The sequence below is a fragment of the Amblyraja radiata genome, chromosome 8 (assembly GCF_010909765.2).
Source record: "Amblyraja radiata isolate CabotCenter1 chromosome 8, sAmbRad1.1.pri, whole genome shotgun sequence".
NCBI classification, from domain to species: Eukaryota; Metazoa; Chordata; class Chondrichthyes; order Rajiformes; family Rajidae; genus Amblyraja; species Amblyraja radiata.
Window position 1 is genome coordinate 49,659,376 of NC_045963.1, and position 529,124 is coordinate 50,188,499.

At 42.7% G+C, this 529,124-nt stretch overlaps 3 protein-coding genes and 2 long non-coding RNA genes across 12 annotated transcripts in view; 3 read left to right on the top strand and 2 right to left on the bottom strand.

Annotated features, from left to right (window-relative positions):
• sdccag8 (SHH signaling and ciliogenesis regulator SDCCAG8) overlaps positions 1-90,681 on the top strand; it is a 331,517-nt gene extending 240,836 nt beyond the window's left edge. Inside the window, exons 16-18 of one of the 2 annotated variants that reach the window (XM_033025849.1) lie at positions 14,817-14,948; positions 72,896-73,040; positions 89,842-90,681. In XM_033025849.1, coding sequence (XP_032881740.1) covers positions 14,817-14,948; positions 72,896-73,040 — 277 coding nt within the window. In that variant the 3' untranslated portion in view covers positions 89,842-90,681. The remainder of the gene's footprint in view (positions 1-14,816; positions 14,949-72,895; positions 73,041-89,841) is intronic. The other variant, XM_033025848.1, reaches the window with a different exon arrangement.
• Positions 90,682-111,450: 20,769 nt separating this feature from the next.
• On the bottom strand, positions 111,451-452,077 carry akt3 (AKT serine/threonine kinase 3). Of its 4 annotated transcripts, none has more exons than XM_033025851.1 (14): positions 451,815-452,077; positions 450,294-450,446; positions 300,337-300,462; positions 243,662-243,773; positions 213,505-213,652; positions 197,097-197,228; positions 185,530-185,595; positions 183,649-183,717; positions 164,129-164,251; positions 161,725-161,853; positions 135,430-135,644; positions 127,696-127,783; positions 116,831-116,933; positions 111,451-113,442 (listed from the first exon to the last, which is right to left on the bottom strand). In XM_033025851.1, the coding sequence occupies exons 2-14, from the start codon at positions 450,337-450,339 to the stop codon at positions 113,357-113,359; spliced, it is 1,443 nt and encodes a 480-aa protein (XP_032881742.1). In that variant the 5' UTR covers positions 450,340-450,446; positions 451,815-452,077; the 3' UTR covers positions 111,451-113,356. The 4 variants fall into 4 exon arrangements, with proteins under 4 accessions (XP_032881742.1, XP_032881744.1, XP_032881743.1 ...); XM_033025853.1 differs by lacking the exon at positions 451,815-452,077 and adding an exon at positions 367,623-367,626 and having other exon boundaries at positions 450,294-450,369; XM_033025852.1 differs by lacking the exon at positions 197,097-197,228.
• LOC116976190 lies at positions 293,925-312,831 on the top strand. The gene is made up of 3 exons (XR_004412889.1): positions 293,925-294,066; positions 298,768-298,772; positions 312,811-312,831. It is a non-coding gene; the product is annotated as an uncharacterized LOC116976190 (long non-coding RNA).
• A 36,242-nt stretch (positions 452,078-488,319) lies between the features above and the next one.
• LOC116976192 lies at positions 488,320-498,053 on the bottom strand. Its single transcript, XR_004412891.1, has 3 exons — positions 497,957-498,053; positions 491,217-491,349; positions 488,320-490,563 (listed from the first exon to the last, which is right to left on the bottom strand). It is a non-coding gene; the product is annotated as an uncharacterized LOC116976192 (long non-coding RNA).
• zbtb18 (zinc finger and BTB domain containing 18) lies at positions 497,994-503,151 on the top strand. Of its 4 annotated transcripts, none has more exons than XM_033025855.1 (2): positions 497,994-498,111; positions 499,719-503,151. In XM_033025855.1, exon 2 carries the CDS (start codon positions 499,733-499,735, stop codon positions 501,308-501,310), a length of 1,578 nt encoding a protein of 525 aa, XP_032881746.1. In that variant the 5' UTR covers positions 497,994-498,111; positions 499,719-499,732; the 3' UTR covers positions 501,311-503,151. The 4 variants fall into 4 exon arrangements, with proteins under 4 accessions (XP_032881746.1, XP_032881748.1, XP_032881749.1 ...); XM_033025857.1 differs by lacking the exon at positions 497,994-498,111 and adding an exon at positions 498,189-498,297; XM_033025858.1 differs by lacking the exon at positions 497,994-498,111 and adding an exon at positions 498,319-498,629.
• Positions 503,152-529,124: the final 25,973 nt, after the last annotated feature.

Here is a 529,124-nt window from a genome sequence, read left to right on the forward strand (position 1 = left end):
CAGTATAATGTGGATAAATGTGAGGTTATCCACTTTGGTGGCAAAAACAGGAAAGTAGACTATTATCTGAATGGTGACCAATTAGGAAAAGGGGAGATGCAACGAGACCTGGGTGTCATGGTACACCAGTCATTGAAAGTAGGCAAGCAGGTGCAGCAGGCAGTGAAGAAAGTGAATGGTATGTTAGCATTCATAGCAAAAGGATTTGAGTATAGGAGCAGGGAGGTTCTACTGCAGTTGTACAGGTTCTTGGTGAGACCACACCTGGAGTATTGCGTACAGTTTTGGTCTCCTAATCTGAGGAAAGACATTCTTGCCATAGAGGGAGTACAGAGAAGGTTCACCAGACTGATTCCTGGGATGTCAGGACTTTCATATGAAGAAAGACTGGATAGACTCGGCTTGTACTCGCTAGAATTTAGAAGATTGAGGGGGGATCTTATAGAGACTTACACAATTCTTAAGGGGTTGGACAGGCTAGATGCAGGAAGATTGTTCCCGATGTTGGGGAAGTCCAGAACAAGGGGTCACAGTTTAAGGATAAGGGGGAAATCTTTTAGGTCCGAGATGAGAAAAACATTATTCACACAGAGAGTGGTGAATCTCTGGAATTCTCTGCCACAGAAGGTAGTTGAGGCCAGTTCATTGGCTATATTTAAGAGGGAGTTAGATGTAGCCCTTGTGGCTAAAGGGATCAGGGGGTATGGAGAGAAGGCAGGTACGGGATACTGAGTTGGATGATCAGCCATGATCATATTGAATGGCGGTGCAGGCTCGAAGGGCCGAATGGCCTACTCCTGCACCTATTTTCTATGTTTCTATGTTTCTGTCCCTCCGGACAGTTCCCACTCTTCCCCCCACCCGTGTCAGCGCTGTCTGGCCATGGCCGCCCTCCGCATCGCCACCCCCATGCGGCCGTACTGTGACGGGCTGTGGGTCAGCAGCGCACACACACATGGGACAGAGTTGGGGACAGTCTGCTCCCTCCGCCCACCCAGCGTCACTGACCACGATGCACCGCCACCGGACCCCGACCCCCATACCAGGGTGATTCACCCCCCGACCCCGACCCACACCGGGTGATTCACCCCCCAGCCGCGTGGATAGATGGCTTGGGGCGCATTAGAAGATCATCTGAGCATCTTGAAATTAATCTTATGTGCACGAGTGAAAAATAGCCGAGCGACGCGATATCGATCAGCCCACATCGCACAGAGTGGAAAAGAATGAAATGGAAATTGCAAATTATTCAACTGCAACTTTCCCCCTTCCCCGACATAAAGGCAGCAATAAAATATTTGCCACATGTTTAATCTTGTTCCCGAATATGCATAAAGGAGGCAGTATATATATATATATATAACCTCCCCTTTCTTCTGACTATGTCTTATGCAATATTCAGCAAGCCAACCTGGACAATTAGTTTGGTGTGACAGTTGTGTAGAAAGGAACTACAGACGCTGGTTTTAACCGAAGATGGACACAAAAAGCTGGAATAACTCAGCAGAACAGGCAGCATCTCTGGAGAGAAGGAATGGGTGACGTTTCAGGTCGAGACCATTCTTTAGACCTGAAGACTGAGTCTGAAGGCAAATATGTGGCAAATATGTTATTGCTGCCTGTATGTCGGGAAAGGGGGAAAGTTGCAGTTGAATAATTTGCAATTTCCATTTCATTCTTTTCCACTCTGTGCGATGTGGGCTTTTCGATACCGCGTCGCTCGGCTATCTTTCACTTGTGCTCATGAGATTGATTTCAAGATGGTCTTCTAATGTGGTCATTGTTCCGAGCGCCAAATCCCTTCATCTGTACCTGCAACTGAAGGTATGGGTGGATTAGCAGACCTTGAAGAGGCATTGACACTTTGTTTTTATGTAGAGGGGTAATAGAGGGAAGGTATGTGATTTGAGAGTAATGTATCGTCTGTGGGGAGAAAAAAAGTATGATTTATTCACAGTTTTAACATTGGCAGCTTAGAGAAAAAAGTCCTGATATAGTAAATATGAGCTATATTTCTCTAAAGGCCCACACTACTTGGTGGCTGCATTTGTGATATAATATGCTTAATTGTAAGTGTTCAATTGTGACACCAAGATAGAGTAAATGCCTTGATCTTCATGATTTTGGGCAACAGCAAAGCTGAAAGACCAAACTCGGAGAAATAAATCACAAAGTAGCAAGTGGGTCATTATAAAATGTTATTTTAGAAAGCCTGGAATTTGAAGAGGAAGGGAAAGAATGAAAGACGCAATAAATTTAACAGATCTGAGTTCCTGTGTGAAAGAATAAGTTAGAATAGGAGTCGGTGCAATGACAGCATTGCCAACACTTGCAGTGTTTAAGGGAAGTCCTGTCTCAACAAGCTAAAGCAGTAAAGTTCCATTTCCTCCATTTCCTCCAGACTTCTGGCTGCATCTAGAATCTTTTTCAAAATCATAAATGTTGCTGACACTGGATGTTTTGATTTCAACATATTGGCAATAGCAGATGGCGAATTTGTAACTTTTCAGGAACCTGAAAAGAAATTTTAGAAAAGTACTCAATACTAATAATGAAATGAAAATAACAGTTATCATCAGATGATGGATGAATTACCCATCAGAATGCAAGCTTGGCCTAGTCTACTTTTCAGGGAATTAAGAGAGTGAATGATAGATTCATCCCACGATTGCAGCTAATATGTGGGCTTGGGATTCAGAGATTTTTCGCTTCGAAGGGAAAATATGTTTGACATAAAAGAAGAAATAGAGTGTCCTAGAGAAATCTTTAATATTGGATTATATATGGGAGATCTATAAAAAATGTCATGACATAATGTGACCAAAAATATCAATGGATGAAGAAAAATAAGATTTAACATTATTGTTGATGGTAATTTTTGTTGGATTTGCACATGATAACAATAGAAAATTGAAGGAAACAATAATTTGTTTTAATGAAGAAATGAAGAAAATCACACATAACTGTAATGGAAGTTTGGACTGATCATGTACAATCTAATGCAAATTGATGAATGTAGTGTAGAATTATCAAGAAGGGGATAAAATTGGAATCTTAGAGGAGATGACTATTATTGTGAGAAACATGTGGAAGGGAGGAACCATTCTGGGTTAATGGAAATGAATCAGAGAAGGAACAAATTAAACAATATGAGATGAATATAACTTTGAGAGGTTATATGATGGCATTCTCTATAAAAATGCAAACAACAAACCAGTCCAGAGACTTGGAGATGTTGGTAGCAGTAATAAATGAAATATGTTTTCATTAGTGTCCAAAAACATCAGAGTAATCATTAATGAAATTGCAGCCAATTGTGTGAACATTAAGATAAGGCTACAGTGACATGGATTTGATGAGGACAGGGTGTTTACCTTGATGAATGATATAAAGGTTAATTAAAAACTGAGCAGGAATGTTCTCAGATTTACTCGTTGATGCATTAACCAATCTCAGCTGTTATACAAGTTTACATTTTAAATTGGCCTTAAAATTTATTGGAAAGAAAGTAAATTGTCCAAGGTTCCCATTTCTGGTCATTATTTAATAATTCTTGTTCTAATATTCATGTCTAATATTAGACCTGATGAAAGCTCGATGAATAGTGATCATCAGAGAACAACCACACTCAGACATCACACCTTCCCATGTCCTTGATGTGCCCTATCAGCCTTCAAGAGTGGAACAATTGAAACAAAATTAGTTTAAAAAAGTAGACTGATATTTTTTTCTTTGGTTGGAATTAGTTTCAGCTGATGTTGTTTATTTGAATATCATGTAATGTTAATCATATAAGGTTTCATGCAAAAGAGACTAAGGTGCAGTAGAAGTCTAGTTACTAAGATAAATATATGTTGTAAATAAATAAAATAACGCAGTATGTAAATTGCTTGGTAACTATTTTTATCCAAATTGAATGCAGAATTTTTCTGTGGAGAATTTGAGATTTGTTTTCTTTCTATTATAAAGTACTTCACTGACCATACTTTTTCCCCTTTTTGTTCCACATCAAATTATTTGGCCCTTTTTTTCTTTATTCTCCATTCTTCACTGTACTCTTGTGTATTCTTCACTGTATAGTTCCAACAAAATGTTAGTTGAGCAATATTATTAAATTAAAATGTTTATAAATATTAAGAGGAAAGATCCCATTTGGTCTCCCAAATACCCGACTAGACAGATGCAGAGGGGGGTGGTTCTGGGACACCAGAATGCACCACTGAGCCTACTGGAGATGTCGTGGGTTCAATCAGCGAAATGTCGATTAAAGTAGGTGCCCACTTGATAACCCCAATGACGTGTCTGCCTAGCCTTTCTCAACATCAGAGGAGCATAGGTGAGTGCAGAAGGCTCCCATCACCATCGGGAGTAAGTTGATATTTGGCACTTTGGACTTTTAACATCTGTCCTGTGTATTTGTAAACAATTAAATACTGCTGAAGCAAGAAATCTAAAATAAAATCTCAAAATACTCAACATGTGTGGGATGACAAACGCAGTTAATGTTTTAGATCGGAGATCCCTAGTCAGAACTGAGAACAAGAGAAACAAAGCTTGTTAAGCTAGAGGGAGGATGGCAAAGGGAGGATATTTCTGATAGGATAACAATTGGGGTGAATATGGGGATAAACAAGGTTATCTGGTGAAATGAGTACATAGAATATAGAACGTAGAACAATACAGCACAAGAACAGGCTCTTCAACTCACAATGTCTTCGCCAAACGTGATGCCAGGACAAACCGGTCTCATCTGCCTGCACATTATCCATATCCCTCCATTCCTAACATATTAAAATGCCTGTCTCAAAGCCTCTCAAACACCATCATCGTATTTGCCTTTATCACTACCCCTGTCAATACGTTCCAGGCACACAGCATCCTGTGTACAAAAAACTTGCCCCACGCATCTCATTTAAACCTTGCCTCTCCTACCTTAAAACTAGTCTTAGACATTACCACCCTGGGGGAAAGCTTCTGACTACCCTATCTATTTCCTCTCATCATTTAATATAATTCCATCTGGTCTCTCTTCATCCATATGCCTTCTTTATCACGCTATCTACTTGTGTTGTCACCGTTAGGGACCTATGGACTTCGACACAGCCTAACAAAATTGAATCTACTTTGGAAAAACAGCACATATTAGTCTTTCTGGATTTGAGAGTTATTTTCAGTCTCCATTGTTTAATATTTCTAGGAAAGTAAGTTTCTTCACTTATAAGTGAATGAAAACAATTTTCTGAGTAGATTTTAATGTGAGTATGTGTTTTGGATGGTTTTCTTGGAATTGGTATCCTCTTTAAATGTTGTAGCCAGATATGGGTACTCTGTAGCCAAGGCATCTGTTAACTAAATAGCAGCAGGAGTCAGTCCTGAGTTAAATAATTCTGAATTGATTACAGGACAGTTTCTCTTAATGTTATTGCCCATACAACAGTTGTGCAGATGTCTGCACATGTGGTATTGCAAATGATATGTAGCCTATTGCATACAAGCCTACCATAATTTGTTTCATCATGAGTGTTGCCAGCTGTCTTCAGGACATGAAAGAAATAGATTTTTCTTCATGGAAGAATTAATATTGTTACACTTCGACCATATTATGTTCATAGAACGACAATATTTGCTATCTTAACTTTGTTATAATATTTTTTGTGCTATTCTTTTTCTTAAATATAACTATTTAACTCTTCTATTAAAGTGCTGTCCATTATGTCTCCCACTTCAAACCATGGCAAAGAGATTATGGACTTTGAATTGATTGATTGAAAGATACAGCTTAGAAACAGGCCCTTCAGCTCACCGAATCCACGCCGACCATCGATCACCCATTCACACTATTTCTGTATTATACACTTTCGATCCACTCCCTAAGTACACTAAGGGGAATCTACAGAGCCCAATTAAACCACAAACCCACACCAATGTGAGAAGCAACTGGAGCACCTGGAGGAATTCTACACACAGTCAGAAGGAAAGTGTGCAAACTCCACACAGACAGCACCCAAGGTCAAAATCGTACCCGGCTGTCTGGTGCTGTAAGGCAGCAGCTCTGCCAGTTATCAAAAAACTGCAGACAGTGCTGCATACCCTCCTCTCTTTCTTCTCACTAAATGAAACTGTCCCTTAGGTATTCCCATCCTAACTTCTTTTTCCCAACTCTCCCTTCATGTGTTCAGTAAACTCGACTCTATGAGATGCGTCAACTCTCTTAGGCCTATGACCAAACCCTTAATCACCATCTACCTTAATTACATGTTATCACTGACTCTTTTAACCACTCCATGCCTTCTGTTGGTCTGACTTCTGCTCCTGGTTGAACCGCAATTTCTTCTATTTAAATATTGGGCTAACACTGCATTTCCATTCAAGTTGCATTCCCTCATTACCCTCTCACATTGTTTTTGGTCTTTCCTGCATTTTGGCTGAATCAGCTTTTTTGCAGCATTTCTATCCAAGCATTTCATTCCAAACATAAACCTATGTTTATCTCTGTAATAACCAATTGTAAAGTATTAACTGTTTGGCTGCAGTGAGAGTCAAAGTGATCATACAATTTTTGAGCAACAACTAATGTAAAACATTTAGGATCCCCATTTATGGCAGTTCAAAGCGGTTAAAATCATTGTTCTTATTGGCTTGACTTCCAGATGCTGGCATTTAGGGCTTTCAACAGAAGCAGTGAGTGGTAGTTTCTGCTGCAATTTCCTCAGAGGAGTCCTATAATACACATCTGCTCATAAACTTTAAAGGAATCAGTCTTAAAAATTGCAGTTATCACAATTTAGCAGAGCAATAAGCAGGAAATGAGTCTCATGAGAGCCATAAGAAACAAATCAATTGCCAATTTAAAAGATTTTCATTTATGCAATTCTAACTGCTAAATCAACTCATTTGGTCTCACCTGATCAGAGTTTTTTTGTCTACTGAAAAATAACTTTTTTCCCTTCATATGGCTGATCATCCAGAATCAGTACCCCATTCCTGCTTTCTCCCCATATCCCTTGATTCCGTTAGCCCCAAGATCTACAGTAAATATTTCTCTATCTTGAATACATCCAGTGAATTGGCCTCCACTGCCTTCTGTGGATCTCAGATGTGAAATTTTAATTCTGTTTCTCCTTCCACAGATGCTGCCTGACCTGCTAATTCTTTTCAGAACTTTTTGTTTTTATCCATGGTTTCCAGCATCTAGGTTTTTTTTAATTGTTAAAAGGTACAGAATTTGTAGAGATATCTAGGTATCCAAATACATGAAACACAAGTGTTTAAGAAAGAACTGCAGATGCTGGTTTAAATCGAAGGTAGACACAAATGCTGGAGTAACTCAGCGGGTGAGGCAGCATCTCTGGAGAAAAGGAGTGGACGACGTTTCGGGTCGAGGCCCTTCTTCAGACTGATGTCAGGGGAGGGGGCAGGACAAAGATAGAATGTAGGCGGAGACATTAAGTTGCTGAACTCTCGTCGGAGAGAGGAGAACTTCTTCAAAGTAGACATACCTTGAGCAGATTTCACCGTGGAGTGGACAAAATGTGTAAGAAATTACTGTAGATGCTGGTTTAAATCAAAGGTAGACACAAAATGCTGGAGTAGCAAATTGGAGGAACAGCACCTCATATTTTGTTTGGGTAGTTTACACCCCAGTGGTATGAACATTGACTTCTCTAACTTCTGATAGGCCTTGCTTTCTCTCTCCATCCCCTTCCGCTTCCCAGTTCTCCCACTAGTCTTACTGTCTCCGCCTACATTCTATCTTTGTCCTACCCCCTCCCCTGACATCAGTGAAGAAGGGTCTCGATCCGAAACGTCGCCCATTCCTTTTCTCCAGAGATGCTGCCTCACCTGCTGAGTTACTCCAGCATTTTGTGTTTACATGAAACACAAGACTACCCAAAGTAATAAGAAAGGCAGATGGAATGATGGTGTTTATTGAGTGAAGGGCTAAGCACAAATATAAGGAATGCCTGCTACAACGGTGCACTTTGGAGAATTTATGTTGAGGATTTCATTTATGGGATGCATTCGTTTAGTTTAGTTTAAAGATACAGCGCGGAAACAGGCCCTTTGGCCCACCAAGTCCGTGCTAACCAACTAACCCCGCACACTAGGGACAAATTACAATTATACCAAACCTTGCACCCGCTGAGTTTCTCCAGCAATTTTGTCTACCTTCGATTTTCCAGCATCTGTAGTTCCTTCTTAAACATACACCAAACCTTACATCTTTGGAGTGTAGGAGGAAACCGGAGCTCCCAGAGAAAACTGAAGCAGGTTAAGGGGAGAACTTACAAACTCCGTATAGACAGCACCCGTAGTCAGGTTCGAGTCAGTCTCTGGCACTGTAAGGCAGCAACTCTACCGCTACGCCACTAAGGATGCCTTAGCGTTCCCTCCATTCTCTCTGGCCATGAAAAGGAGAATCCTCTCCTTCAGCATGCATCAGAAAGGAGCCCTCTTCCCATTTAAGTGGCCTCTCTCCTAGTCCTAACAATTTTTAACACAGTATGTAGTTAAAGTCAGTAACTTCATTAAGTACATCTTTAATATATTGTAGACGCATTTGTGCGGATAACTGGTAGAAGTAGCGGTGAGAATTGAAGAGGAAGTGGGAGGCGCATGTGTTTGTGTGTGCATATTTATTGATAGGTTTGAAAACAACTGTAGATCATCCATTTAAAAAGAGAGCCGAGCCTGATCCGGGGATACCACAGTACAATGGAATCACTTAGCTTAGGCAAGCTTATGTCAGTATCTGATTATTTCAACAAAGATGTGACGGTCTAACTCATTGCTCACATGTTAGCACTAGACATCGACTAATTATGTTGCCATTCACATTATTTTGGGATTCTTAATTTAAGAGTTTTTATTTAAAATGTGAATAATAATATTAAAAGCTTTAATTTATTATCAGTCAGGATGAAAGGCCCTCACCTTCACCATATGGAAAGGGAATGTTCTTGAAACAAGGGAAACATAAAGGTCCGCATTGTTTGTGTGGGGTCAATCTCAAAGTGTTTATCTACATTGGCCAAGAAGGCAGGGGAAACAAATAAATTACACTGAAAATTGGAGGGAGAGAAAAGAATGGAACTCTACTGAGTTGTTAATCTTGTGTTGATAAATGGCTTGTGTTGCTAAATCTAAATGATTCACAAAGTGGGACTGAACCAACATTAATAATGAGTTAATAGAAACGAAAGCCATTGCAAGAGGTAGGCTGGATGATCAACGGTGTGGGCATACCTTTTGGAGAATCAAGTTAGCATCTACTCAGAAAGGAAATACATTTAAAAAAAATATCTTAACTTCTTTGGACCACAAATCAACACTTTGTCCAGTTTATTCAAACTTTTTGACACAGTTGCCACATGACAGATGTATAAAAGTAAAAGCTTAAAAGTCCTGAAAATGCGAGCTAATAAACATAGTATGGAGTAAAAATATGAAATAGGAAATAGAATGTACTTGTGAAAGGTGTTGAGTCAGACAGTAGGTGGATAGATTTAAATGTGCTGGAAGTTACAGTGTAATACATATTTTTCTTTAAATGTACAGAAGATCAGGATGCAGAAACCACAGAAGCTCGTTAATGAAACAATTATTTTAAAAAGTGGAGACTGCAGTTAACAATTTCCAAAATAATGTACATTATTCATACAATTAAACAAATGTAGCAGAATAAATATAACATTAAAACTATATAGAGTATATTAGTCAAAAGGATACCATGTATGAAATTATACAGATAAAATCGAGGAAGATAGGTGATAGGTTTGCTCTTGGCATAGAGAAGCAACAAAAAACGAATTATTGGCTATAGTCAGAATATTGGTCTTAAAAATCTGACCAATGTAAACTGTGCAGTGCAACATAGCAAGTCTGATGTAAAAGAATAATATATAAGCAATAATAGGAAAAACTTAGTCTGCAGAGTCCAGAAAGAAATTGCCAATGGAACCAAAGATGTAAGCAAATTGATATGCACAGCCACTGGTCTATTGGATGTTTAGCTCAAGCAACCAAGGATAAAATCCTAACACAATGTTTTCTAAAATTTGTTCATGGAAAGGTATTATGTTAGATAGCTAAAATGATATTAGTGTGTAAATGGCCAATCTCCAATAGAAACAAACAAATTAACTATACCAGGGTAGGTGGAACAGCTGGCAGTAAACTTAAATGTTCATCAATCTTTATCACGGTTGGCAGCATTTAATCATTAATATTCAGTAAATGCATCATTAATAGTCAGGATTAACTATTTAAATAAATGTTACAAAAGTAACCCTATTTTCACAATAATTTAGCAAGACAGAAATTCTGAATACAAATTTATAGTTGAGATAATGTCTAATTGATTTAAATTGATAACATCCATTTAGAATTGCCTTCCTCACAGAGTTGACAAATTAATACCATTAGATACCCAACATATTGAACAAATGAAAGTCTGTTTGCTTATATTAACTTTTCCAGATCTAATATGTAATCTCACATGCTGCACAGATGAATAGGTTCCCTTGTCTCTCTGGAAAGATGGTGTTAGCCTTCTGAGACATTGAAGTGATGAACCGCCATCTGTAGAGGTGCTATGCATTCCTCCCAGATCTTTTGCTCCTGGGAAAATTCACTTCTCTACTCGTTGTAACTGGACTATGTGCTCTAATTCTCACCTTCCTTAATCTGATGGAAGTTTATGTTTCTGTGCAGAAGTTACATCCCTGCATCATTGCAGAATTTGAAATATATATAACTATATAATTGCTGAAGTTTAAATATATGTGACTATCTTCTTTGCCTCACCCTTTCCTGCTCAAGCTTTATTGGCATCACGATGAGGCCACATGATCCTTAAGATGGTTTAGTTGAGAAGTTCATGCAAAGCAGTTCCTTTCCAAAGATGATCAATTATAAGTACACACGTGTCTGATTGAGAGCATTTTGAGTTGAATGGACAATTATACAACTTTCTTCCTGTTCAAATTGCTTACTGTTTTATCACCTGCCACTCTCAAAACCTTTTACTACATTTATGGATTTTAAAATTGGCCTGGGGCATTTGAGGATTTTAAATTCATTCTATCTGAAACTAAAAGTGTTAACTAGCCAGATTCATATTTGGTTGACAAGAATATAAATTAACACCACCATAAAAAGGTAATTATAATTTAGAGTTTCAAATGGAAAACATATAATGTTTTTCTTACTCAGAGAATTGGTATGGTCTATAATTATATGTATCATTACTGCACTTACTCACATTTCTCGATGTTCAATAAATTCGTGCAGCCTAAAACATTGCCCAGAGTTTGCCATAATTTATTGAAGATACAAGAACTAGACTATGAAGGCACGAGATACAGTGCCCTCTATAATGTTTGAGACAAAGACCTGTCATTTATTTATTTGCCTCTGTACTCCACAATTTGAGATTTGTATCAGAAAAAATCACGTGATTAAAGTGCACATTGTCAGATTTTATTAAAGGCCATTTTTATACATTTTGGTTTCACCGTGGAGAAATTACAGCTGTGTTTATACATAGTTCCCCCATTTTAGGGCACCATAATGTTTGGGACACATGAGTTTACAGGCATTTGTAATTGCTCAGGTGTGTTTAATTGCCTCCATAATGCAGGTACTCAGCACCCAGTCTTTCCATCACCTTTGGACACTTTTATTACTGTTTATCAACATGAGGACCAAAGTTGTGCCAATGAAAAGGAAAGAAGCCATTATGAGACTGAGAAACAAGAATAAAACTGTTAGAGGCATCAGCCAAACCTTAGGCTTAAAATCAACTGTTTGGAACATCATTAAGAAGAAAGAGAGCACTGGTGAGCTTACTCATCGCAAAGGGACTGGCAGGCCAAGGAAGACCTCCACAGAATTATCTCTATAATAAAGAAAAAACCCCAAGACAGTTCGGAATCACTCTTCAGGAGTCAGGTGTGGATTTGTCAATGACCACTGTCCGCAGAAGACTTCATGAACAGAGATACTGAGGCTACACTGCAAGATGCAAACCATTGGTTAGCAGCAAAAATAGGATGGTCGGGTTACAGTTTGCCAAGAAGTACTTAAGAGAGCAAGCACAGTTCTGGTAAAAAGGTCATGTGGACAGATGAGATGAAGATTAACATATATCAGAGTGATGGCTAGAGCAAAATATGGATCAGAGAAGGAACTGCCCAAGAACCAAAGCATACCACCTCATCTATGAAACTTGGTGGTGGGAGTGTTCTGGCCTGGGCATGTATGGCTGCTGAAGGTACTGGCTCACTTATCTTCATTGATGATCAACTGCTGATGGTAGTAGCATTATGAATTCTGAAGTGAATAGACACATCCTATCTGCTCGTTTAAACAAATGCCTCAAAACTCATTGGCCGGTGGTTCATTCTACAGCAAGACAATGATCCCAAACATACTGCTAAAGCAACAAAGGAGTTTTTAAAAGCTAAAAAATTGTCAATTCTTGAGTGGCCAAGTCAATCACCTGATCTGAACCCAATTGAGCATGCCTTTTATATGCTGAAGAGAAAACTGAAGGGGACTATCCCCCAAAACAAGCTAAAGATGGCAGCAATACAGGCCTGGCAGAGTATCACCAGAGAAGACACCCAGCATTTGTGATGTCCATGAATTTCAGACTTCAAGCAGTCATTGCATGCAAAGGATATGCAACAAAATATTAAACATGACTACTTTCATTTACATGTCATTGCTGTGTCCCAAACATTATGGTGTCCTGAAATGGGGTGACTATGTATAAACACTGCTGTAATTTCTACATGGTGAAACTAAAATGTATAAAAATGGCCTTTATTAAAATCTGACAATGTGCACTTTAACCACATATGATTTTTTTTATTACGGATCTCAAATTGTGGAGTACAGAGGCAAATAAATACATTATGGGTCTTTGTCCCTAACATTATGGAGGGCACTATACAACTGTCATCTAAATCAATCTAAAGTCAATCTGTTGTCTTTAGTGTGCCACAAAACTTACCAATATCAGAGAAGATCAGGTCACCTTGAAGAAAAATGTAGGGAACAAGAATTTTATATCGAGAAATAATCTTAAAGAGGAAATTAATATATCTAGTTTGATAATAATAAAAATAACTTGAAATGAAACAGAGTAATGTCCTCAGAGTAAGGTTATCTATTTGTTCAGTGGCCAAAGCTGGAGATAATGCCTTTCTTGCCCAGTTTAACTTGTGTTTGGAAGGTAATGGGAGGCCTTCTTCTTAAATGCTACTGCCTCAAAACTGGTTGTCAGGAAGAGTTGGGGATATTGAGATGTTTTGGAAGTGGTGGTGAATTCCAGCATTGGTGATAGTGCTGTTGGTGGTGGAAAGTGGTGGAGAGCTGGTGTAACATAAATAAACTTGACACCAGACTATCAAGATACGGCAGTGGAGTGCATTCCTTGAAGATATTGTTCTCAAAATGGCATGTATTGGAATTTGGCTCAGTTACAATGAAGGGTGATATAAGACATGTTGATGAACTTTCGTGTGATGGTGTTTACCTCCTGCTCTTCTCAGTGCTAGGCATTACAATTTTCAAAGTAGATTGTGCAACTAGATCCACGAAATATTACTGGTCTTCAGTAGTGTATAGCACCTCTTCGGTAGAGAGTATAAATATTGAGTTCATGGGCATACTGCCTACTATTTTTATGCTACAAGCATTGCACTCGTACTTGTATGATAGTGCTTATGTACAGTATTATTTTACTGGATGGTGTGCAAAACAAATATTTTCACTGCACCTAAGTATATGTGACAATATATTATTACTCTATTGAAGATTACTGATCAGTTGTCCTTCCATATCCTGGATATTGTTGAGGTTCCTGAATCTTCAAAAAATGTTTTGTTAGCTTTTATTAGTAATGGAGGGAGGTTGAGAGATTGAAATGTAAGCCACTTGACACAGAGTCTGTACCCTGATTTTGCAGTCACAACATTGATATTGTTGGTCCTTCTATGGTTGGTGGGAAGAGTACCAAGGTGAATGTGATGTTGTGAGATGCAGCTAGTTTTCACTTAGAGGGAATCATCACCGACTGACATTTTGGTGGCCAAATGTGCCATATATTATCCGCCCTTAATCTGAATACTATTTATTTCTTGCTGCAGGTGGGATTGTCTGATCCTCTAGGTAGGAGTTTTTAAAATAACTGGTCACTGTAGAAACATCAAAAAATAGGCTCACTTGTAATTTTAGAATGGGGGAAAAGCCAAAAATGTAGCACCTGAACATGACTAGACCAATGGTACTCCCCTTAAGAAGTTTTCAAACAATGGTCTGGGACTCTGATTATTGGCCTCCTCAGCCCCAATCACTTACACAGATACTCCAGACAACACAGGAATTTCTTCAGTACTACTGTTGATTGTACTCTGCAAGTCATCTTTAATTTTATGCTTGGTCAAATGCTGGCTTGATGATGAATGAAAATACTGCTGTTCTCCCATTTACTACTTTCTGTAAACTTGAACATTCAAAGGCCACTGTCTCCTTATATGTTTCATTGTAAAGTATGTTTGATAGTACTCCTTCCTCTTTAAAGTTGTTGTGGAAATGACACATTATTGTTATTGTCGATGTTGCATCTTGTAAGTGTGGTCAAATAATTCAGTGAGACTCTCTCTAATTAATTAATATTTAACCTTCCCATTCCTCTATGCACCTTTCATGATAATGATTAATGCAGAAATATGAAGTATTGTTGTCCTCTCTTGGTCTTTCCTCATTTATCTTTTCTCCATTTTCATCTGCTAAATTATATATTCTAGATCGGAGGTTGGCCAACTTTGCCAAGAGAAAGAATATTTACAGGAAAGACTGGAGAAACTACAAGACAGAAATGATGAAATGGAAAATCAGTGTATCCAGCATGGAACAGTGCATGAAAAAATGAAACAGAGGTATTTAGCATTCCCACACTACATGTTGAGAGATCTTAATCTCAATTTCTTTCACTGCATTTTCTCTGTTTTGACCTGGATGGGAAAAAAAGCCATGATAAAGTAAAAGTCTTCAATAAAATGGAGTGCCTTGTTGGTCAGAAATAATGTGAAACATATTTAACTCAACCCTTTTTCATAAACAGAATGATCAGTGCCTGTACTTCAGAAAGTAAACCTGTCATTTGTAACCCCTGGGATTAACAGGCACCCCTCTGTAATGATTGCTTGGGTGACAGAAATTCTCCCTTACAGTATTCACAAATGATGACACAAAAATTTGAGATATTGAATAAAATTAACTTTCACTGAATTGATATGAAAAAAATGAATAAATAAATGTGAAATATATAATTTTCAACTCACTTTTTGTGACACGTGCAGATGGGATGGCACTGTGTTACAGAAAATCGAGGTTATTTCTAAGAATGCATAACCCAAACCCGCCGCCCACAACCCCCCCAATAGTGGGTGAAACCTGTTTAGTGGACAGTGAAGAAGGTTTTGTAAGGTTACAAGACGATCTGATTCATCTGGGAAAGTTGGCAAGGGAATGGCTGATGGAATTTAACTCAGACAAGTGTATAATGAGCAAGTTGTCTGTGTTTCTCCATCTTGCTTTGCGATCTGCTTTGGTTCAATATTTTTAATCAGTGATCACTGACATACAATAATGTATGTCAATCTCCAGCTGGCAAATCTGATTTTCCAAATTGTTTGTTATCTGCTCCATTGTGTATTGCCATTCACACAGATTTAACACTCCGTTTCTATTTTATAATCTTTTTGTTTAATGATAAAATGGCATTTAATGGTAAAAGTACCTTCTTTTCAACTTTGCGTAGTATATGGTGAGTAGTTTCAAGTATTATGAGCTGGTTGTTTATCGTGTAAACAATCTTTAAGAACCTTTGTACATATTCTACCCCCTCCCTCACTCTCTACCCCCCTCCCCCTCCCTCTCTACCCCCTCCTTCTCTACTGCCCCCTCTCTACGTCCCCTCCCTCTCTACCACCCCTCCCTCTCTACCCCCCTCCCTTTCTAGGGATTGAAGAGGGAGGGTGAAGAGGAAGAGGGAGTGCTGGGGATGAGGAGAAATGAGCCGTGTCTGCGCAGTTGGAGGCTATGCGTGGGTGGTGGAATATTGATTTGGGGGAACGGGTTGCGTTGTGGGAACGGGTGAGTGGTGGAATATTGCATTGGGGGAGCAGACCCAATGGGTCTGCACTTGGCCTAGTAATTAAAGCATCCCATCAAAACTATGAAAAATCATTGGAAATTCAGACAACCTTTGATGGAGGGCTAGACATAAAGAACACACTCCTGCTTCTGTGTTTTTTTTATGAGATCTCAATAGACCTGGTGAAAGAGGATGAATATCCTCTTCCTGCACTAAATTATGAATTATTTCACTTTCTCTGTACTTCTTCTTTAACTCAATGTGCAGATAAAAAAGAATAGAGAGGATTAATCCTTTGGATTGTTCCACAGGAATAAGTCATTCACCTCAACTAGTCTGTGCCAGCATTTATGTTCCACTCAAGTCTTTTCCCATCCTTTCCCGAATGTAACCCTCTGTTCTCAATTTTGTAAGCTAGTCCAATTTCCCTTGTATCTATGCCAGGGGTGGGGAACCTGCGGCCTTCTAGGCCATTAGGTGCGGCCTTTTGAATGAATTCAAATTTTGTAGAACAAATCCTTTTATTTTTATTAATATGTTTTTGTTCGTCTTTATTATTTGTATTTTAACCGTAAAATGAACGTATTTAAAATACCAAAGAGTAAAAGAAGATTCAACAAAATTAGCATTTTTTAGCATTCAAATTAGCATTTCAACCTCACCTAGTTAATGTCTCCAAGGCTCCTAAAGAACTACAGATGGAATTGATTGAGCTCTCAGAAGATGACATTTTAAAGTCCTTATTTGACACTAAGAAAGATCCGATTGAAATATGGAAAAATGCAATAGAATACCCATGTCTTCGGCAACATGCACGAAAAATGCTTTCTTGCTTTTCAACCACTTATTGCTGCGAATCTACGTTCTCCTACCTAACCCAAATCAAGACGCCCTTAAGGTCACAAATGATGGATATCCATCTGAAACTGCATACCTCCATGTTGCAACCAAAGATTCAAATGTTTTCTCACAAAAAGCAGTCACAACAAAGTAATTCAAAGGTTAGTTAACTTTAGAATTAACAATTGTTTTTCATTTTCTTGAAGTTAGTACATAGTAGTTGGATTTTGACAAAATAATGTACATTTTGAAGTATATCCAATTGAAGTTTCTTGGATGCGGCCTTATTAGATTACAACTAACTTAATGCGGCATTGCAACATGAAAAGGTTCCCCACCCCTGATCTATACTGTCCACTTTAATCAGTCCCTGTGAAGCAAGTTCCACATTTCCACCGAAGATAGACACAAAATGCTGGAGTAACTCAATAGGACAGGCAGCATCTCTGGAGAGGAATGGGTGAAGTTTCGGGTCGAGACCCTTCTTCAGACTGAAGTCTCGAGTCTGAAGAAGGGTTTCGACCTGAAACGCCACCCATTCCTTCTCTCCAGAGATGCTGCCCGTCCCGCTGAGTTACTCCAGCATTTTCCGATTCAGATTCAGATTCAATCTTTATTGTCATTGTGCAGTGTACAGTACAGAGACAACGAAATGCAGTTAGCATCTCCCCAGAAGAGCGAACATAGAATAATGAGCAATAAATATATATACATACATACAGTTATAGTAGTGCAATTTTTCTGGGGGAAGAAGTGTCTGGGGGGGGGGGGGGGTGACTGGCAATTACCGAGGTGCAGAGTTAAGTAATGTAACAGCCGCAGGGAAGAAGCTGTTCCTGGACCTGCTGGTCCGGCAACGGAGAGACCTGTAGCGCCTCCCGGATGGGAGGAGGGTAATCAGACTGGCTGGGGTGAGAGCAGTCCTTGACGATGCTGCGCGCCCTTCGCAGACATCGCTTGCTTTGGACAGACTCAATGGAGGGGAGTGAGGAACCGGTGATGCGTTGGGCAGTTTTCACCACCCTCTGCAGTGCTTTCCGGGCCTCTGCAGTGTCTATCTTCGGTTTAAACCAGCCTTTACAGTACTGTGTACAGTTTTGGTCTCCTACTTTGAGGAAGGACATCCTTGTGATTGAGGCAGTGCAGCGTAGGTTCACGAGATTGATCCCTGGGATGGCGGGACTGTCATATGAGGAAAGATTGAAAAGACTAGGCTTGTATTCACTGGAGTTTAGAAGGATGAGGGGTGTTCTTATAGAAACATATAAAATTATAAAAGGACTGGACAAGCTAGATGCAGGAAAAATGTTCCCAATGTTGGGTGAGTCCAGAACCAGTGGCCACAGTCTTAGAATAAAGGGGAGGTCATTTAAGACTGAGGTGAGAAAAAACGTTTTCACCCAGAGAGTTGTGAATTTATGGAATTCCCTGCCACAGAGGGCAGTGGGGGCCAAGTCACTGGATGGATTTAAGAGAGAGTTAGATAGAGCTCTAGGGGCTATAGGGAGAAGGCAGGCTTGGGTTATTGATAGGGGATGATCAGCCATGATCACAATGAATGGCGGTGCTGGCTCGAAGGGCCGAGTAGCCTCCTCCTGCACCTATTTTCTATGTTTCTATGTTTCTAATAAGTGGGAAGGATAAGGATGGCAAGCTAAGGGAACCTTGAATGAACCTTGAAATGTCAAAGACTAGAAGACATAGCTTTACTGGGAGGAGCACATTTTTAAGGAGACGTGCAGGACAGGTTTTTTTACACGGAGTGATGAGTGCCTGAACGTGCTGCCAAGGGAAGCAGATGCGATAGTGGCATTTAAGAGGCTTTTAATTAGGCATATGGGTCACATGCAGGCAGAGATTAGTTTAATTTAGCATCACGTGCAGTACGGACATTGTGGGCTGAAGAGCCTGCTCCTGTACTGTTCCATGTTTATATGTTTTCGTGCAAGTGTATCGCATTTGATACAGATTCCAGCTTGTGTACACCACATCAATGAAATGCATGGAGAGGATTCATCAGATCAGATTGGAATTATCTCACTTTTTTTTGGAGCAGGAGTAACACATGACAGAAAAATAACGTTAATTCTGGCCATGGCTTGATTAAGAAATCTGAATGAATATACAGGCTCAGTCATTCATTTTGGCTCGCGCAAATCCTCAATTACATGGCCATTTTCATTGTAACCATTTTCATTGTATCCATTTTCATTGGCCATTTTTCATTGTTTTAATTTTTTAACTACGATCAGTTGGTGGTCTTTTGGCATTTCTATTAAGACCTAGACAAATCCAATCTGGAGAACAATTGTTACATTTGTGTGCACTCTTTGAATTTACATTGAAGTGACAAAATCTACTCAATATTCATTGTTTTTTTACAAGCTGGAAAGTAGGTCACCCAATTACTAAACAATGGCTCTGCAAATGAATGACAGAGTGTGTATCACTTCATGACTCAGTAACTAATAAGGCATGTCTTTTGGGAGTTGACTGTTTCTGTTCTAAATTCCTTTCAAAAGTACTCTTCAGAACAATATTAGTTACTTACATTTATGCTTTCTCCATATTGTCATAAGATCATGTGATAGGAGCAGAATTAGGCCATTCGCCCATCGTGTACTCCGTCATTCAATCATGGCTGATCTATCTCTCCCTCCTGACCCCATTCTCCTGCCTTCTCCCCATAACCTCTGACACCCATATTATACATGGATATACTGCAACTGTCGCTATCATCAAATTGTAGTCCTTCATTGTAAAACTTTTAGAATTAATATAAATCTAAAGGAAATAAACCAGGAACACGCTGGTCCTAATATATACAGTAAATCAGGAAGTAGTTTGGCAGTATAGTAATCGTTCGGAATATGAGATATCCCATCACTCGGAAGTCCAGGTTGTTCAGCATCTGATTCACCAGGGTCTTCTTAAAAGCATGCTCCTCTTAAAAAATGCCTGTGCCTTGTTCCCACACTATTTAAACTCACCAGGACCCCATTCCCACACTCCCTTTAAACTCACTCAGACACTGTTCCCATAATCACACTTGAAGCTCAGCAGCCTCCATCCCCATCTCTTCCTGTGCCCCACGTGGACTTCCCCTCCCTCCTCCTCCTGTTCCCTCTCCCTATATGAGGATAAAGGATGGGTGAGTTGGGACCCTTCTTCAGACTGAAAGTAGGGAGGGGGGGGGGGGGGGGGGGTGGTGAAGAGTTGGGGATGAGAAAAGACCAGGAACAACCAGGTCCAGCCACAAATGACATCAACAGGGTAGTGCCCTGGTGGGCCCATTTCTGGCTAGGGAAGATGTGAACTCAAGAGGGATACATTGTGGAGAGCTGAGGAACTAGTTAAATGACTAAGGGAGGGGGAACGGGGATGGGGAGTGTAGGGAAAAGCTACTTAAAGTCAGAGAATTCAACAGTTCATACCGCTACCCAAGCTAATTATGAGGTGCTGTCCTTCCAATTTATGTGTGGGCACAATGGAGGAGGCCCCGGACAGAAAGGTCAGTATGGGAATGGGAAGGGTTGAAATGGTTGATAACCGTGATATCCCATAGGCCTCGGCGGACCGAGCCTACGTGTTCAGTGAAATGGTCGCTGAGTCTATGCTTGGTCTCGCCAATGTACAGGAGACCACATCGGGAACAGCGGATGAATGATGAGATTAGAGGAGGTACATGTGACCCTCTGTCTCAACTGTAAGGACTGTCCGTGTCCTAACACAGGGTAAACAAAACTGAACAAAAATTCCAAGCTGTCTATTTATATGTTTGCATTTGGCCCATATCCCTCCTAACTTTTTCTACTCGGGTGCCTATCCACATGTCTTTTAAACTTTATAATTGTAACACCTTTTAAAGCTTCTTCTGGATGTTTAATTTGGCACAGGCACGGAAATCGATATCAAAACGGGGGGGGGGACCGGGGGGACACAATTTCTTGGCGGCCGCGCACGTATGCGCACACTCACACACACAGGGGAGGCTTCGGAGGCTTCAGCCGTGGGCCCTGTGGATGGTAATTAGTGACGGGTGCTGTCAGTCGCCGAAAAAAAAATTGCGTAAGTAGGACAGACCCTTTAATTTCCCATCGAGTCTTCAGCTCCCACTAGTCGAGATGCTGGTGCTTTGTGATAAAAGTGATGAACGACTCGAAGTTCTGCAGAACACTACTCATTAAACCTAACACAATACCTTACAAAGCTTGTAATGGGGGGGGGGGGGTGGGGGGAACTGTCCCCCACCTTTGAAAACATGGAGGGTACACGGCCCCCCCGGGATTTCCGCCCCTGATTTGGCAGCATGTTCATCACAGACATCAAGAGCAGAAGGGCCTGTTCCTGTGCTGTACGTCTTTATGTTCAATGTTCATTCCTTTGCCCACAACCATATGTTTGAAAAAGTTGCACCTCGGGTCTCTTTTAAATCTTTCCCCTCTTACGTTAAATCTATCTCCTCTATTTTTAGACTTCCCTTCCCTAGGGAAAAAGTTATGATCATCAATCTTATCTATGCCTCATGATTTTGCAACAGTTGCACCATTAAGTCCCAATTCCTGTACTTGCCTTCTTCACCACCCTGTCTACTTGTGTGGCCATTTTTAGGGAACTATTTTAGGTACCCATACTCCTAGATCTCTCTGCTCTACAACAGTATCATGGGCCTTGCTATTTACTGAGCAAGTCTTGCCCTGGTATAACCGACCAAAACGCCACACCTCGCACCTAGTTAAATTATATCTGCCATTGCTTGGCCCATTTCCCCATTTCTATTGTAATCTTGGTCAACTTTCTTCACTATCCACTACACCACCAATTTTGGTATAATCTGCAAATTTACAAACCATGTTAACAAAAATGTCATCTAAATCGTTAATATATATGGCACATAACAATGGAACCAGCACTGATCCCTGTGGAATACTGTGGAACACTACTGTTCACAGCCTCCAATCTGACTTAAACCTCTATCATCATCCTCTGACACCTTCCACCAAGGCAATTTTGTATCCAATTGACTTGCTAACCCTAGATCCCATATAATCTGACCTTCCGGGCTAGTCTATCATGCGGAACCTTGTCAAAGGCCTTGCTAAAGGCCATATAGACAATGTCTACCGCCCTGTCCTCGGCAATCATCTTCGTTATCTCTTCAAACAAAATCAAATTTGTGAGGCATTATTTCCCACATAAAAGCCATACTGACTTGCTGTACCTTTGCAAATGCTGGTGGATCCTGTCTCTCAGAATCCCTTTAGAAACATAAAAATTCCTTCCCTATGTGTTCACCAAGTGCAGAATGTTTCATGTGCTTCAATGACAAATAAGCCCAGATGCAAGAGATCGGAACAGTAGAAATATTGACGTAGAAACATAGAAAATAGGTGCAGGAGTAAGCCATTCAGCCCTGTGAGCCAGCATCACCATTCAATATGATTAGAGCCAAGATGTTTAGGCACTAAAAAACTCTGAAATAGGCAGGCAAAAAGGCATATTAAAAATAACAAAAAAGGCATGAAAAAGGCATTTATTGACAAAAAAGGCATAAAAGTGCATGTATTTCCACCACCAAAATATGGTTAAAAATGATAATATAAAAGTATACTACATTAAATGACCAAAGTTGCCTGGTTGCACATAATTACTAACATTTTTTTCAAATTATCAAAATGGTCTATATCTGTTAAACGATGACGTCTTTCAGACCGAATATGCTTCAGTTGTGAAAAACTTATTTCTACCTCAGCTGAGGTCACTGGTGCATACCCGAAACAAGCTACAGCCTCTATATTCATGTTGATATCTTGTGCATTACAACTACCTTTGAGAACTTTAGCTATGTTTTGTATTTCTTCAAGATCTTTGTTAGCTAAAATCACTCTCTCACATTTTCCTTGTATGTCTTTACCTACATCGCCAGGAACTTTACGAATATCGTCAGTTACTTTGTTGAAAACCTGCAAGTTATTCACTAATGTTTTGCCTTGTTTCTCAAGGGAAGTGATGATAGCTTGTGGGAAGTTTTCAAAATTGGAAGCAATAAATAGATTTTGGAGAAGACTGAACCAGTGGGCAGCGGCACGAATGAATGAACGACCGACGGTGGCATCCCCGGTTTCACCCCAGTAGTGGAAATTTTCTTGTAATTTATACTATGTTAACGCGTTAATAATAACATTAATATTACCGTGTTAACATAGAGAACGTCATTGTAATCACGGTACAACTAGGATAGCACGACCCTTTTAGCAAAACGGCAAAAAAAGGCTGATTTAGGCACTCAATCATGAAAAAGGCATTATCTTGGTGAAATCATCAAAAAAGGCATGAAAAGGCATGAAAAGGCACTTACGGCATTTATGGCAAAATCCTGGCTCTAAATATGATCATGGATGATCATCTAAATTACTGCTTTTCTGCTTTTCCCGTTCCTGCTTTTCTAAGAGCTAAATCTAACTCCCTCTTGAAAACATCCAGTGAATTGATCAGGCTTCAGGGATGTATTCATATGTCTTTATATATCACAGAGAAAGAATAAGCAGATTTACTTTGAGCAGGCTCTCACTTCTTTTCCGATAAGAGTGATTTTCCCAGTAAATTATTATATGTTCATCCATTAATGTCACCACTGGGACTTTTAATCAAATATTATTTGAATACTTATAAAAAGCACACATTTGCTAATAACATGAATTGTCAAATTGAATCTCTGCAAGGCGAGTCCCATGATACTACCTATAATGAGGATATTCATGTGTCCGAGTTGTTCAGCTGGGAGCAATGGTTTCACACAAGCCTCCAAGCTACTGCAAAACCCAGAAAACCATGTTATTTCCTGTGCTAAACTGTGGATTACTAGGTAAGGTTTTAAACTTCATTATACTGGGGAAACAAGGTCATTCCCGTTTGATGAGGGCAGTTATGCTGGGATTGGGTTGAGTGGCTGAATTGATTGCTGTACCATTTTTATTTCTGATTTATGCAAAGTTACCAGCTAACATGGCAATACCACAAGACTCCTGAAATTGACAGTTACTACAGCTTTTAGTGTACATCTTTGGTGTAAACCAACATACCGTTCCTTCCTACACATTCTACTCTGAGTGTCCTATCATGGCAATAGATTTACCAGGAGGACTGAGAAAATGCTCCAGGGATGTTTTCTTGCTACCTTACAAAAATGTAATATCCTCTCTGATGCTTGGCCCAAAATGGATTACGACCTTCCAAGTTGGCACTGAGAACCTCCAGGCTCTTCCAGAAATCATGTTCATAAGTTCTAGGAGCAGAATTAGGCCACTTGGCCCCTCAAGTCTACTCCGCCATTCAATTATGACTGATCTATCTTTCCCTCTTAACACCATTCTCCTGCCTTCTCCCCATATCCCCAACACCCATACTAGGCAAGAATCCATCAACTCTGCCTTAACAAATATCCACTGACTTGGCCTCCACAGCCTTCTGTGGCAATTAATTCCACAGATTTACTACCCTCTGACTAAATACATTCCTCCTTATTTCGTTTCTAAAGGTATGTCCTTTTAGTTTGAGGCTATGGCCTCTGGTGCTAGACTCTCCCAATAGTAGAAACATCCACTACCCAGCTATTCTATCTAGACCTTTTCACTATTCGGCACGTTTCAATGATGTCCCCTTCATCCTTCTAAACTCCAGCGAGTACAGGCCCAGTACTGTCAAACACTCAGAATATGTTATTAACCCAATCGTCCCAGAGATTATTCTCGTAAATCTCCTCTGGACCCTCCGGGGACATGGGAATGTGATGAGAGAAAGGTCAGGAGTGGTACTGGAATTCAAGAACTTTTTAAATTTGTGATCTTTAGCGTCTGACGAGAAAGGGGAAAAAAAGCCATCTGTTACAGCATTAAATGTGGCAAAATATAAAGTGGGCCACAACAATTTTTAAGATAGAGTGAATTAATACTCTCTCAAAGAGTGGTCAAAGCATTTAAGTGCAGGTGGCATTATGTGTGTATCTCAGAATGCAGTGCCTCAAGAAACACTGGATAATATAAATATCCCTGGGATCCTGTTTGGATACGAATTGTGAAGGATAGAATTTCAATTGGAATCCACAAGGGAGCTGGAGTTTGCAACTTATCGAAATGAATTGAATTCAAATGAATACTTTAATGTCACAGTGAAATTCTTTGCTTGCATACCCAAGGTATGCAATAATCATAGAAACATGATCATAATCACATAATCACAAAAATATGATAAAGTTACAAAATACACGCATCAGTTCCACCCTTGTTCTCCCCTCCCCTCCTCCCCATCACGGCGGTTCCCCCTTGCTGGGTCTTCCTTTGTTCCCGGCTGCGCGTCCTCCGGCTCCCGTCCTCGACTGGCAGCACCCTCAACGATCCAGCACTGACCTCCTCCACGATCACCACCGGGTCCTTCCTGATGCCTCTGCCTTATCCGATTTATCCCGGGCTGGCCCTACCCTATCAGGCAATTTCCTGTTATCCTCCACTTTGCTTCCCCCATCATCTCAGCTACTTAAAATAAAAAAAAATATTTCTCTCTTTCCCAATCTGTTGCAGAATCTTCAAATATAAACACCCAATATTATTTTTGTTGCTTGACCTGTTGTGTGTTTCCAGTTTTCTGCTTTTATTTTAGATTTCCATCAATTGCAGTTTTTTTTTAAATTTTCATTTAGCTTTAATATTTCTTGTACCTGACTGTGCCGTTTTGGAGCTCCAAGAGTGTCCTAACTAATTAGCACAGTTTATATATTATATATGATAAAATTAAATAATTCGGGAATATTTTGTAAAATGAGCCTGCAAATTAGACCTGTTAGCTGTGTGCAAATAAAAGGAAAATGTACATTTTTTCACTGCTGTAAATGTTGGTGCATATAAATATGCTGCTTGTGTAATATACATTGTTCAAAATTGATATAATTACATAATTTGTATTCCAAATTTTGGCAAATTTCTACTAATAAATCAGTAATGCGAAAGCAAAAGATACTATAAAACAAAAGTTATTCCCAAACCATGCCAACAACAGCAGTGTATATTTCCCAACTGCTCCAATGAGATGTAAATCTGCCAAGGTTTTTCAGGATAGCTCTTTAGATTTGAATTGCTGTTGAAATTTGTCTCCTCAAAGTGAATGAACCTGTAAAGGATTTGTGACATTTAAGCCACCTCAAACTACTTACTCAAACGCTGAGATAAACTATTTGTGGAATTGCCTTTGTACAGTGATAGTGGAACCTCAACAGCAGCTGGAATAACCATTTTACACTATACATCTGATGGAGTGGATTTAGGCTCAGCTAGTCAATTCACAAATGCACACAGAATTATTGCAGTTGGGCAGGAGGCATTTGAGCAGGTTGAGCGATCCAATTAGTCCTACTTCACAGTCCTCTCCCCTTACTCCTACATTTTGCTACATCCAGATCCCTTTTCAATACTACGATTGAATCTGCTTCCATTCCAATCCATGAAATGTATTCACTGAGTAAAAAATATTTTTCCTCATGGCACTTTTGGCCTGTTTTCCAATCACCATTTTATGTCCCCTTGTTCTTGAGAATAATTTCTCCCTTTCAAGATTTTAAGTACCTCTATCAGATCTCCTCAATCTCATCTGTTCCAAATCCACTCGGTCTTTGGGGTTACATTTCCCCACTATGAAAACCACTAGTGCCCCAAGCTTTCAAGATCGCTGTGCTCTCCAATTCTGGCCACTAGTTCAATCCATATTCTACGGCGACAAAAATAGTAGCCATATCCTTAGTTCTCCCTGCCTCATGTTCTGGAATTCCATCTCAAAGCCTCACCTGTCTCTTTTTTTAACACTCCTTGAATAATCTTTATCAAACCTTTGACCATCTGTACCAATATCTCATCTGCGGCTGGGTGTAAAATTTTGTTTGCTGCTGTGCTGGCTCGAAGGGCCGAATGGCCTACTCCTGCACCTATTGTATATTGTTTAATAATACTCCAGTGCAGTCTTCTGGGATGTTTTATTGAGTTCAGTGTGTATGCAAGTTACCAATCTCCACATCTATACTTTTTTATTTTAGCTCAGAGATTAATCTTGATTGGAATTAGCAGTCGACGTGTCAATGGCATTTTGTTTTGATTACATTTTACAGTGAAATATTTTTTGAAGTCATACCCACCCCCCAAAAGAGCCTTTATTCCTTGCAAGGTAGCTGATTTGAAAAGAATAACTAGCAGCATCCAAAGAAAGCGGTTTATTTTCATGTGATAATTTGATTTAGCAAGGTGTGAAGATATTGCTGATGGTTGCTGCGTAGGAGATATGCCATATGGTCTTGTGACCAGTCAGTCCATCTATTTCTTTCAATACATTAATACCATTTATGTCAATAGCTTATTAGTAGAGGCATTCTAATTACTTTGATAAAGAAAGCTGATAATGTGAAGAACAAAGGCAAGTCATACTTTATACACAAACAACCTGGGTACTGGGTAAGCTAAAAAATATAAATATTTTTGATGTATAGAAGGTACTAATTTAAACAATCTTAGTGTTTTACATCAGTCCAGATTTATTAGGAAGATTATGGAATGGAATGTACAATTAAGGTATGAAAAGCTTTTTTTATTGTCTTTTTAATTTTGGTTTATCATGGTATGGCACGAACCAAAGTACAGATTGTGATTCTATTTACTTTAAATCTATTTAAATTCATTTAATACAAAAGGAAAAAATTGATAAGGGCAGACAACTAAATCTTTACGTAGAAAATAAACAGGAAATGCTGGAAATACACAGTTGGTCCGGTAGCATTTGAGGAGTGAGAGAAAGGCAGTTAATGTTTCAGGCTCATCTTAATCGGAGTCAACTTTTCATCAGAACATTGGCCTAAAATGTCAAGTATGTTTTGCCTTCCATAGGTTGGTCATTGACCATTTCCACCATTTTCTGTTTTGTTTTTCAGTTTTCAGCACCCCCAGAATTTAAATTTGTTAAATTTTAAGTGAATGCATTAGTATATATATCCTCATAGTCATGGAGAGATATAGCATGGAAACATAGAAAATAGGTGCAGGGGTAGGCTATTTGGACCTTCGAGCCAGCACCGCCATTCGATATGATCATGGCTGATCATCCAAAATCAGTACCCCGTACCTGCTTTTTCCCCATATCACTTGATTTCATGTGCCCTAAGAGCTAAATCTAACTCTTGAAACATTGAAACATTATTCTCCCCACACAACCATCAATTTTCACTCTCCCTCAGATTCTACAACTCATGTACACACACAAGGGCAATTTACAGTAATTAATCGACTAATTTACCAATTAATCGACTGACCTGCACATGTCAGAGATGTGGGCGGAAACGAGAGCATCTAGAAGAAACCCAAGCCAAGTTTCTCAACCACTTGTCATCGCTTCCACTTGTGCCTCTCCTGATTCACTCATTGATTGAGGCAGAATGTTACTCAAGCATCGGGCCGTCATATCCCCACCCTAACACAGCCCCAGTAATCCCACAGTGTCCAGGGTGGAAGAGTGTTGGGTCACAGGATTCTTACATATGTGTGGATGTGTTACAATGGAATCCATTTCTGAAATAAAGCTGTTTCTACATTGGCCACCGTTATGTGCATGTAATAATGACAAAGTATACGGATAAGTTCCTATTTATTCACCTATTCACATTCATACCCTCAGAAGAAAAGCAAGGTAGTGACGTTGTGGCAATGTGTGGAGGTTGCTTAGAGACCAGTTGGTTCAAAACAATATGTCTGATGATGCAGAATTTAATGAATTTTTCATACCACAAATGTAAAATATGAGATAAAAGCTTGGAAAGGCACATTCTAACTCAAGAGAGAAATAACCAGTGTTTCAGGTCAATGACCCTTTGGAAAAGCATAAGTACCATGAGTGCAGTCACTGGCCCACATATCTACTGTAAGTTACATTGGATCAGTATTGTTCATGGACAGTGGCTACAACAGTTGTCCACACTCTTGTCTACCATTGCCATGTAACAACATGGTGATATCAATTGGATCAAAATGCATTATGCTCCTTCTAAGAGAATTGCATACATACATATTGAAATAGCATTTGCAAGCAACTAAAAAGACTGGATGATGAAACTTTGCACTTTCTTTATATTTCTGCTCAGAATGTAGTGCAAGAGCAGCCAACTGGTATTCTCCAGTTACATTACGTGAAATTGGGCGTGATTGCACTGCACCTCACAGTTGCTGTGGTTGCACTTATCTTCTGCACTCCCACCATCCTGACAACCTCATATTACAGCTGATCTGTGGGCCAGAGTGGAAGACTAGGCCATACAGCCTGCTCTCACTGACTTCAGATAGCTTAAGCTGTCAAGAGTACTTTTTCACTATTTCTAATGTCTCTGATGATCAAAAGCAGTTGGAGTACTAGAGAGGCATGATCGAGTCATACAGCATTGGAGCACCTTCAGTCCAACTCATTTATGATGACCAAGATGGGTCCATTTGCACTTCCCTGGCCTATGTCGCTCTAAACCTTTCCTATCTGTGCCTGTCCAAATATCTTTTAAATGTTGTTATTGTACCTATCTCAACTACCCCCTCTGGCAGCTCTTTCCATACACCTACCACCCTTTGTTTGATTAAGTCACCCATTAGGTTCCTATTACATCTTTTCCATCTCACCTTAAACCTATGCAATCTAACTTTTGATTCCCCCTACCCTGGAAAAAAATACTCTTTACATTCACCCCTATTCCCCTCATGATTATATACATCTCTTTCAGATCACCTCTCATTCTCCTGTGCTCCAAGGAATAAAGTCCTAACCTGCCCGACGTCTCCGCATGTCCAAACCCTCAAGTCCTTGCAGCATCTTCATAAATCTTCTCTACAGTTTTTCCAAATTAATGCTTTCTTTCCTATAGCTGAGAGAGCAAAATACTCCTAGTGCGGCCTCACTAACATCTTGTACAATTGTAACATAATATCCCAGTTGAAAAATATTTATATTAAAAATTTAATAAACAGAAAATTACATTTAAGAAACAGAAAATTACATTCAACACTTAAATTAATTCAATAATAATATTCCACAACATACAGTAAAAAATAAGAAACCATTTACTTTACAAACCTTTTTTACTGTACAAGCCCTCATTGGATTTGCTAATCATGACTGTGTAAAGCTGTGGGCTCAGACTGAATGTATCCAGCCCCTTAGCTTAGTATATTGTGGAACCACGCTGGGTTCAGTGCTGAATTCTGCAGTGTGACAAGAGCTTAGAAGCGCTGCCATCTGACCTACAACATATTCTGTATTTCTGCACTGTCTGGAACTTGCTGACATGTGCGCTACAACTAACTGGGGCTTTAGCACACAAGCTATCGGTTCACTCCAGTTGTATACGTAACCCCATCCAGTGAGAGCTGGCAGCAGCCATGAACCGTCAGCTCTCAGCAATTCTGTTTAAGATACCCCTGGCAGCAATGCTTGTGAATCAGCACGAGCTGAACATGTACAAGACTGAATTTAGTGTCTCTCATGCAGACAGCAAGCGTTCTCATTTAGTACAACACTTAACTGTTGGTTACATCATTAACGAGAAGGCACATGGAATTAAAAAAAAACCAAATGTAATATTAAACACGTGCAACACATTACTGAAAAATATGTAGCATTTTCTTTTACTTGATGATTATTTGAAATATACATAAAAGTGGCAATATGTGAGGATTAACAGTTTTTAAAAGCCGTGTTTGGAAAAAAGCCATTTAACTTTGTTCTGGAAAGATAACTGTTCTCCATATTTGGACAATTACGGATATACTTCAAAATAATATAAGATCTCATTTTCATGCAAAAATAGCATTTTAATGAATTATCGAAGACTAAGACCTAACGAGATTCAGAACATTCTGACAATCTGTGCTTTCACTTCCGGAAATGACATTAAATCTATCATGTTCTGAAAGTCTCCTATTTAACTAGCAGGGAGGGCTCAGTAGAGTCACAGCACCATGTCGCCTGTTGCATACACCCATTTTATCAACAATAATGTTACCATTCATTTTATCCTATATATTCTGCGATGCCCTAGAATAAACTGAATTTATGATATAACCCAGTGAGGAAAATAAAATCCCTGAATACAATGGATTTAGCCAAAGGGTCACGGCAATAATGAGTCATATAATTAATTTCTAGTTGTGTTAATCAGTTGTGTGAATCACATTTTTGGAAGGAATTACAATAATGGTTCTGCAATTTAATAAACAATTGAATATCTATTTTGTCAAATGGCGTTCCTCTCAATTCTTTTCTATTTTACTACTAAAAGCAGGAACCCATTTTGGTTTAGCTACAAAATGAGGCCCTGTCTAACTGTGTGCAGCATTTTGCAGTGGAATTATTTAGATGACCGCAGATTTACTTCTATTACTATTGCCAAGTTTAATTAAGTTCTGTCATTGAATTGCTTTTGGTGGTCCAAAAGGACATCTTGGGTGCCTCCATTCCCCTTACCCAAAAAGCAGGAAGGTCTGACAGACTCCTCAGTACAGTTTGGGTATTTTACTGTGAGTCCGTATTATTTGTGCATGTGCAATTTTCACATATGATCTCTGGCTTAGTATTGGAAATTGAATTCATACATACTCAACTGTCATCAAGTGTCTTCTGTGATCAGCTAATTCAGCAGAGTCAGTAACCAATGCTTACCAATGTATGACTTTGTACTATCATCATTCAGCATTAATCCTGCTGAGTTAATCTTGTGAGGAGAAAATTAGTCTTTTGTCCGTTTTCCTTTTGGAAAGACTATTGGGATGCCAGTTTATGTTTAAAACTGAGCCCACTTTGTGCTTCGTAGTATGCTTGACAAAGGAGAAGATGAAATCTTCTTAAAAGAGGCTAAAGATTGTAAGAGGATCAACAAAACAAAACATGCATGCAATCAAGCATTGTATATCAGACTTGCAGTTGGCTTGTAGACCATTAATGATTAATACTTTTTATCACCTCTTGTGTTTTCATCCCAGGTTGTGGATCTTTATTTAAAGCACATAGGGAATAAATAATGCTTATGCTGAAAACCTTGGAATGTAAGACTAAACATTACATTCTAAATCAAAGCTCTAAAATTAAATTATTTAATATGAAATAAAATATGTCTGTGGCCACTAGTATCTGATATAGCAGATAAAGAAAATCAGTTAAAATATATTTTCTTCAATCTTCTTCAACAACTGCTGTTTGTTTCAAGCCATGCACCTGCCAACTCTTAACATGGTTGTGATCTCCTCTCCCTCCGATATACCTGTAAAACCACCAAATGCTAAAGTTTAAATGAAAGGACTTAACATTTTCAGCCTATTTTGTGCAGCGATTGTTATGTAAGAAATTAAAAAATGTATAAATATCACTCATGGGTATTTTTCCAAAAGCGGGGAGATAGGATTAATGAATAGAGGATTAATTAATGCATTTTAAATTTAAACTAAGTCATAACTCCAATTTATTTCTGATTATTTTATAACTTAAATGTTAGTTTTTTACATCAGTGAATTTAATCCCTGTACAATAAATGGAGACAGCAATAGTATAGTAAATTAGCAAAAGTTGAATGGAAAGTGGTCTGTTAAAATTGGTTTCCAATAGGGTGTTATTTTTCATATTAATTTTTCATGTTATTGCAATGACTTTAAAAAATCTATCTTTGGAATGTGGGAGGAAACTGAGGCACCCGGAGAAAATCCACACGGTCACAGGGAGAATGTACAAACTCCGTACAGACAGCACCCATAGTCAGAATCGAACCCGGGTCTCGGGCACTGCGAGGTAGCAACTATTCCGCTGCACCACTGTGCCGGCCTCAAAGAGGGGAGAGAAAAACATCTTTTTCATAAATGTCACAGAAAACTTTGCACACAGCAAAACAATCTGGAAGGATATTGGTTTAATGTTATGTCAAGGAACAGCATCTTTGGCAATGTAACATAATATTGGTAAACTAAGTATGGGAAAGATTACAGAGTTGGGCCTTGAATTTATAGTCCACGTGCAGAGGTGGAATCCCTTTTGACAATGGAGGGGGGGGGGGGGGGGGGAATGATCTCCAGAATTGTTGTGCGGTAATTATAAATTTCTTATTATATTGCATAAATTATGCATGCATTACTAATATTTATCAATTACATTTCCAAATTTAAACACTACTGCTTAAATTTTTCATGACAGTATTTTCTGAAAGAGTATTTAAAACATTTAACAAATTGAGTGTCGTCTTATTAAAGTTCTTACACAGTTAATTTTAGATGCACTTGTTAAAATATTCAGTCACTATTCCAGATTTTAGCAATATTTCTGTAATTATCAACTAATTTTTTTAACATTCTTGAAATATTAGTTGTATTAATAAATCATTAGTTCAATTAATCTGAGTAAAACTCAAATAAAAATGTTAACGTAGTTCTGATCCCATTTAATTTATATCCTGCAAACAAGAAAATTACGAAGTATGAAATTATTTAAATTTAATGTAAACAATTACGAATATTTCCACACAAAATCTTAATTGATCTGCAGTTTGCTGACATTTGATATTTTATCAAGAGTCTATGAAATACAATAATAAACACATCCAAGTTACAAAAAATAAGTTTATTTTGCATCAGACTACAAATGCTGAACATGCTGATCACTAAGGTAATAAATTACTGTTTCCTTTGAAAAGAAGGTGCAGGAATGTCAGGCAAGCTTACTTACTTTAAAACTGCAGTTCGAGGTTGTGAATGTGTGTGGCATATTGTGCATGAGGTGAAATTCCGCGAACAAATTAAGTTAATTCTTTTCAGAACGGAAGCCTGTTACCAGGTGCCATTACTAATTCCAAGCTCGTACAAACTTATTTACATAACACAATTTATCCCCATGTCGTTTTATCTTTTACAAGTTGTGAGCCAGATTATTGTTGTGCAATGAAACTGAACAGAACTAATCAGCCTCTTAGATTTATGTTATCATTATTTTTTAATCTACTGCAAAATAATTTCTTCGTTTAATATATACTCTTGCATTGAGGTTTCTTCTGCATTTTTCTGTCAAAATATTTTCAGTAACACTGCCTCATCTTCATTGTTCACACATTTCTAAAAAAAAGCTGAGGACCTTTAAGGAAAAAAAAGTATTCTACAAGCAGATGTGCTGCTAAATCTACAGGCTTCTGCCAACCATATGGCAACTTAAAGAAAGATGGTTAGAGCGTCTGGATTAGCAAAGAGTCAGAATGGAGAGCCATGTGTCGTTTTGGTACAGGCAGTTGTTTTAGCTCTACTGAAAAGGCTTCAGGAGATTGTGTAATGGAACAAATGGCATTCGCAGCTCTAACAGCCTTACCTGCTGCTAGAGAGGCAACCAGCCTGAGGCGGGTACTGCTTCATCTGGTTCTGTTTTTTTGCCTAGAAGAAAGCGGCAAGAAAACTTTGAAATGTTCAGGAAATTGGTACTCAAACTTTTGCGTGCTGATCTGAAAGCTGACAATCAAAAGCACTGCAGTGAAGGGAATATTCATGCATAAAGAAAATTTGTAGTCACAGTGAGTGCTCAGCTGGATTCAGTAGTATGAAAAAAAATCATTGTGTGCTTTACTGTTGAAGAGCTTTAATAGTTTAGTTATTATGGCGGTCTAATAAAATAATCTTTTGTTTGTCTCTGTTTTACATTTTTGCTCTGCATTTTAGTGTCCTGTAATCTTGACATCCAGGTCATGGATTCATTTATTGGATTTTATTTGCCTCCCAATTACAGGACAACAAATACAACAAGATATTCAGTAGTTTTTATGTATTTCATTAACAATATGTAGAAACCAAGCTGTAAGATTACCATGATTTCAAAATATCATAATTGAAGAACATTGCAAGGTATGTTTCCCAACCTCATCCCATGTTTCATTAACCCCCTTCCCTCAACAGATGCAGTTCGTCCAGAAAAGATAGAAGCCAGTTAAACCTGTTCGAAACTCAGTGCATAATGTTATTTAAAATTAGATTACATTTGGTCTATTTTGACACATCAATGCAGTGTTTTCTGAACAAATAGCTCAATAGCTATTTGTACAGAAAACAATAGCTCTCCCTATTTGACTCTTCTCACTCCTCATAATTCAGTCGCCCAGCAACCCACATTGTTCCCCATCTGTCCTCTGCTGATCCTCTGAACATTTTCCCACCCAACCTCGCTTGATTGGACAAATTTGATTGCCTTGCATCTCTCTAACTCCTCCTGAGATTTCTATCCCCCGCACACCAAGTCCATATTGGGGAAGGAGGTACTAAAAAAATGTATGTTGTTTAGATTACAAATATATGGATGTTCTTGATTGAGTCTGTATGACCCAATGTTTTGACCAGATTTTTCGAAGCATTTCTGGGCTATATTTGCATCACATGAAACGGCCTGTGGATTATTTTCTTCCAACTAAGACACAGAGCAGAATATTTGTGAAACAATACTTAAACTAGTTTGGTTGAATAATTTCCTTTCTTTTGAAGTCCGATTTTTCTCCCAACTATCAAGCTTTTGTAAAGTTAATTCCATACACAACATTTTTAAATGAGGATTTTTGTATTTGTTTCTTAAGCTTCGGCGTTAACTCTCACAAGAAAACCATTAAAACTGAATGTTTCCTCGCTAATCTATCAGTGGTTAAATCCTAGGTATGGATTTGAGCCAAACAGCCTGGAAAATCCCAGGTTCAATCCCTGATATGAACTGAGTTTGCCAATTTTAGCTGGGGAGCCCTTCATTTGGCTTTGGATCTGTTTAGCTATGGAAGGGAGAATCTGGCTGAGGATCCTACTCCTGATCCTAGTCCAACCAACTCAGCTGGACACTGGTTGAGAACAGGATGGGTCTCGGCTGTGTCGACCCTCCTACAGTTCAACAGGCTGCCGACATTCACTGATGGAAAATGGCCGCACAGACAGCTCACCAGTACCTGTGGCGTTCTAACCAGCATCAATCACTGCCTTCTGAAAACAATGCGGGGAAATGTAAAACAAATCAAGAGATGGTTTTCATAATGAGCAATTCAATCTATTCCATTATTTATTGATCGGGCTAGGATTTTTGTTAACACTTGTTCCGCTGATTCCAATTAACTCAATATTGTCTTCTTGTCCAGATTTATAGTTACTTTCTGCATACAGGGCTAAATATCACACAAAAACAGAAGTCTTTCTGCAAAACAAATAACAAAGGAAACCAGGAAAGCTTATATTTGTCATTATTTTACAGTTTGAGGTAGCTATAACCTGGCATGTGGAATTTTCTAACTGCTTTTTATCTTTCTGATAATGGTTTGTTTGCATTCAACAACGTAGCAGATATTAAACCCGCTGTGCCATGGTGTTAATTTACCAGAATACTCTGCCTGGAGTGATGGCTCACAAGTTTTTGGCTGTGATTTCCCCACACAGCAAGTTCCTGACCCCAGTTTAACTGTGATGTCAGAGGCCAGGTGCTTTGTTGTGACAAGGGAGAAGGCAAAGGGAGCAAGTCAACTTGAGCTGTTCCCACAGAACTACTGGCAGCTGGAATAATCACAGTGGTGGAGTCCATCTGAGCATTCCCATGCTTTTCTACTCCCAAGTCCCAGCATTTACCAGTCGGGGGGTGGAGCATCAAGAGGACACCCCAGTGAGACAAGATATAACTTGCATATGAAGAGTAAAACAATCTCATTATTTATAGCAGCATAGATGAGAAGAAACTACAAATACTGGAAAGATGTACTATAAACAGAAAATGCTGACTTATCTCAACTGTGATCACTGTATCAGAAAAGAGAAGGCAACATTTCAGGATATGCCTTTACTCTTTTCAGATACTGACAACCCTGCTATTTTGGACATTGTCAGTTTGTGCGTAATCATGTAACTCTATACGTTCAAGCTGCAGGTACAGAAATTATTTTAACATTGAGTGATCTCAAATTGCATTGGGGGCACCAGTGAACAGACATTTGTTTTTTCTCGAGTCTGTCTCATTATTAATTTTCCTTGGAATAAATAGTTAAATTAGTAGAGGAGCAGAATTTATACAAACCAGTACTGATGTTAAATGAATAATACAGTGATGCAGCAGTTGTTGCTCCTGCCTCACAGCTTCAGAGACTCGGGTCTAATCCTGACTTCAGATGCAGGGTTTACATATTCTTTCTGTAACTGTTTGGGTTTCCTCTCGACAAGACATGCTCTAAGGTTGATTGGTTGATTTAGGTTAATGGCAAAAAAAATCAAAATGGGAGGTGATGGGGTCATAGAGTCATACAGCATGGAAACAGGCCCTTTGGCCCAACCTACCCATGACGACCACCATGCCCCATCTACACTAGTCTCACCTGCCTGTGTTTGGTCAATATCCTTCTAAATTTATCCGATCCATGGACCTGTCCAAATATATTTTTTTAATGTTCTGATAGTACCTGACTCAACTACCTCCTCTGGCAGTTCGTTCCATACATCTACCCCGCATTGTGTAAAAAGGTTGCCCCTCAGGTTCCTATTAAAACTTTCTCTCTTCACCGTAAACCTATCTCATCTGGTTCTTGATTCCGCATTTGAGAGAGAATAAGTTGCAGAATTATAGGGAAATAAGGAGAAAATGATTGGGGCTAATGGAATAACCACCTTACTATCTGGCATGGCCTAATGGGTTGAATACGTCAATCTAAGTATAAGATGAGAGGCTGACATTTTGACTATTAGTTTCAATCTTTACTCTTTTTTAATAATGGCATGTGGGAAGTTATTGTGAGGAATTTTGATATAAATTACTTAGTTGGATTTAGTGAACCTTATTATGGATGCTGTTGAAAACTCAGATAAAAATACAGAGCTCCATCTGTTCCAGGAGGTTTTTATAATTGCATGCAGCACGATCAAAACAGCATTTTCAACAGATACAAGTCAGAATGCAGTAAGTCAGTCATCTGTGATAATCCACCCCAATCTCTGTCATTGAGCTGCAGAATGCAGACCATGTTTGCGTCTATGTAGAAATGAACTACAGATGCTGGTTTAAATCAAAGACAGACAGAAAAAGCTGGAATAACTCAGCGGGTCAGACAGCATCTCTGCAGAAAAGGAATAGGTGACGATTTGAGTTGAGAAGGGTCGCCTGAAGGGTCTCTACCTGAAACGTCACCTATTCCTTTTCTTCAGAGATGCTGCCTGATCCGCTGGATTACTCCAGCTTTTTCTGTATACCTCCAATGCGGTGCTGGCAGGTTCAGTGTTTGGAGCTCCAGGTCATTGTTGACTTCCACTGAAGCATAGGACAAAAAGCACCTTACACTTATCCACATCTGCCCCCACAGTGAAACTCTGCCCACTGACAACAAAAGTCAATGTTGAGACAGTGGAAAAAGTGAACTGCTTCACTAATGTCAAGATTCACCTTTCGGTGAAAGAAGATGTTGTGATGAAATTCACCATCACCTTCAGTGCAGCAGCAAAATCTTTGGCTACCTGAGGGAGAGGGTACTTCACAATCACAACCTTAAAAATGTTTCTGGTTTACTGGGCAGCAGTCATCTCTGCCTTATTATACACTTCCGATTCATTGACTATCTTCAGCAGATATGCCAAAGCACTGAAAAGTACCACCAATGCTGCTTCTGCAAAATCCTGCAAATCCACTGCTAGGATAAGAGAAATAATATCTCTTATGCTCTCTCTAGTGTTCTTTCCCTGGTCTAACAGACCACAATATCAATCAGCCTGCCACCACACTCCCAAAGACAGACACACAATTCTAAACTCTGGCATGGCAAGGGATTATCAGGATCTCGCAAGATCGGGGAAACGGTTGACATTTTCTAAGATTTTGTCATTGATTTTATTGTCTGAATTCAATGTTGAACCAGGACCAAGTTGGTAAATGGCCTTTATATCATGGATAAGTGTAAGGTATATTCTCTCAAATGCCTCATTGATCAAACTGACAACATCCTGGATTTATTGAAGGTTACCTGGTATAGCAATGGGAAGACATTACTCTACTAATCATGCCTTGTACATTCTCATCCTAATCATTGATATACATGTCAAACAGTAATGGGCCCAGCACCGAACCCTGAGGCACACCACTAGTCACAGGCCTCCAGTCCAAAAAACAACCTTCCACCATCAACCTCTGCTTCCTTCCACTAAGCCAATTTTCTATCCAGTCGGCTATCTCTCCTTGGATCCCATGCGATCTAACCTTCCAGAACAGCCTACCATGCACAACCTTGTCAAATGCCTTGCTGAAATCCACATATACAACGCCTACCCCTCTGCTCTCATCAACTATTTGTGTCACATCTTCAAATAATTTATCTGATTCGTGAGACATGATTCTCCCACAATCAAAACCATAATGACATTCCCTAATCAGCCCCTGTCCATCTAATGCATGTATATCATACCCCTCAGAATATTCTCTAATAACTTTAGGGGCAGCACAGTGGTGCAGCAGTAGTTGCTGCCTTACGGCGTCAGAGACCCTGGTTCGATCCTGTGGGTGCTGTCTGTATAGAGATTGTACATTCGCCACGTGACCTGCATAGATTTTCTCCAGGAGCAACGGTTTCCTCCCATACTCCAAAGATGTACAGGTTTGTAGGTTAATTGGCTTGGTAAATTTGTAAATTGTCCCTAGTGTTGGTAGGATAGTGTTAGTGTGTGGGGATCGCTGATCGGTGCGGACTCGGTGGGCCGAAGAGCCTGTTACCATGCTAAACTAGTCTAAACTAAACTATCTGACCACAGATGTTAGACTCACTGGCCTGTAGTTCCCAGGCATTTCCCTCCAGCTCTTCTTAAATGGAGGCACAACATTTGCCACCCTTCAGTCTTCCAGCATTTCACCCGTATTAAAGATGACTCATAAATCTCGGCCTGGGCATGTACAATCTCCTCTCTAGCTCTCCTTAGTGTCCTCTGATACATCTGATCAGCCCCAGGAGATTTGTGTACCTTCATAAAATAAGGAGTTGGTAGTTTAAGTTTTTTCTCTCAGAGAGCAATGAATTTCTGGAATTCTCTGCCCCAAGCATGGTGGAGGCTAGATCATATGATATATTTAAGGTGGTTAAATAAATATTTGAAAGATTGAGGATTATGGGAAACTGGCACTGAAAAGACCAGCATAGATCAGCCATGATCATGTCGAATGAAGGGGTAGACTTGAGGGGCCTACTGGCCTTCTCCTTGTCTTTATCACTGATTCCTTCAACATTCTTGTTTCTGCAACACATCCTGAGCACAAAGTGAGGCTCCAGTGTATCATACTCTGTTCAATCTGTTCCCCCATTAAGCCTTTATCTGAAGATTTTATTATTAAAAATCCTTTTTAGAGATCTGCCAGAGTAACAAGTCATAAACATTTTTTATGCAGTTTAACACTGGAGATCAAGACTCACCTGTCCAATTCATGAGCCTTGACACAACTCTTAAGTGGAAGATTTCAAAATAATTACAATGTAAAGCTCAGTTTGGATGTTGATTCATAGGACCTGTGTTTGTGGTATAATTGTATGATTCGTTAAAATATTTATGGAGACCACTGGTTCAAATAGAGAAATTTCTGATTACATTAGACATAGTCACTTTGCAGAATTGTTCAAGAGTTCTAATTTTCTTTAAAAGATCCAGCTCACACAATTGGCATAATAAATTAGAAGAGCAGCATATGATGGAAATGCTGAGATACAGGTCCCCTATATTGTGATTTTCCAAAATGACTCGTGCCTCCAAAGATTTTAGTGAAAGCAAGATCACTCATAGTCGCCCTATGATGTATATTTGTGTCCCAAGAAGTGGCTACTTGCAAAACTATGGCTTGCCTTCTCACCCAGTGTTTGGTGCATGGATCTTGTTGGGAGCTTATTAGAAGAACCTTTTAAAATGAGAAATGGCCTGAAAGTATTAGCCCGTGAAAAGCAAAAATGTTTCCCTTCTTTTAGAGAAACGTTTGAACTAGATCATTGATAAATACATAACAAGGCATTTCCATTGTAATAGAAAGTATATGAAAAAATATTACAACTTATTACCGGCTCATTAAATCTCTGAGGCTTTAAACATATTAGAGGTGCATGGAGGAATACTGGTTTCAATGGGTGTGTATGTGTTCTATTCTGTCTGTGTGGACAATGACGATGACTTCCATAATCACGTAGCTCAGATGTGAGTAATTTCCACTTGGGGGTAAAAGGGTTAAATAGAATTAAAGAGGGAGTCCGTCTCTCAGCCTAGGCAAAGTGGGAAATTAGATAACCAAACAAAAATGGTATGAATTGTCAGATTTTTGGAATCGTAATTTGAAACATACATTACTCCCAAAAAAGATAAAACGCTACAAATGAGACATAAACTGCAGAATTAAATCAGTTCCAGGACTCAATACCTGATACATGAACTTAATATGAATGCATCATTACACAGGAACACAAGTGAAGGTACATATTTTTCAGTATTAATTCCCCCTTCACCAGATGTTTGTAGTTTTAGGGTCCAGAATCATTCGTTATATCAAAAGAAAGAGAACCGGGAAAGAAACTATTAAACTAAAACAAAAACTGCTGCAGGAACTTAGCAGGTCAAGCAGCATCTGCGGAGGAAAAGGGATGATCAATGTTTTGGGTCGAGACCCTGCAGGCCTGATGTAGGTACTCAGCCATTTTACTCTAACTTCCTCTAGGTGCCAAAAGTTATGTGATATTTAACAAGAATTATCTGGTGGAAGTAATTTCAACTTTAAAGTACTTTAGGACTGTTCCATAAACACATCATAATTCGATAATTTTTCCCACTTGGAAAGAACGACATCAGCTCTTGTGACGACAGATCTACTGCACATGTGTAGTGCATTTACCATCTGTTCTCTCAGTTATGTCAAATGGTGTCACAAATCTACCACTCTTAGATGACAACCAAAATTAAACTTTTAAACTGTTAGCAGCAGAGGTCTAAAATTAAATTTCTCCTCTTGGATAAGAAATTTTAGATTTATTTTCTGCAGGAGATGGTTCAATGTGGCCTCATCTTTTAGATATTCTGATGTCACAGATGCCCATTTGTGCATCAGAAAACTTTCCTTTTGTCTTGCACTGGTAAATATATTATTGCTATCATTGACTGGCAGTATTCTTCAGAGATTTTAGAATTTCTGGAGAATACATTTCGGAAAGATGTATTAGAATATATATCAGAATTCTGTATGCTATGTTTGAGGAATAAAGTGATAGGACATTTGTTATGCCTGTATTTTTTGCATTGTTCTTCTTTTCTGGTACAGTATAATCTTTCCAAAAATAAACATGGTGATTAGCCAGATATGTTGGCTTCTGACCCTGAATACTCCCATGTAAACCCACACAGGCCGATTATTTCACAGCAGGGCAGTGTCCAGAAAATGAATTGCAGGCAGAAGATACTTTTTGTTTACAAAATTACTAATTTAAATGCCACTCTTCTCCTTTTTAGGATATTAAATATAAAACTGGTACGGGAGCACGTTCCAGGGCAGTGGGTTCCACACTCATTTGGCACTGGTATTGTTTAATTGGAAAATTGATGTGATCCAAATCATTCTGTGGAAATGAGGCTTGAGGAAGGTTTCCACCTGGATATCTTGTCAATAAATGCTCATCGTTCATTCAGATGGTAGCTGATTATCATTTCCAGAACTACTATTCAATATCACCTATAAAGGAAGTTACGCACTCCTACATCCCTTTTGATAGGCTTTGTTAACATGCCAGAGTTATAGCTACTGTAGCCGATCATTAGTCCACAATCCGTCCCTATGCACACAGCTCGCCTGAAATTACCCATGATAAGTGGGAAACCTAATCTGACCAGTTAATCTGAAGAAGGGTCTCGACCCTAAACGTCACCTATTCCTTTTCTCCAGAGATGCTATCTGACCTGCTGAGTTACTCCAGCTTTTTGTGTCTATAGTTTAAACCGGCATCTGCAGTTACCCCCTGCACACTGGTCAGTTAATTGTTTTGTTTCCTCTTAAAACAAATTAAATCCATTATCTATGTACTTCTTCGAACTGAAACATTAATACTGATTCTCTTTTGACAAATGTTGCGCAACCTGCTGATCATTTTAGCATTTTTCAAATTTTAATTTTCTGCATCTGGAGGTTAGCTTTTAAATATATCATTGTTCAAACTACTACATTTCATTTGAGTTGGATCAAGCAAGAACAGGAGTACGGAGGATGCCATCTCAACGGCACTTCACTCCGCCCTCTCCCACCTCGACAACAGAGACACTTACGTAAGAATGCTGTTCATCGATTACAGCTCAGCATTCAACACCATTATACCATCAAAACTGATCACCAAACTCGGTAACCTGGGCATCGACCCCTCCCTCTGCAACTGGATACTGGACTTTCTAACCAACAGACCCCAGTCTGTTAGGTTAGACAAGCACACCTCTTCAACCCTCACCCTGAACACCGGCGTTCCACAGGGCTGTGTGCTGAGCCCCCTCCTCTACTCCCTCTTCACCTATGACTGCACACCTGTACATGGTACTAACACCATCATCAAGTATGCAGATGATACAACGGTGATTGGCCTCATCAGCAACAACGATGAGTCGGCCTACAGGGAGGAGGTCCAGCACTTAGCAGCATGGTGCGCTGACAACAACCTGGCCCTTAACTCCAAGAAGACCAAGGAGCTCATTGTAGACTTCAGGAAGTCCAGGGGCGGCACGCACACCCCCATCCACATTAACGGGACGGAGGTGGAACGTGTTTCTAGCTTCAGGTTCCTGGGAGTCAACATCTCCGATGACCTCTCTTGGACCCACAATACCTCAACTCTGATCAAGAAGGCTCACCAGCGTCTCTTCTTCCTGAGGAGACTGAAGAAGGTCCATCTGTCTCCTCAGATCCTGGTGAACTTCTACCGCTGCACCATCGAGAGCATCCTTACCAACTGCATCACAGTATGGTATGGCAACTGCTCTGTCTCCGACCGGAAGGCATTGCAGAGGGTGGTGAAAATTGCCCAACGCATCACCGGTTCCTCGCTCCCCTCCATTGAGTCTGTCCAAAGCAAGCGTTATCTGCGGAGGGCGCTCAGCATCGCCAAGGACTGCTCTCACCCCAACCATGGACTGTTTACCCTCCTACCATCCGGGAGGCGCTACAGGTCTCTCCGTTGCCGAACCAGCATGTCCAGGAACAGCTTCTTCCCGGCGGCTGTCACTCTACTCAACAACGTACCTCGGTGACTGCCAATCACCCCCCCCCCCCCCGGACACTTATTATCACTTATTATTATTTATTTAAATCATTTGCTATGTCGCTCTTCCAGGGAGATGCTAAATGCATTTCGTTGTCTCTGTACTGTACACTGACAATGACAATTAAAATTGAATCTGAATCTGAATCTGAAGTTGGAAAATATATTGGTTGAGTAACTCAACCTTAGGTGCTGGTTATGTGAAGAAGTTTTCATTGAAGGAGAGATAGGAGTATTTGCTGGCATTTTGGCAGCAACTTGTCACATCATTAAATTTCTCAATCTATTTAATATAAATAATTATTCATTTAAAACAGAGAATCAATGATTATTATTATAGAGGCAAATTCAGCAGCGATTCTGAACTAGCAATGTTACATGAACCATAGAGCCATACAGCATGGAAAAAGGCACTTCGGCCCAACTCATCCATGCTAATAAAGATGCTCCATCGATGATAATACCATTCGCTTGTCTTTGGCCCACTTTCCTATCCATGTACCTGTCCAAAAGTCTTTTAAATGTTGTTATAATTTGTACCTCCTCAGTTCTATATACTCTCTGTGTGAAAAAAATTCCCCTCACCTTTCCACATTCACCTTAAACCTATGCCTTCTCGTTGTGAATTCCCCTTCTCTGGGTAAAATACGGTGCATTCACCCTATCTATTCTCCTCATGATGTTATACACATCTATAAGATCACCATTCAGCCTCCTGTTCTCCAAGATATAAAATCCTAGCCTGCCCAATAGCTCAGGCCTTCGAGTCCTGGCAACATCCTCATCCATCTTCTCTGCACTTTTACCAACCAGTATAATCTACATTCTTGCAGCAGTTGTGAGGAAGGAGGAATGGCCCATAGGAATTTCAATCCCATCTAGGCCTGAATCTATTGTTGTGAAGAAAAAATTGCTTTGCAGGTTTCAGAGGTAAAACGTTGCTAGAATCGATTAAAAATTAAGAGAGTTTGTAACTCAAATACAGCACCATTTCTACCTGCCTCTAGTAAATCTCATTGTTGCATTTGCGAATGAATGACTTTATTTTTCTTAGTGGGGTTTCTTATTAGTAACCTAATTTCTGATTTCCCGTGACAGGCTTTATTACCTATTTTATTCTAGAATTTAAAAATGCCTTGTTTGTCAGCATTTTTGTTTTTCTATTCTACATGGCACTGGACTTATAGCCTACAGTGAGCATGGGAACCACCAGATGGGGTCCTTTGACAAGGGTCAGCAGGGAAGCTAACACTGCTACATACAGAGGGTGTAACTCAGGGCTGTGCATTCAGGAATAACAACACTGTTTTGTTTGGCCAAGGGTAGTTATAAGCTTTTCTGCATTAAAACCTAATTAAGATGTGTGCCAGTAAAAGGAGGGCAGTTATTGTATTTGTTAGTTTAGCTGTTGGACTTTGATATAATTTAATCAGCCTCCTACAGTGAACTCTGCCTTGTAGCATCTAAGCATGGTTTTCTTCAGAAATAAAGACTGAATAAATTATAGCTTTAACCTGTAACATTTGTGACAGTGACTGACAGCCACCGGATGTTGAAGAGCAAAACTAACCCCATGAGTGCTCTGCCAATATGTTGCTCTATCTTCACAAAATGTGGAGGATATTGTGGTCCAGAAATTGTGTTTTTTTTAAAAAGCGAGAATACTGCTATTTTCTGGAGGTGATACTGAGAAATTTCTCAAATCACTGAAAAGTAGACAAAAGCATTCAAGGGCCTGTCCCACTTAGGCGACTTACTGTCATAGTCTTGTTAAATCGTCAAAAAGTGAATGTGTAGGAGGCATCCTACGACTATGTAGAAGACAAGATACGACTATCTACAACTTAATCGCCGATGCAGTCGTGACAATTGGCGACCCAGTAGTGGGGACTGAAGACGACCACCTTCTACTCACAGACCTCTACACCCACGATCACAGAAAGCAAGCTACGACAAGCTACGAATGGCTACGACTCTATAGTCGTAAGATCACCTAAAAAAATGACGTTAGATTTTTCAAACATGTTCTATTAAATTCAGTGTATTGCTTGTTTTAGTGTTAGATTTATCGAGATGTATAAAAATAAAATCCTTCTAAATGCAGTGTATTTGAAGTGTTTGTGTCTGTTTTCTTCATCATAATAAATGTGAAAAGTCAAACTTTAAATACAGTACATTCCTTCCTTGCGTTTGTGTGTGTTTCAATGATCTAAATATATGAGAAATGAAATATGAGATATATGTGAGGGACTACTATGAAAAAGAATGATATTCATACATCAATTTGAGATTAAAAAGTCAAAGATTTCCTTTATTGGTCATGAAACATACAAAAGTCTTATAAAGAAACAAATGTTGATAACAGCCTTGTGGGTGGTGTTGCCCTGCCCCTGCCCCTGCCCCTGCACTGAAGCCTTCTCCTCGGAGCCATGTCTCACACCGTCTGATCCACTGAAAGCAAAATTGCGCAATGACCGCGCACTGGAATGACAGCGCATCACGTGCTGCTGTTTACATACCTTTTTTTTCGCAATGAGCCAATGAAAATGACCGGTCAGCAAAGGCGATGAACTAAGACCACCGACGACTACCTAAGACTACCTACGAATACCTACGACCCCACTACGACTAGACCTACGACTACAAAAGTATCGATTTTCTCCATGGCGACTAATTTCAACATGTTGAAAATGTTTCACCGACCATACTGAGGCTGCGGCTAGTGCCCAGAATGCAGGAACTCCTCCCGACCATGAAGGACCATGTGGCAACCATGTAGCGATCTTGTGGCGAGCGCAGAGTCTCCTGCACTCGCTAAAGAGATCGTCTAAGTGGGACAGGCCCTTAAAGAATTCAATTGTTGTCTTTGAAACAAAGTTTATTGGAAACAACCTTCATTTTTATTCTGACATTGACAGTGCTATTGGTCTTCATTGTTACTAAATCAGTAAGAAGCAAATTACTAAGCTCTGTTTTGCTTTCAAAGGTCTAAAACAGTTTGGCTCAGTGGTAGCTTCTTGAGTCAAAATATTGTAATTTCAATCTACACCTCAGGGCTAGAGTGCATAATTGTGACTAACACTATTGTGTACAGGAGAGCAAATGTTGTTTTAATGAACTGCTGTCATAGAATCATTGATATTAATACTGCAGTCAAAGATTTTTTGACCCACTGTATCCATGCTGGCTAAGAAAAGACTCCAAAGATGTACAGGTTTGGAGGTTAATTGGCTTTGGTAAAGATTGTAAATTGTCCCTAGTGTGTAGGATAGTGTTAGTGTTCGGGGATCGTCGGTCGGCGTGGACTCAGTGGTCCAAAGGGCCTGTTTCTGCGCGGCATCTCTAAACTAAATAAACTAAAAATAGTTAAGTTACCTTGTAGCTTAAAATGAGGTAAAATGAGAAAAGTCTTTTTTTTTAAATTCTGGGAATTGTTCATTAAAGTATAAATGGCAAACAACAGGGATGCATAGCCCACCATCTCAAGTCTATCAAGAGATTTATGGTTCTTTTCCAGATTTTTAAAATATAATTATTTTTATAGTTGTTCACACGAGATATATGATGGGCAGACCTACTTCTGCCCCAGCCCATTGATGGCTGCACCCTACACCGTGCTGTTTTGTCCAGTGCAAGTGGCTCCATCAACAAGCGTTACCACCTTACATTACCCAGTATCCACCCACACCACCAATTGCCTTTGATCTTCACAAACCTTGCTTACCATGTGTCAACATTTAAAGTAACTTTTTAAAATATTTTTTTAACAGAAACACAAAAATTAAATGTAGTCCTGCTTAAATAAATCAAATAAAAGCTCTCCGTCCCTTCCACCCTGGAGCCCATTTCTCCCACTTGTTGGGACTACGTTAACCTGAGAGTTGAAAAGTCTACATGAGTTAATGCTGTTCTTTTGGAGACAGCACACATTTCCTAAGGCCAGCATTCTGCTGTACAACAGCAACGTATCCAAAGGCAGGCCTGCCAGGGATCTCAGCAGGAGATATGCCCCATTGTCGTCTGACTTTATTATTTTGTATCATCGTGGCCTGAAAGGAGATGTTAGAGGAGGTGATCAACAGCTGGGTCAATGGGATTATTTTGAAGAGAAATAGATTAGTATAGGAAGAAAATTGTAGAGGATGGATCGAGGCAGTTCATGGCAAGCACAGAATAAGAATGGGGTAGATGCAAAAAAAAGGCAAAATTGGAAGAATGCTGAATTTAGGTAGAAGACAGTTTCAAAGACCAGGAGAGGTAAGGCCACGCATGAATTTAAGCACAAGTTGTTTGTTGTTGATCTAACAGCATTTTCCTGGGCATATTCCAGCAGGTTGCAGACTGATTCACAGTCATTCACAGTCATACTCGTAGTGACATGGAGCAACAGAGGGTGCAGCCAAGTCTTGCCACTCCTGCTGGGTTAATCTATCCTTTTGCAAAGGACTGACTCAAGCAAGGCACTGCACAGCAAACCTTTGACAGCAGGTGGGGGTGTTCGCAGGAAGTACGCTGTTCATGTAGCAAATAGTATCTGACAGAAAATGTGTTGGGAGGTCTGTGTGGAATTATATATTTATGAATAAGGCTCGCAGACGGGCTGACAGGACATCTTGACTTCTTCCGTACAGAGAGTGTGCTTGTGATATATTTCAGCTTGAAAGGAATGTTACTTTGTGTTTTAATTTGCATAACATTCATGTTTGAAGGGAGGTAGAGGAAAGGAACTTCAACATGTTTCCTCTCTACGACCTACAAGTATATTGTTCAATACAATGTATCTCATGATGTTCTCTATCCCATAGATTGAGGGGAATTTCAGGTTTTTGATTGCTGAACTTTTCCTATTTTTCAGTCATAATGATGTTAGTTTTTTAATAAAGTAAATGTAAATTATTTTATTTTCCTCTTCATTTTCTGAACTTTTCAAGTGAATCTTTCATAATTCAGGTTTAACAGTGATCATTGGAGTAGTGCACAATGGATTCACAATCTCTAAATCGCTATGCCTAAATCGTCAATTTACGCTCTTTTTGCCCTCACAAAAGTGGGTATCAATATTGTATATTTGTATGGTTGGGGAAATATGTTGAGTGAAGCATGAATCAGTGTTGTCACATTGATACATAAGAGTCAAGTCAAATCAAGAGAGATTATTGTCATGTGTCCCAGATAGGACAATTAAATTCTTGCTTGCTGCTGCACAACGCCAGAAAGAGGAATCCAGGCAAAACATCTTACAATATACTTGGTGCCACCCTTGAAGAATCCAAACAAACCAAGTATCTTAGCATCAAATTGCAGAATGATCTGCGTTGGAATGGTCAGACTCATCATGCAACGGTGAAAGCAACAGGTGTCCTAAACTTTCTGAGGTGCAACTTCCATCATTGTTCAACTTCTGTCAAGGAGAAGCTATACTTCACCCTCGTTAGACCTCATTTGGACTACGCAGTTGCAGCATGGGACCCATACACAAATACAAACATTTCTTCCATCGAACGTGTCCAAAGAAAGGCAGCTCGATTTGTTACTAACACCTATGAGAGAGAAGCAAGTGTCACCAAACTTCTGAATTCTCTGGGGTGGAACCCTCTCCAAGATAGACGTGAAGCTCACCATTTGCCCTGTTTTTACAACATGTTAAATGGTCAGCTCGACATAGACTACAAGACCTACACCAAACCCAAACCAATTAGGAGCAGACGAGGGCATTCGATCCAATTTGTGATCCCAACTACAAAGACAGATGTATACAGCAATTCGTTCTTCCCCCGCACGATTAAAGCATGGAATAATCTCCACCCTGCTATAGTTACCCAACCAGATGCAACTAAATTTAAAGTAGCTCTTTCTTCCCAATAACCCTTTCTGGCTTAAGCCCTCCCTTCACCACCTCCAGTTTAAATTCCATTTGGAATATTTTGGAGGACCAAGAAACCAAGAACCAAGAACAGAGTATTGTAGGCATAAATACAGATAAAGTGCAATAGGCTGTTATAGTTCAGAGTTTGTTTGAAGTTGTGTTTAATAGTCTGATAGCTGTGGGGAAGTAGCTATTCGTGAACCTGGATGTTGCAGATTTCAGGCTCCTGTACCTTCTACCTGATGGCAGCGGAGAGATGAGTGTGTGGCCAGGATGGTGTGGGTCCTTGATGATGCTGGCAGCCTTTTTGAGGCAGCGACTGCGATGGATCCCCTCGATGGTAGGGAGGTCAGAGCCGGTGATGGACTGGCAGTGTTTACAACTTTTTGCTCCTGGACCCTCAGGTTGCCGAACCAAGCCACGATGCAACCGGTCAGCATGCTCTCTACTGTGCACCTGTAGATGTTCAAGAGAGTACTCCTTGACAAACCGACTCTCCTTAATCTTCTCAGGAAGTAGAGGCGCTGATGTGCTTTATGATTGCATCAGTGTTCTGGGACCAGGAGAGATCTTTGGAAATATGCATGCCCAGGAATTTGAAGTTATTGACCCTTCCCACCATCGACCCGTTGATATAAACGGGACTATGAGTCCCCATCCTACCCCTTCCGAAGTCCACAATCAGTTCCTTGGTTTTGCTGGTGTTGAGAGCCAGGTTATTGTGCTTGCACCGTTTGGTCAATCGGTCGATCTCACTTCTGTGCTCTGACTCGTTCCCATCAGTGATACATCCCACAACAGTGCTGTCGTTGGCGAACTTGATGGTGGAGTTTGCACTATGTCTGGCTACGCAGTCATGAGTATAGAGTGAGTACAGCAGGGGGCTGAGCACGTAGCCTTGTGGTGCTCCTGTGCTGATTTTTAACGAGGATGACACATTTCCACCAATACGGACAGACTGGTCTGTGAATGAGGAAGTCGAGGATCCAATTGCAGAGGGATGCGCAGAGACCCAGATCTGAGAGCTTGGTAACCAGCTTGGAGGGGATCATGGTACTAAATGCCGAGCTGTAGTCAATGAATAACAGCCTGACATATGAGTTTTTGTTGTCCAAGCGGTCCAGAGCGGAGTGGAGAGCCAGTGAGATCGCATCCACCGTTTTGATCTGTTGTAGCGGTAAGTGAACTGCAGTGGGTCCAGGTTTTTGTCGAGGTAGGAGTTGATTTGCGCCATGATCAGCCTGTCAAAGCACTTCATCACCACAGACGTTAGTGCCACTGGTCGATAGTCATTGAGGCACGTCACCTTGCCCTTCGTGGGCACCGGTATTATCGATGCCCTTTTAAAGCAGCTGGGAACCTCAGACTTCAGAAGTGAGAGGTTGCAAATGTCCGTAAAAACTCCAGCCAGTTGGTCCACACAGGTTTTTAAAACACGCCCGGGTAAACCATCAGGTCCAGGCACTTTCTGAGGGTTCACCCCTCTGAAGGATCTTCTGACTTTGGCCTCTGTGACTGTGACTGCGAATGGGGGCTCGGGAAGGCACATCAGTGTTCTCCCTATCAAAGCGTGTGTAAAATGCATTGAGCCTGTCAGGGAGTGATGCTTCGCTGACATTTAAGCTGCCTCCTGATTTCGCCTTGTAGGAGGTGATCGCATTCAAGCCCCGCCACAGTTGCCGAACCGAATAACCCAAACCTGCGACAAGCCTATCGTCAATCTCTTCCTTCTCTGTTCAAGTTGCTTGCTGAAAATCACCAGATGTTCAAATGATCCATGACTCAGACATATGATGGTAGTTTATATTGTAGAATAGCTTCCAGTGGCAGAGTAAGGTGGCAACTGGTGTTCGCCATTTACTCTATTTACATGGATAAGCAAATTTAACATACAGGTTGCACCATGCCCATGTCCATGCAAAATTACTTATTTACAATTGAATTTGCAACCTTTGTATTTGGATTCTTCCGATTCCAACACTGCTGGTGCTTGCCACTGGAAATTTCTCTCTGAGCCCTACAGGACACTAACTGGGCTTCATTTAAATTATAAGCTGGATTTCAGCAAAGCAACAGCACCTATTGTTTATCTTGAGGGAAGTGTCTACAAAGACATAGTAATCTTTGCAATGTGGTTTCCCTTCCTGATGTTGGGCATTGTCAGATATAGATAGTGATAGATTGCAGCCGGATGTATACAGACTGGTGGAATGAGCAGATGCTTGGCAGATGTTTAATGCAGAAAAATGGGAAGTGATTGAGAGGAAAGGCAATATAAAATAATGTTCTAAAAGGTGTGCAAGAGCAGAGGGATTTGGGGGGATGTATACACAAATTACTAAAAGTGGCAGAACAGAGTGAAAAAATATTAGTTACATATACACAATTTAAGTCTTTATCAGTAGACAAATAGAATATAAAAGCAGGGAAGTCATGCTGAACCTTTATTAAATGCTGGTCTGACTTCATCTGGAGTTTGGTTTTCAATTCTAGTCACTATATCGTAGGCAGGATACGAGGCCATTAGAGAGACTCCAGTAAAGATTTATGAGTGGTTTCTGGGTTGAGGGATGACTCTTTGGAGAAGAAAAGGGTGAGGGGAGATTTGAATGAAGTATATAAAATGATGAGGGGCCCTGACAGAGTGTTCTCTTTGGTGGAGAGATCAAGGACTTGAGATCACAGAAATAAAATCAAGAGAAAGAGACTTACACAGTGTAACAATGTTCTTACACAGCATGAGGTTTGAATCGAGAATGCATTGCCTGCATGTGTACCGGAGATGGATTCCATTGGATACTGGATAAGTAGATGGTGGGGAAACAAATTGTGAGGCTACAGTGAAAGGCCAATGACTCGAACCACAGAATTGCCCTGGTAGAGAGGGGACATGGGCATGATGGGCTGAATGGCTCTTTCTGTGCTGTAACCATTTTATGATTCTGTTAGCTCTGCCATCCATGAACAGTGATATGTTCAAGAAGGCTAAACAGCCATTCACATTGAAGTGAAAACAACAAAGACGTAATTCGTTCTCAACTTGAATAACTTTCTAAATACTCCATTGAATATTTTGAGAGCCTTTTTTCAAATTTCCAATTTTTGGTATTTTCTGTTTGGATATAGATAAGATTAACACTTTGCAGAACACTTCAATTCAGTAAACAAGCTTTCAGTGAAAAATGTGCCCCTCAGGTTCCTATTAAATCTTTCCCTTCTCACCTTAAACCTGTGCGCTCCAGTTCTTGATTGTCCTATGGTGGTGAAAATACATTGTCCATTCACCCTATCTATTGCCCTCATATTTTTATACATCCTCAGAATTGAATTGAATTGAATTGAATAAATGTTATTAGCCAAGTATGTATACATACAAGGAATTTGCCTTGCTCATAAGTAACAACACGATATACAGTAAACAATTAAGAATAAAACATAATAATTTAAACATGTGAATAATTAAATAAAATACCAGAGCAAAAGGAGACAACAGACTTTTGGTTGTTGAGTAAACCTACTGCTCATACTGTTTTTATGTCTGGCTGTGGCGGTTTTGACAGTCCGGAGTCGCCTTCCAGAGGGAAGTGCTACAAAGGGTTTGTGGCCAGGGTGAGAGGGATTATGGGGCTTTCTCACGGGGCGACTTGACACAAGAGGTAACCAGAGTTGAACATCGTGGGAACCTCGTACGATAACCGTACGGCATTCGTGGACCACGGTGGCGCTAACGGCAGGTACTCGTGTAACTTGTTGACTCGGGAGAAAATTCAAGCAAGCTTGAATTTCTCCAAGAGTGACTTGTACACTTGTGGTTGAACATTGAAACATTATATGGACGTAGTGGCCAGTGCGATATCCGTAATAACTCTTGCGTTTACCGTGGGAACTCCTGCGAACGGTGAACCCGGAAGCTGGACAGAGGGGACAGAAGGTGAGTAAAAAAGGTGGTCTCAATATCGTCAATGGAACATGTGTCCATCGAGGACGTCCCACCTCATTGTCATTGTTGGAGAATCTTTTTCACTGGAACACTTGCAGAGATGGCTCCCTGAAAAGCTCAAAGAAAGGGGGTAAAGCATGTCAGAAAGGTTTTTGCCATGAAGGAGAATGAGGAGGAGACGCAGCAAGAGAGACAGGTGGAGAGGCAACAGGAGATGCCACAGATAACACTGCCTGTGGGCTCCTTGGAGCAGGGAGAGGGTGAGCAAGGTGGATTTCAGATTGCCTCCCCAGTAGCCGTTGTAGGAATAGCCTCAACAGACGCGTATATAAAGGGAAGATGGCAGAAGGTAAGGCCATATAACTTCACCAGGGAACAAGAGGGGGAACTTGTAGAATGGTACCAATTCAACGAAATTCTTTGCGATAAATCCAGAGAGGATTACAGAAACAGGGAGAAAAAACGGAACCTGCTGGAGACGAAGGCTGCGGAGTATCCCGGGTGCTCATGTGAGTATATATAACGATATATTAGTACATCAACAGGAAAACCATTTAATGTTATCCATGATTTAAAAATATACATTGCTATTGATGTAAAAGTGCTGTTTTTGCAGTTAACTTAAACTTCTCTTATAAGTGTGTCTGTGCCCTGCAGCTGCAAAGTAAAAAAGTCGCAGACAGCTTTTACACGCTCTGTGTTTGAAGTTGGAATCATGTCTCCAAGAGCCATAAAATAAATTATGCATGAGGGCAGGCAATTTTCACTTGTAATGCTTGTCTTAAAAAATGGTATCTGTATTTACAAACTTGTGCTCAGGTATCCAAGAAGCACAAGAAATACCACATTAAATGCGGAGGGCAGGCTCTTAAACAGGCCTCTATTTACTGTCCAGAACTTTTAATATAACGGAAGACATCGTTGAAAGATGGGCTTCACCCAGTGAGACTTCCTCTTAATTCTCTTTTTAATTAATCTCACCCTTCTGCCTTCACGCAAGCGTCCTCGATTCACATAGAGGGCTGCTGCATACAGCGCAGTCAATGAAAAACACCACCATCCTGTACTCGAAACTACTTAGTACAGGCATGTCTCCAAATGAGCCAATTCAACCAAGGGAGGATATTTATGGTGTGTGAAAAAAAAAGTGACATCATTTGTGCCACGTGATGATTTAACAACACTTCATAGTTCACAATATTCATTCAAGATTTAACGGGAAAGCTCGGGAGACGGACAAGTCACTCGCACAAATAACAGAAATGCCGAGTACCCGTGGGAACTCTTTATCTACCCCCCGTTATATCGTGTGATATCGTGCTAGACCACGACCACTTCACTCTGGTTACATCCTGCGTCAAGTCGCCCCGTGAGAAAGCCCCATTAGAGATGATCTTACACGCTCGCTTCCTGGCCCTTGTAGTGTACAGTTCGTCAATGGGGGGAAGGTTGCAGCCAACAACCTTCTCTCCTTCCACATTACAAAGACGTGAAGGTCTGTAGGTTAATTTGGCTTCTGTAAATTGTCCCCAGCGTAAGGGTGACCCTGGTCATTGCAGACTTGTTGGACCGAAGGGCCTGTTTCCACGCTGTATTTCTAGACTAAACAGTAAACCTGAGAAAGGTTCTCTATAGGTAGACAAAAATGCTGGAGAAACTCAGTGGGTGAGGCAGCATCTATGGAGCGAAGGAAATAGGCAACGTTTCGGGTCGAACTTCAGTCTGAAGAAGGGTTTCGACTCGAAACGTTGCCTATTTCCTTCGCTCCATAGATGCTGCCTCACCCGCTGAGTTTCTACAGCATTTTAGTCTACCTTTGATTTCCCAGCATCTGCAGTTCCTTCTTAAACAAAGGTTCTCTATATTCTAGTCAGGTGACTTTTATCGATCAAATAAAGATTATGTACAATGATTGATGCTGGTTTTGGCACTTTTGTGGGATTTGCAGCTTGGTGAAGATTATATACATTCTGCCTTTGGGTATAAGATTTGACTGCAATTTGGGGAGCAGCTCTTCAACCACTGCAAAGGAATGGTTAAAGGAATGGTAGAATGGTACTCTATTTGCAAACAAAATAGAGACATTTCAGTAGTTATTACAATTGGATCCATCTCTTTTCTTGAATATGGTCACAATTGTGGCATCAGCAAAGTCCTCTGACAGATTCCCTTCACAGACGTGGAAGATGAGTGTGCCTTTCTGCCAACATCATTAGGGATGGCGTAATGATCATGCACTCTTTTTTTCGGTATATCTATGAACTTTTCAATAAATTGGCCCAGAGTGGCAGAATGCCGAAATGGAACAGTGTGCTCTGAGATTGAGTTAAGAAGAGTCTTCGTTTTTACGGCAGATGTAGACAGCCACTGCTCCTTGTGATGAGCTCCCCAACAATCTTAGTTCATGGGTGTTTGGGCTGTAGATTGTCGTGACAACATCAAATAATACATTTACATTGCATTATCAGTTAGTGGTTGGATCACCTGCAACCTTTCTATTCAACATCTGCTCCTTAGGTCTTGAGGCCAAAGAAAATATGCCCACAGGGCATAAGGAGATTGCACACTGTCAACCTCAGGCAGCTGCAGCCTCCCTGGAGCTTTGAGAGTAAGTCCAACTGGAATCCCTCCCACACTTAGAATTTAGTCAACATCATGACTTGGGAAAAGATGCCCAGCCACCTCAAAACATCGATCAGGTAACTAAAACCTGGCAACGTTTCAACCAACTCAAGCAGCACCAAATGGCCAACAGCATTACATCAGAGAAGGCTGCAGTAATTGACTCTAGAAAATTAGAGAATCGTTGGCAGCAACCTCTGGATTTTCACTTTTAATTATACTTGTGTGGACTTCAGAGGTTGATGTCAGACTTCTTGCGATATAACTGTGAGCACTGACAAAGGGAATGCTGCGATAGAATTTTCCAAATTGTCAGTTCAACCCTTTCATTATATTAATGCACAATCAATTCCTGCAACATATTAATGGATGTAATAGAATGTAAAAAGCAGCAGTAACATGTATTGTTTAAGATAGAACTGCAGATACTGGAAAAATCGAAGGTAGACAAAAATGCTGGAGAAACTCAGCGGGTGAGGCAGCATCTATGGAGAGAAGGAATAGGCGACGTTTTGGGTCGAGACCCTTCTTCAGACTCAAAGTACCACTGGTTTTAACATGTATTAGTGTTCTCATGGACAGAATTTGAATGGTAATACATAGAACTGATTACCTATATTGGATACGCTTGCAATAAGGATATATAAAGGAGTAAAGAATCTAGTGCATCTATCCCATTATGAACATTTGCAGGCTAAGGAATAGGCTACTAAGGCTGACTAAGAGATTATATTTGCTTCTTTAAAAATACTCACTACATGGACCAACAGGTTTCCAGCTTCGTCCTCTAATTTTTTGATAAATGTTAATCATAAACTAAGAGCAATTCTGTCCTCCAATCTGGCAAGCACTTTCCAGCAGGGGTCACTGGATAGCTATCAGAAGTAGGAAGTACAGCTGGTTATATTTTGCTGTTATCAAGTGGAATGTAGCAGCTCAATGGCTGCTTCACCAGAATCATCCGAAATAGTGTTAGTTACCCATTGGACAGTTAAATATACCTAGATGATGATATGTAATTCAGGGTGACTTTAAAATGTAACACAAAACCAAAAGTGGAATTTTTAATGACAGATTCCTGCTGGTTAAAAAAAAATACAGTATACAGGAAAGATGTTGTCAAGCTGGAAAGGTGACAGAGAAGATTGACGAGATTGCCAGGGCTAGAGGTTCTGAGCTATAGGGAGAGGTTGAATAGGCTGGGACTCTATTCCTTGGAGCGCAAGAGAATAAGGTGATGATCTTATTGAGGTGTATAAAATCATGAGAGGAATCGATCGGGTAGATGCAAAGAGTCTCTTGCCCAGAGTAGGTGAATCAAGGACCAGAGGACATAGGTTTAAGGTGAAGGGGAAAAGATTTAATAAGAAACTGAGGGGTCACTTTTTCACACAAAGGGTGGTTGGTGTATGGAACAAGCTGCCAGAGGAGGCAGTTGAGGCAAGGACTATCCTGACATTTAAGAAACAGTTAGACAGGTATATGGATAGGACAGGTTTGGAGGGATATGGACCAAACGCGGGCAGGTGTGACTTGTGTAGTAGCTGGGGCATGTTGGCAGGTGTGGACAAGTTAGGCCGAAGAGCCTGTTTCTACACTGTATCACTCTATGATTCTATGACATGACCTTTTTCCACTGCCTCCACAGTGTGAACAGTGTTGATTTTAGCATTAACAGTAATTTACTAGAGCACGGCATCAAAAGCTTGTCCATTTTTCCCTTATCCAGAAATAATATTACTTGATTGTGCATGTCTCTGGCTTTTGGTTCAAAAGAAGATTGAAGTATCAAAAGCTTTCTTTAATCCTCTTCCTTCTATGATTGCTACATGCAATTTAACAGTAGAGTGAAATGTAATTAATTTAAACAAGTTTAATTAGTCAACCTCGTTGCACCTGTGTTGATAATCTTTAACATACCTAAGTTAAGTTTATTTGTCATATACACAAGTATGGTGAGGTAGAGGTATAATATAAGTTCCCAAAAACAGTGAAGTACAGGTACAATGATATTTTGCTATGGCTCAAGATTTTAACTATATTTAGATAGAAATAACAGACATTTCTTCGCTTGTTTTGCAAACAAATTAATTTCATACTTAATTTGAATGCTGGTACTTTGAGTTTTTTTGAGCTGCTAGTTTGGTTTAGTTTCCCATTGAATTGACAATAATAGGTGGATAAAATTAGTTGAGTTGAAATAAATTGCATGACATATTTTCAAAAAAATATGAAAACTTATGCATGAAATGTCAAATTCATCATTTATAGTCTATCAATACAATTAGTCAGTTTCCTTGTTCGATTATATCCTTTTCTATGACAGCAGAGGGGTGAGGAGAGTACAGATGAATAGTTCCCTGCAATGTCTCAGTAACCTCAGTAATGAGTCTAGAGAAGAGTCTGACCCTAACGTCGCATGTCCATTTCACTCCATAGATGCTGCCTGACTCACTCAGTTCCTCCAGCAGTCTGTTTTTTGCACATGATTTCAGCATCTGCAGTCTCTTGTGTCTCTAGGGTAATTATTATTCTTTGCTGAATCTGCAGCATGTGCCAGCCAGCTGATTATCCATCCACATGAGGCGCCATGATAAGGGCTCCGATGCTTTCTCAGTGTTTATAAGCTGAATTGCTGAGCTTCCAATGTTGATACCTCTCTGTTAATTTAGCTGAATTCATTACAGTGGTGCAGAAGCCATAAAAATGATTTAAAGGAAGGGGAATTGGCCAAGGTTACCACTCATGCAACTATTCCACTGAATAAACAATAGACAGGATGTTGATCAAATATTTTTCCTGGATGAAATTCTACACTCAGCTTCCACATCTGTATTAGAATTGTGTCCAAATGGAAGTGGTTTGAAATCACTGACATTAAAACAACAACTCCTTAGCGTGGATCACATTGGAAAATATCTTGAGGTGTTTCACAGGAGCAATCAAATGAGGCTGAATACAGAGCAAATGCAAGAGATGTTGGGAAGGGGGGGGGGCAAAGACCTTTTAAGAGGGTTTCAATGAGGAGAATTGTAGTAGTTAGTGGATCAAAAAAGGCAGTAAGCTCACATACAAGATGGAAGCTGTGTGTGAACAAGAAGTGTGAACCTGAGAAACTAGTAGCTTCAAAGCTTGGGTTTTCAAATTCAGTGGGGAATTTTAGCTTGGTAATCGAAGGGAACGGAGTTAATTTCAGTCACCAGGATGATCCTGAAGTATGACATGAGATTGGGGCCATGGATTGAGCCAAGACACGACAAAACTTTGGAGTGAAAATGGTCTCAGACCAGTGATGAGTGAGGAAGAGAATTAATCTTTTGGGAGAAAATTACGATGAGGAAGTGGTTAAGTAAAAAACATTGCTTGGCAATGGAGGGTCAAAGTTTGAGGAATTGAGATATAGAATATACAGAAAAAAAGTAGAGCTGGAAGGAGACAGAAGGATACCACCATATCATTTGTCAGAGCCTGGAGATCAAAATTGGTACTGTCCAGGTCCCAGAATGATAGAGTCATATAGCACAGAAACAGACCCTTTGACACAACCCGTCCATGCAGCCCATATTCCGCTAAAGCTTTCATATCCATATAAGGAAGATAGACACAAGGTGCTGGAGTAACTCAGCAGGTCAGGCAGTATCTGGTTAAAAAGGGTGATTGACATTTCAGGTCTGAACCCTTCTTCAGACTCGAGAAGGGTTCCAACGTGAAAAGTCACCCATCCTTTTTCTCCAGAGATGCTGCCTGATCCACTGAGTTAATCCATCATTTTGTGTCTATCTTCGGTATAAACCAGCTTCTGCAGTTCCTTTCTTCACTATCCATGCAAGGTCTGTGTATATAGCACTTTCTGCAATGGCCTGAATATTTCTACTGATTGCATTTTTAAATTAGATTTGAATATGTATCAGTGATTTGTATTTTGCCAGCATGATTGTGTTAGTTGCTTTGGCAAGCAACCTTGAGGCACTGAGGCTAGGTGTTCAAGAGCATCGGCGAAGTGGTTTACTGTTTCCAGTAAACCTGAAATATGATAAAGGTGATTTGAGAATAGTTGCACACTTAACCCCCTGTGACTATTCCACTGAATAAATAATAGGCTTGTGAGGGAACGTTGTGTTTTTGTAATAGTTGAAAAGAGACACACACAGATAGCAGAACTCAACCAGCTGAGTCCTGATAAATGTGTAAGTAATTTGCCAAGAAATGTAATGCTTTAATTAGGATTTCTTACAGGTTGCTTGTGCAAAATAACCAATTTGTGCTGAAATCCATCTAATGATTCCTTCTGCAACTGAAGCTAAATTAAACAACACAAACACCAGTTTTCTAACATATTCCTGACTTGATGTGAAACTGAAAAATGGATTGGTAATAATTAAGGGTGTTGAACATTGATAGCTTGAATGAGGAAGCAAAACATTCGTCATTGGTGAAATTTCACTTCTTGCTGTTACATCTGGATTAGACTTTTATCTGAAGGAGTGAAAGGGAAGTGATTTTAGTAAATTGGAATTGCAAGTTCTGGCAAGCACTTATTTAGTAGGCGCAGCCGAGGTAGTAATGAAAATTAAGGTCTTATCCACACAGACTAAGGACTGAATGGAGAGTTCACAGTATTCATTGGGGATATGATTGTCTTTTTTAACATCTTGAATGTTTTTGATATCACAACCTTGCCATATGTTGATCTTGTCAGTCAGAGGACTAAGCTGGTCAGTGAACATATCTGGAAATCTTCAGATCTGAGGCAGGGACTCTGGCGATTTACAAATACATATGAGGACACAGGTTAACTTTGGGTCCAAGGACCATGTTGTTTCCTTCAATTCTCATCCATCACAGAGGCTCCAAATGATTGTTCTTATTTGATGAGTGATGGCTCAGGCATCGCAACAGCTCTAATGTCACCAAACATGTGAAAAATGGGAGTTTAAATTCTTCAGTGCCCTGTTCCCAAGTATATGATTTAAAGTTACACCTATACCAGGCTAATAACAGTCACACAAAAGACTAATCAGTCACACAAAAGACTGATTAAAGCTCATTGCAGGACTGTAATCCCAAGATTGGACTGGATCCCTGCAAATTTACAAATGGGTGGTTGGTGATGAGTGGGGAAATAATTAGTCTTTAGTTGTCAAGTCTAACAACATGCTGAAATATTAATTCTGTTCAATTCCACTGTACAGTAGTGAGTTGAAAAAGAGTTGCTAAATTAAGATCGAGAAGAGGAAAAATTACTGTTCATTGGACGTTGCCAATCTTTGGAAATGTACCCCAGAATAAGCAATAGATCTCATGCCATAAGCCTATTTAACAGGAATTGATTTCAGGACTACAGAGAAATCATGGGGATTTGAAAGGAAAATGCTGAAGCCAAATATTAGATCAATGATCTTATTGAATAGCGGAGCAGGCTCAAAGGGACCTATGACCGAACCCTGTTTCTACTACAATATGCATTTCCACAGGTTGCTTGTCATTTTAACTCCCCTTCCCATATTGACCTTTCTGTCCTTGGCTCTGTCATTGCCAGAGTGAGGCCACACGCAAACTGGAATAGCACTCCATATTCTGCTTGAGTAGCTTACTATAGAACAGTATGAACATTGAATTCTCCCAATTTCAATACACCCACCTATTACCCTCTTTTTCCAGACCCCCCCCCCCTCCCTTCACCCTGTTGTCCAAATATTTCACCCACCATCTCTCTCCCCCCCCCCCCCCCCCCCACCACCCATTACCCTGCTTCTTTCTCTTCCCTTATGCACTCACCTCCCATCCCCGAGTCTCCCATTTCTCTTTCATATCTTATCCTTCACTTTTCCCCCATCACTTTGCACCCATATCTCTCCCTCCAGGTTTATATTAACACTTCCTCTTCTCTCCTTATCTGACACCTATTTGTCTCCTTTTCATCTCTATCTTTTGTCACTTAGGTCGGTTGGGGGCGCCGTGAGTCGGCTGCCCTGCCAGCAGTGTGTTCGTTATTTTGACTTTTTTGGGGTTTTTTAAGTGTGTCCAAATGTTTGTTTTAGTGTCTGTCGGTATGTCTTATGTGGGGGTGGTGGAAGGGGGAAACCGTTATTTCAGTCACTTCCTCGACGGAGAGGCGATTTTTCATAGAAACATAGAAACATAGAATATAGGTGCAGGAGTAGGCCATTCGGCCCTTCGAGCCTGCACCGCCATTCAATATGATCATGGCTGATCATCCAACTCAGTATCCTATACCTGCTTTCTCTCCATACCCTCTGATCCCTGATTTCCCCTCTATCCTTAAGCTGTGACCCCTTGTCCTGGACTTCCCCAACATCGGGAACAATCTTCCTGCATCTAGCCTGTCCAACCCCTTAAGAATTTTGTAAGTTTCTATAAGATCCCCCCTCAGTCTCCTAAATTCTAGCGAGTACAAGCCGAGTCTATCCAGTCTTTCCTCATATGAAAGTCCTGACATCCCAGGAATCATTCTGGTGAACCTTCTCTGCACTCCCTCTATGGCAATAATGTGCTTCCTCAGATTTGAAGACCAAAACTGTACGCAATACTCCAGGTGTGGTCTCACCAAGACCCTGTACAACTGCAGTAGAACCTCCCTGCTCCTATACTCAAATGTAATTTCTCCGTCTCCCTCGCGGGCCTAACAGCTTGGATTGGAGCGGCCTCTCCCGGAGTCGGGCCCTTCCATCGCGGAGCGGGGCGGGCCCTTGCGGGGGGTCGCCAGAAAGGAGTACTCCAATCGCTGGCCTGGTGACTTTGGCATCATGGGGCTGTGGTCTGTGGAGCTTTTAGCCATGGGCGTGGCGTGGAGTTTGGGATCCCTTGCCGGTGATCGGTGAAGAAGAGCTCCGACCACTGGCCTGCGGCCTATAAAATCCTGAAGCCGTGGTCTCCGGTAGGAAAGTGGCCAATTCGGGTGCTCCAAGCCGCGAAGTGTGTTCGACCGTCCCGACGTCGGAGTTTTGATCATCCCTACGAGACGGCCTGTATATTGGAACGACCGGCGTTAGTTCAGGTCCTTCTTGGACGACCTGGAAAAGAGCGCCAAGACCAAGAGCAGCGTCATTCCTGTTGAGGGTAGAGGGACCAGCAGAGCGTCCCTTGTAGCCAGGGTCTGGAGGGCAAGGAGCACCGCCACTCCACCTGGGTCCGCTAGGGGAGGAGTGGCTCTGCTGTCAGTGACCGAAAGACTGGTGACGGGATCTAGGAAGTGGACAGGGCTGAAGATGTCCTGGCTGGGTTGCTCCTATCCACGTGTCACCGTGCCAGGCGGAACAGGGCTTTGCCCAAGCCAGATGCTTGCCCCTTTACCGAGGTTGTATAGTAGTTATTAGAATATTTGTAGCATAGTTGTTTGATGATTTTGTAACATGGTGGTGGGTACGTCACCATGGTTTTGGTTTTTGTATCGTGTTGAAATTAAATAAATTATTTTTTGATACAAAACAAAAAGAGGGTCTTTACATCGGCCGTCTGTAGTGGCGACTATGGCCCCGACCACGGATGAACGGGGGAGGAGGACTGACTGAAACTTGTTGCCTTCCACCACAGTGAGGAATGTTGTGGTGGATGTTTTGTTGAATTCTATTGTGTATTGTGTGTCTTTTATTAAGTGTATCGCTGCTGGCAAATTCATTTCACTGCACCTTCGTTGGTACATGTGACGAATAAATTTGATTTTGACTTTGACTTATTCCACCCATCTGCCAATCAAACTCCCCTCACCTAGGTCCTCCTATCACTTGCAAGTTTTGTCCCACCCTCACCTTACCCTCGCTTAGGATTCAAGGAGAGAGCTAAATGGATAGAAAACTGGCTCCATGGAAGGAAGCAGAGGGTGATGGAAGGTTGCTCTGGGACTGGAGGCCTGTGACCAGTGGTATGCCTCAGGGTTCAGTGCTGGGCCCGTTACTGTTTGTCATCTATATCAATGATTTGGATGAGAACGTACATGGAAAGATTATCAAGTTTGCAGATGATACAAAAGTAGGTGGTATTGCAGATAGTGAAGAAGGTTGTCAAAAATTGCAGCATGATCTTGATCAGTAAGGGGGTGGGCTGAGGAATGGCTGATGGAATTTAATACAGAGAAATGTGAGGTGTTGCATTTTGAAAAGTCTAACATGGGCAGGACCTACACAATGAATGGTAGGGCTCTAAGGAATGTTGTAGAACAGAGGGAATTAGGAGTGCAGGTACATAGTTCCTTGAAGGTGGCATCACCAGTAGATAGGGTGGTCAAAAAGGCTTTTGGGACATTGGCCTTCATCAGTCAGAGTATTGTGTATAGAAGTTGGGAGGTCATGTTACTGTTATATAAGACGTTGGTGAGGCCGCATTTAGAGTAAGGTGTTCAGTTCTGGGCACCATGTTATAGGAAAGATTCTGTCAAGTTGGAAAGGGTACAGAGAAGATTTACAAGGATGTTGCCAGGACTCGAAAGTCTGAGCTACAGGGAGAGGTTGAGCAGGCTGGGACTCTATTACTTGGAGTGCAGGAGGATGAGGGGTGATCTTAAAGAGGTGAATTGAGAACCAGAGGATATAAGTTTAAGCAGAAGGGGATTAGATTTAATAGGAATCTAAGGGGTAACCTTTTCACACAAAGTGTGGTCGGTGTATGGAACAAGCTGCCAGAGACAGGGACTATCGCAACGTTTAAGAAACAATTAGACAGGTACATGGATAGGACAGGTTTAGAAGAAAATGGGTCAAACACAGGCAGGTGGGTCCAGTATAGATGGGTCATGTTAGTTGGTGTGGGCAAGTTGGGTCAAAGAGCCAGTTTCCATGGTGTATTACTCACCTCTCTTTTCAAACTTTCTGCCTACTGTAATCAGCTCTGAAGAAGAGTCCCAACCTGAAAAGTCATCTGTCCATTTTGTCCACTGGTACTGCCTAACCTGCTGAGTTCCTTCAGCTCGTTGAGTTCTGCTCAAGATTCCAACATCTGCTGTTTCTTGTGTCTCCAAAGAGCATTTGATGGTGACACTAAGTTAAATGGAGTTGATATTTATCTTTTGCTTGGAAAGTCATGTAACCAAATGGAGTATGACCAACCTGAACACTAATTAGTCACAGTCATATGGTACAGAAACAGAACCTTCAGTACATTATGTCCATGCAAGTAGCCACTCTATACCAATCCCTGCATTTGGGTTGGGGTCTGCTAAATTGGCACTTCAAGCATAGCAATACTCGGGACACCCCTGTAGTTCACAGTATCTGCTGGGAAAATCGTCAGGAAATTATTATCTCTTTTAAGATCTTTAATGTTCTTGATATAATGGGACAGTTTTGCTTATTTTCTACACAGTATCTGGTGTAATCTCCATACATCTAATAGCAAGAATCATCACCAACAAAACATAATCTCGACATAGCTAACAGCAGAATATATTGTAGAACTGCTGTAGGTTTGGGAGCAACAGCAGCAGGAGATTAGCAAGAGATACGACAGATTGGCTCTAGCCCAAGTGGGAGGAGAGAAGTGAGTCAGTGCTGGGAAAACAGTTGAAAACTGAGGAATTTGGTTTGTAAATTGGTAAATCAGGCAATTTATCAGTTAATTTAAGCAAGACTGCTCTTAGCGAACGGCAGTGAGTGAAGTGCCCTGTGAGAAAAGTGTGAGTCTTTGGCGAGGAGGCTGAGGAGAGGAGACCACGCAATACGCTTGAGAGGTAGAGACGAAAGAAGGAGATGTCAGGCAAGCTGATTCAGTGCGATGCTTGCAGTATGTGGGAGGTCAAGGACACCGCTAGTGCCTCTGGCTGCTACAAATGCGAGAAGTGCATCCAGGTGGAGCTCCTGAAGGGCCGTGTTGGGGAACTGGAGAAGCAAGTGGATGGCCTCCGGTTCGTCCGAGAAACGGAGTCGTTCCTCGACAAGTCCTACAGTACGATTGTTACACCTAAGGTACTGGAAAAGAGAAGGTGGGAGACAGTGAGAACGGGAGGGAAGCATGGAATGCCAACGTCCCCGGGTGTTGTACCTCTTGTGAACAGGTTCACCCACTTAGAAGCTGTCGGGACAGAAGAGGTGTTTACACTGGGCGACGGACTGGCTTGTGATGCGAATAGGGCTGTTGAGCCAAAACCAAAAAGGCCTAAGGCAGGCAACGCCATTGTAGTGGGAGACTCCATTGTGAGAGGTACCGACAGGGGTTTCTGCGGCAACAGACGGGATGCGAGGATGGTGTGCTGCCTTCCTGGTGCCAGGATCCAGGATGTCACGGACAGAGTGCAGAAAATCCTCAAGGGCGATGGTGAACATCCGGAAGTGGTAGTGCATGTCGGCACAAACGATGTCGGAAAGAAGGGGATGAATATTCTGCAGCGTGACTTTAGAGAGCTCGGAAAAATGCTGAAAAGCAGGACCTCCAGGGTTGTTATCTCCGGTTTGCTTCCAGTTCCTCGTGCTGGCGAGAGCAGGAACAGAGAGATACGGGACCTGAACGTGTGGCTGAGGAACTGGTGCACGGGGCAGGGATTTAGATTCTTAGATCACTGGGATCTGTTTTGGGGTAAGGGGGAACTGTACAAAAGGGACGGATTGCATCTTAACAGGTGGGGGACCAGCATTCTGGCAGGCAGGTTTGCCACTGCTACACGGGTGGTTTTAAACTGAATAAGGGGGGTGGGGCGTCAAATGGGATAGTGGAGGATGGAGTTAAAGGGAAAGGGTTTCTTAAATGTGTGAGCGTAGAGACAGAGGGGTGTAAAATGAGGGTAGAAGCAATAGGTAGCAAGGTGAAAAGTAAAAGTGGCAGGCAGACAAAACCAGGGCAAAAATCAGAAAGGGCCACTTTTCAACATAATTGTATAAGGGGTAAGAGTGTTGTAAAAACAAGCCTGAAGGCTTTGTGTCTCAATGCAAGGAGCATTTGTAATAAGGTGGATGAGTTGAATGTGCAGATAGCTATTAATGACTATGATATAGTTGGGATCACGGAGACATGGCTCCAGGGTGACCAAGGCTGGGAGCTGAACATCCAGGGATATTCAATATTCAGGAAGGATAGAGAGAAAGGAAAAGGAGGTGGGGTAGCGTTGCTGATTAGAGAGGAGATTAACGCAATGGAAAGGAAGGACATTAGTTTGGAGGATGTGGAATCGGTATGGGTAGAGCTGCGAAACACTAAGGGGCAGAAAACGCTGGTGGGTGTTGTGTACAGGCCACCTAACAGTAGTAGTGAAGTTGGAGATGGTATCAAACAGGAAATTAGAAATGCGTGCGACAAAGGCAAAATAGTTATAATGGGTGACTTCAATCTACATATAGATTGGGTGAATCAAATTGGCAGGGGTGCTGAGGAAGAGGATTTCTTGGAATGTATGCGGGATAGTTATCTAAATCAACATGTAGAGGAACCAACGAGAGAGCAGGCTATTTTAGACTGGGTATTGAGTAATGAGGAAGGGTTAGTTAGCAGTCTTGTTGTACGTGCCCCCTTGGGCAAGAGTGACCATAATATGGTTGAGTTCTTCATTAGGATGGAGAGTGACATTGTTAATTCAGAAACAATGGTTCTGAACTTAAAGAAAGGTAACTTTGAGGGTATGAGACATGAATTGGCCAAGATTGACTGGCAATTAATTCTAAAAGGGTTGACGGTGGATATGCAATGGAAGACATTTAAAGACTGCATGGATGAACTACAAAAATTGTTCATCCCAGTTTGGCAAAAGAATAAATCAGGGAAGGTAGTGCATCCGTGGATAACAAGGGAAATCAGGGATAGTATCAAAGCGAAGGATGATGCGTACAAATTAGCCAGAAAAAGCAGCATACCGGAGGACTGGGAGAAATTCAGAGACCAGCAGAGGAGGACAAAGGGCTTAATTAGGAAAGGAAAAATAGATTATGAAAGAAAACTGGCAGGGAACATAAAAACTGACTGCAAAAGTTTTTATAGATATGTGAAAAGAAAGAGATTAGTTAAAACAAATGTAGGTCCCTTGCAGTCAGAAACAGGTGAGTTGATCATGGGGAACAAGGATATGGCGGACCAATTGAATAACTACTTTGGTTCCGTCTTCACTAAGGAAGACATAAATAATCTGCCGGAAATAGCAGGGGACCGCGGGTCAAAGGAGTTGGAGGAATTGAGTGAAATCCAGGTTAGCCGGGAAGTGGTGTTGGGTAAATTGAATGGATTAAAGGCCGATAAATCCCCAGGGCCAGATAGGCTGCATCCCAGAGTACTTAAGGAAATAGCTCCAGAAATAGTGGATGCATTAGTAATAATCTTTCAAAACTCTTTAGATTCTGGAGTAGTTCCTGAGGATTGGCGGGTAGCAAACGTAACCCCACTTTTTAAGAAGGGAGGGAGAGAGAAAACGGGGAATTACAGACCAGTTAATCTAACATCGGTAGTGGGGAAACTGCTAGAGTCAGTTATTAAAGATGGGATAGCAGCACATTTGGAAAGTGGTGAAATCATTGGACAAAGTCAGCATGGATTTACAAAAGGTAAATCATGTCTGACGAATCTTATAGAATTTTTCGAGGATGTAACTAGTAGCGTGGATAGGGGAGAACCAGTGGATGTGGTGTATCTGGACTTCCAGAAGGCTTTCGACAAGGTCCCACATAAGAGATTAGTTTACAAACTTAAAGCACACGGCATTGGGGGTTCAGCATTGATGTGGATAGAGAACTGGCTGGCAAACAGGAAGCAAAGTGTAGGAGTAAACGGGTCCTTTTCACAATGGCAGGCAGTGACTAGTGGGGTACCGCAAGGCTCAGTGCTGGGACCCCAGCTATTTACAATATATATTAATGATCTGGATGAGGGAATTGAAGGCAATATCTCCAAGTTTGCGGATGACACTAAGCTGGGGGGCAGTGTTAGCTGTGAGGAGGATGCTAGGAGACTGCAAGGTGACTTGGATAGGCTGGGTGAGTGGGCAAATGTTTGGCAGATGCAGTATAATGTGGATAAATGTGAGGTTATCCATTTTGGTGGCAAAAACAGGAAAGCAGACTATTATCTAAATGGTGGCCGACTAGGAAAAGGGGAGATGCAGCGAGACCTGGGTGTCATGGTACACCAGTCATTGAAAGTGGGCATGCAGGTGCAGCAGGCAGTGAAGAAAGCGAATGGTATGTTAGCTTTCATAGCAAAAGGATTTGAGTATAGGAGCAGGGAGGTTCTACTGCAGTTGTACAGGGTCTTGGTGAGACCACACCTGGAGTATTGCGTACAGTTTTGGTCTCCAAATCTGAGGAAGGACATTATTGCCATAGAGGGAGTGCAGAGAAGGTTCACCAGACTGATTCCTGGGATGTCAGGACTGTCTTATGAAGAAAGACTGGATAGACTTGGTTTATACTCTCTAGAATTTAGGAGATTGAGAGGGGATCTTATAGAAACTTACAAAATTCTTAAGGGGTTGGACAGGCTAGATGCAGGAAGATTGCTCACGATGTTGGGGAAGTCCAGGACAAGGGGTCACAGCTTAAGGATAAGGGGGAAATCCTTTAAAACCGAGATGAGAAGAACTTTTTTCACACAGAGAGTGGTGAATCTCTGGAACTCTCTGCCACAGAGGGTAGTCGAGGCCAGTTCATTGGCTATATTTAAGAGGGAGTTAGATGTGGCCCTTGTGGCTAAGGGGATCAGAGGGTATGGAGAGAAGGCAGGTACAGGGTACGGAGTTGGATGATCAGCCATGATCATATTGAATGGCGGTGCAGGCTCGAAGGGCCGAATGGCCTACTCCTGCACCTAATTTCTATGTTTCTATGTCTATGTTTCTATCTTCCTCTGTAGACCATAAAGGTCCTGTCCCACTTACGTGTCCTTGGCACGCAAATTACGCGGCCTCGTGGTCGCGTTGAGGTGCACGGGCATCGTATGGCCGCGCGGGGCCGCTGGTATGTAGTTGTGCGCGACATCGCGCGGGGCTCCTAAATTTTTGTAGTGAACTAAATCTTCGCGTGCCAACGGCCTGTCGCGGAACTGACGGCCAAAGTGGGACAGGTCCAAGACCCTGACGCAACGTCTCACCTTCAACAGCAGCAGAAGCAGGCAAACGATCGCCAAGCTCGGCCTGGGGCTCACGGCCATTGCGGTCCGGATCCGCCCCCACTTCTACTCTCAGAGCAGGAGTAAAGGGCCTGTCCCACCACCATGCGATTGCATGCATCTAGCGCGAGCAAACGTGGTCACTTGAGGCATACGGCCTCGCAGGGCCGGTCCCACTTCCAAGCGTGGAGGCGTATGGAGTTGTGCGGGGCTGGTCCCGACATCGCGTGGGGCTCCGAAAATCCCGCACTGTCCGAAATCTTCACGCGGCAACGGTCTGTCGGCCTGCAGGCTCATTGAGGGCGTACGCAGCGTCGCGACGGGCGTACGCTGCGTCTTGATGTCGTAGGCAGCGTCTTGACGGCGTGCGCCTTGCGCGTGGCATTGCACGATGACGTCACCGCCCGGCGTGCCGTTGCGTGATGACGTCACCGCCCGACACCGTGCGACATCCAAATTCAGTCGGCCCGTCTCCTGCCCAGCTGATTGGTGAGTATGATGTCGGGACCAGCGCCGCACAACTCCATACGCCTCCGCGCTTGGAAGTGGGACCGGCCCCGCGAGGCTGTACGCCTCAAGCGACCACGTTTGGTCACGCAGAACGCATGCAATCGCATGCTGGTGGGACAGGCCCTTAACTCAGTGGGACTGGCAGGATCTCTGGAGAGAAACAATGGGTGACGTTTCGGGTCAAGACCCTTCTTTTCAGACTGAAGAAGAGTCTCAACACGAAACGTCACCGATTGCTTCTCTCCAGAGGTGCTGCCGGTCCTGCTGAGTTACTCCAGCTTTGTGTCCATCTTCAAATGACATCACGCGCTCCAGACGACTGTGTGTACGCATGGAATCGCGCCCGATTTTCGCGGGACCGTCTCGGCTCAACGCGACCGCGAGGTCGCGTAATTTGCGTGCCAAGGACACGTAGGTGGGACAGGCCCTTAATTTACAATGACAACTGTGAGTTGCACTCCTCCTGAGAGTAAGTTTCAATCTGTATCTATCAGATTTGGAAAGATGGACATTAATTAATTTAGCAGGACCAAAACAGTAACAAATTATACATTAATTAGCTGTCTAATCCAATGGCCTGAAACAAAGCCAAGATCAGATGAGATTTAAATGAATGCACAAAGGAGAGCTGGCCAATTTAAATTGATATTGAACTCATTTAAATTATAAATTTGTATTAGCACCACTTACTTGTGACAGTAGCTGGGCTGCTTTGTCCTTCGCTCTGCACGGTTCAAATATTTGGCAATGGTTTGATCAGTAATAGTTGGAGCTGGTCATGATTATTGAACAGTTAGAATCCAACCAGCTTGTTTTATAAATATGTCTACCTTAGATAAATGAAAAAAAATCAGAATGGTGCATTCTTGGATGAAAACCCTTTGGCTAATTGGAGTTAGGTGCACAAACATATAAATTGAAATAGATACAAAGAACTGTTTATGGTCTTTTGTGCAGTTACTGGCCAAATATCTGCTTATAAATGAGTTCAAGCAAAAGTGAAATATTCTCAGAATAAACTGGAACACTTACTATTCTGTAGCACTGTTAACTGAATAGGTATATCCAGATCAATGCTACATTCTTTCTATGGATATTTACATCCAATCCCAATTTTCATCAGTTCTGCACTTGCTTATGACACTCATGGTAGCCATTCTGAAATGTTGCAATCTATAGCTCTTTCTCTCCTTGTATTTATAGGTTAGTGCCACATGTATTGCTTAGTTAATAGATTGCAGCTCAAGCAGGAGAGCAAAATCTGGTGAGCCAGTTGCTCCTAATAGTTGCAATGGTGAAATGGAAGTTGAGTTAATAGAAAAATAATTTAATGCCACAACACAGAAGTGTAACAGCAGGAAGAGGATTGCAGAGAAACCACAACGTTTAGATACCCTTCAGCATGAAATCAAGGGTTACACTCCTTGGGACACAACAACGTTTTGGTTATGGCTATTGAATATATTTCATCTGCAAATCAAAAGGATTCCAAATAGAAACCATGTTTAATGGCAGTTCAGGTGATAACTGACATAACAGGGAATATTCTGAATGCATTCTGAAGGTACATCTTTGGTTGTTTTCTCTTTGCAGACTCCAACAGTTGGACCAGCACAGTCAGGCCAGTGCACAGCAAGTGGTGGAACTACTGCAGAAGCAAAATGAGCTGATGAAGGAAAGACAGACCCTACTGGAAAAGTTGCAGTGTCTCCAGTCATCAGAAAATGTCTCAGACTAAGTAGCATTCTTCTGTTATCTATTTCACATTAACCTAAGGTCACTGTAGTAGATGTATGGCACCAGCCACCATATTCCAATTAAGGTGCATGTCAGTGATCTCTTGTTCTTTCCTTCGTAAAGTAAGTTTATTCATATGGAGGAAAGTCAAGTGGAAATGGCAGTTTTTTTTCAAAGTACTTCAATATTTTGTGCTTACAACAAATCTGCAATGCAATCAGTGGTTTATATGGACTGGAGAGGAAATATAGTTCAACAAACTGAAATGTTAATGCCTACTCTATCAGGCACACCAGAAATTCCGGCATACCTGATAAAGTAAGGATCAACTTTGGATGCTGACCTCAAACAATATCATTTATTAAAAATAATAATAATATTATTATAAGGCCAGGCTTGGAAGAATGTCAGGCACAGGCACAGGCTACTGGGAGCACAAGGAGGTGACAGAACGTTCTGAGGGAGGTGCAGAAGGGCCAACTGACTGTAAGGATAAGGAATCTAGCAGTGTGTTGGCAGAGGGAAATGAGCCAATACAATACAATACAATACAATTCAATTTATTGTCATTTGGACCCCTTGAGGTCCAAACGAAATGTCGTTTCTGCAGCCATACATTACAAACAAATAGACCCAAGACACAACATAATTTACATAAACATCCATCACATTGCTGTGATGGAAGGCCAAAAAAACTTATCTCTCCAAGCAGCGTATAGTGGGATTTAGGGGTTAGGGGCTTGAGATCAGGGGACTTTAAGTTTTGTTTAAGAAAGAACTGCAGATGCAGGAAAAATCAAAGGTAGACAAAAATGCTGGAGAAACTCAGCGGGTGAGGCAGCATCTATGGAGAGAAGGAATAGGCGACGTTTCGGGTCAAGACCCTTCTTCAGACTGATGTCGGGGGAGGGGGCGAAAGGACGAGGCGGAGACAGTAGGCTTGTGGAAGAGCTGGGAAAAAGTTCCACCAAACTTATTTCCACATACCTCGACTCCATCCTATCCCCCCTGATCAAATCCCTCCCCACCTATGTCCAAGACACTTCACATGCTCTTCATCTCCTTCATGACTTCCATTTTCCAGGCCCCCACTCCCTCATCTTCACTAAGGAGGTCCAGTCACTCTACACCTCCATCCCCCACCTGGAGGGTCTTAAAGCCCTCCGTTTCTTCCTCGACCGCAGAACCAACCAATCTCCGTCTGCTAATACTCTCCTCCGCCTAGCGGAGCTGGTCCTTATCCTCAACAACTTTTCCTTTGACTCCTCCCATTTCCTCCAAATCCAAGGCGTAGTTATGGGCATGCGCATGGGCCCCAGCTATGCCAGCCTCTTTGTAGGGTACATCGAACAATCCCTGTTCGAGGCATACAATGGCCTTATCCCCAAACTCTACCTCCACTATATTGATGACTGCATTGGTGCTACCTCCTGTGCCCATGCAGAACTCACTGACTTCATCCATTTCACCACTAATTTCCATCCAACACTCAAATTCACCTGGACCATTTCCGACATCTCCCTACCGTTTCTAGATCTCTCCATCTCCGTCGCAGGCAACAGACTACTGACCGACATCTACTACAAACCCACAGATTCCCATGGCTATCTGGACTACACTTCTTCCCACTCTGCTTCCTGTAAGGACTCTATCCCCTACTCCCAATTCCTCCGTCTACGCCGCATCTGCACCCAAGATGTGTTCCACACCAGGACATCGGAGATGTCCTCGTTCTTTAGGTAACGGGGGTTCCCCTCTTCTATTCTAGATGAGGCTCTCACCAGGGTCTCCTCTATATCCCGCAGCTCTGCTCTCACTCCCCATCCCCCTATTCAAAACAAGGACAGAGTCCCCCTTGTCCTCACCTTCCGCCCCATTACCCGTCGCATACAACATATAATTCTCTGACATTTTCGCCACCTCCAACGGGATCCCACCACTGGCCACATCTTCCCATCTCCTCCCCTTTCTGCTTTTCACAGAGACTGTTCCCTCTGTAACTTCCTGGTCAACTCGTCCCTTCCCACCTAAACCACCCCCTCCCCGGGTACTTTCCCTTGCAACCGCAGGAAATGCTGCACTTGTCGCTTTACCTCCCCCCTCGACTCCATCCAAGGACCCAAGCAGTCTTTCCAGGTGCGGCAGAGATTCACCTGCACCTCCTCCAACCTCATGTACTGCAACCGCTGTTCCAGGTGTCAACTTCTCTACATCGGCGAGACCAAGCGCAGGCTTGGTGATCGCTTCACCCAACACCTCCGCTCAGTTCGCGCTAACCAACCTGATCTCCCGGTGGCTCAGCACTTCAACTCTCCATCCTATTCCGAATCTGACCTTTCTGTCCTGAGCCTCCTCCATTGCCACAGCGCAAATTGGAGGAACAGCACCTCATATTTCGCTGGGTTAGTTTACACCCCAGCGGTATGAACATTGACTACTCCAATTTCAGATAGTCCTTGCTTTCTCCCTTCTTCCCCTCCCCCTTCCCAGCTCTTGCACAAGCCTACTGCCTCTGCTTCTTCCTTTCTTCCCCCCCCCCCCCCCCTCTACATCAGTCTGAAGGGTCTCGACCCGAAACGTCGCCTATTACTTCTCTCCATAGATGCTGCCTCACCCGCTGAGTTTCTGCAGCATTTTTGTCTACCAGGGGACTTGGTGAGATGTTGCAGTGTTTGGCTAAAGCAACACCAATAAATGTAAGTTCAAAGAATTGAATTCCTCAAAATCTGCATTTTCTGGAAGCATGAAATAAATACACAAAGTTATCTGATGAGGCAAATTCTGTGGAAAGAGAAATAGACTTTAATGCTTCAAGCTGAAGTTCCTTTGTCAGTAAGTAATTTACCTACCGTGGCATTGCAAGAGTGATTTGTAGCAGGAAATGCCCAGCTGAATTTTTAAAGTGACACACAATGATCCAGAAGTTGACATTATTGTACTACACTCTGGAAAAAAAATCAATTTTCAATTGCATAATGCCAAAGGAAACAGCTTGATGCAATTACATTTCTAGGCAACAGTCAGCATATTATTTTACAACAGGTCCCTACTCTCAACCTACTCCAGAGATTTAATAGTGGCATACTGGATTTGCTTGTTCTCTTCACCTGCTCTCCGTACACTTTTTTCTCCCTTGCCCTAGTTTCTTTCTCTTGCTTTGTTTCATTTCAAAGGGTCTGTTACATCTTTCCTTCATTCCCTCCACCTCCTCACAGACTTGATTCGACCTGTCTTGATCCCAATTGCAATTATTGTACATCAAATGAGCCCCGACTCCCCTGTGGGTACAGAGCAGCATCTTGCACAGTTGTTCAGGTTTTTGGATGTGATACTGGGGGAAGACAGTGGAAGGGGGGCAATGTCTCCTCTCAAACAGGCATGGATGTCACCATCATGTGATCTTTGTCCCTCTCCCTGACACTAGCTGGTCCTTGCTTGCCTGTTCTCCTTGCGTTCCTTACCCAGACTAAATGTAATCCCAAGCACCCTTTCTACTTGTGAGTGTGGGTATTGTGATGTTGGGGGTTCGGCAGTGGCCACACCGACACTTGCAGTAGGGTGAACGCACATAATTTATTGTATTTACAGAGGACCACCCGGGAGCGCTGTGCTTCACCATCAGAGCACATGTCGATGACGCTGGCGAACTCGGGGTTGTCCCGGCAGCACAATCCTGATCTCTAAAGGAGCAGGCATGGCAATTTCAGGCATCTTCCTGCAGTTCACCCTTGCCTCGAGAGGAGGTGCTGATGGTGCAGGTTTCTACCCAGCAGCTCAGCTTTGAACTTGATCTGGTAGCACTGGCAGTCTCTGGATTATCCTGGCAGACTGTCTTTGCTTCTGTGTGTGTGTGGGCACAATCCCTCGAGTTTGTAGGGAGGAAAAGGTTCTGGTATCTTAGGCTTGCCCCAGCAACTCAGTCTTAGCCTCGGATAGAGCCTCTGGCTGCCTAGGGCTGCTTTCCCGGCAGACCAGTCATGACCACACAGTGGTGGTTTTGGGTCTCTCCCAGTGGCTCAATATTCCTTAAATCTCTCAGTCTGAAGAAGGGTCTCAATCTGAAATGCACCTTTCCCTTTTCTCCAGTGATGCTGTCTGACCCACTGAGTTACTCCAGCTTTCTTGGCCACTATCTTCAGCAATGCCTTGCGCACACCCAATCAGCTGGTTGTAATTGGAAGTGGATGTTGGAAGTGGATGTTTACTAGAATGTTGCCTGGGTTTCAGCAACTAAGTTACAGAGAAAGGTTGATCAAGTTAGGGCTTTATTCTTTGGAGCGCAGAAGGTTAAGGGGGGACTTGATAGAGGTTTTTAAAATGATGAGAGGGATAGACAGAGTTGACGTGGAAAAGCTTTTCCCACTGAGAGTAGGGAAGATTCAAACAAGGGGACATGACTTGAGAATTAAGGGACTGAAGTTTAGGGGTAACATGAGGGGGAACTTCTTTACTCAGAGAGTGGTAGCTGTGTGGAATGAGCTTCCAGTGAAGGTGGTGGAGGCAGGTTCGTTTTTATCATTTAAAAATAAATTGGATAGTTATATGGATGGGAAAGGAATGGAGGGTTATGGTCTGAGCGCAGGTATATGGGACTAGGGGAGATTATGTGTTCGGCACGGACTAGAAGGGTCGAGATGGCCTGTTTCCGTGCTGTAATTGTTATATGGTTATATGTTAAATCAAGCACCAGAGTGCCATGTAACCAATGATAACGGTTCGCAGGCATTTTAAATGGCAATAACTTGATTTGTGACCCGCTGGATAGCCATTCCTGGAGGGAGCTCTACAGACAATAGATGCAGGAGTAGGCCATTCGGCCCTTTGAGCCAGCGATCATCACTGTGATCATGGCTGATCATCCACACTCAGTACCCCGTTCCTGCCTTTTCCCCATATCCCCTGTCTCCGCAATCTTTAAGAGCTCTCTTGAAAGCATACAGAGAATTGGCCTCCACTGCCATCTGAGGCAGACACTTCCACAGATTCGCAACCCTCTGTGTGAAAAAGAGTTTCCTCATTTCAGTTCTAAATGGCTTACCCATTATACTTAAACTGTGGCCCCTGGTTCTGGACTCCCCCAACATCAGGAACATGTTTCCTGCATCTAGCGTGTACAAACCCTTAATAATCTTATATACTTCAATAAGATCCCATTTCATCTTTCTAAATTCCAAAGTATACAAGCCCAGCCGCTCTATTCTATCAACATATGACAGTCCCGCCATCCCGGGAATTAACCTCGTGAACCTACGCTGAACCTACTCCCTCAATAGCAAGAATGTCCTTCCTCAAATTTGGAGACCTTAACTGCACACAAGTAACCCTGCTCACCTAAGACATCGGGGACTGCTTCGAGGCAAATGAGAAGGCAGGAGCTGTTCTTATAGATCTGACAGCTGCCTATGACACCGTGTGGCACCGGGGACTAACTGCAAAGCTACTTCGCGTGCTGCCAGACAGGCGCATGGCACGCTACTTTATGGAGCTGATATCAAACCGCAGCTTTGTGCTTAAGACCAGTGATGGACAGCAGAGTAGGCTACGTAGACTGAAGAATGGCGTCCCACAGGGATCCGTCTTGGCTCCGCTGCTTTTCAACGTGTACATCCATGACCTCCCAGAGACCATCGCTGGAAAATATAGGTATGCCAACGATCTAGCCATCCTGATGAGACACAAAGAGTGGAAGACAATCGAAAGCTCCTTGAGTCAAGACATGGGAACTTTGGCAGGGAGATTGTTTGTGTCATTCTCAGTGAAGACGGATCCAAAGTACTTGTTCAACTCGTCCGCCATTTCCTTGTTCCCCATAATAAATTAATCTGTTTCAGTCTTCAAAGGTCCAACTTTGGTCTTAACCAATTTTTTCCTCTTCACATACGTATCCTCCTTTATATTCTTGGCTAGCTTGCCTTCGTACCTCATCTTTTCTCCCTGTATTGCCTTTTTAGTTATCTTCTGTTGCTCTTTAAAAGTTTCTCAATCCTCTGGCTTGCTGCTCATCTTTGGTATGTTATTCTTCTCTTTCATTTTTATACTCTCCTTAATGTCCCTTGTCAGCCACAGTCGCCCCTTACTCCCCTTGGAATCTTTCTTCCTCTTTGGAATGAACTGATCCTGCACCTTCTGTATTATTCCCAGAAATACCTGCTATTGTTGTTCCACTGTCATCCCTGCTCGGATATCTTTCCAGTCAACTTTGGCCAGCTCCTCCCTCATGGCCCCATAGTCCCCTTTGTTCAACTGTAATACTGATACTTCTGATTTTCCCATCTCCCTCTCAAATTGTGGATTAAAACGTATCATATTATGGTCACTACCTCCTAATGCTCCTTTACCTCGAGTTCCCTTATCAAATCCGATTCATTACACAACACTAAATCCAGAATTGCCTTCTCCCTGGTAGGCTCCAGTACAAGCTGCTCTAAGAATCCATCACGGACGCACTCCACAAACTCCCTTTCTTGGGGTCCAGTACCAACCTGATTTTCCCAGTCCACATGCATGTTGACATCTCCAATAACAACCATAGCATTACTTTTACGACATGCCAATTTTAACTCTTGATTTAACTTGCACCCTATATCCAAGCTACTATTTTGGGGCCTGTAGATAACTCCCATTAGGGTCTTTTTACCCTTACAATTTCTCAGTTCTATCCATACTGACTCTACATCTCCTGATTCTATGTCACCCCTTGCAAGGGACTGAATTTCATTCCTCACCAACAGAGCTACCCCACCCCCTCTGCCCACCTGTCTGTCTTTTCGATAGGACGTATACCCTTGAATATTCAGTTCCCAGCCCTGGCCCTCTTGCAGCCATGTCTCTGTAATTCCCACAATATCATACTTGCCAATTTCTAACCGAGCCTCAAGCTCAACCACTTTATTTCTTATACTTCGCGTATTCATATACAACATTTTAACTTCGGTATTCACCTCCCCTCTCGCACCGGTCATTATTGGCCCTGACCTTACTCTCTTATCCCTTCTCGAACTATTTTTCTCATTAATTCGGGATTATTTTGTAACTTTTCCTGTACTCACTTCCCCTTTAACTCCATCTTTATACTCCCAATTTGTAAATCCCTTCCCCCCACCATTTAGTTTAAACGCACACGTGTAGCCCTAGCAAACCTGCCTGCCAGAGCGTTGGTCCCCCTCCAGTTATGGTGTAACCCATCCCTTTTGTACAGGTTACCCCTACCCCAGAATAGATCCCAGTGGTCTATAAAGTTAAATCCTTGCTCCCTGCACCAACCCCCCCAGCCACACATTCAGATCCCATATCTCCCTGTTCCTGCCCTCACTAGCACGAGGTACTGGAAGCAATCCAGAGATAACCACCCTAGAAGTCCAGATTTTCTGTCTTCTTCCTAATGCCCCTGTCCCACTTAGGAAACCTGAACGGAATCCTCTGGAGACTTTGCGCCCCACCCAAGGTTTCCGTGCGGTTCTCGGAGGTTTTTGTCAGACTCCCTAATGGTCGAAAGTGGTTTCCGCTTCTTCTATGTTCTATACCACCCCCCACACAAGACACACAAAGAAACATCAAAACCATACATTAAAACATACTAAAAAATCTAAAAAAGTAGAAAAAAACGGACACGCTGCTGACAGGGCTGCCGGCTTGCAGCGCCCCCACCAGCCGACCAACAAGCTGCCAGAGGAAGTAGTTGCGGCAGTTCTAATAGCAACATTTAGAAGACATTTGGACAGGTCCATGGATAGGAAAGATTTAGAGGAATACGAGCAAATTCAGGCAGATAGGGCTAGCATAGATTGGCAACTTGGTCAGCGTAGGCGAATTGCACTGAAAGCCCTGTTTCCGTACTGCATGACTTTATGACTCCCTGATAAATAAACTGATTATCAAGAGATACACCCAGGGTAAAGAAGATCAAAAAGTGTACTCTTCACAATCAAACCTGCCACTCAAAGTGACAGTTAAAGCCACACAACACTGATTTCCTGATCCAGTTTTTAACATCTATAGAACAACACTGCCTCTGTGGGTCATTTCCATCTTTGGAATGACAATATAGTTGAATCTTGACATTTTTAATACTTACTAAACCAAGTGGGACCCTTTGGGTCCCTGTCACATGGGAGGCCTAGTCCCCCAACGCAACCCGTTTCCGCAAAGCAATATTCCACCACTCACCCGTTCCCCAAAAGCAACCTGTTCCACCAACGCAATATTCCACCACTCACCCATAGCACCCAACTGCGCAGGGGCGGCTCATTTCCCATCATCCCCCAGCACTACCTCCCCCTCCTCCTCACCCTCCCCCTTTTTAAACAAAAAAAATAAATTCCACTTTCCCTCACTCTCCCAGAACTCTCTCCCACTCCTCTTCAGCCTCCCTATTTTTAAACTTAAAATTGCACTTGCTGTCAGGAAAAAAATCCAATTGCACTTGCTGCCAGAAATCAGTGTCCTGGGTTTTGCAACATTGTAACGGGCAATTGGATTTGGATTTTTTGCAGAGAAGTTCAGAGAAAAGTTAAATTTTTGAAGTTTTAAATGTGAATAACTTGTAAAATATATCATCAATCTGAACGGAACTTGATACAACACACCACAGGACAATGGTGAGTAAGGTGGTCCCAAAATTGTAGCGCTATCATGTACCGTTTTGGCATAGTTCAGGTCATGAAAAGCTGGCAAATAAACACGCAAACTCACAGACAAGATGAGAGTTTTTTGTAATATATATATATATATAGATATAGATTAAATATTCCACATAAACATGCTTCCTTTCAAGTCTGTGAATTTATTCTCTCTCGCCAATCAAGCTTGCCCTCAGCTACCTCAAAACTAATTGATACAGATTTCCATCAAACGAAAGAAGGTACAGAATCCTAAGCACTGAAATGGGATGAACCCTTGATCGGATGCAACTGCTTTTGGGGGAATCCTCTGCATGACAGCAGAGGATGGAACAGAGACTCTAGTCCTCTATTCTGTGACACAGCTGCATACAGACATTGCAGTACCAGGCTGTATGCCAGCACAGAGTCTTGCCTCCAGCCCTCAGTTTAGTTCCATATTTCATACATTTATGATTGGAAAAATAACATAACATCATCCTGGTTTCATATTTTTTAAATCCAGATTCACACCGAAAGCGCTCTGTGAAACTAAACATATAGTCTCTTAACATAAGTTGTTTCTTTTTCATTTTAATTATTGACTCCAGCATTATCTTTATTTTAAAATGACTTTTAGGTACATGTTTGCACATAAGAAATATGAGCAGTAGTACCTGATCCTTCGCGCTGGCCTTCCCCACTCCCCTTCTCATGTTATTTTATCATGGTGCACCTTCTGCCTCAGCACCACTCTCCTGCAGTGTCCACTCTTCCTTTAGTTCCCTTAATATTCAAAAATGTATCAATAACTGCTTTTGGAATGAACAGTGACTGAGCCTCCACAAGGATATTCCACCTAGTGGAAGAATTTAGAGCAAGAAAGCATGGTTTTGGGGTAAAAGAACAGTTATTTATGATTGAAATAGAGATAAAGAGTGGAAACCTGGAAACAGGCCCTTCGGCCTAACTTGCACACACTGGCCAACATGTCCCAGCTACACTAGTCCCACCTGCCAGCATTTGCCACACAACACCCATACTAGCGCTCCAGAAAGCCCCCCCCCCCCCCCCAACTGGCCACCAATGTTAGAATTGGTGGAGAGGTGGAATATTGCGTTGGATGACCAGCCCTCCTGTGTGATGCTGGGACCCAACGGGTCCCACTTAGTCTAGTATTATATAAATCTAAATGCCCTTTATCCTTAAAAATCTTAATCATGCAGACAAGAAATTATAATTTTCTTATAGATCTTATAGAAACATATAAAATTCTTAAGGGATTGGACAGGCTAGATTCAGGTATGTTCCCCAAGTTGGGGGAGTCCAGAACCAGGGGTCACAGTTTAAGAATAAGGGGTAGGCCAATTAGGACTGAGATGAGGAAAAACTTTTTCACTAAGAGAGTGGTGAATCTATGGAATTCTCTGCCACAGTAGAGGCCGCGAAGAGGAGGCCAATTCACTGGACGTTTTCGAGAATTAGATTTAACTCTTAGGGCTAACGGAATCAAGGAATATGGGGAAAAAGCAGGAACAGGGCACTGATTTTGGATGATCAACCATGATCATATTGAATGGCGGTGCTGGCTCAGAGGGCTGAATGGCCTACTCCTGCACCTATTTTCTCTGTTTCTATTTTATCCAAATCATCCTTATTATGGCAGCAGTCATAACAAGATCCCTGCCCCATTTTACAAATAGGTTTTTATCACAAATGTTTTGATGTTTTAATGGGGTTGGTGCTAATGTGAACCACAACTTCATGATCCTGTCTGTTTCCCTCAGATTTTTCTGCAATCTCTCCATCATGTATTTTAGCCCTGATACCAGGAGTCAATGTTTAATGAAAAATTCGCATTCACAGAGAAATACTTGTCGTCTCTTCTGAATGGTGAATCTTCTGAGATTACTACATACTTATGATTTCTGTTTTCTCAGAGCAGTCCCTTGCTCTGGACTACACCACCTTCGGTGTTGTCATCACCCTAACTTCTCTGATGATAAATACGGGTTTGAGTGATGAACCCTCTGAAGATTCTTGGAGATGGCCACTCATTTACTGTGCTGAATACTCTCTGGTTATAAGGCGTCCTTCTCTGTCGGTATACAATTCAGTAAACCCTTATATTTCCTTCTGCTGTGATTGCAGATCAAGCTCACAACTCTAGGCTTTGAATTGGTGGCCTTTCAAACATGTTGTCCTTAACATGACTATAATGTTTAACATCGCCAGGTCTTTCTCATTACTGTATTATATTTGAAGAGGTTACCACATTCCTTAACATGCTCCAGAAAACTCAGTTGTCCAAAACACTCCAACAATGTCTTGTTTTGGTCAATCATCAATGAAAGGAAGCCAAAGATTAGACCATTCCTTGATCTACATGATACTGACTAAAGGACCTATTCTTGCTCCTGCTTATATATTCTTAATATATGTCCTCATGGATTAATATTGACACTGAAATATAGCATTAAAGTTATAATACAATACAGCATCAGTCCCCTCAATGTCACCAGCTCCAGTACCTCTAACCTAATTCTGCCTCACATGCAGTTTCTGATTCTGTTTCTCTACAATACACCTTGGTTTAGAAAAAGGCACAATGCACAAGTGAGAAATTCAAGTGTAACGGTGAGGAGTAGCACAAACCTGATGCTTGCTTGGACACGCAGTATAGTGTTAGGAAGTGCAGATGCACAAAGACATTGGTGCTGCTGGCTTTTGTTCAATGATAAGTTTGGGAGGCAACCCCCTGGAAAGAGACAAAGGCAGAAAAGTTGAAGGCAGTGGAAATTCTTTTTAGTTTTTAGCCCTATAGTTGGCACTATGTTCCCTTGCAGCAGATGGTACAGTTCTGCAAGAGACAGCCTGCTGATTCAGAACCTGCTCAGACAATTATCCTCAGTCATTGCCAGGTGTAAGCTAGGACCTGCAGAAGTAATTGGTAGCATAACGGTGAATGTGGACAGTCTGCCACATCTTCCTGGCACAGTTTTTTTCAACTTGTACCCCTTCAACTCTAAATCTAGAATTAATGATTAGTTTTGAAATAAGTTAATTTGCTTATTGACATAGGGCAGCTGGTTATTAGATTCCTTATCAATCCAATGGGTATCTATAGTGACCTCTTTAATCTTATGTTGTGCTTCAACTCATTTGTTTGTAACCCAGACTTTTATTGTTTCGACCCAAACATCATCTGTTTCTGTGGTTTGCATGTAAAACATTAAAACCACAAATTATTTAAAAAATAGAATCGTAGATATTAGAAGAGAGATAATAATGTGTGGCCCGACAGTTGCCCAGACTAATACATAGCATGATCCAAAGATGTGCTTAATTAATAACATTTAATTGATTATACCATTTAAATTAACATGTACATTTTCTGTTCGGGCTTTATTTAACCTGATCAGAGATTGAAAGCTTTCTAAATGAGCTGATGATCCCGCACACATGGGATTTCCCCTACTGATTTTTATTTACTGGCCTCCAGGGACCAAGCCAACAGATTGTAAATATACCCTATCCCATTAACAGCCTATTAAAGAGGGCTACTGATCTTCAATAGACAAAGATAAGATGTACCATAGTTGGCTTGAGAATTTTTGTCAGCATTCTAGACATTGTCATCATGTTTTCTTATAGATCAGACTAAATTACTAAAATGATGAGATAAATATGTTAAGAGTTTGCAGTCTTTCTATAGAGGTAATTTGTGGCTGGGTGAAGTCAAACACAGCAGTCCACTGAATTGGATGATCAGCCATGATCATATTGAATGGCGGTGCAGGGCCGAATGGCCTACTCTTGCACCTATTTTCTATGTTTCTACTTGACTAAGTGGGACCCGTTGGGTCCCAGCATCACACAGGAGGGCTGGTCATCGAACGCAATATTCCACCTCTCCACCAATTCTAATATTGGTGGCCAGTTGGGGGGGGGGGTTTCTGGAGCGCTAGTATGGGTGTTGTGGGCTGAAGGGACTGGTTTCCAGAGGGCTAGTATGCAAATTGTGCGCCAAATGGATTCTTGGGCTGGCGTCTCAGTCAATCAAGCCTATTGTGCTGGCAACTCACTCACTCACGGCTGGTGGGCTGGTAGTTGACTCACGGCTAATCCTTGAAATTCTATTTCAAGCAGGGTATAAGGCCACCAAATTCAAGTGCAGTTTCTTACCACTTCTAGCAGGGTGCAAGGCCACCAAATTCAAGTGCAGTTCATACCATTTGAAGTAGGGTGCAAAGCCACTAAAGACAGCGAGTCGTGACCTCTCCCTCCTCCATCTTGCCTTTCAACTTCAAGCCAAAGCACCCAAGCCGCCACTTGCAGTAAGTAATGCATTTTAACTTCAAGCCATTGCACCCAAGCCACCATTTGCAGTAAGTAGTGCCTTTCAACTTCATGCCACCATTTGCAGTATGTGGTGTCTTTCAACTTCAAGCCACACCCAAGCCACCATTTGCAGTAAGTAGTGCCTTTCAACTTCAAGCCAAAGGAGGGGGGGGGGGGAGAAAGGGGGAGGAGAGCTTTCTGGAGCGCTAGTATGAACCATTTTAGAACCAATAGACATTTTATTTGCAAGCTTTAGAACCAATAGTCATTTTTTTGCAAGCTTTAGAACCAATAGACATGTTTTGCAAGCTTTAGAACCAATAGACATTTTTTGCAAGATTTAGAACCAATAGACATATTTTTGCAAGCTTAGAACCAATAGAGACATTTTTTTGCAAGCTTTAGAACCAATAGACATTTTTTGCAAGCTTTAGAACCAATAGAGACACTTTTGGCAAGCTTTAGAACCAATAGACACTTTTTTTGCAAGCTTTAGAACCAACAGACACTTTTTTTGCAAGCTTTAGAACCAACAGACACATTCTGCAAGCATTTTAGAACCACTAAGGGCACTTACATTTGAGTCGACATGTGTTCAGTGTTATTCACAGCTCAGAGAAACATGACCCTCTGCCTTCCTCCATCTTGAAGAGTGAGTGAGGCACACCACTTCCTGGTTTTATAGTCCCTCCCCCCCCCTGCGGCCAGCGGGGGCAGCAGAGAGAATGGGGAATTTTGTAAAAACATTAATATCTCTGTCATTTTTAATCGACGGGAAAAATCCTCGGCTCACATGTGGCGGAGCGGGGCTCTGAGCAAGGTGGCCAAAAATGACGGCCGTAGGTGGCGGCGTTCTTTTGGAAATTGCAGCACTGATGGCCAAAACCGGTCAAGAACAGACTTTTAGTAATATAGATGTCTATGTGTCTTGAACATTATTGACTGAATTTCCAAATAGTACAGACATTTCTCATGTTAATTTCCCAGACAATTCTCAGTAAAAAATCTTTGATTTAAATTGTGGGTCACAATTTGGCTTTTAGAGTGGCATTTTATTAAGAGGTAGGCATGATGTGTCAGAGGACATCCGTTTTATATTAAATCATTAAGCTGGCTCATACATTCCTGTCATCTATGCAATTATTTTGACAATTATGAGTTTACGAAGCACTGCAGTGCTTCAATCATAGAACATAAATAATTATGAAAGTGCCAATATTAAAGTAATGTATGTACAGTATGTGACTACATTGCATGGGAGAATTCAAGCTAAATTGTAACATTAATTTAGGATAGTATGTTTTTACTAACTGCATATACAGGTGACGATTTAGGAGTACATGGTTTTAGTTTCAGCAGCTTAAAGTGACTAACGTGGTCACAATTTCAATGTTGATTAATGAAAATAAATCATCATTATATTTTATAATATTTATGGGTTTTACTAGCATTTCAGTACAAAGAACAATGACTGCTCAGCATAAAATACTGTTGCATTGTCAACCAGTCCCAGTGTGCACCTTTTAAAGACTGTCTTTGTAGGATGTATGTTGTGCTAAAACTAATATTCTAAGATTTAAGGTTCGTATATAAGTATTAGTTTAAAACCAAAAATGTCCATTAGAATTGACAGTCTGGCCAAGGGAATTCCTGTTTATACTTGTAAATTCCAACTGGGTTGTGGGGCAATTACCTGATGCGCGGAGTTTCAGACTTACTGGCCATGACAAAGTGATGAGATTAAATGCATCACGCGCGCAAGGATGGAACATGAAAGGAAAGTATAGGCCAGTTAGTTTGACTTCTGTGGTTGGTAAAATTTTAGAGTCCATTATTTAGGATGAGGTTTCATGGAAGCACATGATAAAATAGACTGAAGTCAGCATTGGTTTGTTAAGGGGAGCTGTTACTTGACAAATCTGTTGGAGTTTTTTGAGGCATTAACAAGCAGGATAGACAAAGGAGAGTCACTGGATGTTGATTACTTGGATTTTCAAACTAAGGTGCCAATGTGAGGCTGCTAAAAAAGATAGGAGCCCATGGCATTAGAGGCAAAGTACAAGTATGGAGGGATAATTGGCTGACTGGCAGAAGGCAACGTGGGAATAAAGGGGGCCTTTTCTTAGTTTAGTTTAATTTAGAGATACAGTGCGAAAACTTTACTGCTGCTCCACCATGCCATCCCTGATTGGCTGCTGGTGACCAGTGGTGTTCCACAGGTGTTAGTGTTGAGTTCACTATTTTTCACGTTATATGTTAATGATCTGGATGATGGAATTGATGGATTTGTGGCCATGTTTGCAAATAGGTGGAGGGGCAGGTAGTGTTGAGTAGCAGGGAGACTGCAGAAGGATTTGAATAGGTTAGGAGAGTGGGCAAAGAAGTGACAAATGGAATACAGCATAGCAAAGAGTATAGTCATGCACTTTGATGGTGTATAAAGGAGTAGACTATTTTCTAAATGAGGAGAGGATTCTGAAATCGGAGGTGCAAAGGGACTTAGGAGTGCTTGTGCAGGATTCTCAAAAGGTTTATTTGCAGGTTGAGTCGACAGTATGGAAGGCAAATGCAATGCTAGCATCATTTAGAGGGAATTAGAATATAAAATAAATGTTGTAATGCCAAGGGTTTATGGGGCACTGGTGAGGCCGCATTTGGAATGTTTTGAGCAGCATTGGACTCCAAAATCTGAGAAAAATATGCTGGTTTTGGAGAGAGACCAGAGGAGGTTTACGAGAATGATCCCAGGGATGATAGATTTAACATATGAGGAGCATTTGATGACCTTGCATCTGTACTTGCTGGAATTTAGAAGGGTGAAGATCGAACGCATTGAAACCTACCGGATAATGAAAGGGCTAGATAGAGTGGATGCAGAAAGGATGTTTCCAGTAATGGCAAAGTCTAGAAACAGAGTTCACAGCCTCAGAATAAAAAGACATACCTTAAAATTTCCTTTAGCTAGAGAGGTGAATCTGTGGAATTTATTGCCACAGACGACTGTGGAGGCCAAGACATTGGATATTTTTAAGACGGAGATTGCTAGGTTCTTGATTAGGAAGGATGTCAAGTGCTATGGAAAGAAGGCAGGAGAATGGGATTGAGAGATAAAGGTAGATCAGCCATGATTGAATGGTGGAGTAGACTCGATGGACTGAATGGCCTAATTCTGCTCCTATGTCTTATGGTCTTATAGCACCTGCTAAGCCTTAAGACCACTCGTTGCATAAATAAACATCTCAGAGCCTGTAAAGACAACACCCAGCTTCATCTCCTCAGGCATGTGAGAATTTTTATTTAACATTTCCTGTCAAACCAATTTAAAAGACAATTCTTCCAGTTAAAAATAATTTGAGTTTTACCTTAAAAACAAACCAGCATAAGTTAATTTAATATGATGGCAATTCCTTGTTAAAAACAGCCCAGTAAGCTGTGTGCACCTCCTGTTTTGTACAGCTGCACAGACTGATGCAAACCAAACTGGTCACAGTAAATAAAACTGCTGCTAGACATGTTTCTTTCCGAGAAACAGGAAATTCTACAAAATGTACCTGAAAGGAACTTTTGATTTCACTGCTCCAAACAACGTAATCAATTAAACATTTCCATTTTTAACAGTTACATGCACACCACCTATTTACAGAAGCAGAGGTGAAAATCAGCAGCATGACAATCTGTTTTAAGAGAGGAAGTTTGTGTGGGACTAAACTGTAAGGCTTTCATTAAGTAGTTGTTTATTGGAGCAGCAACTGTAACCACTGGTGAAATTTGAAGAAACCTGCAGATGAGGGAAGGGGTGCAGTAAATAGAGGACTGTTTGCTAAAAATTTGACTTAAATTATTCCTTTCCTCTCTCCCTTTTAGCCTCCTTTTCTGTCATAACGACAGAGAACCAACGAATATTCAACTGGATGTCATTCTGCATCAATATAAGAAGTTTTACATTTTTTAAAGTTTTGTACATATTTTTGATATTAAATGTTTAAGTATAAAGTATATACTACAGTTTATGGCCATATATTTCAACTGTAATCTCACCTTGCAGTGAGGGGGAATAATTTACTATTTAACATTACTACAACTAATACTGTATTGATTCTTGTGTACAAATAGATGCCCAACTGTTTTCAGCTACAGATTAGCAGATATGCTCTCATTTAGGCGAGACTCACCTGATTCATGTTGCTTGCCAAAGTGATGTGTGTGATTTTGTACAAAGTCTTGATGCCTCCCTGTCTCATTTCAGATGACAACGGTAATTTTTAAAGTTTTGCCGAGTGCATAGCAACATTCTATTGTAAAGATGATGGCAGAGTTGTGCTGACAATATATGCATAATATCTTTACCATTAATGAAAGGCTGCTTCAGTATTCCGATTCTGTTTTGGGGATATTTGTTTAAAACCATTCTTCTGTAAATTATTTCATTTATCGTAATTTATTTCATATCTAATTGAAGCAGTTAATGTGAACCTTTGGATGCTGTCAATTCAAACTGTGCACAAAGTGATAACTATTTTGATGTTTACATTAAAATTTATTTTCCTACAAGCAGAAGGAATGTGTTACATTCTAGTGTGGTGCCTGATGCAAAATGTGTACTGATTAGAATATTTTAACACTTGTAGTTTTGTGTTTCTAGTGGGAATATGTCTTGTGAAAGAGAGCTTTATTGAATGATTAAAGAAGTTTGTTTTTATTCAATTTCCTTATTTTATGTACATATGTCCCAATTTATTTTACTGTATCTGGGTTACATGAAGGCTATTTAAATGGGGGAAGTTTCAAATTGCTTGTGTATTGTCTCAGCTGGATGTAAAATAGGGATCAGTGATACTCCATTTTCCATGCACTATCATAGTTTTTAGCATTTAGTCAAGTCACCATTCACCCTATCAGTGACATGATTATTTGTTTCCTTTGCACTTTAGGCCAAACTATTTATCTTTAACTTCTCAATGTTCTGATGAAGGCAACAACCCTAGACTTTAATTGTTTCTCGCTCCACTTGTGCTTCTTGACCTGTTGAGAATGTTGCAAGTTCATGTATCTGATGTGCTTTACTCTTCAAAGGTATCAAAGGTATCAAAGGTATTTTATTAGTCACATTCACATACACCCAGGTGTAGTGAAGTGAAATGCTTTTTGCCATTTTGCAGCACACAAAAAAAGAATACAGACATAACACCAATGAGAGTCTTAAACACATAGAACATCCCCCCACAATGGCTCCCACCATGAGGGAAGGCACAAAGTCCAGTCCCCAACCCCAGTTCACCCATAGTCGGGCCCATTGAGGCCTCCACAGTTGCCTCTACGGAGGCCCGATGTTCCAGGCCGTTCTCGCCGGGTGATGTTGCTCCGGCGTCGGGAGAGTCCTCCCAGCGGCCTGGGAACCCTGGAACGGCCGCTTCCGCACTGGAGGCCGCGGCTTCAGAAGCCAACAAGGCCGCGCCGGTTGGAGCTCCACAACTGGCGATCTCATCTAGAGATCCCAGGCTCCCGATGTTAAGTTCAGCGTCGCCGCCCGCAGCTGGTCGCTCCACAGTCCCGCATCTCCGCGATGTTTTACCCGGCGGTCTCAGCTCACCGGAGCTCCAGCGCGGCGACCCAGGCAAGGCATCGCTCGCTCCACGATAGCGCTCCAGCGCTGTGCCACCGCCAAAGCCGAGTGTCTGGGCGGTCCCCGACAGGAAACGCCGCTCCAGGCCCGCTGGTAGGCCGCGAGGACGGGTCGAAGCTGCAGCCCAGAGAAAAGCTGCCTCTCCGACCAGGTAGGGACCCTGAAAGGTAGTTTCCCCCTTCCCCCCCCCACCCCCCACATAAAAAAAGTCTAGGCCTCCAAACAAAACACTTAACTAACTAAAATAAAAAATAAAAGATGAAGAGACAGACAGCTGCTGGCTGGGCAGCCGTGCAGAGGACAGCGCCCCTTCATAGTCATGATTTAATTTGTTTCTAACATCTCCTTATGATTTTTCTATTACAAATCTCAAATTGTGGAGTAAAGAGGCAAATACATAAATTATGGGTACTTTGTCCCAAACATTATGGAGGGCACTGTTGTTTTTAATTTTTTTAAAGCCTGCACCCCTAAATTTTCTTTCTTCCAGCAGCCTTTTGAGGGAGTATATTCCAGATTTCCATATGTCTTTGTGTGGAAAGTGGAATCATGAATAACGTTTTCCATCCCTTTTCATTGGATCCATTTATTGTGTGCCAGCTCTAGCCCCACCTCCTTTTCTTTCCCCCACACGTTTTCCCCACTCCATTCTTTACCAGAGGAAGGGGCTCGGCTTAAAACATTGATTGTCCCTTTTGCTTCACAGATGTTGCCTGGCCCACTGATTTCCTTCAGCGATGATTTTTCTAATAGTACTGCTAAAGCAACAAAGGAGTTTTTCAAAGCTAAAAAAATGGTAAATTCTTTAGAGGCCAAGTCAATCACCCGATCTGAACCCAACTGAGCAAGTCTTTTATATACTGAAGAGAAAACTGAAGGGGACTAGCCCCCAAAACAAGCATTAGCTAAAGATGTCATTTTGTGAATGGCATACACTGCTGTCTTGATGGTAAAGGGTTTGAATGTACTGTGGAAAGCAGGTGTATATGGTTCCATTCAAGTGGGCTCCTTTGTGCTGGTTAGCATCAAATCAATCAATCAATCAACCTTTATTGTCATCTTGCAAGCAACAGTTGTACAGTGCAAAATGAAAAGACGTTTCCCAGGGAATACCGGAGCATCGCACATGAAATTTAAAACATTTCACACATAATAACACTAAAAACAATCCAGTCCCTGATGGAACAGTATAAATAGTTAAAAGCAGGTAAAACAACAACGTTAAAATACAGTAAAACCAATCATAAAAATGTCCGGGGCAGCTGATTTGAGTGGCCAGTGCCAGTTATTAAAGTGGCCAGTGCCAGTTATTAAAGTGTCCATGCCAGCCTCAGAATCAGGTGACTGTGAGTACAGAGTGACTGTTTAGCAGCCTCACAGCCTGTGGCAGGAAGCTGTTTAGCAGTCTTGTAGTCCGGGCTTTGATGCTACGGTATCTCTTGCCTGATGGCAGGAGATCCAGGCGTATGTGGAGGGGGTGCAGTTTGTCCTTAGCAATTCTCTGAGCTTTTTTCAGACAGCGGCTCTGGAACAGTTCTTGTACCGAGGGTAGGGAGATGCCAATGATCCTCTCTGCTCCCCTCACTACCCTCTGCAGAGCCTTCCTGTCCGAGCAGTTGCAGGTGGAGTACCACGTATTTATGCAGTACGTGAGTACAGACTCCACCGTACCCCTGTAGAAAGTCCTGAGGATGTTGGTGGGGAGTGAGGCCTGTTTTAGTTTCCTCAGGAAGTGCAGTCGCTGATGGGCCCGTTTGACGGTCCCAGTGGTGTTCCTGGACCAGGTGAGGCTGTCTGTAATTTGCACACCGAGGAACTTTATGCTCTCCACTCTCTCCACTGTGGTGCCACTGATGTTGAGGGGTGTATGCTTTGGCTGCGCCCTCCTGAAGTCGACAACCATCTCCTTTGTTTTGTCGACATTTAATTCTAGATTATTTTTGCCGCACCAGTCCACTAGTTGTTTTACTTCCTCCCTGTACATTGATTCGTCATCTCCGCTGATGAGTCCCACCACTGTTGTGTCATCTGCGAATTTTATGATCTTATTGTCCCTGAATCTGGCAGCACAGTCATGGTTAGCATCAAACAAAGTAAGCATAAATTAGTTTTTACGCGTTAACAAGATGCCCCACGGGATGTGCCCAGAGATTGGTGTTAAGTTCTCAATTATTTGGAATTTGTATGACTGACTTGCATGAAAGCACCAGAGCTCTGATTGCTAAAATGGCTCTAAGATGAATAGAAACATAGATTGTGACTTGGGCAAGATGAGATTACAGAGGGACTTGGGTTGTATGAATGGGCACAAAATTACTAACTGGTATAATAAGGGAACACTTGCAATTGTCTATTTTGGCAAGATAAAAATAGATAGATACATAATTGCTTAAGTGTTGAGAGATTGTAGAGTTCTTGGTGCAGGGAGATCTGGGTGTCATAGAACATGATTTGCAAAAGACCAATATATGAGTATGTCAGGTAATTATGAAAGATGTTATTGTTTATTGGTAGAGGAATCAAATATAAAAATAGGGATTTTATGCTTCGGTTATATTTGGTGCTGGGGAGACCACACAGGAGTGCTGTGTGCTATCTGCTTCTGCCTATTTAAGGAACAATATAAATATGTTGAAAGTAGTTCAGAGCAGATTTACTGGACTTGTTCCTGGAAATATTGCAAGACCTAGACAGACTATGCAATTTAGAAGAATTAGAAGGAATTTGATTGAAAAGTATAAATCACTGACTACAAGCCCCCCCCCCCCCCCCCCCCCCAACTGCGGATATGCCAAAATGGCCCCTCTCTACCTGACGAACTAAACTAGTTTTATGCACGTTTTGAGGCTAAAAATACCACTCAGACACAAGCACTCCTGCCATCACCCAGCGACCAGTCACTCAGGCTGTCCACATTTGGAGTTAAAAAGACCTTCGCCAGCGTCAATCCACGCAAAGCTGCAGGCCCGGACAACATCCCTGGACGCTTTTTAAAGGACTGCGTAGAGCAACTGAAAGATGTTTTTGCAGACATTTTTAACATCTCACTCAGCCAGGCAGTAGTGCCCAACTGCCTCAAAAGTGCCATCATTGTTCCCGTCCCGAAGAAGCCCAACCCAACCTGTCTCAATGACTTTTGTCCAATGACTCTCACACCCATATTAATGAAGTGTTTTGAGGGGCTGGTCATGCAGCACATCAAAAACTGTCTCCCTGCCGACCTGGACCCACTACAGTTCGCTCACAGAGGACGCAGTCTCTACAACACTCAACCTCACATCTCGACCAGAAGAACACCTATGCCAGGATCCTCTTCATAGACTTCAGCTCAGCTTTTAATACAATCATCCCACAGCAGCCGGTGGAAAAGCTGAAGCTGTTGAAGGTGGACACTGGCACCTGCAATTGGGTCCTTAACTTTTTGATGCAGCGGCAGCAGACAGTCAGGGTGGGCAGCCATACATCAAGAACCATCGCAGTGAGCACTGGCTCACCGCAAGGTTGTGTCCTGAGCCCCCTGCTGTTCAGTCTGCTTACTCATGACTGCACTGCCAGACTCAGCAATAATTATATCAATAAGTTCGCTGATAACACAACAGTGGTCTTATCAGTGACAACAATGAGTCGGTTTACAGGATGGAGGTGGAGCTGCTTACAGAGTGGTGCAGATCTCACAATCTCAACCTCAATGTGGAAAAGACAAAGGAGATGGTGATTGACTTCAGGAGGGCTGGCAAACACCATCATACACCGCTGCATATTGATGGTGCTGCTGTGGAGAGGGTTAGCAGTGTGAAGTTCCTGGGACTTCACCTGGCAGACGACCTGACCTGCACGACCAACACCACAGCAGTCATCAAAAGAGCACAGCAGCGGCTCCACCCCCTCCGGAGACTCAGAAAAGCAGGTCTCACCACTGTTCACCTAACGACCTTCTACAGGGGCACCATCGAGAGCATACTGACCTACGGCATCACTTCCTGGTTTGGGAGCTGCAAGGCATATGAACAAAGACAGCTAAACAGGGTAGTGAAGACAGCCAGTATGAGCATTGGTGCTCCACTCCCTTTCCTGTTGGAGATCTATCAGAAGCGCAGCATCCGCAGAGCCATCTCCATCATTAAGGACCCTTATCACCCATCACACCACATCTTCTCCATTCTGCCATCTGGGAAGAGGTACAGGAGCATCAGCTGCAGAACCAGCAGGATGCTACACAGCTTCTTCCCACAGGCAATAAAAATGGTTAACGGACTGTGTCCCCTCCCCATACATCATACACCCACACATCTAACCTCGCCCATACTTTGACAGCTAGACACCTGTCAAGGTAAAGTCACTGTTCGGTCTGAATGTCTGTTTTTAGTTCAATTTTAGGTCTATTTTAGATATGTTAATTTTAAAGTTGTATGTATTTATTCTGTTTTTTGTTAATTGCAGTGACAGGAACTGAAGAGAAACAATTTTTCATTTCTTCTGTGTATGTAAGTACTCAGTGAAATGACAATAAAGTAAATACTGAATACTGAATAAAATCCTGAGGGGGCTCAACAGGGGAACATGGAGAGGATATCTCCTCTTAGAAACAGAGGTTTACTTCCCTCTCCAGAGGACCTATCCAGACCTTTCCAAATTGTTGTAATTGTTATTGAGATACATAGATACATAGATACATAGAAAATAGGTGCAGGAGTAGGCCATTCGGCCCTTCGAGCCTGCACCGCCATTCAATATGATCATGGCTGATCAGCCAACTCAGTATCCCGTACCTGCCTTCTCTCCATACCCCCTGATCCCTTTAGCCACAAGGGCCACATCTAACTCCCTCTTAAATATAGCCAATGAACTGGCCTCAACTACCCTCTGTGGCAGAGAGTTCCAGAGATTCACCACTCTCTGTGTGAAAAAGCTTCTTCTCATCTCGGTCCTAAAGGATTTCCCCCTTATCCTTAAGCTGTGACCCCTTGTCCTGGACTTCCCCAACATCGGGAACAATCTTCCTGCATCTAGCCTGTCCAACCCCATAAGAATTTTGTACGTTTCTATAAGATCCCCTCTCAATCTCCTAAATTCTAGCGAGTATAAGCCAAGTCTATCCAGTCTTTCTTCATATGAAAGTCCTGACATCCCAGGAATCAGTCTGGTGAACCTTCTCTGCACTCCCTCTATGGCTATAATGTCCTTCCTCAGATTTGGAGACCAAAACTGTACGCAATACTCCAGGTGTGGTCTCACCAAGGCCCTGTACAACTGCAGTAGAACCTCCCTGCTCCTATACTCAAATCCTTTTGCTATGAAAGCTAACATACCATTCGCTTTCTTCACTGCCTGCTGCACCTGCATGCCTACTTTCAATGACTGGTGTACCATGACACCCAGGTCTCGCTGCATCTCCCCTTTTCCTAATCGGCCACCATTTAGATAATAGTCTGCTTTCCTGTTTTTGCCACCAAAGTGGATAACCTCACATTTATCCACATTATACTGCATCTGCCAAACATTTGCCCACTCACCCAGCCTATCCAAGTCGCCTTGCAGTCTCCTAGCATCCTCCTCACAGCTAACACTGCCCCCCAGCTTAGTGTCATCCGCAAACTTGGAGATGTTGCCTTCAATTCCCTCATCCAGATCATTAATATAAATTGTAAATAGCTGGGGTCCCAGCACTGAGCCTTGCAGTACCCCACTAGTCACTGCCTGCCATTGTGAAAAGGACCCGTTTACTCCTACTCTTTGATTCCTGTTTGCCAGCCAGTTCTCTATCCACATCAATACTGAACCCCCAATACCGTGTGCTTTAAGTTTGTATACTAATCTCTTATGTGGGACCTTGTCGAAAGATGTTCAGGGAAAGACTGCCAGTACATCATATTATCAGTCGCCAAATATTCCTTGAATTGTAACTAAGTGGAAGCTTGAGCTGAATTTGTCAGCATGTCGATCATGCCTGCAAAATAGATTATTAGAACGCATTGTTAATGCATGTGTGATAACGTACCTGCCATACAGCAGTTAGTCTTTTGTGTTGCTTCTGTGCCTAGCCTGACATTTATCTCAAATAACTAATGTGGCACAGTGGTGCAGCGATAGAGTTGCTGCTTTACATCAGCAGAGACCCTTGATCGATCCTGACCACGGGTGCTGTCTGTTCAGAGTTTTTACGTTCGCCCTGTGACCGCATGGATTTTCTCCAGGTGCTCTGGTTGCCTCCCACATTCCAAAGATGTGTAGCTTTGTAGCCTGATTGGCTTCTGGAAATTGTCCATAATGTGTAGGATAGAACTAGTGTACGGGTGATCGCTGGTCGGCATGGATCGGTCAGCTGAAGGGCCTGTTTTCACTCTGTATCTCTAAACTAAACTGGGACTGTTTTGATACGCCAATTAGAAGCACATGCTGGTTCAGCAAAAAAGGACCCATTTCTGGAATGGGTGAGAAGGGTGGGAATGATGTTAGAGTACTTTTTCAAACAAGAATGCTAAAGTTGCCTCGCTAATTGAAAAGTTGGTTTGAGAATGCTAAATTTGCCTTGCCTAATTGAAAAGTTGGTTTGAGAATGGTAAAGTTGCCTTGCCGTCTATATAATTAAAAGTCTAATCTTGACCACTTCCTGCTGGCGCTGTATATTGATTTTAGGAAAAACACTACCATGTATTGCTGTGATTTTTGGCCATCTTACTCAGTCCCCCTCCGCTCATCAGGTGCCGAGGATTTTTCCCATCGATGAAAAATAAAAGAGTTATTAGTGTTTAAAAAATGTTGAGATTCTCTCTCCTGTCAATCATGCCATGATGGCCACGCCCCTTCTGGTGGGAGGGGGAGGGACTATAGAACCCAGACGTGTGGGCATGGCTCAGTCTCTGCAAGATGGAGGAGGGAGAGATCACGACTCGCTGTCTTTAGTGGCCTTCCACCCTGCTTGAAATGGTAAGAAACTGCACTTGAATTTGGTGGCCTTGCACCCTGCTTAAAATTGAATTTCAAGGAATAGCCATGAGTCTACTGCCAGCCCACCAGTGAGTGAGTGAGCTGCCAGCACAACAGGTTTAAGTGACAGAACCGCCAGCCCAATAATCCATTCGGCCCACAATATCCATACTAGCCCTCTGGAAACCGGTCCCTTCAGCCCACAACACCCATTCTGGAATATTGCCTTGGGGGCCCAGCCATGTCCCACTTAGTCTAGTATTCTAATATAACCAACCAAGGTATCTAAAAGTGCTTTAGAGTAACATTTATATAGGGAATCTGTTAAAACTACTTTAGAAGCAGTAAAGTTACAGCCAGCTAGCTTTAAAATGGAATAGGAATGCACTTTTTGACAAACTTAATTCAATAAAAAAAAGAAGAGACTTGCTGGTGAAACTCAGCTGGTCAGGCATCTGTGGAGTGAAATGGACAGTCGACCATTCAAGTTGGGACCTTTCAGGTGTTCTAGGGAAGATGCAGAAGAAAATGTACCTGCTTAACTTTTCCCTAAACTTCTGTACCAAGTAAAATGATTCTAGCTAACTGGAGAGTGGCAGATACGATATCCATCTGAGGCAACAGGGATTATCTATAAAATGAAAGGCAGTTATTTTAACTTGATTGCATGCATCTGGAGTAATAGAAGTTATTCAGAGTCTAAAAGGCAGGTTGTACTCCCTGTGACTGATGGGATAATGTTTTTGGTCAGGACCCTTCTCCATATGGACAATACCCGCAGTCAGGATCAAACCAGGGTCTCTGGTGCTGTAACCAGAGTTCTACTACAACGCATTGTGCAGACCCAATCCAATCTCAAACAAAAATTATTGAAAGGTAACATGCAGGTACAACAAGCAATTAGGAAGGCGGATGGTGTGTTGGCCTTTATGGCAAGATTTAAGTACAAGTGTAAAGACATTCTTCTGTGATTGCATACGACCATGTAGATTGCATCGAGGAATATCACGTCTAAGTCTGGCCTCTCTATCCAAGGAATGATGTCCCTGCAATAGTCTCATCAGATCGATTCCTGGGAATGGGGTATTTATTGTATGAGCAGAGATTAACAGACTGGGCAATAGTGTAGAGTTTGGAAGATTGAAAGGAGAGTTACTTGAAATTTACAAAATTCTCACAGGATGATATTTGTCTTTGCCAGGGTATCTAGAATCAGGGTTGTATGTAGTCAACTGTTTGCTTCAGGTAGAAATGTCTTCACTCCGGGATCATGAAGGCTCTCAAATCCTATGTGCAAGCTGGCTGTGGAGGTTTAGTGATTGAGTAAATTCAAGGCAAAGATTGCTGGATTTATGGATCCTAACGGAATTAAAGAAAAGTGACTAGTTGCGACTAGTGCAAGAAGATGGTGTTGAGGTCTAAACACTGCCATGATCTTACTAAAATAATGGAGTAGGGGCAAGGTCTTGAATAACAGCCTCCTGAGTCCTCTTCTATTTCTGGAGAAAGTGTAAATAGATTAGCAATGTAACTGTAATTGTTGAATTTTGTGCCTAGAAAGAAGTCACCCAATGATAAGGTGCCCACCTCAAACTTACTGTCAACAGCATTGGACCATAGTGGAAGGTCAAGACAGGAAGGTCAGATTGGAAGTGTAACAGAGAAGTCATAGGGGACTGGAATCTTAGGGTCACACTTACAGACTGAATGGGGGTGTTTTGCAAAGTGGATTACTCAATTCAGAGAAAGTTAAGTTTAATTTAGTTTAGAGATGGCGCGTAAGAAGGCCCTTTAGCCCACTGGGTCCGCGCCAAACAGAGATACCCACACAGTAACACTATCCTACGCACTAAGGACAATTTACAATTATATCAAAGCCAATTAACCTGCAAACCTGCACGTCTTTGGAATGTGGGAGGAAACGGGAGATCCTGGAGAAAACCCACGCAGGTCATGGGGAGAATGCACAAACTCCATGCAGACAGCACCCATAGTCAGGATCAAACCCGGCTCACTGGCGCTATCAACAGCAACTACCACTGCGCCAACATGCCGCCATAAGTGATTGAAGTAAGTACAACGACAACATTAAAAAAAACATTTGGACAAGTACATGGATAGGAAAGGTTTAGAAGGATATGGGTCAAGCATGGGCAAATGGGACTAACTTGGATAGGACATTTTGCCCAGCATGGATGAGTTGGGCTGAAGGACCTGTTGCCTTATTGTGTGACTCTAGGACGAGGAACAGACCCTCGGCCCACAATAACAGTGTTAAATATGATCCTTATCCGTCTGCACATAATCCATATCCCTCCATCCCTGCATAGCCATTCGCTTATCCAAAAGTCTCTTAAAGACTATCATGTCTGTCTCCACCGTTACTCTCGGCAGGGCAATCCAGGCACGCACCACCCTCCGTGTAAAAACTTGCCCTGCATATCTCCTTTAAACTTTACCCCTCTCACCTTAAAGCTATGCCCTCTAGTCTTTGACATTTCCATCCTATACCGCTCACCCTATACTTCTCATAATTTTATATATTTTAAAAATCGGTTCTCCTGGCAACCTCCAGTATTCCAAAGAAAAGGTACATTCCCTACTTAATGTTACAAGCAAGGGAGGGGGATACCAAAATGTATTTGCTGATCACATCAGCTTCAACCCACATTGTCAGAAAAGTTTAATATAGGGGGAAGGAGTAGTGGTCAGGTGCAAGGCCAGAACCAAAATGTCTTCAGAAATTCGAGTCCCAGAGCTATACAGCATATAAATAGCCCCTTCGTCCCTACCTGTACATGCCGACCAAGTTTGCATTCTGGGTATTTCCCATTAGTCTGCATTTGACCTGTATCCCTCTAAACTCTTCCTATCCAAATATCTGACCAAATGTCTTCTGAAGGTCTGGCAGTTTGTTCCTGATATGAACAACCCTCTGAGTGATAAGGTTATCTCTGAGGTTCCTCTTAACTTTCTCCCCATTCACCTTAAACATCTGCTCACTCATTTTAGAATTGTCAACTCTGGGGGTGGGGAAGCAGACAAACCTGACAGTTATCTCCCAATTAACCCCCTCCTCACCAATATCCATCTATTGCTTGGTTGCTTTTGCTGCAATCCTCCCTCTCAGTTGTGTCATATGAACATATAAATTTGCAGGATTTGGCCATTTTGCCCTACATCCTGTTTTTCAGTCTGAATCTGGCTATATAATTGTTACAATATAATTGTTACCTCAACTCTATATTCCTTCCTTCCTTTGGTAATTTAGTCCCCTCGTTGTTAATCAAGAATCTATCACTGTTACAAATCTTCACACACACTGCTTTCACGGAGTCAGAGTTATATAGCACAGAAACAAGCCCTTCAGTTCATCTCATCCACGCCCAAAAATTGCCTAAGCAAGTTAGTTGGACTCCAAACCTTTCCAATTCATGTACATGTCTAAGTGTCTTTTAAATGTCGTAATTCCCCAGGTCCTTACCATTTACTGTTTTAAATCCTATGCTGGTTTGTTTTACCAAATGCAACATCTCACATTTCAGTGAATTAAACTCGACCATTCCTCAGACCATTGGCCCAGTTGAACAAGATGCTATTGTAATCTTAAATAACCTTCTTTGCTGTCCACTATACCACCAATTCTTGTCATCAATAAAATTAGTGAATATGGCACCTACTTTCACATCCAAATAGTGAGTATAAATAATAGACCCAGAATTAAACCCTGTTGCACATCAGGGTTGTTACAAGATTCCAATCGGAAAGACAACCCTTTACCATCACCCTCTGTCTCCCGCCTTAAAGCCAATTTTATCTCAATTGGCTGGCCCACACCAGATGTCATGTGATCTAACCTTTCAGACCAGCCTGCTAAGCGGTACTTTGTCAAAGGCCTCAATAAGGCCATACAGACAGTGTCGACGGTACAACTCTCCATCAATCTTCTTGTTACCTCCTCAAAAAACTCAACCTAATTGGTGGCACACAATTTCCTATGCCCAAACCATGCTGACTATCCCTAATCAGTCCTTGTCTTTCCAAATGCTTGTAGATCCTTTCTCAGAATCCCCTCCAATAACATACCCATCACTGATGTAGGCTCACTGTCTGTATTCCCAGTCTTCTCCCTGTCACCTTTCTTAAATAAAGGCACAGCATTTCCTCACTTCCCACAATGTCGCTTTACCTTCCCCCCTTGACTCCATTCAAGGACCCAAGCTGTCTTTCCAGGTGTGGCACAGCTTTCCACCTGCACCTCCTCCAACCTCATCTATTGCATCCGCTGCTCTAGATGACAGCTGCTCTACATCGGTGAGACCAAGCGTAGGCTTGGCGATCGATTTGCTGAACACCTCCGCTCGGTTCGCAATAACCAACCGGATCTCCCGGTGGCTCAGCACTTTAAGTCCCCCTCCCATTCCGAATCCGACCTTTCTATCCTGGGCCTCCTCCATGGCCAGAGTGCACCCCAGCGGTATGAACATTGACTTCTCTAATTTCAGGTAGTCCCTACTTTCTCCTCCCCTTCTCAGCTCTTCCTCAGCCCACTGGCTCCACCTCTTCCTTTGTGTCTTAAATGTCATTATCGTATCTGCTTCTACCACCTCCCCTGGAAGTACGTTCCACGCACTCTCCTTGTAATAAAAACCTGCCATGCACATCTTCTTTAACCTCTCCAAGTTTTCCAAACCTCGCCTTAACAAATTCTGCCCCATCTAAGCCGCTGGCACAAAAAAGAACATACATAGTTTTCCAAAAGAGATGACACAGGCAGGCAGGGTGAAAACTTTTTCTGTAAGGTAAGGAACAGCATTAAAGCAGTATGATGGTAAAACAATCACAGTAGCATCCAATACTTTAAATTCTGAAGCTGATGCCATCTTCAACAACATAACAAAGGAAATTTATATGATCAAGGCTTATTTTGCTCATTTAAAACTAGGTGTAGCATGCATGGTTTAACAGCACAGAAACAAGACCTTCAGCCCAATTTGTCAACGCCAACCAAATTACCTACCCGAGCTAGTCCGATTTGCCTACATTTGGTGCATATCACTCTAAACCTTTCCTATCTATTTATCTGTCCAAATGCACTTTTAAACACTTCCTCTCACAGTTCATTCCAAATACCCACCATCTCAACTGTGAAACAATTGTCCTTCGGGTCCCCTCTCACTTTAAATCCATGTCCTCTACATTTAGACTCCACAGCACTGGGAAAAAGGCTGTGACCATCCACCTTCTCTACAATTTTATATACCTCTCTAAGGTCACTCTTGCGCTCCAGGGAGAAAAAGGCCCAACTGATTCAGTCTCATCTAATTACGAGAGCCCTTTGTTTCAGGTAACACCTTTATAAATCTTTTCTGCACCCTTTCCATCTTAATTACATCCTTACGATGGCTTGGTGACCAGAACACACAACGCTCCAAAATATGGTCTCACTGACATCTTGTCCAGTTGTAAGATGATGGCACAACTCTAGTATTCAATGTCCTGACTGATGAAGACCAAATGTCTTCTTCATCCTGTCTACCTATGTCATCTCTTTTAGAAAGCTATGTATGCACCCAGGTATCTCTGTTCAACACCACTCTCCTGGATCCTGTAATTCATGTCCTCTACATTTTAAATCATGTCCTGGTTTAATTTACTAAAATTTCACCTCTGCACTTGTCCAAGATAAATTCCATCTGCCCACTTCCCTAGTTATATAACCTGCTAAATAATATTCTTTACTGTCCACAATACCCCCAATTTTGGTGTAATTCACAAACTTACTAAACATGCAAATTATATTATTCAAATAATTAATATGGATAGCAAGCAACAGAAGACCCAGCACGGGTCACATGCCTCTGAAGTGAAAAGCCTCCATTATCACCCTTTGATTCCTACCTTCAAGTTTAGAAGGATGAGGGGAACGCACATTGAAACCTACTGAATAGTGAAAGGCCTGGATAGAGTGAATGTGGAGAGTTTCGACCAGTGGGAGTCTCAGACCAGAGGCCAAACCCTCAGAATAAAAGGATGTATCTTTGGAAAGGAGATGAAAAGGAATTTCTTTAGTCAGAGGGTGGTGAATCTGTGGAATTCATTGCACCGACGGCTGTGGAGGCCGTCAATGATATTTTTAAGGTGGAGATTGACAGATGCATGATTAGTAAGGGTGTCAGCGGTTATGGGGCAAAGGCAGGTAAATGGGGTTGAGAGGAAAAGATAGATCAGCCATGATTGAATGGCGAAGTAGACTTGATGGGCCGAATGGCCTAATTCTCCTCTAGAACTGGTGTACTATCACAAAAACAATTTTGTATCCAGTTGGCTAGCTCATCCTGGATCCCATGTAATCTAACCTTCTAGACTAGCCTACCACGCAGGACCTCAACAAAGGCCTTGTTGAAGTTCATGTAGGTAATGTTTACCTCCCAACCTTCGTTAATCCTCTTGCTCACCATTCAAAATACTCTATCAAATTTGAGAGACATAATTTCACTTGCACAAGGTCATGCTGATCATCTCTAATTAGTTCTTACCTTTCCAAATGCAGGCAGATCCTCTCTGGTAACTTTCACACCACTGATGTTAGGGTCAATAGACAATAGGTGCAGGAGGAGGCCATTCGGCCCTTCAAGCCAGCACCGCCATTCAATGTTATCATGGCTGATCATCCACAATCAGTACTCCGTTCCTGCCTTCTCCCCATATCCCCTGACTCCGCTATCTTCAAGAGCCCTATCTAGCTCTCTCTTGAAAGTACCCAGAGAACAGGCCTCCACTGCCCTTTGAGGCAGAGAATTCCACAGACTCACAACTCTCTGTGTGAAAAGGTGTTTCCTCATCTCCATTCTAAATGGCTTACCCCTTATTCTTAAACTGTGGCCCCTGGTTCTGGACTCCCCCAACATCGGGAACATGTTTCCTGCCTCTAGCGTGTCCAAACCCTAATTAATCGTATATGTTTCAATAAGATGCCCTCTCATCCTTCTAAATTCCAAAGTATACAAGCCCAGCCGCTCTATTCTATCAACATATGCCACGCTTCTGCCCACTCACCCAACCTGTCCAAGTCACCCTGCATTCTCATAGCATCCTCCTCACAATTCACACTGCCATCCAGCTTTATTCATCTGCAAATTTGCTAATGTTACTTGTAATCCCTTCATCTAAATCATTAATATATATTGTAAGTAGCTGCAGTCCCAGCACCGAGCTTTGAGGTACCCCGCTAGTCACTGCCTGCCATTCTGAAAGGGACCCGTTAATCCCTGTGTTCAAGAAGGAACTGCAGATGCTGGAAGATCGAAGGTACACAAAAATGCTGGAGAAACTCAGCGGGTGCAGCAGCATCTATGGAGCGAAGGAAATAGGCGACGTTTCGGGCCGAAACCCTTCTTCAGACTGATAATTAACAGACCGTTAATCCCTACTTTGTTTCCTATCTGCCAACCAATTTTCAATCCATGTCAGCACTCTACCCCCAATACCAATGGATAATGGTGAGAAATGTTTGTGTAACATCTCTTCGATATCCTGTGGCTCCATACATAGACAATCACATTGTTCCTTATTGGGTGCCATTGTCTCCATAGTTACTTTACCTTTCTGCCAAAACTACCTGATTTCTTCTTTTTGCCCCCTGATTTATCTCAAGTATACTCCTAGATCTCATATACACATCACATAATTCACTTGATCCCAACTGCCTAAACCTGATATATGCCTCCCTTTTCCAGATGAGAAACTCGATATCACCCCTGAACCAGTGTTCTCTATTCCTGAAAGCCTTGATCTTTCCTCTAAACTTGCTGGCCCTGTACTTTCCACATCTCAGTATTAAAAGCCTCCCAAATGCCAGAAGACCCTTTACTTGCAAACAGCATTTCCCAATAAACAATTGCAAGTCCCTGTCTAATGCCATCAAAATTAGGCCAGTCCTATTTTTTCCATTACTATTTTTAACACTTATAGAATGAGTGTGGCTCCGAAAGAGCTCCTCCTTCAGATTCAATCTTGAGAATACAGTGCCCTCCATAATGTTTGGGACAAAGACCCATCATTTATTTATTTGCTCTGTACTCCACAATTTGAGAATTGTAATATAAAAAAAATCACATGTGGTTAAAGTGCACATTGTCAGATTTTAATAAAGGCCATTTTTATACATTTTGGTTTCACCATGTAGAATTACAGCAGTGTTTATACATAGTCCCCCCCATTTCAGGGCACCTTAATGTTTGGGACACAACAATGTCATGTAAATGAAAGTAGTCGTGTTTAGTATTTTGTTGCATATCCTTTGCATGCAATGACTGCTTGAAGTCTGCGATTCATGGACATCACCAGTTGCTGGGTGTCTTCTCTGGTGATGCTCTGCCAGGCCTGTATTTTACCATCTTTAGCTTATGCTTGTTTTGGGGGCTACTCCCCTTCAGTTTTCTCTTCAGCATATAAAAGGCATGCTCAATTAGGTTCAGATCGAGAGATTGACTTGGCCACTCAAGAATTGACCTTTTTTTAAGCTTTAAAAAACTCCTTTGTTGCTTTAGCAGTATGTTTGGGATCATTGCCTTGTTGTAGAATGAACCGCCGGCCAATGAGTTTTGTGGCATTTGTTTGAACGAGCAGATACGATGTGTCTATACACTTCAGAATTCAACTACCATCAGCAGTTGTATCATCAATGAAGATAAGTGAGCCAGTACCTTCAGCAGCCATACATGCCCAGGCCATAACACCCCCACCACCGTGTTTCACAGATGAGGTGGTATGCTTTGGATCTTGGGCAAGACCTTTTTCCGGAATTGTGGTTGCTCTTTTAAGTACTTCTTGGCAAACTGTAACCCGGCCATCCTATTTCTTGCGGCTAACCAGTGGTTTGCAACTTGCAGTGTAGCCTCTGTATCTCTATCCATGAAGTCTTCTGTGGACAGTGGTCATTGACCTGGGAAGAGACAAGGACTTTAAGAGTTTTGCCTTCCATCACAGTGAGGAGGTGCCTGGTGAACTCACGGTGGTGGATGTTAAATTTGTGTTTATTGTGTGTTTTTGTCATTTTTATTATATGTATGACTGCAAGGCAATAAAATTTCGTTCAGACCGAAAGGTCTGAATGACAATAAAGGCTACTTTGACTTTGACAAATCCACACCTGACTTCTGAAGAGTGTTTCTGATCTGTCGGACAGGTGTTTAGGGATTTTTCTTTATTATAGAGATAATTCTTCTGTCATCAGCTTTGGAGGTCTTCCTTGGCCTGCCAGTCCCTTTGCAATTAGTAAGCTCACCAGTGCTCTCTTTCTTCTTAATGATGTTCCAAACAGTTGATTTTGGTAAGCCTAAGGTTTGGCTGATGTCTCGAACTGTTTTATTCTTGTTTCTCAATCTCATAATGGCTTATTTGACTTTCATTGGCACAACTTTGGTCCTCATGTTGATAAACAGCAATAAAAGTTTCCAAAGGTGATGGAAAGACTAGAGGAAAGAGTATGTACTGAGAACTCTCTTATACCTGCATTAAGGAGGCAATTAAACACACCTGAGCAATTACAAACACCTGTGAAGCCATGTGTCCCAAACATTATGGTGCCCTGAAATGGGGGAACTAGGTATGAACACAGCTGTAATTTCTTCATGGTGAAACCAAAATGTATAAAAATGGCCTTTAATAAAATCCGACAATGTGCACTTTAACCACAGGTCCTGTGATCACAATACCATTAGTTTCAATATAATTATGGAGAGGGACAAAACTGGACCTAGGGTTGAGATTTTTGATTGGAGAAAGGCTAACTTTGAGGAGATGCGAAAGGATTTAAAAGGAGTAAATTGGAACAGTTTGTTTTATGGGAAAGATGTGGAAGAGAAATGGAGTACATTTAAAGGTGAAATTTTAAGAGTACAGAATCTTTATGTCCCTGTTCGGTTGAAAGGAAATCGTAAAAATTGTAAAGAGCCATGGTTTTCAAGGGAAATTGGACACTTGGTTCGGAAAAAGAGGGAGACCTACAATAGTTATAGGCAGCATGGAGTAAATGAGGTGCTTGAGGAGTATAAAGAATGTAAAAAGAATCTTAAGAAAGAAATTAGAAAAGCTAAAAGAAGATATGAGGTTGCTTTGGCAAGTAAGGTAAAAGTAAATCCGAAGGGTTTCTACCGCTATATTAATAGCAAAAGGATAACGAGGGATAAAATTGGTCCATTAGAGAGTCAGAGTGGCCAACTATCTGCAGAGCCAAAAGAGATGGGGGAGATATTGAACAGTTTCTTTTCTTCGGTATTCACCAAGGAGAAGGATATTGAATTATGTGAGGTAAGGGAAACAAGTAGAGTAGCTATGGAAACTATGAGGATCAAAGAAGAGGAAGTACTGACACTTTTGAGAAATATAAAAGTGGATAAGTCTCCAGGTCCGGACAGGATATTCCCTAGGACATTGAGGGAAGTTAGTGTAGAAATAGCAGGGGCTATGGCAGAAATATTTCAAATGTCATTAGAAACGGGAATAGTGCCGGAGGATTGGCGTACTGCGCATGTTGTTCCATTGTTTAAAAAGGGGTCTAAGAGTAAACCTAGCAATTATAGACCTGTTAGTTTGACGTCAGTGGTGGGCAAATTAATGGAAAGAATACTTAGAGATAATATATATAAGCATCTGGATAAACAGGGTCTGATTAGGAACAGTCAACATGGATTTGTGCCTGGAAGGTCATGTTTAACTAATCTTCTTGAATTTTTTGAAGATGTTACTCGGGAAATTGATGAGGGTAAAGCAGTGGATGTTGTGTATATGGACTTCAGTAAGGCCTTTGACAAGGTTCCTCATGGAAGGTTGGTTAAGAAGGTTCAATGGTTGGGTATTAATGGTGGAGTAGCAAGATGGATTCAACAGTGGCTGAATGGGAGATGCCAGAGAGTAATGGTGGATGGTTGTTTGTCAGGTTGGAGGCCAGTGACGAGTGGGGTGCCACAGGGATCTGTGTTGGGTCCACTGTTGTTTGTCATGTACATCAATGATCTGGACGATGGCGTGGTAAATTGGATTAGTAAGTATGCAGATGATACTAAGATAGGTGGGGTTGCGGGTAATGAAGTAGAGTTTCAAAGTCTACAGAGAGATTTATGCCAGTTGGAAGAGTGGGCTGAAAGATGGCAGATGGAGTTTAATGCTGATAAGTGTGAGGTGCTACATCTTGGCAGGACAAATCAAAATAGGACGTACATGGTAAATGGTAGGGAATTGAAGAATGTAGGTGAACAGAGGGATCTGGGAATAACTGTGCACAGTTCCCTGAAAGTGGAATCTCATGTAGATAGGGTGGTAAAGAAAGCTTTTGGTGTGCTGGCCTTTATAAATCAGAGCATTGAGTATAGAAGTTGGGATGTAATGTTAAAATTGTACAAGGCATTGGTGAGGCCAATTCTGGAGTATGGTGTACAATTTTGGTCGCCTAATTATAGGAAGGATGTCAACAAAATAGAGAGAGTACAGAGGAGATTTACTAGAATGTTGCCTGGGTTTCAGCAACTAAGTTACAGAGAAAGGTTGAACAAGTTAGGGCTTTATTCTTTGGAGCGCAGAAGGTTAAGGGGGGACTTGATAGAGGTTTTTAAAATGATGAGAGGGATAGACAGAGTTGACGTGGAAAAGCTTTTCCCACTGAGAGTAGGGAAGATTCAAACAAGGGGACATGACTTGAGAATTAAGGGACTGAAGTTTAGGGGTAACATGAGGGGGAACATCTTTACTCAGAGAGTGGTAGCTGTGTGGAATGAGCTTCCAGTGAAGGTGGTGGAGGCAGGTTCGTTTTTATCATTTAAAAATAAATTGGATAGTTATATGGATGGGAAAGGAATGGAGGGTTATGGTCTGAGCGCAGGTATATGGGACTAGGGGAGATTATGTGTTCGGCACGGACTAGAAGGGTTGAGATGGCCTGTTTCCGTGCTGTAATTGTTATATGGTTATTATATGGTTATGTGGTTTTTTTCTATTATAAATCTCAAGTTGTGGAGTACAGAGGCAAATAAATAAATGTATTTATTTATGTCTTTGTCCCAAACATTATGGAGGGCACTGTATATCTGAATGTAGTCCTTTCAGTGAAGGTTTGACAATACCCACAGAATCACATCCTGGTTATAAAAATGCCTCCAGCAAAGGAACATAAAAATAACATAGTGAAAATTACATTACGGTAAAATAATTATCCATTAAAAATGAACAAAGTTTTGCAAGATCAATGATCATCGTTATGAAAATCACAGTTATCATTTTGATCTATTCAGTAGGGTTTAAATTGAAGTCCAGCAAATGGGGAAATTTCCAGTCCAACAAATCTTGCATATTGAAAATGAAAACTTACAGGTTAGCACAGCAAACAAAACTAAGTACTTGGACATGTTTACTAGTGATCCTTCTGCATTCATATAGGACTGTTTTGTATATAATGTTAATTCAGTCTCACTCAGCTATTTACAAATAGTGCAGTGTCAGCCGTGCAATTTATTCTTTGAGCGGTATTATGAGTAATGAAAGATATACATAATTGTCCAGTTTAATTCAACAGTATATTAATTGTAGCAGTCGAAAGCTCAATTTAAAACTTTGATTAAAAAAAACAGAAGCATAGCTGAAACTGTGAACCACATCTCATTTTTCGTTATCTTGACAAAATGATAAATCAATGAATATAAATCTAATTTTAAATGTAAAAGTAGTGCCATTTTACATATAAAAATGTTACATTTAGAATCATAAAACCTGTATTTAATTATCTAAAAAAACAGCAGCTGAAATATCATTAATAGTACTTTACAAACAGTTGTTCAATCCATAACTTTACAAAGCTTTATCCAACTGACCAGAGCAGGATTTCAGATCCGAATGCCAAAGCAACAGACGCAGGCAAACAACCAAAATTAGTAAGTAGTTGGACTACATAACCCAAGAGTGGATTGATGCAGTACTTTATTTAAGCAGTCTGTAAGAAGGAAAATAATGTGCATCCCTATCATATACATTTATGTGTAAAAATACTAAGGATGTACAGTGTACAAAAACATTTCATTGCAGTTTTTCACATCCTTGTGGGTCATATACTTCAGGAAATAAACAGTTAAGTTTTACAGACAGTAATACAGTTCACTAAGGTTCTTAGTCCCTTCTGCTTACAATCCTTAACCATATGACTAGATCTTTATGAATTTAATGATAGAACTAGCAAGGTCAAGAACTTTCACAAACCTACACTACACAGAGGCAAAATTAATGACAAGTTTAAGGATTTAAAATAAATACTTTACATTTTTTTCATGCTCATCTGTAATACACTAGATAGCAGATACAGGAAGTTCTGTTTTAGACAGTACAAATAGTAGCAGCAAAGTGTGTACATTGAGGTGTAGTATATAGACCCTGCAATTATTAATGGACCCCACCTTGTCACCTTGCCTATATACTGTAGTAGTAATGCATGGCTTCAACAAGAAGTGGTAAACCTCGCGATGCTGCAAATTCGGTGAATACATATGTTATAGTCATAAAAGCATTTAGATTCAAAATGCCACAGGAATGTGACAGTAAATGGATTAGTGTTAAAGCAAAGCTATGGAATTTTCACAATCAAACAGGAATAGCCTGTTGTCCAAAGATGGCTGCAGTACAAGAGGGCATACTCAATCTGGAAAGATTGTTACAAACTGAATTCTTGATGATCTAGACTTTGCAAAGTAAACATTTGAAAACCTGTACACTCAGCAAAGTATACACCTTCTTACCGATAGAGTTTGTAAAAAAATAGTACAAAAAATCCAAAACAGGCTAGCACTGTTAAGTTGGTCGACCACCATCATATTTAAACTTCCAGTAATAACTGTTTACTGATGATGATGCAACTTATTTGACACAAACAAACAATTACTACTAAAAATAAATACTACGTGTATATTCAATGTGTATAATTCAAAATTAACACGGGAAAAAAAACTGCTAGTCCACAAAAAGTCTATAGGCAAATATTGCAGTTTGCCAACTGAGGCTGGGAGAAACTAATCTATCTAATAAATTTGGTGAAAAGCATAAATCTGAACATTATGCCTATCTACATTCTTCAGCCACCATAAAACATGTACAGGCAGAGGTGCAAAGTATCCATCCATCAATGTTGTAAAAAAACAAAATCAGTGATTGCACTTGATATATCTAGAACAAGTCTGTTGGATTGACTACGTCAAGCTATGTTACAATGGGTTGGTACAAACATTAACAACATTGACAGGGATTGTGTCCTGGCAACTGAGAAAACCCTCACAAATTCCCACTATTAGCCAGTTATAAATGATACCAACTTCTTTTGTCAGTGATATGTCTAACAAAAACCTTGCATACTTGCCATATGTCACAAACAAATGCTTGTTATGAACAACAGAAATTAATACAACATAAGGTACATAAATAGCATCAAATGCTTGAATTTAATTTTTCCATAATTGTGAACTTTTGCCTAACGTCTTCTTCAGCCCCATTAAAACTGTTCCATTTGGAGTCTGAAATGCATTAATACTGCATCATGTACAATACATCCTATTAGGACTTCATTTGTTTAAAAATACTCTTTGCAGGACAATTATGTCAAAATAGTAGGAGGTAACAGCTTGAATCTTCAGACTGACATTTAGATTCATGCAGAAAACATTCAACTTGAAATGATTCCTGAAGATGCCCTGACTCTGAAATCAAGTATAGCTCAAACTCTTAAATTGTTCAGGAATGATTTCCAGTGGTACACCATGACAACAGCTGAGCAGCAGAAAAACAAATATGGTCCTATTCTCTTCCACTGGCAGAATATGAGAACTGGGGGAAATGTGGTCGCCTTTCATTGTCCATGCAGTCCATACCATCCTCATCATCTATAAAAACAATTAAAAGGCATTTACTTTAAATACGCCATGATGCTTAAATTACCTTACAAACTTCACATCCCATAGCCTTAAAAAAACGATTGAAATTAAATTATTTAGGAAAATTCTGCTCTCTTTATCCACAGGGAATAAATATTATGCGAACAAGCTTCAATTAACAAATATATTTACTAGGTTATATTATAATGATCAATACCAATTATGTTGGGTTGAGGACATACTTACTGAACTATAATACCAGAAATATAAGGAATCAAGCTTTCATTAATGAAAAGTTTTTATTATGTTTGCCAATTTACATCCAATTTGCCAAGGCAGAAAATAGAACATTGTGTGGATTATTACCGCTAATATGAAACCTGGCCCATAATTGCAATGTAGAGACATTTTTTAAGGTTCTAATAACTGTAACAAAAATAAAACAGAAGTTGATATATGCAGATTTTTAATTGAGACATTTTAAACCAACTTTCATTTTGCAACATCCGAAATTTAGCATGTTTTCATTTATATCATTCACAATATTCACAATATTCACAAATTGTAATAAGAAATCAACATGCATTAATCGAGGTAGTCTGCATTTTGCATTCAAAGAAAGCTGAGGTAATGGTAATGATAAAACCTCTCCTGTTGCAAACTCAACATTATTACTGTATTCAATGCTTGCTATCAAAAGTTTGAATGTTATCAGTGAAATTACTCTTACAAAGTTATTGTACGAGTTGCATAGTGCTCTTTAAAATGGGAGGGATTACCTGTAAATAAAGCACACGACAATATCTGAAGGTAATCTCTCTACTTGTAATGACAAATTCACATTCAGTCGAGTTTTATCTTTTTCTAAATTCCATTCACTGCAGAAGGGGGACAATATATTCTGTAACCCTTTTGAAGTCCTTGGGATTACTTCAACCTCATGCAAAGAACCGATAATTGTAATAAAAATGGACCTGCTTCTAATGTTGAATTTGAGTAATAGCGGTTATCTTGTCATCGTTGCACATATGTTTTCATTCAGCTGTTGCCTGATGCATAATTTTATTGTGCTGAGTCAGCAGGAGGTATAGTTCCTTATGGTACAGGAATAGGCTTGCAGGAAATGAAATCCAGTGTTTGGAGATGCTGCATCAATTTGAAATTTCCTTTCCTCTTTTTTTAAACTGCTTCTTCAGACATTTTTTAGGAACTAAACAATCAACATCAATACTACAACAAAATAAATTGTCTGAATATTGCCCGACCAAAAATAACAGGAGATGAACGCACAATGTAGAATCATTAGCATAACACAGATTTATCTTGCTGAGATGAGATGAAATAAATTATATCAGCAGAATTGAAGCAAAAGACTGTCCTGACAAGTAATGGTTTAAAATAAAAATGTCTCCTACAGTACATATTAGATATCGTTTCCTCCTTAGCAGTATCTCCTAAACTATCACTCCTAGGTCCTGTCTCACAATATGAAAATCCTCCTTTCCCCACTCTAGGTCCAAAACTGAGGACCAACTTAATTATTTTTTACGGTCACCATTCTCAAATGGTTCCTCCACAGATACTTCAATCACCTCTCCTCCTCATTCCCTAGGATTAGGTTAAGCATAGTCACCTACCCAGTAGGACTTTCTCCACACTGCTTTAGAAAACCCTCTAATGTATTTTATGTATTTCTCCCTATATAAGCCCCTTGCATTATAGCAATCCCAATTAATATTAGGAACGTTAAAATCCCCTACTACTTCAACCCTATTGCTTTTATATCCTATCTCTTCTGCTAAATCCTTCTGACTATTGGGGCCTAGAACACAAAGGGACCTCTCCTATCTTATCCTCAAGTTCTACTTATTTACCCTCATTGACCAATACCTCTATGATACTCTCCCTAAGTACTGCCATTGCTCTCTCCCCGATCAGCAGTGCAATGCACTCTCTTTTGCACCCTGTCCTGCCTGAACCTTCCATTCCCTAGATCATCGAGTCCTACCCTTTCATCATCCAAGTTTTTGTGATTGCAACAATATCATAATCCTATGTGCTAATCCACTCATTCGTCTTAAGTATGAGGGTCTGCATTTAATAAAAATGCAGTTAACTAATAGGCCTTCTCATGCGTCGTTTCCTGATTATTTCCTACTCTTCGACTGGACTTGCAAGTCCTTTTTCAACAAGTGAATCAGCCTCTCTTCCTGCTGCACTGTAATTCTAGGTCCCAACCCCTTGCCTCACTAGTTTAAACCCTCCTGAGAAGCACTAATAAGCCTACTCTCATGGATATTGCTCCCCCCCCCCCCCCCCATGTTTTAGCTGCAACCTGCCCTTCTTGTATAAGTCACACCATAAGTTACAGAAGAAATCTCAATAATCTAAAAACCAGAAGCCCTCCACCAGCTCATTAGCCACATCTGTGTCATCTTCTTATTTTCATGCTCACTAGCAAGTGGCACAGAGAGTAATCCTGAGAAAACAACCCTGGAGTTCCTGGTTTTCAATTTTCTACCTAAACTCCTAAATTTCCTTTACAGACCCCATTGCACTTCTTACCCATGCCATTAATACCAATGCAGACCTCGGCCCCTGTCTGCTAATGACATCCTTCCAATGTTCTGATGTATCTCACATAGATAGTCCACGACTCAGAAGCATCTGGGTAACAAGGATCTCAGCCCAGTAGGTCATGAATATTATACCAGGTCTGAGGGTCTGATATTTAAATATCCTTTTCCCCTATCTAGTCTTTATTTTACTGACTGGTGAGTGCCCGGAATGCATTGCTAGGGTGGTGGTGGTGGAGGCAGATATGATAGTGGCTTTTAAAAGACTTTTGGATAGGCACATGGATATGCAGGGAATGGAAGGATATGGATTACGTGCAGACAGATAAGGATTCTTGGCATCATATTCAACTGATATTGTGGACCGAGGGCCTGTTTCTGTGCTGTACAGTTCCATGTTTTATATTCTAAATGCAGAGTCATGAGTCACACAGTACGACAACAGGCCCTTCAGCTCAACTCGTTCGTGTGGGCAAAATGTCCTATCCAAGTTAGTCTCATTTGCCCATGCTTGACCCATATCCTTCTAAACCTTTCATATCCATGTACTTGTTCATGGAGGTTAATGGATTATGTACAGGCAAATAAGAGTTGGTCTTGGCATCATATTCAGCAGACAATGAGGGCTGTATAGGCTGCTTCTGTGCTGTACTGTTTTATATTTTATTAAAACAAAGATCTAATAACTTCCAGCTTAAAGCCTAAAGCTAAAAGAGGAATACGAGAACTACTTGGCAACCTAATACCAATATTGCCCATTGAAACGTACTGCTACACACATATAGGAACCTAGCACTACCTTACTATGGATTTCTACTTACATTTTTCAGGAGGAGTTATTGTAATAGTCTGAGCAGTGAACTCTTCATCAAAATATCTTGTATCTGTCTCAGATGAAACTTGAGGCTTGAAAGGAGGTAAAAGCTGTAAAAAAGCAAATAATATTCTTTAAAACCAGCAAATACGAATAGCAATTGACTGAGCTAAAAGCTATGATATGTAGATAGGTTTAGGTTTATTATTGCCACAGGTATAGTAAATAGTTTTGGTTTGAATGCTATTCAAACAGATCAGATATATCATACATAGATACAATCAGTTCAAACTCAAGTACAATAGATAGAACAAAGGGGAAGATACAAATACAGAATATAGTTCTCAGCATTGTCGCACATTAGTTCCAAAGACAAAGTGCAATATCCTGAATGGGATAGAGGTGAATTGAATAGCGCCCGAGCTCTATTCGGAAACCTGGTAACAGAAGGGAAGAGGCTGTTAATGAGTGGTGGTAGACGGTTTCAAGCTTCTGTACCTTCTGCCGCACGGGAGCAGGAGGAATGACCGGAGTGGGACATCTTTGCTTTTCTGAGGCAGTGTGAACGCAATATCTAGGAAGACTGGTCTGTGTGATGGACTCGGCTATATCCACAACTTTCTGTAATTTCTTGCGGTCTTGGGCAGAGCTATTCCCAAACCAAGCTGTGATTGCTTCCTATTGTGCATCTGTAGAAGTTTATGTTGCTGGAGATATGCCAAATGTCCTCATTTCCCTCAGGAAGTAGAGGCGTTGGTGTGCCTTCTTGGCTGCCACATCAACATGGTTGGTCCACGACAGATCGTTGGTAATATTAGTGCCAATGAACATGAAGCTCTCAAACATTTCCACATCCGCACCATCGATGCTAATTGGAGCATGTACTTCATCATGCTTCCTGATGTCAATAACAAGCTCCTTTGTCTCGCTGACATTGAGGAAGAAGTTGTTGTCCTGACACCATGTCACTAAGTTTTCTATCTCTTTCCTGTATTTCGCCTCATCGTTATTTGAGATTCGGACCACCACAGTGATGTCATCTGGAAACATGTAGATGGAATTAGAGCTGAGTTTGGTCAAACTGTCATGAGTGTAAAGGGAGCATAGTAGTGTTTACACAATTATACATATATGGAATGGAATGGAATGCTATTTATTGTCATTTAAACCTAGGTTTGAACGAAATTACATTTACTACAGTTTTTTACATTACAAAAAAACCCAAGACCCACACTTAACACAGTTTACATAAACATCCATCACTGTGATAACCATATAACCATATAACAATTACAGCACGGAAACAGGCCATCTCGACCCTTCTAGTCCGAGCCGAACACGTATTCTCCCCTAGTCCCATATACCTGCGCTCAGACCATAACCCTCCATTCCTTTCCCGTCCATATAACTATCCAATTTATTTTTAAATGATAAAAACGAACCTGCCTCCACCACCTTCACTGGAAGCTCATTCCACACAGCCACCACTCTCTGAGTAAAGAAGTTCCCCCTCATGTTACCCCTAAACTTCTGCCCTTAATTCTCAAGTCATGTCCCCTTGTTTGAATCTTCCCTACTCTCAGTGGGAAAAGCTTATCCACGTCAACTCTGTCTATCCCTCTCATCATTTTAAAGACCTCTATCAAGTCCCCCCTTAACCTTCTGCGCTCCAAAGAATAAAGCCCTAACTTGTTCAACCTTTCTCTGTAACTTAGTTGCTGAAACCCAGGCAACATTCTAGTAAATCTCCTCTGTACTCTCTCTATTTTGTTGACATCCTTCCTATAATTAGGCGACCAAAATTGTACACCATACTCCAGAATTGGCCTCACCAATGCCTTGTACAATTTTAACATTACATCCCAACTTCTATACTCAATCTGAGTGTGAAGAAGGGTTTCGGCCCGAAACGTCGCCTATTTCCTTCGCTCCATAGATGCTGCTGCACCCGCTGAGTTCCTCCAGCAATTTTGTGTACCTTCTATACTCAATGCTCTGATTTATAAAGGCCAGCACACCAAAAGCTTTCTTTACCACCCTATCTACATGAGATTCCACTTTCAGGGAACTGTGCACAGTTATTCCCAGATCCCTCTGTTCACCTGCATTCTTCAATTCCCTACTATTTACCATGTACGTCCTATTTTGATTTGTCCTGCCAAGATGTAGCACCTCACACTTATCAGCATTAAACTCCATCTGCCATCTTTCAGCCCACTCTTCCAACTGGCATAAATCTCTCTGTAGACTTTGAAAAACTACTTCATTATCCACAACCCCACCTATCTTAGTATCATCTGCATACTTACTAATCCAATTTACCACACCATCATCCAGATCATTGATGTACATGACAAACAACAGTGGACCCAACACAGATCCCTGTGGCACCCCACTAGTCACTGGCCTCCAACCTGACAAACAACCATCCACCATTACTCTCTGGCATCTCCCATTCAGCCACTGTTGAATCCATCTTGCTACTCCACCATTAATACCCAACAATTGAACCTTCTTAACCAACCTTCCGTGAGGAACCTTGTCAAAGGCCTTACTGAAGTCCATATATACAACATCCACTGCTTTACCCTCATCAATTTCCTGAGTAACCTCTTCAAAATATTCAAGAAGATTAGTCAAACATGACCTTCCAGGCACAAATCCATGTTGACTGTTCCTAATCAGACCCTGTTTATCCAGATGCTTATATATATTATCTCTATGTATCCTTTCCATTAATTTGCCCACCACTGACGTCAAACTAACAGGTCTATAATTGCTAGGTTTACTCTTAGACCCCTTTTTGGTGATGGAAGGCAAAGTCTTATCTCTTCCCTTTATTCTTCACCAACTGCAGCGTCGAGGCGAACTGGGGCTCCGATGTTAAAGCCCCCCGCTTGGTAGGATGGTAAGTCCTGTGGCCATTTAGCCACGTTGGGTGATGTTAGGCCCCAGCTCCGTGTCCTTTAAACCCCGCGGATCAAGCAGACCAACCAGCGGTCCAGCAGTCCAACTGCAGCGTCTAGGCGAACTGGGGATCCGATGTTAGAGCCCCCGGTGACGATGGGAAGTCCCCGTGGCCACTAACCCGCACCGGGCGATGTTAGGCCACACTCCGTGTCCTTTCAACCCCGCGATTCCAGCGGGAGAAGTTGCCGTTGCGGGAGCTCCGAAAAGCGGTCTCCCCCCAGGGACCTGGAGCTCCCGATGTTCCTGTCCACAGGGCCTGCAGCCGGAGCTTCCGAAGCTCCAAAGTCGGGTCGCAGTCACACGCCACCACAGCTCTCCCCGCTCTGAAGTCAGCCAGCTTTGCGTTGTCAGGTCCGCAGGCTCCGCGACTGAAGCCCTCAGGTTGGTCCCGGCCGGAGGCCGCTGCCGGCTCCTCGATGTTAGGCCCAACGACACCGGAGACCCGACAGGGAAAAAGTCAGGTCCCCGTACAGGGAAGAGATTAAACGGTTTCCCCCACATCCCCCCCTCCACCCCCCACATCTACACAGCTAAAAAATAATAAAAACTAAGCTCAAAACATACATTTAACAAGACAAAAATATAAAAAAGACGGACGACTGTAGTCGAGCCGCTGCCGTTAGGCGCCGCAACCAACCAGTGTATCAAAGTGTATAACAAAGTATTTCACATTAATCTCTGAATATCACTGCACTCACCAAAGAAGATTTCAAACTCCTGAATAAATGTACAAGATTAATGTGATTATGTAGATAAAATTAGAATAGCATTGGTTAGGATTTTACGAAGATTACGAAGCAGGATAATTTGACACAGTTTAAATGTAGATTCAGATAAGTTTATTGTCACATACTCCAGGGTACAATGAAATTCCTTGTTCTCATGAAGCTCAAAGCATAAGCACCATGCATTGCAATGATAAATACAACAATAAGTACAATGAGTGCAAAAATGAAAAATTGAACAAAGAATGCAGTGCAAACTGATGTATGGTTTATGGTTTATGGTTATTATTGTCACATGGACCGAGATACAGTGTAAAACTTTGTTTTGCATGCTATCCAGGGAAGTTACACAATACTTTGCCTCCCCCAGGAGATCACGAGGTTCTTGGGGTGGAGAGGGGTGATAGCGGTATAAAGGGGAGGGTAGTGTCTTGTGTTCTGTGTCTTGTGTCTACTGTTTGTGGGTAAGTGTGTCTGTTTAGTGTTCAGCCATGAGCGAATGGCGGTGCGGGCTCGACGGACCTGGTGGTCTACTCTCGCACCTACTTTCTATGTTTCTATGTTTCTATCAGGTAGTGCAAAAGAGAAAATAAACAGAGTACAGAACATAGTGGTAGAACGAGAAAGTGCAGATTTAAAAATAAATTAAATGGCTGCAACAAGGTAGTTTGAAAGATCGGGATTCATCCAAAAGTCTGATAACAATAGGGAATAAGCTGTTCTTGGATCTCTTAAAATGTGCTTTCAAGCTTTTTTATCTTTATGTCATCTTTCCTGAGGCAGTGTGAGGTATAGATGGAGTCTGCAGGGGTGGGGGAGAAAGGCTGGTTTGTGTGTTGGACTGGGCTTTCACAAGTCTGTAGTTTCATGCGGTTTAGAAACATAGAAAATAGGTGCAGGAGTAGGCCATTCGGCCCTTCGAGCCTGCACCGCCATTCAATATGATCATGGCTGATCATCCAACTCAGTATCCCGTACCTGCCTTCTCTCCATACCCCCTGATCCCTTTAGCCACAAGGGCCACATCTACCTCCCTCTTAAATATAGCCAATGAACTGGCCTCAACTACCTTCTGTGGCAAAGAGTTCCAGAGATTCACCACTCTCTGCGTGAAAAATGTTCTTCTCATCTCGGTTCTAAAGGATTTCCCCTCTATCCTTAAGCTGTGACCCCTTGTCCTGGACTTCCCTAACATCGGGAACAATCTTCCTGCATATAGCCTGTCCAATCCCTTGGGCAGAACAGCTGCTGAATGCATCCAGATTGAATGCTTTCTATAGCATATCTATAGAAATTGATGAGTCATTAGAGATATATCAAATTTCCTTAGACTTTTGAGGAAGTAGTGGGCTAGTGTACTTTTCTTAGCTGTAGCACCTATGTGGTTTGACCAAGGCAGTTAAGTGTCGGTTAGATTTGTACCTAGAAACGTGAAGCTCTCTACCATCCCCACGCCAGCACCAGACACAGACTGGGGCTTCTACTCCACCGCGCTTCTTGGATTTGATGATCAGCATTTTCGTCAAAGGTGTAGTGGTGCAAAAAAAAACTAAATTGCAATGTTAAGAGCAAGAGTACAGGGCAGCACCTCCAGAAAGGAGATATAAAAACAGTGAATGGTTCAGAAGTCTGACTGAAATAGTTGCCTGCACAAAACAAAAACAGATGGGGGTGGGGCAAAGGCTAGCAAGTGATAGGTGAATTTTTTGTCACTTACATTAGAAGATTAGTGGAGTAGTGACAAAGGCTAGAAGTGAAAAGAAGACAAAACTGTGTCAAATATGGAGAGAAGGTAGGGCTCTGGGGAGTGATGTTGAGCAGAGGGATCCAGGAGTGCAGGTACATAGCTCGTTAAAAGTGGCACCACAGGTAGAAAGGGTAGAGGGATATGGGACAGATGAACCTACGCTTGCAGGTACAAAGATCAGGGGAGGAGACAGGTTAGGTGGGAAAGGAAGAGCATCTCCATAGAGACCACTTCTTCCGCAACTCCCTGGCTCACTCATCCCTTTCCACCAAAAATAGAGCAGGTTGGATCTGAAACGTACTGCCTATAGGGATGGAAGAAACAGAATCAATCAAGGATTTCAAAAAAAGAAATGGATAGGCACACGAGAAAATAATTTGCAGGGATATGGGATATAAAAATAAATTGACAGAATTGTTCTAGTAGGACACTGCCTATAGTCAAGTGATCTCTTCCTGCATTGTAACATTTTTTTGAGTTTACTAGAATTTGATAAACACTGACGATGGAGAGAAATTGATAATGTGACAGATTTTAGACTACGGTGGTGAAGGACTAGCACATTTTCTGGACTATAGGATGTTATTCTAATAATAGTCTAAATTTACATTAGAAAAGATCATAGTATTATAATAACTTTCCCAGTGAATCCACTAATTTTAAAGAGAGCATGGGAACCATGGTCCTGTTGAGTTGTACAGAAGAGTTAGAAATAAGGGAAAGAGGGTAACTAGAGAGAGAATAGGAGTCCTCAGAAACCAAAGTGGTGACCTCTGTGTGCAGCCACAGGAGAGGGACAATGTCCTGAATGAATATTTCTCCTCTGTTTTTACAGTGGTGAAGGAATTGAACACTGGGGAACTTGGGACAGTTGATGGAGAGGTCTTGAGAATAGTCCTTATTACAGTCGAGGAGGCGCTGGACATAAGGCATATGAAGGTAGATAAATCTCTCTGACCTAGACAGATATATAGCAATACAATAGATTTTACAATAGACAATAGGTGCATTCGGCCCTTCGAGCCAGCGCCGCCATTCACTGAGATCATGCTGATCATCCACAATCAGTACCCCGTTCCTGCCTTCTCCCCATATCCCCTGACACAGCTATCTTTAAGAGCTCTTTCTGTCTCTTGAAAACATCCAGAGAATTGGCCTCCACTGCCTTCTGAGGCAGAGAATTCCACAGATTCACAACCCTCTGTGTGAAAAAGTTTTTCCTCATCTCCGTTCTAAATGGCTTACCCATTATATTTAAACTGTGGCCCCTGGTTCTGGACACCCCAACATCGGGAACATGTTTCCTGCCTCTAGCCTGTCCAAACCCTTAATAATCAATTTCAATAAGATACCCTCTCATTCTTCTAAATTCCAGAGTATACAAGCCCAGCTGCTCCATTCTATCAATATATGACAGTCCCGCCATCCCGGGAATTAACCTCGCGAACCTACGCTGCACTCCCTCAATAGCAAGAATGTCCTTCCTCAAATTTGGAGACCAAAACTGCACACAATACTCCAGGTGTGGTCTCACTAGGGCCCTGTACAACTGCAGAAGGACCTATTTGCTCCTATACTCAACTCCTCTTGTTATGAAGGCCAACACGACATTCGCTTTCTTCACTGCCTGCTGTACCTGCATGCTTACTTTGTGACTGATGAACAAGGATCCCCCAGATCTCGTTGTACCTCCCCTTTTCTCAACTTGACACTATTCAGATAATAATCTGCCTTTATGTTTTTGCCACCAAAGTGGATAACATCACATTTATCCACATTAAACTGCATCTGCCATGCATTTGCCCACTCACCCAACTTGTCCAAGTCACCCTGCATCCTCCTCACAGTTCACACTGCCACCCAGCTTTGTGTCATCTGCAAATTTGTTATTGGGCACGTTCATACCTTGACATGTGGGAGTCGTTTAAAGATCAGTTGATCATAAAGTTCAGGACCGGCATGTCTCCTACATTAATGACCAATTTGTTAAGCAATATAATGAACACTACCATTCCCAGTAATACATCACTGGTCATAGGCTTCCAATCACAAAACAATCCATTGCCGTCACTCTCCATCTCCTATTAACAATCCAATTTTGGATTAATTTGCCTTGAATCCCATGACCAACCTTTTGGACCAGCCTTCCGTGTGGGATTTTGTCAATGCCTTACCGAAGGTCATGTAAATCACATCAACTGCACTGGCCTGCACTGCATTCAGAAAGTATTCAGACCCCTTCACTTTTTCCACATTTTGTTACGTTACAGCCTTATTTAAAATGGATTAAATTCATTTTTTTTTATCATCAATCTACACGCAATACCCCAGAATGAAGAAGCGAAAACAGGTGTTTAGAAATTTTTGCAAACTAATTAATAATAAATAACTGAAATATCACATAGGTATTCAGACCCTTTGCTATCCCACTCAAAATTGAGTTTAGGTTCATCCTGTTTCCATTGATTATCCTTGAGATGTTTCTACAACTTGATTAGAGTCCACCAGTGGTAAATTGATTGGACATGATTTGGAAAGGCACACACCTGTCTATATAAGGTCCCACAGTTGACAGTACATGTCAGAGCAAAAACCAAGCCATGAAGACGAAGTCCGTAGATCTCCGAGACAGGATTGTGTCGAGACACAGATCTGGGGAAGGGTATAAAACAATTTCTGCAGCATTGCAGGTCCCTAAGAGCACAGTGGACTCCGTCATTCTGGCCTGAATGGTAAGCATCACGTCTGGAGGAAACCAGGCACCGCTCATCACCTGGCCAATACCATACTTACGGTGAAGCATGCTGAGGGGATGTTTTTCAGCGGCAGGAACTGGGAGACTAGTCAGGATCGAGGGAAAGATGAACAGAGCAAAGTACCTAGAGATCCTTGATGAAAACCTGCTCCAGAGAGTTCTGGACCTCAGACCAGGGTGGAGGTTCACCTTCTAACAGGACAACTAATCACACAGCCAAGACAACGCAGGAGTGGCTTCGTGACAAGTCTGTGAATGCGCTTGAGTGGCCCAGCCAGAGCCCGGACTTGAACCCGATTGAACATCTCTGGAGTGACCTGAAAATAGCTGTGCATTGACGCTCCCCTTCCAACCTGAGAGCTTAAGAGGATTTGCAGAGAAGACTGGTAGAAATTACCCAAGTACAGGTGTGCCAAACTTGTAGCGTCATACCCAAGAAGACTTGAGGATGTAATCGCTGCCAAAGGTGCCTCAACAAGTACTGAGTAAAGGGTCTGAATACTTATGTAAATTTGATATTTCAGTTATTTATTTTTAATTACTTTGCAAACATTTCTAAACATCGGTTTTCACTTTTTTATTATGGGGTATTGTGTGTAAATTGATGATTTAAAAAAAATGAATGTAATCCATTTTAGAATAAGGAGTTGAAATGGTTTGCACTGAGAGATTCAGCAGCCCTTGGCAGACAGAGAACAAGTGCTTGGCGAAACAGTCTACACTTGGTCTTGCCAATGTGAAGGCCACATCATGAGCATGATGGTAATGGATGAGGTTGGAAGAGGTGTACATGAACCTCTAGCTCATTTGGAAAGAAGTGTGAGAGGAGGTGAGAGGATAGGTGTTACATCACCTACGGTTGCAGGGAAAATGCCTGGGAAGGGGTGGGTTGGGTGGGAAGGGATCAAACTAAGCTGATGCAGAGAGAGTGGTGTTTACATAATGCAGTGGGGTTGGAAGGATGTGACTGGTGATGATATCACGTTGAAGGTGGTAGAAATGGCAGCGGATGATGTGTTGGATATGGAGGCTGATGGGGTGAAAGGTGAGTACCAGGAGAACTATCTTTGTTCTGTCTGGGAGGAGGGGGAATGAGAGTAGATCTATGTGACACAGAAGAAACAGGAGTGAGGGCTCCATTCACAAAAGCAGGGGAGAAGCTACGTTTACTGAAGGCTGAGTACATCCTGAGTAGAAAGCCACCAGGATGTACTAGAGTGGATAGCCTCTTCTAGCCGTGGACTTGGAGAAATTGAGAATAGGGGATGATGTTCTCTCAAGAGAGAGAATGGCAGGAGGTGTAGTCAAAGTAGCTGTAGGAAGTGGAGGGTCCACAGTAGATGGTTGGTTTGTCACCTGTGATGGAGACAGAGAGATTGAGAAAGGGTTAGAGATGTCAGAGATAATCCAAGTGAATTTGAGGGCTGGGTGGAAGTTCGGACTAAAGTTGATGAAATCAACGAGTTCTGCACAGGCCACTCAATGCAGTCATTGGTATAGCAGAAAAAGAGTTGCCGAATGTTGCCAAAGTAAGTTTTGAACAAGTAGTGTTCAACATAACCAACAAAAAGACAGGTTTAGATGGGTCCCTCGAGTGCTCACGGCAAAACTTTGACTTGAAGAAAGTGAGAGGAGTCAAAAGCGAAGTTGTTAAGGGTGACGGCATGCTTTGCCAGGTAGAGGAGGGTGTTGGTTGAGGATGTGCTGATTGGGTTTCTGTGCAAGGAAGTACCGGAGGTCTCTGAGGTCTTCCTGATAAGAACTGGAGGTTTAAAGGGACTGGACATCCATGGTAAAGATGCGGAAATGGGGTCTAAGAATTGGAAGTTGTTGAAGTGGTGAAGAGCAGTTGGGGTGTCATAGATGTAGGTCGAAGGAACTGGATAAGTGGGGAAAGATATAATTGAGCTGTTTGGAGGGGCGTGAGCAGGAAGAAACAATTGGTCTTCCAGGACAGTTTTGCTTGTAGATTTTGGGAAAGATGGAGGAGAGATCGTTGGGGACGATAATATTAGTTATGGTTTGGGAGATGGTAGCCTGGTGTTCGTTAGTGATGTCATGGTCAAGGGGTAGGTGTGAGGAGGTGTCCTCATATCTGCTTAGATTTGCTGCCTAAACTAAGGCTAATATATTTTTGGCATTTAAAGTTTGGTTTAATGTGTATCGACTACCTGGACCAGTTGTGAACCTTCAAAGAATTTCAGTAGTAAACCCTACAATCAAAATCTATGTTGAATTTGATTCATATTCTTCTCAATTGACAATATCCATTAAAAAAAAATTCTAAATGAAAATGCCAGCAATTAGAATCAACCTGAATTAGAGAAATACCACCCTAAAATGCAAATCAGATAATTATGAAATCACTGTGCATTTAAGTCGATTAGCATTATGTACACATTAGGAAAATGCAATTTTCTGGTATGCAGCTGAAAGGTTTCAAGTTCAACCTAATGTTACCTTTGCCAGAACCAGTGGAGTAATTCACTAAATGCAGAAGGAGGAACATAAATTAACAGTCACAATTTTTCCTGATAAACAACATTTAAAATTTTAAATTCACAAATATTACAGCTAGAGATTTTGATTCTTCCCCCAACATTGATTAGTATAACCACTATCTGTTTGACCATGAAGAACTATAATAAAAACAAACATGAATGAAGTACACAAACCTTCTTGTCATAAACATCTTGCCAGTTGACTCCACTGAAAAAACTGTGCTGCATGATGTCTTTTGCATCATCTGGACCTCCACCAAGCCTGATGGTAAAAAGAAAATTCAACAGTGCCTATGCAGCACAAATCAATTCTCCTTGACTTCGAACTACAGTGCCCTCCATAATGTTTGGGACAAAGACCCTTCATTTATTTATTTGCCTCTGTACTCCTCAATTTGAGACTTGTAATAGAACAAAATCACATGTGGTTAAAATGCACATTGTCAGATTTTAATAAAGGCCATTTTTATACATTTTGGTTTCACCATGTAGAAATTACAGCAGTGTTTATACACCGTGCCCCCCCCCCCCCCCCCCATTTAATGTTTGGGACACAACAATGTCATGTAAATGAAAGTAGTCATGTTTAGTATTTTGTTGCATATCCTTTGCATGCAATGATTGCTTGAAGTCTGTGATTCATGGACATCACCAGTTGCTGGGTGTCTTCTCTGGTGATGCTCTGTCAGGCCTGTATTGCAACAATCTTTAGCTTATGCTTGTTTTGAGGGCTAGTCCCCTTCAGTTTTCTCTTCAGCATATAAAAGGCATGTTCAATTAGGTTCTAATCAAGTGATTGACTTGGCCACTCAAAAATTAACAATTTTTTAGCTTTGAAAAACTCATTTGTTGCTTTAGCAGTATGTTTGTGACCATTGTCTTGCTGTAGAATGAACTGCCGGCCAATGAGTTTTGAGGCATTTGTTTGAACTAGCAGATTATACACTTAACACTAACTATACACTTCAGAATTCAAATACCATCAGCAGTTGTGCAGTTGTATCATCAATGAAGATAAGTGAGCCAGTATCTTTAGCAGCCATACATCCCCAGGCCATAACACCCCCACCACCGTGTTTCACAGATGAGGTGGTATGCTTTGGATCTTGGGCAGTTCCTTCTCTCCTGCATACTTTGCTCTTGCCATCACTCTGATATAAGTTAATCTTCGTCTCAACAGTCCACAAGAACTTTTTCCAGAACTGTGGTTGCTCTTTGTACTTCTTGGCAAACTGTAACCTGGCCATCCTATTTTTGCAGCGAACCAGTGGTTTGCATCTTGCAGTGTAGCCTCTGTATTTCTGTTCATGAAGTCTTCTGAGGACAGTGGTCATTGACAAATCCACACCTGACTCCTGAAGAGTGTTTCTGATCTGTCAGACAGGTGTTTGGGGGTTTTCTTTATCATAGAGAGAATTCTTCTGTCATCAGCTGTGGAGGTCTTCCTTGGCCTGTCAGTCCCTTTGCGATTAGTAAGCTCATCGGTGCTCTCTTTCTTCTTAATGATGTTCCAAACAGTTGATTTTGGTAAGCCTAAGGTTTGGCTGATGGCTCTAACAGTTTTATTCTTGTTTCTCAGTCTCATAATGGCTTATTTGACTTTCATTGGCACAACTTTGCTCCTCATGTTGATAAACAGCAATAAAAGTTTCCAGAGGTGATGAAAAGACTGAAGGAAAGACTAGGTGCTGAGAGCTCTCTTACAACTGCATAAAGGAGGCAATTAAACACACCTGAGCAATTACAAACGCCTGTGAAGCCATGTGTCCCAAACATTATGGTGCCCTGAAGTGGGGAGACTATGTATAAACACAGCTGTAATTTCTACATGGTGAAACCAAAATGTATAAAATGGCTTTTAATAAAATCTGACAATGTGCACTTTAACCACATGTGATTTTTTTCTATTACAAATCTCAAATTGTGAAGTACAGAGGCAAATAAATAAATGACGTGTCTTTGTCCCAAACATTATGGAGGGCACTGTAGCTCTATTGTAAGAAATTAAGTATTTGTTGTCACAATAACAATTCCAGGGATGAGTGGGTCAGCATATGATGTGCGTTTGACAGCACTGGGCCTGTGCTCGCTGGAGTTTAGAAGTTTGAGGGGGGACCTCATTGAAACTTACAGAATAATGAACGGCATAGAGTGGATGTGGAAAGGATGTTTCCACTGGTGGGAGAGTCTCGGACCAGAGGTCATAGCCTCAAAATTAAAGGGCGCTCTTTTAGAAAGGAGGTGAGGAGGAACTTCTTTAGTCAGAGGGTAGTTAAAGGACATTCTTTTAGGAAGGAGATGAGGAGAAACTTCTTTATTCAGAGGGTGGTGAATCTGTGGAATTCTTTGCCACAGAAGGTTGCGGAGGCCAAGTCAGTAGATATTTTAAGGCAGAGATAGATTCTTGATTAGTATTTAATTGTCAGAGATTATGGGGAGAAGGCAAGCGAATGGGGTTAGGAGGAAAAGATAGATCAGCCATGATTGAATGGCGGAGTAGACTTGACGGGCCGAATGGCTTAATTCTACTCCTATTCCTTATGTCTTTATGACCTTAATCTGGGGAACTCATTGCCACAGAGGGCTGTGGAGGCCAAGTCAGTGGATATTTTTAAGGCAGAGATACACAAATTCTTGATTAGAACGGGTGTCAAGGGTTATGGGGAGGGCAGGAAAATGTGATTAGGAGGCAGAGATCAGCCATGATTGATTGGCGGAGTAAACAAGATGGGCCAAATGGCCTAATTCTACTTGTGTGAACTTGTGTATGTGAATATAACTGGAATCTATTGAATATAAATAATTCATATTACCTAACAAGACTAAAATTTCAAACTGAACTACAATTTTGTACAAATATCATTTGTCCACTACACTGCAGGGCTGCTAATGGAGAGTGAACAATGTCTCACATGTTTTCTATGAATTGCCTCCATGGCCTGCACAATGTTGAGAATAAAGAGAAAATAGCTATTCTCCAACTCCAACTCATCACCAGAAGTTCCTCTTCCTTGTTAAATTCCTAAACTGTCTTGTACAGACCTCACCCGAAATAGTACAGAGTGATTATCAGATTGGGATGGACGGAAAGAGGCGAAAGCTTATTACAAGAGTGACAATTTTACGTATGGTTCTTTTACAACGATCGTAATTGTTCCAAGCCTAGCAGGTATGCATTCTATTTTTTATGTTAATTGTCAGGCTCAGAAACAGTAAATATAGCAATAAATCACTACAAGGGCAAAATATGAGGATACATGGGGCAAGATTTTTTAAACAGAAGTGGTATGTTCCTGGAATGCACTGGTGGTGTAAGCAAATACATAGCGGTGTTTAAGAGTCTCTTAAATAGGCACATGAATATGCAGGGAATGGAGGGATATTGTCAGGTGCAAAGTAATTAGTTTAATTTGGCATCATGTTCAGCACAGATATTATATGTCTAATGACCTGTTCCTAAGATGTACTGTTCTATGTGTAGAAAGGAACATTATTTTAAATTTTAAACTGCAGATGCTGGTTTATGCCGAAGATGAACACAAAGTGCTGGAGTAACTCAGCAGGTCAGGCGGCATCTCTGGACGAAAAGGACATTTCAGGTCAGAACTCTTCTTTAGACTGAAAGTAGAGAGAAAGGAACTGGAGGTAGAAAGAGGCCAGATTAATCAGGGTCGGCAACAGATGACCTGTTGGCTGGGGAAGAGGTGATAACGAAGGGATACAAGGATGCGAGCAGTGGAACAAGTAGGAGGACGAATGTGCGGGGGGAAGCGAGGGAATGCAGAAACCCAGGGTTGCAGATGCATAGTTTAATGAAAATACCAACACTGTTCACAAGGACGTTACTGGGTCTGGAAGGTTTGAGCTGTTGGCTTATCTTTTTTCCCTGGAGCATAGCAGTGACCTTGGAGATTTACAAAATCATTAGAGGCATAGATACGGTCTTTTCGCCAGGGTAAAGAAGTCTAATATCGGAGGGCAGAGGTTTAGGGTGAGGAGAGAATTTAAAAGCAACCTGAGGGGTGACTTCTTCCACACAAAAGGGTGGTGCATATATGGAATGAGCTTCCATAAGAATTGGTAATGATAGGTACAATTACAACATTAAATGACACTTGGAGAGGTACATGGATAAGAAAGATTTGGTGGGATATGGGCCAGGTGCAGTCAAGTGGGATCAGCTCAGTTAGGCATGGGCAGATGGGGCTGAAGGTCCTGCTTCCTTGCTCTTTCTGTGTGTAGCTCAATGACACTACAGGTCCCACCTATCTTGGAAGAGATCCCAATGATCCTCCTACAACAGTTCCTTACAGTGAGAAGTGTATTTAGATTTTCCAGAAAATTAATTGAGTGTATTTTAGACCAAATTTCAAATAAATATACCTAGCAGGAATTTGATGGTTTCAGGTCAGCCATTCACTTTACATCTCACTTGATTTTATGGTCAACAAGGTAAGTATTCAACTGTGCTATCTTCCTATTTCTGGTCTCACTTGCACATACCATCGGGAGTAATAGTACATCTATTCATTCCAATTATAATGAGAGGTGTGGGTATAGTACATAGGGGTTGGGGTAAGTCAAGGAGTTTTCAGCTCTTGGGCATTACATTTGGATGAATTAATGTTGGGTTAAACAAAAAGATAGGCCATTTAGTACTTAAAATGTTAATGTAATTATTAATCCAGATCATGAAATATATTTTGTTATTTCCATGATGTTATACATTAAAAACTGGATATTCCATTGAATATGGGCCAAATGCAGGAAAGTGGTAGTGCAGATGGGGCATCTTGGTTGGCATAGGAAAGTTGGGCCAAAGGGCCTGTATCCATGCTGTATGACTCTATGAATCCATATAGAGGACTTAATGATAAAAATGTATGGGAATGTTTAAACTATAAACTCAAATTATAATTATATTTTATGAGGAGCAATAGCAAGTGGGCGTGATTGAGTTGATATGGCTAAGGTTGTGTCATTGTATTTTAGAATTGAGAAGGAAAGAGACACAAGGTAAAAATCAAAATCTAACCAAGTTCCGGTTAGAAAACAAAATAATATTAAAAATACTTTTGCATTGAAGTTTCCACAACACATCTAATTATTAACACAAAATCAACGACACAACATCTGCAACTGTATTGTACTTAAAATCAATAGTATTTTGCATCCTTTTCTAATCTAAACTGAATGCCACAAACAAATGAATGCTTTAATTATTGTATATATTTTCTAAATTGTTGATGCAGAAATTTCAAATATGAAATGGGAGATAACTACTAAAGAAATTAAGGGCAACTGACACTCTAAAGCACAGTAAAGCATGCTTCACTAGTTATAATGTGTACTAATGTAAGGAAAGGTATTAAACTAAGGTAAAGATATTATAGGCAGTTTGTCTGACTTCTGTGGTTGGTAAAATTTGAAAGCTTGTTTTTAAGGATAATGTTTTGGCGTACTAGGAAGCACATAAAATAGGCCTAAGTCAGCATGGTTTTGTTAAGGAGGTAATAAGCAGGAAAGATACAGGAGTCAGTGGATGTTGTTTGCTTGGATTTTCAGGATGCCTTTGATAAGGTGCCACACGCGATGCTGCTAAATAAGTTAGGTGCCCGTGGTATTAGAGGCAAGGTACTACCATGGATAGAGAATTGACTGACTGGCAGAAAGCAAAGGGTGGGAATAAAGGTGGCCTTTTCCGGTTGGCAGCCGGTGACAAGTGGCATTCTGCAGAGGTCGGTGTTGGCTCCACTACTTTTCACATTATATGTTAATGATCCGGATGAGGGAATTGATGGCTTTGGGGCCATGTTTGCGGACGATATGAAGATAGGTGGGTGGGGGGAGGCAGGTGGTGTTGAGGAATCAGGGAGTCTGCAGAATTACTTGAATGGTTGGGAGAGTAATGAAGTGGCAAAGAAGTGGCAAATGCGATGCAGCATAGCAAAGTGTATAATCGTGCATATTGTTGGAAGGAATAAAGGCATAGACTATACTTTCTAAATGGGGCGAGGATTCAGAAATCGGAGTTGCAAATGGGAATTGGCAGATCTGATGCAGGATTCCCAAAAGGTTAATTTGCAGGTTGAGTCAGTGATAAGTAAGGCAAAGGCAATGCTTGCATTCATTTTGAGGGGACTGGAATATAAAAGCAAGGATGTAACGTTGAGGCATTGGTGAAGACACATTTGGAATAATGTGAGCCATTTTAGGCCCTATATCTGAAGAAAGATGGGCTAGTTTTGGAGATGGTCTCGAGGAGGTTTACGAGATCTATCCTGGGGATGATTGGGTTAACGTACGAGGAGCATTTCAAGGCCTGGGCCTGTAATTGCTGGGGTTTAGAAAGATAAGGGGGGTGGGGTATATTGGGATAATGAAAGATTTAGATATAGTGGGCACAGAAAGTATGTTTGCAGTAATCGGAGAGTCTAGAACCAGAGGGCATAGACTCAGAATTGTTATCACAGACAGCTGTGGAGGCAAAGACATTGGGTATTTTTAAGGTGGAGATTGATTAGGAAGGGCATCAAAGGTTACAGGGAGAAGGCAGGCATATGGGGCTGCGAGGTAAAAATAGATCAGTCATGACTGAATGACAGAGTAGACTCAATGGGCTGAATGGCCTAATTCTGCTCCTATGACTTATGAACTTATGGTCTAAGATATGTGAATATATTATTTGGTTGGTACATCCAAGTTAGGTCCAAATTCAAGTTAGATGGTGTCTAAATGCGTTCAGCTGATCAAGCTAAATACAAGTCAAAGCAACTTTCCTTTTAACTTTTTTGTTGCTTTCAATACCAAATTGAATGGGTAGAGACAAATTTTTAAATTTTATTATTCCTACTGACCGATTCACTTGAACCTGTGATTATGTTTGTTTTAAAGACAGATACCAACCATAGCAATGGAATGACAAGGTGCATTTCATGGAATAATATTCCTGCCTTTTCAAACATAGCATATTAACTAACTTACCACATTTAATATTGACATGCAATATTAAAACCAGCATGCATGTTTGCATGGACATTTTATTACAGATGTGAAATTTCCTGTTAGCTTCTCAGCTGTAACTTGTAATTGAAAGCTGTTAGTTCCATGGATTTTGATCAACATCAGACTTTAACATTTAGTTTAATACTTTAAATGAAGATTATTAACAGAATAAACACGTATTAAGGGACGTCAACTGTTTTTATAGAACATTTCAGGAGATCATTTTCAAATATGTAAATGTGAAGTATTGTCTCCTGCTCCTTAACTTCAATACTCAGGACCACACACCAAAATGTTAATGTACAAAACAATTGTACGTAAAAATCCAAAGATATATTTTTCAGAACCTGAATTTATTCATCATATACTGCGCTCAAAATGGCCTCACCAATTACAATTACCAAGACACACATGAGGATTACTTAAGCAGTGGTTTCCAAAGATCATGCTAGATTATCATGCTTAACACCACTTGAGAAATCCTGCAGGAATCTGCTGATTGGTTATTAATTTGAAGTTGTCAGTGAGATGTGTATTTAGACTTTGAGAAATTAATTGCAAGCACTCCTGACCCAACTTCAACTAAATATGCCTAGCAAAAATATGAAAGTTTCAGGTCAACCATTCATTTCACGGTTCTGATAAACGTTGACTTGCTCCTTTTGCATCCACAGATGCTGCTGTACCCACTGATTTCTTCCAGCTCCGGATTTTTATGCTCCAGATTCCGGCATCCGCAGTCTCTTTTGTCTTGTCTCCTGAACTGTTATGTTTTCAACCAATCTGGACATGATCTTCTTCCAAAGTTTAGCCAAAAATCAGCATATGTAGCAGTAGGGAAACAGACCATAATATGAAATAAACATAATTCTTATAAATGTGTTTTTGAAGTATTATATTTACCTTTTATTTGGATCTTTTATAAGTAATCCCGACAGCAATGATTTTGCATCAGATGATAGGGTTCTTGGAAATTTAATGTCCTCCATTAAAATCAATTCAAAAAGCTTCTCATGGTCCTGGTTGTAAAAGGGTAGTCGGCCACACATCATTTCATACATAACAACACCCAGTCCCCACCAGTCAACAGCACGGCCATAGTCATTGTCTTCTAAAACCTATGCAAGGAAAATAAACAAAGAACATGTTTGCCAAAGATTGCATCTCAATTAGGCTTAAATTTATTCAAAACATTAACAAACCTTCAGGCAAATTGGAGTTAAAATGTCAAAATCATATGGTCATAAAATTATGTTATGTTTTATGTGCAAATTAAATTTTAGCCTTTATTTTTTAAGTTATCTTTACAGAAGTTTAATTATGTTCTATATATAAATCAGAACATTTATCATATAACATTTTGACACTTTCCTGTTCATGAGCTCAGCAAGTGCCCAGCAGTTTTCTCATCAAGTATTTATAATTAAACATTTCTCATACATTTTTCTCTGAAAAGTACATTTAAACTAGTGTTTGAAGCTGAACCACTCTGCATATGCTCCAACTGAAGGAAGTATTAGATAGTGCCAAAATATAGACTGATAAATACGCAGCATTTTAGACAGTGAGAGATATCACAGGAACAATGAAAGCTTTGCAGAGTACAGAGTTGCCAGTAGTCACTTTGCCAGCAACATGTCTAGACAATTGATGCTGATTGGCAGAGAATCTCAGATTTGATACTTTATTTTAAAACAATCATTTTAATAGTTTTGCCACATTTGTAATCACTCTTTCACAAAACCAGAACTCCAAATGATATTTCACCTCAGGAAATGTTTCACATTTCTTCAATTTAAATTGTTTTTATGTTTAAACTATATCTATGTTGGAGTGAAAAGATTCTGCATCCAATTGTGGCACACATAGTATCTATTTCCTCTTCTGCAACATCTTCTCCACCATCATTTTAAGATGGGTAGAAAGTAATTGTGGCTTTGATCCATACTGCATGTTTGACGTATGAGTGAGAACATTTGCCATCAAGAAAAGAACATCATTTTTTTAACTATATATTATCTATAGTTTTCTTGAATTGTTGAAAACCAATTACATTTCAAAAAAAAAATTATATGTTTAACCTAGAAGAAGCTAACATATAAATTTCCCCCAACTCTAATGCATCAACCAATTGACTTCATAACACAGAGCAAACTGTAAAATCAATCTTGCATCAGTATGGGGTTTTCCCTCCAGCAGCATAAGCAGTACATTCTGCGTTATGCTAGGAATGTTGATCAAAGACAGTGGTTTAAATAGTTACTCTATAAATACAATTACAATTTTTCTCATAGCAGGTCTCCAAAGCATCAGTTGGTGTGATAAACATTTATTATCACTTGAAAACAGCATGCAGTGGGATCTCAATGAAATATGATATACAAATGTAGAGTTAAAAAATTATATTTAAATCATTTGAAAAGGTCAGATTCTTGTCTGGAGATTTATTTTCCTCCTAGATGATAATCTACTGCTGGAACTGAAATATATATTCAATATAAAATATATTCAACAGGCTTTCTGTTTGAAATGTCAATCAAATCATTCTCAGATGCAGATTAGACTCAAATAGACTCCAATGTTACCACATATTTCTATGGCTACCTCCTTTTCTCAATCCAACTTGATCCTAGCCCATGATTTATATTAAGGAAATTAGACAATAGACAATAGATGCAGGAGTAGGCCATTCGGCCCTTCGAGCCAGCACCGTCATTCACTGTGATCATGGTTGATCATCCACAATCAGTACCCCGTTCCTGCCTTCTCCCCATATTCCTTGACTCCAATATCTTTAAGAGCTCTATCTTAATACTGCAATACCTCATTAAATGGAATGGATATGAATCTCCATTTTGTTCCAATCAATAGACTGATTTTGGAAAATTTTAGAGTTGGGAATAGAGCAAGCCCACTATTGGAGAGTGAGTGATTTAATAAACTATATAACTAAAATACTGTATGTCCTTATAAAGTATTTGCTATTGCCATGCCATCTCAGAAAATGCTCCCAATATGGAAGTATGGTACCTGCAATATGGAAATCTGAAATAAAATACTGGAAGATGGTGGAAAACCCTTGGGCAGGCAACATCTGCGGAAAGAGAAACAGTTAATGCTGAAGGTCTGGAACCCTTCATCAGAACTGAGAAAGAGAAAAACATGTTAATCTGAGAAATATGAATTGGGAAGCAGCGAAGACCCCTTGACAGGCAAGCTAGTGACAGTTGGGGGATTTGGCGGCAGGGAGTTGGGGAAGCTGTGATATCTTGAGCTCAGACACAGAATAACAAGTTAACTCACCGCTGACCGGAACTTCACTGCACAGCTGCACTGTTATTTATTCAATCATTTACAATCCTCCAACCACAGGTGGCGCTATTACAACCCCTCCCACCTTAATGAAAAAGTTATCGCCTTGTTGACATTTTTGACTATAATACAAACGGTATGAATTCATTACAATCTTGTCTGATAGTTTACTTTTATATAATCTGAATAAAATGAAGGCATCAGGCATATATGTTGCATATGCAAAATAAACTTCACAAATTAAACCTAACCACTGGGGTTCTCCTTCTTTCTGGATATCTTCCCTGACCAAAAGTTTCTGACTGTTTAGAACCACTTCGACTCATTTTTGATCGAGTCAAGTCTTCCTTTTGACCTACATTTAAAGATTCCAGTCCATCAGTCAATTTTGTTGGACTGTCAACCTCACTTGAACCTCCATTTTCAGGCTGGTTCAAACTCTCACCATCTTGTGTGCCTTCTTGTACCATTTCTGGTTCATCCATTTGTACCTGTACTTGAGTGGTAACCAAATTATCTGACTTGTCTAATTGATCTGGTTGCAACCCTGTCTGTGCTTACATAGGCATGACATGGTCAATGTCATGACATGCTTTTGACATATCACCTTTCCACTTCCAAACATCTTGACCAAGTATGTCCGTGGTCAGCACTTTCTCATTACTCTTCCAGGTAACCACTTCACTTACTTGTGATGATGGTTTTTCACCTTTACCTTCTGATTCAACTCAACACTCCTTTCCTTTACTCTACTTCTGTCATGATATGCTTTTGTTTCTCCTGTTTCTCTTCTACTGTTTGAGCCAAGTTTGGTTTCAACAGTGAAAACCTTGTTCTGGGATTTCTCTTCAAGAACAGTTCAGCTGGTGTTTGACCAGTAGTGGTGTGAGGTGTGTTTCGATAGGTAATCAAAAAGTTAGCCAGTTTGTGAAACAGAGACAACTGTCTTTTCTTTGGATTTGGATCCAGACTAAATTACGCTTCACAATTTGCACTGTACGTTCTGCTGATCCATTTGAAGCGGGATGATATGGAGCGACTCTAGTGTGTTTTACCCCATTGTGCAAACTCTTGTGAACAGAATTGTGGTCCGTTATCAGACACAATTTCCTCTGGAAATCCATAGGATGCAAACAATCCTCACAAAATGTCTATCTTTTTGCTGGATGTCGTTTTGTTCATCGGAAACACCTCAACGCACTTGGAGTGACTATCAATCACAATGAACAATTGTTGTCCATCTAACTCTGCAAAGTCAACGTGTAATCTTTGCCACACTAGCCGACCATTTCCATGGCTGTAGCGGTACTGTTGGTGGATTCTTTCCAACTGCTTGACATGTGCTACACTCTTTCACCGTTTGTTTTATGTCCTTATCTAGACCAGGCCACCATAGATAGCTTCTAACTAGACTCGTTGTTTGACACATTCCCAAATGCTGATCATGAAGATCTCCTAGCAATTTTACTGCGTATCTTTCAGGGATTACAACTCCCGCTCCCCACATGACACAACCTTGGTCTACTGAGAGTTCATTCCTACGTACAAAGAATGATTTCAGTTCTGACTCTGAATCTGGCTATTTGTTTGGCCATCCATTTGTAACATATTCCTGAACTCTTGACAAAAGTTTGTCAGTACAAGTAGCCTTCCGAATGTCCCCTGAAGTGATAGGTAACTCATCTACATGAGAGAAATAATCAAGTCCTCTCTGTTTGGGGTAACCTCCGATTCCAAAGGTAATCTAGACATAGCATCAGCATTGCTGTGCTCTGCTGCCTTACGATACTGAATATCATACTGGTATGCAGACAATATCAATGCCCATCTTTGCATTCTGGCTGCTGCCAGAGTTGGTATGTGTGCTTTTGGATTTAGGATCACAGTCAACGGCTGGTGATCTGTCTCGATTACAAACCTTCTACCTTATAAGTATTTGTGAAACGCCAAAAATCAATGCAAGAGCCTCTCGCTCTATTTGCGCATAATTTCTCTCACTGGCATTGAGTGTTCTAGACGCAAATGTTATTGGCAAAAAATAGGAAAGGAAGTCAAGATACCAACATTTAAAGATATTCCTGAATAAGAACTTTGAGGAGAAATTAGGCTAGTCAGAAGACAACTAAGCATAAAACTTTATTTAATTACATTTACCTCAATATCTAAAAATGATACTTACATCTATAGTGAAATAAATTACTATAACAATCAAATTTGTCACTAAACATCTCGTTAAATGCTTAACTATTTTCAAAGAATGAAAACACAAATTTAGCACATTAAATACAGGTTCTAAATGAAGACAACACATATTATGTGTCTCTTGTTACATTGGAGTATACATTAGTCATGATGACCATTTCAGAAATAATGACAATTTTATTTGTTTAATACCTTGGACAATACATTGCAAATACATTGGTTTTAATCTGATCTTCACCTTGTACTATTTAATCTGATCTTCATCTTGTTCTATTGTGCTTAATTAAAACTTATCAAATTAGCAAAAATAATTGGTTTGATGTTGCTTTGCAAATCAGACTGTCATCTTAATTAACAATTAATGTCAACAATTAATTACCACTTTATTGTCTGCAATATCATAAACATACATTGTGTATTTATATGTTAAGGGTGGCAGGTTGCACTTTACTTCTAGTTCTGTTGTAGGATCATTAACATATATAATCGTACATTTAGAAAGTAAACTAGACTAAGTGAGACCCGTTGGGTCCCAGTCACACTGGAGGCCTGGTCCCCCAATGCAACACATTCCTGTTGAGCTTCTGCTGTGGGAATAACTTAAGTCATGCACAGTGATTAAGATCCAAAGACTTTATTAACGTTACAGCATAGGTAACTTCATCTTAGCACGTAACTCTAAAAGTGAGGGAGAAGGGCAGAGAAGCTTTCTGTTAAACTAGTGGGCGTAGCTACAAAGTATGACTCATAACATGAGTGACACTGATCTACAATTCCCCACCGCAATATTCCACCACTCACCCGTTCCCCCAACGCAACCCGTTCCACCAATGCAATATTCCACCACTCACCCATAGCCCCTAACTGTGCAGGTGCGGCTCATTTCCCCTCATCCCCCAGCACTTCCTCCCCCTCCTCTTCATCCTCCCTCTTCGGAGCTTTAGTTATGTATCGATGACAAGGAATTCCTTTAATCAGAGGTTGGTGAATCTGTGGAATTCATTGCCACAGACAGCTTTGAAGGGATAGAAACTGCAAATCCATCTTCAGTCAGAAGCCCTAACCAAGATGCCAGAGTATTGGGCGTTCTATTATACTAGATATTTAGTTCCAGTGTTATGTAGAATTAGGTATTTTGAAGGTAGAGATTGACAGATTCTCGATTAGTAAGGGTTTCAAGGGTTATGGGGAGAAGGCAGGAGAATGGAGTTGAGAGGGAAAGGTAGACCAGTCATAGAAACATAGAAAATAAATGCAGGAGTGGGCCATTCGGCCGTTCGAGCCAGCACTGCCATTGAAAATGATCATGGCTGATCATCCAAAATCAGTAGGCCGTTCCTGCTTTTTCTCCATATCCCTTGATTCCGTTAGCCCTAAGAGCTAAATCTAATAGCCCTGTCCCACGGTACGAGTTCATTCCAAGAGCTCTCCCGAGTTTAAAAAAAATCAAACTCGTGGTAAGCACGGAGAATGAATGTAGCGGGTACGTCGGAGTTCGGGGACGTCTCTTAGCGGCTTGTAACGCTAACGGCAGGTACTCGGGAAGACACGCTAACGGCAGGTAAGCACGGGAAGACTCGTGAAGATTTTTCAACATGTTGAAAAATGTCCACGAGAGCCCCGAGTACCGACGAGTGGCCATTACCGTAAATCTCCGAGCGAATCAGGGCAAACTCGGGAGAGCTCTTGGAATGAACTCGTACCGTGGGACAGGTCTTTAACTCCCTCTTGAAAACATCCAGTGAATTGGCCTCTACTGCCTTCTGTGGTGGAGAATTCCACAGATCCACAACTCTCGAGGTGAAAAACTTTTTCCTCATCTCAGTCCTAAATGGCCTATCCCTTATTCTTAAACTGGTTCTGGACTCCCCCAACATCGGGAACGTGATTGAATGGCAGAGTAAATTCATTGGGCTAAATGACTTAATTCTGCTCTCATAACTTATGAAGTAAATGTCATTCAATCACGTTGTAGATCATCGTTTTGTAACATCATACGCCGTAAATACCAAACATACTATGTACAAATATCGCTACATATCATCTTTGGAATTTGCATGGTTCTTTACATTTCAAATGTGTTTTGCCATTGTTACCAATTACCCTCTCCCCTTAGATCTAATTCCTCTAGTTTCAGAGTCCCCTACCCTGGGAAAAGACCTTATCCATACTCCTCGTGATTGTATATACCTCAAAGGTTACTCCTCAGTCTCCTACACTCCAGGAAAATAATGAGGCCCAGACTAACCACTTTTCTGAAACTCAACCCCTCAGTAATGCATCCTTTTAAGCTTAATTACATCCTTCCTATAGCTGAGTGACCAGAATTGTACATAATGCTCCAAATGTGATCTCAGCAATTTATTTTACAGTTGTTACTTGAACCTCCTGACTTGTACTTCGTGCCCTGACTGACAAAGCCTCCTTCAGCACTCTATGTTGTCAGTAAAACCAAGGAGCTGATTGTCAACTTTAGAAATGTTGACAAGCCGAGGATTGTTTTATGCTCAAGGCAGAACAAACCTGCCTTCATCGATGGGTCAGTGGTGGAGAGAGTCAACAACTTCCAGTTCCTGAGCATGCATATCTTTGAAGGTCTGTCTTGCACCCAGTACTTTCATGCAATCATAAAGAAAGCCCATCAATGCCTCTACTTCCTTAGAAGATTGAGGAGATTCAGCACGTCAATTAATATTTTCTTGAAATTCTACAGGTGCATGGTAGAGAACATATTGACTGGTTGCATCACGGCCTGGTACGGCAACTCAAACACCCAGGATCGAAGGAGATTACAAAGTGGTGAACACTGCCCAGTATATCATGGGTACTGACCTCCCCACCAACGAAGTGATCAATACGAGGCGCTGCCTCAAATTTGCAGACATGCTCTCATTTCACTCCTGCCATCGGGAAGAGGTATAGCAGTCTTTAAACAATAATCTCCAAATTCAGGAACAGCTTCTTCTCAACAACCATCAGGCTATTGAACATTACAAAACACTACCAAAAGTTCAAACTGCGAACTGTCTTAGTTGCACTAAGGACTTTCAACTTTTGTTTTGTTTTGTTTTGCAATATATTGGGGATATTTATTAATTGAACTTTTTTTTGTTTGTTTATTATGTTATCTATTGAGTACTGCATTTATAAACCTGTTGTGCTGCTGCAAGTAAAAATTGCATTGTTCCGTTTCAGTACATATGACAATTAAACACTTTTGACTCTCTCGACACTTCATACTTGTATGAGTTAATTTCCATCTGTCATTCTTTGGCCCACTTTCCCAGTTGTAATCTTTGATAATCTTTTGTAATTTTTGATAACCTGGATACATGGTCAGACCCTGGGGATTTAATGAAATATAAAACAGTACAGCACTGGAGCAGGCCATGTGGCCCACAATGCCTGTAACAAACATGATGTCAAGTTAAACTAATCTCCTCTGCCTGCATGTGATCCATACCATTCCATTTCCTGCATATCGATGTATCTCTCTTAAATGCCACCATCATATCTGCCTCCACCACCACTCATGGCAGGGTGCTCCTAGCACCCACCACCCTTTGTAAAAAACATGCCCCGCACATCATCTTTAAACTTTGCTCACTTCACCTTCAAGCTATGCCCTCTAGTCTTTGACTTTTCCACCCCGGGAAAAAATTCTGACTGTCTATTCTATCTATGCCTCTCATAATTTTATATACTTCTATCAGGTCATTCCTCAACCTCAGAGATGCCAGAGAAAACAATCCAAAATTGCCAACCTCTCCTTATAGTGAATACCCTCTATCCAAGGCAGAATTCTGGTAAACCTTGTCCACACCCTCTCCAAAGTCTCCACATTCTCTTTGTAATGGGGCAACCAGAACCGCACACAATACTCATAATGTCCAAGTCCCATAAAGTTGCAAGACTTCATAATTCTTATGCTTTATACCCTGACAGATGAGAGCAAGCATACTATATGCCTTCTGTACTACTCTATTTACTTGTGTTGTCACTTTCAGGGAGCTATGGACTTGGACCCCATATTAATGTTGTTAGGTTTTGCTATTAACTGTATATTTTCCCCTTGCATTTGACCTTCCAATGTGCAACATTTCACACTTGCCTGGATTAAACTCTATCTGCCGTTTCTCCACCCATTTTAGTAGCAAATTTATATCCTGCTGTATACTTTGACAGCCTTCCTCACTGTCCGGAAATCTGCCAATTTTGTTGTAATCTGCAAATTTGGAAACTTACTAACCAACCTATCCACGTTTATGTCCAAGTCATCTACATATATCACAAAAAACAGAGGTCCCAGCACACATTCTGCGGAACTCCATGGGTCACAGACCTACAGCCAGAATTACACCCTTCTATGAGTGAGCCAGTTTTGAATCAAAACGACCAGGTCATGTGGATCCCATGCAGTCTTATTTTCTTGATCAGTCTACCATGAAGGACTTTATCAAATGCCTTATTAAAATCCATGCAGACAACATGATCCTCAAGGATCACGTTCATTATGTCCTCAAAAAACTCAATCAAGTTCATAAGACATAATCTGCTATGGATAAAGCCATGCTATCTGTCCATAAATAGCCCCTCTTCCAAATGCGAGTAAGCTGGGATAACATTGTAGTGTAAAACTGTAGCAAATGTACTACATTGTCAGGAAAAACAGCTTGATCAAATAGATTTCATGGGCTGTAATGTTTATAGGACTGTTGTGGCGCCATCTGGTGGTCGGCCCGCTGGTTAATCGAACCCTCGTTCATCATGTGGTAAGAGGCACTTGCCTGAGGGGTGGGGGTTAGAAAGGAAGTCGGGGGTGTGCCCTGCTGCAGCGACACGCAGTTACTCTGGGCTCAGCAATACTGCTCTTGTTTTGGATTTATTTTTTGTTTAATAAAGCTTGTCCTTGAGTTCACAACGCCTGACTCATTTTATCGTGCTTTATTGGTGACCTTGACGTTTTCTAAACAGTGGTTTTGGATCGCACAATGGAAGCAGCTAACAGCCCGCCCAATGCAGTCGCCGGCCCTCCGTCTCAGCAGAACGCCATTGCGGTTAAATTGCCTGTGTTTTGGACGTCGCAGCCGCATGTATGGTTGAGCAGGCCGAGGCTCAATTTCATATTCGGCACGTTACTGCTGATGACACTAAATATTATTATGTGGTCGGGGCCTTGGATCAGGACACGGCTGGTCGTCTCGTTAATTTTCTTCGCCAGCCGCTGGCTGCCGGCAAGTATGACGGGCTGAAGGCTTTCGGGCTCAGCAAGTGCGAGCGGGCTGCGAGGATTCCGAACATGGGTGGTCTCGGTGACCGCAAGCCGTCGGATCTGATGAGTGAAATGCTCACCTTGATGGACGGTCATCAGCCCTGTTTCCTTTTTGAGCACGTGTTTCTGGAGCAGATGCGCGAGGACATCCGCCTGCTCCTTGCGGGTGAGGATTTTGCTGACCCCCTGCGGCTGGCTGAACGTGACGACGAGCTGTGGCACGCCAAACAGCAGGGTGCCTTTTCTATCGGTTGGGTGTCGGCGAGGCCGCAATGAAGCCTGCAGCCATTTTCAGTTTCAGTTGAGGGTTCCACCGGAAGGCCGGATTCGAGTGACGTGGGTAGAGGTAGGTGGTGCTACTTGGTGACCAACGCTGGGGTCCAGCAGCCCACCAATGCCATCCACCCTGCTCGTATCCGGGAAACGCTGTGGCCCAACAAAGTCGCCGGCCCTGGTCGTATCCGGGAAATGCTGTTGCTGGCCGTCAATAGTGGCTGCTACAGTCGGCCAGGGAAACGCCTCTACGCCTGGGACCATCATGTGGGACGGCGGTTTCTGGTTGACACGAGTGCGGAGGTCAGCGTTTTGCCCCCAGCGGGAGTCGACATTTGATCCGGTAAGCGGGGGCCCGCTCTTACTGCCTTTAACGGGAGCTCCATCCGTACGTACGGTTTTCGCACGGTCCCGCTTATTTTCGGCTCCTGCCATTTTACATGGACTTATACTGTGGCCGACATGTCCCAGCCGTTGCTGGGCGGCGATTTTTACAGGCACAATCCCTGTTGGTTGATGTGTGGGGGCAGCGTCTCGTGCATGCTGGCACTTTTGAGTTGATTTCTCTTCGTCCCGCACCAGTTCCTTAGGCCCATCAGTTCTTGCCTATTTTTCCCTCTCAACCACTTTCTCCTGCATTCTCCCCGTAACCCCTGACACCCGTAAAAATCAAGACTATCAATTTCCACCTTAAAATATCAATTGACCTGGCCTCCACAGCCTTCTGTGGCAATGAATTCCACAAATGCACCACCCTCTCACTAAAGAAATTCCTCCTCATCTTTCGAAAGGTATAACCTTTTATTCTGAGACTATGGCCTCTGGTCCTAGACTCTCCCACTAGTGGAAATATCCTAACCAGATCCACTCCATCCAGGTCTTTCACTATTCGGTAAGTTTCAATGAGGTCCCCCCTTAAACTCCAGCAAGTACAGACCCAGTGCTATCAAACACTCATCATATGTTAACCCAATCATTCCTGGGATCATTCTTGTAAACCTCCTCTGGACCCTCTACAATGCCAGCACATCCTTCCTCAGATATGGGGCCCAAAATTGCTCACAGTACTCCAAATGCGGTCTGACCAGTGCCTTATAAAGCTTCAGCAATACATCCTTGTTTTTATATTCTAATCCTCTCAAAAAAAATGCTAACCTTGCATTTCCCTTCCTTACTACCAATCCGACTTGCAATTTAACATTTTTGGGAACCCAGTACCCCCAGGTCCGTTTGGACCTCCGATTTCTGAATTCTCTCCCAATTTAGAAAATGGTTTAAACCTTTATTCCTACTACAAAATGCATGGTTCCACACATTGCTACACTGTATTCCATCTGCCACCACCCCGCCCATTCTCCCAACCTGACCAAGTCCTTAGAGTCATAGAGTGATACAGTGTGGAACAGGCCCTTCGGCCCAACTCGCGCACACCGGCAAACAATGTCCCAGCTACACCAGTCCCACGCCTGCGTTTGGTCCATGTCCCTCCAAACCTGTCTTATCCATGTAACTGTTTTTTAAACGATGGGATAGTCCCAACCTCAACTACCTCCTCTGGCAGCTTGTTCCATACATGTGAAAAAGTTACTCCTCGGATTCCTAATAAATCTTTTCCCCTTCTCCTTGAACCGATGTCCTCTGGTCCTCGATTCCCCTACTCTGGGCAAAAGACTCTGTGCATCTACCCGATCTATTCCTCTCATGATTTTGTATATCTCATATCATTTGCAAACTTGGCCACAATTCCCTAATCCAAATCATTGATACACAACGTGAAGAGCAGCGGCCCCAGCACTGACGCCTGCGGAATACCACTAGTCACTGGCGGCCAACCAGAAAAAGTCCCCTTTATTGCCACTTTATCTTCTGCCATCCAGCCATACTAGTATCTTCCCTCTGATACCATGGGCTCTCATCTTCTTTAGCAGCCTCACATGCGGCACCTTTTACAAGGCCTTCTGAAAATCCAGGTAAACAACATCCACTGACTCTCCTTTGTCTATTCTGCTATTTATATCCCCAAAGAATTCCAACAAGATTTTCAGACAAGAATTCCCTTTCATAAAACCATGCTGGCGTCAGCCTAATTTGTCATGAGCCTTTAAGTACTCAGAAATCTCATCCTTTATGGTGGACTCTAAAATCTTACCAACCACTGAGGTCAGGCCAACCGGCCTATAGTTTACTCTCTTCTGCTTCACTCCCTTCTTGAACAGTGGAGTAACATTTGCAATTTTCCAATAGCCTGAAACCACTCCTGACTCTAGTGATTCTTGAAAGATCACTACTAATGCCTCCACAATCTCTAAAGCCACCTTGCTCAGAACCATGGGGTGCAGTCCATTCGGACCAGGTGACTTATTCACTTTCAGACCTTTCAGCATCCCAAGCACCTTCTCCTTAGTAATAGCCACTCCACTAACTTCCCTCCCCTGACTCTCTAGAATTTCAGGCACGTTGCTAGTGTCATCCACTGTGAAGGCTGATGCAAAAAACATGTTCAAATCCTCTGCCATTTCTTTATTCCTCATTATCAGTTCTCCAGCATAATTTTCCAGTGGTCCAACGTCCACTTGTGCCCCTTTCTTACTCTTTATATACCTGAAGAAACTTTTACTATCCCCTTTTATATTATTGGCTAGCTTACTTCAATATTTCATCTTTTCTCCCCGTATTGCATTTTTAGTTATTTTCTGTTGTATTTTAAAAGCTTCCCAATCGTCTTTGCAATGCCTTCTCTTAGTTTTATACGGTCTTTGACTTTGCTTGTCATCCACAGTCGACTCATTCTCCCCCTAGAATCTTTCTTCCTCTATGGAATGAAAAAATCCTGCATCTTCCGAATTATTCCCCAAAATTCCTGCGATTGCTGTTCCACCGTCATTCCTGCTGGGTCCTTTTCAAATCAACTTTAGCCAGCTCCTCCCTCATGCCAATGTCATCACCTTTGCTCAACTGTAATACCCACACATCCAATATCATCCTCTCCCTCTCAAATTGCAGGTTGAATTTTATCATTATGGTCACTACCTCCTAGTGGTTCCTTCACCTTAAGCTCCCTAATCATATCTGGTTCATTGCACACCACCAAATCCAGAATTGCTTTTTCCCTGGACGACTCAACTACAAGCTGCTCGAAGAACCCATCTCGTACGCACTCTACTCTCTCTTGGGATCCAGTACCAACCTGTTTTTCCCAGTCTATCTGCAAATTGAATTCCCCCATGACCTCCGTAACATTGCCTTTCTTACACGCCGATTGTATCTCCTGATGTAATGTGTACCCTATATCCTGGCTACTGTTCTGGGGCCTGTAAATAACTCCCATCAGAGTATTTTTACCCTTGCAGTTTCTTAGCTCTACCCACAAGGATTCTATGTCTTCTGATCCTCGGTCACATCTTGCTGAGAACTGAATTTCATTCCATACCAGCAGAGCTACCTCACCTCCTCTGCCACCTGTCAGTCTTTTCAATAGGACATGTAACCTTGGATAATCAGCTCCCAGCTCCGACCCTCTTACAGCCATGTCTCCGTAATGCCCACAATGTTGAACCTACTGATTTCTAACCGTGCTACAAGCTCATCTACTTCATTCCGTACACTACGTGCATTCAAATATAACGCCTTTAGTTTGATATTCACCACCCCTCCCCTCACATTTGTCCTGATTTCATCTGACCTTATCTCTTATCCCTTCTTAAACTTTACATCCCATTACTTCTGGAGACATCCGTAACCTCTTCTGCACTTTCCTTCCCTTTCACCTCATCCATACATTTCCAATGTGAAACCCCACCAACTATTTAGTTTAAAGCCCTGGTCCTGGTTACTATGCCCCTGGTTACGTGGTTTACCAAGATCCTGTTTCCAGCCGGGTTCAAATGGAGTCTGTCTTGGCAGAACAGCTCCCTCCTTCCCCAATACTGGTGCTGATGTCCCACAACTTCAAATCCACTTCTTCAACACCAACTTTGAGCCACGCGTTCAACTCTTTAATCTTCTCAACCTTATGCCAATTTGCATGTGGCTCAGGTAGCAATCCAGATATTATTGCCTTTTTGGTTCTGCTTTTTAATTTAGTGCATACCTGCTAAAATTCTCTTACCAGAACCTCTTTCATTGTTCTACTTACGTCGTTGGTACCCATATGGACTACGACGCTTGGATCTTTCCTCTCAAGGCTTTGTAGAGCAATTGCCCTACAAAACCTCTGCAGCCAACCTCGATGGGCATACACCTTGCCTTCCAGCCCTGCTTGCGGCAGTCTATGACCAGCTCTTCATACTTGGCCATCTTCCTCTCGTGGGCCTCCTCCAGACGGTCCTCCCACGGCACTGTCAGTTCCAACAAGACGATGTTTTTGGTCGCCTCTGAGACCAGGAGGATATCTGGCCTCAGGGTGGTCGTGGCAATGTGCCGTGGGAACTTCAGCTGTTTCACCAGGTCTACGGAAACCTGGCTACGGCAGGACTGGTAGCTTAATGTTCCCGGGTACAGATGTTACAGGTGGCAGTAAAAGAGGACAGGAAGTTGTTATATCGATTAAGAAGAACATTGCAGCAATAGTCTGAGATGACATTACTGATGATTCATCCAGTGAGGAGATATAGGTGGAGGTAGAAATTAAAAGGGAATGATCACCATGTTGGGAGTGTATTATAGGCCCCCAAATAGTCAACAGGAATTGGAAGAACAAATATGCAAGACTAATAGGGTTATCACAATTGAGGATTTTAACTTTTTCAAAATAGACTGGGACTGCTATTGTACCAAAAGTATAGATGGGATGGAATTTGCCAAATGTGCTCACAAAAGTTTCCTTAACCAATATGTCGTGCGCCCTATAATGGAGAGAATAAAGCTTTACCTACTCTTAGGAAATTGTGAAGGGCAAATTACTGAAGTGTAGGTGGGCAAGACTTTTAGAATCAGTGACCACAGTTCTTTTGGCTTTAAATAGTTATGAATAAGGACCTGGCATGTCCACAAATTAAAGCTCTGAGTTAGGGCAAGGGCAACATTGAGGGTTTTAGATAGGAATTTGCTAAAGATCATTGGAGTAGATTGTTTGCGGGCAAAGAGAAGCTTTTAAAAGTGTGATGGTGAGAGTTCAAGGCATACATGTTCCTGTTAGAGTGAAAGGCAAGGCAAGTGAGAGTAAGGAAGCCCGGATGACAAATGAAATTGAGGTGCTGGTCAGGAAAATAAAGGCACGGGACAGGTATAGGCAGCTGGGATTAAGTGTAAGGAAATCAGGAAAGCAAAAAGGGGGCACGAGATTGCTCTGGCAGATACGATTAAGGCGAATCCAAAGAGATTTTAGAAGTACATTAAGGATAATAGGGTAACTAGAGAGCGAATAGGGCCACTCAGATTACCAAAGAGGTCATCATCTATATGTCGAGCTGCAGAAAATGAGGAAGGTCCACAATGAGTATTTTTCCTCCATTTTTACCATAGATAAAGACATGAAAATTAGGGAACTTGGTTCAAATAATGGAGATGTCTTGAGGACAGTCCGTATTACAGTTGAGGAGCTGTTGGACATCCTAAGGCATATGAAAATCTCATGGGCCCGATCACATATATCCATGGACACTGTGGGAAGCTAAATAGGAAATTGCAGGAGCCATGGTTAGACAGGGGTGAGGTGCTAGATAATGTTTTTTAATAAGGATGGCAATGGAAAATCTTGAACCATAGACCAGTGTGCCTAACATTTGTGGTGGGTGAGTTATTAGAGAGGATTCTGAGGGATAAGAAATGTATGTATTTGGATAGACAGGGGCCGATTAGGGAGACTAAGCATAATTTTATATGTGGGAGATTGTGCCTCATGAATTTGATAAGAGCTTTTAGAAGTAGCCAAGAAGGTTGATGATGGCAAGGTCGTAGATGTTGTCCATATGGACTTTAGCTGGGCCTTTGATAAGGTATCGCATGGTAGGCTGCTCTGGAGGGTAGATAACATGGGATCTAGGGAAAGCTAGCTGACTGGATACATAACTGGCTTCATGGAAGAAAGCAGAGGGTGATGTTGGAAGGTTGTTTTTCAGACTGGAAGCTTGTAACGAGTGGTGTGTCTCAGGGATTGTTGCTGGGCCCATTGCTCCTTGTGGTTTATACTGTATCAATGATTTGGATGAGAATGTACAAGGTGTGGTTAGTAAGTTTGCAGATGACACTAAACCACTGACCAGTAATTTAACTGACTGTAAAGGTATTGTGGCCACAAGAGCAGATCAGAAGCTGGGAATTCTGCATCAAATAACATATTTCTGTACTCCCGATATTTGTAACTTAGACAATATACAAATCTGGAATGGGATGGAATACTCTTCATGTGCAAACCTGAGTGCACCCCAAAATATTCAAGTAATTCAACAGTAGGACAAATCGACATCCGATCCTTCACCGTACATTTCTTTCATCACCAGCACACTGTGGCTCTCATGTGTACCATCTAGTCCTTTGACTACTTGAAAACACATTTTTTCAACAGTATCTAATACACCAACATCTTGATCACCAAGGAGGGTATGGACAGCAAATGTATGGTAATGTCACAACCTGCAAGTTCTTAAGTCAAGTCAAGTCAAGTCAAGTTTATTCGTCACATACACATGTGCAGTGAAATGAAAAGTGGCAATGCTCGCGGACTTTGTGCAACAAACAAACAAACAAATAAACTACAAACAGAATCACATATTCTTTTACATATTAAATATTGTGGGCGGAAGGAAAAGGGGAAAAAAAACCAGCAATATTTTTTTTAAACTGTAAAATGGTACAGTAAAGTTAGTCCCTGGTGAGATAGGAGTTTACTGGGAATGGCCTCTGGGAAGAAACTCCTTCTCAACCTCTCCGTTCTCACAACATGGCAACGGAGGCGTTTGCCTGACCGTAGCTGCTGGAACAGTCCATTGCAGGGGTGGAAGGGGTCTCCCATGATCTTATTGGCTCTGGAGTTGCACCTTCTTATGTATAGTTCCTGCAGAGGGGCGAGTGAGGTTCCCATAGTGCGTTCGGCCGAACGCACTACTCTCTGCAGAGCCTTCTTGTCCTGGGCAGAGCAATTCCCAAACCAGATTGTGATATTTCCGGACAAGATGTTTTCCACAGCCGCTGAGTAGAAGCACTGGAGGATCCTCGGAGACACTCTGAATTTCCTCAATTGCCTGAGGTGGTAAAGGCACTGCCTTGCCTTACTCACGAGTGCTGCAGCGTGTGATGTCCATGTCATATCCTCAGAGATGTGGACTCCCAGGTATTTAAAACAGCTCACCCTATCCACAGTATCCCCATTTATCCTCAATGGAGTGTACGTCCTCGGATGATGTGCCCTCCTAAAGTCCACGATCAGCTCCTTAGTTTTTTTGATGTTCAAGAGGAGGTTGTTGCCCTGACACCAGAGTGCTAGATCAGCCACCTCCTCCCGGTAGGCCTTCTCATCGTTGTCTGAGATCAGGCCCACCACCACAGTGTCATCAGCAAACTTGATTATCGAGTTGGAGCTGAACCTAGCCACACAGTCATGTGTGTACAGGGAGTACAATAGGAGGCTGAGGCCGCAACCCTGGGGGGATCCTGTGCTCAGGGTGAGGGACTTTGATGTATTCCCTCCCATCTTGACTACCTGGGGCCTGGCGGTGAGAAAGTCCAGGCCCAGGCACACAGGGGGGTGTTGAGCCCTAATTCCAGTAGCTTCTCGACCAGTCTGGTGGGGACTATCGTGTTGAAGGCTGAACTGAAATCTATGAACAGCATCCTCACGTAGCCCCCCTTCTGGCTGTCAAGATGAGAGAGAGCGGTGTGCAAAACCTGGGAGACCGCATCGTCCATGGATCTGTTCGGACGGTATGCGAATTGTAACGGGTCCATGTTGCGAGGGAGGCGCAGATGTGTTTCTTCACCAGCCTCTCAAAGCATTTCATGACTACCGAGGTGAGGGCCACCGGACGGTAGTCATTCAGACAGGCCGGGGAGGCATTTTTTGGTACCGGTACAATTATGGATTATTTGAAGCAGGCAGGGACCACGGGCTTGTCCAGGAAGGGGCTGAATATTGTAGTGAGCACTGGAGCTAGCTGCGTAGCACAGGACTTAAGTACTCACCCCGAGATGCCATCGGGGCCTGCAGCTTTCCTCGTGTTCACCCGTGTCAGAGCCTTCCTCACATCGTGCTCGGACAACGAGAATGTGTGCACATTCCTCCCTTCAGCTTCGTTAGCCAGCCCGCTGGCGGTATTGTCGTTAGTCGGCAGACCTGGAGTGGTGTTGCCCGTCTCGAAACGAGCGTAAAAGGAGTTCAGGTCATCAGCTAGGGAGGTTCCGGCACCTGCAGATGAGGGTAGGGTGCTCCGGTAGTTGGTTAGAGTCTGTAGCCCCTGCCACAGGCGTCTGGTGTCCTGCTGCTCCATCTGTGACTCCATCTTGTCCCTGTACCTCCTTTTTGTGTCCTTTACCGCCCTTCGCAGTCGGTAGGACTCTACCTTGTAGACGTCCATGTTTCCGGATGCCAGGCCCGAGTTGTAGGCAGCGGTGCGAGCATTCAAGGCAGCACGAACAGACCTGTCTACCCAGGATGTTGTCAGTTATTGTTGCGATGAAGTCCGTGACTGCTTCCGCGAACTCACTGACGTCACTGGAACTTGTTTGGAACATATTCCAGTCGACATCGCTCAGTGCATCTTGCAGCATGGCCTCCGGCTGGTCGGATCACCGCTTTACGTCCCTCGTCACTGCCGCTTCCCCAACTATCCTCTGTTTATACTCCGGCAGCAGGAAAATGGCAGCATGGTCAGATTTTCCGAGGGGAGGGAGTGAAACGGCCTTGTAGCCCTTCCGGAACGGCGTATAACAGTGGTCCAATGTTCTTTCCCCCCTGCTGGCACACGTGATATGTTGGTAGAAGTTCGGCGTGAACTTCTTGAGATTTGATTTATTAAAATCTCCAGCCACCACCATAGCCGCATCCAGGTACTTGTTTTGATGTAGACATAGCACATCGTGTAGGGCCGATAGTGCCACGTCGGTGTCCGCATGCGGTGGAATGTAGACGGCTGTGACGATCATTGAGCCGAACTCCCGGGGAAGGTAGAATGGACGGCATGAGATCGTCAGGTGCTCCAGATCCGGCGAGCAGGAACGGGAAAGCATCTTGATATTTCCAGGGTTGCACCAGTTGTTATTGGTCATGAAGCAGACTCCTCCACCCTTGGATTTCCCAGATGCTTCTGTTCTGTCAACACGATGGACATTGAAGGATTCGGTTGGGCAGATTACCTGATCCAGAATCAGTGAGGTCAGCCATGTTTCGGTCAGCCAGAGGATGTTGCAGTCCCTTATGTCCCGCTGGAATCTGACCCTCGCCCTGAGGTCATCCAGCTTGTCTTCCAGGGACTGGACGTTCGCCAGAAGAATGCTGGGCAGAGGAGGACGAAAGGCTTGGGCTCTCAGCCTATCCCGAATCCCCCCCCACCGCTTACCTCGAAGTTTTCTCCGGGTTTTCCTTGTAGCCGTGCTCCCATTGTTGTTGCAGCAGCCTCTATTGATCTCTGATGGCCATGCTGGATCGGTAAGTACAGCGTTTAAAAAGTCTCCGTTTGTGCTAGAGTTTAGATTTAAGAGGATTTCCCTGCCATATTTCGTTAGTACTAGGGAGTTAGAACTTAGAAATGTTAAAAAGGAACATGAGAGTTAAAAATACACAGTTTTCGTGGAGCTGCCACAACGGCGACTGGACAGGGCCGCGCCATTTTTATTATTATTTTTTTTTAAGTAATACATTCCAATATGGAAATACTGTATATTGCGGTTCCTTCATAGGCACTGTCCTAAATACGTATTCAACAACAATTTGCAAATCTCATCACATCTTGGATTACTGCAGCATATGACAGTGTTTTACCAGTGCTTCAAGTGTGATTAGAGATGGCCATATAGTGGTTTTGCCAACACCCCTCACATTACATTAATGCTTTAGACAATTTTTTTTGCTATCTCTTTTCTAGCCTGTGAAAACTTAAAGGATTGGATTGTACTTTAACTTACATAAATCAAAGGAAGAGTGTGATACATAAATTTTAACATTTCCTCCAACTATTAATATTTTAATCTCATTCACGGGAAATTGTTGGAAATAATGAAAGTAGTATTTCATTGGTTGGCTCATCATCTGAGCATTCTATACAAAGACCCATGGGTAACACACTTTAAAAATGTCTCAATCAAAAAAGAATATTTGCTTGCAACAAGAGAAATTTTACTCTTTTACAACAGTTCTACAAAGCATTTTTGACTAAATTTCACAAGTACCTGTACTACCTCTGCCATCTGTTACCATCTGCCATTATTTAGAATCCATTTTTTTTTGTTGCAAGAACACATGATACAAATATCACCCAGCACTGAAGTTATTTATTGGCACTACTGAGTGTTAGGCTTCTAAAAATTATTTTCACTTGCGAAGTATTTTTTGGGGGTGAAGGAAGAAACACAAAATAAATTTTCTATCTTGGATTATCAAACTGCAGTTTTTGTTGCATTTAAGTGGCTTGGATCTAGAATATAAAATTGTTCAGCCCTGTTTACATTGTAAAAAAAATGTTGCAAATCCTTTAAATGATATTCGTCACCAATTATTATTTGTGAACCCCTGACAACAGGCCAATGATATGTCTGCTGCATTCCACATAGCATATTCATTTACCATTGATATTTAATAGGACTGTCACAAAACTAACAGACCTGAGCAAAATAACTGTCAATAGCAGCTCAAGAGTCAAGAAAGTCAAGTGTATAATTATTATACGTACCAGGAATGGAACATTGAAATACTTGTTTGATACAGTTTTACAGTCCCATTAATGCAATAACACCACAAATAAATATACAATAATCAATAGTACAATAAATTAATAATCAGTCATACTAGGTAACGAGGTCATAATATTGCAAAACCGGTAGGCAGTGCAACCAAAACAAAATTTGTTGAAGGTTGTTGTTGAGGTAGAGTTGGACAGTGTAGTTTAGGAGCCTGATGGTAGCTGTTCTTGAACCTGGACGTGGTTCTCAGGCCTTTGTACCGTTTTGATGGCAGCAGCAAGATGAAAGTGTGGCATGGGAGTTGTGGATCTTTGATGATATTCATAAGTTCATGTAAATGGACCAGATTTAGGCCATTCGGCCCATCAAGACCACTCCGCCATTCAAATCTTGCTGATCTACCTTTCCCTCTTAACCCCATTCTCCTGCCATCACCGCATATCCCCTGGCACACATAATAATCAAGAATCTATCTATCTATCTCTGCCTTAAAAATATCCATTGACTTGGCCACAACCTTCTGTGGCAATGAATTCCGCAGATTCACCATTCCCTAAAGAAATTCCTCCTCATCTCCTTCCTAAAGGAAGGTCCTTTAATTCTGAAACCATGACCTCGGGTCCTAGTCAATCCCACTGGTGGAAACACCCTCTTCACATTTACTCTATTCAGGCCTTTCACTATTTGGTAAGTTTCAATGAAGTCCACCCTCATCCTTCTAAACTCCAGGGAGTACAGGCCCAGTGCAGTCAAACGTTCATCATATGTTAACCCATTCATTCCTGGGATCATTCTCGTAAACCTCCTCTGGACCCTCTCCACGGCCAGCAGATCCTTCCTCATATATGGGGCCCAAAATAGCTCACAATACTCCAAATGCGGTCTGACCAGCACCTTATATCGCCTCAGCATTACATCCCTGTTTTTGTAGTCTTGTCCTCTCAAAATAAATGCTAGCATTTTGTTTGCCTTCCTTACCACTGATTCGACTAGCAAATTAACTTTTTGGGAATCCTGCACCAGCACTCCTCAAGTCCCTTTGCACCCCCGATTTCTGTATTCTCACCCCATTTAGAAAATAGTCTATGCCAAGTCAAGTCAACTTTATTTGTCACATACACATGCAAGATGTACAGTGAAATGAAAGTGGCAATGCTTGCGACAGAACAGAACCAGTATTTACATTAAAAAAAGAAGACGCAACAGTATTTACGCCCTGGTGAGATCAGAGTTTGCAGTGGGAAGAAACTCTGTCTCAGCCTCTCTGTTTTGGCTGCATGACAGTGGGGGAGCTTGACTGACCGCAGCAGCTGGAACATTCCGTTGCTGGGGTGGTAGGGATCCTTCATGATCCTACAGGCTCTGGAACTGCACCTCCTGGTGTATAGGTCCTGCAGGGGGGGGGGAGTGCAGTTCCCCTGGTGCGTTCTGCCGAACGCACTACTCTCTGCAGAGCCTTCCTGCCCTGGGCAGAGCTGTTGCCAAACCAGATAGAGATGTTTCTGGTCAGGATGCTTTCTACAGCACCACAGTAGAAGGATTGAAGGATCCTCAGAGAGACTCTGAATTTCCTCAGCTGCCTGAGGTGGTAAAGGCGCTATCTTGCCTTTCTCACCAGTGTGGCAGTGTGTGTTGTCCATGTCAGATCCTCTGTGATGTGGACTCCCAGGTATTTAAAGCTGCTCACCCTATCCACAGGGTCCCATTAATCCCCAGTGGCGTGTGCGTCCTTGGAAGTTGTGCCCTTCTAAAGTCCACAATCAGCTCCTTAGTTTTTGTGACATTCAAGAGGAGGCTGTTATCCTGACACCAGAGTGCCAGGCCAGCCACCTCCTCCAGGTAGGCCTTCTCATGCCTTTATTCCTACTATCAATTTACTGCACAATTTACTCGCTGCCTTTCATCTGCCACTTCTCTGCCCACTCTTCCAACCTGTCCAAGTCCTTCTACAGAGCCCCTGCTTTCTCTACACTACCTGCACCTACTATCTTCATAGAATTCTCTCCAATAGTTTCCCTGCCACTGACCCGAGGCTCACCGATCTATAGTTGCTTGGATTCTCTCTACTTACTTTCTTAAACAAAGGAACAACATTGGCCACTCTCCAGACCTCCACCTGTGGCTAGAGAAAAAAGAAAGATCCTCGTCAAGGCCCCCCGCAATCTCCTCTCTTGCCTCCTTGAATTACCTGGGATAGATCCCATCAGCCCCTGAGGACTTATCCACCTTGATGTTCCTCAAGAGCCTCAGTACCACCTCCTTCTCAATCTCAAACTGCCTCAACATATTTGTATTCTCCACACTGACCTTGCTGTCATCCAAGTTAGGGTGGTAGGGTAGCGCAGCAGTCGAGTTGCTGCCTTACAGCGCCAGAGACCGGGTTCGATCCTGACCTCGGGTGCTGTCTGTACGTTCTCCCTGTGACCACATGGATTTTCCCCAGGTGCTCCGGTTTCCTCCCACAATCCAAAGATGTACAGGTTTGTAGGTTTTGACTTTGGTAAAACTTGTAAATTGTCTCTTGTGTGTAGGATAGTGCTAGTGTACGAGGTGATCGCTGGTCGGCGCGGGCTCAGTAGGCCGAAGGGCCTGCTTTCGTGCTGTATCTCTGAACTGAACTGACGTCCTTCTCCTCGGTGAATACAGATGCGAAGTACTCGTTCAATATCTCACCGACATCCTCCAACATCAAGCATCAATTCCCTCCTTTATCTTAAAGCAGTCCTACTTTCTCCATGGTCACTATTATTTTTACCGTACGTATGAAACGTTTTGGTATTTTTCTTAATCCGACTCGTCAATGATACAGTATTTCATGGCCCCTTCTGGCCCTTCGAATAGCCCACCTAAGTTCTTTCCTACTTGCTTTATATTATTTTTAAGTTCCGTCTGATGCCATCTTCCTAAACCTGACTTACACTTTCTTTTTCTTCCTGACCAAGGTTACAACCTCCTTGGTCTTCCACGGTTCCCCTACCTTGCCATCCTTATCCATCTTCCTTACTGGAACATGCTCATCCCGCACTTTGATCAACTAGCCCTTAAACAACTCCCACATGTCCTCTGTGGATTTACCCAATAAACAACAGGTCCTAATCTATTCAGATTCAGATAAGATTCAATTTTAATTGTCATTGTCAGTGTACAGTACAGAGACAACGAAATGCATTTAGCATCTCCCTGGAAGAGCGACATAGCAAATGATTTAAATAAATAATAATAAGTGATAATAAGTGTCCGGGGGGTGGGGGGGTGATTGGCAGTCACCGAGGTACGTTGTTGAGTAGAGTGACAGCCGCCGGGAAGAAGCTGTTCCTGGACCTGCTGGTTCGGCAACGGAGAGACCTGTAGCGCCTCCCGGATGGTAGGAGGGTAAACAGTCCATGGTTGGGGTGAGAGCAGTCCTTGGCGATGCTGAGCGCCCTCCGCAGATAACGCTTGCTTTGGACAGACTCAATGGAGGGGAGCGAGGAACCGGTGATGCGTTGGGCAATTTTCACCACCCTCTGCAATGCCTTCCGGTCAGAGACAGAGCAGTTGCCATACCATACTGTGATGCAGTTGGTAAGGATGCTCTCGATGGTGCAGCGGTAGAAGTTCACCAGGATCTGAGGAGACAGATGGACCTTCTTCAGTCTCCTCAGGAAGAAGAGACGCTGGTGAGCCTTCTTGATCAGAGTTGAGGTATTGTGGGTCCAAGAGAGGTCATCGGAGATGTTGACTCCCAGGAACCTGAAGCTAGAAACACGTTCCACCTCCGTCCCGTTAATGTGGATGGGGGTGTGCGTGCCGCCCCTGGACTTCCTGAAGTCTACAATGAGCTCCTTGGTCTTCTTGGAGTTAAGGGCCAGGTTGTTGTCAGCGCACCATGCTGCTAAGTGCTGGACCTCCTCCCTGTAGGCCGACTCATCGTTGTTGCTGATGAGGCCAATCACCGTTGTATCATCTGCATACTTGATGATGGTGTTAGTACCATGTACAGGTGTGCAGTCATAGGTGAAGAGGGAGTAGAGGAGGGGGCTCAGCACACAGCCCTGTGGAACGCCGGTGTTCAGTGTGAGGGTTGAAGAGGTGTGCTTGTCTAACCTCCTTAGCTCCTACCCAATGACATTGTAATCTGCTTTGTCCCCATTAAGCACCTTCCCCCAACAACCAGACATGTCCCTATTCAAGACAATATTTAGGTATGTGACAGCAGACATAAATACAGTGGCCTAGGGGGCCAGACTTCATGCTATTTGACACGATAGGTTTCTCATTTTCTTTTGTTTTGGTCTTGTACAATAGATATGCATCATTTACTGACTATCAGAGCATCTTAGTTCCAATCTTCTACCAATGTAATTTGCACTCACCATTAATAAATATGGAAAAATTGAATCAACTAGTCTTCCAAGAAGCCCCTTACTTCCATCAATACTTATGTCTATCTTGTGTTTGGGAACTTTAGAACCTGCATCTTATTTCTCTTTAGCAATAGTACAATTACCATAAATTATATATTTTAATCTTTTATTTTTCCCAACAACAATTTAACACATTAAATCTGAACACAAAAAACTATAATAAAATCAAAAATGCAACAACAGCAGTTTTGGATATTACAACTTATTGGAAATATTGAGTAAATCGAATCAAATCTGCGCACATTAAAAAAAAAAATAGATATAAAAGACAGAAATTGGCAAAATCGTCGCCCCACATTCCCAGAAGAAAACACTTTAGATTCAAAAAGTGTTAAAAAAACAAACTCAAAAAAATTAGTGCCATTTTAACCCTCTACTCGAGTGTTAAAGTAAACAATACTAAATGCTGGACTAACTATTATTTAATGTTCTTGAAAGTTAATTGGAGATGATTTGATAAAACATTTTAAAGAACAAGATGTCAGAAGCAGCTGAATTATTAATTTAATTCCTAAAGGGTCATTCGGGGTTTATCAAGGATTTATTTCTGCTGCCAATTTAATACGAAAACCATACTTTCACAATTAATAGAACAAATTGTTTTCAGTAATTCTGCATCCTGCTTAGAGTTTCTGTAACTACATTGTTATAAAGGACTTTGGACAATTTTCCTCATGATAATATCATATGTTGTTATTACAAAACACAATAAGATTTCTCATCATGCAATATATGGTTGACAAAAATGATATCAAAGTAATCACTTTCATTAAGTTGTTATACTTTTAAAATGTACCCTTAAAACTACAGTAATATTCCTTCAGCGTTTTAAATGAAAATGCAATGTAGAAGGGAATAACTCAGAATAGGAAGATTTGGTCACTTTAATTATAATCACCCTACCTCTGGTGCCAAGTATTCTGGAGTACCACAAAATGTTTTCATGGTAGCAGCATCTGTAATTCCTTCTTTGCAAAGTCCAAAATCTGTGATTTTAATGTGCCCATCCTTGTCTAACATCAAATTTTCCAACTACAAAAAAAAATCAATTTGTACAATGTTATGCAGAAACCTATTACATTGAACACAAGGGAAGGATATCAATGATGGATCAATTATGAGTTAATTTCATTTAAAATACCCATTTTATTAAACAGAATAATAAATACAGACAATCTTGATTATTTTTAATCACTTATCTTACTGGAGTCCCATTCTCCACATTTCCATTGTGATCACAGGAGTAAAATTCAATTTTAAACCGCAGGTCATAGAAAATATACAAAAGACAATAGGTGCAGGAGTAGGCCATTCGGCCCTGCGAGCCTGCACCGCCATTCACTGTGATCATGGCTGATCATCCACAATCAGCACCTATAGCTTAAAACTAGCCTGTTGCAATCAACCCTATCCCACCAAAAATAACCTCATGGAAAGGAACACAAGTTGTACAAGCTCAAATCTGGCCTCTTGCCATTATATACAGCAGAAGTTATGCCCCCCACACAGGGTTATTCTCTGTCAATGATATCACTGAACCAGGATAATAAAGGAGTCATGAGAACTCCTATTGCAGCAGGCAAAATATTTTCTTTGTGCTACTTTGAACAAAAAGCACTCTGATAAAAAACTAATTGTGGTGGTGTCATTGTCTTCCCCTTATGACCAATAGCAAATTATATTTTAGCAAACAGAAGGGCATATTTTATTTGATAAATTTTCATCAATGGTCTCCCATGGCAATTACAACAATGGGTTAAACGGTAACCTTGTCCGAGGCAATTCCATCAGTCTATAGAAAAACTATATTATTTTCAGAATGGGCAAGGACTTTATTTTTTAGTGAAGTGCTTATAGAAAATAATTCATCCATTTGATACACATTTCTTTCTGAAAGCAAATTATGTAACAGTTCAGACTGAAGTCATAAAATCAATTTTTGAAACACATTTTTCAACACAATTTACAAATTAAAATTATGTCACATATAATGAATGATGGTTAGGATTTTTTTTCCTGACAACCATTAAAATGTATTCAACCCACACAATTAGAAAATACATTGTCTGCCATAAAACAGCATTTCTTCTAATATGATAGAACAAATAAAAATAAGTACTCATTCCTGCGTTTTGATTATTTGGAAAGAATTATCTTAAATTTGCTAAATCTTTTTTCTGCTTTCTATACACCAATTTTATTTCTAAAACGGCACCATTCCTTTTCCCATAAACATTGCAAACTAGTCAGACACCGTTTCTTCTCCAGCCAATGGGAGCTACACATGAACTGTAAAGATTTGGAGCTACATAACTATTTAACACATTTCTGCATCATTTGAACAATCATCGTTTTGAAATCAAGTGCTTATCCTTGCCTGAGAGTCTGCATTTTACTCTGTCTTCATAATTATTTCATTTCCTTTAAATTTTAATTGAAGCATTACACACAGTAACAATAACAGGATATATTTAGAAATTATTTGGAACACTTCTTATCACAAACAATTTTACATTGCTGGCCACAGTTTATTGACCTCTGTTGTATTTCCTGTACCCCACAACCATGTGCTATACATCCTTCGCTAAGACCCTCCATCTCTTCAGTTGCTTACTCCTACAGTAACTAACATGAAACAGTATTAACTAGAGTTTTCACCAACACTAATATTTTCCAGAGCTAAGCACTCATTTTTAATGTCATCCTTTTGCAGTGCTTTTGGGACGTTTTCAACACATTAAATAAGCACAATAAACATTCAAGTTGTATTAGTTGAACTGCATCTGTCACAATATTAAATATTTTATTCAAATGAAGAAATTACTATAGTATGGATTACAATATAAAGTTATAACACAATCTTAATTGTTTGGTGTACTGCATTCAAGCTTGCATTTAAGCTTTGTCACTTTAAATTATCGTCTGAGGAATTAATGTGATCGGCTAGACAACTTCAGAAGTTAAAAACAGAAGATGAAAGGTAACAATAACTTTTGATCACCGTGTTCTTCTGGTATTTTATGAAGTTTTTAGGATAATGGAAGATAGCCAATGTCTATTACCATCGTTAAGGTGAATTATAAGAAACAAAATAAAATTAGGGGAATTAAATATTAAAACGCAGGGATAAAGGTTTATAGGTATTAAAAGTTCGAAGAGATTCTAAAGTAATTTAGTGAAGCGCATTACTATAATCAATGGTGGAAACAGCAGGTTCAGCTGTTGCAAGTAGGTTATGAATAATTTCAAATGTGTTCCTAGTGTTGAAAAAAAGAGAAAAAAGAAGAAATTCTGATTACATTGTTACCTTGAGATCTCGGTACACAATCTTCTCGGAATGCAAATAATCTAGAGCTGAGACAATTTCTGCACCATAGAATCGTGTGCGGTCCTCTGAGAACACTCTTTCTCTCGACAAATGGAAAAACAGCTGCAAGGTAAACAGCAGGGACAGTATTGTAATAATTACTGATTTAGTGGGGAAAATTAACACAAACATAAAACACCTCTCATCACCATATTGTGATGATAGATAGTGCACCCTTGGTAGATACTGATGGCTCCTAGACAGCAGCTGGCTTATCTTTCAAAGTTTCCAAGGGGAAATGTGAGCTGCTAAATCAGCTTTTTAATCAATATACCAATCTTGTTCAAGACATTCTGCACATTGCCTATTTAACCTCCTACTTACTCCTGAAAAAAAAGTGCAGCAGAGTGATCTAATTATCCTTTTCATATTGTCAGATGTTGAGCTGCATTGTCAAATACCTGTATGTTCACACTGTCATAGGCATTCATACAAATTACCACTGTTACCTTCAAACAGTCCCGTATTAATTGACCTGCCATTAAAATTTGCATAAAACCTGAATGTGTCAAATAGGGATTAGTCATTTTAAATAAGCTACTGCTGTAACTACCACATTTCATATATTGGAACTAAAGGGTCCACTGAGTCAACCAAATCTTTCTTGAGATTTATTAACAAGATTTTTTGAACGTTTGCAAAAGAGAAATGCTGCATTATGCAATTTTCTGAATAGTTGAAGTAAATGCATCAAAATGGATGACACTTTAACTATTTTAATATTTCATACATTTTTTTTAATTAAAAAGAATCTGAAGTTATTTTAAAATTGTGACCACTTTATTTAAGAAGCTGAACAAGCAGAAAGGTGATGGGAAAAGACTGTTTTTTTGTCAAGTGAAAAAACAATTATTAATCCCTGATGTGCTGAGATTTAAATTATGTTAAATTCTTATAGCTATATCAAAATGCTAATCCTTTAGAATATTATAATGTACAAACTTACAACTTGCAAATGAATTTAAATATTGATGATTTTTAAAAATATTAGAATATGACAAATATTACCATTAATTTTTTCTGCAGCAATATATGAAAACAATAATTTTATTCAGCCTACTTCAATATCAATTGTAGTGTACTTATTAGATAAAGTTGACTTATTTGACTCCGCGTGATTTCAACATCTTATTGGTATGTAACTTTTCACCAATCTGGTCATTTTGTTAAATTACATTTAATCTTTATTGGTACTTATTGTTAAATATAGTAATTATTAATGGTAGGCAATTTGGCATATTTGCATGTTTGGCATATCAGCCAAACAGTTACAAAAAAACAACAGTAAAGGGCCTGTCCCACTTGGGCATCATTTGCCCGTCACGCAGGTGGCGCGCGAAGATTTTGTGAATCCCAAAATCCTGGGGCGCCGCGCGTGTCCGCGCATCACTGCCTAAGTCACCACGCACCATGCATGGCATGTGCACGTCACGATCCGAGCGTCGTGACGCGTAAATGATGTCGCGTAAATGACGCACAAGTGGGACAGGTTATAGTGCACATTGTCAGATTTTAATAAAGGCCATTTTTGTACATTTTGGTTTCACCATGTAGAAATTACAGCAGCGTTTATACATAGTCTCCCCATTTCAGAGCACCATAATGTTTGGGACACAGCAATGTTATGTAAATGGAAGTAGTCATGTTTAGTATTTAGTTGCATATCCTTTGCATGCAATGACTGCTTGAAGTCTGCACTTCATGGACATCACCAGTTGCTGGGTATCTTCTCTGGTGATGCTCTGCCAGGCCTGTATTGCAGCCATCTTTAGCTTATGCTTGTTTTGGGGCTAGTCCCCTTCAATTTTCTCTTCAGCATATACAATCTGTGCTTCCACAGCTCAAAAAAAATTGTCCTTAAATAGAAGCACAAATTTCCTGGGATTTTACGGTATTTTCTGAAATTTTCAAAAATGCTTCCTGCATGCTATTTGTTGTTGGTTTTTTTTTTTGCGGGCACACATTCACAACATAAAGAAGAACAAGGCAAAATCTATATTACTGAAAGTCTGATCTTGACCACTTCCTGTTCTATATATTGATTTTAGAAAAAACGCTGCTATTTTTGGCCATCTTACTCAGAGTCCCCCTCCGCTGTGCAGGACAAGAGGATTTTTCCCATAGATAGAAACATAGAAAATAGGTGCAGGAGGAGGCCATTCGGCCCTTCAAGCCAGCACCGCCATTCTTTGTGATCATGGCTGATCATCCCCTATGAATAACCCGTGCCTGCCTTCTCCCCATATCCCTTGACTCCACTAGCCCCTAGAACTCTATCTAACTCTCTCTTAAATCCATCCAGTGACTTGGCCTCCACTGCCCTCTGTGGCAGGAAATTCCATAAATTCACAACTCTCTGGGTGAAAACGTTTTTTCTCACCTCAGTCTTAAATGACCTCCCCTTTATTCTAAAACTGTGGCCCCTGATTCTGGACTCACCCAACATTGGGAACATTTTTCCTGCATCTAGCTTGTCCAGTCCTTTTATAATTTTATATGTTTCTATAAGATCGCCCCTCATCCTTCTAAACTCCAGTGAATACAAGCCTAGTCTTTTCAATCTTTCCTTGTATGACAGTCCCACCATCCTAGGGATCAATCTCGTGAACCTACGCTGCACTGCTTCAATCACAAGGATGTCCTTCCTCAAATTAGAAGACCAAAACTGTACACAATACTCCAGATGTGGTCTCAACAGAGCCTTATACACCTGCAGAAGAACCTCTTTACTCCTATACTGAAATCCTCTTGTTATGAAGGCCAACATTCCATTAGCTTTCTTCACTGCCTGCTGTACCTGCACGCCAACTTTCAGTGACCGGTGTACAAGGACACCCAGGTCGCGCTGTACCTCCCACTTACCTAACCCAACCCCATTGAGATAATAATCTACCCCCTTGTTTTAGCCGCCAAAGTGGATAACTTCACATTTATCTATATTATACTGCATCTGCCACGCATCTCCCCACTCACTCAACCTGTCCAGGTCACCCTGCAACCTCCTAACATCCTCTTCACAGTTCACACTGCCACCCAGCTTTGTGTCATCCGCAAACTTGCTAGTGTTGCTCCTAATTCCCTCTTCCAAATCATTAATATATATGGTAAATAGTTGCGGCCCCTAAATGCCTTGCGGCACTCCACTCGCCACTGCCTGCCATTCTGAAAAGGACCCGTTCACTCTTTGCTTCCGGTCTGCCAACCAATTTTCTACCCATGTCAACACCCTACCCCCAATACCATGTGCTCTAATTTTAGTCACCAGTCTCCCGTGCGGGACATAGAAACATAGAAAATAGGTGCAGGAGTAGGCCATTCGGCCCTTCGAGCCTGCACCGCCATTCAATATGATCATGGCTGATCATCCAACTCAGTATCCTGTACTTGCGTTCTCTCCATACCCCCTGATCCCTTTAGCCATAAGGGCCACATCTAACTCCCTCTTAAATATAGCCAATGAACTGGCCTCAACTACCTTCTGTGGCAGAGAATTCCAGAGATTCACCACTCTCTGTGTGAAAAAAAATATTCTCATCTCGGTCCTAAATGATTTCCCCCTTATCCTTAAACTGTGACCCCTTGTTCTGGACTTCCCCAACATCGGGAGCAATCTTCCTGCATCTAGCCTGTCCAACCCCTTAAGAATTCTGTAAATTTCTATAAGATACCCCCTCAATCTTCTAAATTCTAGCGAGTACAAGCCGAGTCTATCCAGTCTTTCTTCATATGAAAGTCCTGACAGCCCAGGAATCAGTCGGGTGAACCTTCTCTGTACTCCCTCTATGGCAAGAATGTCTTTCCTCAGATTAGGAGACCAAAACTGTATGCAATACTCCAGGTGTGGTCTCACCAAGACCCTGTACAACTGCAGTAGAACCTCCTTGCTCCTATACTCAAATCCTTTTGCTATGAATGCTAACATACCATTCGCTTTCTTCACTGCCTGCTGCACCTGCATGCCTACTTTCAATGATTGATGTACCATGACACCCAGGTCTCGTTGCATCTCCCCTTTTCCTAATCGACCACCATTTAGATAATAGTCTACTTTCCTGTTTTTGCCACCAAAGTGGATAACCTCACATTTATCCACATTATACTGTATCTGCCATTCATTTGCCCACTCACCCAGCCTATCCAAGTCACCTTGCAGCCTCCTAGCATCCTCCTCACAGCTAACACTGCCCCCCAGCTTCATGTCATCCGCAAACTTGGAGATGTTGCATTCAATTCCCCCGTCCAAATCATTAATATATATTGTAAATAGCTGGGGTCCCAGCACTGAGCCTTGCGGTACCCCACTAGTCACTGCCTGCCATTCTGAAAAGGACCTGTTTACTTAGGGGTCCTATATAAGGGTATAAGGGACTATATAAGACTATAAGGGACCTTATCAAAGGCTTTCTGAAAGTCTAGATACACTACATCCACTGGCACCCCTTCATCCATTTTACTTATCACATCCTCAAAAAATTCCAGAAGATTAGTCAAGCATGATTTCCCTTTCATAAATCCATGTTGACTTGGACTAATCATTTTACTGCTATCCAAATGTCCCATTATTACCTCTTTAATAATTGACTCCAGCATCTTTCCCACCACCGAAGTCAGGCTAACTGGTCTGTAATTCCCCGTTTTCTCTCTCGCTCCTTTCTTGAACAGTGGGATAACATTAGTTATCCTCCAATCCACATGAACTGATCCTGAATCTATTGAACATTGGAAAATGATCACCATGCGTCCACTATTTCTAGAGCCACCTCCCTGAGGACCCTGGGATGCAGACCATCAGGTCCAGGGGATTTTTCATCCTTCAGTCCCATTAGCCTACCCAATACTATTTCTCGCCTAATGAAAATTTCTTTCAGTTCCTCTACCCCCTTAGATCCTCTGTCCTCCAGTACATCTGGGAGATTGTTTGTGTCTTCCTTAGTGAAGACAGATCTGAAGTACCTATTCAACTCTGTGTTGCCTTTGGTTTGGAAATGCTAAAGCTGTGTTGCCTTTGGTTTGGAAAATGCTAAAGCTGTGTTGCCTTTGGTTTGGAAAATGCTAAAGCTGTGTTGCCTTTGGTTTGGAAATGCTAAAGCTGCGTTGCCTAATTAAAGTTGCCTTGCCTAATTAAAGTTGTCTTGCCTAATTAAAGTTGCCTTGCCTTCTATATAATTATCTTGACCAATTCCTGTTTGCGCTTTATATTGATTTTAGAAAAAACACTACCACGTACGGCTGTGATTTTTGGCCATCTTACTCAGTCCCCCTCCGCTCATCAGGTGCCGAGGATTTTTCCCATGGATGAAAAATAAAAGAGTTATTAGTGTTTAAAAAATGTTGAGATTCTCTCTCCTGTCAATCATGCCATGACGGCCACGCCCCTCTGGTGGGAGGGGGAGGGACTATAAAACCCAGAAGTGTGAGCACAGCTCAGTCTCTGCAAGATGGAGGAGGGAGAGGTCATGATTCGCTCTCTTTAGTGGCCTTGCACCCTGCTTGAAATGGAATATCAAGGAATAGCCGTGAGTCAACTGCCAGCCCACCAGCTGTGAGTGAGTGAGCTGCCAGCACAACAGGCTTGAGTGACTGAGCCGCCAGCCCAAGAATCCATTCGGCCCCCAATGTCCATATTAGCCCTCTGGAAATGAGTCCCTTCAGCACACAACACCCATACTAGCGCTCCAGAAACCCCCCCCATCCCCCCACTGGCCACCAGTCTTGGAATTATTGGAGAGGTGGAATATTGCGTTGGGGGACCAGTCCTCCCGTGTGATGCTGGGACCCAACGGGTCCCACTTAGTCTAGTAGATCTATGTAACTACACCGTATCTGCCTGCTTCTGTTACTCACTTGTACAGTGATATGCAAGGCAGCTTTCGTTGCCTCCAACAGCTTTCGTGGTCTTTGTTTTTTCAACCTGCTCTCATGTGTCTGTCTCTGCTCTCTCTCCCACCCTCCCCTTTCCCTCCGTCTGCCTCTCTCTCTCCCTCCCTCCCCCTTTCCCTCCCTCCCTCTTTTTGTCCCTCCTTCCCTCTCTGCCTTGCTCCCTCTCCCTCCTTCCCTCCCTCTTTCCTACTCACTCTCCCTCCCTCTTTCTCCCCCTCTCTCCCCTTCCCTCCCTCCTCTCCCTTCCCCTCTCCCTCCTTCTCTCTCCCCCTCGCGCTCTCCCTCCCTCTCCCTCCCTCCCTCTCTTATTCCCTCCCTCCCTCTCTCGCTCCCCTCCCTCCTTCTCCCTCTCACCCTGTGGCCATAGCACTATGTTTAAAGCCCATAACGCTGCAGCCCGCTGTATTTAGAACCTATGGCGCTGCAGCCGACAGCTCTTTGTTTAAATTCCCACGCGTTAAACTGACAGCGCTCTGTTGATCGCCAAGCCGGCAGTGCCGTGTGTATTACCTTTACACTCCTTTGCGGGCCGGATGTGGAAATTTCCCGAAATTATTCCATGTCCCTAAAATTACCCGAAGACAACCAGTGCTGATCTGTCGGACAGGTGTTTGGGGATTTTTCTTTATTATAGAGAGAATTCTTCTGTGATCAGCTGTGGAAGTCTTCCTTGGCCTGCCAGTCCCTTTGTGATTAGTAAGCTCACCAGTGCTCACTTTCTTCTTCCTACCAAGGCCCCTCCTTTCAACATCTCCACTGACCTCCTTACCCCTCCTCCACACTGCTTCCTCTCCCAGTTTGACCTGGTCACCCCTATTGAAATCTCCAAACTCATCAGCTCTTCCAAACCCACTACCTGCTCCCTCGACCCTCTCCCCACTCCCCTGTTGAAGTCCTGCCTCCCCGTTCTCTGCCCCTACCTCACTAATCTCTTCAACTCCTCATTGTCCCAAGGAATTGTCCCCTCCGCTTTCAAAACTGCTGCCGTTACACCAATCTTAAAGAAACCTGGTCTTGATCCCTCCTCTCTCATTAACTACCGCCCAATCTCAAACCTCCCCTTTCTTTCAAAAACCCTGGAGCGTATCGTTGCGTCGCAACTTCATTCCCACCTCCTTGCGTATAACCTACTTGAACCCCTCCAATCTGGCTTTCGCCCCCTCCATAGCACAGAAACTGCTCTCCTCAAAGTCCTCAACGACCTCCTCACCTCTGCTGACACTGGTTCCCTCAACATCCTCATCCTCCTCGACCTGAGCGCAGCCTTCGTTACAGTGAACCATAACATCCTGCTCACCAGACTCAAAGACCTCGGCATTGAAGGCTCTGCACTCAGCTGGCTCCGTTCCTACCTTTCCAACAGATCCCACTTCATCTCTCTCCACAACCACACCTCTGCTACAGCCGCAGTCACTCAAGGCGTTCCCCAAGGCTCCGTACTCGGCCCCCTCCTCTTCACCATCTACATCCTCCCCCTTGGTCAGATACTCCGCCACTTCAATCTGGACTTCCACTGTTACGCTGATGACACCCAGATTTACCTTGGCACCAAATCCCCCCACAACCCCCCCCCTCTCCCATATCAACTCCTGTTTGTCAGCTATAAAAACCTGGATGCAACATAATTTCCTCAAACTCAACAGCGATAAGACAGAATTCCTCCTCATAGGCTCCAAAGCCACACTCAGCAAAATCAATAACCCCACTCTCACCATCGACGGCACCACTGTCTCCACATCTCCCCAGGCCCGCAACCTTGGCGTGATCTTTGATTCCACCCTCTCCCTTGAGCCTCACATCCGCCATGTCATTAAAACCTCCTTCTTTCATCTCCGCAACATCGCCAAACTCAGACCCTCTCTCACACCGCCTGCTGCTGAAAGACTCATCCATGCCTTCATCTCCTCCCGACTGGACTATTGCAACTCACTTCTCCTTGGCATCAGCTCCACCTACATCAACCGACTCCAACTGGTCCAGAACGCAGCCGCCCGACTCATCACCCACACCAAATCCTGGCATCACATCACTCCAGTCCTCAAAAAACTTCACTGGCTTCCCATCTCCCACCGGATCACCTACAAAATCCTGGTCCTCACCTACAAAGCCCTCCACCATCTGGCCCCCCAATATCTCACTGACCTCCTCTCCCCCTACCAACCCTCACGGTCCCTCAGATCCACATCAGCCGGTCTCCTCTCCATCCACAAGTCCAACCTCCGCAGTTTTGGGGACAGAGCCTTCTCCAGGGCAGCTTCCAGGCTCTGGAACTCCCTCCCCCAACTGATTCGCAATTCCGTGTCCCTCACCATCTTCCAGTCCCGCCTCAAGACCCATCTCTTCACCTCTGCCTATCCTTAGCCCCACGTCCCCGTCCCTTTTCATCTGTGCATTAATTGCCTCATACTGTGTTTTGTATTGAATTCTGTCTTTACTTTGTGTACTAGTCATGTCTCTACTATTTATTTCATTCCCCTTACATGTTTTTCCTCTACATGCTCAATTTTTGTAAGGTGTCCTTGAGACTCTTGAAAGGCGCCCATAAATAAAATTTATTATTATTATTATTATGATGTTCCAAACAATTGATTTTGGTAAGCCTAAGGTTTGGCTGATGTCTCTTAACAGTTTTATTCGTGTTTCTCATAGTGACTTATTTGAGTTTCATTGGCAGAACTTTGGTCCTCATGTTAATAAACAGCAATAAACGTTTCCAAAGTTGATGGAAAGACTGGAGGAAAGACTAGGTGCTGAGAGCTCTCTTATACCTGCATTAAGGAGGCAATTAAACACACCTGAGCAATTACAAATGCCTGTGAAGCCATGTGTCCCAAACATTATGGTGCCCTGAAATGGGGGGACTATGTATAAACACAGCTGTAAATTCTACATGGTGAAACCAAAATGTATAAAAATGGCCTTTAATAAAATCTGACAATGTGCACTTTAACCGCATGTGATTTTTCTCTATTAGAAATCTCAAATTGTGGACAACAGAGGCAAATAAATAAATGATGGGTCTTTGTCCCAAACATTATGGAGGGCACTGTATTCTAGATACAAGGGATAATTTACAGAAGCCAATTAACCTACAAACCTGCACATCTTTGAAACTTTGGAACAATAACGATGCCTCCATTTAAGAAGAGCTGCAAGGAAAAGCCTGGGAACTGTAGACCAATGAGCCTAGCATTTGTGGTAGGCAAGTTACTGGAGAGTATTCTGAGGGATTATATATATATATATATATATATATATATATATTAAAATTTGGATAGACAGGAGTCGATCAGGGAGAGTCAGCAAGGTTTTCTACTTGGGAGATATCACAAATCAGATCGCGTTCTTTAAAGGTGGAACTAAAAAGGTTGATGAAGGCAGAGCCGTAGACTTTGTCAGTATGGATTGTAGCAATGCACTTGATAAAGTTCCGCATGGTAAGCTGCTCTGGAAGGTTAGCTCCAGGGAGCTAGCCAAATAGATAGAAAATTGGCTTCATGGAAGGAAGCTCAGGGTGATGGTGGAAGGTTGTTTTTCAAACTGGGGACCTCAGGGATCGGTGCTGGTCCCATTGCTGTTTGAGGTTTCTCTCAACAATTTGGATAATAAGGTACAAAGCATGATTAGTAAGTTTGCAGATGACACTAAAGTAGATGGTATTGTAGCTAGCGAAGATGCTTATCAAAAATTACAGCAAGATCTTCTTCCAGGATGTTCTCCTGAGTTGGTGTCTGACCCACTGAGTCACTCCAGCACTTTGTCTCTTCTTTTGTATGGAGTTGCACATATTTCTCTGCTCCCACCTACATTCCTACCTCCAGCTTCACAATTTGCAACACTTCAATCCTTTTGTCTCACACCTTGTTTTTTCCTTTGTCCAACCATCTGCCTATTAAAATACCCTCCTCACCTGTGTTCACCTATTACCTGCCATGCTTTGCCCTGCCCTTTTTCTCCTCCAACTTTCTATCCCCCCCCCCCCCCCCCCACCCTACAATCAGTCTAAAAAAGGGCCCTGACCCGAAACATCTCCTATCCATGTTCTTCTGTGATGCTGCTTGACATACTGAGTTACTCTAGCATTTTGGGTCTTTTTTTAAAAACAGGTCTGTGATGCTAGCTTACATTTTTCCCACTCTGAGTTCGTTGACTATGAGCTGCTGTTTGCATTGCCTGGTAAGTTCTTTGTCACCCTTAAATTATTTCATTAATAACTCTTCCCCACAGCCATCCAGGTCCCAACCTTCCACAAATATTATCTTTGTCTTATCTCCTACTGCTCCCCTTCTTCCATCTTAGCTGCAACATAGATCTAATATTTTTCCCTCCAACTACGGGTCTAAGAATTTATTAATACATTTTTTGCTATCTGGCCTGCTGGATGCTTCTAGCATTCTATTTTAGTTTAGAGATACAGCGTGGAAATAGGCCCTTTGGCCCACCGAGTCCATGCCAACCATCAATCACTTGATCACGCTAGTACTGATTGTGGATGATCAGCCATGATCACAGTGAATGATGGTGCTGGCTCGAAGGGCTGAATGGCCTACCCCTGCACCTATTGTCTATTGATCTCCCATTTTCACATCACCTCCCTACACACTTGGGACAATTTACAGAAGCCAATTAACCTATAAACCTGTTTGTCTTTGGAATGTGGGAGGAAACCCAAGAACTCAGAGAAAACCCACATGGTCACAGGGAGAACGTACAAACTTCACACAGGCAGCACCCGAGGTCAGGATCAAACCCGGGTCTCTGGAACAGTGAGGCAGCAGCTATATCGTTGCACCACTATGCTGCCTTGTTTCCCGGTTTGTTTCAGATTTCCAGCATCTGCAGTTTTTATTTTCATTTACAGATGGATATAACATTGGATGAAGGGACAAGCAATGTGAGAAGTGCATTTAAAATAGACAGAGGGTATATACTAACCAAACCTAAAGCTGATGAAACCTATTGTAATGGATTGGATCCTTGCATTTAAAATAATCCATTAGAAACAGATGCAGTGCAAAATATTGTTTTTTAAAATTCTACCATAATATCGTTTTTTTTTAATCTAGACAGAATGTTTAGGAATTATATGCCAACCATGTTAACATTAGAGGTAGAGTAAATAATGGAGTCCTGATTAAATGAGCAAACTGAAAAAAATGAAAAGTGTAATATTGAATAGTCAGCTGGATCTCCAAAAACAAATTCACATAAGTGAAGAAAGCTAATGGAATGTTGGCCTTCATAACAAGAGGATTTCAGTATAGGAGTAAAGAGGTTCTTCTGCAGTTGTATAGGGCTCTGGTGAGACCACATCTGGAGTATTGTGTACAGTTTTGGTCACCTAATTTGAGGAAGGACATCCTTGTGATTGAGGCAGTGCAGCGTAGGTTCACGAGATTGATCCCTGGGATGGCGGGACTGTCATATGAGGAAAGATTGAAAAGACTAGGCTTGTATTCACTGGAGTTTAGAAGGATGAGGGGGATCTTATAGAAACATATAAAATTATAAAAGGACTGGACAAGCTGGATGCAGGAAAAATGTTCCCAATGTTGGGCAAGTCCAGAACCAGGGGCTGCAGTCTTAGAATAAAGGGGAGGTCATTTAAGACTGAGATGAGAAAAACCATTTTCACCCAGAGAGTTGTGAATTTATGGAATTCCCTGCCACAGAGGGCAGTGGAGGCCAAATCACTGGATGGATTTAAGAGAGAGTTAGAGCTTTAGGGCCTAGTGGAGTCAAGGGATATGGGGAGAAGGCAGGCCCGGGTTATTGATAGGGGACGATCAGCCATGATCACAATCAATGGCGGTGCTGGCTCGAAGGGCCGAATGGCCTCCTCCTGCACCTATTTTCTATGTTTCTATGTTTCTATGAGAGAAGGGAATAGAGAGTTAACATTGACAGATACTCCAGTTCAGATGAAGGGCCTTGACCTGAAATGTTGAATATCCATTTCCCTCCATAAACGCTGCCTGGCCTGCTGAGTTCATCCAGCAGTTTGTCTTTTACCCAATCTAACTATATGCCATTTTCAGCGAACAATGAAACTGAACCCTAAGGTCCGACTGTACCTCAACATTCCATAGGGCCCCATAATTTACTATATATGTCCTATCCCTATTTGACTTCCTGAAATGCACCATCTTGCATTTCTTGGGATTAATTTCCTTCTGCCAACGATCTGCCCAATTTTCCATCTCATCTGTATCCTGCTGTGACAACCTTCATTGCTGTCTACAACAGCACCAATTTACATCTGATCAGCAAACTTACTAATCAAATCTGGTAATTCACATCCAACATCTGAAGTATATCACAAACAACAAGGGTTCCAGCACTATCTCTGTGGTGCACTACTAGTCACAAACTTCCAATCACTGAAGCTTCCTTTCACCACTACCCTTTACCATATAACCATATAACCATATAACAATTACAGCACGGAAACAGGCCATCTCGACCCCTCTAGTCCGTGCCGAACACATAATCTCCCCTAGTCCCATATACCTGCGCTCAGACCATAACCCTCCATTCCTTTCCCATCCATATAACTATCCAATTTATTTTTAAATGATAAAAACGAACCTGCCTCCACCACCTTCACTGGAAGCTCATTCCACACAGCTACCACTCTCTGAGTAAAGAAGTTCCCCCTCATGTTACCCCTAAACTTCAGTCCCTTAATTCTCAAGTCATGTCCCCTTGTTTGAATCTTCCCTACTCTCAGTGGGAAAAGCTTTTCCACGTCAACTCTGTCTATCCCTCTCATCATTTTAAAAACCTCTATCAAGTCCCCCCTTAACCTTCTGCGCTCCAAAGAATAAAGCCCTAACTTGTTCAACCTTTCTCTGTAACTTAGTTGCTGAAACCCAGGCAACATTCTAGTAAATCTCCTCTGTACTCTCTCTATTTTGTTGACATCCTTCCTATAATTAGGCGACCAAAATTGTACACCATACTCCAGAATTGGCCTCACCAATGCCTTGTACAATTTTAACATTACATCCCAACTTCTATACTCAATGCTCTGATTTATAAAGGCCAGCACACCAAAAGCTTTCTTTACCACCCTATCTACATGAGATTCCACTTTCATGGAACTGTGCACAGTTATTCCCAGATCCCTCTGTTCACCTACATTCTTCAATTCCCTACAATTTACAATTTACAGAGGCCAATTAACCTACAAACCTGACTTTACTGTCAATCACCACGATAATGTTGGATCCGATTAGCCAGCTCGCCTTGGATTCATGTATCTTGATCCAGCCTACTATGCAGGACCTGATCAAATGCCTTACTAACATCTATGTAGATAACATCTACTGACCTATCTTCAACAGTTTAACTATGCCTTGGGGAAAAAAAAAAAATTAATGTAAAGAGATAGGATTTTCCCCACACAAAGCCTGCTGACCATTCCTGCCTTCCTAAATATACATAAATCCTATCCCAACAATTTTCTGCAACAAATTTGCTGCCACTAATGCAAAGCTCACTGTCCTGCACTTTATATTTTAGAGATACAGCAAGGAAACGGGCCCTTCGGCCCACCGAGTCCGCGCCGACCAGGGATCACCCCCTTAACTAACACTATCCAACAGACAAGGGCAAATTTTTACAATTTACAGAGGCCAATTAACCTACAAACCTGTGTGTCTTTGGGGTGTGGGATAAAACCAGAGCACCTGGAGAAAACCCACGCTGTTACAGGGAGAACGTACAAACTCTGTACAGACGGCACCCGTATTCAGGATCGAACCCGAGTCTCTGGTGCTGCAAGGCAGCAACTCTATAAAATTATGAGAGGAAGTGTATAAAATCATGAGAGGAATAGATCAGGTAGATGCACAGAGTCTCTTGCCAGAATAGGTGAATCCAGGACCAGAGGACATACGTTTAAGATGAAGGGGAAAAGATTTAATAGAAATCTGAGGGGTAACTTTTTCAAATAAAGGGTGGCGGGTGTATGGAACAAGCTGCCAGAGGAGGTAGTTGAGGGAGGGACTATCACAACATTTAAGAAATAGACAAGTACATGGATAGGACAGGTTTGGAGGTCTATGGATCAAACGCGGGCAGGTGGAACTAGTGTAGCTGGGACATGTTGGCCGGTGTGGGCAAGTTGGGCCGAAGGGCCTGTTTCCACACTGTATCAATCTATGACTCTATGACTCTATTTCCATTTTAGTTTTGATGTTGTGGGTTCAGTCTATATAAACTAAATATGTTGACCAAAATTATTGAAGTAACTAGCTAGGGTTATGGTTATGTTTCTAGAGTAGTAATCCAATTACTAATATTATTAAAGTTGACTAAACAGGCCTTTCTCTACACTGTATCACTCTATGACTCTACCACAGCGCCACTGTGTTCCACTACTGACTTGGCTTATCCCTGCTGTTGTTCTTTATCTATCCTCCAATCTTCTGGTAGCTTACGAGCTTGCTGGTAGAATAAACCTAAGGCTCAATTCAATCCAATCAAGTGTATGTCAGATGATTGTGACATGGCCTGAATACGATTACGGGCAACACGCCAAAATCTGGGGCGATCTCTGGCAAAAGTGCATTTCTGCCAGATTAGCTCAATGTCTTACATAGCCATTTTGAACAGGCAAACTGTCTTAAGAAGGGTCCTGAACCAAAAATACATCTGACGTTCCCCCCCCACAACCTCTTCCCCCTCACCCAAAGATGCTGGCTGGCCTGCTGAGTTCCTCCAGCATTTTGGTTTTTGCTTGAGCTGCTATAGAAATAGTCTAAAGCTTCATGGATCCCTATCACCCAGTAATCTAATCTAGTTCTTTCACACTGATGCAATGATCAAGAAAACACATCAGCATATGTACTTTCTTAGGAGTCTGAGAAGACTCGACATGTCCACAAGGATTCTCTTGAACCTCTGCAGATGCACTGTAGAAAGTGGTACCCGGACATGGCGCCGACGGACGAGAAGCCGAAGCAAAGAAGTGGAAGCCAAATAACCGAATGGAAATGAGGCCGAAACGCCAAATAACCGAAAGCGTACAAATCCGAAACGCCAAATAACCGAAAGCGTACAAATCCGAAACGCCAAATAACCGAAAGCGTACAAATCCGAAACGCCAACTAACCGAAAGCATACGAAGCCGAAACGCCAACTAACCAAAAGGGTGGGACACCCAAACTAACCGAAAGGGGGCTGTCCCGTGGTCTCCACTGGCGGGAGGGTGGGGGTCATTTTCCCACACAAGCCATAGGTGACTGGGCAATCTGAACCCAAGCACCAGGTTGTATGTGGCCAAATGTGCGCATCCCTCGGGACAGCCCCCACTCTCCTACAGCCACCCTCCGCCTCGTCTCCCCCGTGCGGCCGCACTGTGACGGGTTGTGGGTCGGATGGAGTGGAGGTGTGGTACAATGTTCATCCCTCCACAGTGATGTGATGGACGCGGGGGTCTGGACAAATCGCTGACAAGTCCCGCATCCCGGCAACATCACGTCCATTATTTGACTTTTCTGTTGAGCGGCATTCGGTTCGTTCGCTTGTAGGCGATGCCGCTTTTTGGGTAGGTGGAGTTTCGGCAGAGCGGCCATTTGGTAATTTTGCTTTTAGGCGATGCAGCCTTTCGGTTAGTTGGCTTTTAGGCGTCCCGCCCTTTCGGTTAGTTTGCATTTAGGCGTCCCACCCTTTCGGTTAGTTGGCATTTCGGCTTCGTACGCTTTCGGTTATTTGCCGTTTCGGCTTCGTTTCCATTCGGTTATTTGGCTTCCACTTCTTTCCTTCGGCTTCTCGTCCGTCGGCGCCACGTCCGCACACAGTAGAAAGTATTCTTATGGGATGCAACTCACGCTGGGATGGCAACTGCTCTACTCTTGACCACCTGAACCTGCAGAGAGTGGTGAACTCAGTCCATCACAAACTTGTCACTTACTTCCATCCAGTCCATCTTCACCATGCGTTGCATCAGGAAGGCCTGAAGTATCGTCAAGGATGCCTGCCCCCCTGGCCATTCCCTTTTCTCTCTTCTACCTTTTAGAAGAAGATACAGGAGTTTGAAAGCCCAGATGTCAAGACTTAAGATCAGCTTCTTCCCCAGCTATCACTCTCCTGAACCAATCACTTCTTTATCAATCCCTTCCCAAAGATGCTGCCATATGTTCACACTCTTAATGCTAGCTCTTTCAGTTATTCAGTTATTGCACTTTAATTTATATTTGCATTACTTCAGATTGCACAACAATCGTTTCACCATTCTGCTGTCTAGCAATCACTGTATTTATTATTTATCTATCATTATCATGTAAACTGTGTGCTTCATGAGCTTCATCTCAACATGTGCCAATAAAGTAATCTGAATCTCACCTGTGACTAAAAGATATAAAAATCTTTCTCGGGGCCCCATCTACTCCTAACCTGCTTACGAAAACATCCGTGGACAATTTCATCCATGTTAATGCAATTCCAAGATATCTAATACCTCTACCTTCTTAATACTGCATTGCTCCAGATTTCAATGTACCACTCCCTGAATTATTTTCTTCCATATAGACACAAGAAACTGCAAATGCTGATTTACAAAAAAAGATACAAATTGTTGCAGTAACTCAGTGGACAAGCAGTATCTCTGGAGAAAGTAGATAAGTGACGTTTCAGGTTGGGGCCCTTCTTCAGACTACTTGTAGTGAGGGGGAGAAAGCTGGAAGAGAGGTGGGGGCAGGACAAAGCCAGCCCAGTGATAGGTGGATATAGATGAGGGGAGTTTTTGCTTGGCTGATTGATGGACTAAGGCCACAAGACAAAAGGCTGTGAGAAAAGGAGAGAAGAGGCACAAAATGTGGTCAGAGGAAGGAATGTAGGTGGTGGATGGTAGGATGAATGGACCAGGGGAACTTTATCCTTGTTCTGTATAGGGGAAGGGGGCGAGGGGGGAGAGAGCACAACTATAGGACATAGGGGAGATGCGGGTGAGGGATCTATCTATGACAGCAGGGGGAAAGCTATGTATACTAAAAAAAGAAGACAGCTCGGATGTCCTGGGGGGAAATCCTCATCTTGGGAGCAGATGCAGCAAAAATTGAGAAATTGAGAGAAGGGCATTGTGTCATTACACGAGGCAGGGTGGGAGCAGGTGTAGTTCAGATATCTGTGGGTATCAATGGGTTTTATAGTATACATCAGTCAAGAGTTTGTCCCCTGATATGGAGACATAGATAGCAAGAAAGGGGAGAGAGGTGTCAGAGATAGTCCAAGTGAATTTGGGGGCAGGGTGGAAGTTACTGGTAAAGTTAATGAAATCAACGAGTTCTGCATGGGTGCAGAAGGCAGTCTTGATGCATTACACAATGTGGTGGAGAAAGAATTGAGGAATGGTGCCAGTGTATGTTCGGAACAAGGACTGTTCAATGTAACCAACAAAAAGACAAGGAGACGGGGACCCATGCCAGTGACTGTGGCTACACATTTAACTTGAAGAAAGTGAGAGAAGTCAAAAGAGAAGTTGTTGATGGTGAGTTCCACCAGTCAGAGAAGAGTGTTAGTAGAGGGGAACTGATTGGGTCTCTGTTCAAGGAAGATCTAGAAGGCCTTGAGATCTTCCTGGTGGGGAATGGAGGTGTATAGGGACTGGTCGTCCATGGTCAAAATGAGGCAATGGAGTCCTTGATATTGAAAGCTATTGAAGTGTTGAAGAGCGTGTGAGATGTCTCGGATTTAGGTTGGAAATCTGGACAACGGGTCCAAGATGGAATTGAGGTATTTGGAGATGAGTTCAGTGGGGCAGGAGCAGGCAAAACAATGAATCTGCCAGGACTCATTTTCATCCATGTTCGGCTCCTTGGTGACTACAGATGAGACATTCCCTGACTCCACACATCAAGTACCCCTTTGGTCCCTCTTTCTCTGGCTACCCTCTCAGTCCTAACATGCTCACAGAATCATCTTTGGATTCTCCTTAATCTTATCAACCAAGGTTAGTTCATGGGCCGTTCCTGCACCCCTAATTAATTTCTGTAGTTCTCTCCTATACCCTCTATATTCCTCAATAGACTCAGTTAATTCCAGTTGTCTATACCTGCCATAAGCCTCCTTTTTTCCCTTGATCAAATGTTTAAAATTCTTTGTCATCCAAGGTCCTTAATCTTGCCATCATTATTTGTCACCCTTACCCTTGCTGGCCCTGAATTTCTACTAATTTGCTTTTGAAAGTCTACCATTCGTCTGATGTTTACCTGTAAGTAACTGTGCTCGATCTACTTTTGGCAACAACTCTCTTTCGCTATTAAAATCAGAGTAGCCCCAAATGCAAGACTTTATTTTGTAGACCAACCTCATCCCTTTCCACATTTGAAACTTATAGAATTGTGAGCACTATTCCCAAAATGTATGCTCACCAACACTTCCACTACATTCTAGTTTCATTTCCAAAGAAAAGGCCGAGTAGAGCATATCTTCATATAAGATATCTTCATATCACACTCTTGGATGTAGTTAACAAATTCTGCCAGTTAAAATCCCAATTACTATAACCGTATTGCTCTTACACTTCTCTGCACTTAGCTTATCTATCTGTTCCTCTAATTCTTGGTGATTATTGGGTGGATTTCCCTTCGCTTATTCCTAAAGACTATCAATATACCATCATTGGATCATTCCTCCAAGATATCTCCTTGTACTGCCGTGATATTTACCCTAACTAATAGTGTGACACCTCCCTCTGTCCAGATGTCTAGGTGCTCATTTTCAAGAAAGACAGCAACAAAAATCCTGGTAATTGTAGACTTTTGAGTCTAACATCAATATTAGGGAAATAGATTCTGAGCGACAGGATAAATATTCACTGAAAAGGCAGTGAATAATCAGTATGGGATTTATCAAGGGTAGAGCCTGTCTGACCCACTCCACTGAATTTTCTGAAAAAATAAAAGTCTATTGATGTGGGCAGTAAGGCCTTTGTCAAGTTCCACGTGGGATAATGGTCCAAAAGGAAATAGGTGAGGCAGGTACTATAACAACATTTTAAAGACATTTGGACAGGTACATAAATAGGACCGGTTTAGAGGCATTTATGCCAAATGTAGGAAAATGGGGGTGGGGCATCTTGGTTGGCATGGATGTTGAGTCAAAGAGCTTGTTTCTGTGCCATATGATGCTGTATGACTCAACTTAGTTGTCCACAACTTAGGCAAATATTTCAAAGTTCATTTGCAATTTTCATGGTGCCTTAGTCACACAGGTTAAGAAAATCTTTTATCATTTTATTCCAATAGCCATGCGAATATAAAGCTGTACTTGTATGCAGAAATGCAATGTTACTTGTTGAATTAAGTAGGGGCAATATTAAAGACTTAATTTAATGTTATCTTTGATATCAAAACTACTTAAAAGATTTTAACAAGGTGATAAGTGCAAAATTAATTTTCTATTTATTCTCAACAATATTACTGTGATAATCAAATTGCTCCATATATAAACTGATTCGTGCTTAAATGAGAAAAAAATTAACGAGAATTTTTTTTTTAATTAGCAAAGTTAATAACACAAAATGAACACAAAGTATTGACTTGCTTTCCACAGGTCGCTTAAAAAAAACTTACCTCCCCTCCATTCACATATTCCATGACAAAACATAAACGGTCTTTAGTTTGGAAAGAATACTTCAAAGACTGTAATAAAAAGAATCATAGGTGAAGAAAGAATTTGCACAATATTTGATTGCATTTATACAGCAATGAGATAACTAATAGTGTGCTGTTTTCCCCGCTTGGTATCAATAGTTTTAATATTAAAAGGCTGATTAGGTGCTCTTTCAAAGTAGCTTCAGTAACACTGTGAAGCATTAAAGCACCAAGTGTTTTTATGGTACCGTTGTTAGGATAAATTTTCATTTACTTCAGCAAGATTTAATTTACAAACATTTAATTGACAAAAGTAGTTTCACAAAGATGGTCTTCTGTTACCAGATACAATCTTACATTTTACAATGTAGGGAATTTCCAAAGAAATTTTGAAATTGTTACAACTGAAAAAAAATGTTAGAATATATCTGATTGGCAACATCTTTAAAATCAGAAATAGATTAACGATTTGTTGGTGTGTGCAAAGCCAGACAGAGCAAAGTACCACTTTTAACAACGTGATAATTCCTGGTAACTTGGAATGTGGTATGTGCTTGCAGAGAGCTGTTAATCTAATTTCATTAAATTTGAACTTTAACTAACCACCTAACTATTTTCAATTGAATGAAGTGCAACTTTTTAGATCAGCTGCAGAAAAGGGCGGAAAATGGCAGATGGAGTTTAATCTGAGGAAGTGCGAGTTCACCAGTTCACACTAGTCCTGTGTTTTCCACTTTCTCATTCACTCCCTACACACCAAGGGAAAATTACAGGGGCCAATTAACCTACAAATCCACGCATCGTTATGATGTAGGAGGAAACCGGAGCACTCGGAGGAAGTCCATGAGGTCACAGGGAGAACTTGCAAACTCAACTGGAGGTTGGGATCAAACCCTGGCACTGTGAGGCAATAGCTCTACCAACTGTGCTACCCTAATGTTCTTGGACACAAAGATTTGTGTCATGGCAACAGCAACCCCCCCCCTTTCTTGTGTCTCTCAACCTGGGGTAGATCCCATCAGACTATAGTTATTTACTAACTTTAATGAACTTCAAGAGACCTAACAGAACCACCTTCTTGATATTAGTTTGCTCTGAAATATCAACATATCATTCGCTATTCACCCTGCTCTGTTTTCTGGTGATCACCGAAGATAAATATTCATTGTGTACGTTGTCCATTTCATCTGGCTCCGGGTATAAATTCCCCTTGCCTTTGAATGGTCCAATGCTTTTCCTGGCTACCCTTTTATAATGTATATACTGAGATTTTGCTACTCACCAAGAACATTTCATGGCCCTTTTAGTCCTCCCAATTCTCTGGTTAAGTTCTTGGCTGTCTCCTTTATTTCCCTCAAGAGCCTTGACCAATTTCAGAGAGATTGAAATGAAAACAGAAAATGCTAGAAATACTCAATAGGTCAGCAGTAGCCACGGGGAATGAAATGGACATCATATTTTGCTTCAATGAACTGTGATGAGAAATGTTAACTGTGTTTCCAAAGACGCAGCTTAACCTACAAGGTATTCCCTCCTGTTTTTATTTAAATTTTCCAGCATCTGCACTTTTTTTTTTTGCTATTTTGCTTTTTTTATGCATTTCAGTACTGCCTTCCCAAAAACAGGATTGCATCTGCAGTGTTCATTTCAATATTTTAATTTCAATACAAAGCAGATGTAAGATATAAATTGCATTGGAAGGATACAATTGTACCAATCATTGTTTATATCAATTATTGTTTGTTGATCTGATTTGGCCTGAATTGAGATATATTTAATAGAAAATAAAGTGCAACATTTAGATCATATAACCATTAGTGCCTGGAGAACCAAAATATTACTGTGGTCTTTAGTACTTACCGTTAAAAATGGATGTCTAGTGTTTTTCAATACTCTGCTTTCTGTAAGTGTGTGTGCTACTTCATCCTAATAAAAGAGAAAATATATTTTAAGTGCAATCTTGAATAAGTAAACTTCAGAATATACTTCAAATAAACATTTCCATTTTAGTTTTGATGTTGTGGGTTCAGCCTACATAAACTAAATATGTTGACCAAAATTATTGAAGTAACTAGTTAGGGATATGGTTATGTTTCTAGATTAATAATCCAATTATTAAAATTACTAAAGTAAATGGAAAATGATTAGTTAATTGCACTTCATTGCACATTCAAACGATAAGGGAATAGCTCAGAAGATCAGCATTGTGTGCGGTTCTTGTATCCAGGAATGAGTAGGTAAACCTACAGTGCCCTCCATCATTTATTTATTTGCCTCTGTACTTCACAATTTGAGATTTGTAATAGAAAAAATCACATGTGGTTAAAGTGCACATTGTCAGATTCTATTAAAGGCCATTTTTTATACATTATGGTTTCATCATGTAGAAATTACAGCTGCATTTTTACATAGTTCCTCCCATTTCAGGGCACCATAATGTTTGGGACACATGGATTCACAGGTGTTTGTAATTGCTCAGGTGTGTTTAATTGCCTTTAATTGCATTAAGCAGGTATAAGAGAGCTCTCGGCACCTAGTCTTTTATTCAGTCTTTCCATCACATTTGGAGGGTGCAGAAGAGGTTCACCAGGATTTTGCCTGGATTAGAAAATATATGCTATAAAGGACAGGCAAACAAACTTGGACAGTTCTCTCTGTAGCATCAGAGGCTTAAGGGAGACCTGATAGTGGTATACAAATTTATAAGATACATAGACAGAGTAGATGGAAATTTTTTCTCAGGATGTGAATGTCAACCAGAAGCCATAGATTTAAGGTGAGGTGCAAATTTAAAAAAAAAATAGAGAGTGGTAGGTGCTGGGGATGCATTGCTAAGGAAAGAGGTGAAAGTAGATACCATAGCCATACGTAAGAGGCAGATAGGCAGACATATGAACAAGCAGAGAATTGAGGGATAAAGATCAAATTGGGATCATGGTTGGTACAGATATCATGGGCCAAAGGACCTGTTCCAGCACTGTTTTGTTCTATATTCTTAATTATTGCCATCCTTAACTTCCTTTCAATTAAATGGCTCGGTAAGCCATTGAAAGCATAATTGCTTAGTCAGACATATTTCTGAGAGTTTGGAATCACCTGGCAAATCTGGTTAAGGATGGCAGATTTTGTTCCCAAAGGACATCATTGAACAAGATGGAGTATTATTGAAATCTTTAAAATTCATGCATATCATAATTTTTAAATGATAACTGTTTTACTACAGATTTAATTACATTTAAATTCCTTCAACATGAATGTATTATTTGATGTCCAATTAATTAGCCCAGGCCTCTGGATTACTAGCCCATAATGTAACCATTCTGATACCATTCCCATTCTAATGAAATATTAACAGTTACGGATCAAAAATATAAAAGCGATATACTTAATTTTGTTTTAGCATGCATTGTCTGGAGTGCTTCATTTCCATTAATTTAAATAACCAATTCAATTTGAACACAGCATTCTTAAATGCCTACAAGAATACACATACCAAAAAGGGAATTCCTAGGATTCAAAAGAAGAATAAGAATAGTAAAAATCATTATGGAACCCCATATTTTGGTTATTGTAAATTATATTTGTTATTCTTTGATTCTCCGCATTCTTTTTAGCCACAGACGATGTCCCAAAGGAATGGCGAATAGCCAATATTATTCCCCTGTCCTCTGAAGGTCCCTCGTGACAAACCAGGAAATTATTGGCTGGTGAGCCATATAACAGTGGTTGGGAAATTACTGAAGAAGATTCTTAGGGATAGGATCTACTTGTATGTAGAAAAGTGTACACCTATTAGGGATAGTTATTGAACTAAGTGGATAGCAGACATTAATTCAAATGAGAATCAGTTTACATAAAATCAGTACAGTCTACGGTCTATTTTAACTGAAAGTAGTAATCAGTTTTGATATTAAAAGTACAGTGGCATGAATACATATCCATTTCTGAGGATAGTTGACCACAAGCTCAAAGCAGGAGGCCTCTCAAGAGATGTGTTCAAGAAGGAACTGCAGATGCTGGAAAATCGAAGGTACACAAAAATGCTGGAGAAACTCAGCGGGTGCAGCAGCATCTATGGAGCGAAGGAAATAGGTAACGTTTCAGGCCTCTCAAGAGATATGGTTTTGCAAACTAACTTGACCACGAGACGTTAGTGTATGCCACAGCCAAATATAAGACAAAGGGGGTATGTTAATTGGCCTTAATCAAGCTCCTTCAGCAAAATAATTTTGCATCATTATGAAGAGATCAAGAAAGCTTCCAGATCAGACTTATTTTGCCATTTAACACATTAAACATGGTTATGAGGATATTTGCTTTGTCTATCAATAATTGGTGTGCGCAGAGAGTCAGCCCTCACCGCACTAATTTTAGGCATCTGGGTTCTCTGTGCTCAGATGCTTTTAGAACATCTATATGAATTGATCTGACCCAGTAAAGATGTTGTAATATTCAGAGCTATCTTGTCAGTTATTGTGTGTTCCTATTATAAATATGAAATACAATAAAACTATTTGCCAGGCATAAGTTATTGAAAAAAAGGATATAATTGTAGCTATTGAAATTGTAGTGAATCACCTGCTGTTATATACAGGTACACAACCTTTTATCCGAAAGCCTTGGAACCAGACACTTCTCGGATTTCGGAATTTTTCGGATTTCAGAATGGAAGATTTTTAGCGTAGATTAGGTAGGTAGCGCGGGCGGCTTGAAAAGTCTGGAGCGGCTGCCTCCTCCCCAGAGACCGGGGAATCATTGTAAATCATTGCTTAAATGTTAGTCAGTTAGTTTGGAGGGATTTTATGTGGTGGGGGGGGAAACTTTAATTCTTAGTCCCCTACCTGGTCGGAGAGGCGGGGAGCGAGCAATGCCTTACCGGGTCGCCGTGCAGTAAGTTCCGGAGCGCTGTGGCCGCCGACTCCCAACATCGCGGAGCTGGGGCTGCGGGCGTCCGGCCGCGGGCGGCGCCGGTTGTAGCTCCGACCCCGGCGAACTCTACCCCTGGCTGTGCGGCGCTCCAAATCCAGCGCGGCCCGCGGCCGGACGCCCGCAGCCCCAGCTCCGCGATGTTGGGAGTCGGCGGCCACAGCGCTCCGGAGCTTACTGCACGGCGACCCGGTAAGGCATTGCCCGCTCCCCGCCTCTCCGAACAGGTAGGGGACTAAGAATTAAAGTTTCCCCCTTCACCCCCCCCCCCCCCCCCTTCACATAAAAGCCCTCCAAACTAACTGACTAACATTTAAGCATTGATTTACAGATGTTTAAGTGTCTCCCCGGTCTCTGGGGAGGAGGTAGCCGCTACAGTAGAACAGACCTGGGTTGACCGTGGGTCGTTTGGGTCAAATTTGGCACCAAACGCGAGCTTTGGTGTGCAGACGACATCCTGGAAAAAATGTCCGGTTTTCGGAGCTTTTCGGTTTCCGGAACTCCGGATAAAAGGTTGTGCACCTGTAGCATAAAATCTTGATGTATTTTATTCTTGGGGAGATTCCATTAAGAGGATATCCAAGATAATGAATAACAACCTTTATATCTATTAGCTTCAGTGTCTTTGGTGACTCACAGTCACAATAGTAAGGTTGATCCAGAAGATTAAGGAACAAGGGATCCAGACCAACTTGGCCAACTGGATTCAAAATTGGCTTGGCCATAGAAGGCAGAGTGTAGTAGTGAAGGGGTTGTATTCTGACTGGAGGTTTGTGACCAGTAGTGTTCTACAATGTTCAGGGTTCAGATCGGTTTGAGATATATAAATGATTTAGATGAGAATGTAGACATTTCATTCCTTTTTTATCCCGCACCCTCTTATCTCCATTTTACCTCTCGCCTTTGTTGTTGTCTCCACTCATCTGCCCATAATCCCATCCCACCTGAAACCATCTATCACTTACCAGTTTTGTCCCATGCCTACCTCTCTTTACCAGCTTTCTTCTCTCTACTCCATCAGTCTGAAGAAGGGTCCCGACCCAAAATGTCTATGCCCATTTCCCATCACGGATGCTGCCTGACCCACTGAGTTCCGCCAGCACTTTGATTTTTTGCTTTTGAATGAAAATGTAGGTGGGCTGATTAGTAAGTGTGCAGAGGGCACAAAAATGGTGGAGTTGTGAGTAGTGAAGAAGGTTGTGAAAGAATTCAACAGGATATAGAACAGTTATAAATGTGGGCAGAGAAATGACAGCTGGAATTTAATCCAGACTAATGTAAGGTGTTGCACTTTGGTAAGTCAAATATACAAAGCATACAGTAAAATGTTGGAACTTTTAGGATTATTAATGTATAGAGGGATCTTGGGGTACAGGTACATAACTCCGTATAAGTGGCAACACAAATAGATAAGGTGACAAAAAAGGCACACAGCACACATGCCTTCATCAGTCGGGGTGTTAAGTGTAAAAAGGTAAAAGTCGAGAAGTCATGTTGACATCTATATAAAACTTTGGTTTGGCCACATTTGGAGTATTGTGTGCAATTCCGCTTGCTGCATTACAGGAAGGTAGTAGATGATATAGAGGAGTTCCACCAGGATGATGGTTGAATTAGAGTCTATTAGTTATTAGGTGAGGTTAGACAAACTTGTTTTTTTTTTTCTGGAGTGTTGGATGGTGAGGAGGACTTAAGTATATAATATGAGGCATATACAGTGTGGATCAGGGGTCGGCAGCCTTGTTCTGCATAGGGGCCAGAACCCATGTCTGTGAGCGGATGGCAGGCCACATCTATTGCCATAGTTAATAAATGGTGGTAATAATAATAATACATACCAACTAAATTAGTAATTAGTAATAATACATACTAATAATGCATAAATTAGTAATGATACATACTAATAATATACTAACTAGTGTGACACTTGGTGTTTTTCGCATTAGTTTTCACGTGTTTTTCACATCTCAGATCCGTCTCCGGGACTGGCTGTAGCACCCAGGTAGCCTACGAGCCCCGGGACTGGCTGCACTTCCCAGGTCGCCTGCGAGCCCCGGGACTGGCTGTATCGCCCAGGTCGCCTGCCCCGGGACCTGCTGCAGTTCCCCGGTCGCGAAAACTAATTGGGGAAAAAAAAGCCTGCGGGCCTGATGATTTCGGGTTACGGGCAGGATCCGGCCCGTGGGCCGGAGGTTGCCGAACCCTGGTGTAGATAGTCAATCTTTTTCTCAAGGTTGAAATGTCAAATAATGGAGGCCATAGCTAGAAGGTGAGGGGTGAAAGTTTAAAGGAGATCTAGATTGCAAGTTTATTTTTCAGATTGGTATGTACCTAGAATGCACCACAAGGGGAGGTGATGGAAGCAAATCTGCTAACATTTAATAGGTATTTTGACAGGCACATGCACAAGCAGAGAATTGAGGGTGACAGGCAAATGTGCATTTTAAATTGACATCATGATCGGTACATAAGTTGCGACCCAAACAAACTGTCCTACATTTTATGTTAGAAATGGGAAACTTTATAGACTTAAGAGACTTTAATAAGTCTAATATTTATAAAAATAAAAGTATAACAATGCAAACCTAAAATATTATCAATGTCCAATGAGCAAAATGAAGCAAAATGATGTGGATTTTGGACATCTGAAATAAAAATAAGATACCCGGAACAGTCAACAGATCAGGTAGAAACTCTAGAGAAAGCTCTAAAGATATATTTCAGCTCTGATCATTTATCAGAACCGTGACAAAGTTATAGAGATTAACAGGATTTAACAGAAGCGAAAGGCTCAGAGAATGAGAGAACAAGAGAGAAGTTTTCGAAAGGATGAATGATCAGAGCGAGATGAGGATGTGATGATAGTGCAAACTGAAAGAGGGTCATTAGGGAACAAAAGACCAATCTGGAGAAAATATAAATGGGGGCAGCAACAAGATTAAGCAATTATCATAGCAAAATACAGTTGACGCCAAAATCCAAAATAGATGATTCTCAATGGTCAGTCTAGAATCTGTAATTAGTCCCCAGTGAGACAATTAGGTAATTTTCCTCAATATTTCTCGTTAAGTTGTCAAATTGGGAATGTTATGCAGAATTAATGTATTACACAACAGGAAGTTCCATGTTATACTAAGTTGATATTTCCCTTGTCCTCATCTACAATGGCCTCACAGTCAATCGACAATCTCCATAATTTTTAATAATTCCCAATAAATAACCCAACCCCTCCAAGATTCTCTAATTCAACTTCCATCACCACCAACATGCACTTCCCTACCCACAACACTTTCTGCATATTGCCGAACGAACTATCCCATTCCAGGAATTCCCCTGGTGCTTAATTTCCTATATCCCTCTCTCATGCATCCCATTAATTACTCTGATTTATTTGGCACTTTCCCACACTAAAGGACAACTTATCGTCAATAATGAACCTACCAACAAGTCCTTGATATTTGGGAGGAAACCCGAGCATTGGGAAATTGTGCCATGTATGTGGAGTTTGCACAGAGCTTAAGATCTAAATCAGCTCATTGGAGCTTTGAGGCAGTAGGACCTCTCCTGTACTACCATGCCATCCTCATATTTGGTCGCCTCTACATTGGCCAGACTACGTATGATCTTCCTTGTTCTCACCTTCAATGGATACTGAGCTTCCAAGCACCTCACTTTGATTCTCCATCAGACTGTCTTCTCTGACCTCTTTGTCCTTTGCCTTCTACTCAATTTAAACTTGAGGAGTAGCACCTCACCTTCCAACCAGGCACAGTGCAGGTTACTGGGATCAATAATACCATTTTGTAAGTTTAAACATTTCAGATAATCATCATTTTAAGCATTTGTTTCAGATTCCCAAAACTTACAGTATTTGCCTTTGAATTTTAGCTAAGGGCAGCACAGTGGTCCAGCTGGTAGAGTCGCTGCCTCACGGTGCCAGAGACCTCTGGGGCTGTCTGTGTTGAGTTTGCACATTCTCCCCGTGACCACGTGGATTTCCTCTGGGTACTCACATTTCCTCCCATATCCCGAAGGTGCACATTTGTAGGTTAATTGATTTCTGTAAATTGCCCTTAGTGTGCAGGGAATGGATGTGAAAGTAACTTAACACGGAACTAGTGAAATCAGGTGATCCAATGGTTTGTGTGGACATGGTGGGCCGAAGGGCCTGTTTCCATGCTGTTTCTCTAAACTCTATCCTGTTTTACCCATTCTACACATTCATCCCTTTTTCTCTCCTACTCTTCCCCCGTCACTCCATCTTAAAATCTTTCTCTTACTTAACCCATTTCTGATGAATGGACTTAATTCTGAAGCATTAATTTGGTTTATCTAAGCTGCTGCCTGACCTGCTGAGTAGTTTCAGAATTTTGGTTTATGCCATTGATCTTTGTCATATATTCATCCATGGCAATGTTGAGAGTCAGTTGGATTTTAGTGGATGATAAAGTATTAGTTTATTTAAGTGCAGCATGAATTATTTTAAGAACAAATCAGACCACCAAATATTCAAAATAGCAGACCACAAATATCCATCACTGTTTTAAACTTGCAAAAGGCAGGAATGGTGATATTCAGTTTGTCAATTGCTTTGCTAATCTGAACATTGACATTTGGGTGAGAGCAAAGTACTGCAGACCAGAACAACAATCAAAAATGTCCATACATAAACTCATCAGCAATTATAATTAACATGTTGAGTGTTCCTCGGCATTCTCACACTACCTCCCTACCACCTTTCCCTCCCACCCTAATTTAGTAAATCAGAAGTATATAGTGGGGCCTGCAAAATGTTTACACACTGCAGTAATAATAAAACAATATTTTGAAAAACTTGAATATTTCAATCCACTAGGTTTGTGGAATTGTATTTCATTATGATTACAGGGATGTTATATTTTCATTGGTTCCTGGTGGAAACCCCACTTTTAGTTCTGTGCATTGGCCTGTAGGTTCATGCATTGATCAAATGTTTACAGAAATGAAAATATTTATGAGGCTAATACAAAACAAATATTGATACCTCCCATGATTCTCTTAAATGACAATTTTAACGTGTATTGTACCATTGCATATGGAATCAAATTTAAGATAAAGCTTATGGGAAATTGTTCTTAGCTGTCATTTTAAAGTTTCCACAAAAGTGCAACTGGACATCATGGAAGATCAGCAAGAAATATCTACAGTATATAAGAGTCAATAGTCATGAATATTGGTCATCATATATTTTATCAGTCTAATAAAGACAAGCTTTGGTTAGGCCTTGTTTGGAGTATTGCATGCAGTTCTGGTCACCCCATTGAAGGAAGGATGTGGGGACTTTGGAAAGGGTGCAGAAGCGGTTTACCAGAATGCTGCCTGGATTAGGGTGCATTCATTATACGGAGAGGTTGGACAGACTTGGATTGTTTTCTCTGGAACGCCGGAGGTTAAGGGGAGGCCTGATAGAAGTATGGAAAAATAATGAAGCATTACTAGGGTAGAGAGTCAGAATCTGTTTCCCAGGAAGGGAATATCAAACACTAGAGAGCACAGCTTTAAGTTGAGAGGGGCAAAGTTTAAAGGAGATGTGCGGGCAAGTTTTTTTTACACAGAGCATGGTGAGTACCTGGAATGTGGTGGAGGCAGAAACGATAGTGGTATTTAAAAGACTTCTCGATCGGCACATGGATGTGCAGAGGGTTAAGCGATATGGATTATGTACAGGCAGGTAAAAGTTGGTCTTAGCATCGTGTTCAGCATAGACATTGTGGGCCAAAGGACATGCTCCTGTGTTGCACGTTTCTATTTTCTTGGACTTTATAGGATAAATAGAAATGGTTTTTGATTGCATTTCCGAACAAGGTGGATAATTTTAGCTAATTAAGGTGTTGGAATTATAATTCCGCTGCAGAACTATTTTCTCAAAAAATTATTTCATTCTATCATTCCATGAGTTTTGGCAAGGTTCTAAATGTTATACACATATTGCATCATACTGTCAATTTTAGTTTTAAATCAAATATATTTTAGTGCGAACTAACAAGCGTAATATAATTTAACATTGGCTATTATGAACGTTGAAGGAGATACAATGCCCTCCATAATGTTTGGGACAAAGACCCATCATTTATTTATTTGCCTCTGTACTCCACAATTTGAGATTTGTAACATGTGGTTAAAGTGCACATTATCAGATTTTAATAAAGACCATTTTTATACATTTTGGTTTCACCATGTAGAAATTACAGCAGTGTTTATACATAGACCCCCCATTTCAGGGCACCATAATGTTTGGGACACAGCAATGTCATGTAAATGAAAGTAGTCATGTTTGGTATTTTGTTGCATATCCTTTGCTTGCAATGACTGCTTGAAGTCTGCAATTCATGGATATCACCAGTTGCTGGGTGTTTTCTCTGGTGATGCTCTGCTGGCCTGTATTGCAGACATCTTTAGCTTATGCTTGTTTTGGGGGCTAGTCCCCTTCATTTCTATCTTTAGCATATAAAAAACATGCTCAATTGGGTTCAGATCGGGTGATTGACTTGGCCACTCAAGAATTTACCATTTTTTAGCTTTGAAAAACTCCTTTGTTGCTTTAGCAGTATGTTTGGGATCATTGTCTTGCTGTAGAATGAACCGCCGGCCAATGCGTTTTGAGGCATTTGTTTGAACTTGAGTAGATAGGATGTTGCTACTACCATCAGCAATTGTATCATCAATGAAGGTAAATGAGCCAGTACCTTCAGCAGCCATACATGCCCAGGCCATAACACCCCCACCACCGTGTTTCACAGATGACATGGTATGCTTTGGATCTTGGGCAGTTCCTTTTCTCCTCCATACTTAGCTCTTGCCATCACTCAAATATAAGTTAATCTGCGTCTCATCTGTCCACAAGACCTTTTTCCAGAACTGTGGTTGCTCTTTCAAGTACTTCTTGACAAACTGTAACCCGGCCATCCTATTTTTGCGGCTAACCAGTGGTTTGCATCCTGCAGTGTAGCCTCTGTATTTCTGTTCATGAAGTCTTCAGCGGACAGTGGTCATTGACAAATTCAGACCTGACTCCTGAAGAATGTTTCTGATCTGTCGGACAGGTGTTTGGGGGTTTTTCTTTATTATAGAGAGAATTCTTCTGTCGTCAGCTGTGGAGGTCTTCCTTGGCCTGCCAGTCCCTTTGCGATTAGTAAGCACACCAGTACTCTCTTTCTTCTTAATGATGTTCCAAACAGTTGATTTTGGCAAGCCTAAGGTTTGTCTGATGTCTCTAACAGTTTTATTCTTGTTTCTCAGTCTGATAATGGCTTCTTTGACTTTCATTGGCAAATCTTTGGTCCTCATGTTGATAAACAGCAATAGAAGTTTCCAAAGGTAATGGAACGACTTGAGGAAGGACTAGGTGCTAAGAGCTCTCTTATACCTGCATTAAGGAGGCAATTAAACACACCTGCGCAATTACAAACACCTGTGAAACCATGTGTCCCAAACATTATGGTGCCCTGAAATGGAGGGGACTATGTATAAACACAGCTGTAATTTCTACTTGGTGAAACCAAAATGTATAAAAATGGCCTTTATTAAAATCTGACAATATGCACTTTAACCACATGTGATTTATTTTATTTTATTACAAATCTAAAATTATGGAGTACAGAGGCAAATAAATAAATGATGGATCTTTGTCCCAAACATTATGGAGGGCACTGTAGATTCAAGTTGTATAGCTTTCTATTAAAAACTACAATCTGTTTTCCACTTTTTTCGGTGTATTGTTCAAGAGCTCAAATAGGAGCTGTAATGATGTTAATGATCCTGCATAGCTAGTTTAATTGTATGACAGAATTGATTCCTTTGCTGCCTTTGTGTGATACTATACTTTGATGAAATGATAATAATGTAATCCTGGCTATGGAAGTTCTCTGATTTTGATAGAAGTGATTTGTTTTTTCATGTCAAGTAGTTGCTCCCTTGTTGTCTCTTGTAGAGAGAACATACAGTTAAGTTGCCCTCCTAATCAATGCTTCTGTTCTCCTCCACAACACAAGACAAGATCACGAGTAAGAGAGAAAATATCAATCGGAATTGGATTTCGCAAATGGTAACGCAGTTTATTTCCCCACATAAGCCACTGCATATGTCTTTAAAGCTTATTAGTTTTCATAGTTTGCATTGTTCGCTACTGATACATAAGCTTCATGATTGGTTAAATTTTATCTAAAGTTCTATTACATAAACTATGACGTATATTAATTACAGAATAGAGTCTTCTTGCATTTAAGAACTTAGAAGGGAATTAAATAAATAAAAATTATGATTTATAATTTACTGTTTATAACACAGGACATCCCTGTAACATGAATTGATTTATGTCAATAAAGCATCAGAAATAAAGCAACTCAAAGCACTTAAGGTATTAATTGTCCGTATTGTTTTTTTCTTGAAAACAGTCACTACTTTACAATTTAACTGCAAGAATATTAATATTTTCAATTTTTCAGTAAACCATTTGTGCCTACCTTTGCAATAATAATTTCTTTCTTTAGAATCTTCATTGCATAATATTTCCCAGTTGCCTTTTCCTTGACTAAAATCACTTTGCCAAAAGTGCCCTTTCCCAGTAGTTTTAAATAATCAAAGTCATTCATAGTCTGTAAAAAATAAAGTGAGGTGGGGTAAAAAGTCAACAAAATAGAAAAGGTATTTGGAACTCAATAGGAAGCACCATTTGTCACAGAGGAAAAGCTTGTCTGAATTGCATTCTAATCAATATGAAGTGTGCAAATTAATCTTTAGAATATCACCAAGGGCAGAAAAATTACTATTCAGGGCCAACAGGTGTATTAAAAGTAGATGTATTTGGAAAAATACCCTAAGCCATTAATGTAAACATTCCTCGATATTAAAAAATACATATTAAATATGAATATTTTGCTTCTTTCTTGTTCCATCTCGATTTAATTCATTCCCAGCCATTAAATTTACTGAATCTCCCATCCAGAGGCCCAATGGATCTTATAATCTTAACCAATTTCTGGTACACTTACTTCAAGTAAGTAGTACTTACTTACAAGTAAGTGTGTACTATGTAAGTATTTATACATAGGATGGATGTGTAAATATGGATATTGTAATATATATGTATTACTATATACACATAATACATACATATTATGTACATATTATACAATAATACATATTGTATTATATAAGTATACAATATATGTCCCTGCACAATCTGCCAAGAGTTTATGATTTCTCATCGGAACATTGTTTCATTTATATTCAAGGCCCTTGCCATTCATGGTATTATTTTGGACATGGATATCCTTGCTTTTTCTGAAATAGAGCTCAAAGGTGACAATACCTTGCTTTCATTAAAACTTTCCAGGCTGCACATACAGTTTGTCACATGTTGCTCGCCAACCCACTCAGGTGACCAACTAGTCCTCATTGCAGAAAAACAAATCACAGCCTGAACTAGCTACGAGGCTAAGTTCTCTGCATAACACTACTCATCTCACAGGGTCCTAACCCAAAACGTCACCTATCCATGTTCTCCAGAGATGCTGCGTGACTTGTTGAGTTACTCCGGCACTTTGTGTTCTGTGCAAGATTCCAGCAACTGCAGTTCCATGTGTCCACATGTCTCACAATTGCCCAAAATATTTCCATATCCAGGTCACAGGTCAAGAACATGATGGAATATTCCCCCATTAACCAATGAAAGTAGCTCCAACAACACTGCTGAAAATCAACAGGGTCTATAATAAAGTGGCCTGCACTTAATTCCCAAAGTTAAACCTTCAATCCCATCACCATCCGAAAGAGGCAAATCCGCCACTTTAAGGCCTTTTCCATGCCTTCAGCATTTCCCATCTAGAAGGACAAGGGCAGCAGGCACATTGGAGCAAGTTTCTCTCCAAGTCATAAGCCATCCTGACATGGAAACTAATTGCCATTTTTTCTTGATCAAAACCAAGCTTCTTACTACAGAAGGTCAAGGAGGTTCCGCACAATCATCTCAAGAAATATGAGGTCAACGTGTGCTGCCATTGTCTGCAAAGTACCTTCTAATGCAAGAAATAATTTAATTTCTTTGTGTTGCTGTGGAAAAGTATTACATGGGCAGTTTACAGCAGGCAATTACCTAAGCTTTGACTCGCCATTCACTGCAATATTTCTGTAGCTGTACATAGGACACATTCCCTCATCTGTTTTTATTTCCAGCATTTGTGTTTTTTAACATTTTCTTCTACTTGTCTCATCAAGAATTCAATAGGGATATTCAGCACGGTTTTGTGAGTGGGAGATCGTGTTTCATGAATTTGAATTTTTTGAGGAAGTAACCAAGAAGGTTGATGAGGGCAGGGTGGTATGCACAATCTGTATAGACTTCAGCAAGGCTGTTGATAAGGTTCTGCCTGGTGGGCTGCTCTTGAAGGTTATATTGCATGGGATCCAGGGAAAGCTAGCTAATTACAGAATTGGCTTGATGGTAGGATGCAGAGGGTGATCATGGAAGGTTGCTTTTCAGACTGGATGCCTGTGACTGGTGGTGTGCTGGGCTCAATGTTTTTTGTCATCTTCATCAACAATTTGGATGAGAGTGTACAATGCAGACTCAATGTAAGTACGCAGATTGCACTGCAATAGATGGTATTGTGGACAATGAAGATGATTATCAAAAATTGCAGCAGGATCTCGATCATCTAAGTAGGGCGAGGAATGGCAAATGGAGTTTAGTTTAATTAAATGCGAAATGTTGAACTGTGGGAGGTCAAACCAGTGTAAAGGGCCTGTCCCACTTGGTGATTTTTTTCGGCGACTGCCAGCGTCATATCACTGTCGCCAAAATATTTTGAACATTTCAAAATCCAGCGGCGACAAAAAAAATGTCATCACGCCACATCACGCTGCAAATTTTTCGGTGACCTGATACGTCAATCAATGATGCCGGCAGTCGCCAAAAAAATTGCCAAGTGGGACAGGCCCTTAAGACTTTTACAGTGAATGGTAGGGCCCTAGAGAGTATTGTAGAACAGAGTGACCATGGAGAACAGGTACTCACTTAAAGTTACTTCACAGGTGGACAGGGTGGTGGACAGGGTGGTGGGCAGCTTTTGACATGCTGGCCTTCATCAGTAAGAGCATCAGATATAGAAGTTGGGGTGTCATGTTGCAGTTGTGCAAGACATTGGTGAGGCCGCACTTAAAGTATTGTCATCCGTTTTGGTTACCCTGTTGTAAGAAAGATGCCACTAATCTGTAAAATGTGCAGAAAAGATTTACAAGGATGCCGCCTGGATTCAAAAAAAAAAGTCATAGGAAGAGATTGGGCAGGCCACGGCGTTATTCCGTGGTGATCTTTTAGAGGTGTATAAACTAATGAAATATAACAATAGGGTGAATGCACACAGCCTACTTCTCGGAATCAAGAACTAGTGGATATAGGTTTACGGTGAGAGGAGAAAGATTTAATCCTGGTGGGGTGGGGACATTTCCACACAGAGGGTTTTTATGTACATGGAACAAGCTGCCAAACAAAAAGGTTGAGACAGGTACATTAACAACATTTAAAAAACATTTGGGCAGGTACTTAGATGGGAAGTTGTAGATGGAAATGGATCAAATGCAATGGTGATCAGCTGCCTTCTTGGTGTCATGTAAAAAGCATTTTATAGCTCTCAATGCCTATTAGGGAGACTCCGTTGCTGTCAAGTGTGAAACACTAAGATTTTGAAAGCCTAAGATTTTAAAAGTAATTTTAAATATGGAATATAAAAAATGACAAAGAGTAAGGTTGGAAAATTGACTGCCTGTTCAATATATAAACCACAACTTTGACGATCATCGGTCTGACATGGCTGAACACGGTTAAAAAGACATGGGCCTGGGTTTCAAAGTAGGATGAACTGTCAATGTTTGGCATCATTACGCAGAAACTGACCTCCATGTAAATAGAAATCTTTCTGAAATCACTGAATTGGTGAGAATATCCTCTATGGTGAGAATTTCTCTAAAACAATTAAATATATAAAGTGAAATTAAAGCTTTTTAGCATGCTGATTTTCTGTTTTCATGTCTTCAATATGAGTGGTTGCTCAGTAAATTTGATGACATCTTTACTTCTCAATGACATAGATCACCTATAACTATGCCCAACACCAGTTGAAATGTTTGTTCAAGGTCAGTAGTGAGCATTGCTACATAACTGTTGATTATAAAATCTGGGTCAAAGTTATATCTCCCTTCCACTCCGATTAAATCTTCATCGATTACAGAAAGGGTAGTGAATTAATTGATTAAGTCCATGTGAAATTGTTAGTACAAATAAACAAAGTAAACATAATGATCAGCCATGATCATATTGAATGGCGGTGCAGGCTCGAAGGGCCGAATGGCCTACTCCTACACCTATTTTCTATGTTTCTATGTTTCTATGAAACCAAATTATTATTTTTTTAAATCAAATTCAAATTTGGAATGGAACTTTGGTAGGAGAGATGCCTTGAATGGCAGGATATATAACCCCAATTTTAAAGATCAGCTAATTACTGGGCAACCTGTAGATAGAAACCATCCAGATTTTGAAAAGCAGAATACTTATAATTTGGTTAGCAGCTTTGTGAATTTTAAAGGCCAAATTAGTTTTTATCATTCAACTATTTCTTTGATTCTGGTAATCTGCAGCTTGACATTTCACAAAAGAAAATTTGTAAGACTTTCATGAATTTAATAACAAATACTATGACAGCAACTAACCAACTTAAAAGAAAGAACATTCAGAAGCAAAAGAATCATTCAATTTAGCTGATGATAATTTTATTCAATTCTGAATATAATATGGCAATGCAAATTTGGATGGACTTAATAATTACATTGTCTATCAATCCAGGAACAATGCTGTCTAACCTTTTAATTCTCTATCACAAATTACATTGTACCATGTAGAAAATAATAAAGTGTATAATTTTAACCAAATAAATTCAAATTGCCATTGTCTTTGTATTGATATTAACTTTGTACTGTATTTTTTTAAATTAATCATTTAAAATAGCTCCATGTTCAAAATACTGACTAATTAAGCCATTAACTTCTTAAAGCCTCTGGTCAAGTCACATGATAAGGGTAAATGTAGCAATAGTGCTAATAGCTATGTCAGGAAAGCTGAATTGTTTGCTTCACTTAACAGCTGACAGTAGGTCCAAACCAAATCAGTGCCAAAACAATTTGCAGTGGAGACTAGGTACTGGACAATGTTGTGCCAAAGCAATTTAAAACACACTATTTTTTGTCACTTCAGATGTCAAAGCAATGACAAAGCTTCCCCAGATAACACACAAGGTAGCTTAACAGCTGCCTGAAGCTACCTGCAAACCATTTAGAGTAGGCAACTAATTATACCCAACAGATTGCATCATCATTCTTAATCGGAGTTGATCAATAGAATAAAAGAAAAACATGTCACCAGAGAGACAAATGAGTTGTGTCAACGGTAAAAGATTCAAGGAAAATTCTTTAGCAATCAGGCTTGATGCATCTTTATCTTGCATCATTAAATTATGAGTTGCACGCTAAGCCTCTAATAATTTAGCACTGATTTTACATTTCAACAGCTCAGTCATCATTCTTCAAAGTCTTCAACATCTTTCGATGAAGAAATTTATACTACTTGAATGTTAATGAGGAGGCCTTGAAAAAGTTAGTTTAGAGTGGTAAAAAAGACATATGCGTGCAGAGTGGCAAATAATTCATATGGTATCTTTGCTTTTATAGGTTGGGGCATTGAGTATAAGAATCAGAAAGTCATGATGCAGCATTATAGTACTTTGATTAGGCCCCATTTAAAATATTTTGTGCGGTTCTGGCCGCCCCGAGGCAGAAAGAATGTGGGGGGGTTTGAAAAGGGTGCAGAGGATGTTTACCAGAATGATGTCTGGATTAGGGGGCATTAGTTACAGGGAGAGGTGGACAGACGGACTGTTTTCACTGGACACTGGAGGTTGTGGGGAGACCTGATAGAGGTATACAAAATTATGAGATGTATAGATAAGGTAGACAGTCAAAATATTTTTCCCAGGAAACATAGACCATAGAAACATAGAAAATAGGTGCATGAGAAGGCCATTCGACCCTTCGAGCCAGCACCGCCATTCATTGTGATCATGGCTGATTGTCCCCAATCAATAACCCGTGCCTGCCTTCTCCCCATATCCCTTGATTCCACTAGCCCCTAGAGCTCTATCTAACTCTCTCTTAAATCCATCCAGTGATTTGGCCTCCACTGCCCTCTGTGGCAGGGAATTCCACAAGTTCACAACTCTCTGGGTGAAAATGTTTTTTCTCACCTCAGTCTTAAATGGCCGCCCCTTTATTCTAAGACTGTGGCCCCTGGTTCTGGACTTGTCCAACATTGGGAACATTTTTATATCATCTAGCTTGTCCAGTCCTTTTATAATTTTATATGTTTTTATAAGATCCCCCTCATCCTTTTAAACTCCAGTGAATACAAGCCTAGTCTTTTCAATCTTTCCTCATATGACAGTCCCGCCATCCCAGGCATCAATCTCGGAAACCTACGCTGCACTGCCTCAATCACGAGGATGTCCTTCCTCAAATTAGGAGACCAAAACTGTACACAATACTCTAGATGTGGTCTCACCAGAGCCCTATACAACTGAACTGAACAGAACTGAACTTTATTTATAGAGCACTTTAAAAACAACCACTGTCGCAACAAAGTGCTGTACATGACTAATCATAAACATAAAACAAAACAATAAAAACATTAAAAGACAGTAAAAACAATAAAAAACAATAATAGAAACACTAAAACAAGAGCAAAGTCTCATGCAGGGGAGAAAACCAAGGAATAGAAAAGGGTTTTAAGACTAGTTTTGAAAATGGACAGTGAAGGGGCCTGTCTAATGTGCAAAGGTAGAGTGTTCCATAATGTCGGAGCAGCAACAGAAAAGGTTCTATCCCCTCTGAGCTTCCACTTAGACCTAGGTACCTCCAGGAGCAGCTGATCAGCTGACCTGAGGCACCGAGCAGGAGCGTAGGGATGAATCAGCTCAGAGAGGTAAGGCAGGGCGAGACCATTTAAAGATTTAAAAACAAATAAAAGAATCTTAAAATGTACTCTAAAATACACAGGCAGCCAGTGGAGGAAGGCCAGAATAGGCGTTATGTGCTCCCTCTTACGTGTTCCAGTTAAAAGGCGAGCAGCAGCATTCTGAACCAACTGGAGACGTGCAAGGGAAGATTGGCTAACTCCAAAATAAAGTGCGGAAGAACCTCTTTACTCCTATACTGCAATCCTCTTGTTATGAAGGCCAACATTCCATTAGCTTTCCTCACTGCCTGCTGTACCTGTAAGCCAACTTTCAGTGACTGGTGCACAAGGACACCCAGGTCTCGCTGTACCTCCCCTTTACCTAACCTAACCCCATTGAGATAATAATCTGTCCCCTTGTTTTTGCCACCAAAGTGGATAACCTCACATGTATCTATATTATACTGCATCTGCCATGCATCTGCCCACTCACTCAACCTGCCCAGGTCACCCTGCAACCTTCTAACATCCTCTTCACAGTTCACACTGCCACCCAGCTTTGTGTCATCCGCAAACTTGCTAGTGTTGCTCCTAATTCCCTCTTCCAAATCATTAATATATATGGTAAACAGTTGCGGCCCCAACACCGAGCCTTGCGGCACTCCACTCACTACTGCCTGCCATTCTGTAAAGGACCCGTTCATTCCTACTCTTTGCTTCCTGTCTGCCAAACAATATTCTATCCATGTCAACACCCTACCCCCAATACCATGTGCTCTAATTTTAGTCACCAGTCTCCCGTGTGGGACCTTATCAAAGGTTTTCTGCAAGTCTAGATGCACCACATCGACTGGCTCCCCTTCATCCATTTTACTTGTCACATCCTCAAAAAATTCCAGAAGATTAGTCAAGCATGATTTTCCTTTCATAAATCCATGCTGACTTGGACTAATCCTTTTACTGCTATCCAAATGCCCCAATGCCTCTTTAATAATTGACTCCAGCATCTTTCCCACTACCGGTCAGGCTAACTGGTCTATAATTCCCGGTTTTCTCTCTCGCTCCTTTCTTGAAAAGTGGGATAACATTAGCTATCCTCCAGTCCACAGGAACTCATCCTGAATCTATTGAACATTGGAAAATGATCACCAATGCGTCCACTATTTCTAGAGCCACCTCCCTGAGGACCCTGGGATGCAAACCATCAGGTCCAGGGGATTTATCATCCTTCAGTCCCATTAGCCTACCCAATACTATTTCTCGCCTAATGAAAATTCATTTCAGCTCCTCTACCCCCTTAGATACTCTGTCCTCCTGTACTTCTGGGAGACTGTTTGTGTCTTCCTTTGTGAAGACAGATCCAAAGTACCTGTTCAACTCTTCTGCCATTTCCTTGTTCCCCATAATAATTCCGCCCGTGTCTGCCTTCAAGGGGCCCACATTTGACTTTGCTCTTCTTTTTCCCTTAACATATCTAAAGAAGCTTTTACTGTCCTTCTTTACATTCCTGGCCAGCTTCCCCTTGTACTTCATCTTTTCAGCCTGTATTGCCCGGTTTGTTTCCTTCTGTTGTCCTATGAAAGTTTCCCAATCCTCTGGCTTCCGGCTACTCTTTGCTGTGTTATACATCTTTTCTTTTAGTTTTATTCTATCCCTAACTTCTCTTGTCAGCCACGGTTGCCTCCTACTCCCCTTAGAATCTTTCTTCCTTTTTGGAATGAAATGATCCTGCGTCTTCCGGATTGTGCCCAGAAATTCCTGCCATTGCTGTTCCACTGTCATTCCTGCTAAGATCCCTTTCCAGTCTACCCTGGCCAGCTCCTCTCTCATGCCTTCATAGTCCCCTTTGTTCAACTGCATCACTGACACTTCCGCTTTAACCTTCTCCTTCTCAAATTGCAGATTAAAACTAATCATATTATGATCACTACCTCAAGTTCTCTTATCAAATCTGGTTCATTGGACAACACTAAATCCAGAATTGCCTTTTCTCTGGTCGGCTCCATTACAAGCTGCTCTAAGAATCCATCTCAGAAGCACTCTTCAAACTCTCTTTCTTGGGGTCCTGAACCAACCTGATTTTCCCAGTCTACCTGCATATTGAAATCCCCCATCACCACATGCCTCCTACTTAACCATCCCTTTACTCCTTTTCCCTTTAACTCCGTCCTTGACTATACCATTTGACCCCCCCCCCCCCCCCCCCCCCCCCGTTATTTAGTTTAAAACCACCTGTGTCGCAGTGGCAAACCTGCCTGCCAGAATGCTGGTCCCCCACCTGTTAATGTGCAATCCGTCCCTTTTGTACAGTTCCCCCTTACTCCAAAACAGATCCCAGTGGTCTAAGAATCTAAATCCCTGCCCCCAACTACAATCACTACTGTTTTAAATAGGCAATACTTGATTTTATGCATAGAGTAAAATTTCTGTAAACTACAAAAACAATATTAAACTTAGAAGTTGAGCACCAGCGAGGATGATACCAAAATGCATACCAGTTCCTCAGCCACACATTCAGGTCCTGTATCTCCCTGTTCCTGCTCTCGCCAGCACGAGGAACTGGAAGCAAACCAGAGATAACCACCCTGGAGGTCCTGCTTTTCAGCACTTTTCCGAGCTCTCTATAAAGTCACGCTTCAGAATATTCATCCCCTTCTTTCCGACATCGTTTGTGCGGATGGAGAAATTTAATACTAGAGGGCATAGCTTTTTGGTGAGAGAGGCAAAGTTTAAAGGAGATGTGCTGGGCAAGTTTTGTTTTGCACAGACAGTGATGAGTTCCTGGAACGCGATGCTGGGGTGTGGTTGAAACAGATATTTTTGTGACATTCAAATGATTTTTGGATAGGCATATGGATATACAGGGAATGGAGGGATATGGGTTATCTGCAGATAGTTATTAATCTTGGCATAATATTCGGCACATTGTGGACTGAAGGGCCTGTTCGTAACCTGCACTGTTCTATGTGCAACACAGACATTTTTAGGAGAGTGAAAAATAAAAGATATCCAATGCAAGAACTACATGAATAAATGAAAATAAAAGCAGATTGAAATGCATCTGAAAGATTTTATAGATTGCATTCTTAAATCTGTGACAAATTAAAGAAATGCAATATTTGATTGAGCCATTAAAAGATATTTGGCAAATGACCCAAAATATTTAGGTGTCGGCTTTGGAAGTTGAATGTCATCATAGGTAGATCAATTGCATTTGCGTTTGAAATGCTGGAAACATTCATCAGATCTGGCAACGTGTGGTAGGACGATAAACAATGTTAAGCTAAATGGGGATGGTCAAGGATGCCATGCCATGCATCTGGTATAGATTTGGGAAAGAAACCATTGTTGGCTGCTCTGGCTGCTGCTGGATAGATAAGAATGGAATCAAGTGACGTTGTATCCAGCTGGGCAATAATTGAGGAAATTGATATGATCAACCAGGCAGCAACAAGATTGGAAGAACAAGCAGAGATTATTATTTTTGTCATAATTACTTAGGGTTCAGCAAATTGAGATGAATTAGAGATGGTTTGGTCACTTGTAGAAATGGCTAGTAATACAGAAGTTGATGAATACTTCAGTTTTGACACTCACTACAGCTTATATTTAATATCAAAATTAAAACTGGGTTCAAATACAAGTTAACGAAATTGGAAAAGAGTAATCTATGGATGAGAGCGATTGCTGTGACCAAACGAGAATCAAGCTTGCATGCAAAATTGAAGCCGAGGGAATAAAAGTGGGAGTAGCAACATGGATACTACAAAGGATAACAGACAGAAATGTATTATAAATGATGAGCTGGAAGTACACAGAGGTCCAACTACAATCACTACTGTTTTACATAGACAATACTTGATTTTATGCATAGATTAAATTTCTGTAAACTATAAAAACAATATTAAACTTAGAAGTTGAGCACCAGCGAGGATGATACCAAAATGCATACACAGGTTCATGGACTGGGCAGACATATTATAAAGGAAACAATGCAGAAAAATGCACAGTGGTAAATTTTGGAAAAAACTTTACTTTAGACTTTGGAAATGCAGCATGGAAACAGACCCTTCGGCCTGTCATCGTCATCGTCGACCTGCAATCACCGTGCACTATCCTACACATGAGGGACAATTTACGGATGCCAATTAACCTACAAACCTGTACGTTGTTGGAGTGTGGGAGGAAACCAGAGCACCCAGAGACAACCCACGCAGTCACAGGGAGCACCTACAAACTCCATACAGTCATAATTCATAGATGGGGTTCTTAAACTGAGGTTCCAGAAACTGAAAATGCTAAAGAGATTTGATGTTAGATATTAAAAATCATACAGTTTAAAACATCTCCAGTTATTATCTGACAGATAATAAATAGAAGGTGGATTATGGAAAAATGTAAAGATGTTCATCATGAAAAGTGAATTAAATTTGCAGCCTGCGAATGGAACTCCGTCTCTACCATCTCAAAATCTGCAGTGTAACTCTACACGAGTATGGATAGGTTATTTCAAAAATGAAACATTTCTAATAAACTCTCAGAATTTTAACCAAACATGTGCCTGTTTATATGTATATGTGCACATATGTTTATTTTAAGTATCTTAAAGTATCCGATTATTTCCAAACTGATGGGAATCATTCCGTTGAGAAATGATCAGCACATGATACTCCACTATTTGTCATCAATTAGTAATCATTGTGCTTTAACGAGGACATTTTAATAGGAGCAGCTGATTTGATATGTACATTGAGGCTATTTGAGTGGCCTAATATAATGAGCATTGAAAAGAAGTAGTTTCTAGGGAAGGAATTGTTTTGGGTTATGTTGTTGCTACTAAAATATAGCACATAAAAGAAGAAAGCTGATGGGTGATTGTGTGAGCTCAGGAACCAACTGGTAATAATAATTTCCATTATTAAGTCATGGAAATATCCAGCATGTAAACAGGCCTATCATCCCAACTATCCATGCTGACCAAGTTATCTAATCAAGCTAGTCCCACTTGCCTGTACCTGTACCTGGCCCAGAGTCAAAAGTGTCTTTTAAATGTTGTCATTGTACCTATCTCTACTACTTCCCCTGGCAGCGCTTTCCACATACCACCCACCCTTTGTGTGAATTACTCCTCAGGTCCCTTTTAAACCTTTCCCCACTTGTTTTAGGCTCCCCTACCCTCAGATAAAGACAGTGATCATTCACCTTATTTATGCCTCTCTTGATTTTGAACATCTCTAAGGTCACCATTCAGCTCCCAAGCCTCTAGAGGGAAAAAAACAGGGTATCCAGTCTGTCCCCATAATGCAAGCCCTCCAGTCCCGAGAACATCCTTGTGAATCTTTTCTACGCCTATCCAGCTTAATGATAACCATCCGAGAGCAAGGTGACCAGAACTGCAGACAAAACTCCAAATGTCCTGTAGAGTTGTAACATGATGTTCCTACTTTCATACTCAATGCCCTGATCCATAAAGACAGGTGTGCCAAAGACCTTCTTTCCCATTCTGTATACCTGTGACACCACTTTCAGGACATGATGTACTTGTACCCCAAGGTCTCTCTATCCTGCCCTCATCAACTCTCCTGGTCACCTCTTCAAAAATTCAATCAAATTCATGAGACGTGATTTCCCATGCACAAAGCCATTCTGACTACCCCTAATCAGTTCTTGCCTTTCCAAATGCAGGTGGATCCTTTCTCTCAGAATCTCCTGCAGTAGCTTTCCCACCACTGGTGTTATGCTCACTGGCCTGTAGCTTCTGGGTTGTTCTTGCAGCCCTTCTTAAATAAAAACACATTCCCACCATCCAGTATTTTGGAATCTCACAATGATACAATTATCTCTGCCAAGGCACCAGCATTTTCATCCCTGGCTTCCCACAATGTCCTAGGGTTCTCTTCGTCAAGCCCCCAGGGATTTATCCACCTTTATGCACTTTAAGACTGTCAGCACTACCTCTTTTGAAATGTGGATACGTTTCAAGATATCACTGTTCTCTTGCCTGAATTCTCCAGCTTCAGCTTCTATGACCATCTTCCATGGTTCAATATTCATTTGATACCTTTCCCCATCTCCTGATAGCCGTATTGATCCTTAAGGAGGTCTATTCACTCCCTTTTTACACTTTAGATCATAATGTACTTGTAGAATCTCTTGGGACACTCCTTTATTTTATATGCCAAAGCTATTTCATATACCCTTTTTTACCCTCTTGATCTCCCTCTTAAAAGTTTACAATTTAAGAAGAAAATATTTTCATTCAAAAAGAGCTAGTGATCGAGAACTCAGTATGTGCCTGAAAAGATGAAGGTAGAAACTCTCAAAATACTGATAATACTCCAATACCATGTGCTCTAATTTTGCCCACAAATCTCCTATGTGGGACCTTATCAAACGCTTTCTGAAAGGTACACTACATCTACTGGTTCTCCCTTGTCCATTTTCCTAGTTACACCCTAAAATAATTCCAGAAGATTAGTCAAGCATGATTTCCCCTTGGTAAATCCATGCTGACTCGGACCGATCCTGTTACTGCTATCCAAATGTGCCGCTATTTCATCTTTTATAATTGACTCCAGCATCTTCCCCACCACCAATGTCAGGCTAACTGGTCTATAATTCCTTGTTTTCTCTCTCCCGCCTTTCTTAAAAAGTGGGATAACACTAGCTACCTTCCAATCCACAGGAACTGATCCTGAATCTATAGAACATTGGAAAATTATCACCAATGCATCCACAATTTCTTGGGCCACTTCCTTAAGTACCCTGGGATGCAGACCATCAGGCTCTGGGGATTTATCAGCATTCAGTCCCATCCTGCCTAATGTGAATTTCCATCAGTTCCTCCGTCACCCATGATTCTCTGACCACTAGTACATCAGTAAGATTGTTTGTGTCCTCCTTAGTGAAGACAGATCCAAAGTACCTGTTCAACTCGTCTGCCATTTCCTTGTTCCCCATAATAAATTAACCTGTTTCAGTCTTCAAGGGTCCAACTTTGGTCTTAACTAATTTTTCCTCTTCACGTACCTAAAGAAGTTTCTCAATCCTCTGGCTTGCCACTCATCTTTGCTAGGTTATACTTCTCTTTTATTTTTATACTGTCCTTGACTTCCCTTTGTCAGCCACGGTCGCCCCTTACTCCCCTTGGAATCTTTCTTCCTCTTTGGAATGAACTGATCCTGCATCTTCTGTATTATTCCCAGAAATACCTGCCATTGTTGTTCCACTGTCATCCCTGCTAGTGTATCTTTCCAGTCAACTTTGGCCAGCTCCTCCCTCATGGCTCCATAGTCCTCTTTGTTCAACTGTAATACTAACACTTCCGATTTCCCTTCTCCCTCTCAAATTGTAGATTAAAACTTATCTCCTACCTATGTCACTTATGTCACAACCTCCTAATGGCTCCTTTACCTCGAGTCCCCTTATCAAATCCGGTTCATTACACAACACTAAATCCAGAATTACCTTCTCCCTGGTAGGCTCCAGTGCAAGCTGCTCTAAGAATCCATCACGGAGGCACTCCACAAACTCCCTTTCTTGGGTTCCAGCACCAACCTAATTTTCCCAGTCTACCTGCATGTTGAAATCCCCCATGACAACCGTAGCATTATCTTTGCGACATGCCAATTTTAACTCTTGATTCATCTTGCACCCTATATCCAGGCTACTGTTTGGGGGTCTGTAGATAACTCCCATTAGGGTCTTTTAACCTTGCAATTCCTCATTTCTACCCATTCTGACTCTACATCTCCTGATTCTATGTCACCCCTCGCAAGGGACTGAATTTCATTCCTCACCAACAGAGCTACCCCACCCCCTCTGCCAACCTCTCTGTCTTTTCGATAGGACGTATACCCTTGAATATTCAGTTCCCAGCCCTGGTCCTCTTGCAGCCATGTCTCTGTAATTCCCACAACATCATACTTGCCTATTTCTAACTGAGCGTCAAGCTCATCCACTTTATTTCTTATACTTCACGCATTCATACATATTACTTTTAATCCATTACTCAGCGCACCTTTCACATCTATTCTTATTTCACTTGGTCATGCTCTCCTATCTCTTCCTGAGCTTTCTGCCCCGTTAATTCTGGTGTCTTTCTTAACTTTTCTTATACTCTCCTTTCTCTTTAACTCCATCCTTATACAGTATCTCCAGTTGGTTTTGGTTCCATTGATTAGATGCTGGTGTTGTGGCACCACTCAATCAGGTATTGTATCTACCACTTTCTTCTAGGCTGACTCATTACCAGCCGCGATATGGCACTGGAGCTATGCTTAGCCACACAGGCATGGGCAAAGAGAGTACAGCAAGGGGGGCAGCATGCAGCCTTGAGTGCACCTATGTTGACGATCAGTAAGTATGTTACCGATCCGCATTGCTGATGTTGAATTCAAGGATCTAGTTGCAAAGGGAGGTTCAGAGACTCAGATCTTGGAGCTTGGTGAAAAGCTTGAAGGAGACGATAGTGCTCAACAGTAACCTGTAATCTATGAACAGCAGCTTAATGTATGTGTTCCCGTTATCCAGATGGTCTAGAGCAGTGTGGAGAGCCCAATTAAATAGTATCTGCTGTTGACCCTGTACTCTCTACCCTGACCGATGAATGCAAAAATGCCAGCCTTCTTTACCACCACGACTTCCTACGCCACCACTTTCAGCAACTATGTACCTTCACCCTTAGATTTAACCACAGGTTTCTCTGTTCTACAACATTCCCCAGATCCTATCATTTAAACACTAAGTTTTCAAGACACAACATGGAAACAGGTCCTTTAGCCCACAGAGTTCACACTGACCATCGATAACCAGTTCAAATAGTTCTATGTAGAAAAAAGGAACTGCAGATGCTGGTTTACAAGGAAAGAGACAAATTGCTGGAGTAACTCAGCATCCCTGGAGAACGTTTTGTCCTGACTCAAAATGTCACCTATCCATGTTCTCCAGAAATGCTGCCTGACCCGCAAAGTTACTCCAGCATTTTGTGTCTTTCCACACTAGTTCTATGTTATCTCCACTTTCTCATCCACTCTCTACACATTAGGGTCCATTTACAAAAGCCAATTAACGTACAAACCTGCACTTCTTTGAAAGGAGCCGGAAACCAGAGCACCCAGAGGAAACCCATGCGGTCACTAGGAGAACATGCAAACTGTACACAGACAGCACCCGAGGTCAGGGTCGAACCTGGGTCTCTGGTGCTATGAGGCAGCTCTTCACCACTACGCCACCCTTCCTGTATAAATCCTACCCTGGTTTGTCTTACCAAAATGCAACACATCGCATTTATATGAATAAAACTCCAGCTGCCATTCCTCTGCCCACTGGCCCAGCTGATAAAGATCCTGCTATTATGTTAGATAACTTCCTTCATTGTTCACGATGCCACCAACTTTAGTATCATCTGTAAACCTACTAACCATCCACCTACCTTCATGTGCAAATCGTTAATATAAATAATGAACAACAGTGGACCCTGCATAATTCCACACTATTCGTTACACGCTTGCAGATTGAAAAACTACTCTCTGCCTCCCTCCCTTCAAGCTTATTTTGTATAATTGAGCAGCTCGCTCTGGTTCCCATTGATCAAATCTTCCAGACCAGCCTACGATGTGGTACCTCGTCAAAGGCCTCACTAAAGTCCAGGTAGACAACAGCACTGCCCTCATCAATGTTCTTGGTTACCTTCAACATACTCAATCAAATTTTTAAGACACAACTTCCCACGCATAAAAGGTACTGGTTATGTTTTTCATTTTGCATGTGATGAATGCTAAGGAAATACTAGTTGAATGTAGGACTTTTTGAAGGATTAATGGCTGTTTGAGGCACTTTATTTCATACACAGCAGTAATTGCTCTTACCACTCTGCGTTTGGGATGACTGAGGGAGGTGTCCATTTCGTCATCCTCTGTAATATCTAGATTGGGACTGGAGCTACAATTCATTCGATCTTCCTCTTGCTTTTGAAGTTTATCTGCAACTGCTTGGATAGCTTCTGTCCATTCTTCCCTGTGTGCATAAAACAAAAAGTCTTTGGGATTAATGCAAATTCTTTGAAGGCTTGTGCAGGTTTAAGATCTCTGTTGCTTAGGGCTTTTTTGAACAGATAGCATAAATAATGGACCAAAGTTCAGAATTATTACTCAGGAGTAAATGGTTTTCCAAATAGTAATTGCTTCCAAATTCCTTACAAGATCAGGTTTTCAATACTACACAATTTACCTAATTTGTAATTGGAATGATTTAAACAGATTTGACATCCAGAAATTCTACTAATTGAGGCAATTAACTCATCATGGTACAATTTTGAACCAACTTGAGTAAAATTCTGATCAAGAAAACATTTTTGATCACTCGCAATGATATTAAGCCTCTCAATCACTGATACTTATTGTGATTAAAGTATTTATTTGGCTGTAAAAAATTGCCCAGTCACCTCAGCCTTTAGTACAACATGTATTTCAATATTGCTTGCATTTATGGCCATTGCATTCTTTTGAATTTAAGAAATAAATGTAGCTGGAGATAGTGTGGACGTGGCAATTTCAGAGTTGTTGAGCAGAACACAAGTTCTTCTCAGTCAATCTTAAGCCCAAGGAGATCCACAATGGCCCTTCATCCTATATCACAATCAGTCGATATAAGTGCCACCAAATCAAACTTTTCACAAAATATTTTCAATCACAAGGCTTCTTAACTATACTTAAATTAATGAACATCAGTAATGTACATTTATCTATGTTTTATGTGCAGGAGTAAAGCATTTTTACAACAGATGTGCAAATATTTATAAACTCACATGCAACTATTAATGATCATAGCAGTTTTTTTTTCTTCTAGTTATTTTAAATGTGAGAAATGTCAGTTAATGTCTCACATATCAGGCTATCTCATCGTCTGAATGTCTCAGATTATCACAACAATGGATTTAAATGGAGTACACTAGTTTGATCAGAGTTGCAATTCTATTAATTGAATTTGAACGACATTCAAATACTGCAATTTCCCAAGAGGCCTCAATTATTTAGCCAGCTGAACCACTGGGATATTGGTTCAGATTTTAAAGTGCATAAAGGCTAAACAACTGTCTTCTTATCACCCACTGTATAGTCAGGCTCGGCCTTCTGATCTTTCTATCAACTCTCTAAAGCCCAACTGCATGGATCATCCCTCTTTGTAAAGATATCAGTGTAGCACCCTGGGTGCTATTTTTGTAGAGTTTTAACATTCACCCTGTAACCTTATGGTTTCCACCAGGAGCTCCTGGTCCCCTCCATATCCAAAATATATGTGTTACCGTAAATTACCTCCTTGTCATATAGAAGTGATATAGGAACCAAAGAGGAGTTGATAGGTATGTGAGCAAGAATAATTTGAAGGGTTACAAGGGAAGATGTGGAACTGATGGGATTGCTCTACTGGTCATTGACAAGAGGCCCATTAGGCTGAATGGCCTCCTCAGTCATAATGTTCTTTAATGTTAACAACCATATTCAATATATTTAGATGTATTTTATAATCTGGAGTAGGAATATCTAATAATTAAGTTTGTCAGCTCAAATCACATACATAAAGAACATAAGAGAACTCTCATCTTTTACTTTCACCATTTTCCACATCTGGCAAGTGTAATAAACCAACCACGAGATTGTCACCCTCATTCTAGAACAAATCCTCATTTTTATCTGACTGACAAAGCAGCAAAGCCACATACATTGGCATCACAACGTGGCTTTCAATCATGTCCCAATAGTTCCATAATCATAGAAAGGTTGGGATATATGCATAGTGGGGGCTGTGCCACCTTAAAACAATCATATTCCCCTCCAGGCACCAGAATCGACTTCATCAGAAGACTAGACGCACACTAAACAAGAAATATGCAAGAGACTAATACAATATGTTAAGCGATCTCACAATTCATGCCTCAGATCACATCTTTACAGCATTGTTAAATTTAGGCCTGGATGGTGGTGGATAATAAGATAGTTAATGAGAGGCAGCTGCTCCAAGATTATCCCCATTCTTGACAATGACAGGGCCCAGGACGTCTGTACTCAAAGCTGAAGTAATTGCAGCCATGTTTCTTCAGCATGGATGAACACCCCCTCCCCAGGTACCTTCCCCTGCAACTGCAGGAGATACAACACCTGTCCCTATACCTCCTTCCTCAACTCTGCCCAGGGACCCCGACAGTCCTTTCAGGTTAGGCAGAGGTTCACTTGCACCTCCAACCTCATCTACTGTATTCGTTGTTCAAGATGTGGGCTCTTATACAACGGCAAGCCAAAACGTAAACTGGGCGATAGTTTCGCTGAACACTTCACTCAGTCTGCTTGGATCTACCTGATCTCCCGGTTGCCAAACACTTTAATACTCCTTCCCATTCTCACACTGACCTTTCTGGCCCAGGCCTCCTCCATTGCCAGAGTGAGGCTAAATGAAAATTGGAGGAACAGCATCTCATATTTCATTTGGGCAGCTTACAACCCAGTGGTATGAATATTGATTTAACCCTTACATTTCCTCTCTCTCCATTCCTCCCCCTCCCAAGTCACACCCGCTTTTTCATTCTCACCTAGCAAACAGCTAACAATGGCTTGTTTCCTTTATCATCGCTACTTTTTTGCATATCTTTCATTCATTTGTTCTATATCTCTCTACATACCGTCTATATCTCTTGTTTCCCTTTCCCTTAACTCTAGTCTGAAGAAGGGTCTTGACCTGAAACGTCACCCATTCCTTCTCTCCAGAGATGCTGCCTGTCCCGTTGAGTTACTCTAGCCTTACTTTAGCCAGCAGCTGCAGTTCCTTCCTACACAATGGACAATCTATGTCAGTTTACTCCTGAGATCCCAGGGTAATTTGATTCCCTCACATTTTACCAAATAATTGTTTAGAGATCTGGGTAAAAAAGAGATCCAATATTGCGCAATCTGAAGACCTGTACCAGAGGTAGCTGCTCCTCTTGCCCAGCCTTTCCAGTAGTTACAAAACTGGCATTCAACAATAGAAAATTCCCCCAGGACACAATTTTAAAAAATCACATATCGATTCCCACTACTTACTCACTGTCAGTCTGACTCAATCAAAGTGATAGAAATCGTCATCAACAGAGTTATTAAGTGTTACTCACTTACTGATGTCCAGTTATGATTTCAATGGCATCACTCAACTGCCAATCTCAAATGCTTGACACAAAGCTGAATTTGAAAGGTAAGGTAAAAGTGAATGACACCAAGGCAACATATGACAGTGGGGCATCAAAGAACCCTGGTAAAACAAGTCAATGGGCAGCCAAGGTAAAATATTCCAGTGTTTAAGAAGGAACTGCAGATGCTGGAAAATCGAAGGTACACAAAAATGCTGGAGAAACTCAGCGGGTGCAGCAGCATCTATGGAGCGAAGGAAATGGGCAACGTTTCAGGCCGAAACCCTTCTTCAGACCCTCTAAAATATTCCAGTGGCTGGAGTCATCCCCTGCACAAAAGAAAATTGTTCTGCTTGTCAGCTTTTAATCACTTTAGTGCCAGGACATCACTGTAGAGCTCCACTAGAGCACGCCTGGGCGTAACTATCATCAGCTGTTTCATCAAAGACCGACCTTCCTTCATTGTTTCATACGTGGGGATGTTCACTGACAACTTTAAAATATTCAACACCAATCACAATCTCAGCAATCTTCGACAAAAGCCGAATAATTGGATAACCTTCAGACAAAGTGGCAAGTAACATGTCCCTAAAATACCAGGCAATGATCATCGCCAACAAACAAAATCTACCCATCTACCCTTGTCATTCAACAGCATTACCAATACTGAATACTCCAACATCAATATCCTAAGGGAGGGGGAAGTCACCAGTGTCCTGAAACTTGACTGGCACACACCACCACTTCCAAGCTGTGCATTATTCTAACTTGAGAACATATTGATGGTTCCTCATTGTCACAGACTCTAAATCCTGTAACCATCTGTCTAACAGCATAGTGGAAATACTTTCACCAGGAGTACTCCATTGAGGCAAGAAAGCAACTTCCTGCTCTAGGACATTTAGGCATGGGCAATAAATGATGGCCTCACCACCAATGCCTACACTGCAAATTAGTACAATATAAAATGAAGGAAATTGAATTCACCAAGGGAATTCAATAGAGTTAAATTCAGGAATTCTACCAGTATAATAAAGAGAAAATGCTGAAATGAACTTTGCCAGGTGAAAACAATCTCATTTAGGAGGTGGTGAGCTTGATCTCAGTCTGAGTGACTGAGCAAAATGATCCTGTTAAAAAGTCATTAAAAAGTCCTCTATCCGAACCTCAAGTTTAGAAATTCAATTTAAACAGAAATCACCGTATGACCAAACAATTTAATTTAGTATTGGCTGAGGTATTGCAAGACCATGCTAAATTTATTGCCTCAAATTCTTCATGGAAGATAGCAAAAATATTGGGATATTTTATGCTTAATGACGATTTCAATCACTCAGTCTTTGGAAGCAGCACAAATGCTCATGGATAGCAATTTAGAAATCAAAGCAAAGTTGACTGACAACCACTGCTTCAGAACTGGTGAATTAGTCAAACAGAACAGACAGGGGTCAGCAGGGCTAAAAATAGATTTCAGGGCCTACCCGACGGATGATCGTCTCTGTATAGTAACTCACTTACTATTATATATAAAATATACAAGGATCATCAGAGGCAAAGAAATGGCACTTTTAATCAGCTACAAACAGCCACACAAAAAAGTGACAGTCCAGACCATCTCAAGATGGCTAAAACAGGTCCTAATAAAGGCTGGAGTAGACACTAACATTTTTAAATCTCACTCCACCAGGGCTGCAGCTACATCAGCAGCAATGCAATTGGATGTTCCAATGGACCAAATCCTCAAGACAGCAGGATGGTCAACGGAGAGAACTTTCCAACGATTTTATAATAAATCAGTCATTGAACCTGGAACATTTGCAGAAACACTTTTAAGTTCTGTAATATGATTTTACCCCATAAATAGGGGCTATGATTTGGTGTTAATAAATTTTTCGTTGTTTCAATATCGTATTGATATCTAATGATGTTAACACTATTCTCCCCATAATCAAGGCAGATGTGATGCATGGACTCGTTTCCACGGCATGAAATCACAGAGCTTTAAAATCTTCATGTAGTCACTCACGCGACTCCGAAGTAAAATAGTAAGATTAAACGAGAACTTACCAGTTTGAAGTTTGATCGTTATTTTATGAGGAGTAACGTTGAGGGAATACGTGCCCTCCGCTCCCACCCTTGATCATATACTCAACTGGTATCTCTTCTCTAATCTTACTATGTTTAGTCATTACAGTTATCAGTGATTTCACTCCGCTGCTTTGAAGAATGACACGCATGCGTCCTGGCGGGGTTCTTCACGTATTCCCTCAACGTTACTCCTCATAAAATAACGATCAAACTTCAAACTGGTAATTTCTCGTTTAATCTTACTATTCTACATTACCTAAAACAAGTAAACCAGATTCCTCTCAGACATGTAATTTATTTTGTTGAGAAGCTACCAGATTGGGAATTCAAACAAATGTTTTTAATTGAATTCAGTTTAGTTGCAGAGTGTGAATTATAATGAGAGCGAGAAATAAACCAGCATCAGATATACTCAATATTTTCATTCCTTTTATGATTGGAGAGATTTAGAGAGCCTTCAAGCATGGGAAGGTTCTGGTGAAATTTCATAGAATTCTAAAATTGCTGATTTATTAGTTATGGGAGAAACTGTTTTATTATCAAAAGCATCAAGAATCAAAGTTCATAGATTTAAAGTAATTGGCAGAAAATTCAAGGATGTTGCAACTAGTAGTTTTGATCCATGATGCAAGACCTGAAAATATAATGGACGTAGATTAAATTGTGGATTTCAAGAGGAAATTGTATAAAAATCCAGTAAAGGATATGCAGGTCCGTGGCGAGTGAACAGGGGCGATGGATTAACTTAGTGGCTCTCCAAAGAACCAATAGATATACAATTAGTCAAATTGCTTCCAGTTGCATTGCAACAATCTTATGATTCAATGATTAATGGTCTGCTTTGAAAATATGCAGAATCAGTGCTGGAGTTAGCATTGTTTGGAATGGATTGAAACAATTTAGACGAAGGAATTAAATGTAACATCTCCAAGTTTACAGATGACACAAAGCTGGGTGGCAGTATGAGCTGTGAGGAGGACTATGAGGTTGCAGGGTGACTTGGATAGGTTGGGTGAGTGGGCAGATGCATGGCAGATGCAGTATATTGTGGATAAATGTGAGGTTATCCACTTTGGTGGCAAGAACAAGAAGGCAGATTATTATCTGAATGGTGTCAGATTAGAAAAAGGGGAGGTGCAACGAGCCCTGGGTGTCCTTGTACATCAGTCACTGAAAGTAAGCACACAAGCTACAGCAGGTAGTGAAGAAAGCAAACGGCATGTTGGCCTTCATAGCGAGAGGATTTGAGAATAGGAGCAAGGAGGTCCTATTGCAGTTGTACAGGGCCCTGGTGAGACCGGACCAGGAGTATTTTGTGCAGTTTTGGTCTCCTAGTTTGAGGAAGGACATTCTTGCTATTGAGGGAGTTCAGCGTAGGTTCATCAGGTTAATTCCCGGGCTGGCAGGACTGACATGTGATGAAAACATGGGTCGACTGGGCTTATATGCACTGGAATTTAGAAAGATGAGAGGGTATCTTATAGAAATATATAAAATTATTAAGGGCATGGATAGGCTAGATGCAGGAAAAATGTTCTCGATGTTGGGGGAGTCAAGAACCAGGGGTCACAGTTTAAGAATAAGGGGTAGGCCATTTAGGATTAAGATGAGGAAAAACTTTTTCACCCGGAGAGTTGTGAATCTGTGGAATTCTCTGCCACTGAAAGCAGTGGAGGCCAATTCACTGGACTATTCAAGAGAGAGTTGGATGTGGCTCTTAGGGTTAACGGAATCAAGGGATATGGGGAGAAAGCAGGAACTAGGTACTGATTCTGAATGATCAGCCATGATCATATTGAATGGCAGTGCTGGATCAAGGGGCCAAATGGCCTACTCCTGCACCTATTTTCTATGTTTCAATGACACAGAAGGGTGATTTTAACAACAAAAAGCTATGGTTCTATTAACAAAGCATATGATTCAGAGTTATTGAGTCCTTTAGGGAAGAAATAGAGCCTTTAACCCATAGAGTCTATGTTAACAATCGTGCAATCTATTTGCACTAACTACTTATATTCTCCCACATTCCCATTAGCTCCTCACAGATTCTACCACCGGCTTATACACAAGGGAAAGTTGAGCAGCCAAATGACCGACCGACCCAAATATCTTTGGAATGCAAAAGGAAAGACAAGCACTCGAGGAAACCCTGAAGTTACACAGAGAACATGCAAACTTGCACACCAGCTCCAAAATGTCAGGATTGAATGCAAACTGTTTGAATGATGCTCTACTAGTTGCCCCACCACTGTAGTGCCTCCAGTCATTTCAACCAGTCATTGTTTTCTTAAAATATATGCCCCCAGAATACATACCAAAATCTTCCACAATACTAAAAAGATTAATCCAGTCTGCAGGCTTCATATAAAAACTGCTTGCAAACTGCATACATTTAATGCAATTATATTTCTCCATTAATCTACAAATATGGCTTGTGTCCACATTTCTTTATTGACCTTACTTTTTATTTTAAATATAAGTTGTTTTATGTTTAAAATATCCTTAATTATACCAAGATAGAATGCAATAGGGAAAAAATAATACTTGCAACTTTGTGGTTTGCTTTTCAAGAAATTTAATCATCACATTAAGACTTGCTTGATAATTTTTCAATTCCATTATTCAGAACCAGGAGGTAAGTGATTATCAGGCCAGCACTGGAAAGTTTTGAATTAAATTAAATTATCTGATATCAGAGGCGATTTTCAAAACTTAAATAAAGGCCCTTCTAATCATCAAATTCTGAAAACTTCATCTCATCCAAAGCTGCAAGTTTCTTTTCCACTATAGCGAGCTCTTATCTGAATTCATCTTTTGTGTCAATTTTAAAATACTCACCTGCGTTTAAATTTCTTATTGGCCACTCCCTTAACTCTCATTCAACCCCATAATCACATGTACACATCTTTAGTTGCCAAAGTTTTACACTTTGTAATTCTCTGCCTAAACCTTTTGGTTTAACTCACGGTGAAACCAAAAGGTGATCCCAGAAGAAGCACAATCTGCCACAGGCAATTATGGTCCAATTCTATACGGCCATCGTAGAGTCTGTCCTCATCTTCTCCATCAATACAATACAATAGAATAGAATAGAATAGAATAGTTTCTTTATTGTCATTGTAACATGAACCATGTACAACGAAATTGTACAACAATACAATACGGTTTATTTGTCACATTGCACATAAGTGCAAGTGAAATGAATATGTCAGCAGCGGTACAATTATAAAGAACACACACAAAAACACAATAAAAATTTAACATAAACATCCACCACAGCATTCATCACTGTGGTGGAAGGCACACAATTTGGCCAGTCCTCCTCCATTTTCCCCCGTGGTCGGGACCTCAACCCTCTGCAGCCGTTGCTGCGGGCGTCCAGATGGTAAAAGGACAAGGTACAAGTGCAGGTAAGTCCAGAGTCGGCTCTTCCCCACCGGAGACCGCGACTTTAAGTTGGTGTAGGCCGCAGGCCGGCGGTCGAAGATTTAAAGTTTAAAGTTCCCGCCGCGCCGCAGCCAGAAGCACTGCAGACCGCAGGGCCGGCGGTCGAAGCTCCCCTCCAGGGGTGATGGTAAGTCGCCACCGCGCCCGCGGTAGAAGTTGGCCGCGGGCTGACAGTGATGGCTTCTTCTTCCCCCGGGTCCACCATGAGGGATCCCGGGCTGTAGACGCCGCGCCAGCTGGAGCTGTGCAGACCACGGCTTCAGGCTGCCGGCTGCCCCGGGCCAGCGAAACGGAGCGCTCCCCTCCAGCGAGGGCTCGCCCGCTCCACGCCGAGAGTCCTCGCTGCGCCCGCCGCTGAAGCCCCGGGCGCGTCTCCGGGAAAGGCCGCGCCGATCCTCGCTGTTAGGCCACGGGGAGGCGACCTGGAAAAAGTCGCCTCTCCATGGAGGAGGCGGCCGAAACGGTTTCCCCCTCACCCCCCCACACCACCCCCCACACAAAACACACAAAGAAACATTAAAAACATACTTTAAAACATACTCAAAAAATTAAAAAAGATGAAAAAACTAACGCGCTGCTGACAGGGCTGCCGCCATTGCAGCGCCCCCACCGGCCAATCATGGTCTGGTTTGGCTTAGCCACCAAGCACGACATCCGGAGACTGCAGCGAATCGTCCGATCAGCTGAGAAGTTTATTGGCTGCAACCTTCCCTCCATTGATGAACTGTACACTGCAAGGGCAGGAAGCGAGCGGGTAAGATCATCTCTGACCCCTCTCACCCTGGCCACAAACTCTTTGAATCACTTCCCTCTGGCGGCGACTCCGGACTGTCAAAGCTGCCACAGCCAGACATAAAAACAGCTTTCCTCTACGAGTAGTAGCTCTACTCAACAAACCAAAACTCTGTAGCCTCCTTTTGCTCTGGTATTTAATTTAATTCACATGTTTAATCAATAATGTTTTATTATTTATTAATGTTTTATCGTGGGGCATATCACTGATGGGGATGAGTCAGAATATAGAAGAGAGATCGAGCAACTGTCCATATGGTGCCAGCGCAATAACCTGGCCCTCAACACCAGCAAAACCAAGGAACTGATTGTGGACTTTGGAAGGAGTAGGAGGGGGACCCACAGCCCCATTTATATCAACGGGTCGATGGTTGAAAGGGTCAAGAGCTTCAAATTCCTGGGCGTGCACATCTCTGAAGATCTTTCCTGGTCCGACGTCGAGAGCATGCTGACCGGTTGCATCGTGGCTTGGTTCGGCAATTTGAGCACCCTGGAGAGGAAAAGACTACAAAAAGTAGTAAACACTGCCCAGTCCATCATCGGCTCTGACCTTCCTTCCATCGAGGGGATTTATCGCAGTCGCTGCCTCAAAAAGGCTGGCAGTATCATCAAAGACCCACACCACCCTGGCCACACACTCATCTCCCTGTTACCTTCAGGAAGAAGGTACAGGAGCCTGAAGACTGCAACAACCAGGTTCAGGAATAGCTACTTCCCCATAGCCATCAGGCTATTAAACCTGGCTCGGACAAAACTCTGATTATTAACAACCACTTTCTGTTATTTGCACTTTATTTGCAGTTTATTTATTCATGTGTGTATATATTTATATCATGGTATATGGACACATTTATCTGTACTGTAGTAAGTGCCTTACTATTTTTCTGTGTGCTTAAGCAAAGCAAGAATTTCATTGTCCTATACAGGGACACATGACAATAAATTCACTTGAACTTGAACTATTAATGTTTAGTGTTTTATATGTCATTCCTAACTGTCACTGTATGGCGTTGTCACTTGCGTGCGGAGCACCAAGGCAAATTCCTTGTATGTGAATACTTGGCCAATAAACTTATTCACTTATTCACTCTGGGGATTTATCTGCCTTCAGTCCCAACAGTTTACCTAACACCATTTCCTGACTAATGTGGATTCCCTTCAGCTCCTCCCTCCCACTAGATCCTCGGTCCCCTGGTATTTCTGGGAGATTGTTTGTGTCTTCCTCAGTGAAGACAGAACCAAAGTAATAGTTTAACTGTTCTGCCATGTCCTTGTTTCCCATTATAAATTCGCCTGTCTCTGATTGTAAAGGGCCTACATTTGTCCTCACTAATCTTTTCCTTTTTACATATCTAAAGAAGCTTTTAGAGTCAGTTTTTATATTCCCGTAAGCTTTATTTCCTGTTTTTTTTTCACTCTCTTAATTAACCCCTTTGTTGAGTTCTAAATTTCTCCTAGTCCTCCGGTTTGCTGCTTCCTCTGGCCAATTTATAAGCCTTTTCCTTGGATTTAACACTATCCTTGATTTCCCTCATTAGCCACAGTTGAGCCGCCTTCCCCGTTTTATTTTTCCGCCAGACAGGGATGAACAAATTTTGGAGTTCATCCATGCGGTCTTTAAATCTTTGCCGTTGCATCTCCACCGTCAACCCTTTAAGTATAATTTGCCAGTCTCTAATAGCCAATTCCCGTCTCATACCTTCAAAGTCTCCTTTCTTAAAGTTCAGGAACCTAGTCTCTGAATTAACCGTGTCACTTTCCATACTAATGCAGAATTCCATCATATTATGGTCACTGTTGCCCAAGGGGCTTTGCACAACAAGATCGCTAACTAATCCTTCATCATTACACAATACCCAGTCTTGGATGGCCTGTCCTCTAGCTTAGATGGGTATTTGGTTGAGTCAAAGTTCCTGTTTCCATGCTATATGACTCTGACTCAAAAGGCCTTGGTGCCCACAAAATGAATTATAGTAAAATGGCATAGTTACAGAACATAGCTAGAACACTGCATCAGTATTTTATGGTGAAAAATCGCTTTAAGACTGCATCGCAAAAATTCATTAAATTGATTCCTGGGATTGAGGTTTGATTTTTGAGGAAAGATCAATACAAAATTCGCTGGCATTTAGAAGAATAAGAAGATATCTTAGTGAGATTTAAAATTGGAACAGAATTGGCAAGATTAAAGCTGTGGGAGGCATTTCCTCTGGCGGAAGTATAGAACGACAAAGTACAGGAGAAGGTCAATGACTTAATATCAAGATGAGGTTTGCGAATCTTTGCAAACTTCTACCCTCGACATTAAGTAAAGATTCAGGTTATGCCGACAAATGGAGTTGAGGTGAAAAATCAAATCAGGTGCAGGCAGAAGGGATGGGTAAAATTTGGCATCATGTTCAATATAGACATCATGAGCAGAATGGTCTGTTCCCATGCTGTACTGTTCGATGTAACTATACATCAGCCTTCATCCTAATTAGTGACAAAGTTTTTAAGGCTCTATAAACTAGTCTTGTTCCAATTTCTATTCTAATAAGTAATCCACTGTCCTACAGAAAACATTGATGGAGCAAAAAAAAAGCGACATTTAAAAACATCTGAGGGTGGAACATTGAGTTCTCAGATTATACATTAGCTTCACATCTCAACCTTCACATCAAAATTTTCAAGAGAGTTAGATTTAGCTCTTAGGGCTAAGGGAATCAAGGGATATGGAGAAAAAGCCGGAACGCGGTACTGATTTTGGACGATCAGCCATGATCATATTGAGTGGCGGTGCTGGCTCGAAGGGCCGAATGGCCTACTCCTGCACCTATTGTCTATGTTTCTACGTCTATGTTTCTACTGTTCCGATCTCTTGCATCTGGGCTTATTTGTCATTGAAGCACATGAAACATTCTGCACTTGGTGAACACATAAGGAAGGAATTTTTACAATTGAGAATTATTTAAACTTGCTAATGATACCTTGACAGGAAAGGATAAACTACAAATGTCAGGGGAGGATAAATAATGAAGATGATGAGTCTCTTAGCTTTTTTTTGTTCAGCAAGTTTTAAACAGCATGTGCTTTCTATACAATACAAATATTGTGCTGATGCTTAATTCTTTAAAAATGTTATTTATGCTGTGGAGTGAGAAGAGCAGGTTAAAGTCTACTAACCTGAAAATTAAATTATAAATTGAACTAGTTTCTAGCCAACTCAATAAATAGGTAAAAGGAGAAAGAGCACTTTCTGTTACCCAAACTGCCATCACATATGTTTCTTGTATTTATCCTTCCTTTACCATAACAACCAAAACAAATTATAATTTAAAAGTTCATTATCACACTATTGTCCATGGAGCTCTACATTTCATACATTAGTATTCTTCAAAAAGTAAATAAAATCCCTTGAGAAGTTATGAGATTGTGGAAGATACTTAATAAATACTTCCTTTTTCTTTCAGGTGTTAATATTTCAAAGGATGATGATGCCACAGATCTCCAGATTGATAATGAAAGAGCAGATCCTTCCAATTAAGATATTCAGTTAAATGAAGAACATTTGCAAACACTAATTAATCTAATTTACCTTTTCTTTTTTGAAATAAAATTATTTTTAATTAATGGTTTATATTTATTTTTCCCATTCCATTTTCCTTCCCCCGAGAGGGAGGGGGAGCAGACGGAGGTTGTTGTGCACATTGGCATAAACGATATAGGTAGGAAGAGGAAGGAGGTTCTGTAACACGAGTTTAGGGAATTGGGTAAAAGACTGAAGAGCAAGACCTCCAGGGTAATGATCTCTGGAGTGCTTCCAGTACCTCGTGCTACTGAAGGTAAGAACAGGAAGATAGGGGAAATGAATGTGTGGCCGAGGAGTTGGTGCAGGCGACAGGGATTTAGATTTCTGGATCATTGGGATCTCTTCTGGGGCAAGGGTGACCCGTACAAAAGGGGTGGGTTACACCTTAACTGGATGGGTACTAACATCCTGGCAGGTAGGTTTGCTAATGCTATGCGGGAGGGTTTAAACTAGATTGGCATGGGGGTGGGATCTCGAACAGGACAGAGACACGTGAGAGGCTAGAAGTTGGTATGGAGGGTGGTGAGGGAAAGGTTAGTGGACAGAGTAGACAGGTGAAAGGCGGAGAGCAAAGAAGGAGGGTTGGTTTAAACGGCACGTATTTTAATGCAAGGGGCCTGATGGGTAAGGCAGATGAGCTAAGGGCATGGATAGGTACGAACGACTGGGACGTCGTAGCCATGACTGAAACCTGGTTAAGGGAGGGGCAGGAGCTTCAGGAGGGACAGGGGTGAGGGAAAAAGAGGAGGGAGGGTTGCATTGTTGGTTAAGGAGAATGTCACGGCAGTGGTCAGAGGTGACAATACGGACGGTTTGTCTAGTGAGGCTATATGGGTGGAGCTGAGGAACAAGAAAGGGATGATCACCTTGTTGGGGGTGTATTACAGACCCCTGAATAGTCAATGGAAATGAGAAGAACAAATATGCCAGATGGCAATATTGACTGGGAAAATCATAGTGTGAAGGGTTTAAATGGGGTGCAATTCCCCTAAAGTGTACAGGAGAGTTTTCTTAAGCAGTATGTAGAGGCCCCCACACGTGAGAGGGCAACACTGGATCTAGTATTGGGAAATTGGGAAGGGTATGTTAATGAAGTGTTTGTGGAGGAGCCTTTTGGGACCAATGACCATAGTTCGATTAGGTTTATAATAGTTATGGATAAGGACGGCGTGGATCCATGTGTTAAAATGCTCAACTGGGGTAAGGCCAACTTTGAGGGTATGAGAGAAGTTCTCGCTCAAGTTGACTGGAGCAGGTTATTTGGGGGGAAAGGAACATCGGCCAAGTGGGATGTTTTTAAAAGTGTGCTGACTAAAGCTCAGGATATGTACATCCCCGTTAAAGTGAAGGGCAAAGCAGGCAAACGTAAGGAAGCTTGGCTGATGAGGGAAATTGAGGCATTGGTCAAAAACAAGAAGGATGCATGGGACAGGTATAGGCAGCTGGGATCAAGTGTATCCCTGGAGGAATTTCGGGAACTAAGGGGTAAACTGAAAAAGGAGATCAGATGGGCAAAAAGGGGCCAGGATAGCTCTGGTGAGTAGTATTAAGGACAATCCTGAAAGATTTTATAAATACATAAGGGGGAAAAGGGTAACTAGAGAGAGAGTGGGACCTCTCAGGAATCAAAGCAGTCACCTCTGTGTGGAGCCACAGGAGATGGGCAAGGTCCTAAATGAGTATATATCCTCTGTATTAACCGAGAAGAAAGATAGTAGGACAGAGGAACTTGGGGCAGTCAATGGAAGTGTCTTAAGAGCAGTCAGTGTTACCGTCGAAGAAGTACTGAGGGAACTATCGTGCATGAAGGTAGACAAATCTCCAGGGCCTGATCAGATACATCCGAGGACATTGCAGGAAACTAGAGAGGAAATTGAGGGAACCCTGGTTGGAATTTACGAGTCGTCCTTAAATACAGGAGACAATAGACAATAGGTGCAGGAGTAGGCCATTCGGCCCTTCGAGCCAGCACCGCCATTCAATGTGATCATGGCTGATCATCCCGAATCAGTACCCCGTTCCTGCCTTCTCCCCATATCCCCCTGACTCCACTATCTTTAAAAGCCCTATCTAGCTCTCTCTTGAAAGTATCCGGAGAACCGACCTCCACCGCCCTCTGAGGCAGAGAATTCCAGAGACTCACAACTCTCTGTGAGAAAAAGTGTTTCCTCGTCTCCGTTCTAAATGGGTTATCCCTTATTCTTAAACTGTGGCCCCTGGTTCTGGATTCCCCCAACATCGGGAACATGTTTCCTGCCTCTAGCGTGTCCAAACCCTTAACAATCTTATATGTTTCAATAAGATTGCCTCTCAACCTTCTAAACTCCAGAGTGTACAAGCCCAGCCGCTCCATTCTCTCAGCAAATGACAGTCCCGCCATCCCGGGAATTAACCATGTAAACCTACGCTGCACTCCCTCAATAGCAAGAATGTCCTTCCTCAAATTAGGGACCAAAGCTGCACACAATACACCAGGTGTGGTCTCACTAGGGCGCTGTACAACTGCAGAAGGACCTCCTTGCTCCTATACTCGACTCCTCTTGTTATAAAGGCCAACATGCCATTCGCTTTCTTCACTGCCTGCTGTACCTGCGTGCTTACTTTCATAGACTGATGAACAAGGACCCCCCAGATCCCGTTGTACTTCCTCTTTTCCCAACTTGACGCCATTTAGATAGTAATCTGCCTTCCTGTTTTTGCTACCAAAGTTGATAACCTCACATTTATCCATGCATCTGCCCACTCCCCCAACCTGTCCAAGTCACCCTGCATTCTCATAGCATCCTCCTCATAGTTCACACTGCCACCCAGTTTTGTGTCATCTGCAAATTTGCTAATGTTACTTTGAATCCCTTCATCCAAATCATTGATGTATATTGTAAATAGCTGCGGTCCCAGCACCGAGCCTTGCGGTACTCCACTAGTCACTGCCTGCCATTCTGAAATGGACCCGTTAATCCCTACTCTTTGTTTCTTGTCTGCCAACCAATTTTCTATCCATGTCAGCACTCTACCCCCAATACCGTGTGCCCTAATTTTGCCCACTTAGTGAAGACGGATCCAAAGTACCTGTTCAACTCATCTGCCATTTCCTTGTTCCACATAATAAATTCACCTTTTTCGGTCTTCAAGGGTCCAACTTTGGTCTTAACTAATTTTTTCCTCTTCTCATACCGAAAGAAGCTTTTACTATCCTCCTTTATATTCTTGGCTAACTTACCTTCGTACCTCATCTTTTCTTCCCGTATTGTCTTTTTAGTTATCTTCTGTTGTTCTTGAAACATTACCCAATCCTCTTGCTTCCCACTCATCTTTGCTACGTTGTACTTCTTCTCTTTTATTTTTATACTGTCCCTGACGTCCCTTGTCAGCCACAGTCGCCCCTTACTCCCCTTGGAATCTTTCTTCCTCCTATGAATGAACTGATCCTGCACCTTCTGTATTATTCCTAGAAATACTAGTGCATAAATACTGCTAGTGTATCTCTCCAGTCAACTTTGGCCAGCTCCTCCCTCATGGCCCCATAGTCCCCTTTATTCAACTGTAACACTGATACCTCCGATCTACCCTTCTCCCTCTCCAATTGTAGATTAAACCTGACCATATTATGGTCACTACCTCCTAATGGCTTATTAACCTCAAGTTCCTTTATCAAATCCAGTTCATTACATAACACTAAATCCAGAATTGCCTTCTCCCTGGTAGGCTCTAGTACAAGCTGCTCTAAGAATCCATCACGAAGGCACTCTACAAAGTCCCTTTCTTGGAGTCCAGTACGAACCTGATTTTACCAGTCTACCTGCATGTTGAAATCTCCCATAACAACCACAGCAATACCTTTGCTACATGCCAATTTTAACTCCTGATTCAACTTGCACCCTATGTCCAGGCTACTGTATGGGGGCCTGTAGATAAGTCCCATTAGGGTCTTTTTACCATTAAAGGGCTTTCTCACGGTGCGACCTGAAGCAAGACTTAACAAGAGTTTAACATCGTGGGAACCTCCTGCGATAACAGTACGGCATTCGTGGACCACCGAGGACCCCCGTGGCGCTAACGGCAGGTAGTCGTGTAACTTTGTAAGGTCGGGAGAAAATTCAAACATTTTTGAATTTCTCCAAGAGTGCCTTGAGCACTTTTTGGTGAGCGTTGCAACATTGTATGAACGCAGTGGCCCGTGCGATATCCGTAATAACTCTTGCGGGTACCGTGGGAACTCCTGCGAACGGTGAGTAACTGAGCAGTTTGATTGTCAGTGCTTGTTTTACCTCATTGTTAAATAAATATATTTTTTACTATCAGATTGATGTCTGCAATTCTTCATTAACACATCACTACAAGATGAATGTCTCTAATGTTATAATCCCTCTCATGCTGAAACACAAAATAGTTGAAGGGAGGTGAAATAATCACATTTTCATTCTTTTTCATTTTTGAGTGTTCAGGTACCTCACTTGCTGAGCTATTTTACTCCAGCAGTTTGTGTCTCTTTTTGTCTAAAGCAGTTTCTAAGACTGGAGGAACTCCGCGGGCCAGGCAGCATCTACGGAGGGAAATGGACATGCAACCCTTCCTTCAGGCTGCCTTATCTCTCTCCCCCCCCACCCCCTCCCCCCAACTCCCACCCACACACACAAATGCTGGAGAAACTCAGCGGGTGCAGCAGCATCTATGGAACGAAGGAAATAGGCAACGTTTCGGCCCGAAAAGTTGCCTATTTCTTGTGCATGTGTCGGAAGGAACAGCAGATGCCGGTTTAAAGAGAATGCTGGAGTAACTCGACGGCAGGCAGCATCTCTGGGGAGAAGGAATGGGTGACATTTCGGGCTGTCCTGCTGAGCTACATGTTGTGTCTATCTTCGTTTTAATCCAGCATCTGCAGTTCCTTCCTGGCCGAACCCGATTGAAAATTAGAGACTGGGCGATAGAGCACTGGGTCTGACAAGGATCAGGCTTCAGTAAGCAAAGTAAAGAGAGGTGGCAACGTTTTGGAAATAAAGCGGGTAATCCGAGTGATGGCGAGACGGTATCCTCTAATCATAATGTGTCGGAAAGAACTGTAGATGTTGGTTTGCGCCGATGATAGACACAGTAATACTGGAGACAGACATAACATCATGGACGGGCAGCATCTGGATAAAAGGAATGGGTGACGTTTCGGGACGAGACTCTGAAGAAGGGTCTCTAACCGAAACGTCACACATTCCTTCTCTCCAGAGATGCTGCCCGTCCCGCTGTGTTACTCCAGCATTTTGTGTCTATCTTCCGTATGCTCTGTGATGATCATCTCGGAGTCAAGTGGCAACTCTGGTCTGTAGACACGAGGAACTGCAGATGGAGGAATCACGAGCAAAACACAAGAGCGTTGGACGAGCCTGACCCTTTGAGTTCCTCCATCACTTTGTGTTGAAGTCAGGTCTGGACATTGCTTGGCTCAGTCTCAGGCGCCGGCTAACTAGGAAGGTCGAGTCAAAGTCCAGCACTAACACTCAAGAAATAACGTTTGCGGCCTGATGTTCCCAATATTTAATTGAAATCATTAATAAAGTAAATAACTAGATACCGGTCTAATCCGTATCTACGGGATTGGACAGGCTAGATGCAGGAAGAATGTTCCTGATGTTGGGGGAGTCCAGAACCAGGGTCCCAGTTTTACAGTCTACCGTGGGAACTCTTTAATTACAGCGGGCAGGCAACTGATTGTTGCTCCCTTCAGTTTCCCAGGGGGTCGGGACAGGACTGGAGTTGGGAGGGAAAGGTGGGGGAGTCGAGGGAGAGACAGATGGGGGTGTCTTCATTTACTGGCGGTGGGTGTCTGTCACTGAAGCAGGCAGGTGAGATTTCACATCCACCTTGTGTGTGCCCCTCTCTCTCTCTCTCTCTCTCTCTCCCTCCCTCCCTCTCACACAGGCATGACTGGAGGAACTCCGCGGGCCAGGCAGCATCTACGGAGTGAAATGGACAGGCGACCCTTTCTTCAGGCTGCCTTATCTCTCTCCCCCCCCCCCCCCTCCCCCCAACTCCCACCCACACACACGAATGCTGGAGAAACTCAGCGGGTGCAGCAGCATCTATGGAACAAAGGAAATAGGCAACGTTTTGGCCCGAAACGTTGCCTATTTCCTTCGTTCCATAGTTGCTGCTGCACCCGCTGAGTTTCTCCAGCATTATTGTGTACCTTCGATTTTCCAGCATCTGCAGTTCCTTCTTAAACACAAATGCACCGAGTTCCTCCAGCACTTCGTGTTTTGCTCAGTATTCCAGCATCCGCTGTCTCCCGTGTCTCCAATAAAACAAAACTACTGTCAAAAGGGTGAAGAATAGGGGCAGAGATAGATACATTCCTGATTAGTGCGGCTGTCAGGAGGTTATGGGGAGAAGGCAAGAGAATGTGGTTGAGAGGAAGTACTATTAATTGGACAGTTCGGTCTGTGAAACGCAACACGCCAGCCCCGACATCCAGCCCGGTGGTCAGTCCTTTGAAGATAGACACCAGTTGCTTGGAGCAACTCAGCGGGACAGGCAGCATCTCTGGAGAGAAAGAACGGGTGGCGTTTCGGGTCGAGAGCCTTCTTCAGACTGAAAGTTTCACCTCTCAGTAGATAATAAAATAAGACAATCATCACGGTCAATGTGAGACACAGTCTTTATTCCTATTTGACAAAATAAAAAGACGACTTCTTGCACATATTGAGAGAAGGTGCATCACACCAAACAACATTTGTCTAAAAAAAAAACAGATTATTCTTCAGCTCATTAAAGAGCTCGGGCGAAAAAAAACAATATAGTGTGTGAAAAAAAGTAACATCATTTGTGCCACGTGATTAACAACACTACAGTCCCCGATGTTCATTCAAGATTAACGGGAAAGATCGGGAGACGGACAAGTCACTCGCACAAATAACAGAAATGCCGAGTACCGTGGGAACTCTTTATCTACCCCCCGTTATATCGTGCGGAACTCGTGCTGGACCACGACCACTTCACTCTGGTGACATCTTGCGTCAGGTCGCACCGTGAGAACCGGCCATTTTTACAATTCCTTAGTTCTATCCATACTGACTCCACATCTCCTGTTTCAATGTCACCCCTTGCAAGGGACTGAATTTCATTCCTCACCAACAGAGCAACCCCACCCCCTCTGCCCACCTGTCTGTCTTTTCGATAGGAGGTATACCCTTGAATATTCAGTTCCCAGCCCTGGCCCTCTTGCAGCCATGTCTCTGTAATTCCCACAACATCATACTTGCCAATTTCTACCTGAGCCTCAAGCTCGTCCACTTTATTTCTTATACTTCACACATTCATATACAACACTTTGACCTCCGTATTCACGTCCCCCCTCGCACCGCTCGAAATTGGGCCTGACCTTACTCTCTTATCCCTTCTAGATCTTTCCTTCCCATTAATTCGAGAATCTTTTGTAACTTTTCCTGTACTCACTTCCCCTTCAACTCCATCTTTATACTCCCAATTTGTCAATCCCTCCCCCCCACTATTTAGAATAAACCCACACGCGTAGCCGTAGCAATCCTGCCTGCCAGAATGTCGGTCCTCCTCCAGTTAAGGTGTGACCCGTCCCTTTTGTATATTTCACCCCTACCCCAGAAGAGATCCCAGTGGTCTAGAAATCTAAATCCTTACTCCCTGCACCAGCCCCTCAGCCACACATTCAGATCCCCTTTCTCCCTGTTCCTGTACTCACTAGCACAAGGTACTGGAAGCAATCCAGAGATAACCACCCTAGAAGTCCTGCCTTTCAGTCTTCTTCCCAACTCTTTGAACTCATGTTGGAGAACCTCCTTCCTCTTCTTCCCGATGTCGTTTGTGCCTACGTGCACAACTACTGCCAGCTGTTCACCTTCTCTCTCGAGGATGTTCTGAATTTGGCTCGTGACATCCTGAACCCTGGCACCAGACCATCCTCGTGTCTGGTCTGCCGCCACAGAATCTCCTGGTGGCGCCGGAAGATGGCAAATGTTGTGCCTCATTTCAAGAAGGGCTGCAGGGAAAATACTGCAAACTATAGGCCGGTGAGCTTAACATCTGTAGTTGGAAAGTTACTAGAGAGTATTCTGAGGGATAGGTTATACAGGCATTTGGCTGCTCTGGAAGGTTAGATCGCATGGGATCCATGGGGAGATAGCTGAATGGATAGCAAATTGGCTCCATGGAAGGAAGCAGAGGGTGATGGTGGAAGGTTGCTTCTCGGACTGGAGGTCTGTGACTAGTGGTGTGCCTCAGGGTTTGGTGCTGGGCCTGTTACTGTTTGTCATCTACATCAATGATTTGGATGAGAACATACAGGGCAAGATTAGCAAGTTTTCTGATGATACAAAAGTGAGTGGTTTTGCAGATAGTGAAGATGGTTGTGAAAGATTGCAGCAGGATCTGGATCGATTGGACAGGTGGGCTGAGAAATGGTTCATGCAATTTAATACAGAGAAGTGAGAGATGTTGGGATGTCCAACAAGGGCAGGATCTACACAGTAAATGATAGGCCTCTGGGGAGTGTTGTAGAGCAGAGGGATCTAGGAGTGCAGGTGCATGGTTCCTTGAAGGTTGAATCGCAGGTAGATAAGTTGGTCATAAAAGCTTTTGGCAGTCAGAGTATTGATCAGTCAGGGTATTGAGTATAAAGGTTGGGAGGCCATGTTGCAGTTGTATAAGACGTTGGAGAGACCGCATGGGACATGTTGGCTGGTGTGGGCAAGTTGGACCAAAGGGCCTGTTTCTACACTGTATCACTCTATTACTACAGTAAAATCTCTGCATCATATTTTTAATCACCTTGAAAAATTAACGAAAATACATCAGCTTGTGAAGGTTTAGTAAAACGAGGATTCATGAAGAACCACTAAAACGCTTGGAGGCAGTTAAATCTATTAGTTATCTATTATGCTCTTCTGTATTCTGTGACAGTACATGAGCTGCAATGGCCTCTAAGAGGCAGTGTTGGATGCAAATCCATAGATAAGACCAAGAACTTTGCATGCAAATATTATAAACAGTTATGAAGTTATCAAAATTTTCTATGTTTTAAAACAAATTTATTGATTTTTTGAGGAATCATAACAAATGCAAAAGCCATCCTTTAATGCTAGTGCCACATATTGATCTTTGCTTAAGATGTCAAATCCATGTTTTCTCTTAAGGTATGCAAACCAGCTACTGGCCTGTCTTTTCAATCAAGTGAATGATGCATGATTCAACTTTTCATAAAATTCTTAGTAGAAGATTTTAGCCAAAGATGTATTATATTTCTCCTATGACTTTATTTCCACCACTTATTCAGACAGAACAATTTAAATGTGTTATGACAGGGGATGCAACCTCTTCTCTCTAAATACACAATGCACTAATGCCCACTGTTCTATTAAGTCTCTATATTTGAAGCTTTGCACTAGATGGGGGGAGGTCTTTCAAACTTTCATAATTTTGACCCCCAAATAAACTTAAGATGTGTTGTTCATTAGGAACAAGAGCATTGTGGTTACTGGATAAGTAATCCTAAACCCTGGAGGAATAATTTGATAACATAATTCACAGCAGCTGGTGAATTGAGTGATTGAAAGATACAGCATGAAAAATTATTCAGCACACCGAATCCATGCTGACTATCGACCATCCATTCACACTAGTTCTGTTATCCCACGTTCACATCCACTCCCCACACACACTGTAGGCAATTTACAGAGGCCAATTAACCTACAAACCCACACGTCTTTGGGATGTGGGAGGAAACTGGAGAACCTGGAAGAAATCCACGAGATTACAGGGATAACGTGCAAATTCCACAGAAAGAGCACCCGAGGTCAGGATCGAAGCTGGGTCTCTGGCGCTGTGAGGCAGCAGCTCCACCAGCTGCACCACTGTGCTGGCCTAAAATTAATCTAAATTTAGTTAACCAAGTACAATTAAAGAATAAGAGCTGACCTCAGACTACGAAAGGACAGGATTAGTATTACAAAATACTACTAAGGACACTTGCATTGTGTGGCATTATCGTCAAGCTAAATTAACAGATCTGGCAAATCAAATTGTGCATCAATGAGGATAATGGACTATGTTGCCTCTATCTTTCAAGCTGATGGTCCAGTACAGCTCCATTCCACCCTTGCTATTTATTGAACCAAGGAATTAATCCTAGTTCAATGAAAAAGACATGCCAGAAGCAATGTCTATATACTAGCTATATATAAAATTCTGCCAATGCTGCAACACAGCAATGTGCACGCAATTAAAAAATGGCATTCTCAACTTGCCCACACCGGCAAAAATAGGTGAGTTTAGCACCCCCAGTTAAATTTTGCAATCTGCCAATCCCAGTCATTGATGGTGGACAATTATGACAGCAGGAGAGGATCATTTCCATCCTTGACAACATTGGAGCATCGCACACAAGTGCCAAGACCAATGCGCATGCAACCATAGTCACCCACATTTATTAATTGTGGAGATATTAATACTTCTTCCATAGATTCCAATAACCATAGTAGGCCACAATAACCACTTCTGCAAATCAATTCACGATATTAAGGAAGGCTGCGTGAACTGAAGAGCGAAACGCTATTTAATGAGGGAAATCCCATCAGTAATGCTTTAGACTTCCACTCTAGAAACAGCAGTGCCTTGAGCAAATTCATTCCAATATAGCTATAATATTTGACATTGTGAAAAAAGTGCATACTGTACCAATTAGAATAAGACAATTTCCCTATTCTCACCATCAATGTACTATCAATCTGACAGTGATAGAGAGTGGCATCTACATTATATCCAAGTGGCATTTATGCACTAATGATCTGCTCACCAATATTGAATCAACAACATGGCTACAAGTGTTCAAGTGTTCAAGTGAGTTTATTGTCATGTGTCCCTGATAGGACAATGACATGTTTGCTTTGCTTCAGCACACAGAACATAGTAGGCATTGACTACATAACAGATCAGTGTGTCCATATACCATTATATAAATATATACACACATGAATAAATAAACTGATAAATGCAAGATAATGGGTTATTAATGATCAGAGTTTTGTCCGAGCCAGGTTTAATAGCCTGATGGCTGTGGGGAAGTAGCTATTCCTGAACCTGGCCGTTGCTACAAGCAACAGGGTGGAAATAACACCCCCCAGCCCCCTGCCCCCACCACTTCCTCCATAAATTCCTGTTGTCATGGGTCACTTCAAACAAAATGATAGGGCTGACCTGATGAATTGTGGGGACTGCTACCATCTCTATAGAAGCTGACATGCCAAGCATATTCTCTGAACAGTTTCCAGCTAAACAAACTCAATATTACAGCTTCTATGCCGTGTAAATGCATTTGTAATCTGACATATCCGACGGATTCAGTGGACGTGACCTTCCGGAACTCAAGTGCAGGAGCTTGAAGCAACGGGGAGGCCTTCATTGTGCTAGGAAATGGTTGGTGGTGAGACCTTCAGGTAAGACAGGAGCGTTGAGGCATGTGTCCGCCCCTACCATTTCTGGCCAATTTACTATCACTGGAGAACAAGATAAAATAACTAAGAGCAAGACTGCTGTATCAAAGGGAAATGAGGGTCTGCTGTGTACTCTGTTTCACAGAGACATGGCTCACGCCCCAACTCTCCAGACATGGCACTCCAGCCTGAAGGTTTCTCTGTTCACTGTATGGAGTGCATCAGGAGAAGGCAATGGCATTTGCTTCATGAGAAACTCGTCTTGTCCCATTCCTGCTCCCCCTGGAGTATCTGGTGATCAAGTGACCACCGTTCTACCTACGTGTAGATAGCAAGAGTCCTCCGCCATCATACTGACTGCAGTCTACAGGCTGTCTTGGGCAGACATCAAATTAGCACTCAGGGATTTGAGGACTGTGACCACGAAATGGCATATCCTAACATCTTCCACATCATCACTGGGGACTTCCAAGGACCCAGCACTACCACTGCTATATCACTATTGGAAAGGAGGTTCACTGGTGATATTCAAGAGGATTTAAACTAGAGTGGCGGAGAGGTGGGAACACGAGTAGGTCGGCAAATGGAAGTACGAATGGGAAGGTGGAGGTTAGGGCCAGTATGTCTCTAAGGGAGGACAGGTAGGGAGAGGTTAAGGAATATGGTGAATCTAATTGGCTGAAGATATTTAATTCAATGCATTGCGCATCATGAGTCAAGCAGTTGAACCTAGAGCCTGGATCAGTGCTTGGAACTATGATGTTGGTGCGATTTGGTTGCGAGAGGGACAGAACTGACAGCTGAACATTCTAGGGTTTTAATAATTCTGACGCGATAGAGAGTGAGGCAAAGATATAGAGGAGTTACCCTACTAATCAGGGAGAACGTTACAGCAACACAGAAAGAAGATTGGAGGGTTTGTCCGCTGAAGCAATATGGGTAGAGCTCAAAAATAAGAAAGGTACAATCACTCTAATGAAATTGTACTATAGGCCTCCCAATAGCCAGCAGGAGAGAGAGGAATAGATATGAAGATTATGCAAAGATGTAAAACCAACAGAGTTATAATACTGGGTGACAGTAACTTCCCCAATATTGACTGGGACTTACTTCGAACAAAAGACAAAGAAGGGACAGAATTTGTTAGATGTATTCAATAGAGTTTCCTGAAACAGTTTGTGGATTGTCGGAGTCAAGGAGGGATACTGGACCTGCTATTGGGAAACAAACCTGACCATGCATACCTTCAGATTCATAGACAGTTTTTCCCCAACTGAACCGCCCTCGCACCTACTAGAGAGTGGTCATGACTTCCCATCTACAAAACTGGAGACTATCAAACTATCTTTAATGGGAATTAAATTAAATTAAATGTAATTAAATTAATTAATGGGCCCCAGTTATGCCTGCCTCTTTGTAGGGTACGTCGAACAATCACTGTTCTCGGCGTACACTGGTCCTATCCCCGAACTCTACCTCCGCTACATTGACGACTGCATCGGTGCTACCTCCTGCACCCATGCAGAACTTCATCAACGTCACGACTAATTTCCATCCTGCATTCAAATTCACTTGGACCATCTCCAACATCTCCCTACTGTTTCTAGATCTCACCATCTCCATCACAGGACACAGACCATTGACTGACATCCATTACAAACCCACTGACTCCCATAGCTATCTAAGCTGCACTTCTTACCACCCTGTTTCCTGTAAAAACTCTATCCCTTACTCCCAATTCCTCCGTCTACGCCGCATCTGCGCCCAGGATGAGGTTCTCCATATCAGGTCATCGGAGATGTCCTCATTCTTTAGGGAATGGGGGTTCCCCTCTTCCATTATAGATGTGGCTCTCATTAGAGTCTCCCCAATATCCCACAGCTCCGCTCTAGCTCCCCCTCCCCCCATCCATAACAAGGGCAGAGTCCCCCTTGTCCTTCCTCACCTTCCACCCCATCAGCTGTCGCATACAGCATATAATCCATCAACATGTTTGCCACCTCCAACGGGATCCCACTACTGGTCACATCTTCCCATCTCCATCCCTTTCTGCTTTCTGCAGAGACCGTTCCCTCTGCAACTCCCTGATCAACTCGTCCCTTCCCACCCAAACCACCCCCTTCCCAGGTACTTTCCCCTGCAACCACAGGAGATGCAACATCTGTCCCTTTACCTCCACCCTCGACTCCATCCAAGGACCCCGACTGTCTTATCAGGTGAGGCAGAGGTTCACTTGCACCTCCTCTACCCTCATCTACTGTATCCGCTGTTCCAGGTGTCAACTTCTGTATATCGACGAGACCAAGCGCAGGCTCGGCGATCGTTTCGCTGAACACCTCCGCTCAGTCTGCCTTAACCTACCTGATCTCCCAGTTGGTCAGCACTTTAACTCCCCCTCCCATCCCCAATCTGGTCTTTCTGTCCTGGGCCTCCTCCATTGTCAGAGTGAGGCCCAGTGCAAATTGGAGGAACAGCACCTCATATTTTGCTTGGGTAGCTTACACCCCAGCGGTATGAACATTGACTTCTCTAACTTCTAGTAGCCTTTGTTTTCCCTCTCTCTCCATCCCCTTCCCAGTTCTCCCACCAGTCTTACTGTCTCCGACTACATTCTATCTCTGTCCCGCCCACTCCCCTGACATCAGTCTGAAGAAGGGTCTCGACCCGAAACATCACCCATTCCTTCTCTCCAGAGATGCTGCCTGTCCCGCTGAGTTACTCCAGCATTTTGTGTCTACCTTCGATTTAAACCAGCATCTGCAGTTCTTTCTTACATATCTTCAATGGGACTTCACTGGACTGTTATCTTACACGAAACGTAATACCCTTTATCCTATATCCGTACACTGTGGATGGCTTGATTGTAATCATGTATTGTCTTTTCACTTATAATAACAAACTAAACTAAACTAGGTGACTGGTGTTTCAGTTCAAGAGCATTTTGGGGACAGTGATCACAACTCCATTAGCTTTAAGATGTTTTTGAATAGTGATAAATCTAGACCTTGAGGAAAGATACTAAATTGGAATAAGGCAGATTACAAGGCTACTAGGCAGGAGTTAAGGAGAGTAAATTGGGAGCGTTGTTATTGGCTAAATCTGCATCTGACATCTGCAAGTTATTTAAAGGGTAGTTGATCAAAGTTCGGAACCAGCATGCTCCAGTAAGGGGGAGGGATACGGGTGACAAGGTAAGGGAACCTTGTATGACCAAAGAGACTGGAAATTTGGACATAAAGGAAGGTTCAAGACAATGAAATCATTTAGAGCCTTTGAGGATTACAAAGAGTGTGGGAAAGAACTCGCGGGTGATTAAAAGTGCCAAGAGGGATCATGAAATGTCTTTGGTGAATCAGATGAAAGAAAATCCAAAGGCTTTTTATATGCGCATTAGAAACAAGAGGGTGACAAGGGAGAAGGCACAATGATAAGAGGACATTTGTGCTTGGAGTCAGAAGATGTAGACAAGGTACTAAATGAGGTACTTTGTGGCAGGTCGTGTCTTACAAGGGTAGTGCCTCTTGTGTACATGGATCTTAGTAAGACATTTGATGAAGTTCCTCACTATAGGCTGATCCAGAAAGTTAAGATGCACAAAATTATATCTGTAGTAACCAAGGTGAAGGACATGAAGAACTGTGAGACCAGTGTGGAAAATATGCAAGGGCAATTTAAGATAAATAAAGAGATGGTGTTGGGGCACTTGGAAAGCATTAAGGTGGATAAATCCCCAGTGACTGATTGGATCTATCCCAGCTAATTAAAAGCAAGAAAGTTAATTACAGGGATCTTGATGGAGATCTGTGCAACTTCTGTAGCCACAGGTGAAGTCTCGGAGGACTAACGAGTAGTCAATGTTATTAATCTGGAGAGGGGTCCCAATTTAAAACATCAGAAAACGTTCACCAGGAATGCTGCCTGACCCAATGAGTTACTCCAGCACTGAGCTTTTTTTTTATAAACTAGCATTTGCAGTTTGTTGTTTCTACTTTCCAGCCAATGTTATTCTTTTGTTTACAAAGGGAAGTAGAGATAATGCAGGGAATTTTAGGCTTGTGGGCTTCTAAGGGAATGTTCTAATTAGGGACTTGCATGGCTTTGCCCACGGCAGGTCATGTCTTACAAGGGCAGTGCATCTTGTGTACTTGAATATTAGTAAGACATTTGATGAAGTTCCTCACGATAGGCTGATTCACAAAGTTAAGATGCACAAAATTCCCTGTGATTTAGTTCTATGGATTCAGAATTGGCTTACTTATAAAACAGTATACTAGAAGTAAACTAGTTTGCCTGAGTTTATGCTTTTTTGCTCTATTTTTCAAAAGTCTTGAAGCAAAAGTTCGAAGTATGTTAGGAATTTGTATGCCAAGAGTAGTTTGAAAACAATACTAATTCACATATATTGAATTGCTCTTTTGGTATTTGAACACACTACCGTAACCTATCCTTGACCTCTCTCACAATTTTCTAGGTCAGCTGTGAGTTGCTATCAACATGTATTTCTGACTTGTGTCGATGTTATCTAATGTCCATGGGTTAAGAATACCTGATCTTAAAGCTACACTTTAATCCAACTCTACCCACATGAAAAAAAAGCTTTCCATCCGCAATTCTGTAGAAGGGCCAACATCACAAGTTTTACAACGTGACCTCCAAGTTTATGCAAAACCTTCCTTACCTCGGCCATCAAATCCATGCCAACCATTGATCACCCATTCACACTAATTTTGTGTTATGCATTTTCATATCCACCCCCTACTCACTTGGGGCAATTTACAAAGACCAAATAACCCACAAACCCACATGTCTTTGGGTTATGGGAGGGAAGCATGAAATAAAATCAGGGAGATTAAAGAGTCTCCACTGACCAGGATATGTCTGGGACAAAGAAAGATAATTGCGGTTGTTGAAAATGAACCACATTAATCCCCAAATCAGTCCTGAAAAACTGAGCCTTTCCTTTGATACTGTGACCGCTGGTTCTAGGCATATCAGCTTGGGGAAATACCATTTTTTCACTACCCCATCAAGCCCTATGGGGCAACTAGGCTTTAATTAGATCATTCCCAATTTTCATGGGTTCCCTTAATCCTTCAGGATAAGGCCGTCATGTAAAGAAATTGCAATAATTTACTGCATCCATCCAGGAAACATGGTGGTGGAAAAGCAAAATTACATTTTGAAAGTAATCTGATTGATCATGATAGAATGAACAGTAGCTATCTTAATGAAAATAAAAGGTCTTTTGGACTTTCAAGAATCAAAATTTATATTTTCTAAAATACGTAAACTTACAAATTTAGTACACATTTCACAATGAAAACTGAAGTTTGAAAACTCAAACCATTTTCAAATACTTTTAGACGTATCAGTAAAATCATAGCAAATTAAGACATTTTTATTACATAAGGAGTAACTGGAATGCACCAATAAATCAGCCTTACTTTGTTTAACAATTAACTGCTCGATTTGCAACAATTACAGAAAGAAACAACAGCACATTAAAATACCACTCACACCTTTCTTCGGGAGTATCCACATGAAAGGTCCTCTCTATAACAGTGGTCCATTGCAAACATCTGATTATAAATGTGTTTGGCCGTGGTCGCTCTGTTTTCATAAGTTGACATTCTGCAGAAAACATTAATAAGACGAACAGTTACCTTCAATTTCAGATCAGTTTATCAATGTGTTTATTTTGTGAGCTATGTCAGGATCATTCCTAGAAGTTTAAAAAAAAAGATGAGTAATCTGTAAACATGAGCTGTGCATCCAATAAATGAAATACGTGAGATAGGAAATATATATGACTAAGTTCCTGATATATCCAAATAACCAAAGTCCATAAGTAAAAATGTTTTAAATGTCTTTTGGGAAGCATTAAAATATTTAGACAATGGGTTACTTTTGAAGAGATGTCACGATTGTAATGAAAATATGGATACCAAATTTGCACAAAGCAGTGTCCCAAAAATTGCAATATAACGTCCAATCTGTTTTTTAAATATCAAGCTCAAGTAACTGAAGTGTCACTAACAAGATCTTCAGCAGTCACCAATAGCACCAGTGGTATAGTTTGAAGAAGGTTCTTGATCTATTCCTCTTCTCCAGAGATGCTGCCCGACCCGCTGAGTTACCCCAAATGTTTGTGACTAGCACCAGTGGTACAGTTTGGTTAATACCAGTATGAAAGCGACAAAATGATGCTCAATGCAAAAAATAACGATCAGTGGTAAATATTGGCACACAATTTTAACGATCGGAGCACTTTCATTTTCTAGCACAGGTCACAATCAACATCCTGGAATATTATATTTACAAGACCAACAATTTAAGTAATCTTACCTGCTCGGCCCAATTTATAAAGAAGTCATACAATGTTGAAATCTTATAAAATTAGACAGTGAAATAAGAACAATACCCCAAAATGTTGCTGTATTTTTCCCAGGAAAAAGTATGGAGGAAAAGCTTTAGAAATTGAGCAAATAACCACCAGCGTAACGATGTATACCAAAACAATTGCCTTTATTAAAATTACTTTATTTCCCAAAGAAAACAATAAATAGCATTAAGACAGAGACATACGAAACATAATAAACCACAGGTACTGGAATTTGGAGCAACAAACATTATTTTAGCAATAAATACCATGATTTCATTTCACAAATAATCTAAAGCAATATCAAATTATTTTATAAATATTTAAATCAGTTTGAAGACATTTGAAATACAAATCCAGGCACGTTGCCACTGCGGTAGAGTTGCTGCCTTACAGCGCTTGAAGCGCCGGAGGCCCTTGTTTGATCCTGACTACGGGCGCTGTCTGTACGGAGTTTGTAAGTTCTCCCCATGACCTGCGTGGGTTTTCACCGAGATCTTCGGTTTCCTCCCACACTCCAAAGACGTACAGGTTTGTCGAATAATTGGCTTGGTATGAATGTACAATTGAACCTAGTGTGTGTAGGATAGTGTTAATGTGCGGGGGATCACTGGTCGGCACGGACTCAGTGGGCCGAAGGGCCTGTTTTTGCACTGTATCTCTAAATTAAACTAAACTAAAATCGTTATTTTAAAATCGGCATTTAAGGCATGAGATTTTTTTTAAAATTAAGAAGCATGGGTGCACATGATCATTACAACATTTCTTGTTGGGTCCCAACAATCAGTGGGAAACAGATTATTTAATGCAAAATAGATTTTTTTTCTCTTAGCTGGAGTTTTATGCGACATTTGGAAATAATTATGATAAAATAAAGATGCACCTTGGTGATTGCTATCAAAACAATTGTGAACAACATAGAAGTTCACCATTCCCTAATACGTTTGGCTAACATGTTAAAGTTACATTTCATTCTGTGTTTTAATTTTGCATATAATGGGTAGTTTCAGGAAACATGATCTGAAAAGATGAAAAGTTAAAGTGAGGCCCCATTTGCTCGCACGGGTTGAAGTCATTTTGAAGAACGGTGGAAATAACTCAGTGTCCTGGATAATATTTACCCTCTTTTCAACACTATCAAAGAACAGATTTCCTGATCGTTAATGTTTTGCTATTTGTGTGATCTTGCTATTTCAAATCTGGTGTCCACTTTACAAACTTTTTATCAGTGACATAATTTTAAAATGGGAAGTTGTGGAATATAATTGTTCCATTGATGGTACATTTGACAATTTACCACTCTTTACTCTTGAAGCACAAAAATAGAGGAAATAATTTTGTCACAGAATCTTTTGCATTTTATTTGGATGAGCAGAGTTATTAGAATAGAACAACAATAGTTCTCATAGGTTTTGCATAAACTTGGATGTCGAGTTTAAAAACTTGTGATGTTGTAGTCCGTGGGCCAGAGGGGTCTACCGTGCACCCGTGCACCCCCCCCCCCCCCTTCACACTTTGCCCTCTTTCTTGGGGTCTGTGAATTTGGTACTTTGAGCAATTGGCAATTGAGTCTGTTTCTTAGTCAAGATAAATAAAAAATCCACTAAATTAGGACCTATCATCTTCAACTCTATGATAATCACCAAGCTCTGCCAGAGGTTTCACGAATTTGTTACGCTGTTGCATCAGTTTGATTGGCTTGACTTTGCCGATTCCTTTGAAGGCACTTGTTGAGTCACAGCCTGAGAACGCATGCAGTCCAAGTAATGGTGAGCAGTATTCTGAGGAGGACTGCTTTGAAAAATGGGTGACAACTATTAGCCTTTGCCTGTTGCCTCTCCCTGTGTCAAAGAACACTGTGGTATCTTGAATGCTGTTTGCATTGTGAAGCAATATGGAAAGGATATCGCTGTCTGGGCTTTTGACTTGTACGTGGTCATATCCTTGCTCTTTGCCACAGTTGCAGTATAGGATGACTTCTTGGTTTGACCACGGATTGAATCGCAGACTGCAGTGTCTCTTTCCCATTCTGAGAAGTAAGAAGTGTGGCCTCTCCTTCCTTAATGAAGATCACCTTCCTTCCTTCCTCTTTGCCATGTCATGCTCACTCCACACATCAAGAAGAAGTTCAATGAGCTGTTTCTTGTTCTCATAATTGGTCAAGAACTGCTTCCAATCTCTTGGTTTTTTGGTGTTTCCTCCTTTGATTATTCTCCTCGCACACCCACGCCGTGTCTGTTCACTTGACTTCACTGAATCTGGTTTGTACATATCGTTACTGAAGACTACATTATTAGATGACAATGCATTGAAGATTTTGATGCCAATCTCTTTGAAGTTTGCAGGAATCTCTTTGAGATAGTAGAATGCAGCATTGCCATCTTCCACTATCAATGTCTTGTTACTGGCAGGAGGTTGTGAGTTGTCTATATCTTTCAATAGGTAGTGTAGGCCCTTGGATTTATCAGTCTTTGCAAAGAAGTTGTCTGATGTACCAATGGAGTAGGGTACAGGGGTCAGAGAGTACTTCATTATCTCCCGTAGATCGAGTTGACTGCCAGAATGTTGTGCTTTGACCATCAGAGGAAAAGCAATATCTCCTTGTTGCTTGTACTCTATAACCTTTCGTTCAGATGTTTTCAGCTTCACTCTTTTATTTGTTTCTGCAATGGTTTTGTGCTTCAGATTCTTGATGGGTTTGGAGAATGCTGTCTTTTTCTCAAGTCACTCTCTGATGAACTTCTCTTTCTGTTCTTTCCCTGTGGTAAGTACCTTTATAACATCTTTCTCAACTTCAGCCGGAACACGTGCACCAGAAGAGAGTACATACAACCCAGTCTTGTCATCTACGTCAAAAGGGTTCAGGAAGCTCTTTACAGCATCAATGGCTTTCTTTACACATGCCTCACTTTTCCTTATCTCTGTTGGTTGTTGATCTCTGTGTTTGCTTCCACGATTGGTACCAGAAGCCATGTCTGCAAGGCTGAGAGTTGCAGAGAGAAAGTGTGCCCTTTCTGTTGAAGTTCGAACCCATCTCTGATAAGCACTGTGATTCTCCAAGATGCCAGAGAGCCCAATACCACTACCACCACCTCGAGATTTGCCATGCTTCTCAATCGTTTTGTCAACAGCACATCGGTTTCCTGGTATGAACGACCTAGCGACACTGATGGCACCTCTTTCGAGGAAAGCCAGGGCACCGGGATGTGGTTCTTCGATGTTTGCCAAGAACACAGCAAGGTAGGTCAGATAGCGGGAGTTATTGTGACCACCAGAGGTAAAGAATAATAATAATAATGGATGGGATTTATATAGCGCCTTTCTAATACTCAAGGCGCTTTACATCGCATTATTCATTCACTCCTCAGTCACACTCGGTGGTGGTAAGCTACTTCTGTAGCCACAGCTGCCCTGGGGCAGACTGACGGAAGCGTGGCTGCCAATCTGCGCCTACGGCCCCTCCGACCACCACCAATCACTCACACACATTCACACACAGGCAAAGGTGGGTGAAGTGTCTTGCTCAAGGACACAACGAAAGTATGCACTCCAAGCGGGATTCGAACCGGCTATCTTCCGGTTGCCAGCCGAACACTTAGCCCATTGTGCCATCTGTCGTCCCAAAGAAGAGATCGGGCATAAGAAACAGACAGTGCAAGTACAATGGAAAGTTGTTCTCTTTCACAGACCTAATCAATGAGAGAGCAATCCACACAGAATCAATGTACGACATCAAAATTGTGCACTTCCCAAGAGATCCTTTTCGAACATCAGCTTTGAAGCTCTCATGTTTGAGATCTGCATTGGCCATGACTTCAGCAAGTGCCTGCTTTGTTGGCGATCGGATTAGCTCTTGATTAGCCTTTGATTCCTGCACTGCATCTTTTCCAGCCATAGACAGGAATTCATCTAGAAGGAGCCTCTCCAAGCACTCCACCATCGTCTTGTGGCAGTGCAGACTTCTGTTGTAGTTCTTTCCTGTCATAACACCTTTCATAGAACCAGTAGACATGATTCCCGATTCCATGAGGACATCCTGAAGTCCGGATCCTTCCATTTTCTTTCCAAGCATTTTGAAATATGCACAAATGACATGAAATGTGCCAATCAACACAATGTGTTTCTTGTACTTTGCAGGATGAATCCACACGAGAGGATATGCCTTCATGCAGACACCCAAGTCGAATGTTGGAATGACATATTCTTGGCCAACCTCATGACTTGCTTCTTCAGAAGCTCGTAAACACACTTGAACTGTACTAAATTCTGTGATGGGATGATTGATCACAGGATAGTAGTCAATTGTGGTCACATTTGAAGGCACCTCATCTGTTGCCGAGACAAATTCAGCCCAAGCTGGAAGCTCTTGACCTTTCTCACTACTCGCTTTCTGGGAAAGCATCCATGCCAGATCTTTTCTTGTACACTGTTTGAATGCCATCACGCTTCCAGTGCTGCACACGAAAATCTGGATTTGCTTTCCGGTTGATATAGGATGTTGGAAGAGGACCACAAGAAAGAGGGCAAAGTGTGAAAAAAACACAATTTTGGCATAGATTAAAATAAGGGGTTAAAAAACATAGTCCAAATTAGTTTTTTTCTTGGGAACATAATTTTTCCTACAGAAGAGATACCAATGAACAAAATGACACCCAATAAGTAGGATCATAGGGGGGGGGGGGGGTTGCACAGTAGGCCCCTCTGTCCCACGGACTATTGGTCCAACTACAGATGGAATGGATCTCCTTAATGGATGGAAACTTTTTTTTCATGTGGTAGAGCTGGATTAAAGGTTTCGCTTTAAGATCAGGTAGTCTTAACCCATGGACATTAAATAACATCACACAAGTCAGAAATACATGTTGATAGCAACTCACAGCTGACCTAGAAAATTGTGAGGGAGGTCAAGGATAGGATACGGTAGTGGGTTCAAATACCAAAAAAGCAATTCAATATAGATAAATGTGAATTAGTACATATGGCTGTAAAGATAGCATGGGATTTGATCATAAATACCAAAATTCCCTCACATCTTCCACATAATCAAGAACAAGAAAAATTTACTGAGCAGAAATGAAAATATAAATAATAGATTTTTTTGTGAGTGACTTTGGCACTTTGACTTTAGATCTCTTTTTACACACTGAAAAAATCTTGGGTTTGCTACTGTTTTCGAACTTGGTATACATATTCCTAACATACTTTGAACTTTTGCTTCAAGACTTTTGAAAAAAAAAGTTAAAGGCACATATTATTGTGATTCAAAAATAGTGAGCAAAAAAGCATAAACATAGGCAAATTAGTTTACTTCTAGTATACAAACCAAATTAAAATAAGGCAATGTACTGAGTAGGCCACAGTCTGGCACATTGCTAATCAATGAATGAATGTGGTGCAGACAAGTGAGGCAAAAGGTTCAGGAAATTATAGCAAACATTCAAGTGGCAAAGGGAAAATTTAATTTCTATCAGTTGATGTATATGTTGCAAACTGAGCATAAACTAAATGATTAGCTCAAAGTATAAAAATGTCACAAAATAAAGGTCACGGAAGAAGACAATCTGATTTTAATGTAAAAAAGGCAATAAGGAACATTATGAATGTATAAACTGTTCTAGAATCTTATAGCCCTGTCCCACGGTACGAGTTCATTCCAAGAGCTCTCCTGAGTTTAAACAAAAATCAAACTCGTGTTAACCACGGAGAATGAACATAGCGGGTACGTCGGAGCTGGGGGACGTCTCTTAGCAGCTTGTAACGCTAACGCAGGTACTCGGGAAGACTCGCTAACGGCAGGTAAGCACGGGAAGACTCGTGAAGTTTTTCAACATGTTGAAAAATGTCCACGAGAGCCCAGAGTACCGACAAGTGGCCGTTACCGTAAATCTCCGAGTTCGATTCAGGGCAAACTCGGGAGAGCTCTTGGAATGGTCTCGTACTGTGGGGCAGGGCTTTCATAATACAAGCATGTTGATTTCTATTTCTTAAAATACAAAATCTGCAGTATGTGTTAGCAATATTTCTTAAATTGTATCACCCATTCCATTTGTTTTTTGAATGCATTTGTTACAAACTCTGAGGTAGCAACATAACTGAGAATGTGTTTTAGATTATATTTAGATTTCCATTTGTCTCTTTGGACACAGTGTACTGTGAGACAGAAAAATTAGGAACACTGCGTTCTTATTTTAAATATATGCCTTAAACATTTTTTTTAAGTCTTGAAGTAAAAGTTCAAGGCAAGTTTAGAATTGGGACTGAAAATACATTAAGAACTATCGCATTAATGCTAAAACTTGAAATTATATTTAGTTCAAGAACAGTAGCCAGTCTCAATGTTTTTCAATGTGTAAAAAGATTTCCTTTCTTCCCCACCAGTCATACACAAATCTTGTTATTTATATTTCCATTTCTGCTCTCTAGGCTTTCATAATGTTTGTTGTGTTTACTGATGGTTAAAACAAAAGGTGAAAGTTTAACTGAAGTCAGCAAAGGATCTTCACGCAGCAATTTCCTGAACAAAGCCAATTCATTGTTGTGAGGCCTTGCTCTGAATAGGGGCTGCCTGCTATCAATGAAACGCCTCCCTTGGAAATATGTTTTGCAGCCAGATAAGGCACCCCCCCTGAAAAACTAGCTGTCAAAACTCTCAAAACATTCAACTACAGCAGCTTACAACCCAGCAGTATGAATATGATTTCTCTAACTTCAAGGAACATTTCCATTCCCTCCCCCATCCTCATTCTCTGGTTAGTTTCACTGTCCCCCTGATTCATTTTATTAATTGTATGTTTCATTGTCACCTTCCCCTCAGTTTAGTTTAGAGATACAGCGCGGAAACAGGCCCTTCGGCCCACTGAGTCCGTGACGACCAGTGATCCCTGCACATTAACACCATCCTACACACACTAGAGACAATTTACATTTATACCAAGCCAATTTACTTACATACCTGTACGTCTTTGGTGTGTTGGAGGAAAACGATGAGTGGGAAGCCAGAGGATTGAGTAACGTTTAAAGAGCAACAGAAGATAAATAAAAAGGCAATACGGGGAGAAAAGTTGAGGTATGAAGGTAAGCTAGCCAAGAATATAAAGGAGGATAGTAAAAGCTTCTTAAGGTATGTGAAGAGGAAAAAATTAGTTAAGACCAAAGTTGGACCCTTGAAGACTGAAAAAGGTGAATTTATTATGGGGAACAAGGAAATGGAAGACGAGCTGAACAGGTACTTTGGATTCGTCTTCACTAAGGAGGACACAAACAAGCTTCCTGATGTACTAGTGGCCAGAGGATCTGGGGTGACGGAGGAACTGAAGGAAATCCACATTAGGCAGGAAATGGTGTTGGGTGGACTGATGGGACTGAAGGCTGATAAATGCCCAGGGCCTGATGGTCTGCATCCCAGGGTACTTAAGGAAGTGGCTCTAGATATTGTGGACGCATTGGTGATCATTTTCCAAAGTTCTATAGATTCAGGATCAGTTCCTGTGGATTAAGGGTAGCTAATGTTATTCCACTTTTTAAGAAAGGCAGGAGAGAGAAAACAGGGAATTATAGACCAGTTAGCCTGACATCGGTGGCGGAGAAGATGCTGGAGTCAATCATAAAAGATGAAATAGCGGCACATTTGGATAGCAGTAACAGGATCGGTCCGAGTCAGCATGGATTTACAAAGGGGAAATCATGCTTGACTAATCTTCTGGCATTTTTTGAGGATGTAACTAGGAAAATGGACAAGGGAGAGCCAGTGGATGTACTGTACCTGGACTTTCAGAAAGCGTTTGATAAGGTCCCATATAGGAGATTAGTAGGCAAAATTAGGGAGGGAGAGGGAGAGAGAAGGAGAGAGAGGGAGAGGGGGAGGGGGAGAGGGCGAGGACGAGGGAGATGGAGAGGGAGAGGGAGAGGGAGAGGGAGAGGGAGAGGGAGGGGGAGAGGGAGAGGGAGAGGGAGAGGGAGAGGGAGAGGGAGAGGGAGAGGGAGAGGGAGAGGGAGAGGGAGAGGGAGAGGGAGAGGGAGAGGGAGAGGGAGAGGGAGGATTCTTTTGGCCGTGACGGTACCACCCCGCACAACTTGCCTTTTGCAACACAGGAGAAGTGGCTCGGTGGCGCAGGGGTAGAGTCCCTGCCTCTCAGCGTCAGAGACCATGCTGACTATGGGTGCATGGTCTATGGGTTCCATGCAGCCTATTGGTGCCGTCTGTAGGTATGTTGCAAAGCCTACCTGAAGCGTCTTTGAAAATCTGCCGTTGCGGGTGTGCGCGATTTTGGCGCCGTTTAGAGGGGGCGGGTTTAAAACGCGATTTTCTCTAGGCTGTTCAAATCGAAGATGTTCAGCCTAGTTAATTATTAACGAAAAATCGCTGGAAGACCCCGTCGCAAAGGCTATTATTAGGTTTAAAGGCCTCGTATAATAGTTATAGTAGTTTAAAAATCAATCTCTAAACCCGCGACCGTCAGCAACCGCATGGTCTCATAAAGCAAATAGCAGAAGTTAGGTTGTATATTTTTACATTAAAAAGGGCTTCTAAAGATCCCTTTATACAAAATTTAATATTGCGAGTAGCTCAATTTGGGCCCATTATATCGCGCAGTATTTTTCTGGGCATTTGGGGCACAAATCTACCGCAATGTGAACGTTCTAAACCAGCGCGTTCCACAGGGACCCACTGGAAAGCTGATTTAAATGGGCATTTATTTACAGCAATTGAACACTGAATTCCTTCCATTTGGTCTATAAATTAATGTAAATGAGATTTAAAAATCATGTTTTATTGTGAATTATTTGTGAATATTATTTGGACATTTAGGCTATTTAAAAATGTTAATAATTTATTAAGAAATGGATAGATGTTTAGATCTAGTAATTGAAGTCTGAAATTAGCTACAATTAGGTAACTAACTAATTATATGCTTTAATTTCAGGTCATCCAAGTAAGATTATTTTATATTTGTTTCAGAATGCTTCAATCTATGATAACTGAAAATTTCATTCAGTTCTCTTAATTTTTAAGAAAGTTATGGGCTTTTGACTGTTCACGATCACAACTTTTTTGTTATGTCCATAGAAAATCAATAGGGAACAAGATGCTCATTTCCGAGTATGAAAATGGCCATAACTTTTTAAATACTTGAGATATGAAAGTGAATTAGGTGTCAAATTAAACTTATTTTTATGCTTTATCTGATGGGATAAATTACAGACTTGATTTTTAAAATCTCAAAATTTTGTAACATTGCTACCGTCTGTACGGAGTTTGTACCTGCGTGGGTTTTCTCCGGGTACTCTGGTTTCCTCCCACACTTCACATTTGCAGGATAATTGAATTTGTCCCGAGTGTGTGTAGGATGGTGCTAGTGCGTAGGGCATCTCTTATGGGCCGAATAATGATGATGATGATGGGCCGAAGGGCCTGTTTCCGCTAAACAGCCTGACGCACGGAACTTCCATAATTTTTCTAAGACTTTTTAAAGATAAAGATAATAATAATAATAATAATAATAATAATAATAATAATAATAATAATAATAATAATAATAATTATTATTATTATTATTATATTATTATTATAATTATAATTATAATTATAATTATAATAATAATAATAATAATAATAATAATAACAATAATTTTCTGGTTATTAACAACTGATACAGTATTTATTATATTATTTTAATTATGGGTAGTGTTGGGGTGATGATTCAATGAATTAAATGATAGAAAGTTTAGGACAAACTTAAAGAACAAAAGGGTAATAAGGGAGAGCCTCTTAAGGATGGTCGTCGATGTGTCAAACCATAGCTGGTAGTCCAGGTGTTAATGAATACTTCTCATCTGCATTTACGGAATAATAGGTCAAGCAAGCAAAAATAATTGAAAAAAATGAATGGTAATGTGTTGGACCATGTCCGTTTTACAAAGATAATGTGCTAGCAGTTTTAAAGAACATTATAATGGATAAATCCCCAGGGTCTGTCCAAGTGTATCCTTGGATGTTCTGGGAAGCTCGGGTCTGACAGTTATTTGCAGCATCTTTAGTCATGGGAGAGGTACTGGAAGACTTGAAGGCTAATGCTGTACATGGCCTGTTATCAGTGGCAGGTAAGTTACTGGAAGGGATTCTGAGAAATAGGATCTACTAGCATTTGGATAGGCAAGGACCGAATAGGGACAGTACAAATCTTGTGAATTCAGTAAAACTGTAATTTGTCCCTAGTGTGTAGGATAGTGCTAGTGTACGAGGTAATCGCTAGTCGGCGCAGACTCAGTGAGCCGAAAGGTCTGTATCCACGTTATAGCTCGAAAGTCTAAATCTTTCTTCCTCACTTAAAAGCTGTGCGTCCTCATTCAGGACTGCTCTACGATGGGGAAAAAAGACTGTGACCATTCGTCTAATCAATGTCTCCCATTATTTTGTTTACCTCTATAACGTCACCCCTCAGCCTCCTGTGCTCCAGGGAAAAAGGTCCTAGCCTATCCAGCCTCTCCTTGCAACTCAAGCTCTCCTGGCAAGTCAGTCAGTCTTGTCACACCTCTCATATGGTAGGGATCAATTTGCTGATCTTTCAGATCTTTTCTTTACATTTCTGTAGCTCTATACTGTGCACTCTTTATTTATTTTACACTACCTGAAGTACTTGTATATGATATGATTTGCCTGGATAGCAAGTGAAATAAAAAATGTCACTGTACCTCAGTACACATGATAATAATAAACTAATCCTAATACCTCCGCTTTTGCAATTCCCCGTGGTCTTCCCACTCCCCCTCCACCAACTATCTGCAGAAGATCAACACGAGGGTAGGACCGCTCAAGAACAAAGGCGGCTATTTATGCTTGGAGCCAGAGGCTGTGCGTGAGGTACTGATTATTTCACATCAGTATTTTACAAGGGAAGGACATGTTGGGTAATGATATCCAGGGCAGGTATGGTGATTTTCAAATGTATGGCGATATAGAGAGGAATTGAGCTGCGTCATTCAAGTCAATAAGTCCCCAAGGCCTGATGAGATCTAACCCAGATTATTGAGAGAGGCAAGAGAAGAGATTGCTGGAGCTTTAACAGACATTTTTGCATCCTCCTAGCAACAGGCGAGGTCCCAGAGGACTGAACTGCCAATGTTCCTTTGCTTAAGAAGGGAAATTAGGATAATGCGGGAAATTCTAGGCTGATGAGCCTGACATCAGTGGCCGGGAAGTTATTGGAGAAGATACTTAGGGGTAGGATCTACTCACATCTGAAAAAGTATAGACATATTAGGCATAGTCAGCGTGATTTTGTGCAACAGAGATCGTGTCTCACAAATTGAGTTTTTTGGATAGAGGAAGATTGCCAAAGGATTCAGCAGGTTAGAAGCTAGTTGGAAATGTGGGCAGAGAAATGGCAGATGGAGTTTAATCAGGAGAAGTGTGAGGTGCTACATTTGGGAGGTGAAATGTAACAGTATACAGTAAATGGCAGGGCCCATAGAAGGTGTGACCCGATTGAAGTATATAAAATGATGAGACGCAAAGGTAGGGTAGGTATTCAGAGACTTTTTCGAGTGGTAGATGCCTGAAACAAGCTGCCAGGGATAGTGGTGGAAGCAGATACCATAGCAAAGTTTAGGAGGTACTGACACATGAATAGGCAGAGAATAGGGCAGTGAAATATAGACCAAGTACAAGCAGGTGCTCAGCTTATATTGGCATCTAAAAAGCATGGACATTGTGGGCCAAATGACCTATTCTTGTACTGTACTTCTTGTGTTAAAATAGATTAAATTTATCTTTCTCATTCTCCTATGCCTAGTCTGCCCTCTGGACTGATCTAGTTTTCCTTCTATATTTGAGTATATCTCCCTCCACCTGTACACTTCCCCAGATTCCAGCGAACCTCGCTGCTATTTTATTGGACCCCTTCTAGTTTAGGTGCAACCTAGAACATTAAACAGCACAGCACAGGAAAAGGCCCATCAGCCCACAATGTCTTTGCTGAACTGTTATCTGCCTGAACATAATCCCTATCCCTCTAATCACTGCAAATCCATATTGCTATCCAAAATTCTCTTACCACCGTCTCTGCCTCCACCACTACCCTCTGCAGCATGTTCCAGGCACTCACCATCCTCTGTGTAAAAACCTTGCCCTGCACATCTCCTTAAAACTATCCCTTCTAGTATTGGAATCTACCATTCAGGGAAAAAGGTTCTGTCTACCCTATGTATGCCTCTCAAAATTGTATTTGCTTCTATCAGGTCTCCCAGTAACCCCTGGTGTTCTGGAGAAAACAAAGCAAGTCTGTCCAATATCTCCCTGTAGCCAACCCATGCATCATTCTGGTAAATCTTCCTTGCACCATTTCCAAAGCCTACACATCCTTTCTGTAATGGGGTGACCAGAAATGCACACAATACTACAAATGTTGTCTAATCAAAGGGTTATAAAGCTGAATCATGGCTTCCTGACTCTTATTCTCAATGCCCTGACCACTGAAGGCTAGCATGCCATAAGCCTTCTTTACCACTTGTGTTGCCATTTTCAGAGATCTATGGACTTGGAGCCCAAGATCCCTCTGCACATTGATGCTGATAATTGCCATTAATTGTATTGATGGATTGTATTGACATTTTATTTGCCATTAATTGTATATTTTCCCTACATTCGACGGCGGCGCAGATAACAGCTGCGGCTCGCCTGCAGTCTGTCTGTCTTTACATTTCTCTGTCTCTTCCTTCGGGGGAATGCGACTTTTTCGTGTCGTATCCCCCTTCTCTGCCTCCGTCTGCGCTGAGGCCTAATGGCGGAGCTGGCGGCCTCCAGCCTGCGACTGACCCCGAGGCTCCGGAGGCAGAGCCAGCCAGGACCCACCAACGAGAGGCTGGCCGTCTTCGGGGCTGAGGCAGCGGTGGCCCGACTTGCTGGTGCGGCGTTCTGGCTTTCGGCGGCGGCCTGGAGCTGATGCAGCGGGGCTCGGAGCTGAGACTGCGGGACCCGGAGCTGGGGCGGCTGCCCGGAGCTGGGGCAGCGGCCCGGAGCGGAGACTGCGGGACCCGGAGCTGAGGCGGCTGCCCGGAGCTTGGGCAGCGGCCCGGAGCGGAGACTGCGGGACCCGGAGCTGGGGCGGAGGCCCGGAGCGGAGACTGCGGGACCCGGAGCTGGGGCGGCGGCCTGGAGCTGGGGCGGCTGCCCGGAGCTGATGCTGTGGCGGGCCGTCTCGGAGCGGAGACGGCGTTCCGGCTTTCGGCGGCGGCGACATCACCACGAAGGTCCGCTGGACTGGAGGGCGGCATCTCCGGCCTGGATCGATCGCCTCAGCGCAGAGGGAGAACAAGGAGGGAAGAGACGGAGACTAAGACTTTGCCTCCATCACAGTGAGGATGTGCTTGGTGAACTCACTGTGGTGGATGTTTAATTTGTGTTTATTGTATGTTTTGTTTTTATTGGTTCTGTGTATGACTGCAGGCAACATAATTTCGTTCAGACCGAAAGGTCTGAATGACAATAAAGGAATCTAATCTAATCCCAAAGTACAACACCTCACATTTGCTTGGATTCAACTGCATCTGCCATTTCTCAATCTTTTTCTGTTGCTGCTTACATCATAGAGCTCACAGTTCCATGGGAGAACTCTGTTGAGGAGGCCTATGAGCGTAAGAAGCTGCGCTACGCAGAGCTTGCAGCAGAGGCAACGCAGCGTGGCTGGAACACCAAAGTCTATCCAGTTGAAGTGGGATGCAGAGGATTTGTTGCGTCATCTACCATCAGACTGCTGAAGGAGCTTGGAATCCACGGTCAGGCTCTGCGGAAGACCATAAGATCACTCTCAGAGGAGGCTGAAAGAAGCAGCCGGTGGATTTGGCTCAAGCGGAAAGACCCATGCTGGGCCCCAAGTACGTCAGGGTGAATCTTTGGGACGGTTTGACATGCGCTGAGGGCTGATCATCCTGCAGCGGGCCGCCCTTGTGGAGAGTGTATAGTGTTAAAAGGCCGAAACACCCAGTGATGCAAGGGTACACTACTGATGATGTGTCCTGTGCCCAACTCTCCTGAAGGTTACCCAGGCCAAGATATACGTATCCCCCCCCCCGCCCCCCACCGATGTTGAGCGTCTACCACTCTCAACAATCAACGAATGTCGTGAAATGCTCCCCACCTATTGGCACAAGGGACTTCTTAACATCTTGTCCTGTGTATTTGATTCTGATAATCTGGACTCGTCCAGTGACTGCTGTGAAAGGACAGCTGACAACATGGGAAAGTCCACGTGACAGCTTGGAGAGACAGCTGACAGGAGGGAACAGACCCCACTGGGGCCGTCATGGGCTAGCTACCCATGACAGCAGTCCTCAACGCTGTTTCAGTTAGTTGGAGACACCCGCTAAATGCTACTAAAAGTAAATTAAAGAAAATACCCCTAGAGCCTGCGAGAGCGGGGGCGCAAGATGGCTCACCGATTGATAACACGGTTACAGACCCAGGAACGGAAACGACTACGGACAAGGAGAGCATGGCACATGAGACATCCACAACAGCTGCGGGACACAAACTTCAGGTGTGCATTTGTGGTTGGGAGAAAATAACATCAGTGAAGAGCTTGAAGATCCACCAAGGGAAGAAAAAGTGCTTGAGAGAGCAGAGACATGGGCCTCGCATTGACCAGTACTTCTTACGAAGCAACCAGTCAAATCAGTCGAGTGAAGCACAGCGACGGGACTCAAACCAAAGTTCGCAGAGCATCAGCACCCATGTCACTGAAGAGGGTGATACAAGCACAGAAATGCCGGTGGAGGAGCCCACGCAACAACGACAAAGACCTTCATTGGAGGGAAAGATCAAAGGGCACAAACCTGGAGTGAAATGGCCCAAAGCTGTTGAAAAGAAAGAGTGGGAGACGGTCAACAGTGACCTTATACATATCTTGGAGCAACAAGCGGGCACAGCAGTGGAAAAGCTTGAAAGGATGGGCAACACAATCTACAGCTACGGAGAAGAACGGTTTGGGGTGAGTAAAGGGAGAGGTGGAAAGAAATTACCAACACCAATCAAGTCCAGGAGGCAGCAGGAGATCGAGAGGCTAATCAGAGAGAGGAGACAGTTGAAAAAGCAATGGAAAAAAGCAACTGACGCAGAGAGAGGTCTCATGCTACTCCAAGAGGACATCAAGAGCCGATTGGCAACCTTGCGAAAAGCAGAGAACTTGAGGAAACTTCACAAGAAGAAAGAACACACAAGAACACGGTTCTACAAAGACCCTTTCAAGTTCATCAAAGACCTCTTCGCAAAGGAAAAAAGTGGAACTTTGAAAACATCAAAACGGGAATTGGAGGAACACCTGGAAAAGGCACACCAAGACACGAAAAGGCATGAGCAGTTAGTCATCCCACATGACATCCCGCCTATTCAACCACCTGAATTCAACCTGGACACCAGCCCTCCAAGATGGAAAGAGGTAGAGAACACTGTCCGGCGAGCAAGAGTAGCATCAGCTCCGGGGCCAAACAGAGTACCATACAAGGTACACAAAATTGCTGGGGAAACTCAGCGGGTGCAGCAGCATCTATGGAGCGAAGGAAATAGGCGACGTTTCGGGCCGAAACCCTTCTTCAGACTGATGGGGGGTGGGGAAAAGAAAGAAGGAAAAGGGGAGGAGGAGGAGGAGCCCGAGGGCGGGCGGATGGGAGGGTGGGAGGAGACAGCTAGAGGGTTAAGGAAGGGGAGGAGACAGCAAGGGCTAGCCAAATTGGGAGAATTCAATGTTAATGCCATAAGGACGCAAGGTCCCCAGACGGAATATGAGGTGCTGTTCCTCCAATTTCCGCTGTTGCTCACTCTGGCAATGGAGGAGACCCAGGACAGAGAGGTCGGATTGGGAATGGGAGGGGGAGTTGAAGTGCTGAGCCACCGTACCATACAAGCTCTACAAGAACGCACCGGATGTGTTACGCTTTCTATGGAAGCTCATGAGGGTGGTGTGGAAGAAGCAAACAATACCTAAGGCGTGGTGAAGGGCCGGCGGCGTGCTAATACCTAAAGAAAAGGATGCGTCAGACATCTGCCAATTCCGGCCAATATGTCTCCTCAACGTCGAGGGAAAAATCTTTTTCAGCATTGTATCACAAAGGCTGTCCACCTATCTGGTAACAAACAAGTACATTGATACATCTGTACAGAAATCAGGAATTCCAGGATTTTCGGGCTGCTTGGAGCATACAAGCATGATCTGGCACCAGATCCAAGCAGCTAAGAAGGAGAAGGGAGACCTACATGTGATCTTCCTCGATCTGGCCAATGCATTTGGTTCAGTTCCCCATGAACTCCTTTGGGAATCTTTTGCCTTTTTCCATGTACCAGAGCTCATCACCACACTGGTCAAGAGCTATTTCCAAGACTTGCAGCTGTGCTTCACAACAGCTGACTTCAGTACAACATGGCAGCGCTTAGAAGTAGGCATCATGGCAGGCTGCACAGTCTCACCCTTGGCCTTTACAATGGCCATGGAAGTCATCATCAGGGCCTCAAAATGGGTGGTGGGCGGTGAACGAACCAGGGCTGGGCTCCGTCTGCCACCCATCAGGGCATACATGGACGACATGACAACACTAACCACTACTGCAGCATGCACCAAGCGGCTACTTGGAAAGCTGCAGGTGAACATCAAGTGGGCCCGAATGAAAATCAAACCAAGTAAATCTCGAAGCATCTCCATAGTCAAGGGGGTGCTTAGAGACACAAGGTTCTGCATCGGTGACGACCCAATACCAACAGTGTCTGAGCAGCCAGTTAAAAGCCTGGGCAGATGGTACAACGCAAGTCTCAAGGACAAAGAGCAGGTGCAACAACTAAGGCAAGAAATTGTCAACGGCCTGGAGAACATCAATCAGACCCTACTGCCTGGGAAACTGAAGCTCTGGTGCCTACAGTTTGGACTCCTTCCTCGGACAATGTGGCCACTGACCGTTTATGAAGCCCCAATAACAACTGTGGAGAAGATGGAGCGAACCATAACTTCATACGCGAAGAAATGGCTCGGGGTCCCACGATGTCTAACTAACATCGGCCTATATGGCAAAGGGGTCCTGGAACTACCTCTCACTAGTCTAACAGAGGAATACAAGTGTTCTAAAGTAAGACTCCAGATGACACTGAGGGACTCTAGAGACAAGACCATCAGTGCTGTTGCGCCGCCCCTAGTAACTGGCCGGAAGTGGACACCATCTGATGCAGTACAGCAAGCTTCATCAGCCCTGAGGCACAAAGACATCGTGGGGCAAGTCCAGCAGGGAAGAGGAGGCTTTGGCCTTACGACAAGTAAACCAACTTGGCGAAAGGCCACAACATCAGAGCGGAGGACATTGGTGGTCGAGGAGGTGCGGCGACAGGAGGAGGCCGCAAGAAGTGCAAAGGCGGGCTCTCTTGCCAAACAGGGGCAATGGATGCAGTGGGAAGGTGTGGAGCGGAGGAAGATCAGCTGGAAAGAACTATGGGAAATGGAAGCAAGCAAGATCAGCTTCATCATCAGAGCGACTTATGACGTGCTTCCATCACCAAAGAACCTCCATCAGTGGTACGGCGAGGATTCAACCTGTGCCCTCTGCCCAACTCCAGCGACCCTCAAACACATCATGGTAGGCTGCAAGACCAGCCTCACGCAAGGGAGATACATGTGGCGGCATAATCAGGTACTAAAAAGCCTGGCATCAGCCCTTGAGAACAGGCGGTGTGCGACCAACTCCTTGCCTCCGAGAGCAAGCAACCCCCCCCCCCCCCCCCCCTAAGGGCAACAACCTTTGTCCGAGAAGGACAGAAAACATCTAAACATCCTTCCACCAGATCAGAAGAAGGAAACCTATGCAGGGCCCGTGACTGGAGGATGCTGGCGGACATCGGCCGACAACTAATTTTTCCACCTGAAATTGCTTCCACCAACCTCAGGCCAGACTTGGTGTTCTGGTCCCCTTCACAGAAGACTGCTTACATCATAGAGCTCACAGTTCCATGGGAGAACTCTGTTGAGGAGGCCTATGAGCGTAAGAAGCTGCGCTACGCAGAGCTTGCAGCAGAGGCAACGCAGCGTGGCTGGAACACCAAAGTCTATCCAGTTGAAGTGGGATGCAGAGGATTTGTTGCGTCATCTACCATCAGACTGCCGAAGGAGCTTGGAATCCACGGTCAGGCTCGGCGGAAGATCATAAGATCACTCTCAGAGGAGGCTGAAAGAAGCAGCCGGTGGATTTGGCTCAAGCGGAAAGACCCATGCTGGGCCCCAAGTACGTCAGGGTGAATCTTTGGGACGGTTAGACACGGGACACGCGCTGAGGGCTGATCATCCTGCAGCGGGCCGCCCTTGTGGAGGGTGTATAGTGTTAAAAGGCCGAACCACCCAGTGATGCAAGGGTACACTACTGATGATGTGTCCTGTGCCCAACTGTCCTGAAGGTTACCCAGGCCAAGATATACGTATCCCCCCCCGCCCCCCACCGATGTTGAGCGTCTACCACTCTCAACATTCAACGAATGTCGTGAAATGCTCCCCACCTATTGGCACAAGGGACTTCTTAACATCTTGTCCTGTGTATTTGATTCCTTTGTATATTGCAACAGCCTTCCTCACAGTCCATAATCCCAACAGTCCATAATCCCAACAATCTTGGTGTTATCTGCAAACCTACTAACCAATACATCTACGTTTATATCCAAGTTATTTCTATATAACACAAACAGCAGAGGTCTCAGTACAGATCCCTGTGGAACTCCACTGGTCACAGATCTCCAGAATAAATATTATCCTTCCACCATAACCCTCTGTCTTTTAATAAACCAGTTCTGAATCCATATGACCAGGTCACTGTTAACCCGGTACATCTTAACACTGCTAATTCTGGGTAAAGAGCATTAAGCTAGAATAGAAAAGGACCAACTGAGGATGGACAAACTATGATAAATAACTACAACGAGTACATGCCTGGTCAATTTTAGTTACAATAAATAGATAATAGAATATTTTCATAATGGCAATAGACTATGTGAATTGAATCAGCAAACTGATTTAATGCACACATGCACTAATCACTAACTGTAAATTTAAAAGGCTAATAGAATATTCTCCCTATACCACACGGATTTTGAAATTTATTGTACAGTAGTTGTATTCTATTTATAAAGAGACGTTGTTAAACTCCATCAGTCCACTGTACTTAAATGTGGGGACAACAAATTAAGATGGAATGCATAAATGATTTGCACTCTAGTTTGAAAAGATTTAATCCTTTTAGAAATGTCAAAGGATTCAATTTAATTAATATAGAAATTATTTTCTCTGATAAGATATTCAGAATAATGGGACAATCTTGTAATTAGAACTAAGCTACTTAAAGTCAATGCCACAAAGGTTTAATAATCGCCATTCTTATGAAAAGCAGTGGAGTGCAACCAGCATTGACAATGGGCCTAGAGGTCACCTCTGTGCCATACTTTGACAGTAATCTGGAACACCACTCTCAAATTACATTTTCAATTTCGAAAACATTTTATTTTTATTAGGATATAATGTAAAAGCTTATGGAAAACAACAATTAAATGGTAAAACACAGAGTACAGATTGTTCAACAAAAATGCTTACATACTTCGTATTGAGGGAAATGAGTTGGGTGGTGTTGTTGGTAAAAGAGAAAATCTTTGCAATGGAGTGGGAAAATATTGGCATGTAAAATCATGGTAGAATCTGTATGGGTGGAGTTGAGATACACCAAGGGTTGAACTGGCTATTGACCAATGAAAAAGAAATAATTAGCTATTTTTTTGTGCGTCCCATAAGAAAGATCAACCATAATACGGTATAATTCTTCATTAGGATGGATAATTAAGTAGTTAAATAAGAAAATAGGGTCTCAAATGTGAATAAAGAGCACCAAGAAAAAAATGAGGCATGAATTGGCTATGATAGTTTGGAGAACTTTATAAATGGATTGATGTTGGATAGACAATAATTAATCAATTAATAGTAAATATCGACAATTAGTCATTACTGTCTGGCACAAAAAACAATGAAGGAAAGGTAGCTCAACTAAGTATTAAGATGGGAGTTAGGAGACACAAAATTATCAGAAAACAACAACTTCTGAGGATTAGCAGTTAAGAATTCATCGGGTGGTGGGGGCAGGTGCAGAATGAGAGTAAATGTACAGGAAAGAAAAACTGACTGTAAAAACGTCTGTTAATGAGTGTAGAAAAAAGATTAGTGAAGGAAAACGTAGGTCCGGAGCTCTTTTTGTAGATAAAAAGGTGCCAATACACATTTGTTCCTTGCTGTTGGTGTCTATGGCGGATTGTCATCCTATAAGCTGTTTAAGCTCTCCAAGAGCCTGACTGCCTAATTTAGTTCATGAATCGTATATAATCATGAGAGGAATGGATCAGGTAGATGCACAGAGTCTCTTGCCCAGAGTTGGTGAATTGAGGACCAGAGGACACAGGTTTAACGTGAAGGTGAAAAGATTAAATAGGAATCTGAGGGGTAACTTTTTCCACACAACGGGTGGTGGGCGTATGAAATGAGTTGCCAGAGGAGGTAATTGTGGCAGGGACAATCACAACGTTTAAGAAAGTTTGACAGGTTCATGGATCGGACAGATTTGGAAGGATATGGGCCAAACGCAGGCAGGTGCGACTAGTGTAGCTGGGACATGTTGCCCGGTGTGGGCAAGTTGGGCTGAAGGGCCTGTTTCCACACTGTATCACTCTATGACACTAATATGACACTCTATGACACAGAAAACAGCTACCATAGTGCCGGTGCCGAAAAAGTCTAAAGTCACAAACCTGAATGACTACCGCCCGGTTGCCCTAACTCCAATACCAATGAAGTGCTTCGAAAGGCTGGTTCTCTCCCACATCAAATCCAGCATCCCTGCCTCACTGGACTCTCATCAATTTGCATACAGGGCAAATAGATCAACAGAGGACGCCATCTCTCTGGCTCTTCACACTGTCCTGACTCACCTGGATAGACAGGGTACGTACGTGAGAATGCTCTTCATTGACTATAGCTCTGCATTCAATACGGTCATCCCCACCAAGCTCACCACCAAACTCCGCCAGCTAAGCCTCAGCTCGCCGATATGCGATTGGATCCTGAACTTTCTGACGGAGCGACCGCAGGCAGTGAGACTGGGCCCGCACCTGTCCTCCACTATCACCCTGAGCACCGGCAAACCACAGGGCTGTGTACTAAGCCCCATGCTCTACTCCCTCTTCACTCACGACTGTGTTCCTGCATTCGACACCAACACCATCGTGAAGTTTGCAGACAACACAACAGCGATTGGCCTGATCACCAACGGTGATCAAAAAAAATACAGAGCGGAGGTGCAGAACCTGGCGGACTGGTGCGCACGTAACAACTTGTCATTAAACACCTCCAAGACCAAGGAGCTGATTATTGACTTCAGGAGGTCCCATAATGGAGAATACGCCCCAATCTCCATCTACGGGGAAAGTGTGGAGTGTCCAGCTTTAAGTTTCTGGGCACTCATATTTCAGAGGACCTCACATGGTCCACCAACACCGCTGCGCTGGTCAAGAAGGCACAGCAACGACTGTTCTTCCTGAGGACGTTAAAAAAGACTGGTCTGCCCCAACAGCTGCTGACGACCTTCTTCCGCTGCACCACAGAGAGCATATTAACGTATGGCATCTCTGTGTGGTATCTCAGCTGCACGGTGGCGGAGAGGAGAGCTCTTCAGCGCGTCATCCACAGAGCGCAGAGGATTATTGGGACACAGCTACCAGCCTTGGAGGGCATCTACCACACACGGTGCCTCAGGAAGGCAGTCAGCATCCATAAAGACTCCTCACACCCTTGTAATGGACTGTTCGAACTACTTCCCTCCGGCAGACGTTACAAGGCCTTCTACGCCCGAACCTCCAGACTCAGGAACAGCTTCATTCCCAGAGCTATAGCGGCTCTGAACCGGCCCTGCTGAGTGCCCCCCATCCCCCCTGGACTGTCCCCCTCGGATGGTCACGTCGCACAGACACATCTGCACTTTAGTCTGGTGAACTGTTTTACTGTTCTTTTTACAATCCTTGTTCTCGGGATATCTAAATCCAAATTTTATTAGTTATTTATGTTATGACATCAGTTGGAAGCTGCATACCAAATCTCGTTGCGCTTATGTGCAATGACAATAAAAGATATTATTATTATTATTACTTTTTTTAAACTTTAGTAACTTCTTGTAATATAAAAATGTTGAAAATCCAGTTTATAAACTTTTTAAGAGATATTGACACGCTGTACCGTCACATACCATTAAAAAAATAATGTACTGTCCCTTACATTCAGAAACAGATAGTTAGAATTAGGAATAAAGAAATCGCAGAACAATTAAATATGGTTAGGTTCCTTCTTCACAAAGGAAGACACAAATGCCTCTCGTGTGTTAGGAAATCAAAGGTCATGAATAATGGAAGAAACTGGAGGAAGTCAGTAGTAGTAAAGACATAGTGTTAGTGAACTCAATGGCGCCAACGGATGTCAAATTCTCAGATCTTAATAATCTACACAAGAGTAAGAAAGGTGGTGGTTCTAGAAATAGTGGATACATTGATAGTCAAACTCCGAAACTCTTGAGACTAGAGCAGTGCTCTCTGATTGGGAGGGTGGCAATTGTAAAGCAAAGATTTAAAGGGATAGAAATCCAGGGAACTAGACCGGTTAGCTTAACAACAGTAACCTTGTTTAGTTTAGTTAGCGTCCCTTCTGCCCACCCAGTTCATGCCACCCATACACACTAGTTCCATCCTAACCCACTTTTGCATCCATTCCCTGCACATTTGGGGCAATTTACAGAGGCCAATTAACTTACAAATCCACACAGGTTCGCTATGTGGGGGGAAGCCAGACACCTAGAGGAAATATATGCAGTCACAGGGAGAACATGTGAACTCCATGGACAGAACCTGAGGACAGGATTGTACTCAGTTCTCTGGCGATGTGAGGCAGCAGCTCTACAAGCTACATCACTGTGCTCCCAACTTTATGATGGATTTTAACACTAGGTTGGTGTGGAAAATTATAATACATGAAATTAGGAGTAATATACTGACAGAGGCTGAGAATTAATTAACAGATAGGTGTCAGATCCTCGCCTTGATCCGAATGTAATAAACACACTTCAAGGACACTGAACATAAATGTTTTGGTTTATTTGTCCACCATTCCTTAACATCCCCGCAACATGTGTTCTCTGACGTTTCTGACTCATAGTAACGCATGATACATTTAAATATGACGTTAGTTACCATGTCATCCCTCCCTTATCATACAAAAAGGATATCCGTGTCATCATATTGTAAACTGAACATTCCAACGCCATTTAGGATAGGGCATTTGTTACATCAATAACGCATCATTTTCACATGTCAATATATTTCATAGTCCTTGTATCTTTTGGGTTGCCTTCTCTGATGTTTTGGTCTGCACTGCCTCTGTTTGCAATGGTACTGGATGCTGATCTGTCATGTCCTGTTCATCATGCCAATACTGGTTTCGCAGTCTCCTCCTCAGACTCGTGCATTCTTGGCTCCTCGATTTGATAGTCTTGAGTCTGATCCCCCGCAGTCTCAACTTCAATTTGCAGTGTCCCTGAACAATCACAACGGTGATACTTTTTCACATACAATGTGTTTCTATCATATTTGACTCCTTCTAGCGATTGGACTGTCACATTTCTTTGTCTGGAAACCATTGTGTATGGTTCTGGAAAGAAGGGTCTGTCCATTTTGCTTGGACCTTCTCACCTCACTAGCACCTGGTATCACATCTGATGGTCTGGCACCTCATTTCCCGTCTGCACAGTGCTTTGCTATCCCTTTCTTTTCTGCATCAAGATTTCTCACTTCTTGATCATTTACCCATGTCACATGGTATCTTGGTCTGGAATATCCTTCCAAACATCAATTCTGCCGGACTCTTCCCTGTTGTGCTGTGTGGTGTAGCTCTATATGCTGCTACATATAATAAGAGCATCTCCTTCCAATCTTTGCCTTCTGCCTGGGTAATTGTCATTCTCTTCTCTGGAGATTGGTTCTGACGTTCCACTTCTCCATTCTCATCGGCATCTTCGCGTGCTTATTATTGATAGCAAAAGCATATCCTGCATTCATCCATGTTTCGTCACATTTACATTCACTCGAACATTCATCTACTTGGTGTAAATGGATGACCAATGTGTGGTAAACTTTTATTAACGATCCGTATGATTGGTCAAACGGAGAATGGCCGTATAGGTTTAGCTTTAAGCTATCTCTGATAAAGAAATGGATAGAGATAGCGAGGCGACACCAACCCCCAAAGAAGGAGGAAGCAGGTGATAAACAAAAAGGATGGGGAAAAAGACCGGTAGCCTATTATACCGTGGCTTTACCAGTTGTAGTGAATGGCATGCCAGCCTGCTTACGAGCTGTAGCGGCAATGGCTACGATGATAGAAAAATCAATCCCATTCGTTCTTGATCACCCATGTGTAGTGACTGTTCCTCATGCCGTGATGTTACTATTGAACTCTGCAGCCACACAGCATTTCGCAGCCGCTAGAAGAACAGGATATGAAGTTATCCCTTTATCACATCCTAACTATACTTATCAGTGATCGCCTGCTGTAAACCCAGCTATTTTTGTAGGAGAAGGATCTGATCATGATGTTTATTAATTATAGAAGCCACTGCCGTTCACCGGCCTGACAGAGTCCTCCGATTGATAATCCTGACCTGGTCCTATTTACTGATGGTTCTTCACACCGACCTAGCAGTGACAGATTGTTAGCAGGATATGAGGTAGTCACGCCACACCAAGCGCTGGAGGCATATGCTTTACCATACGGAATGTCTGATCAGGTAGCTGAGCTGTAGGCCCTGACTCGTGCCTGAAAATTGGCAAAAGATAGAAGTGTTAATATCTACACCAATTCTCACTATGCGTTTGGGGTTGTACATGACTTTGGGCAGTTATGGAAAAATAGAGGATTCGTCACATCAACGAGAAAGACTATTAAGCATGATAAACTGGTCTTAAATTTACTGGATGCTATCCAATTGCCACAGAAAATCGCAGTTATTAAATGCGGAGCCCATACATCATCGGACGATGATGTATCCAATGGAAACAGATCAGCTGTTTAAGCGGCCAAACAGGTTGCCCTCCGGCAAACCCTGCAAGTACAAACAGCTAAAATTGAGTCTGTGGCACAAATAAAGCCCCCGGTTAACACTGATGTGGCCCAGTTACAGGATGTGCAGAGCCTAGCATAACTCCAGGAAAATAATTCCTGGAGCAAAGCAGGGTGTTAACAAGACTGATAGCTCACTTGGAAAAAGGGGGGATGGCACACGCATTGTCCCAGCAATGGTATGCACCAGGTATAACAGTCATAATTTTAAAAGTTGGAAAACATGTATGGTGTGTCAACAAAATAATAGAGGGAAGATTCGGCAAAATTTGATCACTTAACACAACCTGAAATGCCTTTTGAGAATTTGCAAATTGATTTTGTACATATACAGCAAAGGGTTTTAAGTACATTCTAGTCATAGTTGATATGTTCTCCAGATGGGTGGAAGCACACCCCACTAAGAGGGATAATGTAACGATGGTAGTAATATTTTAATGAAAGAAATAATACCTAGATTATCTATGGTAAGTAAAGCAGGCACAGGTCCCTCCAACAAATGGAAATATGCACCATTTGAATTAGATCAGGTTTATGTGTGAGCAATAAACAAAGATTCTTTCTCTCCAGATGGAAAGGACCATATTTGGTGCTGCTAACAACACGGGCAGCAGTAAATGTAAAAGAAAAACCCGATTGGATACACGCCACCAGATGTAAATTGCATCACTCAAACTGAACCCTCGAGGAGAAGGAAACACAAGAGCCATATAATTTTGTAATGATAAGACGATTAAAAAAAAAAGTCAAAATGAAGACATATTCCTTATTAACTTTCTTGGTAGTATTAAAAACTTATGGATATACTAACTATCTATCTCTCTTCCTCCAAATGTATTCATTTTTCCATCATCTCTCTGTGGCTTGCCTGGGGTTCGACACTCTTTGCAAAATGGTCTTTTTTTCCGTACCATCTGCACGTTTGACCTCTGGCAGGGCAACATGAATCCTTGGCAAAATGTCCAAAATTCCTACATCTAAAACACTCATCTTGCAGTCATCTTCAGCTTTGGAATGACCCTTGCCATGTCCCTTGCTAGTGCCAGTAGATGTCATCTTGTTAACGTGGCTTCCTCCATCTAATCTCATGGTCTGAAACTGAGTTTCTACGGCTTCAAATGAACAAGCAATTTTCAGTGTTTCCCCTAATGTTAGCGTGTCTCCTTTCTCCAACAACTTGTGTCTTAAGCCATTTGATTTGGAACTTTGTACAACCTGATCCCTGATTTGATTCTCTAACTCAGCTCCATAGGTGTAGCCCTCAGAAACTTGATGTGATCTTGTGACAAACTGAGTAATGTTTTCCCCCTCTCTCTGTGTTGATTGCCGGAATACATGTTGTTGAAATGTAGCATTTGTTTGCGCCACATAATGCTTCTCTAAAGCAGCAACAGCCATCGCATAATCAGCTTTTCCTCCTCTCTGAAAGTGTTTTGAAAGTCTCCCGAACTGAAGCTCCAGCACTGTAAAATAACAATGCTCTCCGTCGTGTGAGCTGCACCGGCGATGATCCTTCAACAAGCAGACCTAAGCTATTTGCGTAGGAGTCAAATTCTTCTAGCTATGCCTCAGACTTTGCATTCACAACACTCGCCTACCCATTCGGGTTGAATGAATTCAAATTTTTAATTCCAGCTGCTTTGTTAAACACCTTTAAAGGTTGAACTAAACAATTACTAGTTCATCCTCATCGTCAATGTCAGATCCTCGCCTTGATCCGAATGTAATATACACACTTTAAGGACACTGAACATAAACGCTTTGGTTTATTCGTCCGCCAGTCCTTAACATCCCTGCAACATGTGTCCTCTGACCTTTCTGACATAGTAACACGTGATACATTTAAATATGACATTAGTTACCATGACCATAGGTATTAATCCTTTGGCCTCCGCGAATCACAATATTATCAATGATTTGGATGAGGGAACTGAAATGTAACATTTTTAAGTATACACATGACACAGTTTTGGTCTCTTTATCTGAAGACCTGCATAGAAGTGCAATGAAAGTTTGATTCCCGGGTCAGCAGAACTGAGCTCGAGAAGATATTGGGTTGGGTTGAGTTGAGTGTAATTTATTGTCAAGTTTACCGAGGTACAGTGAAAACTTCTTGTGTGCTAACCAATCAGCAGAAAGACGATACATGAATACAATTGAGCTGTCCACAGTGTTATAACCATCCATCCACAGACAGTTCGGTATATATTTTCTAAAGGACTGTAGCACGAAGAAGGATCACAAAAACCTATACAATTCTAACATCAGCAGACAAACTGGAGACAGGGAGGATATTCCTGATGACAGAAGTCCAGAACGGGGGATTCACAGTCTCAGGATACAGGGCATGCTATTTGAAACTAAAATCACGAGTAATTCCTTCATCCAGAATGTGGTAAATCCATGATGTTTTTTACCACAATAATCATTGAGGACGAGGTCATTCAGTACATTCAAAGAGAAGGTAGATATATTTCTTAGTGCAAAAGGAATCAAGGGATGTGGGGAGAATGTGGGATTAGGGTACTGAAGTGGATGATCATGCCTGAAGGGAAAAATGACCTATTCCTGCTCTGCTCCACTTTTTTATGTTTTGAGACATTTTACCAACTTACTATTTTTACTCTTTGGTAACAATGATTCTCAAAGTTTAACTAGAAACCACAACAGATATTCAAACATTAGCAGCAATCTCCTCTATAACAAGCTAAAGTGAGGTACAAATCAAACATGTTAAAGAATGACAGGATTGAGTCAAGGAGATGAATGGCCTACTTCCTTTGAAATACTTCCTAATTTTTAGCAAGACTCGTGCCAATATTAATTCAATAGAAATAAAACATAGTAAAACATTTAACATTTAAAATAGCGCAGCATGGAAACTCAAACCACAAAATAAATTCAACCTCATATTTTGTTGCAAACTATTTTCTTTCAAATCTAAGGAGCAATCAAAATTGTGATATTAAAAATTAGAGTCAAATAGCTGACACCAGATTCTAAAGAACCCAAATATTGCAGACCAATTTGATTTCATTGTTAAAGACTTTTTAAAATTATCCGATTAGATTCCACAGTCACATTAGTAATTTGTGATGGTTAAGGATGATAGCTCTCGGGGCACCTAAAGCAAAAGAATATATATCATGAAACATTTCCTTCCCTGCACATCCTCTTTAATTGCTTATAAAAGTATGAAATGAGCATGGGTTCCTTGGTCATTCAAAAGAGAGTAAAGGGCCTGTCCCACTTGGGAGACCTAATCCGCGAGTTCTGGCGAGTTTGCCCTCGACTCATACTCGCAGCATGGTCGACACGAGGTCGTAGGAGGTCTTTGTAACTCTCCTTCATGCTCGAGAGTGGTCTCCGCGTACTCAAGGCCTTAGCTAGGTCGCGGCATTTTTTTCAATATGTTAAAAAATGCCCGCAAGTAAAAAAAAGGTAGCCATGGGAAAAATTGAGACTTTTTTTACTCGTAGGTTTAGTCGTAGTAGGTCAGCATGTTGGTCGTAGGTAATCGAGGGTAGTCAAAGGTAGTCGATGGTAGTCGTAGATAGTCTTCATCATAGTCGAAGGGAGGTCGAAGGAGATCATCTTCACTCTCCACTATTCGGGTCCAATTTTCCCGAAGTTAGACGTAGCTAGTCGAAGCTGGTCTTCAACATAGTCGAAGGAGGTCGAAGGAGGTCTTCTACATAGTCGAAGGAGGTCTTCAACATGTCATTTTTTCAAACTCTTCTAAACTCGCCACTTAGGTCGCCCAAGTGGGACAGCCCCTTAAGGCTAACTCCTGAGTTAACAGATGAAATTAGATGCAGGTTAAACTATTAGAACTATGAGTCACCTATTTGAAAATATTAAAAAATTAGAAATATAACTTTAAGGCTCTATTCTCAAGCTTTATGCCTCCCATGTGTAAGTAATTAGGAAGGTTGGGAGAACAGATAGCATCCACAAGAATTAGTTCTTCCCAGCATCTTTAAGTATTATAATCGTATTCAAAACAGAAATACTGGAACTACTCAGCAGGTCTAGCAGCGCTCATGCAAAGGGAAACAATTAATGTTTCAGGGCAATAACTTCTCACAAACATCAGCAACCCAAATTGGTAAAAGAAGAAAAGAAAAAACAATCAAAACACTGGTTACACTCTTTAAACAGTCCGGATGGTGTTGTTAAGCAGGTTGACAACGCCAGCATTTATCTTAATTGTCTTTTGATCTGAATAGGAGACTGGCAGTCAATGACATTGGACTAAACTGAGTTGCCTGTGGCTGGCCATTCAATAGAGTCTCAGATTTATATGGCCTTGGCACAAGACCAAGAAATGACAAATGCTTGAGCATCTGTCATTGTTCCATTGTTGGATTCCATGTGTGATCACTCTGCGATTTAACTAAATTTCATGTTGGATCAAACTTTTCATATATTCAAATGGCAATTCCTGATCTGGAAATTAGGTCAAGGGAAATTATTTTCTAAATATTAAAACATTTTAAAATTCTGTTCGATATGAATTTTATTTGTTGTTTACAATTTTTTAACGATAGCTGATGAACCTCTTAAGTCTGTCGCAACCTGTGCCCCTCATCTAGACAGTCTGCCATTGAAGCATTACTAGGATGAAGCTTATTGCTGAGAATCTGGGGAGAATGAGAAAAGAATGGGATACAATTAAGATTAGCATAAGATTATTGGCTGAGACCTCACAACCAACATCACAACCAACTCCAGGATCAGGAGCACCAAAGAGATTATACCTTTATATATGAGCTAACCTAGTATATGGTTAGGAAGGAACTGCAGATGCTGGTTTACACTGAAGATAGACACAAAATGGTGGAGTATTTCAGCGGGACAGGCAGCATCTCTAGATAGAAGGAATGGGCGACGTTTCGGGTCGAGACCCTTCTTTAGACTGAGCATCAGGGGAGAGGGTTACAGAGATAAGGAAGTGTAAGAGATCAAAAGAGATGAAGTTCAAGGAAAATGTAGAATAGGTCATTGTTAGCTAGAAGGTGACAACAAAGCAAACAGAGATAAAATGTAATTAGGGCGACAGTCTGTTCGGAAAACTGGGAAGGGGAGGAATGGAGATAGGGGGAAAGCAAGGGTTTCTTGAAGTTAGAGAAGTCAATATTCATACCGCTGGGGTGTAAGCTGCCCAAGCGAAATCTGAGGTGCTGTTCCTCCAATTTTCTCTGAGCCTCACTCTGACAATGCAGGAGGCTCAGGACAGAAAGGTCAGTGTGGGAATGGGAGGGGGGAGTTAAAATGTTTAACAACCGGGAGATTAGGTAGGTTTAGGCAGACTGAGCGGAGGTGTTCAACAAAACGATTGCCAAGCCTGCGCCTAGTCCACACCTGGAACAGCGGATAGAGTACATGAGGTTGGAGGAGGTGCAAGTGAACCTCTGCCTCACCTGAAAAGACTCGGGGTCCTTGGACAGAGTCGAGGGAGGAGGTATAAGGGCAGGTGTTGCATCTCCTGTGGTTGCAGGGAAAAGTACCTGGGGAGGGAGTGGTTTGAGATGGGACAAGTTAACCAGGGAGTTGCGGAGGGAACGGTCTCTGCGGAAAGAGGAAAGGGATGGAGATGGGAAGATGTGGCTAGTGGTGGGATCCCGTTGGAGGTGGCAATAATGTTGGAGGATTATGTGCTGTATACAAGGCTAATGGGGTGAAAGGTGAGGACTAGGGGGACTCTGTCCCTGTTGCGATTGGGGGGAGGACTGTCCCGCTGAGTTACTCCAGCATTTTATGTCTATGTCTTGGTCCAGTATATGGTTGGTAGCTCTGTTTCCACATTTCCCAAAACAACATCAAGTATTCATACTCAGCCAGCACCAATGAGCAGACTAACACAGACTTACAAAACAGACACTGGGTTCAAAGCTCCATTGTTGTAAGAGATTAAAAGGACGGAGAAAATACTTCTAGCATGTTTCACAATCTTTAGGGTGGTGGGGGGGGGAGGGTGAACTGGAATTTTTTTTTCACAAGTCAAATTTACTCTTGTGGTTAAGAATTGAAACATTTTAACTCGTTGTAAGAACGTAGTGGCCCGTGCGTCTACCTTAGTGTATCGTGAGTCTACCGTGGGAACTCTTTAACTCAGCGGGCAGGCAGCATTAAGTTCACAACATGCGAGGATTATGTGTGTCATGTATTCGTGTGAATGAAGCGTGTTGGTGGGTGGGCAGTGTGTAAAAGGCAAGCAAGATGGGTAACAATACCATGGGACAAACTGGAGTCATACATAAACAATAAAGAATAGGATTCGAGAATAGAAAACTCACCACTAACCAAAGCTTCGGCGGTCGCCATGTGCATGAGCGAATGTAGCCCTCCACTGAAATGTTTTTAAAACCATTATGTCTATCTCTGCTGATAAATCAGACTCGGTCAGCTTGAAACCAGCTTTGTTGCACCCGTGACCTGTAACGTTATAATAGCCCATGGCATTCCCGAGTGCTCCAAGGATCATGGCAGCCTCGTACCTCTCCATTGTACTGGCTTCCTGAAGCCTGAGCAAGAAGCGGCCGTCCCTCGACTGGGTCGAGTCCCCACACCGGGCTCTCCTGTAGTGTTGAAGCGTGTGGGAAGGAACTGCAGATGCTGGTTTACACCCACGAGGAGAGAGAAACAGCCGGAGTAACTCAGCAGGACAGCATCTCTGGAGAAAAGGACAAGAAGGGTCTCGACCCAAAACATCACCTATTCCTTCCCTCCAGAGCTGCTGCCTGGCCCGGCCATCTTATACTCCATCTTATGTTGTCTATCTACGACTTGGTACTCTGCAGATTAATAAACAAAAACAAAGTTTCAACTTACCGACACGAATGGTTCTTGAACTCTTTCTGTTGTTAGCGCCTGGTCTATCTTCTCTCAACCCCGCAGAGCCATGTGTCAGGGTTGCAACCACCACATTCGCCTGGTGTCTGCGGTCCCAAGACGGGACGACAAGGGCGGAAAGGGCCGTTCGCTCCATCCTTCACCTGCTCAGGCAAGAGGTACAGAAGATAGACACAAAGTGCTGGAGTATCTCAGCAGATCAGGCAGCATCTCAGCGGGCCGGGCCGGGCCAGGAAGCAGCTCTGGAGAGAAGGAATAGGTGATGTTTTGGGTCGAGACCCTTCTTGTCCTTTTCTCCAGAGATACTGTCTGTCCCGCTGAGTTACTCCGGCTTTTTCTCTCTCCTCGTGGGTTTAAACCAGCATCTGCAGTTCCTTCCCACACGCTTCAACACTACAGGAGAGCCCGGTGTGGGGACTCGACCCAGTCGAGGGACGGCCGCTTCTTGCTCAGGCTTCAGGAAGCCGGTACAATGGAGAGGTACGAGGCTGCCATGGTCCTTGGAGCACTCGGGAATGCCATAGGCTATTATAACGTTACAGGTCACGGGTGCAACAAAGCTGGATTCAAGCTGACCGAGTCTGATTTATCAGCAGAGATAGACATAATGGTTTTAAAACCATTTCAGTGGAGGGCTACATTCGATACGCTCATGCACATGGCGACCGCCGAAGCTTTGGTTAGTGGTGAGTTTTCTATTCTCGAGTCCTATTCTTTATTGTTTATGTATGACTCCAGTTTGTCACATGGTATTGTTATCCATCTTGCTTGCCTTTTACACACTGCCCACCCACCAACACGCTTCATTCACACGAATGCGCAAGCTTCCCGTTTAAAATCTTGCGGTTGTTATTAAATCGAATTTCGCAACGAATTTGCCACCCTCTCGGTCCAACTTGTTCATGCCAAGCTAGGTTTCTTGGTTTCTTGGTCCTCCAAAATATTCCAAATGGAATTTAAACTGGAGGTGGTGAAGGGAGGGCTTAAGCCAGAAAGGGTTATTGGGAAGAAAGAGCTACTTTAAATTTAGTTGCATCTGGTTGGGTAACTATAGTAGGGTGGAGATTATTCCATGCTTTAATTGTGCGGGGGAAGAACGAATTGCTGTACACATCTGTCTTTGTAGCTGGGATCACAAATTGCATCGAATGCCCTCGTCTGCTCCTAATTGGTTTGGGTTTGGTGTAGGTCTTGTAATCTATGTTGAGCTGACCATTTAACATTTTGTAAAAACAGGTCAAACGGTGAGCTTCACGTCTGTCTTGGAGAGGGTTCCACCCCAGAGAATTCAGAAGTTTGGTGACACTCGCTTCTCTCTCATAGGTGTTAGTAACAAATCGAGCTGCCTGTCTTTGGACACGTTCGATGGAAGAAATGTTTTTATTTGTGTATGGGTCCCATGCTGCAACTGCATAGTCCAAATGAGGTCTAACGAGGGTGAAGTATAGCTTCTCCTTGACAGAAGTTGAACAATGATGAAAGTTGCGCCTCAAAAAGTTTAGGACACCTGTTGCTTTCACCGTTGCATGATGAGTCTGACCATTCCAACACAGATCACTGCAATTTGATGCCAAGATACTTGGTTTGTTTGGATTCTTCAAGGGTAGCACCAAGTATATTGTAAGATGTTTCGCCTGGATTCCTCTTTCTGGTGACACGCATGGTTTCACATTTGGAAGGGTTGAACTGCATGCCCCATTGTTGTGACCACTCAACCATAGTATCGAGATCCTTTTGGAGAGCATCTTCATCATCAGCTGACTTAATTGGACGGTACAGCAAACAATCATCAGCGAATAGTCTGGTCGTACTTGCGACTTTTTCATGGATGTCATTTATGTAAAGCAAAAATAGGTGTGGGCCAAGTACTGTGCCCTGAGGTGTACCTGAGGTCCTTCCTGGAGGGCTTGGGTTGCAAGAAGAAGGTGGATAGGTTTGAGTTTTTTTTTCCTTTGCAGTGCAGGAGGCTGAGGGATGACCTCGTCTCACATTTGGCCTCTATCCCTCTAAACCTCTCATACCCACCAGGTTTCTGCAGAGGCTACAGTACAGCAAGGCTTGTGTTCCATTCAATATTTCCGCCACCATCTCCCACTACCCTAGTAGTTACTCAAGAGTAACTCGGGAGAGGAGCTTATTAACTCGGGAGACGAACTTGGAACATTGCAGAAAACGGCAAACTTGTCATACCCGTGGGAACTCGGTTAAACTCTTGATCATACACTTGGGATCTCGTACACAACCACGAGTCTTTCACTCGGGGTACCTCGTGGGTCAGCTCCTACCGTGAGCCAGGGCTTTTAAGGTGAAGGGGAAAAGATTTAATAGGAATCTGAGGGATAATGTTTTCACACAAAGGGTGATGGATGTATGGAACAAGCTGTCAGAGGAAGTAGTTGAGGCAGGGACTATCCCAACATTTAAGAAGCAGTCAGACATGGATTGGACCGGTTTGGAGGGATATGGACCAAATGCTGGCAGGTGTAATTAGTGTAGCTGGGATGTGTTGCTAGGTGTGGGCAAATTGAGCCAACAGGCCTGTTTCCACACTGTATCACTCTATAACTAGGGAAAACCCTTTGAAAACGCCTCAACTCATCCAATCAAAAACATTCTGTTCCAGCTGTGGTAAAGGCTGATGATCACATGCAGCAGTCTTCAACCACCTTATAACTGTATCTTTGAACTCAAGCGTCTTACCGAAGAGAAAGTAATAGCCCATGTCTGATTGTAATCAACGTTTAATGCATTGCAGGCATGACTGTCTTGCTACATGTTGCACAATCAACACACATACCCATTTGATTGTATAATAAACTATATTTTCTTACAACATAGAATGCCATTTTGCCCCACTAAGTCTGTACCAGCTCACAGTACAATCCCATTCTCACATTAATTTGCACAATTCTCTTCACATTCTCATCAACGCACTCCAACCTTATACCACTCGCCCACAAACTATGGACGCGTTAGTGGCCAATTAACCTACCAGCAGATCTTTGGAATAAATTAACCTACCAGCAGATCATAGGAAGCCAGTGCACCCAGATGAAACTCACATGAGTAGAAAAATATGCAAGCTCCATACAAAAAGCACTGAAGGTCAGTATTGAAGCTAGATTGCTGGAACTGACAGCTACAGTACATGTGGCACTGTGGCAATCACAGAAAGCAAGCACAATGAAAATCACAGAAAATAAGCCACTGAAGAACCATGAAAGTATAGTTCTGGTATACTTCACCGCAGTATTCTAGTCCTCGGCTAAGATTATTGATTGACATTAGGGATAGTCAGCACGGTTTTGTAGATTATGCCTCATAAACCTAATTGAGTTTTTTGAAGATATCACCAAAAAGGTTGAAGAGGGCAATGCTGTAGATGTGGTATATAAGGATTTCAGCAAAACTTTCAACAAGGTTCCACATGGTAGGCTGCTTTAGAAGGTAAAGGGCCTGTCCCACTTGGGCGTCATTTGCGCGTCTTTTACGCGACATCATTTACGCGTCACGACGCGCATTACGCACGCATGTCGCGTGGTGAGGCGTTGTGGCGTAGGATTTTGGGATTCACAAAATCTTTGCGCGCCACCTGCGTGACGTGCAAATGACACCCAAGTGGGACAGGCCCTTTAGATTGCGTGCAGAGCTAGCCGACTGGATAGAAAATTGGTTTAATGGAATGAAGCAGAGGGTGACAGTGGAAGGTGTTGTTCGGACTAGGGGCCTGTAACTAATGGTTTGCGTCAGGGTTCAGTGCTGGGGCGATTGCTGTTTGTCATCAATGATGAGATTGTACAAAACGTGATTAGTAAGTTTTCAGATGACACTTAAGTGGGTGATATTGTAGATAGTGAACATTGTCAAATATTGCAGCAGGATCTTGATCGGTTGGGCAGGTAGGCTGAGGAATGGCTGATGGAAGTTTAATACAGAGTAATGCGATGTGTTGCATTTTGGGATGTCTCATCAGGACAGGACCTAAACAATGAATGGCAAGACTATGAAGAGAGTTGTAGAGCAGAGCGATCTTGGAATGTAGATACATTGTCCCTTGAAAATGGTGTCACAGGTAGATAGTTTGGTCAAGAAGGCTTTCAGCACATTGACCTTCATTGGTCATAATATTGAATATAGAAGTGGGGAAGTTATGTGGCATTGATGAGGCCACATTTAGAGTATAATGTTCCATCTTGGTCACCCTGTTATAGGATCTTCTGTTTGTGCACGCCAGGTTGATTGCATTTGTTGAAACAGGGTGGACCACGTGAAGGTTGCAATCTCCCACCCCACCCTGTTATAGGAAATGTTGTTAAGCAGAAATGGTTGCAGAGAGGATTTACAGGCATGTTGCCAGGACTCGAGGACCTGAGGGAGAGGTTGAGCAGGCTAGGAATTTATTCTTTGGAGTCAGGAGGATCAGGTGTGATTTTATAAAGGTGTACAAGATCATGAGATGAATTGATAGGGTAAATGCAGAGTATCTTTTTACCCAGAGTAGGGGAATCAAGATCCAGACGGAGGACAGATTTAGTAGGAACCCGAGGGGTAACATTTTTTTTTAACACAAAGAATGGTAGGTATTTGGCGAGTTGAGACAGTGAGTGAATTCAAAGGGTTTTATTTTGAAACAGTAAAACAATGAATAAACTCTGGTCAATAAGACAGCCAACAAAAACAATGTTACTTCCACAAGTGTGGCGCTAGAATGACAGTTACTGTCAGTTACAGCAAAAACAAACTGCCAATAGAACACCCGCGCTCATGAGACTCCTTCAGCCAACCCCGAGGGTTCGATTACGACAAGGCACCACGAGGTGCCGCTACAGGCCCCCCCCCCAGAACCCGAGGTACGGAACTGAGTAGAGACCTGGACACAGCGAACAGAAAGCTTGGTCAGCGGAGGCGGGGCGGGTGTAACAAGAGGGACAGGCCGAACAGGACCAGGAGACCATAACGGGGCGGAAGGAACGGGTACAACCGGGTCGGGGGAAATAGGCAAAACCGGTGTGGCTGGATCGGCCGCCGGACGACCTCCACGTCGGGACAGCGCGTCCACCACTGGGCTGTCAACGTCAACGTGGGCAGGCTTGAGTTGACTGACGGAGCCGATCTCCTTCCGGCCCCCCCACGTCCAAGGTGAAGGTGGCGACACCAGACCGCAACACCCGGAACGGCCCCTGGTAGACTCGCTGCAAGGGGGATCTGTGAGCGTCCCTGCGAACGAAAACAAAGGTACATTGCTGCAGAGCCGACGGCACGTGCACAGCCGGCAAACCGTGCCGCGAAGTAGGAACTGAAGCTAGCCCACTCACCCGCTCCCAGAGGGTCACCAGCACGCAGGGGCAGAGGCCACCCGCCCTCGGATGGCAGGGATGACAAGCTCGGCGGAGAAAGCGGCTAAGTCCTCCTTGGGGGCGCTGCGGATCCCGAGCAGCACCCACGGCAACTGGTCCACCCAGTCCAGACCCGTGAGTCAAGCCTTCAACGCCAACTTGAGGTGGCGGTGAAAGCGCTCAACGAGCCCGTTGGCCTGTGGTTGTAGGCGGGGGTGTGATGTAACCGTGCTTCGTAGAGCTGAGCGAGGGAAAACCATAAAGCGGAAGTGAATTGTGCCCCCCGGTCGGTGGAGATATCTGACGAGACCGCGAACCGGGCAATCCAGTTGGCCGCCAGGGCCCGAGCGCAAGACGCGGCGGAGATGTCCGAGAGCTGGATAGCCTCCGGCCACCTCGTGAAGCGGTCCACGACGGTGAGTAAATGGGTTGCGCCGCGGGATGTCGGCAACGGGTCCACCAGGTCAACATGAATATGCAGGAAACGGCAAGCGGGGTCGTCGAAATCCTGCACCTGCCGCTGGACCTTGGAGGTCTGACAGAGACGGCAGGCACGGGCCCAGGCCGCCACCTGCTTGCGGAGACCGTGCCAAACAAATGTTTTCGTCTCCAGGGCGGAGGTCGCCCATATGGACGGGTGGGCCAGACCGTGAATGGAGTAAAAAATCCGGCGACGCCAACGTATGGGGACAATGGGGCGAGGTCGACCCGTGGAAACATCGCAGAAGACCATCGTGCCCGAGGCTCCACACGGGACATCAGCCAACTGGAGGCCAGAAACAGCAGTGCGGTAGTCCGCCATCCCAGCGTCCGCACGCTGTGCCGCAGCCAGCTCTTCATAGTCCACGCCGTGGTCTACGGCCGAGATGGAGGGAAGGGCGGGGCGGGACGGGACAGAGCGTCAGCGAAAGTGTTGAGCTTGCCCGCGACGTGCTGAACGTCCGTGCTCTCTGTCGAAGGAGCCCTCTGTCGAAGGCGCTGTGGTTCCACTCGGGAGCACGTAGCTGACAGCTGAAAAAGGCCAGGAGGCCATCGACAAGCTGCTCCAGGACGCCGCCCACAGCCGAGTCCGAGGCGTCCACAGTGAGGGCCGTTGGGGCCGAGGCCCGCGGGTGGACCAACATGGTTGCATTGGCGAGGGCTGCCTTGGCACCCTAGAACGGCGCGTCCGCCTCAGAAGACCATTCGAGCTCCCGAGGCTTGCCCGCGAGGCACTGGAAAATGGGCCGCATGATGTTGGCAGCTGCCGGCATGAAACGGTGGTAAAAATTCACCATGCCGATAAATTCCTGCAACCCCTTTACCCTGCGCGGCCGGGGAAACTGCCGAATGGCCTCCACCTTCGAGGGTAGAGGGGCGGCGTTTTGAGGTGTGACGCTGTACCCCAGAAAGGAGATGGAACGGAGGCCGAACTGGCACTTGGCAGGGTTGATTATAAGGCCGTGGTCGAGGAGGCGCTGGAAGAGAGTCCGCAGGTGCGCGATGTGCTCATCCTGGGTAGGGCTTGCGACCAGGATGTCATCGACGTAAATGAATACGAATGGCAGACCCCTCCTGACCCTGTCCATAAGCCTTTGGAACACCTGCTCGCCGTTTTTTAATCCAAAGGGCATACGCAGCCATTCGAACAACCTGAACAGGGTGATTGTCGCGGTCTTGGGGAAGTCGGCCAGGTGAACTGGAATCTGATTATAGCCACGGACAAGGTCGACTTTAGAGAAGAAGGCGGCACTCTCGAGGTGGGCAGAAAAATCCTGGATGTGGGGCAGCGGTAGTGGTCCGCAGTTGTCATGGCGTTCAGATGCCGATAGTCCCCACATGGTCTCCACCCCTCAGATGCTTTGGGGACCATGTGCAGCGGGGATACCCACGGACTGTCCGAGCGCCGGACGATCCCCATGTCCTCCATGAGCTGGAACTCCTCCCAGGCGATGCGTATCTTGTCCGGTGGAAGACGGCGCGCCCGGGCGTGTACCGGAGGGCCCACGGTGGGGATGTGATGGACAACCCCGTGCTTGGGGGCTGCCGCGCTAAAACGGGGAGTGAGGAGCTCGGGGAAATTGGTGAGGAGGGAGGCATAGGGGCCATCGGCCGCGACGACGGCGCTGAACTGTGGGCTGGGTGGAGGCGTGGGCCGAGGGCCAATGCTGGAACCATTCGCCTGCCCCTCACATTGACTAGGGGGGAGAAAACCCGCAGGAAGTCGGCACTCAGGAGCGGTTGAGCGACGTCGGCCACGATGAAAGTCCACTCATACGGGCGGGAATCGAAGGAGAGCGAGAGGGTCCGCGTGCCGTAAGTGCAAATGGTACTTCTAATAACGGCCGTGAGCGCAGGTCCCCGTTTACCAGCACGGGTGTCACGTTCGTTCAGCAGGAGGATGCTAACGATAGCTCCGGAGTCGACTAGGAAGCGCCTGCCGGAGTGATGGTCATGGACATAGAGGCGGTTGTTTGGGCCGATTGCAATCGCCTCTACAGACGATCGGCCGAGGCATTTCCCTGAAACGAGCAGGGTTGACGGCAGTGTTGAGCCTCAGCACCCCAGCGCTTTCCTCAGTTGATGGAGCCGCCATCTTGCTGTTTTGCTAGCCAGAGTTCGTCGGCCCTCTCCTGTGTGAGCGCGCCGACGACATGGAAGTATTTAGTGTCGTCTACCACAATGTTGCGGAGATGGAATTGCGCTTCTACATGGACAAACCAAACCTGTGGCTGTTCGGCCCAGAACACGGGTAGTTTGAGGCCAACGGCATTCTGCTGACCGGCTTGCATTCTTGGCGTCCAATATACGAGTGGACGTGTCTGGGTCACCAGTTTGGCGAGTCGAGATAGTGAGTGAATTCAAAGGGTTTTATTTTGAAACAGTAAAACAATGAATAAACTCTGGTCGATAAGACAGCCAACAAAAACGATGTTACTTCCACAAGTGTGGCGCTAGAATGCTGACAGTTACTGCAAAAACAAACTGCCAATAGAACACCCGCGCTCATGAGACTCCTTCAGCCAACCCCGAGGGTTCGATTACCAGAAGGCCCGCTACAGGTACTGTATATGGAACGAGCTGCCAGAGGAGGTAGTTGAGGCACGTACAATCACAATGTTTAAGAAACATTTGGACAGGTACATGGAAAGGGTAGATTTTGAGGGATATGGGCCAAACACAGGCAGGTAGAACTACGAAGGTACACAAAATTGCTGGGGAAACTCAGCGGGTGCAGCAGCATCTATGGAGCGAAGGAAATAGGCGACGTTTCGGGCCGAAACCCTTCTTCAGACTGATGGGGGGTGGGGGGGGGGGGGGAAAGAAAGAAGGAAAAGGGGAGGAGGAGGAGCCCGAGGGCGGGCGGATGGGAGGGTGGGAGGAGACAGCTAGAGGGTTAAGGAAGGGGAGGAGACAGCAAGGGCTAGCCAAATTGGGAGAATTCAATGTTAATGCCATAAGGACGCAAGGTCCCCAGACGGAATATGAGGTGCTGTTCCTCCAATTTCCGCTGTTGCTCACTCTGGCAATGGAGGAGACCCAGGACAGAGAGATCGGATTGGGAATGGGAGGGGGAGTTGAAGTGCTGAGCCACCGGGAGGTCAGGTAGGTTATTGCGGACTGAGCGGAGGTGTTCGGCGAAACGATCGCCCAACCTACGCTTGGTCTCACCGATGTAAATCAGCTGACATCAGGTAGAACTAGTTTAGATGGGGCCTGTTGGTCAGTGTGGGCAAGTTGAGCCAAAGGGTCTGTTTCCATGGTGTATGACTCTATGACATCCACATCAATCTTCATGTCAAGAACTAGAGAAAAATGTTCATTCCAATTGAATGGAAAGCAAATGGTATGTTAGCATTCATAGCAAAGGGATTTGAGTATAGGTGCAGGGAGGTTCTACTGCAGTTGTACAGGGTCTTGGTGAGACCACACCTGGAGTATTGCGTACAGTTTTGGTCTCCTAATCTGAGGAAGGACATTCTTGCCATAGAGGGAGTACAGAGAAGGTTCACCAGACTGATTCCTGGGATGTCAGGGCTTTCATATGAAGAAAGACTGGATAGACTCGGCTTGTACACGCTAGAATTTAGAAGATTGAGGGGGATCTTATAGAAACTTATAAAATTCTTAAGGGGTTGGACAGGCTAGATGCAGGAAGATTGTTCCCGATGTTGGGGAAGTCCAGAACAAGGGGTCACAGTTTAAGGATAATGGGGAAATCTTTTAGGACTGAGATGAGAAAAACATTTTTTACACAGAGTGGTGAATCTCTGGAATTCTCTGCCACAGAATGTAGTTGAGGCCAGTTCATTGGCTATATTTAAGAGGGAGTTAGATGTGGCCCTTGTGGCTAAAGGGATCAGGGGGTATGGAGAGAAAGCAGGTACAGGATACTGAGTTGGATGATCAGCCATGATCATATTGAATGGCGGTGCAGGCTCGAAGGGCCGAATGGCCTACTCCTGCACCTATTTTCTATGTTTCTATCAGGCCATAATTAAGGAAACGTCTTTGAAATAGTGATAACTCAGAACAGGCTTCTGAAGTACCTAGAATTATCAGTTCCGTGTCGGGATCCAATTTTATTTTTAGTGTTTTAGAAAAGATTTCAAAAATTCCTCTCCAGAAAATCTGTACATGAGGCAAAGGAATGGGTTATAGTTGCTTCCTGAAGGAGACATTTATCACAAATAGGAGATACATTTGGAAAGATCTTATTCAGTTTAGACTTTGAACAATAGAGTCTGTGCAGTATTGCCTAACGTTAAGAGAACAGTTGTGTATGTATAGAAGGTTTTCCTCCCATCTGTCTTTTAAATGTTTTAGGCCAAGCTCATCTTCCCAAGCTCTTCTAATTACCTCTGACGATGAGGTTTGTATATTTAAAAGAGTATTATACAGATATGATATTAACTTGTTTGAATCCGAGTTTCTATTCATCGAGTGTGTCTGGCAACATAAGTTGATAGTCTTGGATATATGATTTCAGATAGTCTCGTATTTGAAGGTATCTAAAATATTGGCTACCTTTCAGATGATATTTCAACTGTAATTCTTGAAATGAAAGAGTTCCCATCTCATAAAGATCTCCCATATTAGATGGCTTGAACCTTCGAAGGGTTGTTGGCAATTGGCGAGAGAAGAGATAAATTTCTCAGTTTAAGGGTTGACTTCACTTGTTTCCAGATTCGTAGGGTACTGTGGATAATATAATGTTTTCTTCAAAATTATTGGAGAGAGAAGAATCGCACCTATATTAAAAGGCGAGCAATCCTCTCTCTCCATTATTAACCATTTTACCTGTTGGCATGTGTTGTCCATCCAATAGATTACGTTTTTAATATTCGTTGCCCAGTAATAGTATAAAAGATTGGGGAGAGCCAATCCGCCAATTTCTTTGGGTTTACATAGATGTCGTTTATGGATTCTGTGTGTTTTATAATCCCAAATAAAGTTTGTGATCAGAGAGTCAAGTTAAAAAAAAAATTTTAGGAAGATAAATCGGTATTGATTGAAATAAGTACAGGGTTTGTGGAAGGAAGATCATCTTTATAGCATTTATTATGCCTATGAGAGACATCCGAAGCGTTTTCCAAAATTGAGTAAGGGCATTTAGTTTGGTAATTAATGGAGGAGTTTGCTTGAAATAGAGAAGTGTATTTTCTAGTTATGTGAACTCCAAGATATTTAAATTTTTCCGTAACAATTCTAAAAGGGAATTTTAGAAGGTGTGTCGGATCTTGAGGTTTTATTGACATGATTTCACTTTTGTTCCAATTTATTCTATATCCTGAAAAGGAACCGAATTCCTCTATACGATTTAGTATACTTGGAATGCTAACTTGGGAATTGGTGATATAAAGTAATACATCATCTGCATATTTTATTATTATAATATTTAGTATTATAGCCGTGAATATTCGGATGTACTCTTATATTTTCTGCTAAAGGTTCAATCGCGAGGGCAAATAACAGGGGTGGTAATGCACATCCTTGTCTATTGCCCCTGGATAGCTGAAATTTAGGTGAGAGTATATGATTAGTCAGTATTCTGGCAGTCGGCTTGTCATATAGCAATTTTATCCATGAAATAAAATTTTCTCCCAACTGGAATTTTTGCAATACAGGTGCACAACCTTTTATCCGAAAGCCTTGGGACCAGACACTTTTCGTAATTCAGAATTTGTCGGTCTTCGGAATGGAAATTTTTTAGCGTAGATTTTAATGGCTGGCTCAGTGGTAGAGTGCTCGGCTCATATCCGCAAGGTCGCGAGTTTGCGCCTTGATCGCGGCAGTAAACTCGGTCGCGAGTTTGAGTCTTCAATGTAGTTTTTTCTTGCAGAATAAATGTTTGTATGAAATGCAGTGTAGGAGAAGTGTACTGACTGTGTGGGCAGAACTTTGGAAGTGATTGCCCACCAGTCTAAAAAGCCGCTGTGTCTCCCTGTCCCTGGGATAGCAGGGGGCGATCAAACAGCACAATAACCCCCTCCCCCTCCAACTCCAGAGGAATCCGCTCCCCAACGGGCCGCTACGGCGACAAGTGGCAGTTTGCCCACAGCCCGAGCTGCGCCCCCTCATCCGCCACCCCAAGAACAATACGTACCTTGCACACCATCAGCTTCTGCCCCTACGTGTTCCTCTGGAGTTGGAGCGGGGCTGGGCTGGAGTTGCTGCTGGCTGTGGGTCTCTGGGATCTCCGTGCTCGCAGTGGGCCTGGGGGTCGGTGTCCCGTTGGTCCTGACGTCTCCGGCCACCCCCCTGGACTGGAGCTGAGACTGGAAACTGTACCGCCCTTGCCCCCTCCCTCTGCAACTGCAAACAACCCCACTCTCCTGCAAGGGCGGTACAGCTCCCGGAGGATGGCAGGTGGCCGGAGACGTCAGGACCAACAGGAACCCGCTCCCCGATGGGCCCCTACGACGCCCCGAGCTGCGCCCCGTCATCCGCAACCCAGGTTCATCTGTAGTTGGAGCGGGGCTGGGCTGCTGTTGGCTGTGGGTCTCTGGGATCTCCGTGCTTGCAGTGGGCCTGGGGGTCGGTGTCCCATTGGTCCTGACGTCTCCGGTGACTGGCACTGCCCTGCTGCAATCACCGACGTGAAGACAGTGCAAAGCCCCCGCGCCGGTGCAATGGGCGGGGAGCTGGAGAGGGGAGGGAAGGGGTCACACACGTGGCCGGGAAGCAGAGGGGTGTAGGTGGGGTGAAACTGAAGCGAGCGACAATCTGCTGCTGCCTGCCCCGCTGAGTTAAAAAGTTCCCACGCAAGACTCACGAAACACTGTGTATCGTGAGTCTACCGTGGGAACTTTTTAACTCAGCGGGCAGGAAGCAGCATATTGTCAATTATTAACCCTCCCGCGCAATATACCCTCACCTTCTCTTTTATGAATGGGGATTTAGTTCCCCTTTCTTCGAGGACCGACCGGAGGTTCCGCTGTCACCTCTGCGGGCCGCCCTCGGTGAACGTTTTCAAGGACCTTTCTTCAAGGACCGAAAAAATGGCCGCTATTCGGAGGTTTTCGTTATTTGGATCTTCGGATAAAAGGTTGTGCACCTGTACTGTAAAAAGATATTTCCATTCTACTTGTTCAAATGCTTTTTCTGCGTCTAATGAAATAATTGATGTCTTCCTTTATCGTTCTGTGTGAGTACATTATATTAAACAGGCGTCTCAAATTGTTAAACGGGTGTCTCTTGGGTATAAACACAGTTTGATCAGAATGTATTAATTTATTAACGTATTTACTTAATCTTCTTGCCAGGGTTTTAGCTAATATTTTCTGATCTGTATTTAACAGGTCAATTGCTCTGTATGATCCCAGGTCTTCCAGATCTTTATTTTTTTGGGTATCAGTGTAATAGTTGATTCGGCTAAGGTTTCTGGTAGCGTCTGTTCTTTAAATGCGTGTATATAAAGGTTATGTAAACGCGGGGAGATTACATCATAAAAATGTTTATAAAATTAATTACTAAACCCGTCTGGGCCTGTTTTGCCATTCTTCAATGAATTGATAGTCTCTTCGATTTCTTTAATTGTAGTCTGTGCTCCTAATTCATCACGTTCCGCCACGTTAGGTGACGGAAGATTACAGTTATCAAGGAAGTTTGTAATTTTTCTCGTTTCTGTTGGTTTTGGATGTATATAAATTTTGATAGAATTGGGCAAATCTTTCATTAATATCTTTTGGAAGTGTGAACAGTTCACCTTTTTCTGATCTGATTTTTTGAATAGTATGATCCTTTTCCACTTTTCTCAACTGACGTGCAAGAAGTTTATGCGTTTTGTCACCGAATTCAAAGTTTTCCTGTTTAGTAATTTGAAATAGCCTGATAACTCTTGCAGAGAGAATTCGATTTAGCTTGAATTTTAATACTGCTATCTTATTATGTTTATCCATAAACGGATCTGTCGCATTTTCTGAATCCAGCTGTCTGATCTGTTCTTCTAATTGCAATTGTTCCATCCTGTTCTTTTTGTTTTGATATGCTTGATATGAAATGATAGAACCTCTACAATACAATACAATACAATACAATACGGTTTATTTGTCACATTGCACAAAAAGTGCAAGTGAAATGAATATGTCAGCAGCGATACAATGATAAAGAGCACACAAAAACACAATAAAAATTTAACATAAACATCCACCACAGCATTCATCACTGTGGTGGAAGGCACACAATTTGGCCAGTCCTCCTCCATTTTCCCCCGTGGTCGGGACCTCAACCCTCCGCAGCCGCCGCTGCGGGCGTCCAGATGGTAAGGACAAGGTACGAGTCCAGGTAAGTCCAGAGTCGGCTCTTCCCCACCGGAGACCGCGGCTTTAAGTTGGTGTAGGCCGCAGGCCGGCGGCCGAAGATTTAAAGTTCCCTCCATGTCGCAGCCAGAAGCACCGCAGACTGCAGGGCCGGTGGTCGAAGCTCCCCTCCAGGGGTGATGGTAAGTCGCCACCGCGCCTGCGGTAGAAGTTGGCCGCGGACCGGCAGTGATGGCTTCTTCTTACCCCGGGTCCCCCACGAGGGATCCCGGGCTGTAGACGCCGCGCCAGCTGGAGCTGTGCAGACCGCGGCTTCAGGCTGCCGGCTGCTGCGGGCCAACGAAACGAGCGCTCCCCTCCAGCGAGGGCTCGCCCGCTCCGCGTTGACAGTCCACGCTGCACCCGCCGCCGGAGCCCCGAGCCCCGGGCGCGTCTCCGGGAAAGGCCGCGCCGATCCTCGCTGTTAGGCCACGGGGGAGGCGACCTGGGAAAAGTTGCCTCTCCTTGGAGGAGGCGACCGAAACGGTTTCCCCCTCACCCCCCCCACACCACCCCCCACACAAAACACACAAAGAAACATTAAAAACATACTTTAAAACATACTAAAAAAAGAAGAAAAAAAGTTGAAAATAACTAACGCGCTGCTGACAGGGCTGCCGCCATTGCAGCGCCCCCACCGTGTAGTCTAATAAAGGCCTTAAAAGATTCCCATAATAACAAAGCCGAAGTCTCAAAAAAGAATTCCATCTGTTGTTTTAAATATTCACAGCAAACTGGGTTAGTTAGTATTTGGGGATTAAACCTCCAGAACGATTTTTTATTGTACATTCCTTCTAGTTTTAGGGAGAAGGTTAGCAGGGAATGATCTGAAATAATACTATTATGATATTTGGGATTAGTTGTAAAAGGTATTAATTTTGTGTCCACCAGAAAATAGTCAATACATGTATAAGTTTTATGTATGGATGAATAAAAGGTATATTCTCTTCCGGATGGATTTGCAATCCTCCATACGTCTGTTATATTTGTATTTTTTATATACGTATTTAGAAGTTCGCTGGATTTTGATTTTGTGTTATATCTCTTTTGTTGTGATGATTTATCCAAATATTGATCCAAAACACAGTTGAAATCTCCCCCGATTATCAAGTTTTGCTGGGTGGAATCTGAAATGATATTAAAAATGTTATTAAAAAATTGTGGATTATCAAAGTTTTGAGCGTAGATATTCACCATAGTAAGTGGGGTAGAATATATCTCCCCAGATACTATGACGTACCTACCCTCTTTATCTGCTATGGTGGTTTTATGTTTAAATGGTATACCCTTACGAATTATAATTGCAGTACCTCTGGTTTTGGAGAGAAAAGAGGAGTGATATATTTGACCAATCCAGTTAGCCTTCAGCCTGTTATGAGCTCGATCTTTGAGGTGCGTCTCCTGTAAAAATATTATATCAGCATTAATCGATTTTAATTGGGCAAGAAGCTTACCCCCTTTTAATTGGCTCATTAACGCCCCTAATATTCCAACTACAAAATGTAATTCCTCCAGTTTTCTTCAGAGGGTTGTCCTGCATTAGAGCTTACATGGTTTCCCTTGTTTCAGATGGGGCAACACAATATATAAAACCAACCTTCTGGTTAGTGGGTGGGTGATCCCAATTTCAAAGCCCTGCAGGTATATCACAAGAAAAAGTGCCTTGAGAAGAATAAGCGAAAAAAGTGCTAAATAAAGTAAATAATACAAAAAAAGTGTCTGAACACTGTGCGTGAAGCCCACCCCCTGGTGGGATATTTCATGTGAGCTTCCGTGGATGTTGATTACATTTAGCTCTGCCCCTTACAGTAATATTGCAAAAAAAAACGGACTAAACAAGATATTATGTAAAAAGAAAAAACAGAAAGCAGACCGTGAATAATTTCCTCTAAGAGAGTTACATTTCTTCTTAAAACTTGCCTCTAAGTGGGTATTTACTATTTAAATTAAAAAGTGGATGTATAAAAATTCTTGTCTTGCTTATTGATATTAATATGTTAAATACATAACCGGTTAAAAACCGTCAGGCTTGAAGGGGTCAATTAGAACCTCCAGCAGTCTCGCAGGCAGAACAAGAACTCTCTCTCTCCTCTCAAACTGCCATCAACAATCCTACCGCTTCCCTATCAGTCTAACACTCTTCTAAACCTCACCTCATACTACCACTTGCCCAGTACCCATCTTCACCTGCTTGACCCCTCTGCTAAAGCCACCCTCCGACATACACTCTTCTCTAACTGTGTTGCCCCACCCAAGTTCCCCCGATAGTCCACACTAAATCCAGCCTACAATAACCTACTGTTTCCTCGTCTCACATCTACTTACTCTACCCCTTGCCCCCCTAACTATTGATTCCCTTACCCCTCTTCAACCAACGTTCTAACATATACCCTCTCGCTCTGACCTGGCAACTGCTAGAAATTCCAACCCCCCCAATCGGATAGATATTAACCGTATTTTAAATATAAACCGATTCATTGACCGTTACCTAGATTTAGTAAATCTCATAACTATTAGGTATTAGATTAAAATAAACGGGTTAGTATTAGGTATTGTTAATATAAACGGTTTTGTACGTTTGTTAGTATTTTATGTGATTATCATAGCTTTAATTAAATAATTTGTTAGTGTATTATGTTGTTACCATACGTTTAAATTGTTTTCAATGCTGAGTAGTTCAAAGATCTTGAACAATCTCCTCGTAAACACGGGGACCTTGAACAGTCTCCCCGCATACATTCCAATCTATCTTTGATAAGTATGTCTAGACTTAACCGCCTGTGAACCTGTCGGCCATCTTATATGCAGGTTTTTATATATATATTTTTTTTAAAACACATTATATCAGTCTACCCCTTATAAATACATATAAAAGGTGTAAGTTAAACACACGATTTAACAAACAGGTTCAGTGAAGGTTCAGTAGGCCATGGCCCTGCTAGTACTCATTCTGAATCAATTCTTTATCATACGGAGCTATGCCAAGTATTACTTATCTACTTATCCCTTTAAGTCCTTTTTTAAATCTTGCGCGTATTTAAATGCATCTTCTGGGTCGATGAAGAAACGCTCCGAATCTCCATATGTGACCCTTAATTTGGCAGGATACATTGAGGGTAACACGCGTCTTGGTGAAAAGTGCTCGCTTCTTGACGACCTCTGCTGGATAGTCTCTAAAGATTCTTATATTTTCTCCTTCAAACATCAGGGTTCTTGCACTTGCCACTTTCTTCATGATATCTTCAAGAACTGATAGGTCGTGTAGTTTAAGAATAATTTGTCTTGGTGGGGCTCCAGCACCTGATCGGGCTCTCTGAACTCGATGTGCCTGATCAATTTTAGGTCTCTCATGCAGATTAAATACCTGTTGAAGTAAATTGGCAGTGAAGACCCGAGAATCTTTTCCACTTTCCTTCCCTTGCTTCACTCCAACTATTCTTAAGTTTTGGCGTCTAGACCGAGCTTCAAGATCTAGGCATTTGTCGGTCATTCTGTCCATTTGCCCAGAAACACGGTCTAGATCTTTCTTCAGTCTTTGCGTTGTTGAGAGATGTCCGTAGTAGTAGCCTCGAGTTCTCTGATAGCGTTGTTTCGAGGTGAGGAGAATGGGTTCCAACTTTTTGCTAATATCTTCTTCGACCCTTTTAATTTCTCCTTTCAAAATGGAATTTACCTCTTCGATTCAAACTTGTAGAGTGTCAATTTTTCCGCAGATTTCTTTATTCCCGACATCAAGTTTTGTTTCTAGATTTCCAAGCTTTTCAGTCAGAATTTCTCCAAAGTCTTTTGCCATAGCCCGTCTTAAACCTTGTTCTTGTGTTTGCTCTTCCATGGTAGAAATAAGTCCTTCTTCCTCAGATTCTTCATAAGTTTCTTTCTCTTGCAGAACCTGCAATCGGGTTCTTTGTCTGGTCTGAGGTGGAGTAGGCAGAATTTGTTTATTCATTTAAAATACCGGTATCCAGTCGGTATACATTGATTTCTGATGACGTCACTTACGCGACGTCGGGCAACTGCTGGTAAGTGTTTTTCATTCGGTCCGTTTTTCTTTTTCAGGTATTTTAACGCGTTTTACGGAGCGGAGCTAAAAGGAGCGCCTCTTACTGCTCCATGGCGCCACTGGAAGTCCCTTGCGGATGCCGTTTGAGTTGAAGAACGCTGCGCAGGCCTTCCAGCGGCTTATGGACTGTGTGTGCCATGGCCGGGACTTTGTATTCGTGTACTTGGACGACATACTCATGGCAAGCCGCTTGCGGCAGGAGCGCTGCATCCACCTCTGACAGCTGTGTCAGCGCCTCAGAGACTATGGGTTGGCTATCAACTTGTCCAAGTACCATTTTGGGGTGACGGCCATTGACTTCCTTGGCCACCACTTAACTCCACAAGGGGTGGTGCCTCTGCCGGCCAGGGTGGATGCTGTCCGCCGGTTCCCTCATCCGACCAGTTGAGGGCTTCCAGGAATTCGTGGGGATGGTTGCGTTTTATCACCGTTTCGTGCCGGTGGCGGCTGCAATCATGCGCCCGCTTTTCCACCTGATCACTGGTCGTCGCAAGGAGGTTGAGTGGTCCGACGAAGCAGCAGCAGCGTTCGAGAGTGCTAAAGAGGCCCTGGCTGGGGCCACGATGCTCGTCCATCCACGAGAGGATGCCCCAACCGCCCTGACGGTGGACGCTTCTGAGGTGGTAGTTGGGGAAGTGTTGGAGCAGCTCATTGACGGATGCTGGCGGCCACTCGCCTTCTTCAGCAGGCATCTCAGTGGTGCTCAGCGCCGTTACAGCGCTTTCGACCGTGAGCTCCTTGCTCTGTACCTCGCTGTACGTCACTTTCGCTACTTCCTGGAGGGGAGGACTTTTACTGCCTTCACAGATCACAAGCCGCTAACTTTCACGTTTGCCAAGGTTTCAGACCCGTGGTCTGCCCAGCAGCAGGGGCAGTTGGCGTACGTGTCCGAGTACACCACCTCCATCCGTTTCGTCGAGGGCAGTACAACAGGGTGGCCAACGCCTTATCGCGACCTGCGGTTCACGCGGTTCTCCAAGTCACTGAGGGTATTGATTATTCCGCCCTGGCAGCCGCACAGCTGGTCGACGAGGAAATGGTCGCCTATCGCACGGCGGTATCGGGCAGTTGGAGGACGTTGTCTGTGGTCCTGGGGGCGCAATTCCGCTATCTGATTCCTCAACGGTTGCTTGTGCTCGAGCCTTGGTGGCGCACTGGATCGCCCAGTTCTGGATGCCGCTGGACATAACATCCGACCGGGGGCCTCAATTCACGTCGGAACTGCGGTCGGCCATGGCACGCCTCCTGGGGGTTCGTCTCCACCGCACAACGGCGTATCATCCGCAGGCGAACGGACTGGTGGAGCTGTTTCACCTCCAACACAAGGCTGCCTTGAAGGCACGGCTCAATGATCCAGACTGGGTGGACGCTCTGCCGTGGGTTTTGCTGGGAATCTGCACCGCACCCAAGGAGGACTTGGCCTCCTCCTCCGCCGAGTTGGTGTATGGGTTCCCATTGACGATGCCCGGGGAGTTCATCCCACCGGCGCAGGGCCAGGTGGAGCAGCCTTCGGACGCTCTGCAACGTCTTCGGCAGACGGTGGGCAAGCTGGTGCCAGTGCCCACGTCTCGTCATGGGTCCTTCCGTCCGCACGTTCCCTCTGCTCTGGAGGACTGCCAGTTCGTCTTCCTGTGCAGGGATGCTCATTGGACACCCCTCCAGTGGCCGTACGAGGGTCCCTTCCGGGTCCTGGAACATGGCTCGTCCACTTTCGTCTTGGACATGGGGGGTCGGCATGAGACTGTTTCGGTTGCGCAGCTGAAGCCGGCGCATATTGACATTGATCGACCGGTGCTGGTAGCGCATCCCCGTAAGCGAGGGCGCCCTCCGTCTAGGGTACCTCCTCCAGTGGCTACTCCATCCCCTGCATCTGTTGGTCAGTTGCCCGTTCCTGGGCCGAGCTGGCGCGCACCTGGGCTGGTCGCCGCGTGCGCCCTCCTGTCCGTTTCGTGCCTCTGGTTCTTGGGGGGGGGGGGGTCCTGTAGCAGTCCCTGGGGGTTAGGTCACTCCTTGGGTCATCCCCCTCGGCTCTTGAGGGACAGGGACGATTGTCTGGCCACGTGGTTTCCCATTGTGTGTGTTTGCCATGATTGATTAAACGACTTCTGAACCTGCCTGGCGTCTGGCCTTTTCCTGACCTCATCCAGGCCAGTACAATAACATAATACAATGCAAATAGGTATTTTTCTAAATGAGGGATTTAAACAAAGATACACATGCCATCCTTTCAGGTGATCATAAAAGATTAATGAGATAATAAGACAAAGGGGCAGAATTAGACCATTTGGCCCATCGATTCTGTTATCAATTCCTTGGTTGTAATTTGAAGAAATGCAGATGAGTCACACCAGTGTCCTGCTGATCTTTCATCTTGAACCTACATCTATCATATTTTTTTACTAATTTTTTTGTAAGGCAATATCTGCAGTTTCTTGTGTCTCCTAGAAATATTTTTACACTGGTATCTGAGTAAATGTGTAGAATGGTTTCCAATAATCACCACAAAGATCCACCCTCTAACCCTTCGCAATAATAACCAATTTTCATCCATCTGAAAAGAGTACATAATCAATATGGAAAAGTACATATTTGGAATTTCAAAAAAATGAAGTTAAGCACAATTATATTATGTACATTTAAACATGACAATTAACAATCAGTGTCTGCATTACAGCAGCAAATAAAATCTCTCTAGATATCTGTCATGGGCCAAAATATGACAATATCTTTCCATTATAATATTGGGAACAACTCTGCCCAAGACTGCAAGTCATTGCAGACAGTTGTAGTTGTAGCCCAGACAACCACACAGACCAAATTTCCCACCGTTGACTACATCTACACTTCACACTGCCTCGGAAAAGCAGCCAACATAATCAAAGCCTTGCCCCACCTTGATCATTTCTTCTTCTCCATACTCCCGTCCGACAGAGGTACAGAAGCTTGAAAGCACGCACCATTAGATTCGTAAAATCTCTTTCCCTCGATTATCAGGCTTCCAAACGTTCCGTCCATAAGCTAGAGTGCTGTTTAATTCACCCCTACCCAATTGAGGACAATGGACTTTTTTATGGAACTGATGCGCTATAATGCACTTCAATGCTGAGAACTATATACTGCACTCTATATCTTTCCCTTTGCTCGATCTCTTGCACTTGAGTTTGAACTGATTGTAGCCATGAATTATTTATCTGATCTGTTTGCATAGCATGCAAAATCAAAACTTTTCAATCTTTCTTAATTGTGCTAACTGCCTGTGCATAATAAAATTATCTATACTAAACCTTTTTTCTTTTCTAACAATCACATCACAAACATCTGGGATTGTTCTCACAGCATTTTGGCAGGAATATCCTTTTTATTCATCCAATGCACTAATTTTAAGTGCAGGCTGGGATAAGAATCCTTAATTAAACAAATAAACAAACATGAAAAATAAAAAACTGCTCGTAAAAGAGCATTCCCTCAGCTCCCTTTGATAAAGCAGCCTTGACCTTAAGTCCTCCACTTTATTTTCTAGTGATTGAACATTGGCTAGTAGGGAGAGGGGGTCGTAGTCCCCTGCGCTTCAGTCTGACCTGAAGTCCTGCCCGTCTGCCACGTTTCCGGACACAATGGAGGCCTCCCCGGTGTACCCGCCAGGTACATTATTTACAGTCCCTGTGAGGTGGGAGCAGGGAGGTATGAGGGGGCGGGAGTAGGGGAGGGTGTTTGGGGAGGAGGGGAGGGAGGATATGGGTGTGTATGCGGGTGGGTGTGGCCTGTGTGTGGGGGAGGGCTGTGTGTGTGGGAGGGAAGGGGGTGAGTGTGGGTGGGGAAGGGTGTGTGTGTGGTGAGTGTGCGGGGGGAGGGGGGTGTGTGTGGGAGGGAAAGCGGTTGTGTGTGGGCGGGGGGGGTGTGGGGGGGAGGGGTGTGTGTGGGGGAGGGGTGTGTGTGTGGGGGAGGGGGGTGTGTGGGAGGGAAGGGGGGTTTGTGTGGGGGGGAGGAGTGTGTGTGGGAGGGGGGAGGGGGTGTGTGAGCGGGGGGATTGTGGGGGCGGGGTGAGGGTGGTAAGTGTGGGCGGGGGTGTTTATGGGGTGGAGGGTGGAGGGGGGGTGTGGGGGGTGAGAGAGCTTGGAGAAAAGATGGGGAAAGAGCCATAGAGGAGAGGGGAGTATCACGGGGGAGGGGGGGGGCGGGAGCCAGCGAATGGGACCGGAGGGGAAGGGGCTGGAGCTGGGGGGCGGTGCTATGGCAGTGCAGTCGGGACTCACAGCGGGCGGCACCAGCAGCAGAGGCCGCGGGCGCAGACATAGCAAGGCCGTGGGCTGTCCCGAGCGAGGCCCACTTGCCCTCCTCTCTCTCCCTACCACCTCATCAGCCTCAATCCCCCCCTGTCTCCCTCATCACCTCCTCCGGAGGATCATCAGCCATCGGCGCCCTCAGAGGCGAATGGGACCAGAAGGGAAGGGGCTGGAGCTGGGGATCTGTGGTCTCCTGTACGGTTAGGCCTAAAGTAAACATGCGATTAGGCAACCCAACATTCCATCTAAGATATTGAAGCTTCTGGACTGGATATTGAATTCTACGATTTCCGGTTAATAGATTTGTTTCTGTATGATTCATCCATCTGTGATAATGGTTCAGTTTGTTTGTTTTCTTCTCCAGCCTCTGGGAGTGATGTTATGTCCAGCCTGATTCGTCTTCCTGCTTTGCATTTCATAACACGCACATTCCTTTGTCAATGTTCTTTATCACTTTCCAACTGCTCCCATTCACTCATTAACCCGACAACCTTGTTATAGGTAATCCCCTTGGTCACGTCAGTTGTACCTTCTCAAAAACAAACCCATCCCTCACTCTGTCTGCAACTCAATGAGCTTCTTTTGTTTCCTTCCCAGTTCTGATGAAGGGTTCTTCTCTTTGCTTCTCTTCCCATAAATGGGTATTTTGTTCATTGTACAGTTCCAGCATCTACTGTTTTTTTTTAAATTTCCCACCCTAAGGTTAACCATTTTCAGTAGCCATAACCATGAATAAATTGTTCAATGAATATAGCTAAATACCCAGGAGTCAAAGGAGATCAAGTGATTAAAGTGTGAATTTCATGTGAATTGAGCTTGGTAAAGATTAATAAGAATAAATGAACTAAACATTTGCCTCTGGGAACATCAAATGATGCTGGTGCTTTTTTTTTGTTCACATTACTTATGAAAATAATAATCTCTTTTACAGTTAAACTAAATTATATTGCTGAAAGGGCTAACATTTCATGTTTTACAAGTTGTCTGGCAAATTTAAGTATATTCGCTCTAGAATTTCCTATTTCATGCGTAATAGTGAATGTTCTGTCCAGTAGAAATACCTTCCAAAATTATGAATTTATAGGTTCATAGATTTATACAGCATAGATGCACAACCTTTGCCCCAGCCTCTCCATGCCATTCCTACCCTCTAGACTTTCAAATCTACGAAATTAATACAAAGAGGATTATTAAAAACAATAGCGCAGAACATTTGAACTAAAAATAAAATCACATCTGAGATAATGCTGCAAATATCCAGAAAACTACAAAAAAAATGACTTCAAGACTTACTTGCCACCGAGAAATTATTCAAAGGGTATGGTAGATCTGCATCTTGAGGTTTCTCCTTGTATCCTATGAATGATCCGTCAGTCTTCAATAGAAAATACCTTGGTCTCCAGTTTTTGATATATTCCCCTACCAAAAAAAATAAAAGATACTTAGCAACTGAACAGAGGTAACTAATCTCCACAAGTAGAGGATTATGCTCAATTTCCTTCTCCATGGGGAGGAAAAAACACAACTTTCCTCTGAAATAAAAGTTTTATTAAAGATAGATAATCACAGCCAGTCAAAATTAGGCTGAATTGTTACTAGAACTAGGGGACATAGTTGCAGAATAAGGGGGGGCTCTTTTAAAACTAAGATGAGGAAGAACTTCTTCACCCAGAGGGTGGTTAATTTATGGAATTCACTGCCCCAGGGAGCAGTGGAAGCAGAAACGTTAAATATATTTAAGACTAAATTAGATGTTTTTTTAGCTGCCAAGGGGATAAGGGGCTACGGGGAGAGGGCAGGGATATGGACCTAGGTATGGTTAGTATAGTAAGACCTGAGTGATCTCCTGGACAAGTGTCGATCGCCTGGATTGGGGTCGGAGAGGAATTTCCCGGATTTTTTTCCCGAATTGGACCTGGGTTTTTATCCGTTTTTTTGCCTCCCCCAGGAGATCACGAGGTTCTTGGGGTGGAGAGGGGTGATAGCGGTATAAAGGGGAGGGTAGTGTCTTGTGTTCTGTGTCTTGTGTCTACTGTTTGTGGGTAAGTGTGTCTGTTTAGTGTTCAGCCATGAGCGAATGGCGGTGCGGGCTCGACGGACCTGGTGGTCTACTCTCGCACCTACTTTCTATGTTTCTATGTTTCTATGTTTCTATATCTACAAATTGACACATCTAAATAAAGGTAGACATTTGGAGTTCATTCAGCCTGTGAAAATATTATAATGGAATTCTTAGATACCAGGTAAATAATGTGAGACTGACAAAAATACAATCTTTGTATCTACTTTTCGATGCTCTCAGCTAGTACAGGATTCACGTTGAGCGTGGATCTATGGAAAGAAACAAATGGTCTTTCAAGATCAATTACTCTACTGAAAAACATTTGACATGCTATCCTTGTGCACATTCACCCCAATTACAACTTTAAACACACATTTAATCAGTAAAAATATTAATTGAAATGAGGAGAAAATAAACAAAAAATAACATTTAGTCTGGTACTGAGTTAGAGGTATACAGCGTGGGAATGGGCTCTCTGGTCCAATTCGTCTTTGTCAACCAAGATGCTTTCCTGAGCTAATTGCCTGCATTTGGTACATATCCGTTTGAAACTTTCCTACCCATGAACCAGTCCAAACATTTTTTTAAAATAGTAATTGTACTTATAATGCCCACCACAGCACAGAGTCTGCTTTGTTGAAGGTACATAATGACCTACTGCTCACCGCTGACTCCGGCGACTGTGCAATCCTGCGCCTTCTCGATATCAGCGCAGCATTTGATACTGTCGACCACATCATTCTAATTGACCGTCTCCGGTACGGGATTGGTATTGATGGCACTGCCCTGAGCTGCTTCATCTCCTACCTCTAAGGTAGGAGTTTCTCTAATAACATAGGCAACTCTTTCTCCTCCCCAGCTAGCATCTGCTGCGGGGTTCCACAAGGTTCCATCCTTGGCCCCATTCTCTTCTCCCTGTATAAGCTCCCGTTAGGCCAAGTCATTAAAAGGCACGGCATTTCCTTCCATTGCTATGCAGACGATACACAACTCTATCTCCCCCTGAAGCCCAAAAAACTATCAAATCTACTTAACCTTATCCAATGCCTCGAGGATATAAAGTGTTGAATGGCCAAGAACGTCCTCCAACTAAGTCTGAGGTCATCCTTCTCGGCCCCTCGGACTCAATAAAAATCAAAGCAGGCAGCCTTGGAAGCCTTACCCCACTACTCAAACCTCACGTCAAACACCTTGGCGTGGCATTTGACTCAGCATTGAAATTTGACAAACAAGTCAATGCCGTGGTAAAAGCTAGCTTCTTCCAGCTTCGGACGATAGCTAAAATAAAACTCTAGTTTGATGACCTCGAAAAGATCATCCACACATTTATCTCCTCCCGCCTCAATTACTGCAACTCCCTTTACACTGGCATCAGCCAATCTTCCCTGTCCCGCCTGCAACTGGTCCAAAACGCCGCAGCGAGACTCCTGACGGGCACCCGAAAAGGGGACCACATCACCCTGATCCTGGCCTCTCTCCACTGGCTCCCTGTGCTGTTCCGAATAAATTTCAAGATCCTTCTTTATGTCTACAAAGCCCTTAACGGGCTTGCCCCCACCTACATCAAAAGTCTGCTTACCCACCACACCACCTCCAGGTCCCTCAGATCGGCCGACTTGGGGTTACTGAACATCCCGCGGTCTAGGCAAAAGCTCTGGGGCGACCACGCCTTTGCGTTTGCAGCTCCTAGACTGTGGAACAGCATCCCTCTTCCCATTAGAACTGTCCCCTCCATCAACTCCTTTTGAGTCGAGACTTAAAACTCATCTTTACTCTCAAGCCTGTCTTGACGTCCTCTGAGGGAGGGCTATATGTATGTATTTATGTATGTACTTAATCTATGAACCAATGTTGTATAACGTTAGTACCTCCACCACTTTGGCCAACAAGAGTTGTTTTTTAAATGTGCTATAGAAATAAAAGTGACGACTTGACTTGAATGAGTATACGTCAAAAGGTCACGATGCGCATTTGGAGTATTGCGTGCAGTTCTGATTGCCCCATTACAGGGTGAATATGGAGGCTGGGGAAAGGGTACTGAGGAGGTTCCCCAGAATGATGCCTGGATAGAAACATAGAAAAACATAGAAAAAAAAATAGGTACAGTAGTAGGCCATTTGGCCCTTAGAGCCGCACCACCATTCAATATGATCATGTCTGTCATCCAAAATCAGTACCTCGTTCCTGCTTTTCCCCCCATATTCCTTGATTCCTTTAGCCTTAAGAGCAAAATCTAACTCTCTCTTGAAAACATCCAGTGAATTGGCCTCCACTACCTTCTGTGGCAGAGAATTCCACAGATTCACAACTCTCTGGGTGAAAAGGTTTTTCCTTATCTCAGTCCTAAATGGCCCTATTCTTAAACTGTGACCCCTGGCTCTCGACTCTTCCAACATCGGGAACATTTTTCCTGCATCTAGCCTGTCCAATCCTTTAAGAAATGTATATGTTTCTATCAGATTCCCTCTCATCCTAAATTCCAGAGAATACAAGCCCAGTCGACCCATTCTTTCATCATATGTCAGACCCGCCATCCCGGGAATTAACCTGGTGAACTTATGCTGTACTCCCTCAATAGCAAGAATGTCCTTCCTCAAATTAAGAGACCAAAACTGCAGACAATACTCCAGGTGCAGTCTCACCAGGGCCCTGTACAACTGCAGGAGGACCTCCATGCTCCTAAACTCAAATCTTCTCGCAATGAAGGCCAACATGCATTAGCTTTCTTCACTGCCTGCTGTAGCTGCATGCTTACTTTCAGTGACTGAGGTACAAAGACACCAGGTCTCGTTGCACCTTCCCTTTTCCTAATCTGACACCGTTCAGATTACAATCTGCCTTCCTATTCTTGCCATCAAAGTGGATAACCTCACATTTATCCACATTATACTGCATCTGCCCACTCACCCAACCTATCCAAGTCACCCTGCAGCCTCATAGCATCCTCCTCGCTGCTCACACTGCCACCCAGCTTTGTGTCATCTGCAAACTTGGATTAGCTATCGAGAGAGGTTGGACAGTCATGGGATTGTTTTCTCTTGAACGCCGGAGGTTGTGGGGAGACCTGATATACAATTATAATTTTTTCCCAGGACTAGGCGACTTGCTTTAAGGTAAGAGAGAGACAAAGTTTAGAGAAGATGTCTGGGGCAAGTTTTTCTTTTTACACAGAGGGTGGTAAGTGCCTGGAACGTGAGGCCGGGGTGGTGATTGAGGCAGATATGATAGTGGCTTTTCATAGACTTTTGGATAGGCATGTGGATATGCACAGAATGGAGTGATATAGATTATGTGCTGGTAGCTAAGAGATGATCTTGGCATCGTGTTTGGCACAGACATTGTGGGCTGAAAGGCCTGTTCTATACTGTGCTATACAGTTCTGCGTCTATGTTCTAAAGGCAAAATGATGCACAAATTAATTTGGACAGAAAGTAATCAATGCTTTTCTAATAACCAAAACTACTTCAGAACATAAAATATTTACAACCTTCCTATGTGCCTATGTAAAAGTCACTTAAATACCATTATCACGTCCTGCAGTGCGATCGGCACTCACCAAGCTATGTTTAAAAAAACTTGCCCTGCATGTCTCCTTTTAATTTTGCCCCTCTCACCTTAAAATTATGCCGTCTAGAATTTGATATTTCGATCCAGGAAAAAAGATCCCGATTGTCTACCCTATCTATGCCTCTCATTATTTTAATATAGCTCTATCAGATTTTCTCTCGCCCTCTTGAGTTCTAGAGAAAACAATCCAAGTCTGTCCAATCTCTTTCTGTAGCTAACAGGGTTGTGGAGTCGGAGTCGACGAGTCGGAGTAATTTTGGTGCTGCTGGAGTCAGAGTCGAAGTCGGTAAAAAAGTTCCGACCTCAACATAAATTACAGAGACTACGTTAATCTCTGCCTTATCCACTGACTTGGCCTCCACCACCATCTGTGGCAAAGAATTCCACAGATTCACCACCCTCTGGCTAAAGAAATTCCATCTCATCTCATTCCCAAAGGAACGTCCTTTAATTCTGAGGCTATGACCTCTAGTCCTAGACTCTCCCACAAGTAGGAGCAGACTTAGGCCATTCAGCCCAGCAAGTCTACACCGCCATTCAATCATGAGTGATCTATCTCTCCCTCCTCCCCATAACCCCTGACACTGTACTAACCAATTTTACTTTAGAACCATCTGCAAACTTGCTAATCATGCCGTGTATGCTCTCAAGATGAATATATGGCAATAAAGTTAAACTGAACAATCAGGCCATGCTGACCATATGCCTCGGTCCACATGACAATAAACTAAACTCTCCCCAGAAAAACAAATAAGTTGAGCAAGCATTAAGAAATTGCAGCAAATTATGGACGCAGCCCAGACCATCACACAAACCAACCGCCCTTCCATTGACTCCATTTATACCTCATGTTGCCTCGGCCACGCCAGCAGCATAATCAAGGCCGAGCCTCACCTTGGTCACTCCCTCTTCTCTCCTCTCCCATCAGGCAAAAAGTACAGAAGATATCTTTAAGGCAGAGATAGATTCTTGATGAGTACGGGGTTAAACTGAGTTCTTTTGTCAATCTAAAGTCAACTTGACTCAAACGCTTCTAGCTGTTGAAATCGATTCTTTATTCAGCTGAGACTAGTCTCTGAACCTTCCAACACAGAGCTGATGCTCTGGGGCGGGTCCAGACAAGAGTAACTTTGATACAAACTCATTGCTTTATGTAGGTATTAAGACATTTCAGATACAGAGGGTATGACAACCTAGTAACCAATCATCTGAGTCCTTCTGGTGATTTACAACAGCAGTCACATGATCCCCCCCTTCTCTGGCCTCATTTTACAACCTTCGTTTGCCTGTGGTATAACTTTGTTTAGAATTATTTTATTTCAACACAGCAAAACCCCTAGTAGGCTCAATTATCAATGACCACTTCTCAAAATATAAGATACATATGTAATACAATGATCACACAAGTCATACACTCTTTCCATACCAAGAAGAAAGATATTTCTATAAATCTAAACAGTCTAATGTTTACAGTCCTACTAAGACACAATATATTTCATAAATTGTTTCACTACAATTTTACACAGTTTAAAATACTATTACCTATGTATTATAACATTAATTATATGAGTTCACCGAATTACAGTTTCTAAGTTCAAAACCCACACACACTTCCCAACCAAGCATACATGGGTCGTAAATCCGTCAACTTAAGATAAGTGTTTTGTGACAGGATACAACTTCATTCTAATTTGCAGCCCCTTTCCTGCTTTCTGGAAGCTGGATTTTCAATCTATCTGCAAGGCCTTTTACAAATATTACAGAACAAAGCATAAATTCACAACTCAGACCATTACATCAGAATTACATCTGCTTCTTCGACTTTCTATAAACAAATCCATCAATCTGATTATTTTCCTCTCCAAGCAACTACTCCCCTTCACACACATCCTACCCCTTATCTCAATCTCATTAGAATTTAACTTAGCCAAAGCTAAATTACAGTGTCTATTATATCTCAGCCTTGAATTCTGTCTCGAACTCAGCACAAACTTCACAGCTCAAGAATGTGCCATAGAGAAAGAGCAGATGACCTCTGGCCTAAGAAGAGGCCCTATTCAGTAATCCATTCTTCAACACAAAATCATATCAAATACAATTTCCTCCAGCGATATAATTGCCTCAAAGCAATAAACTGAACTATGCAGGTTCAGATTAGCGTTTCTAAGTTTTGATTCATCCGTTCCCTGTGTGTGTGTTTCCTTGTACTTTATTTCTTTAGGAGAGATATGTTTCTGAAAATCTTAAGCTTTTCTCTTGCAAATTACCTAGCTTATATAAAAGTCACTATCCGAGCAGTTCTATTATATAATATTTCCTCACGGGTGTCAGGGGTTATGGGGAGAAGGCAGGAGAATGGGGTTAGGAGGGAGAGATAGATCAGCCATGATTGAATGGCCGAGTAGACATTATTGGCCGAATGGTCTAATTCTATTCTCACTTATGACATTGATGCATAAGAATATAAATATCATAGTCATTATAGAACAGAATATAGCGTATTGTTGTAGAATATAGCCTTTGTTATGGAATAGAATAGAGCATAGAACAGTCCAGCAATGGAACGGGCCCTTCGGCTCACAATGTCCGTGTTGATCATGATGCAAATAACATCCAAATTCTTCGTTTTGTTCAATGTTTTTTCTTAGAGTCATAAAGCATGGAAAGAGGCCCTTCAGCCTACCTTGCCCACCTTTTCCAGCATGACAACATCTTTCCTATAATACGGTGACCTAAACTGAACACAATACTCTATACTCAATGCTCCGATTGATTGATGAAGGCCAATGTACCGAAAGCCTTCTTGACCACCCTGTCTACCTGTGACACCACTTTCGAGGAGCTATGTACCTGCAATTGAATTTCGATCACAAAAATAACCTGTTTTTAAAAACACAGCAGGTATCTCTCCCACACGCGACGTTTAGGCCAATTATCCATAATAATAGGTGGAGTGGGCAAGAGACTGTGCATCTACCCTATTTATTCCTTTCATGATTTTACTCATCACCCTTCATCCTCCTGCGCTCCAAGGAATAGAGTCCTAGCCTACACAACCTCTCCCTATAGTTCAGACCCTCTAGTCCTGGCAACATCCTCGTAAAGGAGCTGTCCCACTTGGGCGACCTAATTGGCGAGTTTAGAAAAATGTAGGAGAGTTTGAAAAAATGTCATGTTGAAGACCTCTTTCGACTGTGTAGAAGACCTCCTTCGACTATGTTGAAGATTAGCTTCGACTAACTACGATTAACTTCGGGAAAATTGGACACCGAATAGTGGAGAGTGAAGACGACCTCCTTCGATCTCCTTCGACCTCCCTTCACCTATGATGAAGACTATCTACGACTACCTTCAACTACTCTCGATTACCTACGACTAACATGCCGGCCTACGACTAAACCTACTACGACTAAACCTACGAGTAAAAAAAGTATTGATTTTTTCCATGGCAACCTTTTTTTACTCGCGGGCATTTTTCAACATGTTGAAAAATACGCGGCGACCTAGCTGAGGCCTCGAGTACATGGGGACTACTCTCAAGGATGGAGGAGAGTTACAAAGACCTCCTACGACCTCGTGTTGACCGTGCTGCGAGTATGAGTCGAGGGCATTAGTTCGCCCAAGTGGGACAGCCCCTTTAATCTTCTCTGTGCCATTCCCAGCTTGACGACATCTTTCCTTTAACATAGTGACCAAAATTGAACACAAAACTCTAAATGTGGCCTCACCAATGTCTATAGAACTGCAACATGACCGCCCAACTTCTATATTCAATACTCTGTCTGATAAAGGCCAATGTGCCAAAAAGCCTTTTTTACCACCTTATCTACCTGTGATGCCACTTTCAATGAACTATGTTCCTGTATTCCTAGATCCCTCTGCTCTGCAACACTACCCAGAAGCCTACCATTCACTGTGTAGGTCCTGCCCATGTTAGACTTCCCAAAATGCAACACCTCACATTTCTCTGTGAGGTGTTGCAACAACCACCCGAAATTCCATCAACCATTCCTCAGCCCACCTGACCAATCGATCCGGATCCTGCTGCAATTTATCACAATCGTCTTCACTGTCTGCAATACTACCCACTTTTGTAACATCAGCAAACGTGCTAATCATGCCCTGTATATTCTCATCCAAATCATTGATGTTGATGAAAAACAGTAACGGGCCTAGCACCGAACCCCGAGGCACAGCACTAGTAACAGGCCAGACAAAAGTGCTGGAGAAACTCAGCGGGTGCAGCAGCATCTATGGGGCGAAGGAAATAGGCAACGTTTCGGGCCGAAACACTTCTTCAGACTGATGTAGGGTGGAGGGGGCGGGGAGAAGAAAGAAGAAAGGAAGAGGAGAAGCCAGAGGGCTGAGGGAGAGCTGAGAAGCGGAGGAGACAGCCAGGGCTACCGGAAATTGGAGAAGTCAATGTTCATGCCGCTAGGGTGCAAACTGCCCAAGTGCTGAGGTGCTGCTACTCCAATTTCCGGTGGTGCTCACTCTGGCCATGGAGGAGGCCCAGGACAGAGAGGTCGGATTCGGAATGGGAGGGGGAGTTGAAGTGCTGAGCCACCGGGAGGTCAGGTTGGTTAATGCGGTCCGAATGGAGGTGTTCGGCGAAATGATCGCCAAGCCTAAGGCTTGGTCTCACCGATGTAGATCAGCTGACATCTAGAGCAGGGGATGCAATCGATGAGGTTGGAGAGGGTGCAGGTGAACCTCTGTTGCACCTAGAACGACTGCTTGGGTCCTTGAAAGGAGTTGAGGGGGGAGGTTAAGCGACAAGTGTAGCATCTCTTGCGGTTGCAAGGGAATGTGCCCGGGGAGGGGTGGCGCGGGAGGGAAGGGAAGAATTGACCAGGGAGTTACGGAGGGAGCGCTCTTTGCGGAAAGCAGACAGGGGGGGAGATGGGAAGATGTAGCGAGTGGTGGGGTCACATTGGAGGTGGCGAAAATGACGGAGGACTATTTGTTGTATGTGACGGCCTAGTAACAGGCCTCCAGTCCAAGAAGCAACCATCCACCATCACCTCTGCTTCCTTTCTTGAAGCCAATTTTCTATCCATTCAGCTATCTTTCCTTGGATGTCATATGTGCAGACAGTGGAACAATTACATTTTTACAGTGCAGATTTAGTGGCCTATTAACCCAATATACATAGATACCATGCAATAAACAAAAATTCAATAAATTAATAACACCAATACGATTGCATAAAAGCCCTACAAGTGCATAAAATGTTGAGGGGAATAGATAGAGTGAATAGTGTAGATGGGGCATGGAAACATAGAAAATAGGTGCAGGAGGAGGCCATTTGGCCCATCAAGCCAGCACCACCATTTATTGTGATCATGGCTGATCATCCACAATCAGTACCCCTGCCTGCCTTCTCCCCATACCCCTTGATTCCGCTAACCCCAAGAGCTCTATCTAACTCTTTCAAATTCATCCAGTGAATTGGCCTCCACTGCCTTCTGTGGCAGAGAATTCCACAAATTCACAACTCTCTGGGTTAGAAAAAAAATTATCATCTCAGTTTTAAATGGCCTCCCCTTTATTCTTAGACTGTGGCCCCTGGTTCTGGACTCCCGCAACATTGGGAATATTTTTCCTGCATCTTGCTTGTCCAGTCCTTTTATCATTTTATGTTTTTCTATAAGATACCCACTCATCCTTCTAAATTCCAGTGAATACAAGCCCAGTCTTTCCAATCTTTCCTCATATGACAGTCCCGCCATCCCGGGGATTAACCTTGTGAATTTACGCTACACTACCTCAATAGCAAAGATGTCCTTCCTCAAATTGCCTATTCATGTTCTTCAGAGATGCTGCCTAACCCGCTAAGTTAATCAAGCACTTTGTCTTCTTTTTTGCCAAAAGCCTTTTTCACCGTTCTACGGACACTTTCAGGGAACTACATAATCCTAGATCCCTCTACTGAACAACACTCACTAAGGCCCGACAGTTCACTGTGAAAGACATACTAATGTTCTTTAAGATTACATTAAGCATAATTACAATGGCTTAGGATGTTGAGGAGAGTGGGTTAGGAATATAATGCCAGGTGATAAGCAATTGCCAAACCTCTGAGCAATGAAGAGAGGTGACCTACAAAAAAGAGAGAGAGAGAGAGAGAGAGAGAGAGACACACACACACACACACACACACACACACACACACACACACACACACACACACACACACACACACACACACACACACACACACACACACACACACACACACACACACACACACACACACACACACACACACAAAAGAGCTCATTGTCGACTTCAGGAGGCACAGCACCGACTTAGTCCCCCTACATATCAACGGCTAGTGTGTGGAGAGGGTCAACACCTTCCGGTTTCTTGGCGTCCTTATCTCTGCTGACATCTCCTGGACAGACAACACGACAGCGGTCATCAAGAAGGCTCAGCAGCGGCTGCACTTCCTGAGGGTTCTCAGGAAGCACAACCTGGACTCTAACCTGCTGCTGACCTTCTACCGCTCGTCCATCGAGAGCCTGCTGACATACTGCATTACAGCATGGTACGGCAGCTGCACCATGGCAGACAGGGAGAGGCTTCAGAGGGTAACTAGGACAGCACAGAAGATCATTGGTTGCTCTCTCCCCTCCCTGATGGATATTTATACATCCCGTTGCCTTAGCAGGGCAAAGAATATCATCAAGGACAGCTCCCATCCTGCGTTTGGACTGTTCGACCTGCTGCCCTCTGGAAGGCGCTATAGGTGCATCAAAACTAGGACAAATAGACTCAGGAACAGTTGTTTTCCGAAAGTCATAACTACTCTTAACTCACACGTGCACTGACTTCACAGCCCAACACCCGGACTTCCATCTACCCTATCCACGTACTGAAATTTGGAACTGTAATGTGTATTGTAATTGTAATTTTTAATATTTTTTTTAAATAATTTTTAATATTTTAATATAACTTTAAAAATCTGCCTAAGAATACTACCTATTCATCCTTCACCATTTTGCCTTTATAGATATGTATATAGCGCCGCAGAATTGTGCACCTATTCCCCCCCCCTTGTTTTGTTTTCTGTTTCTTGTTTTTTGTACTAAATTATATGTATGCACTGAGTACGAGATGCTTTTAATCTTATTGTACATGTATAGTGACAATAAATGGCATATCTATCTACACACACACACAGAGTAAATATTGATGATGCGGAAGTAGAGATGGTCAAAAGCTTCCAGTTTTTAGGGATAGCCAGATCACAACTATGGGACAAGAAAGCACACCAATGACTCTACTTCCTCCCAGAAGGCTTAGAAAGTTTGGCATGTCCCCAGCAACTGTCACCAACTTCTACACATGTGCCATAGAAAGCATTTTATTGGGATCCATCGCAGCATGGTTTGGGAACAGTTCCATCCAAGAGTCACAAGAAATTGCAGAGCGTTAGTGGACGTAGCCCAGACCATCATGCATACCAACCTCCCTTCCATCTACACTTCATGCTGCTTCGGCAAGGCCACCAAAATAATCAAGGGCCAGTCTCACGTATCTCCCACTTCCCCACTCTCCCCACATCAGGAAAGAGATTTGAAAAACACACACTTCCAGATTCAGGGACAATTTCTTCCCAGCTGTTATCAGGCAAGTGAACCATCCTTTCACAAGCTAGAGTGCAGTCCTGACTTCCCATCTACTTAATTGGAGACCTCTTAACTATCTTTAAATTGGACTTTATCTTGCACAAAATGTTGTACCATTTATCCTTAATCAGTACATTGGGGATGGATTGATTGTAATCAGTTATATTCTTATTTTTGATGGATAGCACATAATAAAAGCTATTCAGTGTACCTTGGTACACGTGAAAATATACTAAATTTGGATTTTCATAAGCCGTTAAAAATCCCAAATAAGAAGTAATGTGCAAAATTGAACCTGTGGGTGATTTTCTGGTGTGAACTAGAATTTGATTACAAATTGATAACAATTATGAATAAATTAGTATTTTTGGGGTGGGGCATCGAGTAGCACAGGGATCAATCCTCGTTCCCTTGCTCCCCACAATATATATCACAATTTGGCTGAAGAGAACTGAATATAATATTTACAAATAAGTTATGCAAATGCCAGTTAAAACAAAAAAGGACACAAAATGCTGGAGTAACGCAGCAGGTCAGGCGGCATAACATTTCCTAGTTCACCAAAAACACAAATCCAGGTAGGATTTTGAGGTGCAAGATGGATACAGAGAGTCTTCAAAGTGCTATACACAAGTTCAGTAGTAGATGAAGTATACTGTGGAGGAAGGCAAAGTCAGGCACTTTGGTGGGGAAAACAGAAAGGCAGTGTATTATTTAAACAATGATAGACTGATGTACACTAGTCACCAAAAGCAAACAGTGGTACAACATGAAGTTAAGGAGCAAATAGCATATTATCTTTCTTGCAAGTGGTTTTGGGTACAGGATCAAGGATATCTTATGAAAATTATACAGAGCATTGTTAAGACCACTCTGGAGAGTACTGTGTACAATTTTGTTCTCCTTACTTGCAAAACGATGTCCTTAGAGAGTCATAGAGTGATACAGTATGGAAACAGGCCCTTCGGCCCAACTTGCCCGACTGGCCAACAATGTCCCAGCTACACTAGTCCCACTTGTCTGCGCTTGGTCCATATCCCTCCAACCTGTCCTATCCATCCACCTGTCTAAATGTTTCTTTAACATTGGGATAGTCCCAGCCTCAACTACCTCATCTGGCAGCTTGTTCCATACACCCACCACCCTTTATGTGAAAAAGTTACCCCTTGGATTCCTATTAAATCGTTTGTCCTTCACCTTGAACCTATGTCATTCGGTCCTCGATTCCCCTGCTCTGGGCAGGAGACTCTGTGCATCTACCCGATCTATTCCTCTCATGATTTTGTACACCTTTATAAGATCACCCTTCATCCTCCTGCGCTCCATCGAATAGAGACCCAGCCCACTCAACCTCTCCCAATAACTCACACCCTCTAGTCCTGGCAACATCCTGGTAAATCTTTTCTGAACCCTTTCAAGCTTGACAATATCTTTCCTATAACATGCTGCCCAGAAATGAACACAATATTCTAAATGCGATCTCACCAACGTCGTATACAACTGCAACATAACCTCCCAACTTCAATACTCAATACTCTGAATGATGAAGGCCAAAATGTCAAAAGCCTTTTTGACCACCTTATCCACCTGCGACTCGACCTGCAAGGAACCATGCACCTGTACTCCTAGATCCCTCTGCTCTACAAGCATGTTGTACTATTTATCCTTAATCAGTTATCATTAATGGTAGGCCAGAGGCCTACCATTTACGTTGGACTTCCCAAAATGCAACACCTCACACTTCTCTGTACTAAATTCCATCAACCATTCCTCAGCCCACCTGGCCACTCCATCCAGATCCTGCTGCAATCGTTCACAATCATCATCACTATCTGTCACAACCATCTTCACTATCTGTCCTATTTTTCTATTTCATATTATCCAAAATCTGTTCAGAATTTCTATAATTAGTGTCAAGTTGGATTCAGATGGTTCGCTGCTACATGATTATTATGATTATTGTGTTGAACTTACATGCAAAAATAGAATTAAAATCCTTCAGTCAAATTAGGGCCACTGTAGCTCAATCCTTTGTAGGCAACCTCAAAATATTCCTGTTTACGGTTGGGATCAAATTGTCCAACAGCTCTCCCTCTTGGCTACTCATGGAATATGTTATGTTGCCTGTGAGCTAAAGAGGTGTGTTGCCTTCTGATAACTCTGCCAAGTAGTGAACACCAGCCGAACTTGCATTTAAAATATTTTCTTAGAAGAAAAGCCAATATTTAATTAAAGTAAATCTTTACTGATCATTTGCTATAAAGTAGACCTGCTGAAAGAACAAGTTCAAAATGGGTTATATAAGCATTACATTTCTTTTCAGTAACCTGCTTGATGGCAGAAGTGAAATAACTGGGATTCATTCAGTGCCCCAAATGGAAGGGACATATGGTACTCAGTGATTCAGTTCCTGAACCCTGTGGATATTGTTAGCTTGAGCATGACTCTGTGCTAAATAAGACTTTGGGATTCAAACATGGTGTTAAAAAGCCTGCAGCTGGGAGTCTTATAGTTGGTGTAAGTTTCTATCAGATCTCCAAGTTAATCTAACTGAGAAAACACAGTTTTTTTTGCCATCATTAATATTTAAGCAAACAGCCATCAAGCTGATTCAGTGGAAGGGAAAAAACACCATCACGGAGTTTGTGTTTATAATTACTAGGATCATGCCGGAAATAACATACAAACCTCCCATATGTTGTTAATACATATGATTCAATAGAATAGTTAAACATTTCCTTAGGTGGAGGGTTTGGGAGGATAGTGTGGGAAAATAAAGAAAGAGGGAAGTCCTGAAGTAGGAGCACGGTTTAAAATCAAAACTTAGAAGATTCACCAGTTATGCGAGGAAACTATTCTTAAATCGTAGTGATCTCACTTCTCACTGGTCAATTAAAAAATTATCAGATCTAAAATTCTTTGGTTTTTATTTGGGATTGGGGGTAAACAATAGTACCTGAGTGACACTGAATCACAGCAGGTAAATGAAACCCTAGTTCCATATCAGCTGTCATCAGGTTTGAAAGACACACTGGTCTACACCTGCTTCGATGCTGTAATGCACTATAGACCTGTTAGTTTGACTTCAGTGGTGGGCAAATTAATGGAAAAGATACTTAGAGATAATATATATAAGCATCTGGATAAACAGGGTCTGATTAGGAACAGTCAACATGGATTTGTGCCTGGAAGGTCATGTTTGACTAATCTTCTTGAATTTTTTGAAGAGGTTACTAGGGAAATTGACGAGGGTAAAGCAGTGGATGTTGTCTATATGGACTTTAGTAAGGCCTTTGACAAGGTTCCTCATGGAAGGTTGGTTAAGAAGGTTCAACTGTTGGGTATAAATGCAGGAGTAGCAAGATGGATTCAACAGTGGCTGAATGGGAGACGCCAGAGGGTAATGGTTGATGGCTGTTTGTCTGGTTGGAGGCAGGTGACTAGTGGGGTGCCTCAGGGATCTGTGTTGGGTCCTTTGTTGTTTGTCATGTACATCAATGATCTGGATGAAGGTGTGGTAAATTGGATTAGTAAGTATGCAGATGATACCAAGATAGGGGGTGTTGTGGATAATGAAGAGGATTTCCAAAGTCTAGAGTGATTTAGGCCATTTGGAAGAATGGGCTGAAAGATGGCAGGGAGTTTAATGCTGATAAATGTGAGGTGCTACACCTTGGCAGGACAAATCAAAATAGGACGTACATGGTAAATGGTAGGGAATTGAAGAATGCAGTTGAACAGAGGGATCTGGGAATAACCGTGCATAGTTCCTTGAAGGTGGAATCTCATATAGATAGGGTGGTAAATAAAGCTTTTGGTATGCTAGCCTTTATAAATCAGAGCATTGAGTATAGAAGCTGGGATGTAATGTTAAAATTGTACAAGGCATTGGTGAGACCAAATCTGGAGTATGGTGTACAATTTTGGTCGCCCAATTATAGGAAGGATGTCAACAAAATAGAGAGAGTACAGAGGAGATTTACTAGAATGTTGCCTGGGTTTCAACAACTAAGTTACAGAGAAAGGTAGAATAAGTTAGGTCTTTATTCTCTGGAGCGCAGAAGGTTAAGGGGGGACTTGATAGAGGTCTTTAAAATGATGAGAGGGATAGACAGAGTTGGTGGACAAGCTTTTCCCTTTGAGAATAGGGAAGATTCAAACAAGAGGACATGACTTCAGAATTAAGGGACAGAAGTTTAGGGGTAACATGAGGGGGAACTTCTTTACTCAGAGAGTGGTAGCGGCGTGGAATGAGCTTCCAGTGGAAGTGGTGGAGGCAGGTTCGTTGGTATCATTTAAAAATAAATTGGATAGGCATATGGATGAGAAGGGAATGGAGGGTTATGGTATGAGTGCAGGCAGGTGGGACTAAGGGAAAATAATTGTTCGGCACGGACTTGTAAGGCCGAGATGGCCTGTTTCCGTGCTGTAATTGTTATATGGTTATAAGTCTCTCGCTGGTGAACAGTGTGAGGGGGGAGAGGCAGTCGGGACGAGGACGAACCGCAGAGAGATGGCGGGTCGAGAACGGACCATGGAGAGGCAGTCAGGCTGCCGAGAACGAGGAGGGACCCAGCTAGGGGGGCACAGAGAACAAGGAGGGTCCCGGCGAGACTCAGTACTTTTCCAGTACCCTCACGGTAGGGGGAGGCTGCTGAGAACAAAGAGGGTCCAGGCGAGACTCTGAGTACTTTTCTAACTTTGTTGATGCCAGATACGTGGCGACTCTTGGCGTACTTTGTGCATTGTGTTGAAAAACAAAGAATTTCACTGTACCAAAATACATGTCACAATAAAGTATAATTAAAAGTATCATTGAATCTTAGTCCTTCCAGCAGTGACTCAGATTAACATAGTCAATGTTTCCTTTAAAACTGTTTGCACTTTTGATTTAATTTGATTTAAATAGTCTTTAATTTTAAAGAATTCTAGACCAAGTGGGACCCATTGGGCCCCCTTCACCCAATGCAATATTCCACCAAACTGCCCGTCCCCCAAGGCAATATTCCACCACTGACCCATAGCCCCCAACTGTGCAGGCGCGGCTGACGGGTTCCCATTGTAACGCCAGAGATCCCCATCGTGACGCAAGTCACTGCAACCATCCCCCAACTGCGCAGGTGCGGCCGGCAAGTGGGAACGTGACTGCGACGTTTTTAAAGTTCAAAATGGCAATAGCCTGTAAAATATAAGGTCAATGTGAACGCACCTCACTCTCCCTCTTCAGTCCCCTATTCCCCTTCTCCATTATCCTTCCTCTCCCCACCCTCCTCTGCTTCCTCCCCTCACCCCCTATCCCATCCACCCCACTCTCCCTCCTCACCTCCCCCAATGTCCCCTCCCTCTCCCCTCCTCTCTCACTATCCCCCTGCTCCACCAACCCCCACAATGAAAATCAATGTTTTAAAAGAAATTACATTCTCAATGAAAATCACATTTTTTCTTTAAAATAACCTAAACACAGTGTTAGCTGTTAATGAAAACGGAAGAGCCTGATTAAAACTGAGTTTGTTTTAGAATAAAATCAATGTCAATTTTTTATGTAAATGAGATTCGGAATCTCATTGTGACGTTGAACGTGGCTGATGGGCATGGCAAGTGGAAAAGTGTTTTTTGTAAAGTTTAAAATGTCAAAAACTTGTAAAATATAACATCAATCTGAAGGGAACTTGCTACGGCACATGACAGGACAATGGTGAATAAGGTGGGCCAATAATTGTGGCGCTATCATGTACCGTTTTGGCAGAATTTGGAGAACATGCTCACACGCAAACAAACAAGATGAGAGTTTTAGCAATATATCTATATTACTAAAAGTCTGATCCTGACCACTTCCTGTTGTTCTGTATATTGATTTTAGAAAGAACGCTGCCACTTACGCCTGTGATTTTTTGGCCATCTTACTCAGAGTCCGCCTCCGCTGCGCATGAAAAATAAAAGAGTTATTAGTGTTTAAAAAATGTTGAGATTCTCTCTCCTGAAGGCCACGACCCTTCCGGAGGGACTATAAAACCCGGAAGTGTTGAGTGCCTCAGTCAGTCTCTGTAAGATGGGGGAGCGAGAGGGCCACGTCCCTCAGTCTGAGCTGTGAATAACACTCAACACATGTCTACTAAACTGTGAGTGGTTTTACTGACCTGTCAGTGCCCTTAATGTGGTTTGAAAATTTGGTTTGGAAATGCTAAAGCTGTGTTAAATTTGGTTTGGAAATGCTAAAGCTGTGTTGCCTTTGGTTTGGAAATGCTAAAGCTGTGTTGCCTTTGGTTTGGAAATGCTAAAGCTGTGTTGACTTTGGTTTGGAAATGCCAAATCTGTGTTGCCTTTGGTTTGGAAATGCTAAAGCTGTGTTGCCTTTGGTTTTAAAAATGCTAAAGCTGTGTTGCCTTTGGTTTGGAAATTCAAAAGATGTGTTGCCTTTGGTTTTAAAAATGCTAAAGCTGTGTTGCCTTTGGTTTGGAAATTCAAAAGATGTGTTGCCTATGGTTTGGAAATGCTAAAGCTGTGTTGCCTAATTAAAGTTGCCTTGCCTAATTAAAGTTGTCTTGCCTAATTAAAGTTGTCTTGCCTAATTAAAGTTGCCTTGCCTTCTATATAATTGAAAGTCTAATCCTGACCACTTCCTGTTTGCGTTTTATATTGATTTTAGAAAAAACGCTACCACGTACGGCTGTGATTTTTGGCCATCTTACTCAGAGTCCCCCTCCGCGCATCAGGTGCCAAGGTTTTTTCCATCGATGAAAAATAAAAGTTATTAGTGTTTAAAAAATGTTGAGATTCTCTCTACTGCCAATCACACCATGAAGTGTGGGCGTGGCTCAGTCTCTGCAAGATGGAGGAGGGAGAGGTCACGACTCGTTTTCTTTAGTGGCCTTGCGCCCTGCTTGAAATGGTATGAAACTGCACTTGAATTTGGTGGCCTTGCACCCTGCTTGAAATGGAATTTCAAGGAAAACCGTGAGTCAACTGCCAGCCCACCAGCCGTGAGTGAGTGAGCTACCAGCACAACAGACTGAAGTGACTGAGCCGCCAGCCTAAGAATCCATTCGGCCCACAATGTCCATACTAGCCTGCTGCAAACCAGTCCCTTCAGCCCACAACACCCATACTAGCGCTCCAGAAAGCCACGGGAGACAGGAGGGGGTGTGAGGAGGGGGGAGAGTGGAGGGGGGCAGGAGGGGGGGAGGAGGTGGGGGGAGGAGGGGGGAGAGAAGGGGAGGGGGGACGATGGGAGTGGGGGAGAGGAGAGGAGGGGGAGAGGAGAGGAGAGGAGGGGGAGAGAGGAGGGGGAGAGCAGGGGGGAGAGGAGGGGGGGAGAGATGGTGGGAGGGACGGGGAGAGGAGGAGGGGGGGAGAGGAGGAGGGGGGGTGAGAGGAGGGGGGAGAGAGACAGGCCCAGGGGGGAGAGAGAGTGGCCCAGGGGGAGAGAGAGAGAGAGAGGCCCAGGGGGGAGAGAGAGGGGCCCGGGGGGGGAGAGAGAGAGGCCCGGGGGGGGAGAGAGAGAGGCCTGGGGGGAAGAGAGGAGGGGGAGAGAGAGAGAGGTCCAGGGGGGAAGAGAGAGAGGCCCGGGGGGGAGAGAGAGGCCCGTCGTCACGGGGGAGGGCTGGTTCCTGTACGCAATACTCCCTCGCTCCCGGCTGGCGGCTCCTGGATCCCCCAAACGCACCCGTTTTGTTTTTTGTCAATGTTTTTTCAGATTCTTGCACATTGTCATTAATAACTGGAGAAATATAGCATTAATTTTTCAGATAAGGTGATTTCGGAGTCCAGGGGGAAAATCTCTAGCGGAATATGTAAAGATTTTACCGTTAGCGCGTCGTTTTTTCGAGAAGATGTGATTATACACAAACAAACACACACATCCAAGATCAGAGTGTTAATAGGTATATGATATATAGATAGCTTTTGGTTGTTAGAAAGTTCTACACCATTACACAGATTCATCACCAGTGACGAAACCAGCATTTTCAATAGAGAAACAGACATTATTTATCAGTCTAGGACCAGAGGTCATGGCCTCAGAATTAAAGGACATTCCTTTAGGAAGATAAGGAGGAATTTCTTTAGTCAGAGGGTGGTGAATCTTTGGAATTCATTGCCACAGAAGGCTGTGGAGGTCAAGTCAATGGATATTTTTAAGACAATGATAGGTAGATTCTTGAATAGAACGGGTATCCGGGGGGTTATGAGGGGAAGGCAGGAGAATGGAGTTAAGAGGGAAATAAATCAGTCATGATTGAGTGGCGGAGTAGACTTGATGGGCCGAATGGCCTAATTCTGCTGCTACCACTTATGAACATAAGCTAATAGCAAGTACAAACAGCTGGTTTCTAACTGCCAATTTCAGGACTCCAGAATCAACCAAAGCAAACTTCCTACCCCAACACGTGCTATTTAGGAAAACAGGTGTAGAGTACACTGCACCAAGATGGGTGATAGCTACTAACTTTATTTTTCATTTAATCAGAAATGAAATTGTCCTCATAAGGCTTCTTAATTATCACATGTGGCCAATGACTCATGTGGTGGCTAACAACATTTGTTTTTGATAAAAAAACATTCTTCTCCCAAAAACGATATTTTATTACATATCCATCGCTTGTATAAATTTTGAAAAAACATTACTTTTTTAATCTTTTGGATAGGAAGGGCGCTGGATTTTGAAATCTACGTCAGTGCGAAGCTAGAAATGATGAGGTGAATTACATGAATTAAAATATGTTTCAATATTAACAAAGGTGCAAGAAGAAATCCCAAATGTGTAATATAAACAAATAGCCCCCATTGACTTGCTCACACTCCCTGTACCCAAATACCAATTACATATGTCCGGCTGTAGACACAAAATGCTGGAGTAACTCAGCGGACAGACAGTCTGGAGAGAAGGAATGCGTGACGTTTTTGGGTCGAGACCCTTCTTCAGAAACTTTTCCCAGTTTCATCTCATGCTGCTTGTTTCCTTTGTCAGTTGGTTCCTCCTCTGTTCCAAGAATACATTCCTGTTCCTCACACTTCCCTTTCAAAATAAACTTCACACCATGGCTGCTGCAACTTTTTAAGTATAATTTTAATAATGAACTAAATAATTTTGACTGGTAATCTCTGACCATCCACGGGTATTCACACCTTCAAAATGAGTAGCCCCTAACTCAAATAGTTGTAGAATAAACAATGGACGTCACCCATTCCTTCTCTCCAGAGATGTTGCCTGTCCCGCTGAGTTAATCCGCATTTTGTGTCTACCTTCGATTTAACACCTATATTCGGCTGTTCAACTGGATTCCATTTAAAATATCCAGGCTTCATTATACTTACGTTTATTAAAAGAATCATAGCTATTCATGATACCCAAGGAATCAACAGACCATCATATCTGCATAAGCAGGGAAAGAGCTAACCAGATTAATCTACTTCTGAACTCTTTGTACTAAAACAATTTGTGCTTAACATTCCATAATCCTGCGCTAGTTAGTTAAATATTGGGGGAAATACCCTGAAAATACAGTGCAATCTTTGCAAATTTTTTAAGCAATTCACTAAAAACACTGTTTGAGAGTGTTCCTTATTGGTGTGTTTGCATTATACTTTTGCTTATCTGCTTAAAAATTGCAAGTTAAGAGCAAGAACTTTAATATATTAAGAAAACTGTGGAGAGGAAAGCTGATATGGTTGGTCAGGTAGACAAGCATGATTCATTTGCACACTTTCTAAGTGGGCTTCAAGGTGTCCCATTCCAGTTGCAGATCCTGATCACAACTGAGCGAAAAGAAAAACTATTTTTTCAACTCTCGAAATTCTATTAATTACTTTAAAATTATGTCCCCTAGCTCCTGACCCCACTGTTAAGTGAACGTGTCCTTCCGACGCATCTTATTTCAGTGCCTCATTTACATTTGTTTTGAACACCTAAATTAAATCTCTGCAACTTCTTGTGATCCAATGAGGAATAACTCCACAGGTCATTCTCTCCTCAACAGAACAATGCGAATGCCAATATTCTCAAAATTCATATAAAAATATCTATAGTGTTGTCATATCCTGTGATGAAATGACAGAAACATACGAGCTGTGGCCAACTAATACCTGATATGCTTTTAGAATTACTCTCTTCACTTGCAATCAATTGGCTTGTGAATAGTTTCTTATGCATCTCTAACCATCTAATCCCCCTGTTGTACTACCTTTGAATAAGCACACCTTCCTTAAGATTCATTTTATATCATTGCCTACTGTATATTCTCTCACTTTCTGTGCACTCCTTCAACATCACTTCATATTTTTGACTGAATCCAGTTGATCATCTTTTTGCCAAATCGACACGTCCTGGGGTAATTTTCTATCTTTCCTCACTGTCGACTAGTCTTTTTTTAAATCGAATCATTGATTCTACATTCAAAAACCACTGATAAAAAGCAAGGGACCTAACCCTGCTCCTCATAAAACAGTAATGCACAGAATAACTTTTACTCTTGACAGAACAATCTTTGGATCCAACATCATTTACCATTGTTATATTGCCTTTTCCAATCAGTCTGCCATGTAAAATGTCTTGCTAAAATTCGATTTAAAACACATCACATTATAATCTTAGAAAATAAATTAGCCAAGCAAACTTTCCTTTAAACTGTGACGCGATTGTGTTCGCTGAATCTGCACTTATCTTAACTGCCCACATATACTGGCCCTCAGAATTGTTTTAATTGATATTCTCACCAATGTTGATTAACAGGCCCATATCAATGTCACTAATGTTCAAAAAGTAAGAAGAGGATTGACTTAAGTATTTTCCACTCCAGTCCCTCCTGCAGCGTATCTACAACCGGGGAGGATTAGAAAATAAAAAGGGAAAAGCATATGCGTTACTTTAAAACTTCATACAATGCACGAGTAAAACTATTTTCAGAACAGAAATAAAGTAAAATCACTTATTTCCTTTCATAATCTGCACAGAGTAAATATGAATATCATGCAGAACCACGAAACAGGAGTATACAATTTGATTGCCAAAATATAGTTGATTTTATTTAAACATAAGAACCTGGACTTTCATGCATTATATGTCCTTAGGGATTTATGTAAAAGCCCATAGAAGTTACCCTTCCACTCTGAATTTTCAAAAAGTGGCACTCTCAAAATTATATCCATTCATGCACCAGGATAAAAGCACTTTATTTCACATGATAATTCCAAATTGGCATTTATTGTAGCATGTGTTTTGTTTTCTCTAAAATAAGCTTTCGAGTATCAAATGAAATAGTTGATACAATTAATGCTCTCTGTAAATGGTATTATCACTACGAGACAAAATCTGCATTATTTATTTTACAGAAAACCAGACTGTGGTTTTGAGTAACCTTTTGAAAATTATAATTTGGGGATTAGCCAGCATTTTGGCAATTTTCAAGGTCAATTTTCCAAGATTCCGAAATGGCCATTCCTAATGTACATGCTTAAATTCAGCTTACCTTCAAAAACACAAATTCCAAACAAGTAACATTATTGCAACTGAAGAAGGGTTTTGGCCCGAAACGTCGCCTATTTCCTTCGCTCCATAGATGCTGCTGCACCCGCTGAGTTTCTCCAACATTTTTGTGTACATTATTGCAACCGCTTGTTTGCATTATATTTAAAGTTCGCCATTTGTCGTCTCAATGCCAGATAACAATTTCAGTTTGAAACTAAGCTTATTTTCACATTTTGTTTTCACGGTTCACTTATATGGAAATGGAATTGTGTGTATGTCTGTAGGATATTGTCTTTGTTTGTATGGCTGTGGAAACGGAGTTTCGTTTGAGCCTCACTGAGGTTCAAATGACATGTAATAAATATTGTATTGTATTGTATTGTATTGTATTGTATTGTATATTAGGAACAAACATATGCCCAATTTCCAATTGTATCAAAAAAGATATTACTTAAGAATGGAAATACGATTTTTGTACTCATTCACAGAACTGCCGATTACTTTCATTCACCATGAGAACTGACAGACATTGCAGTTAATTTCTGTCCAGTTGTATACAATAATTGGGCAGACATTAATTGCAAAACAAAATACGCAACAGTCATTTTGAAATTTACAAGCAGTGAAGTCACTTCTTGTAAATTTTTCCTTGAAATCAGAGGTGTCCTTTAAAGAAATATGCAAGATCATTGCAATGCAAATAATTTCTATATTAACTATAAAATGTTAATAAGAAAATAAAATATGATGGGGTCGGGATACAAGTTCGAAAGACAAGCATTATCCTTATAAAGATACCAAAATACATTCTGAAGTTCCCAAGTCCATTAAAATTACATATGTATTTTTGGTCATCACACAGCATCTTTAAACATTATTTGATATTCAATGTAAAATAATTGCAACACTGAAATACTGTAAACTTTGTTGGATAAAAGAGATTATATATTGCCAGAAGTCACACCACTATAGAGCATTTTGAACCTTGTGAGTATGTTGTTTGACATCTGCACATGTTTATGCGTCTCTCGAATAAGCTCTTGAACACCCTGCTGGAGCTGTCATTTTTTTTATTCTTCCTATCTGGCAGATGGCAAGTCAACAATCGACATCAACAGCAGCAATGCCTCACCACAGAATTGCCTGCTCCTTGCGTCACAGACACGATAATAAACTCTTTGTTGTTCGGCCTCAATACAGCTGCTTAAACCACTTTGGTATGAAGCCGGTCTGCTGAAAACACAAACTCCCTTCTGTCAGGGGTTTGTTTGAAAAAAACGGCAAAATGTTAAACAACCAAAGCCACAACACAGCTGCAAACAACCAGATACTTCAAATGCTCCTCCCTAACAAAGACCCCAAAAAGGGGCTTGTCTATATCTTATGAAGCAATTAAAAAAGTATGACAGCTTGTTTTGTGTATACAACAACTGGACAGACATTAACTGCAAAACGAAATATGCACCCGTCACTTTGAAATTTGACGGAATATTTTTTTCATTCATACCCAATTTGTGTTTATATTTTCTCTACAGTCGACAATTTTTTCTAAAAATATCAAAATTTAATTTTGAAATCAAGATTTCAATCACCAGGCAATTCACCTTATTCTCGTAGTTACTTCGGATCATGACACTAAATTTAGTCAACTGGAGAAAATAAATTTGGCTCACATATAATGGCAGTTTCCACCAAGTCTGTTTTCACCTATCGTTTTGCATAAATTAATTTTCATACTGACAAATTCTAATCATGACAATTTATATCAAACTATAACAGGGCTGCCAACATTGGGTGAGAGTTGAGAGTGAGAAAGTGCGAGGGAGTGTAGCGACCTGGGGGGGCAGGGTGTTCAGGTTTTTCAGGTAGGTTTTTGCCATAGGTTACCGAACCCTGCCCTAGATGTTTGGCCTCATTGTGATTCCCCCCCCCCCCCCATGTTTTACAACCAATTCACTTGGTTAGTTCTATCTCCGTCTGCTTCATGTTGTCGGCGGCTGCACATCCAACCAAGAAAGAAGCGAAGAGAAGAGATGCGACGTCACTCACAGCCGCCAACTGACGCTCTTCCACAGACCGCACAGATCGCTCTGATGTGGCGCAATAGAGACAAACTGTGCAGACTGAAGACAACGTGAGAATTCTGTCATCAGCGTGAAAATTGGCTGAAATGCGATTGGCTCCCCCTCCCACCCTCTTTCCTCACCCTCCCTCTTTCTTCCCTTTCTCCTTTCCTTCCTTCATCCCCTTTCGACATTCCCTCCCCTTGTCTCTCTTTGCCTCCATCCCTCCCTTTTTTTCTTACCCTCTCTCTCTCTCTCTTTCCCCCCTCCCTCTCTCTCCCCGGCTGCCCAATGGGGAGTCTGGCGGGCAAGGTGTAGCGTGGATTGGCGGCGCTGGCGCTGCCGTGTGAGTTGAAGGGCAGGAGAGAGGGAGGGAGGGAGGGAGCGAGGCTCCAGCGGTGGCCGCCACTGCAGCGCTCACAGCCGGCACACAGATGCGCTGACACCCGGCGGCTGCACATCCGACCAAGAGAGAAGAAACGCAACGTTACTCACAGCCGTCAACCGACGAGCTTCCCCAGACCGTGCAGATTGCTGTCGTGGCGCAAAGAGACAAACTGTGCAGCAAAGATCGTATAGCTCCGCTATAGGATCCTTGCTGTGCAGGGACTGAAGACAGCGTGAGAATTCTGTCTTCAGCGTGAGGGAGTGAGAATTTGCTGAAATGAGTGAGTCTCACGCTCAAAGCGTGAGTTGGCAGCCCTGCTATAAATAAAGTTTTATACCAACTGGCATATATTCTCAATCTCGCACAAAAAGCAGTCATCTGTTTACCTACTTTCCCAGCTAAAGGAGGATTAAAAGGTCAACAGATGCAAAAAGGAAAGGAAACATTACTTAAACAAGTTGCACTGAGCCAGTGTGAGGTTTGTCTCAACCATATTCACATTGAGTTTCTGATTCCATCATCCTGTCTAACTAATCTAATTAGTTTCATGAACTGAAAGTTATGCATCTACTTCTAGCGTCAAAAACAACTGATTTTAAAATAAACATTAATTGATCTTCTGCTCGGATGCTCCAGATCGAATGGTATGGTACCTTTACACAGGTTTTGCCTAGCTTTAACTGTACATGAAGAACCCACCCATCTAAATTCTGCTCAACTCGGTAACATCAGTCTGAAGAAGGGTCTCGACCCGAAACGTCACCCATTCCTTCTATCCAGAGATGCTGCCTGTCCTGCTGAGTTACTCCAGCATTTTGTGTATTTCTTCAGGTTAAACCAGCATCTGCAGTTCCTTCCTACACAATCCAAACCATTGTCCAGGAAGAGAGCACAAAAATTAGTTTGCACTCTTATGTATTACACAGATATTCCACATTGGGGATTTTCTCATTCAGGTTAAATGTTTATCCATAGTTCTGTAGGGGTTCCCAACTACACACAAAAAAATGCTATAAAATCAGTTAAGTGCGATTCAAAAATCTGACTAATTATCGAAAGTGGGTAAACAATAGATACCTCACTTGGCATAATACTTATTGATAAAAAAAAGGGAAGTTGAATCTGTTGTGTCAATAACTTGGTAAACAAGCAGGAATGTGTTTAAAACTGTTGAAATACCTTGCCTCATTGCCACAGGCATGATAAAGTGCATGTTAATAAATATGCACAAGCAACATTATGTAGCTTCCATAACAATTAGTGCATGTGTGACTGATCTAGAGTGCAGGATAGTACCAATGTAATGCAAAGTGGAATAAAAGCAGTACAAATCCAGTACCTTGAAACCAAGCAACAAAGAGATACTGTAGGCCATCAGAGACAACTGTGTTCCACCATAATCTAATCGCTTGGTCAAGTATGGAATCCTGATGAGTGCAGAAAATCATGTGAAACAGCACCACAAATGTTATTTTTTTAAAAGCCAATTTGATGCACTGGCACAAAGATGGAAACGAGGAACTACAGGTGCTGTTTTTTTTTTTTTAAGTGCTGGAAGAACTCAGCTGGTCAGGCAGCACCTCTTCAATCCGTATCTCACACCTTTTGTATTTTTTTTAATCTCTGGCCTTTGTTCTACCTCTCCATTCACCTGCATCCACCCATTACTTACCAGGCCTTAGTCTTTATCCTGCCCCTCCTCTCTTCCAGTTTTCTCCCCCCCCCCCACCCCCCCACCCCAACAATCAGCATGAAGAAGGGTCCTGACCCGAAATGTCACCTATCACCTATCCATGTTCTGCAGAGATGTTGCCTGACCCGCTGAGTTACTCCAGCACTTTGTCTTTTTTTGGTGAACTACCAACTGCAGTTTCTTGTGTTTAAAATGATTAGATACAGGAATGCGTAGGTTACTCGCTGGAGTTTAGAAGAATGAAGGGGGACCTCATTGAAACATACAAGGTTTGGCTTAAATAGAGTGGATGTGGAGAAAGGATGTGTCAACTAGTGGGAGAGTCTAGGACTAGTCATAGCCTCAGAATTAAAGGATGTTCTTTTCGGAATTTGAGGAGAAATTTCTTTGTTCAGAGGGTGCTGAATCTATGGAATTCTTTGCCACGGAAGGCTGTGGAGGCCATCAGTGGGTATTTTTAAGGCAGAGATAGATAGATTCTTGATTAGTACAGGTGTCAGAGGTTATGGGGATAAGGCAGGAGAATTGGGTTAGGAGGGTGACAGATCAGCCATGATTGAACAGTGGAGACTTGATGGGCCGAATGGCCTAATTCTTCTCCTATCACTTATGACCATATGATCCATTGTAATACTTTATCAACATGCCTTTAGAATTGTGTTCTTGGAAAAGGTGTAATTTACATAATTTTATTTGCACCCCTCTTGCGGCGGGAACTAAGGCCAGGCTAACATTGGGATGCTATCAACCTTACGATATTCTGGAATTGCAGAATAGGGATGGGTAATTAAGAAATGAAAGCATAAAAGGCAGGGTGAATAATAATCTTTGCTTGGCGTGTAAAGCATGAAAGGGGGGGGGGGGGGGGGGGGGGGGGGGGGAGGGGTGCCTCCGGGAAGGACTGGAGTTGCAAGGAAGTAGATGTAAATGACTGAGCGGCAGATTTAGGTATTTAAACAAAATCACTTGTCCATCTCCTCATAACAATGTCCTCTGCCTAGTGGAACTTGTCCTCACTCTTAACAACATCTCTTTCGACTCCTCTCACTTTCTCCAAGTTAAAAGTGTAGCCATGGGCACTCACATGCGCACCAACTATGCCAAACTTTTTGTTAGTTATTGTACAGTCCTTGTTCCAAGCATATATTAGTATTATCTCCCAACTCTTTCTCTGCCACATTGATGACTGCATTGGGGCTGCCTCATGCACCCATGCAAAACTCAGGGACTTCATTAACTTCACCACAAACTTCCACCTTGCTCTCAAATTTACCAGGACCATCTCCGACACCTCTATACCCTTTCTTGATCTCGCTGTCTCCATCACAGTTAATGGACTATCGACTGACGTCTACTATAAACCTACTCACTTCCCACAGTTATCCTCCCATCCTGCCTCTTGCAAAGACACTATCTCCTACTCCCAATTTTGACGTCTCCGCCACTTTTGCTCCCAAATAAGGCAGTCTGAAGAATACCTATCCATTTTCGCCAGAGATGCTGCCTAACCCACTCAGTTACTCAAACATTTTAGCTTAATTTAGTTTAGAGATACAGCCCACTGAGTCCGCGCCGACCAGCGATCCCCGCACATTAACACTATCCTACACACACTAGGGACAATTTTCACTTTTACCAAGCCAATTAACTTACAAACCTGTACATCTTTGGAGTGTGGGATGAAACCGAAGATCTAGGAGAAAACCCACACAAGTCACGGGGAGAACATACAAACTCCGCACAGACAGCACCCGTAGTTGAGATTTAACCTGCGCCCCCGGTGCTGCAACCGTTGCAAGGCAGCAACTCTACCACTGCGCCACCGTGCCACCCTTTTTTGTCTATCACCTGAACACAAAGTTTCTTTTCCCACCGTGGTTCAAATGGAACACCTCACTCTCTCTCAGTTATCAACCTTCCTCATTTAATGGGATTTATTTTACCTGATATTACAACAAACAAAATTCCTCTTCAGTATACTATCATTCTTGCTATTTTTCTTACGCACGTCAACTTGATCAACTGTTCTTTAATCCTCTCAGAAGCTCTCTTCCTCCTATGACCACATAATCCAAGCAAAACATCAATTTTTAATCAACATTAAATAACATAGACCCTCAACAGTGTTCCTTCTTTGTTTCAGTATAGCTCACATAATAAAAAAGATCCTCTCCCCGTTTCTCAATAAATTATTTCCCACTTTCCTTGGATTTGTAATCTCCTTCCCACTTTCTCACCAAACAGTGTTTTTCTCCTCCACTTAATTATAACCTGATCTACTTCACCTAAACTAGTTCACTCTATTCATTCCATGAATAGAATCTCTGCATTTGAAGAACCCTTTGACAGCTGCAATGCATCTTGTTCGAAGTAAGTCGTGGAGGAGAATTGAGGGGATGCCTAATTAAATGGGTTGCTTTGACCAAGATAGTGTGGAACTTCAAGTGATGTTGGAGCATCCCAATCATACAGTGCATTCAGAAAGTATTCAGACCCCTTCAATTTTTCCAAATTTTGTTACGTTACAGCCTTATTCTAAAATGGATTAAATTCTTTTTTTTTTATCATCAATCTATATACAATACCCCATAATAAAAAAGCGAAACCAGGAGTTTAGAAATTTAATTTAATTTAGAATAAGGCTGTAATGTAACAAAATGTGGAAAAAGTGAAGGGGTCTGAATACTTTCTGAATGCACTGTATACCAGATGTGATAGACACAAAATGCTCTTTCTCCTGTCCATCAGCAAGACCAAGTTTAAACTTGGTGACCATTTCGCTGAACACTTATTTATGCTTAGTCTGCCAAGCCTTACTGGATCTCCCAGCTACTACCCATTTTAAATACCCTTTCCATTCCCATACTGACTTTTCTGTCCAGTGCCTCATCTACTGACTTTTCTGTCCAGTGCTTCCTCCATTGCCTGTGAGGCCACATGCAAATTAGATGATAAGCACCTCATATTTCGCTTGAGTAGCTTACAATCCAATGGTATGAATGTTGAATTCTCTAATTTTAGGCAACTTCTACATAACTCCTCCCCCCCCCCCGCGCCCCACCTTCTCCAATAAAGTCACCTTTCACCCCATCAGCCATCGCATACAGCACATAATCCTCCAACATTTTTGCCAACTCCAACCGGATCCAACCACGAGCCACATCTTCCCATCCCTGCCCCTTTATGCTTTCCACAGAGACCATTCCCTTCACAACTCCCTGGCTAACTCATCAATTCCCACCCAAACCACCCCCTCCCCAGGTACCTTCCGCTGCAACCGCAGGAGATGCAATACCTGTCCCTATACCTCCTCTCTTGACTCTGTCCAGGGGCCCAAACAGTCCTAACCATCGAAGCAGAGGTTCACATACACCTCCTCCAACCTCATCTATTGTACCAGCTGTTCCAGGTGTGGACTCCCAAGCACAGACTCAGCGATCATTTTGCTGAACACCTTTGCTCAGTTTGCCTCGGCATATGTGATATCGCGGTTGCCAAACATTTAACTCCTCTTCCCATTCCCTTACTTATCTTTCTGTCCTGGGCCTCCTCCATTGACAGAGTGAGGCCAAACGTAAATTAGAGTAACAGCATCTCATATTTCGCTTAGGCAACTTACAACCCAGTGATATGATGATTGACTTCTCTAACTTCAAGTAACCTTTGCATCCCCTCTCCCTCTGTACCTCCCCGAACCTGGTCGTCGTACTAGTTTTACTGTCGTCCTGTTGAGTTCCTCTGTTTACTCATCCCATACCCAGCAATGGCCCATTATGTGCCCCCAATTTCCTTGATTATCAGTGCATCTCTTCCATTCATTTCCCCCAATAACTGTCTATATCTTTCGTTCCCCTTTCCCCTGACTTTTTCCCTGTTTCCCTTGATTCCTTTAGCCCTAAGAGCTAAGTCAAACTCTCTCTTGAAAACATCTAGTGAATTGGCCTCCACTGCCTTCTGAAGCAGGGAATTCCACAGATTCACAACTCACTGGGTGAAAATGTTTATCCTCATCTCAGTCCTAAATGGCATACCCCTTATTCTTAAACTGTGACTCCTGGTTCTGGACTCCCCCACAATTGGGAACATTTTTCCTGCATCGAGCCTGTCCAATCCCTTAAGAATGTTATATGTTTCTATAAGATTCCCTCTCATCCTTCTAAATTACTAAGGAATATAAACCCAGTCGACCCATTCATTCATCATATGTCAATCCCGCCATCCCGGGAATTAACCTGGTGAACCTACGCTGCACTCCTTCAATAGCAAGAATGTCCTTCCTCAAATTAGGAGACCAAAACTGCACACAATATTCCAGGTGCAATCTCACCAGGACCCTGTACAACTGCAGTAGGACCTCCTTGCTCCTATACTCAAATCCTCTCACTGTGAAGCAAAGATTATAGAGGAGGCCACTGGCTGTCTTACCTCACTGCCTGCTGTACCTGCATGCTTACTTTCAGTGACTGATGTACAAGGACACCCAGGTTTCGTTGCACCTCCCATTTTCCTAATCTGACACTATTCAGTTAATAATCTGCTTTCTTGTTCTTTAAGGTATCCAGTATACTCAGCTGTTTTGGAATATAACTTGAAATGAATTAAACTGGCAAAAGACAGTATCCTGAGATGGTGAGCAGCTTAGGCAGAGGCCAAATTGGATTATTCACAAAGCACTTCTGGCTAAGTTTCTACTCATGCTGGCTCAGCTTGTCAAGAAACCACCTCCACTCATTAGTGGTTTAACTGCCCATCATTATTCATGACAGGATATGGCAGAAATAACAGAGCTTTAATATAATCCATTGGATGCAAGGTAATTTAACTGCCTCCTACATGCTGCCTCTTCTACTTGGCATACTAGTCTTAGACTGAATGTCACCTTTGCTTTGTTTTTGATTGTTTACATCAATGAGAGTTGCTATGGGAGATAACAGAGAAGAATGCTGGGGCCTGAACAGATATTTTTGCATTTTCGTTAGCCAAAGCGGAAGTACAAATGATGGGCAACTGCAGGCCAGTGAGGCTTTATATCAGTGGCAGATAAACTAATGGGGAAAAAACCCCCAAAATACAGGATTTATCTTTACCTGTGAAAGAGAGATTGAATAATGATGGTCAGAATGACTTTGTGGGAAATCCTCACAAATTTGATTGAATTTTTTGAAAAGTTAACTACGCACATTAATGAGGGGAATGGGGTAGTGCAATCTAAATGGACTTTAGTATGACATCTACGACAAACCCACCGATCAATCTCTCTGTCTCCATCACTAGGAACAGACTGATATCTATAACAAACCTACTGATTTCCACTAAAAGGACTGCCCTGGCAGACTCATTGTTCCCACCCCTCCAAACACCTCCATTCTATCTCGTTCCCCCTTGAGCAGTCCCTTCCCACCAACATCCCGGATACCTTGGCTCCAATTACTTCATATTCACCATGGACATCTGATCCCTTTACAGCTCCATTCCCCATCAGAAATGGTTCAGGACCCTCCGGTTCCTCCTTGAACAGTAACCCAATTAGTTACCATCAAACACAAAAAAGGATTCAAATAGTGCAATACTTATTTCCTTTACAAATTCTGAGCAGGGTTTAAGAGAATGGTAGACACAAAAACCTGGAGCAACTCGGCGAATCAGGCAGCGTCTCTGGAGAATAGGAATGAGTGACGTTTCGGGACAAGCCCCTTGCTCAGACTTATCAGAAAGAGGCTTTGGGGAATATGAAGAAAGAAGGAAAGAATTCAAGCGGGTGATTAGAAGGGCCAAAAGATGGGGGTTTGACGAGTCAGACTACAGAAATCCCAAAGCTTTTTGTACCTATATTAAAAACAAGAGGGTAACCTGGGAGAAGGTAGGTCTGCTGAAAGATAAAGGAGGAAATGTGTGCTTGGAGTCTGGGCTTGTAGGTGAGGTACCAAACAAGAAGTTTATATTTGTTTTCCCATGGAGATTGGCATAGAGGATAATGAGATCAGTATGGAGAATATTAGTTTGAGATTAAGTATGTGTGGGGCACTTGAAGAGCATTAAGGTGCATAAATCCTCAGGATCTGATGGAGCGAGTAGCTAATGTCAGTCCTATAATTAAGAGAAATAGAGAGAATCCAGGGAATTAAAGGCAGGTGAGCCTCACGTTAGTGGTGCAGAAGCTATTGGGCAGGATTCTTCGGGATAGGATTCACTCCCATTTTGATGAGAATCGGGTAATTAGCGAACATCAGAATGACTTTGTACAGAGCAGATCTTGTGTTGCTAATTTGATTGAGCTTTAGAGGAGGTGATGAAGGTGATTGATGAGGGTAGGGCAGTGGACACTGTCCACATAGTTTTTAGTAAGGCATTCAATAAAGTCCCCTCATGGAAGGCTGATCTAGAAGACTAAGATGTACGGGATTAACAGTGAGTTGGTCGTATGGATTCAGAACTGTCTTAATGAATGCATTGTGGGTTTGAAAGCCAATAAGCAGACTAGAGTGGTGTTCTACAGGGATCTGCTCTGGGGCCTTGCCCTTCTAATTGCCCGCTTGAATTATTTCCATCTTCCTTCATATTCCTCAAAGCCCATTTCTGATTCCATCTTCTTAAACCCCAATTCAAAATTTGTAAAGAAAATAAGTATTGCACCCTTTGAATCCTTTTTTAGGATGTTTGATCTGCACAATGGCAGTAGAGTTTCTCCCTCGTGGTTCTAGTAAACTAGATGTTCTATGTTCTAATTTGAATAAAGAAATATAAAATATCCAAACAATTTCCTGCTGCTTCTAAACTAGGCACTATACAACACAGAAAATAAATTTGAATGGAAGCGTCCTTCTCCCAACATTGTCATTATAAGATTTGATAAACACACAGAGAATTGAGTATTAACAGATTCTTAATATCATGCTGATAAAATAGTTATTACGGTAACAGCTGGGTGAATGTCATGAAACATCTAAAAATCTAATTTTACATCTGACTGTATTCAATTGAAATTATCATTTACATAACGTATGCTTAGAACCTGAGCAAGGTCTGTTTTAAACGGAGTACAACTGTACATATTCATTAATAAAGTAACATTTTCACACACCAAATCTCAAACTTCTAAGGAAGTAGAGGCGTTGATGGGCTTCCTTCATAATTGGATCAATGTGCTAAGTTCTTCAGAGATATGCACGCCCAGGAATTTTAAGTTATTTTACTTTCTCCACCACCATCTCCTTGATGAAGACAGGTTTGTGGATCCTCAACCTTCCTCTTACAAAGTTAACAATCAGTTCCTTGCTTTTACTAACATTGTGAGCAAGGTTGCTGTTCTAACTGCTTGGTCAGTTGATCGATCTCCCTCCTATACTCCGTTTCATCATCATCTCAGTTGGGGCGGCACGGAGGCGCAGCGGTAGAGTTGCTGCCTTACAGTGCCAGAGACCTGGGTTCGATCCTGACCACTGGTGCTGTCTGTATGGAGTTTGATCATTCTTCCCGCGACCGCATGGGTTTTCTCTGAAATCTTCGCTTTCCTCCCACACTCCAAAGACGTACAGGTTTGTAGGTTTAATTGGCTTATTATAAGTGTAAATTGTCCCTAGTGTGTGTAGGATAGTGTTATTGTGCAGAGATCGCTGGTTGGCGTGGACTCGATAGGCTGAAGGGCCTGTTTCCACATTGTATTTCTAAACTAAACTAAAGTAAAATTACTAATTTGTTCAACAAGAGCGGCGTAGTCGGCGAATTTGAAGATGAAGTTGGAACTGTGTCCGGCTACACAGTCATAAATATGGAGTGAGTAGAGCAGGGGGTGCCCCTGTGCTGATAATTATCGAGTGTACAGATGGTGATCTGTTGATGAGCGAGTCAAGAATCCAGTTGCAGAGGGATGCAAATACCCAGTTCTGTGAGCGTGGTAACTTGTTTGGAGGAGATGTTTGTGTTGAACGCCAAGCTGTAGTCTATGAACATCAACCTGACGAATGAGATTTTATCGTCCAAGTGGTCCAGTGCCGAATTGAGAGCCAGCAAGATCGCATCCTCCGTTGACCTGTTGTGGGGCTAGGCAAATTGTTGTGGGTCCAGGTTCCTGTTGAGATACGAGTCGAAATGCGCCATAACCAACCTCTGAAAGTACTTCATCACCACGAACATTAGTGCCACCGGTCGGTAGTCATTGGGGTGTGCCACCTTACTCTTCTTGGACACCGATATTATTGATGCCCTTTTAAAGCAGGTGGGAACCTCAGACCTCAGTAAAGAGAAGTTGAAGATGTTCACAAAAACTCCAGCCAGTTGGTCTGCACAGGATTTAAGAACACGACCAGGAATAACTTCATATGTTCATAAGTAATAGGAGCAAAATTAGGCCCATTGGGCCCATCAAGTCCACTCCGCCATTCAATCATGGCTGATCTATCTTTCCCTCAACTCCATTCTCCTGCCTTCTCCCCATAACCCGACACCAAGTACACCATCAGGTTCAGACGCTTTCCGAGGGTTCACCCTCCTGAACATTGTTTGTCTCAGCAGCAGAGATGATAATATAATTGGGGGCTATGGGGACCCGGGAAGGCACAGCATTCTCACCATCAAAGCGTGGATAGAACGCATTGAGCTTGTCTGGGAGAAATGCTTCACTGTTGCTTGAGCCTCCCCCTTGTTTCACCTTGTAAGAAGTGATAGTATGCCACAGCAGCCAAACATCCACCTGCTCCTCCAGTTTAGTACCTTTTAGCCTATTTGATGATCTTATCAAGGTCGTATCGGAACTTCTTGAATTACACTGCACGCCAGAATGCCAGAGTTTTGGTCCTCAGACAAATGTGGCCCTCCTGGTTCATCCAAGGCTTCTGGTTGGGGGACGCAATCCTCCACACATTTCCTTAAGAAGTCGGTAACAACTGTTCATTCATTCAGGTCCTTGGCCAAGTGTTTGAACATTGCCCAGTCTGCCGACTCCAAACAGTACCAGAGTCATTCCTCTGCCTCCACTGACCAGCTCTGTACAGTCCTCACCATTGGACACGTGTTGGTGGTAGTTAGGGAGTGATTTCTTCAGGCTGGCTTTGTTGAAGTGCTCGGCTATGGAGGAAAAGGCATTGGGGTACGCCGACTGGTGTTTGATGATGCCATGCAGCTCCTCCAATGATAGGGTGGGATGTAGACTATGGTCATGATGATGGAGATAAATTCCCACAGGAGATGGAAGAGACGGTGCAACACCACCAATTGCTCCAGGTGCAGAGAGCAGAAGTTGGACAGGACTGGACTGCTACATTTGAGTACCACAAAGGCAAACGCCACTGCCTCTCCCTTTTCCAGATGCCTGGGTTCGTGGGTTCGTAGTCTCCCATGCTTCAGCCTGTCAGATTCCCCTGCAATTGGGGATTTCCTTAGTCGGCAGCTTTGTTGCCATCGGTAGATTGCAATAGTGCTAATCCATTTAAATGGACGAACAACTTGTTAGTTACAGCATTGATTTGGGCTGTTTCTTTTATCCAAAAAAGTTCAGAACTGCAATATTTGATTCTTTGCTGTTCTGCTGCTAGAAAAATATCACCACAGAAAGGCTCCATTTGCTTTTCATGCCTTGCAGAAAATGTGCCAGACTTCACCACAATTCTTTGGTATAACCTGTCCAACTAGCAGAACAGACTCACAAGGAGTGACAGGACAATGATATACAGACAAGAGGGAGTAGCTGTAAATCCACAGTTCAAAATCCTCCTGATTACTGTCTTCCATCATCACACAGATGTTGTATGACTGCTCCACGTTGTCAATGACACTTGGAATCAGCACTGAAAGTTGCAAGGATTCAAAATATTCTATGGGTGGGGAGTTTCAACCCCATTACCAACCTTGACAGCACCATTACTGATCTATTCAGATTGCATCTGTGACAGGAAGAGTGCTTTTTTCTCATCAAACTATGATTTGAAGTCAAGTGACTTCATCAATAACAGCATTGGTAAGAATGATACCACTTAGTTCCTAATTTATGAACGATACCTTCCAACATATCGCACTACAATCACATATAGCGCTACAATCACATTACATGAGATATACCCAAGAGATATGAGAACTCAAAACATAATACAGGTGCACAACCTTTTATCCGGAGTTCCGGAAACCGAAAAGCTCCGAAAACCGGACATTTTTTCCAGGATGTCGTCTGCACACCAAAGCTCGTGTTTGGCGCCAAACTTGACCCGAAACGACCCACGGTCAACCCAGGTCTGTACTACTGTAGCGGCTGCCTCCTCCCTGGAGACCGGGGAGACACTTAAACATCTGTAAATCATCAGTTAGTTTGGAGGGCTTTTATGTGAAGGGGAGGGGGGGGGGGGGGGTGTGAAGGGGGAAACTTTAATTCTTAGTCCCCTACCTGGTCGGGGAGGCGGGGAGCGGGCAATGCCTTACCGGGTCGCCGTGCGGTAAGCTCCGGAGCGCTGTCGCCGCCGACTCCAGCTCCGCGATGTTGTGTGTCGGCGGCCACAGCGCTCCGGAGCTTACTGCACGGCGACCCGGTAAGGCATTGCCCGCTCCCCGCCTCTCCGATCAGGTAGGGGACTAAGAATTAAAGTTTCCCCCTTCACCCCCCCCCCCCAACCACATAAAATCCCTCCAAACTAACTGACTAACATTTAAGCAATGATTTACAATGATTCCCCGGTCTCCGGGGAGGAGGCAGCCGCTCCAGACTTTTCAAGCCGCCCGCGCTACCTACCTAATCTACGCTAAAAATCTTCCATTCTGAAATTCGAAAAATTCCGAAATCCGAGAAGTGTCTGGTCCCAAGGCTTTCGGATAAAAGGTTGTGCACCTGTACCTACGAAACAGCAGAACACAATATGACCAAAAGAAAATGGAAGTTGGACATCTGGCTTCTCAAGTCTGCCCCACCATTCAATATGATCATAGCTGGTATACCCTCAACTGCTATGCGCTTGATCCCAATAGCTCTTAATACCACAATCACTTAAAAAAATAATCTACCTCCACTTTAAATACATAAATACAGGGGCGCTGTCCTGTGTGGTATGGCTGCCCAGCCTGCAGCTGTTCGTTTTTCATTCTTTTTTTTATTTTTAGTTAGTTAAAGTGTTTTTGTTCTGGAGTTCTGGTCTTTTTTATGTGGGGGGGAAGGGGGAAACTACCTTTCTAGGGTCCCTACCTGGTCGGAGAGGCAGCTTTTCTCCGGGCTGCACTTTCGACCCGTCCTCGCGGCCTACCAGCGGGCCTGGAGCGGCGTTTCCTGTCGGGGACCGCCCAGAACCTCGGCTTCGGCGGCGGCGGCACAGCGCTGGAGCGCTATCGTGGAGCGGAGCGGGAGATGCCTTGCCCGGGTCGCCGTGCTGGAGCTCCGGTGAGCTGAAGACCGCCGAGAAAAACATCGCGGAGCTGCGGGTCTGCGGAGCGTCCAGCTGTGGGCGGTGGCGCTGAACTTTTCATCGGGAGCCTGGGATCTCTTGCTGAGATCGCCAGTAGTGGAGCTCCATCCAGCGCGGCCTTGTTGGCTTCGGAAGCCGCGGTCTCCGGTAAGGGAAGCGGCCATTCCAGGTGTCCCTAGCCGCTGAGAGGGTTCACCCGACGCCGGAGCACCATCACCCGGCGAGAACGGTCTGGAACATCGGGCCTCCGTAGAGGCGACTGCGGAGGCCTGAATAGGCCTGACTATGGGTGGACATGGGGATGGGACTGGACTTTGTGCCTTCCTTCATAATGGAAACCATTGTGGGGGGATGTTTTTTATGTTAAAGTTCTTTATTATTGTCATGTCTGTATTCTTTTTTTTATGTGCTGCATTGGCAACAAGAATTTCACTACACCTAGGTGTATGTGACTAATAAAATAACCTTTGAACCTTTGATCTCATGATTTTACCTCAGCAATACCCTAGTCAAGAATTTTAGAAATTCAGTGAACTGGAAGAAGAAATTTCCATGCAGTTTATTATAAATGATCAGCCTCCCATCTTGAAACTATGTACCTATAGTTCGACAGTTTATTAGTTAACACTTCCCTATTTATATTACATCAATCCTGTACGCAGTTATCTCATGCAATAGCCTTTTATGTAGTGCATCCAGAATGATTTTTGGAAATCCAAATTCACCTTTATTCACCCTATTCATTACATCCTTAAAGAATTTCAGCAGATTTATCAAATGCTATTTCCATTTTATAAACCATTAAAAGATAATCTATGGTTTCTTGTCTTTCTCTTTTCTTGGTACAGGTGCACAACCTTTTATCCGAAAGCCTTGGGACCAGACACTTTTCGTAATTCAGAATTTGTCGGTCTTCGGAATGGAATTTTTTTAGCGTAGATTTTAATGGCTGGCTCAGTGGTAGAGTGCTCGGCTCATATCCGCAAGGTCGCGAGTTTGCGCCTTGATCCCGGCAGTTACTCGAAGAGTTTGAGTCTTCAATGTAGTTTTTTCTTGCAGAATAAATGTTTGTATGACATGCAGTGTAGGAGAGGTGTACTGACTGTGTGGGCAGAACTTTGGAAGTGATTGCCCACCAGTCTAAAAAGCCGCTATGTCTCCCTGTCCCTGGGATAGCAGGGGGCGATCAAACAGCACAATACCCCCCTCCCCCTCCAACTCCAGAGGAATCCGCTCCCCGATGGACCGCTACGGCGACAAGTGGCAGTTTGCCCACAGCCCGAGCTGTGCCCCCTCATCCGCCACCCCAAGAACAAGACGTACCTTGCACACCATCAGCTTCTGCCCCTACGTATTCCTCTGGAGTTGGAGCGGGGCTGGGCTGGAGTTGCTGCTGGCTGTGGGTCTCTGGGATCTCCGTGCTTGCAGTGGGCCTGGGGGTCGGTGTCCCGTTGGTCCTGACGTCTCCGGCCACCCCCCTGGACTGGAGCTGAGACTGGGAACTGTACCGCCCTTACCCCCTTCCTCTGCAACTGCAAACAACCCCACTCTCCTGCAAGGGCGGTACAGTTCCCGGAGGATGGCAGGTGGCCGGAGACGTCAGGACCAACAGGAACCCGCTCCCCGAGCCACTGGCCGGACGCCTCTTCCTTGGCTTTAGATCCAGCCCGCTGCTCAGGCGCTAGCGGGCTGGGCTCGGCACGGTGTCGGGATAGCGGCGCGCCGGGTAAGCGGTACACCCCCCCCCCCCAGATGGACGCTCCTCCGTGGAGTCGAGCGGGGGACAGGTTTGTTGTAGAGCCTTTCTTCTCTGCCGGACAGCAGAAAGCTCCCTGTGAAAGAAAAAGCCTCTACGACGCCCCGAGCTGCGCCCCGTCATCCGCAACCCAGGTTCCTCTGTAGTTGGAGCGGAGCGGGGCTGGGCTGCTGTTGGCTGTGGGTCTCTGGGATCTCCGTGCTTGCAGTGGGCCCGGGGGTCGGTGTCCCGATGAGGGGGCGCAGCTCGGGGAACGGCTTCTGGTGGTCCTGACGTCTCCGGCCAGTTTGCAGTTTTCCTCTGGAGTTGGAACGGGGCTGGGCTGCTGCTGGCTGTGGGTCTCTGGGATCTCCGTGCTTGCGGTGGGCCTGGTGGTCGATGTCCAATTGGTCCTGACGTCCCCGGTGACTGACACGATCCTGCTAGCATCGCCGACGTGAAGACAGTGCAAAGCCCCCGCGCCGGTGCAATGGGCTGGAGAGGGGAGGGAAGGGGTCACACACATGGCCGGGAAGCAGAGGGGTGTAGGTGGGGTGAAACTGACTCACGATACACTGTGTATCGTGACCGTGGGAACTTTTTAACTCAGCGGGCAGGCAGCAGCAGATTGTCAATTATTAACCCTCCCGCGCAATATACCCTCACCTTCTCTTTTATGAATGGGGATTTAGTTCCCCTTTCTTCGAGGACCGACCGGAGGTTCCGCTGTCACCTCTGCAGGCCGCCCTCGGTGAACGTTTTCAAGGACCTTTCTTCAAGGACCGAAAAAATGGCCGCTATTCGGAGGTTTTCGTTATTTGGATGTTCGGATAAAAGGTTGTGCACCTGTACTACATTGCAGTTTTTCAATCATCTGGATCCTCTCAAGAATCCAAGTAGTTTTGGTAGATTACAGCCAATAAATACATTATCACCACAACCATATAATAACCATATAACCATATAACAATTACAGCACGGAAACAGGCCATCTCGACCCCTCTAGTCCGTGCCGAACACATAATCTCCCCTAGTCCCATATACCTGCGCTCAGACCATAACCCTCCATTCCTTTCCCATCCATATAACTATCCAATTTATTTTTAATACAACAGTTTGCTTTAAAACTCTAGGATTTAAGCCTTCAGGTCCAGGGGATTTGTTGGTCTTTAGCCACAATAGTTTGCCGAGTAGATTTTTTCTCATGGCACAAATTGGTTTAAATCCCTTCCTTTTCACGTTAATTATCAACTATTGTACTTTTTCTGTGATTTCTATCATACAATTCCAATTATTTAGAATCTCATTTCCTATTTCCCATTATTAATTACTCAACCTCATCCTCCAATGAACCAAAGGTTACTTTACACAAGAGAGCAGCCATTTTCATCCAGGTTCAGCCAAAAGTAGAGTGAATGATGTTGGCTGAACCTCCTCCCAAGGTTCCCCACCCTCTAACCACTATTTGGCAGACCAGGATTCAAACAATTTGATTCATTCCACATGATATCACAAAACAGCTAAGAACACTGGATACACCAAACCCCATGAAACCAGACAACATCCTGGCAATGATACAAAAGACTATAACACTCCAGAACAAGTTACACATCTAGTCATGCTGTTCCAGTACAATTACAATACTGGCATCTAACCAATAATATGGGAAAATGCCAAGGTACACCCTGTTCACAATCGAGCTAATTACTGCTCAGTCTACTTTCAATCACCAAATTGATGGAATGTGTCTGCGACGGTGCAATTCTGATTACTTGCTCATCAATGACTAAAAATCTTTGATCAAAGACCCAAAGATGTTTCCACTATAGAAGGCACAAATCAGGGGGGTGCTGGATGTCCTTAATTTCCCTAATGACCACTGCTTCAGTATTACGCAAGCAGCTCAAAATCATCCATCACAAATCTGCTTGACACCAGTGGAAACATCCTCTCCACATCCATTCTATCCAGGCCTTTCACTATTCGGTGAGTTTCAATGAGGACTCCCTTCATCCTTCTAAACCAGTGAGCAGAGGCCCAGTGCTGTCAAAACGCTCATCATATGTTAACCCATTCATCCCTGAGATCATTCTCAAAGGTCTGCAATTTACTAATTCTGTGCTCAAACTAACATTAGCATCTTTTTCCACACCAGCAAAGTCAAAACATATACACATTTAAAACATAGAGAATTGAACAGCACAGGAACATGTCCTTCAGCTCATAATGTGCATGCTGAACGTGATCCATACCCCCCCCCCCCCCCCCCAAATCCTCTGCATATGCATGTGGCTATCCAAAAGCTTCTCAAATGCCACGATCGTATCTGCCTCCACCACCACTCCTGGCAGCACATTCCAAGGCACCAGCACTGTGTGTTAAAACTTACCCTGCACATCTCTTTTAAACTTTCTCCCTTTGACCTTAAAGTTATGGCCTCTAGTCTTTGTCATTTCCACCCTGGGAAAAAGGTTGTGATTATCTAACCTCTCCTTATGGCCAAGACTCTCCAATTCAAGCAATATCATAGATTAACCTCTTCTGCAATTTCTCCAAAGCCTCCATGTCTTTCTTGCAATGGGTACAGAATAATTATCTCATTATTTTTTTAAATAAAATTTAGGTTTCAGCCTGGAATCTAAATCTTACAATTTCCAAACATTTTGCAGAATATAGGGCATGAAAGACAGAAACAGTGGCAAATACAAATAGTAATAATCAGATCAAAAGCTGTTTCCCACTGGTGACATATTTGCTCATCCAAATTGAACCAGAGGAACATCCAACATAATCAAGGATCATTCACACCACAGTCATTCCTTCTTCTCCCCTCTCTCATCGGACAGAAGAAACAAAAGCTTAAAAGTATGTACCACCAGATTCTTCCCTGCTGTTAGCAGACTCTTGAATGGACCTCTCACAAGCTCATAATGCATTTCTGACCCCAATCCACTTCATTGTAGTCGTTGCACTTATTTTTTAAATCAGCACCTTCTCTACAGCTGTACATTCTGCAGTTTCCTTTCTCTTTGCCTGTTGCATTCATGTATGGTTTTGATTGCAGTCATATTTTCACCAAGTTTTTCCACTATCTCAGTACACATGACAATAATAAACCCACTAATGTTTCATCCTGTCCTTGTCCAGCAATATTTAAATAGACATTATGTTCTTCGTTTTTAGCTAATCAATGCCAGAGCACAATCTTAATAATTTCCTTCCATTATCAAATTATCTGCCTCCACCACTGACTTATGCACATTTATCATTTATAGGTTCAATTCTTGCATTACTTTTCTCACAGCCTATCCACAATCTGCCTCGTATTAATGTAAAATAAAATACAGAGGATGCAGTATATGAAAATACAGACAGTTGCCCAATAAAGTGGATGAGCTTGAGGCTTGGTTAGAAATTGGCAAGTATGATGTTGTGGGCAGTGACGGAAATGGGTTTTAGGAACTATGGGTACTCTAAGGTCCGTGAGGCTGAGGTTGGGAAGGAAGGGGGGGGGAGGATTTTTTTATGTGCGGTCATACCCATGTAAGAGCACAAGAATGCATAACTTGTTTATTGTGCATTTATAATATAGTATATTGTGTATTATACGTCATAGCTGCTTTCTTGCATCTCTCTCTCGCTCTCTCTGTGTTGGCTGCTGCCATCGTCTGTTTCGGTGAGGGAAGCAGGTCGGTGATTGATCAAAAGGCCCCTCGGAGACTGTGTCTGATTGGCCACCGAGTGACCAGCACATTATGTGATTGGACACAATGCCCTTGGAGACAGCAGCTGATTGGACGGGAGGAGACCGATTTGTTGATTGGACGGGAATTTTAAGGGAAGCTGGTCGGTGATTGGACGTAACCCCCTTAGAGACAGCGGTTGATTGGCCGCCAAATAATCGGGCACAAAAAATTGACAAATAGGAAAACAATAAAATCGGAATTCCGATTTAAATCGGAAGAATATCATGCCTGATCTGCAGCAAAGATATTAGTATCCGCTCTAGTATCTTTGATCTGCAGTTCTTTCCTATTGAAGAAGAACCCTGGCCCGAAACAACTCCTAATCCATTCCCTCCACAGATGCCGCCTAGCCCGCTGAGATCCATCAGCACTCTGTGATTTTTATTTAAATTGTAATTGAAGTTAGACATAAAGCTGGAGTAACTCAGCAGGACAGGCAGCGATTCTGGAGAGAAGACCCTTCTTCAGACTGAACTGAACTCTCGTCGGTGAGTACTTGTGATTGTCTGAAGAAGGGTCTCGACCCGAAACGCCACACACTCCCCAGAGCCGCCGCCCGTCCCGCTGAGCCACCCCAGCCCCTCGTGTCCACCTTCAATTCCAGAGCCAAACAAAAAACAGAGTGCTGGAGGAATTCAGCGGGCCAGGCGGCACCTGCAGGGGAAACGGACCAGGAGCTGCCACAGGCCAGGGCCCCCCCACAACAGGAAGGAACCGCAGATGCAGCCGTCCCCGCAAAACGGCAAATGATTCCGGGAATGCCGAGGCAATAGGGTGAGAGAGAGGAATTGAGAGAGCGAGAGAGATCCAAAGGACGGATTCGGATCCCAACTACACCTCGCTGAGACCTCGCCAGAAGTTTCAAACCTACGGCCCCCTCCAGTTCGAGCCACGTGGACCAAGATACCACGTTGTAAACAACCACGTTCGCTACTTGGACTGGGAGTTCGCATTCCGCCACAGTCTCCCCAGCAGTTTACAGCTGTTTGATATCCGCTTCAGGAAGGAGCAGGTAGTCTACGAGTTGAGCGTCCAGTAGGTGAACTCCGTTTACTGCGGAGAGATGCTAGGTCTGATGAGGGCCAAGTTCTTAGACAGTCATTATGGACTTGGGAAACGTTCCAATGAGCTGGTGAAAGACGTGGACTGCCCTTACAGCACCACTTTCCTCCACACTCTCCATCTCATGGAGACTGGAAATCAAAGATCCTATAGCGGAGCAAGATAGTCCACTCAACGAAAAAGCCGTATTCGGGTCATGGGTAATCTTCAGCACCATTTCCTTAACCGCCTTCCATCTCCGCTCTAGTATCTTTGCTTTGGTCATGGCGTCTTCATATTGCTATTATTTTACCAAATACCACACAAATCATCATTTTTTTCTCAGCTGCAGGTGATCATTTTGATATTCCTGCCTAGTCCTCCTTATTAACTTAACTTTGAACATACAAAATATTGCCATTAGGAAGTAGCTCCAGAAAATCCTGCACCCACTCAAGCCATCCCTCCCCATCCCCCCCCCCCCTTTACCTCCGATACGGACACGGAGCGATCGCCGGCCCCCTTTTTTTTGTTAAACATCTATTTCCCTCGGGTGTTTTTTTTTTTAATTTCCCCCTTATCATTTCCGTACTTTTTCGATAGCTGCCATGACCCGTTTGATGTCATCCTTCGCCCTGCTCCTGGTCTCGGCCCGCACCGAACTGCCGGACATGCTGTGCGTGTGTGTGTGTGTGTGTGTGTGTGTGTGTGTGTGTGTGTGTGTGTGTGTGTGTGTGTGTGCGCGTGTGTGTGTGCGCGTGTGTGCGCGTGTTTCTGTGTGTGTGTGTGTTTCTGTGTGTGTGTGTGTGTGTGTGTGTGTGTGTGTGTGTGTGTGTGTGTGTGTGTGGCGGAATCTGAGGGGAGATGCGCCGGCACCAAGAGCCAGCGAACGCGTGGACAGACGGACGAAAACAACGATCAAAGATCATAGGTGACATTTCGGGTCGAGACCCTTCGTCAGACTGAGAGTCAAGGGAAAGGGAAACGGGAGATATAGGCATATCTTCCATTCATTTGTCCTTAGTACCGTCTATATCTCTTGTTCCTCTTTATCTTGACTCAGTCTGAAGAAGGGTTCGACCCGAAATGTCACCTATTCCGCTCTATGATCTTTGCTTTCGTCCGTCTGTCCACGCATTTGCACGCCCTTGGATTAAGTAGCGCAGGATAAAGCTGTGAATTCACGCACAGGATGGAAAAAGGAAACTGAAAAGTAGGGGAACGCCGTCCCCCTGAGTACCCCCCCCATTTCCATCACTGGTTGTGGGAATTACAGAGACATGGCTGCAAGACGACCAGGAACTGAATATTCAAGGTATACATCCTATCGAAAAGACAGACAGGTTGGCAGAGGGGGTGGGGTAGTTCTGTTGGTGAGAAATTTTTCAGTCCCTTGCGAGGGGTGACATAGAATCAGGAGATGTAGAGTCAGTATGGATAGAACTGAGGAATTGTAAGGGTAAAAAGACCCTAATGGGAGTTATCTACAGGCCCCCAAACAGTAGCCTGGATATAGGGTGCAAGTTGAATCAAGAGTTAAAATTGGCATGTCGCAAAGATAATGCTACGATTGTTATGGGAGATTTCAACATGCAGGTAGACTGGGAAAATCAGGTTGGTGCTGGACCCCAAGAAAGGGAGTTTGTGAATTGCCTTCGTGAAGGATTCTTAGAGCAGCTTGTACTAGAGCCTACCAGGGAGAAGGCAATTTTGGATTTAGAGTTGTGTAATGAACCGGATTGGAAAAGGGAACTCGAGGTAATGGAGCCATGAGGAGACAGTGACCATAATATGATAAGTTCTACTCCTGCACCTATTTTCTATGTTTCTATGTATAAGTCCTGGGATGTCAGGACTTTCATATGAAGAAAGACTGGATAGACTCGGCTTGTACTCACTAGAATTTAGAAGATTAAGGGGGGGATCTTAGAGAAACGTACAAAATTCTTAAGGGGTTGGACAGGCTAGATGCAGGAAGATTGTTCCCGATGTTGGGGAAGTCCAGAACAAGGGGTCACAGTTTAAGGATACGGGGGAAATCTTTTAGGACCGAGATGAGAAAATCATTTTTCACATAGAGAGTGGTGAATCTCCGGAATTCTCTGCCACAGAAGGCAGTTGAGGCCAGTTCATTGGCTATATTTAAGAGGGAGTTAGATGTGGTCCTTGTGGCTAAAGGGATCAGGGGGTATGGAGAGAAGGCAGGTACAGGATACTGAGTTGGATGATCAGCAATGATCATATTGAATGGTGGTGCAGGCTCGAAGGGCCGAATGGCCTACTCCTGCACCTATTTTCTATGCTTCTATGTTTCTAAGTTTTAATCTACAATTTGAGAGGGAGAAGGGAAAACAGGAAGTGTCAGTATTACAGTTGGACAAAGGGGGCCATGGAGCTATGTGAGGCCAAAGTTGACTGGAAAGATACCCGAGCAGTGATGACAGTGGAACAACAATGGCAGGTATTTCTGGGAATAATACAGAAGGTGCAGGATGAGTTCATGCCAAAGAGGAGTTTCCAAGGGGAGTAAGGGGCGACCGTGGTTGACAAAGGAAGTCAAGGACAGTATAAAAATAAAAGAGAAGTAGTATAACATAGCAAAGATGAGTGGGAAGCCAGAGGATTGGGAAGGTTTTTAAGAGCAACAGAAAATAACTAAAAAAGGCAATGGGGGGGGGGTGGGGGGGAAAGATGAGGTACAAAGGTAAGCTAGCCAAGAATATAAAGGAGGATAGTAAAAGCTTCATTAGGTATGTGAAGAGGAAGACATTAGTTAAGACCAAAGTTGGACCCTTGAAGACTGAAACAAGTGAATTTATTATGGGGAACAAGGAAATGGCAGACGAGTTGAACGTACTTTGGATTCGTCTTCACTAAGGAAGAGACAAACAATTTCCCTGATGTACTAGTGGCCAGAGGATCTAGGGTGATGGAGGAACTGAAGGAAATTCACATTAGGCAGGAAATGGTGTTGGGTAGACTGATGGGACTGAAGGCTAATAAATCCCCAGGGCCTGTTGGTCTGCATCCCAGGGTACTTAAGGAAGTGGCTCTAGAAATCGTGGACGCATTGGTGATAATTTTTCAATGTTCTATAGATTCAGGATCAGTTCCTGTGGATTGGAGGGTAGCTAATGTTATTCCACTTTTTAAGAAAGGCAGGAGAGAGAAAACAGGGAATTATAGACCAGTTAGCCCGGCATCAGTGGTGGGGAAGATGCTGGAGACAATTATAAAAGATGAAATAGCGGCACATTTGGATAGCAGTAACAGGAACGATCCGAGTCAGCATGGATTTATGAAGGGGAAATCATGCTTGACAAATCCTCTGGAATTTTTTGAGGATGTAACCTGGACTTTCAGAAAGCATTTGATAAGGTCCCACATAGGAGATTAGCGGGCAAAATTAGAGCACATGGTATTGGGGGTAGGGTACTGACATGGATAGAAAATTGGTTGGCTGACAGGAAACAAAGAGTAGGGATTAACGGGTCCCTTTCAGAATGGCAGGCAGTGACTAGTGGGGTGCCGCAAGGCTCAGTGCTAGGACCGCAGCTATTTAAAATATACTTCAATGATTTAGATGAAGGGATTCAAAGTAACATTAGCAAATTTGCAGATGACACAAAGCTGGGTGGCAGTGTGAACTATGAGGAGGATGCTATGAGGATGCAGGATGACTTGGGTGAGTGGGCGGATGCATGGCAGATGCAGTTTAATTTGGATAAATGTGAGGTTATCCACTTTGTTGGCAAAAACAGAAAGGCAGATTATTATCTGAATGGTGTCAAGTGGGAAAAGGGGAAGTACAAAGAGATCTGGGGATCCTTGTTCATCACTCACTGAAAGTAAGCATGCAGGTACAGCAGGCAGTGAAGAAAGCTAATGGCATGATGGCCTTCATAACAAGAAGAGTTGAGTATAGGAGCAAAGAGGTCCTTCTGCAGTTGTACAGGGCCCTAGTGAGGCCACACCTAGAGTATTGTGTGCAGTTCTGGTCTCCAAATTTGATGAAGGACATTCTTGCTATCGATGGAGTGCAGCGTAGTTTCACAATGTTAATTCCCAGGATGGCAGGAGTGTCATATGTAGATATAATGGAGTGTCATATGTAGATATAATGGTGCATGGGTGGGGTTGGAGAAGGGAAAGAATGTACAACATTTAACTACAGCAGGGTTAAATGGGATACAATTAATGGATTGACAACTATTTCCAATTTGTCATTTTCAAGAAAAAAAGATAAATAGCTATTTAAGACACAAAGTACTGGGGCAATTCAGTGGGTCAGGCTGCATCTTTGGAGACCATGGATCGCCGACGTTTCGTGTCTGGAATCTTCTTCAGACCGACTAAAGGGTATGGACCCAAAGTGTCACCTATACTTAGTCTTCAGAGAGCTGCCTAACCCACTGAGTTACTCTAGCACTGTGACTTTTTTTTGTAAACCAGCATCTGCAGTTCCTTGTATCCAGGATCAAGGATAGAGCAACATGTTGTATGCCTGCAACATATTGGATTATGCTGTCACACAAAAGGATTAAGTCAAAGTCATACAGCTAAAAAATAAAATTTCAGTCCATAGGAGACCTACATCAGACTTTCCATTATTGACTACAACACTGCTTTCAACAACATAATTCCAACCTCATTTCCAATCTCCTGGATTGAGACTACAATTAGTGAGGATAGATGACAAAATAATTTCCACAATAATTCTCAACACTCGCAAGTCTTTGTCCCCAGTCCCATACTATACCATATACACTCACAATGTGTAGTCCGAGTTTGCTCCAATGCCATTTTCAAGTTTGCGTATGGCATTACCGTAGAGGGCCAGATTTCTAACAATGACAGACAGAGTAAAAGGAGAAGATACAAAGCCTAGTATCATGGAGTCTCCTGTTTTATTTAATTTTTTTAATCAAAAAATGTATTCAATTATTAAAAAATAATATTTACACTATAATAAAACAAACCAGAACCCACCACCAAAATACAATACAAACAAATATCCTTAATAAACTACTATACAACTATGTTACAACCCTTATTGAGGATGCATTCAACACCCTGCGGACCCCAGCGATCCCGGAACTCCCCCAGGGTGCCCGTGGACAGGGCGTATTCCCTTTCTAACCCCACCCGGGCACGGACGTAACCCCAGAAAAGGGGCAGGCATTGGCTCGGGTAAAGCCCTCCACCGCCTGCCGCCGTGACTTGCGGATTGCCAGCTTCGCCAGGCCCAGGAGCAACGCAACCAGGACATCTTCAGCCCTACCCTCTCCCCTACGCACAAGGGTGTCCAAAGATGGGGATTGTGGGTGAAAAATGCAGCCAGAAGGCAAGGAGCAGCCCCTTTAGGTATTCAAACAGTGGCTGCAGCCTCACACACTCCATATACACGTGGTACACAGACTCTTCCAACCCGTAAAAGTGGCATGTGGCTGGCGAGTCTGTGAACCGCGAGAGAACAGGTTGCAGGGAACTCCTCAGTGCAATATCCTCCACCCCAGGTCCCCAATGTAGAGGGGGAGAATCCCTGCGTAGACGGACCCCCACCAGGGGCCCCCCTCGCAATTGGAAGGCAACACCGACCGCCACATGGTGTCTGGACGGTGGACCAGGGCGAGGAAGTGCAGGGTGTGGCGGAGGAGCCCGTACAGGACACGTCTCCCTGCGTCTTGGAGGGAGGTGAAGGGTGTCGCGGAAAGGCGGCTCAAGTTGTGTGGGACCGGCTTCCGGGAAGGATTATGGCGCCTGGGTCCGATAATACATCCGGATGAGCGGGGGTTTGCTCAACCGCAAGTACTCCATATACGTTTGAGTCCCCCCGACACCCGGTGGAGCTGGACAAGGGCTGGCTGCTCTCACGCCCGGGCCATCGTCTTCCACCGGCGGAGGGGGGGCCCAGTTGACGGCAACAAGGTTCCAGACTCTCAACAAGTCCCTGATGGAGTCTCCTTCAGTGGCAAAAAAATGAAGGAGCTGGTCATCGGCTTCAGGAAACGGGATGGAGTACATGCCCCAATCTGCATGAATGGTGTTGAAGTGGAGATAGTTGAGAGCTTCAGGTTCCTAGGTGCATACCAACAATGCTGTGGCCAAGAGAGTACACCAATGCCACTCCTTTATCAGAAGACTAAGGAAATTTGGCAGGTCTCTTATAACGCTCACTAATTTCTACAGGTGCACCATAGAAAGCATTCAATCCGTATGCATCTCAACTTGGTATAGCAACTGCACTACCCAAGATCGCAAGATATTACCAAGTCCATCATGCAACTCAGCCACCGCTCCATCGCCTATTTACACTTCACATTGCCTCAGGATAGCAGTTAACATAATCAAGGACTAATCATACACCAGTATTTCTTTCTTCTACCTCTCTCCAGTTAGGCAGAAGGTACAAGTGCTTGAAAGCATGTACCCGCAGGTTCATGAATGGCTTCTTCCTCTTAAATGGACATCTCATATTCCAAAGATGAATTCCTGATCTCCCAAACTACCTCCTCACAGCCAATGAATTTTTTTTTTTTAAGATCAGCGCTTTCCCTGTAACATTCCTTTCCCATTTGTATACCTTTTTTTACTCATCTTTGCGCTCATGTATGGTATAATATGCCGGGATAACATGCAAAGTAAAGCTTTTTGCTGTATCGTAGTAAATGTGCCAATAATAGACAAATACTGATGCACGGTCACAGGCAAGATTCGCAAACTCCATACAGACATCAGAGGTCAGAATTAACCTATATCACTGAAGATATAAGGCAGCAGTTCTATTATCTGGACTACTATGCAACCTTATTTTGGACAGCAATATTCCTAACCAATATTCCTAAAGCAAAACATACATACAGGCTACTTACACAATAAGCCTGTTCGGTACTCCAACTGCGCATGCCCAGGTCATAGGTCACTAGCTATAAAGTCTCGGCAACGGTGGTGCTGCACTGTAAGAAGGCTTGCGTTTCGTCCGTGTTCGGGGACAGGGACGGGCCCAGCTCTCCGTCGCTGTGGGTGCTCTTGAGTTGCAGCTGGGCTGTCCCCGTCCCCTCCTCAGTGTCCCGTCCGTGTCCAGAGGTGTCCGGGGTGGTCCTGGGCTGGCGGGGCGGCCCCGGACTTGCAGCCGCTGACTCCAGCTCGGCTCTGCTTGTCCTGCCGGGTTGACCGGCAGCTCTCCACCTCCACCCCCCTCCCCTCAGTCTGACACCGAGATCCTGCTGAAGATGGGCACCCACCGGCTGGATGAAGTGGCAGCGGGTACCGTAGGGGCAGAGCGCAGCTCGGCCTGGCCGTGGGCGAACTGGCACTTGTCGCCATAGCGGCCGATCAGGGAGCGGGTTCCTCTGGAGTTGGAGCGGGGTTGGGCTGGAGTTGGCGCTGGCTGTGGGTTCGTGCTGGCAGTGGGCCTGGTGGGCCTGGGGGCCGGTCTCCTGTCGGTCCAGCCGCCACTCGGGCAGGGACGGTCCAGTAGCGGTTCGGCAGCGCTTGTGGCGCCGGGTTTGATCCTGGCTGCAAATGAGGCACGGTTCTGCAGATGAGAGCTGGTCCGGTCTCCCCTCCACCCGGTCTCCCCTCCGCCCGGTCTCCCCCCCGCCCGGTCTCCCCCCCCCTCCCCGCCTGGTCTCCCCCCCCCCCCCACCCCACCCCGGTCTCCCCCCCCACCCCGGTCTCTTGAGCGGCACTGAGCTGCTTTGTGTAAACAGGTCTTTATTTCCTCCGTATTTTCGATCTTTCTAGGTAAGGAAATACTGTTTTAAAACTATAAATTAGTTGCATTTATTTTGCCCTTGTACAAAGCTGCGATGTTTTTCTCGTTTCTATTGGTTCATGCCTCCATGAGTGAGCGAGATCGCGAAGATAAATGACACGCATTTTTTTTAACTTGAGGATGGGGGGAATGAAATTAAATGTATGATTTCTATAACTTTCATAGAGACATAGAAACATAGAAAATAGGTGCAGGAGTAGGCCATTCGGCCCTTCGAGCCTGCACCGCCATTCAATATGATCATGGCTGATCACCCAACTCAGTATCCTGTACCTGCCTTCTCTCCATACCCCCTGATCCCTTTAGCCACAAGGGCCACATCTAACTCCCTCTTAAATATAGCCAATGAACTGGCCTCAACTACTTTTTGCGGGAGAGAATTCCAGAGATTCACCACTCTCTGTGTGAAAAAAGTTTTCCTCATCTCGGTCCTAAAAGATTTCCCCTTTATCCTTAAACTGTGACCCCTTGTTCTGGACTTCCCCAACATCAGGAACAATCTTCCTGCATCTAGCCTGTCCAACCCCTTAAGAATTTTGTAAGTTTCTATAAGATCCCCCCTCAATCTTCTAAATTCTAGCGAGTACAAACCGAGTCTATCCAGTCTTTCTTCATATGAAAGTCCTGACATCCCAGGAATCAGTCTGGCGAACCTTCTCTGTACTCCCTCTATGGCAAGAATGTCTTTCCTCAGATTAGGAGACCAAAACTGTACGCAATACTCCAGGTGTGGTCTCACCAAGACCCTGTACAACTGCAGTAGAACCTCCCTGCTCCTATACTCAAATCCTTTTGCTATGAATGCTAACATACCATTCGCCTTCTTCACTGCCTGCTGCACCTGCATGCCTACTTTTAATGACTGGTGTACCATGACACCCAGGTCTCGTTGCATCTCCCCCTTTCCTAATCGGCCACCATTCAGATAATAATCTACTTTCCTGTTTTTGCCACCAAAGTGGATAACCTCACATTTATCCACATTATACTGCATCTGCCATGCATTTGCCCACTCACCCAGCCTATCCAAGTCACCTTGCAGCCTCCTAGCATCCTCCTCACAGCTAACACTGCCCCCCAGCTTCGTGTCAACTGCATACTTGGAGATGTTGCATTCAATTCCCTCGTCCAAATCATTAATATATATCGTAAATAGCTGGGGTCCCAGAACTGAGCCTTGCGGTACCCCACTAGTCACTGCCTGCCATTGTGAAAAGGACCCGTTTACTCCTACTCTTTGCTTCCTGTCTGCCAGCCAGTTCTCTATCCACATCAATACTGAACCCCCAATACCGTGTGCTTTAAGTTTGTATACTAATCTCTTATGTGGGACCTTGTCGAAAGCCTTCTGAAAGTCCAGATATAACACATCCACTGGTTCTCCCTTATCCACTCTACTAGTTACATCCTCGAAAAATTCTATAAGATTCGTCAGACATGATTTACCCTTCATAAATCCATGCTGACTTTGTCCAATGATTTCACCACTTTCCAAATGTGCTGCTATCCCATCTTTAATAACTGATTCTAGCAGTTTCCCCACTACCGACGTTAGACTAACTGGTCTGTAATTCCCCGTTTTCTCTCTCCCTCCCTTTTTAAAAAATGGTGTTACATTAGCTACCCTCCAATCCTCAGGAACTACTCCAGAATCTAAAGAGTTTTGAAAAATTATCACTAATGCAACCACTATTTGTGGGGCTACTTCCTTAAGTACTCTGGGATGCAGCCTATCTGGCCCTGGGGATTTATCGGCCTTTAATCCATTCAATTTACCTAACACCACTTCCCGGCTAACCTGGATTTCACTCAGTTCCTCCATCTCATTTGACCCCCGGTCCCCTGCTATTTCCGGCAGATTATTTATGTCTTCCTTAGTGAAGACAGAACCAAAGTAGTTATTCAATTGGTCTGCCATGTCCTTGTTCCCCATGATCAATTCACCCGTTTCTGACTGCAAGGGACCTACATTTGTTTTAACTAATCTTTTTCTCTTCACATATCTATAAAAGCTTTTGCAGTCAGTTTTTATGTTCCCTGCCAGTTTTCTTTCATAATCTATTTTCCCTTTCCTAATTAAGCCCTTCTCTGCTGGTCTCTGAATTTCTCCCAGTCCTCTGGTAGGCTGCTTTTTCTGGCTAATTTGTACGCTTCATCTTTTGTTTTGATACTATCCCTGATTTCCCTTGTTATCCATGGATGCACTACCTTCCCTGATTTATTTTTTTGCCAAACTGGGATGAACAATTGTTGTAGTTCATCTATGCAGTCTTTAAATGCCTTCCATTGCATATCCACCGTCAACCCATTAAGAATCAATCGCCAGTCTATCTTGGCCAATTCACGTCTCATACCCTCAAAGTTACCTTTCTTTAAGTTCAGGACCCTTGTTTCTGAATTAACGATGTCACTCTTCATCCTAATGAAGAACTCAACCATATTATGGTCACTCTTGCCCAAGGGGCCACGCACAACAAGACTGCTAACTAACCCTTCCTTATTACTCAATACCCAGTCTAGAATAGCCTGCTCTCTCGTTGGTTCCTCTACATGTTGGCTTAGAATACTATCCCGCATACATTCCAAGAAATCCTCTTCCTCAGCACCCTTGCCAATTTGATTCACCCAATCTATATGTAGATTGAAGTCACCCATTATAACTGTTTTACTTTTGTTGCACGCATTTCTAATTTCCTGTTTGATGCCATCCCCAACTCCACTACTACTGTTAGGTGGCCTGTACACAACTCCCACTAGCATTTTCTGCACCTTAGTGTTTCACAGCTCTACCCATATCGATTCCACTTCCTCAAAGCTAATGTCCATCCTTTCTATTGCGTTAATGTGCTCTCTAACCAGCAACGCTACCCCACCTCCTTTCCCTTTCTGTCTATCCCTCCTGAATATTGAATATCCCTGGATATTCAGCCCCCAGCCTTGGTCACCCTGGAGCCATGTCTCCGTGATCCCAACTATATCATAGTCATTAATAGCTATCTGCACATTCAACTCATCCACCTTATTACGAATGCTCCTTGCATTGAGACACAAAGCCTTCAGGCTTGTTTTTACAACACTCTTACCCCTTATACTATTATGCTGAAAAGTGGCCCTTTTTGATTTTTGCCCTGGATTTGCCGGCCTGCCACTTTTACTTTTCACCTTGCTACCTATTGCTTCTACCCTCATTTTACACCCCTCTGTCTCTACGCTCACACATTTAAGAAACCCTTTCCCTTTAACTCCATCCTCCACTATCCCATTCGACACCCCACCCCCCTTATTCAGTTTAAAACCACCCGTGTAGCAGTGGCAAACCTGCCTGCCAGAATGCTGGTCCCACACCTGTTAAGATGCAATCCATCCCTTTTGTACAGTTCCCCCTTACCCCAAAACAGATCCCAGTGATCTAAGAATCTAAATCCCTGCCCCGTGCACCAGTTCCTCAGCCACACGTTCAGGTCCCGTATCTCCCTGTTCCTGCTCTCGCCAGCATGAGGAACTGGAAGCAAACCGGAGATAACAACTCTGGAGGTCCTGCTTTTCAGCATTTTTCCGAGCTCTCTAAAGTCACGCTGCAGAATATTCATCCCCTTCTTTCCGACATCGTTTGTGCCGACATGCACTACCACTTCCGGTGTTCACCTTCGCCCTTGAGGATTTTCTGCACTCTGTCCGTGACATCCTGGATCCTGGCACCAGGAAGGCAGCACACCATCCTCGCATCCCGTCTGTTGCCGCAGAAACCCCTGTCCGTACCTCTCACAATGGAGTCTCCCACTACAATGGCGTTGCCTGCCTTAGGCCTTTTTGGTTTTGGCTCAACAGCCTTATTCGCATCGCAAGCCAGTCCGCCGCTCAGTGTAAACACGTCTTCTGTCCCGACAGCTTCTAAGTGGGTGAACCTGTTCACAAGAGGTACAACACCCGGGGACGTTGGCATTCCATGCTTCCCTCCCTTTCTCACTGTCTCCCACCTTCTCTCTTCCAGTACCTTAGGTGTAACAATCTTACTGTAGGACTTGTCGAGGAACGACTCCGTTTCTCGGACGAACCGGAGGTCATCCACTTGCTTCTCCAGTTCCCCAACACGGTCCTTCAGGAGCTCTACCTGGATGCACTTCTCGCATTTGTAGCAGCCAGAGGCACCAGCGGTGTCCTTGACCTCCCACATACTGCAAGCATCGCACTGAATCAGCTTGCCTGACATCTCCTTCTTTCGTCTCTACCTCTCAAGCGTATTGCGTGGTCTCCTCCTCGCCGAAGACTCTCGAGCCAAAGACTCAAAGAGCCAAACTCTCGAGCCAAAGACTTTCAATAGACTTTAAGCAGTTCTTTGTACTGATTTAAATTGCTCCTTTTTTCTTCACCTGCATTTGACAGCACAGGCTTCCTCATGGCTGAGGCAAGAGCTGCAAGCTCAGCTTTCCCCCCGTTTTTTTAACCCCCTCTCCGCTAAAGAAATCTTCAAAGCATAGACTTTCCATGACATGAAATCTTCCAGCTTCATATCTTGATACTTTGAATCAGCCATGACAAATAGAAGCTTAAAAAAAAGATCAAAAAAATCGGACCAAAAGTATACTCACTGTATCTATAGCGCTGAGATTTATTTACCGTTATAGCTTATGATCTTTGACAAATCCCATTATTCCTTGCATTTTTCAGAATACCAAACTGCCTTATTCAAACCTTCTTTGTTGATTACAAGATAATATTTAAGTTAACACCCATACTTATAAAACCACCACTTTATAGATAAATGAAACATGATAATCAGGGACAATCACATCTTGGTAAAGAGATCCTGAGTAGCTAATTAGAAATATTATCCATATTTACAATTTTTTCTGTACCACCATCAGTCACATCTTCCCACCCACATCCCTTTCCACCTTCTGCAGAGACTGCTCCTTCCGTATCTCCTTGGTTTATTCATCCCTTCCCACCCAACCTTCTCTCCGGGTACTTTCCCCTGCAACCATAGGATGTGTAACACCTGTCCAGATATCTTTTCCCTCACATCCATTCAGGGACATCGCTGATGCAGTAGGCCTTGGCGTGTTTCACTGAACACGCGAAGGCCTACTGGATAACCCAGTTGTGAACCAATTTAACTCTTCCCATTCCCATACTGACCTTTCAGTCCTGGGTCTCCTCCAATGTAATGTGAGGCCACATACTGGTGGAACAGCACCTCATATTCCACCCCAATTTTTGGTAACTTATGCCCCTGTCCCACTTAGGAAACCTGAACGGAAACCTCTGGAGACTTTGCGCCCCACCCAAGGTTTCCGTGCGGTTCCAGGAGGTTTTTGTCAGTCTCCCTACCTGCAACCTCCGGCAACCACCTGCAACCTCCGGGAACCGCACAGAAACCTTGGGTAGAGCGCAAAGTCTCCAGAGATTTCCGTTCAGGTTTCCTAAGTGGGACAGGGGCATAACCATCACTTCCTCATACCCAGATTCTATCTTATCCCCCCCTTGTCTTGTACATAGAAACATAGAAAATAGGTGCAGGAGTAGGCCATTCGGCCCTTCGAGCCAGCACAGCCATTCAATATGATCATGGCTGATCATCCAACTGTACCCTGTACCTGCCTTCTCTCCATACCCCCTGATCCCTTTAGCCACAAGGGCCACATCTAACTCCCTCTTAAATATAGCCAATGAACTGGCCTCAACTACCTTCTGTGGCAGAGAGTTCCAGAGATTCACCACTCTCTGCGTGAAAAATGTTTTTCTCATCTCGGTCCTAAAGGATTTCCCCTTTATCCTTAAACTGTGACCCCTTGTCCTGGACTTCCCCAGCATCTAGCTTTACCTTCCCACCTATATCCCAGACACCTGAACATTCAGCCCTTTTATACTTCCATTCCCCATGAAGGTCTCATGGCTCTCCATTTCTACCTAGACCAGAGACCCAACCAGTTCCCCTCAACTAACCCTCTGTTCTAGATGACAGAACTAGTCCTCACCCTCAACAACTTTTCTTTTGATTCCACTCACTTTCTTCAAGTCAAAGGTGTAGCCATGGGCCCTAGCTAGGCATGTTTATCATTAACTGCATTAAGCTCTTTGTTCCAAATGTAACCTGGCATCACTCCACAAATCTTCCTCCGCTACGTCGATGACTACATTGAGGCTATCTCCTGCACCTGTGCCAAATTCAATTTCAACAACTTTATTACCAATTTCCACCCTGCCTTCAAATTCAGTTGCATCATCTCTTTTCCCTTTCCCTACCTCTCTGTCTTTTATTTTAGTTTGGCTAATTGTTTTCCTCATGTGCTCCAGCCACCACGTGCACTTTAACCTTTCCCTCAATAGTAAATTCTGGAAGACCAGTTTGCTTTTTGAGCCCTTTTACTGAGCAAAAAAACTGAGCAATAGCATGAACATTGAATTCTCCACTTTCAGGTAAACCCCTCTCCTCGTCATCTAACCAGATGACACATCTAAGCACACCCATGAGCACACCCCTCCTTCCACTCCTCTCATCTTTGTAATACATATACCCACTTCCTTTTCCCTCCTCCATCCACTCAGCTCCAACTTTTACCCACTCCAGGACTCCCATTTCCTTTTCTCCCCTCTATGCTTCCCTCTAGTTCTACATTTCACTCTCCATCTTTCTTCCTTATCCGATTCCACATGCGCACCCATTTGTCTTCTTCATTTTACCTCCAGCCTTGGTTACTATCTCCACTCATCTCTCTCCAGCCTGACTCATCTAAGATTTAATCCCCATCACCTACACCCATCTATCACTTGACGTTTCTTGCTTCACCTCTTCCCTTCACCTCTACTCCATGTCTGAAGAAGAGTCCTGACACAAAACGTATTGTTTCCATTTCCCTCCACAGATGATGCCTGATTGCTGTTCCTCCATCAGTTAGTTTTGTGCTAAAAAAAAGTGTACAATGCTATGATTTGTTGTAAAATTAAACTGCATCCTAGTCAATTTTAGATTATCCTTCAGATCCCAATCTGCACAGAAAGCCACCCTGATTGAACTCTGCTCTTTTACTTTTATGGACATGCTTCTGGTTCCTTCTCTAGATTCCTATTTAAAATGTACATGGGGATATGGAAAAACAAAAGCAAGTTTGAATGGCAACAACAATCCATGTTCACGGATTTGTTTAGGTAGTTTATTAGAAGCATACAATTTATTTCAAAGAAATGTGGATAAAAATACAAACAGATGAAATTGCTTAAGTTCCAAAGAAGAAAAGTTGTGTGTACAAAATCTTGTTGTAACATTCCTACTGTTCATTCATTTAAAAACAATTATAGAAGGTTCAAAACGTTCCGCTATTTTGAATGGCTATCCCCAGTACAGGAAGTGCCAACAGGAACTTTCTGTTCACCATTATATCAGCCCTAAAATGAAGCAAACTGGTCAATCTGCAACAGTTCTCACAAACTCAAGTACCAGTGGGATTATTCAGTTGAACATAAAGTACCAATGGTTGGAAATGGACTATGCATACATTAACACAGAGCAGTACAACAATGCATGTGTGCAAACAACACATTTTCATTATTCACTCAACACATAGTCAGTAATACAGAAAAAGCTCCGAAATGAGGTAAGCAAGTACACCTAACTACATGCTTATCCTAATATATTTAATTTCATTGTTCACAAAGCTACCTTATTTGAAACTATGAAAGATGGCAATTATGAAAATAACTTAAAATGTTCAAACTTTCTCTTAACTTCCACTGCGCTCATCCTTTTCGATTCACAGTAACCTTCAAATTTTATAATGACCTCCATTAGCTTTCCTTCCACTCCTGTTAAACCAAATTCAATATCCTTCCCTCACTTCTCTCTGGCTGATTATTAGCATGTTTGCAGTAACTTCATCCACACACTTTGGATTTTGTTTCTGAAAATGCCACTGGTTCTATACCACTAATACCAATCCTAAAGTGATATTATGAACTGAAGGTGGTTTTTAAAGCAGCAGCTAGGATTCTAAACTTGGGTAAGGTGAACTCCATCTGTTTTGACTGTAACCTAAAAAAAACTAGGCAAAACCACCTAGGTTGAAAATCATAGAAGAGCAGAGCAGGTGCTCAGTAAGACAAGTAACACAACCTCCAAGGGTAATAATATAACCTGCCAAAAACACAGCCACACCTGCCTAATAAACAACACAAAATTCAAACAAAAAAAAAGCAAGAACTTGACCAGCTTCTAAAAAGTGGTGAAATTCAAGTAACAGCCAAAAGGTAATAAAACAGTGTAGGAAGGAACTGCAGATGCTGGTTTAAACTGAAAATAGACACATAAAGCTGGAGTAACTCAACGGGTCAGACAGTTACCTCCGCAACTTCTCAGTTATCTCATCCCTTCCCACCCAAACCACCCCCTCCCCAGGTACCTTCTCCTGCAACCGGAGGAGATGCAACACCTGTCCCTATACCTCCTCCTTCAACTCTGTCCAAGGACCCCGACAGTCCTTGCAGGTTCACCTACACGGCCTCCAACCTCATCTACTGTATCTGTTGTTCAAGGTGTGGACTCTTATACATCGGCAAGACCAAACGTAGACTGGGCGATTGTTTCGCTGAATACCTCCGCTCAGTCCGCCTGGACCTACCTGATCTCCTGGTTGCCACAAACACTTTAATTGATAATCATAATCATACTTTGTCAGCCAAGTACGTTTTCCAACATACAAAGTATTTGATTTGCCATACAGTCACACCAATAAAAAGCAACAGAACACACAAAATACATTTTAACATAAACATCCACCACAGTTACTCCTAAACATTCCTCACTGTGATGGAAGGCGAAAAAAAAGTTAAATCTCTCCATTCTTTGTCCTCCAGCAGTCGGAGACCTCTAACCTTCCGTTGACGGGACAATCTTACTCCCGCAGCCTGCGGCGGCCCTGTCTCGTCGGGGCGAACAAGCTCCTGCATCGGGGGGGGGGGGGAGAAATCTCAGCTCGGGGCTATTCGAACGTCGTGTGGCGTTTGGAGCTTCCCGATGTCGGGCTCAACCCGAGACTAAGAGCCCATGTTGTTAAAGTCCGCAGGCCGCGGTTGGAACGTCGATCCCAGGCAAGGAATCGGCTCCGATTCTAGGGGCTCAAAGTCAGTCCAGAGCAAGGCCTCCAGCTCCACGTCGTTAGGCCGCAGACCGACCGGAGATACAATCTGGTAAACAATCACATCTCCAGCAGAGACCACTCCCTCCGTAACTCCCTGGTCAATATGTCCCTTCCCACCCAAACCACCCCCTCTCCTGCAACCGCAGGAAATGCTACACTTGTCGCTTTACCTCCCCCCTTCAAGGACCCAAACAGTCTTTCCAGGTGAGGCAGAGGTTCACCTGCACCTCCTCCAACGTCATCTATTGCATCCGCTGCTCTAGGTGTCAGCTGCTCTACATCGGTGAGACCAAGCGTAGGCTTGGCGATCGCTTCGCCCAACACCTCCGCTCGGTTCGCAATAACCAACCAGATCTCCCGGTGGCTCAGCACTTCAACTCCCCCTCCCATTCCGAATTCGACCTTTCTGTCCTGGGCCTCCTCCATGGCTAGAGTGAGGAGGACCGTAAATTAGAGTAGCAGCAGCTCATATTTCGCTTAGGTAGTTTACACCACAGCGGTATGAACATTGACTTCTCCAATTTCAGCTAGTCCTTGCTTTTTCCTTATTTCCCCTCCACTTCCCAGCTCTTCCACGGCCCACTTACTCCGCTTCTTCCTTTCTTCTTCCTGCCCCCCCCCCTCCCCACCCCCACCCCCACATCAGTCTGAAGAAGGGTCTGAACCCGAAACGTCGCTTATTTCCTTCGCTCCATAGATGCTGCCTCACCCGCTGAGTTTCTCCAGCATTTTTGTCTACCTTCGATTTTCCAGCATCTGCAGTTCCTTCTTAAACATCTCCCGCAAGGTAAGAGATTGAAAAAAGTTTCCCCCGACCCCCCGCCCACCCCCCTCATAAAACAAACCAGAGAACATTAACACATACTTTTTAAACACACTGAATATAACAAAAAAAAGATGAAAAGGACAGACAATCTAGGCGAGGCTACCATCAAAGCGCCACCCGGTGGTCAACCCTTCCCATATTGACCTTTCTGTCCTAGGCCTTCTCCATTATCAGCATGAGGCCAAACGCAAATTGGAGGAGCAGCATCTCATATTTTGCTTGAGAAGCTTACAATCAATGGACTGATTTCTCCAACTTCAAGTAACCGTTGCATCCCCTCACTCTCCATCCTTACCCCACCCAAATCGTCCCAGCTTTAAAGTCGTCTTGTCGAGTCGCATTGTATGTACTCGTTCTCACCTAGCACACAGCTAACAATGACTTGTTTCCTTTATCATCGTTACTTTTAAGCATATCTTTCATTCCTTTGTTTTCAATCTCTCTACATCACCGTCTATGTCTCTCCTTTTCCTTTCCCCTGACTCTCACTGAAGAAGGTTTTCGACCCGAAACGTTACCTATTCCTTTTCTCCAGAGATGCTGTCTGACCCGCTAAGTTACTCCAGCTTTTTGTGTCTATCCAAGGTTATAAAACAGATTGCATACACCCATTTTGCAGCCGTCAAATAAACTTGCATGGGGTATCAAAAAAACAATGTTTGTGTTAGGAAAATATAGTGGTTTTGATCAAATTGGGTCACTTAAATACCAATACCAATACTAATACCAATATGATAAATTAAAATAATTAACATTAATAGACAATAGACAATAGGTGCAGGAGTAGGCCATTCAGCCCTACGAGCCAGCACCGCCATTCAATGTGATCATGGCTGATCATCCCCAATCAGTACCCCATTCCTGCCTTCTCCCCATATCCCCTGACTCCGCTATTTTTAAGAGCCCTATCTAGCTCTCTCTTGAAAGCATCCAGAGAACCTGCCTCCACCGCCCTCTGAGGCAGAGAATTCCACAGACTCACCACTCTTTGTGAGATAGTGTTTCCTCGTCTCCGTTCTAAATGGCTTACTCCTTATTCTTAAACTGTGGCCCCTGGTTCTGGACTCCCCCAACATCGGGAACATGTTTCCTGCCTCTAGCGCGTCCAAGCCCTTAACAATCTTATATGTTTCAATGAGATCTCCTCTCATCCTTCTAAACTCCAGAGTGTACAAGTCCAGCTGCTCCATTCTCTCAGCATACGACAGTCCCGCCATCCCGGGAATTAACCTTGTAAACCTACGCTGCACTCCCTCAATAGCAAGAATGTCCTTCCTCAAATTAGGGGACCAAAACTGCACACAATACTCCTGGTGTGGTCTCACTAGGGTTCTGTACAACTGCAGAAGGACCTCTTTGCTCCTATATTCGATTCCACTTGTTATAAAGGCCAACATGCCATTCGCTTTCTTCACTGCTTGCTATACCTGCATGCTTACTTTCATAGACTGATGTATAAGGATTTCATAGACTGATGTACAAGGAGATCATGCTTAATGTGCTTTAATCATGCTTAATGTTACTTTAAAGGAGGGAAATGGCCCCAGAGAATGAGAATGACACCTCGAAGTGCTGAAGAAAACTCATGTCTGTCCAATCCCAAAATTAATAAATCAGAAACTAGAAGCATTGTTCCGTGATAATTCATTAGATGCATTGTACCCAAAAAGTTTCAAGGAGATGAGAATGGTAGATAACTTAACTACAGTTTTCCCAAAGATAGACACAAAATGCTGGAGTAACTCAGCCAGTCAGGCAGCATCTCTGGAAAAAATGGATAGGTGACGTTTTGGGTTGGGACCCTTCTTCAGACTGATTGTAGTAGAGCGAATGGACAAAATGGGGCCAGCAACAGATGACCTCAGGCAAGGAAGTTCCCTGATAGGCTGAGTGTTAGCTAAAGATAAATAATAGACAATAGACAGTAGCTGCAGTAGGCCATTCGGCCCTTCGAGCCACCGCCATCATTTAATGTGATCATGGCTGATCATCCACAATCAGTACCCTGCTCCTGCCTCCCTCCTCTTATAAAGGCCAACATGCCATTCGCTTTCGTCACTGCCTGCTGTACCTGCATGCTTACTTTCATTGACTGATGAACAAGGACCCTATAAGAGATAGGTTTGAGCCCAAGAGGGATACGTAGTTGCGCACTGTGAAACTAATTAAGGGTTTTTAAGTGTGGGGGGGGGGGGGGGGGGGGGGGTAAGGAGAAGGGAAGGAATGGGGAGGTGTTTGTAAGAAGATCCCTGAAATTAGGAAATCAAATGGTCATACCACTGGGTTATAAGCTGCCCAAGTGAAAAATGAGGTGCTCTTCCTCTGATTTGCGTGTGGATTCACTCTGGCAATGAGGAGGCCCAGGATAAAAAGGACATTATGGGAATGGGTAGGGGAGTTAAAGTGGTTCGCAACAGAGAGATCCAGCAGGCCGTGGCGGACTGGACACAAGCGCTCAGCATAATTATTGTTGAATCAACGCTTGGTCTCACCGATATACAGGATGACACATCTGTGATTTTTTCTATTACAAATCTCAAATTGTGGAGTACAGAGGCAAATAAATAAATGATGGGTCTTTGTCCCAAGTATTATGGAGGGCACTGTACATGCACTCCTAGATCCCTCTACTCTACAACAATCCTAAGGGCCATACCATTCACTGTAAAGGTCCTGCCCTGCTTTCACGTCACAAAATGCAACACTTTGTTATTAAACGCCGTTAACCATTCCTCAGCCCACTTGCCCAGCTGATCAGTATCCTGCTTTAACTTTTGATAAGCAACCACACTGTCTACAATACCACTTTCATTAGTGCCACCAGCATATTTACTAATTATGTTTCGCACATTCTTATCCAAATCATTGATATAAACCACAAACAGCCATAGGCCCAGCACTGAATCCCTGAGACACACCACCAGTCTCAGGCCTCCTATCTAAGAAATGAACTTCCTCCACTAACCCCTGCTTCCTTCCATGAAGCCAATTTTGAATCTAGATAGCTCTCCTTGGATCCCATGTGATCTAATCTTCCAGAGCAGCCTACCTTGCAGAACCTTGGTGAAGTCCATATAGACCACGTCTGTGGCCTTGGCCTTGTCAACCTTTTTGGTTACTTCAAAATAAATCAATAAAATACGTACGACACGATCTTACACGTACAAAACCATGTGACTACCCCTAATCAGCCCCTATCTATCCAAATGCATATACATCTTATCCCACAGAATCCTCTCCAGCACAGTGGCGCAGCAGTAGAATTTCTGCCTTACAGCGCAAGAGACCCGGGTTTAATTTTGGCCTACGGGTACTTGTCTGCACGGAGTTTGTTTGTTCTCCCTGTGACCTGTGTGGGAACTTGGGTTTCCTCCCACTCTCCAAAGACATACAGATTTGTAGGTTAATTGGTTTGGTATAAATGTAAAAATTGTCCCTAGTGTCGGATAGTGTTCATATGCAGGGATCGCTAGTCGGTGCGAATACGGTGGGCAGAAGGGCCAGTATCTCTAAAAAAAAAATTTACCTACCACAGATGTTAGGCTAACTGGTTTATAGTTCAAGCATTTTCATGCAATCCTTCTAAAAGGATTTTACACATTAGCCACCCTCCACTAATCCGAGACTTCACCAGTGTCTAATGATGATTCATACATTTCAGGTGGGGCACCTGAAATTTCTTCTTTAACTTCCCACAGCATCCTCAGATATATCTGATCAGGCCTGGGAAGTTTATCTACCTTCGGTTTTATCTATCTAACTAAAGTTTCAATCACCTTAACCTGCAGGTGTTTCCCAACTTCACACTTGAAATGTGTGGCTTTAATTGCAGTATGATTCTTGGTCCTTGATACCACAAATAATGGAAATAGTTTCTCGCTATCAATTCCATGAATTCTTCGTAATATGATCAAAACTTCAAATTCCATCAACCTCCTAAACTCAAGAGTACAATCTAAAGAGATTCTGTAATATTGTTGTATTTCACTCTTTTGGATTCAAGTATCATTCTGCTAAATGTATGTTGCACTCCTTCCAAAACGGTACACGATAGTGCTACAATTTTAGGACCACCTTCCTCATCATTGTCCTGTGATGTGCTGTATCAAGTTTCATTCAGATTGATGGTATATTTTACACGTTATTGACATTTTAAACTTAAAGAAATCAAAACAGCACTCCCACTTGCCGTCTTTACTTGACTGGCATCACAAAGGACATCCAACGGGTCCTCAGCCACAGTTGTGGCCTTTGCAGAATTTCAGACCGCCATCTTTTTCCCCCTTTCATTTGTCCTTGCCTCGCCTCGCCTCACAAAGGGAACACAATGGCTCCATGGATAAGTTTCCTTCCATTTTACAAACTTAATTTGTGCCCCCCTGGACCTGGCCTGGGGTTGGAGCCGGTGCGGGGTCCGGGGGCGGGGAGAGGCCCTGCTGGCGACCCGGGCCTGGGTGCTGAGGCTGGGGCTGGATCTATTGCTTCGGGCCCGCAGGGAGAGAGAAGATCGGCATCCGGGGCTGTTGCTTCAGGACCGCGGGGAGAGGAGCGCCATCCTCGGCCGCTCTCTCCTCCTCCCCTACTCCGCGCTGCTCGGCCCGTCCCCACCGACAGCCCCCGCCTCATGTACAACTTCATCATCGACGTGGTGGACAAAACGGGGCCGTCAGTGGTTTACATCGAGATCCTGGGAAGGTGAGGAGGGAGCATGTGGTGATTAAGAGAGAGGAGGGGGTAGGGAGGGAGGATGGGGAAATTGGGGGAGGTGAGGAGAGAGAGTGGGGGAGGAGGGGGAGCGTAGGGGAGGATGGGGAGAGTGGGGCAGTGGGGGAGGTAGGGAGTGGGGGATAGAGGAAGAGGAGGGCAGTAGCGGAGGTGAGGAGGGAGAGTGGGGGGGATGGGATGGGGTAGGTAGGAGTGGGGGAGGAGGGGGATAGAGGGGAAAGAAGAGGGAAGGTCAAGAGCAGGGGGGGAGTGCTGCGGGATGAGGGGGAATGGAGGATAGGGGTAGGAAGAGGGATGGAGAGGTAATGGAAATATTAAACGCAACGTTAATAACTTTAACATAATTTCTGTCGTTAGTGCGGGCACATCAGCTGCGCCTGCGCAGTTGGGGGCTATGGGTTAGTGGTAGAATATTGCGTTGGGGGGCCAGATCTCCCATGTGACAGGGACCCACTTGGTCTAGTATATATATATATATATATATATAATATATATCTCTCTATCATATCATATCATCATATACTTATTAAAAGTCTGATCTTGTACGTGTACATATATATGTGTGTATATGTGTGTATGTGGTTGTCTTTACATCTTTGCAAAAACACTACGTGGTAACGTTTATTTTTACATATTCCGTTTTTCCCCACGAGGCAGAGATCACCTTCAACTGAACATTTTATGATTTATTTCTCGACTTATTCTCGACTCATTAGTCATTAAAAGTCTAATAAAGTCAAAAGACTTTCAAATTAAAACGACCAGCTTCAAATGATGACGTCACAATGGCTCGGCGAGCAGTGATCAGCTTCACTGAAGATTTCATCCTATATTTGATACGTTATTCACGATTAAAGCTTTAAAAATGCAAACCTTTCACAAGATTTTTACATATTCTGATTCACATTTCCCCCCTCTAAGCAGAGAGCACCTTCACTGAACATTTTATGCTCTATTTCTCAACTTAATCTGGACTCACTACTGATTAAAATTAAAAAAAAAACAAGACTTTGAATTTAAAATGACCAGCTTCAACTGATGACGTCACAATGGCTCGGCTAGCAGTGACGACACAGGAACACTCTGAACTTTTCACCTCACAGAAGGGGGAGGGCGAATTGCTATTGCAACACGCAGGGGAAGCGCAATTAGAATTTTTTTTAAAGCTCAGGAAGGCAGGGGAGTGCTGGAATCTTACGTTCGGGAACGGCTTGAGTTGGAGGGCGCATTGGGGGAGGTCTGCACTTAGTTTAGTATATGTAACTTTAAAACTCTCATCTTGTATGTGTGTATATGTGTGTGTATATGTGTGTGTCTTTATATTTTCGCAAAAACACTACGCGGTAACAATAAGATTTTTACATTTTTCCCCTCCAAGCAGTGAGCAGCTTCACTTAAGAGTTTACGCTTTATTTCACGACTTATTGCTGATTAAAGTTAAAAAACATTTTTAGTACTCCATTTTTAAATGACTGATGACATCACAATGAGGTAGGAGGGCACGATTCCTCGGCTCGGAGCCCGTTTCACCCACAGAATATTCCACGTGCTTCGTGTGACGTCAGGGAGAGGGCCGCATTTCCAGAACATTCCTCAAACGCTTCACCAACTATCCAACGGTCGACCTGCTTCATTCTCACTGCTTGATGCGGGAGGAGGAGGAGATGGAGCCGCTGTCGCGGCCGCTGCTGCAGCTGTTGCCGCTGTTCGGGGCCCGTCATTCGCTCAGAACCTTCGTCACCACGCACCTAGTATCTTTGCCCTGCAATTCAGCCGCCGCCGACACGAAACGTCACGTTCCTATTCGCCAGAGATGCTGCCTGACCCGCTGAGTTACTCCAGTTTTTTTGTGTCTATCGGTATAAACCAGTATTTGCGTACCAAGCCGGGCAAAATGACTCGGCGTATAGGTTGCCCGGCGGCACTTTGGGTGGTCAATGGCACCCGGGCAACCGGTAATTTCGAGCCCTGCTACCCCTCTATTTTTACAAAAACACAATAAGATTTTTACATATTCTGACTCACATGTTTCCCCTCTAAACAGTGATCAGCTTCACTTATTGCTGATTAAAGTTAAAACAAATTTTTAAACTCCCTTTTAAAACGACCAGCTTCCACTGATGACGTCACCATGAGGTGGGCGGGCACGGCGGCCTGGCTCGGAGCCCATTTCACACACAGAATATTCCACGAGCTTCGAGTGACGTCAGGGAGAGGGCCGCATTTCCAGAACATTCCTCAAACGCTTCACCACCTACCCAACGGTCAACCTGCTTCATTCTCACTGCTTGATGCACTCCTTGATGCTTCATTCTGACGTTACAATGAGGTGGGCGGGCACCATGGCTCAGGTCGGCCTCGGCGCCCTATGTTCGGGTCCTCGAGTCCACTCCTGTCCGCAGCCTCGCTCGGGGTCCTCGTGTCGACGCCCTGGTGAGGAGGCTGCTGCCGCGGGCCGTGAACGGCGTCGAAAAAGAAGCCATCGGTGGCACAAAGGACGAGCCGGGTTCAGGGATGAGCCCGGAGATGAAGTCGGGGCCGGGACTGCCGACCATGCGGCGGCCGAGCTGATGGCTGATGTCTACAGCCAGCGCCGGGTGGAGTACGAGAACCAGGCCGAGTTCCAGGCCCTGGCACCGCTCTACGATCTGGGTAGGTACTGCGGCAGAGGGGGGGAAAGGGAGGGGGTGGAGGGGAGGTGGGTGGAGGGGAGGGGGGTGGAGGTGAGGGGGGTGGAGGATGGGGGAGTGGGCGGAGGGGGGGAGTGGGCGGAGGGGGCAGAGGGGGGAGGGGGGAAGGGGGAGAGGGGGGTAGAGGGGATGGGAGAGAGGGGGAGAGGGAGGTGAGGAGAGAGTAGAGGGGAGAGTAGGGGGGAGAGTAGGGTGCAGAGTAGTGGGGAGAGTAGGGGGAAGAGAGGAGTGGGGTAGAGATGAGGGGGGAGATGGTGGGGAGAGGAGAAGGGGGGTAGAGGAGGAGGGGGGGAGGTGCAGGGGAGCCGGGCGAGCCAGTGGGCTGTGAAAAGCGGAGAGATGCCGTGGAGAGAGAGAGAAAGAGAGAGAGAGAGAGAGTACAGGGGCCGACTCTAGTACAAAGCTCTCGGCTTCTCTCGGGAAGCCCGAGTCGAGGCGCGAGCGTACTGCTTGTCGCTCTTTGTGACGTCATCACTCGGGTGCTCGTCGGCATCACTCGGGTTCTCTCGGAAAACCTGAGCAGAGGCGCGAGCGTACTCCGTTTTCAGCGGCTTATTTCCAGAGAACTGGGCGGGGCGCTGCACTGCACTGCGGACGGCCGAGTGCGAGTGGATTGTGAGTCGGGAGGCAACAAAATGACTGTGAGTCGGGGGGTGGGGGGTAACGTGTCATCGGCTTCAATCTAGAGCCCTGGAGGGGAGGAAGGGCGGCTGAGCCTCGGGCAGGGCGGAATGCTGCGGACGGTGAGCCGGTTGACTATGTGCGAGAGGTGCCATTGTGACGTCAGCAGCTCGTTAGATTTTAAAAAGATGTCAGATTGGTGAACTATTTTAGTACAAATCTCGGGAAATAATAAATCAAATTTTCAGATGATGGGGGTTTTGAGATCATGAGGTAAATCTCTATAGGAATATGTAAAAATTTACCCATTGGGTCCCAGCATTACATGGGAGGGCTGGTCCCCCAACGCAATATTCCAGCTCTTGACCAATTCCAATATTGGTGGCCAGTATTGGTGGGGGGGGGGGGGGGGGGGCTTTCTGGAGCGCTAGTTTGGGTGTTGTGGGCTGAAGGGACTGTTGTGCTGGCAGCTCACTCACTCACGGCTGGTGGGCTGGCAGTTGACTCACGGCTATTCCTTGAAATTCCTTTTCAAGCAGGGTGCAAGGCCACCAAATTCAATTGCAGTTTCTTACCACTTCAAACAGGGTGCAAGGCCACCAAATTCAAGTGCAGTTTCATACCATTTCAAGCAGGGTGCAAGGACACTAAAGACAGCAAGTCGTGACCTCTCCCTCCTCCATCTTGCAGAGACTGAGCCACGCCCACACTTCTGGATTTTATACTCCCTCCCCCCCTCCCACCAGAAGGGGCATGGCCTTCATGGCGTGATTGACTGGAGAGAAACATATCAAATTATAAAAGGACTGGACAAGCTAGATGCAGAAAAAATGTTCCCAATGTTGGGCGAGTCCAGAACCAGGGGCCACAGTCTTAGAATAAAGGGGAGGTCATTTAAGACTGAGGTGAGAAAAAACTTTTTCACCCAGAGAGTTGTGAATTTATGGAATTCCCTGCCGCAGAGGGCAGTGGAGGCCAAGTCACTGGATGGATTTAAGACAGTTAGATAGAGCTCTAGGGGCTAGTAGAGTCAAGGGATATGGGGAGAAGGCAGGCACAGGTTATAGATAGGGGACGATCAGCCATGATCATAATGAATGGCGGTGCTGGCTCGAAGGGCTGAATGGCCTCCTCCTGCACCTATTTTCTATGTTTCTATTAAGGGCACTGACAGGTCAGTAAAACCACTCACAGTTTAGTAGACATGTGTTCAGTGTTATTCACAGCTCAGACTGAGAGACGTGACCCTCTCGCTCCCCCATCTTGCAGAGACTGACTGAGGCACTCAACACTTCTGGGTTTTATAGTCCCTCCGAAAGGGGCGTGGCCTTCAGGAGAGAGAATCTCAACATTATTTAAGCACTAATAACTCTTTTATTTTTCATCGATGGGAACAATCCTCCTGTCCGAGTAAGGTGGCCAAAAATCACAGCCGTAAGTAGCAGCGTTTTTTCTAAAATCAATATACAGAACAACAGGAAGTGGTCAAGGACAGACAGACAGACAGACAGACAGACAGACAGACAGACAGACAGACAGACAGACAGACAGACAGACAGATAGCAAAAATGCAAAGCCTTACATTTTGCTACACTGCATTCCATTTGCCACTTCTTTGCCCACTCTCCCAACCTGTCAAAGCCCTTCTGCAGAGTCCCTGCTTTCCTAATATTACATGCTCCTCCACATATCTTCGTATCAGCTGCAAACTTGGCCACAAAGCCTTTAATTGCCTCATCCATATCATTGATATACAATTCGAAGATTAGTGGTCCCAACACCAACCCCTGCGGAACACCGCTAATCACTGTCAGCCAGTCAAGAAAGCCCACTATATTGCCACTTCAGCTAACCTGCTATCCATGCTAGTTAGTATCTTCCCTCTGATATCATGGGCTCTCATCTTCTTTAGCAGCCTCACGTGCGGCACCTTCTGAAAACCAGGTGAACAACCAACACTGACTCTCCTTTGTCTATCCTGCTATTTACTTCCTCAAAGAATTTCAACAGGTTTGTCAGGCAAGATCTCTCTTTCACAAAACAATGTTGACTTTGGCCTATTTTATCACGTGCTTCGGAGTATTCAGAAACCTCATCCTTTATAATGGACTCTAAAATCTTACCAACCACTGAAGTCAGGCTAACCGGCCTATAGTTTCAACTCTTTTGCTTCGCTCCCTTCTTGTACAACAGAGTAATATTTGCAATTTTCCAATCGTCTGGAACCACTCCCGACTCTAGTGATTCTTGAAAGATCACTACTAATGCCTCCACCATCTCTAAAGAGATCTCTTTCAGAACCCTGGGGGGCAGTCCATCCAGTCCAGATGACTTATCTACTTTCAGACCTTTCAGCTTACCAAGCATCTTCTCCTTAGTAATAGCTACTCCACTAACGTCCACCCCGATTCTCGAACTGCAGGCACGTTGCTGGTGTCTTCCACTGTAGATTGCAAAATTGTATTCAATTCATCTGCCATTTCTTTATTCCCCATTATCACTTCTCCAGCATCATTTTCCAGTGGTCTAATGATCACTTTTGCCTCTTTCTTACTCTTTATATATCGGAAGAAACTTTTGCTATCCTCTTTTGCATCCACATTGCAGGAAAATATGAAGGCTTTGGAGAGAGTTCAGAGGTTCACCATGATTACAACGTATTTAGATACAAGGAGAGTTTAGTCAAACTTGGGTTGTTTGCTCTGAAGGATCAGAGGCTGAGGAGAAATCTTTTAGATGTATGTAAAATTATTAGCAGGATAAGAGTCTTTTCTCCAGGTTGGAAATGCCAAATACTGGAGGGCACAGGTTGCAGGTGAAACTTATCCAAAAACTCAAGATCATGGGATTCAACCCAAATTGGCAAATTAAATTCAAAAATGACTTGGCAGAGGGTAATGGTGGAGGGTTGTTTTGTGATTCAAAGCATGTGACCAAAGAGTAGGAGTAAACGGGTCCTTTTCACAATGGCAGGCAGTGACTAGTGGGGTACCGCAAGGCTCAGTGCTGGGACCCCGGCTATTTTCAATATATATTAATGATCTGGATGAGGGAATTGAAGGCAATATCTCCAAGTTTGCGGATGACACTAAGCTGGGGGGCAGTGTTAGCTGTGAGGAGGATGCTAGGAGACTGCAAGGTGACTTGGATAGGCTGGGTGAGTGGGCAAATGTTTGGCAGATGCAGTATAATGTGGATAAATGTGAGGTTATCCATTTTGGTGGCAAAAACAGGAAAGCAGACTATTATCTAAATGGTGGCCGACTAGGAAAAGGGGAGATGCAGCGAGACCTGGGTGTCATGGTACACCAGTCATTGAAAGTAGGCATGCAGGTGCAGCAGGCAGTGAAGAAAGCGAATGGTATGTTAGCTTTCATAGCAAAAGGATTTGAGTATAGGAGCAGGGAGGTTCTACTGCAGTTGTACAGGGTCTTGGTGAGACCACACCTGGAGTATTGCGTACAGTTTTGGTCTCCAAATCTGAGGAAGGACATTATTGCCATAGAGGGAGTGCAGAGAAGGTTCACCAGACTGATTCCTGGGATGTCAGGACTGTCTTATTTAGAAAGACTGGATAGACTTGGTTTATACTCTCTAGAATTTAGGAGATTGAGAGGGGATCTTATAGAAACTTATAAAATTCTTAAGGGGTTGGACAGGCTAGATGCAGGAAGATTGCTCCCGATGTTGGGGAAGTCCAGGACAAGGGGTCACAGCTTAAGGATAAGGGGGAAATCCTTTAAAACCGAGATGAGAAGAACTTTTTTCACACAGAGAGTGGTGAATCTCTGGAACTCTCTGCCACAGAGGGTAGTCGAGGCCAGTTCATTGGCTATATTTAAGAGGGAGTTAGATGTGGCCCTTGTGGCTAAGGGGATCAGAGGGTATGGAGAGAAGGCAGGTACGGGATACTGAGTTGGATGATCAGCCATGATCATATTGAATGGCGGTGCAGGCTCGAAGGGCCGAATGGCCTACTCCTGCACCTAATTTCTATGTTTCTATGATGTACCACAGGGATCAGTGCTGGGACACCTATTGTCATATTTATTAACAATGTTCACACAAATATAAGTACAATTTGTTTGATTTAATATAGATTGTGTATAAATTTGTAGTCTACTAAAATAGTATCTTGAATATGACAAAGAAAGATATTAGTTGGTGAAATGGGCTTGGTAATTGTGAATGAAATTTAATCCTGATATGTGCAAGGTGATGCACTTTAGGAGTAACGCAGGCAGGGTATGCATAAATAATGAAGGTCAGCGTCTGAGAGAGAATTGAGGAACAGTGGTGTACACATCAAATTAATCCTGAAGGTGGCAGCACAGCTAAGATAAGATAAAGATTCATAGGATGTTCGCCTTCATTAACCAAGGCATTGAAAACAAGAGCAGAGAATTAGTTAAGGCAGAGTACTAAACAAGTTCAAATTACCACATTATGAGAAGGATGTAATTTCCTATTCTTTGTTTGGTCATAGGATCTTATACATCCACTTGAGTGGCTCAATAAATGCATCTCATCTAAAAGAAACGATCAATATGCCATGCATAATAGTTTAACACCCTAAAAGCCTTTTCTGTCTAATCAAATGTTGTCCGCCCTGCTGAACGTTTCCAATTTTTTGTTTCAGTTTCCCAGCATTTTTTTTTAACCTAGGGTATATATAATGATAAGTTAGAAAATACATGAGGAAGAAAGAACACGATCGCAGTAGATGAAAAGTGTAAGCGATAGCTCATTTTGAGCAATAACACTGACCACTTAGGAAACATAGCTTCTCATTCAATGCAATATTACAAAACATAATTTAAAAAAGGTACACTGCCAAGCTCTTACAATTGTCTCTGTAGCTCAGCAGCTGTCCCATGACTGATTTGACAAACATAATTTAGTTTTTTGCTGGAGAGAATGACTTAGACAGTGTCCATTGTCCTGACCTGAAACGGGCAAAAGCTAGAGGTAGGTACAATAACATTTAAAAGACACTTGGGCATGTACATGGATAGGCAAGGTTTACAGGGATATGGACCAAATGCATGCAAATGGGATTAGTTTAGATGGGGCATCTTGGTCGACATGTTGGCCAGAGGGCCTATTTTCATGCCGCATGACGATACAAAGTAATCAGTGATGCTTCAAATATTGATAGAAGATCAGGCGTGGAGATTAAAGTAAGTTAAAGTGGAGGAGGTTGTTAAAAGAAAGCAAGATCGTGGAGAATTCAATGTCATCATAAAGGAAATTGTGATTGATTTCAGGAAGTTAAGCCAGTGCATACACCCCAGTATACATTGGTGCCGAACTGGAGATGAAGTTCCGAAGATAAAAGTTGTAAGTTCCGAGAAATAAACAGCACCAGCAATTTGTCCTGGACCTAGACCTGGACCAGCCACATCAAAGCTATGGCAAAGCAAGCACAATCCCTCTACTTCCTGGCCAATCCCTGTACTTCCTTAGAAGGCTTAGGACGTTTGGCATGTCTCCAACAACTCTAACCAACTTCTACAGATGTGCCTTAGAAAATATTTTAGAACGCATCACCACCTGGTTTGGGAACAGCTTCATGCAAGGTGGCAAGTAATTGCAGAGAATTGTGGACGTAGCCCATACCAACATGCAAACTACCTCCCTTCCATTGACACCATCTACACTTCACACTACCTCGGCAAGGCCACCAGCATAATCAAGGACCAGTCACTCCCTCTTCTCCCCTCAGGTAAGAGGTACAGAAGTTTGAAAACAGTTACCTCCAGGTTCAGGGACAGCTTCTTCCCAGCAGTTATCAGGCAAGTGAAGCGTCTTCTCATAGGCTAGATTGCGGTCCTGATCTCCCATCTACCTCATTGTAGACCTTTGAACTATCTTTAATCGGACTTTATCTTGCACTAAATGTTATACCTTTATCTGTGCAGTGGACAGCTTGATTGTATTCATGTCGTTTTTTTGGATTGTACACAAACAAAATCACTGGATGGTACACAAACAAAAGCTTTTCATTGTACCTCCGTCCACATGACAATAACAAACTAAACTATAGTTAGAAGGGAAAGGGAAAGGAAAAGGATAGAACATTTTCATGTTAAAATCAGAAAATAAATCAGTAGTTGCCACTCTGTCTTTGAGAACCTATTCCAACATTGCCCAACTTGACGGCAATAGTACTGTAGTGATTTGTTGAACACACCTCTATCTTGCAAAAGCTGCATCTGCTTTATTTCCTGCAATTCTGCTCTCATCTTACCTTCCACGAGCCAAATAATAAAGTTCCTTGTCATCATCTTCCATCCGATCAGTTTCCAGAAACAACAAATCTTGTAATGTCACCCACCTTCAATTAGATTTGCCCAAGTGGAGTGTTTCCTGCATGACATCCAGACTTGTTCTATTATGACTAGGAACCACTCCCTTTCTCATTATACTTTTCATGCAAACAAGGAAATACAGTACACACCCTTTTACCTTCTTTTGCTGCTTTATCCAGAAATGTTAAAATAAACTTTCAGGTTAAGCAGTAATTCACTTACACTTCTCCCAGTTTAGAATGTTGCACTGTGTTTCTAATGCGTTCTCCTCTTCACTGGATAAATTAAATGCTGATTTTGTGCCAATGGTGGTGTGAATGAATCTTAAGAGTAGTCAATGGGATGTCAATCAAGCCTGCTGCTTTGTCCTGGATGATGCAGAGCTTCTTGTATTGTTGGCACTGCATCCTTCTGGACAAGTGGAGAGAATTCCATCACACACTGAATTGTTCCTTATAAATGGCGAGTCATATGCCACAGGAGACCTGATCTGATCTGCTCTTGTAGCCACAGTATTTATGAACTGGTCCTGCTGAATTTCTGGTCAATGATACCCATGTGGCGGTTCCTAGGGGAGTAGGCTACTCCCTGGTTCATCCCCCTCGGCACTTGATGGACTGGTCCGGGGGTGGCTCCCAGCTACGAAGATAAGAGCAGGTATTTTTGGCGCGAGACGAGTCTTCAGTCTCTCACTGAAGCGGAGAGTAGTGTGCTGTGCTCATTAAAGCCTTTACAGAATTTGCCTGGCTCCTCGCCTTCATTCCAGGCTCTCTCACGCACCCGCTACACTGGTGACCCTCGACATTTCGTCGCAAGTCGCGATGGACCCGAATGTTCTTCAGGACGCACAACCCGGTCAACCGTCCTTGGGCCCTGCCGGCCCCCGCCGATCTCCACGCCATTGCGCTGAAGCTGCCTACCCTGTGGACCAACGAGCCTGAAATCTGGTTTGACCAGGCCGAGGCGCAGTTTGCACTGCGGAGCGTGACGGCAGATACAACTAAATACTATTATCTATCAGCGCCCTCGACCAGGCCTCTGCACGACGGGTTAAGCCTTTTCTCTGCGACCCCCCAGTGGCTAATAAGCATGAGGCCGTTAAGGCCCTACTCGTATGTAAGTTTGGCCTCAGCAAGGCCGAGCGGGCGACCCAAATCTTGCGGATGACTGGCCTGGGTGACCGCCGGCCCTCGGCCCTGCTGGGCGATATGCTGGCCCTTATGGACGACCACGAGCCCCGTTTTCTTTATAAACATGCCTACCTGCAGCAGTTCCCGTCCAACATCCGCCTGCAGCTTATCAGCGATCCTTTCACCGACATGCAGTCGGTGGGCGAGCGCACCAATCAAATTTGGATGGCCTGTCAGCAGGCCCTGAATGCGCTGGAGATCCTCCCGACGGCGCCGGGGGGCACAGCAGGTCGGTGCTTTACTTGACCGCGCGCCTAAACGCTCTCCACAGTGGGATCCGGCCGCCATTGTGCAACCGGGCGCCGGCAATGCACCAATCGGGCTGACGGTCGACGCTTCCGAGGTCAACGGCGCACAGCGACACTACAGTGCCTTTGACCGCGAGTTCTTCGCCCTTTACCTCAGCGTGAGCCACTTTCATTATTTTTTGGAGGGGCGGACATTTACCGGTTACACAGACTACAAGCCCTTCACCTTTGCGATCGCCAAGGTTTCCGACCCGTGGTCCGCTCGCCAGCAGTGGCAGTTGCTGTTCGTCTCTCAATACACTACCTCCATTCATTTCATCGAGGGCAAAGACAACAGAGTAGCCGACGCCTTGTCTCGTCCCGCGGTCAACGCCGTTTTGCAGGTGTCTGATGGCATTGACTACTCAGCCCCGGCTGCTGCCAAGCTGACGGATGATGAGATGTCCGCCTATCGTACCGCCGTTTCGGGCCTGCGGTTGGAGGACGTTCCTTGTGGCCCCGGGGGTGCGAGGCTACTGTGCGACGTCGCGACTGGTCAGCCGCGGCCCATCGGCCCCGTTGCCTGGCAGCGTAGAGTGTTCGAGGTGTTCCACGGGCTGGCCCACCCTTCCATTCGGGCGACGACGGCCCTCGTGGCTTCCCGTTTCATGTCTTACGGGTTGCGCAAACAGGTTAGGCATTGGGCGCGTACCTGCATCCTGTGCCAAACTGCCAAGGTACAGCGGCATGTGTGGGCACCGCTCCAGGAGTTCCGTGTCCCTCGCCAGCGATTTGTCCATATCCACGTGGACATCGTGGGGCCGCTGCCACCTTCATGGGGCTTCACCCACCGCCTGACCATGGTCAACCGTTTCACGCGGTGGCCGGATGCAGTTCCATTGACAGACACCTCTGCGGCCATGTGTGCCCGTGCTTTGGCGGCACACTGGATTGCCCGATTCGGAGTGCCGCTGGACATTACGTCCGACCGGGGGCCTCAGTTCACATCTGAACCTTCTCGGGGTTAACCTGCACCACACCACGGCGTATCATCCGCAGGCGAACGGCCTTGTGGAGCGTTTCCATCGCCAGCTAAAGGATGCCTTGATGGCTCGGCTCACGGACCCGGACTGGGTCGACACATTGCCGTGGGTTTTGCTGGGTGTCCGCACAGCACCCCCAAAGAGGATTTGGTCACCTCCTCAGCTGAAGGTGTATGGGGCTTCGCTGACAGTGCCTGGTGAGTTTATCCCATCAGCAAAGGGCCAGGCGGAGCAGCCATCAGCCGCTCTGCAACGGCCTCGAGACACGTTGGGCACCGGTGCCGACGTCCCGCCACGGTTCGTTCAGGCCGCACATTCCTTCCGCTCTCCAGGACTGCCCGTTTGTTTTCCTGCGTCGGGACGCGCACTAGCGCCCCTTCAGCGGCCGTACGAAGGACCATTCAAGGTCCTCGAGTATGGCCCTTCCACTTTCGCTTTGGACATGGGGGGTCGTCGTGAGACGGTCTCTGTTGTGCGGCTGAAGCCGGCACACGTGGACATCAGCCAGCCGGTGCTACTTGCGCGGGCCTCGCCCACGGGGTCGCCCTCCGTTCCGGCCCTTTCCCCAAATGCCCACGCCGCCACCTTCACCTGGCAATGTGTCTCCGGTTCCTGCACCTGCCATGGTGCGCACACGGGCTGGTCGTATCGTACGTCCCCCTGTCCGTTTCGTGCCTCCGGTTCTTGGGGTGGGGGGGGGGGGTCCTGTGGCGATTCCTGGGGAGTAGGCTACTCCCTGGTTCATCCCCCTTGGCACTTGATGGACTGGTCCGGGGGAGGCTCACAGCTACGAAGATAAGAGCAGGGATTTTTGGCGCGAGACGATTCTTCAGTCTCTCACTGAAGCGGAGAGTAATGTTCTGTGATCATTAAAGCCTTTACAGAATTTGCCTGGCTCCTCGCCTTCATTCGGCCTCTCTCATGCACCCGCTACACCCATAAGATATTGACAGCGAGGAACACTTGATTTTCATTAGCACTTCCATGTCTGACGTGTGAGACAGTGAGAGATGGAAATGCTAATCGATATCAAGTGCAGGAGGCTAAGATGCTCCCTTGTTGGGAAAATGGCATTACCTGGTATTCTGTGATTCAAACATTACTTAGCATTTAACAGCCCAAGCTGTATCAAAAATGGATGCGAGTACGTGGAATTCTCTGCCTCGGCGGTGAAGGCAGGTTCTCTGGATGCTTTCAAGATAGAGCTAGATAGGGCTCTTAAAAATAGATGAGTCAGGGGATATGGGGAGAAGGCTGGAACGGGGTACTGATTGGGGATGATCAGCCACAATCACATTAAATGTCGGTGCTGGCTCGAAGGGCACGAATGGCCTACTCCTGCACCTATTGTCTATTGAGTACTAGCTATCACATGGAGTAAATCAAAGAGGCTAGAATTTTTTCCTGTCGTGAAAGGAATCTCAGGAAGGAGCTGAGATAAATTAGTTATTTGGCATCTCTACCTGAACATGGTTGAAAATGTTTCAGCACTTGTATGTTGGACCTGCCTTTACTAAAATCTCCATCTCCCATTAGTTGTTTAAATTGTTGACCATTCATAATCTGATGTAATAGCATTGCAGAACAAACTAATACATTGCTTATCACAGTTACCCGATATTTGTATTTGTGCAAATAAGTTAAGCATTTACAGTTGAGCATTAACAATTGAATTACATTTAAACATGAAGTTTAGATTTCTACATCTAATAAATGTTAAAACAATTTTATCCCGAAAATATCGGCAATTCCGCAAGAGTATTTTCAAGAGATTTAGCTCTTCGGGCTAAAGGAATAAATGGATATGGGGAAATAGCAGGAACGGGGTACTGATTTTAGATGATCATCCTTGATCATATTGAATGGCAGTGCTGGCTCGTAGGGCTGAATGGCCTACTCCTGCACCAATGTTTCTATGTTCTAGTATTCTTATGACAGATTATGGATTAATTTAGAATGTTTGGATGTGGTGTTGTGAGCCATCCCTTAATTCAAATACGAAAGTATTACTGATTTTTGGGGGGGAAAGCCCTTTCTTTCCAGAGCCTATCTAATTCAATTTTTTTGTCCTTATGCAATACAATATGCACCTCCCTTTATGGGTCCCAATTTCCGGTAAAACTCAAGATTTCATAAAGTTAATTGCAAAGTGTTTTGAAAATGTGATCCACAAGAAAGCCATTTCTATACGAACAGTCCTTTCATTTCAAGATTCATGAACAAAAACTGAGATCCACTAGAAATTACAATTTCTTTCAAAGGTAATGTTTAAAGAGATGTCGTTTACAAGGAAAAAGCTCCAGCATGGTTACATCTTTAAGCAAGAAATTACAGAACACATGTTTTTGGTAAATCAAGTTTTCCCTGGAAATTAACAATTTTTTCAGCTAAAGTTTTGCTATTTTTGGTTAAAAATATTCAGCTTTATGTGCCCTTGACATAATTGCTTTGAAGTTGATAGCTTATTTGCATTTTGAAACAGGAAATCTGGATTTTATAACAATCATGATAGACCAGCCTTGTATCAGTCTATTGAGGCAGTGAGGCACAATAAACTGCTTTGCATATGTACAGATTACAAACAGAAATCTGAAAGGAGATAATTATCTTTACTACTTCACAAAAATATCTGTGGCAATTCTACTTTATTTTTCTCATCATGCCTCAAAATGACAGGTTTAAATTGGTATGATCTCTGCAAAACTAATTAGGTCATTTTTCTTCATTATAATGATTATTCAAAGCACTCAAAGCAGGCAGATTTTGCCCCTTCAATCTCACTGATTTCACATTGGATATTCCTAGAACAGCAGATTATCTCTCCTAATTTCATTGCTGCCCGTCTGCGGCACCATAGACAGGCAGCACGTGTGTAAAAAGACATGAACCGTAAATCTCCTTTAAACTTCCCAAGTGACCTTAAAATTATGCCCTCCAGTATTTGATATTTCTGCACTGTGAAGATGATCCCAAATGGCTACTACAACTATGTCGCTCATCTAGCTATACACTAAAAGTATGTGTGTGTGTGTGTGTGTGTGTGTGTGTGTGTGTGTGTGTGTGTGTGTGTGTGTGTGTGTGTGTGTGTGTGTGTGTGTGTGTGTGTGTGTGTGTTTTGTATCTTCTTCAAAACGCTACGTACCAGCGCTTAAAAACTTTAACAAGATTTTTACTCTTAAAGTCCTTCCTGCCATCTTCCAACACACTTCAATACAAAGTTGCAAGACAGGAACACTCCAAACTTTTCACCTCAATGGGATATCACAGCAAGTGTTTCAACAGGAGGCGGAGGGCAAATTGGTATTGCAATTGGAACTGCTGCGGCAGGCAGGGGAAGTACAATTGGAATTTTTTTTAAGCCCAGTGCTGAGGGAGGCAGGGGAGTACTGAAATCTTACGTTCGGGAACGGCTTCAGTTGGGGGACCAACGGGTCCCAGTAGGTCTAGTAAATTTATAAAATACCATTAGGTCTCCCCTCACTCTTTGACATGCTAGGAAAATAATCCAACTTTGTCCAACCTTTCGTTATTAATATAGTAATTATATATTAATAAAACAGGAAACATCTTTCTAAACCTCTTCTGTACTCTCTAAAGCCTCCACATCTTTCCCGTCGTAATTTTCAGCATGTTTACAATTACTCTCAACAATTTCTATGGACGCACCGCCTTAGCCATCGTTTCAGGATGCATCACAACATAGTCTGCCAACTGCTCTGCCCTAGACCATAATAAATTGATCAAGTTATGGACATTGGCCAGTCTATCACATACACCCCATGGGCCTCCCCACACCCCATTGACCCCATCTAAACTTCACGCTGCCCTCCAATATTTGATATTTCTGTACTGTGAAGATGATTCCAAATGGCTACTCCATTTATGTCTCATAATTTTATAAAATTCCATGAGGTCTCCCCTCACTTTTTGACATTTTGAAATTCACATTAGGCAGGAAATGCTGTTGGGTAGACTGATGGGACAGAAGACTGATAAATCCCCAGGGCCCGATGGTCTGTATCCCAGGGTATTTATGGAAGTAGCTCTAGAAATCGTGGACACATCGGTGATCATTTTCCAATGTTCTATAGATTCAGGATCAGTTCCTGTGGATTGGAGGGTAGCTAATGTTATCCCACTTTTTAAGAAAGCTGGGAGAGAAAACAGGGAATTATTGACCAGTCAGCCTGACATCAATGGAAGGAAAGATGCTGGAGTCAATTATAAAAGATGAAATAGAGGCACATTTGGATAGCAGTAACAGGATTGGTCCGAGTCAGCAAGGATTTACGAAGGAGAAATCATGCTTGACTAACTTTCTGGGATTTTTTGAGGATGTAACCAGGAAAATGGACATGGGAGAGCCAGTGGATGTAATGTAGCTGGACTTTCAGAAAGCCTTTGATAAGTTCGCACATAGGAGATTACTGGGCAAAATTAGAGCACATGGTATTGGGGGTAGAGTACTGACATGGATAAAAAATTGGGTGGCAGACAGGAAACAAAGAGTAGGGATTAACGGGTCCCTTTCAGAATGGCAGGCAGTGACAAGTGGGGTACCGTACGGCTCGGTGCTGGGACCACAGCCATTTACAATCTACAGTAATGATTTATATGAAGGGAATAAAAGTAACCTTAGCAAATTTGCAGATGACACAAAGTTGGGTGGCAGTGTGAACTGTGAGGAGGATGCCATGAGGATGCAGGGTGACTTGGACAGGTTGAGTGAGTGAGCAGATGCATGGCAGATGCAGTTTAATATGGATAAATGTGAGGTTGTCCACTTTGGTGGCAAAAACAGGAAGGCAATAGACAATAGGTGCAGGAGTAGGCCATTCGAGCCAGCACCGCCATTCAACATGATCATGGCTGATCATCCACGATCAGTACCCCGTTCCTGCCTTCTCGCCATATCCCCTGACTCCGTTATCTTTAAGAGCTCTATCTAACTCCCTCTTGAAAGCATCCAGAGAATTGGCCTGCACTGCCTTCTGAGGCAGAGAATTCCACAGATTCATAACTCTCTGGGTGACAACGTTTTTCCTCATCTCTGTTCTAAATGGCCTAATGGTTCTGGATTCCCCCAGTGTGTTTTTACAATACTGGGTACAAAAAGTGTGACATCATACATAAAATTGAAGTTCACAAATAAACTATTTCAACATGATTCAGATTAATCAAAAACCCTCACAGCGGCAGTACATGACAGGGAGATTCTTAGCTTCTACTTTAACATGTCCTATCAAACTCTACTGAGATTATTCTGCAATCTTCTAAACTCCGGAACTCAATCTTATGAATCTTCTTGCTGAATTTATTATCAAATATGGAGACTTCCAAGTATGTTCCTGGTGCAATTTCAAAAGCTTATATAATTGCAGCATAATTTCTTTACTCATCCTGGTGAAGGGTCATTGACCTGATGCATCAGCTGTTTCCCTTTCCATGGACGTTGCCTGACCTGCTAAGTATTTCCAGCAGACACAAAGTGCTGGAGTAACTCAGCGGGTCAGACAGCATCTCTGGAGAGAAGGAATGGGTGACGTTTCGGGTCGAGAACCTTCTTCAGAAGAACGGTCTGAAGAAGGGTCTCGACCCGAAACGTCACCCATTCCTTCCAGCAAATTAATTATCCAGATTTCTAGCATCTGCCATTTTTTCACCTTTGATTACTCAGTCTCACAGCTTGGTTTGGGAACAGCTCCATCCAAGGCTGCAAGAAATTGCAGCGAATTGTGGACGCAGCCCAGGCCATCACACAAACCAGCCTCCTTCTATTGACTCCATTTATACCTCGGGAAGGCCAGCACCATAATCAAGGACGAGTCGCATCCTAGCCACTCCCTCTTCTCCCCTCTCCCATCAGGCAAAATGTGAAAACACACACAAACACAGATTCAGAGACAGTTTCTTCCCAGCTGTTATCAGGCAACTGAACCATCCTACCACAACCAGAGAGCAGTGCTGAACTACTACCTACCTCTTTGATGACCATCAGACTATCCTTCATTGGACTATGCTGGCTTTACTTTGCACTGAACGTTATTCCCTTATCATGTATCTATACACTGTAAATGGATTGATTGTAATCATGAATTGTCTTTCTGCTGACTGGTTAGCACACAACAAAAGCTTTTCACTGTACCTCAGTACACAGGACAATAAACTAAACTGTCGGGACGACAGATGGCACAATGGGCTAAGTGTTCGGCTGGCAACCGGAAGGTAGCCGGTTCGAATCCCGCTTGGAGTGCATACTGTCGTTGTGTCCTTGGGCAAGACACTTCACCCACCTTTGCCTGTGTGTGAATGTGTGTGAGTGATTGGTGGTGGTCGGAGGGGCCGTAGGCGCAGATTGGCAGCCACGCTTCCGTCAGTCTGCCCCAGGGCAGCTGTGGCTACAGAAGTAGCTTACCACCACCGAGTGTGACTGAGGAGTGAATGAATAATGCGATGTAAAGCGCCTTGAGTATTAGAAAGGCGCTATATAAATCTCATCCATTATTATTATTATTAAACTGAACTAAACTTCCATGGCATTAAAAGAACCTATAGATTTTCAAACAGCTTTGTGCAACAATGTGTCATATACAAGCATATCTAGATTCTTTCAAACACTTACAATAACAAAATGTAATGTGCATTATTAAAAAGACTCATTTTCACAGACAGTATATGCCAGCCACCAACTTCACCTTTCACAACAGACTATGCATCCGATACATAATCTTCCTCTATTTTTGCCAAGTCCAATGCAATCCCACCACCAGTCACATTTCTTTCACCCCTCCACCCTCTCCCTTTGCTTTACCACCTCCCTTGCGATCCAGAGATTTGAACAGTCCTTCCAGGTAAGGCAGGTTCACCTGCACCTCTGCCAACCTGATCTACTGCATTTGGTGTTCACGATGTGACCTCCACTGCATGGGGAAATCAAACAGACTAGTCGACCATTTTGCAGAGAACCTGTACTATGTCCACAAATGCCATCTTCATCTTCCAGTTGCACTCATTTTAAATCTCCTTCCCAATGCCACTGTGATCGGTCTGTCCTCAGCCTTCTCCATTGCTACCGAGAGATCAAATGCAAAATGAAGAATAGCATCTTGTATTCTGCATGAGTAATTTACAACCCAATGATATGAACATTAAGTTTTCCAAATTCAGGTAACCCATAACCCCAGCATTCCCCACCCCACCCCACACACCCTTCACCTGGTTTCCTTCTCCCTTTATTCACCTTTCCCCACCCACCTGCAAACCTCTATACCCCCCTGTAAAGTGGAGTCATCAACACTCTGTCTTTACTTCTGTTTATTCATATTGTACTTACATTACTGCACTAGCTGTACGTGGTCTGTCACGGAAACTAGAGAGAGATCAGTGGGTGGGGAGGTTGTAATTATACTTGTGATATGGGGAGTGGTTAGTAGTGGTGAGGTCACTATGTTAAAGGTGCATGCACATATCATCTACACCCCCCCCCCCCCTTTTTTTATTGTATACCGGCAGCTTTTCCACTTCCTTCTCAGTTCTGATGCACCGTCTGCACCCGAAACACCAGCTTACACCATTTACCTCTGCAGATGCTGATTGATCGACTGAGTTCTTTCCGCCTTGTTCCATATTTTCCCATTTCAATCACACTCTATGATTACTATAAGTCACCACAACTCTAAGTCCATATTTTGCGCAATAACCATTTACTACAAATACTGCAGGTGTTGGGATGGGAGAGATAAAATAGAAAATGCTACCAATATTCAGCAGATCGGGCAGCATTTATACAAATTAAGTTAATATTTCAAGTCAATTATCTTTCATAATAACCTTGAGCACTCTTAAATTCCTTTTAAATATCCAGACATGCCACCTTCACTGGCTTTCCCTTTATCCATGTGGCTGATTACATCCTTACGAAACCAGTAGTCAACTTTCCTATCATAAAACCACAATCACTCTAACCAATGAATATTCTTTGTTAACATTTATTGACAACTGATGTCAGGCTAACAGGTCAGTACTTCTCCATTTCCTCTCTTCCCCATCCTCTTGACCTCTCACAAAAATAACTATGAGCCTCACCAGCTTGACAAGAAATTCTAGACTATGTATTTTGTGACTGATTATTCAAACCCCTCGTGTACTGAAAATACAATAATAATATCACTTTTATCAGAGGTTAAAATCTAAAACTCAATTTTCTCGAACTGTCCCATTTGAATTATCCCATTCAAATCACTACAATTTCTTATTACCTGATGAATAAATGTTGACCTCAGGGAACTATTTGTTTATCTTCAATTTTGTGTTATTCGACATTTTATATTTATTTGAACAGACATAACCTCAGTATAATGTCTTATCCCCAAGGCAGTACTAACAATAGTCCTAGACCAAAGCACCGACTGTCAGCCTAAATAATCTAATATGGGGCTACGTTTAAAACCCCCGATTCAAAGGGAAATGGCCATGACAGCCACTTGAGCAGTAAAACCAAGAAATCACAAAGAAATTGAAAGGCTTTCTTTTCTCTGACAAATGAACATCATCAAAATGAACAACAATGTGATTGTTTAAGAGTATCTATGTAATTAAAAGTCTGATCTTGACCACTTCCTGTCTGCACTGTATATTGATTTTAGAAAAAACACTACCCTATATCGCTATGATTTTTGGCCATCTTACTCACAGTCCTCCTCCGTTGAGGCAGCTCCGAGGAATTTTCAGATCGATAAAAAAGAAAAAGGTTATGAGTGTTTAAGAAATCTTGAGATCAGCTGTTTGGTCCTCTCGCCTGTCAATCACCATGATGAAGGTAACGCCCCTTCCTGGAGGGGGCAGGACTATAAAACCCCGGATGCCTGGACGTGAGTCAGTCACTCCGGAAGATCGTGAGGGAGAGGCCACAACTGTGATTCTAAGCTGTGAATCAACTGAACTGTAAGTCTGCAATGTACTTGCAATAAATGATTTGTTAGCCCTTAATGAAAATGAAATTAGTTGTTTGGCCTGCCCTGTGCTTGAAACTGCAATGGAAATGGAAATGAAATGAAAATGCAATGAGCTGTTTGGCCTGGCCTGTGCTTGAAATTGAAATTGAAATGAAATGAGTTATAAATGAAATGAAACCACTAATTTCAGCCCACAAGGCTCCTATTAGCCGAGAAACCAGTCACTTTTTGCCCAAAATGGCCGTATTAGCCCAGGAGGAGCATTTTGGCCCAAAAGGCCCATGCCAGGCCAGGAAAAGTCCAGAAGTCCAAAAGTGCTTTTCACTGAGATTTCAGAGTCTTTTTTTAAAAAAGAGCCCCTTCAGCCCATCAGGCTTGTACTAGCCCAGGAGCCCCTTTGGACCACCAGTAAGTATCCCCCCTGCAAGCATTAAACCTCACCCCAGTATATTTCTCCCTCCCTTCATTGGCTCCCTGTAAGATCCAGGCCAGGATCGACTTTCCTCCATTGCTGTGATCTGCAGAACAATATGAGAAATGCTCTCTCTCTCTCTCTCTCTCCCTCTCTCTCTCTCTCTCTCTCCCCCTCTCTCCCCCTCTCCCCCCCCCTCCCTCTCTCTCTCTCCCCCTCTTTCCCCCTCCCTCTCTCCCTCTCTCTCTCTCCGTCGCTCTCTCTCCCCCCTCCTCTCTCTCTCCCCCTCTCTCTCTCTCCCTCTCTCTCTCTCTCTCTCTCTCTCTCTCTCTCTCACATTGACTGAGTGTGTTTGGTTCTGGTACATATTTTTTCTCATTGACTGACTGTGTTTGGTTCTGGGTCTGTTCAGCATTAGTTGTTCATAAATAAGTGAAATAACATTGTTATGTGCTATTAAAGTTGCCTGCGGTAAACGGGATGAAAAAGGTTGGGAACCCCTTACCTATGTGATTAGATATCGAAACGCATTGCCTGAGTAGGTGGTGGAAGCAGAGATTTTCACAGCATTTAATCGGACCTTACAAGTACTTGAATTACTGGTAAATGGGATTTGTGTAGGTGAATACTTGGTGGTTGGCATAGAAAAAGTGGGCCAGTGTACCATTTTCTGTGCCAAATGACTATGATATAGTTGGGATCACCGAGACATGGCTCCAGGGTGACCAAGGCTGGGAGCTGAACATCCAGGGATATTCAATATTCAGGAGGGATAGAGAGAAAGGAAAAGGAGGTGGGGTAGCGTTGTTGATTAGAGAGGAGATTAACGCAATGGAAAGGAAGGACTAGTTTGGAGGATGTGGAATCGGTATGGGTAGAGCTGCGAAACACTAAGGGGCAGAAAACGCTGGTGGGTGTTGTGTACAGGCCACCTAACAGTAGTAGTGGAGATGGTATCAAACAGGAAATTAGAAATGCGTGCGACAAAGGCAAAACCGTTATAATGGGTGACTTCAATCTACATATAGATTGGGTGAATCAAATTGGCAGGGGTGCTGAGGAAGAGGATTTCTTGGAATGTATGCGGGATAGTTATCTAAATCAACATGTAGAGGAACCAACGAGAGAGCAGTCTATTTTAGACTGGGTATTGAGTAATGAGGAAGGGTTAGTTAGCAGTCTTGTTGGACGTGCCCCCTTGGGCAAGAGTGACCATAATATGGTTGAGTTCTTCATTAGGATGGAGAGTGACATTGTTAATTCAGAAACAATGGTTCTGAACTTAAAGAAAGGTAACTTTGAGGGTATGAGACGTGAATTGGCCAAGATTGACTGGCAATTAATTCTAAAAGGGTTGACGGTGGATATGCAATGGAAGACATTTAAAGACTGCATGGATGAACTACAAAAATTGTTCATCCCAGTTTGGCAAAAGAATAAATCAGGGAAGGTAGTACATCCGTGGATAACAAGGGAAATCAGGGATAGTATCAAAGCGAAGGATGAAGCGTACAAATTAGCCAGAAAAAGCAGCATACTGGGAGAAATTCAGAGACCAGCAGAGGAGGACAAAGGGCTTAATTAGGAAAGGAAAAATAGATTATGAAAGAAAACTGGCAGGGAACATAAAAACTGACTGCAAAAGTTTTTATAGATATGTGAAAAGAAAGAGATTAGTTAAAACAAATGTAGGTCCCTTGCAGTCAGAAACAGGTGAGTTGATCATGGGGAACAAGGATATGGCGGACCAATTGAATAACTACTTTGGTTCCGTCTTCACTAAGGAAGACATAAATAATCTGCCGGAAATAGCAGGGGACCGCGGGTCAAAGGAGTTGGAGGAATTGAGTGAAATCCAGGTTAGCCGGGAAGTGGTGTTGGGTAAATTGAATGGATTAAAGGCCGATAAATCCCCAGGGCCAGATAGGCTGCATCCCAGAGTACTTAAGGAAGTAGCTCCAGAAATAGTGGATGCATTAGTAATAATCTTTCAAAACTCTTTAGATTCTGGAGTAGTTCCTGAGGATTGGCGGGTAGCAAACGTAACCCCACTTTTTAAGAAGGGAGGGAGAGAGAAAACGGGGAATTACAGACCAGTTAGTCTAACATTGGTAGTGGGGAAACTGCTAGAGTCAGTTATTAAAGATGGGATAGCAGCACATTTGGAAAGTGGTGAAATCATTGGACAAAGTCAGCATGGATTTACAAAAGGTAAATCATGTCTGACGAATCTTATAGAATTTTTCGAGGATGTAACTAGTGCCGTGGATAGGGGAGAACCAGTGGATGTGGTGTATCTGGACTTCCAGAAGGCTTTCGACAAGGTCCCACATAAGAGATTAGTATACAAACTTAAAGCACACGGCATTGGGGGTTCAGTATTGATGTGGATAGAGAACTGGCTGGCAAATAGGAAGCAAAGAGTAGGAGTAAACAGGTCCTTTTCACAATTGCAGGCAGTGACTAGTGGGGTACCGCAAGGCTCAGTGCTGGGACCCCAGCTATTTACAATATATATTAATGATCTGGATGAGGGAATTGAAGGCAATATCTCCAAGTTTGCGGATGACACTAAGCTGGGGGGCAGTGTTAGCTGTGAAGAGGATGCTAGGAGACTGCAAGGTGACTTGGATAGGCTGGGTGAGTGGGCAAATGTTTGGCAGATGCAGTATAATGTGGATAAATGTGAGGTTATCCATTTTGGTGGCAAAAACAGGAAAGCAGACTATTATCTAAATGGTGGCCGACTAGGAAAAGGGGAGATGCAGCGAGACCTGGGTGTCATGGTACACCAATCATTGAAAGTGGGCATGCAGGTGCAGCAGGCAGTGAAGAAAGCGAATGGTATGTTAGCTTTCATAGCAAAAGGATTTGAGTATAGGAGCAGGGAGGTTCTACTGCAGTTGTACAGGGTCTTGGTGAGACCACACCTGGAGTATTGCGTACAGTTTTGGTCTCCAAATCTGAGGAAGGACATTATTGCCATAGAGGGAGTGCAGAGAAGGTTCACCAGACTGATTCCTGGGATGTCAGGACTGTCTTATGAAGAAAGACTGGATAGACTTGGTTTATACTCTCTAGAATTTAGGAGATTGAGAGGGGATCTTATAGAAACTTACAAAATTCTTAAGGGGTTGGACAGGCTAGATGCAGGAAGATTGCTCCCGATGTTGGGGAAGTCCAGGACAAGGGGTCACAGCTTAAGGATAAGGGGGAAATCCTTTAAAACCGAGATGAGAAGAACTTTTTTCACACAGAGAGTGGTGAATCTCTGGAACTCCCTGCCACAGAGGGTAGTCGAGGCCAGTTCATTGGCTATATTTAAGAGGGAGTTAGATGTGGCCCTTGTGGCTAAGGGGATCAGAGGGTATGGAGAGAAGGCAGGTACGGGATACTGAGTTGGATGATCAGCCATGATCATATTGAATGGCGGTGCAGGCTCGAAGGGCCGAATGGCCTACTCCTGCACCTAATTTCTATGTTTCTATGTTTCTAAATGACTATGCCCATTTAAATGGCATTTGAAATCATTTGCTTTTCACTCAGATTGAGATTGAGTGTCTTCTTTTAACCGCTTCTTCTAAGTAGTTCTATCTATCATCCCATATCCCACATGAGACTGAAGTCTGAACCAGTGCATAATGAGAGTCTTATTTATAGGAACTATGGTTTCTATTATTGTATTTATTCCTTAAGCCGACAGTTTCTTCAAAAATCTTGTTATCCCCTCTGCAAGATTAGTTGGCCTTTACCATTTATCAAAATAGCAAGTTTATGTAAACTACATTGCTTAACAGAAGCATTTGCTTTAATGTATTTATGGTTCCTATTTTCCATCATTAGATCAAAGCAATTCAATGGAGATTGCTAAAAATGAATTAATGATCTAGAGTACAGCTGATATGGACAAACAAAACCTCATCACACAAAAGCCTAACAAAATGAAACATTGTTCTAGAAAGCCATAGCTTTCAAAGTCAATTCAGATGTTTTAGAAAATAGTTGCTTGGGAAGGAAAAGAAGATGTAGACAATGGTCATTACAAATATCAAGATTGTTGTTTTAAAAAAAGCAAAATCATTTATCTGTAGCATATTTCACACAGCACCAGATGAACCCAACTACATTGGATATTGAAGCAATGTTTCCTTTCCAGTGCATGGAACATGAAAGTTAAAGGGAAAGGTAAAAAACTAAATAATTAGAGATGATTCCATATTGACTTTCCCGTGGCCTGGATTCTTCTATAAAGGAACAAAGTTCACATTCATGTCATTTATCATGAGAATGGTGTTTCCCTAATTTCCCACTATGATTAATTTGGGTTATTCTTTATTCAGCAAAGAAATAGGTTAAAGCATATAAAAGTTTCTGGAAGTTTTAACAGGAAAATATTCTTCCTATTTTAGTTCACTTGTTATCAGAAATGAGGTATATCATTCATGCAGACAACAAAGCAATCTCAGATAAATCCCCAAACTTCAATAAAAGAAATAAGGGAGGACATTTCTGAGCGTTCAAAGATTTTGACATCTTCGTTAGCCATAGGTGATATACCAGAAGACTGGAGGGTAACTAATGTTGTTCCTTTATTAAAAGGTAGCAGTGATAAGCCAGGTGACTACAGACCTGTGAGACTTGCATCATGGCAGGGAAATTATTGGAGAACTCTCTAACATATAGGTTTTAGGTTCATTTATAAAGGCAAGGATTGATATGGGATAGTCAGCATGGTTTTGTGAGGGGGAAATCCTGTCTCACTAATTTGATTGCGTTTTTTTTTAAAGCAGCAAATCAGGATGATTGATGAATGCAAGAAATTAGACGTCTATGTGGACATCCGTAAAGCATCTGATAAGGTCCAGCATGGTAGGATGACAATTTTTCCCAGGTGTTAAAAACAAGAGCATATTTTCAAGGTGAGTGGTAGGAGATTTTAAGAGGCTCTGAAGAGCAGGATTTTTGTTTCAAAAATAGAGTGCTTGATAACTGGGACACATTGCCAGAAGAAGAGCATTTGGCAGGCACTTAAATAAGTTAGACATAGAAGATTATGGTCTCAGTGCAGGGAATTGAGATTAATGTACCTCGGTAAAAAGGTCAACATGAACAAGGTTTGTTTTTGTACTGCACAGTTCTGTAACTCCTTCTCCAGGTTAATATCCCAGTTCATTGAAAAATATCTTACTTCAAAGACCAACATAATAGCCCAGATATAATGAGTACAGTGCCCTCCATAATGTTTGGGACAAAGACCCATCATTTATTTATTTGCCTCTGTACTCCACAATTTGAGATTTGTAATTTTAAAAAAATCACATGTGGTTAAAGTGCACATTGTCAGATTTTAATAAAGGCTATTTTTATACATTTTGGTTTCACCATGTAGAAATTACAGCAGCATTTATACATAGTCCCCCCATTTCAGGGCACCATAATGTTTGGGACACACGGCATCACGGATGTTTGCAATTGCTCAGGTGTGTTTAAATGCCTCCTTAATGCAGGTATGAGAGAGCTCTCAACACCTAGTCTTTCCTCCAGTCTTTCCATCACCTTTGGAAACTTTTATTGCTGTTTATCAACATGAGGACCAAGTTGTGCCAATGAAAGTCAAATAAGCCATTATGAGACTGACAAACAAGAATAAAACTGTTAGAGACATCAGCCAAACCTTAGGCTTACCAAAATCAACTGTTTGGAACATCATTAAGAAGAAAGAGTACTGGTGAGTTTACTAATTGCAAAGGGAGTGGTAGGCCAAGAAAGACCTCCACAGCTGATGACAGAAGAATTCTCTCTCTAATAAAGGAAAATCCCCAAACACCTGTCCAACAGATCAGAAACACTATTCAGGAGTCAGGTGTGGATTTGTCAATGACCACTGTCCGCAGAAGACTTCATGAACAGAAATACAGAGGCTACACTGCAAGATGCAAACCAATGGTTAGCCACAAAAATAGAATGGCCATGTTACAGTTTGCCAAGAAGTACTTAAAAGGGCAACCACAGTTCTGGAAAAAGGTCTTGTGGACAGATGAGACGAAGATTAACTTATATCAGAGTGATGGCAAGAGCAAAGTATGGAGGAGAGAAGGAACTGCCCAAGATCCATAGACTATCGACTGATGTGTATTATAAATCTACTGACTCCCATAACTACCTAGACTACACTTCTTCCCACCCAGCCTCCTGCATAGATTCCATCCCCTCCTCCCAATTCCTCCATCTACGTCACATCTGCACCCAAATTCCATACCGGGACATCCGAGATGCCATGCTTTTATTTACAAATCTCAGGATATTTAATGTTTCTAACAGCTACATTGCTCTCCCAGCTTTCATATGTGAACCGCTCAAGATAAGTAATTTCAATCCTTATCGATCCCTCTGAGACATAGGCTACCTGCAGGTTCTTCAAAGGACTGTAGACGTACCACAAACATTGTCTTCTGAATGTTAATTTACTTTAAATAGACACAAAAAGCTGGAGTAATTCAGCGGGCCAGGCAGCGTCTCTGGAAAAAAGGAGCATGTAATGTTTCGGGTCGAGACCATTCTTTCGACTAAGAGACAAGGGAGTGGGAAGCGAGAGAAATGAAAAGATATATAAAACAAATGAAAGGTATGCTAAAAGGACAAATCAAAGCCAGCAATGATGATCAAGGAAAGGTGGAGCCCACATCGGTCCATTTTTGGCTGTGGAAAAGGTCATAACAAGTGATACAAACAGTGGAAATCAGCAGGACGACAGCAAAACTAGTATGACAACTAGGTTGAGGGAGGGACAGAGAGAGTGGGGATGCAAGGGTTACTTGAAGTTGGATAAATCAAAATTCATACCGCTGTGCTGTAAGTTACCCAAGCAAAATATGAAGTGCAGTTCCTTAAATTTGCGTTTGTACTGACTCTGACGGTTGTGGAGGCCCAGGGCAGAAAGGGCAGCATGGGAAGGGAAGTTTTGGCAACCGGGAGATGTGCCAGCTGTAGCATTGTAGGTATGTTGCAAAGCCTACCTGAAGCGTCGTTGAAAATCTGCCGGTGCGGGTGTGCGCGATTTTGGCGCCGTTTAGAGGGGGCGGGTTTAAAACGCGATTTTCTCTAGGCTGTTCAAATCGAAGATGTTCAGCCTAGTTAATTATTAACGAAAAATCGCTGGAAGACCCCGTCGCAAAGGCTATTATTAGTTTTAAAGGCCTCGTATAATAGTTATAGTAGTTTAAAAATCAATCTCTAAACCCGCGACCGCCAGCAACCGCAGGGTCTCATAAAGCAGACAGCTGAAGGTATGCTGTATATTTTTACATTAAAAAGGGCTTCTGAAGATCCCTTTATACAAAGTTTAATATTGCGAGTAGCTCATTTTGGGCCCATTATATCCCGCAGTATTTTTCTGGGCATTTGGGGCACAAATCTACCGCAATGTGAACGTTCTAAACCAGCGCGTTCCACAGGGACCCACTGGAAAGCTGATTTAAATTGGCATTTATTTACAGCAATTGAACACTGAATTCCTTCCATTTGGCCTATAAATTAATGTAAATGAGATTTAAAAATCATGTTTTATTGTGAATTATTTGTGAATATTATTTGGACATTTAGGCTATTTAAAAATGTTAATCATTTATTAAGAAATGGATAGATGTTTAGATCTAGTAATTGAAGTCTGAAATTAGCTACAATTAGGTAACTAACTAATTATATGCTTTAATTTCAGGTCATCCAAGTAAGATTATTTTATATTTGTTTCAGAATGCTTCAATCTATGATAACTGAAAATTTCATTCAGTTCTCTTAATTTTTAAGAAAGTTATGGGCTTTTGACTGTTCACGATCACAGCTTTTTTGTTATGTCCATAGAAAATCAATAGGGAACAAGATGCTCATTTCCGAGTATGAAAATGGCCATAACTTTTTAAATACTTGAGATATGAAAGTGAATTAGGTGTCAAATTAAACTTATTTTTATGCTTTATCTGATGGGATAAATTACAGACTTGATTTTTAAAATCTCAAAATTTTGTAACATTGCTATAGCATTGTGTCTTATTCTGGACGTTGCTTAGAATTAAGGGTGTTTCATTGCCATTTGTACTGAACAATTGCATTTTTTGCAAAAGCATAATCGGCCTGTAAACAAAATACACAAATATACAAAAAAAAAGAACTCCAATACTAGTGCAAAAAAAAAAAAAAAGGAGTGCAACTAAAGACAGTCCATAGTTCATTGCTGAGGATAGAATTGTGGTGTTCAAAAGCCGGATGGTTGCTGGGAAGAAGGTATTCTTGAACCTGGTGGTCACAGTTTTCAGACTCTTATACCTTCTTCCCAACGGTAGAACTGAAATGAGAGCATGGCCAAGATGCTGTGGGTCTTTGATGATTTAGATCAGTTTATTTATTGTTTGTCATGTGTACCAAGATACTGTGAAAAGCTTTTGTTGCGTGTTATCCAGTCAGCAGAAAGACAGTATATGATTACAATCAAGCCATTTACAGTGTATAGATGCATGATAAGGGAATAACGTTTAGTGCAAGGTAAAGCCAGCAAAGTCCAATCAAGGAAAGTCCGAGGGTCACCAGAGATCAATAGTAGTTTAGCGTTGCTCTCTGGTTGTGGTAGGACGATTCAGTTACCTGATAACAGCTGGGAAGAAACTGTCCCTGAATTTGGAGGTGTGCGTTTTCAGATTTCTATACCTTTTGCCTGATGGGAGAGGGGAGAAGAGTGAGTGGCCATGGTGCAACTCGTCCTTGATTATGCTGGTGGGCTTGCTGAGGCAGCGTAAGGTATAAATAGTGTCAATAGAAGGGAGGTTGGTTTGTGTAATGGTCTGGGCTGCATCCACAATTCACTGCAATCTCTTGCAGTCTTGGATGGAGCTGTTCCCAAACCAAGCTGTGATGCATCCTGATCAAATGCTTTCTATAGCGCATCTGTAGAAGTTGGTGTGAGTTGTAGGGGACATGCCGAACTTCTTAAGCCTTCTAAGGAAGTAGAGGCGTTGGTGTGCTTTCTTGGTCGTTGCTTCAATATGGGTAGTCCAGGAGCAATTTGTTGGTGATATTGACTCCCAAGAATTTGAAGATTTCAACCATTTCAGCACCGTCAATGCAAACTGGGGTATGTGTACCGCTTCGCTTCCTGGTCGATCACTATCTTATTTGTCTTGCTAACATTGAGAGAAAGGTTGTTGTCTCGATACCAGGTTCTCAATCTCCTTCCTATACTCAGTCTGATCATTATTTGATATCCGTCCCACAATGGTGGTGTCGTCCGCAAATTTGAAAATTTAATTAGATATGTACATGGCTGCAGTCGTGGGTGTACAAGGAGTAAAGAGAAGGGGGCTGAGAACGCATCCTTGCAGAGCCCCTGTGTTGAGGATCATCGTAGAGGACGATTTATCCCCTATCCTCACTGATTAGGGTCTTTTGGTCAGGAAGTCGAAGATCCAGTTGCAGAGATGACTGCTGACACTAATGCCAATGAGTTTGGTGATAAGCAGGGTTGGTATAATGCTATTAAAGGCAGAGCTGTAGTCTATGAATAGGAGTCTGACGTAGGTGTCTCTCTTATGCAGATGCTCTAGGGATGAGTGTAGAGCTAGGGTGATGGCATCGTCCATGGACCTGCCCTGGTGCCTCCTTTAGATCCCTTCGATGGTGAAGAGGTGGTGATGGACCAGACAGTGTCCGTCACTCTTGATAATCTCATTCAATCTTGGCCATTCAAATTGATGACCCAGATCATGATGCAACCAGTCAATATGCTCTCTAGTGTACATCTATAGAAGTTCAAGGGTGTATTCGTCGACATCAAATTTTCTCAAAGTCTACGGAAATATGGGTATTCATGTGCTTTCTTTATGATCGCATCAACATGCAGGGCCAAGGACAGATCTTCAAAGATATGCATGCCCAGGAAGTTAAAGCTGTTGACTCTCTCCACTGCAGACCCATCAACATCAGGGTCATAAATCCTCAGCTTTCCCCTTTTGAAGTTAACAATCATCTATTTGGTCTTGCTGACATCGAGAGCAAGATTGAATGGTGCTAAAACAACAATGACATTTTCAGAAAGGATGTCAATGCATTGCAGAGTACAGGTGAGATTTACTAAATGGTAATATGACTCGGCAACTTCAATTCTATGGCAAAGTGTAAAGAAACTAGGCTTTTTCAGAGATTGAATGGAGCCCAAAAATTTGAAGAACTTTAATTAAATAAAAGAGAAAACAACTCACTGGTAGGGGGGTAGATAATCAAGGAGTATAGGCAAAAAAAAAAACTAGAGTAGAAATAAGAGGAGCATTCCCTTTGTAACAGGTTGCTCCACAATAGGTTCTGCAAGTGATTCCAGTGGACAAATTACAAAACAAAATTGATACACACTTGATAATGGTTATGGCAAGAATACAAATTGCGGTAAATATTTAGCAAGCAGAATTAATGTTTCAGGTCCGACAATATAATACGTTCAATTGTAACAATATGATCAGTCTGAAGAAGGGTCTCGACCCGAAAGGTCACCCATTCTTTCTCTCCAGAGATGCTGCCTGTGTTACTCCAGCATTTTGTGTCTGCCTTCGATTTAAACTAGCATCTGCAGTCCTTTCCTACACGTAACAATATAACTTCCTTTGTCTCTCGGCATTTGATGAGCATTTTCTTCACGGTTTGGACCTGTCTTTCTAAGAACCAGTGTACCCTCGGATAGTGCGGGGATGAGATGGTGGTGCTGAACCCATATTTTTCTGCAAACTCCTTGAATTCTTTCGAGCAAACTAGGTCCCATTATCACAAATCACCTTCTGCGGTATCCCTTAGTAAGCTAACAGGATCAGTACTGCTGTAGACATTGTTGATACCTTCAGGTCTTTCATCTTTCTGATGAGTGGAAACTTTTAGTTGCATGCTACAATCAAGTACCATTCTTGGTTGTGGGTGAACAAATCCATACTCAAGGTGTGCCATGGCCTTGAAGGAGTCACGCTGGGTATCATTTCTTCTTTCTGTTGTGTGTTCCTATATTTCTGGCATACAGCACATTCAAACACCATCTTTTCTATTTCTTTGTATATGTTCACCCAATAGACTGCAGATTTTGCCCTCAATTTGCATTTTTCCATTCCCATGTGGCTTACATGGATCTTCTGGAGAAGTTCTTGCTACATTGGTTTTGGCACAATGATTTTTGAACCAGCTAGCAACACACCATCTTCTACAGAGATGTCATCTTGTATGGACCAGTATCGCCTTATTTCTGCCTGGACACGTTTGATTCACTCAGGCTATCCTTGAATCACTTGTTGGGTGAGTAGCTGCAACTCCTCATAGTTCTGAAGCCTCAAGAGGAGTCTTTGAAGTCTAGCACCTAAACAGATTATTTTTGTTGATCTGTTCCAGTCTCAATTTCAAATTTCCTTCCATACAAGTAGGTGTGAAACTTTTCTCATCGGTAGACCACAGCCAGGAGTTCCCTTTCGATATTGGCATATCTTGTTTTGGCTGGTGTTAAGAGCTTTCAAAGTGAATGCAATTGGTTTACCATCTTGAAGTAGAGTAGCACTTACTCCCTTCTGAGATGTGTCTACTTGTAGAGTGACAGGCTTTCTTCTATTGTCGTAGTGCTAGGTTGTCTCAATTGTTTGAGTGTTGAAATCTAGTTCATGGGAGATAGTCCATTGGAAATCAAAACACTTTAATTCTCCTTCCCATTCCCACACTGATCTTTCTGTCCCAGGCCTCCTTCACAGTGAGGCCAAATGCAAATTGTAGGAACAGCATCTCATATTTTGCTCAGGCAGTTTACAACCCAGTGGTATGAGCGGCCTACATTTCTTGCCGGAGACCGGACCTGAGCTTCAGCAGCGGTGCAGCACTGGATTCATCGCGGAGCAGGCAATGCCTTACCTGAATCGCCGCTTGAAGCTCCGGAGTGTTGGGCCTGCTGCTTCAACATCGCGGAGCTGTGGTTTGCAGAGCTTCCAGCGCGGGCGCCGCGGACTTCAACATCGCGGAGACCTGGGACTCTTTTCCGAGGGCCGCCAGCGTGAATCTCTGCCCAGCTCGGCCTATGGACTTCGGGAGCCACGGACTCTGGTCAGAAGTGGCCAATTCGGAGGTCCAAGCCGCTGAGGATCTTTTCTCGTTCCGACGTTGGAGTTCCATCATCCCGGTGAGCGGGCCCGTAGCGGCGAATACGGAGGGCTCGGGAGGCCCCGACCACGTGTGAACAACAGAGGAGGACTGAACTTTGGTGCCTTCCCTCACATTGGGAAACTTTGATACTGCTGTGTGGGGATGTTTATGTTAAAGACTATCGTGTTCTGTGTTATTTATTGTATTGTATTGTATTGTATTGTATTGTATTTTTTAATGACCATACAGCCAGGCTGGTGGAATTTGTTCTCAGTACAGCTCGATACAGGTTCCAACATTTCATCAAACATTCAACTCGTAATGTAGATATACATACAAACAGACACATTTCATAATACATAAGGGCCACGCTTATTCGTATTTCCTCACCGTACGGAGTTTAAAAAGTTAATTGCGGTAGGAATTAAACTGTTTTTGAAACGGGTTGTTTTGGAGGCAATTGACCTGTAACGCCTCCCAGAGGGCAGTAACTGAAAGGCATAGTGTGCAGGGTGAGTGGGGTCAGTGATGATCTTGCGGGCTTTGTGAAGTGTCCGTTTATGGTAGAGTGATTCAAGTGATGGAAGGGGTAAGCCAATAATTTTGGAAGCTCTGTTTATAATGCGTTTATAATTTTCAGATTCAGATTCAATTTTATTGTCATTGCACTTTTCAGTGCAACAAAATGGTTTAGCCTGCAGTCATAACATAGAATAAATAACAAAAACATACACTCAACACAGTTTAACATCCACCACAGTGAGTCCACCAGGCACCTCCTCACTGTGATGGAAGGCAAAAAGTCCCAAAGTCCATAGAAACATAGAAACATAGAAAGTAGGTGCGAGAGTAGACCACCAGGTCCGTCGAGCCCGCACCGCCATTCGCTCATGGCTGAACACTAAACAGACACACTTACCCACAAACAGTAGACACAAGACACAGAACACAAGACACTACCCTCCCCTTTATACCGCTATCACCCATCTCCACCCCAAGAACCGCGTGATCTCCTGGGGGAGGCAAAAAACCGGATAAAAACCCAGGTCCAATTCGGGAAAAAAATCCAGGAAATTCCTCTCCGACCCCAATCCAGGCGATCGACACTTGTCCAGGAGATCACTCAGGTCTTACTATACTAACCATACCTAGGTCCATATCCCTGCCCTCTCCCCGTAGCCCCTTATCCCCTTGGCAGCTAAAAAACCATCTATTTTAGACTTAAATATATTTAACGTTTCTGCTTCCACTGCTCCCTGGGGCAGTGAATTCCATAAATTAACCACCCTCTGGGTGAAGAAGTTCTTCCTCATCTCAGTTTTAAAAGAGCCCCCCCTTATTCTGCAACTATGTCCCCTAGTTCTAGTTTCCCCGATCATTGGGAACATCCTCGGTGCATCCACCTGATCAAGGCCCCTCACGATCTTATATGTTTCAATGAGATCGCCTCTCATTCTTCTAAACTCCAAAGAGTAGAGTTCCAGCCTACTTAACCTTTCCTCATATGTCAATCCCCTCATTGCAGGAATTAATCTTGTAAACCTTCGCTGCACTGCCTCCAGGGCTAGTACATCCTTTCTTAAGTATGTCTCTTCCCTCCTTGCTCTCCCTCTGTGCTGAGGTGAACCAGGCCTCCGATGTTGTGACACCGCCGGCTGATGGTAAGTAACTTCCGCGGCTGAATCCGAGCTCCGTGAACGGGCCGGTCACCAGGATGATGGAACTCCAACGTCGGAACGAGTTCAAACTCCGCGCCCTGGGGCGGTCAAAGCTGCCACCCTCCAGTCCAGCGGACGAAGCTGTTGTTGCGGGAGCTCCGGAAAAACAGGTCTCCAACATGTGACCTGCAAGCTCCCGACGATGTCGTCCACTGGCCCGCGCCAAGCCTCCGAGGCTCTGAAGTCGGGTCGGAAGTCGGGTCGCAATGCCACCACAGTCCCAAAGTCGGCCAGTTTTGGGGCTGTCTGCCTCCGGAGCCTCGAGGTCAGTCCCAGTTGGAGGCCGCCAGCTGCGCGATAGGCCTCAGCGCAGACGGAGACGGGGGATACGACAAGAAAGGTCGCATCCCCCCCCGAAGGAAGAGCCAAAAAACATGCTTCTCCCACCCCCCCCCCCCCCCACACATACACAACCAAAATAAACCGAAACAAACCGCAACAACGGGACAAAAGAAAACAAAAAATAAAAGACAAAAGGACTGCAGGCGAGCCGCAGCTGCAAGGTAGCACCGCCACTAAACCAGGCTGTATGGTGACCACAAATTTCACTGTACCAATTGGTGCATGTGACAATAAATGTCTCGTGTCTTATTGTTCTGCATCTCTACATCATCGTCTACACCTCTTGTTTCCCTTTCCCATGACTTTCAGACTCCAGAGATGCTGCCTATCCCGCCGAGTTACTCCAGCTTTTTGTGTTTATCCTCTTTTCACGTCTCTCTAAGGTTGGTTGTGTGGGCTGCAAGTTAGGGGATTAAGGAACCCATGTATTGTATTAGTCCTAGTAAGCTTCGGAGTTCGTTCTTGTCAGTTGGTGCCTTCATTTCACTGATAACCCTCACCTTATCCTCACCTGGTTTTACTCCATCGGCGGATAGATCAAACCAAAGAAATAACATTCTGATACTTTTAACGATGCACTTCTCAGCATTCAATTTTATGCCAGCCCTTCTGGTTTTCTCCATTGCCTCAGGAGGTTGTAGTTATGGACTTTGGCATTTTGTCCAAAGACAAGATGACATCTGTCATCCGCTATCCCTTGCCCCTTTGAAGTCATGATGGGTTTAGTCTATTTTCTGTTGAAAGAAATCTAGGCTTACTCAAAGACCAAATGGAAGGCGCTGAAATCAGTAACTTCCAAAAGGAGCATTGAAAGTAGTGAGCTTCGATGACTCTTCATCGATATTAATATTCAAATTTAAGTTCCTTGCATCCACCTTGGTGAACTGCTTGGCTCCAGCTAATGAAAGAGTTATTTCTTCAAGAGTGGGTATAGGGTAATGATCTCTCTTTAAAGCTCTGTTAATATGACAAAGATCCAATCATACAGTGTGGAAACAGGCCCTTCGGCCCAACTCGCCCACACCGTCCAACAATGTCCCAGCTACACTAGTACCACTTGCCTGCGCTACGTCCATATCCCTCCAAACCTGTCCTATCCATGTATCTGTCTAGCTGTTTCTTAAACAATGGGATAGTCCCAGCCTCAACTACCTCCTCTGGCAGCTTGCTCCATACACCCACCACTCTTTGTGATAAAAAGTTACCCCTCGGATTCCTATTAAATCTCCTCTTCACCTTGAACCTATGTCCTCTAGTCCTCGATTCCCCTACTCTGGGCATCTACCCGATCTATTCCTCTCATGATTGGGCTTTTCCGTCACTACAATGGAGTTGACCCAATCTGTTGGTTTGTCAACTTTGACAATGATTCCTTTCTCTACTATGGTCTCCAACTCAGCTTTGAGTTTGTCCTTAAGTTTGAGTGGAATTCTGTGTGCAGGATGGATAATTGGTTTCACTGCTGGATATAGAGTGATGTGGTACTCGTAGTCCTCAAAGCAACCAATGGTGTCATCAAAGCCATCAGGATATATTTCCATGAGATCATACTTGTTTCTGATTGTAGGTCACTCACTAAGAGGTGTGTTCTCTTCAATTCTGTGAGTAGATGAAGTATAGAATAGAATAGAATAGTTTCTTTATTGTCATTGTAACATGAACCATGTACAACGAAATTGTAAAATGTCAGCCAGTCAGTGCACCATTCAAACATTTCTAAAAGCTAACGATACATACAAAGTAAAATATTTAAAAAGATAAACAACTAAAATAAATATCATAAAAATAGCACGCATAAACACCCAGCCCTACATCCTTCTGTCGATTTCATGTATGTATGTATCGCCCCTGCGTTCCTTGGCGGCTACATTTAGTGCCTTTATAGCAGTGGGGTAAAAACTGTTTTTAAGTCTGTTTGTCCTTGTCCTTGTAGATCTGTACCGTCTGCCTGACGGTAACAGTTCAAACAGGGAGTGTCCGGGGTGGGAAATGTCCTTTATAATACTCTGGGATTTTTTGATGCAGCGGGAACTGTGTAAGTCCTCCAAGGTAAGGAGAGGGCATCCGACAATCCTCTGGGCGTTGTCAATGGCCCTCTGGAGCGCTTTCCTCTGAGCCGCTGTGCAGCTGGTGTACCATACGCATACACAGTATGTTAGGAGGCTCTCAATGGAGCACCGATAAAAGGACAGCAGCAGTCTCTGAGTGATGTTATTCTTCCTGAGCACCCTCAGGAAGTGCAGTCTCTGCTGGACCTTTTTCAGCAGCGCAGAGGTGTTCACGCTCCACGTCAGGTCCTCCTCAATATGGATTCCCAGGAAGCGGAAATCCGCCACCCTCTCCACACAGTCCCCTCTGATAATTAATGGTACCATGTCCGTTTTATTCTTCCTGAAGTCTATTATTATCTCCTTGGTCTTTAAGGTGTTAAGGAGCAGGTTATTTTCTCCACACCACACTGTCAGCTGCTCCACCTCATCCCGGTAGGCGTACTCGTCCCCCCCGGAGATGAGTCCCACCACCGTAGTGTCATCCGCAAATTTGACAATGGTGTTTCTGTGGTGGGCGGGGATGCAGTCATGTGTGTAGATGGTGTAGAGCAGGGGGCTCAGCACGCAGCCCTGTGGAGAGCCGGTACTGAGGCTGAGGGCCGTGGATGTGTGATGGCCCACTCTGACTCTCTGGCTGCGACCCGACAGGAAGCTATTTATCCACATGCAGGTGGAGTGTGGAAGTCCCAAGTCCCCCAGTTTGTCCACCAGTTTGTGGGGAAGGATGGTATTAAAGGCAGAGCTGTAGTCCACAAAGAGCATCCGCACGTAGCTCCCCCGCTGCTCCAGGTGGGACAGTGCAGCATGGAGAGCTGTGGCTACAGCGTCCTCTGTAGATCTATTCGCTCTGTACGCAAACTGGTCCGGGGTCACATCTTCGGGGCAGGAGTGATGTGATGTGACCCCGGACCAGTTTTTCAAAACACTTCATCACCACTGGTGTGAGTGCGACTGGCCGGTAGTCGTTGAGGCTGGAAATGTGGGGTTTTTTGGGCAAGGGGACTATGGTTGCGGACTTCAGACAGGGTGGAACAGTGGACTGGGCCAGAGACTGGTTGAAAATCCTCGTACAGACTCCAGCCAGCTGGTCAGCGCAGTCCTTCAGCACGCGTCCAGAGACGCCGTCGGGTCCAGTAGCCTTCCTTGGATTGATGGCCCGCAGCGTGCGCCTCACCTCATGCTCCTCTATCTTGAGGGTTAGGCTGCTGTGGACCATGTGGTGTGATGTGGCTGTCTCGGGTGGCTCCACTTCAAAGCGAGCAAAGAAGAGGTTCAGCTCCTCTGCCAACGAGGCGTCACCTTCAGCAGCTCCAAGGTTGGTCTTGTAGTTGGTGAGGTACTGGATCCCCTGCCACACCTGCCTGCTGTTGTTGCTGTCCAGGTGGTCCTCTATCTTCCTCCTGTAGTCTGATTTGGCCTCTCTGATGCCTCTCTTCAGGTTAGCTCGGGCCGTGCTGTATAAAGCCCTATCGCCAGACCTAAAAGCGGTGTTCCTCTCTTTTAACAGCTGCTGGACCTTCCGGGTCATCCAGGGCTTCTGGTTGGGGTAGACCCGGATGCGTTTGTCCACTGTGACCGTGTCCATGCAGTTTTTAATGTAACACAGTACACTGTCTGTGAACACCTCCAGGTCCCGGTGTTCAAACACATCCCAGTTGGTCCTGTCGAAGCAGTCCTGCAGCTGTTGAGATGCACCATCATGCCAGGTTGTGATGGTCTTTGTAATGGTAGGAGCGGTTTTCCTGAGGGGGGCATATGCAGGAATTAAAAACAGGGACATATGGTCCGACTGACCCAGGTGTGGTAGTGGTCTAGCCCTGTAGCCCAGCTTGATGTTGGAGTAGACCTTGTCCAGTGTGATCTTACAGTGTAGACATATGAGGTTTAAGTCCTGGCAGGCTTGCAGTCCCAGGATTGCTAATCCGTCAACATCAAAAAAGAAGGTACATGTAGATCTGCTCTACTTATACGTTAACCAATACTAACACACAAATGCTACACACCACTATTATCTATAATCCAGTCCGGGTTTTTATCATACCGGCACCATTCATACTAACGGCTCCTGACACAAGTTGCCAGTCGTGATGCAGACAGTGATGCCAACATGCTGTGTAACTTTATTATATGCCAATAAACCTGTTGGATCTTTACTTTGAGTATGTATCAGTTGCTCTACATGGTGCCAGGACTTTGGATTGGTAAGCTTTGAAGAGGTGCACCAACTTTCCCCTGCCCAAGACACTACCAAACAGTTTCTCTCTCAGTACAAGGAACTTTTTGACAACAAACTCGGTAAACTACCCCACAAGTATTCTATTGTAACTGACCCCAGCGTATTGCCCGTTGTTCGAGCCCCTCATAGAATTCCGCATGCCATACGCGACCGCATACAGAACGAATTTCAAAGAATGGAATCCCTGGGCGGCATTGCTGCAGTTACCGACCCGTCGGGCTGGGTCTCAATCATGGCAGTGGCTACCAAGAAAAACAAATACGAAATACGAATCTGTCTTAACCCCAGAGATTTGAATACTGCAATCAAGCGTCCGCATTATCCGATGCGCACAGTAGAAGAGGTAGCAGTACACTTGGGCAAAGCAATTGTGTTCTCCGTTTTAGATGCCAAAAGCTAATTCTGGCAAATTCCGCTAGACTGCAAATCGTCTGAATTGACCACTTTTGGCACACCTTTCGGCCGCTACAAGTTTCTGTGAATGCCCTTTGGCATCAACTCCGCTGGTGAAGTTTTCCTGCGGATGATGGAACAGCTGTTTTCAGGTTACCCTTGTGCCATTATTGTCGATGATATCCTTGTTGCTGGGCGTGATATGTCAGAGCACGACGCCAATTTAAAGAAAGTACTGGATTGTGCCAAGGACATTAATCTCAAGCTCAACCCCCTAAAGTGCAGATTTTGTGTCAAGGAAGCGAAGCATGTGGAACATGTTTTTACTAGTGATGGACTCAAACCAGATCCTTTCAAGACCATTGCCATCAACGAACTGCCGGTTCCCACAAACGTAACCAGTCTACAGAGATTCCAGACTTCAGCGAACTGTCAGCCCCACTGCGGCAGCTAACACACAAGGACGCAACCTGGTCCTGGTATACACAACACCAGAGGGCGTTTGATACCCTAAAACAGCAGCTGTCCTGTGCCCCGACTCTGGCTTACTTCGATGTGAAGCTGCCTGTAACACTAACCTGTGATGCCTCCCAGTACAGATTGGGTGCTGTCTGTCTTCAGAGTACCAGTGAGGGTGACAGCAGACCTGTTGCATATGCCTCTCGCACAATGTCTGAGACTGAGCAACGCTATGATCAAATCGAGAAGGAACTACAGGCAGTGGTTTTCGCCTGTGAGAAATTCAAATACTTTATTTTTGGAAAGACTGTGACTGTTGAAACAGACTACCAGCCCCTAATCAGCAACTTGAACAAGCCGATCCATGCCGCGCCTGCCCGACTGCCGCGGATGATGATGCAGCTTCAAAGGTACGATATTAAACTTGTTTACAAACGAGGCAGACATGCACCCAGCCAACACTCTATCCAGAGCCCCGCGCAAGACCTGCGAGCAACAACTGTCAGACGACACCTACATTGTGATGATGATGTCCTACCTTCCCACTGAATATGGGAAAAGGTGGAAGCTTGCGCGATCTGTAACAGCCTGGTGCCCCATCAACCCAAGCAGCCGCTTCTCTCCCACCCAGTTCCTGCCTTGCCATGGTCCACATTGGCAACTGACATTTTCGAGTGGCAAGGTAAGCAATACCTGGTTCTTGTTGACTCATACTCGGGCTGGTTTGAGATTGACCTACTTCCCAGCCCCACTTCAGCGGTAGTGGTTCAAAAGCTAGCGCGTCTCTTTTCAGTTCATGCGGCGCCTCGAAACTCCTGTCTGACAAGAGCCCGTTCACCAGCCAGTGTTTTAAGAATTTTGCCCAAAGATGGGACTTTCATCACATTACCAGCAGTCCCGAGTTCCCTCAATTGAACGGGCTGGCCGAGCGGGGGGCCTGGAGTGCCAAACAGGTGATGGAAAGGTCACATTTGGCAAATTCCGATGTTTAAGAAACATTGCACGCGACCCAATGCTAGGGTCTCCTGCCCAACGTCTCAGATCAAGGCAGACCCATACCACGCTGCCCATACCGAAGCAACTACTACAGCCATAAGTTCGCAAGCCATCGGTAATTCAAGCACAGCTTCAGCACAAGCGCGAGATCCAGAAACAATCTTACGACAAAACAAGCAGGCCACTCAAGCTCTCAGACTGACAAGGGCCACGGTTGCCTTGGTTTAATCCGCAGCCCTGCACCGGAACCACATTCGTATATGGTCGATTCGACGGAGGGACCTACCGGTGAAACCGTCAGCACCTTCTACCAGTGAAGGAACCACAACCCACAATCCCGTATCCAGATGTTCCAGGACTGTTTAACCGAATGACTGATACACTTTCTTCCCCGGCCAGACGTCCGTTCATGGAGTCTGCGCCCATCATGTATCCTGCCTTCTCATCACCACGTTCGGTGCCCCGGTCTCCAGCTCCACCTCACCCGTCTCACGGGTATCCGGTATTCCAACAGCCCCCAGTCCCTCAGTTTTTGCCAGTGAAGGATGGAGATGCAAGTTTATACCGTACGCGTGCGGGTCATATTTGTAAACCCACCCTTAGATACGGAGGTAGACAAAATTGCTGGAGAAACTCAGCTGGTGCGGCAGCATCTATTGAGCGAAGGAAATAGGCAACGTTTATAGCCGAACCCCTTCTTCAGACTGTTGCAAGGTGGGGGTGGCGGGAAGAAGAAAGGAAGAGGAGGAGCCAGGGGGCTGAGGGAGAGCTGAGAAGAGGAGGAGACAGCAAGGGCTACCGGAAATTGGAGAAGTCAATGTTCAGACTGCCCAAGCGGAATACGAGCTGCTGCTCCTCCAGTTCCGGTGGTGCTCACTCTGGCAATGGAGGAGGCCCAGGACAGAAAGGTCGGATTCGGAATAGGAGGGGGAGTTGAAGTGCTGAGCCACAGGGAGATCAGGTTGGTTAATGCGGACCGAGCGGAGGTGTTCGGTGAAACGATCGCCAAGCCTACGCTTGGTCTCACCGATGTAGATCAGCTGACATCTAGAGCAGCGGATGCAGTAGATGAGGTTGGAGGAGGTGCAGATAAACCTCTGTCGCACCTGGAACGACTGCTTGGATCCTTGAATGGTCGAGGGGGGAGGTAAAGCGACACGTATAGCATCTCTTGCGGTTGCAAGGGAAAGTGCCCGTGGAGGGGGTGGTGCGGGTGGGAAGGGAAGAATTGACCAGGGAGTTACGGAGGGAGCGGGCTTTGCGGAAAGCAGACAGGAGGGAGATGGGAAGATGTGGCGAGTGGTGGGGTCACGTTGGAGGTGGCGAATATCTTAGATACGGAGAATATGTTTAACCTGCTCCAGCGCTGAACTGCCTTTCTTTTTACACACGCCAGTTAAACTTGATTAGTTGTACTTACATATATATATTCGTAGTTACGTTATTTTCTTAATTGGAAAGATGTAGATCTGCTCTACTCATTATGTTAACCAATACCAACACACAAATGCTACACACCACTATTATCTAGAATCCAGTCCGGGTTTTTATCAAACCGGCACCATTCATACTAACGGCTCCTGACACAAGCTGCCAGTCGTGATGCAGACACAGTGATGCCAACATGCTGTGTAACTTTATTATATGACAATAAACCTGTTGGATTTTTACTTTGAGTACATGTCAGTTGCTCTACAGTACAGTTCACTTGCTTCTTGTCGTGTGTGCAAGTGATCATAATCATTCCTAGCTGCCTTATTTTTGTACCTCCATAAGGAGTTAGGATTGTTTAGTTATTTTGTAGAGCATCTGGCCTTGGCATCCCTCTCTAATCCACTTTGTCAGGATACATCTGTCTGAAGATGTGGAGGCAAGATATTATTCCTCAGAATGCGGACTTTTATATGTCTCTTTTCGATTATATTTATCATCCAAGGTATGAATTTGAATGACCCCTACGTTTAGCTCAAGGAATTCCTCATCATATTGTTCTTGTGAGTGCACATTTTTCCTTTCCTCTTCATTTGTTGTGATTTGGATCTAGCTCTGCAGACTGCCTGCCAGTGGTTCTGTTATCCACACTCCCTACAAGTGGTTCCAAAGGCTGGGCAGTTGGTTTTTATCACTGAACACGTGATCTGCCACAATTCCTGCATATTTGTGGTTTCGTTTTGGTTGGGGGTTGGGACATCTTCTCACACCTGGGCGTAGCGGCAGATTTTTATATCGTTCAAGAGATTGGTCCCTCTAGTCGCTAAATGAACAGCATGGTTAAGCAGAATGTCTCAGTACGCATGCGAGCTCACCATCAGAGACCTTCAGAGCTTCTTCACAGATAAGTCTTCCAAAACACAGTCTTTTGATTAATACATTCTTTATTGTTGATGAAAAACAATAAGGTACATCCAAACTTCTTCCATTCGTAGTTGGGCTCCAGGGGTCTTCAACTGAGGCTCTTCATCACTTGAAGATTCTTCAGTACTTTCAGAATCAGACTCGCTGTCTGCGCTGGTACTGACCTTCTTGGCCGCAGGCTTCTGGGCGGCAGCAGCCGCCTTGGCCAGCGTGGGGCCAGCTTTCATCTGTGCAATTGTTGTGGCAGGTTTTAGGGGTGCCTCTTCATCACTACTGTCTGAGCTGTCATTTGACAAGTCACTGATTTCCATTTTACGCACTCCTGCGTCTGGTTTCTTCTTGGTCACGCCTGCTTTTCCATTCTGAACTTTGGGAGGTGGTACAGCACTGTACAAACCTTGTTGTGCTTTGGTTTTCGCAGGAGACTCATCATCTGAACTGTCAGACTCTTCACTGCTTGAACTTTCATCTTCCATTCTGGCACCTTGTTGCTTCACACTCCCAGCTACTAAGCTCGTAAGTTGTGGTATAATTTCAAATAACCACTCCTCTGCCTTACCCATGAAACCATTGAATATTTTCAACCTGTCTTCTTCCCATTGGGTGTCTTCTGCGTTCTTCAATAGATGGCTGTGAACACAGCAGTACATCTTGTTTCTTGCTAACCTCCTGGCAGAGGTTCAATAGTTGGCACATATTAGATTTCACCTGTTTCTCAATTAATCTGGTAATCCGTTTCCATAATTCGTTTCTCTCCTTCTCGGTTTCTTTCAAGCAGGCAGCTTGTGAATTATCTGTTTCTTCTCGATAAATGAGTTTAAGTTGTCTAATTGGTCTTTCATCACCACCTCGTGGTCCCTCAGGCGTGGCACTTTCTTCATCTTCTGGATCCATAATTTTAATGAGGTCTTAGCAGGTCACCAAATCTTTAAATTTAACGAACGGAGTCTTCTGCTAGTAGCTCTAATTTTGTTTTGTCAACATTTCATCATAACATACTGATATTGTAGTGAGCATCTCTCCAACATCCCAGGGCTAAAAGATGGCAATAATTCGAAAGGAATGTGTGTTTATTAAAAGATTCAAAACAATCCAAGGTCGGTCTCGCATCTCCGGACAAACTTGGAGAAAACACTTTTCTGGCTCTGCTAAAGAAGTCGTTTAATATAAAGCTTTGCAGCTTCAAATTCAAAGAATAATAATCGATTTTTACTCACAATTCTGTGATATGTCTTCAGATAAGTCTCGTTGCTGTCGATAGACCTCAAGGCCTTCTCTGGCCGAGATCTATTTGGTTCAGTTCCTCGGCCAAAACCTCTCTAGCCAAATCTTCTGTCCCAATCTCTGGGACTGGTATTCACCCTTTCGCCCGAGGTTCCCTTCGACTTAATGTAGCGGCAGATTTTTATATCGTTCAAGAGATTAGTCCCTCTAGCCGCTAAATGGACGGCATGGTTAAGGGGAATGTCTCCGTACGCATGCGAGCTCACCATCAGAGACCTTCAGAGCTTCTTCACAGGTAAGTCTTCCAAAACATAGACTTTTGATTAATAAATTCTTTATTGTTGATGAAAAACAATAAGGTATATCCAAACTTCTTCCGAGTCGTTACTATAATCTTCATCGAACTCCAGCTTATCGCTTTAAACATAGGAATACTCCTCGTGTCTCCGTTATACTTCGCAAGGTCAAAGGGTAAACCTTCTCCATGCTGGTTCCAAACTAAACTAACAACTAAGCTTCTGCGCAAGAATCTTAGCTCCAAACACGCCTAAAAATACGTCATAAACCCTACCAACAATATAACAGGCAGTCTAAAATTTAAAGGCACATGCCATCATCAATGGCATGCAATACAAGCCAAATGGCCACTACACTGGGATGCTTGGGTCAATACTCAGGGCTCAAAATTAGTGGTTGCCCGGTTGCCAATGGCGACCTAAAGTGCCGCCGGGCAACCTAAATGCCATGCCATTTTGTCCGGCTTGGCAAGCAACCGGGACACCTATCGTTTAATTCTGAGCGGGCCCCCCTCTCTATCTCTCTGTGTGTCACTCTCCGTCTCCGCCCGCCATCCGTATCCGTGTCCGGGTATCGGTTCTCCGCTCGTTCCTCATCCGCCGGCAGGGCCGGCCGCTTTGCACATGCGCACTGCCGCGGCCTGCACATCGTCCCCTGCACAAGCGCACAACCACGGTCATGGCGTACATCATCGGCTGTGGTTGTGCGCATGTGCCGCCGTGCACATGCGCACTGCCACGGCAACTGGTCGGCGTCAGCCACTTTCTCCCTCCCATTGCATTGTTGGAGATCTGGCCGCCTTGCCGCAACCGCTGAAAACCAACGTAGCATCACTCCCTGGAGCTGGAGTAACTCCCAGGAGTAACTCCCTGGATAGACTTGGTTTATACTCTCTAGAATTTAGGAGATTGAGAGGGGATCTTATAGAAACTTACAAAATTCTTAAGGGGTTGGACAGGCTAGATGCAGGAAGATTGCTCCCGATGTTGGGGAAGTCCAGGACAAGGGGTCACAGCTTAAGGATAAGGGGGAAATCCTTTAAAACCGAGATGAGAAGAACTTTTTTCACACAGAGAGTGGTGAATCTCTGGAACTCTCTGCCACAGAGGGTAGTCGAGGCCAGTTCATTGGCTATATTTAAAAGGGAGTTAGATGTGGCCCTTGTGGCTAAGGGGATCAGAGGGTATGGAGAGAAGGCAGGTACGGGATACTGAGTTGGATGATCAGCCATGATCATATTGAATGGCGGTGCAGGCTCGAAGGGCCGAATGGCCTACTCCTGCACCTAATTTCTATGTTTCTATGTTTCTATGTAACTCTTGCTTCCTGTTTTCCTGGTCTTCGAAAAATATTCCAAATAGAATTTAAACAGGAGTGGATCCACCACCATCAAACACCAAACTCTGAAAAATAACAGCCTATTGCAATTTATCTGTTTATTTATTGTGTATATATGTGGTCTATGGTATATAGACACATTGAACTTTTATCTCCTGTTCTGTATTATGTTTACATATTCTGTTGTGCTGCAGCAAGCAAGAATTTTATTGTCCTATCTGGGACACATGACAATAAAACTCTCTTAACTCTTGACTTGGACTTAAGCAAAAAAAGGTTCTTAGGCAATAAGAGCAACCTTAAATTTAGTTGCGTCTGGTTGGGTAACTATGGTTGGATGAAAAATATTCCATGCTTTAATTGTGCGGGAGAACTCCATGGAGCAGCCAGCATCTCTGGATAGAAGAAATTGGGTGACGTTTCGGGTAGAGACCCTTCTTTAGATTTCTTCTGGTTTTAGTGTTTTTAGTTTACTTTAAAGATACAGGCCCTTCGGCCCACCGAGTCTACGCCGACCACCGATCACCCGTACACTAGTTCTATCCCACACATTAGCGATGCAAGTCAAGAGTGTTTTATTCTCTCATGTCCCAGTTAGAACAATGAAATCCTTACTTGCAGCATCACAACAGAATATGTAAACATAGTACTCTGTAAACAATGTTATAAACGAGAAAACAAAACAGTGTGTATTTATATATGAATATATAACTATATAAATATAGGTCAATATTAAAAAAAAGGGTCTGAAAAAGGTTCCTGCTCACATTTGGAATGTGGAAGGAAACAAGAGCACCCGGAGAAAACCCATGCAATCAAAGGGAAAAGGCGCAAACTCCATACAGACAGCACCCATATTCAGGATCAATTCCGGGTCCCTGGCAATTTTAGGCAGCAACTCTATGATCAATGTACTGCCCCATAGTATTGAACTGAATTAAAACATACAGTAGCTGTAAAGCGGGACATAGCGTCACTTAAGAGATTTAAGACTGAAAATAGATAGTTTCCTTTTTTTTAGTAACCAAAATTATCAACGTATAATTTTTTGTGTGTTGGAAAATAAAATATAATGGCACAGCTGGTAGACTTGCTGCCTCACATGCCAAAGATCTGTGTTCGATCCTGTCCTCGGGCGCTGTCTGCGTTGAATTTGCACATTCTCCCTGCAAGCCTGTGGGTTTCCTCCCACATCCCAAAGACGCATTGGCTTTGTAGCTTAACTTGTCTGTAAAATTGCCCCCAATGTGTAGAGAGTGGGTGAGGAAAGTGGGATAACAGAACTTGTGTGAATGGGTAGACAAAAATGCTGGAGAAACTCAGCGGGTGAGGCAGCATCTATGGAGTGAAGGAAATGGGTGACGTTTCTGGTCGAGACCCTTCTTCAGACTGATGTGAGGGTGGGGGGGCGGGAAGAAGAAAGGAAGAGGCAGAGACAGTGGGCTGAGGGAGAGCTGTGAAGCGGAGGAGAAAGCAGGGACTACCTGAAATTGGAGGTCAATGTTCATACCGCTGGGGTGTACACTGCCCAAGCGAGTTATGAGGTGCTGCCTCTCCAATTTACAGTGGACCTCACTCTGGCCATGGAGGAGGCCCAGGACAGAAAGGTCCGATTCGGAATGGGAGGGGGAGTTGAAGTGCTGAGTTACTGGGAGATCAGGTTGGTTATTGCGAACTGAGCGGAGGTGTTGGGCGAAGCGATCGCCAAGCCTACGCTTGGTCTCAACGATGTAGAGCAGCGGATGCAATAGATGAGGTTGGAGGAGGTGCAGGTGAACCTCTGCCGCACCTGGAAAGACTGCTTGTGTCCTTGAATGGAGTCAAGGGGGGAGGTAAAGCGACAAGTGTAGCATTTCCTGCAGTTGCAAGGGAAAGTGCCAGGAGAGGGGGTGGTTTGGGTGGGAAGGGACAAATTGACCAGGGAGTTACGGAGGAGCGGTCTCTGCAGAAAGCTGACAGGGGAGGAGATAGGATGATGTGGCCAGTGGTGGGATCCCGTTGGTAGACAAAACTGGAGAAAATCAGCGGGTGAGGCGAAGTAATAGGCGACGTTTCGGGTCGAGTTCCTTCTTCAGATTGATGTCGGGAGGGGGGGGGTGGGGTGGTGGGGAAAATAAAGGAAGAGGCGGAGACAGTAGGCTCTGGGAGAGCTGGGAATGGGAGGGGAAGGAGGGAGAGAGCAAGGACTAACTGAAATTGGAGAAGCCAATGTTCATACCGCTGTGGTGTTAACTACCCAAGCGAAATATGAGGTGCTGTTCCTCCAATTTGCAGTGGGCCTCACTCTGGCCATGGAGGAGGCCCAGGACAGAAAGGTCGGATTCGGAATGGGAAGGGGAGTTGAAGTGCTGAGCCACCGGGAGATCAGGTTGGTTATTGCGAACTGAGTGGAGGTTTTGTGCAAAGCGATCGCCAAGCCTGCACTTGGTCTCACCGAGGTTGATCATACGCTGAATAATCCAACCAGATTTTTGTTTGGAAGTGGAAAGAAATAATAGAAATTGCATTCATTGCAACATGTAAAAAGAGATGAGATACTGTATTGTAATTTTGCTGCATGTCATTGTGGTATATATCATGTCTTGATTGGTGAATATGTTTAGTATTTGACGTTATTTGAAGCAGAAATAATATGTGAATGCTTCATTGACCATAATTCCGACTGGTCATGCAAGCCGTCTTAAATGACCACCTAAACTGTCATTTGGCAACCTAAATAGCTGCCTAGGTTGCCCGGCTGACAACAGAGAAAAAAAGTTAAGTGAGAGCCCTGATACTGTGTATAGGAGTTCACTACATCCACTTTCCTGCCTGAAAGACACATTAGGGACATTTGTCTGTTTGTCGCATCATGTCCTCGTGCTTTGTCAACAGCATCTTGGAGAGTCAATTGCTTAGCCCATTCAATGAGAGACTTCTGGATCTCTGTGGAATGTTCCCCATATGAATTGGTCAAGCACTCTGTCCTTTATCTCTTTTCGATGCAAACTTACATTTCAATTCAACGTTCTTCAGCTTTGTGAGATAGTCATCCAGATTCATCACTAGTTTGCGTGAGCCCTTGAAAAGTGTAACAATGTATGCGATGGTTGGTCTTTGGTTCAAGGCGTCTTCCAAACCTATCTAAAATAACTTTGTCTTCTCTGTCCTCCTCTTGCTCAAATGCCCAGCTGTTATACAAATCTAGTCTCTTCTCTCCTGACCAGAGGCAGGTATCTAGCTTTCTCACTCACACTAGAATTCTTTAACACACTGTTGAACATTAGTCCACACTTGTCTAAATCTGGCAAAGGCATTCATTATATCAGCTGTTTCCCAGTCCATTAGTGGCACGAGAACAGAAGTGTTTGTTGCAGCCATATCTAATGCGAAACATACAGCGTTGCTGTTCCAATTGTACTTGACAAGTTAATACAGATTTAATCAGTTTTAAAGATTTAAGTTTGCAGTGTGGGTACACACTCGTTTACACTGGCATCGACGACAAAACAAAGTAATCTTTTGTTGAACATTGAGTTTTCAGTTACTGATTAAAGCATATTTAGCACTTGTGGGTTGTACCACCATGTTATGTTTTGTTTGCTTGAGGTCTTTCTTCAAGTTAAAGAACGGAGATAGAACTTGGTGTCGTAGTTCCCTTTTAATAGTACAGTGTTCTGCAGGTTTCTCATTAGATCACATGATTTAACTACATCATGCACTTAATTTGCATGTTACAACCCAGTTTCAATTGTAACAATCTACCAACATTCATCAAATTTCTTTCCACAGATGCTGCCTGGCCAGCAGTTTCTCTTTTTAATTTAGATTTCTATAACTATAGTTCCTTTAATTTTCATTGCATTAGTCACATCACTCGAGCCAGTAAAGATGCAGTGAATAGACACACAATAGACTCCAAATTCTGGAATCTGGAGCACAAACCAAACTGCTGGAAGACTCAGCATGTCAAACAACATTGGGGAACATTTGACACCCCTAGTATTATTCTATTGAAACTGGTACTATCAGTAAACCTCCAAGGGGAATTGTGTAGATTTAAAAGAGGATGAGTTTTTTGAGAAGGTGATCGATGAGGGCAGGGCAGTGAACGTTATTTACATAGGTTTTAGTAAGGCATTTGACAATGTCCTGCATGGTAGGACTTAATCTTCTGGATGATCCCCATATGATCCAGAAGATTAAGATGCATGGGAATAATAGAGACTTGGCCGTTCGGATTCTGAACAGGATTACTGATAGAAGACAGAAGGTTGTGGTGGAAGGACAATATTCAGGCTGGAGATCTGTGACCAGTGGAGTTCTACAGGGTGCTATAATGTAATGCTATATATATAACCCTTAACATCATTAATGTACAGAGGGATCTTGGGGTCCAAGTCCCTGAAAGTGGCAACACAAGTAGATAAGAGTGGTAAAGGTGACACAGAGTGGCACAATGGTAGAGCGTATGCCTCACAGCAACCCAGGTTCGATCCTGACTAGAGGTACTGTCTGTGCGGAGTTGGCACATTCTCCTCGTGACAGGATGAGTTTTCTCCCACATTCCAAAGGCATGCACATTTGGAAGTTAATTGGCTTCTCTAAATTGCCCCTAGTGTGAGGGACTCGAACGTGGGATAATATAGAACTAGTGTATGGGTGGTCAATGGTCAGCATGGACGCGGTGGGCCAATAGATACGTTTCCATGCCGTATCGCTAAACTAAACTTGGCATGCTTGCTTTCATAGGTCAGGATATTGAGTCATGATGCGGTTTTATAGGACCTTGGTTAAGCCGCATTTGGAGTATTGTGTGCAGTTCTGATTGCCTCATTACAGGAAGAATGTGGAGGATTTGGAAAGGGTGCAGAGAAGGTTGACCAGAATGATGCCTGGATTAGAAGATATTAGCGATAGGGAGAGTTTGGACATAGTTCGGAATGCCAGGATGGAAAATAAATACTAGAGACCATAGCTTTATGATGAGAGAGGCAAAGTTTAAAGGAAATGTGCGAGGCAAGTTTATTTACACAGATAAACAAAAGATTTACACAGAGACTGGTGAATGCCTACTGCCTGGGGGTGGTGTTTGAAGTAGATACATTAGTGGCATTAAAATACTTTTGAATAGGCATATGGATATGCAGGGAGTGGAGGGATATGGTTTATATGCAGGTAAATAAGTGATGGTCTTGGCATCTTGTTCGGCAGGGACATTGCAGGCCAAATAGCCTGTTATTGCGCTGTAGTGTCTTACGTCCAGACATAAAATGCTGGTATGCAAATGAAAAAAGGAGGTTCTGATCACAAGTACATGCAAGTAAGCAATCAAGCAAGGTCAAGTCAATGAAATGAACACAAAATGAGAGCCAGTCAGGAAGAAAATATGGCAAAACCTTAACAGTAGTCCAGAAAATTCAAGTGATAGTGCATCAAGGTAGATACAAAGAAGGCTAATTCAGGCTTTGATTTGGCTGGTGCAGTTCTGTTACCGGCCTCAACCTCAGTTAGTAAGAGACAAATGTAGAGTGACAGGATAGGTAGGCATAGATTTTTTTAAACTAAAAGGAAATGAGACCAGTGATGAGGCAGTACTATATAAAACTTTGAAAACATTACAAAACACCATGTAAGTAATTGTGGTCAGATCCCTGGCAATTTAAAGACAGAAAAATCCACATTTTTCCTTTAATGTTTTCAAATGAAGGTCAACCATTTTGGCAACTTTTCAGAAATTCTGTTTCCTACATTTGATAGTTCCTAACCATTCTGCACATTAAAATTGATATTTTGTCATAATTGTGCCAAACAGCTTGATAATGTTGCTGCCACAGAATAAAAATACCTTTGAAGTGGCATTTTAAACATTTGTGTGAAATTAACTGACTGAAACATGATAGGAATACACATTGTTTAAAGTTTTTTTATCAGGTAATTGAAAAGCTGACTCACTTCTAGTGTTATATTCTAATCATCAACATGTATGAGTTACTTTTCAAACTCAAAATGTTGCCATCTCTTAACATGCAGACAAAGCCACTTTGAGCACAAAAAAACAATTGCATGTCAATATATTTGTTTTTGACCATAATCATTTCCCACCCACTTTAAAACAATGAGACAAATTGACTGTGTATCCTTGTATTGTTTTTAATACTGACAGATTTCCCTTTGTTTTTTTCTCATGGTGAGTCAGAACACACAACTGTACGAGTGGACACACTGGGAAGTAAAAGGCATGGAAAAAAGTGCCCCACCCCCCCACAAGAAATCTCAACAATCAAGCATTAGTTCCAGAAATCAGTCAAAAAACATTGCCCCCAATAATTTAAGGGCATAAAAGGAGGACGTTGACAGGCAGGAGTAATCAATAAATGCAGCAAGACAAAAGGGTTTGATGTCCTGCCAACTTTAAGGACTGGATCATGTGGTTGCCACCCAACAGTAGCAAATACGGTAGGGTCACAAATTGAAAGGGATGGTGGACAAATGGTGGTAATACAAGGGAACATGCCTGCTATTCTTTACTCTGTCATCCTGTAAACTGCACTTGTGGGAAACCTGGAAGTTGAAGGAAGTTGCTGGTTTCGCATCACATAATTTAACGTCTATGATACAGAGCCAGTAGCTTCCTTCAACCAGGTTTCCCAGCCGAAAGCCTTTTCAAAATACATTCGGAGCATATACTTCCAAAATAATACCTTAACTGCCATTCTTGATTCACTGTGCAAATTGTTCCCCTTTGTTACAAAATGTTACAAAATTTTGAGATTTTAAAAATCAAGTCTGCAATTTATCCCATCAGATAAAGCATACATTTTTTTTAAATTTGACACCTAATTCACTTTCATATCTTCAGTATTAAAAAGGTTATGGCCATTTTCATACTCGGAAATTAGCATCTTGTTCCATATTGCTTTTCCATTGACTTAACACAAAAGCTGTGATCGAGGACAGTCAAAAGCCCATAACATTCTTAAAAATCAAGAGAACTGAATGAAATGTTCAGTTATTATAGATTGAAGCATTCTGAAACAAATATAAAACATCTTACTTGGATGATCTGAAATTAAAGCATATAATTAGTTAATTACCTAATTGTAGTTAATTACAAAATTGACCATTGTGACGGAAATAGTAATGAACTTCTGTCAAGGAGAAGCTATACTTCACCCTTGTTAGACCTCATTTGGACTACGCAGTTGCAGCATGGGACCCATACACAAATAAAAAAAATTCTTCCATCGAACGTGTCCAAAGACAGGCAGCTCGATTTGTTACTAACACCAATGAGAGAAGCGAGTGTCACCAAACTTCTGAATTCTCTGGGATGGAACCCTCTCCAAGACAGACGTGAAGCTCACCGTTTAACCTGTTTTTACAAAATGTTAAATGGTCAGCTCGACATAGATTACACGACCTACACCAAACCCAAACCAATTAGGAGCAGACGAGGGCATTCGATCCAATTTGTGATCCAGATGTATACAGCAATTCGTTCTTCCCCCGCACAATTAAAGCATGGAATAATCTCCACCCTACTATAGTTACCCAACCAGAGGCAACTAAATTTAAAGTAGCTCTTTCTTCCCAATAACCCTTTCTGGCTTAAGTCCTCCCTCCACCACCAGTTTAAATTCCATTTGGAATATTTTGGAGGACCAAGAAACCAAGAACCAAGAAGAAACACCCAGACTGCCTTGAAAATTCAAAAATTTGATATTCTCAAATCAGAACTTTAATATTATTGTATTATATGCTGTAAATCCATAACAGATAGGTAAATACATTACAATTTCTAGCAATAGACCAAGTCTTTATGGAGAAGATCAGTTGCTAGCTGGTACATTGGCATATCATAATCAGTAGCATCATCATACTCCTCAGATTGTAACCAATAAGCAACTCTGTTCACCTTGTTTTTCCTCAACTTTTCAATTTTGGCATTGTAAACTACAAGTTTTTGCTCTTCAAACCACATATGACATGCCTTTCTGCCCACTACTTCCCCATTAACAATGTCCAGTAGATTCCATTTCTTAAGAAAAGGATATTTTTTTTAAATAGCCTAAGTATCCAAATAACAAACTAATCCCATTCACACAAGAATTCACACTGTCATGAATTTATATCCCAGAGGGAAGGAATTTAATGTTTAATTCCCATAAATTAATCTAGAAACATCCACCCAAAATATAATCAAATTATTGTTTTTAGCACAATACATGCGACTCAAACTGTTGTGAATATTTAGTTTAAAAATAATAATCATGGAGAGAGAGAGAATAAGACAAAATATAGACAATTTAGACAGGTTATCTCCAAAAAAAATGGGCATTTTAATCATCTTGCTTCTGGAACGCGATCGATTAGAACGTTGCATTTGCGGTGAATTTGAACCCAATATCGGCAGGAAAAAACTGCCGGTTCGTATGGGGCCCAAATCACATTTTCGCTTATAGTAGGTATGTTACAAAACTTACCTTCAGCAGCGCTGCAGTTCTGCCACTGGCCGTGTGCGCGATTTTGGTAAGTTTTGTAACCTCTACCTTTGGCATATTTCCCACTTGTTCAGGTATATTTGTTGCTGTTGTATAAATATGAAATCGATGATAAGCAGGCACCATTAGTATAAATATGTTTGCTGAGCACAACTCACCCGATAAACAGATGCAAATATGCTGCAGACACACCACAATGCTTGGAATTTACTAGCTAATATTGTATTTAACACAAAATAGATTAAAATTATAACTGCAGCATTTGTTTTTAAATATGGAAAGTTAAATTAGAGAAATAAGATGTCTGTGCTTGATATTAATTAAAAATACAAATGATAGCTGACATAGCTACATCTCAATTATGAAATTTTGAATTTAATTCACGATTGCAGACCTAATTAATCCCATTATTTTCATTCCTGATTGCCCAAATTTTAATTCCCCAATTACCTTGGTGGTTTTCAAATTCATAACTCTAAAACCATGTACCCTGGAAATTAGTTCATATGGTTAAACTACTGAACTATCATACCCTGAAGATACACAGAAATGACTTGTTTTCTTCTCTCGGAATCCAGTGGCATTCTTCCTTGCCCTCCTCAAATCACAATTCATTTTGCCATATCCTTTCCTGTCTCCTGACTCGAGTCATAATGTAAACTTCAGGGCTCCTGTTCAAATTACAATCTTCAGTACAGATACAAAAAAAACACAAAAACAGCAAATGCTGAAAATAAGCTGCTGTCTATGCAGCATTTGTGAGAAAGGAAACAGTTAACTCTTCAGGTCTTTCAAAAGAATTCACAAACATTTGAAGAAGAGGCTTTGAATAAGTGGATGAACAGAATGACGAGACAGGGTGGACACCTGTCTAGATAAAGGGTTTTGACACAAAATATCAACTTTCCATTTCCCTCCACAGATGAGGTCTGACTGAGTTCCTCCAGAAGCTTTTCTATTTTTTTTCAAATAAGGCTGAATGACACAAAGGATGCTGGATGAAGCTGAAAGAAGCTGCAAATGATCAGTCTGGAGGAAATGCAAATAGACAGGGGAGAAAGAGAGAGAGTGCAAAACAATTTTTAAAAAGTGCTAATACAATGCTACCAGCACTGCATTTTAGGCACCCACCACCCTGAATAAAAAAAAATGTCCTGCACAACTCCTTTAAACTTTGCCCTCTTACCTTAAAGCTGTGCCCTCTAGTCATTGCATTTTCCACCCTGGGGAAAAAAAAGGTTCTGTCTGTTTACCGTATCTACACCTCTCAAAATTTTATATACTTCTATCAGGTCATCCATCAGCCTCTGACGCTCCAGAGAAAATAATCCAAGTTTGTCCAACCTCTTCTTATAGCTAATGCAGGCAGCATTCTGGTAAGATTTTTCTGCACCCTCACATCCTTCTTTATTGCTGCAACCAAAACTGCACACAGCATTTCAAATGCAGCCAAATTAAAGTCCTGCATCACAAGTTCATGACTCTTATACTCAATGCCACGAGCACACCATATATATGCCTTCCTCACCACTCTATCCTCTTTTGGTGTCACTTTCAGGGGGCTGTGGACCCCAAGATCCCGCTGTACATGAATGTTGTTCAGGATTTTGCCATTAACTGTCTACGTTTCCCTTACATTTGACCTCCCAAAGTGTAACATCTCGCACTTACTCAGATTAAATTCCATCTGCCATTTTCTCTGCCCATTTCTGTAAATAATAATAATAATAAATTTTATTTATGGGCGCCTTTCAAGAGTCTCAAGGACACCTTACAAAAATTGAGCATGTAGAGGAAAAACATGTAAGGGGAATGAAATAAATAGTAGAGACATGACTAGTACACAAAGTAAAGACAGAATTCAATACAAAACACAGTATGAGGCAATTAATGCACAAATGAAAAGGGACGGGGACGTGGGGCTAAGGATAGGCAGAGGTGAAGAGATGGGTCTTGAGGCGGGACTGGAAGATGGTGAGGGACACGGAATTGCGGATCAGTTGGGGGAGGGAGTTCCAGAGCCTGGGAGCTGCCCTGGAGAAGGCTCTGTCCCCAAAACTGCGGAGGTTGGACTTGTGGATGGAGAGGAGACCGGCTGATGTGGATCTGAGGGACCGTGAGGGTTGGTAGGGGGAGAGGAGGTCAGTGAGATATGGGGGGGCCAGATGGTGGAGGGCTTTGTAGGTGAGGACCAGGATTTTGTAGGTGATCCGGTGGGAGATGGGAAGCCAGTGAAGTTGTTTGAGGACTGGAGTGATGTGATGCCAGGATTTGGTGTGGGTGATGAGTCGGGCGGCTGCGTTCTGGACCAGTTGGAGTCGGTTCATGTAGGTGGAGCTGATGCCAAGGAGAAGTGAGTTGCAATAGTCCAGTCGGGAGGAGATGAAGGCATGGATGAGTCTTTCAGCAGCGGGCGGTGTGAGAGAGGGTCTGAGTTTGGCGATGTTGCGGAGATGAAAGAAGGAGGTTTTAATGACATGGCGGATGTGATTAAATGATCTATATCTTTTGACAACTTCCTTCCTGTCTGCAACACCGTCGATTTTGGTGCAGTTCTGAAACTTACGAATCAACCCATCTCCATTTACATCCAAGTCTTTCTATATAATGCAGATAACAGAGAACCCTGCACAGATCGCTACAGAACTCCAACTGGTCACAGATTTCTAACCAGAATAACACCCATCTACCACAATCTTCTGAGTAAGTCAGATCTGAATCCAACCAACCAAGTCACTGTGGATCCCATCATGTTAATCTTATGATTCTGCCTACCATAAGGGACTTTATAAAATGCCTTGCTAAAATCTATATAAACAACATCTACTTTCCTACCCATGATCATCTTTGTCACCTCCTCAGAAAACTCAAATCAAGTTCGTAAGACGTGACTGCTGCCGATGACGTGACAAGGCTATGCCGATTCTCCCTAATTAGCCCATTCACTTCCAAATGAAAGTAAATCCTATCATGAGAATCCTCTTCAATAGCTTCCCAACCAATGACACGAGGCTCCATGGCCTACAATGTCCTGTATTATCTCAATTTCTCTTCTTACACAATGGAAAAACATTGGCTAATTTCCAGTCCACCCGGTCTTAGAAGTTATAAAGATCTTGAGCAAGGCCCCTGCAATTCCCCTCTTGCCTCTCTCAATACCTGGATGGATCCCATTAAACCCTGTGAATCTATTCACCTTAATGGTGAATAACCTTAACCCTTTCAAGAGCCCCAGCACCACCACCTTCTTAATTTCAAACTGCTCAAGCATATTAGTGTTCTCCACACAAATCTTACCATCCTTCCTGTCTTTCTCCTTGGTGAATACAGATGCAAAGTATTCATTCAGTATCTTGCATACATTCTGACTCAAAGCACAAATTCCCTCCTTTATCTTTGAGCAGTCCTACCTTCTGCTTGGTTACCCTTGTTTTTACCTCAGTACACGTGACAATAAACTAAACTTTAAATAACTCCCTCCTCAAATGTGGGTTCGCTGAAAAACAACTGCTCCCAGTTTACTTTCCCTAGGTCCTGCCTAATAATGTCGTAATTTGCCTTGCTTCAATTTAGTAGCTTCCCTCAAGGTCCAGACCTATATTTATTCATAACTATCTTAAAACTATGTTGTGATCCATATTCTCAAAAAGCACATCCACTGAAATCACTAGGGACTGGCCAGGCTTGTACCCCAGTAAAAGGTCCAGTATGGTCTCTCCTGGAGTCACAGAAGTTAAAACCACCTTCATGAACAGAAATACAGAGGCTACACTGCAAGATGCAAACAACTTGTTAGCCGCAAAAATAGGATGGCCAGGTTACAGTTTGCCAAGAAGTAGTTAAAAGAGCAACCACAGTTCTGGAAAAAGGTCTTGTGGACATGCTGTGCGTACGCATGTAATCACGACCGACCTTCGCAGGACCATCACGGCTCAACGCGACCAGGAGGTCGCGTAAATTGCGTGCCAAGGACACGTAAGTGGGACAGGCCCTTAAGTCGTAAAAGGCTATACGTATGAATAGCAAATGGGTACGTTAACAGAATGCTATTATATACTAGACCAAATGCAGACTCGTTGGGTCTGCTCCCCCAACGCAATATTCCATCACTCACCTGTTCCCCCAACGCAGCCCATTACCCCAACGCAATATTCTACCAGTTTCTCTCTCCTCTCCCCCCTCCGATCCTCGGCATAGTGAAATAATGCGGGGGTCGGTGACCGGGGGGGAGTGAATCACCCCGTGTGTGGGTCGGGAGGGGGTGAATCACCCCAGTGTGGGGGTCGGGGGGGGGGTCAATCACCCTGGTGTGGGGTCAGGGTCTGGTGCCGGTGCGGTCAGTGATTCTGGGTGGGCAGAGGGACCAGACTGTCCCCAACTCTGCTGCAGCTGACGGGGACGTTGCCGGGTTTGTGGCCCCGTGTGTCTGCTGCCCGGAGGCGCAGCCCCGCTCCACCCAGCCCCGAGTGTGGGCGCTGCCGACCCACAGCCCGTCACAGTACAGCCGCACAGGGGGAGACGGGGCCGAGGGCGGCCGTGGCCAGACAACGCTGACCCTGGGAGGGGAGTGTGGGAGCTGTCCCGAGGGATCTGCTCCTTCCGCCGCTTACACCAGGTGTCTGAGTGTCCCTTGGTGCTCGGGTTCAGTTGTGGGCCAGGACTTGCCCTCCATCCGCCGGCACCATATAACCATATAACAATTACAGCACGGAAACAGGCCATCTCGACCCTTCTAGTCCGTGCCGAACACGTATTCTCCCCTAGTCCCATATACCTGCGCTCAGACCATAACCCTCCATTCCTTTCCCGTCCATATAACTATCCAATTTATTTTTAAATGATAAAAACGAACCTGCCTCCACCACCTTCACTGGAAGCTCATTCCACACAGCCACCACTCTCTGAGTAAAGAAGTTCCCCCTCATGTTACCCCTAAACTTCTGTCCCTTAATTCTCAAGTCATGTCCCCTTGTTTGAATCTTCCCTACTCTCAGTGGGAAAAGCTTATCCACGTCAACTCTGTCTATCCCTCTCATCATTTTAAAGACCTCTATCAAGTCCCCCCTTAAGCTTCTGCGCTCCAAATAATAAAGCCCTAACTTGTTCAACCTTTCTCTGTAACTTAGTTGCTGAAACCCAGGCAACATTCTAGTAAATCTCCTCTGTACTCTCTCTATTCTGTTGACATCCTTCCTATAATTAGGCGACCAAAATTGTACACCATACTCCAGAATTGGCCTCACCAATGCCTTGTACAATTTTAACATTACATCCCAACTTCTATACTCAATGCTCTGATTTATAAAGGCCAGCACACCAAAAGCTTTCTTTACCACCCTATCTACATGAGATTCCACTTTCAGGGAACTGTGCACAGTTATTCCCAGATCCCTCTGTTCACCTGCATTCTTCAATTCCCTACCATTTACCATGTACGTCCTATTTTGATTTGTCCTGCCAAGATGTAGCACCTCACACTTATCAGCATTAAACTCCATCTGCCATCTTTCAGCCCACTCTTCCAACTGGCATAAATCTCTCTGTAGACTTTGAAAATCTACTTCATTATCCACAACCCCACCTATCTTAGTATCATCTGCATACTTACTAATCCAATTTACCACACCATCATCCAGATCATTGATGTACATGACAAACAACAGTGGACCCAACACAGATCCCTGTGGCACCCCACTAGTCACTGGCCTCCAACCTGACAAACAACCATCCACCATTACTCTCTGGCATCTCCCATTCAGTCACTGTTGAATTCATCTTGCTACTCCACCATTAATACCCAACCATTGAACCTTCTTAATCAACCTTCCATGAGGAACCTTGTCAAAGGCCTTACTGAAGTCCATATATACAACATCCACTGCTTTACCCTCATCAATTTCCCGAGTAACCTCTTCAAAAAATTCAAGAAGATTAGTCAAACATGACCTTCCAGGCACAAATCCATGTTGACTGTTCCTAATCAGGCCCTGTTTATCCAGATGCTTATATATATTATCTCTAAGTATCCTTTCCATTAAACGCTGCTCTTTCGCATTTATATCTTTTCTGTGTCCGTGAGCAGCAGTGATGTTGGTGGTTTTTACTAGGTAAGAACATACGTGTTGCGTGTGTGGTACTCCAGAAGGCTTGAGCGACTCCTTGCATCACGCCCTTTGACCTTATGATCTTCCATGCAACCCCACCTATTTAAATACGGCCCTTCCCCTGCCGTTACTCGAAGTTGGTCCTTTAACTACAGAATATTAGGGTGGGATGATTTGAATGAAACACAAGAAAGAAGAGTCTTGATGGTGGATATTAAGAGAATATTTCAATTTGTGGGAGAGCTTGAAATTAGGCATCACTTTAAGCAAAATAGTTACTAATATGAGGAAGAGACAATTCACAATTGAAAAGATGATTGAAGTCTTCATCAAGCAGTGGAAACAGATCCTTCAAATACTTCTTAAAGTGGAAGGATAAAGATTCATAATAAGGGAGTGAACAGTAAATGTGCAGAAATGTGGTCAGATTAGCCATGACCTTATCAAATGGTAGGTAGACAAAAATGCTGGAGAAACTCAGCGGGTGAGGCAGCATCTATGGAGCGAAGGAATATGCGATGTTTTGGGTCGAGACCCTTCTTCAGACCATTCTATCAAATGGTAAAATAGGTTTGAGGGATCAAGTGGTCTATATGTTCCTAACTCGCATATTTCTACATTTTATTCATCAGCTTCATTTTCTATGGTTTAGTTAGAAATCTCAGCACATATACAAGCAGGGCTTTCACTTAACTTTTTTTCCCTGTTGCCAGCCGGGCAACCTTGACAGCTTTTTAGGTTGCCAAATGACAGTTTAGGTGGTCATTTAAGACAGTTTGTATGACGCGTGTGATAATATGCTCGGACGAAGTGCGTAGTTACCAGTCGGAATTATGCTCAATGAAGCATTCACATATTATGTTCAAGAAGGAACTGCAGATGCTGGAAAATCGAAGGTAGACAAAAGTGCTGGAGAAACTCAGCAGGTGCAGCAGCATCTATGGAGCGAAGGAAATAGGCAACGTTTCAGGCCGAAACCCATCAGTCTGAAGAAGAGTTTCGGCCCGAAACGTTGCCTATTTCCTTCGCTCCATAGATGCTGCCGCATCCACTGAGTTTCTCCAGCACTTTTGTCTACATTCACATATTATTTCTGCTTCAAATAACTCAAACTAAACATATTCACCAATCAAGACACCACAGTGACATGCAGCAACATTATAATACAATATCTCAACTCTTTTTACACATTGCAATTAATGCAATTTCTATTAGTTCTTTCCACTTCCAAACAAAAAGGTGGTTGGATTATTCAGCTTATGATCAACCTGTGTCAATAAATCCTGGATCATGGTAACATATATGCTTAACCATGCACACTACAGATTGATGCAAGCATGTTTTCTGTCAAGGACAGAAAATTACCATGACATGGCCATAGCATGGGTCGTTATTGCTATTGGCACAGAAACACTCTGGCTTCCCACATAATGTATCCATAACAAAATATACAGGTTGCAAGGAAATTTCTAAAGGCATTTTATGATAATAGCTGTTAAAACCGACTATACCCATCTGACTGACAAGAGATGGCCAAAGGACATATCTGCAGCAAATGGTCTTTTGGTAATATGTTTAAAGGTATCAAAACAAATAATAACATTGGGAATTGAGAGCACGGGGGATGTCAGTGGTGTTGAATGGGGGGGGGGGGGGATCAGTATGGGATGGATGGGGGGGGGGGGGAGGGGATCAGCACAGGATGAATGGGGGGGGGATCAGTACAGGATGAAGGGGGGGGGGGGGTCGGGACAGTGTGGATCGGAGGGTCTGTGCAGGATGAATGGGAGATCACTACAGGATGAATGGGGGATCAGTACAGGATGAATGAGGATCAGTAAAAGATGAATGGGTCGATCACTACAGGATGGAGGGATTGGTGTAGGGTAAATGGAGGATGGATCAGTACGGGATGAATGGGACAATCAGTGCAGTATGAATGGGGGAGGGGGAGGGGGAGGGAAGGAAGGTCAGCGCTCCTCGGACAACATCGCTCCACTGCCTTGGCCTTCCCTGTCCAACACCAAAGTGCCGCCGCCAAAGGGGGGTGGCGGTTGGGATCTTCTCGCCACCGCCTCCCCTCCTCCGCGAGCCAACAGGAAGGTGCGGGTCCGAGCGGTGAAGCTCAAAGATCTTATAGCTATAGGATCTTTAGTGCAGCTGCTTCAGATGGTGGAGGCGGTGGAGCCGCTTTAGCGGCCGCTGTTGTGGCCGCTGCTGCCGCTGTTCGGGGCCCGTCATTCGATCCGACACTTCGTCACCACGCACCTAGTATCTTTGCCCCGCAATACAGCTGCCGCCGACACGAAACGTCACGTTCCTATTTTCCAGAGATGCTGCCTGACCCGCGGAGTTACTCCACAGTTTTTTGTGTCTATCGGTATAAACCAGTATCTGTGTGCCAAGCCGGGCAAAATGACTCGACGTTTAGGTTGCCCGGCGGCACTTTGGGTGGTCAATGGCACCCAGGCAACCGCTAATTTCGAGCCCTGACAACCCTACGGCACAAGGACAAGCCAACCACTAACCACCCATTTACATTACTCTTACATTAGTGCCATTTGTTTTATTCTCCTCACATTTAATTATATTAGTCCCTTATATTATATTAGTATATTAGCCCCTATATTATATTATACCTTAAAGGCAATTTACAGTGGCTAATTAACCTAGGGGGGAAACATGCAGTCACGAATAGGACAAAGTCAGAACTGAACCTTGGCCCCTGTTTGCATGTGGCCTCATTCTGGCAATGGAGGAGCCCCAGGACAGAAAAAGGTCAGCTTGGGAATGAGGAGAGGAGTTAAAGTGGTCAGCAACCAGGAGATCCAGTAGGCCTTGGTGGACCAAGCCCAAGTGTTCAGTGAAATGATCACCGAGTTTACAACCCAATGGTACTTTCCCACGTTAAATTTTCAATTTTTAAGTAACCTCTAACTACCCCACTGCAACCACCCTTTTCTACTTCTCTTTTTGCATACGCCCCCCTCTTTTCTCACCCCTCCTCCCATCTGTTACTTTCCTCCCTTCGTCTCACAAATGGAAACTCTTTAAACCAGTCTCACATCTACTGTTCTTATCTCTGGCCTTTGTCCCAACCATCCACCTGTCAAAACTCACCTTGCCTGTGTCAACCTATTACCAGCCATGCTTTATCCTGCCTCTCTTTTCCAGCTTTGTTCTCCCTTCCTCCTCCTCCCTCCCCACTACAATCAGTCTGAAGAGGGGTCCCAACCCAAACCTATCCATGTTCTCTAGAAATGCTGGCCTGTCCGAGTTACTCCAGCACTTTGCGTCCTTTTGTGCATTAACCAGCACCTGCAGTTTTTTTTGTTTCTGCGTCCAAATAGGATGCTTTCTATGGTGTATCTGTAGAAATTAGAAGCGTCATTGGAGACACAAATGTCCTTAGTCTTAAGGAAGTAAAGACCTGTTTTATGTTTTTTTGGCTATAATGTCAATGTGGTAGACCCAGGACAAATTGTTGGTATATATTTACACCTAGAAATTTGATGCTCTTGACCATCTTCACTTCAGCACCATTGTTATGATTGGGACATGTATTTTGCTGACATTGAGGGAGGGGTTATTGTCTTGAGCTCCATTGCCTTCCTGAACTCTATCTCGTCATTGTTCAAGATCTGGCCACAACTGTATATACAGTTGGAACAGAATTTGGCTGCACAATTGCGAGTGTGTAGGGAGTACAGCATGGAAGAGAGAATGCATCCTGCAGGGTACCCATGTTGAGAAATATCCTAAAGGGTGTTTAGTCCTTATGGATTGTGGTCCATGTGCCAAAAAGTTGAGTACCCAGTTGCATAGGAATGTGATGAGCTACACGTACAAGAGTTTGGTTAAAATTATGGCGTGGAAGGCCGAATTGTAGTCAGTATCAATCTTATGTATCTTTGTTATCCAAATGCGCCAGAGATGACTGTCAGGCCAGGGAGATGTCTGCCATGTACCCGATGAAGTGGTAAGCAAACAGTTATAGATCAAAATAGTCGGAGGCTGAAGTTCTGGGTAGCACCGTCTGTCTGTCTTTTTGCTTTTTTTGTTATTTTTTAGTGCGTTTTAAAAGTATGTGTTAATGTTCTCTGGTTTGTTTTATGTGGGGGGGTGAGGGAGGGGGTCAGGGGAAACCTTTTTTCAATCTCTCACCTTGCCGGAGATGTGATTGGTTTCCGGATTGTATCTCCGGTCGCTCTGTGGCCTAACATCATGGAGCCGGCGGCCTTACTCGAGACTGACTTTGAGCCCCACCGTGGGGCAGTAGACTTACTATCGGACCCTGCGACCCCTTGCCTTAGATCGACGCACCAACAAAGAAGGGAAGAGTTGGAACTTTTTTTCGCTTTCCATCACAGTGAGGAATGTGGAGGAGTCACTGTGGTGCAGGTTTATGTTAAAATGTATTTTGTGTGATTTGTTGGTATGACTATATGGCAAGTCAAATTCCTTGTATGTTGCAAAACATACTTGCCTAATAAAGTATGATTATGAGTATGATGTACGTTATGACCAGCTTCTCAATGTGCAGCACGATGGACATCAGAGCCACCATGTGTTTCATTGGTAGTGGTCTTCTTAAAACAGGTATGAACCTCTGGATGGAGTAAGGAAAGTTTAATGATGTCTGCAAATACTCCTGCCAACTGGTCCATGCAGGTTCCAAGGGCAGGTACTCCATCCAGGCCAGTGGCGTTCCGCATGGTAATTCTACGGAAGGACGATTTGGCGCTTATGACAGAGACCACAGGTAAGGGTTCTCTCGAGGCTGTTAGTGCAGGGGACATCATTCCACCGACCTTCTGTTAAAGACACAGAACGCATTGAGCTCATCGGGGTAGGATGCTTTAGAGTCCACCAACTCAAAATAATCACAGAGGATCTCATCCATTTTCTCAGATCAGTATTATACAACTTTATGCATTGAATGCTTGCACTCGTTTTGGCTTGCAATGAAGGAACTGCTTTTCACTTTACTTCCTGAACCTGCCAAGAGTAGTAAACAGACCAGTCCATCACAGACTCATCACTTCCTTCCTTACATCCAGCCGATTTTCCATTGACCATTGCTACACAACCATCAAAGATGCATACTGTTCCTTTCCCTGCCGGCATTTGGGGGGAACAGTCTGAAGAAGGTTCTCGACCCGAAACGTTGCCCATTTCCTTCGCTCCATAGATGCTGCCTCACCCTCCGAGTTTCTCCAGCACTTTAGTCTACCCCCATTCATCTTGTATTGAGCCCCCCCATTCATCCTGTACTGATCCCCCCATTCATCCTGTACTGATCCCCCCCATTCATCCTGTACTGATCCCCCCCATTCATCCTGCACAGGCCCTCCAATCCACTCTATACTGTTCCCCCCCCCCCCCCCCATTCATCCTGCGCTGATCCTCCATCCATCCTGTACTTATCCCCCCCCATTCAAGAAGAATGGGGGGGGGAAACAGTCTGATGAAGGGTCTCGACCCGAAACGTTGCCCATTTCCTTCGCTCCATAGATTCTGCCTCACCCGCTGAGTTTCTCCAGCATTTATGTCTACCCCCATTCATACTGTACTGATCCCCCCATCCATCCCGTACTGATTTCCCCCATTCAACACGACTGACATCCCCCGTGCTCTCTCCTCACAATTTTACATACTCCAACCAACACGTACTAATTCACCTGCCTCAATCCATCCATTCCGCACCGATTGCCTTCTCAACCCCCCCCCCCCCCCCCCCCCCAGCTATCTATCCACCCCGCACTGATTCACACACACCCCCTCCCTGACCCTATTGTGCTGGAAATGTCTTCAGAGTGAACATTGACTATGTTTGATAACGGAATGCAATCAAATGTGTTTTAATTCCCAATGTTATTATTTGTTTTAGTCCATAAAGATGGATTAATTAAATTGTGAACACGTGAAACATTAAAACCAGAGTGTTCGATTGTCACTGCTACCGTTGACACGTTATTACAGAATTCATTTTAACGGCAAATCAATGCTTTTAATATGGAGTATCATTACTGCAGTTATTTAATAAACAACATTCACAACTATACGTTAGATTTATCCAGGTTTTACTTCTACATTCAGTCATATACATCACAAATTTGGTCAGGAGATATTTCAGTTGAAATTATAACATTAATTCTGAAGTGGGAGTGACGGAAACAGCGTTTATCAATATTTTTTTTTTAACCTGATGCGTACAAACTGGGTATCTTCATTGCTGTTCACAACACGTACATCTAATCTAAATGTCCCGTAATGTGGTATTTTGACACCTTTATATTACCAAAAGAACATTTGTTGCAGATATGTCCTTTGGCCATCTCTTGTCAGTTAGTGTAATGTTTAACCTGTCAGATGGGTATAGTCAGTTTTAACAGCTATTGTCATAAAATGCCTTTAGAAATTTCCTTGCAACCTGTATATTTTGTTATGGATAAATTATGTGGCAAGCGTGAGTTTTTCTGTGCCAATAGCAATAACGACCCATGGTATGGCCATGTCATGGTAATTTTTGGTCCTTCACAGAAAACATGCTTGCATCAATCTGTAGTGTGCATGGTTAAGCATATGTTACCATGGTCCAGGATTTATTGACACAGGTTGATCATACGCTGAATAATCCAACCACATTTTTGTTTGGAAGTGGAAAGAACTAATAGAAATTGCATTAATTGCAATGCGTAAAAAGAGTTGAGATAGTTTTATAATTTTGCTGCATGTCATTGTGGTCTATATCATGTCTTGATTGGTGAATGTTTAGTTTGTGACTTTATTTGAAGCAGAAATAATATGTGAATGCTTCATTCAGCATAATTCCGACTGGTAACTACGCACTTCGTCCGAGCACATTATCGCAAGCGTCATGCAAACCGTCTTAAATGACCACCTAAACTGTCATTTGGCAATCTAAAAAGCTGCCATGGTTGCCCGGCTGGCAACAGGGAAAAAAAGTTAAGTGAGAGCCCTGTATGATCATGGCTGATCATCCAAAATCAGTACCCTGTTCCTGCTTTCTCCCCATATCCCTCGATTCCGTTTGCCCTAAGAGCTATAGTAAACTCCCTCTTGAAAACATCCAGTGAATTGGCTTCCACTACCTTCTGTGGCAGAGAATTCCACAGATTCCCACAAATATCTGCAGAGGTCCAAGAAACTGATTGTGGCCATGTAGCATATTTTACAAAAGTAGATATGCTGATGCACTCTCAATCACTACAGCAGTGTGAAGGGACTAAGTGAGTTTGCAGGTGATATGGATGCCGAGGAAACTGAACCACGTTTATCTAAGCTGTTCCTATATTTTGCAAATAGATGCCATTATTTTATTTCGCACCCAGTACATTTAGTTTCGTGACAGTAAAAGAAAAATGTACTCAGAGCAAATGTGATAGCGATAGTCATCCTTAAAGATAACTACAATTAATAATTTTTAACAATCCCAACATATTTTACATGTTTTCCAATAACGTCAAACACTCAAGTCAGAAGACAAAAGGAATCTGCAGATGCTGGAATCTGGTACAAAATACAAAACTGCCATAAAAGCAGCGTGTCAAGCAGCATCTGCCAAGGCAAAGGGCGCATCTGAAGGGAGGAGGAAAGATTCCAGTATATAGAAGTTTGAAGCTGGAGTGGAATCGCTGGGGAGAAAGTGGGATAGAAGCTGGTAGGTTATAGGAGTAATGAGATGGGAGAGGAGATTGACAAATGGAAGCAGATGGAAAGGGTGATTTGGACCTTGAGTCTCCCTCACCACAGTTCCCCAGGGTAACGCAGTCCTAGCAAACAGAACGGCCTTGCCAGACATGAGGTAGGTATGTACATTACAGAGGGACGCCTTTGATGATCACAAACAACCATGGAAACGAGAGGGCTGTGCCATTGATTCCACCACAGGACACTGGCTCAACCGTCTCAGACAAGTTTGTGTACCTGATGCATTTTTACCTGTCTTACTAATATATATTCATTCCCTTACCCATGCTGGCAAGGAGGGAATGATTAGGATGAAGGAAACGTGGTGGCTCTCGAAAATTCGGCAAGAGGCGCTGAAGCAGGCCTCTGAATGTAAAATTTGCCAACTAAGTAATCCAGGCCAACCACATAAGGTACCCTCAGGGGTGACGCCAATGCCATCACGACCGTTCGAATGCATACAGATTGAATTTATTGAAATGCCAAGGTCCCATTGCTATAAATATTGCTTAGTGATTTTAGATTTATTTAGCAGCTGGATTGACGCTCTACCGACCACTAATTATCAACAGTAAACCTCTACGAACCCCCTGGGGAGCAAGCATCACTTATGAACGAACCTTAGATTTACACGCATTAAATGATGAAATGATAACCTATGTTCAGCAGCTCATATTCTGTCAGCATTACATCTACAGGTAAAGGAGTCCCAGAGGCCAATACCTGACGGTGACCATAGCGAAATAGTCCAACCAGGGGACTACGTACCTATAAGAAATTGGGATCGTAAGAAACTTGACCACCGCTGGAACAGACCATACCAGGTGCTGCTGACTACACCAACAGCAGTGACAGTTGAAAACCACCCATGTTGGATACATCTCTCCTACTGCAAGAAGATTGGACGCAAGAATGGCACGAGTGTTGCTCGTTCTGCCGACAGTCCTAACCATGGCCCAAGTAGCATGGACTAATACCTATCTGCCTACGAGCCAGGAGTTTGCTGTACGGGTACATGGGACTGAATGTTGGGTATGCACCGGCGTTCCGACTAAGCAGTAAGGAAGGAATTTCCTTGGTCCCCATTCCACTAAACCTTCCCGAGAGACTAGCACTGAGATGCTTCTGTAACTCCACTAAAAAAATGTCCTGCCTAAAAATCATACGGATAACAAATAACAAAAACATCAATAAGCAAAATATAGGCCCAAAATAAAATAGCTTTGAGGGATGGTACACCCCTCCCTTTAAACGAGATTGGAAATTAAACATGACTAGCGCAGCAGATATACCCCGACTGCAGATAGTAAGAGATCCGCACAGGCCAGTTAATACGACCTGTTTTTGTCACAACCAAGGCACTGGTGTATTTTTGGGAAACAGTACGCATATGGCAACGCAGTCAGCCACCATTGCCAGCCCACCCCGACCGATTGATCCACATACAAAATATGTGCCATTCTGGGCCTACCTATGGTTACCAGGAATGCCGCCGATAGACGGGGCAACTTGGGAACAACTAAAAGGACCCCATCAACGGACAGAGTGTTGTTATATTGCAAATGTGGTCCCACACATGAAAAGCATGAACCAGTTACACCAGCACTCAGGGATTTCCAAGCGAAGCCTAACGAAGGCTGAGCAAATTTTTTTTTATGATCTCTTCCCGCCCTATGGTAGTATCAGGGGAAATCATTAATATGGCCTTCGCTATGGAAACGCTTACTAATGCCACTGCCGCCTCGAGTGCAACCCGGAAGGAGATAGAAGAAGTAACAGCTGAGATAGAAGCTATGAGAACTGTAGTATTACAGAACAGAATGGCCCTAGATTTTATCCTTGCAGTAAAAGGAGGGACGTGTGCCATAATTGGCCGAGAAAGTTGTACTTTTCTCCCCGATGATTCCTCCAACATTACTGACTTGGCCGCCCATATCAGAATGGAAGTGGCTAAAATAAAGAAGGTAGGAGCTGAATTCTATGATTATAGGTCCGGGGGAGGTTGGTGGCCATTTAATGTGTTTGGAAGGACTTGGGGAATTCTATGGATTGATTATCTTACTAATTGTCATCTTAATTTGCCTGTTGTGATGCCTATGGCCTTTCTTATGTCCTCGGCGAGGACTGTAAATGTTACCATCAAAATGATAAGAGGAGGGAATGAAAAGGTTTTAAATATATAAAAGATACATGGTGGGATACTTGACATTGATGTATATTGAGACGACTAAATGTCTTTGGAATGTCTTGTCCTGAAAGTGCCATCTGATAAGAGACCTGTGCCTTTGAAATATCTTGTCTTGGAAGTACCATCTGATAAGAGACAGATGCCTTTGAAATGCCTTGTCTTGGAAGTACCAACTGAAAAGATGCCTTTGAACTGTCTGGTCCTGAAGGTGCTGTAGTGATGTATATTGGCTGCATCTTGTGACTAAAGATCATAGCTCAAGTATCTTTGCTTGTGACCATGACTAACATGTGACTAAGTGACACAAAGTATAAAGCACCGTGCAAATCTTTGTTCATTGAAGTGGTGGCTCGGGGAAGTCAAGTGTCTGTTGCTTACTTGACTGGTGTATCCCCATCACTTCCGCCGGCTGATGATCAGTAAATCTTGAGTCGGTTTACCTAACCCATTGTGTTGTCTGTTATTAAGAAAAGGAACTTGATCAGCAGGAGGGACTAATGAACTTGCAAGCCACAATGAATTTTGGTAAATATCAAATTCATTGATATTTAACAGACAACAGGTTATTCATTACACACAAGATAGGATTATTCAGCAAAATAAAAATTAAAAAGATGCATTTTTTTGATAAACAATTCTCAAAAAAAAGCTAAATGTTGAGATTCTTCCTCTTTTTGCAAAGACTCAGAAAACATTTTAGATTTACAAACTCACTGCAGAGACTACTTACAAATAAAATGTATCATAATACACACAATGTTCCATGTAATATATTTTCAACATTTGTAAACTTTTTTCTCCAGAAAAACAAATTATTTTGCACTCCCAACCTCTTCCAAAAAGAAATAATGCTCATTCAAACATAAAGCACAAATTGCTGGAGTAACTCATCAGTGGAAGGAATGGATAGGCAATGTTTTAGGTTTGGAACCTCCCTCAGATATGCTAATCAAATTTGCTTTATTCAAATTATCCCATTGGATGTAGCATTAATTCTTACATTATGCCATAATATATCAATTGGATTACCACTTTAAAAACAAACTGCACTTCTAAATGTTTTCCAGAAACACCCTCAAGTTAGTATGCAATGTTAGAACAGCCGGATTTCATGCAAGTAATTATAGAAAGTGTAATGTTTATTACCCGAAAGCTTAAAAAAAATTAAATGGCCAAATATATTTCTTGAATTGTTAACAGTCATCAAAACTGATCATAAAGGGTTCTAGCTGCAAAAAAACAAAGTTAACATCAAAAAAATTTCCAGCCTATTCATGTCTACATCTAAATGAATTCATGATTATGTGCTAGCCAACCTGATATTGCTTAGATAAATAAAACATTCTGTCATTGAAGTTAGTACAACTTTAATGCTTTAAATTAAAGTAAATTCCATCCATCTTCCTCAAAATTGATTTGGTTTCCCATTTTTCATTCACTAACACTCAAGTTCAAGTTCAAGTGAGTTTATTGTCATGTGTCCCTGTATAGGACAATGAAATTCTTGCTTTGCTTAAGCACACAAAAAATAGTAGGCATTTACTACAAAACAGATAAATGTGTCCATATACCATGATATAAATATATACACACATGAATAAATAAACTGATAAAGTGCAAATAACAGAAAGTGGTTATTAATAATCAGAGTTTTGTCTGAGCCAGGTTTAATAGCCTGATGGCTGTGGGGAAGTAGCTATTCCTGAACCTGGTTGTTGCAGTCTTCAGGCTCCTGTACCTTCTACCTGAAGGTAGCAGGGAGATGAGTGTGGGGCCAGGATGGTGTGGGTCTTTGATGATGATACTGCCAGCCTTTTTGAGGCAGCGACTGCGATAAATCCCCTCGATGGAAGGAAGGTCAGAGCCGATGATGGACTGGGCAGTGTTTACTACTTTTTGTAGTCTTTTCCTCTCCAGGGCGCTCAAATTGCCGAACCAAGCCACGATGCAACCGGTCAGCATGCTCTCTACTGTGCACCTGTAGAAGTTAGAAAGAGTCTTCCTTGACAAACCGACTCTCCGTAATCTTCTCAGGAAGTAGAGGCACTGATGAGCTTTTTTGATAATTGCGTTAGTGTTCTCGGACCAGGAAAGATCTTCAGAGATGTGCACGCCCAGGAATTTGAAGTTCTTGACCCTTGCAACCATCGACCCGTTGATATAAATGGGGCTGTGGGTCCCCCTCCTACTCCTTCCAAAGTCCACAATCAGTTCCTTGGTTTTGCTGGTGTTGAGGGCCAGGTTATTGCGCTGGCACCATATGGACAGTTGCTCGATCTCCCTTCTATATTCTGACTCATCCCCATCAGTGATACGTCCCACAACAGTGGTGTCGTCAGCAAACTTGATGATGGAGTTCGCACTGTGATTGGCTATGCAGTCATGGGTATAGAGTACAGCAGGGGGCTGAGCACGCAGCCTTGAGGTGCTCCCGTGCTGATTGTTATCGAGGCTGACACATTTCCACCAATACGAACAGACTGTGGTCTGTGGATGAGGAAGTCGAGGATCCAGTTGCAGAGGGATGCGCAGAGACCCAGTTCTGCGAGTTAGGTAACCAGTTTGTAGGGGATGATTGTGTTGAATGCCGAGCTGTAATCGATGAATAACAGCCTGACATATGAGGTTTTGTTGTCCAAGTGGTCCACTGCGGAGTGGAGGGCCAGCTAGATCGCATCCACCGTTGACCTGTTGTGGCGGTAAGCGAACTGCAGTGGGTCCACTCATAATATCAAAATTCATTCCTAAACAGGTCTCCTCAATACAGCCACAGGCTTGCTCAAAATTGCCACCTCCAACCTTTAAGCACCATTATTGACACTGTACGACAGCCCTTCTCGCCATTTACAACATTACAGATAATTGTCAATTTTGTAGCGAGTGGGAAATTAATGACAGCTACTCCCTTTTCACCCTTAACTTTTCTTATCAAAAGCTGACCACAACTAACAATAGTTCCACTGAACTGATGAATGGATATTCTACCTACACATAAATACACAAAAAAACTGCATCTTGCCCCTATAAATTAAAATTATTTTAACTTGCCTTTCCCAAAGCCCCAATTTGCTATAACCAACAAACTTAGCAAATAAGTAAAATGCAGAGTTAATTCAATTATTAAGATCACAATCCATTTTTCTGATGTTTGGATTACCCATAATTTCCTTGGTCTAAGCATCTTATAAATATACATGTGTTTAAGAAGGAACTGCAGATGCTGGAAAATCGAAGGTACACAAAAATGCTGGAGAAACTCAGCGGGTGCAGCAGCATCTATGGAGCGAAGGAAATAGGCAACGTTTCGGGCCAAAACTCTTCTTCAGTCTGAAGAAGGGTTTCGGCCCGAAATGTTGCCTATTTCCTTCGCTCCATAGATGCTGCTGCACCCGCTGAGATTCTCCAGCATTTTTGTGTACCTTATAAATATACATAGTGACCCTGCATTTCAAAAATTCCACAGACTCATGATCCTCAAAAAACCTTTTTGATCCTTACTCCAAAAACATTTTGGTCCTTACTACAGGTTTAAGCATCCAACTGCTTATCCAAAACTAGTCCCGACTACGGGTGCTGTCGGTATAGAGTTTCTACGTTCTCCTGGTCACCACATAGGTTTACTCCCACACTCCAAAGAGGTACAGGTTTGTACGTTAATTGGCTTTGGTGAAAATTGTAAATTGTCCCTAGTGTGTAGGATAATGTTAGTGTACGAGGTGATCATCTGTCTGCACAGATTCCGTGGGCTGAAGGACCCGTTTCCATGCTGCATCTCTAAAAGTAAAGGATGTTCCCTCTGGAAAAACCTCAAAGTTGGTGTCAGTATTTTAAAATAATGCATCACCCATATGTCTTCTTGGAGGTACATTTCTTTAAATGTTGAAACATTACTGCACTATGCTTAATGGTCCACTGCTGCTCTTAATTTATAAGCAGCACAGTATTCAGTACTGTGTCATCAGTATTCGGGTAATGATAAATCTGAATTGAGCTGAAGATGGTTTTCATTCGCTGACTGTTCTACGGTAGGAGAAGAAGCATTAAAGGTGATGGCGAAAACTGGATCGTTTTTTAAAATATAATCGATAAAGCTCTTTCTAACAAGCCACGGCATTTATCATGCATGCGCCATATTGGAATTTTTTGCCATCTTCAAGGACAATTACTTTCTCAATTATACTCAATTACACCTCAGACCACACCTGGAGTATTGTGTGCAGTTTTGGCCTCCAAATTTGTGGATAGACATTCTTGCTATTGAGGGAGTGCAGCGTAGGTTCATGAGGATAATTCTCGAGATAGCAGGACTGTCATATGTTGATAGAATGGAGCAGCTGGGCTTGTATACTCTGGAATTTGGAAGGATGAGAGGATATCTTATTGAAACATAAGATTATTAACGGTTTAGACATGCTAGAGGCAGGAAACATGTTCCCAATGTTGGGGGAGTCCAGAACCAGGGGCCACAGTTTAAGAATAAGGGGTAAGCCATTTAGAACGGGGATGAGGAAAATCTTTTTCATACAGAGGGTTGTGAATCTGTGGAATTCTCTGCCTCAGAAGGCAGTGGAGGCCAATTCTCTGGATGCTTTCAAGGAAGAGTTAGATAGAGCTCTTCAAGATAGCTGAGTCAGGGGATATGGAGAGAAGGCAGGAACTGGGTACTGATTGTGGATGATCAGCCACGATCACAGTGAATGGCGGTGCTGGCTCGAAGGGCCGAATGGCCTACTCCTGCACCTATTGCAGGGCTCTCACTTAACTTTTTTTTTCTGTTGCTAGCCAGGCAGCTTTTTAGGTTGCCAAATGACAGTTTAGGTGGTCATCTAAGACGGCTTGCATGACGCTTGCGATAATGTGCTCGGACGAAGTGCGTAATTACCAGTCGGAATTATGCTCAATGAAGCATTCACATATTATTTCTGCTTCAAATAATGTCACAAACTAAACATATTCACCAATCAAGACATGATATATCCCACAATGACATGCAGCAAAATTATAATACACTATCTCAACTCTTTTTACATGCTGCAATGAATGCAATTTCTATTATTTCTTTCCACTTCCAAACAAAAATGTGGTTGGATTGTTCAGCGTATGGTCAACCTCGGTGAGACCAAGAGCAGGCTTGTCGATCGCTTCGCACAACACCTCCACTCAGTTCGCAATACCTGCCTGATCTCCTAGTGGCTCAGCACTTCAACTCCCCATCCCATTCCGAATCCGACCTTTCTGTCCTGGGCCTCCTCCATGGCCATAGTGAGGCCCACCGCAAATTGGAGGAACAGCACCTCATATTTTGCTTGGGTAGTTTACACCCCAGCAGTATGAACATTGGCCTCCAATTTCAGGTAGTCCCTGCTCTCTCCCTCCTTCCCCTCCCATTCCCAGCTCTCCCACACCCTACTGTCTCCGCCTCTTTCTTTATTTTTCCCGCATGGGGCCCCCCCCCCCCGCCCGACATCAGTCTGAAGAAGGGTCTCGACCCGAAACATTGCCTATTCCTTTGCTCCATAGATGCTGCCTCACCCGCTAATTTTCTCCAGCGTTTTTGTCTACCAACGGGATCCCAACACTGGCCACATCTTCCCATCTCTTCCCTTCGGCTTTCCACAGAGACCTCTCCCTCCGTAACTCCCTGGTCAACTCGTCCCTTCCCACCCAAACCACCCCCTCTCCTAGCACTTTCCCTTGCAAACACAGGAAATGCTACACATGTCGCTTTACCTCCCTCCTTGACTCCATTCAAGAACAAAAGCAGCCTTTCCAGGTGTGGCAGAGGTTCACCTGCCCCTCCTCCAACCTCATGTATAGCATCCGCTGCTCTAGGTGTCAGATGCTCTACATCAGTGAGACCAAGCATAGGCTTGGCGTTCGCTTCGCCCAACACCTCCGCTCGGTTTGCAATAACCAACCATGAACTCCCGGAGGCTCAGTACTTCAACTCCCCCTTCCGTTCCTAATCTGACCTTTCTGTCCTGGGCCTCCTCCATGGCCAGAGTGAGGCCCACCGTAAATATTTCGCTTGGGCAGTTTACACCTCAGCGATATAAACATTAACTTCTCCAATTTCAGGTAATAATAATAATAATAATACATTTTATTTATGGGCGCCTTTCAAGAGTCTCAAGGACACCTTACAAAAATTGAGCATGTATAGGAAAAACATGTAAGGGGAATGAAATAAATAGTAGAGACATGACTAGTACACAAAGTAAAGACAGAATTCAATACAAAACACAGCATGAGGCAATTAATGCACAGATGAAAAGGGACGGGGACGTGGGGCTAAGGATAGGCAGAGGTGAAGAGATGGGTCTTGAGGCGGGACTGGAAGATGGGGAGGGACACGGAATTGCGGATCAGTTGGGGGAGGGAGTTCCAGAGCCTGGGAGCTGCCCTGGAGAAGGCTCTGTCCCCAAAACTGCGGAGGTTGGACTTGTGGATGGAGAGGAGACCGGCTGATGTGGATCTGAGGGACCGTGAGGGTTGGTAGGGGGAGAGGAGGTCAATGAGATATGTGGGGGCCAGATGGTGGAGGGCTTTGTAGGTGAGGACCAGGATTTTGTAGGTGATCCGGTGGGAGATGGGAAGCCAGTGAAGTTTTTTGAGGACTGGAGTGATGTGATGCCAGGATTTGGTGTGGGTGATGAGTCGGGCGGCTGCGTTCTGGACCAGTTGGAGTCGGTTGATGTAGGTGGAGCTGATGCCAAGGAGAAGTGAGTTGCAATAGTCCAGTCGGGAGGAGATGAAGGCATGGATGAGTCTTTCAGCAGCAGGCGGAGTGAGAGAGGGTCTGAGTTTGGCGATGTTGCGGAGATGAAAGAAGGAGGTTTTAATGACATGGCGGATGTGAGGCTCAAGGGAGAGGGTGGAAACAAAGATCACGCCAAGGTTGCGGGCCTGGGGAGATGGGGAGACAGTGGTGCCGTCGATGGTGAGAGTGGGGTTATTGATTTTGCTGAGTGTGGCTTTGGAGCCTATGAGGAGGAATTCTGTCTTATCGCTGTTGAGTTTGAGGAAATTATGTTGCATCCAGGTTTTTATAGCTGACAAACAGGAGTTGATATGGAGGTAGTCCCTGCTTCCTCCTCCCCTTCCCAGCTCTCCCTCAATCCACTGTCTCTGCCTCTTCCTTTCTTCTTCCCGCCCCCCACCCTCATATGAAGAAGGGTCTCGACCGAAACATCGCCCATTTCCTTCGCTCCATAAATGCTGCCTCACCCGCTGAGTTTCTCCAACATTTTTGTCTACCCTTTCACACAAGTTCTGTTATCCCACTTTCCTCACCCACTCCCTACACATTAGGGGCAATTTTACAGATACAAGTTAACCTACAAAGCCAATGCATCTTTGGGATGTGGGAGGAAACCCACATTCTTGCAGGGAGAATGTGCAAATTCAACACAGACAGTGCCCGAGGACAGGATCGAACACAGATCTCTGGTGTGTGAGGCAGCAAGTCTACCAGCTGTGCCGTTATATTTTGCTTTCCAACACACACAAAAATTATACGTTGATAACTTTGGTTACTTAAAAAAAGAAACTATCCATTTTCAGTCTTAAATCTCTAAGTGACGCTATGTCCCCCTTTACAGCTACTGTATGTCTTAATTCAGTTCAAGACTATGGGGCAGTACATTGGCCATAAAGTTGCAGCCAGAGACCCGGAATCCCTTCCCCCCTCCTCTCTCACCCCCCTTACCCCCCTCTCCCCCATCTGCTCTCCTTCCACTACACCCCTCTCCCCCCACTCCTTTCCTCTCTCCCCATCTCTCCCCCCTCCTCTCCCTTCCCCCCCCCCCCTTCCCCCCCCCCTCCCCTCCTCCACCCCACCCATTCCCCCACCTCTCCTCTCCCCTTCCACCCTCCTCTCTCACCCCTTCCGTCCCCCCTCCTATGGGGGGGCGATGGTTAGTGTGTGTGTGTGTGTGACATCACAGCCCCCCCCCCCAGGCAACCGCTTGTTGAGGGGACGGGCCCCAACGGGTCCCCCTTGGTCTAGTTTTTATTTAAAAGGGTGGCACAGTGGCGCAGCAGTAGCGTTGCTGACTGACAACGCTTGCGACTACGGGTGCTGTCCATACAGAGTTTGTATCGCTGGTCAGTGTGGACTTGGTTGGCCGAAGAGCCTGTTTCTACACTGTATCTCTAAACCAAACTCAAAATTACTACTTGGAATGTAATGCCCGAAACAAAATGCCTGAAAAAATAAATACCAAAAGTTATTTAATCTACTTTCATAAGGAAATTAGAACCTATTTCAAAATATATATAGGGAAAAGAACAGAACACAAGGCAAATTTTATAGTTCTTTCAAGGTCCTGGCACAGGAATGATGAGCCAAACTGTTTTATTGCTGCAAAAGTCAATGTATCAATTAAAATTATTATGGCATATGTTTAAAATAAAAATCACATTTAAAACATTTGCTGATTGATCTATTAGAGGTAATAACTAGATTAATCTATTAAAGATAATAACTCCAAACTTACAATGTGATTTAAGACTCAAATGTTTAAGCAATTAAGCACTAACAGTAAAGGGCCTGTCCCACTAACGCCACTTTTCAGCGACTGTCTTCGACCTTCAAGCTAGAGGGCATTCGCCTGAAAAACCTCGAGCTCGATCAACCATCAGCCATGAAACCGTGAGCTAGATCGAACACACACGCACACACACACGCACACACACACAGCAAAGGCCAGGGAAAGCAGGGGAGCGCTGTCTGAAATTCACACCGCGATGAACAGGATGGTCAAAGACGGCTGGCATAATGTACGGTAAGTCCTTGGGGGAGGGGGGAGGGGGGGGGGGGGGGGGAAGAAAGAGGGAGTGGAGACACTTTTAAGAAGCCAGACAACATAATAAAGTTTAGCAGACATTTAACTTTACCGGACGGTTTTCCTTGGTTCTGAAAACTCCAATGAGCCAATTAAAATGCCCAGTCAGCAAAGGAGATTGCCCAAGGCTACCTCGACTGCCTAACGACCCCACTCCACTGCAGCACTACGAGTTCAAAAGAATCATGCCGACCAATTTTTACTCGCAGAAATTTTTTCAGCATGGTGAAAGTTTTTCTTCGATCAAACTGAGGTTGCGAGTATGCGGGATCTTCCCTCGAGCATGAAGGAGAGTTCCAGTGACCTCATAGGACCTCCTAGGACCACGTGTTGACCATACTGCAAGTTTGAGTCCAGTGCAAACTCTTCTAAACTCGCAAATTAGGTCGCCGCAGTGGGACAGGCCCTTAACTGTGAATTATTATGTTTCAAAGAACTTATATTAGGATCACACTTTAGGCCTAAATATGGTCATGTACATGCCTCCATTTGATTTATATTGCAAGCATCTTTTAAAATAGTTACATTTCCTTTTCTGCAAGAAATCAGCTGTAACTAATTTGTTCTTACAGTTCAGAATTTCAAAGCATTTTAGCTACTCCAGAGTTATTATTTATAGGTACATCAACAAGACACGATTTCCTGATTGTTTGTTTCTGCAATAGGAAGTTCTACTTGCATATTCCACTAACATTAATTCTACAACAGTAGTTCACAATTCCATGACTTGCAGCCACACATTCCATAACAGCAGTAAACAGTTGAAATCTAAAAGAAAAAGTGGGATACTTAAAACGGGTTATAAAAGTCTTGCAAATGATTTTAATTAATTAAAAAACTTATAACTAAAAAGTTTTAAACCACAAGAATATCACAATCATCAGTCCCTATTCTGCACAACAGACAAATCATGTTAATACAAACAGTAAAATGCTGTCCAATACATAAAACAAAGCATTTCTAATCAAGCTCATCTTCTGCAGAAGGCATGTCAAATGAGTTCATCAACGTTTAAGAAGAATATTGAACACTGGCACATATCATCCATAAAGCATTGTTATTAATCTTGCTAACAAACCTACATACCATTACCTTGTCAATGATGTTTACCTCTTCAAAGGCCACAATAAATCACACACTCCCATTTTTTAAATACTAGATTTTTTATGCCATGTTAAACAATGCACAACCCTCCACAGGGAACATAGTCATTTTAAATGAACAGGAAATTGTTTTGTTATTTCCAAACTCCCTAATCGCTTACTCTATTTTTATGATCACATGCCACTAAGGACCAACTGCTAACATTACCACTAAACCAACTGAACACTAAAGAAACAATGGACCCAAGCCAAAACTAATATGTAAACAGATCTGTTTCCTATTTTGATTATATTATAAATCCGCAACTGCAATTGACGAGATTCAAAACAAGTTTTAAAAACCTAATCGAAGTCATTGTTTAAGTAATGGGTCAAAACATTCCAAATCAAAAAATAATCCGAGTTGCATTATGCCGGTTACGTCAGCGTTGAAAACACGCCGCGTAACGTTCGCATACTCAAAAAACTGTACAGTACTCGGGTACTCATTTCTGCAATCCACCCTCCATTAATTCATTCTAAAAATCAATTTCCATTCTTATTCGCGATACCATTTGATAACCTGAAAAATGCCACGCTTACCTCTTTTTTGCACCCATCCTTCCTTCACAATAGTTATATCGCTCATATCCGCGGTTTCCCCCAGACCCCAGCTAGCCGAGCAAGTCGTCTTTTGGACTGGCTCTGCCTTCACACCGTATTTCCTTAAGCCGAATTCCAACCCGATAGACACCACTGTCAGGGAAAATAATACCACAATTTGAACGCGAACAATGACGCACTAAACGATCATATCGCAATTTCAGTCTTGTGATACTTCAGTGACATACTTATCCAGAGGAAAACAATGAAAATACTATTTTCGTAAATGGGCCTTCATGCAATTTAGGATTACATTACTGGACTTCGTTCAATTTGATTCACTTTAATCTAATATCGAACAGTTACTTTACAAAAATAAATACTGTATTTGAAATATAATCACAATATTCCCGCACATTAGAAATATTTAAATAACCGATTTGCAATAAGATATCGGCAGGATTCTTCTGTACATAAAGTTAAATTTAAAGCAAAAAAAGACTAATTATTAATTTAGATGCTCTTTGGAGATGTATTCATCGCCCAATAATTAAGCTTCAGCCTATGTTGTGGCACGACAGGTTCATAGAGTATTACAATAATTTAAACGAGCAAACCTACTCGTCCTTCATTTGAGCTGATAGCATATATTTTTTTAATTAGCATTGGTACCAGACATAACATTCCTACAGCAGACGCTGGGTAGACCCAACATCCTCCACCCAAGAACATTTACTTATATTTCAAATAAGAATGTCATTTTTGAGATAATACATTAAACTGAAACATCCAAACAAAAATACTCAGCGATCTTAAGTGTCTTCTCGCCACCAACCTTACCACCCCCAAACTGACAAAAATAAATTCATACAAAATCAATCTGTCGCTGAATTAGACTGGTGTGCTGAGGCATCTCATTAACAAAATCCTGTCGGGTGAAACTGAAGGAAAGTGCAAAGGACTGTCTGGTAGATAACAAGTAATCGATGCTTTATATATTCTTCATGGAATTCGCAAATTCTGTTTTTTCCTATGGTTACAGGATCTTATTCAAAATCGGCTATTGTACATCACCACAACCACCTCGTCTTTTCATTCATTAAATTGCATTTGCCTAAAAAAAAGTATTCCAAACTGCAACGCAACATCAACAAATTAAGAGTTATTGCTGCCCCCCTCCAGAGCAATTGTGCTCCAAAGTTATTGGGGTTAGTTAGTTGTAGTTATGGTGATGGAGAGGACCGATCTACATTAGGCCACAGACATAAACCCCTCCTCCTGTTCCACCTTCCCCACCCCCTCCTTGTCGTCCCCCTCCTCCCCCCCTCCCGAATACAAAGTCTCCCACTCTATATATAATCATAATCAAAAATGTGCTCTGCGGAAGAGGGGAAAAGGGTGGGGTGGAGGTTGTAGTGAGGTAACGGGCCAGGCCACTGTGGGCCGCCGGCGGCTACCCGCCGTCCATCTCCCATGCCATCCAGACATTGCCATCCAGACATCTCCATCCTACTCGCCTACCTTCAGGCTCAGTTTACCGCCGGCCGGCTCGCTCACCCACCCACCGACCGACTAATCCGCTGCGTGGCTATCCTTCGGGCGGCGCGGCTCGGCTGCTGTTACTGAGGATGATTGGGGGTGTTTAAAACAAATAAATAAATATTGCTGTATTTCTAATTGTTTCACATTGAAACTCCAGCTGCTTCTTGTTCTTGTTGACTTTGAGAGGAAAACTCCTGACGTCACGGGCGACGCGGCTCGTCCGTTACTGGAGAGTTCTCTCTCCCCCCCCCCCGCGCGCTGCCTCACCGGGAAGAAATATCGCGAGATCCGCTGCGCTGTTCCCACCACCACTGGCGCTCCCCCTTCCTCCACTTGCCAGTAGTTGAATGGGAGCATTAGTGACACCAGTGCTTGAGAACCCGCCTAAGAATACTGATTATTCTTCTATAAGAGAAAATAAATTATTGCATGAACAAATTGAAACTAGGTTATCCCTGTTCTGCCATTTATGTTATTATTTTCATTAATTCAAGCATGTTCTGTACCAAGATGTATCACTTACCCTAAATGGCCCACTGGAGACGGCTTGGTCAACTTAACACCCACCTTTTTGCTGGGTAGTCCTCAGCTTTGATCCAACTTTGTGAAGGAAAGATAATAATGATGTAAGATTTAAAACAAACTCGGACAGTTGCATTTCCCAGCTCCTAATACTCATACTTCCAGGCCCAGGTTGATCAGAGTTTTGTCCATTCTCAGGATGAAAATATTGCCCGCTGCCAGACATTGCACAGTGAATTCTCTTGGGCAAAATTCCTCTGCTCATACAGTGGCCCAGAGGAACATTAAAGCAAGCCTTGATCAAAGGAACCAGGTATGCTTTGCCTCTAAGAGGTCGAGAGTAGCTGGATGGAACTGGATTGAATTTCTCCTACTTTTTGTGAACAAGACATTTCTGGGCAATATTTTACTGTGTATATAGATTCCAGTATTGTAGCTGAAGTGGTAAAGAGATTAGGGTGCATATCTTGTTCTAGAGAGCACAAGATTTCAACCTCGTGCCAGGATGCTGTCAAAGTTTCACAGTCTTTTCAGTGTCTGGTGCACCAGTTGTTGACCTTGTGTGAAACCAATCAAATTGCTGGTCGTGGGGAGGGGCGATCATGAGGTCAAGATAAGTCTTCTGCTCACTACTTTTTTCATAGATGGTTGCAAATACTTTTAAACTTTGATTTTTTATCTTAAGTGCTTTGTCAATATTGATAAATCCTCCCTCTCCTATTAGTTATTTAATTGTCCACTGCAATTTATGACCAGATTTGGTAGTACAGATTATATACATTGGCCATGGAGAAGTTAAGCTCAATATATAAAATGCTATTTGCGCCGTTTATGATACAAGTAGTCCTGTGTTATAGCTTCACTAATTTCTTCATTTTTAAGTACTCATGTTCTGCCTGCGATTCAGCATGCTTCAATGAACCAGGGTATCCCCTGGCTAATTTGTAATGAAATGTAATAGAAGTATGCTGTGCCATTATGAAAGTATACAATCTTATTGCTACTGATGATCTGATGTGTCTCATGAAAGTCCATATAGGAGCTGCAATATCTATTCTGAATGTATATGATTTAGCTTTGTGATAATCCCATAGAACAAGATAAATAATGTCTTCAGTATGAAACGGTCTTAATTTCGATAAAGATTTCAGTATGTGACAGTAATCTGCAACATATAGATTGGTGATGACAAGGTAGATTTTTTTTCTTTATACTTGTTCTTCCACCACATTGCTGGTCCAGTCTGGCAGGTCCAGTGCCCTCCACAATGTTTGGGACAAAGAACCATCATTTATTTAGTTGCCTCTGTACTCCACAATTTGAGATTTGTAATAGAAAAAATCACATGTGGTTAAAATGCAGTCAGATTTTATTAAAGGGTATTTTTAGACATTTTTGTTTCACCATGTAGAAATTACAGCTATGTTTATACATAGTTCCCCCATTTCAGGGCACCATAATGTTTGGGACACAAGGCTTCACAGGTGTTTGTAAAATTACTCAGGTGTGTTTAAATGCCTCCTCAATGCAGGTATAAGAGAGCTCTCAACACCTAGTCTTTCCTCCAGTCTTTCCATCATCTTTGGAAACTTTTATTGCTGTTTATCAACATGAGGACCAAAGTTGTGCCAATGAAAGTCAAATAAGCCATTATGAGACTGAGAAACAAGAATAAAACTGTTAGAGCCATCAGCCAAACCGTAAGCTTACCAAAATCAACTGTTTGGAACATCATTAAGAAGAAAGAGAGCACTGGTGTGCTTACTAATCGCAAAGGGACTGGCAGGCCAAGGAAGACTTCCACAGCTGATGACGGAAGAATTATTTCTATAATAAAGAAAAATCCCCAAACACCTGTCCACCAGATCAGAAAGACTCTTCAGGAGTCAGGTGTGGATTTGTCAATGACCACAGTCCGCAGAAGACTTCATGAACAGAAATACAGAGGCTACACTGCCAGATGTAAACCACTGGTTAGCCGCAAAAATAGGATGGCCCGGTTACAGTTTGCCAAGAACTACTTAAAAGAGCAACCACAGTTCTGGAAAAAAAGTCTTGTGGACAGATGAGATGAAGATTAACATATCAGAGTGATGGCAAGAGCGAAGTATGGAGGAGAGAAGGAACTGCCAAGAACCAAAACATACCACCTATTCTTTGAAACACGGTGGTGGGGGTGTTATGGCCTGGGCATGTATGGCTGCTGAAGATACTGGCTCACTTATCTTCATTGATGATACAACTGCTGATGGTAGTAGCATAAATAATTCTGAAGTGTATGCCTCAGAAATGACCTGGATCTGTGTCAATTTGCTTATTTCCACAACAGGTCAATAGCAGGTGCTATCTCACTGGCTCTCCAATTTGTTTTGGACTATCTGGATACCACAAAAGCCTATATCAGGCAGCTGTTTGTCAGTTGCAGCTTGACGTTCAACACAACCATCTCCTCCAAACAATATCACCAAGCTCCAAGACCTGGACCTCTCTACTTTCCCTTGTAACTGGATCTTCTTCTTTTATTGGCAGACCTCAATTAGTGTGGATATATATTTGTTATCGGCTTACAAGGGAGCGTGTATAAAGCCCACATTATTGTGAATCAAAGAGTCACATTTAAACAAACCAGAGCATGGATGTAGGACCTTCTTCCCGAAAGACCATTAGTGAACTGGATGGATTTTTAACAGCTACAATAATATTTTCCTGTCTCCATTTGTGATACAAGATTTTCCTTAAAAAAATCCAGTAATATTTAATTAACTGAAATTAAATTCTCCATCTGATGTTATTGAATTTGAATATGTGTGTCTGGTTTACTAGTGTATTAATTTAATCTGTATCCTAGCATAGCTGCTGCTATACTTGTGTGTCAATTATGTGTATTCACTGGAATGTCCAGTTTAGAAAGGCTATTATTGCGACTAGATTCACTGGGTTCCAGTTTTAAAAAAAACCTTGGGAATCAAAGTTAGTTATTAGCAAAAGTAAATTTCTCCATTTCAAAGGGTATTTATTATCTTTTTACTTGTTACGGCAGTAAAAATGGAGCACCTATTTTCTATGTTTCTATGTTTCTAAAAGCACACAATATCACGCATTTCTGCAATGCATGCTTGATATTCAAATGCTGTAAAGCAGATTCACACATACAATTTTCCCATATAATCGATGTACTTTTTCACAAAATGTAAAGAAGTATTCATATTACTTTGAATATAACAAATTCGTAGCAACTCCAACTTTTATGGTAAAACATTCAATTCTCTTTTGATTGCTCATTATTAATCCAAATAAACCACAACTCTGTACTCACAGTCACTTGATTCTGCGGCTGGCACGGACACTTTAATAACTGGCACTGGCCACTTTAATAACTGGCACTGGCCACTCAAATCAGCTGCCCCGGACATTTTTATGATTGGTTTATTGTATTTTAACGTTGTGTTTTACCTGCTTTTAACTATTTATACTGTTCCATCAGGGACTGGATTGTTTTTAGTGTTATTGTGTGTGAAATGTTTTAAATTTCATGTGCGATGCTCCGGTATTCCCTGGGAAACGTCTTTTCATTTTGCACTGTACAACTGTTGCTTGCAAGATGACAATAAAGGTTGATTGATTGATTGATTAATAAATCCAATCTAGATCTTGTTTCTATTGCCCACAAAATGACATTGCAGATATTGTCAAATTAAAAATGATAACTTTCAGTTATGACTTGGAATATAAGACATTGAGATATTCCAGTTTCTACTTTGCAATCTACATTTGGCCTTATCAATAGAATGGAAGTTCTTACATTTTTCCAGTCATAGCTGTAAGAATATTTCATGTGCTTGGTTCAAAGAATTAAAATCTTAACCTGTATAATAAATAATATGCCCATACTTTGGTAATCTCCTTTAAACTATAATCATGCTTTCAGTAAAAATGGAAATAGCCATGCTGAGATAACATTGGATAGCCACTAAGATTAGGGCTAAATTAATGTGTTGGAACATTTTTTGGTTTTAATATAATTTGCTTTATTTCGGTTTCCATTTTATTTATGTTCAAAAGGTAAATGGTGTTTGAGATGTTAAGCTCTGTATATATTACCCATACTTTCTACTTTCATACTCATTGTGCTCATCATTGTAAGTACTGTGTTGTCATTTTGGAGAAATTGAGTCCACTTTGCACTGTTGTAGTAAATGGTAGCATGGAGGTGCTCCTGGATAGGAGGAGTACAAATAGTTAGTGATGTACCATAACCCCATTGCTCATTGAACTACCTCTGCTTCCAACTCGGACTTTCATCCCAATCAATATTATGGCTTTTGATCATATTATGAACAGTTTTGATCACCGGAGATGTCAATGAAATTATGTCAAGGATCCAGATGAGCCTTTAATTAGTCATTTTATGGGCTTCCAGAAGAAATTACAGTTTATTATCTGAATGGTGGCCGATTAGGAAAGGGGGAGATGCAACGAGACCTGGGTGTCATGGTACACCAGTCATTAAAAGTAGGCATGCAGGTGCAGCAGGCAGTGAAGAAGGCGAATGGTATGTTAGCATTCATAGCAAAAGGATTTGGGTATAGGAGCAAGGAGGTTCTACTGCAGTTGTACAGGGTCTTGGTGAGACCACACCTGGAGTATTGCGTACAGTTTTGGTCTCCTAATCTGAGGAAAGACATTCTTGCCATAGAGGGAGTACAGAGAAGGTTCACCAGACTGATTCCTGGGATGTCAGGACTTTCATATGAAGAAAGACTGGATAGACTCGGTTTGTACTCGCTAGAATTTAGAAGATTGAGGGGGGATCTTATAGAAACTTACAAAATTCTTAAGGGGTTGGACAGGCTAGATGCAGGAAGATTGTTCCCGATGTTGGGGAAGTCCAGGACAAGGGGTCACAGTTTAAGGATAAGGGGGAAATCTTTTAGGACCGAGATGAGGAAAACTGTTTTCACACAGAGAGTGGTGAATCTCTGGAATTCTCTGCCGCAGAAGGTAGCTGAGGCCAGTTCATTGGCTATATTTAAGAGGGAGTTAGATGTGGCCCTTGTGGCTAAAGGGATCAGGGGGTATGGAGAGAAGGCAGGTACAGGATACTGAGTTGGATGATCAGCCATGATCATATTGAATGGCGGTGCAGGCTCGAAGGGCCGAATGGCCTACTCCTGCACCTATTTTCTATGTTTCTATGTTTATTAATTCAATATGACAGTTTTTCACTTTTGAATCTTTTGAGTAGTGCCCATGGCTACTAAGGAGAACCTGGTGATGCTTTGTATTATTTTCTAAAAGCAGCTGGGATGGAAAGAAAAAAATGAATAAAATAATTCCCTATCCCCAGGAGAAAGTGGTTCCAAATCATTATACATAAGAATTAAACTTTATCTCTGTAGTTGTCTTCAAATGTAAATGAAAGAATACAAGGTATGATATGATAATATGGTACTGATATTTTAGAAAATAAATCCATTTAAACGAGCTTTTTTTTAAAATGAAGATATTTGTAAAAGAACACAACTTATATATGCATTTTGCAATCAAAAATTATATGTTTGTATTTTATTGTTTTATCCCACAACTGTTTTTTCATTGATCTGGCTGCAGAACATTTACGAATATCAAAAGCTATTATTTATCTCAAATTAGGATTTTAAATGAGAACCTAACTAGAAATTCTTCTGCGGTTGGTGATTTAAAAAAAGACATACAGTGGCTACAGTACTTGATGCCAAAAAAGGTGGCTTCTGAAGTATAATTATTGCAATCTATGGTATTGGTTCAGGAACTATCTTGGATATCAAATTAATAATTACATTTCCTCCTATATATGATTAAGCATGAGCTGTTATCTGATGACTATGCTGTGTTAATTCTATTCACAACTCCGCTAATAATACAGCATATACCAGTGATCCCCACTGCCAATGATTCACTGGTATTATTCATACCACATTATGACCACATTTCAATGCCTTTCTAAAGGCACCACCATGACTGATTCACCTTTCATTCAACAGCATCGTTTCCCATTCAGAAGAACATCTTGAGTATCAACATTCATCAGAAACTTCATTAGACCAGCCATCAATAATGTTTGTGGCAATAAAAGCAAGGAGGTAGTTAGGCATTCTTCAATGACGGCCATCCTCTGCGTAGTCAGTTCATCTTAAGATATTCTGACACATCAGCAACTTACTTGTGGAACACGTAAATGCCTCATGACCCTCAGGCTCACTCCAACACAGAATCAGAATACTATGATCAGGGGTATGGGAAACCTCTTGCCTGACTGGCCCAAATCCCTAAGGAAGATAAATTGATCCTCCTGAGCTTTTTAAGAGGCAGAAAAGATTCAATCCTCTGGCAAAGCATGATTTGATAAGAAGAGGAGAGAGGGCTACCTTCTGACAAAATGCTTGGAGCACAGCCTTGTCATAATTGACACCATTATTATGAATGAGAGAAGTACAAGCACTCAAGGCAATACCCTAATCCAAGCATTGACACCTGTAAAATTGTAATATCATGTGAATGAGAGTACAAACGGGTGTTTGTGTCATGACAGATATAATGACGGTTGTACTGATCACTGCTTTTGCAGCTCTGCTATCTTCATCAGCTTAGGCCCCAAAACAACTGTGCTAACAGAAACAAAACGTTACAAGAAAGAGAGCTGATGCCTCAGCACAAGAGTCCCTGGTTCAATCCTGACAATGGGTGCTGTATTTATGGAGTTTACACACTGTCCTTGTGACCGTATGGGTTTCCTCTGGATGCTGGAGTTTCTTCCCACATCCCAAACTTCTGTAGGTTGTTAATTGTAAGTTATGGGTTAATTGGCCTCTGTAAATTGCCGCTAGCGTGTAGGGAGTGAATGCGAAAGTGGGATAACATAGAACTACTGTAAATGACCAATGGTTAGCATGGACCTATTTAGGGACTGTTTCCATGCTGTATCTTTTCGTCTTTCAAAATCAATCTTGAATATTTCAAGGTGTTCACAAAGGTAGCTCTTTTCTCATAGTGTATCACACACAACCTCATTCTTCCCAAGCAAGAGGAAATACAAAGTGCCACAGTATCTGAACTAGACAAAAAATGCTGGAGAAACTCAGCGGGTGAGGCAGCATCTATGGAGAAAAGGAGTAGGCGACGTTTTGGGTCGAGACCCTTCTTCAGACTGATGTCGGGGGGGGGGGGGGGCGGGAAAAATAAAGGAAGAGGCGGAGACAGTAGGCTATGTGGGAGAGCTGGCAAGGGGGAGGGGAAGGAGGGAGAAAGCAAGGACCACCTGAAATTAGAGGTCAATGTTTATACTGCTGGAGTGTAAACTACCCAAGCGAAATATGAGGTGTTGTTCTTCCAATTTGCGCTGGGTCTCATCTGGCAATGCAGGAGGCCAGGACAGAAAGTTCAGATTCAGAATGGGAGGGGGAATTGAATCTGACCTTTCTGTCCTGGGCCTCCTCTATTGCCAGATGAGACCCAGCGCAAATTGGAGGAACAACACCTCATATTCGCTTGGGTAGTTTACACCCCAGCGGTATGAACATTGACTTCTCTAATTTCAGGTGGTCCTTGCTTTCTCCCTCCTTCCCCTCCCCCTTCCCAGCTCTCCCACATAGCCTACTTCCTTTCTTTTTCCAACCCCCCCCCCCCCCCGCCCAACATCAGTCTGAAGAAGGGTCTTGACCCAAAACGTCACCTACTCCTTTTCTCCATAGATGCTGCCTCACCCACTGAGTCTCTCCAGCATTTTTGTCTACTTTCGATTTTTCCAGCATCTGCAGTTCCTTCATAAACAGTATCTGAACTGCTCTGATGTCCATCATAATTGATGCCCTAAGAGAGAGATTCTTTGTTTTTGTACCAGAAAACACCAGGACTATTTTGATGAGAATGACCAGTTTATGAAACAAAACACAAATGCAAGGAGTTCCTGGATTCCTCACCACACCATAAGGAAAAGGAAACTGCCATGAGGATATTTGAGTCCAGACCAATAGAAAATCCATGACCTAAAGAATAAATAGTGATTAAAGTTTAGTTTAGAGATACAGGGTGGAAACAGGCTCTTCAGCCCACCATATCCATGCTGACTATTGTTCACCCGTTGACACTAGTTCAATGTTATCCCACTTTCTCATCCACTCCCCACACAGAAGGGGCAATTTAGAGAGGCCAATTAACCTACAAACCCATACGTCTTTGTGATGTGGGAGAAAACTGAGGCACCTGGAGGAAACCTACATGGTCACAGGAAGAACAAGCAAATTCCACACCGACAGCACCCGAGATCAGATTGAACCCGGGTTTCTGGTGCTGTGAGACAACGGCTCTAGCAGCTGCACTGCTCTGCTGCCCGGAAGGTGAAAGGAGCACAGGAGATCGAGCTAGACATTGATAACTATGACATGTATGGGTTCTTTTTTTCTTTTAAAATCTTTTTTGTAGCTTTTTTTTCAAAACCAAAACAAAACAACAACAAAAAAGAATAATGATAAACATAACAATGATATTGATACATAGGGATCAGGATTACATTAATAACAGGTATAACCTAAATATGAGTCCAGTGTCAATATACACATTGAATATAGACCTCCCAGTCTCTATGTAAATATAGTTAAATGTTTAAAAGAAAACATATATAAAAAAAATAAAATGATAAAAAGAAAAAAAAGAAAAGAAAAAGAGAAAAAAAGAAAAAACAAAACCCCCCTAATCTAGAGGGGTAAAAAAAAAGCAAAACAGAATCTGAGCTGCAAAGAATTTCAACAATTTGTCCCTGTTTGTCGTCAAGTCCGTTCCACCGTATAAAGGTAAAATCATTTTTATAACGGTTGGAGAGGGGACAATTTATGTTGTGTCAAAATGTTGAATAAATCTTCCCCAAGTCCTATCAAATTTAACCAAGGGTTCAGCAATGTCACTGCTGATTTTTTTCTAAATTTAAACATGATATCGTTTCAGAGTACCAATGGAGTGTGGTCGGAGGGTTAGAGTATTTCCATTTAAATAAAATAGATCTTCTGGCAATTAATGTAGTAAAAGCAATCAGCCGATGGGCGGAATGGGACAAATGAATAGAATCTAACATTGGTAGCCCAAAAATTGCAGTAATAGGATGAGGTTGTAAATCAATACCTAAAACTACAGAAATAGTATCAAACATTTATTTCCAATATTTTTCCAAAAGTGGGCAGGACCAAACCATATGGGTCAGTGAGGCCACTTCAGAGTTACATCTGTCACAGGTAGGATTTATATGACCATAAAAACGAGCTAACTTATCTTTTGACATATGAACTCTGTGAACCACCTTGAATTGTATCAAAGCGTGTCTTGCACACATTGAGGAAGTATTAACTAATTGAAGAATCCTCTCCCATTTCTGTATAGATAGAGAAATTTGAAGTTCTCTTTCCCAGTCATTCTTAATTTTATTAAATGTATCTATTTGTAATTTCAAAATCAACTCATAAATAGTCGTTATTAAGCCTTTCTGATAAGGGTTCAAATGTAAAAAAAATTCAAAAATTTCAGTTTGATGTGGTAATGGAAAAAAGGGTAGAGTAGCCTTCAAAAAATGTCTAATTTGTAAATATCTAAAAAGTGTGAGTTAGGTAAATTATATTTATTGGAGAGTTGTTCAAAAGACATAAAACAACCATCCAAAAACAAATCACGAAAAGCTACTAATCCCTTCCTCTTCCATAACAGAAAGGCTTGATCAGTACTGGAAGGTTGGAAGAAAGCATTAGATATGATAGGACTCGATAAGATAAAATCATTCAATCCAAAAAACTTACGAAATTGAAACCATATTCAAAATGTATGTCTTATTATTGGATTAGTTGTATATTTATTCAATCTCGTAATTGTAAAAGGTAACGAGGCCCCTAGAATAGAAGCCAATGATAGCCCTTGCATAGAATTACGTTCAAGATTTATCCATCCTGGGCATTGGGTATCTTCTAAATCTTTTGTCCAAAATGTTAAATAACGAACATTAACTGCCCAATAATAGAATCTAAGGTTTGGCAGTGCCAAACCACTGTCTTTTTTTGATTTCTGTTAGTATTTTTACTTAGCCTGGAATTTTTATTCTGCCATATATATGAAGAAATTTTGGAGTCAATAATATCAAAGAACAATTTAGCAATAAAAATTGGTATCGGCTGAAATAAATACACAAATTTAGGTAAGATAAACATTTTAATAGCATTGATTCGGCCGATTAAAGATAAGGACATTGGTGACCATTTAGTAAACTGTTGTTTGATATGGTCAATTAAAGGCGTAAAATTAGCTTTAAATAAATCCTTGTGTTTCTTGGTAATCTTATCTTAATACCTAAATAAGTAAAACATTCGAGTAGTCAAGTCAAGTGAGTTTATTGTCATGTGACCCTGTATAGGACAATGAAATTCTATGGACCAGGAAAGATCTTCAGAGATGTGCACGCCCAGGAATTTGAAGCTCTTGATCATTTCAACCATCTGATATAAATGGGGCTGTGGGTCCCCCTCCTACTCCTTCCAAAGTCCACAATCAGTTCCTTGGTTTTGCTGGTGTTGAGGGCCAGGTTATTGCGCTGGCACCATATGGACAGTTGCTCGATCTCTCTTCTATACTCATCCCCATCAGTGATACGTCCCACAACAGTGGTGTCATCAGCGAACTTGATGATGGAGTTCGCACTGTGACTGGCTACGCAGTCATGAGTATAGAGTGAGTACAGCAGGGGGCTGAGCACGCAGCCTTGAGGTGCTCCCGTGCTCATTGTTATCGAGGCATTTCCACCAATACAAACAGACTGTGGTCTGTGAATGTGGAAATCGAGGACCCAATTGCAGGGGGATGCGCAGAGACCCAGTTCTGCGAGTTTGATAACCAGCTTGGAGGGGATGATTGTGTTAAATGCCGAGCTGTAATCAATGAATAACAGCCTGACATATGAGTTTTTGTTGTCCAAGTGGTCCAGAGCGGAGTGATAAAGTCTCTTTTATCATTTTAGAAGCATATTTTATAACATTATCTCCTTCTTGACTTTCCGGCAAATCAACAATTCGCAAATTCAGTCCATGGCTTCTGTTTTCCAGATCCATGTTTTTAATCTTGAATCTTATTGCTGGAATGCTCAAGTATTTTCATTCATTCTCCGTTCCAGTTTTTCAATCTTCAAATCTCTCTCCTGGCCCAGGGTTCGCAAGTTATCAATTTGTTCCTTCTGTTCACGAGATTCATCTTGTAACATAATCAGCTTGTCTTGAACTTCCTTCAATTTGCTCGAAATTCCTTTTACCATTTCTTCCAAACTGCAAAATGTTGTTTTCATTTCATTTTTCAGTTTATCGTTCATTTTCGATATTGCTTCTCAGATACTAGAGGCAGAAGCTGTGCCTTTTCCACGTTCCTTCCTTGGAGAAGCTCCTTTCCCTCTTGTCTCCATCCTTTACACGATTAAAGCGTATAAAAGTATTATCAACACTTTAAGAAAAGTTAGACTGTGCCTTGAAGTCAAGTACTAACAAGTAACATTGAAAGAGTGGTAAGTAAAAGTTAAAAGTTAAGGGAGCAAACAAATTTGCAACCTTTACAGCATGCTGCCACTAGGAGAGTCCTGTATGGGTTCCATTGCACTATTAAGGCCATTATGGCTCAAAACCCATCCTGTTGGCAGCTAAAAATATGGGTGGACACTGGGAACAGAGAGGAAGTCAGTACCTTTAGTAAGGAGCACAGTGAAGAATTCTTATAATATAGAACCTAGAACAGTACAGCATAGGAACAGGTCCTTCGGCCCCAACGTCCATGTTGAACATAATACCAAAGTAAACTAATTCCTCTGCTTGCATATGCTCCTTGTTCTTCCATTCTTTGACAATCACTGTACCCCTGATGTGACTACCCTTAACTCTATCTCAGAGTCAAATATCTATTGTAGCCTCGTCACACTCCAGACTGATTTTAAATCAAAAAGACCATATGCCAACTTAAAAATAAAAAAACCCTGGTAACAGATGGTATCCCTGGTGGAGATGAATTTCAGTAACAAATTAATAACCTCATCTCCTACGTCTAGGGAAACTCAGAGACAACCTCATCACGATCATCTTCAACATTCGTGATCTATCAGGTGGCAGTAACTACACAATGATCTCTCTGCTGTCTGTAACAGTGCATTATTGGCAGAATCCTCTTCAACCTCCTCTTCCCAGTGACAGAAGTGCTGTTTCCCAAATTGCAGTGTGGATCCAGTCCATCCACAGACACAATGGATGACCGCCACTGTGCAATCATATACTTATTAAAAGTCTGATCTTGTACGTGTGTATATGTGTGTTTATATGTGGTTGTCTTTACGTCTTCGCTAAAACACTACATGGTAACAATTACATTTTTACATATTCTGATTGACATTTTTCCCCTCTAGGCAGAGATCACCTTCCCTGAACAATTTATGCTTTATTTCTCAACTTATTCTCGACTTATTACTGATTAAATTTTTAAAAAATCAAAAGACTTTAAATTTAAAGCGGCCAGCTTCAACTGATGAAGTCACAATGGCTTGACTAGCAGTGATCAGCTTCAATGAAGATTTCATCCTATATTTCACGTTATTCGCGATTAAAGCTTTAAAAATGCCAACTTTCACGAGATTTTTGCTGTTAAAATCATTCCTGCCAGCTTCCAAAATACTTCGATACAAAGTTGCAAGACAGGAACACTATGCATTTTTCACCTCACAGAAGGGGGAGGGCGAATTGCTATTGCAACACGCAGGGCAAGTGCAATTGTAATTTTTTTTAAAGCCCACTGCTGAGGGAGGCAGGGGAGTGCTGGAATCTTACGTTTGGGAATGGTTTGAGTAGGAGGACCAGGCCTCCCGTGGGGGCTACTGTTAGGGAACGAGTGCATTGGGGGAGCAGACCCAACGGGTCTGCACTTGGTCTAGTAAATCATAAAACTCTTTAACTTGAACATGATCTCACAAAGGTCTTTGACTTGACCAATCTAGAGTCACTGTAGAGCAATCTTCTCAAACAAGATTACCCACTGAGAATTGTCTCCATTTTACATCAGTTTCATAATGACATGCACATTATCATCTTAATCAACAGGACCATAATAGACTCAATTTCAATATCTAACATGGCTGTATCAACACCCAATATTTTACTAATTTTTTCCCCCTGCAATCCTCACCTGCCTGGAGTAGAATTATAGTACAAGATAAACACAAAACTGTTCAACTTTAATAACCACCATTGCACCCTCTAGAACCAAGCTTTATTTTTGAAAAAGGGTCTCGACCCGAAAAGTCACCCATTCCTTCTATCCGGAGACGCGGCCTGTCCCGCTGAGTTACTCCAGCATTTTGCCTCTTATCTTCAAACTCCCTCCAACTTCAGTCCTTGGGCTGCAAATGCAGACCACGCCTGCACCTGTGCATATTCAGAGGTTGAGTTCCAAGTATTTGGCAACCCGTTTGCTGACAGAATGTGCCTTAGATTTAATATGCACGTAGAACTAAGTTCCCCTAGCAAGCTGTCCCAATTGGGCCAGGCCCTCGTCTAAACCCTGGAAAACACAGACAACTTTCCACAACTCAGGTGCCACTACTCAGCAATTCACCGTCATTCCTACGCACTAGCACAACCTTTGGCTATCTGATGCATATACTTCTGAAGCGTAGACTATCTACAGCAGGCGCCCAAAGCATGGGAAAGAACCATGAGTCTGAAGAAGAGTCTTGACCCGAAAGGTCACCCATTCCTTCTCTTCAAAGATGCTGCCTGACCCGCTGAGTTACTCCAGCATTTTGTGCCTACCTTCAATTTAAACCAGCGTCTGCAGTTCTTTCCTGCACAAAGAATCACCAACATTGACTTTGCAACATCCTCCAAAGCTAGCGGCAGGATGTGAACCAATGGACCAACAATGAGACCCAAATTACACTCAGTTGGCTGCAATATCCTGAGGCCTGAAACTAGGGTCTCAAAATACATTATCTATTATGTGCTCTTTCAAGGTAAGAAATTTGCAAGTAGGCAATTATGAAGGTTCAATGATATGCTCAAAGACTTCCTGAAAAGGTGTAATATCCACACATTAACTCTTAGCAATCCCTAGCCCATGACCATTCAAAATAGAGATGAAACATTATGGATTACATTGAAAACCTCATCCATCTGTTTGGAACACACAGAACCCTACCATAAATGGCTGAAGAAGCTTCAAAGCCTGCTCATCTGCCCATCCCATCAACTATCTCTTGACCCACCTTTAGCACCCACACTGGGCTCTTCAGCCCTCTCTCAAGCCACATAACGAGAGTGAAACAATTCACTCTCCATTATGAGGAACTGCCTAAGAATGGTAGGATTGTTCTGAAATATGGCCAACATTCTAAATGTTCAGATCTACCATGTGCAAGGCTCAAAAGCCTGGTGGATAACTCATCGAGTGTTAAATGGTTTTGATTCATGTTATTAATAGAATCCCTGCAGATAATCCATTTTTCAGTATTGAATGTTTTTGGGACTGCAAATGTACTCAAAAGCATATTAGTCATATCCTTGTGATACCCATGACCCTGTAATGTAGGACAAGTTCACTAGATAAATCCAATTACTTGTTAAATATATTCAGCCAACATAGATTAGAATTAAAAAAATAGTTACATTGTTGTAAAACCCAGAAAAGTTCTAGAATCATCAAAATAATTAAGGTTAAAGTTAGCCACTGTTACATGGCAGATTATCCTTTTTTAATTTATTTAAGACAGCTATTATTGTTTTACTTTGGAAAAATCCACAAGACAGAAAAGAACTGGGAATAGTTTAAAACACAACCACATTTACTCATTTTTCATTCCCATGATACTCATCTCATATTGCCCTACTACAGCTAACCACAAATAAAAATAAAATATAATGGTATCAAACTTAGTGTCGTGATACAATTTTTAAAAATCCTTTATTTTAAAAGTCTGATCATATCACTTGGAAATTTTGAAAATGTCAACTGCTTATAAATTGCTTAATTTCACAAGAAACGCATTATACTATGTTATTGATTCATTTTTTAGGATCAGGATTCCAATGACAAGTACATTATTCTTGACCATCCCTAATTCTCATTAAGAAGTGGTGTTGAGTTGGTAGTCTTTCTGCGGAGTTTAATGTTATAATAGAGCGATTGTCCTTACTTTCTTTTTCTTTCTTTTCTAGGGTCTACTTTCTTACTTTACTTCCTTCTCTAACTTCTTTTCTAAGGGGCTTTCTTTTCCCAACACTCTCTTGCACTTCACGACTCTTGCGCACCTTCTTTACTTTCCTTACTTCTATCTTTTTCTTAAAGCTTAAAAAAAAAATGAAGCGGTACAAAAAATGTATTAAGATATATGTGTTGTGTGTTATTGTAATTTACTGTACTTCTAATAAAAATAATTAAAAAAAAAAAAAAGAAGTGGTGTTGAGCTACCTTATTGAACTGCTGCAGCCCTTCTAGGAAAGGTGCTTCCAAATGATATTGGGAAGAAAGTTCCAGGACTATGACCCAGTGGCAATATAGTAATAGGAAATGAACTCATCCAGACATATGAAGAGTATTCCATAATATTCTTGACTTTAGCCTTAATAAATAGTGGAAAGGCCTTTGGAGTGTCAGTCACTTTCCACAGATACTCAGCCACATACAATGGTGTGAACAATGAACTCTCCAATTTCAAAATATATACCTCTCCCCTCTCTTTCCTGTGTCCCCTCTGTCCGTTTGTTCCCTCCCCCCCCCTCGCGTCGGTCACACACAATTCTCCCACCATCTCCGCCCTCCCTCCCACCCAGGCACCCTGCACCTTTCTCCTCCTTTGTACACACATCTCCCATCAAAGAGTCCCCCATTTTCCTTTTATCATCCCTTTGCCCTTCCCCATCCCCTCCACCCATATCCTTATCTGATACTCTTTTGGCTCCTTTTCACCTCTAGCCTTTGTCACCTGCTCCATCCATCTGCCAAACAAACTCCCTCCGTCACATGTATCCACCTATCAATTGGTAGCCTTTGCCCTGTCCCACCTACTCCAAGCAGTCTGTAGAAGGGTCCTGATCTGAAAAGACATCTGTCCATTCTCAACAGATGTATGAAGAGAAATCCATCTTAGATTTATAATATAGATTTATGAAGAGAAATGGACTTTCACTGAGACCTAAAACAAGAATCGCTCAAAAAATGCTACGTAATCAATGCAAGAAAAGAGACTAACTAGGAACTGGGACAAATTGTCTCTGTTCTGGAATTTCATCCCAACAACATTATCAGAACTAGACAGCTATTTTTAAAAACTACTGAAGTTTAGCTATAGCTACGCAACATGAAGGGACAGGAAACTCTCTGTAATTTATGTAATTTCAGTAATTGAAATTCAGTATTCAGTAATAACAGTAATTGAAAAAAAAGGGTGACAAACCTTTATGTCCAAATGGTTTCCATCGCAGGAATTTAAAGGAAATAACTAATAACATTGCAGATGCCATATTATAATTTTCTGAAGTTCTCTCTATTCAGAAATTATTCCTTTGGATTGGAAAATTGTGCATGTCACTCTGCTATTTAGGGAAGCGAAGAGAATTATAGTTAACCTAACATCTGTAGTCAGGAAAATTAGTAGAGTCTGTAATTAATGACAGAGCCTGAATACCTTGAAAACTTTCAGTCCATCTAAGAAAGGATGTTTGGATTTTTAAGGAATACTAGACTACGTGAGGCCTGGTCCCCCAACGCAACCCATTCCCCAACGCAATATTCCACCACTTACCCATTCCCCCAACGCAACCCGTTCCCCAACGCAATGTTACACCACTCACCCATAGCCCCTAACTGCGCAGGCGCGGCTCTTTTCCCCTCACTCCCCAGCACTCCCTCCCCCTCATCTTCATGTGTGGGTTGGGAGGGGGGGAGGGAAGTGGGGTGTGTGGCAGGGAGGGGTGTGGGGTGGGAGGAGAGGAGGGGAGGGTGTGTGTGTGGGCGTGGGGGGAGGGGTGTGTGGGCAGGGGTGAGGGGTGTGAGGGCGGGGGGGAGGGGTGTGGGGGCAGGGTGGGTTTGCTGGGAGGAGGATTGTGCGGGCAGGGGGGTTGTGGGGGGATTGGGGCGTGTGGGCAGGGGTGTTGTGGGGGGAGGGGTGTGTGTGCATGGGGGGTTGTGGGGGGAGGAGGGTGTGTGGACGAGAGGTGGGGTGCGTGGGAGGGTGGCTTGTGTGGGCGAGGGGGTTGTGGGGGGAGGGGTGTGTGTGGGGGGGGGGGTTGTGGGGGGGAGGCAGTGTGGGAGGGGGTGTGTAGGGGCGGGGGGGTTGTGGGGGGGTGTATGGGAAGGGGGTGTGGGCTGGAGGGATGGGCGCGTGGGCGGGGGGGTTGTGGGGGGAGGGGTGTGGGGGCGGGAGGGTGGGTTTGTGGGGGGAAGGAGGTGTGTGGGGGCGGAGGGGTTGTGGTGGGAGAGGGGTGTGCGGGCGGGGGGGGGGGGGAGAGCGCTCGGAGAAAAGACGGGGGAAGAGCCATGGGGGAGAGGGGGGTATCACGGGGGAGGGGGGCAGGAGCCAGCGAGGGGGTCCAGAGTGGAATGGGCTGGAGCTGAAGGTCCGATGTGTGCTCACAGCGGGCGCTGGTCGCAGGTCATTCTCCTCCACCGGGATCAGAAACTCCACTTTCCGTTTGGTGACATCGGCGACATCTCCTGCCGCTGGGCCGCTTCCAGTCCCTCCGAAAATTGTGTCCGGTTGGAGACCTCCGCCGGCCATCCACAGCATCCCTCAGCTCCAGTAAAGACGCGATGGTGCAGGAAGGGGTGGACCATCCCGGGGAGTGACAGGAGAAGAGACTAATCCGCGCAGCGCTGACTGGCAGGAGAGGAGATCGATCTGCGCATTCGCGGTTTTAAAGATTTTTAAACCTTGCTAACTTTTACATTATGCCACTGATCAGAAAGAAACTTGGTGCACTCGCAGCACAGGAGAACAGTGAGTAAGCTGGCAAAAATCGTAGCGCTATCACGTACCGTTTTTGCGCAAATAGAAAAATCGCGCAAACCGGAAAATAACAAGATCAGAATTTTAGTTATGTATAGATATTTATATTTGAATTTGAATTTTTTGAAGAGGTTTTAAATATACCGCACAAAGGATTGTCTATAAGTTAATAATATGGACCTAACGGTTTTTGATGAAGTTCCTGATTAAAGATTGTTGACTAAAGTCAAAACTCATGAACTTTTGGCTTGGCTCAGAAATTACCTGAGCATCAAGTGACAGAGAATAGCAATATGAGTCCGTTCTACAAAAGGTGACCCACAAAGATCTGTATTGAGGCTGCAACCGTTCGCTGTGTCTATCAGTAACTTAGATGATGATATGGAAAGACACTTAACCAAATTTGTCAATGACTCAAAAGATATGTGATATTATAATCACTCTAGGTGTAAGGTGTTATATTATGAAGAGATTACTGATTTGACTGAATGGACTTCAGTGTAGCTGGAGACTATATATCATCCAGTTGGATTATTAATAAATTAAGAATAGGTACAGAAAACAAGCAGAAAGACATATATTTTGCTGGCCTATGTGTCATGACTATAAGGGGATTGTAGATACGCTATAGCGATACGAACCCTTGGTTAGGTCATAGTTGGAGTCCAAACTCTGGGAAGCTCCGGTTTCCTCCCACACTCCAAAGACGTACAGGTTGGTAGGCTAATTGTCTTGGTATAAATGTAAATTGTCCCTAGTGTGTGTAGGATAGGGCTAGTATACGGGGATCGCTGGTCGGTGTGCAGAAGGGCCTGCTTTCGCGCTGTATCTCCAAACCCTAAAGTTTAGGCAACCTGTGGCAAAAGAATCAGTTAATATTTCAGGTTGATGGCCTTGCATTGTTCTGAAATATTAATTATTTTTTTGTTTCCACCTGACCTGCTAAGTATTACTAGCATTCATTATTTTTAATTGAGATTTGCAGGATCTGCCCTAATTCACGTTTGGAATTCAGTAGCCAGTTCCGAGCAAATTCCTTTGGATATTATGTTAACCCTGGAGGGAGTGCACTATAGATTAACCAGATTGACACATGGACTATGCCTAAATTACAAGGAGAAATTGGCAGAAATAAGCTTTATATTCCTTGGAATTTAAAAACTTAAGGATGGATTTAATTGAAAATTTCCATATATCAAGGAGCATTGATGGGATACATTGGGAGAGATATTTCTGAGTTTTTGTAATTTTAAGACTGGGGACTGTAGTCAAAATCTTACAGCCGGGACTTGCAGATTGTAAATTGGGAAATACTGTATAGGCAGAGTGAAATAGAAATTTGGAACCCTCTTGTGGCAATGAATGTTAAGTCAATTATTAAAACTGTAGTTGGTAGATTTCTGAGAACCACGGATATTAAGGGGTATGAGAAGCAGGAGGAATATAGGGAAAGAATGAAAATATGGGGTTGGGTCATAATTGGATGGCCACATTCCTTTTTTGTCAGGATAATAACATCCATGAATTGAATTGAATACCTTTATTGTCATTCAGACCTTAACCTGTGACAGCATTTATTATTGAGTCATTTTTGATCCAGGCTCTTTAATCAGTGTTGCACTGTTGCAGTGTTGCAGACATGCACTCACAGTTGACCATGCAGTTGGGAAATTGTCTCTACTTTGCAGTCCCAAAGGTCCATTGCAACAGATGACCTCAACTTTTGCACATGCATTTGATTGCACCAGTACAGATATGTGGAAATCAGTAATGTCTGCTAATACCCCTGTACTTGAGTTTTATGAAGATTATCCTCAAAAATGAAGGCTGTAATTACTATTGTGTGATTTGCACAGAATCAGGCCAGCAGCTACTAGTATTGGGACCTGGTTAGTGACAATAAATCCACATTGCTAGAAGTGCTTTGTAGAAGGATTGTGGTGGCATGATGACATAGATCAGGGTGGGACTGGAGGGGAAAAGCATCATGTCCCACTCATACCAGGTGAGCATTGTGAGTACTGATTCCAAACCCTGTGAGCTTTAAACAACATTGGCAGTAGAGTTCAGCAAAAAAAGCCTTATATTTGCAAAAATAAGTATTATAACTAGAACTTACAAACATGAGCCACTTTCAAGCCTTGCACAAAACAGCTCCAACTCAGTAAATTGTGTGAAGATGAAAGCGGGGCTGGGTATTCTGCAGTGTGACTCGCTTCCAGGCACCCCATTGCCTTTTCACCACCTACAGGGCACAAGTAAGGAGTGTTTGGAATGATTTTCACTTGCCTGGATGAATCTAGTTCCAACAACAGTCAAGCAGCTTGACATTATTCATGTCAAAGTAGGCTGTTTGGCACCCCATTTCATTCTTTCCACCACCAACACACAGCGGCATTAAATGCTTTTCTGTTGCACACCGTGGATATTCTCATGGTAGCCTGCAAATTGTAATCTACCACTGGGAACAAGGGCAGCAAGTACATAGGAACTCTATCACCTGCAGGCACCCCTCCATGTCTCCCACTATCCGGATCTGAAAATATATTGTCATGCCTTCATCATTGTATGGTCTAAATCCTAGAACAATCACCACATATAATAATCTGGTTAAATATTCAGATTTAACTAACCATCCCCCTTAAACAGCACAGAAACGTGCCCATGCCGACCAAGATGCCCATCTATGCTAGTCCTACCTACTTGTTGTTGACCCATATTGTTCTGAATATTTCCTATCCATGCACCTGTCCAATGGTATTTTAAATGTTAAAGTACCTGCCTCATCTCCCTCCTGTGGCAAATTGTTTCATATACCCACCACCTTCTGTGTTAAAAAGTTGCCCTCGTGTTCCTAGTAAATCTTTCCCCTCTCACCTTAAACATATGTCCTCTGGTTCTTGATTCCTGTACTCTGGGTAAAAGTTTCTGTACATTTGCCCTATCTAATTTACTTTATGATCTTATACACCTCTATAAGATCACCCCTCAGTCCCCTATGCTTGCCTGCCTAACCTCTCTCCAAAGCTCATGCTCTCAAGACTTGGCAACACCCTTGTAAATCTTCTCTGCACTATATCCACCTTAACAGCATCTTTCCTATAGCAGGGTGACCAAAACTGATCACAATACTCCAAATGCGGCCTCACCAATGTCTTGTACAACTGTAATATATTATTCTAACTACTATACTCCATACCCAAACTGCTGAAGGGCAATTTAACAAGAGCCTTCTAGACCACCAATCGACCGCCTTGTACATTCTATATCCAGTCTGATAGCTCTCCCTGGATCCCATGTATTTTTAATTGAAATTTATCTCATTGTTTATAAAAGGTAATTATCCGAGTCTCAGGAGATGATAGCAGGAAAATATCAATGGGATTACACAGTCAGTTTCATGAGTCCTGTTTTGACAAAAAAACATCAACGATTCCTTTCTTGCCATTGTTTGACCCACTGGATTCCTCCAGTTGTTTGCTCTAGATTCCAGCATCTCTAGATTCTGCTCTAGATTCCAGCATCTCTAGATTCTGATCTAGATTCCAGCATCTTCTCTTGTGTCTCTATTTTACACAAAGTCAGCATGGATTATTGAAAGGTAAATCATGTTTGACAAACTACTGGAGTATTTGAGGATGTAACTATAAGAAAGATTAAGGGAGAACCAGTGGGTATAGTGTAATCGGATTTTCATAAGGCCTTTGATTAAGCTCCATATAAGAGTTCAAGATATTTTCAAGAGTATTTATTCTCCATCTTTACCGGATATGAACTGGAACAATTAATTTATTGCTGCAGCTTTACAGGCACATTACATGCAAGCACAACAAAATAAACACATGGACAATAAATTATCAATTATTCCAAGCAAACTATACCATGATCGTACTAAAACCAAAGTATATAGAGCAACTGTAGTAGTGCAACGTCCGTAGTGGTTTGGTGCTGAGGTAGGGTTGTGGTTAGGATTGTGCAGAGTTGGTTGATGGGAGGAAACTGTTTTTGAACCTGGAAGTAAAGTTCTCAGAATCCTGTACCATCTTCCCAATGGTAGCAGGGAGAAGAGTAGACAGCTAGGTGAAAAGACAGACAACTGCTGGGAGACGGAGATGCAATTTTTTCCCCCGACCACGGGAGAATAAAGAGGAAGAAGATTGAACTTTATTGCTTTCCATCACAGTGGGGAATGTGGATGGATGGATTAGATGGATGGATGGATGGATGGATGGATGGATGGGTGGATGGATGGGTGGGTGGATGGATGGATGGAACAAAATCATCAAAACACAGAAAAATATTCTCAGAACAATCTGCTGGAGGAACTCAGTGACTGACTCAAGCAGCATCTGTAGGGGGAAAGGAAGTGTTGATATTTCAAGATTCCAGGATTTCTTGTGTCTGCATAAAATTCCCAGATTCTGATGTATGCAATTGCAACAAACAGTAAATTTGTGGGGTCAAGTCATTGCCAAGTCTGATGAATATCAATTTTAGACTTACTCAGCCTGTTAAGGGGTTAACTTTATAGAAGGAATGTTTGTCCTATATATGTCATAGAGTGATACCGTGTGGAAACAGGCCCTTCAGCCCACTTGCCCACACTGGTCCAACCTGCCCATGTTTGGTCCATATCCGGGGTTTGCAGTCTCTCCCTGCGGGGGAATGCGACTTTTTTGTCGTATTCCCCTTCTCTGCCTCCGTCTGCGTTGAGGCCTAATGGAGCTGATGACCTCGAGGCTCCGGAGGCAGAGCCCGTCAGGACTCGCCCTGAGCTCGCTCCCGTGAGGGTGGTCCGGCTCAGGGCTGGAACAGTGCTCCCGTGAGAGGCTGTGGCGCTCTCGTGAGGGCGGCCAGCCCAAGGTTGGAACGAGGCTCCCGTCGGAGCGGTCGAGCTCGGGGAGGTGCGGCGCTTGCAGCCCGAGGGAGGTTCGGCGCCCATGTCGGGGCGGCCCGGCCCGAGGGAGAAGCGACGCCCATGTCAGAGCGGCCCGGCAGGAGGGAGAAGCGACGCCCAAGTCTGGGCAGCCGGGCCCGAGGGAGGTTCGGCGCCCATGTCGGGGCGGCCCGGCAGGAGGGAGAAGCGACGCCCATGTCGGGGCGGCCCGGCAGGAGGGAGAAGCGACGCCCAAGTCGGGGCGGCCCGGCAGGAGGGAGAAGCGACGCCCATGTCGGGGCGGCCCGGCCCGGGGAAAAAGCGACGCCCATGTCGGGGCGGCCCGGCCCGGGGGAGGTTCGGCGCCCATGTCGGGGCGGCCCAGCCCGAGGCTGAAGACGGCACGGTACTCACGTGAGGGTGGCTGGGACGGTGTTCTGGCGGTGGTGGCCTGAGTCCGGGGTTCGGCCGCGGGCCAGCGGCTGCGTCTGCAGGACTGGTGGGCGGCAGCTTCGACCACCCCGGGCCGCGGTGTTTGAGCCGCGGGACTGATTTATAACATCGCCCGGGGGGTATCGCCTCAGCGCAGAGGGAGAAGAGGAGGGAAGAGACTGCAGACCTAAGACTTTTGCCTCCATCACAGTGAGGAGATGCTGGGTGGACTCACTGTGGTGAATGTTAATATGTGTTTATTGTTGTTTTTATTCTATTATATGTATGACTGCTGCAATTTCGTTCAGACTTCGGTCTGAATGACAATAAAGGCTGGCTATCTATCTATCTATCTATCTATCTATATCCCTCCAAACCTGTCCTATCCACGTACCTGCCTAACTCTTTCTTAAATGTTGGGACAGTCCCTGCCTCAACTACCTCCTCTGGCAGTTTGTTCCATACACCCACCACCCTTATGTGAAAACGTTACACTCTCAGTTACCCCTCATTTTCTTTTCTCCTTCACCTTAAACCTGGTCCCCGATTCACCTATTCTGGGCAAGAGACTCTGCGCATCTACCCAATCTATTTCTCTCATGGCTTTATACACCTCCATAAGATCAAATTTTATAAGATCATCTCTATTAGTTTGGACCAGTTGGTAGCAGGAGTTGCTGGAGTTCAAAAGTCAAGCTTCACTTGATATAATTAATTTAGCCCTTCATTTCAACCCATAAATATGGAACTGTTGTATTATAATTGCCTCTATGAAGAGAATATTAAATTGTTCCACTGTGTCAAGTTCACCTTACTGATTCCATGGCACTGTTTGAAACCAGCGTGAAATTTGGTATTCTAACCAATCTTACTTCTTCAAGTTTTGTTTAAGAAAGAACTGCAAATGCTGGAAAAATCGAAGGTAGACAAAAAAGCTTGAGAAATTCAGCGGGTGAGGCAGCATCTATGGAGCGAAGGAATAGGCGACGTTTCGGGTCAAGACCCTTCTTCAGACTGATGTGGGGGGGTGGGGTGGGAAAAATAAAGGACGAGGCAGAGGCAGTAGGCTGTGGGAGAGCTGGGAAGGGGAGGGGAAGGAGGGAGAAAGCAAGGACTACCTGAAATTGGAGAAGTCAATGTTCATACTGCTGGGGTGTAAACTACCCAAGCAAAATATGAGATGCTCCTCCTCCAATTTGCGGTGGGACTCACTATGGCCATGGAGGAGGCCCAGGACAGAAAGGTCGGATTCGGAATGGGAGGGGGAGTTGAAGTGCTGAGCCACTGGGAGATCTGGTTGGTTATTGCGAACTGAGCGGAGGTGTTGGGCAAAGCGATCGCCAAGCCTGCGCTTGGTCTCACAGATGTAGATCAGTTGACACCTGGAACAGCGGATGCAATAGATGAGGTTGGAGGTGCAGGTGAACCTCTGCCTCACCTGGAAAGTCTGCTTGGGGCCTTGGATGGAGTCGAGGGGGGAGGTAAAGCGACAAGTGTAGCATTTCCTGTGGTTGCGAGGGAAAGTACCAGGGGAGGGGATGGTTTGGGTGAAAAGGGACGAATTGACCAGGGAGTTACGGAGGGAACAGTCTCTGTGGAAAGCCAACAGGGGAGGAGATGGAAAGATGTGGCCAGTGGTGGGATCCCGTTGGAGGTGGTGAAAATGTCAGAGGATTATCTGTTGTATGTGACGGCTGACGAAGGTGAGGACAAGGGGGACTCTGCCCTTGTTACGAGTGAGGGGATGGGGAGTGAGAGTGGAGCTCCGGGATATAGAGGAGACCATGGTGAGAGCCTCATCTATAGTCGAAGAGGAGAACCCCCGTTCCCTAAAGAGTGAGGACATCTCTGATGCCCTCTTCTTCAAGTAATCACACCAGGTGCAAATCAACGTCATTTTATTTGTCATTTTAATATCATATCTCTCATGTGATCAAGGTGTTCTTATCAAGTGACTTACTGTGAAGTGAAGTCGTTATATTTGATCGATTATTAGTCATTCAAGCTATGCAGACTGAGGATCTGCAAATACCAATAAAATGAGTCACATGTTGGATGTATGATTTGTTGGTCATGAAAGCTAAAAAAACTTTGCCCATCTTTGAATACGACATCCATCACCATGTAGCATTAGAGTTGTGGAGTTATACAACTTGGATATAGGCCCTTTGGTACAACTCATCCAGAGACCAGGTTGCCTACCCGAGCTACCCCTCCAAATCATTCCTATCCATGGATCTCTCCAAATGTCTGTTCACCTTGTTAATTGTACTCACCTCCACTGCTTCCGCTGGCAGCTTGTTCCACATTCCTACCAAAACCTGTCCTCTAATTTTTTTAAATCTTTCTTTTCTCAACTTAAATTTATACCCTCATCTATCCTGGGAAAAAGACTGTGGCTATTCACCATATTAATGCTTCTCATTGTTTTATGTACCTCTATAAAGTCACCCCCAGTCACTTCACTCTCTCCTTATGACTCAATCCCTCTAGTCCTGGTAACATCCTTATGAATCTTTTTTGCACTCTTTCCATTTTAATGATGTCCTTCCTATAGCTAAGTGACGAGAACTTCTCACAATACTCCAAGTGCAGTTTCACTAATATCTTGTAATATGACGACCCAACTCTTGTACTCAGTGTCCTAACCGATGAAGACAAGCATGTGAAACGTCTTCCTCAACATGCTGTCTCAACAAGCTATTCTCAGGGAACTATATACCTGTACCTTTAGGTCTCTTGGTTTTGCAACACTCTTCAGAGTCCTGCAATTTACTGTGCAAGTCCTGCCCTGGTTTAACTTACCAAAGAGTAATACTTCATCTATCTATATTACTAAAAGTCTGTTCTTGACCGGGTTTGGCCATCTGTGCTGCGATTTCCGAGAGAACGCCGCCACCTACGGCCGTCATTTTTGGCCACCTTGCTCAGAGCCCCCCTCCGTCGCATGTGTGCCGAGGATTTTTCCCGTCGATGAAAAATGACAGAGATATTAATGTTTTTACAAAATTCCCCATTCTCTCTGCTGCCCCCGCTGGTGGCAGGGGGGAGGGACTATAAAACCAGGAAGTGGTGTGCCTCACTCACTCTTCAAGATGGAGGAAGGCAGAGGGTCACGTTTCTCTGAGCTGTGAATAACACTGAACACATGTCTACTCAAATGTAAGTGCCCTTAGTGGTTCTAAAATGCTTGCAGGATGTGTCTATTGGTTCTAAAGCTTACAATAAAAAGTGTCTATTGGTTCTAAAGCTTGCAAAAAAAAGTCTATTGGTTCTAAAGCTTGCAAAAAGTGTCTCTATTGGTTCTAAAGCTTGCAAAAAATGTCTATTGGTTCTAAAGCTTGCAAAAAAAGTGTCTATTGGTTCTAAAGCTTGCAAAAAAGTGTCTATTGGTTCTAAAGCTTGCAAAAAGTGTCTCTATTGGTTCTAAAGCTTGCAAAAAATGTCTATTGGTCCTAAAGCTTGCAAAAAATGTCTATTGGTCCTAAAGCTTGCAAAAAACGGTCTATTGGTTCTAAAGCTTGCAAAAACAGTCTATTGGTTCTAAAGCTTGCAAAAACGGTCTATTGGTTCTAAAGCTTGCAAAATGTGACTATTGGTTCTAAAGCTTGCAAAAAAATGTCTCTATTGGTTCTAAAGCTTGCAAATGGTGGCATGAAGTTGAAAGGCACTACTTACTGCAAATGGTGGCTTGGGAGCTTTGGCTTGAAGTTGAAAGGCACTATTACTGCAAATGGTGGCTTGGTTGCTTTGGCTTGAAGTTGAAAGGCACTACTTACTGCAAATGGTGGCTTGGTTGCTTTGGCTTGAAGTTGAAAGGCACTACTTACTGCAAATGGTGGCTTGGGAGCTTTGACTTGAAGTTGAAAGGCACTACTTACTGCAAATGGTGGCTTGGGTGTGGCTAGGGTGTGGCTTGAAGTTGAAAGACACCACTTACTGAAAATGGTGGCATGAAGTTGAAAGGCACTACTTACTGCAAATGGGGGGCGTGGGTGCATTGGCCTGAAGTTGAAAGGCACTACTTACTGCAAATTGTGGCTTGAAGTTGAAAGGCACTACTTACTGCAAATGGTGGCATGGGTGTTTTGGATTGAAGTTGAAAGCACTACTTACTGCATATGGTGGCTTGGGTGCTTCGGTTTGCAGTTGAAAGGCAGTACTTACTGCAAATGGTGGCTTGGGTGCAATGGCTTGAAGTTGAAAGGCACTACTTACTGCAAATCGTGGCATGAAGTTGAAAGGCACTACTTACTGCAAATGGTGGGTTGGGTGCTTTGGCATGAAGTTGAAAGCACTACTTACTGCAAATGGTGGCTTGGGAGCTTTAGTTTGAAGTTGAAAGGCACTATTACTGCAAATGGTGGCTTGTTGCTTTGGCTTGAAGTTGAAAGGCACTATTACTGCAAATGGTGGCTTGGTTGCTTTGGCTTGAAGTTGAAAGGCACTACTTACTGCAAATGATGGCTTGGGTGTGGCTTGAAGTTGAAAGACACCACTTACTGCAAATGGTGGCTTGGGTGTGGCTTGAAGTTGAAAGACACCACTTACTGCAAATGGTGGCTTGGGAGCTTTGAAGTTGAAAGGCACTACTTACTGCAAATGATGGCTTGGGCGTGACTTGGGTGTGGCTTGAAGTTGAAAGACACCACTTACTGCAAATGATGGCTTGGGTGTGGCTTGGGGTTGAAAGACACCACTTACTGCAAATGGTGGCATGAAGTTGAAAGCCACTACTTACTGCAAATGGTGGCGTGGGTTCATTGGCTTGAAGTTGAAAGGCACCACTTACTGCAAATGGTGGCATGAACTTGAAATGCATTACTTACTGCAAATGATGGCTTGCGTGCTTTGGCTTGAAGTTAAAAGGCACTAGTGTAAATGCACTTACTTCCTGTTTGCACTGTATATTGATTTTAGATAAAACGCTACCACATACGGGTGTGATTTTACTAGCCGTACTAGCGCTCCAGAAAGCCCCCCCCAACTGGCCACCAATATTAGAATTGGTGGAGAGGTGGAATATTGCGTTGGATGACCAGCCCTCCTGTGTGATGCTGGGACCCAACGGGTCCCACTTTGTCTAGTACAGTATGTATCCAAGTTAAATTCCATCAGTCGTTCCTTGGCCCATTTTCCCACTTGACCTAGATCCTTTTGTAATCTTAGAAAACCTTCTTTACTGTTCATAAACCATAAATGTTGGTGTCATCCACAAACTTATTAACCATGCCAACCCTCATTCTCATTCAAATCATTAATATAGATTATGCACACTGCAGGTCACAGACTTCCAATCTAAAAAACAACTCTCCTCCACCACCCTCTGACTCTTACCACCAGGCCAATTTTGTTTCCAGTTGGCTAGCCCACCCTGGATCTGATGTACTCTAACCTTCTGGACCAGACTACTATGCAGGACCTTGTCAAAGGCTTTGCCAAAGACAATGTAGATAACATCTACTGCTCTACCCTTGTCAGTCCTCTCAAATTACACTGTTGCTTAGAGAACAGCCATGTCTGATATATAAGAAAATCTTTGAAACATCATAATTGTAATCAAAACCACAAATTCTCTTCACTTTATGCTTTTCATTGTATATTGGTACACGTGACAATAATAAAGGACTACCGTTACCAAATTCTTGAGGGGTCAAACATAGTCTACGACACAAAAATACCATAATATATACTGGGCATAAGGCCTAGTCCTTATTAAACTTAGAGCATTGTCCACTATTCCAATAGGGATTGTTAAGCAGCAATTGATGGACAGAAATGAACTATCATGCTGAAGGAAATAGTCAATGATGACTTGAGAGAGTGGTTCCTAATAGTAAAATAGCAGGAACATTAAATCAGCTGGCACAATTTAAACACTCCTTCATCTTCTGATCATTGAAACATTGTAAGATATACAGAGAATAAATAAATCACACTGTATTGAACCCAACCTCATTAGTGCCTGTATTCAGTGCTAGCTTCCAAGAGCTGAATGACCTACACATTTGCATAGGGCCCCAAAACAAACATTACTGAATTTTGTACTTTGGGTTCAAACATGACATTTGTGTTAAGGACCTGTTAAGGACATTTTTTATGATTTGATGATTTCATGTGCCCGAATACTGTTTTTGTGTTTCCAGGAAAGCCAAATGACATCAATAAGAGTGTCCTTCAGCCTACAAGTTTTCTATAAATGTTATGATTATGAAACACTGGTGATGCAGAACTTTCTTCAAACATAAATTTGTGGCCAAGAAACGCTTCTCTATTATGTTATGCTGCCAACAGTAGCTCATTTATACTTTTAATTAACTAGTCCTTGTCACATCCTATGGGTTTTTGATGAGTCATATCATGGGATGACTGAAGTATTTGCAAGTTTCTGGTTGTACTTTGAGCAACCCACATTCTGACCTTGGATCTTGAAACACTAGATGCCTAAATCCTTCTTTTTGTATTTGTTTTTCATTATTCTGATTTCAGCATTCAATGCAATGGAGGGTTTATACGCTTCATCTAGCAATAAACCCAAATATCCAATCAATTTAAACTAATTATGAACATAAATTAAAACAGAAAATTTGGAATCATTCAGCAGGTCAGGCAGCATCTGTGACAAAAAAAACAGTCAATGTTTCAGGTAAGAGACGCTTCTTCACAACTGGCAAAAAAAGAAAACTATTTATTTTTTAAGTTGCAGAGAGGGTGGAAACAAAAAGAATATCTCTGAAAGGTGAGATTATGGTTGCCATGAGAATAAATTGTAGGCGAAGTCATCCGGTTAGTGAGGGAGGATAATGACATAGAATACAAATGTTCGAAAATAAAAACTGCAAAACACTGAGCTGCAAGTTAGACCATGTACATGGAGAGAGATAAATACACCGTGCATCACAGATGTATGACTTGCAGTGAAATCATCTTGTTTATTACCAACAGAGAATGTGAGTTCTACAACTGAAAGTTATGGAATTGGATACCAATTCAGGAAGGCTGCAAAATGCCCATATGGGAGTTGAAGTGCTTTTTCCTCAAGCTTGAATTGGACTCGCTATAACAGTTCAGAGTCAGAGAGGGATGGAAAATTAAAGTGACAGGCAAAGGAAGCTCTGGATTGCCCCAAAGGACTAGGTTTTCAGCAAAGTGGTCACCCAATCTATGTTTGTTTTTCTAATATAGAGGAGATTAAATCATAAACACTGAATGCAGTACACTTGATTGGAGGAAATGATTGCATTATCTGGAAAGATGACTTGAATCCCAGGATGATTGGCAGGGAAGAAGTAAATGGAGGTAATGCATTGGATTCTCTCTGTCCTATCCATACTCACTATCATCCTACCTGCAAGTTAAAAAGTAACTTGTTTTCTACATTTCCTTGTTTTGATGGTAAATATGAAACCCGAAATGTTAACAGTGTTTCTCGTTCTACGCATGCTGCCTGACCTGTTTTTTCAACATTTTTGGGTTTTCTGTCAGATTGTCCACATATCCTTTTATTTACTTTCTTAACATAAATTGTGCATTCAACATAAAAATACAAGATGCTTCCAATTAAGAACAAATCCCCTCTGACACAAAGTCTATAAAGTGTTTTGCCTGGCAAGCCGTTTCACACATATCTGATCATCAATGGTTACTGTTCATTATAAACTAGTTGAACTGCAGTGTTTTTGTTTTGCAGCGTGGGTTGTGGTTTGTCAGCTCATCATTGGTCTGGATTTTCCTGAATCTGCTCTATTATTTCCTTCAGATTACACCTGTTCCTGTGGTGTGTCTTCACCTCATCATGAAAACAGTCGCTTTCCACTTGTTAGTGGCATGACCTGATTTAAGGGTACATGCGATTTGCTGCGATTGTCTATTGCAACCTAGTCTAGCATTCCTTAGCTAGCAGACTGTGCCTTTGTCCGTGAATGATGGCTGAAGATGTGACTGGATTGAAATAGTCGATTTACACAAAATTAGAAAATAGTCAACAGTCACCAGGTATTTTCAACCAAGGTTAATCAGGCACATCAGGTTCAGGTATAAACTGCATCTATCACTTTGATTTCCTGGCTCTTTGTCATATTTTTCATAAGGGTTGTTCACTTCAAGACAGTAGTTTGATTCACGAGTTCCTCGAAAAGCTTTAGCATTTCTGACTTACGATTTTAGTCCTATCATTTTTTCAGTTCTGAAAAGCAATCCCTCAGAAGTTCTGAGCCCATCTTGATCCCCAGTGTTACAGCCAATAATTTCTGTTAAGTTCAAGCATGCTGTGCCTCAACATCTGTCAAAGCCCTGCTTGTATAAGCTTTTGGTTGGCCATCATGCATTTTATCTATTGGGAGATCCATTTCTGATGCACATTCTTATAATGTTTATCATCAGACTAGCACAGCACTGGCTCAGCAGTGACCATCTCTTTGATTCATCATGGAAGTCTAACCAAGACCATTCAACATTTTTGTCAAACATAGAGACTTGCATCATATTTATTTCTAAAAATATCCCTCTACACTTGCAATGCTCTCATATTTTGGACCACTTTCTCGACTCCTCATTGACCACTTCCTTTATCATGATATTTCATATCTGCCCATCAATTTCCATTTAACAATTCCTGTTGGAATAGTGGACAAGGCTTGGAAGATCTCTCTTATTTTCAATTCTCTATACTTGCCACGTTTTTGTTATTTTTTTATCCAACGATATGCTAGAGGGTTATGGAGGAGAGATCACTGAAAGTATTTAAAGAGGTAGATATTTTTTTTAAAGATCAAAGAATTTAGGATTAGTCATCCATCTATAATATTGACTTTTTTCCTCTTCAACAGCACAGCTTTACCAGCTAGACATTTGTTATAGCTCTATATTTTACAGCTTTTATATTTTCTTTGTTTCGTTCGCTCTAACATTCTCAATCACTCTCTCTAACCTTCCTTATTAACCTATCAACCAGATGGGATCATCAGCAGCTTATCACCACAATAACCCTGATCTCATTCTATCAGGATATTCCTGTCCCACCCATTCTTCTTCCACCCTCCCTATAACTTGAAACTAACTTGCTTTCAGTCTTCCCACATTCTAATGAGGGTCTTCAACCTGAAACATTAACTCTATTTCTTTTTCCACAGATGTTGCTTGGCCTTATGAGCATTCTTGAATTTTCTGTTTTAGTACAATTTACCTGCTGTATAACTTGGGCTCAATTTCATTACCCTTCCTCCATCTTTTCACTCTATCTGCAGCCATTAACATCAAGGTTTTTCCTAATTTCTTCTGATATCCCTCCTATTACATTATCGTTTACCCTGTAGCAGCAAAAACATTTTCTGCATTAATTACTATGTTCAAACCAAAGATACTATCTTTGGTCCAAACCCACACAGTTACCCATGGATTACTTATTTTGGAGAAAACATTCACATTCTGGTGTAGCGGCACCTAGTGGTGGCCTTGTTAATATCGAATCCTCGCGATTGGCTGGCGCGGTCACATAAGCGCAGGAGCTTTTTCGCGGGGCTTTTCGGTAACCGTTCATTCTAGCACCACACGAATAGAATAAGCATTGTTAAAATTTGGCTGTCTATCTCGACTCCGGTGACTACATTATTTTCGTTTTAAAATAAATAATTTTGTACACCCTAACATCTCGACTCGCCAAACTGGTACACTTTTCTCCCCACAATAATTCCTGCAATTGCAAGGGTACCACCTTTGCACCTTAAATCTTTTATTTTAATCAAACTTCTACCCTTAGTTTTAATTTATATTTCAAATTTCTGTGCCGCTCAAAAAAATGACCGATGCATACAGTAATAAAATTATATGTGGAGAACTAGAAGGAAAATAGCATTTCCTATTTTACTATGCATGAAATATATTAGATAATAAATTTGATAATGATTTCATATTGTCTACAGAATGGGAATATACTGCTATAATTTTGTTCATCTTAGAATGTGGGACTGTTGTATTAAATTCCCCTCCCCCATTTGGAATACTGGTCTGAACTATACTAGCTAATAAGGTCTCAGCCTGGCTAAAAGAGATAATCTAAGATTAAATTGGCATTGGGCTGCCACGTCTGTCTTCTACCCCTGGATGTGGAGAGAAAATAATATTCAATAAGAGTCCCCTTTGAATTCCCCCTATCAGGAGCAGCTTCCTACTGGATAGTATGTGGTCAGGCTCCATAAAGCAATACCTCGAGGATCACTGTCCATGCTCAGATAAAGAATTACTATTTGTGCAAGGCATGAGACGGCTGCTGTGGTTTGGGTATCATATTGTCGCATGATCTGCCACCTTCAGGAGAGAAAGTGTAAAACAGCGGTTTTATGTAAGAGGTACGGACCAATTGAATGTCTATTGGTTTACTTGTTTTGTCCAACCCTACTTCACAGTCAACAGTATTGTCTGAAACAGATTTAAATATGTTCTTCATAACTCTACTATTCAATAAAATTAGTCTGTTAAGTTGTGCTCCCAATTTTAACTTCATGAGCTATTGCACTTAAAAAATGTACCCTTTTTCAAACAGAAATTAAAATCCAAAACTGATTGTGAAGAATCTCAAGGTTATAAAAGACTAATTTTAGAAAACACAAATAGGTGATGCTCAATATTATTTTAAAGGCCTAAGTGGCAAAAAATAAATAATATAAAATAAATTGGAAAATAAATTTTGGTCCAATATGTTAATGTCCAAATTCTAACATCCAACAATAAATTTGAGAACAAGCTAACTGTTTGTGGTTTTGAGCTTCTGGGAAACCATGAGTTTAAGTAGATTTAATATCAATCATTCAAAACAGCGAGGATGCAGGAAGGATATACAGAACTGTGTGCAGTGCCCTGTATAATGTTTGGGACAAAGACCCATCATTTATTTATTTGCTCTGTACTCCACAATTTGAGGTTTGTAATAGAAAAAAATCACATGTGGTTAAATTGCACATTGTCAGATTTTAATAAAGACCATTTTTATACATTTCGGTTTCACCATGTAGAAATTACAGCTGTGTTTATACATAGTCCCCCCCATTTCAGGCCACAATAATGTTTGGGACATATGGCTTCACAGGTGTTTGTAATTGCTCAGGTGTGTTTAATTGCCTCCTTAATGCGGGTATCGGAGAGCTCTCAGCACTAAGTCTTTCCTCCAGTCTTTCCATCACCTTTGGAAACTTTTATTGCTGTTTATCAACATGAGGACGAAAGTTGTGCCAATGGAAGTCAAAGAAGCCATTATGAGACTGAGAAACAAGAATAAATTTGTTAGATACATCAGCCAAACCTTAGGCTTACCAAAATCAACTGTTTGGAACATCATTAAGAAGAAAGAGAGCACTGGTGAGTTTACTAATCTCAAAGGGACTGGAAGGCCAAGGAAGACCTCCACAGCTGATGACAGAAGAATTCTCTCCATAATAAAGAAAAATCCCCAAACATCTGTCGAACAGATCAGAAACACTCTTCAGGAGTCAGGTGTGGATTTGTCAATGACCACTGTCCGCAGAAGACTTCATGAACCAAAATACAGAGGCTACAGTGCAAGATGTAAACCACTGGTTAGCCGCAAAAATAGGATGGCCAAGTTTTGGGCCTGTCCCACTTAGGCGACTGCCAGGGACTAGTTTTAATGGAAATCGCCTACGACACCTGGCGTCAAACTACAACATCCTACGACAACTTACGAGAGCAAAAATTGTCTCCACTGTCTCCGAAAGTTTTTCAACTTGTTGAAAATTTTGCGGCAGTCGCCTGCAGTTGCCCAAAAAAAATCGCATAAGTGGGAAAGGCCCATTACAGTTTGCCAAGGAGTACTTAAAAGGGCAACCACAGTTCTGGAAAAAGATCTTGTGGACAGATGAGACGAAGATTAACATATCAGAGTGATGGCAAGAGCAAGGTATGGAGGAGAGAAGGAACTGCCCAAGATCCATAGCATACCACCTAATCTGTGAAACACGGGTGGGGGTGTTATGGCCTGGGCATGTATGGCTGCTGAAGGTACTGGCTCACTTATCTTTATTCATGATACAACTGCTGATGGTAGTAGCATAATTAATTCTGAAGTGTATAGACACATCCTATCTGCTCAAGTTCAAACAAATCTCAAAACTCATTGGCCAGAGGTTCATTCTACAGCAAGACAATGATCCCAAACATACTGCTAAAGCAACAAAGGAGTTTTTTAAAGCTAAAAGATGGTAAATTCTTGAGTGCCAAGTCAATCACCCAATCTGAATCCAATTGAGCATGCCATTTATATGCTGACGAGAAAACTGAAGGGGCCTAGCTCCCAAAACAAGCATAAGCTAAAGATGGCTGCAACACAGGCCTGGCAGACCATTACCAGATAAGACACCCAGCAACTGGTGATGTCCATGAATCGCAGACTTCAAGCAGTCATTGCATGTAAAGGATATGCAACAATATGCTAAACATGACTACTTTCATTTACATTACATTGTTGTGTCCCAAAAACTATGGTTTTCTGAAATGGAGGAACTATGTATAAACATTGCTGTAATTTCTACATGGTGAAACCAAAATGTGTAAAAATTACCTTTATTAAAATCTGACAATGTGCACTTTAACCACGTGATTTTTTCTATTACAAATCTCAAATTGTGGAGTACAGAGGCAAATAAATAAATGATGGGTCTTTGTCCCAAACATTATGGAGGACACTGTATTTTCATTTTACAAAAATGATCAGTAATAATTATGAATTTCTGATGCAATGAACAGACATGACCAGAGGAGTGAGCAGTGTCAGCTGCCGCATTTAGAATGCTCTCTTGAAACTTAAAGCAATAAACATCTCATACAGCACAATTCCCATCAAGGATTAAAAGCTTTTGAAAGTAATGCTTAGGAATTATAATTGCAATGGTGATTTTTGTTTGCTCAGAATTTCCATTACATTTGTACAAATTGGATTCCAGGCATCCAGGAAGAAAAGCAACGACCACCCGTCCTCTCCTATCAACACTATTTTAAAGCATCCTTAATCATTTGCAAATTCGTTAGTGGATGAGTAGGAACTGAACTGTGTTGCTTTACTCAAATAATGTAAGAAATCCGAGACCCAAGAAAGTCCTTTCTGACCAAAGGAGCGAGCAGAGTCGGGTGGAGAGTCAATCTATTATCTGGTGAGTCACTGAGATATACTACTGGTTGTCTATGCCAATGAAAGACATTGTGGCCATTTCCTTTGCTTCTGACTCTTTTTATCAGCCATCTCCTGCTCCATTTTAGATGCTTCAAAGGTTTTCTACTCAAGGAAAAGTTTTCAGTTGTCTACTCTGAAAACTGAAAACAGCATTGTATCAGACCAACTTGTAGCTCAAGAGGGTGAAAGGCTACTCTCTGAATGCCTGTCTCCAGACTTGTTACACTTCCAGTCTTCACAGCCAATCATGTTTTCATCAGAACCTGGAGCTATTTCCAGCATTATGGAGAAAAGTAAAGTTATTAATGTCTGGAATGGTCTAGAGATGCACTCCAGGGCATGTGTCACACTTCATCATCACCTGGAGGGTCCTGCATAATTCTGTCTACATACAGACTGAGACATTGGCCATGAAACCACACTGTGAAGAGGAGGAGCAGGAAGCACAGATGGACAATCAAGGGAGGAGGTGATAATGAAAGGCCTTCCCTGGATGTGCATTAAGGATATGGTATGCTCACTTTGAGCCAATTAATATCAAATGTGACTCACAGAAAAAGAGAGACGGTGCCAGGAGGCAGAATGACCTGGACCATGTACGGTTTGGGTGATAAGTGACAAATTACTTTTATCTCTAACAATAAATAATCCAACCACCTGAAAGTGATGAAGGATCTTCAACCAGAAACAATAGGTCTGTTTCTCTTCCCAAACATATGGCCTGACCTGTTGATTATTTCCAGTATTTTGTGTCTTAATTAACTACTTCTTCTTTACACTTGTGGCATTACCATTGGAAAATCCCCATCATCAACATAATGGGGCTGCTATTAACCAGAAATATAACTAGACCAGATACTAAATATCAATGACTGCAACAGCACACTTGAGGCACATTTGAGCATCATTTTGCAGTAAGTATCAGTTGCCGGGGCTAATTAGCTTACAGGCAACAGGAAGGGTCTGGGTAGAATTGTGGTGGTAGGACCACAAATGCTGTCATCCTGAGAGTTATAGAGACATGCAATTCAGTGACAGGTCCTCTGCCCAGCGCTGAGCATCAAGCTCTTACTCATTCTAACCCTAATTCCATGTATTTGTCTCACTCCATTAACTCTTCCCAGATTCTGCCACTCATCTACACACTGCTTGCATGTTTTTGGAAAGTAGGTGGAAACCAGAGCACCCAGACAAAAGTCATGCTTTCATCGAGGGAATGTGCAAATTTCCGACAAAAAACATTGAACCAACAGCTTTGGAGTTAAGATATCAGCTCGACCAGATGCATCACTGTGTCAAAGGGAGGCAGCTGATTCATGCCCCAAGGTTAGTTCAGGCTTGTTACTGCAATCATAATAATGAAGCATGTGCACACATTTCAAGTGCTTACTGCATCCTTTCAAACAGGTGTAGGTTACCCACACACCACGATTCCACTGCCATCCAAAGTGTATTGGAAACTGTGAACTTTCTCAAGACAACTTTAGCATTTCATCAAAGAACACAAAGTGCTAGTAATTCAATGGGTCAGGCAGCATCTTTGGATAACATAGATAAGTGATGTTTCAGGTCGGGACCTTTCTTCAGACTCCATTTCATGCCATTGTCCCATTGTAGTTGTTGGTGATATCCAAGGTAATACTAAATGATTCACTGAGTTATTTGTTTAGAACTTCATTAATACCTGAAAGAGAAAAAGATCCTTCTCAGGTTCTACCTTCTAGTCAGTTCAGTTAACATAGGAATTGATTTCCTCAGTTAAAAAATGTGAAACTAAAATTATCACACAGTGGGTGAGATCTATGAGAATGGCTAATGTGATGGTTAGCTCTTTATATGATGGAAATCACCAGTACAAAAGGTAGTATTTGAAAGGGAGGCACTTTATTCAGTATACTCTTATCTGAGTGATTTCAACAAGTAAGAATGACTAACTGAGAACAAGTTATATAACTGGTGTAAGGGACGGAATAAGATGGAAGATTAGCAGGTGGAATCCACTGATAGATTCGAAGAATAGTATGTGTTGATAAAACTTGAACATTTGTCTTTATGGTAAAAAACCATGGAGCAAAGTGCATTTTTAGTCACTGAGTAAGCTTTGATTGCTGAAATTATGGGAAGTTAAATTTAACGTTAAGGATTATAAAACTTTGCGCACATTTCAAAAATATGAACTAAATTAGAAAAGGGTTGTGAAATATATGATGTCAATATAAAAACCTATCATAATCATGAATGTCCTTTGATATTTTCATAGAAATAAGTAAAAAACTATTTTAGAGTGAGACTTCTGTTCGGAATGCTTTGAGAGACAGGTAGTAAAAGTGAACTCACCTTGATTGTTTACAGCTAAATGTCATGACAAGAGGCAGGAATCAGGGAAATTAGCATTAAAAGCCTGAATGGCCTTCTCCATCCTCAAGTTTTCTTGTCTTGGTTGCTTAAGTTTTCATCTATTTTTGGTCTGCTGCAAAAAAAAGTGGAGAATTGGTAAACAGTAATTGTAATAGACAATATCGGGTTACATGAATGAGAGTGAACTGAACAGTCTTCATAGCAAAAAAAGATCTTCCAGAGTATTGAACTCATCTAGTTAATGGAAATGTTCTACAATTTTACCCATTTTTTAAAATATATTCAGTTGTTTGAAATTAGCTGTATACAGTAGTATTTGGAATGTAGACCTTAAGGGCTGGTCAGCCTTCCAACTTTAGTTTGTGCTGTACTGTTCTATGTTTAGTCTCATGTTGCGCTTAAGGCAAATGCCTCCATTCTTCTGCACTTTCTAATTCCTTTTAAGTGGAGAGTTGTGAAGATAGCCAGTGTAGTATTTTACGTTTCTCTACTTTTCATTTCAGTAGGTATATAGCTAATATGCCTGCCATCTGTTTCGACTCTGGGCAGTGATCCATCAAAAATATCTTTGGAAGAAAAAAAGAACAAACATTCTAGTTCTGTTTCATACTATGTAGCCACATCAGGGTAACGTTTTCAATAACCATCACAAATCAGGTTCAGTTTAGAAGCAGGGACATTTTTTTCAACACCATTTCTTTTTCTTTTTGTACTTCTGAGGTGAACTAGGAGTTGTTGTTTTACCTCAATCTTCTTTGAAATGCATGTATCACGAGAATTTAAAGCTCATTATCCTAGAATGTAGTTCCAGAATCACATGCGAATACTTTTGAACAATTATCTAATCCTGCTTCTATATTCCTTACACTTTGCAATTTATATTTGCTTTTAATTGCCATGATTTGTTTTGTATTTGTCAGTAACAGAAACATTTTAAATGATCTCAAGCATTTGTGATCTCAACCAACAATTGGTCCCTTGAAAATAATCTGCCTGAATTTTGGTTTACTGCATTCTGTGTTTTCTTTTTTCATTTACCCACCAATTCATGTTTCCTGCTCTCCCACAAAAAGAGGCTGTATAACCCTGAAGGTTATAGGGTATTTGTCAAATAAATAGTAAAAATAAAGCTGGTCATTTGAGGCACTTATGTTCCAGTGATTGGGAGTAGAAGGATGCTTAAATATTTGCTGAATCCAATTTCAATTATAGAAAATGAATTTCCCCTCTCTACCCCATTCCGCCCCCCCCCCCCCCCCCCCCCGCCCCACACCACCACCACACGACCATAAACATGAAATGAGTTAATGTACTAATGTAAATCCTTGACCATTTACAACAGAAAACCTCAAGAAAAAGTTCAACGACACTTCTCCAGTCATAAAAAAGCAAGATTAGTGAATGAAAATGCCTTGCTGTGGTGGTTGGAAAAATTATTCTGAGTTTTGTGGAAGTGGTGAGTTGTTCTTTTTATGTTAAAGCTGTTCTGCCTTTTTGTTATCCTGTCCTCGGTGCATTTTTTTTTCTTTTCAATGAGCAAGGCTGTCATATAAGTTCCCAAGTATAGTTATTCAAATCAGTTTTGTATACACAAATAACCATTGAATTGCCTTAACTAAGGAATAATTATATATCTGGAGGAAATTTAACAGCTATCTCTCAACAACAATGTTGAGAATAAGATAACATATTATCGTCTAGAATAGCCAAAAGTGCTGGAGAAACTCAGTGGGTAAGGCAGCATCTATGGAGAGAAGGAATAGGCAGCGTTTCGGGTCGAGACCCTTCTTCAGACTGATGTAGAGGGGGGGGCGGGAAAAAGAAAGGAAGTGGCGGAGACAGTAGACTTGTGGGAGAGCTGGGAAGGGGAGGGGAAGGAGGGGGAAAGCAAGGACTATCTGAAATTGGAGAAGTCAATGTTCATACCGCTGGGGTGTAAACTACCCAAGCGAAATATGAGGTGCTGTTCCTCCAATTTGCGCAGGGCCTCACCCTGGCAATGGAGGAGGCCCAGGACAGAAAGGTCAAATTCGGAATGGGAGGGGGAGTTGGTGCTGAGCCACCGGGAGATCAGGTTGGTTATTGCAAACTGAGCGGAGGTGTTGGGCAAACGATCGGCAAGCTTGTGCTTGGTCTCACCGATGCAGAGATGTTGACACCTGGAACAGCAGATGCAGTAGATGAGGTTGGAGGAGGTGCAGGTGAACCTCTGCCTCACCTGGAAAGACTGCTTGGGTCCTTGGATGGAGTCGAGGGGGGAGGTAAAGCGACAAGTGTAGCATTTCCTACGGTTGCAAGAGAAAGTACCCTGGGAGGGAGTGGTTTGGGTGGGAAGGGACGAGTTGACCAGGGAGTTAGGGAGGGAATGGTCTCTGCAGAAAGCAGAAAGGGGAGGTGATGGGAAGATGTTGCCAGTGGTGGGATCCCGTTGGAGGTGGCGAAAATGTCGGAGGATCATTTGTTGTACGCGACGGCTGATAGGGTGGAAGGTGAGGACAAGGGGGACTCTGCCCTTGTTACGAGTAGGGGGATGGGGAGTGAGAGCGGAGCTGCGGGATATAGAGGAGACCCTGTCGTCTCCACTATATTATCGTCCAAATTATTTTAAACGGGGAAAATTTGATATTTTTGTTGAAATATTTATAATTTAGACAATATTTACAATCGTCAAAGTGACCATAAATATCCTCATGCCCATTGTTATTTTCACAAGCTAAATATCGTTATATTCGATTTGAAATAAAAAAGATATATAATTGATAAGTTCAAAAGTCATAGGAACATAATTAGGCTATTCGGCCCATCAAGTCTGCTCTGCCATTTAATCACGGCTGATTTATCTTTCCCTCGGAACCCCATTCTCCTGCCTTCTCCCCATAACTTTTGACACCCGTACTATCAAGAACCTGCCACTCTCCACTTTAAAAATAGCCAAAGATATTTTATGTCAAGATATTATACCTAAAGATAAATATCCAAAGACGTGCTCCACTGCCATCTGAGGCAATGAATTTCACAGATTCACTGCCCTCTGGCTAAGGAAGTGCCTTCTCTTCTCCTTTCTAAAGGTACATCCAAAATGAAATAAAATTGTGTCCAAAACAAAAACAAATCCTCATTTGATTAGTTTGTGGTTATTGGAAATGATAAAATTCTAAACATCTGAATCAATTAAGCTAGAAAGTGTGCAGAAAATATTTACCAAAATATTACCAGAACTCAAGGGCTTAAGTTATAAGGAGCGGCTGGATTAGCTGGGACTTTTTCCCTGGAGCATGGGAGGCTGAGGATGAACTCAAAGTAAATTAAATTATGAGAGATATGGATAGGTGAATGATCACAGTCTTATTCCCATGAACCATTGTACTACCTTCTACAGTTTCCTCTGGCAGCTTGTTCCATTTTTACACCACTCTCTGATTGAAGAAATTGCTCCTCAGGTCACTTAATTCTGAGGACCCCAGTTCTGGAGGGTATAGGTTTAAGGTGAAAGAGGAAAGATTTAAGAGACCCGAGGGGCAATTTCTTCAAACAGAGAGTGGTGCATATATGGAACAAGGAAACTGTAAAGGTAAGTACAATGCTGATGTTTGAGATATATAGACAGGCACATAGATAGGGAAGATTTGCAGGGATAAGGCCAAATGCAGGAAAATGGGACTAACTGAGCTATAAAATAAGTTGGGTAGAAGGGCTTATTTCTGTGCTGTATGACTATGACCTAGTTTCGACCTTTGAACTACTTCAAATATACTTTAAATTGTATGTACTACTTACCTTTATTCATCTGTTTGTAAATCTCTACCTAGAACTTACAATTTATGTATGTGTTCATGTAGTTTGTTTATTATATTACTGTTGATTATTCCTTTGTAACTAAATTCAATAATTTATGTAATGTGTAGACTGGTACATGAAAAGGAACGGCTATGGCGACATAAAATTCCCACACATTCCTTATTGTCTCTTAGAGGTAAATCCCTCCATCCTTGACTAGTTTGGACTACATGGCAAGGTTACCTCAATGATATTGAGGAAAGATTGTTACTAACATTTGCAGATTGCCTGCAACCTTGAAACAATTAATCTTTTAAAAATAGTTGAATGGCCATATTTCTCTTTTGATCATTTTCAGTCCATTAAAGTAAAAAGTCCAAACACGAAGCATAGTTCGACACAACAGGCCATTAAATTGCCTTTGTCAGTTTCCAGTGGTGGAATTCACACTGCTCATTTTCCATGTAAATCCTTCCCTTGCGAAATAAACCAATGAAATGGTACCAGAAGGTATGGTTATCCTTGACTTAATAGCTCTATCTTAATAATACAAAAGCTTTATTAACACTATGGCCAGTTAATTTAGCCCTCATCCTTCTTGCTTTGTACTGTGGATGTTGGGCTGGCTCCATCTTGCAACAGCATTCCCCTGATTTTTCTTGCTGGAAAGTGAAAGGGCACAGTGTCGATTCTTGGCATCACCAGCCAAGAATGGCAGCCGGGCAGGTCAGATTTTGGAAGTGAAACACAGAATATGGCCTAGTATATGCTAAGCAAAATGCAGAAATGGAAGGGGAATAACTTCACTAGGAATTGTGAGATGAAGATAGGGCTGAAATTCACCTCAATACAAATCAAATTCTGGCCATTGATTGTGTCCTGTGATGCTGTTCACATGATATGTATGTTTACAGTCACCACCACACTTAAGGGATAAAGCAGATTAGAAGTTTAGTCATTTTAAAATGTTTTATTTGGAGTGCAGAAATGCTTTCATAGTAAATAAGGCACAGCTAAAAGCATCACAGCACAATTATCAGGATATATTGATCACCACATCCCTGACTCCTTTCTTTATGTTCAAGGGTTTAACTATACTTTATGTGCCCTGAAACTGCCCAACAACGTCCAGAATGGCAAACTGAGGAAAATACTGGATATTGCCGCACAAAACAAACTTGGGCTGTGTAGTATCTATAGACCTGAGAAACTAAGCAAATGTTGATCACTAAGACCAGGGATTTTGTGCACAGATAAGTTTGGCACAAATGGAAAGACAGCACAGTTGGCACAAATGGCACAGCTGGCATCAATGGCACTGATGCACAGCTAGTACCTTTGGCACAATTGACAGTGTCAGTGTAGTTGGCACAGCATGAACAGCTGGCACAGAAGTATTACAGCTGGCAATATTGGCATAGTGCATCTTTCTCCCCCCATCAATTCTTATACAACTTTGGTAGGTTTAACTGCATATTGTTAGTATCTTGCATTAAATAAACTTCTATTTAGTTTACCAATTCTAGTCTTCCAAAAAATAAAAAATATTTATCTGGGACTTCAAGCTGACAAATTGAGTGAAAAAAGTTCAAAATACCCTACTATGACAATGTCATCTGGCTGGAGTAGCATATTCAATGCATCAACTTTGTATTTGGTGCTACTTTAAAAAAAAAAGTCATATTCAATATTATGCAAATTCAAACCATAGATAAATTATTAATGTAGCCAATCAATTGGTTCACAAAAATCTCCATTCTTCCCGCAAAAATAATATTGCATGACATTTCTGTTAAGCAGGCGAGAGAATGAAAATGTTCAACTAGTACCATCTAATAGGAACTGAAAGTAAAAGAGATTGCTGGACGCCAAGCTTGCGTTGCAAAATAAATACCATTGCAATTTTTCATTGGCCTGAAATTGACTCTGCATTATTATAGCAAATAGCAAGTGCAGATCCACAACACAAGCAGTTGACAATGAAATTTTAGGTCACGAGTCGAAAACCAACATCTGCCTGTCCTGTAGGCTAAACTGTGTAAGTTTTGTTGGTTCCCAGCTGGACTCATCCAATAGATTACTATTTTGAGAGAGGAACACAAAAGCTGGTCATTAGGCCCTCTCTGCTATTGCCTGTCAATCCTGAATGACATTGACAGCGGCTACGGTGAAATCAACAGCCCGGAATAACTAGTTATTTGAATTTAGTTGCCTTAATTTCGTAAATTTTTCTTTTATATTTCAGCCATACACGAAACGATGTACCATGTAATAGATTTTTTTTGTTATTTAGATTGAGGCAACTGGTAGCATCCAGATTTAGCCGTGCCTCCTGCAGCCCAGTAACAGTAATATCAGAACAACATCGGCAGCAGTCACAGACGCCTTACAGCCGAAGTAGCTGTGCACTGCCAGTTGGAGAACACATGCTGGCGATTAACTGAAAAAGTCGGAAAATGTGGACAGAATCTTGACATTCTTTTTAATTCGGCAAAAGAAACGCGGGTTGCAAGTATGCAGCAGCGGGATGACCCCTTTGCAACATCTGCAGACGTGACTCTGCTTCGTCACGTCCTCCCGTTTCTATAGTGATTTTATTATTCTGCAGTTTTCTCAAAATTTATGCTCTTCATGGTCGAAAACAGTTGCGCGTAATTGCACATCAACTTTAAAAAAAAAAAAGTTTTGACTATTGTACCAGTCGAGAGATCATTTTCGAATTAAACTTCCGCTTCTGCATATCTCCAGACAACCTGCATTCGCCACATGAAAGCTCTCCGGCAAAAGGCGAACGATGGTAACTCTGAATTGGCGAGGATTCAAACTTAAGACTCTGCTCTGGTGCCCTCTGACTACAACTCCCGAGATGCATTCCATCCTCCCCACCGAAGACACGCAAATTCCCCCTTTTGCTGGCTCACGGTTACTCCGAAATAACCTACCCTGAAAGCGGAAGCGCCGCCCACTTTACGATCCGATTGGCTCGCGGGATCCCGGACTTTCTTTTTCAGAAGGTTGCCGGCCGATTCCCGGCGTCTTTTGTGGTCGGCAAAGACTTCAATGAAGATATGATGTCACTCACACTTCCTCCGTCAAGGTAGGTAGAGAGCACGGAATAGCAACAGCTCTCCAACATCTGGCCGCACTTATCTCCTGTGTGTGTCTAGCTCTCTCATGAAGTCCTGAAAGTCATTGGTTGCCTCCTCCTCCCCCTCCCACCTACTTGCACTCACTGTTCTCGAGGCAGAAAAGTGCCCCCCTCCCCACTTTAATTTTGCTTCCTGTGAGTATCTCAGAGAATCAAATCCTCATGGATTTCCTCTTCAACTACTCCGGTTACCAAGGGGAGGAGGGCAAAAAGGGGGAGGGAGAAGCCGTGTTGCCAGGAGCGGCGCGGAGTTACACTGTTTCAAAATGTTACTCTTTTCCCTCTCAGTTGTTGCGACGCGTTGTTGCTGGTAACCGTTCACGCGCTGGCGGTGGAATGGGAGCCCAGATCGTTCCACCGGACCGGCGAGGCGGCGGCTAAAGCCTGTTATTACTTTTCTCTCTGGGTGTTGTGGTTTGTCTGCCGTCACCATGCATTGAGGATCGCTGCTGCAGCACATTTAACAGGTCGCCCTGTAGCGTTTTTTTTTCACAGTGCTCTGCGGCCGCAGTTTATTTGTGTCATTTCAAGTGAAGTGGATATTTTTGGCAACAAAAGAAAATAAAGGGGAAGGAGGGGTGTGAGGGGAAGACACGGTGATGTACTTTATTTTATTTTATTTTATTTGAGGGGGTATTTTTTTGCCTTTTGTAACAGATAATGAATTCAAACGTGAGATTGGTGGCAGCAGTAGCAAACACGACACGAGTAACATATGGCATTAAAAAGCAGCACAGCTGGAGGTAGCATTTCCATTTGAAGTGATGTCAGAGCAGCTGACAGTCTGGCATTGCTAGGTTTTTTTGTGTGATCTTGCTCCGTGTGCCGGTATCATTCCTCTTCAGTCTGCTTTTTTAAACTTGACAGACCAGAGTCACAAAGATTTAGCGCACCATTGAAGGTGTTCTTTTGGGGACTGATCAAGAGAAGTTGTTCTGTTTATATTCCTTTGGCAGGTAGGGGGGATTTTTAAAATCGTTTTGTAAATGCTGCTAGAAATTCTGTATGTTAATATTTGTTTTTATTTTATTTTGACTTGACAGATTATTGCTATTAGAACAAGCTATTTTTTTTCTTTAGAGTTTGCGGTAATAGTGACTAATTTGGGATTCGCAGATTGCGACGCGTGGAATTGCCCAGACAGCTGTAATCGCACTCCATTCTTTAATCTCTTTATCTGGGCAGCAGCTGCCATATGGCCATAGTCATCTGTATCAGATGTTTATAAGCTTCGTTTTCGTCCTGTCTCTGTCCTTTTAGGCATCTAATTTGATCAACAGTACCTTACTGACTATCATGTAATCTTTATTTTTAGCCATTTTAAGGATTAGAGATTCGGACATAGTACAGTTAATGTGATTGAGTTTGAGTCTTGTAGTTTATGTGCTTTTGCCCCTTCTGTGCACTGCTAAGGCAGCAACAAAACAATTTGTTATGACTATTTATTTATCCTTTATTAATCTTTAGCTGTAGATTTCAGGATACTTGGAGCAGGAAGGGATTGCTTTTTGCATTACTTATACTTTTAAATGTTAACAAACTTTTATCTGCTACAGGTTATGAAGACAGTATGGAGTTTCCAGACCACAGCAGACATTTGCTCCAGTGTCTGAGTGAGCAGAGGCATCAAGGTTTTCTTTGTGATTGCACTGTCTTGGTTGGAGATGCCCAGTTTCGAGCCCATCGTGCTGTGCTTGCTTCGTGCAGCATGTACTTCCATCTCTTTTACAAGGACCAGCTGGACAAAAGAGACATTGTTCATCTGAACAGTGACATTGTTACAGCCCCAGCTTTCGCTCTCCTCCTTGAATTCATGTATGAAGGGAAACTCCAGTTCAAAGACTTGCCTATTGAGGACGTACTTGCAGCTGCAAGTTACCTTCACATGTATGACATAGTGAAAGTCTGCAAAAAGAAGCTGAAAGAAAAATGTACTACAGAAGCGGACAGCACTAAGAAAGAAGAAGATGCCTCAAGCTGCTCTGATAAAGGGGAAATCTCCTCTGTGAGCAGTGCACACGTCGTGGGGGAACTACCAAGTGAGGAGGATGAAACTGAGGAGGAAAAAGTGAGTGCCACGGTGTCAAGCAAAAGGGACTTAGTTATTGAATCTGGGAGCATGTGGATGAGATTGCCCTCTGACTCAGCAGGCATCACTCAGCCTGGTGTGGAGGTTGAGACACATGCAGTAACAGCTGGAAAAACAGTGTCCAGTCCCTGCAGCTCAACAGGGCCTTTGTCCCAGAGGTCTGCCAGCTCCATTAAGGATTCAGCAGATGTTGACTGTGTGCTGGATTTGTCTGTCAAGTCCGGGCTGTCAGCAGGAGAAAACGCCAGCCACCCTTATGTCTCGCCACATGAAGACGGTGCCAGAAATAACCTGGTACAGGTTAAAGTAGAGAAAGAAGTATTTTCTGACGAGGAAGGCAGCAGCACTAATGACTTTGATATGGATCAAAGTAGCACGGCAAAAGACAGTGCAAGTACAATGAACAGAGTTCATTATGACTCACTCCATGTGTCTGCCAGAAGAGAAGCTTCTGTTTCGAGCGAGATGGACCGAGAAGATCGAGCCAGTGACGATGAGATGATAACGCCCGAAAATGATGGAGCCCAGATGGAAGGAAACATGGACAGCAGTTTGCTCCCTTACTGCTCTAATATACTTGGCTCTGCCGGCCAAATCTTCATGTGTCCTCTGTGCAACAAAGTGTTTCCAAGTCCACATATTCTGCAGATCCACCTGAGCACGCACTTTCGAGAGCAGGATGGCCTCCGTAGCAAGCCTGCCACTGATGTCAATGTGCCCACTTGCTCGCTGTGTGGGAAGACTTTTTCATGTATGTACACCTTAAAACGGCACGAGCGAACTCATTCAGGTGAAAAGCCATACACTTGCAGTCAGTGTGGGAAGAGCTTCCAGTATTCGCATAATTTGAGCCGACACGCGGTTGTTCACACCCGGGAAAAGCCACACGCGTGCAAGTGGTGTGAGCGCAGGTTCACCCAATCGGGTGACCTGTATAGACACATTCGGAAATTTCACTGTGAGCTGATAAACACACTCTCTGTTAAAACAGAGTCTCTTAACTTGCCTGCAATGCGAGACTGGACCATAGAAGACAGCTCGCAAGAACTCTGGAAATAAAATCTAACTGTGGAACATTCTGAAAATCAAGTTTCTGGTAATTTCTTCGACAGCTTTTTGGGCACTGAATTCTCTCAACAAAATAATATCTATAAATACTGTTGTTAACAACACCGTCTACAAAAATGAGATTCTGTGATTCATAATGCAACATAAGGTAAATAATAATTAACTATTAAGCTCGACACTTATTTAATAAATATTCTTATTTTACTTTTTAAATGCACCCTGCAGTTGTGGAGTGCACTGCAAAGGATGCTGCTGTATAGTACATGAGGTTTTGTTGTTGAAATTTTTAACAATGAACCACTAATTCCTTAAGGTCTTCATTAAAACTTGTTAATATTTTAATGTTGCACAATTTCTGGATATTTAAAACTTTTTTTGTACAATGCTGTAAACATAATTATTAATTTCATTTCCGTATGTGCGGGAAGGTGCATTTGCAAATTAAATGATTCTCTACCATGTTTATTCTTAACCAGAAACTTGATGTAATTTAGATTCTAAATGTATGGGATTTCCAGGCAAATTAAAATTATGTTTAAAATGTGAATTATATTACTGTATGTCTTACTGCATTGAATGGATTTTAACAAACCTAGTGGATTGTTTTTACGCTCTTAATCAGGTCTTCTGAAAGTGAATATTGAGGCGATAAGAAAATGCATGACTTTTATTGGACGTTTTGGGGTTTTCGTTTTGCAATTCTATGAACTTGGCAAAGTGTGTAACTTAAGTTTTTATTTAATTAGTGAGACAATTTTTTTTCCTGAAATGCATTTTTGCCAAGTGCAATAGCACCGTGAAAAATGCCACTGGTGTTGCACAGCAATTTAATTTTTTTTAAGTGTACTGCTATGCAGTTTCAATATGTGAAACAATTTTCCCAGTCGCATATATCTATAATATATATATATATAAAATAATATGTATATATTACATATAATGTGACCTGAATTGGTGGTTAATAGAAATCAATTGGCCATTAGGTTTGGGGGTGGGAGGGTAGGCAAGAAGGATTCATGAACCCAGTTTTGAAGAGGGGGTTTATTATATAATGTGTAACCAAGCAGCTGAAGTGGCTGCTTGATATGTGTGTGGTTTTAATGAACAACACATATGGCAAGTGTTTTGCACAGTGTTTGTTTTCCTGTCTTGCACTCGCAATAAGGTCTCTGGGAGTAGCACGGAAACGTGGCTGTTTTCCCCCTTTTTTCGTGGGTTTTATTTTTTTTACTTGATTGCCTTAACTACTGTAAACATAGCTTATTTTTGTGCACAAAGGCAATATGATTATTAATGGAAAACTAGATTGTGTATTGCTGGATTTTTTTCGAGCGGGTCATATGAGTTTTTCCTTTGGCCCTTGACATTGTTTTAAAGCTGTGAAATGGCCTCTAAGATTCTGTAATTATGCTAGTTACTTGAAGAGTTTAAATGTCTGACAAAAGTAAGTTGAAATGTAGATTTAAAAAAATGTTTAGGTAAGACAATCAGTGTCTTTAAAATGAACAGCTTCCTTGGTTCCCACGTTAGTTTTCTTTGTGGTATTTGTGAGTATGACTTACTTTTTCCTTACAGGTGATCCTTTAATAGTTCTATTTTTGTTGCTTTCCTTCCTCTTCACCCCCACTCCCCACCTCCAACCCCACAAGCCTGTAATATTCTACCTTTTTACCTGGATTTAGACTGACGTTAGCCTTGACAATCATAGTGTTTTAATTTTCAGAACAATGGGGGGAGTAAATTATAATGCTGTTTAGTTTTGTACCTTGATGTGCCGTTGGTGGAATTTTTAAATTGTGTGCTAACTGCAATAAATTATGTAAACTGGAAAAGCTTTTTGTTGTCTTTCTTTCGATTTGAAATTTATTCATTCCCTACGTATGCATCGTCAACTCCAGACTTCTGAGCACAAAATGTTCGACCGCCGAGGTTTTCTTCACCTTTATTTCTGTTGACACACCTTCACTGAACAATTCCAAGTTGTTAAAACATACAATTTGCACAGACATGTATTTCTTTACCTAAAGAAAAGTTAATTTTTGTCCAGTTACCTTATTTATAATATTAATGGTCCTTCACAAAATAGCAATAACCTGGCAAAAATTACATCCTGTATAAAGATCCTTGTTCATTAAATTGTTGTTTTTTTTTTCAATTAAACTAGATGTGAATAGATCTTGAATAGATGTGAATCAAGATGCTTGAGTCCAATGAGGGTAAATTAAATGAAGTGGTTTGACTCGGCTTTTTATTTCAGAAAAGTTTAATTAAAAGCTTTTGGAATTGTATGTTCTCTCTGGTTCAAAAAATCAACTCGCATTTGTACAGTATATTTTTCTAATTCTTGTGGATTTGTGTTGCAACAGAATTGAAAGTATCAATGGGCCACGAGTGTTGTAAGAAATAATTTGCAAATCACTAGGAAAGCTGTTTATGAATATGTCCTACTGGCTTAATATTTTAAGGATGTTCGACTGCCGAGGGGCATGTCCAGCCACCTCTATTCCATAATTTTGACAAATTGCATGCAGGCTTTTGATTTCCATCGCCCGCTAGTTCAAATCAGAAAAATAACGCGAGATAAATGAAATAATTTGAAAGTATCCAGCTACAAGATGGTTAATGGTTCTTCCTGTTTATCAATGCCTTTTTGTGATGCGCAAAGATGAAAAGGATATTTTAAAACACCTCTAACATAGGACTCTTCAAAACAATTAAAAATGCTTTATATTTAAAGTAAATGCTGTTTAAACATCTGTTCCAATTACACGTTTTGCCCTGAAACCATGGTGCAGTTTTTTTCCTCCCCTGCAAATTTAGGTCAGTGATTTGTATCTGTCTTTTGTTGGAAAAGGGAAAAAAAAACAGGCCAAAAGGGCAGCTGGTTAAACATTTGGCTGTGCCGAAGGGTACTGGGCACAACATGTTGGAGCTCTGCACTTGACCAGTTTGAATTTGTATCCACAGTTTCAAGACAAACTTTTCTTTATCTTTTTATGTTTAAAAGAAAATGAAAATAGAGTTCAAATCACACTTTCCACAGGCTTCTTTCAACAGCAAATCTTCTTAACCATGGCGTTAACGATAAACAATAAAAGGCAAAATAAACTAGTGAAAATATCGTAAATATTCATTCTTCAAGCAGAATGAAGTTATCCTGTTATGGGAAGGAATCAGACATTTTATAATAAAGCTATCCCAAAAAATTAAAAAAATTAAAAATCAATTGTTATTGACAGCAAAATTGACACCTTCAACGCTCTCAATTTTAGTTTTTAAATTTTCATTTTTTGATGAATTGTTGGATTTACTTCTTTGTATAATTCGGATGCACGGCTGGTTGTAATGTGGTTGATGAATAGAGTTCAGGTTTAATATGGATATATTGACATCTGAAGTTTTGAAAGCTGATGAGTTGTTTGCCAATGCTAATAGGAATATTACAGAAATTAATGTAACATTTTTTCTCAAATTTTCTACTGAGTATTTGCAATCGATAGTAATTAAAACACTAGAACATTATGTAAATACACAATGTCACTTCTGGATTGCAGCTTGCAACAAAAATGCAAATGGTAGCTCTTAAACATTGTGGGTGGTATATGATTATGCAAAGGCCTTTTGTATTTTCTTAATAAACAAAAAGGGAAAATGAATTGTACAAAAAATAATTTGGGAAATGAAAGCAAAAGCATTCAGGTCAGTGCCTCTTTGAGCTGCTGAGAGCGTATTCCCATGCTGGACTAGTTCTGCTTCCTGAAAATACAATCATTTAAAAATTGACCCAACATAACATTCTTGGGTGGGACTGATAAAAACTGCAAAAGACGTAATGTACTCTAAGTTTATGAATATTTTGAAGCCATCTTTATTTGGATGCTTGTGATAGGAGGGAGTAATAAACCTGTTTCCTATTATCTATTTGAGTGGGTGACATGATTCACATTGCAGGATTCATCCCACCTTGAAAGGTGTATTTATAGGTGACTCCCCATGCAGTAAATGTCAACAGTTTGGTATTTCAGAGAAACCTGAGCAGAGCTGCAAAAGTGGAAGTAAAAAACACATCATAATAGGTAGATATATGAAATATCAATCTTCTAACCTGAGTGTATAAGGAAGGAATAAAATCAAGGACATGTCAGTATTTATCGTGATGGCTTCTTGTTCTCTCAATAATTCAGTCAGAAGACTTAGATTTGATTTGGAAGAGTTTTTGTACTGGAGATTTATTTTCTTATCCTTTATGGTGTTGGAGAAAAGGTTAACCAATAAGGATAATGTAAAAGGAACATATAACCGTTTGCATGATCATATTACACGAAGAAGGAAACTTAAATTCTATTTAAAATTTTCACAAAAATGCAGCTATTGGGTATTTGGGCTGTCATGACCACCACACTCCTTGCACTCCTTCTTAATCAAATCCCACTGTTTGAATGCTCCTTGATGTTATTACAATATACTGTTGCACAAGATTGCTTTCCGTTACCCAGTAAGTTCCATTCCACCAATTCGAACGTTCACCTACTATCAAAGCATTTTTATTTGCATTGTTAGCAAAGTAATAATGACTAATTTTGCACAGTCATAACAGTAAGTATCAGTGTAATATTTCTGTAACAGTATTTCAAACAACTTTTTTGTCAGCTGACATTTTCTATGGAATATTGCGTGAATATCTTGGCAAACATAAGTAAAAAATAGAATTGCAAATTAATGAATCATTTTTACTCCTTCCTTATTGAACGGTGGACAGTGGAATTGCCTTCCAAACATTTCCCATTTTACTGTAAAACACGTCTTTTAATCCCATTGCTGCAGAAATCTAAGACTGGAACACAGCAGAGTGTTGTAAATGCCCAGTTGTTGAAAATGTTCAAGGCAGAGAATGATAGATTAATCAATCCATAAAATAATCCATCGATTAAGGTTTATGAGCATCGAACAGGTTGAGGATTCAATGTAATGCCATTGAATGGTGGAGCACCAATGGACTTACTGGACTAGTGCTATTTTCTTTCGTATTGATTATTTTGAAAATGGCACTGATTTGCATTAAAGTCAATATTACACATTTTTAATTACCAAATTTGCTAGGATCAACGTAGACTTCTACAATTATACTTTACTTAAATTTGCACAGCGGATAAAAAGTAAATGAAGAGAAGCATAACTAGGGACACCTGAGCTGAGAAAGAAAGTTTGAAATTATTCTGGTCATAATCGGTGGTGACCCTGGAACATTTTTAAATTTATTGCAGCCAATGATTTACGACTAAAGTGTAATCACTGCTTTATGTGGGAAACACGTTTCAATTCATCCTAGTTCATCAATGTAGGCCAGTGTGGCACCACCAGCCTAAAATGGACAGTTTCTCTTCGGTGGAGTTGGATTAGTTGAGTTTAAATCCACCATAGGATTGGAGAACAATTGTCAGATTTAGTCAACTGCAGATATAAACATTGCAATTAAACTGCCTGTCATTCAATCTCACTTAACTCGATTTCGTGAACTATGTTTTATTTTACATTCATTCAGGCAGTCTGTCAGATGGATTGCTGACATATTTTGGTTTGTTGTGCTTGACTTGCACCTTCTGCAAGTCACAAAGTGGCTGCTTGGGTGGAAGTCCAAAGCCAAAAGTCCAGAGCATCTAATGTACTGCTGTAAGAGGATGTATAGGTAATAACATTCTTCATAAAGGAAGAAAAATAGGCTAACTAAAAATAATAATCCAAACTGAGTTCCAAAGCTGTAATCATTTATTACAAATTGTTACTCTTTTGAAATTTGTTATGATGTGATTATCCACATTATAGTATTTCCTAAAGGGGATTTTATAACAAATTCACCAACCAGATGTTACCAACAGAAGCGTTTTGAGTTAATACACATTAGAGAAGGGGTCTTATAATTGACAAGATACTGAAATGTTAATCTAAAATTAAGACTTTAATGCAAACTATATTATATGGTACCATTAAAGGAATTATATGATACAATGCTTGTTCAATTTAATTAGTTCAGGTGAGATTTATTTGCCCATTTGAATTGCTGGATGGTGCAGAACCATGCTCTAGTGCAATACAAGGCTTCCCGTAATAAAAGCAAGAAACACCCCCAAAAATATTGCTTAGCTGATGTAACATAAATCAGTTTATAATTATTTCTAGCCAATAGTACTTATTGGTAATGTGAAAAATTGTAACATATTGAACAATATCAACACAGATATAATTTGCCTTTGAAATATTCTTTGACGATCGTTTCAGTTCAGCCCCCATTTGGTAATAACATTAGTTGTATTTGGGCCACTCTATGGTCATACGTTTGATTCCAAGTACAATAAACTAGGAATGCTAACATAAAACAGTACCTCCAGATTTTGAAAGAGATTAAAAGCAGTTATGACTTAATTCAGTTCAGTCCCGTTTAACAAAGTCTTGGTAACTTACTGGAAAATTAGTGTATTAACAGTCTGAGAGGAGGGGTAAGTTTTCAGCAAATTCTCAATAAATGTATTCAGCGAGATTTAGAATCAAGATTGATAAGTATTGAAAATGTCCAAAATATAACAAGTGAGTCCTTTACCTTCATAGCTGAAACATGTGATCTCCACCAATTACTTGTCCCAGGACCCATTTCGGTCATTTGCTGCATCTTAAATTGGTCCAGGATTAATGTTACCTCCCTTATATAAACATGGGATTGACTGTTTGGCAAGAAGGTTAAAAGATGAATGCCATTTTGCCTTGTTAACAGAAATGGATCAACAATGAGATGCCAGGAAAAGCTGATGCTTCTCGCTATCTCATTCAACTGGTGTCGGTTGGCATGAAGCAGGAAATAATTGCATAATAGGAAGGTAAAACATGTTACCATGTATAGCTACAGGCACATACAGGTTTATTTCAAATAGAACATATAGAAATATTTTATGTGGAAATCTGGAATTTCATTTTTCTTCACCAAGAAATGCTTCCTAACCATGTTTCCACGTTAGCTGTATTATTTAACCAGCTGTGCAATGTTTGTATTGCATTCTGCAGCAACTGTGATATTAGTCTTACCCAACTCAACAGCCTCATGAAAAAAAAATTAGTGCTACTGTTAAATCAATTCTACTGGATTTTTTTGAAGCCAGCATAAACACCAATTTATATTTATATAGCACCTTTAACTTAAAACGTACCTAGCTCTTTCACACTAAACCTCACAGCGAGATATAGAAATTAATAACCAAAATCTAGTTCAGAGAGGTAGGTTTGAAGGGAAGGTTGCAGAGCTGGGGAAGCAAGGAGATCCAAAGAAAAATACCAAAAATCAGAACACAGGCAGCTAAAATGCCAATATCAATGGAGAGGCCAGGATTGGAAGAGCGCAAAGTTGCACAGAGGTTAAGGACTGAAGGAGTTTACGGAAATGGGAAGGAATTAATTCAAAGAGAGTATGTTGTTATTGGCACAGACCTGCAATAAGACTTGTGGCCTTCAAGTTAGAAATGACACAACCTCTACCTTTTCTGACCAAATGGGGAAACCCAAATAGTCCAAAGATTATTCTGAGGCACAAATTTTAACCGTATTGATATTGTCTTTGATTCATTGATCACAGTATTTTATTTCCCAAAAGGTAGTACAATTATATTTGATTACATTATGCCTCTGTTATGTATGGATTTTTTCCCAGCTCAATGTGGCTTTGAAATATTTCCTATCAGCTTTCAAATACTGAATATCACAGAAGTAGAATTACAGATCTACACACAACTAGGCAACTAGTGATATTTCCAAATGCCTGTTCTTATGCCTGTGTGTGCCTCTTAAACGTTGCTATCATATCGGTTTCCATCACCTCCTCTGGCAGTACACTCCAAGCATCTAGCACAAGAAGTTAAAAAAACTTAATGTTTAAGAAAGAACTGCAGACGCTTTGCTGGAACAATCGAAGGTAGACAAAAAATGCTGGAGAAACTCAGCGGGTGAGGCAGCATCTATGGAGAGAAGGAATAGGCGACGCTTCAGATCGAAACCCTTCTTGCCCGGTTATCATCCTCTCATCTTAAACCTATGCTCACTAGTTTTAATATTATCAACATAGACACTGGCTAAAAAGTGGCTGGTGCCTTAAGAAGGGAATGGGTTAAATCAGCAATGCTAGTAATACAACTGAAATGTTGAGAAATTTGAATTATTTTTACTCCTGTTGAAGAAGTAAAGCATCACTTGAGTGTGCCATACATCAACTGTTGTTTGAATGAGGTGCTAAGCTGATGCTCCAGCTTGTCCTCCTGAAAATAAAGGACTCTTGGGCAATACTTGAAGAAAAACAGGAGAAATAACCTGGTCATTCACCTGCAACACAAGAAACATTACTTGGCCCCTGGTCTTCCTGCTTCAGGGTAAGTAGTGATGGAATTATGCTAACCCAGCTTGTGTAGACCAGCTTAATAGACCAGCTCTCTATTATTCCACCCTGTATCTGGAAACCTGTGTAGGGTGATATTTCCATTCAGTTGAATGACAATCCCTGACCCAGAGATTCAGAAGAAAAATATATTCAGTTACTTGATTTTATTTACAATGATACTTTAATCTTTCATTGCTTTAATGTGTTTTAATTAATGTTATTTAGTGGTCCTTAAATGTTTTGTTTTAACATCAAAAATATTTAAACTTGTTGGAAAGGTCCCCCAGCTTTGACAGCACTGCCTGTGACTTGTGTCCTATTAAGGGTTGTCAGGGTGTTCTGGGGGTTGAGTCCACTTGTCATTGAGGTGCCTTGTCACCCAGCTCCAAGGAGTGCAGAGCCAGTATGGTGCTCCACATCTGATGCTTGATTAACTCAGCGGGACAGGAGAGAAGGAATGGCTGACGTTTCGGGTAGAGACCCTTCCTCATAGTCTCTGGGCAATGGACTAAATGTGGCTCATTGTATAACTCTAATTGTCCTCCAGGCTATTCCTGACAAATTTGAATTTATTACATCCTCTGTACTTACATTTTGTTGTTTGGGAGACGTAGTTTGACATCCCACAGACTTTAGAAAATAGATTGACGAGATGTATTTGAAACTTTGTGTATAATTTGTTCCTTTCATGTCAACAGCACTCAGAAGTCCTTTTATGTAATGCTTTACACTTCCTTTGATTAAATTATTATTCATTTGTTATACCTGCTTATTGTTTAAAATTGACATCCTGTTATTTCCAAGTTGCTTCTTTCAACCAAATCCACGAGTGCAGCACTCCGTCAGTAATACAGCGTTCAATAGCCTCTTCTATTTCAGTGTTGTCAACAGATTTGACCAGATTGCACCAATTTTCTAGGACACGGTATTAATGATAAGCGCTATTCAGTACCTCACCTCCCTGCTCTCATATGCAGCCTTCAACAAATACCCGCGACCTAATATTCAAGCAGCCTCAATGTTTATCCCGAACCTCTCTACTTGAATTTTTTGTGCTATCCTGATAACTATCGAGTCATCTCCACTTGCAGCATGACAAATGGGAGGTTTAGCATTTCTTACTAGACAATGAAGATGTCCCAATAGAGGTAAGCTGTGAAAAATGTTGCAGTCTATGAATAACATAATACTACTTTAAGTCGCTGAGGTTGAAATGAATGTACTGACATAAATGATTGACATTATCCAGTGAATGGCTTTGGGGGTCTACTTCAAAATCTTACATTTACTGGAATTAATCCAATTCCTTTAACCCTGCTATAAGCTGATATATTTTAAAAACATTTCCATCATATTTTCATGAATCATGCAATGTTGTACAATGGAAACTTTATTGAATGAAAGTGTAACCGAAAAAAATATATTATTTGAATGCAACGGATCAATTATTCAAAGTATTTTTTGCAGAAAACTTATCATTTTTGGCTCAATTTTGCCCTTCTCAGGTTTCCCCAAGAACAATCTCTTGCTGTGAAAGTTCCACAGGTTGGCATTACTCTGGTCCTTATGCAAGAGGCTATACTTCCAGCATGATATTTTTGCAGACTTTTTGACCGTGGGATAATCAAAGAAGGAACTAACACTATAGTGCAGTTTTGACAACTGAGTCATTATAGCCATTTAGTAATCTTGTGTCATCACTAGGAAATGCTGTAACCAATTTCTGCACAGCAAGCTTCCACAAGCAACAACCTGAAGATGACAACATAAAGGGTTGAAGAATAAGTATTAGCCAAGCTAGCTGAGAAATCTTGCTTTGGGAAAACACCACTGGATCTTTAACATAAGGTAGCGAGGGCATTGGGTAGAAAACATTAAAAAATAGGTGCAGGAGTAGGCCATTCGGCCCTTCGAGCCTGCACCGCCATTCAATATTATCATGGCTGATCATCCAACTCAGTATCCTGTACCTGCCTTCTCTCCATACCCCCTGATCCCTTTAGCCACAAGGGCCACATCTAACTCCCTCTTAAATATAGCCAATGAACTGGCCTCAACTACTTTCTATGGCAGAGAATTCCACAGATTCACCACTCTCTGTGTGAAAAAAAAAATTCTCATCTCGGTCCTAAAAGACTTCCTTAAACTGTGCCCCCTTGTTCTGGACTTCCTCAACATCGGGAACAATCTTCTTGCATCTAGCCTGTCCAACCCCTTAAGAATGTTGTAAGTTTCTATAAGATCCCCCCTCAATCTTCTAAATTCTAGCGAGTACAAGCCGAGTCTATCCAGTCTTTCTTCATATGAAAGTCCTGACATCCCAGGAATCAGTCTGGTGAACCTTCTCTGTACTCCCTCTATAGCAAAAATGTCTTTCCTCAGATTAGGAGACCAAAACTGTATGCAATACTCCAGGTGTGGTCTCACCAAGGCCCTGTACAACTACAGTAGAACCTCCCTGCTCCTATACTCAAATCCTTTTGCTATGAATGCTAACATACCATTCGCTGCCTGCTGCACCTGCATGCCTACTTTCAATGACTGATGTACCATGACACCCAGGTCTCGTTGCATCTCCCCTTTTCCTAATTGGCCGCCATTCAGATAATAGTCTACTTTCCTGTTTTTGCCACCAAAGTGGATAACCTCACATTATACTGCATCTGCCATGCATTTGCCCACTCACCCAACCTATCCAAGTCACCTTGCAGCCTCCTAGCATCCTCCTCACAGCTAACACTGCCCCCCAGCTTCGTGTAATCCGCAAACTTGGAGATGTTGCATTCAATTCCCTCCTCCAAATCATTAATATATATTGTAAATAGCTGGGGTCCCAGCACAGAGCCTTGCGGTACCCCACTAGTCACTGCCTGCCATTCTGAAAAGGACCCGTTTACTCCTACTCTTTGCTTCCTGTCTGCCAGCCAGTTCTCTATCCACATCAATACTGAACCCCCAATACCTTGTGCTTTAAGTTTGTATACTAATCTCTTATGTCGGACCTTGTCGAAAGCCTTCTGAAAGTCCAGATATAACACATCCACTGGTTCTCCCTTATCCACTCTACTAGTTACATCCTCGAAAAATTCTATAAGATTCGTCAGACATGATTTACCTTTCATAAATCCATGCTGACTTTGTCCAATGATTTCACCACTTTCCAAATGTGCTGCTATCCCATCTTTAATAACTGACTCTAACATTTTCCCCACTACCGATGTTAGACTGACTGGCCTGTAATTCTTCTCTCTCCCTCCCTTTTTAAAAAGTGGGGTAACATTAGCTACCCTCCAATCCTCAGGAACAACTCCAGAATCTAAAGATTTTGAAAAATTATCACTAATGCATCCACTATTTCTGGGGCTACTTCCTTAAGCACTGGGATGCAGCCTATCTGGCTCTGGGGATTTATCGGCCCTTAATCCATTCAATTTACCTAACACCACTTCCCGACTAACCTGGATTTCACTCAGTTCCTCCATCTCATTTGATCCCCGGTCCCCCGCAATTTCCGGCAGATTATTTATGTCTTCCTTAGTGAAGACAGAACCAAAGTAGTTATTCCATTGGTCTGCCATGTCCTTGTTCCCCATGATCAATTCACCTGCTTCTGACTGCAAGGGACCTACATATGTTTGAACATCTTAGCCAAAATACACCACTTCCTTCAACGCAGTACTTCCTCAGTACTGCACTGAAATAGGAGGCTAAATAATATGCTCAAGTGCTTAGAATAGGGCCGGCACCCACAACTCTACAGAAAGTGATCAGTTGAAAAGATTCATTGTTATTAATAAACATCGAAGAATGAGACTTAGATCTTTCTCATTGAAAATTACAAAGTTCTTGTGCTTGTTTTAATGTTCCCTCACTGCACACAGAGGTTTTGTGACAATGATGAGAAATACATTTACACCATCTATTTGTATAATGCGTGCTGTACTGCCACCTAGAGATGAGAGTTCAAAAATAGTTGGCTTCCAATGTGCAAGGTTAATCATGGATTTGGTGTAATGACTTGAGGAGGATAAAACCTGGCATAAACATCAAGAGCAGAGCAGTTGAGATTATTATCCCCGATGTCCCATTGGCAGTATGGACTAAGTTGCCAACCCTCTATATACTCATGTGCACATTTACAAAACCAGTGACTCATTCATGGAATGTAAGCATTCATATTTTTATTCCAATTTTTAATTCAATGTTAGAGGAAAAGTAAAAACATTATATTATATTGGCAACAATCAGCTGTTAAAATCTATCTCCAGAGCACTGCTGCTGATGTTGTAAAGCCTAATATCAATCAGCAATAACAATGGATCATCGGGCAATCTGAAATAAAATTGGGAAAACGGTGGAAATACTCAGCAAGTCCTCTGTGGGAAGAGGAACAGAAATAATATTGCAGACCCTTTAGTAGAACTGAGAATGGGATAACAAGAAGCTCATTAAGCTGCAGGGAGTGTGGGGAAGGAGAATATCTCTGATAGGCTAAAACCAGAGTGACCAAGGCTATAAGCAAGGTTATCAGATCAATGAGTGAATGGGAGCACCTAGAGAGTGAGAACATACACCAACAACTGTAAGAGTTGTGAAATGCAGCACACCGAATGTAATACATTCGAATAGAAAAAGTGCAATGAGTCATTGCTTCATCTGGAACAACTGTTTAGGTCCCTAGATGCCAGAAAGAGAAGAGGTGAAAGGACAAGTATCGCCTGTGATTCCAAGGAAGAGCTATAAAAAAGAGGGTGGTCAGTGGCAATAGCAGATTGGACTAGGGAGCCTTGAAGGGAGCAGCTCCTGTGAAATACTGATAGTGAAGGTGAGGGGAAGATATTTCTGCTGGTGGAATAAACTTTTGAATGTGGTCTATTGGGGTGAAAGACGAGGGCCAGGGGAACTCTATCCACGTTCAGTCCTGGAGAGAGGGGGTGAGAACAGAGGCATTGGAAATGGATGAGATGCAGTCAAGGGCTTTGTTAGCAATGGTAGAGGGGAAGCAGAGTTCACAAAGGAACATGAACAGAGAACAGCACAGCACAGACTTTGGCCCACAATGCCATCTCTCATCTACCTACGCATAATCCATATTTCCCCATTCCCTGCACGTCCATATGCCTTTCCAAAAGCCTCTTAAATGTTACTATCGTATCTGCCTCAACCCTGGCAGCTGGTTCCAGGCATTCACTGCCTTCTGTGTAAAAAAGATGCCCCACACATCTCCTTTAAACTTTACTCTTCTCACCTTAAAGCTATGCTGCCTAGTATTAGGTATTTACATCCCAGGAAAAAAAGTTCTGACTGTCTACCCTATTTATGCGCCTCAGAATTGTATATACTTCTACCAGGTCTCCCTGCAACCTCTGGCATTCTAGAGGGAAAAATCCAAGTCTGTCCAAACTCTCCCTGTAGCTAAAACATTCTGGGAAACTTTTTCTGCGCCCTTTCCAAAGCCTCCACATCCTTCCTGTTATGGGGCGAATAGAACTGCACACAATTTGCCAAATGTGTCCGAACAATTCCTATAAAGTTTCATCATGACATCCTGACTCTTACATTCAATGCCCTGACCTATGAAAGCAAGCATACCATATGGCTTCTTTATGTGTTGCCACTTTCAGAGAGCTATGGACTTGGACCGCAAGATACCTCCATGCATCAATGCTGTTGAGGGTCATGCATTAATTGTATATTTTCCACTCACATTTGACCTCTGAAAGTGGAAAACCTCACACTTGTTCGGTTGAAACACCATCTGACATTTCTTCACCCATTTCTCTAATTGATCTATACCCCATTGTATACCTTGATAACCTTCCTCAAAGGCTGTGACCCCAGCAATCTGGGTGTCATCTTCAAACTTACTAACTAGCCCTTCTACAGTTACACCCAAATCATTTATATATATATATCACAAATAGCACAGGTCCCAAGTTGCTTAATCGAGCTAGTCCCACTTGCCTGTGCCTGGCCTATATCGCCCCATTAATGTAAAATCTAGAAAGGGAAGGGAAAGGTCAGAGATTGACCATGTAAAGAAGAAAGCAGGATGTAACAACAAAAGTAATAACATTGTTGAGTTCTGCAAAAGTGCAATCTCTGTCTCCATCTTAAGAGATAGACCAGCCACTAACATCTATTGTAACTTTTCCCAAGTTATCTTGCTTACTCCAGTCTCCTACAAAAACATGTTTAGTTTGCTAACACATTATTTCATGTGGTAGCTACTGCATTATTTCACATTTTCGTCTGCACTTTAACTTTCTGTTCTGAAAATTATTATCACGGACAATGGCATTCTTGAAATGAGACATATATTTTTAATATTACTATAGCATGTTGCATACTCCCAGCAAGGCCAGGGAAATGCCAAAGACGTCTGTGGAATCGCAGCCTCTTGCTCCACCAATTGGTGAAAATTCACATTTGCTTCTCGTGTGAACTCACGGAGATAAACACTGCACTGATGAAAGAGGAATAAATTGTTTGTGAGAACGAAATGTTGCCCACTGCAACATCTGTCATTTCACTGAGAATTTGTTTCACTTCCACCATAGTTTCCAGAAGACGGTTTCAAGCATTATCCAGCCTTTGTAATAATGAAAAGTATTTTTGCAACTTATGGCTGGTATAACTTAACTCAGCGCAGAAGGAGGGAATTCAATCCATTGTGCCCATGTCATCTCTCCATAAGCAGTCCAATTAGGCCCATTTACCTTCTGCCCTTTCACTGCAATCCTGTAAATTGTTCCCTTTATATACCTGTCTCTTGTTTCAAAGTTTTAATGTGCTTCCACCAACCTTTTAGACAGCATAAATTTCACACCATAACAACTCACTGTGGGTAGAAATAGTCTTTCATCTCCTACCTGGTTCTTTGGACAATTACCTTAAACTGTATACAAGCAGAGGATAGATCAGCTTTACATAAATAATGTAGGCATAAATTATTAAATTGACTCTGAGTCAGCCAGCATCTTGCTAGGCACAATAATAACATATCCCTTAAGTGGTTGCCAGAATACATTTTACCCACTACACCTCTGCAAATTAGCAATCAACACTATTGTAATTAAAAAAAATAATTCCTCATTACATCTTCAATTTAGACTATTAACATATTAGTTATAATGGAGGTTACTAATTGAATTTTTAAATCTGCAATTTTAAATTTAATAAACAACTGGCATTGTGTGCTGTCAATGTTACCATAACGCAACATATTTGCTGCATTAATCAAGTACATAATAAACCTATTGGGCTGAATCAAATGCATTATTAAAAAAATAGGTAACATGCCACCAATAACTGATGAACACTTTAAACTATGTTTCCAATGGAGTTGTTTGGCTTATTTACAGCAAGATTTGAACAATATGTACACAAGTGATCTCAAGCTGCAATTAATCATCAAGTCCTATGTCCCACCTACCTTCAACAAGTGTCCACTTTATCACAACCTTCACTGGTACCATCAATATCTTGTGGAATGCAGGGAACTGGCAACTCTGATCAGAAGATAAAGTTGGCTGCCCATTTTAACATCGTAAGCAACATCTAACCCAAAGGCATGGTATTCAAAGCCTCTCTTTATCCATCAGCTCTGAAATGTGATGAGGTATTTATCATTTTCAGACGTAACACTTGACAAGCTCAATGCCATACAGAGGAGAGCAGTTTATTTGATTGGCATCTCTGCTAATTCAACTGCTAGTATTTATCACCAGCTCACTGTGGCAACAGTAAGTCCTGTGAATAGAATCCTGCACAACTCATCACGCTCATTTCTAGACACTCTTGAGTTTTACTATGTGCCCTACCAGTAGGGATGAGAGCAGCATTACCAAGGAACCATCATTCTTTTCAGTCCTCTGCCACAGCCAAACACCAGGATAATTTAGTTATCTAAAACAGACACAAAAAGCAGGAGTAACTGAGTGGGACAGGCAGCATCTCCAAGGCAACAGTTCAGCGGGACAGGCAGCATCTCGCCCCGAAACGTCACCCATTCCTTCTCTCCAGAGATGTTGCCTGCCCCGCTGAGTTACTCCAGCTTTTTGTGTCTATCTTTGGTTTAAGCCAGCATCTGCAGTTCCTTCTTACTAATTTAGTTATCTGTTGTTTGTTTCATTTAGCTGAGGTCAAGGTCCTGCAACTCACAGCCTCGCATCAGTTTGAGCATAGTTTTACCACAAGCATTGCAATGGCCCAGGAGAGCCTATCTTAATGCAATAAGCGATGGATACTACACAAAGCCTTGAAAGGACAGTTCTTTGGAAGTTCCTCACTGGCAGTACAAAGACAGGTTGGAAAAGAAGTTGTGAGGAAAAATAGACTGCCAAATTATACAGACAAGTTTAAATGGATAGGACAGAGTATAATGCAGCGGGGAGCAAGATTATCTACCAATGTGGGTAATAGAAAAACAGTATTATTTAAATGGTGTGAGATGAGTGGGTTCTCAAAAAAAGGTAGAGTTCTCAGGAAATACATTACTAACAATGTTAACCACATTATCATACAGATTGTTAATGTATGTAATGAACAACAGCAGACTGAGCACTGAGCACTGCAGAACTCCACTGTTGCAGGGCAGAGAGATCTGGGAGTAAAGCTTGAGTTAATGGGGAAAGCTGGATAGGCTTGGACATTTTTTCTTTGGAGTATAGAAGGCTTAGTGGTGACCTTATTGAGACATACAAGATCATGAAGTAGACAATAGACAATAGGTGCAGTAGCAGGCCCTTCGAGCCAGCAAAGCCATTCAATGTGATCATGGCAGATCATGTCCAATCAGTACCCCATTCCTGCCTTCTCCCCATATCCCCTGACTCCGCTATATTTAAGAGCCCTATCTAGCTCTCTCTTGAAAGCATCCAGAGAACCTGCCTCCACCGCCCTCTGAGGCAGAGAATTCCACAGACTCATCACTATCTGTGAGAAAAAGTGTTTCCTCGTCTCTGTTCTAAATGGCTTACTCCTTATTCTTAAACAGTGGCCCCCGGTTCTGGATTCCCCCAACATCGGGAACATGTTTCCTGCCTCTAGTGTGTCCAAGCCCTTAACAATCTTATATGTTTCATGAGATTCCGTCTCATCCTTCTAAACTCCAGAGGGTACAAGCCTAGCTGCTCCATTCTCTCAGCATATGACAGTCCCACCATCCCGGGAATTAACCGTGTAAACCTATGCTGCACTCCCTGAATAGCAAGAATGTCCTTCCTCAAATTAGGGGACCAAAACTGCACACAATACTCCAGGTGTGGTCTCACGAGGGTTCTATACAATTGCAGAAGGACCTCTTTGCTCCTATATTCAATTCCTCTTGTTATAAATTAGATTCCTTTATTGTCATTCAGACCTTTCGGTCTGAACGAAATTATGTTGCCTGCAGTCATACACAGAACCAATAAAAACAAAACATACAATAAACACAAATTAAACATCCACCACAGTGAGTTCACCAAGCACATGCTCACTGTGATGGAGGCAAAGTCTTAGTCTCCGTCTCTTCCCTCCTTGTTCTCCCTCTGCGCTGAGGCGATCGATCCAGGCCGGAGATGCCGCCCACCAGTCCAGCGGACCTTCGTGGTGATGTCGCCACCGCTGAAAGCCGGAACGCCGTCTCCGCTCCGAGACGGCCCGCCACAGCATCAGCTCCGGGCAGCCGCCCCAGCTCCAGGCCGCCGCCCCAGCTCCGGATCCCGCAGTCTCCGCTCCGGGCCGCTGCCCCAGCTCCAGGTCCCGAAGTCTCCGCTCCAGGCCGCCGCCCTGGAAAGGGCAACATGCCATTCGCTTTCTTCACTGCCTGCTGTACCTGCATGCTTACTTTCATAGATTGATGTACAAGGACCCCCAGATCCTGTTGTACTTCCACTTTTCCCAACTTGAGCCATTTAGATAGTAATCTGCCTTCCTGTTTTTGCTACCTAAGTGGATAACCTCACATTTATCCGCATTAAACTTCATCTGCCATGCATCTGCCCTCTCCCTCAAACTGTCCAAGTCACCCTGCATTCTCATGGCATCCTCAGTTCACACTGCCACCCAGCTTTGTGTCATCTGCAAATTTGCTAATGTTACTTTGAATCCCTTCATCCAAATCATTGATGTATATTGTAAATAGCTGCGGTCCCAGCACCGAGCCTTGCGGTATCCCACTAGTCACTGCCTGCCATTCTGAAAGGGACCCGTTAATCCCTATTCTTTGTTTCCTGTCTGCCAACCACTTTTCTATCCATGTCAGCACTCTACCCCCAATACCATGTGCCCTAATTTTGCCCATTAATCTCCTATGTGGGACCTTATCAAATGGTTTCTGAAAGTCCAGGTACACTACATGCACTGGCTCTCCCTTGTCCATTATATCTTCAAAAAAATCCAGAAGATTAGTCAAGCATGATTTCCCCTTCATAAATCCATGCTGACTCGGACCGATCCTGTTACTGCTATCCAAATGTGCGGCTATCTCATCTTTTATAATTGACTTCAGCATCTTCCCCACCTTCGAAGTCAGGCTAACTGGTCTATAGTTCCATGTTTTCTCTCTCCCGCCTTTCTTAAATAGTGGGATAACATTAGCTACCCTCCAATCCACAGGAACTGATCCTGAATCTATAGAATATTGGAAAATTATCACCCAATGCATCCACGATTTCTAGAGCCACTTCCTTAAGTAACCTGGGATGCAGACCATCAGGCCCTGGAGATTTATCAGCCTTCAGTCCCATCGGTCTATCCAACACCATTTCCTGCCTGATGTGGATTTCCTTCAGTTCCTCCGTCACCCCAGATCCTCTGGCCACTACCAAATCAGGAAGATTGTTTGTGTCCTCCTTAGTGAAGACAGATCCAAAGTACCTGTTCAACTCATCTGGCATTTCCTAGTTCCCCATAATAAATTCACCTTTTACGGTCTTCAAGGGTCCAACTTTGGTCTTAACTATTTTTTTCCTCTTCACATACCTAAAGAAGCTTTTACTATCCTGCTTTATATTCTTGGCTAGCTTACCTTCGTACCTCATCTTTTCTCCCCGTATTGTCTCTTTAAAGTATAGGAAAGTATACGGGTAAAGTGGACACACATGGAGAGCATAGGCTTAAGATAAGAGGGGAGAGATTTAAGAGAGATCTCATGGACAACTCAGTATGTAGTCTGTTTATGTGCTGTATAGCTCCATGATTATGACATAAACACGTGGCATTTTCTGCCTCAGACAATTATGAATTGTGAATCATTGCATCCAGGGTTGGGGGAGAGGGATTTTTTTTTTACCTCTAGGGGAGTCGTGGGTTATGGGTGATATCAGATATCAAGGCTGTGCTCCCTGCTTATCATCAGCCCCTCACACTCACCCCCATCCAGTGCTTGGGGAGTACTGCAATCTTACGTTCAGCAACAGGTTGAGTTAGGGGATCACGCCTCCTATGGGGGCTATGGGTTAGTAGTGCTATATTGGGGGACCAGGCCTCCCGTGTGGGGGGAGGTGAGCACCAACGCCCCCCCTCGCGGGGACGATTGATTGGCTCCGAGGGGCGCCGACTGAGGGTAGGGATAAGGAGAGGGAGGGAGAGGAGAGGGAGGGAGTGGGGAAGGGGAGGAGTAGAAATGTTAGTTAAACATTGTGTTCAGTGGAGGAGTGAGATAGGGGAGAGGTGAGGAGTGGGGGAGCAGGAAGATAGATGCAGAAGAGGGGGAGGGGAGAGGGGTTATGGAGGGAGGGAGGGAGTGACTGAGGGTAGGGGAAAGGAGAGGGAGGGAGAGGTGAGGGAGTGGGTGAGGGTAGGAGGAGAGGCAAAAGAAGAGAGAGGGTGAAGAGGAGGGGGAGGGAATGCTGGGGGATGAGGGGAAATGAGCTGCACCAGTGCAATTGAGGTCTGTGGGTGAGTGGTGGACTATTGCATTGGGGGAACGTGGCCCAACAGGTCCCACTTGGTCTAGTATTATCTTAAAGGAGAGAACTTTTCTACAGTGCAGCATGGTCACCAGTAGAGGGTGCTACATGGCTTGACAAAATGCTGGGCTGATGTTTTTCTGAATGTTATATTCAACAGCTCCAGCAGCAAGCATGTGCTACAGTGACATGGAGTTCCCCATTACACACTACATTTAAATCCAAAGTTGAGCTGCAATTTGTCATACCACACAGACACGAGAAACTATAGATGCTGAAATCTGGAGCAAAAAAATAAGCTTCGGGAGGAGCACGGGAGGTCAAGCAGAATCTGTTGATGTAGATGATTTATCAAATAGTTGTCAATATACTGAGGCCAGAGCTGAATGGATGCTGCTTCAACTCGAGACAGGTGGGAGGGTGGAATTGGTGTTGAGAGAACAATTTGTGGTTGGCACTAATGTTCCAGGTCAACACTTCCCCATCACCACAGATGCTGCTTGACCCACTGAGTTGCTCCTGGAGTTTGTTTTTTGCTTTCAACAATGTTCTTGGTAATTACCAGAAAAATCAACCACGCAAGAGGTGATTATACCCTGGAGTGTACAAGACATGCAATTCTGAGGTCAGAAAGCTTGCTGAACAATAAGAATTTAACATATTATAAATTATGAAATTAATATAATCTGTATATTATATGTATATGTGTATATGTATAGATACACATACTGAACTTTTTTTCTCGTTCATTATATTGTTTAGTGTACTATGTTTACATATTCTGTTGTGCTGCTGCAAATATGAATTTCATTGTTCTAACTGGGAGATATGACAATAAAACACTCTTGACCAATTATCCTGCAATCTATTTCATAGAGGAGGGATGTAAGAATTTGTAACATTATTGGCTTCTCTTTCTTACATACTGAATGCTGACAGATTTCACTGCAGGTAGTAACAATCAAAAAAGGCACATTTCAAAATATATACAAAAAGTAACATTTTATTTTACTTCCTGCAACTCTGGAAGTAATTAAAACAAAAGTAGATTTAGTTTGACATGTGATTTCCAACTTGAACGACAGGAGCACAGATTCCAGGATTGTCCTATTATTCTAACCTGCTGCCTTGTGATGGCTGCTTTGAAACCAAAGAAAACAGTCTATAAAAACTTTGCCTTGGTTATTTGCCTCTCAGTGGTTTTCCATAGATGAGCACAGCTGATTGCTGCTGGGTTATAGTGTTGTGTGGCGTCAGGTTAATGTAACTGCAAACATGACATAGAATTAGAACAGTAGAGCACAGGAACAGATCTTCAGCCCACAATGCCTGTGATGAACATGATGCCAATTTCTATTAGTTTCCTCTGCCTGCATTGATACAAATCCATCTTTATTTTTGTCCAAGTCATTTATTTATCGCACAAACAACAGAGCACTGATTCCTGCAGAACACCATTGGTCACAGACCTCCAGCCGGAATGATACCTTTCCACCATTGCCTCTGTCTTCAAAGGACATTTCCATGCTGGGTAAAAGATTCTGGCAATCTACACTATCTATGCCCCTCATAACTTTATATACTTTTATCAGATTGCATCTCAGCCTCTGACACTCCAGGGAAAACAATCCAAGTTTGTCCAACTTCTTATAACTAGAACTTGCCAATTTCGGCAGCTCCCTATCGAACGTCTTCTGTACTCTCAACAGAGCCTTCCCATCCTTCCCGTGGTGTGTCAACCAGCTAAAGACGTGGAAATATATTGTGTGTGGTTTGATGTTGCATATGAATTTTAATACACAAAGACTTTAGTCAAGAGCAAAACGTTGCTTCATAAAGGGAATAAAAACAGAAAGTGCAGAAATACTCAGCAGGTTAGGCAGCTTATGTGGAGAGAGAAGGAAGTTCATTGTTTCAAGCTGTTCTGTTGAAAGATTATCACCTAAAATATTGAAGCTGTTTTCTTGTCCCCAGGTACTGATTGACCTGCAGAGTGTTTCCAAAACATTTGTTTTTATTTCAGGTTTGCAGTATTTTCCTTTGGATTGGCAGAGGAAAATCAGGATACTAATTTTGTTGCTGGTTCCTATGAATTCTATTTGGAGCCCAGAATTTCAGGAGTGCTATTGATTAGAACAAAGTTTTCCCCAAGGCAGAGAGGACTTCTAAAAAAAGATTGGTTTGGGCAAATTGTTAATACTAATGGATATTAGAAAATAGAGTCATAGAGATATGCAGTACAGAAACAGACCCTTTGGCCCAACTTGTCCATGCTGATCAATTTACCTAACTGAGCAAGTTCCACTTGCTTGTGATGTCCCATATAGAAACATAGAAATTAGGTGCAGGAGTAGGCGATTCGGCCCTTCGAGCCTGCACCGCCATTCAATATGATCATGGCTGATCATCCAACTCAGTATCCCGTACCTGCCTTCTCTCCATACCCTCTGATCCCCTTAGCCACAAGGGCCACATCTAACTCCCTCTTAAATATAGCCAATGAACTGGCCTCGACTACTCTCTGTGGCAGGGAGTTCCAGAGATTCACCACTCTCTGTGTGAAAAAAGTTCTTCTCATCTCGGTTTTAAAGGATTTCCCCCTTATCCTTAAGCTGTGACCCCTTGTCCTGGACTTCCCCAACATCGGGAGCAATCTTCCTGCATTTAGCCTGTCCAACCCCTTAAGAATTTTGTAAGTTTCTATAAGATCCCCTCTCAATCTCCTAAATTCTAGAGAGTATAAACCAAGTCTATCCAGTCTTTCTTCATAAGACAGTCCTGACATCCCAGGAATCAGTCTGGTGAACCTTCTCTGCACTCCCTCTATGGCAATAATGTCCTTCCTCAGATTTGGAGACCAAAACTGTACGCAATACTCCAGGTGTGGTCTCACCAAGACCCTGTACAACTGCAGTAGAACCTCCCTGCTCCTATACTCAAATCCTTTTGCTATGAAAGCTAACATACCATTCGCTTTCTTCACTGCCTGCTGCACCTGCATGCCCACTTTCAATGACTGGTGTACCATGACACCCAGGTCTCGCTGCATCTCCCCTTTTCCTAGTCGGCCACCATTTAGATAATAGTCTGCTTTCCTGTTTTTGCCACCAAAATGGATAACCTCACATTTATCCACATTATACTGCATCTGCCAAACATTTGCCCACTCACCCAGCCTATCCAAGTCACCTTGCAGTCTCCTAGCATCCTCCTCACAGCTAACACTGCCCCCCAGCTTAGTGTCATCCGCAAACTTGGAGATATTGCCTTCAATTCCCTCATCCAGATCATTAATATATATTGTAAATAGCTGGGGTCCCAGCACTGAGCCTTGCGGTACCCCACTAGTCACTGCCTGCCATTGTGAAAAGGACCCGTTTACTCCTACTCTTTGCTTCCTGTTTGCCAGCCAGTTCTCTATCCACATCAATACTGAACCCCCAATGCCCCCATATCCCCTCCAAACCTTTCCTATGCTGCCATGTACCTGTCCAATTGTCCTTTAAATGGTGTACTTGTACTCACCTTTACCATTTCCTTTGGCAGATTGTTCAATATACACAGCACCCTCTATATAAAACAACACCACTTTAAGTATTGCCCCTCTCACGGGTAAATCTGTATTCTCGACTGACTTCCCTACCCGGACGAAAAGACACTCAAAGGGGCTGTTGGGATGGTATTGACTTCAATACCATGCATCAGATGTTCACAGAAGCCCTGTGCATGTGGCAGAAGGAGTGGACAACCTGGCCATCAGTTACCACCTATCTCGACTGTGAAAAAGTTACTGGATTCCAGGATGAGAAGTTATGGCAATCCTTAACTGAGTTCCAACTTGGTTGTCATTAAGCAGCCACCGTGACCAAGGAAGAGAAACACAAATCTGATCTCAGGTTACTGTGGTGGAGTCTGCATTCTGAGATGTTCATTTATTGTAGGAAGAAAGGAAGAGCGATGGGATAACAAAGGACAAAATCTCAAAGCATAGAAAATGAAGATTTTTTTTACTGGGATAGAATTGAAATGTTAAGTTTACAAGAAGTACCAAAGAATAGAACCAATAGTGAAGAGGACAAAAATATTTCCAATATTTTTAACAGTTGGTCACAATCCAGTACACCTAAAAGAATCATTAGGATGTAGATACAAGAACTACAGATGCTGTCCTTCCCCTTCTCTCTTCCAGCTTTCTCCCTCTCCATCATGACCCTTCCCACCACAAAGTCTGGAGAAGCAACATTTGGCATCAAGTACCTTTGAAGTCCTTTGGAATGTGCCTCAAGGAAAGAGAAGCCCTCTTGGGGACAGTTTCTCCTCCATCTGTTGCTGTGTCCATTTGTATCTCTTACACATTAGTGGAAAACAGGCATCAAGGCCGATATATATATCTATCGTCAGAAGCATACCCGTCATCATGACGATTGCATGTTTAACAACACAAGGATCAGCTGCCTATAACTTCATTTACATTGACCAATGCCCCAGCCTAATGGTGATAATGGCTGTCTTGCCCTCGCTTTGGTCAACTTTCCAAATCAGTTGAAAACAAAACATCAGGGGATACATCTGATCCATCCCATGAACAGTTGGCATAGACAATTGTGACTTTGAAATAAAATAAAAGAATATAAATTAGGAAAAGGTACTCTCAAGTCTCTCCATTAGACGAGTCAACACTCATGATTCTCACATCTTTGTGCTATAGAAACGGAATTGAATTCCATAATCATTCTGGTTTAAATCCATTCGAATCATTGAAGCTACCACAAGTCAACATTCCCCACCCCTCTCCCCAGGTCAATAACAATATGTATCTAAATTTAGAGAATTAGAAATAACAGTAACATTGTTGGATTTTTGTAAAGGCATGATGCCTTTCACATCATTGCTCCCACTGGCATGGCTAACCTCTGGTTTATGACCAGCAATGGTTCCCGATAACCAATGTTGGGTTTTTCCCCCCCTGCAAATATCAACAACCGGTATCCAAACAGTGGTGGTAAAACTCAGTAAAACAACCTTAAATGAAAAACTAATTGCATGTGTCAGTAGCAAGGAAACTATGTGTCTCTTATTGGCACCAGAGGAGGCATGCTTACACAGTGATCAGTCTTGTTCAAGACCAGTAGCAAAGCCACGTCATGATTACATGTTTATACAGAAGCTGCTCCAGTTACTCCCTGATCTTCTGCACTTGCTAAAAATGATCTGTACAAAATACCTTTGCTGAACCCATACACAGTTGTCAGAAAAAAATAATTTCAGAGTATGGAAAGAGATCTTAGTTCATAGAATTATACTGCAGTGGAAAATGGCCTTTCAGCCCATCACGTCTATGCTGATCATCATGTCCGTATATACAAGAATAAAAATAATAGTTCCCCTGGTCCTCACCTTTCACCCCACCAGCCTCCATATCTCTAGCTTATGTCCACTAACTCTAGCCTATCTCCACCCACCCCTCACCTGTATCCACCTATCACTTGCCAGGCTTAGCCTCACCCCCACCTCTAATTTCCAGCTTTCTCCCCTTCCTAATCATCAGTCTGAAGAAGGTTCTTGACCAGCAATCCTTTGGAAGGAAGTAGTGAACTTAATTATTAATGTGCAGCTTTAAAAAAAAAAAGTAAAATCCCTTCTTGTATTTGAAGATTGCTAAGAATGCCAGCATTTATAGCCATCCCTGGTTACCCTTGAACAGGTGGTGGTGAGTGCCAGCAGACTGCAGCACATGTAGCTAAGGTTCCAACACTGTTACTAAGGAGTGAGTTCCAGAAGATTACCCAAGCAAAGATGAAAGGGTGGTGAAAAATTCCCAAATCAGGTGCTCAAGTATGTGCCATCCTTGTCCTTGTATCTGATTGAGATCAACTTAGAGAGCTGTGGTCAAAGATGGGAATTATAAAGATAGTAGCTGACTTATAGTACTTACTTGGTTTTAATATAGTTTCATTCTAAACAAGCAGACTAAATCCAGTGTTAAAATAACTGACAGATTAGCATAATTTTAACCCTCATGGGTGATTTTTATTCTTTAACTCCTTATCATCTAAGCCAGATGTTGCCAACTGTGAAACCATAGATCAGATAACCACAAAGATCAAAGATCAATATCATCTTGACATAGAAACTACAACTGTGCACAAAGTCTTTTGCCCGACAACAAACATTAATGGAAACTGTCAAGTGTTTCCCTCAACCTGTAAAATTTTCCATACAAGCTGGCAGAGAAATGTACAGCAGCTGACAGGGGGGTCGCAGGAGTAATTTTTACATTTGGTTTAAGTTGTTCCTCAGGCTTTGAGGTGTGAAAAATACCTGTTATTCAAACAGACTAAAAAATAACACGTTATAAACAAACAGATGACAAATTCCATTAGATAAGGTTTTGAAAATATTATTAATTGACTCTTCTATAATTTTTGGAGGAGTATGTTTAATTCTTGAGTTAAGCACTTGGTCCTTTCAAACATGCCATACTGATGTCTGCAAGCCATACGCTATGTTTTGCACCTTCAAGGATGTCACGGCCAGTCAACATTACAAAGGCTCGCATCTAATGCTGTGGTCTTCTGCTGGATTTGAGAGCTGACCCGTACATCTGTTGGGCTTGAACAGCCTGACAGAAGTCATTTCTTTCTCTGCATCCTAGACTTCTCCACCATGATCCTCAGGGCTACCCGTCCACTGCTAGGTCAGACCAAAAAGAGGTTGAGACAGTGTGGTGTTTTTTGGGTGGAAGGTGACCCTGGCAGTCCAGATTTCATTATGTCCCATGATATCAGCTCAAACATGAGCAAGAATTCCTGCGTGCTACTCGTTTACTGCAGTAGGAGGAAATGTCATGGACATCTATCTGCAGTGATACCATTTTTTTTTTCCCAGTAATACTTTATTAGCCAAGTATGTTTTGCAAGATACGAGGAATTTCATTTGCCAAGTCAGTCATACAAATAAAAACCAACAGAGCACACAAAACACATTTTAACATAAACATCCACCACAGTGACTCCTCCACTGTGATGGAAGGCGGGGGAAAAAAGTTCCATCTCTTCCCTTGTTTGCTCTCCCATGGTCGGGGCCACGAGCCTTCCGTTGACGGGACGATCTTGACTCCCATAGCCAGCGGTGGGCCTCCACATCGGGGCAATCAGCTCCTGCATCGGGGGGGATGTCTGCTCCCCCGCGCCGGCGATCGGACCCTGCGTCGGGGCTGGTCGAGCCTCTGCGTTTGTTGAAGCTCCCAACTAGCCTCTCCCGAGACTGCGAGCTCGATGGAAAAGTCCGCAGGCCGCGGTTGGAGCGATCCCAGGCAAGGGATCGACTCCAATGTTAAGTTCACGCCCCACTGCGCTTAAGGTCAGTCCGAAGAGTCTTCCAGCTCCATCGATGGTAGGCCGCAGAGTGATCGGAGACACGATCCGGAAAGAAATCGCATCTCCAGCAAGGTGAGAAACTGATAGTTTCCCCCGACCCCTCCCTCTCCCCCCAC

Coding starts and splice junctions, on each gene's coding strand:
- akt3 (XM_033025851.1), bottom strand. CDS start 450,339: ATGAGCGATATAACTATTGTGAAGGAAGGATGGGTGCAAAAAAGAG. Junction 116,934..127,695: donor AAGATGTTTATGACAAGAAG/GTTTGTGTACTT, acceptor GCTTTTTTACAG/CTTTTACCTCCTTTCAAGCC. Junction 113,443..116,830: donor AATAACTCCTCCTGAAAAAT/GTAAGTAGAAAT, acceptor TTGTTTTTATAG/ATGATGAGGATGGTATGGAC.
- zbtb18 (XM_033025855.1), top strand. CDS start 499,733: ATGGAGTTTCCAGACCACAGCAGACATTTGCTCCAGTGTCTGAGTGAG.